The sequence below is a fragment of the Passer domesticus genome, chromosome 2 (genome assembly GCF_036417665.1).
Source record: "Passer domesticus isolate bPasDom1 chromosome 2, bPasDom1.hap1, whole genome shotgun sequence".
Classification (NCBI taxonomy): Eukaryota; Metazoa; Chordata; class Aves; order Passeriformes; family Passeridae; genus Passer; species Passer domesticus.
In genome coordinates this window covers 30,120,021-30,573,529 of record NC_087475.1, presented here as the reverse complement: position 1 = coordinate 30,573,529, position 453,509 = coordinate 30,120,021, and the positions used below count along the sequence as shown (strand labels likewise).

The window sequence follows — 453,509 nt, the reverse complement described above, 5'->3', positions numbered from 1 at the left end:
GCCCTTCATCCTGATACTGAAAACATGGAAGAAGCAGTATGAGAACCCTTAATTTCCTCAAATTAGTGTTGAAACCAAGACAGAAGAAAACTAACCCTTCTACTACAAAAAAGTCCAAGCTTCCCACTTGGAAAAGGGCAATGGTTCTGTGAGTTTGGATCACAGCTCTTATCTACCATTTAAGAAGTTAAAACATGCCTTCCCACATTTTTTCAAACTCATAATCAACTTGATAGTCCTTTCACACTCATTGGGAAATTGTTCAAACCTTGACTTGAAGCTTCTTGTTACATTATATTTTTATTATTCCTATTAAAATGTATGTTTACCTCCTCTAGAATGTAAAAAAAGTTAATGAATGTAGATCTTGAACAAAAGCAGATATGGGGATAAACAATGACAGAATACCCTACAGTAATGTAGGACTTTGTCAGGTAGGACTTTTGTCATCACTTTGAGGAGCGAATAAAAGTAAGCTTATGGGAACCAAAATGAAGGAGATGAAGGCAAGCACAGGGGAAAAAGGTTCTGGAAACTATGGACAAGGAAACAGTTCCAGGGCAACTTCACCCTGGAAAATTCAACTTCTGTTTGAAGAAGTTTAGCTTTACCAGCAGACTAAACAGGGAGAACTGTATGGAGTTTCTACACAAACCTGAAGGAGGAAACTATTGTTTGAACCAAAAAAGTGATATTCTGGCACAGTGGAAGGGATAGCTGATCAAACCAGAAAAAAAGGTAAACACTTAGAATCATAGAATCAAAGAATAGTTTGGCTTGGAAGGAATCTTAAAGATATCTGTTTCCAAGTTCAGGTTATATGGTGAAGAGCAAATAGAGCTCTGCTCTAAAAAGAGAGGGTGAGCAACTCAGGTGGCAGCAGACACTCACATTGCCTGTTCAGGTGGATAGCAGACAGAGGTGACACTGCCTGGACTCACTTCATGAGTGGGGTGATGGATTGCCAGGGCCTGGTTTCTCTTGTGTGACAGTTTTCCAGAGCAGGCATGATGAAGCCTGGCATGCCCTGGGTGCAATGGGGTGCACGGGTACAATCTGTTTCTTTCAATGCATGAAATGTCTCCGCTTCCACCAGGCTGCCGAATGGGCATCAGTCAGCCCAGGGGATCACAGCTTGAAGGGGAGCTAAACCCAGGAGCGACGGCCAAAGGGAGCGGGCTGATGCCCGAGAACACGGGCTTAGCCAAGCTGCGGGGAGATGCCTCGCAGGAGGCCGTCCAGGAGGCCACCGTGAGGAAAAACTCTCCCTGTGCCAGGTCCTGCATGCCCTCGGGACTCGGCAGGGCTCGGCGGGGCTGCCCGGCTCCCAGCTGCCGGTCACCGTGCTTGGCCCTTTCCGCCGAGCCTGGCCGGGCCGGTCCGGGGGCGGTCCCGGCCCCGTCCGGGGGAGGTCCCGACCCTGTCCGGGGGCGGTCCAGGGCGGTCCAGGGCCGGCCCGGGGGCGGTGGCTGTGGCTCCCGGGCGAGGTGGGGAGCGCTGCCCGCCCGCCCCGCTAGTGGAGCGGGCAGGGGCAGCCGGCGGAGAGCGCAGGGAGGTGAGGAAGGGCGGTGGGCGCTGTGGGGACAGTGCTTCGTTCAGTCCCTGGGCCGGGCCGGGCCGGGCTGGGCTCGGCTGTGCTGGGCTGGGCTCGGCTCGGCTTCCAGCACCGCCTGCGCGGCGGGGAGGAGAGGGGAGGGAGGCTGGGTGGGCTGAGGGGTGCAGGCTGGGCTCGGCTGGGCTTTTCCTTCCCGCTGGTCTGGTCTCCTCCGCGCCGGGGCCCGTTTGCCTTCCTGGGCTGGGGTTCCCCCGGGGCGATCGGGGTGCCTTGGCCAGGTGAGGTGCAGTGCTGGCGGCTTCCAGAAAACCAACACCGACCCCTGGGTTTGCTGCTTTCAGCTGTTCTGAGGCCGCGTGTGTTTCTGCGGGGTGTGTTGGCACAGTCTCCCAGTCTTTGTGACTGCTGGTTTCTGTGCTTTTCTGGCCCCAAATAGCTTCCGTGGAAGTAATTTTTATTTGCTTTTGTGTCTGCTTCCTCGTTGTGTGTCACATTGTACAAGCTCAGGTAGGAAGTACGATGGACAAATGAAGGCTGTAGGAGTGCTAACGCTGCCACATTTTTTAAAGTACTTGTAACAGGAAGCGGGATAATGCTTGCCGTAAATCTTCTTGACCTGGTAAAACACTACAAAAACTATTTCTGTATTTATTTATTGCATAACGATGATCAGACGGGGGCTCTTTATTAACTGCTTGTGTGACAAGAGAAAGATTTTGGGTGAAAGAGATGCGTGTGTCCAACCCAGGACTGAGCTGCTGCTCTGACAGTCCCGGACCTGTGCTGGTCTCAGCCTTGATGGTGCTTGGCAGCAGCCTGGGGAGCCACAGCTTCCTAGGAGAGATCCATCCAAAGTTACCGAGCTGAATCAAGGCTCTGGTGTGCTTCCAGCAGCAGCTCTTAGGTTTTTGGTGTTTTCTTTAGGGACTCGAGCAAGCTGCGGGATGTGTTTTGTTTTTCTTCTTCAGAGATGCACTTATTTGACATTTGTATGTGTTTAGATCCTTAAAAAACAGGCTAAAAGGTCTTGCACAAAAGTTGCACAAAAGTATTTTAGAATGCAGAATCCTTAATTCAGATGTTTTAATTCACATATTTTATGAGAAATGAGACACCTGTTACTTATTTTTTGGTATTATTGGTTTCCTCTCTCCTCCTGATATTAAGACATTATTTTTTTAATACTTTACATCACTGTTTTTGATAAATATAGTTTTGTCTGTATGAGCTATTCAGGTTCTTTTAAATGCTTCCTAACACTATATTAAGAATTATACTGGAAACTTAAGAACTGAATTTGGATTTAAATAAAAAATGTGTCACATTAAAATTCTTATTATTTCATATTGATAGGTATCAGGAGTTAAGATGACATAGAAAAGTATTCAAAGTATGGACTGTGAAATTAACTCCTTCAACTTCATACTGAAAGAAGGTACTGTTTTCAATTTATTTGAATATTGATGAGGTTGTCCTTTTCTCTGGGTTTTGGATAAACTCATTGTCTCCAGTTTGATGTGGAATAGAATGAATAGGTAGCACTTCACTGTTAGAGTCAACCAGTGATGGCCAGTCATGTACAGCTACAGATTCTGGTTTTGTTTCCTTCCTGTTTTTCTTTGGTAAAAGCTGGGGCAGTTACCTGAACTTGAAGTACACTTCCTTCAAGTTCAGATTTAGAACAGTTAATACTGTCTCAAAGTTGAACTGGAATTTAGCTTGCAAAGACCTAACTATCGCAGGCTTTGTTAATACTCTTTAATGGCATTTTGATGTATCTTCACCAGAATATCCTGGATAATGGGTTTGTCTTAAAGATACAACTTTTCTGTAGTTTTGCAGTATGCAAGATTGTCTGGAAAGGAGACACAAGGACTAAAGTTTGTGGTCATTGTGTCAAAGTCAGAATACCCTTATTATAATGCTAATTATTATCTTTGCCCTAAATTTAAGTATTTGTTTCCTTTTAGTCGTTGAACCTGTCTTATACAGTTGCTTGACATGTTTGTAACACGGTGTTGTTTTTGACAGAAACTTCTTTTCCAGAAGATACTTGCTAGAATTCTTGGTCAGTCTCTACTGCAAGTTTTGTCATCACTTTTTTTTTTTTTTTGTCATCACATCTTTTAAGTCATCACTCTAATGTACAGGGGCATGCTCTTGCTTTTACATTTAGGATGTCTGTAGAAAATTTAGCTTTGTATGTGTATGCTGCTGTCCAAATGATATGTTTTGTAAAATGTTTTTTCCCTTTCGCTGCTTTTTGCAGGTAAACTGAAACTCGAAAAATGATGACCTGCTCGTTGGCAAGTTACAGGAAAAGCACATACAAGGGAACTAAATAAGGACTGTGGTATGAGGGTTTTGCCAGATAAACTGTCCAAAAGAGCTATTTACCTGGAGGCTGTTATGTTAAATTATTGAGCACTGCACTGTGTGACCCTCACTAATACCCCAGCACTTCTGCATATGAAATGCTTCAAAAGAAGAAACTGCTGTGGCTTATTTGCAACCGAAGTGAATTACATTGGATATAAAAGTAAGTAACGGCTTACTTTTTGATGGAATAACTTATCTGCTTCCTGCCATTTGTAGCTGGGTAGAAGGCAAATATTAACTAGGACCTATGCAATAAATGTTTTGCAATGGACTGCTACATGTGAAACCAGCTTGCTTTAGAGTGAGAGGCAGCAGCATGCAAAACAATCAAAAGCTGGGGAAAGGCAAGGCCCCTGAATGTGCAGATCTTAGCCTACAATGACTGCCAGAAGGGGAAGGATTTGTTTGCCCCCTGTTTGACAGTAGAAAGCTTGGGGAGATCTCTGATGACACCTCACCAAAGAAATGTTGGTGCATCTGAAAGGGAAGCAGGACTTGGTTAAGGTTTAGAGTTTCATAGAAGCCACTTGTGGGCTATGAGGGCAGTGGGTGTGCATTCAGTCATGTCTTTGTTGGAGAAAACTGAAAAAAAGACCTGAGGTGTGAATTGAAACCGCAGTTCTTGGACACTTTTTTTTTGCATCTGACTGCAGCAAGTGTCAGATGCAAAAAAATGTCTGTGGTTTCCACAGACATTTCACTTTAGATGCCAATTTTAAGTGGCAGATGATAATGGAGTTACAGTATGCTTGTCCTTCTGCAAAGAAATGCAAGTTATTGCTCTTAAAAGCTGCCTCAGCTGTATAAGAACAGTTCAAAGACGGAAACCTTGAGTGATTGTGACTCTTGTAAGCATGTGGAAAGAAGAGTAGCTTAATCAAGCTTGGTTTTTAAATTAGGCAGTATGGCTTAAATCGCTATGCTAGCATAATTTGTCTTTGCTTGAGGGTTTTGGGGTATTTTTTTTGTTTGTTTAACTATGCTGGTAAAAGAATATTACACTTATGCAAGAGTTATTCCTTTGGGATAGTTCTAGTTCCAGGAAAAGTTCTAGTACAAAGCTGAAAACTGAACAGCTGTTTATGAAGGCCAAGAGCTGCTGTAGTTGAAATCTTCAATGACTGGGACTAAATTACCAAATCCATGTTTTCCCTCCCCAAGATGACTAATGCTTCTTCTGATTATTTTTTTTTCTTAAGGAGTAATGCAGGGTGCAGAGGGCAATGCAGCTTGAATAGTCTTACCACACCAATGGAAAAAACTTCTAGTTTGCAGCAAAATATGACATCTGTATTTTTGTACATTGGTCATCTCATTGTACTGATACCTCTCTTCAGTGCTGGTAGGTTACATACTTTGTTGAAATTACTATTTACAAAAGAAAATCTGCATGAGATGAGTTGTGTGTATTTAGTAGGAGTTACTGAGAACAAGTAGTGAGTTTGGGGTTTGCTTTTGCTTTTAGCATATTGACAATAGCTGAATGCCTCTGCTGGGTTCAAATTTTACTGGGGATGTCATGGACAAATGGAGTTTTTTTTTTTAATCTAGGCACATAAATTTAGGGCTCTGAGGCTTTGATTAGCCTCTCCATGTTTGTTATGAAAAAATCCCAAAGTGATTGGCTTTTCTGACTTAAGGTTACCTATAGAGTTCCCTCTTCATGAGACATTCTGTATGTCTAATCCTGAAAGCAGTAAGACTGAGGTTTTTTTACAATTAAATTAGTAATATTTTTAATTATAGGTGTAGTATTTCAGTAAAGTTTAGAACTACATAAGTTAATTATGCTTGTCTTGCTACTCTTGCCATAAGCAGTCAAATACTAATGTGTCTTGAATTAGATTGAACCTATATGGAGACTTACTTGGAATTCTTTAAATGGGAAGGCAGTGATATTAGAAAGATTAGTGAAGATTTTATTTATTTTGAAATTGAATATGTTAACTTTGTATTTGTACAGCCATTCGGCAAGATTTGTAAAATCAGTTAAACCAGATGTTTTGCAGTTTCAAATAAAAATTCAGTGTTGGACATAAAATCACAGAATGCTTTGGAATGGAAGGGTCCTTAAAGATAATCAGTCACTGATCCAGCCCCCCTGCCATGTGCAAGGACACCTCTCAATAGACCAGGTTGCTCAAAGTCTCATTCAGCCTGGCCTGGAACATTTCCAGGGATGGGACATCCACAGATTCTCTGGACAAATGCATGCAGAAGCATGAAAGTTTTACAGTCTGCTTTATAGCCAAATGGTCAGCTCTGTTTGTGCTACAGTAGTATTCTCCAGTAAGTTTTTGTTTGCATATTTGGGCTCTTGATAGCTTTTTGCAGTCTCTGTCCTTTTTTCTCTGATTTTTTTTTTTGGCTGGTGTTGAAAGAAATGCTTCCAAGGCTGCATGATTTTGTCCTGTCAACTTGTTACACAGGCATTGTTATAAAAACTATGTTTACATTGGCCTTTTCTGTGATATTCTGAATAATGGGCCTTTTGGTTAAAGGCACAGATGTAGGAAGGAAATAATGCATTATAGTCAAGACTTCTTAATCTAAATACTTTTTCTTTCCAAGTTTTTTTTCCCTGATTTGTTTTTGGCTCCACAGTCCTAGTAGCAGAATATTGTCAGGAGCTGCTGCTGTTTGCACTGTGCTTTACATAGATAGTATTTACTTTAAGAATCTGGCAATTGTGAAAAAATACTAGTGTGGTTAAATAACAAGAACATGACAGGTGAGTTGGGAAGCTTGGAGTTGCCTTATGAATCCCACGGATCTTCTTTTACCCTGGTTCGCAATGAGGCTGTTTGGCTTGCATGTGCTTCTTGCTTGTTACCCTAACAGAGGGAAGTTGGGCCTTAAGCTTGTAAAATATGTGATCATGTTCACAACCAGAAGGTGGTAACAAATAAAATAATAGCCTTGTGATGTTTTAATATTAAGTTGTTACAGAAAGGTTTTCTAATTCTGTATAACTTGGAATGGGTATTAATACTTCTTAAACATAAAAGTATAGAAATTAAAAACATTGATAATTTTTCATTTTTTCTTTTTTTTTTTTTTTAACAGAAGGGTGTGTTATTTGTGATTACTTTGTGCTTGTTGGAGAGCCTATAGCTATCACTTGCCCAATAATTACATTGCCAGCACTTCACTCTGAATACAATTTGACATGGTATAAAAATGGTAGTGCTGCAGCAGTGACCACAGAGAGAGATGCCAGGATCCACCAGCGAGAGGGCTTGCTTTGGTTTATTCCTGCTGTGCTGGAAGATTCTGGACTTTATGAATGCAATGTAAGGTAAAGAAGGAAACAAGTTGATTGCTAGTGCTTGCAAGTGTGATAATTAATTTGTGAAACTTGAGTGTACAAAACTTCTTGTTTTAGGTAAAACGCTTAGATCAGTTGAAAGCACTGTTTTCACCATGCCTTTTGTTTCTGCATGATGCCTGTGTTTCTCTGCTATTCCATGCATTTAGTACTACAAAAGTGGTTCATACAGAAGACTCTCTTTATCTTAAAGTATGACATTACTAAAAATGATCTGTGGGGGTGGTTAGTTGCTTTGCTTGTTTTGGATGAAGTGTAAGGTCACAGGAAAATGCCTTAACCTCTTTGCGTTTTCCTGTGTTCAAATTGCTGTTTGATACTGACAGATCAGAAGAGCACTGGTTTCTTTGTAGGACAAGGTTAAATGTAAGAAAGTTCTAAGAGGATCAAACAGTGCATTTTATCACCACACAAACTTCCTGGAGAGCTTAGCAACTTTTTGGAGGTCTCACTAGAAATCCACAGGTTAAAAGGCTGAAAACAGTTTTTATGATTTACTTTAAAATATTGCCATTACTGGTCAAAATGAGAATACATCAAAAGAGCAAAGCAGTGTGCTAGACAGCTTTAGAGACTGAAAATAATGTTTTTCTACTACTACTCAAATGATCTGAGTGCACAGAAAACTAAAAAGGAATAGATTCCTTGATAAGTATTGATATGTACCTTTTTTAGTACTTTAAAGCTCTGGCTAGATCAATCTAGCCAAGCACTGGACTTCACTACTTAGGACGTCAAATCTTTTTTACAATGGTTGAAATTCACTGTGTGCTGAACAGGAAATTAAGTTTGGGAAGACACACATAAAGTGTTCCTTTCCTCGTGGTGTTGCCACAACACACTCGCAATAGAATGAGACTTTTCAGGTGGCCCTAAATTTGATTTACTAATGTGTAGTTGTGTGTACTGGTGTGCATAGAGTTGTGCTGGAGAGGTTTGGGTTGTGAATGATCAGTGAAAACTTCCAATGTCGCAGGGCACATTCCTTCACTGGAGTTTACCAGGAAGCCAAAATTGGAAGTCAGAAGACATGTAATCCTTTCAAAGCTACCCAGCTGCGTAATTTTAATTTAGCCTTTCCTGCTATGGTTTTAGTTACTTTAGGTATGAGATGTACTCCTTTGGGCACCTCACATCCTCATATCAGCAGAACAAAAAACTTGCTAAAGTTCAGTTGTATTAACTGTAAGCAACATTTTGTGCATCAGACACTTAAGTGCAGCTCTGAGAAGTTCTGATGTCCCCTCTCATGTGTCCAGAGCAAATTCCATTTCTGCTCACAACACAAACTCAGAGCTTATTCCTGTCCCTTCACCTGGAACAGGGGCTGAGGGGTTGAGGATGTTGTTTACAAACTAAGGGAATGCAGCAGGGGTGTTGTGGAGGCAAGGGTGGTGGAGATGCTGAAGTCTCTCTCCCTGACTTGCTGGAAATAATGCACTGTTAATTACCTGACTTGTCTGCTCTTCTAATTACAGAAGCCTTAACCACTCTAACAAAAAAACTATAAACTTAACGGTTTTTAAAAACGATAATGGATTGTGTTTTAATGGAAGAATGAAGTTTGAACAAAAAGTGATGAGCACGAATACTGGAAAGATTATATGTCCTGATCTAGAACAATTTAAAAATGAAGACAATAATCAGCCTGAAGTACATTGGTATAAGGTATTGAGCATACGTATTTCATATATTCAAGATAAAAAATGTATTATTTAAAATGTCGTATGAAGTAACTGTGAAATCAGCTTTTGGAAGGGAAGGTGTGTTTTCTCTACAGTTTGAGTACAGCATGAGTGTGAATAAGATTTGTGAAATTCTGATTTATCCTTTGATTATTTTATGTAGATAATAAGTTTTAAAACTTGTATGTTTCTGCAAATAGAAGGCTTTGCATAATTATTTCAGTTTCTCAGAAAATTAGGCATTGTTAACTATGCTGTGGTATTCTTATGCTTCTTACTTTGGTTCTGTGAAAATGCTCTGTAGCCTGTGCAAGCTTGAAAACATGTATTTTATCTGTTTTAAGGTAAAAATCTAAACAGTTCAACTCCTAATTCTGATGCTGGTATTAAAGCAGCTACATGGGCCTATACACGTTAAATAGCCTTGGTGCAGCACCTATATATCTTTTGAGGTGAAGAGATTCTCCACTGCTTTTAGGTCAAGGAAGAGAAGGAAGTTTTTTCTCAGAATTTGCATTACCACAGAAATGGGGATACACCCAAACAGCACGAGGCACTGCTGCAGCAGCTCTTTCATCACAGAGGAGTAGGGGTAGAGGCATGTGTTCTCATAAACTCTGCTGCACGTGTAATAACTTCTACTACACCTGAGATAGAAAACTGTCAAGCTGTTAATGTAGGCTGTGAACTAAAGCACAGTGTTTGAAAACTTCAAGGGTTGGCTGCAGTTATTTTTTTTAAAAGTGCAAATGGAGCAAGATGTTATCAGACTTTGTTAGACTGTAGTAATGCTTAGAAAAGAATCCACATCATGGCTTTCAAGGAAGTCAGTGTTTGTCAAATATTCTAATCATCAGTAGGGTACAGTAACAGATTTGTCAGATTTTTTTAGTTCCCTTTAAGTCACTGGTACCTTTGGTGTGTTTAGGAGTGTAAACCTGGATTTCTTGAAGACAAGCGGCTTCTTTTGGCAGAGGGTGAAAATGCTGTCTTGATTCGTAATGTAACTGTGCAAGACAGAGGAAACTACACGTGCCGTATGGTGTACACATATATGGGGAAACAATTTAATGTTTCAAGAACCATAAGTCTAGAGGTTAAAGGTGAGTGCCTGAGGTTATTCTCTTCTTGGCTCTGCTGTAAACATATGTATGCAGGCATAAGATATTTGGCATGTTACTTTTCAGCTCTGTGAAATTAGAGTTGTAAGTCTTCTTTAATTTATTCCTGAACATAAAACTGAAAGGCAATGTGGCATGTTGCAACCCTTGAGCATTGCTTTTGAGGAAGAATTGTCATGGGGAAATGAGTAATGCAGGGTTAGGAATGAGAATGAGAAGAAAACAGTGGTTCCTGGGGTGGAGGTATTGCTTTTGCCAAAACAAATAGTGCACCTAAAGTAAATAAACTTAAAAATAGAAGATTTTTTTCTGAGACTATCACAGCAAATTATCTGCTTGAAGCCCTGTTGGTAAACTTGCTTCTCTGTTGATGGGAAAGGCGATGTGATAAGCTGTATAAATGACAAAAAAAGTTAACAAATCTTCCTCTGGAATGGATTGGCTTAGTGTTGGCACTTGGTTGTGCTTTTCTGCTGTCTCACTCTGGCAGTAGTGTAATTTATTGCACTGACTATTGTGATTATGTCTTTGTGGGCCATGTTGCTGGTGACCTGACTAGTAAAATGATGATAGTCCTGTCAGAATAGTTGTCTGGAGACAGCAGGTCCATCTTTTTAGGTTAAACCAAAATTCTGACTTTATATAGGTGATGTAAGAACAGTGGGTTGTTGGCAACCAATCTATACATTGTGCAGAATGACACAATTCTAGCCCAGTTTAAGTACATGCTTGTTTAAACTTTTAGTTAAAGAAATATTCATTTTGTCTAGGTGGTCATTGATACAACCCTTTTTTTCTTCCTTATCAGTCTCTGGAAAAGTTAACTGAGTTTTTTGGTTTTGTCTTGGTTGTTGGTTTTGTGCTGCTTTCATGTCTGCTGCCAGTAAATTTGAGATTTTTTAAAAGCATTTTAAATGTGGGGTTTTTTTTGTTAACTTGGAAGCTAAAATAGAATAACTTGGAGAGAGTAGAGAAAATATCTTATGAGACATTTCTGTTGTAAATTTGAAACTTGTAGTAAGTATGGCTCTACAATAATACCAAACAATAAATCCAAACCCAATGTAAAACCAAAAGTATTGTCACTTGAACTAAGTTGTGGATCTTTTCGTGCCTGAACGTTTTATTTTTCTTTGGTTAGAAAAACCACTGCAGATGCAACCAGAGTTTATTTATCCAAGGAACAATACAATTGAAGTAGAACTTGGTAAGTAGTGACTATTTAAGAGATCATTAACTTTAATGAAAAAAATAAGCTCCTGGCCTTTTTGAAAAGATGTGTGAACAGTTCCACAGACTTCAGCAAGACTGGAAAATAAGTATGTGAATGGAGAATATCTGGAAGACAGAGGATAGATAATAGAATGTGATTCCCACAAATAATTTGTGGGGGGAAGTAACTGTGCCTAAGATTGGAGTCTCTTGACCAGCAGTGTTGTACAGGATGCATTTATTTATTTTCTGTTATTTCCATCTGTCCTTTTTTACCATTTCTCTGTGTTTGTGTCCTGATGTATCCTCAGTATCTGTGGAAATATGGTTTATGTACATGTAGCATGTTAGCATAGTTAGCAGTTGACCTGTTCAGTAGCCCTTTCTCTTCCTCTGTGTTTCCTGTCTCCCTTCCCTCGCCACAACCTGGATTTTATTCCTTGTTTTAGGGCAATACAGATTTTGGATACTGATGTTTTGTGAAACAGTGAGCTGCTAGTTGATACATATCCTAGGTACTGTTTATCTTGGAAATTTCTTAAATAAGAGATTCTGGATATAAAGAATAACTTCTTCAACAGAGAGGACATCTGGGCAGTGCAGCAGGCTGCCCAGAAAAGTTGTGATGTCTGTCTTTAGAGGTTTTAGAATCTGACTGAGTAAGTCTCTGAGCAGCCTGATCTGACTTCAGAATCAGGCCATACTTTGAGCAGGAAATTGGACTGAAGACTTCTCTTTCAGCCTCAATTGTTCTGTAATTCTCTGGGCGAAGTACATTTTATTCCAGTCTTTTCCCAAGCAAAGTTACGTGTGTTTAAAGTGCACCACATATCAGACAGTTGTGTTCTACTGACAAAGTCCAGAATAATGAGATTGGAGCTGTTTAGACTGTATTTTTAAAAATAATTTTGTACCAAAGGGGGTGGTTTCAAACAAAACATTTGATTTAAAAGGCCATTGACTGATTTTGGAGAAGCGTGACTGGCTGTTTAGTAGAGTTTCTTAGTACAGGAAACTGTTTTGTAATCTTTTGAGGAATTAGATCATTAGAAAAGCTCTGAGCAAAGGTTTCATTTGTCCCATTGACACCACATGGGAGGTCAGGCCAGAGCATTGTGGATTATTTTTATGTGCATCACCCTCATGGAATTTCACATAACACATCTATTGTTGCTGCTGGTTTTTCTGACTTTGACTTTGTAAATTGTGTGCAGTAGGTGATGTTTTCTCCTATTAATGCTTCATGGGTTTTTTGTATAATATGAAACATTTTTGTCTGTGCCAAATTCTAACTTTCAGTAGATATGGTATTAAATTGGATAGTACTGAAACACCAGTGGGTTTTGTGTGTGTGTGTTTAGGGGTATTTTTGGGGTTTTAGTGTTTTTTGTTTTTTTTGGTTTTTTTAAAATTTATTTTGTTCTTTTCTTTTCTTTTCTTTTTGGCCTCAATAGTTTGTGAAAGATAACTTACTCTGAAGTTGCCAGGCTCTGGTGAGGATGGGTAGATTTTGACCAGAATTGTGAATGTGCTTTAATAGAAATTATGTTCAGAAGGCTTTGTTTTAAACAGTGAGAATATTCACAATCTGATAGTATTATTTTAAAAGCTTACAGTCCTGTGGTCTTCAGATGGTTATTTAATTCTGTTGAAATAATCTAGAATCACTCAGCTGCCCCTTCTTTTCTGGTAATTACATCTTCTCTGTCTTCATTACAAGAAATACATGCCTGAAAAACTTTTGGTTCTTTCACTAATAAGGAAATTTGTTCACCAGATTTTGGAAAAAACAGGGAGACTTTCCATAGTAATTATTTTACCTCCCCATAACCCTAATTTTTGTGTGAAAACTTGACTTTTTCTTTGTAACTGTAACTATGGAAGAAATGAAGTAATGTTACAGTCAGACTTCTCCGTACTATATCTCCTGCCCATGAAAGTCTCATCCCCAGTTTTGACTGGTAGTTATTTAATTCAGAAAAGTTCTTACTGATGCACCCTCTACTCAGGAGGAGTCTGATTTGCAGGCTCTTAAATTTACTGAAGGCAGTGTTAGGATTTTGTTCAATCCTTGATAGCATTTTCTGGGCAATTTATTAGTCCAGGGGGTGGCTGTGACTCTCAGCCTAAGTCATTAAGACTGTGTTATAGGACAACTTATTTAGACACCTTATTGTAGAATTTGGTCCATATTTGCTATGGCTTGGGCACAGCATTAATTCAAAGTTGTGCTGGTGTATTGTTAGGTGCTTTGGACCAACTAAGATGAGCAAACCTTGACTGCCTTACAGACATGAGGGTAATAGCCACAGGTGAGACTAAAAGGAGACTCCAGCCACAAAGTGGGTTTATTGTGACTACTGAGATCTACAAGTGATTCCCTATTACAGGGACACATGGGGGACACTTCCTAAAGGAATTTGATGAGATTTGGTTTTGTTTGTTTTAAAATCACATTGCCATTCAAATATTCAATATTCTCTGTCCAGTACCTTCAGTGGGGTACTGGGGGAAAAAATAAAACCTCCTACTGCATGTCTGGCTGTGGGGCAGAATCTTTAAGCAGCTGCATGAACATGTGTATGGAAATAGCTATATGATTTTTGAATGAGAAGTGGCAGAAGGTGGTGTTGAAATTTAACAGCACATTCATGAATGTGTGGGCATGGAATGCTTGAGGGTTTTTTTTTTTTTTGAATAATTGTGCAATGCACTAAACAACATATTAATTGTTGAGGTAGAAGAATATGAGGGAAGCGATCAGGGAGTGTCTCTGATTTCTGTGCAAACTCTTGTTCAAGTAACTGCTTGTGTGAGCTAAAGGTTTATTCCATACTTTTGTTAGAGACGATCCCTTGCTGGAAGCATCTAGATCTGATGCAGTGCTAGGAAATGAAAGACTAAGATCTTTACATAGGCCAGCTGAGAGAGCCCACCTTCTCCTATCAAATCATTACTTCCATGGGTAAAATACAGAAGGAAAGGAATCCAAGAAAGCTGCTTACCTTCCTGTACATGGAGCTCGCTGAGGTACATTGGCAATAAATACATTTTGCAAATTGGCTTGCTTAATACTGAGATGTTCTGTAAGAGCTGGACTCTTGGTGGCAAAGGAGCTGAGTGACAGATGAAGTCAAGTGTGGTAATATCCAGAAACCATCCCAGTGGACAGTGCTGGCCAAAAGATCCTGATTTGGAGTAAAGATATGTATGGCCATTAAGAATGGGATTCATCTCCCAGATGTAGGTTGTCTGCACATGAGTATGTGCATATGATCCGAGGTCCTTAACTCAGGCCAGTATCAACAGGAGCTCAATTCAGTTGCCTACACAAAGAGTGCTGTTTTGGGTGGTCTGGCTACTCTAGCAGTGTGGTTTTCTTGAAGATCTGAAGTCCTGTCTGACAAATCCATATGGATACCTTGCATGCTTGAGAGCATCTCAGATGTCACCATAGGTGTACATGCAACTGATTCGAGCCCTGGAGATCTTTCAGTGGAGTCTGGGCAGTCATTCAGTTAAGGTATCTACTTCAATGTGTGTAGACTTCAGCAGAGATGAACTCTGTTACTACCTTAGACACCTAGCCTGTATGTAGATGTGAATATTTGGACACCTGCATTTAGGGTGGAATTTATACCCAGATTGTAGACATCCAAATTTGAATTACAAATGGATGAGTTTTAAGGACTTTGCTTTTCATAAGGTAAGTAGGTTTCTTTTATAGCCCTCCTTTTCCCAGCTGTTCCCTCATCACTTGATTCTGCTCCTATTACAAGACCTTCAGTTTCTGTGTTTACATTTGTTTTTTTGTAGGCTCTCATGTAGTTATGGAGTGTAACGTATCAAGTGGCATAAATGGCTTGATTCCATTCTGGCAAGTTAATGATGAGGATGTTGATATCTTTGATAAAACCTACAGGGAACACTTTTATGAGTAAGTATCCTTATACATTGAATTTGTAGTAGGTGAAGTAATCCGCAGTAATGTACAGTGAATTCGTTATAAAGTAGCCACTAGTCATTGAAAGGCTGATTTGAAGTCTGTATCAAACAGAAGTATGTTCTTATTGCTTGGTTTTAAATGAATAACATTTCATTATAAATACTAGGTCTGACACAAATAGAATGAAGCAAACATGTAGATTTTTATAATACTATTGTGAAATACTATTTTGTAATGCTTAGTTATGCATTTTTTCTTATGTGGTTTTTTTTTTTTTTTCAACAGTACATTAAAGTCTGTCCTTTATCATTAATATGGGAAGGATAGATTGTTCCAAAATAAAAAGTCACCCAACTTATTTTTATTTGTGAAAATGGTCCTTTTTAAAGTACAGACACAGCTGCTAATCCTCAAGAACACAAGGCAGAAACTCTTGTTGCAGGACATTTAGGTTCCAATGTTTGACTACCCTGAAGTAAAAAAGTGTTCAGGCGGAATTTCAGATGGGAAAGTCATTCAGTTTGTGTTCATAGGCTCTTGTCCAGGTCAGTGGGCACTACTGAAAGGAACCTGGCTCCCTCTTCTCCACTCCTTCCTCCCATCAGGTATTAACACACTTCGATGAGATCCCTCCCCTGCCCCTGAGCTTTCTCTTCTCCAGGCTGAGCAGTCCCGGCTCTCTTGTGTGATGGATGCTTCAGTTCCTTATCTGTCACATCACTGCACATGACTTGCTCCAGCAAATCCATCCATCCATCTCTTGTACTAGGCCCCCCAAGACTGGCCCCACTACTCCAGGTGTGATCTCACCAGTGCTGAACCTCACTGAAGGACCATTTCCCTTAACCTGCTAGCAGTGTATTTCCTAATGCAGTCCAGGATGTCTGGGGTCTGGTTATTCCTTCTCATATGCAGGATTTGCATTTTGCTTAGAACTTCATGAGTATATTTTTTAATTTGTCCATCCTGTCGAGGTTTCACTGGCTGTTGTATCAGACATCCCTCTGAGTTTTGTGTCACCTGCAAAGCTGCTAATGGTGCACTCTGTTCAACTTGGGGGAAAAACCCAACAAACCCAACCCAAAAAAACCTGAAACAACTAAGCTCAGTATGTTTTCAGTTTATGAGATTGTTAGTTACAGAAGTTTATTTACTGTTTATTACTATTTCACTAGCTTCTTAGGTTTATAGAGATAAAAAAAATTAATGTCTTTGTGGATAGATGAATCTGTCTGATATTTAGCATAGATATTGAGTTATGTACAGATGTTTTCCTTTCACCTTTTTTTATGACAGAGAGGGATTGCCTCATGGACTTGCTGTATCTGGAACAATATTTAACATTTCAAAAGTGAAATTAAAGGACTATGCTCATAAGTTCTTCTGCCACTTCATATATGGTTCTCAACAATTTACAGCCTACATCAAATTGGAATACCCAGGTAAGAGATCTCTTCTTGATAAAATGATCATTGACTTGTCAGTTAGTTTTACAATGCCCTACTTAGAATTAAAGCTGTGTGATGTACTTTTATGCAAAATAGGCAGTGCATCTCAGTACCTTTCTTTGTGAATTTTTTTTGTCACATTCTTAGCAAAATGAAAGAAAATAGTGCTTTTGATATGCTTTATCTTCTCTCATTCGGTATTTTGGGACTGAAAGTGAATATGAGCTCTAACTTGTTACATTATTATAATTTCTTCATAAAGATTATCAGGGTAGGATTTAACTACAGAAGTTCTTTAATACATTGACTAAAACATGCAGTTTGTGGAGGGTGTTTGTTTTAAGGACAGTAAATGAATAGGTTCACAGACAGGTCATTGAAGGAGCAGAGACAATGGAAAGCTAGTTGGTCTGGGAAGATTAGCTGGTCAGGAAATCACCTCCCCACCTTTGACTTCCTTGCTTTCCCACTGATAGAATTTTGTACAGGAATTCTCATTCTGCTGCTGTGCTGGGTTATATGTCAATATTTTATTTTGGTGTTTCAGCTGAAGAGTAACCTCATTTGTCATATTGCTGAGGTATTTTTCTGAAAGATAAAAGTAGGCTTATCAGATAACAGTAGTGTCAGAAAGCATATATTAAACAGTTTGTCCTATTCTTTCACTCCTTTTAAGACAAAAATATTTTAATGGATAAACAATTTTGAACAATCCTTGTATTTTCCTTGTCCTAGTTTATAGTTGTACTTTATTTGTTTTCTTTCTTATTCTATGCTGCTGCAGCTCGAAACATTCAGGGGTACTTAATTGGAGGAGGAGTTTCCTTGGTATTTTTAGTATTTTTTACTCTCTTTATCTACAAGATCTTCAAAATTGATATTGTGCTTTGGTATCGGGACTCCTGCCATCCCTTCCTGGGGAAAAAAGGTATGTTTATGTAACAGTGCTGAGTGTTGTTTTGAGCTCCCACCTTTACTTGAAAAGCAGTGAGTTACTCTCATGGACCATGATTGGTCTTCCTTGGGGTTTTTGAAAGGATAATACTGTTTTTAGGATGTTTAGAATTAGTTCAGATGACAAAAGCATCTACAGGAGAAAAAGTCAGCAACTTTCCAGGAGTACAGAACTATCATTGCTTTTCCTGAAGACCCACCCCGGTGATTTGAATACTGCTCTTACAGTATTCAAAGTTTTTCAGATTACTTTTAATTACTGTTGTTACAGAAAGTGTAATACATTAGAAGTGTTAAGTGTTTTTTATTTTCTGTAGATGAAACAGGGAAAATATAACTTTGTTTTGCTTTCTGTTTAAAGGCACTTCTGATTATTTTACTTTCTGGAAATTTTGCTTTCCTGGTATTCAGAACAATGTTGATAGGGGTGTTGTCTATGAGAGTATGCTGAAGTATGGGTAATTTCCAACCATCTGAGAGTTTCTCTAGTCATGTATCTTGTGGAGGTATTGATATTCCCTTAGATTTTCTTGGAAGTCTTTTAAATCAGATCTTTCTGAAAAGTTTGATCCAAAATATCTAGAACAATTCAGATCTTGAAATTTGACACTTTGTTTTTGTTGTTGTGTCTACGTGGTTGCTGCGGTTTGAAACTCCAGGTTGCAACACCACCTATGAGTTTGATGACAAATGGAATTTTAAGTATCAGTTGTACCACTGGGTCCACTGTTTTTCAGATAATTCAGTGATGACTTTTTTTATTTAGTGTTCCATAGAGAAAGTTTCAACTTAATTTTTCAGGTCTCTTTTGACTATTCAGATTCAGCATCCTGAATTCTTGAAGGCCTGATCCTACAAATATTTCAGGCTTTGTATAATCACACATGCTTAGCGAATATAACAGGATTGGGGCATAAAACAATTATTCAAGTAAGGGAAAGCTCCCCAGAGTTTAGAGATTTCACATGTTTGCTTGCTTGCTCTTGTATCTTTAGAATTTATTTTTATGGAAGTTCTATTGTTCACTCCTTAGTTTTAGATGAGAAGATCTATGATGCTTATGTTCTGTATCCAAAGAACAGAGAAAGCTGCTTGTATTCATCAGATATTTTTGCTCTGAAGATACTGCCAGAGGTCTTAGAAAGGCAGTGTGGATATAACCTCTTCATACTTGGGAGAGATGATTTACCAGGAGAAGGTAAGTTACCTGAAGACAAATTTGACTTGAGTTTTCTTGACCTAGTAATAGAACTGAAAAACAAGTAGCCAGATGGGAGTCTAAATATCTCTCATCATCAAATGAACTTTTTTTTTACAGTTGAAGGATTTTGGTAGTGGTTTGAGAAGGAAGGGTTCCCTGAGAAGTAGAATCTAAAGCACTGCTTAAATTTTCCAGCTTGAAAAAATGCAATAGTCTGTTCTCAGGGTTTAGCCATGGGGTTTTTATATGGTATTTACCATATTTCACTGTTTGTGACTTAAATGACTGGAATGCCATTGATGGGGGGTGTGATTGTTTGATGCTGGTGCAATGTTAGTGCTTTTATGAAAATCTATTTTTTTAGTGGTTTCTGTGAGATGTGACTAGAAATAGAACAAAGCAGGCTTTAGCTTAGGAATAAAGGAAAAAAACTTTATTAATTTACAATATCTAAAAAGGAACACACAGAACTCAGAATGAAAACTTTATAAAACATTTTTCCTCTTTCCCTCAATTTCTAGCACAATGAGGTAAAACTTTACATTTTTAATCTAGCTACTACTCCTCAGATAATCGACTCTCAGTTCATTACTACTTTTCAGATAATCAACTCTCAGTTCATTAAGGAGAAAGGAGTTTTTCTTGTACTATAGCCTTTTCTAGGAAATACAGTTGAAACTTCTTGTGTTTCTATGTTACACATGGCACTGCTTGGAGAACATTTGCTCTCGTGACTTTTTCTTTCTATGTCTACTGCTCTCACTACTGCACGTGGACTATAACTCCTTTCAGGGTTTTCTTTTTAAGGATGCTTTGCTCCATTTTAAAAAAGCAATAGTCTTTCACTTTTGGGACACTCTTCACCCTCTGGGGCCGAGGGGTGTCAAGAACAGAGATCTTCTTTTCCTTTACTGAAGACAGAGGGCACTACTACATCCTCCTCATCTGTCTCTGTTTATGCACTCTTTTATATAACATCACTGCACTCTTTTGGCTCTAAGCCATTGCCTCCCCCTAAATGCAGTCTCTGCGTTACAGGAAAAAATGGGTCTGTCCATGGCTATACAAGAAGAGTCTAGTTAAAGGCTACTCCATACTCCATCATCTCCTCTTCTTTTCAACTTCTTCTGACATCTTTCACTTGCATTAACTTTTGCCACACTTGCCCATTTCCTTCTATTTCATCTCTATCTCTCTCCTCATTCAAATCTAGGAGGATCAGTACTTGCAAGGTTTCCATTATCTAAGAAAAGGGTTAAAATCTCAGGCTCTGCCTGCCCAGAACTCCCACGGCAGCTGGGCACCTTCTTGCTGCACCCCTCCACCGCCCCATCATCTCTCTTCTTCAGCCGTGCTGCCAGCACAAGATATTAAATTTCAAGGTGGCACAGGCACATGCTCTCTTTCTGTCTCCCCCTCTCTCTGTCCTGGGGGGTGGTGCAGCAGGGGAAGCCTGACCTCTTTCACAGATCTGAACCAAAAGAAAGTTTTCCTGAGAGTTCTCTCTTTTTAACCCCCTGTGTTCTCAGAAGTGTATCCATGTCTTCAGTATTCACACCAAGTGCCAATATTTAAATCTAAGTACTGCTTAGTTTGACCACAACCTCCCAAAAAACTCACTTCCATATCAACCTAAAACAGGAGGAATCTTTTTTTTCCTCTTCCACTTACTGGAACAAAACCAGTTAAGCATATCAGAAACAGACTGTTTAAGGTAAAAAAGCTCCTGTGGTTCTGGAACTTGGGGTTTTTTTGCATTTGTATCTATGATGGTAACAAAATGGCATTAGCAAGATGAGTAGTAGATGGTAGCTCTTCTCTCTTTCTGCAAAACAAGGATATGGACATAGACTCTGATGGGGTCAGATTGTGTTGCATTGGCCAGATTTCTATAGTAGGCAAACCCAAGGTAACTAGTTATATCCTCATACCCTCTCCCTGTTTTGATGTCAAGTGTGTCAGCTTAAATATCAAACAGCTGATGAATTAGCTGCAGAATACTGGTAAGAGAAAACAGAAATCCAACCTTAATTTTGCACAATCTTTTTCTCTACAGCTGTGATCAGCGTTGCTGATGAAAAAATCCGTCAAAGTAGGAGAGTGATAATTATTTTAGTACCAGAGCCCTCCTGTTACAGCATTCTGGAAGATGAGTCTGAAAAGCAGCTAGCCATGCATAGTGCTCTTATCCAAGATGGCATTAAAGTAATTCTCATTGAACTTGAAAAAATACAAGATTATGCAACCATGCCAGAATCCATCAGATATATTAAGCAAAAGCAGGGGGTTATCCGATGGAAAGGGGACTTTTCAGAAAGGTCCCACTCAGCAAGAACCAGATTCTGGAAGAAAGTGCGCTACCAGATGCCATCCAGAAAAAGTGGCTCTTTATCACAATTGCATTTGTTACCAAAAGACTTGAATAACAAATGAGAAATGACACTTAAGGACTGATTTCAGTTCACACAGTTGGTGATGGATTGACTGAAGGTCCCATGTATCTGTTTTGTGCAATCTCATCCACATTTACTGGAGTGGAGATACTACAGTTTCATCTCCAGATGTGAATCGTTTTTACTTCTGGCTGGATCAACAGAACACCATGAAATATCATCAGTAGCACATGTAGGAAGTACACAAGTACTTTTCCAAGAATGATTCTGTGAAATTCCCTTGTATTAAAAATGAAAGGACAAAAAATTGTCAAAAACCTGAAGCCAATGAAGAAAATTTGTTTTTTTTTCCTGCAATTAAAGTTTCAATATGAAGGGAATTACACTAATTATTGTTGTAATACAGGTAATGTGCATGGCTGGTGCCAGTAAATGTTTGTTTCTTTTTTTTTTTAATGAAATGACACAAACCTTTTCTTTGTTACAAGTTTGTTACTTGCCCTGTTCAATTTGCGGAAAGATAAATCCCCATGTTACTGCATCAGTGTGTTATCATCCAGGAGAATTCACAGAATTCACATCCAGGAGAAAAGGTAAGAGACAATTCCAGCCCTCTAAAAGTGCTATTGAACCTGACAAAGCTTAAATACTCTTCCTAGATCTTTTTTACATTTGAAAGATCAATGCCAATTTTAGTCACTTGTCACATGCAGTTATTGTAAAAATACCTTTATAATCTGTATCAAGTCAAAAAAATAATCTCCAGAGAACTTTTTCTTTCCAGTTAAATGGCTTAATATATTTATTTACCCAAGTGGAACAATTGGCTGATGACACAGAGTCTGTCATGGGAGGTACTGGATGATTGACTTCATCCACCTTACCTTAAGGACCATGTCAAGGGGCAGAGAGAGAGAGAGATGCCCCTGTGTTACCCCCTGCAGCTGCTTGCTTTTCCCCTTTCCTTCTGCTCTGATATGTAAGGAATCTGAGATGATTGTGTGCTGGAGGCTACAGTTATAGCTTTCCAAACAAAGGGAAAGGAAGCTGTGTAAAATGTTGAATCCTTTCTCTTTAGTTTTAAAAGATTTTTAATAGTATTTTGTATACCAAGTGTTAACTCTAGTTATGTGTGACTTGTAGGCAGTGATGTAGTTTGCGATGATCAATTCTTTTTTTGAGGCAGGGAATTGATTAGAATGATTAGAAAAATTCATCAGATCTCTTTAATGCTATGTTTATAGCTATTAATTTTATAGAAACAGGAGATGAGAGCCAAATTTCCCATGTAATTTCAGTCTGTCCTTGAACGTTACGCTTTTAGGCTGTGAGATTTTGTTGTATAGGGAAGCCTCAGGAGTTGACTGTTACTGCTGCTTGCAACTCTGAATTTCTGTGTCCTGTCAGCTTCTTTCTTGCAGCACCTTTTGCTCTCCTACCATTCAAACTCCATCCTATATTTTCTCTTTCAGCTCCTTTATCTTGAAACAAGCAGCTTGCTTTTGTGTCAAACTTCATCACTTTTCAAGCTCTGATTGAAGGCTCTTGCAAATTAGGCAGAAATTTTCCCTCTGGAATCTCCACTTGTTTGTCTGAAAAAAATTATATTCTGCAACCTTCAGAATCCATCTATTCATTTACACACTGCAGTGTTGGCTTTTCTTCTTTCATGGCTCAAGCAATTTTCTTATGCCTCAATACTCAACCAAACAAAACTGTTCTGGCTGATAAGTGACAAAACCAGTGCAAGTAAGTTCTTTTCCCAACTAAATTAAGTGTGTGCTGGAAACTAGAAACAGTGCTTTTGAGAGACAGTGCCTTCTCAGCTTTCTGAGTTATGTGTGTGTTTGGCCAGAATGGAATAAGAATCTTTTCATTCCAGGAGGAAGTGGGGAAAGTACATTTGAAATGTCAGACTAATTCAAACTGCTATGGTACTGAAGCGTTTTATTGATGAATGTCATGTATGTACAGACCTATGCAGATGCACATAGTCTTTTCTCATTCTGTGTTTTAGTCACAAGAGAAGTGTCAAGGCATGATCAGTCCTAATCATGGAGTGTTTAGCATTTACTTAGCTGTTCATGCTCTCTGCCTTTAAATATGGTGTGTGTTCAGTGGCAGCCTGTTGTAGGGTAAAAGAGCCTTGAGATCCATCTGAAGTCACTGAAAACCATCTGAACAAGTCTAATTGTTACAGTTCACATTGATAGAAGAATCAAATAGTACAGGAGCTGTATGGTTTAGTCACAAAACTCTTCTTTGAGAAATCCCTGTATCAAATGTGAAGACCAGACATTGGCATTATGGTATTTGTACTCTGAGAACTGGGGTTTAACACTGATTTTGTGCTTTCACCTTGACAGCTCACAGTATGCAGGCCAGCCAACAGAGTTCCAGCAACCTCAATCCTAATTACTTCTGCTGAGTGGAACAGATTGAAAGGAGAACTGCTACTTGTTATCCCTAACTTTAGGAATGGAAGGTTATTTTGCTGAGCCAAAATAGTGTTTTAAAAAAAATATTTGTTCCTTTTGATATATTTATATAAATAATGCTAAAGTTTTCATGTGTGTTATGTAAAGGCACTTTGAGGAAGAGTCCATTTTAAAATTTAATAAAGGCACTACATATTTTTTCATATGCATTGCTGTTTCTTTTGCCCTCTTTCTCCTAAGACATACTGAGAATGGACAATGGCAAGCAGCGGTTGTGACTCAGTGGCTTAACAAGACTGCTATGATAGATCTTTGTTCAGGCTGCTGCCAGTCAATCTGGCTGTGGTACAACACTAGTACAAACCACCTCACCCTGCCTGGCTAAACAGAGACTGTGAGCCTGGCTCTGCTCTCTCTGGTACTCTCCTTGCAGCAAGGTGAAGCTGGAGCAGCCCCAAGGCTGCTGCACAGCTCTTGGGGACCAGCATGGTCCTCAATAGTGCCATACTGAGCAGCCTTTTGCTGCAGCTCCTCAGGAGCTGGGGAAATGCAGGAGACCTAATTCGGGGAAATGTCAATTGCTTCTCAGCAGGAGTGGAGAGGCAGCCTTCTCTGCTCAGCTCCTGGAGCAAGTGCTTACTCTCTGAGAGTTGGGATTGTTCAGCCTGGAAAAGAGAAAACTTTGGGGAGGACAAATAGTGCCCTTCCAGGGCCTGAAAGGAGCTTACACAAAAGATGGGGCAAGGCTTTACAAGAGCATGTAGTGACAGGACAAGGGGGAGTGGCTTAAAAGTGAAAGAGTGTAGGTTTAGATCAGATATCAGGAAAAAATTATTTACTCTGAGGGTGGTGAGGGACTGGAATAGATTTCCTGGAGAAGCTGTGCGTACTCCATCCCTGGAGGTGTTCAAGGCCAGGTTAGTTGGAGCTTTGAGCAACCTGGTGTAATTGATGGTATACCTGCCTGTGGCAGGGGCTTTGGAACTAGACAATCTTCAAGATCCCCTTGCACCCAAACTATCTCTATGATTCTGCGTGCAGCCTGGCTGCCTTGTCCTTGCCTTCCAGCCTGAGTCTCACACAGGCTCATGCTGTTTGCAGTGGCTCCAGTGCATGAATATGGGGCAATGAAGAGGGGAGTGCTGTGCTGCTTCTGCACCTGCCTCTTCTGCAAAGTGTTTTCACTGTAGGATTCAGGTTCTCAACAGGTATGAGTGATTCGTCCCAAGTTATACCTCATCTTTTTTTTTCCTTTTGTCTGAAGTTTCTTACATGATAGAAAAAAAATGTAGTGAAACCATAAAAATGAAGATGGGAGAGGGAGGGAAGGATGGAGGCAATGGTAATTATTCCTTTTTAGAGGATTGTTTTGTGTTAGTGCATCAGACAGCAGGGAATTTGATTTTAAATGCAATGCGCTTCCCTAACCTTGTGCACTGATTTCATTAGAAGTTAACGATGAAATAGTATTTAGGAAATAAGGATGAAATTATATAAATGTGACACACCAAAGTGCTTACTGAATGGTTTTGTCTTCACTGTGTGACAAGCTGTAACAAAATATGTTTAAATTTTAAAATGTATTAGCACTAAAAATACTGCTGGCTTTTATTATCATATTATTTTTTATTATGAAGGACAAGCCTGAATATTGTGTGTCCTTATCAGTAGTGTTTCAGAGATGAGAAAGAATGCATTGCTTATTCACTTATTCAGGGTGTAAGACATTAATCTGACTGACTCTACCTAATTTTTAATTACAGGATTAATTTTATTGTGTTTAGACAAAAGGGGAAATGAATAGTCATATGATCTTTTTTATAAATAGTGTAATGAAAACAATTTTAATCTTCTAAATTCATTGTGATTAAATTGAAACTATATTGTGGCAGCATATATATCCATTTTCTTTTCAGCTTCCTCTTAAATAGTAAATGCATCCTACTGTAAAAACGCAAAGGTGTTGTTTAGGTAAGAGCAACTTTTTATAACAAGTTTTTGTATTTCTTCGTTATTTAAATATGCTAGGTTATTTTCTCTGCCCTTCTTCAATTTCTAAATTGCATTTAAAAAGGACACCTTAATTTTTTGTCCATATAAACACACAAATGTAAGTGATAATGTGATAGTTCTCTTGGCTAGAATGCCAGAAGCAAAGGTGGCTCAGTGCATCTGAGGAGCATCACTGAGCCCCAGAAAGTTTCCCACACACCTTGTCTTGGTGGACTGCTCCAGCTCTGCAGGGCTTGTAGCAGGTTTCTCAGCACCTCGTGGGCAAAACCAGCAGTTAGCTATGATACACAAAGTAGAAACCCCCCCCCCAGTTTTCAGAGATGTTTTAATGTGTAAAGGATTGCTATTGTTACCAGCAAAATTACTTTCTGCATTCCTGAAGGAGTGTTATAGATTTTGAATTGTAATTTCTATTGTCTATGTTTTAATAATTAATTGTTATTGCATTTAGAAATTTAATCTGCCTAAAGACAAAGGCTTTATTAGTTTCTGAGGGGATCTTGTTCTGATTGATTGTGGGTCCCTAGAGGGCAGTCCTGGGCCACCTACTCTGAGGTAGCTGATGCTTGGGATACCCTTGTGCTAAACTGTGGTGAAAGAAAGGCAATCAATTAGCCATCAATAACCTTCTGGCAACAATGATTTAAACTTTATGGTAGTCTGGACGGTCTGTAGCAGCCACTTCAACATTTTGGAACAACATGTAGCAGCCATAGTTTTTGAACAGCTGTGGATAAAGCTTTTCTGGACAACATGTGGCAACAACAAATTAAAGTTTTATGAAGAGGAAGAAAGGAAAAAGGAAAAATGGGGAAACAGAGGAGAAAAGATCTGGGTCACTAACCAGACTTCCAACACTGTTTCTGGTCTAGTTCCTGTGGATGGTGAGTGCAGGGATATGGGTTCACACCCTGCCCCTCTCTGTTTTACTACTTATAAACTAGTCCTTGCCCATGTGCATTTTGTTATTCTTTAACTTTTCAGAAGGAGACTGGGGGGGTCTTGTGGTTTCAAATCCCTTCCCCTGACAGATCCAAGTCCACTGCTTTGTCAAACTTGTTTTTAGAAATAGTTCCCCAAGATAAGCAAGTTGACCCCAGAAAAACACTCTCCTGCCTCTGCAAGACCCTCTTTTTTTAACTGCACCTAGATGGCATGGTAACATTCATTTTATCTTCTGCCAAATGTTTGAGACATTAACTGTTTCAGGTTTCCAGTTTCTCACACTGATATGACTGAAAAAGGAATGGAAGGAATTGCTTAATGAAAATCATATATGCTTGCTTGGGAAAACATGATTTACATAAAAGTTACTAGTCAGTCTTCAGTCTTGTGTAAAAAAGTGATACAATTCCATGGATTTTTCTGTAGTTTCTTTCTTTAAATCCAAAAGTTTGATGTGATGATTCTCTATATTCAAGAGGAACATTGAATTGAAACACCCAAGAAAATGGTTTTCTTCAATTATAGTAATCCTTTCTAAAATATCAAGTTGTAATAGAATTACTAACACTTTTTAAATAGTTTTGTGTTTAGAAGAACATTCAGTTTCAAATTCAGAGCCTGGGAACCCAGACATTACTCAGCTGCTCTTTAGCTGGTTCTTGTTGCAGATGTGTAACTATGGACCCCATGCTATAGTCTATGGACTATAGGTCTGGTCATATTCAGAAGAGACAGCTGGATTAATGAATAACAGGATTTATTGGCTGCAACATCTATGGTTCTTTTGGATTGCCAGTGATAAAGGCATTAACTGCAGTGTAGCTGTATATAGCACTAACAATATGATTGCAATCACAAGCTGAATATCCCAGGTCAACACTCAGCATAGCTGAGGATGCAAGACTTACCAAAAGGTATCCCTTCTGGGAAGGGCAAGGAGGACAAACCCATCAACCTGTCCTTGCAATTTTGTATCAAATTCTCATTCCCCCACTTAGATATAAAATTGGGGTAAGTTTTATACCTTACTAACCACTGTTTTGCGAAATGCTCTGATTGGGGCTGTAGTCAAACCTTGCATTCTTTGTTGCATTGTACAGAATATTTCTCCACAGGAGGTGTACTTGGTTTGTACAAAATATTCCAGGGTATCAGGTAGAAGAGTGAGATCCTGTGGCTTCCACCTCACTTCACATTCATCCCCCGTGACAAATTACAAGATCTCCATTTGGTTTCCATTAGTACATTGTGGGTCCTCTGACATATTGAGCTTTGCATTATCCAACAGTGCTCTTTCCACCAGCTACTCTTTTCTAGTCAAATGATGTTGGTTATGAGTGGAAAGTGAAAATCTGAGGTGAAAATCACCATCCCAGAATTTATGTGACATTTATCAATCAGTTCTTGCATGGCAGGTGTGGCGAGTAGCAAGCAGGTTGCAGTATGTGGTGGTTTGTAAGGCTGTGAATTTGGGCAGTTTGGGTGCCCTCCTAGTACTGCATCGCACCTTCATTGCCTCAGGGATGGAAGGAAAGAAAGTTCAGGCAGGCAAGTCTTCTTTGATGAGCAGAACCAAAAAGAAAACTTTTGAGCACTGTCTGTGACTCCAGTATATTACAGGAAGTTTTAGTTCTTTGGTGCTCTTGAGCCTAACTGCCCAGCACAGCTGTATCCTCACTCCACGCTGGGATGTATGTGGATTCAAACCACCTCTTTGGCTTTCCATGGAAGAAAACCCAGTCTGCAGCCACAAGGGGGTCATGAACATCCTCTGTAGCAGAGCCCCAGCATGCAAATGGTCAGTGCTTTGAGAGGCTGAAATGTTATCAGAAGTTCCAGTGCAAACCCTTGGTTAACACTGAGTTAAGGCTGACAGCCTTAATTTCCCATTTCACAAAGACCCAATCTGTCAAAGGCTGCTACTTCATTTTTCATTCCCTCTTTTCAACTCTTGCTTGATTCACCCAGGAACCCTTGGTGTTGTTCCTTTCCTGAGGAATCTGTTCTGCCTAGACTACCAGTGTAAATAAAAATATTGTTACAGTTTTAGTGTTACAGATTTTTTCCAACAAAACACTGCTGTGTTGTGAGCAATTAATTACTGAACAATTAATAACAGAAACCAGCTGTTTGTAAAAATCTTCCCTAATGTTACAGAAATGTTTTCAGTTGGATTTTTTACATGCAACTAAAAAAGGCACCAGGGAGTTACGGAAGTCTTGATGCCATAATAGTACCATACATAATTATTCAAACAGTGAAATGTGATGGTGTTGGAGCTTGCTTGTTTCTGGCTTAAAAGGAAAATAATGGAAGCTTGGTAGCTGGATTGAGATGATAAACTTATCAGCACATGAGGTACTAACCAGTCAAAATACTACTTTTCTTTTTTCCTTTTTATTAAATGAATAATTTTAATGTTTGTCTACTACATAGGTATGTCTACTGCATAGGTAAGGTATTTCACAAGAAATCTGTATCTTAATATAAAATGATACTGTTCAGGTATTTCTAGTTACAACAGAAACTAGTTCTAGTTTCCCCCTTTTCTTCCCTTGTCCATAATAATTTTGTTAGGCCTCCTAGGGATTTTTTTGTTCAATGCTATATTCAAACATAGCAGTCCAAACAAATGGAATGATATTTTAAAAATAGTTATACCAGACACAAATAATAAGAATTCATCTGCAGACCTGTGGGTTTTTTTTGTTTTTGTTTGTATCTGCTAGTGAAATTTCTAGGCTAGTGCTGTCCCACTTGTTTTTGGTACATATTTTTAGGCTAGTGCTTTTTTCTCAGATTACATTTTGTACTTGCATCTTCAGGAAGGAAATGAGCTTATTTTTCCAAGAAATCATATTGAAATTAAACTTACACTGGAGCTTAAGGGGGAAATGCCAGAGAGGAGACATGTCTGATGGGGAGCATGCAAAAAGATTTCTGTTAGAGGAAATTTAGTACATGCTGGCATCTGGTAGAAACTTGTTTTAATGACCTACAGTGAAGTTCTTACAAAGATGCTGGAGTAATTTCTTGACTAGTTTTAAATAATAAAAAAACCCTCTACAAGTGGGAGATTTGACTGTCTCTGAATTGTCCAAAGAAGCCCCTTTAGGAAGTTAGAGACCTATATTTCTCTGTTTTGCATTTTCTTGAAAGTTGTGGTGATTGATGCAATACTTACATTATGTATTTCTTTCCTGTTTCTCATTTAGTTCAAAGTTGTTGCTGTTAGTTGGTTGTAGGACTCCTTGCACCAACATTTTTAATTATTACAAGATGGCATTAAACCTTGTCTCTGCCTGCAATAGCGGTTATGCTTGTGTAATTGCAGAGATAAAGTGCAATATGCAATCCTAAGTCTGCTGAGAACATTTCAACTAAGTAATTGTGAAGACTTACAAGAGGCAAACTCATGGAGAATTTTGTTTGGTAATTTCCATGTAATCTTTTTACTATTTAAACTGTAAGGCCAAATGCTGCCTTCCAGTTTTTAGAGTACTTAATCTCAAACCTCCTAGGTACAATTTTATGACAGCGAGTTTCACATGTATTTGATTATAAATGCATTTTTTTTCTTTGTGACCAAAAAATTGGCTGTAGATGACTATGCAATATGTTTATATAGTACCTGGAAGGCCTGAGTTTGGGAAACACAGCATGGGAAGGGGCTGCCCCTGCCCTTTGGCTAGTTCATTCCTTTCTCAGGTATCCAGTTATGCTGTTCTGTCTGTGAGTTACCACGCTTCATCCTAACAAAGGAGGTGTGCATTGGTATATACTGGATGTATTGCTTATAGGCAGAAGTTGTAATCTGACTTCAATTTAACCTAATCAAGCCAAATTAACTTAAAACCTTCCTGAGATATAAGCTTCTTATTTCCCCTAGTACACCCATAGTTCAGTGAAGTCTCTTGGAATTTTTGAGCGTACTAACAGAACAGAGCACAGCATTTTGTCTGAAGGTGGGCCAGTACACTGAAGAGTGTGGTCAGGGTTGTGTGGGCATGCAGAGGTTACTGATCCATGAGAGCTGATGCAAGTGGGTGCAGGCCCTGGGCTGTACTGGATGTACCCCGTGCTGCAGGTACAGGTGGAGCCAGCTCACCTGTGTGGGGGAGCTTTAGGCAGCTCACACTTGGCACTTGGTGACGGCTCCACCCGTTGTCTTGGCTTAACTTGAAGTGAAACAGCCTGTTTTCATACACTGTCCTTTTTCATGACAGTAAAGATGATGAATAGAGTTTTCTATTCTCAAGACACCTTGTAAAGCCCTAAAGCTCTCAGTGCTGGCAAATGTCCCCACAGATGGGATTTGAGTGATGTGGCATGTGCTGACGAGAGGTCTGGCTGAGGCTGCACAGCTCTGGGTTCTCAGCATTGGAAGAGACATGAGATTATCTGTGCTATCATCTCCTTTCACCTTCTCAGACTATCTCCAATAGCCCCAATTTTAACCAATATCCCATGGATTCTGAGCACTTTTCTCACTCTATAATAAAGACTTGCATCAGTGCTTTGCAGGAGCCTTTAGTACCTCTCTAACTCTATTGGAAACAGTTCACCTGATTTAAGGCAGCATTTCCTATATTTAAAAAAAAATATTTAAAATATATAATATACTGGTGAATCATAGGAATCTTGACCACAATTCTCCTTAGTCTGTGATTCTGGATGGCAAATGGCTATTTTTATGTTTAAAATAAAATAAAAAAATAGTGGTGTAATTTCTGAGTGCAGGAGGAGTAAATAGGTAAAAATCAGCATGAGCCAAGCTGCAGGGTCACATCTTCTTTTCTAACTATGCCATTAGTAAATTACATAGGAAAAATTCCATTTTTTTGTACTGCTAGGACTAATGAAAACATTGATGTGAAGGCCATGGCTAATCCTTTGGCAAGTTCCCTCCAAGGCAGTAACTCCTGCCACACCTTGGCTTCTCCTTTTTCAAGCATCTGCTGGCATCTTTTGCTAGGTGGCTTCCCAGTCAGCCCTGCAACTCTGGCTTTGCAATGGAGCTCAATTTCTCTGCTCACCATGACAACTGGTTACCACAATGAAGGCAATAAGGACGATGAAACAAAACAACACAATAAGGTGATGCAATCAAACACTGCAACATAACTTTTATATTTTAAATTTCTGATTTTCCTGCCCTAGCTTAACCTCTCTAAATCAAAATTCTTGCATACCCTGTAAATTATAGTGTTCTTGAATATTTCTTCCTCAATAGAAGAATTTTCTGTTCTCAAATTATGTATTACATACATTTTATGCAGTTTTAAGTGTACACTTATGTAAATACTTACCTTTAACTTATGTAAATAATTACCTGCAGTTACATTTCTTGATATTTTTTATTCTTATAACTTTAAAAGATTTGTACATACAATGATAATCTTAATGTCTTCATCAAAGTTACCTTGTGCAACAAAGCTTAAAGTAGAGACGGTATAAAAAATTACATAAAGTACTTTAAAAGTCTGTTATATTTTTATTTGCCCTGCTCAGTTTCAGATGAGAAAGATATATGATGAATACATATGGCAGCCAAATAAAAAAAATATGATTATTGCTATAAACCACAGTTTTGCCCTGAATATACTTGTGGTTGTCTTAGAGACATGGTATGACTCTTCTTATGTAGAAGGGATGATTTACCAGCTGCAGGTAAAACATGAGATTACTGGAATCTATAATTGCCTTTAAAAAACTAACAACTATGTTTGCTTGTCATTGGCACTTGTGCTAAAAAAATCAGGGCAAGTATTGCCCTGATTTTTGCAGTTCAAGTCAGTTGGTGTGGAGGACCTGGTGACCACACAAGGCATGTTTGAAAAGACATAATTTCAGACTAACTGCTGTCAGGCACTGCTGATAGGTCACAGATGTTTTTTGGTCATGCAAAATAATACAAAAATTTAAAATCTTGCACAATCATGCACTGTTTGAGAGTTAATGAGAAACATTTCCAAAATGAAATATGGATAGAAGTGGTGACCAAAGAGAAACAAGCTGACTGTATAAATCCTTCTGTGTTTGCCAAGTCAGGAATAAGTTAATTTTCTGTGTACCTCCCAACAGCTTTGGGTCTGGAAGTGTTGCAATGTGCCTCCAGCTAGAAGTACATACCTTGGATTGATGTGAGACAGTTTATGCAGACACAGCAGGGCATAATCTTTCATCTTCACTTATCTGCAGCTAGTGGGTAGGATGTTTGAACATGTTTCCATTTGGTAAATATAATAGCACCAGAACGTGAAATGAAAGAAATACCAAAGAAGGGTTAAAAGGGGTGGAAGGGACAGGACATGTCTGGATTATTCTCCACAGTTTTTGTAGAATACTTGTAATTTGCTTAGCAAATGTTATGACATATTTTTAACAATAATGAGAACATCTACTTTGATAATTCTATAGTCCATGATTGTTGCCTGCTTTGTGAAGAACAGAAGAAAGAGCTTTCCTCTACCTTAATATCTAGCTTAGTAGTCAATGAGTAAGTGTCAGTGCAGTGTTAAAATTGCCCACATTTGATTCCGTGTATAACAAAATAGTTTGAGGAACTTCTGCTTTGAAAAACTCTGGCTCTAGCTGTGGTGTGAAACAGAGAACTAGGAATCACCAGAACCTAGAGAACATACTGTTCCCAGAACAGCCACAAATTAAGTAATCTCTAAAATATCAGGATTACTTAGTAGCTGTTAAGTTTGTAGATAAAAACTTAGGGAGTAAATGAGACTAACCTGTATGTTCAAGCTTCCAAATATCTCAGCGACAGTCTGGGCAAGTCAGACCAAGCACCCAAACCAGCCTACTGAATAAGCAAATAAATCAATCGATGTCCCCGAGATGCTCCTGCCAACAGCCTCCACGAGTCTTGAAGGGCTTTTCCTCTTCCAGCGACAGGGTCTCTTCAGCTAGGGAGGGTTGCAGCTGTTCGTACTTTGTAAATAAACAAACAAAAGTCAGTCACCTCACATCTCGCAATCTTGGAGGATTTCCTGCGGCGGAGGCTGAGCCCAGCCCGCGGCAGCGAGGGGCTGGGGTGCCTGCTCAAACGCTTTGCTTTTCGGAGCTTGCGTTTAACCAGCACCGCTTGCCTGCGCCGGGGCGGGCAGGGGACGGGGGTGGCCCTGCCCTGCCCTGCCCTGCCCGGGGCCACCCCCGTCCTGGGGACACCGGGTTGGCAGGCGGGGAAGGTGAGGCGTGGCTGGGCCGAGCCGCCCGTCCCGCGGCTGCCGGGGCTCTCCGGGAGGCGGCAGCGGGGCTCCCCCATCCCGAGGAGCAGGTAGGGGAATCCCCGGGCCCTGGCCCGGCCCCAGCGGGCCCTCGGTGTAACGGGGGCTCAGGGTGTGCCTCGGCCCCGAGCGGGCGCGGGCGGCCGGGCCGGGCCGGGCAGGTGCGGCCGGGAGCGCCGCTCCCCTGTGAGAGGGCGGGCGGCCTCGGCCAGGCCGGGGTGATCCCTGCACACATCCACAGAGCTGCGGCGCCCACGGTCGCTTTTGGGGCTGGGAGGTGGCTCGGAGCGAGGCAGTGTCTGCTGGGGAAACGGGGCTGGGCACACTTTAGGAGTAGGGGTGAGACCTCTCGTAAAGGATCCGTGGCTCGGCTCCTGACCGAGAGCGAACGAGCGCCTGCTCTCCGCAGCTGCCCCTGGCGGGTCCCTGCAGCGCCCAGCAGCCACAGCCCCTTCCCACGGAATGCTTCCAGAAATACGTCGCAATTTAAATGAAGAGTATTGGAAAATGATTTCCTGCCGCACCCGCTGAGCGATGCCAGCGTTTGACAGAAGCACGGCTATCGCAATAGTCGCAGAGCTGTCACTGCATCCCGACGGGGCTAACGCAACTCTTCCACGCTGACTAGGTGTGTCCAGTGGAGCTATGGATGCATGTGCTGCCATCCTTCTTTTCGTGAGCAAAAGTGAGACACTTGATTAATCTCTCTAGAAGAGCCATGGTGTACCTTGCAGTTAATAGGAGCATTTAAGGTAATTAATATCCATTTTTTATGATTTAAAATGTTCCTAGGCTTATATACTAGAAATAGTGTGATACTCTGACTTTCTCTTGGTTCTCTCAGTTCCGAGGACTGTTGCGTGTTTGAATCAGTTTGTGCTTTTGAATGAGATTCAAATAAACCTGCCACAAGTTTACCAGAATCAGTGAAACCTGTGATCCTTTGAAGTTTTGGGGAGACTTCTTTTTTTATTGAGTAGATCAACTTTGAAAGGTGGTTATGCCAATTCAATCAGAAATTTTAATGCAAATTATGCCTACATTCTGTCATCTCATCTATGCTGTGATTGTAATTCAGTTGCACATATAAGTGAAGACCTCTTTCAGAAATTTGATGGTTTTTTTGGTGGGAGGGGGGTGGTTGTAATGATTTTTTTTTTAAACTGCTATTGATAAAAATATTTCCTTTCAGGATAAAACTTTATGGACATGGCTTCGCATACCTGAAATTTTTTTCCCCTTTGGAAAATCTGGGCAAAGATAACCAGAGCTGAAGTCTGTTGTGAATGATAAAGCTCCAAAGGTCGATTGAGTGCTCAAGATGTGGACAGAATGGCTGGGGAAAGGCAGAAATTTAGCTGTTTATCATGGCAGAATGGGGTAGGAAAAACATTTGCAATTGGTTCTGCAATTGAATGTATGTTATTTCATCCTTATCTATGTGAATGCATGCACTGAGAAGAGCCTAATTTTGCTGTTGTGTCTACCTTCCATAGAAATGGAAATTTTTATCAGGGAAAGCGAGAGATGAGGGAGTTTCCTCAAAGTGGTGTGTATGGTTTCACAGGGCTCTACATATGTTTGCAAGTTTTAATATGTTGACAAAAGGGAAAATTATAAATTTATATAGATAGAAAGAATATTTAAATTATAGAAAAGCAGGATCCTGGAAGACTTTCTTTCAGGATGTAGTAAAATACTACTTCTGCATCTGCTAAATCTACTGGTGGGGCAAAAAACTTTTTGAGAGAGCTCTTGTGAGACAGACCACTAGAGCAAGAGCAAGGTAATGTTGTAAGAGAGCAGAGTTTGTGAAAACGCAGTGATTCAGAGAAGTCATAAAGAAAATACCTGCTCATAAGTGGAGTCTATTCAATCCTGTTTTATCTTTAAATTATATGTTACAATATTTTCCTCTTCTTTAAAATTAAAAAGTATAGATTTTTAAGAGATTCTGTGCATCATGAATAATAGAAAAAGTTGTAGCTTTTGTGCAAACACATATAACCTACCTCCTGAGATTTTAATGTTTGTGTCAGGATTCTTTCAGGGGCTCATCCCATCTTAGAGCTAGGCAAGAAAAGACCTGCCTGGTAATTTGAGTGGAGATTTGCAAGGCGGCAGGAGGAAAGAGAAAGGGAAGAAGGGAAGCAGGCACTGCAAGAGGCAGTGTGGATGACTCAACACATGGCACACTTCTGAGTCAGGCTGGTGAAGTAAGACACGGCAGCCGGAAGTGTCATCTTCGACTCTTGTAGAAAGTGGTGATCAGCTCAATGTTTGTCACGACAGGATGGGGCCCTCCTGCTCATACTTCAGCTGGAATAGTTGCATTTGTCCTCTCACTATGCTGTGAAACGCTGTGGTAGGCTGAATAGAAACAAAAACAGTAAAGCAGGTCAATTTAAGGAACAGCTTGCCAGAGGCATGCAACTAAGAGATCCTTCTCCAAAGATGTTAGGGATCAGAGGACTACTAAAGAGTCCTGACAATCATTCTCAAATATATAAATAAGCATATAAAAGATAAATACCTGCATTTTAGGTGAAGAAACATCACTACTAAAGTCCCAAACAACTCCTCAGCATGTATTTTGATGGTCTAGACAGAGGGAATCTGTTTCAGTGGCAGAATTTGCCAACAATACTAATGTATTCAGGCTAGAACATGGAGGTGTAAATTGCAAAGAATGGCACAAAGATGTCATGATAGTAATGACTGGGTAATAATAGCAGAAGAAAATTGTTGTAGAGAAATATATGAAAAATTTTAAGTGAAAACATATGGCCAAAATCCTAACATCATGTGCTCAACAGCTGACTGAGTTTGCCTGATTCTTAGTACCCAATGATGAGATCTTGAAATTTTACTATAGGCCCATAGAAATATCAGATCAGTACTCAGTAGTATTCAAAGAAAAAAGGTAGGGTTAGAAATAATCAGGAAAAAAAATCCAGAAAAAAAAGAATAATTGTCTTTGTTTATAAATCCATAGTGTGTTTATGCTTTGAAGACTGTATGCAAGTTATGTCCTATCCTCCCCATCAGACAGGTTGTAGCATAACTGGCTGCAGTACAGAAGTGGGTGGCAAAAAAGTAAGAATTATGAAATCAGATCCCATCTAAGGGAGAGTTAGAGAATCTATGACTATAGCTTAGGAAAGCAAGAAATGCTTTCCTAAGCACTAAGGGAAGGAGTGTGCTAGTGATGCAAAAAAACCCCAAGTGCTTGACAAGCTGAAATAGGAGATTTTCACTCATTTTTTTTCCTTCTGGTGTAATAATTAGGAGCTGTCAGGTGTAACAAGCAGGTAACAGGCTCAAAACAAGTAAAAGAAATTCCTGTATTTCATGTGTTCTCTTTAAACTGTGTAATTGCTATATTAATTGTGTAATGCAGAAGTTTACTTTAAATTATGGAATTTCATATTGGAAACCACTAGTTGAAAGTTTTCTTTCCATTTCAGCAGGGGAACATGGCAGCAAAAACACTGTTTTCATGTAACATTGCAACAGCATTTCTGTCTTTAATTATTGCAAGTAAGTCTGTTGGTAGCTATGGTAAGTCTTGTTCTGAATTTTAATGGAACTTTTTTTCACACAAGTAATACTAACTTTCTGAAGAAGTGGCCGTAATAGTGAAATTTACATGCATGCCAATGAGTGCTTTTAAATAGTGCCAAGAGAAGGAAAAGAACTTATAAAACATCATATGTGATATTTCATGTTCTAACTTATAACAATCATTTAGGTTAGACAGGAGCCCTTGACATCTAACTTTACAGGGTCAAAAAATAAACCTCTGCAAATGGAAACTCCACAACTTCCTTGGGCATCTTGTTCCACTGTTGGATCACCCTTAAAATAAAAAAGGGTTTTTTTTTTGTTCAGATAGAATATTTTATGTTTCAGTTTGCGCTCATTGCATAATCCTGTAAGTGAGCTCGGCTGGCAAAAGTCTGTCTCTTTGTCTGAGGAGTGTGTGGGTGGATCTTATCAATGTGTGTCCTTCCCATCAGGTATTTACACACATTGATAAGATCCACCCACACACTCCTCAGATCTTCTCTTCTTTTCTCTAGGCTGAACAGTTCCTGCTCTTTCATCTTCTACTCAAGTGAGAGTTGCTCCACTCCCTTAATCATGATTGTAGCTATTTGCTGGGCTCTCTCCAGTAAATTCAAATCTGGCATGTCCTAATGCATCCCAGGACACTTTTAGCCTTCTTTTGCCATGAGGGAGCACTGGTGGCTCATGATCAGCTTGTGGTCTACCAGGACCCCGATGTTCTCTGCAGATCTGCTTTCCAGCTGGGTGGTCTTTAGCATGTGCTGGAGTCTCTTACACTGGTGAAGAATATTAGCATTAAGTGGCAGAAAAACATGATCAGTTTCTGTGGCCACAGTATATCACAATCACCACAGTTATTATGGGGCATTCAGCTCAGATACCTGAGTAATTCAATGTTTGGATAAGTAATTTGGAAAAGATCTGTGGTGAGATGATGAAAACTGTGGATGACACAAAATTATTCTTTAGTGGTTAAAACGGATGCTTGCTATGCAGAAGGTGCCTGGATATCAAATAGTTTAGTGATAGAATGTCAGTCAGTAAAATCAAGTGGCTGTGAAGGGGCATGAAAGGATGAAAGGTCATGCATGTATAGCAGAAGTAAGTATGCTGTATGTGTGTGATGTGAGCATTAAGTTAATTAATAGCCACTTGGGGAAATGCTGCTTTGATGTCTCTGGAATCATTAACTGTCATCAGTGGTGACCAGAATTTTTGGAAAGCATGAGAGCAGAAAACAGAAAGCCTCATTATACTACGCTTTAACCCCACAGTGAATCTGTGCCAGTCGAACTCTGCAGTTCTGGTCATTACATCTCAGAAAGATGGTATCAGAAGAGGTGGAGAGATGAGTGACAGTGTTGTCTGATATGGGATGGCTTCCATATGAGAAGTCTCCAAATGAGGAGGACTCTGAGGTAAAGAGACAGAAGCAAGATGGGATGAAGGTCTATGAAAATGTAAATATCATAGAATAGGCAGATGAGAAGAAGTTTACTATTTCTCATAACAAGAAGTGCATGATACTCAGAGAATTTATAAAAATCAGTGAATGGTTTTGCATGCAGAACTGATTTCAGTTCAGTCCCTTCAGTAAAGGGACTGAAGTCAGAGTGGTATTGTATTTATTGTGTCCTCCTCTGTTCTGCACAGTTGCCAATGATAGTTATCAGATACAGGATTTTGGGCTAAACAGACACTTGCATGACACTCTGTGGCATTTCTTATAAAATAACAAAACAAGGAAGTTTCGATAAATGTATTACTGACTTGGGAACGTGGACCATGGTATCCAGAGCTGGTGCCTTTTTTTATTGCAAAAAAGAAAAAAAAAAAGCCCAAACCAAACTCTTGGTGTTGCTCTTTTTCTGCATGAGTCTATGTCAGAAGTAAAGAAGATGATCTCATTGGTGATTGTAATGATTCCTCTCTAAATGTTCATAAAATGAAGGGTCAGTTGAAATTCCTGTAGCAAATTTAATATTTGTACAACACAATCTTTACTTCTGTGTCGTCTTAAGACGTTTAAATATCAAAAGCACAGTCTTAACTACAGTTAAGTGAAGTTAAAAAATAAATACATTAAATGTGAATTTTGTGTGCATGTATGTGTTTGTGTACATGCCCACAAAACAGACTGGAGAAACACAAGTACTTTAGTAATTTGCATCTGAAATAAAACACACAAATGATAACTCTGCTACAAAGGCATTCTACTGCGTGTAAAGATTGCATTCAAAAAACAGCATTTCATTTTAGTGGCATAACTACATCTGTAAACTACTGAGTAGTACTCTCCGCTGCAATGATAAGGGATTAAAATTGTATTTTTAGTAGTTGACTTGAGAATGGAGGTGAAAACTCCAATGAACTTTATAATCAGGAAATGAGTTCAGTATATTTTTGCAGAGTGTTTGAGTTTTTCTTTAATGCTTATCTCTTTCCTTTAGAGAAATGTGAAGCCTATGATGTGATGTTAAAGCATAGTCTTGTGCCTGATGGGCAGCCTCTTGCTATTAAATGTTCACTGGAAAAGAGCTTGAAAAGTGGAGACTACAACTTAACATGGTATAAAGTTGGTAACAAGAGAGCTGTGCCTAGAGACAAACTGTCTAGAGTTCATCAGCAGAAGAATCTGATTTGGTTTCTTCCTGCCATGTTAGAAGATTCTGGAGATTATGAATGTGTCATAAGGTGAAAGTTAAAAAAAATTATATTTTTACAGAAATGAGTTGCAAAGTGAGTAACTTTTAGAAAGCAAGTAAAATTTTGAGGCTAAGAGAAATACTAATGAAGTAGAGGGAATGCATCTACAAAAAAATAACTTTAGTTTGGAGAAATTAAATGTAGTTTTGGGGTTTTTTTCCTTGTAGGCAAAAGTAAATCTATTAAAGAAACTGCAAATATTTTTTCTTCTCTTTCTTCTCCAAACAGAATGCCATATATTTTTGACCTGCAAAATGTGTTAAATAGGTTAACTTAATTGTGTTCTATTAATTACAGGAATTTGACAAGCTGCAAAAAAATGTGTACAAAAGTAACAGTTTTTGAGAGGATTGATGGTTTATGCTTAAATGAAAAATTTGCTGTAGAGGAGGTGATATTCACATCATCTTCTGCAAAGGTCGTTTGTCCTCACTTGGATTATTTCAGGACAGAGAAGAATATTCATCCTGTTCGTTGGTATAAGGTGAGAATATAGTGTTTAGTTCTGTCTTATATCTGTCCATTATTTAGAATAAAAGTCAGTGATCTTTGAGAATTGGAACAGAAGAGCTAAAGATTTACTGTAAGTTGGAGAAAAATGCTTTTTAAAACAAATTGGAAGAAGATTAAGACTTTCTGTCTTTTAAAGGCATTCTTGATTATCAGGACAGAATGTCAGCTGAGGTGTGGGAGTGATGCTGACCCACGTACCCACCAGGTGGCATCTGTTCATTAGGTGCTCAATACTGTTCTATTCCATTATTCTATTTCTTGTTGTTCACGCTCTCTTTAAGGCTCTTTCTGTTACAAGAATGTAGTGCCGTCTGCCTGATTCCTGCTTCAGGCTCATGCAGTCCACATGGTACCAGTAACATTGAGGCTGTTAAAAATAAAGTCTAATTATTGAGTGATGCTTCACTGAGGAATACTTTTGCAAATACTGACAACCCACATTTTACTTTCTTATTTCTCTAATATCAAAAGTTGTTTTCCAAAGGGAATGAACTGGGGTATCTTTAAATTAAAACCTCAGCTGAAGTGAAGTGTGCATTTCTTCATATTCTGCTGCCCTCACTCTTCCTCAGCCTCTGCATAACCATCCTTACGCTGTGGTCCATTGAAACTTCAGATTGTGTTAAAGAGAGACAAACCATGGAAATATACAGAGATGTGAATTAACAGAGTTCTCTATACACTTTTAGGACTGCCAGCTGCTGAAAGGAAAAAGGTTTGCCCTTTCAAACAGTGACCTTATAATTTTCAATGTGACTGTACATGATGGAGGAAACTACACATGTGAAACAACATATACCTACAATGGGAAACAATATAATATTTCACGAGACATCAGTCTGGTTGTAGAAGGCAAGTAAATAATTTCACTGTCTTTGTGCTCATAACTAAAGTGGAAAGAACTAATTTGGGGATGGACATGCTTAGGACTACTGTTTTTCACCTAGAAGTGCAGTAATGACTATCTGAGATATGGTACTTTCGGTATTGAGTGATATTTTGTTATAAAATGGCTGACAACCTTGTATTTAGTACAAGGGATGTTTTTAGGTTGTACTTGTATTATAGAGCATAAAACAGACTGCAACTGCCCCTGTTCTTCTGAAAAGAACTTTCTTTCTTGTTCTTAGTGACCCCACCAAAAAAGCCTCCAGAAATAACTTACCCAAGAAACAACTCCATTGAAGTGGAACTTGGTGAGTAGTTTTTTTCTAGAGAAGATATGAATTTGTATCCTAGTTAAAATGTATTCTCAAGGGGTGTCTTTTTCTCTGCTTTTTTTTTTTATTTTATGAAAAAACTACTTCACTGGTCAGTTTCTCTCTGTTGATCTCCCAAAGGAGGAATGAGGGGTGGGAGGGAAAGAAAAGAGGCATGTTGCTTGCAAAGTCCTAAAGAAATTTCTCAAATGCAAGGAAAATTGTAGGAACCCAAGTGATTATCTGTCACATCTGTTGCTTACCATCACTCTGGAAGTGATTCTAAAAACAGGTCCTTCTTGAATCTGCAGGAAAAGTGATGCCCCAAGGAGAAGCATCTCCTTCCTGGATTCAGCTTCTTCTGTCCTACCATTCTCTTTCTGGACCTGCAGATCGTTGATAATATAGACCCTCTGTTAGAGTAACTTTTTTGAAAGGGTTTAATATCATTCTTGGCTGGTGTGTGTGTGTGAATTCGTGAACAGGATTGTATAGACTTTAATTAGGTCATGGAAATTAATTCTTTACTTTGTAACACAATTTCATAGGATCACAGGTTACTGTGGATTGCAACACCACAGGTGCTGATGGGTATGAGGTGTACTGGACAGGCAACGGTGTGTATATTGATGTGTTTTATATGAGCAGAATTTTTGCAAGTCCCTATGAGTAAGTATATTTTCAGATTAGAAAATATGTGTGTTGGCAACCAAAGTAACACTTTCTCCCTTTGACATTAAAATATTTAGCAACATTTTCCCTTTGCTTTAAACAGCAATCTTCTTAAAAACTCTAATGCTTGCCTTCTCCAACTGACTTTCTGCTTTGAAATAGAAAGTTTAAACATAGTAGACACATGAGCTTCACATGTGATTGTACGTTTCTTGCTCATTGTAAAAATCAGTCTGAATTTCCACTGCTGGGAAAAGGTGTTTTGTTACAGTCCTATAATTGTAATACAGTTTCTTTTGAGCAAGCTCTGGCCTGGCAGAGACCTCTTTTGGTCGAATCAGGCATGTTCAGGTGCATGATCTTCAGACTCTCTTTCTTCTGTGTTCCACATCTGAAAGGCTGCAAGAGGACAAATCTGTGCTATACAGGAAAAATCAATATTTGTAGGTTTAAGGGCATTAAGTTAGAGAAATTTAACTGAGATCAACTGAAGAGCTAATGGAAGCCTTTATTGAGGGCATTTGTACTGAAGCTTAGAGGTTAGAGGAGAAAAGGGAGACAGATTTCCAGTGATGAGCTGGGTTTTGGCAGAACTTGGACTGAGTTATGCATGTGAAGGGCAAGTGGGAGATAAGTTGATGATAAAAAGCAGGTTAAATGGAATTAGAAGAAGAGAAATTATACCTGACTGGAAGGACCAACTCAAACTGGAGCAAGAGGCAATCTGAAATGTTCTTAGACATTACAGGTTTTAACTAAAAATCTCAGGGTTTTTTGTCAGCCCTTATGGTGCTGCTGTGAATAAAAAAAAGTGATAATTTTATAAATTCTGGAGCACTATCTAGGACCAAAAAAACAGTGAAGAAAAGAGAATGATGTCTGCAAAGTAAGCATACAGTTGCAAGAAATTAGTTTTCAAAATAAAACAAAGGGAAAAACAAAATGCTGACTTACTTGGTTGCTCACCAAGAGAAAACACTCTGCAAAAGTAATGTATTATACTGTCATAAAGAATTATAGAGCCATAAACAATTGTGCCATAAACCAGAGACATGATATTGCAAAAGCAATGTTATTTTTTGTACTTCCTAGCACTTACATGGTCATCTTTGGTCACTTGCATTAGTGATGTTGGTTCATTCATTCCCTGAATGTCATATCCTGTGAAATAAGTATGTCCATCTACTCTCACAGGGATTGGGAAGCCCATAGCAAGAGTTTATTTAGGTTTGTAAGGCATATTTTTGAACTTCCAACTATAGTTCCTTTGGGGAAACACAGCTGCAGATAAGATAACCTCTTGAAGTCTTGATGCTTTCCGATGCATATGCTAAATGTCAGCACGAGGAGAGGTCTGACTGGGTTTCATTCATATGAGGTAATTGTTCATCTGTTGGGAAGTGTGGTTGACTTTTGCAGGAGGAAATAACCACTGTTGTGCTGCAGATGTTAGAGATGAAGCCATTCCTGAATGGGCTGTGGTTTTATGGTTCTATTTGTCACCTTTTGGACAGGGGAGAAACTTCTTACGACGGGCGCCCTATGCATTCCGTGAAGCTAATAATTTCAGAAGTAAGGAGTGAAGACTATGAACAGCCTTTTGTCTGTCAAGCTTCAAATGCCTTTGGGCAAGTCGCATCCTATATTATATTTAAACACAGAGGTAAAAAATACTATTATTTTGAGGCCTGTGATTATGTATTCTTCCCCAGAAGGATTTTTGATACCAAGTTCTCATGTATCATGTTGAGAGGAAACAGATGTATTACAGTTTGCAGTATGCATGTGCCTGTGCATAGGGAAGAAATCACAATAGCATTGTATTTATCATTATTTAAAAACCAAGGGAAATAGGAATGAAAAGTGTAATATTGAAATTCATATTGAATTTATGTGAAAGATCCGTTTTGGACAAATTCAACATTTAAAACAAATTTCTTATATTTTTATGCAGTTCCTGACATACGAAGATGGCTGACTGGAGCGCTTGTCTCTTTGTTAATTTTAACATTTATTACTTTAATAATCTTCAAGATTTTCAAGATTGATTTGGTACTGTGGTACCGTAATTCTGTCTGTGCCCTTACAAGTAAGGAAGGTATGTGAGTGTCACCAGGTAGGTAAGTGTAATTAGCCTACTGATTTTTCTCTCTTGCCTTTACTTCTGAGAAATAATGGGATTATTTAGTACAATTTATATAGAACTTCCATAAGGAATTTGTAGATATGCACAAAGACATTTTGTGCAGGATTTTTTCAGTCATATGGGTAAAATATATAATTCTGCTTGAAGTAATAAAAACTGTGTAATATTGAAGGGAACATAGTGAGATAGGTCAAAAGAAGAACTGTAGGTTATTCCAAAAGGAGCACGTTGTTTATTGCTTTTCTGTAGTTTCTTTACATGTAGATTTATGGTCACTCTGATGATGAACAATAGGTGTCAGCAGAGCTACATCCTGTAAACTGGATGTTTAAAGACGTGCCTTAAATATTTATTTTGAAAATCAGACTCATTTGTTAGAGATTAATGTTATTGGTTTTTTAAAATAATTTTTGCAATTTCTCTCTATTACCCTCACTTTCCTTCTAAATCCTGTCAGTTGTGTTGACATATCAAAGAGAAAATTTGCTGCTAGTTCTGTGTTCTGGGATTCTTCTAATGTGTTTTAGTTTAATGCACTGTAGGCAAATATATTGGACAGGTGTGAAAAATTTGAAATAAGCACAACATCATAGATATATTTCATGTCAGTTTTCAGAATTAAACTGTCTGAAGTTCCCCATGGCTTGAAAGTGGATGGATTACATACATTAAGATAGTTAATGTTTACTCATGGCTGTGCTAAATGTTTTTATGGAAAAGTAATTTCAACTCCTGGTCAAAAATTCAGTTTTACTATAACACTGTAATAGAGTTCTAATTAAAAGGGAAAAAAAAATCAAAGTTTTAAACTTTTTGAGTTAGATCTGATTTTGGCTTGGTTCTTTCAGTGCAGCTTGCTATGCAGCCTTAACTCTCAAAACCTCAGAAACCTTCTGGGCTTTTCTTCTACCTGAGAAAAGCCCTCTGAGGATCATTACAAGAAAGAATTGCCATTTTTCCACCTTCTCTTGTGGTTAGTCAGGATAACTGCTGTTGAGTTTCTTTCAGTAGAAGTGGTGAAGAAAGTCCTGTGAGAGGGTACTTCCTTAATGTCCAGGCACCTCTAGGATTGGGAGCTCCTTCCTGCAGGTCCCAGGTCTTACACCCAGTTCATTTGGTGACTCCTTCATCCCCAGGATGGGAAATTAAGTCAAATGCTTTGGCTGGTCATCTTTATTTTTATTCATGGATCGCTTTACTTCTGTGAGGTGATTCTGTTAGATAGGTGAAATCAGCCTCACATTACTATTTCTAAACAGTCCAAAAATGAAACTTTGCAATAAAGGCATTTTTCTGAGTTTCAGTTTTTTAATAGAAATGTTTGTGTTTGTTTTAGATGGGAAAATCTATGACGCATATGTCCTGTACACAAAAAGCAGTGAAGACATGAGCATATGTTGTCTGGAAACCTTTGTTCGTAGGATACTCCCAGATGTTTTAGAAAAACAATGTGGATATAACCTTTTCATATTAGGAAGGGATGATTTACCAGGAGAAGGTATGCTTTAATTAGCAGAGTTAAGAGTTTGCCTTTTGAAACATTGTTCTCAGATTGTAAGTTTACTTATGCAATTAAAACCCACATTTTTTTAAAAGAAAGCTGTATTTATTTAGTTTTATTGGCTAATTTGCCCAATGAAATTTTTTTCCTTTTTCCTTTTTTTTTCCCCTAATTGAAAATTCTGTTCTGATATTGTGAGGGTCTGCGCTTTCTTAGTGATGAACAAATGAGGACTTAATAGCATTAATAATACTGTTGAGTTTTTTTTGAACAATAAATTCTCCTGAGGGCTGAAGGAAAGAACTTTTTTAGAAGTTATGTCATGCAATGGATCATTAATCATGATTGGAAGTGTGAAGATCTTAAAGCAACCACTGCTCTGAGCTAGCCACATCTTCAAATGTTTGCAATTTTAAAATAAAGAACTATTTTACACCAGTTGTAAAGTTTCTATGCAGACTTTGATTGTACCTTCATCACTTACAGCTGTGGTCAGTGTTGCTGATGAAACCCTTAAGCAAAGCAGAAGACTGATGATTATTTTGGGATCAGAAACATCTAGGGGCTGCCTGTTGGAAGACACCTCTGAGCAACAGCTAGCTATGTATAATGCTCTCATCCGTGATGGGATTCAAGTAATTCTTATAGAAATGGGTGAAATACAGGACTACACGAGCATGCCAGAATCAATCAGATTCATTAAGCAAAAACATGGAGCTATTCAATGGAAAGGAGACTTCTCAGAGAAATCTTGTTCAGCAAACACAAGATTCTGGAAAAATGTGCGCTATCAAATGCCATCCAGGAAAAAGGCATCTAATTCTGAAGTGTATTCATTGTCCCTAATGTCAAACAGTTCTGCAGCAAAGGAAAGTTAAGAAGAAATTATTTAAATAATAGTAAGAAGATAATTCTGAATTGGGATGTTTCTTGCATATACTTTATACTACAAAGTAGATGTTTTCTTTGCAGAGTAGAAACTGCTCATCTTTTCCATAAATTACACCCTAAAAGAAAAAACTCTGTGCAACTTTATTTCTGTGACAGGTATTGGATAGTGACAAAATTTGTTATGTTAGTCTCCATCAAATATTGTAAGTAAACATGGTGATGATGATAGGCTATTAAGTAGCTGTGGTCCACATAAATGTTATATGAAGAAACAACTGCGAAGTCCATTTTTTAAAATCAAAACTGCAGTTGATAAATTAAAAGTCTATTTCTATCATCAGCATTTTCCTAGTCATTCTGTTCCAATTCTTGTTGCTTCTCCACGATTGTCTGATTATTTTATTGCTGCAAGAATCTGCTCTGTGCAAGCTTTGTCTCCTGAGCAACAGGCCTTACCCTTGCTTCTTGAAAGGGTTGGGGAAATACATGACATAGCAGGTATATTTAAAACTCATCACAACACTAAATGTGTTTCTGCTGAACAGTTGGTATCAAATGTGTTCAGCAAATGGAAGGGAATAAAATCTGTGGATTTTTAAAGTGTTGAACACTTCTGTGATATCTGTGTATGTTTGCTTTTGAAACTTAGTCACTTGTAATGCTTGGGAAACTGAAAACAGTTCATACTTCTTGAGAACGGGAAGCTTTCTAGACTGTGCTGCTTCTCTGGAAAACAGATGTTCTCATGCTGTGTGTCAGCTGTGCTAACTGCATATACAGAAATTCACTGAGAATCTATCAGAGCTGTGCTTGGGCTGGGTATCCTGGGGAGTGGAAAGTGGCCAGTTCTGAAACATGTCCAAATTCTAATGGCAAGAAATGGTATCTCATCTACTTGTGAAAGACAAAGTTAGAGGCATGTGGCTACATCAAACTGCTTGAGAGTAGCTTGGTATTTCTGGATCCCAGTCCACTTTTGGTGTGCATCACTGTGAGAAAATGACAGGCTGTTTTCTTTTCAAGGTGGTCTGAAGCAGCAGGAGTTTTCATGCCTCAGCCTTGGAGAACATAATCTAAATTCAAATACAAATTTTGCTTGCTTTTTAAAAATTATTTGCTGAAGTTATGTAGGTTCTAACATTGTGTTTATTGCCAGGATAGCATCTGTCATGGAATTCCTTTCAGTTGCTTCTCAGAGGTATGTGTATCTAGAATATATTCTTCATTGGGCTGTGAAAGAGAAAGCAAAGTCTAGGAGTGGAAATATAATCAAAGGGAAAGATTTCCAGTAGCATTTCATGGTACTTTTTTTCTTTGTAAAAGTGTAGTGAATACTCCTTAGGAGCAGTGTCTCATTCTCCTGGCTGTGGGGTTCGCAACTGTGTAATTTTCCACAGCCTTCACTGACCAGAGACTAGGAACAAGGTAGATCCATCAGATGAGGCACTGTTGTCCTAGTCAATGTGAATCCATGTTCTTTGGAAATGCATAATATTTAGGTTGGAATCTTTAAAAAATAAATTTAGAGTCTTAGAGAATTCAGATAACCATAATTGTCAAATTTTTACATTGTGTTTAGACTTAGCTTGCTCAAAAAAAGTATTCAGAATTAGTTTCCTTCCTTTTCAAAATTTGTGCTTAAAAACAGAACCTTCTTATTATCCATGTAGAGGAGAAAAATAATAAGGTAAAGGTGTTGAAACTGTGGTAGATTTTTTCAGCTTCCTTATTAATTTTCTTTGAAATAACAAAAAAAAAAACCAAAAAAACCCAAACAAACAAAAAAAAACCAACCAAAAACCCCCCGCAAAGCAATAAAAACCCAAACAAAGTAATGACTAGGACTTGCAGTACTACATAAAAGTAAATTGATTTGCAATTTGTGCTGATATTTTGGGTTTTTTTCTGTAAATGTGGTGCTATGATTTCGGGCTGCTTTTTTCATAGTTCTTTTCAGAGGTTTGTCACATTATTCAAGATTGTAATAGATTCAAGATAGGTCTCATTTCTCACTAATTCAAGATAATTCTAATTTCTCACTAATTGAGACTCCTAATGACTCTTAAGTGAAGACAGATGATTGTGAGTCAGCATTGATTTACCTGATACTTTCTTTCAAATAACCACATTTAGTGTGATTATTTTGTGTCCTTGTATAAAAGTGAGTGTGGGAGATAGGCTTTGGTTATCATGGTTGATTGTTAGCTAGCTACTTCAATGTAGCATGACATGAGATGGCTTCTCCTTTTATCAGGGGGCTTAATTTTGAAGCTGAATTTTGTCTCTGTTTTCTCTCCCTGGAAACTTTTTTTGCAAGTCGCATTGGAAAACACATTTTTTTTTTTTTGTGGTACAATAAAAGAAGTCCCATAGAGACACATATGCTGGTTACTTTTTATTAAAAAAATCAAATCCCAACAACTCCACAAATGATTAGCTGGCAAGAGGTTTGCCCCTGAAAACTTGGCAGATTCAGAAGGAAAAGGCAAATGCAGTGTAATCAATGGAAAAGTATTTGTTTATCACTTTATAGATATATTTATTGTTTATGCAGACAGAGAGCAAAATCTAAATGGTATGTGGTGTAAGATATATTAAAAGCATTCTCTGCACCATGTTTTGCTTTTAAACCAAAATGACATATTTATTCTGTTGGTTTGCTCCTGTCTGTTTGGTACTCCAGATTGCACTGTCCTTTCCTTGCCTTGTAATTAACTTGTCTGAATTTGCTAATTCCTTTACATCTTTCCATCCATACTGTGACATTGGTGCTTTCTATGAGACTTCTTTCATGATTTTTTCATGATCATATCCTGCTTTCTTACATCTGTGGTAAATAGCACTGAGATGTGGCTGATTCACATTCTAATACACACATCCCAGCCAGCAGCCAAGCCCCACACAGCCACTCACTTCCCCATCAGTGGGATCAGGAAGAGACTCAGAAGGGTAAAAGCCAGAAAACTTGTTGGTTGAAATGAAGACAGTTTAATAGGGAAAGCAAAAGCCACACACATGACCAAAGAAAAACAAGGAATTAATTAATTGCTTCCCATGGGCAGGCAGGTGTTCAATCATTACCAGGACAGCAGGACCCCATCATGTGCAATGGTTACTTGGGAAGACAAACACCATCACTCCAAATGTCCCCTTGTTCTTCCTTCTTCCCCCAACTTGATATACTGAACACAATGTCATCTGATCTGGAATATCCCTTTGGTTGGTTTAGGTCACCTCTCCCAGCTGTGTCTCTTCCCAGCATCCCACACAAAACCAGCACAGCATCTATGACTGTATTAATTCATGGATAGATGTTTATGTGACTGGGAGGAATGTGCTCTGAGCTCGGAATGAGTTTTTAGGACCTGGTAGATTTAATGCAGTAGCTCCAGACAGGACAGCCCTGACCAACTTTGGTGTGGTTTTTTTTTTTGGTTGTTTTTTTTTTTTTTTTTTTTTTTGTTTTGTTTTGTTTTGTTTGTTTGTTTGTGTTTTTTTTTCCTTTTCCTTTAAATTAACCTCTGTATTGCATCCTAGAATGTAGAACAGTGCAAGAGCAATTTAACATTTTCCCTTTATCTTGTTGCCTTGACCGTCTGCTTGAGAGGTAAGCCCATCCTGCCTTTTGTTCAGACACTGTGGTAGCTCAGTGACTCGGCTTCCTTTCATAGCTGCAGTTAGCTTGAAAATGAAACAGGCAGGGTACAGTTAATATTTAGGACATCTGTGCTAAGGAGAGACCTTTTCCCTAGAAGTACCAAGGAAGTATTATGTTGTAGAGCTTTGGAATACATGTAAATTAAATTTCCAGGTCTCAGGTTTAGTCAGAGATGCTACAACTCATGAACCCAGGAGCAATAGCATTTCTCATCTTTACACTCATTTCTCATCTTTACACTCATTATTCCCAAGAGTAAAGGAAAAGCACAACACATGATGTGCATGTTTATTCTCTTTTAATTTAGGATAATATTAACCAGCACTCGATGCGTTTGTTGAGACAAACCGAACATTAGTCACTAAAAGGGAGCTGGAAAATAGTAGTAGTAGAAACATTTGCTTCCCCCAGCCCACTCTAAGATTGCCTCCCACGTTAAAACTGATTGAAAAAAAGGAGTCTGATATCTGTTGGGCACCAGTTGAAATGTACAGCTTGTGTGACTCCTCTGAGAGAGCACGTGGGACACTGTGGCATTGCAGCTGCAGTTAGAGCCCTGCTTGGCAGTGTTTATCAGGGGTTACTATCTCACCCTGAAGAAAGGTAGAAAGGTCACCAAGTCATTAGGGTGAATTTTTTTGCTCCAAAAACTTGATTTTGAATTACTGCTCCAGATCAAGTGACTTAGATGTGTAAATATTTTTGGTTCATTTCTGGTGTCAGCCTCTCATTTGGTCTTTGACCTAGTTTGATTTTTTTTTTCTTGAGCATAGCAATGGCTGTAGCCAGAGAGAAATTTTGAATGCTGTCTCTTTGTTTTTTTCCTTTCTTTTTGATTAAATACTTTCCCTGATGGGCTTTATTTCTCTTGGCAATTATTAAAATCCATGTTCTCTCTTTCCCTTATCTCCCTGGCTATATGCATCAGTGGAGTGCTTAGTTTTCCTGCACTGTCTATGGTAACACACCCTGGTGCTGCGTCGTCTCTCCTTGAGAGTTGATCTTTTGCACTTTCTTTCACTGTTTATCTAATGTCCCCTGAAGATGTGAAGGGAACAAGTCTTTAAGAAGGCATTTTTTTCTCTGTTTGAACACATTGTTTCTAATCTCCACACTGTTTGTTTATTTGTTTTCTATTTTTTTTCTTCCCAAATATGTATAACATTACTATTTCTTCTGTACCATGGAGCTGGGGCACTTAGACAAACATTGGATTTGGAAAGAAATTCAAGCTATCTGCTCTTTTCTGACCTCTCATTCCTAGGGAAGCACACTTAGACTGTATCAAATAGATCTGTACTTTTTAGGTAATGTGTGAAACAACTACATAATTTCAAGTGGGAAATAGCAGAAATGGCAGGACAAATGCATCTTTAGGACCCTGAGATCAGCTCAGTTGGTCTGAGCATGGTGCTAATAAAGCCAAGGTTGCATGTTTTATCCCCATATGGGCCATTCACTTTAGAGTTGGACTTGATAATGCTTGTGGGTCTCTTCCAACTCAGAATATTCCATTATTTCAGTTTAAAGACCTTACTGAGAGGTAAAGTTTATATATTCTGAAGTGGCCAATAAGCAGACTATTTGGGAGTTACAAAAAACAACATTCATCTGTCCCTTTAAAACAGAAAAAAACCTTGGCAGTTAACTCCCCTACATATTGCCTCCAGGAACAAACAGGGAAAAAGCTAAAGAGCTGTCTGGACAGGGACACTCACAGTGGGAAAAAACTTGTGTGCCATATGTCCCCCTTCCATCTGTGTATGCTCTCTTCTGGGTCGTGACATCTGGTTCTGCTTGATATCTGGCTCTGATTCCTGTATTTTTAAAGTAAACGGGACTTAATTCTCCTCAGAGACTGAAGAGAATAGACCACATGCTGACTTTTAAAAGAAAAGCCAAGTTTTTCATAAAAATATGTTTCCTCATCCTAGATCTGAATGGCTTGATACACATATGCATTTAAATGAGCCAAAGATGTGCCAGCACCGTCTGCTGTCACTTTTAAAAAGCTGCTAACTTTGGCATGTTTGACATTTTTGGAGGGTTGGACCATAAAATTTGTTGGGTACTGAAATTAGAAGATGAATTGGCTTATTATTAAGGAAAGGATCACATTCAAGAGAGCAGGCAGCTGAGGATGGGAAAAGATTGGGTGGGTGTTTCAGGGTGGGGGTTAGTGAGCCATAGAAGCTGGCTGTGGGGATCCTGAAAGCCCTGGAGCCGTGAGCCACACCAGCCTTGTGCTGTGCAGTGCCTCCACCTAGTGATGCCTGAGACTGAAGCTCTCCCCTTCCAATAAAAGCCACACTGTTTACATGAGCTCATAATGAAGTTCTGCTGCTAATAATGCCAAGCCACAGCATTAAATAAAAAAAGCACACCAAGAGGGAGCAAAAAAAGGAAGGTATTTGACAACTGCTGTTCTGAATGATACTGTAATTATTTTTAGTGCTTTTTCTGTCATTTGTAAGAACTAGCAGGGAATTTAGCAGAAAATGAGAGTTTTGGCCTTTGAGTCTGTGCAACCGTTAATCCAAAGCCTCAGAGCTGACTGGGATATGGGGAGTAGTAGAGCTCTGCAGAGCTGTGTTTCTTACTTGGCCTCCAGCATATGTCAATTAGATCTAATCGAGCAACTCTTGCCTTGGTTATTCCAAGAAGAAGACTGTGATTGGAGACCACTTCATCTGGCATCAGCATTCAGCAGATCTGCTGTGCATAATGGCTGGAGGATCATTACTGGCCATGTGCTACCCAGGCAACTGAGAGTCCTAGTCCTATTTACTTGACATAGTGATAGATGAGGAATTTGTGCCTAATTTGATTATCTGGTCCCCTGAGCTGGGAATAAACTGATCCAGTAGTTCCATGGTGAGAAAATCTTAGAGTCTTGGATGCTGAAATGTTTATAGGAAGCCAGATAGCAAATGAACAGTAGGCCCCTGGAGTCCATGAAGAAGAGCTGTCTCAAGGCTGCCATCAGAGAGGAGTAGTCAGTGCATCATGAAGATCATCTGAAATGGAACATCACAGCATTCTCAGGAGCAGAAAGCACTGGCTGCCTGAAATGACCAATCCTCAGTTCCCAATCCTTACCTTGGATAGTGTGGTCAGATCCCAAGGGGCTTGCAAACTCTTTTTCCTAATGATATGTAGTGCTTTTTGTTTTTTACCCCCTAATTAATAATCTATAGCCACAGGGTTTGTAAGCTGAAGACAATTTGCAAAACAAAAGTGATCGGGTGGTTTCAAAGTCTATCTAGGATCTTTGTCTGTTAAAATATTGTTGTTGTTAATATTGATATCAATAAAAGTGCAGCCAAATCAAAAATCCTGCCATGGTTATGGCTCAGGGAAAATGATTCTGAGTTCCAGAACTAATGGTGAGGATGAGACTGCAGAAAGTGGTATCTCAAAAATGTGCCCATGCACCCTCAAAAATGCAGGGCTGCCATGACTGAATTATTCTGTCCCAGTTATGGGAGGCTGTGAGCAGTTGCTGGTATCTTTGGATATGCTAAGAGTTATGGATGAGAATGGCTTAGTGGGTTTGGTGAGGCTTCAGGAGTCTGCGAGTCAGGCCATGCATTTTTTTCCCCATTCTTCATTTTATCTCTTTTCCTTGAAACCCACCAAAAAGATTGCCTCTAGCTGGCCTCATACTCAGCATCACACAGCTGTGTCTCTCAAAAAAACAACCACCTTACTCATATGTTTGCACTTGTAAATTGCAACAGCTCCTAGCTGGGATTGGCCTAGAGCACTTGAGACATTTCTCTCAAGGATGTGAATAATACAGGACAGTGGCTATTTCCATTTCTAGAGTAGGTGGATAGTAGGAGACGGTCTTCCATAGGAAATGAAATGAGAATTTTTGGTCACATTGTAATGGGAGTTAAGTCAAAGTACATATTTTGCAAAACAAAACATGTCATTTAAAAAAATAGCCACATGACTTCTTTGGTAGCTAAATACTATTTCAACTGAGTAAGATGCTAATTGGAAAAAAAACCAGAATTCTTGTACTGCTTTGCAAAAATTTGACCTGGACTTGGCAGCATTATGAAGTCTTTGTGGCCTGGCCGGGTGAAGAAGGGAGGAGGTGAGGAAGAATCAAGACAGCAGCACTGTACATAATTACTGATTATGATCATATGTTGCATTTTGAGCTACTTGTGGGACACGTGAAGCAGGAAAGTGCCATTTTATCTTTGTACCTACCCCTCTCTAACCACAAATGTACTGAATATGGACATATTCATTGCTCTTGGCTTTTTTATTTGAAGATAGCTCAAATCAGCCTGATGATCTTCTGATTTCCTGAGTGGGGCCACCTCCTGGATTACCATGTTCCTTTACAAGCCCCAGTGTAGCGGAAATTCCCTTGCCTTACATGTGGAAAGGATTTTATTCTTCCACTAAAAGCTCCTGGTTTGGTGTCAGCAAAGTATTTTCCAGCTGTGAGTGCAGAGGTGGGCCTTTTGAGGTGAGCTGTAGTAGGAATGACTTTTGACCTACAGTGAAGAGACGCACCTGTATTTCATAAAGGAGTGGAGGCTATGCCCTCCTGCAGGTGATCATAAAACCCTAAGTGGAGAAACCAAGGCTTTTGTCATGTAATGAAGTTTAGTTACAGATGCTGTGAGTCCCCACTTTCCTCCAGCTAGGGGCTGGAGGGAGATGTGCCAGCTGCAATAGCTCCAGCTGACCTGTTGTTCCAGCCACGAGCTGTCTCACAGCCAAAGGACAGAGTTTACTTCCAAGGGCTGATGGGAAAAACAGGAACAACAAACACTGGAGGAAAGCATGAGAAATGCTGTGCAGAGTCAGGCCCAGCTAACCCAGCCTGGCATTCTGCCTCCAGCCGTGGTGAAAGGAGTTCCTGAAAATCAGACTGGCATCTCAACAGCTGCCCCAAGCTGCTGGGCTGGCTCTCACATTGGAAGCTCCACTGACAGGACACTGCACATATAGGAAGTCCATATGGGCTCCTGCAGAGACCAGGTTTTGAATGGGAATAAATAGACAAAACATGAACAGGCTCAGGACATTCCTGGTGGTGAGAGCCTTTGAAGGCTAGGGCAGTACTGAGGTAGGGTTACAGTGTGTGTTAGATTTTATTTTACTCTTTGTTTCTCTTAATAGTCCTTATCTCAGAAGAAGGACTTAGTTAGATGGTCTGAAGCAGCACAGCTGCTCTCACATTTCTATGGCTTGAACTATGAAAGCAATCCAAGGATGGAGCTATTCCATCAAAGTTTGCTGCCACTGTTGGCAAGCGTTCTTTTTAGTCTATTTTTTTACGTGTCATTTATTGATAGCTTAATTTATAAATGGCAAGTATTGGAAGGAATAATCTTGTCTCAATTTTAGACTCATCAAAATTCAGCATTGTCTACTTTTGTCTATCGCTGCCTGTTTCTTTGTGTCAACAACATTTGTTGTCATTGTCCATTATGTTGCCACAAGAAACTCCACAGATGCTTTTTATCCTTCTATAAATTTGACATTTTGCCATGATTTCAGTAATTCCAACTAGATGTTTGCTGTTTCAAGATCTGGTATTTCCGTTGTTTATTGCAGTAAATTTATTTGTCTTTTCAAGATGTAATGGACCATCTGAAGGGACTTAGTGAAAATCACCTTGAAATATTTTGCAAGCACAGGTTCTATTTTTGTTGTCACTATTCTATTGTCTTAGTCTTTGGAACAGAAATATTTATTTTGTTTTGATGCAAATGATACTGGTTCCTGTTGGACTTTACATTTTGACCTAAACTTCTGGGTTCTTCATCCTTCTCATTAATTTACCCAGAATTTCAGTCAGTAGAAGTTAACTCCTTCTTTCCAGACTTTGTTTGACTCAAATGATCAAACCAGAAGAAATAGGTAGAATATTTTTAATAAGAAGACTAACTCAAAGACTTCAATATCTCCCACCTATTTTTTTATGGTTCTATAATGTAGCAATTGCTTTACAGATATGTTTTCTTCATTGGTTTGTGAGTCAGGGGCTTGCTGTTCTACTTATGACTACTTTTAAATTGTGTCTTTCCAGCCTTTAGCATATGAATTCATAGAAAAAGGGTGCTAGTTATATAGAGAGATAAAATCAATTTTCTGGTTATATTTTTATGAGAGACTGCCTTTTCTGCTGAGCTCTTAAAATTCAAACTGTGGCTATCCAAAGGTCAGATCTGACACCTGAGGTTTTTCTGGGGCAGAGAACCAGCTTGACAGAAACATTTTGCTGATTTGCCAGTATTGATAAGCTTTGCGATAACAGCAGGACGAGGGTCTGTGGAAAGATTCTCCACACAAGCACTCTCATTCAGAAAATTTCTGATTTTCTGAAAAAAATAGTATAAATTAATTTGTATGAACACAGTATTGCTTCTGTGATATCCTGTGGAGGTAGAAAAGTGCCTATGGACAATTTCTTTGCATGAATTTAGGTACACTCACAACTCTCAGAGGGAGAGGGTTGGGCCAGTCTGATTAGTGGCAGAAGTTGAGGGCCTCTAAGAAACCCAGAAAGACTTCTACTTTCTTATTTGGCTACTCTTGATTAATCCTTACTGTTGAATTTAGAGGTAATTAATGGGAAATTCTTACTTCCACCCCCAGTCATGATGTAAGCTGGCCATCTGCCTTCTGAGAATAAGCAGAAACAGCAGAAACAGCTCTGATGATACAAAAAATCTGAATGCATGCTGCACGCCCGCTCAATTCTTCATTCTCTTACTGGCCTTGTGGTTAGAGCAGTCATTAGGAAACTGGTGACCTCCCTTGCCCTGAAGAAGAATGTCTCCCCCAGCTTCTCCTAGGACACTTTCTGCTTCTTCTGAGGCACCTGGCAGAACTTGTACTTGGTAGTACAGATTTGGTTCTTGGAAGCAAATATGTGAGAGCCCAACCCACTTAAAAGGAGTCAGAGCCTCAGAATATAAATTACTTATAATGTCCATCCCCTAAATGGCTGGAGCCAAATTCACTCTTGGCCGTTCTCTGTTTTCCTCATGACTTATACATTCCAAACAAGTAGCATCCCAGTTTCGGGGTACAGGATGGAGTGTTCTTCCTCAGATGTAGAAGTCCTTACAAACTTAGAAATTGGGTCTTCTGGTTTCTGGTTAATTTTCTGACTGAAAGCCTTGTCTGGGCATTGTGGATTGTTCTCAGTCTGAGCTGTAAATCACTTTTCTTTTATGAGTCTTGATACTGTCTGGGAGTGCAGTGTCTGACCCAACCAACTCCATGTCCCCCACCTGTCCTGTGACATCTGCAGCAGTGTGGGAATGTTTGCACTGAGGCTGCTGAAGCAGTACAGATCACCCTTGGCCTGGCCTAGCCTATGGTCCATATGTTACCTAGTGTGTAATTCTGTAATGTCCCCTGAGGATGTCAGGCAATTTTTTAAGATACAAGAGCCTCAAGATCCTCACTGAGCGAATCAGTGCTCTGGACAGAGGGTGTGACCCTCATTTGTGCCATTATCCGACCCAGCATTCAGGGTTGCCTGTGCTTGCTTGGGAGTCCAGTACACAGTGCACATTTACTCTGGAATCAAGAGTATGTGAAGGCTTACCTGCTGTGATTTGTCAGTCTTTCCAGGATGAATATTCACTGAACTCATATGCATTTTTTCCATTTCCTTCATAATTTCTATTACTTACTTCTACTTCTACATTAGGGATGTTTATGTACCCTGAGAGATACCAACACATCCACACTAGATGACAAAACAAAGTGTACTTGAATTTTCCTTCTTTTACACTTACTTGCTTCAGCTGCTCTTTTGAAAATAGAAAGGAGGTGAAATATAGTTTCTCCTTCACACTGAGGTATAGTTTCCACAGCAGTGAAAGGACCTAGAAGTGCCCAAATCTGCTGCTTTTTCATGCACATTTTTTCCCCCAAATCCTCTGCTTTAATGCAAACAGATCCTGCAGTTGAGGCAGTGGCCCTGCCAAGCTGTGCAATGTGTCTGCAGTCTAGACTTTGCCTCTGTGGAACAGCAGTTCCTTCTTATCTCACTGGCAATTTGAGCACAAGGCAGGTTTCATTTTCTTTTGCACTCACAGGGTACAGAGTGACCAGTTAGCAAAAGCCAGGAGGCGAAGGGACAAGAACTGAGGTGACGCCTGTGACAGAAGACCATGGATCCAGAGAAGTGCTGCTTGAGCAGCATGACCACTGGCCCTAATGTGCAGCCTAGGTGAGTGAACTGAGGTTTCAGCAGAGCTGTGTGGTCCTGTGGGACTTAAGTGGCTAGTAAGAAACACCAAGGAAAAGACTGCCAGAAAGCCTGTTTCCCAAAAGGGCTTTGACACAGCACTAAAAGTGGGATTTGGAATGGGAAACTGTCTGTTGGTATAAAAGATTAAATTTCTTTCCTTAGAAATACAAAATCTTGCTACATTGCATTTGTTCAAAATTCATCTGTTTAATTGTCCCCTCTCTGGAGAATAATTTTTTACATATATCTGCATTACTCTATATTTCCGTACACACAGAATGCCACAAAGAATGGAAATTTGTTGTTGTGAGCCTTTTTTTTTTTCCTTCCCTAGATGTTTTTTCTGCTCCAAAGTAAGAACAGAGGGGAGGAAATGAGCAAACCTTTCCCAAAAGCACAACTTGAGACCTTACAGGAACAAATCTCCAGACTGCAGGAATTCCAGGTTTCATGGGAAAAAAATTTTCTCTTTTGGCTCTTAGCAGAACTATTAATCACCATTCTTGTGAGATGAAATTGAATAACTGACAAAACCAAAAAAGGAATATAAATTCAAGTGAGAGTTGCCTACACTTTTGCATTTCTTCTGTTTCCCTGTTTATGTAAGAAAATAAGAGCCATCATACCAGCTTGCACAACTTCCCCCACCCACAACCCCCAGGTCTTTATCCTGTTGCTAACCAAGAGCACAAACCATCAATAATGGGTGAAGAAGAGGATGATAAACTCTGCCAGTATCAACCACAGGGGATGGACAGCCTCAGTTTAAAGCAGCTTTTCCAACAGCACCTTAAATAGTGATCAGTGTGTTTCTCCTTGAGTCACACCTCTTGAAACCAACTGTGCATTCACTTTACTAAAAACTTCACACAGCAATTAGTTTTGGGTTTTACTTACGTGAAAGAGTAGTGTTTTCTGCTTTAACTGTATGTCTGATCATTTCCCTGTTTCCTTTCTCATGAGAGGTACTGAAAAATAGGTTCCAGTGTAATTTTTCCTGATGCTGAAAGTCCTCTCCTTTCTTAGCCACAGAGTGACAGACAATTTGGTTTATTCTTGTAGCAAAGCCCTCTTTGCCTCTGAATACCCTTACTGCTCTTTTTAATAACTTATTTTCATGCTATAATATATTTTTCGTCAGTGGAGACCAGAATCACACCCAGTGCTCAAGATAAGGATGTGTTGCATCAGTATAATAACATTTCCTGTTTTGTTCTCTGTTCTTTTGCTAGTAACTCTTCATAATCTCTTTGCCCTCTTGGTAGCTTCTGAACATCAGGCTTTTTTGCAGAGAACATCCAAAATTACCTCAAGATGTCCTTTCCATGTCCTTTTCCAGCGAAAGATGATCACTTTGTATGTGTTTGTAGGATTATTTCTCTGGGAATAGGGCTTTGCTTAGTTCAACAGCTGAAATAAACCAAATAAAGGTGGAGGACACCTGATCTCATGGCATTTCCCATGAAAATGTATCTACTGTTCCAAAGCAATCATTCTGCTACAGAACTGACTGGCATTTCAGTTTCACAGGATCTAGGAAAATTCCAGTGTTTGGGCCTCATCCTGGAGCCTCAGTCCTGGACTGGTGTGTTTGGAAGGGACAGGCGGAGAGTACGACTGTTGGGTTCTGGCATGTGAGGCTGAGATGTGGTGCAGGAGGACAGAGAGGGGCACCTGCTCATGTCACACAGTGCAGAGCACACTCCTCGCTGCTGATGTGGGAGGTCTCAGACAAGCTTGTTTCTGCAGGCTGTCAGCTGCAGAGGATAACTTCAGGGAGTTTGGCCTGTGTCATAGACCCTGAGAGCAGTTGGGCAGGAGTGCTGGAAACCTTCAGCTCTTTGAAAGCACTGGGTCCTCAGAAGCTGCTAGCAGCCTGCAAACTCTGCTGCTGGCTGTGGAGATGAGGTGGAACACAGATGCTTACAATTGACATTTTTGGATATGAAACAGCCAAGAACTAATCTCCATATCTGACTGAACACACGCTGAGTACTCGTATTTCTAGTGTAGGCATTGATCAGCTGCGGGTTAACCTCCTCATGGAGGAGGCAGGAGCTTGGGATCCACTGCCTCAGAGAACTGCCTCACAGGAGTCATGGACCCAAAATCTGAAGAATAAATGACTTTAAACAATGTTTATGTTGTTTATGTTTTGTCTTATGTTGACTCCATCATTCAGCATTGTTTTCTTGTAGAATTGTGGATTGTCTATATTATAATGTCTATATCCTATGGGGGAAGCACATGGGGTAGAGTTTCTACTGTCTTGCCTGAAATGTGTGCTTCTTACTGGCACGACAAATTTTTGAACAAAGACTCACAGATATGTGAAGAAGTCCTGGTGAAGACCTGCCTGTGTTTACAACAGGCCATAGTTACACACAGATTCCTTTCCATGTAGAATCCTACAGAAATTAGGATTTTGGCATGGTTGACAATGGGAAAGTGAGTAATTGATACACCAAGACCATGTTATGTGGTGGTAGTAGGCATGGTGACTGTGGATAAGAATAAATAGCTCACTTTATATTGATGGCAAAAGAAGATTGGCTCCTGAAACAGCTCATCTGCCAGGAAGACTTGCAGGAAATCACGTGGAAAACTGTAAGAAGGTTTTTGATCAAGAAAGGATTCTTGGTTAGTGAGGGAAGGCAAAACAGATTATGCTGAGTTTCTATTTTCATGATAGAGAAACAAGCCTTAAATCTGGGGTGATAGGTGCTAAAAGGCACTCTTTGGTATCTCTACAGTTTACAGAGGTAGGCAACAGTCTATGTTCTCAGAATTTCTTAAAGCTGGCCAAACTGGGAGCATAGAGTACAGTTAACAGCCCATTTTCTGACATAGTCTATTCTAATTTCCATGCGAATAGCTGCCAAAAGCCAGACCTGGAGAAAGTTTTCAAGTTTGTAGCCCTTCCTGTTTTGACAGGTGCTTTAAGTTCTAAGAATTAAGTGCTCTAAGAATTTCCGAACTCTAGCAGAGGAGTCTTTGGTGTTTGGATGCCTGGTGCTTCAATATACAAAACCTAACAAATACGCCGATTTTTTTATTATAGAAAAAAATTACTTGGGTGATATTTCATTTTTACGAGAAGACTTGTTTTTCTTTCCAAAATACTTTAAACTTTCAGGGAATGCAATCTCTAGGTTGCAGCCAGATCTGATAAATGCAGTTAGATATTAAAGAGAAAAACAGTTCTTCCAAAAACCCAGTCCATAACCTAGAGAAAAAAAAAGATATTTTCCTAAGTAGTGGTATTGTAATTTTTTTTTTTTAAATAACTGAAGCTCTGCTTTTGAATGCTGTCAGTATGTCATGACCCTCTTTTATCAGTAAGACATTAACTCCCGGTAATTCACATACATAAAGGAACAAACAAGACTGTTTAGTAGATGTCTTTATAAACAATATAATTTGTCAAGAAATTATCTTCAGTTACTTTCCAGAGAATTGAAATTCATTTTAGTTGTGTAAATCAATAACAATTGTGTCTTATGCATCCGAGTTATGATTTCCAGAATGTCACGTATTTGTAGATATGTCTTCCTAGGAAATTGTGTAGAAAAATTCTTCTCTATTCTCTTGGATGAGGTCAGATAAGAACAACAATGATGTGCTAAATAATTGTTTCCTCAGCAAAGAAAAATGGAGTGGGTGCTGCATGGAAGGAAGTGCTTCCCATGCACTCTGGGGGAGTGTTGGCTGTAAGGACCTGGGAGGTCTGGCATGAGTCTGTGATGCTGCACCAGGAACTGACCTCTTTAACTTAAAATTTGGAAGATTTCACTTATGGACATCTTGTTTCTGCCCTGAAGTTATTTGGACACAAGAGTGATGGTTACTTCAGAGTTGTGTATAAACTTTGGATAGGCTTTTGTGTATAAACTTATGATAGGCTCCTTGCCCAAAGATAATTGCCTGTTCAGACTTGTCATCACCTCTGTACTGTAAGGCATTCTGGCATCTAAGGACAGGACCACCTGTGGGAATGGAGGATTCTGGAGCCTCAGAAAAGTGTTTTAATTTCTGTAAGAGCAACAGATGTGCTGCGCAGATCCTTTCTGTGGTAGGGTTTTTGGTCTTCCCATGGGGATCCTGCTGGTGGCCTGGTGACATTCAGACATTCAGAACAGCTGCTGTTATTTTCATTCTGGCTGGCTGTATCCAGACCCTGTGGGATGGCAGTGCAGCTGCTTTTGTTTTGGGGCAAGGCATGAAGCAGAGAAATTTAGAATTTCTTTAGAAAAGGAAACAGGTTTTAAGACACAAAGGCTTTGTTAGTGATGTTATGATTTTTGTTTGAATATTATCCTTGGTCTGACAAGATCTAACTATCATTGTTAGATCTTTTATAAACTGGTTGTGATCAAATGGAATACCAAGTAATGTACCAATGTGCAAGCCAAAGGAAATACTTACTTGCCATCCACATAAAAAAGCACAGATATGATTCTGGTTACTTTAGCCAATTACTTCCATCAACATAGTCACTTTTATTTTACATCCTCTGAACTGCAATACATTATCTGGCAACTACAGTGGATTTGAAAACCTTATAAGATGCTTAATACTTCTGGCTTGGTGGGATGAAAGAGCAAGATGAATAGGGTAAAAATATTGATGGCTTTTTAAAAATTAAATCCTTATTAATCCTTTGCTGTCTACATGCATGCCCTCACTTACTGCTGTGTGGGAGCCTGCAATGCCAGTCGACCTTGCCTGGCCACCATGGCCCCACCAAGCTGCTCTGTTACCCTCTCAATAGGACAGGGGAAGGAAATACTACAAAAAGTTCATGGGTTGAGAAAAGGACAGGTGGATGACTTACCAATTACCGTCAAAGGAAAATCAGACTCAGCTTGGGGAAATTGTTTTAATTTGCCAATTATTAACAGAGTAGGATAGTGAGAAAAACCCCAAACTAATCCCATCCTCTCCCAATCCCTCCCTTCTTCCCAGGGTAAATTGCACTCCCAAGTCTCTTCCCGTCTCCTCCCAAGCGACACAGGGGAATGGAGAACAGGAGTTGTGGTCAGTTTGTAATATTTTGTTTCTGTTCCTTCTTCCTTCTCACATTATTCCCCTATTGCAAAGGGGGTGTCCCTCGCTTAGGGGACACTTGACAAACTTCTCCAGTGTGGGGTTTCCCATGTGCAAGAGTTTCCACAAACAGCTCTAGTGTGGGTCTTTACATGGGCTGCAGCCCTCAGGAACAGACTGCTCCAGTGAGTGTCACCTTCCAGAAAACCTGCTTTTACATGGGCTTCCCTGTGGCTTCAGCTCCTGCCAGGAATCTGCTCCAGCATGGACTTTCCATGGACTACAGCTTCCTTCAGGTCACATCTACCTGCTCCAGTGTGGCATCCTCCAAGGGCTGCAGGAGGGCAAACTGTGTCATCAGGACTTTCAGGCATGTCATCATGTCTGAAAGTGATTCTTGGCTCCAGCACCTGGAGCACCTCCTCTCTCACAGAAGTCTCCTCTGTACCTTCCCATGTTTTGCAACACCCAATACACCCTGGTTAGGAATGTATCCACTTACAATGTCTTCTTGGGGTAAATGTCTCAAACTTCTCAATGACAGGAGCCATCAGAGCTATTTGGGGACCAGCCCCTCCATCACCCACAATGTGGGTGATGCTAGGGCTGCATGATAATGATAAAGGCTGGGGGAAACCTTTTTCCTGGAAACAGTCCATCTCTATTAGAATACTATAAACCTTGAAAAATCTTTCTAATTTCCCTTTTATGCAAAGCATGAGGTGCCTTTGCTACCCACAAGAAGGGCACCATGACACAGGTGAACAGGAAGAACCCTGAAACTTGAGGAGGGTGGATCCCCATCAGCCAAAAAACATTAGACCTGGCACAGGTGTGGGCACAACCCAACACCCTTCCATCCCACCATTTGCCAATTCCATCAGAGCCCCCTGGGGTGGCCTCAATAAATGGAGATAGTGAAACCTTTCCTGCTGGGGTCACTTGTGTCTGAATGTTTCCCTACTGTGTCCCCTGACAGTCTGCAACCAGGGTGCAAAAACTGTACCCAGCAAAAGTTTCCTGGCTAATAGAATCAGGTATTAGGCAAGCAAGGCTAATGTGCAGCTAGGTTAAGCACTGCTTCTTGGAGCAAAGTGAACTCTGATGGTGCTGAATTTCTGTTTCCCTATCTCTGCTTTTTATCTCAGGACTTTATCTTTTTTAATCTCATTGTTTTTCCTCTTGCATGCTTGAACTCCTAACTCTTAAGATATCAGTAACTTCATTCAGTCTGGGTTTTCAGTTTTTGTGTCAATGCCTTCAATTTGCATGTTTTTCACAGGAGTAATTTTGCCAACACATTTGAGTTAAGTTCATACACTCATGCTGTGGCAAAACAGTCATTGAAGCACTGATGCTTGAACCTCTGGATCATTGACTCCTAGTCCTGGTAAGGAGCTGTGGGGCCAGCTGCATTCATCTTGATACCAGTACTAAATTGTTCTTTAACACTGAGTGGCAGCTCCATTAGGTTCCCAGCAAATTTCCAGTGCTTCACTATGTTACCTTTTAAAAGATTTTCCTGCAGTCGTGCTTAACTATCCCCTGCTTCTGTTCAAAGCCATTAGGTATCTCTTTGTTTTGAGAACAGATGATTTTCTTGCTTGCTGTAGTGTTATGCATACAAGCTGCCAAGGGAGCAATTAACCCATCAAAGAAATCTCCAGGTATTTCTGTAAGCTCTTTTTTCCATAAACTTATCAGTAGGATTTTGTTTTAGAAGATGGGCCCTAAGTTACAAGACATTCAGCATTGATTTTAGTTTCTTATGAAAGCTACAGAATGGCTTTTGTTCAGCTGGCAACTATAATCTTTAGCCAGGAGCTCAGTTTCCCATCTGCACCATGATCTGGGAACAACTGGGCATGGGCAACAGACTACAGGATTAAGAGCTCTTCCGAGGTACGAGCGACATTACAAGCACCTCTGATCCAAGTGTCGGTGGACTTTGTGATAGAATAACCTTTTATGTGCCCAGAAAATGGAAGTTAGCTTTATCTGAATATATTTAATCTTTACCTAGATGAAAATGACACGTTGTGGTTGGAGGATATGGAACCCATCACTGAATGCAGATGGTTACTCCAGAATTTTCACCAAAGTCTCTTACATCAGGAAATGAGAAAGACCTTGATTCTGATGAAACCTCACAAACTTGAGCAGGGAGTAATTTGTGAGCTTTCAAAGGTAGGAGTCTGAACTGTTTGACCAAATCATTGCAAGATTTCATTGTTGCAGGTTGGCTTGCCTTTTTTTTAGCTTTTTGTTTTTGTTTTTGTTTTTTTGTCATATGGGAAGTGCAACCCCCAGACCACTTCAAAGGAAATGCTATACCAAGAACTGGGGAGACCATGGGTGTGACACAGGTAAGGTTTTTGCATACTGGCACATAATTGCTCCATCTTTGTGTATTGATGTGGAGTTGCATGCTGACAGTGGAGTCCCAGGAACACTGAAAGGAACAAATGAAATTCACAACTCTGCCAGGGAAGGGAAACAAAAGATTGAATGACTGCAGGATAAAATCTTCTTTCCCTCACAGACTTGATTTAGCTGCTGGTGCAGATAATTGATTTTTCAGCACCTTCTTTGATCAGCTTAGCTTCAGTGAAGCAGTTTCCTTCACTTAGTTAAAAACTGTTCCTGATTCTCCAGAGACTTTTCAAGCTGTTTTCAGGGAGCTGCTGCTTGACTAGACCATGCAAAGCTGTTACTTGTTTTCAAGCAAAATCTGTTTCAAAGTGCCTTCTGCCATCTGAGTGTCCGCTCTCTGTTCTCCCCAGCCAGCAGATTTATTGCACCATAATTGTGCTAAAAAAGAAACAATTTGCAATAAAGAAAAACCTATGCTAATGGTAAAAGATGTCTGATTAATTGGAACTATGAGATGCTATCTCTTATAGGTACGTAAAGTAAATTGCTACAGTAATTTGCATGTTCTGCTCTCTTGAGTGGGAGGTGTCTCAGAATGAAGACAGTATCTTGCTGCTACACATAGGAGCTGCCCAAGCCAGATAAAGAGAGCTCACAGTAATATCTGGTACCAGATAAGCAGAGAAATCTCTGCAAAAGACCCATCCACAGAGAACAAGGCACTTCTCTGGTTTCTGAATTTTCCAAATGGTAGGTCAAATTTTTATATTGTCAATTAACCAGAAATAATAGAAACAATTGATAAGAAAGTTTATTTCTTTCTTTATTTTCAGTTCAATTATGTGCTTATTTATCTCGAGAAGTAATATTTGATTAAAATAATGGGTATACTTCCATGATAGACAAATAGTGTTGGGACTAACAAAAATTTACCTTGTAGTGAAGTGTATTTAGAAATAGATTTTGCCATCAGTTTCCTGGCATATATTTTTACTAATTAGTCAAAGACACAGAAAGTCTTTACTCCCCAATTGATTTTTTAGGCTTCAGCATAATTTTGTATTTTGTGTTTAAAAATTATTTTTAAGAATAATGTGTATATCAATTATAGAAATTCTATGCTTTAATACTGAAATGTCTAAATTTTGCACCCACACCTGTAACTAGTGTAATTGCAACTCTTGTGAATGCTAGTTTTGGAATAAGTTCAGTTTTAATGCTGCAATTTTAATAGGACATTTTCAGTCAGAATGGATTTGTATCTTGTTTGATATAAGAATGAAAATCTTGTTTGATATAAGAATGAAAATCACTTCCAAAAGGTGTATGGATGTATATATCAGTAAAAAAATCCCACAAAAGTGCTCTTTCAAGGTATTTTTACTTTGTAAGATTTGTTAAGTTTTTTTGGGTAGAAATTGAGATACTATTTCCAGGTTTTGTTAGTGTGCTAGTATGCTAATTTTGTCACTTAATTTAAACAGTATTATAAACATTTTGTTGGAAAATAGAATTTTGGAAAGAAAAGCAGAAATATGTTACTAATACAGTTGCCTTCAGAGAGGTAATGAGTTAAGCCCCACAGACCACTGCTTCTGCAATCTACACAGTGGGTTCCCCCTTCTCTCACCTTCCTTTGGTAGTGGATCATTAGGAACTAGACTTTGACATACTCAGATAGTTATCCCAATTTTTGGGTCTAGTGCTTTTCCAGCACCACACTGCAGTTTTTGTTTACAGAGCTTAGGCTTGCACTCCAACCATGCAGTCATTTGCTGGTCTAGGAAGAAGCTGTAAGGCACTGCAGAACCAGTCCTTCTCTTGCTGTTTTCTATCCAGACCTGCAGTCTCTGTTTCATATTGAGGTTACTGCTTACATTGGAAAATACAAACAGAATCACATTGCTTTTTCAGTGGCATGAGCTCTTTGGATTTTCAGGAAAAATTCCTCTTTTATTAGAGCCCTCTATATTGTACATATTCACACACACAACCCCCATACCCTACTTGAACTACTGCTGGTACACTACAACTTAAAAATGAAGGGAAATTCAATAAAGCAATCATCAAATTTGGTGGGAGAATCTCAGCTCAAATAATTTGCATTCTTGTGGTGCAGGCTGGTAGCCCAGTATGTGTAAGGTCTCTCAAAGACATATTTTCTCAATAAAGAGAATGCTAACTGCAACAACTGACAAGTATGGAGATAGGAAATTATGAATTTCTTACTCCTGAATAATTCTGGCACTTGTTAGAAAAGTTAGTGAGAGCAAGTAATTGGCTGTCTCCCTTCCTAGACAATGCTGTATCTCAAAAATGGTGAAAGCACATTTCTTGCAACATTCTGGTAATTACCAGCCTTCCATTTCTGGGGCTGCAACAGCACTGGCAATAAGGGACTTGCCAGTGTTTCCAACAGCTGTATTACTTGTGGCTAAATTCCTAATAAACACTTACAAATAAAATATCAAATGAGAAAAAACCCCTCATTTCAGAAAGACTCCAAACTTAGTCTATAAAATTATTTTTATTTAAAAAACAACCAGTTTAGTTTTTGTCATCTTGATGGGGTATCACTCACTTAAGATTGCTCTAAAAAATAGAAGGGCAGTTAATACAACTCCTGGCAGACCTTGTTGAGGGCAAATAAGTTGCTGGAACAAACCCAAATACTTGGTGGGAAAAGGCTCCCAGTAGAGAAGGAATATTCTGGATGTTTTTGCTCCCTGCTAGTGTTAGAAACAACTTCTAGGAACAAGCCTCAGGCTGTGAATGATGAACAAAGCTGAGTGCTTTGCTGTGCTGATGCTGTGAATTTCATTGTGCCATTTTGTGATATACCTTTTCCTCCCAAGGGTCTGTCCAGTCCCAGGTCACTCATGGACCCTGTTCTGGGCCACCTTGTTCATTCCTTCCAGGGCAAAACTCCTGATGTTAGTGTTGAAACGTACCCTCTAAAAATCTGTTCACCTGGCCTAAAGTTTCCTTAAAATGAAAGAAGGCAATAGATTTGCACTTGTATGTGATGCTTTTCTCCAGCAATAATGAAAGCAAGTAGATCCTCACACATAATATTTCTCCTGATGGGTCACTCACTTCCTGTACAAGGCATGGCATTGGCTTTGCTGTGACATTAATGATGAGATGCTGCATTTTTTGGTCTAAACCTCATCTTTCATGTGATTTGTCAATATCCTTGCACAATACCTGCAACAAAATTCTCACACTTTTCTCTTGAAACACTAAGTTTTGCTATTGTTTTTTCAGAGGTTAAAAATAGCCCTCTGCGTATTATTAAACTTTCTAAAAGAAGAAACTTTCCATATCAATACAAAGCTGACGATAATTCTGAAAACTCAAAAATTAATTTCCTCTGAATTTCAGACTTGGCAAAAATAGAGGACTTGATAAGTCTTGTCAATGTTTATTTAGTCTGGAAGTTTTTGGCACTGAAATAAAAATTCCTTGCAGTAAGTGTGACGACAGTACTTAACATTTCTTGCCTGTTTTTTACTACTCCCCTTATGCTCACTATCTGCAAGATAAATTATATTTTCTTTCTGACTTGATTTCTCTTGAAAATAACTTGTTTAGTGTCTGTAGGAGCCAGTGGCTGCTGCTCACTCATACATGACAACAGAACCCACTGCTCTGTGATCTGCAGCAAAGAACTGCATTCAAGACTTTTTCATGGTGAGTAGAATGCTTATAGCTACCTAGTATAGCTGGGTTGCATGCCTCCTGTCTCCTGAGATATTCCTGGATTACGTCTGGGATTAGGATTAGTTTAATGCCCATGATCAAATTTTTAAAATGCCCATTCCAATTTTTTAAAAATAAAGGGGGTTGCTGGAGAGTTCTTGAGCCACACCACAATTACAGCTGGTGCGTATCAGTTAGACAAATGAGAACATAAGTGAGATACAGGATCTGCCCTGCTGCTGTTAGCTAAGTACAATATTATTCTCCTTTACCTAACTTTCCAGACCATTTCTAAAGTTCTTCTTCAGTTTAGCATTGTTTATGGCACTCACCTGGTTTTGATCTTACTGCTCAACACTTACCTAGAGAAGCTGTCACTGAAGATAGCTCCCCTTTCGTAAAAAGACAAAAAAGTATTTTGCACCTATGAAATTGATTGGATATAACCTTAATTCTAAACCAGGGTATACATTTTCAAACCCAGAATCTGTCCTTTTCTCTGCACTTGACTATGAAGAAAATGCCAATGTACATTTATCTTAATTTTAAAAAAGCAAGTTAAAAGAGGCTTCTGCCTGAGGAGCACCATGACAAAGTAATTCCCTGAGTCCCACTAAACTAAGTCATAACTGTAGTTTCAATGGTGATAGAACAAATAACATCATCTCAAAGCTGCAAAGCTGCTGCTATGTACACACACTGTACAGAGCAGCTCATATGATCAGTTTATCACTGCACAATATCATTTCCTGTTCAATTTTCTCATGTACATGGATACAGCATTACTGATACAGTCAGAGTATATTCTAAGATATCAATGTTTTTCTTCTTAGTTTAGAAATATGATGGGGCTTGTAGATTTGATCCTCCTATCTACCTTCCTCTCGGTTTCCATGACATCTGAAACATGTAAGTCACATTTTAAAAATACTTTCTGATAAGGTTTGTTCTGTTCAAATGTGTAGGCTGTTTCCAAATTGGTGGTTTTATTTTTAAGCCTAAAGTTAGTGAATTCACCTCAAGCCAGAAATCACAACTTAAAATCTAGATTTTAATGTAAATTAAAATGTACCAAACACTGTTCATTTCTATGACAGCAAGTCTAAGTTCAACTTCTGCCACTTGGCACCTCTGCAAACAGAAAGAAAAGGGTCTTCTTGAAAGAATTTGAGAGTAGCTGGTGCTCCAGGTCCCAGCTAGGCACAAACTCCAAGAGCATGTTTTAATTGCAATGAGCAGCACATATGCATATGCACCCTGCTGAATCAGGGGTGTAAATGGGTGCTGTCCTCCACAGAAATGCTCTTTAATGTCTTGAATTTGGGGATGTTAATTGAAAAACACAGTGTAACAATAAAGTTTCCCTGCACAGGTGGAATGTCCAGAGCAGTAAACTATTTCTGATGGGCCAGCTCTACTGACTCAGCTACATAATGCTGACCAGGGACAGAGAGTTGCTCGGCACTCATGTACTTCTATTCTCGAGCTGAGATGCTAATTTGTCTGAAAAATTTTGTAAGATATGGTCTCTAAATATTTCTCCATATTGTCAGTTTTACAATAGGAATGCTAAGATTTAAGCAAATGAGATTTATTAAGATGCCAATTTCTACTGAAGAATTTGCCGAAATGATTTTCACGGATGTCATTGAGTTTAGCTGAGGCCTTTTTTTTTTCAATGTCTTCACACTATTTGTCTTCTAAAAAAATCTGTATTTCCAATGTGTTCACCTTTGGCGGGGCAATGTTCTTTTCTGATCCTGCTGATATGTTCCAGTGTCTTTGCAAGGCTTGTGGGTGGGAAAACTTAAAATTATGGGGTTGGGGTTACTCATACTCATAGCTGGCTGATTTAGGAGCCCCAAATTAGTAAGTGAGATGACAATATCAGTAGAGATGGGCCACTTCTTTAGAAAGAACTAGAGCAGAAGTGTTCATCATGTAGAGACTCTCACCTCGATTTGCACACCTACATGTCTAAAGCCACCACTGCAAAGTGTCATTTTTGATAGACACTGTCTGCTTTGGTTAGCTGTTTGGTTATCTACTTTCATTTTCATGCTCCCTAATCTACTGCAGTTCCTCTGCCAATCTCAAACTTTGTTCTGTCACCATCCTTGCTCATACTCCCATCTTTTGCTTCTTAGAATGTAATTTAACTTTCAGATTAATGTGGCCAGTACACTATTCAGGTACCTGAGCACTTAAGTATTTGCCAAAATTGCTTGATTCTAGTTTCTCTGGGCCAATTTCAGTACTCAAAAGTAGAAGTATACCCAGCTAAAAACCCCAGAAAATTTAGTGGCTTACTCCCAGATTTCATGTGTGAGCACATGTGGTTTATTTTTCTAAGCTCCTTATTTGTCTCAGTTATTTCTGTATCTTTTCACCTTCCCACCTTCTTACCACAATCTTCCTTTCATGCTATCATATTGCTTTCATTTTTTTCCCTACCCCATTTTCATGAACTTAAGAGAGAAGCTGTTTTTTTGTGGTTTTATTTTTTTTTTTATTTTTTCTAAGGATCTAATCTACAGACTTCCTTCTATTATTTTTTCTTCCAGGAAAAAAAAAAAAATCAACTTAATTTCTCTGTATTAAAAAGGCAGGAAAAAAGCACTCATATATTGCATAAATAAATATTCATTATACAGAAATAAGGAAAGATAACTACATTAAAGCCAGTATTTTTCTTTGTTTTAATTAATTTTTTGAATAAAAACATTATTTTAGGCAAAGATTTACATAATAAGCTCATTGTAAGAAATCACTGTTTTTTCAATTAAGTACTCTTGTTTTTTACTGTGTGTCTGCTTAGAGCCTAGGGATCTGTTTGTTTGTTTATTTATTTGTGCCCCCCACATTAGTTACTGTTTTTGGAAACAACTGCTTCCATAATTCAAAGTAAGTAAAATTTTTATTTTATTTTATTTTATTTTATTTTATTGAAAAACATCTAGTGAAAATAGTACTGTGTATCATCTCTGAAAGCTCCAGGAGGGTAGAAGGACATGACAGGCCTACTGACCCAGGAATGCCAAGTTCTCTGTCTCAGCAGACAAAAGCTTAATTTATCTGATATTCTGATTTTTGTTCATTTGCAGTTGATCCTATGGAAGGTGAGGCCTTAGTTATAAAATGTCCCAAGTGGAGTTCGTCTGTAAAAATCACCTGGTACCGCACGGATACTCACAAAGTAATTCCTGCGGAAGAGGAGGGATCACGAGTATTTTCCATAGAACGATTTCTTTGGTTTCTGCCAACTTCTAGAGAGGATTCTGGAAACTACACTTGTGTAACACATTTGTAAGTGTGACATGGAAAGTGGAAGGTGTAAGATTGGCAAGAATATATGTTTTGATAATATATTACAATTATAATTTGTGGAAATGATGACTTTTTTCATAAGTTTTCACCCTGCAACTGCTATTTTTTATGGCAGATCATTAAAACCAAGCTGTGACTGAAATAAAATAATCATTCACATATTTATAGAATTTGTTATAAGCATTAATATATTCCATGTAAAAATGCAATCACTGACTGACATACCTTATTCCATTTTTAAAGTCCAAGTAATCGCACAAAGTCATACAACGTGAGTGTGCAAGTGCATTCATACAAGCCAGGAGAATGTTTCCCAAGTCGGATTCGTTACCCAAATGACACTGGAAGAGGAAAAATTGTTTGTCCCACCATTGATAACTATAAGAATGCTACTATTGTCCAGTGGTATAAGGTAAATAAAACCCTGATAGAGCCAATGTAGGTAAGAATACTGAAAAGCTCTTTGCAACCAAACACATTTTTGTTTTCCAGGACTGCAAACCTCTTCAGGGACAGAGATACTTCAAGAAAGAGAAATATATTTATATTGATAATCCAAGAAGGGAGGATGATGGTTATTATACTTGTCAATTTATTTATACCCACAAAGGAAATGTGTTTAACGTATCAGCAACAAGAATTTTCATAAGTGGGGGTAAGACATTAACTCTGTATCTTGCTAAGATAAAAAGACTAATGCCAACTTAGAGCAAAGGAAACTCCTTTTGTACATTAAAAAGAGAAAGTGTTTTGGTTGGTTTGTTTTATCATGTTATTTAAGATTTTCATCAGCTTTATTAGATTAATTTTGTGGATGGTCACCCACATAGAACCAGATGGGGTAAAGTCACACCTGGTCTTATTCAATTTTTTGTTTAAAAGATTCTGATGACTCTGGTTAAGTGCTGTGGTTAATAGAGTTCTCTGGTAGCACATTTCTGAAACGAAGGATCTCCTCAGTGGAATGCCACAATGCTCTGCTTTCTGTTTTTTGAGGGCAGCAGAATCTGTGGCTAGTGAGGATTGTCTGGTGATCACTAGATCAGTCATGTGTTGATGGCCTACAACTTAATGCCTCTTGGTCCATCTCAACCATCTAACATTTATTGGATAGTAGGACTGAAAAAAATTTAAACTTGTCTTGAATGAGACAAAATGAACAAGATATATATAGAAATGGAAAATGGATGGATTTCAGTGATTACTATCTCTCTGTGATTTTGAACATGGACAATGTAATTGAGATGTGTGGACTTTGGGTTGCCTCTAGGATCCTTTCTCCTCAGGGAGACTTTGTGTTTGGATGTTGTTCAGGAAACGGCACACAGAAATTTATAGTTTCAGATTGTATCAACTTGCAAAACTTCAAAATGCATCTTCAGTTCTGCAATCAGATCAGTTGAAAAATAGTCAGAAAGACCCTTTCTTGGGTGGTGGTGCAAGGCTTGAGTTTGGCTCATGTGGTTGTTTTGTTGCTGTTTAGTTAATTTTTTTGTTTTTAGCAGCAATGTCCATTTGCAGACTGAGCCTCAGGCCCTTTTGCTCTGGGGAGACACACGGCTCGTGGGCAGAATGCAGACTTGGAGCATAGGAGCCTTGGATGCAGCTTTTGCTGCTCTGCCCAGATCTCAGTAACAGAGTTTGTTCTGATTTTTCTCAGCTGGACAGAAGACAGATTGAGCAGAGACTTAGTTCAGTAGCTGGGAAATGTTCTTTTTCTCCTTTTCTACCTGTTTTTCTACATGATACAATCATGCTTTCCATGACACTTCTCTGCCTAACAATTTTTGTTTGAATGTACTTCCATCAAAACTTCTCTAACTGTTCTGGAATACTGTTCTTCCTGGGTTACAACAAAAATTTCCGGGTTTTATTTGGCCCAAAGACATTCAAATTTACAAAAGCCTTTGTTGCATCCAGACAGATCTTGAAGTTCATCTAACTTTCCTTTGAAATCATTGCAGAAAGAAGAGATCACAACATAACATGTAAATCTGGCCTGGGTCTGGCATGTCTGCTCCAGGTTTTGCTAAATTCAAAGTATTTAATGGCAACTTTGAGGTTTTTATCAGACCTTAAAATTAGTATGCTGATGAGTGGTGCTGATCTCTTTTGTTAATGTTAGAGAGCTATGATATACATTCCTGTTGCCTTGCAGATCCATGCTGATCCAGAGGAGTTTCTGCCTCTGATTGCTGGCAGCTAAGAACTTAGCATAGTCAGATAGCTGGGAAGTTACTGGCTTTCTCCTGACTTCTATTTTATCATATCCAGTCAGTCTGGGAAGCAGGGTCCGAAATGTGTTCCTACTGAATTTTTTGGCAAATATGTGTTTCACAGAGGTGCCTTGAGATAAAAAGCTTAATGAGGAAAGAGTAGTTAGAAAGCAATATGTTTGGAGTTCAGATACTGCATAAAAGTATGCCTTACCTATTTAATATCATTGATATGAGTAATTTCTCAAATGTCTCTTAAAAAAACCCCAAAACAACTGAGAAAACACACAAGCCTGTAACAGCATTTGCTTTTTTCCCCCACTCAGCAGCTAAAACACTACTTCAAAACCTAAATTTTTTTCCATACTTTTTATGTACAAAGGTAAATAAATAGATGGGGAGAAAATACTGAAAGTAATAACATGTACGTACTCCCCAGAGATTGTAGGAATAAAACTAGATGACCCCAACAGGTATGTGAAACACTGTTAGTTTGCAATTCTGTTTTGTGATTATAAAATATTAATTGTACAGATTACAACCCTTATCTTACAAAATGCATTTTCACAACTTGCTAATGCATGCTTTTCCTCTTTAATTTCTAAAGTGAAATATTCACCTCTACCACCTCAAATCATATTTCCAAAGAATAATGATGTAATAGAAGCAGAGCTTGGTGAGTACAAATTTTAATTTGTTTTTAAATTAATGTTTTGTAATGGTCCAGCAAACATGGGAATCTTCAAGAAGATGTAATGGTGGAAGATTTCATCACAGTTTTGCACCATAATATTTACAATATTTAATTCCCTCCAGGTGCAGCGGTGTGAAGTTAGGTATAACTGATGTGTTATTTAGGCATTAAGTGAAGTTTAAGAAGATTTAAATAACTTGTTCTACTCTCACTGGGGTAGACTAGGATTATTCACAGAGTGAATCATTACATCTCAGCTGAAAAGCGACAGCTTCCATCCACTTCAAAGAGGGCTGTGGCTAAATCCCTCAAAACTGCTTGGTGGTACCCCTAAGAGGGGAGGATGGACTATTCTTGTGGCTAGAGCTACTCCCTGCTATTTTCAGTCCCCATGTGGAAACAGTGCCTGTGTCTCTGTGGAGGAATGAAGGAGAGCAAGGAACCAATTGCTGGCTCTGAGGCTGAGGAGCATTGCCTGTCTCATGTCCATGTTGGCTAGCAGTGATCAGAGCAGTCTGCTTGGAAGATGCTGGAGGGCTGGAGGACAGGACCCAGCAGTGGATGTAGACAGAGCAGTTGGACAGCCCGTGATGCAGATCTTGCTCCTGGCTCTCCGCTGTTCAGGGCTATTGATGCTCTCAGGGATTCGCATTCATCCTGGTTAGCTTGCAGCATCAGGACAAGGTGTTCCTGGTAGCAGTGAGAGTTGTCTGGGGTTTGTCTGCAGTCAGTGAGAAAGGTGGAGCTCTCCAGCAAGAGACTAAACCCATCAGAAATCTCAATGGGTAATCCAGGATGCCTGTCTGCCAGGGCAAGTGGGTGAAGCTGGGCCAGTGGGAGAAGGGACTGTACCTACCACTCCTCTGCTTCTGTCCTACAGCAAGACTGCTCTGGCAGCAGGCACTGCAGGGGTGCACAGCCCTCTCTGTTCCATGTGCTGGGGCTCGGAGACTTGCCAGTTGACTCACATTCCCATTATTTTACTCCTCTTTCCCCCACTTGTTTTGTTGGTCAGAAATTAGGTGGTCTCTGCTTGAGAACAAGCTTTCTCTAGTAAGATGGTCAGTGCCCAGTGCTCTGTGGGCTCTGCCTATCCCTCTGATAGTACTTACACAGAGAAAATCCACTTTGCATTTGAAACCCAATTGCTGTACTGGTTCTATTCTCTCCTGTTTGCAAAAATGAAGGGATTTCCCCATGCTCCCTAATACCAATTAATGACTTAACCTTGAGATTTAATATTCTTATCTAAGAGCTGTTTAGATGCAGACTTAAAAATGGAAACAATTTAACATGTTTAAATTATATTTTCTTTCGGTGCAATGGTGACCCTTTCTTTGGAATAAATATTTCCTAATGGGAAGAATTTAATAAGTAATTTCCTGTTTTAGTTTTGCTTGGACTGGCTTACTTTACTTTTGTCCAGCTTGAATGAAATCCAAGTTAAGTCTGCAGACAAGTCTTATGCAAAATAATATATTCTGAAATTTAATTAGATTATTTCTGTGTACATTTATGTGTCAAATGCCATATCCATTCTGTGTTCCTCATTAGCTGATTATATGTGTAAAACATTACAAATAAAGGGTACATTGCCTTCATCATAATAAATATAAATAATTCCTTTTGTAATCCTTGGTGTGTTATTAGATAATTTGCTGAAAAATTCCTGTTATTTCTTTTTGTCTCTTCTATGGATCATTTTGTCAGCAGTAGTTCAGAAAAATATGTCAAAATTACTATGACACAAGTTGTATGAAGATTTGTAGAAAAAGATTTTATGAGGAAAACATAATTTTCCTTGCTTTTCAGCAAGGAATGTTTACAACTCTGTATCTTGCTTAGGTGCTGCTTTGTCTCTGAAATGTCAGGCCCGCCTGGGGATTAAGAAACAGCCAGTGGCTGCTGTCAGATGGGATGTGGATGATACCCCAGTGAAAAACCTTGTTTTTTCAAGATTTCATGAAGAAACTCATTTGTAAGTGCACATAACACAGAATAATCTTTCTCCTACACTAACTGTGCCTAGCCAATGCTACCATCTCTTTCTCTTTCTCTTTCTAGTAGTTTTAATGGACATGAGCAAGTATACTATGAAGAGACCACTTTGAATATTACTGAAGTAAAAAAGGAGGATCTGCAGTCAAATTTCACATGTATAGCATTGAACATGATGCACAACACAAGAGTCACAGTGACATTACAACTCAAAGTGCAATCTAAGGGTAAGATTTATTCATTTCGATTCTTTACAATTTGCACTTAGTTTGAAATACATTGGTGAGGTTATTTTATTCTTTGTTTCAGGTAGTAAAAAAGTTTCAGTTAATAAGAAGCAAAATCAGCCTGCCTCTTCCCTACATGTTCCAGCTAGTTGCAAAATTCTTGTGGCCAAGTCCTTGTCCTTGAGCTGGGGAGAGAGTGGGACATTATTCAAACAGTGTCGGCAAGAGATGAAATATGCAGAGTGTGGCTGTATCAGCTCTGTGATAAGAATATTCTGTTTCTAGGATAGTTCTCTGCTGTGACAAACTATTGTCTCTAGTGTAAAAGTGTGGCAGAAAATAGGCAAACTTCAAATCTGAGGGTTTCAGCTGCTGGTTTGCAAGTTTGTTTGCTTTCCTTACCATACTGCATCCACTGTAGTGCCTTTTTTTGGTCTCAATGTTGTGAGAATCACCTCTTCAAAATCACTCTTTATCTTCTCTGAGCGCCACTGTGTTCCCTCTGTGCTACTCACAGAGACAGGTGTGAGTAGCACTTCAAAGGCTATCCCTTGGTTTTGTTTTTAAATTCCTGGTTCTAGTAGTATCTGAAAGAGAAGGAAAATCCAGGACAGTAAATGATGGGGACAGGGATTGTCCTTAGCTCACATTTTATATTTATATTTTATATTTTAATAGGGATAGCATTTTATATTTTAATAGGGATAGCCAGATCCTTAAGCCCTGTTGCCCACACCTCTGAATCAGATTCCTATGGCAGAAAATGCTGTTTTGTCTGTGAAGGCTCAAGAAGCAGCTTTGATCAGTTGTTTCCTTTTTCGTCCCTTCAGATATGCTAAACCACCAAGAATCATGAAATCATAGAATGGTTTGGGTTGGAAGGAACCTTAAAGATCATTTAGTTCCAAACCCCCTGCCAAGGGCAGGGATGCCTTTCACTAGACTAAGTTACTCAGAGCTCCATCCAGCCTGGCCTCGAACACTTCCAGGGATGTGGCATCCACAGCTTCTCTGGGCAACATGTGCCAGTGCCTCACCACCCTCACAGGAAAGAATTTCTTCCTAATATGTAATCTAAAACTACTCTCTTTTCTCAAGGACTTTGAAAGCATATCCTGTATTCATCCCATGAATCACAGAACCTAATTTCTGTTATAGACAGATCTTATTTTTTTTATTCATAGTCTTCAGTAAATGTTCATGAAAGCTCTTGGCTGTGACCCTGCTTTCACTGCTACCTTCTTTATATGGATATCTGTTCCCTTGTCCTTGTTGCTGCTGTTGACAAGGTGTCTGCCTCTGCTCCTCAGACTGCTGGTGTCAGCAATGCTATGTCCAGAAGTGGCTGTGCTCTGCTTTAGTTTTCTTCACTCAGTCCTCACAGAGCTCAGCAATATTTATGTTAAAGCAATGCCTCTTGGTTTTCAGAATAATAAAAATGTTATAGGATTCACTTGTGCCTCTCGTCTTGTAAATGTGTAATGAAGATATGCACACTCCTTTTTTTTTGTTTTGTTTGTATTTAATAGGGAAAAAAATTCCAAATATATGATTGCTCCTCAGTGTTTCGCACAGCACAACTTGTGTCTGCTAGCTACTATCCTGTTAATGTTTTTTTTTTTTTACATAGTCATTCAAAGCAGAGATAAAGTTCAGCCAAAGCATCATCTCTGTTCTTCCTCCAAGATGTTTAATGCTAAAGCTAACCTTTTGGCTCATATTTTGTAGATTGATGTGGACAGGAACTCTAGACCCAGATCTCTGCCTTCACTGTTTGGAAGTGCATCCACTTTAGATGCCAGAGAAAACAGAAAAAACTGCTGCTCTTCTGGAGTTTGTCTGGAACTCCTTCAAAAGTTGCTTTCTGACATGTTTTCTCTGGCCTTTCGAATATTAGTCCTTGTGAGCTGATAGTTCTGTATTCCCATTGAATATAAACAGAAGATGTCTTACTCATGAACTCAGCTGCTAAATGATGCAGTAAAGTCAAATGGAACAACAGGATCTACTCAGCCTTGTTCAGGGGCTTGTGGCACTTGGCCCCACTGTGCTGAATGTTCACTAGTGAATTAATTTAGTGAATGTTCATTAGTTAATTCCAGAGAAAGAAGAGGCTAAGCCAGCATTACTGGAAATTGAACCTGCTCTTCCAGGAGCACACCTCTGTGGGATCATCTGAGACATTACAAATGGCATGGGCACATTGCTTCTTTGCCAGCCTTGGTCTAATCAGTGCATATATAAACAGCATTATTTTAAGTTTGTAATTGCAAAAGTTGGTGTTTGAACCTGTTTCTTCTCTAGATGTTTATAGAGACTTAATGCAACACACCAGTAATTGTAATGTTATGATGAGCATGCCGTCAGCAAATGTACAGTAAGAAACAACATCACACTCTGGTGTTTGGGTCAGCCCCTCTGGGTAGTGAAAGGGGTTTCCTTACTTTTTGTATTGACCAGGAAAGAGGATCAAGTACTGAAATTTAATGGGGTCAATAAGGCTGAAGTTCCTTCATAGGCATCATGTGACACAATTAAAAATACGGCCAAACTTCACTTTAGAAAAGTGTTTAGAAAACAACTAGTTCTTTCACTTGAGAAAGAACTGGTTGTTTTCTTGCCCAGTCTTATTAGAAGGTGTTTCCTCCTGATCTGGTTCTGGTAAGGTAAGCTTCCTCACAAGCCTACCATTTCTTTTTCCCTTTAAATGCCAAAGAAAGAAATGTAAAGACTGTGAAAATCTTGTTAAATTTACCTCACATCCTACCAGAGGAAAGGGAAAATGTGTTTGTAAACTCTTAATTTATATGCATTTTCAGCAGAATTTCTCAGGCACACCCTCCACTAGACCAAACCTCTCAGCACCCCATCCATCCAAGCTGTTCTGGACCACCTCCAGGGATAGGGCATCCACAGTTTTTCTGGGCAATCTGTTCCAGTATTTTACCACCCTCAATGTAAAAAATGTTTTCCATATATCTAGACTTAATCTATCCTTGATAAGTCTTCACCTCTGAGGTAAAGATGAACAGATTCTAGAGCTCTTCCATGACGGAAATTGGAACTAAAGTGGTTGGCTCTTTTCTATCCCAATTTCTCTTACTCATCATTGCTATTACATCCTCCTTGAACCTCTTGAGAGGAAAAGGCTGGAGAGAACATCATCTGACTTCGGCATTGTTTATTTTATTTTTGTGACCAGGACATGTTCTATTTTCCTGCTTGTCTAGTGCTATCTTAGTTCTTATCTTGCAGATTTCATTACTTGCACATGCTCTTTGTATCCTATTTGTGCAATCATGCCAGAAGCCTCCATTTGTCCTTTTGTGGATTTTCTTGCGTAGGCTTAGATGTCTCACAAAATGGTTATGTTATTACCAGTTTTTAAAAGTTACAAGGTACCTAAACATCATTGCCAGCTGTGGTTTTTAGCATTGGTAGGTCTGGATTCAACAAAGTGAATATTAATTATATACTGCAGAATATGCTTCTAGTACAGGGGTCTGTGTGCTGGCTATGCCAGCTGGGGAAGGAAGCAGCTTTTTCATCTCTGTTTTGAGCTCCTGAAAGCTGTAACAGAAGTAAGGATATGAGGCTAAAGCTTCAGTACACTGGTTAACTTCTCTGTGGCTAACAAATATTCCTCTACTTTGCAGAGTTTCTTCCTAATGTCCTCCTGATCACAGGATCTCTAGTTCTGCTAGGTGCAATAGCACTCTCAGTTATCCTTTACCAGTCTTTCCGAGTGGATATCGTCCTGTTGTATCGGGAGATATTCCAGCCCTACTCAGTCAAGGATGGTAAGTAAGATTTGAGGAAGAAAGTTTAAAAAAAGAAAAATGGCAAATCATAGAGAAAGTAATTTATTTGATAGTTGCTAACCCACGACACCAGAGCCAGATTCTTCTCTTTCTTACACCTTTAGTAAGGGGAAGTCATGCATAGCTCTGCAAGTGCTTTCCTGGGTTTTGTAGCACTGAATTACATAAAAAAGAGATTAAGTCCTGGTTTTGTAGTTTTTTAAATGAAAATATTTGCCATAAAATACTGAATGGCGTTGAGAGTCTGATTTACAGTGCTATTAACTGTACTTGTTATGTGCTCTTTAATGCAAAGGAACAAACCTGATAACTAACATTCTAAACTCATATATTAGAGCAACACAGTTTTTGTAGGCCAAAAAGAAAGATACCAACAGTGTGGAAGACATTTCTGGAGGAATATATCCTATATAACTCTACTGGTTGCTTTCAGCTCAAGAGTCAGACATCTACATGTAGTTGTATGCAATGAAAGTGCACACATGCAAGTTTCCATCTTAGACATGAAACCTGGATATCTGTGGCTGTCTGACTGAAAGCAATTGGTGCTGTTGAGGCTGCCTTAGGGCTTAAGTGAGACTGAATCCCTCTGCAGGGGGCAGCTGAAGGGCAGACAGTGCCTAATGACATGATGAAGTACATGTCTTTAAGAGACCAAATCCAGCTAAATGGAAAATGTTTAAATCTGAAGCTGACTCTTACCACAGATGTCTGCATGGTAGATATCTACAGCTGATCTAGTTACTTATCTTCTCATTAAAGAGGAAAGAAGTATGCTTTTTAGGACAGTTTCCATGTAAGTATATTGTATGATGACATTAATCAGACTCTGGAAATGGACATTTCATTATTATTACAGAATCACAAAATCACAGATTCACAGAATCAATGAGGACCTCTGTGATCATCGAGTCCGAACACCACCATGTCAGCTAGACCATGGCATTCAATGCCATTTCCAGCCTTTCCTTAAACACCTCCAGGGATGACTTCAGGTGACTCCAACACCAGCCTGGACAGCCCATTCCAATGCCTAATCATCCTTTCTATGAAGAAATTCTTCCTAATGTCCAAGCTATTCCTTCTCTGCTCCAGTTTAGCATTGTGTCCTCTTGTCCTGTTGCTGCTTGCCTGGGAGAAGAGGCTGACCCCCACCTGGCTATAACCTCCTTTTGGGTCATTATGGAGAAAATAGGCTCAAACCTGAGCCTTCTCTTCTCCAGACTAAATAACCCCAGATCCCTCAGCTACTTCTCATAGGATTTATTGTTAGAATGGTTTGAGCAAGAACCTCAGCAACAAAAGAAAGGATATAGACATTTCCACCAGAAAGAAATAAACAGCTGGGATTAGAATAAAAATGCTGTAATGGAAAACTTAATTTAGAGAAATGAAGTAAGGAATTAAATAAATACTTGACTTTGTATTTGGTTCTGATTGTAAGACTGTTTCCTAAGAAATGTGATTTCCACTCAGGAGTATGATATGTTGTGGGAATGATGAATAAAGCCTTCAAGATGGAAGAATTTAAATGGAATATCTTGTGCTGAGAGACAAAGCCTGTTAGTAGTGACTTGTATCACTGAAATAACAAATGCTGAGCTTCATGGCTATATCATGCTAATATGCATCGATCAGTTGAAATCTTACTACATTGTTATTACCACAGCTGGAATGCAATTTTCACAATACAAAGGCCAGGTTCTCCAAAGCTACAAACACACAGGACAAAACAACTGAGCATGGAAAACACCAAATATGCACAGTCTTTAGTTTCCAAACATGCACCAGATTAGATACATTATTCCGATTGGCTGGAACTGCTTTTTAGATCTATTTCAGTGACTGATATTTTTATTTCTCATCTACTTTTTGCAAGAGACATCTCTAATTCATGTTAACACAGTACTCCTTCCTCTTGTTTTGCCTTATAGATGGGAAGATATATGATGCATATGTTATCTACCCCAAAAACCACACCAATGAAGCTAATTTTGTGGAATATTTTGTTTACCAAATCATGCCAGATATTCTGGAAAATAAATGTGGATATACATTGTGTATTTATGGGAGAGATATATATCCTGGAGAAGGTAAGTTTCAGATCTGGTAGTGCATGAATTACTTGTCAAGCTTGAACAAATTGTGGTTCTAGTCCCTTTTAGGTGTATAGGAGGTCACTCTGCATTCCAGACCTTGCAGCTCATCTCCTCAGCAGCCATCTCTCTGCTCTTTCAGGCCAGGTGTCACAAGGACACTCTGTGCTTTCCAGTGTGCTAGGAAAAGCAAGATGCAAGGAAGGGGCACAGACTTCTTATCATTTTGGAAGGCACAGGAAACACAATCCCGAGTGTGACTTTTTTAAAAATACACTTGCTCTTTGGAAAGTGTAACTCTGTGCAGCCATTATCTGGGCAAAGCCACAACCAAACAGCATGAGCTGGCTTGGCTGACTACAGGAAAAGGAAAAGGAGAAACCCATAAGCCAAACCCACAAAATCATCTGAGGAAACATCTTTGCTGTTATCACTCAGGAGTTTTCAACCTTTTAAGAGGGGTTAGAATCACAAGGAGTTCGGCTTCTTTTCATGACATGTTCTATCTTCCCTTCACACAATTCCCAGCATTAGTTCAGGAGAGAACTGGTATGCTTTATTCCTACTTTCTTGTCTTTCGTGATGAAATCGTGTTTATTAATCCTTGCTAATTTCCATATAGACGTCCTCTACATTATCGCATATGATTGCTGCCACCTAGGTGCTATCTGCTCTCCTCCTGAGCTGACTTCTCTGTTTATCTTGTGCCCTTGTTCTTCTGTGGACGGGGTCTTCTCTCTCTATCAGTGAGCAGGCATGAAGCCTAAGCTGGTGCATTTTCTGTTTCACATTTCTGAAATCATCTGCATTGGGCCAGGTGTCATTCATCAGCTCTGAGCTGAGGCTGAAATCTTTGATACTCTTCTTTTCTGGAAAGTTGTGAAAAGGCAGCCTAGCCTTGGGAAAAATAAAGGTGAAGAAAAGCTGCAGAAGTTGAGCCAGACCATTCCCACATCCAGCACAAGGAGCTACAGTAGCTCAGAAAACTGTCAATAGCAAAAACTTACACCACTTGCAGTGAGTGGTCTGGCAGCCCCTAGCAAAGGAAAAGAGGGTACATTTGGAGCTGGCTGATGCATCTGCAAACCAGCTGGTTTGTTAAATAATTGGTATATTGAATTTCCTCAGCTGGTCTCCCTCTTCCTTTCTTTTGGCTCAGTGTCACAGTGACAGTAGCACTGATCAGGTCTCCCTAACATGGCAGTGGGAAATTCAAACACTTTCAGCTGTGCTGACACATAGATGCCCTGAAAGTCTGGATTTACTCCTGCAGGGTGAAGGCCAACACAATGCACAGATTAGTGTATAAATTAACAGAGAATAACTCAGGACAATTCACTGTAATTAACTCTAACCCCACCTGGAAATAAGCCTCTTAGATGCAAGTCACCCAAAAGCCTCCTAATGACTAGTTTTCAAGGGTAAGTATTGCAAGATTGTCTCTAAGGCATTAAACTTGGTACAACACAATTCCTTACATGGAGACTGCTGATCAAACACAATTTTGTTACAGTCAGATCTATTCAACTTGACCCTAGGTCACTGGAATAGAAATTCTTAACAATACTTAAAAGCAGTGAATATATTAATGTTTCAACCAAAAAACCCTTTTGAAATGAAAGCTTTTTGTTTTGGGCTTCTTGCTTTTCTCTGCCTCTGCCCCATTGCCTTTGCTTGGTTGTTGTTTTATGTCTTTTTGAAGGGTTTAGGGAATAAAGTATTTCTCCAATAAACAAACTGTATCAGACTGAAGTGAGGTAGAAATTATTTCTGGTTACAAAGCAATGAAAATGGAGTTTCCAATCTCAACAGAATTTTCAAAGTAATATCAGCGTGTCATCATTTTTTTTGTGCATTGCTAGATGCAGCCAGTGCAATTGAGAAGAGGATGCAGAAGAGCAGAAGGTTGATCATCCTGCTGACACACCAGCTGATTAATTCTAAAGAAGATTCTTATGATCAACACATTGCTTTATACAATGCCCTCATTCAAAATGACACAAAGGTGATCCTTCTGGAAATGGAGACAATTGGGAATTATGAGAAGCTTCAGGAGTCCCTTAGGTTTATTATTAAGCAGCAAGGCACCATCAAGTGGAAAGAGGAGCACACGGTGCACCCACAGTCACCCAGCTCTAAGTTCTGGAAGCAGGTGAGGTACCATATGCCGCTGACACACAGACCCTCACACCTGGCTGACAGCAGGTGAGCAGCGCTGCACTACCAGGATGGACAAGCCCACAGCTGGCTTTGCTTTCAGAAGGTGCATGACTGTCCACTCTGCAAGTCTGGCTGAGTTTTTTGAACTTTTTTCCGTCCTTCAATTGAGTAGCAATGGGTAAATTGATGGAAGAGGTCTAGGAAACTGAGGGGACATTTTATAGGTATGAGAGTTCTGTAAAGAAATAATTATTGATTGTGTGGAGAATTTTGCACGTCACAGAAAACCAAATGTGCTTATACTCTTTCTATATATAGTTGTATATATAACAGAAAATTATGATTGTGAATAATTGAATGCTCTGCAGGTTTACTTCATCTTTCTAATGCAGTTGATGAAATATAAATGCCTTCTGTATTATTTGACTAGAAAATATAATGTGTATTTTGCAACTAGAAAGTGTAATGTTATGCTTTTGTTAACTTTTATTTTCTGACCCTTATTCCTTTTTGATTCAATGGTGATACTCACAAGATGAAATTTTATTTTTTCTTAGTATGGGTGCCTCACTAAAGGATCTTTTGAGACTGATGTGAATACAGTGTTGAGGGAAATAAATGCAATGATATATATATGTATACATGCATATATCTATAAATATAATATGCATTGTTACAGGAAATAAATGCACCGATACATATAAAGGTACTTTGTATACACTTTATTTTTTATGTCTATTAAAATGAATCTCACACAAAGGAGAAAGTTGAAATATTTTAGGTACAATAATCGTGTTGTTACTGTAATTATTTTCTTGAGATAGAAATAACATATAAAAATTACGATGTTCTTTTGATATGCTGACAGCCTTCCTTTAAGCTGCTGAAAAAATAGATCTTTTTTTATAAGAAAAATTATCTACCTTTTTTCCATGCTTTGGCCTCATGTGTAGTTATACTTTCTGATAGGAAATAGCCTTAATTGCAGAGGTCAGAGCCAAATCTCCTTCTAGTTCAGGGGAACAGGAACAAGATGTATTCTAGTACAGGTATCCCTGCAAAATTTAATATTTTAGATTTTCAAACCCAGGAAATTCTTCCTGTCAGAGAAGGCTTAGTTTTCAACTTTAGACTTGCTACAGAATAGACTTAAAAAGTGAAGATTAGATGCAGAACATTCATTGTTACTAAGCCCAGGATTACAAACAGGCAAGTTCTTTCCTTTCACTCTAAGTTTTTATTGAATATGGATCTTCAGATTTATAAATAGATATTTGGAGTAGAAATAATGTGCATAAACTATCTGTATAGATATTTTTCAGCATTCAATTAAAAGATCTATGGCAAACTAGACAGTTTTTCACTAATGAGTTGTATTTTCAAGGGTTCATTCACTCATTGCTAGCTTCACCACAACTATAAAGCATCAAATGTTGCATTTTGTAATTACCTCATTAGATTGTGTGTAGAGCTGGGTCCTGTTCCTAAAGATACCTTTGGATAAACCTTGCTGTCTCTGTGGAGGCTCCACAAAATGGATTCATGCCAGTGTGAGACTTGGTTTATTCCTACAGTACCATTTCTTCCCACAGAGAGCATACCAGCACTAAGGTATATGTAAAAGCAGGAAAGCCTGTTGCTAAAAACTATGAAGATTTTTACACATAAGATACAGAGCAAGACAGAATATTCACTTCCAAGATTATCACAGGATAAGTTTTTAATGCAGTTTGAGTTCTGGACTTGTAATGAACAAGAAAGGATGATAAGCAAGTGTCTTGGAAAGGAAAAGTCTAGGATGACTTTTGAAGCTGGAAAGAGATGAGGAGAAGGTACAATGAGGAAGTGCACAGGATCAGTAATGAACCAAATTGCTCTGAAATATACTGGTGTGTCATCAACTTCTGTCAGCCAGGCATGTAGTCATGGTGGTGAAAAACAAGCTCACTACATGGCTTTTGTGGTGATGCTACTTTTTTCAAGTTTCATGGTCAGCCCAGAAAAAAAAAAAAAAAGAAAAAAAAGAATAGAATTCTTATTGTGATTTGCCAGCAGTGAAAAAAATGGCCTTGACAAAAAGAAAAGGAGCAAATTCAGAGATTCAGAGAGTGGCAAAGAACATTTACAGTATCGGGGGTGAGTATGTGACCGTAATAATGACTAAAAAATACTGCAGTTGTCACAGGGTGTTTTTTTGTTATTCTTTAGTGTTTAGTAAAGAAACTCCTAAGAGTTTAGTAAATACATATGAGATATACATTAAAATAGATATATTCTACAGATGTTATCATATTTGTAATGTTAGAGAGAAAGGACAAAAAGAACTGTGGAGTACTTTTACAGCATCATAAAATATCAGCACCACTGAGGGCACATCAGGAATCCTGCATTCAGTTCTGGGCTCTGGAGAGACAGGGACATTGTGGAGTGGGTACAGCAAAGAGCCATGAGGTTGGTGGAGGGATTGGAGCATCTTTCCTACGAAGAGAAGCAAAGGGAACTGGGACTCTTTAGCCTGGTGAAGTCCCTGACCTGAAGGGAGGGTACAAAGAAGAGGGGGTCAGGCTCATCCCAGTGATGCCCAGTGACAGGACCAGAGGCAATGGGTGGAAACCTAAAAACAGGAGGTTCCCCCTGAACATCAGAAAGGGTGACCCAGCACTGGCACAGGTTGTCCAGGGAAGTTTTGAGTCTCCAGCATTGGAGATACTAAAAAACTGCCAGGGCTTGATTCTGGCCAATCTTAAGCAGGGGGTTTAACTAAATAACTTCCAGAGGTGTCTTCCATTCTCAATCATTCTATGATATGCAACTTACAAACAACATAGATTTTCAAAAGCTTTGGTGGTTTTTTTTGTGTTTTGTTTTTTTTGTTTTTTTTTTTTTTTTTTTAATTAAAATTGCCTTTTTGTCTGCCTTCATGGAATAACAGAATGACAGGTTGCCCTGTCCCTCCCCACCACCACCCCCCCCCCAAAAAAAAAGTATTCTTTCAACATAGAAATAATAACATGGGAATAAACTTAGAAAGCTTATAGAAGATTCAGTTTGGATGCTTTAAGCTTAAACTAAACAGCACCAAGGCAATTTTGTTCCTGAATTATATTGCCCACAAAGAGTTTTAATGTTCTTCAGTTTCTACCCTTTTTTGGCCCCTCAAGGGACTCTGGAGAGCACATTTGCATTCACTTCTTAATAGAGCAGAGTCATCCTGCCCTCTTGTGGGTGAACAGGCACTCAGAGATTCTGACCAGCTAGAGGTCCTGTATGGTTGAGATTTGATGTTCCTACAGCTCACATGGTTGTGAAGCATGAAACTTACCCCTTAAAAGAAGGTTTTAGGAGTTTTCTAGAGTTTTTGCAGCAAGCCATTATTTGTTATGCAACATTAATATCTTAGAGCATTGGACAAAGCCTGTTTGGAAGATGATGTGTAAAATTGATATTATATTAAATTGAATGTACAACTGTGTGTTCCTTGCTTTTTAAAGGGTTGAAAAACTACAGCTGTTGTTTTAGACACAAATCATGCATATCTAGTTGTGTTTCAGCTGGATACTGTACATCTTGTAGTGAGCAAGGTCCTTGACACAGTCTCTGCTAGACATACAGATCCACAAAAGTGATCACAAAAACAGTGGGACCTGAGGGACTAACAGGATGTGACCAGCACACAAACCTCAGCTCAGAGCTAATCACTAGAGGCATCCCTCAGGGAGTGATATCAGCACTGGGAATGTTTAGCATCCGTATTGATGGCCTTGACAATGGGACAGAATGCACAACCAATGAATTTTCAGACAGAAAATCAAACTGGGGAGGGATAGTTGACCCACTGGAGCACAGGGCTGCTGTTTTAGACAGCAACAGGCTGAAGAAAAGGAAACCCACAAAGTTCAAAGTGCTGTATTTGAGATGGAACAAACCCATTCAGCAACGCAGCCTGGAGCTCAACCTAATGCAAAACAGCTTTGCAGAAATAGGCTGGGTGTCCTGGTTGACACTAAAGTGAGCACAATGCAGCAGTGTGTCCTTGTGGCTAAGGTGACTAACAGCACTCTGCACCTTACTAATGAGAATACAGTTGTGGAAAGTGGTTATTCCACTGAATGCAGCATTTGTGAGATCATCTCTGCGCACTATGTCAGGTTTTGGGCTCCTCAGCACAAGTGAGGTACTGACATATTGAAGTCCAGGAGAAGATCACCAAGAGCACAGATCATACAGGGAGAGGCCAAGAGGCCCTGTTTCTACCTACAATAATCTAGTGAAAAGACAGAGAGAATGGATGGAACCAGACTCTTCTAAACCAGCCCAGAGATGGGACAAAAACGTAACTGTGACTAATTAGAACATAGGAAATTTATATTAGATATTAGGAAAAAAATTTCACCATATGCATGTCCCAAAGCTGGAACATGTGCTCAGAGAAGCTGTGGAATCCCCATCCAGGTCTCATTCACGTGCACCCTGAAGAGGGGCTGGACCTGAGGACTCCCAGATGTCCCTTCAAACCTGAATTATTCTGTGATGCTGTGATGTGGAGGAACGTTTGAAAGTGTCCAACTTCTGTATTTTAAAATTTCTGAGAAACATATGAGGCTCTAACAGATACATCATCAGTTTGTAACCTGCTTTTTTTGATATTAGGGGAAGATAACGCTGAAAAACTATTGGACTTGACTTAACGTGTGCTAAGAATTAATATAGCTTGTATATAGAGATAATAGATAAAGTTTAAGAAGGACTATTGCCACCTAAGAGCAAACAGGTTTAAAGTGTGGTTACAGGAGTTGGGTATGTTGCAATTTGTCATGGAAATAGTTTCAGTTTTTTCAGTTAGCACCTCTATATAATTTATGTTGGATGGAAAGGAAGATGTGAAAAACTGTGTGAAATAACTGGTCTTCTGTAACTGATTCTCAATTGGTCAGGTTGTCAGAGCTTCATTCAAAAATCTGTTTTCCAATCTTAATGCAAACTTTCATGTTCATCATGACATTTTCAAAATTAAAATCTAAGACGTAGCTATTTTTAGTCAAGTTACATATCTATTATTACACTATGACTTCTCAATTAAAATTGTATTAGTCAGAGAACTAAAAAGTGTAAAGTTTATTCTCCTTTCACATATATTCATGTATCCCAGAGCTAGCTATGACATTAGTTGAAAGGACCAATTGAACACAGCATTTTCTGCAATGTGGATTAAAGTGCAAAAGTTGAGAGTATTTCAAAAGAATATGAAAACAAATAAATGTGAGAAAAGCTCATGGAAAATATTGCTGTAGAAGACAGTCAAAAAAAGAAGTTTCCAAACTGTAGCTATGAAGAGAGTCTGTGTAGGTAAAAAGCTGATGACATTTTACTTTACCATTTTATTTGCTGGCTGCTAAACAGTTTCCAGACTGTAATATAAAATCATTATCATCTTTATGATATCTGCTTTCTTTTAGGTTTAAAAATCAGGTACTAAGTCATAATACCAAAAGCACTGCAAAGTATCTTCTACACATTTTAAAAGCAGCTATAGTTAGTTAGATCTTTAGCTTACTTTCCTGGAATTGTGCTGATTTACATTGTGAAAGGTCTAATTGTTATAGACATATTGCTTTATTCTGTGATGAGGAAAACAAATGAGGTGAGATAGCAAAACTCTCTAGGGTTTCTTCACTTCACCTCTACAATGAAAATATGCAAGCAAGCCAGCTCTGTGTAATACCTCCCTCCTTTTAAGTGTAACCTGCTTGTTTTACCTCCAAACTGTCCCCTCCTGTTAAATTGGGAACTTTTGCATTAGCAGTTGTCTGGGGTAAAAAACCCAAAATGTAGCTGTCACCAAGCAAATTTCTGAAGATGAAAAGGGTGATAGGCAAATAAAAGGATTCCTGAGGGAACGATTTTTTCCCTGCTGTTATCAAAGTAACTTTATTTAGAGGCATAGTGAATCGCTGCACAGTACTTATCAGATAAAACATTCATGGAATTAACAATGGCAAGCATTCATTTACTTAGGAACAGGACTCAGACAAGAAACCTATCAGAAACTCCTGATGTTCCACTCCAACTGTTCCACAGTTCCAATATACAACATTTGGCTAACAAGCAAACTGAACTAATGGCATGATGGCTTATTTAGAAGTGAATACGTACACTCACTTTGCAGGAATGGAGATACAAAATGTTTAATGTCTTGAAAGTTTCCACTATTCTCCCCTTGAAAGGTATGGTAGTGCAGAAAAAATAGTACTGAAATGGGGACATTTCTCATAAAAACTTATGAAGAAGAACTACATAAGAACTTATGTAGAATCTTATCTTTTGCCCTATCTCTTTTCCTGCACACCATGGTTTGTAATTCTTTTTGGCGGGATTTTAAAACTTTTTTTTACTTTTTATATTTTTTTTTTTGGTGTGTGTGTCTTTTGAGGTCTTTGCAGAATACCAGTGTTAGCTCTTTGCACCTCCTCATTCCCAAACCAGGCAGCGAGGTGGGGAGGAAGCAGTAGCAGAGGTAAAACTTGGTATACTCAGCCCAATACACTCGTGCCCAGCACACTCCTTGGAAAGGACTCCTACAATGCGCGTTCAGCGGAAAAGCGGAGGAAGAGGCGTTTCGGCCCAAGACAACGGAAGGCATCACCTCCTTACGCCTTTTCTTCCCCTGAAAGGCTGTGAGAGGGAAGAGGCGCGCACACCCCACCCCTCTCCGCCTCCTAAAATAGTCGAGCATCCCTCGCTGTGCTGGCGGGGCGCACCTCTGGTGTCCGGGGCCGCGCAGCCCCCTGGCCCAGCCGGGCTGCTCGGCTCGGCTCGGCTCGGCTCGGCTCGGCTCCGCTCGGCTCGGCTCGGCTCGGCTCGGCTCGGCTCGGCTCCGCTGCGGGCAGCGCTGCCGCCAGGTAGGGCAGCGGGGCGGGGGGGGCCGGGGCTGGGCGCGGACACCTCCTTCCCCTCGCTCGGAGGAGCCGAGCGCCTGCCCCGCTCACGGCATCCTGCGGCTGTGCGGGGAGCCGCTCTCGCCGGCCGGAGACATCTCCGGGGCACCCTGCCCGTCCCCAGCCCTGCCCGTCCCTTCCCTGCCCGTCCCCAAACGCTCTCCCTCTCCCTCTCCCTCTCCCTCTCCCTCTCCCTCTCCCTCTCCCTCTCCCTCTCCCTCTCCCTCTCCCTCTCCCTCTCCCTCTCCCTCTCCCTCTCCCTCTCCCTCTCCCTCTCCCTCTCCCTCTCCTTCCCAGCCGCGCTTCCCTGTCCGTGGCACTGCCCGGCGCTCCCCAGAGCGCTCCCCAGTCTCGTTCACCTCTGTCCAGAGCTCACGCTGTACTTTTTCCTTATTACCCAGCTGTCATAAGCAGTTCATCCCTGAAAACGGCTTATTTCAACATACAACCTCTGTCACCGTCTCTGCACTGTCCTCAGCCCTTTTCCTCCTACCTGGGTGGCTTTGGAGGAGGATGGGCTCCTTCAGTGCTGTTGTAAGTGGTAGGAGCAAAAGATTATGCCTAAAACATTGATGTATCAATTAGCTTTCAAATGCCTAATTTAGAAAAAAAATGCTATTAAGGACTTGCTATTAACTTTCCATTAATGCTAGCAGAAATGAATTTCTCACATCTACTTTTTCCGCTTTCCTTCCCGCAATCAACAGTTTTCTTTTCCTTTCTCAGAAGGTTTTTCAAACTGGAATATCTGTGTATTGACTCACTTGTGGAGAGAGTCAACTCTCTGTTTCAATTATGAATGAGATTCAGAAGAGTTGTAAGTTCAAACTGCAACTCTCTGGGCTTTGGAAGACTCCCTCTCCATTCACTTTCCACCTGTCAAGACTTGCATAGTAAGTAAACAGCTTTGCTTATGTTCTTTGAAATTAAGACAGATTTTCATTTTTACCAAGAAACTGCAATCCTGGCAGAATGCTGCTTGGATCTACCATGGTTAAGACAACTGTTTGTTAAATATTTTTTATTACAGCATCAATGCTGTGTAAATTATGGCACTGTGTGGTAATACTTAAAAATACTTAAATTCCATAAGAAGCTGCTCTTAAAGAGGAAAGATGAGTGCTTTCCTTCCTTGACCCCAAGATGATGTTTAGAACTGTCTCATGTTTAGGAGAATCTATTGTGTTCTTTTTTTAAAGGAAGTTACAACCCTTCAGGACCAAACTGAGTTTTCTAAAATTGTTCATCAAAATTAGTTACTTGTCCAAAACTGAGGATCAATCGCTTCTGTGTATCAGCCCAACTTCATTCAAAAATCTTCTGGTCATTCTTGAAAAGTCGGGAATAATTTTAATGATGCATGTTTTTCTAATTCATGAGACATTGGTAATCAGAATTTAAACTTTTGATTTGTTTGAAGTTCTTGTTGGTTTCACAGTGGCACAAGCATTTTTAAGAACCATATTTTATTATTAAAACTCCATCAATTAAACATGTATAAAACATAAAAAAATGCATAAAGCTGTTGTCACTTTAAGCCTTATAGACAACTTGTAATTTAATCAATTTTCATTGAAACTGTCATTTCCCTCTATTGCCTTAGAATTTTGCCCATTAGTATTTCTGTACTCCTTTATTAGGTAGACAATCTTAGCTTTTACTTTAAAAGGTCTCAATTTTTTCTGAAAATTAAAATCTTATTATGTTTCTCAAAGATTCTCTCTGGATTAGCTGACTTTCACTAAAAGCACTTTTTTTTTTCACCTTTTTTGCTCCCTCCCTTTCATTGAAGAGTACTCAAACTGTATGGCTCAAATTTTTTAGCCTACAGTAAAACAATCTCAGTCAAATTGATCAGGTTCAACAGCAATGAGAGAGTAACATTGAGGTCTTGTTTGCTGATTTTTAGAAGTCATGAATCTCAAACGTGGTCATTACTAAGTTGCTTCCATTATATTTTGTTCATTCAACCAACCTTCTGCTTTGTGCTGATGTGATATACCAAAAAAGAATTGGATTTTGAATTTAAAATCTGGTGTTAAATGATTTTATCTTTATGTAGTGGGCCATAGTCTTGTAGTCTCTAACAGCTGTATTTCTTCTGAATGTGATAGGAAAGAAAAGGAAAGTAAAATTCAAGAAATTAAAGAGAAAGGCCCTTCTTATGAAGTGTAGGAGTATGAATCTTCATGTGTAATAAGGAACTGAAATTGGGTGTTGCAGTATTCACCATCCAGATTATTTTAGCTTTCTAAATCTGGATCTGCCTACCAGACCATCTTAAAAAGGGATGTGAAATACTTCCTTCATCTCCTTGCAGTGCTTTAGGGAACGATGGCACACTTGTAAAGAACAGAGGAGAAAGGTAAGAGAGGGAGGGCATCTACCCAGTTTGGTGTCCTGCAATACAGCTGGAAATGCAGTAGCCGCCTGCCTCCAGACTCTTCACATTACAGGAACTTTCTGACTAAATCTTAGGGCAGTCTCTTAAAGTCTGTGTTTTCTCAAATTGCATCAAGTGTACCTAATAAAAAAGAAATGGATTGCTAATGAGACTTTTTTTTGGCAGCTCTCTCAGATGTCTGAAATACATCTCGTGTATTTGTCTCATCTGTCCATCCATATTTGGGTCACACTAAGCAAGGATATCTGTTTTGGATTTAGGGGTTGAACTGAACTGATTGTGTATCTCATCTGTTTTGTAAGCAAAACAGAGGCTGAGTCTCAGGAGTGGCTCTCTCTTTGGTTGTCAGTTAACCTGCTGTTCTGAGGAACCTCAGAATATGCTCCAAGCCAGTCTTAGTGGTGTTTTCCACTTGCTTTTGTTGACTATGCATGAAGCAACTGAATATAGGCTGCTTCTTGTCCTCCCCATCAGTGGAAATGTTAGCACTCTCAGCTGGAGCTTATTGCCCCTAAAGATCAAATTGTGAAAGAAATTACATGTCCCATTGCTTTCCAACAGGCTCAAAGTTAACCATCAGCATATCCAATCTACAACATTGTGCTGTTCTCACTGAAGGCAAGGGAAGTTTCCACTGGCTGTTTCTACAAGGTCCAGTCTTGCAAAGTTTATTCTCTTTGTGGAGAAAAAAAGCACTGTCCTGTCCAGTGGTAGGTATCTGCTGGCTCAGGATTTGAGTGCTCTTGTAATACTGCAAAACACATCCATTAAATAAGAAAATTGAACAAGCAAATCCTGCAGTGCATTCTGACTTTGAAATGAAATTGCAAAGAAAAATCTAGATACATTACCTGATGTATAAAAATAGCTGTTATGATAAAACTATCTAGCTTCCCATTTGTAAAGCCCACTTCAGCAGCAGACAGTGTAACCCTAACCCTAAACCTAACAGTGAGTAGTTACACTGCTCACATGCTCAAAGGAACCTGTTTCACTGGACTTGTGGTGAACTGTGAAATTTTTTTTTGTAGGCTTTCAGAACAAGCAAGAGCAATTCAATTGCATTTTTTTTTTGGAGAAGAAGTGAGAAATAACTCAAGAAAATGACTCTGAGGATTTTTTTTGTGATGTTGATCATGGAATCTGCCACTGGTAAGTAAAAGTCTTCAATTCAATAATAGAACATTCAAAATATGTGCCAGCTTCTTGACAGTTGCTTGGAGTAGGACAAGTTTTGTTTTTTGCAGCCAAGAACAAAAACTTAAAGGTTTAGCAATTACAGCCCAGCTCCAGACTTGGGAAATTTGGTCCTAAACACCAAAATAATGAAATGAAAAAGCAAGGATGCTACCTGGAGAAACCTGATGATGTTGTATGTGGCCATGACCATATGAAGAGATGTGGTAAACAAGAGAAAGAGTCTGCTTCTTTTTGTGCCATTCAGAAGTGTGGTCACAATAGTTGCTAAGCAACAATAATCTCTGAGAACCTCAGGAGAAAGAGAGAATGAAGGCTGATTTCATTTTTGACTCTTAATCCTCTATCATGGCTCTTTTTCCATACTTTTAATAGTTTCTGTATGCAAAAGTAAATTTTGGAAACCTTTTTGGAAAAGCAGACTTGAAGACTAAATTTTACACACATAATCCCATTCCAAGGCAGTTTTCCAAAGATATCTGAAGTTTTTCAGAAATATATCTACATAATGATCCGGTTTTAATTAAGAAGATAAGGAAATACATATGTTAATTTATAGGAGCTGTGCTTTTATCTCAAACATATTTGTTAAGTCAAACCATATGTGAAGAATTTCTCCTTTCCTATTCCATTTGTGACAGCTGCTTTACTGTAGAGGGAGGCCAGATTCTGCCCTTTGAGCCAATGTGATTCTGACACTGTGGAACTCATGTGAAAGAATCACATAGATAGGGAAATGTCCTTCTATTTTTGGTCCCCTTTTTCGTCTGGTGTTGCTTTGGTAAGATAGAATAAAGGCTTGGAAAAGGCTGTTTTTGTAGTAAACATTGCAGGAATAAATACACAAATGCTGCCGTACAATTTTGCTGAAAAAAGTTTTATTTTTATAACATGCCATTAGCACAGCAAATCACTTTAAAGTCAGGCTAATGCAATTTTCTGAAATAATAAAATAATGGCTTCCTAATATATCTTTTTTCCCCTTTCTCTGAAGGGAAGCTGTGTCCCATTCGTACCTCCATTGATGTTCTAGAAGGGGAATATTTTTTCCTTTGTTACGTTGAGTCAAGGCAAGAACATTTTCAGGAAGCAGCATATACAATAAACTGGTACAAAGAAAGTGCTGGAAAACAGCAAGTGATAAAGCAAACACGCAGAATTGTTTCACAAATGAACCTTCTGGAGTTTTGGCCCGCTGAACTCAGTGACTCTGGGAATTACTCTGTCATTCATAGGTGGGTACACAACACAGTGGGTAAATGTCTTGCCTGTTCATGTGTCTACGATGAAGATAATTTCTTTGTCTTGTTTTCTATAGCTAGTGACATCCATATAAAAGGGGCTTAGGGAATTGCATTAACTGCAGAGTCATTTCCCACTTCATTTCACAATAGTTATCAAAGCAGACCTGTGATATTTACAAATATCTATAAGGAGTTTCAGCCTTTTAAATGTTCTGTAAACCTTTTGATAAGGCAGGTAGCATTTTTGCTGGCTTGTGATTAATTACCTAAGAAAAATGAGTGTCAGGCAACCCTTCTGTTCACTGACAAGAAAAAGGAAGCATTTGCTTGTCTTCTTCCCCAGACTTGTTCTTTCTTGCTGTATTGAGTGAATCTCATGCTATGAGGCTTGCCAGGTCACCTAAGAGTATAGTAAAGATTAAACATAACATAGCTGAACTCTGCTTTCTGTGCAAACCTTTGCCTGCATGGAGCCATTCAAAGAACAAATGAAATTATTGGATTTGATTTCTTACTGCTGTAGAACACCATGGGTAAAAAGGAGAAATAAGGATGGGCCTCCATTATTTGGTGGCATTCTTCATTGGAACACCTTGAAAGGGACTCAATCCAAGGTTTGCTGCATGGAGTTCTTATGACTAACTTGCACTAAACCCATAATTCATCATTTACAGTTGAAGCAATGATTAATTTGAAGCAGATGACCTTGAATGTAATGATTTGTGCTGTTCTCCAAGTAATATTTTTAAGGTTCTGGCCAGGTTTATAAAGGGAATGTGACTGTGGATACTGAAAAATGCTCTCCACATTTTTCCAGAAATATTGTGGACTCAAGTTTGATATTTTACTGTTCTAAGGTAGACTTCAATTGTTAACTTCCAAGTCAACTTGGAAGCTGAAAACTTTTTTTTTTTTTTAATTCTTCCATGTTATCTCCTTACTGATATTATTTTAAAAATACTGACTCATGGTATACGAAATGTAAAGTATTTTTAATTGTAGGGTAAATATTGAGAAAATTTTATTCATCTATGTTAAATTCAAGGTTTTCTTTGGGGATGATGAATGTGGTAGTTTGTTTAGTTTGTTGTGCCATTTTGTTGTGTTGATCAGTTTTCTTTATGGTCACTTCACAAAAAAGCTATTAAATCTAAAAACTCACTCAAATGCCACCTAATTAGTGTCATAAAATGCAGACTAAGTAATTTTGGCATGGGTGGGGAAAGGTAGGTGAAGGTCATACCTGAATTGCCAGGCTTCTGAAGGAGACTGCCGTAATGAGCCCTAAATAGTCGTTAAAGGGCCAAAGAGAAGAGAGCTGTGATAACCGCAGCCTCAATTTACGGTCATTGTGGTTTCCTGATTACTTTAAGACTTGGGTAATGACAGTAAATCCACAGCAAAACACAAGAATTCTACAAAATTACTATGAAAAAGCGTAGACCTCAAAACCGAAGGAAAGAGCCTTAAGTACAGAAGAAGGAGATGACAAGAAAAGAATTGAAGTAAAACTATCAGAATGAAGTTTGTTAAAATGAGTAATTGTTGGAAATCACAAAAATGTCAGAATCCATTATGAAATTTATTGATTTTCTCATTTGCTTTAGAGAGAAACTCAGAAAAAAAGTTTTGATTACATCAAAACATTCATTTGGAATTGAGAGTTTTGATTTTCTCCTTTATTATCTTGTCTTCTAGAACTATGTTACCTGCTACATTTTAAAAATCAGTTTTGAAAGAAAGTATTTTTGCAGAAAAAATTTCTTACTCTGAAACACTTTTTTTTAAAAAAAATTTTTAAATTTCTTTCTGTTAGGATCAGAATGATGCCAGAATCTGGCAATCCTCCTGTGGGAATTCTTCACAGGTCTCACTGCTGGAACAATCGGCAAAAGGGGATGTTTTACACGGGATTTTAATGGGATCTTGGGCTTAGTTTATATGATGGTTCTCACTATTGGCAGGCATATTAAATGAGTTACATTTCAGTAAATACAGAAAATTATTGCAAAAACTGTTTTCTGCAGAGACAGAGGACTTTTAGAAGTTTCTGTAGCGAAAAATTGTGGGCTGTTGTGGGCTACTGAACTTGTTTAAGATTTAATAAGAATGACTGAGTGGAATTACTTTAATTTCAGAGTATTTATAGTAGGTTAAAAGTTTTACTTGCGAAAGAAGAGATGCTAAGTATATTTTTATTTATATTTTTAATTTTCAACTATTTAATTTAGAGTTAGTTGTTTGTAAGCTACATGGGAAATAATTTTCAGAATACTTATAACTGTTTAGGTAGGTTCAGGGAACAATGTGACAATTACATATAGTGCAGATTTTCAAGAAAAGCAGACAACATGTTGACAGATTTTGCAAACTAATTAAATGAAGGATTTTTTTTTCTGATGTGTTACAAGTGACAACATGCAAGAAGCAAGAGGCAAAAGTAATGTAACAATTTGTTATGATGTTTTAACCACTTTTTGCTTAAAGAGGAATCAGAAGTTTTACAGTTAAACCAGATATGTCCTGCTGAGACATACATAGATAGCTGAAGTGTGCATATCTGTGTGTTGACCTGCTCATGTGTGTTTGTTAGTACACTAGACTTGGGATACAAACTCAGGAATCAATGGACATCACCTATAGGCCTGAATGTGTCCATCTTCAGCAACATTCTTGAAAATAAAAATTGTACTAAGAGTAAGTGTGGTAAGCAGCAAAAACTGTGTCACAGGTCTTTGGAAATATTTGTAATTTCTATGGGTTTTTTTTATAGCCTGTATCCTGTGGTTGTCAAAGAGAAAAACAGAATACAAAAAAGCAGGTCATCAGGTTGCTCTATTTTGGTAACTTTGAAACTGAGAGAACTTAGAGGTTCCTGAAAAAAACAAAAAGCTACAGAGAACCATGATAAACGCATTATAAATTTTAAAATCCAAATATTGCTCCATTTTTCAATATGTTTAGAGGAACTGAAAGCCTTGGGAACATACATGTAGAGTTAATTCTGCAATTTGCAAAGCAGAGTGACGGTTCCTACAGAAGATTGAAGTATCAAAATAACACTGGCTTGTTGTAGTAAAAAGCTAAGAGATTACTTGTAATTTGCTATGTATCCAGTAAGCTTGGTTTATGTTCTGTAAGGGCTTTCACTTCCCTGTATCCTCTTCTGAGTCAAGCTAGATTTTGTTGTTCCTTCTTGGTGGGTTTGTTGGGGTGGAGATTGAAAAGCTGTTTAACCAGAAACAGTTTTGTTCCTGACAAAATATCACTGAGGACTCGCAACAAGTGAAGACCAGGATAAAAACATATAACAATTCCGACACTAGCAGTTTAAAAAATGCAACTAAATGTTTTTTTGTGTGTGTGTGTTGAAAACCATGCTAGAAAACTATGTATGAACCAAACTAGAAACTATGTATGAAAAAATTAATCTTTGTTTGCACTGGTTTGGTTGTAATACCTTCCAGGGACATTCTCTTGCCAGATTTTGGCTCATCGGGTAGAATATCTTGATCCACTTTGAGTGGTTTCCCCAGATAAGATCACAGAAGAAAGCCTCTGTGGAGTAACAGTGCTCTGTGGAGTAATGTGGCTTTATGGACCTTTTTCTTTCATCTGCTGGATCTAGAGAGTAAAATTATTTGCATTTCATGGCTAGATCTGTAATTAATTCTCTGACAGTATTCAGATTAGTAGAGTATTGTCTAAAGAAACACATGGACTCAGTGGAATTAATTGGAATTAATGTTTATGTCTACACCTAGGTAGCTGTAGACATAAACATCTTGGGTATCTTTACTGTCAGGGAGGGAGAGGCCTTTCTGGGTCACAGGTGATCTTGTCCTAAACAAAAACATGTAAAATAGGTCATATAAACTGCACTGTAACAGGGTGATTTCTGACTGTGGTGCCACTGCTGAGTGTGATTAGTAGCTCTGATTTAAATGTGTAAATAAGATGTTGAAGAATAGGTGAGAAGAGCTCCATCCACCTGAATACCCATGTGAGCTCTTCGCTGGAAAAGTTTTGTAAGGCTTTTCCTGTTAGTGACAGCATGGTTAGCTGATTTACCAAAACCACTATGGTTTGGTTTAAAGAGTCAATTACAATTAGGAGTAGTGAACATCTCAAGTGAGTAGAGAACCTATGTAGCTTGAAAAAGGGCTACAATGCAAAGAGGGCAAGGAGAATACATAAATACATTTGTTTGGGGAACTTAAAAAGCAGAAAAGAAACAACCCAATACTTGGTTAAATTCAATATAAAAATGATGCCCTAATAGCTCTTTTGAATCTTGTAAACTCAAAAGACGTGTCAAGAGTGGTGTTGAAGCTGATGGACTCACCATGGATGTTTCTCCATTTCAAGTCCTTTGTACTCATGGACTTTCTCATTGAAATAATTATTGACTAGTTGCAGTTCTGGAAGAAATTTCTTTTTCTTTTCTTGGAGGCAGAAAGATTCAAACATATTTATGAAGACATGACTGACATTAGAGGGAAGTTCTCTGTGATTGCTGTTTTTCCTTTGTCAGGCTCTGCTTGTTCAGAAAACAAATGAGAGCTCTATGCACTAATTGCAAAATCTCACCCATTAAGTGACAGAATCTCACCCACTAACTGACAGCGGCATATGGCTTTCTCTTAAGCTCTAACTTTGCCAAATAAAAGTTCTTCAGGTTCCTTTCCCTTGGTAGTCATGTATTTGGATATATCAAATACTGAAATTACAGCTATGATCTGATTCTTTCAAGGAATATATGGATAGAACCTAGTAGATACCTAAATAACAATGATCTATCTTATTTCTAATTTTACAAATATATTTTTCTGTCATGGCTTTTAAGCTTAGCAACATGTAGGAAATTAAACCTGCAAAATCTTCAGCTGATTCAAGGTCCAAAATTCTTTGATGCTGTCATGTAATATGGATGATGTCACAGATTGTTGCATCCTTGTTCAGGTCAATGTGGAATATATTGTCATGTTATATAGATATAATTGTATTGTCAAATGTTTTGTGATAGTGCATTTAGTTTAGGTAACCTGTTTGGTTAAAGGAAATAACACTTATTTGGGAGTGGGAAAGTGATAAAGGGAAATAAAAGTAATTGGGTTACTGTAGATGTACTTTTTACCTAACAGATGTATTTGAGAATTTATTTTTGTTTTGTAACTCACCAAGCTGCATCATTTTAGAAAGCTCCTAAAACTGATTTTGCTATATTTTTTTTTTCTTAGCAATGGAAAACAAAATGTCACAATTCAAAAGTGGACACTGAATGTACTTGAAAGAAATAAAAGCAGCTGTTTCAATGAAAATCATTTAACTACAGAAATTAAAAGTGCTGGAACTGGTCATTCACTGAAATGCAGCGATTTGTCTGTCTATGAAAATGACAGCATAACATGGTATAAGGTAATTACTGAAACAGTATCCCTCAAATCATTGGTTGTAGAAACAAAACATCTGATTGCAGAAAATATTAATTGTAAACAAATTTTTAGAAGCATCTAGAAACATTGTAAAGCTTTAATTTCTCATGGGATTAGGGGGAAAATCTTTAGATAGAGACACAAAACAAAACTTTTTCTGCTTTTCAATTTGTTAAAAAATACCTGTTTCAGAAGTTATTAAACTAGTAGTTTGGGAGGATAAAAGATCTGATGTGCATGTCTGCTGATTTTAGCAGCAGCTGGTTTAGCCAGCTGCTACTTTGCTGATACAGATATTGTACCGATGCTAAATGAGATGCCAAAATTTTTATTTTACAGTTGGCATGTACTTGCAAAGTAATTGCAAACTTTTCAATTTTGCTGTCTCTGAACAGTTTTTAAGTGCGTAACAGATCCAGTTCTGTTCATTTTTGGCAAATCATCTCTTTGGGGTATGCTTCTTATCCCTCTCAGGTCTCCTGATTGGAGTAACAGACCCTGGTCACTCCAAGATCAATCAGATTCAGGAAGAGATTTTGACTGATTTAGTACAGATATCTGGAGTAGCCTGGAAAGAATGAGCTACAGCCCTGTTCTCTTGTCTTTCGGGGCCTGGGAGGATGGGACCATTGATGGATAGAGCCACAGGCTGTTGTGTTTTCCTCAGTTGCAGTGTTCCAACTTCTAATGGGTTAAATGTTCAAATGTTGCATTTAAGTGACCATGAATGAAAATTGGGCCTGCACCTTTTTTGGGTCAGACACATGTCATTGGGATAATGAAAAGGTGATGGTGACACTGTTAAAAAAAATAAAATCTTAATTTCTTTAATGTTTTGAATTCATGTTTGCATGAATTGCATAAATTGCATGAATACAGACTAGTATTTTCTGGTTTTATTGATGCAGGACTGTAAGAATTATGAACATGAAACAGAGAAGGAACTAAATTTTAGAGCCTTAACAGTACAGAACTCTGGGATATATACCTGTAAAATTTTAATCAGTCATGAAGGAACAATATATCACAGCACAAATACAATTAAACTTGTAGTAGAAGAAGGTAAGAAAGCTTTCTAAAATTTTGAAGCATACTTTTTGGTTCACTTTACTAAGGAGATTTTAAATTGCAGTTCTCATTTAATAAATTTATACTGGGGGGAAAAGTCTGGTAATCTGAACTACTTCAGAATAATTTGAGAAGTAAAAAAGTAGAAGTTAGGATAAAATATTACCAGTTATGGAAAATGTATTTAGTATGTTTTCCCTGCAGGTTTTTTTTTTTTTTTCAGACTAGCTGCTCTAAGTAAGTCATACAAACGTACTAAGAATTTTGCACAAGAGCCTTTCCAACCATTGCAAATTGTACTCTGTATATACATATGTATGTGAAAAAAAATTCAGCAAGACATACTGGGTTTTAAGCTACTCAGAAACACCAGAACCCAGATATTGTTCTGTGAATTAAATGGAATGTTTGCAATTAATTTTATATATAGAACAATTATGTAACTTTTACTGTGGAAGAATGTGAGGTACCACTTCAATAACAAGACTTCTATTTTAGATGCACCGGAGGCTTTTACTTTGGAGATACTTGGAACTCATGAAAAATTTGAAACAGAAATAGGTATGAAATTAATACAAAAATCTTTGAGGTAGCTACTCTACCTACATACTTTTGTTCTGATTTCTTTGTGGTTGATGGTCTGGATAAGTGTACTCAAACTAATTGTCTGTGCATCATCCTGTATGTGATCTAACCTCACATCTGGTAATGTTTTGCCTGGTGTATTCCATGATTGATACACAAGTACACTAAATGTACCCTTTCACAGAGGCAGAAGCTGAGGTTGCTGCTACAGCTTGCAAGAGAAGGTGGTGGTGGTGATAGAACATCTCTCCATGGCTTTCTTTTGTAGATAGCAAACCCCATGAAGCAATGTGCAAAAGATGTATGGTTTACTCAGTGCACAGCAGTAATGAGCAATCCCACTGATACCTCTTGTGGTTGAGAATGTTATTCTTCAGGGAAATGAGGAGTGTGAGGTGTGGCAGTCCTGGAAATGTGTGCGTGTACATCTGTATTGTCAAGAGATCGTACCTGTGCCTCTAGATAGGAGTACGTTAGATAAAATGATCTGCAGGCTTCACACAGCCTTGGACAAGATCCAGGATTTTGTGACTGAGGCTGTAATTAATTTTTTAAAACAGAAATTTATCAGTCCCTCTCCTCTCCTCTCCTCTCCTCTCCTCTCCTCTCCTCTCCTCTCCTCTCCTCTCCTCTCCTCTCCTCTCCTCTCCTCTCCTCTCCTCTCCTCTCCTCTCCTCTCCTCTCCTCTCCTCTCCTCTCCTCTCCTCTCCTCTCCTCTCCTCTCCTCTCCTCTCCTCTCCTCTCCTCTCCTCTCCTCTCCTCTCCTCTCCTCTCCTCTCCTCTCCTCTCCTCTCCTCTCCTCTCCTCTCCTCTCCTCTCCTCTCCTCTCCTCTCCTCTCCTCTCCTCTCCTCTCCTCTCCTCTCCTCTCCTCTCCTCTCCTCTCCTCTCCTCTCCTCTCCTCTCCTCTCTACCTGATCCTTCCCTTCAAATCTTACTTCCTCTGTGGCTCATACCTGTATCTCATTTACTCATCTAGGACCTCAGATGCTAATTTTCCTTCCTCCCTTCCTACCAATACTGCTTGGTAAATCCTTTTCTCACGGGTAGTACCCCAGTGCTATGATGCCTCATGCCTTCCAGCCTCCCAAGAATGCCCTTCCTGCACATTTCTTCCTCGTTGCTGTGCTTGTCCCAGCCCTTAGAAGTTAGCAGGGTTTGGCATCAAATGCTTATGATCTATGTCTTCCACCCCTTGATAAGGTCATTTGATAAGGTCATTGAACTACCTGCTGAGTGATGAGACAGATGGCATGGTGGAGAGTGAAGAGAATTTAGGATGAGCCAGGTCTATGATCTTTAAAACCTATCATTGCTGAGGATGGTGTACTATTATATTTGTCTCCAAATAGCTGTTGTGTATGGTGGAAATGCTAGAATTGCAAGCCAGTGATACTGGGTTAGGTCTGTGCAACTGTAATTTGGATTTCTAAGGTCTGAATCTATGATGGCCAGTTTTTCAGCTGGCTCTTGCTTTGAAGGTTATAGAAGTATCTGATAAGTCTTGAGAAGATTTGTGTGCTCTTGGAGAATTGCTGGGTAGGCCTTGCTTACTGGAAAGTATTTGTGCATGATGGTCTGAAGAAGAAATAACATGCATTTGTCCTGACTTAATAAAGAGCATTCTGGATGTGTTCCCTAGAAACGATGTTGCGATGGCCTAGAAACTGTGGTTGCAGCTAGCTTCAGGTCAAGCTTCCCTTGACAGTATTAAAAAAATCTCACACTCCAGAGCTGCAGTCTTCTGCCCTTATTTTTTCCACTCTTAGTTTTGCAACTTCTTAAAACTACTGGAACTTTATGAGGTGGTTCCTGTCAGTTACACTCAGTGCTTTGAAATGAGACAAGTAGCTGACTGAATAAATGACTTGTTCATGTATTCAGGAATTTCCAGTTGTGATACTGAGATAAGAACTGCTTCTGTGCAGGTTCAACAGGGGCTTTGGTTTTGTTGAGTAATCATATATAGTTTCCCTATTACAATTAGTTGGCTGTAATTCCCCTTACCAGTTACTTACTTTTACCTGGCCCTGAAGCACTGGTGATAGATTTTCCTCTTCTGTTCTCAGCCTGCAGCGCACAGTCTGGTTTAGAGAACCATGGAATATCTCAAGTACGAGGGACTTAAAGATCATCAAGTCACATTCCCTTTAGGTCTCAAAAGCCTGAAATTCTCAGGTCTATTTAAACCCATCTGGCTTTGATGATTTATCTCAAAGAAAGCAATGGATGACTGTCACTCTGCAGCAGTGCATGACTGCTGAGGCCACCACCAGTGCAGGTGTAACACCTATAAAACATTGAGCAGGGGCTACAAAATTTAGAAAGGAGCACAGCTTATAGGATATGTTTCCTGGAAAGCTGACACTTTACTGTGCTCGCTGTGTACATGAATACTACTTCTCACAAAATCTTCCCATATTTTTTTTGTTTTTTGTTTTTGTTTGTTTGTTTTTTTTTTTTTCCCAGGTAAAGAAGAGATACTCAATTGCACAGGTTCCTTGGGTTATTATATGCGAGAAGATGCCAGCCTCTACTGGTTAATTAACCAAACGTTTCCAGAACAATGCACAGGTATCCCTGAGAATGAACCTTCAATATGTGAAGAAGAACTCAAAACACTACAGTAGGTTTCCTGAAAATGTTGTAATTTATATGTGAAAATGTCCTACACTTTGTGGAACTGCAAATTCAGTAAAAACCGCAGTGTGAGGGTTTTCTCTAGAAACTTTTCCTCAGAATCTGCCTCTCAGGTGGTTGTAGGTTTCTGTACAGATAGTGTTGCTAACACCATTCCTTGTTGCAGGTTGGGAAAGAAGTTCTATATCACAAGGCTACTACGGATTAAAAAAGTAAGAGATGAGGACATGCATCATAATTTCACCTGCATGTTGCAAGCTGATGAAAGCACACAGATAAAAATAGTAAAACTGAAGAAAGGTATGGCATAATCTAAAACTAGTTTGATAATTAGCCTTCTCAATCCTGAGGGCATTTTGAAACACTGCTCCAAACACTGTCTGTTTATGAAGGCCCTCACACACCTAGTGCTGGACCTAACAACCCTGGATGATTCTTCCTGCTCTCAGACAGGGACAGGAGCAGTGCAAAGCAAAAGAAATACAGACTACAATGAGCATGTCTCGAGAATGCCTTTGTAAAAACTTCACAAAGATTTAAGTGTTAAAAATTTGTATTTGGAGCTAAAACTCTCAAAACTCTTAAAAGTGATAATAATGATAATAATAGTAATGAAGAAAGGTCTGAAAGAGACTAGAGCAAAAAAAGCAAAAGTATCTTGGCCAAAGATATTAAATAGGACATTAAGGAAGGAAACTTCACCAAAGTGAGTGACCATCATTTTGGAATGCTATACATCTATGAGGATCTGAAATGTCAGTCTTGATCTCACAGACCCTGCACACACACAAATGAACTGTATGTGATCGTGCCCAAGATTTTTGCAGTAAAACATGTTTTCTAGTTTCTCTCTGTCTTAGTGTGGCATGCATATGTGCTTGAAGCATTAGCAGGAAAGGATTCCCATCAACATTGTGATTTTTTTGAGGTGATTTTTAGGTGTCATCAGTATTTGATACAGTAATCTTGTTATATAATACTCTTTGTTAAGGCTGTGTTTCTCTTTTACAGGGAAGATTCAAGACTTGCCAGTGCATGTATTTACCACTGGAATGGTCCTTGCTCTGCTATTTCCATTTGTTGCCGTGGCTGTGGTGTTTGTGTTTGTGATGTTTAGGGTCGACTTAGTTCTATTTTACAGAAATATTTGCAGGAGAGACGATACTACTGGAGGTATGACTTTGCTCATGCTGACATTGAAATAAGCATACTGATAAAACATATTTTTTGACAGGTTCTATCTATGAATAAATCAGCTTTGAGGAAGATAAAAAAATATCATAAAGGAGTAGTGTGAGAAGCAAAAAAAATATATATAAAAGACAACCTGATGGTCAGGTGCTAACGTGTGTTTGTTGTATATGTGTGGCAATGAGAGCAGATAAACACGGTGCCTTGGGAACAGGCAGTAGAAGGGATGTGGTTGGATGGTGTTCAGATGAGCTCTGCTCTGCCATATTCTTCCTCACAAAAGTTGATAGGGGTGGAGAGGTTTCCATTTGTCTACCCATGGAGAGGGTGAACACTGGAGTTTTCAGATGGGCAGACTGACACAAATTCATTTTCACCTCACTGATGCCCTTCAGTGAGGTGAAGCTTAAAATGTTTCTTTGACTGTAGAGGCCATTGCATGTTTATAGGTTTGTCACTACATGCACTTAAGGAGAGCAGCAGTGCACATTACCATTGTCTTACCAGGCAGCAGCTCTGTGGCCTTCACAGCAAACCTGACAATTACTCAATTTTAGGAATAATTTTTCTGAAAATTGTGGTGACAAAACTTGCTGTATATATGGGTCTGATTTTCTTGGCCTTTCTTGGCCTCTAAATCAGCTTGAATATAACTTGAATAAACTGCAATGGCTGGAGATTTTTTGGTAATGGGTGGATGTCATTTATGCCTACCAGTGTTATTATTTACTTGTTGATATCAGCTACCAGAGTGGCTTACAATCACTCAGGGGGGATCTCTGAGAACCTGGGCTATGCTGCCCTGGAGGAGCTGCCTGTTGGATACTAGGCAATGGATTTCCTATTCCTAGAGCTCTTGAAGGTGTAGGGTTTCATGGTGTTTACTTTGTGCTCTCTCTTATGAACTACATGCAGTAAAGTATTCAGAAAGGGAAGCAAAGAAGTGCAGTTTAAGAAGCTGGAGTATCAGTCTTGATAGTTGCTCTGTGGCAGTGTGGGTGACCTGGCCTCTGGATTGCTCTTTGATTTTCTGTCTGTAAATTAGTGCTCCAACCAAGACCAGACATGGCATACTCTCATAACAAAAATAATTAACTGGTTTGTTATCTCTTTTGCCCGTACCCATTCCACTTCGACACAGTGTACCATAAATGTTGAAATCTGCAACATTACTTAAATAACAATTTTTTTCAGTTTACAGACACCTTTATTGCTTCCCTCCATATCTTGATTTTCACAGATGTGACATTAATTGGTTAAATTAATCAGATTTTATTTAAAAAGCACCTTAATGTAGAAAGGAAATATTTTCAAGTATTATCCAAATGCAATCAGAATCTTTTGTATCAACCTTAAATTTATTCAGGACATTTTTTTAATCTGATGAAGAGTGTTTGAAGACTCTTCAGAGTCTTCAGGAGAAAGATCAGGGGTTTCTAGACGTTGTGCCATCAAGACACTAAGTTTGAAAACCAGAATGATGAATCGCATACTGGATTTCTATTGGCTGACAACAAGAAATTGTTGATTTATTTTCAGATGGAAAAGAATATGATGCATTTGTGTCTTACTTGAAAGACTGTGTTTCTCCTACTGAAGAAGAGAGAGAATTTGCTTTGAAGGTATTGCCCATGATATTAGAAGAAAACTTTGGGTACAAGTTATGTATATTTGAGAGGGATGTATTCCCTGGAGGAGGTAAGTGTATTGAATATTCTTGTCATTAAATAGGCTCATCATTTTCACACAAAAGTAGAAGTCTATAATTAGAAGGAATTCTGTCATGTGTTGTGCATTGAAAGGTTACATTTTTCATTTAATCTGGACTGTGTGTATGCAAAGTTTGGTTGCAAACATTTTACATGTTTTATAGTTATATTTATGAATTCATGTAAACTTACACGTGCACGCATAAATCACTAATTACAAAGAATCAAGATGAAAAGATCAAAGAGCAAGCATCAAGAAGGTTAAGGTGAGGACACAGAAGATATCAAGATATCACATATTTCCCAGTAACAGTGCTTTTGCTCTGCTTTTGCTGAGGGTCAATGAATGACCTCACATTTATTGCACAGAGCAGCTGATGACTGTAGTACTAGTTATTCTTAGGTAACTTCTATGTTTGCTGTATCTTCTGCATGATGGTTGAAACCATTTTCTGAATGAAATGAGTGCCATAACATAATAGAAATAAGAAATGGAATTTTGTTTGGCCTGTGGATGTATCTGGCATCTGCCTTTTGCTTGGATAAAAGGTACTATGAGTTTCCCTTTAGTCCAAAGATCTAGCTGAGAAATAGAACTTCATTGTTCAAACCACAGAACAATAGGATCAGTTAGTCTCCTTCATTAAGCAGGATCTTGTCTCTTTATATCCATTCCTGACAAATTTTTCTATCCTGGGAGGAACCACAGCTCTTCAAACCCTTTCTGCTTACCTATTCTCAATCTTTAAGTATTAGAAAATTGTTTACTGAAGTGTGCAGTCTGATTCTTTCAATAGTTTTAGCTTATTTTCTTTTCTCTGATCTGATCCATTGTGAACATGTAAAATAGAATATTTCCTTTTTTGTATGGGAGCCTTTGGTGTTGTAATACACTTGTCAGCCTCCTTTTACCTGCAGCTTTCTCTTCATTAGGTTAGTTCTGCAGTTTGCTTTGCCTTTCTGTACAAGTCCTGTTCTCTAGATCTCTGGTTTATGTAGACTTTGTCCCATGGTGTTAAAACAAGCACTGGAAACTGTTAATGAAAATTCAATTTGGTATTTAAAGGGTATCACCATTCACTTTCTTTCATCACTTTTCATACCAAAAGCCATAAATCTAGAACACAGCTGGAACTCCTTTTGTCATCACATGCTGGTCTTCTCAGCCTGGATTACCGGAAATAGATTTGGGTGTTTGGTGTCATAAAGGAAGGTGTAACCCAGGGTTACAAAATACTTGGAGAGAAGTTGCTGTTTGTGCCTTTCTGTGGAATCATTCCAAAGGTATCAGGAAAGAGCAAAGAGATGTCTTGTTGGGGGAAAGTTAATTTTGCTGTTGCCTTCTGTACATGTGACTATGGAGATTATAAGTAGGTTTATGTCTGCTCCAGAGAACAATCTTTGATCATACCTGAGTTAATTTTTGGAGACTCCTAATCTTTAATACATATTAATCTCTTCATAAGGACAGGATGCTTACACACTGTCACTTTATAACATAAAAATATTTACATTTTTGGTACATATTTAAAAGATAATTTGATTTGGTCCCTATCCTTTCAATTTAATATAACAATAAATTTATCTTTAATTTGCAGCACTCATTGATGACATCCATTCATTCATTGATAAAAGCAGAAGATTAATCATTATACTGAGCCAGAACTACATTTCTGACAGAGCCATATATGAACTTGAGAGTGGACTGCATAAAGCCCTAGTTGAAAGAAAAACTAAGATCATATTAATTGAATATATGCCTATAAGTGACTACAATTTCTTGCCAGAATCACTGTCACTTTTACCATCAAAAAGGGTGGTGAAATGGAAAAAAGATAAATCTCTTCCCGTGAATTCCAGATTTTGGAAGAACCTTCGGTACCTGATGCCAGCAAAACCTATCAAGACAAAGACCAAAGGGCACTATAGTAATCTTGACTTAGGCTCAGAAGCTCCTCAACCCTGGACTGAGGGCTGTGACCCTAATGCAGCCATATAACAATTCTGGAGACAGAAGATGCAGCAGAAAACTGTGTGTTTTACTAACTAATAGAACTAAATAAACTAATATTTTGGGAAATAGCTGATTTAGAGGCCAGCTCTGTGATCTGATAAGATTGCAGGTCACTGCAGTGGCCAGGATGATGTTAACCCCAACTGATAAATCCTATCCCAGAGAAGGTTTCCTCAGCAATCTGCACAAGAAACAGAAGTTTCACTCTGCTTAGGACTTACCATATGGCATGAAGCACAATGAAAAACATTTTTATTTCATGATTTTCAATGATGTAGAATGATGTTATTTTTACTTGCATATACTTTTTAGGCCCTACAACAAATAAATCAGTACTTGCAATCTCTTATTTAGATGCACTTTGTTTTGTACTTTAGTATTTTCTAAGGATTGCAAGTAGACTTAAACAGCTCCTGCCTTTAAGAGCTTGGCATGCAGGCTTTGGGCAACATCAATCACAAAAAACCCCAAACCAACAGAGAAAAGGGAAGTTAGAAATAGGGCAGTTTCAGACAGTTTAACAGTATTTACAACTGAATTGCACATGGCCTACGACTGGGAATTATTTGAGGGAATGGTAAAGACTGTTTACATCCTATTTCACTGAAAAGATTACAAATGCTCATTTTGACAGGGGGAAGAGAGGGGTGGGGTAGAAATATCAGTATTTTGCTAATGTATGCTGATGCCACACTGGAACCAACTGCGCAGAGAGGTTGTGGAGCCTCCCTCAATGGAGATATTCATTAACTGACTGGACATAACTCTGTGCAATGTGCTCTGGGATGACCCTGCTTGAGCAGGAGGTCAGACTAGATGTCCCACTGTGGTGCCTTCCAAACAGACCCATTCCATGATTCTGCTATACCCTGAGCTGTCTTCAGCTGCTGCATGTAGGGGATTTAGGTGAAAATTAGCTCTTCAGTGTGTATATACACTCCTAATCCTTTGGAACTCCTCTCTTAATAATATTTTTTAAACAGTGTTAGAAGAGCTATTCAAAACTATGCTAATCCTCCCTTACTATTAGCTGCCTGACAGAAGATATCAATCTGACATAAAAATATCCTGGATAAAATGGAACCATATTTCCTCCAAGCATCAGTAGGGAAAAGTGAAGGAAGAATCACTTCCAAAATCTTTTGTCAGGTTTTTAGGAGACCATCAAGGCTCTGCCCACTCTTCTCATTGCCTTGCATGCCATTACTGCTAGTTTTGAGAAGGCATCTCTTTTACAGTGATACTTAATTCACAGAGGTGGAGGAGCTCCATTACCTTCTCAGTGCACTTGAAAACACAATTGAGTGTTGAGTGTCATGACAATGTCTCAAGTTTCATGGGAATGAAACATTGATTGTCAAATATCCTTTAATCATGCATAGTTTCTGGAAGAAGTTTAGGTAAAAGGCTAAGTATAGATTTCCAAAATGGGAGACAACACTATTTCCAGGTTAGCAGGTAGGTGGAAAAGGATCAAAGAAATAAGGCAAACATCTGTAGTGACCTTCAGATCAGCTCTAGGAGGTCTCCTTTCTGTCAGACAACTAAAGAGCTATGTAAATGTGGTTCATAGGCAAGAAACCATTCTCTGGTGTAAGCTTTTACTGAAGAGGATTTCTCCTCTGGAGATGCGTGCCTTTACATTTCCAAATCTCAATACTTTCACAATGTTCAGTTCTTCTCTACCAGTATTTCCCGTGTTTTCTAGTCACAGATAAGTTTGGACATTCTCTGTCAGCACAGAAATGCCATCAGACATACTAGGCACATCAATATTCTGGCCAAACATCTTACAGAAATGTTAGTAAATCTCCGAATACTTAACTGAGTTATTAAACTTTCTCCGCAGCCACACAGTTTTTAATATACTGTTGTCAATGTATTACCTAACAAATTAAAGGTCAGACATATTTTATTACACATGTGACTATGCATGGTGCCCAGGGTTTGTTAATAGCTCTGGACCAAGCCTACCTTCTATGAGAATCAGCTACTATAAATTGAAATTGAATTTGCCGTGGATGCCCCCTCACTTCAGCTTGGAGAGACAATGTGACTGCATATACCTGCTAGACCTCATGAAGATGTACCCTAAACCTGTGACACCACACTGAATTTGACTGCCCTGAGATTTTACAGAATAGCAGAGGATTACACATATCCTCTGTTGAAAGCTAAATGGCATAAACTCCCAAGTTGTTTGAATGCCAGCAAAACAGACTTACATTGAATGACTCAACATCTGTAAAAGTGGAAACGTTTTTGCACAAAAGGGTATCATGGAACAGTCCCTTTATAGAGGATCCTCACTGCCCATGATGCAGTGGTGAAGGAGGACAAGGGAAATTAAGGATCATTGGTAAAGGGGAACAAGGGAAATTAAGGTTGTACATACTCATACTAATGCCAGATGTTGTTCTTATTGCTTTTATATTATGAATTATTGACATTAATCAGACCTTGGAAATGCCTGATTTTTGTTTGCCAGTCCATAGAGAAAAGGAACTGCTAATATTACTTTTGTAGACTGTAGTTGTAATGATTTGCCTCATCATGTATAAGTGAATTAATATGATAGTTAATTTGAGGTAATCGGTCATTTGGTTGGAGGTAATGGGTCATTTCAGTGATTCATACTGTGGGTTTTGTTCACTTTTGCACTTAATAAAACTATATTTCTCCTTCTCCACATCTGTGGCTTCCATTTTTGCTGAAGCTAGACATGTAATATCATAAATGAGTGTTTTAAGGTTGCTTATAGAATCACTGACATATGTATTGGCAAAAGCAGATTTAATATAAAAGTGAAAGGGACGAAAAATTCATTGGTAAGGTTCAATCTACTACTTCCTGGATGGCTAAAGTGCACAGATTAAACTCAGATTAAAACTTAAACTCATTCAATCTAACCACAAAATCAACAAAAAAATATCTATGAGGAGGCTGCAGGGGGAGTGGGGGGAAGAAAAGAGCTAGGGTAAGAAAAGGTAAGGATAAAAAGGAATTAGGAAGACACTCCCATTTAGGTACAAGGTTCAGACCCACAGCCAAACTGAGCCACTGTTGACCAACAGTTTAGGCCTAAAGGTTTAACAGCACTTAACAGCACTTAATTGATAGCTTAAGTTAAACAATTTAACAAAAGATTAATATAGAATTTACTACAGCACAACAGTAACTCACAAACCTAACTTACCAACTTAAGTCTTTTAGGAGAGCAACATGCATTTGCTATAAAATTTTAATGCTCTCATGCATGCAGACCTGGAAAAGCATATATCAGGTATTTCTTGAATTCAGTGAAGTGCTTCCATCAGACAATTTTGGATCTTCTCAATGGACAAAGGGCTGAGCCTCAAGCAGTGGGGGTGTCAGCCCAGGATCTGTTGTTGTCTGGTGATCCTCCAAGTACAGCAAAGCTGAGAGCTCACTGGCTCTGACAGGGGGGTTGCTGGTTGCAGCCCACTGTGGTCCTGGAGAGCTCAAAGGGTCCTACTTAGGACTGCTGTTTATCGGGTTGCAAGAGAGTGAGCTTTAGCTGTAATAATTGTCCATCCTAGCCACAATTTGAGTTGGAAACATTCCTCAAGAAAGTTCAATCCAGGTGCTGTTCAAGGCTGAGGCTTACTGAACATTTCTCAGCTCATAGTGTGACCTGAGGGTCTGGGAGGTGACATGCACCACCACAAGAACGTGTTAAAAATCAAATTTAGGGTATGAAGAAAAAAAATGCAAGAAAAGGAAATGTGGTTAGACCACAAGCAACAAATGTATAATTTGTAATTTAGGAAGTTTAAAACAAAGCCAAGTCCAAAAAAGCTATTGAAATATGTAATTTCCCTAAAGAGGACACAGATGGGATCAGTAAGGAGACAGCAGTTTCAAGCCACAAGTCTTGAAATTTCTAGTGTCTCTTACTATGTACTATAACATGGTAACTAGCTGTGAGAAAATGGTCTGTGTCTGCATTTTTTAATGTTGCTGGTTGACCGCTTTCTGCCAGACACAATACAGGCTGGAAACAAAACATTATCAAAGAACCCTTCTTGTCTATTTATAGTTGTAACATAAATGTAGGAAGAATTAGGACTATTTTGTATCATTGCTGTGGGGTAGTATTGTATAAGGGTGATTACTGCAAAAGGTTTGTCAGTTCAAGGGTTCTTTTCCTACTACAAGTGCTTCTGTTCCTTCATGACCATCTGCTTTCTTTAGAGATATTGGACAGGTAGAACTTGTGAAACAGAAATAAATTCCCCCCCAAGCAGCTGTGTCACTCCGAATCCAAGCATAAGGACAAATCCTATCAATTCCACCATTCTCCAGATTGTAATGAAAGCAGATTTGTAGAAGGGCTGGACAGAAGGAACCTTAAGATTTGCTGGTTCTCTTGCAGAGCAAGTGATGATGCCTGCAGAAACAAGTTGTTACCAGTGTGTTTACTAAACTTGAAGGTAACCACAGTGGTTGCAGTCAGCAGACACAAAAAAAGAGAGCAGCAATAAGGATGCTCCAACAGATTCTGGGAACACAACTCCTGTGTGTGCAGGGCAAGGTTAGTGTTCATGGGACATCTCAGACCTTAAGGGTACATAGTGCCCTATGTAAGGGTATATAGCTGATTTGTGCAAAATGGTCCAGAATTTTATGTTTCACATACAGAATTCTGTAGATTGATTCCTCAGGTAATTAAAAATGGTTGGAAAATACAGATTAACAGTTATGAAGACAGATGTGTGTTTCTGGCCTGGAAGGTTACTCTGGAACTGTGGTTATATATTGAAGTTGTCCTTTTCTGTCTTGATTTTTCAGAGAAAGTAAAAAGAAAGTTGCTTTCTTTTTAGAGACAGCTATGGTCTGGCTTGCAGACTTTAAGGATGTTTGAAACACAGCCTTTCATAATGAGATGCTTGTGATATACTTGAAAAGCATTCAATATTTTGAAAAAGAAAATGTGATTGCATTTTTTGGGAAATAGTTTTCTGAACTAAAATTAGATTGGGTGTCTGGGTGAAGCAGCAGTTACCAAGCTTTCTGCAGTATCTACAACTTACAGCTTCCTGCAGTTCAGCAATCCAAATTTTCTGAATTTCAGCTAAAGCAGCTGCAATTAGGCCACAATAGTAATTTTTTGTTTGTTTTGTCAGCTAAATATATAAAAAAGTCATCGCAGGGTTTTGTCTCTTACTGTTTGATCTCTCATCTGGCTTCTGTGGGTGAGAAATAATGTGTAATTCAGCAAGACAGTCCAGTGTAATATATTTTTTGCTTGTAACCTATCAAATACAAAAGTAATAGAGTTCATTGATGCCTTAAGGTACTTCTTAAAGACAATAAAATAAATTTATGGATTATTGCTGTATTGCTTGCAACCACTACCGTAACTAAGCCAATTTCAGTGGTATGTTGGAGACCTCATTCTACTATAAGGTTAAAAAACAGTTTTCTATTCATTGCAGGAAAATTTAGGGGTTTTGACTATGGTGAAGGAATGCTGTTCCATAGAGATTTCAAAACTACTTGTAATGCTGTATAAATCTGACTTTTTAGAAAGAGTAGGGCAAATTCAGAAGTAACTGTGTCTAGTCTTGAAGAGCAGGCAGTACATACTAGGAATTATCTGGATATCACTAGCAAAAGATCTCTTGTGGACTTAATCATGAGACCTCATTACGAGACCTCCTCTTTCAGGAGACTTGAAGTAAATATTTAGCTCTCAGCTGTGACAGCAACATCTCTATTTGTTTATATTGGGTTGATAAGCCTTACATTAAGCATATTTATTTCTGTAATACATTAGGAAGATACTGCCTTTATGGACTAGCAACAAAAATTCATCTACAAGGAAGGAACTCATACACTGGAAATGAAAACTTGTGACTATCTCAGGAGTGTCTCCAGCTTCCAGCATGATGAAGGCAAGACCAATGAATTGCTTCCAGTGAAACAAGACCTTGGGACCTCTGAGGCAGAGCCATTGAGGATCAGCAGGGGAAGCGTGAAATGGGATCCTAGAAGAGTTTAATTGCCTAGGCTGGTAAAATGACCAGGGAAAGGAATAGGAGCATTGTTACCAAATGCATACAGGAAAAAAAAACCACTAGAAAGAAGAGCTGTTCAAGCTAAGGAATAATGTGCATACAAGGATGTGTCCTTGAATAAATATATAATAGGCATTAAAGACATTATAAGAGTAAGGTCTCCTGAGAGAGTAAAGGAGAAACTACTCTGACATACTTGTAAGCTGGAGTACAGTAAATTTCTGAAAGAAAACCAAAAAATCGGCAGTGGTCATCTCTGTCAAGTTTATGTTTCTTGGCTTGCAGTAAGCATGCTGGACTATCACGGAAGGCAAGAAGAAATTGTCATGGAATTTGAGGTGCCAGGCAATTGTTTCTAATTAACTGCTACGAATTGTGTGAGTTAAAAGTTTTGAAAGGCTTGCATGGTGAGAATATGCTTTGCTCATCCTCTGTTGGCGTGTGGCTACTCAGTTATTAGTACATTCATAGTACCTCTGTGGCTCTAGACATGTTAGTCCCTGATGCCCAAGGCAGAATTCACTGTAGTGCAGCAAGCTGATGGTAAGTAACACCACCTTCTGTTATTTCATAACCATCCACAAGCTCCAGAAACCACCTGTGACTGTATATTATTTCACAAGGAGCATAAACTAGTACAAAATGGACAGAGGTTAATGTTTAGACATTGTTCAAACACCTCCTGCAACAGCAGAATCAGCAGCACTGACTAATTGCAGAAGATCATTGGAGTGGAAAATGTCTTACGCACTAGGTGTTAACCATAGCTGGGCAGAGGAGGAGGTGATGTGTAAATGTGTCAAGCCAGCATAGTGCCAGAATAGTACCAGTAGAGTAAAAACCCTTAATCCTCACTGCACTATAAGACTACACTGCATACACACTGAGATGATACATATTCCCCACTCGAGCAGAGGTGAGATGGACAAGGTAAGATGCCACAAACTGGACTTTCCACAGGAGCGGGAGGTAAAATTTTCCAGAGATGTAGCATAAAATATGCTAAATTTTAGCAGAGTGGGTGGGCAAGTGAGTAAAAAGGAGTAGAGGGTGAGGAGAGAGGAGAAGCAGGGAGGATATTCTGGAGTGGTCCTTTACCCTCTTCTTCATGCACTTTGCCTTGCAGTCAAAGATAAATATGAACCTTGAAGTGCAAGTGTGTGAGGCTGCTTTTTTAGTGTTTGTAATATTTTTGCAGAAGACAAAAGGGTGAATTGGAGAAGAGGCTTAGCCAAATATTTGGTACTATATACAAGATTTTCATCCATTGTGGTAACCAGTATGACATACCACTCAGACTTCTGATAGCATGGCTTTCAAAACTCTTTGTGCTTCTGTTGTATTTCTAAAATGCATTTCTGATATAATAGTTGGACTGTTATGCTTAATTTTTTGACTGTGGTAAGCCTTATTACTTGGACACTACAACAATTTATACTTAAAATGAACAAAGTATATTTTATGTCTTTAAGACGCATCTCTGAAAGAACCATTTTTTTTCTGATAATCTGAGTTTGAAAGGAGGGCTTTGACTTCAGCTGTATTGCACTCTGTAATTCCTTTAAGTGAAGAGGGAACAAAAGTGCTTCTCTTCTAGTCAGACAGGATACCTTCAAAAGGTTAATTCTTTCTACTGAAATTTCTAGAGATAAATTGGAGCCTTTTAAAATTTATAAATCAAACATATATTTTGCAATGGGGTAAAACATTGACTATAGTTTAGAAGACCATCACCTAGACTGATCATCAGTGGGCTCAGGTCTGGAATAAGCAGAGAGCTAAAAATGTGGTGGAAGCTGAGATTACAAATCCTTTATCTCCAAATGTTCAGAACCCAACATTAATACTGGTCATTGCATAAAGGAATGTGTGCATAAAGAGTGGCAACATTGAAATCCCCTGTTATGAGACTAACAGCCTTTCTAACCTTCTTGTGGCAATAGAGTGGTTGACCCAATATGCAGTAAAGATAGAGAACTTCGCACAAGAGAAGAAAAACAAGTCCTACAGTTCTTGAAATAAGTCAGTTGCAAACTGATGGACAAATATTTACATATCTTCTATTGGAATAGGAGTCATTGGGATGTGAATTGACAGCAAAGTGCTCTCACATGCTTTTATGTAGTTTGGGTCACTATGCAGTTGGTCTTTTATGGGTCTTACATCCAAGCAGGAAGCCTGAAAGAGGGGCTGGACCGGGTGGGTCTGTGTATGCTGAAGTGCTCTGCCTTCCCAGCAGGTTGAAGGGGGGCAGTCACAGATGGCTCAGATTCATCAGGGCTTCTCTTCCCTCTCTGCCAAGGCTGTATTTGGCTACTGGTGTGGCTGAACTAGGAGGACACAGATGGGAGGTAACAGTGCCCCCTTACAGCTCCCACTTACAATGGGTGTGGAAGGTAGCTGGGGACTTTAATGGTAAGGAGAACTTGATTCTTACTGTGAATATTATTGTATATTGGAATAATCCTGTAGATCTCAGGTATTACAGATTTTTGTGAACTGTCTAAAAGCAGCATATGGAAAAAAAAAACCAAGGAAACATTACTCTTCTTAAATGAAGCAAACTAAAAAAATCCAACACAATTTTGTATGCAATACAAATAGAAGATTTTAGAACCTAAGAGTTGATTGGTTTCTTACTTGGAGGTGTTTCCCCTGTTCTTTTTTACAAGAAAATGACCCAGAAATTTTCAACATAATGCAACTAAACTAAGAAAGGAAGGGATGATGACAGTGAGGTAAAGGAAATTCCTGTAAAGGAAACAAACTCAACAGAGTGCACAGCTAGAGCTAACCACAATTCTTATCATGTTGGGTAGGATGTGCAAGTAAGATCTTGAGATAATTTTTTAAAAAGTATATGTCTTACCTTCAGATTTTAGCCCTCCTTACCCTGTCTGCTTGAAGGTGAGTTCATTTTATTGTCTTTGAATGTGCATTTTAAAGTAAATTTGCTTTAACTGCTTGGTCAAGCAAACAGTAGTGTCTTAGTAAGTAGCTTCAATAAATATCCTTTTCCATTTTGTAGACAAGGTAAAGCATTCTTCATCTCCTGTGTGGCTATTACTAATCTTAGCCCTAGAATCAGATTATGCTTGCTCTTCCACTGATATATGTTGAATACAAGACATAGAAATTGATAGCTTTGATGGTGAAGTGATTTTCATCAGAATCAGAATTGTATGATGGTAGGATTGTGGTATGCCGGTCTTTACTAGATTTCAGAGATATCATGAAACTTCACACAGCTCTCAAGAAACTGATTTTGATTTTTTGCTTATATTTTATGTAAAAAGCTGAAGAAGAAGAGGCTGAAAGGAGATTTCATCACAGTGTACAACTGGTCTTTTCACTGTGGTGACCAGTGACAGGACCCAGGGGAATGGCCTGAAGTTGTATCAGGGGAAGTTTGGGCTGGATCTTAAAAAAAGGTTCTTCACCCAGAGAGTGGCTGGGCACTGAAATGGGCTCCCCAGGGAAGTGGTCACAGCACCAAGCCTGACAGGGTTCAAAAAGGGCTGGGAGTAGGACTTGATCCTTATAGGTCCCTTCCAACTCAGCTTATTCTGTGATACTGTGAAGACTCTGAAATCGAAACTTACTCTTTTCTTCTAACAGTCCTTTAGGAGTTGAAACATAGGCAATATAATACAATTCCTATTTTTCACTTGAATTTTTTAGCACAAGGAATTATGTGAAGATCATGTTAACTTCCTTTGTACATATAGTACTTTCCATTTAAGTGGCACCCCAAATCCCTAGACAAAGGATATGATAATATGGATGTGTACATGGCAGGAGAAGGTGGAGAGATTTTGATAGTAAGTTGCCTGGAACAGAGTCCTTTCTTTCTCTGGTAGGTACTGATAAAGAGAAGTGAGTCCTTGAGTAAACCAAGTCATTGAATCACCTGTGTCTACCTGAAGTGCAAATGCACCTGAATGGTGTTTGTTGTCTGCTTCTGCTGTGAATTTCCCTCTTCCTGTCAAGCACACTTGCAAGATGACGATTATTAATTTCACAGCCTATCATACTTCTAAAACACTATAAAAATGCAAAGATTACAAGATTCTCCAATAAAAATGTTATCAGTTAGCAAAAAAAACCCCAAAAAACAACCAAACCAACAAACCCAAACCAAAACCAAAACTGAAAAATCCCCAAAACGACAGTGGTGTATTTTCCCATGCCTAGCTAAAGACAACAGAAAATTTGAAAAGATTGCTAACCAAAACTGTAACATTCATTAGTCAACCTTCCCTTTGGCACTTCTTTCCCATTTGTGGTGACCTTGTATAACAAAGAGATTACACATCACTGGCATCATTAAATGCTTTGTCACTTCATGTAGTTTCACTACATATGGCCTGTATGTCCCCAGTTACACACAAATAGGAAGCTGGGAAGTGAACACTTCCACTGCTTATCCTGTGCCAGGTCAGGCACTCTTCAAATAGCTTCTGGTGGCTTAACAGAGTCACAGGTGGCTTAGTGAGTCACCAGGAAGGACCAGAACTGTCACAGGAGAGAGACTGGACCATTTGCCTGGGGTCAAGGGAGAGTAGAGTGCAGACGACAGAGAAATAGATAATAAAATCATAGAATAAGCTGAGTTGGAAGGGATCCATCAGGATCATTGAGTCCAACTCCTGGCCCTACACAAGACACCCCAAGAATCATAACATGTTCCTGAGAGTTTTGTCTGAACACTTCTTGAACTCTGTTCCAGTGCCCAGCCATCCTCTGGGTAAAGAACAATTTTCTGATATCCAGCCTGAACTTCCCCTGACACGGCTTCATGCTGTCTTCTCGAGTCATGTCACTGGTCCTGAGAATGGAGAGATCAGTGTTTGTTCCTCTGCTTTTGACAACAGCAACACCTGCTCACCTGTTCCAGGGACTACAGCTCTGAACCACACAAAAGGCCCTTGGGTCTTGACTGCTACTGGCACCAGCATGCCTTTGCCATATGGGCTGTTGGATGACATAATTCAAAACACCATCCTTGGCTTTATACAGAATTAACACGGCTAGAGATGCAGCCTCAGTGAATGCCTTCAGCAAGGTCTTCACAGGCGTCATAAACCCAGATTCAAGAGTCAGGATCCATTGATGTTTTTACAGCAGATAAAGAAGTTGGATAAACTTATGGAGGGATTTTTCCCAGTGCTGGTAGCAAACTCACTTTATTGACACATACATAGAGACTTGGAGTTTCAGGATGATTAAAAAAATATCTGGGGTGATGACAGTTAGCAGCCAACCTGTAACAAAGCACCAGGATGGGGTCAGAACAAATGAGTTAACTTACTTCCTGTGGCCTCTAGGCATAAAAAATAGATCATTGCATTCACTTGCTGGGAATAGAGACACTCTGAAGAGAATGGTGACTAAAAGTCCTCCCCTCTACACAAAACAGCTGCCTGGAAAAGCAAAGCATGGGAGTTCTCATCACCTCTCTAGCTCAGTGTGCACTGGAGGTTCTGTTGATGCTAACCAGTATGAATAGTGTTTGATTTGCATGAGGTGCCAACAGACGAGGAACTAGCCTTTGCCCAGCCCCTCTGCTTTGCCCTTGGGCTGACTCAGTGCCTCTCTGACAGCATTGCAAATGCAGAGTCATTCTGTGGCCAAAGGAAAGGAAAAAAACCCTTGAGGACTCTGTTGCACAATGCACAGCTGTGCAAATTGAACAGCAGCAAGCTCCTGAACCAGGCACTGCCCTTTTACTCCTGGAGCAGACACTGCAGACATGTCAGTCATAGGTGTTGGGTACGTCCTTACTAAATACCCAGCTTGAGCCATGGCTGTTGAATATGCACACTGGGTGTATCCAGTATGGCTGAGAAGGCTATGGGATGCAGATCAGACTCAGTAGAAGAAGGAAAACATAACAATATGGTTTGCAGTTTCACCTTGTACTGTCTTTATGGGGGTCTGGATGCATCTGAGTGCTTTGTGGACTGTCTCCAAGTCCCCTGGGTGTTCCTAGTCTCAGTTTACAGAGGGCAGCCCACAGAGCTGGTCCTTTATGCTGGTGTGGGCGCTACCCTTCTCAGCAGGGCTCTGCCACAGCTGTTCAAGCAGTACAGCACAGCATTGTAGTGCAAAAGTGAGGCCCGGTGCTGCACACCCAGGTACACCACAGTGGAGGAGAAGGGGTTTTAGGTTGCTCTGCTGGCCCTAGTAGACATCCTAAGTATGCCCATTTGGGCTGATAACAAAGCCCGCTAGGAGCATCTCTCTTGGGTGAAAGAGAGCACCAAAGACATGTGCCCATACAGGACATGCTTTGAGGGCTTTACTTCTGCAGGGTTCTCCAGCCACAAGGGCTCAATGCTGTTTGCAGCTGCAGCACATCTTCAGATTTGGTTTAATCCCAAAGGAATCCAATCTGGGTCTGTTGACCTTCAAGCTACAACAGCGCTCCATGGATTTTTGGTGCCATTTCTGCCTGTCTCAGTCTGTTGTTGATAGGCAACATCAAGGCTGATGATATTTGGTACCCTACCTCTCATCTTAGAGAACATGCTCCTATCAAAGGAGGAGGTATTTCCACTCCAGAGGTGGAGTTCTGCATTGTTGGAAGTATGACTTGGAAATCCATCTGTAAGCAATTCTATGCAAGGTGTTTTTAGAGAGGATGTTGCATATTCTTGAGTATTATTCATCCTGTATTTCAGTGAAATAGCGTGAGCAGGAAAAGTGCTGCAAACCTCATTTTTAAAAAACACAATATGCATGAAATAATGTGTTCAAAGTTTTACAGAGGTGCACAATGAAATATGCTATTATCTATTTTATTGGACTCTTATTTACAAAAAACCCTGTTGTCCTCTTTTACAGAAAGCAAGATGATTCTTAAAGAAAATGTCTCTGAATATCAGCCAAAATTGATAAAGAAAATAATGCTGACTTTGTGCTGGATACTAACGCTATTTGTCAGTGGGGTAGAAGTTACAGAGATTAACTTGCCAGGTAAGAATCTGCTCCAGTGATGTTTGGTGTTTGCGGTGCTTTCTGAAAACTTAGAAAAGGAGATCTTCATTTTTCCTTGCCTTTATGTGTTTTTCCTGGACATGTTCATACTTGTGTCAGATAAATAGCCTTTCTGCAAGCTTCTGAAGTATTGGTAATAGAAGCTACCCTAAATTTGACTCAAAAATCAGTTACCAATGAAAAGGATAAATGTAAAGGAGAGTCTCTGAGGCCTAAATGAAACAAATTAATTGCTTCTGTGACTTAGGTCTCCAGCATCTGGTCTAGTGACGCAGGGACTGGGGAGAAGGAAGGCAAATGCAGAAGGAGATTGATTTATCAAAGCCTTCCACACACACAAAATATCTGGAGGAGCTTGATCCAGTTTAGTGTGCAGAGAGAAAATAGAACTGTAAAGAGTTTCCCAGGTGGGCAGGTGAGGAACAGATTTCATTATCTCCCTTCTTCTGGGGTGAAATCCTGCCTGTTGTGACTTTCAAAATTCACAACAGCCTGACTGGCAGGATGAGCATTAGGATGGCAAACCACACCTTTCAGAATTAAAAAAAAAAAAAGTGTAATTTTAGAGATAGTTACTGAAACATAGGAGGATAAATATTTATAAATATCAGTGAGACAATAATGTTTGTCAATCTTAAGTAGGGCATGTGGTGGGCAGGTTCTGCTTCCTCAGGCTTATATCAGTCCCTTCTCCATTAACACGGCAAGATTGAGAAGAGCTGCATCTGCTTTTCTACACGCTTGAGGTTTAACAGGTTAGCACGCATGCAAAATCTACACATCACAAAAACTCTTCACTTTAAGCTTCTGAAAAAAGGCTTAAGAAACCTTTGGGAACTTTTGAATAAATTTTCAAGAACATTGGCAAATTACATGTTTAAGAAAACCTATTTTTTTTAGTCCATGTTCTGATCACATAAAGAAATATTCAACACAAGAAAGGTAAGATTCTATTTTTGTTCCTAATTTTTATTTTTAATTTTTTCACCGTGACTCTACATTTTTTCAGATGGTACTGATATCTTACTGTCCTGCTTTTCAGGATGTTCCCATGTTGAACCTCAGATATGGTATCGTGCAATTAATGGTGAGGAGTTTGTTCTACAATGTGCTTTACCAGATAGAGATGCTACCAACATTTATAACAACTCACCTCTGAGTCAACATGAGGTGAAATGGTTCCGGCATCAGAAAGATAAAGAGACACTGAAGGCTATCGAGGAAAGCTCAAATCTGACTTTCCAAGGGGATGCACTTTGGTTTAAACCGATAAGGGACAGTGCTTCTGGAGTGTACATCTGTAGGATATGGTAAGTAATGGAGCAAAAAAGTAATGGAGTAAAGGAGTAAAAGGTTTCTATTTCTATAGGAGAATTATTGTTTTGGTTTGGTTTAAGTATTAAATGTTTAACTTTTTTTTTTTTTTTCTTACATCACTCAGGGGGAAAATCCCATGTCTCAAAATTGTTTTGGATGTTCAAACAAAGAAGGCAGCAAAATGTTCAGGTTATGACACAAAGATTCTATATCTGCTTGCTGGCCGTGGGAATTCAATAACCTGTCCTGGGACAAAATGTTACAGCCACATAAAAAAGCCAGATGTGAAATGGTACAAGGTAGGAGTCAGTCTCGCTGGGTGGAGGTGGAGTTTCAGGTCTAGTTAATGTCCATGTGTCATAGCTCTTGAGACAATCAACCCAAAAGTAGAATCTTGGACTGATATATATCACGTATTTAAGGAAGAGTTTTGAAGAAATTTGCCACACCCAAAACATTATGATATGAAACAGAAGCCAAGAAATGCTTCCTCTTCAGCTATGAAATTGAAGAAATTGAGAATGAAAATAGTTTTTTTATAAAATTGACATGATTGAAATGCAACCTTTTAAGTTTTGTTTTGACATTTCAAATTTTGAAAATATCCAATATACAAAAGAAAACTGTCTTTGTTAGACACAAAATTATTTTAGGAATAAAGTTTAAAATTCTTCTTTCCAAGAGTCCTGTTTTAAATGAAACACTATTCCACTGAACCACTACTGACTTAGTGTTGTAATGATGGTGATATAGCATCCAAACCTGTATAAATGAGCAAAGGAAAATTTGTAATTGTGCATTTTCCTGCCTGGTATTATTTACATTATTCTATTCTATCAAGTAGAATTATGATATAGTCAAAGTTATTCTGCATTTGCTTTAAAATTTTAAATGAGGTTTATCTTTACCTACAACTTGATCTGAAACACACCGAAGTTAAGGAGCATCTTCACATTTGTGTTATTGGATTTTTTCAGGAACTTGATTTAAGGAAAATTCTTGCTGGTTTTGGTGGAATATGAATATATTAAGATAAAAAATAGGGGTGCTTCTCAAAAATAGACCATTTTCATGTTTCTAAAAGTAGTGACAGTGTCCTCAACCTCACACCATCTTAACTCAAGGTTTACTTCTCATAAGATAACTTGAAAATGCTTTCAAAATTATTTCTTTACAAAACAAAAAATACCTAGTCCATCAAAAAAGTGATTCTTTTTGTTGCTCTTTAGTAATAGGAGTTTAATTTAGATCAGCTTTGTGATTTCATATTTTCTTATCAACAATAAATTTTAAATAATTTTTAAAAAATCAAGGTTATTCAGATATTTTTTAGTATCACTGAAAAACCTCCTCAGACTCCTAATACATCCCATTTTGGGCTTCAGTGGAAATACTTTGGTTTAGCCCTTCTGCCATGAAAATACTGTCCAAATATATAAAAATATAATTTAGTAACAGCAACAACAGCAAGAAAAAAACCCCTTTAATTCTTAGATTTTATTTTCATTAGGATGGTCACCAGATAAAATACAGGAAAAGCAGACCAAGCCTAAAGCTTAAGCAGAATGAAATCTACTTGAATCCAACCTATGACAAAGATGCTGGAATTTATGTGTGTGATTATACTCTATCTGACAACATTACCAAGTGGACAGTGAGAACAGCAGTAACAGTAGAAGTCATTGGTGAGTAATTTAATAACTCAGAATAAAATACCTGAAGTAAAAGTATGTTTTCTTTATTATATTTGTTTCTGTCTTTTGTTCAAGCTTTTGTTCTGAAAAACCCATAAATTGAATTAGCTACAGGATCATTCAAATCCTTTTCCAAGTATTCTGAGGACATCTAGAACATCCAATAGTAATAGCAGTAGGTCCTGTAGGAAAGTATAAATCTATTCTATATCCTGAGCTGTATGGATGCAGTACAGCTGTTTCTGTATGAAAACAGCACAGGACTATTCCCCAGCATCCTGGTGGAAGGTAGGCCACTCTGTGAAAGGGAGAACAAGATTTAGAGAGCAAAAGAAATGTGTCAGGTGAGGTAACCTGGTTCTATGGTCTAGTGAAGAAACACTCCTTTGAAACTTCATGGTCTAATGAGGATATTTTCTGAAATAGGTGATCCTTCTTTCCCCAGGTATTTTAAGAATTTGGTTCTAAGAATTCAAGGGAAAAATGTATCCATCCCATCAGAACAGGAAACCATGTCTTACCAACCTGTGAGAGCTCTGTGTGGTGGCTGAAAATACCTCTTGCTCTTTCAGTCTTCCTTCTGGCTTTATTCCCACAACGTTCTCCAGGCAGGCTTGGACTAGCTCTGCTTTTATTCTGATCTGACAGTATTTGAGCTAACACATTGTTCTTCTCAGTTATTTTCCCTCACTTTCTTGAGCAGTCAGAAGAACACTTAAAAGGCACCATATGCATCCTACCCTAGAACTTTGCAGACTGAGGGGAGACCCTCTTGCAGTGGACCCTCTTCTTTTACTCCCTCTTCCATGTGAGGGGAAGAGAAGGGACAGGCACTGATCTCTTCTCTGTGGTGACCAGTGACAGAAGCCAAGGAAATGGCCTGAAGTTGTGTCAGGAGAGGTTTAGGTCAGATAACAGAAAAAGGTTTTTCACCCAGAGGGTGTTTGGGCATTGGAACAGGCTCCCCAGGACAGTGGTCACATCACCAAGCCTGACAGAGTTCAAGGAGTGTCTGAGCAGCACTCTCAGGCACAGGGTATGACTCTTGGGGATGGTTCTGTGCAGGGCTGGATGCTGAATTCGATCCTGTGGGTCCCTTCCGACCCAGCTTGTTCTGTGATTCTGTGTTACATTTCTCTGCTGTGACCCGGTAAAAAAACCAGCAAACAACAGAACAAAAAGGTGTTATGTGGCACCATTTCCTGCAGTGCAGGACTTTCCTAGAATATCAGAGCTGTGGGTTTTATTGCACAATCCGTGGGTGTCATTATGTGTGCCCTTTGGCAGCCTGAGTTTAGAAAACAACATGGCTATTTTGGTACAAGTGTCTGTGCTTGTGAATGGGGTGTGCATGTGCTCTGTTTGTGCTTACCAGGCATGAAAAAAGGTTTGACAGGGAACTAGTATGAGGATTGCACCTTTAGAGGGTTTTGCAAGGGGGCTTCCTAATTTTTTAATCCTAAATAATTTAAAGTGCAGACTAGTTGCTGAGCTCCTCAGCTCATGCAAGAGAACAATGCCTCAGAGTAAATGAGATAGTAGGTCTTTGAGTAGATACACAAATCTTGTTGTCCTTCTCTTGGACTTAGGTGTCCAAATTCCACCTAAAACTTGAAAAATTAAATTTTAAGCCATTTTCTTTGGTCTTCTGTACTGACAATAACATTACACTTAATTATATTCTTGTTAATTGCAGCAAAAAACACTATTCATCCACCAAACCTTTTGTATCCCAATGGTGTTGTGATCCTTGAAGTAGAAGTTGGTAAGTTTCAATTCCTCCCCTAGAAGCAAATGAAAATATTTATAGGAGGTATTGATAAATAATGACAGATCTTGATAAAGAAAACCAGCTTTGCTTTCTAGGCTATTTAAGAGAATAATATTCTGCAGGCGTGGTTTTTCTGTGTTCTTTTGTTCCAGGCGAGCCACTTGAATTGGAATGTCGTGTACAGTTTGGGTTTGAAACAGTTTCTCCAATGAGGGTAACATGGAAACGAAACAATGAAGAGATTGTAAATGAGAAATTGAATCAGGAAACAACGTGAGAACCTCCTCCCTCCCCCCCAGCACTCTGGTTACTACCACCACAAGCAGCTGTAAAAGTCCTCCAATAACAGCTTTACTGAACACATTTTATTGAACAAAACTTTAGAAGGCTCTTTTCTTTCACCTAGTAATGCCACAAGCAAGGGACAGGCATGTGACCTTCACATACAGAAGCACATATTGATGGCCATAAAATCAAGAACTCAAACTCTGCATTATCTTAGCTCTTCTAAAAACTTTAGCTCACAGACAGCTTCAACATGAAGGGCTCCTGGTTGCCTGTCCCCGCATCAGTTGTTTTGAAGTGTTCTTGTTTTCAAGGGTTCTTGAAAGCACAGTCTCTGTTGTGCTTTGCTAGCAATTCGCACAATCTGCCTTTGGAAGCTGTGTCTGAGTGGGGAATGAATCAGAATCAGCAAAACAGTAGTGTGGACATTGAAAGGAACTTGTGTGTCTCAGACTTTGGGGTGTTACAGACTAGGTCTGAGGGCTTGCAGCACCAAATTTCAGGACACTGAATTCTGGGACTCCTCTCTGGTGAGAATTAACCAGATCCTGCAGAGAAGAAACATGTAGGGGAAAGGTTTCCTGTGAGCTGGGGACAGCCCCTGTAGTGACTATGCTTCCCTTTCCTTCCTGTTTTCATTCACTTACCTGTCTTTCACCACACAGCCCTGAGTCAACTTTATGGGTAAACTATCTGTACACTGTGGAAAGCAAAAGCCCTGCTGTCACTGCTAAAATCAAGTTCATAACAGGAGTCATATGGGGGAAGAAAAGAATTATGATATCACACACACACTCATGGAATAGACTGGAAATTTTCCTAACTTTAAGAATATTTAGATTTGAAATATTCTTGTTAACAAGTTTTTAGCTGTTTTCATGGGTAGGGTTTCTGTCTATTTTTTAAAATACAAACATCCCCAACAGACTTTGGTTGAATCCTTGCCTATGCTCACTCCTACGTATCTTGAGGTAGCAGGGGTGGAGCCATGGGACACTGTCATTTTGCAGTGGTATGATGTGAGATGACTTTTGGGATGACCCAGAGATGCTTATATTTGTAGCTTTCAAAGGGGAAAGCTGAAACGCAGCAACCCTGGATATTCTGGAGTGATTGCAGATGCAGATCTGTTTCCCATATCCTTCACTCAACCCTGAAGGGATTCCTCAGTTACCTTTTCATTTCCTATACTTCTGTCCCTTATTTCTGTCTTATTCTGTTTGCCTATCATGTCCTTGGGCTTTTTGCCCCTGTGCAAGAGGCTGAGCTGCTCAATCTTTTACCCATCTAGTTCTCTCTTAGGGTTCCTTTTTGAAGTTTCATTTCTCTGCATTTCTGACAGGTGAATATTTTACATCTTAAAAAACCACAAGTAATCTTATAGAAGGGGACTGCATATTGAAAACTAGGGAAGTGGTAAATATTTTTCTGAGTAGATGAATTAAGGATAAACCTTTCTGTCTTCAGGCTTATTGAAGTATTTTCTTACAATGTTAGTTAGTATTTTTTTACCATGTATAGACCAAGTGAAGGTTCCAAACCAGAATATTGCATTACTATTAAAAGTTCAAGATGAATGTTAAGATGTTGCAAGCTCCTCTGTTTTTGTGTGTGAGACATTGGGAAATTGTGTGAATGAACAGCAAAGGTATCATGCAAAAACACATATTTTTTCTCTCTAGTGTCTATCCAAAAGGTTTGAAGGGGCACACACTTCTTCATGTTGCAACTTTGAAGGAAATTACTGAAAAGGACCTCAGAAGCAGCTTCACATGCTTTGCTGAGAATTCAGTGGGGAACGTCACTGCTGTGATCAGGCTGAAAAGAAAGAAGAGAGGTAAAGCTATCAACTGGTGACTATTTACCCCTGAAGACACATTTTGATTTACTCTATTGCTACTAATTAATTCCCCATTGACACTGGCTTTCCGCCAGCAGCAGAAGTTTCTTGAACCTGAATGGGAAAAGTCTGATTTGTCAGATGTCTTGAAAGCCAAGTATTTTGAGGATTACTCAGAAGAACAGGGCTATCTTGGGATTTAGTGCAGGCAGGTGAGCCAAGTGGAAGTTAGAGTAACTGGAAGGAAGGAGAGTGTAACCTCTGAGCATTAATAGGCAATATACTAAATTGAAGCAGAGAGGCTGATGAAAGCAACAGTATTCCCAGATTTTCATAGGATATTTCTGTTTATTCTCCAGTCATGCATGTTTCTGAGAAAGTACCATAACGGATATGATTGTGGCAGCTTTTCAAGTACCAAATCTGAATCACTGTGGAAACTAAAATGTTAAACCATAGTTCACAGTGGAGTGCAACAGGAAGCTGCCAGAAGGGCACTGTGTGCAGCTGTGTCTGTTCTGATGTAGCTTTTCCATCTCAGGTGATGGCTATTTTTGGCATTGCTGAGTGTACCAGAGAGTATTTTCTCTGTGCACTCTGTCATAGATTGGCTTTTCATATCACCAAAGAGATGTCATGCAAAAAAGGTCACTGATGGTAGACTGAAATTCTATGTTAAGTTTTGTGGCTACATGAAATCTTGACTTCCCTAAATTTTGCCAGAGAGATAAGGAAAAAGATTTTGTAAGATGGCTTGTCCCCATTTCTGGACTGATTTTTAGTCTAAGTGTCAATGCTATTTTGGAAACTCAAGTTATTATAGACTCTTTTCTTTCTGCAGTGTTGTTCTTGTATGTACTATGCAGTGCCATTTCTACTATATTTGCATTTGTTTTGTGCACTGCCTTTATTTACCAGCACTGGATTGAAATAGTACTGATGTATCGAAGTTGTCTGGTCCACAACAAAAGCACAGAAGGTAAGAAACCTTGTCTTATATGAATTTGCTCCAGTTTTTCTTCTGCCTTTTTCCATGTGGGATAATCTGATATGAATTACTCAGAACTTTAATGAAGTTCTTTTAATGGCCCTGTTCTCTTTGAGCCAATAAAAAGTCTACTGAACCTTGCAAGATGTTCAGTGAATGCAGATGGAAAAAAAGTCATATAGTGTGAAAGAAATATCTAACACCAACAGAAATGTCAGTTAGACTTTTACCCTAATTTACCCACAGAAGATTAGAGCAGGAAGCTGAATTTTGGCAGTCCATTTGCAGGGAACAACTTAGCATCTCCAATATTTCAATATCATTCTCTGAAAATGTTCAACAAAACCTTTGAACAAGAATGAAATGACCTCGCACAACAAGGTGAAGGCCTTCAAGGTCTATTGTATCTTTCACTTGAAGCCAAAAGGTTTTTCAGAAGAATAAACAAAAGAGAGAAATAAGATGATGAAGGGCACCAGTTGACAAATGAATGTTTGGGAAGTATTCATATTTTCTTTCTAAAATCTTTGGAAACCACTTGACATTTGGACCTGAGTGATTAGCTTTTGATTTTTCAAGTCTCTGTAGTAGCATTGCCCCACCACCTCAGCTAAACCAGGCACCTGAAATAGTAGACAGAGTAAAAATGTATCAGGACTCACTCTGACTACTTCAAAGAACTTAAGGTATGATTTTCTTAAAGGCGTTGAAAGAATTCTGATAGTTTGTGTCTGAGAAAATTTTTCTAAAAATTCTTGCATCTTGATGCAGTTTGAAATAGGAGTGTCTGAGTCCGTTTTTGTGTTTGTAAATGTATCTTATATGTGAGTGTGAAACAACTGTATCTAGATACCTCTAAGTACATGCACAATTGGAAAATTAACTGCCCTTCTGGAACACATTTTTACAAGCACTAAATCATTTGGCAAAAGCAATTTAGGAAATCACTCAAAATTTCCCTTCTATCTGGTAACAAAGTGATTTAAGGACGTGTGGAAAGTCCCTTTAGAGCATACCCTGCATGTCAGCAGGACACGTACACAGACCTGCCAGGGCTGTGCACTGAAGTTGGAGACACCGTTGCATTCCACCCCTGTCCCCTGCCTGTCCCCTGCCTGTCCCCTGCTTCTCAGGTACCTCATGCACACAGCTCCACTTGCAGCATAGGTATAGGGGGTGTGCAGACCAGCCGTGCATACTCAGAGAGTTTTCTGCCCAAGCGAAATGTGTTCTCACCTGCAGGATTATGTCGTCACTTCATGGATACATATCAAGTCACCTGAGGTCTGAAAGGACTTGTTCATAAAGCAGCAAAGCAGAGGTTATGACTTGATTTTGCTGTTTCCTCCTTTCTATAATTTTTTGTCTCGTATCCTTCTCAGCACAGAATCAGACAATTGAAGAATCCTACAAGACTGGAAGGTACCCTGGGCACCTGCTCAAAGCAGAGCCAACCTAGGTTGTGCAGGACCTTGTGGAGAGAGAAACCACAACCCCTCTGGAGTTAATTGGCCTCCTTAGCCAATTCAGATACATCTCTTAAAACTCTTGCCTTCTTCCACATGTAGAAAGAAATAATGCAGGAGATTTGATACTAACATTTATAGAACACGTATGCCATCACTTTGCTTAAATCAGGTATTCTTCATTTCCTACACTTTCAGCATCTAAATACAGTACCAAAAATTCCTCAGGCTGTAATTTTCCTGTACAATTACGTGAAAAAATGGCCTAATGGTGCTTATTTTGTATTTATTTTTAACTTGCTATTGTAATAGTAATGTTATAAAGGCATGAGTTTGTTAGTGGTTGTGGTCTAATAAGATTGCAGCGACCTCTGTGGGTGAAATGAGGAATACCTGGCTTGTAGTGCAATTTACTGTTTTTAAAATGTGTTTGCAAGGGAGCTTCAATTTAGGATATAAATGAATTGAAGTTCAGCTAAACCAGTCTAGTGAACCTCTGGTCCACCTTTAATTCCCACATTAGTCCTGTGTGCCTACTGCTGGTGATTCACTCTTGTGGGCCCAAATTGGCTCAGCTTGGCAGAAAAATACCTCAGTAAAAGACAGTGTGTAGCCAGCAAAGTGAATCATCTTCCCCTATTATCAGAAAAGCTTATCACAAGAATTATCACCAAGAGAAGGATGTGATTGAACGTGTGCCCAGGAGCAGAGAGGCGGAGCAGAGATGCAACATTTGTTGTCTGATCACATTTTTGCCCTCCAGATCTAATCTGCGCACCTCTGTTTTCTTTTGATGCCACCTTCTGCTATGTGCTGGTTCTGAATTTAAGTGTTCAGCCCCAGCTCATTCATGTTAGTTTTCTGAATTTGCTTTACATACAGACCCTTCTAGAGCCTGTAGGAACTTGGTGACTCTAGCCTGTGTCTGTGGTCCTAATCTCACATCTAGGGATAGAAATCAGGAGGTTAACACTACGGCATGTGGGTCATGACACTCAGCACTTAGGTCTCTGTGCTGGGTGTGGGTGTCTCAGTTCCCAGGCAGTGAAGGTGAAGGTGCAGTCAGTATGGTGGAATCCAGAGAGCCTCTCAGCTCACCCTGCAGCAGCACCCTGCTCTACACAGAGGAATTGATTTCTGATTTCTATTCATTATATTGTCACATGGTGCAATTCAGCTAATTGCACATAGGTGTCTGATGGTATTTGGGCTGCCTGAGCATGTCTTGCCATTCCAAAATGCTTGAGTCTCCAATACTTCTCCTGTCAAATCTCGCAGTCTTAGGATAACTTAAATGACCTCAAGTAACTGGGAAACTGGACTGGGTCCACTGTGCATTTTGTTTTCACCAGAAATTATTTTATTTTACGTTCCTTCTCCATCAAGCGTAGTTCAAAGTTTATTCAGCAGAAATAATTTGCTTTTGCCTCATAGTTAAGAATGCACCTAACTCAGGTCATTGGTATCAGGGTGATCAAAGCTAAGAAAAATTCTTTAGCTATGTTTCATCTGTACTGTACAAATGTTCTTTAAAAAAGACTTAAAGTTCAATAACTGGTCAGTACTTTGTGTCTGAGCTGATATTTTGATCAGACTTAGCCTTTGCTCCTTAACAGAGAGACACAAGTCTCTATGTTTACAGACAAAACAGCATATCTTTTGCAAGCAACTAATATTCAAGAGCATTGTTCCTTTAAGCTTTATTATATTTTAAAATAAGATTGGACATTGACAAATTTTCTTTAATCAGCGTTTGGGCAAATGAGAGAAAAGATTGGGAATCATTACCTACCACATGGCTTTTGCCTGAAAAGGACCAAATCTTTAAACTACCCTGCACTAAACATCTCCAGCTCAATTTGTTTGCTTTGGTAGCATATGCCTACAAAATTTGCAAGACAGTGAGACAGCAAGGTTGTCTTTGGTGACTGGATAGCTGTAATGAACACATCATAATTTTAGGTTTGTGTTGTGCCTATTTAAACAGACATAAATGGAAACAGGGCATTAAGAAAGAAGCTGAATGCTTCAGCCAGACTTCTTAAAGTATATAGTAATTAATTTATTATTTATTTATTCATTTATTTTAGATGACAAGGAATTTGATGCGTTCATATCCTATGCAAAACTAAACCCTTCTGAAACTGACTCTGCTTTAATTAGCGAGGAAAAATTTGCCCTGGAGCTTCTTCCAGATATGCTAGAAAATAAATATGGATACAAGTTATGTATTCTTGAAAGAGATATTCTTCCAGGAGGAGGTAAGTTCCCTGGGCATGGTAGAAAATCTTCAGTTTTTATAAAATTGTGATTCACTTAAAAAAAAAACAACAACCCTTTATGCACCAGAGCAACAAATTTTATAATTAGGTAGTGGAATTTTTGTTCAAATCTCATCATGTTTTGACCTTTTTGCATGGTCCCTGTGCCTGACACACACATACTATGGAGTGAGGTCACTGTGAGCTACCAGGCTGAGACAAAGCTTCTTGTGAAAGAATTTCTTTGCAAGCAAACTCCCTTCCCTGGAAAGAAGACTTCAAATATTTCAGTAGTTACTTTCTGAGCAACTTTAGCCAGTGCTACCTCAGTAATTAGAAAGCCCTGAAGGAGAGACAAAGACAAGTCCAAGTGTCCCTTGAGACCCAAGCCGTGCCCTTCATGTCCTGAGTAGAAAGTTGTGTTCTTCAGCTGTGTAAGAACAGCCACGGTACCCTCTGATAGCAAACTAATTTCTAGGTTTTGCATGATTAGTCTGCATTCCTATTCTTGCTTTTCCTTATTTCTGGATTTTAGCTGTTGATAAAGGAACTGATAAGATAAAAACTCCTTTGCAGGATGCAGTAACTCTCACCATTTCCTCTCCAGCATACACAGATGAGGTTGTAACAGCTATTAAACACAGCAGACGAGTAATAATAATTTTGAGCCCAGCCTATGTCAGTGGACCAAGCATCTTTGAACTGCAGGCAGCAGTGAACTGTGCATTGGAAGATAAAGGGATCAAACTGGTTTTAATAAAGTTCCAGGATTTCCAGGAACCAGAGACTTTGCCTCCAGTAGTGAAGAAAGCACTTCGGATTTTGCCAGTCGTTACCTGGAAGTCTTCCATTTCTGCTGCTCCACACAAGAAGTTCTGGAAATACATGCGCTACCACATGCCAATGAAAACTACTAAGAGGCTGGAAAATTTCAGCCTCAAGGGCTTCTCCCAAAGGTTATTCAGACTGGTATAGATAGGAGAAATTTCACAGGGGGATGACATCAGGCCCAGGAATGGTAACATGATTGTCAAAGACCTCTTTGGCATCATCTGACAGCTGTCAACTGTCACTGCAGCCAGCAGTAGCTCACTCTGAAACAGTCAGAAGGACTGAAGTGTGACAGTGCACAGCAAAACTGTGCCCCTGCACACAACTGTAAATGTGAGCCATCTTTCATAAATTAATGTTTTATTACCATTTTAATTATACCATTTTCTACTATTTATTATTGCTCTGATTTTGAGACACACAATGTTCTTTGCACTGCATTTCTTTCTGGAATACTTTAACACTTATTTTGTAGAAAAAGATCTTAAAAAGGGAACTCCAGAGGGAGCTTGCAGTTTAATTTCCTGACACAGTCCAGTGGAACACACCCAGATTCTTCAAGTGAGTTACCTCCTCCAGTGGGAACACCAAGAAAATACCATGAGAGACTGCTACAGCTGGGTATGCCAAAGGGATTCAGAAAAGAAGGACCACTGTGTAGGCTTACCCCAGGCATCTCCATCCTTCCTTCAATGAGAGGAAGAATTCAATTAGTTGTAAAACAGTTCACATTCAGGGACACCTGCACCTGATCATTGCTGTTCCTGTCTGAAGCTGGTCACTCAATGCCCACTGAACCTGTTGGCACTATGGGTGAGTTGCAGGTATAAATCAAAGCCCTGATTGTCACAACTAGTAGACTTCCAGGGTCTCTAAATTTTTCCCTTGCAGTCCTCTGGCTGCCAACACACCGGAGCTCATACCACTTATTCTCAAACCATCTTGCAGTCTGTGTGTATGTCTGCAGCTGAGTGAAATTCAATGGTCACTATTAAACAATCTGTTTAATAGTGACCTCTTCTCTGTTGATCTGCTCACTTCATTTGGCCTTCAAGTTAACAAATCCTTGTTTCATAATGCTAATTGAACATCTCATGTGTCAGATTCCTTGTTGGAAAGGGATTCCAAGAAATACTACTGTTAACAGGATCAATATACTGGAAAAAAGGACTCTTTTGCAAGCAGATTGAGCATTATCTACCTAACACTGTGTTGGGTTCAAAGTTTTTGTGGGAGGACTGATGGTGTCGTGAGGCTGACAGAAGATAGTGCTTCATGTAGAAGTAGAACATCAAAGGGCATCACTGGCTGTACTGTGGTGTTTTAACTTTTTTCTTGTTAAGGTCGGGATTAAATGTGTGAGATGGTACTTTTTGTCTGGATTCAGATGTTTATTAGTTTTTATTTATATTACAGTCTTATAAACTATGAGTTTTATAGTGCTTTAACAAACTAAGAAATAGAGCCGTATCTCTCACTTGACAAGGTTTTTTAAGGATAAACTGTCTAATTAAGAATTTATACTTAAATTATTTTTACTTTTAACTTAATAATTAACTACTTGTGACTCATAATGTGGACTTTTTAATTTAATTACACAATACCACCCAAACTCATGACGAAGAAGATGAAGAAGGATTAGTTTCTGCTCTAAAACTTTTATTTTGTTTTATCTATGTTATTATATTCTAAAAATTTAAACTCCAAGTTTCCTATTATGTCATATTCAAATTACACCCCTCTATTCAAATTACACACTTATAATTTTAGTTCTGTCATTTAATTTTGGAATTAAAGCTGTCTCTACAGCTTCAGGTTAAATGTAGTGTTCTTTTGAGGGTCAGTGCCTGTCAGTACAGAAAGTCTAAAATTCTCAGTAACTAGGATTCTAACACTGTACCACAGAGAATTTTGACATTGCAGTTGCACCCGTATTGGAGATTTGTTTCAGATAATTATCATTTTGATGCAAATTTCCCACTTGTCACCACATGCCATCTTTTGCTTTGCATTATAGACCATCACAGCTGCACACACTGGATCCCTTCCACAGAAAGTCAAGGGAAGGTATTCTCCACCCATGAAGGGACATTCAGTCTGTGAGGCCAGTTGCTTTGAAGGAAACCCCTCCCAAGCACATGCCTTGTGGTTTCAGGGTCCTCAGAACTAGCTGTTTTGGGGTATCACATCTGTTCTCACCATCTGCCCTACCTGCACTGTCTTCTAACACATAATTGATGAATATGAATAATTTGTCAGTAAATTAAATGCGCTTAGTTCTAAGATAAGTAATACAGGTTTCAGAAGCTTCTAACTAACAGCACTATTTCTGCACACCCTCTTATCTTTACACTAAACGTGGTTGGTTTTGTGGAGGAGAAAATATGCCGGCATTTAAAAAAAAATTATCCATAAGAGCAGTTGAAGGAGGATAATATATTTGCCCAGTAAGTGCCTTACTGGTATCAGTAAAATAAATGCCAAACACAAGACAACACAAGATCCAATTTCAGGTGGGTGCTGTAACCCAGCCCTTCCTCTTTTTGTTGCTATTACCTGCTAATTTCATACACGTGTTTAAGAGAGGGAGCCCCTTTCCAAGCGAGGCTGTAATTTGTGCGGTTCCCCACCAGATGTCCTTCCCGGGAGCCCTGCACAGTCCCTTTATTTACACACTGGGTAGTTTTGTTACCTGGTGTGACAGGAGCAGGGAGTCGTGCCAAGTGTGGTGCCCGGGGTGCCACTTGCGCTGGGGAGGCAGATGGGGAGCGAGGGCAAGAGAGGAAGGCACGAATCAGGCTGTCCTGCCTGCCCAGGCTGCCACCACCTCTCCCAAGGGATGCAATTCCCTCGTGCTCTGCTTGCTGCCTGAACGGTGAGCTTTGATCATTTTTTTGTTTGATTTGGTGGGTGTGGTTTTTTTTTTTTTTTTTTTTTTTTTTTTTTTTTTTTTTTTTTTTTTGTGATAGTGGAAAAATCAGAGGCTGCATAACTTCTGAAGATGGAAAAGCCCTTTTGTTCCTCAACAGGGTAATGCTGTGGCCAAGGTTTTTCTGGGTCAGTGGAACCTGCACAACCGGTATCTTCATCCAAACTCCAGGTTTGTCTGCAGCACAAGGAACGGGACAGGCACACAAGGACTATAAAATGACCTCTAACAGGCAAAAGAAAGAGCCCTGAGGGAGAAGTGGCTGTGGGCAGTGTGAATCAGCAGAAGTGATTGTGCACACCTTCATGCACCCACTATATGCTAAGTCTGTAATAAAATTGTCACAGCCCCAGACATGGGCTTTGCCAAGCTTGCGCATGCAAAGCTTTCCAACATGCTGCTGCTGCTGTTGAGCATGGTTTGCTGTTCTGCTGCTGCTTCTGGGGGTCAGCCCAGCCTGGCCAAGAGGTCCTTGCTTCACTATGAACATGATTCCAGTGGTGCTGTTGACTCCTCTGAAGACACGAGGCTACATGTTTTCACACTGGACTATGACTATGTGCAAATTCCCTATGAAGTTACCCTTTGGATCCTCCTTGCCTCGTTTGCAAAAATAGGTAAGTAGAAAATGGGATCTTGGGTCCTCCTAACTTGGAAAGAAGTTAAAAAAAATACAGTATAACCAAGTAACTTTCATTCATTTTGTAGCTGGGATTGATTTTACAGTGTCTGTCCTCAAAAGAACAGGTGTGTTCATTACCACGGCTGTGCCAAAATTCCACCTTAGAATGATTCCATCTTACTTAAGTTGACATATGACCTCTAATCTTCAGGTCTCCTGGGCTGTGAGTAGCAAATAGCAACAGAGCTCCCTGACACAGTGCAGTCCATTCATTTTTCTAGTCCTTATAGATCACAAGATACTGGAATTTGTAACCTGACACAGCTGTAGAAATCAGTTACACAAGACTGAGACTTCAAGTGTATTGAATTTTGGGGAGAAAGTGTAAAGCATTCTTCCTTTGTATGAATAAAAGGAAACATTTCCCACTGAGTCTTTGTTTTACGTATTTGCTCCTTAAAGTTGGTAAATAGTAAAGTTCGTAAATGTGGTAAATAGTTGGTAAAGTTGGTGAAAAGTAATACTGGGGAGAGAGAATGAGAGTCTGAGGGTGTGGATCATCTGAGATGTAGGCTAAGAGTCTTTTGAATACATAGCGATGCATCTGGCTTCTATTAGAGCTCTATGTGGGTATCTGAAAGGGGAAAGGCAACGCAGGGAGTAGCAATTGCAGTAGGAACTGTAATTGATACTGCAAAAAAAGGCTCATCATATGCATTTTCCTGGCTGGGCTGAAATTATTTTGACCATTTAGAATTAATGCAGCAATATCAAATAAATGAATAAGATGGTAATTATGTGAAGAGTTGCACATATAAAATATCCCTTTTCTTTTTACCTTTTGTGGGATTTTCAAACTTTTCCTTAGAACAAGCTGGTAGGTGAGACTGATGTTTTTCTGGAGGTGGCCTGAAGATAAACATTTTTCCTGTCATAGTTACCCAGCTGACAAAAGTCATTACCACTATCCATGATTTGCCAGTTTCATTATAGCTGATGCCCTCAATCTGATTCCTACAAATGACTTCACTGGTAATATAACAATCAAAATTTTCACAAATAAAACTTGTTATGGCATCAGCAGAGTGTGTTAATATTAAGCATATTGACAAAATTCTTTATTTATCATCCATAAAAGCAGTGGCATTGACATATGGCACATCTACATAATCTGGTTTTGAACATGAAATAGGTACTTTAAAAGAACTGTGCGATCCCAGGTGGATCTGTTACTTTTATTGTGAGTTTTCAAATAAAATTATTTTTGAAGAGTTATTAATTTTAGGTATATTTGGAAGAAAGAGTTAGTCTGAATATTCTGGTTACCCAGGGAAGAAGATTTCCAAACAGTTAAAGCTTTCAGTGTTTTGTTCAGGTATTATCTTCTTTCTGGATTTCAAGATGTAAGAAAGGGAAACAGTTCCAAGATCTTGAAAGGCAAAACACTCTCCTTATCTGTAAGACTGGAAGAAGACTTGAAAATGAGTTTTTAAATTAAAAAGCAGATTATTAGAGTTATGATATAAGCATACATCTTGATAAAAAAAAGTCGTGTCCTAAAAAATTATTGAAAGTTTCATAAAAATATTATTGTATCCCTTTGCTTTTGAAGACTGATAATTCAAGGGTCACAGAAATGCTGTCATGGTAGAACCTTCTAGAGTTGCAAGATGAAAGCTGACCTAGCTTCAAGCATGGAGTTACAGACCTCAGATTTAAAGGTTTCTTACTCTGCCTCGGTCTCGTTCTCGTAAATATTTTAAAAATCCTGGCTTTTTAGTACAGGCACATCTCATTCACACTATGATCATACAGATCCTTGTATAGTGATTAGACAAGCCAGTAGCAGGTGGGCAGTAAGGATTCTTGAATATTTTCTTTCTAAATTGTGGAGGATCATTTCAAAGAAGTTTCTGCTTTCCCAGACCTGGAGCTTCAACTCATACATACTTGCTCAGCAATCAGGAGCTGGGCAGCGGAAGAGAAGAAATTCATGGTCAAACTCTTGCCCTGCTTTAGTGATATGAGTGTGGGAGTGTTTAGTTTTGAAGGGAAAAATATGGCCTGTTTTTACCTTCATAATCCTTAGAGCAAAAACTGGCTGTCTGAAGACAAAGTGTCCAAATACAGGCAAGACAACTGTCTGACATCAGATTAATTTAAATTTGAATAATCCCCTAATGTTTTATTCAAGGCTTCCATATCTTTCACCGATTACCAAGACTCATGCCTGAAAGCTGCATCCTGATTGCCATTGGAGCACTTGTAGGAGCAATCATCTTTGCTTCCCATCACAAATCTCCACCGGTGATGGACAGTAGTATTTACTTCTTGTATCTCCTCCCACCCATTATCCTGGAGGAGGGTTATTTCATGCCAACTCGACCATTTTTTGAAAACTTTGGATCCATTCTGTGGTGGTCTCTTCTGGGATCTCTGCTAAATTCATTTGGGATTGGTCTCTCCCTCTATGGAATCTGCCAGATCGAAGCCTTCGGCCTGAGTGACCTGAACCTGCTGCAGAACTTGCTCTTTGGCAGCATGATTTCAGCAGTGGACCCCGTGGCAGCTCTGGTAGTTTTTGAAGAAGCCTCTGTTAATGAGCAGCTTTACATGATGATCTTTGGAGAGTCACTGCTAAATGATGGCATAACTGTGGTGAGTTTCTTTCTGCTCCTTGTCCTCCTTTCTTTGGACTTTTGTGGTTTTTAGGGTTACTGGGCACAGGACAAGAACAGCTCAAAGGACATCCTAATACATTATTTATTTTATCAATACTCCACTCAATTACACACAAGGGATTTTGATGTATGCAAAAATTACATCTTCTGTTACCTCTTTCCAAAGCATGTATTTTAGAGCTGCTGGAAGAGGGAAACATCCACATATATGTAAGATGTGCTCTTGCATTCACTGAAGTGATGAATGGATAAGATACAGCTGATTTTTCTGGTCGGATCAGTGTAGGTCCTTGGAATGTTCTTGACATTGTGTAAGCAAATAAATAGAAAATTGTACTGCTTAAAGACTGAAGGCAGCAAGGGTAGAAACACAGGAGACCCTGCTTTGTCATACTCCTGAGAGGCTCCTCTGGGGGAAAAAAAAAAAAGGCAAACAAGATATGGATAGCCTCTGGAGACCACACTCTGTCCTCCAGCCCCTTCCAGAAATTTCACCACAGACCTTAGACAGGAATTCCAAATGCCACTAAGAACTTAACTGTTTTGATCAGTAAAAATACTGACATCTGCCAAATGTTTGCCTTTTTTGGCTGTCTTGTTATAAATATGCAGAAACAATGTTTCCTGAATAAGAGAGATTTGGTTGGTTGGTTGTGTGTTTGCTGTTGTTGACTTTTTGTTTTTAATAAGAGTGTTTTTACAAAGCTCCTTTTGCTAATATTTTCCCCCTTATCTCATTAGTTCTGCTAAAATTGGAGCAACCTGAAATTCTAGCTGTAAGCAGAAGTGACAAGAACATTTAAAACATGTGTTTTTCAAGGAAGAAATGCCAAGCAGGAAGTTTATTGCTCAGAAACCAACAGAACTGCTCATGTGGTACAAGTTAACAGCAGGTTAAGGAGTTTCACTAGATAAGATCTTTGCAGAATTTAAATCACAGGAATCTAAAACACATAAAAACTATTCAGATACTGCTATACATGAGGTACAGCCCAACTCGGACTTGTAAAATCTGTACAGAGTTCACTGCTTCTGAAAGGCTTCATGGGAGAAGTGCAGCTTATGACTATTGAGAAATGAAAAAGGAACAAAGTAACTTCTTGCAGGCACAGCATAAGGATCATAAATCCTTCCTCTTGGTGATCAGAGATACAGGGCTGATGTAGAATTAAGGGACAAGTGTTATTTAATTTACTTTCAAACTACTTGGGTTCTACAGTTGTAAAAGAAAAATCCCCAATGCATCTATCTCTTACACTTGTCTTTTTGGTTCCTTCAAATACTGACCTCAGAAATGTAATACCTCTTTTACACACTGGACAAGGTTGTTTCATGCTTTTTTTTTTTTTTTTTTTTTTTTTTTTTTTTTTTTTTTGATGGGCTCACTGCCTTGCCTTTGCTTTTCTCCCAGCTATTTATCATGTGGATCCAACTCCTGACGGTATTTACCTGAGCTTTTAGTCAGGATCCTGATAAAATAGGAATGTCCAGTGACAGAAAGCCTGTTAAAACGGGATTTAGGCACTCCTCAGCAGCCCTGGGCGTGTTAGTAAAGGAGATGAAAGGGCTGCACATGGGGTATGTTGGGTGCACCACTGAGAGTTCCATTGCCCCACACTCTCATCTTTGGGGCTCATCTCTGAGCAGCTGTGTTGCCATCACTTTGTGAGCCCCTGCATCTCTGCACCAACCACCCTTCACCCCCTTACTGGGCATTTGAGCTTTCAGAATCTCTACCTGGCTTCATGCTCAAGAAGACTGAAGTATTTGTCACCTGATTGGAGTCCAGTAGGTGACTGTCTCCTCTCTGATATCCCACTCACTTTTTTCCAGGACTTTAAAACTACGTATCTCAGGTGTCTTCTCTTACCTTTTCCTTCTCTTTCTCTCTTAACAGTTTCACTTGAGTGAACTCCAAGTGTTTAAAAAAGATAATATCACCCAGATATATTAAGCATATATATTTTTTTATTGTTTAAATACAAATATCCCCTGGTTCTCTCCAGCCTGCTTATCAGCTTGAACAGTTTTTTCAGCAGCAGGAAAAACTGGTATGAGTTTTGTTGAACTTGTGTAATACATTTGGGGCAACAATAACTCTCTCTTATATTTAGTTCAATATGCTGATATATAAAAAAATATTACAAAATAACAGACTTAGACAGTAGAATTATAATCTAGAAGTTCTGAGTTTGCCTTAAGGGGATGGGAGAAAGGTGGATGATTTACTCTTTATACGCATTGGTACCTTTTCCTTTTTTCCTTTGTAGGGCCATGTCTGTAGATGGAAAAAAGAAGGTTCCAAGTCCTGTTAATTACTTCTTTCCCCAGTTATTTCTGAGTGGGCTGTTAGCATCAGGGCTGGACCTAGGATACATCATACATTAATGGAATTTCAAAGCCCTGTTCAAAAAAAGTATTGTAAATCCAGTGCAGATCTTATTCAAGACTGAATTCAGGTGGAATACCCTGATTTTGCTGTTACGTGTTTCAGCCATCTGAAGCTCTGCTCCCACATATACACAGACAGTTTTGTTTCTAAACAGGAGCTGAGCCGCTGGTATGAATCAGGAAATTGAATATTCTCTGACTGCTTCATCTCTGAGGCTTGATTTTAGAATTACTGAGAATACCTATATGTCATGCTGTACTCAAAATGAGTGGCACTGGCTGTATTCTCTAATGGAATCCACTCTTCTTTGTAAGCAGCAGAGCAGTTAAATCTAATACATGTTGAAGACCTAAGTAAAATTACTTTTTTTATTTGAGGAGATTTGAAGTTACCTCTTTGCTGTCACTGAGAAAGACTTTGACCATTAGTTTCGATGCTAGATAGGATGATAGAGATATTATCTGCTTCTGCTGTAAAAGTTGTTCCACTGTCTTTAGAGGAAAACCAACTACAGTAGTTAGAAAAAAATAGCAGGGTGATAAGAAAGAATTATCAAGACAGCCTGTGTTGGTGATGAAGGCAGTCCTTCCAATGCTTCTGGTGTGGATTGTGTGTGCAGTAGTTGTACACAGACACCTGGAGCATGGAGCAGTCCCTGGGGAGTCCCCTGTGGCAAGAGTGTCACACTCTCTGTTCCTCTCTGTGGTTCTGAGAGCTGCCCAGTGGTACAAAATCCTCTCCAAGCAACCCAAATAGTGATATTCTCAGAGCTTCTACGTGAGACTGCTATCAATCCATCTCTTTTTGTGTGAACAAAAGCCTCCTAAACTGATTCAGGCTTTCCTAATATATAAAGAATTCTAGTAATCCATTTACTGGCATAAACACACTGCAATGCAACTTAGCAGAGCCTTCCTTATATGACTTAGTGCAGGTTGTGGTACAGAACAGTTTACTCCCACAAAGCATGTTACAGAAAAGAAAAAAAAAGAAATTATGTCGTTCCTATTTCCGTAACTTTCATTTTTTTAATGCCAAATCAGTTAAATCATATGGATACTTTAGGAACTAGAAAAGTGAAAACAATTCTTAAGTCATTTGCTGAGAATCATTCTTCATAAGTCAGCATAGAATCATGCTGTGGTATCATTTATAAGGAATCAGAAGTCTTAGGAAGAGGTCAAAGTCTACAAGAAAGGGAAACAGAGAAAACAGGCTCTGAAATTAAAAACTATAGGGTAGGTAGGGTGAGGTTTGCTTACTGTGAAAACATGAACCCTCTTTTCCTTATCTGCCGCTGAAGAGACAAATTTCATACACTGGCCTTAGGAAAAAGAAGTTCTGGGTATTTTCTTAAAAGAAATATTTTGTTTGGCTTTGTCTGTCTCCCAGAGCTATTAGCAGTGAGCTTCCTGGAGAACAGACTGTGTGACAGCTCAAGGTTACATGTCCCCAGCAGCAATTTAAGATTGGATAGTAGCTGAGCAGTAATTATTATCCTAATGAGCTTGACTCTTCTACCTGCAGATACCTACTTAATAACCTTCTGGAATTAACTAGATGAAGAAGAAAGACCAAAGGAAACCATAAAATGCAAATGACTTTGGTCTATTTATTGTTTTTGAACTAACGCTTTAGTGCAACAGCTTTAGAGAGTTGGTGTCAACTTGTTTCCCAAACTCTCTTCAAAACTGAAAGGTGACTTTCATGTGTTACACACTCACTGTAAACAGATCTGACAGGACTTAATATTAACTGATTGACAGCAACCTCTAAGGCCTTTTTATTACTACAGCACTCTGGAAATTTTCTATTACTTTCTAAAAGATGAATGCAAGTGAAATATGCTGAAAATTTTTCATTAACAGTTTCTGCAGAATAGAAATTATTGATAATAGAAGTTTGGTAGTTTTCTGCTCTAAGATATTACCTTTACAGACCAAATTATATAATACATTATATAAAATTATAATTTTCATTAAATTGAATTTTTCTTCTAATCTGCTATTTTCTTTTAATTTTTGCAATTTCAAGCTTTCTAGTCAAAATGTGTATATATTCAGGGTCTTTAGAACATTTAGAGTGTCACAGCATTTGCTTCATACTTTGAGGTTGTTAACTGGAGAGGTGGTTAAGTGGCATCAAACTCCAATTATGATGATAAAGAGGCTTTTTTAATCTAGCTAGAGACAGTGTGAAACTGAGGCTACCATCTGCCTTTCCCATTCCTAGGAATGTTTTATGATTTTTATGTGTCGAGAGCTATTGAAAAACATGCAACATTCCCATGTCGATCTGATGAAGTTTGTCAAGTCTACTGACTGATCCTATAGATAAACTAAAGGATTTAAATCAAATATGTGACTCTTAGTTCCTGCTCTGCCCCAACCTGAGTCAGAAGGAGAACATGGAGGGTAGAGCCTGGGGTTTTTAAAGTACCCGGGTGAACTTTTAATCTCTTCTACAAAGACCAAAAATTAAATTAGCTGTCAAACAAACTGAAGAATGTAGTTCCCCCAGTAATTTACTACTATTTCACAGCCATTTACCTTTTTTTTTTTTTTTTTCTTTTTCAGGACACTTAATGGACTCTTATTTCTGAGACATATTAACAATCAGCTGAGATTTCAATTATTACTTTGCTGATCTGTCTAAAGCAATTTCTGGCACACACAGACACTAAACACACACACTTTGTTTCACCTATGAAATAGGTGCCAGGTTCAGAAAGATTTTACTGCTGTTTTCTTATTTTCACATGCAGGTTTTATACAACATCTTCATTGCCTTCACCCAGATGCACAGGTATGAAGAGATTGAATCCATCGATGTCTTTGCTGGCTTTGCTCGCTTCTTCGTGGTGGGGCTGGGTGGAGTCTTGTTTGGCATCGTGTTTGGATTTATCTCCGCATTCATGACTCGTTTCACCCACAACGTCTCTTCAATCGAACCCCTGCTGGTCTTCATGTTCAGCTACCTCTCCTACTTGTCTGCTGAAACCCTTTACATCTCTGGCATTTTGGCGTGAGTATTCCTTATGGCTTTTTGGATGATCTCATTGAGGAACTGGCATTGTTTTGTGGTGGTTTGCTCAAGGTTGGTACAACACAGGCATTCAGTCTCTGGCTTAGAGAGGCAGTGCACAGCTCCTTTGAGATCTGTAAAATGCAGTGGTAACTAGGAAAAGCAAACCCACAGCCATTGTAGGCACAGATATGCTACTGAGGAGCATTGGCAAAAGTACTGCAGGCTGTGGGCAAGGTGGCCAGTGCTGCCATCATCTGTCTGCTATCTCTGATAAGATCAGCAGCAGGAGAGAATGATTTGATGCTGTAATAGTTTATCTGTATTTATTTCTAGGCACCTTCACCATCAGATTCTAAGAGAGACATAATGTAATGGGTATGGAAAATATAAGAAAGCGCATCTGAGTTCTTTGTGAACATCAGCCCTAACACAATTCACTGGAATTATATTACATTTGAACAGCATCACTGGGATTGAAACTGGGCAAAAACCAGGCAAAAGAGAACATCACCTATACATGCATGCTTATTAGTCATGTATATGAATATTGACAATCTTTTTTTTTTGTGATCAGGGTAGCTGATACTGCTGTAAGGCTGGAGACAGGGTCCTCAAAGTATATGATGATGTGGGTGCCTGCTGCAGAGAGAAAACTGTTAGGCTTTTGACTGGAGTAAATGCAGGAATGGTGAGAATTGTGGGAAGGAAGGAGGATGGTAGCTGGAAAGGAACTGGAAGAGAAAGGAAGGAACAGCGATGGAAGTGAGAGACTTAAGGAGAAAGCTGCTGGCAAGTGACTTGCAAGGATACCACCCAAAAGAGCCCACCTGCAGGGTGCAGCATAAAGAGATGGAGACCTGACTTTGCTAAAGGCTCCAGCTGGTGCTGCTGGCTGCTGCAGGCTCAGTGCACAGCTGGTGGGCAGCAGCAGCTTTGCATGGCCTCTACTGGCTCTGAGCTTGAGGGACCTTGGATGGCCTCGTGTTGCAGAAAGTGCTTCCCTTTATAGAGGACAAACGAGTTTAAACTTAACAAATACAAGCATATGGCTGCTGATGTCCAGAGAGGTGCATTTACTCACCTCTGATTTCACAGAATCACAGAATGGTTTGGGTTGGAAGGGACATTTAAAGGCCATCTAGTCCAATGCCCTGGCAATGAGCAGGGACATCTTCAGCTAGATCAGGTTGCTCAGAGCCCCATTCAAACTGACCTTGAATGTTTTCACAGGTGGGATGTCTGCCACCATTCTGAGCAACCTCTTCCAATGCTTCAGCATTCTGATTGTAAAACAGTTTTTCCTTATATCTAGTCTAAATCTACCTAAATCTTTTAGTCTAAAATATTATCCCCTGTCATATTGTGGTAGGTGCTACTAAAAAGTTTGTCCCTATCTTTCTTATGGGCCTCTTTTAAATGTCAAAAGATTGAAATGAGGCATTCCTGAAGCCTTCTCTGCTGCAGGCTGAAGAACCCTGGGTTAGTCAGCTTCAGAACATAATTGCCTTTATAAAAATAACCTTTGCAGGATGGTCCTGGGAAGCAGTATTTGAATATTTAAACATATTAAACAAGTAGTTAGACTGGATATAGATTATCTTGAGCAATTAGAGAAGCAGATGAATCTTGTACTATGATTTGTATACCCAACACATGTGCTCAGATTGAGGTGACTGGCAACTTTCGTTGAGCAGGATTAGATGTAATGTACAGTGAACAGTAAAACCATATGGATCCTTTCTACCTGCATTGCCCAAAATACTGCTTCCCCACCTATTCCTTGCACAGGAATACATAGCTCTTTATTTCTTTCACTTCTTATTTTCATTAGAGTTCTGAAATTATTAGTAAATTGAGAATGGTACTATAATTTGGAATTATTATTCTTACTGCTTCATTAAGGAAATTATTGCTTGTTTTAGAGATGGGAACTTATTGTCACCTTTCTGAATTATTGAGGATTCATTCATTTTTCACTTGGATCATGAAAGTCTATTATGTATGTGTATCTGAAAGCCAACAGTATTAATCATTAATGCCTAATGGCCTTGTCTTGGAGTGTCCTTGGACATGCTAAATGACTCAGCTCCACCAGGATACCCTTGAGATTTCTTCAGTGGAAATTAAATGAACTGAAACTAGAGGAAGGTTATTTAATGAACAGTCATCATTCTCTGAATTCACAAGTTTGGAAAAATATCATTACAAGAGGCCTACAGAGACTAAGATCATATCAGTAGAAACTAGATAGACAATGGAATATCTTACTAGCATAGCACTCAATCTATGTGTTAACTATGGAAAATGCAGAGGGGAAAAGGAAATCCTCTTCAGTAGGGCTGATCAAAGATTGCTGCTCCATGTGATTGTCACCAGGGTCTGTGCTGGGTGGCTGCTGATGCCTCTGACACAGGCTCTAGTCTTCATTAACAGTGAAGAAGTGGAAACACCCCTTTGCTTCCTTAGGCACATTCCACACACCTTAGGTAACTACAGGGAGAAAGACACCTCTGTAGGATAACTGAATTTTCTCCTGCTGTGCCACAAGGGGCTGCTGTGGTTGGAGAGTCCTGAAGCTTGCCCTGGCACTGCTGATCTGCCAGCCAGCTGCCAGGAAGCCATGGCAGCTTTGGCCCTGGCATGGGGCTACCATGCACTGGCACCTCAAGGGAGAATATCACCAAGAGGCAGGTAATGTCTCTCTGACTGAGCCACGTGTAGGCTGGTACAAAACCAACCTGCCTGTTGTTTGAGACAAATATTTGGTGCTTGGTGGCTCCATGTTAGGCATTCAGGATAAAATGGACTTTGAGCTGGAATGTGATACCCTCCCTTCCTTGTCAGAAAGGCTGACTAATTTGCTTCCTTTATCCTATATGTAAAACAGATTTGTAAACCTCAACGAAGAGGCTTTTCTATCTAACAAAATAGCTAATGTTACTGAAGAAATAAAATGCTTCTTGTTATGATGAAGGTCAGAATCTGGTGGTCGAGAGTAAAGGTAATAATGGCTGATGTTTTCTTTAACTGAAAAGAAGAACAGGTTGTGGCTGATCTCTGATGTTTTGCTTGATACAGGATGACAGCATGTGCAGTGACAATGAAAAAATACGTGGAGGAGAACGTTTCCCAGAATTCTTATACCACAATAAAATATTTCATGAAGATGCTAAGCAGCATCAGTGAGACCCTGATTTTTGTGTTCATGGGAGTGTCTACAGTGGGGAAAAACCATGAATGGAATTGGGCCTTCATTTGCTTCACTCTGTTCTTCTGCCTCATTTGGCGAACACTGAGTAAGTCAACTCTTGCAGACAACCTTCTCTGCACCTATGAGCAAAACTCTTTGGCACAAAATTTTGTTGGAAAACTCTGTGGGCACTGACACAGCTGGTTTAACAACAAATATACTAGTTTATATTAGTGACAAGCAAATTTCACACATTTACACACAGAAGAAAAGGGGTAAAAAAGCCCCAGACAAATCTGAATGCCAGTCTCCAAACACAGATTTTATATTTAGGTGAAAATGGATTCTTTTAAAGCAAAATTAAAATATTGTCATGATTATGCTTATGGAGATGTTTATGTCTTAATTTACTCTATGCTTTGGGTAAGTGAGCCTCATAATGATTTTACCACACATTAACTTATACATTAATTAGATAATGTATATCATCACACTTCCAGTGCTATAACACTACAGGTACTGGGCTGGGAGTGCTGGAGGCATAGGAAAAGAGGGAAGGTGAAAATTAGTACTGATAGATAACTGAACAGGGACTTATACCACGTGTGGGCTGACAGCACTATGCTACTACCCCTCACAAGTCAAGTCTAAAGTTTTAAACTGTTAAAAAGTAGTGTCCATTTGAAATTACTCCATTTTTGCACATGGTGTATCCCATTCCTGCAAAGGTGTCCTACTCCCTTCCTGTAGGACAGATTCCTCTAGTATGGGCAGGCAGTTTATAGATAACATCAGCCAAGTTGTGAGACAGTTTCTCATCTTCTCCTAATGTCCAGGATGGGTTGAAACTAATGCTGAAAAGGGAGAAGGAATAAGAAGGCTGGTGGTTGGTGTTCTGGAGGTGGTAGCAAAAAGAAAGTAATTACATATTTTCTTGCTGTATCTGGACCAAATGTGGCTTCTAAATTTTTAAAGGCTTGCTTTCCATTTTGAAATATCCTTCTAATTAAGACAGAAACAATGCTCTCTGGATATAAAAGCTGTTTTCCAGCCACATGTCCATCCTTCTCTCAGACACCAAGGGGAGTGCTAGAGCTTTCCAGAGGAAGGACAAAACATTTTCTGATAAATTTGTGTGTTAAAATGATTTCATCATTTTCTCTGAAGCTTGAATAAAGTAAAGAGAAGTGACCTGAGGTTGATACCTTACATAGGTTGTTTCACTCTGAGTACCTGATGCCTAGCATAGTTATAAGTAGCCAAAACAGGTCTTGCATAAAGTGATATCCAGCAACCTACATAAGAGGATGCTGTTACTGGCTTTACCTCTAATAATCTGAGTGTATCAGTGACAGCTGTGCAAAATAACACCAGTTATCAGCATTTGTCAGCTTTTATGTCAGTAATTTAATGGTTTCCACATAAAACATAGGATATATATTTATTGTGGAGAACGAAGAAGTGACTCAAACAAATTGCTAAAATTACATTATAAAGGCAAGTTGCAGTCCTTACACAGCCACAGATTATCTTATTAATTTTAAATTTTATTAAAAGTAAAATGAAGTTTGCAAAATAAACAAAGAATTAGAGACACAATAAGCCTGAGGATTAAAATTTTAAATGCTATTATTCTTTGTCTTTCAGTGAGCCTGTCCGCAGGACTTGTTGGTAAAGCACTGTTCAAACACTTTAGGGAGATACTGTGCAGAAAGCAGGAAAGGTTGCAAGGGAAGGCACAGGGAAAACTCTCATCCAGTTGTTTTTCTTTTCTCCAAAACACTTTGGAAGAAACTCTGCAACATAAGAATAGGAAGTAAATATTTTTCCCTAATCTCTCTTCTAAACTGCATTAATGAATTTAAATCCTGAAGCTGACAGGAGCTGCAATATTTTATAGGAGATATTTCACACAAGCCAAATTTAGCAGTTAGTCAAAGAGAAACTACAAGAAACACAACCAGAAAAAAAATGTGGGCTGTCAACAGTTTCCCAAGCCAAGACATTATTTTGCTTTTAATATTTAATATGTTCTTTTTCTACTTGATTAATAATAGCTGTGGTTTTATTTCCCTTCCCTTCCTAGGTGTGTTTGCTCTCTTCTACATCAGTAACAAGTTCCGAACATATCCCTTCACCTTCAAAGACCAACTCATTATTTCTTACAGCGGCCTCCGAGGAGCCAGCAGCTTTTCTCTTGCATTCTTACTTCCAGTGAATCTTTTCCCCAGGAAAAACCTATTCATCACTGCCACCATTGTGGTTATATATTTCACAGTGTTCATCCAAGTACGTATATTTCTTAATGGATAACTTTCATGTAATAGAGGTGACTGAAAGCTTCATAGTGAAAATTGCATTGAATTCACTCTTAGGCTAGGACAAGTGATTGCATTTTAGGGCCAGATTTAGCATTGTACTGCGTAATTAGCATTTTTTAGAGCTTTTAGGTAATGCAAAAATTCTGTATTGAAAACATGTATCTTTTAAAATATTCAGGGGAGAGGGCACTTGGTGTCCAAAATTATTTATGTTCATTCCCACATGCATTTCCTGATGCTTCCAATTTAAGAAGTATTTTAACTTTACCTTTCAGTACTGATTCATTCTTTATTTGTGCTGTATCTCAAACTGACCGGAAAACAGTATGTCTGTTCTGTGACAGATTTTGAATTTTATACTTTTATCTTTGTCTGTCTTGGAGACCAAATACAAATATTTTGAAATCCTTTGTAAAAGAATATTTTAAAAGATAAAGTGAATAAGTCGCATTTGTAAGTATAAGTGTTTACTTCAGATATTTGAGTTATTCCACCTGACTTACTGCTGTACCTGGAAGAACTGACACTTCTAGAGAACTCGCATCCCGTATTTTGCATTTTCCAATACCCAGGCCTCAGATCCTCTAGGGTGCCCATGGGCCACTATGCACTTGTGATAAGTAAGGCACTTAGGTTCCACCAGAATGTTTCAGAAAAAAGCAATTTGTTTCTATTTCTCCTTTTAAAATATTTTTCTGTAGCAGTGCAATAAAGAAATGGGAAAAACTAAAAACCATTTCTAAGTGAAAAACCCCTGGAATATTTAATTCTGAAAATGTTGAAGTAAATGGTTTTAAGACTTCGAGACCTCACAAAGATAATTTTTTCTTTCAAATGAGTCCTCTTTTGAAGATGACTGCCAATGAGTCAGTTACTTTACATTATTGGAATATGCCAATAAATGGAATCTCACTTAAAAAACTGTCTTTAAAAAGTTTTTTTTTATTTTTAATTCTCTTCTGTAGCTCTCCATGCAAATAATTGTTCATTTCTGTGCTAAGACACAGCTTTCTTAACTGTTAAAATTATCCCCTTTTGCTTTCTTTCTATTTTTGCCTAAAAGATAATTAACAATTCAACTCATTATTCCAAATTCAGGGAATCACAATTGGACCTTTGGTCAAATACCTGGATGTTAAAAAGACGAACAAAAAGGAATCGATCAATGAAGAAATTCATGTGCGAGTAAGTTTTTTATATCAGTGACCAGTATCCCAAAAAGAAAAGAACAGGTATTCCAAAAGAGCTGAAAAGAGGGAGGGACTTGGAAACCTGGCATTCAGGGCATTTGGATGCTCAATGCTTTTAAGAATGTGTGGAGGTAAGCTAGGCATAATTTTCTAAGATCTTGCATTTCACTTATATTCATATTTGCTATCATATTATACTATCATCCACAAGTGTCATGGTGTAGTAGGTCCCTTATTTATTGGTACTTTGACCATGGGAGGACAGAAAGAGAAAGGAAATGTTTACCAAAGCACTCACCGTCCTTCCTAGCTGGATCAGTCAGAAACATTTGTTGCCGTCTTTTGACCCGTTCTAGACACTGAAGCCTTAAAAGTCTTTAATGCAGAATTATTGAACGGAATTGAACCATTGAAATGCAAACTTAGTTCCAAGTTATTCTGAGTAGTGATCTTTTATCCTCTTAAACATTCACTTCAGTTCCCAAATTACTATATTATAAAATAACAGGAAGTTGTTCAATCTGCTTTAACATTACAAAAAAGCTATGTACATTTTTTTATTTCACAATAGGAAATACATTTGAAATTAACAGAAACACTGTGTCTTAAAATTAAACACAGCAGAGATGTAAGCTGCAGAGACATTCACAAAATTAGAACATCTGAACTGATTTTGAATTTAAAGTGAATTTAATTCTTACTATCTGAATCTTTACATTGAACCTTGAAGAGAACTTGCATTTTAAAGCACCCCTTATGACAATATGTCTGTAAGAATTGGCCTTTTTCTGTCTCTATAGTGCTGGACAAGCACAAAAAAGGACTGAAAGTAATAGAAGGCAGCAGTGACCAGTCTCATGTCATTCTGCAATTCTCAGATTCACCTTACCTGTCAAGGTGAAGGTGTTGGTATGTGGCCTTGTGCCTCTTCCAGGAAGGCCACACATGAGGAGGAGAAAGTCAGAGGGGAAACAGAACCAAGAATTTATATCTTGGGTTCAGTAGACAAAAAGGACCCGACAATTTTTTGCGTCCATCAAAACGCTGCCACTGCAGCCAAGCTGCCACAGTGGCATCTTTGCCTTGATTTTTAAAGAAATGTAGGTGCTTTCAGAATTAACGTACATGCTCTAATAAAAAAAAATAAATCTCAAAATCATGTAAATAAGTGCATATTTGTGGTAATGTTATTTTTTCATAATGGCCACTTCACTTAAAATGTTTCCATTTTTTTTCTGTAGTTGATGGATCACTTGAAGGCTGGTATTGAAGACATATGTGGACATTGGAGTCATTATCAGCTGAGAGATAAGTAAGTATCTCTTGTTGTGGTCTAATATAATAAAATAACCAATCTATCATGTAAAATATAGTAGGTAAATAGAAGAGGAAATCAAAATGCTGGGGTCATGTGCTGTATCTCTTTTTAGAAACTGAACTCCTGAGTAACCATTAACTCTTGAGAGTGCAATGCTCATCCATTGCCTGCTAAATTGGATCTGCACAAGCAGAAAATAGCCTTCAGAAATAAAAACATAGCATGGGAACTCATGCTGCAGACATCAGCCTGTGCATAGCCTTTGTATAAATCTGAGATCCCAGGAAACGCTTCTTTAACTCTGGATTTGGAACACAAGCTACATATGGTGTCAGTGCTTCACTGACTTTTGCTGCAAGCCCCCACAGCAAAAAGGATCCCTTGCTGGTAGTGGAGAATCATTAATAATTAGTCTCCTGTCCTTAGAGGTCTTTGCATTCAGTAACGTCTAAAATGACTGCTGAAGGGAGGGTTTGAATTGAAACAGCCGGTAGCATAAGCAGATACTCTCAAGCTAGCCTTTACTCAGGAATGCAGGGCCCACACTGTCCCTTCCACAAGCAGGATGAGGTGGTTTTGTGAAACTCTGCACCTCTTCCAAGCTCTGCCCAGAAGAGATAGATCTGCTGTTCCCTTTACCTTTTCCCTGAGGGAGTCCTGTGGACATGTTGGCCACCACTACAGCATGTGAAGGAAAGTAGGGAAAAGACTGATTTTTCTTTTCCCCCAAACCTCTTATTATGATGCCGTGGGCTAAAAGTTATCCCTAGTTCTGCCTAGGTTTCTGTGCTGGAATCCTGTCTGACCTTTCAGCATCAGAATCCAGCCAGGGGTGTCTGATGGGTCATGTGGCAAGTCATTCCAAGTTTCTCCCTATGGAAACCAGAAATTCAGAGGGGGAAGAGGATGACTAGATATCCAATTCTTGTCCCAATGGGGAGTAATGCTATAGTGTACTAGGGCATATCCAGAATCTAAAATGTCTTCCTGGCTCTGAGCACAGAGATAGCTTTAGGACATCCATCTGCTGGGACCACACCACTGTGTGTGCAGTCAACAAACTGAATAAATCTCTGCTGGAGCAGTAAATCCATTGAAATAGCTGCATTTACTCATATCTGTGGGTAAATGCTATCCATTTGTCCCATATCTACCAGATAGTTCTGAAAAGACAGTTTTCCCTGAACTAGCCATAAATGTAGTGTTTTTGTTCATGGACAGATTCAAAAACACAGTGTCTGAGGACATTTAATATAAGAATATTGTATTACAAAGTATTCCCTATACTTTTGTATGCAACTTTAAAGTTGTGTACAGAATTAATTACCTAAGCAATGACAATCCAGGAGGCTTTTTATTACACAGAAAAACACAAAGAGCTGTAATCCCCGTGCAAATATTTGTGTACCTTCCTCTGCTATTAATGAATAAAAAATGGCCTTTGCTAAGGAAAAAAAGATACAAACCCTGTGGTGCTTTTCCCAGCATCGTGGAGCACCTTACCTTGCTGTGGTAAACTGTTCCTTTGAAAGAAACAGAACTGTTGCTCTGCTGAAGATCTGCTGTTGTTCTGCTAAATGTCTGCCTGAAAGCATGTACCTGTTCCAAGGCACCCACACACATTCACATTCAAATTATGCCACACATTAGCAATATTTTACAATCTGCAGCATGCAAGCACATAGTATTTTGGGGTCCTTTCAATTTTTCTGTTATTCAGCATACAAAGAAATGTATTTTCTCTGCTCTAATTGTCAGGATTCAAAATTATCAGCAATGTAATGGGCCCTAACTACTGTAACTGCTGGGCCACTTAGAGCCTCATTGGTGGCTGGCTGAATAGGCCAGGATTACAGTAAGAGCAGCTGCTGCTGTTATGTCCTTCTATAATGCAACATTTGTACAAAAGCATGGAGACTGGCCGTATTCTTTTCTGACAAATGTGGCAGTGTAATATGCAAACATACACGCAGCCCTCTTTTTTGCTCTGATTGCAGCTTGTTTCTTTCTTTTGTCTAGCGGGCTCTGCAATCTCTGTGGACCAGCAGACTATGCCAAATATCCCCCTAAAGGTCTCTGCTCACCAGGCCTTCAGGAGTCCACAGGTGCCTCTAATTTGTATTCAGTTTCCACCACTGAATTGTAGATATATGCATTTGAATGAAGATCAGCTTGTACTGCAGAAATGAAAACATATTTCCTTTTCTACGCTTTGATTTTGGTATCTCTTTTGTAGATTTAAGAAGTTTGACAATAAGTATTTGAAGAAGATTTTAATTCGGGAACACCAGCCCAAGTCCAGCCTTGTGTCATTGTACAAAAAGATGGAGATAAAATTGGCCATCGAGATGGCTGAGAGTGGCATGAAAATTTCAAAACCATCCACTACTTCTTTACAGTGAGTACCAACTTCTTGACCCTTTGCAGAGTAGGGACAGGAGGACGGGAACGAAAATGAGGAAGTAGCCAATGTATTCCATGATTTAATTGAAATGTAAGAAAAATGAAGACAGTTATGAAAACAGAAGGTGCAGTTTGGTGTTCATCATATTTGTTCATCATATTTTCACTCAGAGAATGAAAATTAAAATCATGGACATTTCCTGTTTCTTTCCCTGATCGGCAGTCCTGGAGAGGAATCATGAGTCAGGTACAGAAGCCACTCTGGTTGCTTTAAATCATAATAGTGGCTCAAGACAGATGAATTTGAAACTTACCTCACCAGTGGGTTTTGTTAATCCCTGCCAGGTGCTGAGAGACCTGCAGGATGGCTTAGCATACAGGTCCTGACTCCATTGCCCCAATCACAAATTTTTGCTGAGAGCAGATTTCTTTGTAGCATTTGCAACTTTTTCTCCTCCCATTAAACACTGAAAGCAGCCTGCCAAGAATGACTTGAGGATACTTGTGGTAGAAAATGCTGGACATGAACTGTCAATGTGCACTCACAGGCCAGAAAGACAACCATATCCTGCATCAAAAGTAGCATCAGCAGGTTGTGGGAGTGGATTCTCCCCTGCTACTCTGCCCTTGTGAGACCCTGCAGTGCTGCTCCAGCTCTGGGGTCCTCAGTACAGGGAAGACATGGACCTGTTAGAGCTGGTCCAGAGGAGTGCCACAAAGACGATCAGAAGGCTGAAGCACCCCTCCAAGGAGACAGAGAAGGCTCTGGGAACACTTATTTGCAGCTTTCCAGTACTTAAAGAAGGCTTACAAGGAAGATAGGGACAGTTTTTAGTAGAATTGTAGCAGTAGGACTAGGAGAAGGTAGTTCAGATTAGGTACAAAAACTTTTTGTATGATGAGGGTGGTGAAACTCTGGAACAGGTTGCTCTGGGAGGTGGCAGATGCCTCATCCCAGGAAACATTCAAGACCAGGTGTGATGGGGCTCTGGGCAACCTGACAGAGTTGATGATGTCACTTGCTCATTGTGGGGGGTTTGGAACCAAATGCAGGGCATTCTATGATTCTATCAAACAGTAATGTCACTCAGCATCAGACAGACCAGGGGACAAAACTGGTGGGATCTCCAGAGGGAACTGAGGGAAAAACCCTCTAGGAGAAAAGTTGCGCAAATCTTCCATCCTGCATACTATTATTGATGTGCATGTATTTATGTGCCTTGCAACACACTGTCCAGAGCACAGCTACTGCTGCAGGCACTTGCTTCCATAATTTCTTTCCTGGGTTCTTGCTGACCACTCTTGCTGCTATTGCCTGCTCTTTCCTGTTGCATCCTTAAACCACTCTCCATTTTGCAGCAGCTTCTGGTACGGTCCAGCATATTACCTTTTTTGAATGATGATCTCTCCCAATAATAGAAAATCCAAATATCAACTGGATATTAAATTAAAATCTTGCTTAAAACTCTGGCTTAATCATGTTAAGATCAATCTGTTTTCTTGTACTGATGTCAACATGCAGTGTAAGACCTGCATTCTCTCTAAATTTACAGACCCTTTTCTCTCTAAATTATTCTTTGCTGAATGGATGATATTAAAAAAAGACTGCATGTATGTCAGGCTCCTTTCTGTCTGCTGCAATCCCTTAACCATTCTGAGCCAAGAGAAAATGTGCAAGGCTGATAGACAATCCACGGCAATCAAACCACATCCCTCTTCTTTTCTTGAGGGAATGAGAAAATAAGACAAATTGCTCCAGCATAGTTCAGAAATTTTCTCCTGAGCTGAGAATTTAGATTGAAAAATATTCTTTAATAAACAGCTGATATGATGGACTGATTTTTGCCATTTCTACCCTGGCTATAATTGAATTTTGCTGTGCATCAGCCTCTGATGAGAAAGCCTTTTCAAAAATGGAGTGTCAACTTCAGAAAAACAGCCTGTGGCTCAAAACCATTATGATCTTGCAGGCTGTGAGAGCGTTCGAGGAAAATACACCTTTCCCCACCTCTGTTCACTGATAAGTGTCTGCTGTTGAGCACAGCAGGAGACAGGATATTGAGCTAGTTGGTGGATCTTTGGTCTGAGCCAATACAGCAGTTCTTGTTGTCTTTCCCCACAGCAATTAAATGAACCTGTGTAAAAGGTCTCTAAATGTATTTATAAATTGTCTGATTGCTGTCATTGATTCAGTGTGTACCTAAAGTCCCTGTCTTCAGTGAAGATGCAAAACTCTGGCCATAAACAACAGAAGATTTGAAATACAATTCCAATGAATGGCATGTAAATCGTTATTAGCAGTGCCAGAGTAGTGAGAAAGCTCTCACTCACACTTCTGATCGGTTTTTGCAGCCTTTATGCACACAAGGAGATTTACTTTATAAGAATCAAAACAGATCTCCAATGCTGTGAATTAGAGAATTGTATTCATGCTGGTGTGATTCCTGCAGGTGGAGTGAGTGTCCAATTAACAGTAAGTATTTCCAGTGTGGAGTGAGAAAATTTGCCCATGGATTGTGCAACAAAGAATCCACACTGGAATGAAATCAGAGCATTAGGTTATGATATTTTGGAGAATTTAAGCCTTATAAATAAGGATGGAAATGACAAACAGGGAGTCTAGGAGATAGTATCAAAACTGTGGGTTTATGGCTGGTTTTTGTAGGAAACATAACCATTAGAGAGAAGGATGGTTTGGTACTGAGTTTACTTAATGCTGACTTCATATTGCTGCAATATTGACTTTGGTAAATCTTAGAATATATCAATACAGTACAGATCAGACCCAACTGTTGTGTTATCATTTGTGGTGGTACATTTATGAGAAAGTGGTGCCCCAATAATGTTATTCATTCACAGGATGAGTGAAGATTAATGGAGAGTTTACAAAGTTCAAAATTTTATATATAATATGAAAACATAATATTACACAGATTGTGAAAGTATCAATGTATTGAGTATCAATGTATCAAATATCAAGTATCTCCATATCTAAGGAAGAAAGAAATAATGTCATGGCAGTTATTACAGAGACAGTTTTCATGACATATTATAACTTTTTTCTTCACAAATATATATCCTGTGCTATTCTTTGTTGTAACATCCTGGAAGATTCAATAAGAACAAAGACATTTTTTCAAAAAAGGATTACTTTATGGGTTTGGTAACATACTGAACACATTTGGGGTTTTTTGAAAGCCCTTTCTTAAGGTACTGCAAAATGTAAAAGCAATCTGTTCCTTACTACCATATAAGTGCATTGTTATCAGTTGGGTAGGTTAATTTCCAATCCCATGAAAAGAATGACGGTTTTTTATTTGTTTGATGGTTTTTATTTGCTCCAGAACAATGTAGATTATCTTCACGCTATTTTTTCTCTTGCTACCCCAGCTCTACTGAGACTCAAGCAGTTTTATTTATTCTATTTAATTCACTTTAAGAGCAAAATAATGATATTTTAAATTGCTTAGAATTGGATATTTCTGTGCTGGTATGTGGAGAAAGTCAGGTATGCAGCTGGAAAAGTAGAGATAATCTGATAGTCTCCCCAGTGGAGTCAAGTTTTTCCCTGTTTAGATGCTTTCCTCTGTTTATTCCCAACTGTAAGGTATAAAGGACCTGTGGACACATTCAGTGAAGCACAAAGAGGGGAAGCAGTTGTTCCCTGGGATGTCAAAGCCACCTGCAGCAACTATTCCAGTTCCATTTGCATTACACAAATGAGCCAAGCCTGTATTTTAGAGACCAATACTAGATGACAGTCCCCAGGGCTTGTGCTTGTGTATATTTTCCCAGCTTTACCTAGGGTCTCCCTGTTGTCCAAAGGGACATCAGAGAGGGGCTGCTGACAGCAAGGAGTGTGGTTTCCCTGTGTGCAGGGCAGCCTACACGGGCTGTGCCCCATTCTGAGACACACCACACCCAGTGGGGAGTAAAGGCACAGTGCACCCAAGCCTGAAAAATCGGTAGCATCCCCAGATCCTCTCTGTGCATCTCTGAGAGCCGAAAGCAAGTGAAAAAGAAACCAACCAAACAATGCACCCACCTACTCAGCCTGGACTTGGGTGTTGGTGAAGGTCTTTTTTTCCCTAATAGTAAATAACTAATTTTGTTGTTATTGCAGTTGTTGAGAATTGATGAATGTCAATTAAACATTTGATGGGAAGGATTTATCAGGGACCAGAAATGATTTCTGGTCAAATCCAGAAAGGCAGTCCTTTTCTGTCACACTGACTTGCCTGCATCTCAGTGACAGACTCATGGGTCACCCATGCTTCAGTGAGGTCCTTAAGCTGTTGCTTATCCCAGTCCTAGCTCTAATACTACACATTAACCTGTTGTTAATTTCCCTCTTCGTTTTTATTTCACAGAAAAAAAAGTCAGGTCTCTGTTTTAGTCTGATGGCAGAATGAAAACATTTCAAAACTTTGAAATATATCAGGAATTAATTCTTATATTCCAGGGGGTTTGGACACTGGCCAGGGCACCAAGGATCACTGTCTGCTTCACACTAAGAGGCAGTAAAATATAGAATCCAGGTAGTTCATGTTGGTCCTCCAAGTTTTCAAGATTTTCATGGTAGATTATAGAACAAAACAATACTAATATTGCTAAACCAGATGCAATTGCAAATTCCAACCTTCTTCCTTCCAACAATCACAGTTTAGCTTGAATCCATTGTCCTTTGCCATTAAAATTGTTAAATTTATTTTAGACTAAGTGTGAGATAGATGCACACAAAACTCTGGTAATACTGTTCATAGATCATAATTAATTTTTAATTGCACAATTTACAGACAACACTTTAAAGACATCACTTAGCTGAAAAGCACCACTTGCAATCTTTTTTTTTTTTTTTTTTTTTTTTTTAAGAGGCAAGAAACAAAATGGAGAAAGGAAAAATTCAGAAACAACAAGACAAACTCAGACTGATTCATCCTGGATGATCACTATCTATTTCCCTTTCTTTTCCTGGGAATTCATCTGAACACTAACTCTCAGAGTAATTGACTGATGTAGTGAAACCCGTTAACATTTCGCAGCAGCCCTCCTCCTCTGTTTTGCTAGTGAAAAAGCCAGGCAGCTACAAGTGACTGTGGGCTTGTTAAATTTTTTTTAAAGACACAAAGATGACTATCTTTAAAACGATTCTTTAATTTCAAATAGAGAAACAGGTTCAGTAGCAAGGAAACTCTATATGTTCTCACCACAGAGCAGGTCTCTCAGACTTCATAATTAGCATACTCTTTTGCTCTTAAGGATTTTCTTCACTTTCTCAAAGGACTAAAAACCAGTAAGATGGCAAGGCCCAGACTGCTGGACTATGCTGAGGTTTTTGTTCAGGCAGAGAAGGAAACTTGCAGTGCTTTTCTGGGCTGGCCCAATCTAATCCTTGAATGGGAACTTCCTTCTGGAGGTTTAAGAAAGAAGAGTTTCTGCTGCCAGCTGTATGAGGGCTTAGGGCCCAATCTGACTACCCACTATATGGATAAAACCAATGAAAGAGCAAAATTTGACCTTTTTTATTAATCTTTGGATGATTTGCAGCTGTTGCTGATCACTGAAAGGCCCTACATAGCCTTCTTTTCTAGCACTAAAAATAGTCCATGCATTATTTAATGGGATAAGTATTTAATCAGCTCATTAATATCATATTTAATTTCCCCTTTTATTTACAGGAGCGGCAGGGACCAGCGCGCACAGAGGCTGTCCCCGGCAGAGGTGGAGGCCATGAGGGATGTCCTGGCACACAACCTGTACCAAGTGCGACAGAGGGTGCGTGAGCCGCGCTGTTTGCCGACCGCAGCCCTTGTTTGCCCTCCCCGGGCACCTGCGGCGAGCTGCGACCGACCGGGGAGGGCAAGGAGGGAAGAATCCATCCTGGGCTTGGGCACTGAGCGCAGCGGAATAATGTAAAGCTGGGTTGCCATTTTTTTTTTTTTTTTTTTTTTTTTTTTTTTTTTTTTTTTTTTTTTTTTTTTCCCTGGCGGCAGCTCGAAAAGCCAGGGAAAAATCTGTGTCTGAGCTGTAGAGGTCAGGCTTCCCTCGCCGCACGGCTGTCCGGGCCGAAACTCTGCTACAGGGGCGGGCGCGGCAAACACCGCGCAGCCCTGCGTGGGAGCGGCATTCACCCGCACCGCGGGAGGAAAAAAAAAAAAAAAAAAAAGAAGGGAAAAAAATTTTCCATGTCCTCCGAGCTTCATTTGACACGTTTAGGTGGGTTTTTTTTTTTCCCCCCCTAAAAGTGGTGTGATAATACCTCAGCAGGGATTTGTTTTGCAGAAATTTGTAGTGACCCTGATGCGACCCAGGGTATGGTATCTGCTTAATCCGGTCTCGGGCACTGAATAGACAATTGAGAGCTCGCCCACAGCAATGAGTGGGAGAGAATACATTACAGTAACCTTGAAATTATGCCGATAAACAAGGCTAACTCATGTAACACACGTGTACTAGAAAATGCTAGGGCGCCTGCTCATTTAAATGTGGCATTATTAATATGTTATTCATTCCTAACATTGTTTGATTTGCCGTGGCTAATTATCCTTATGATATTAATTTCTTATCTTACCAGCAACGATTTGCATATATAGTTATCTCTTAGCTTGCTGAAATGAACTCTCTCTCTCTTCAAAATCAATTACAGTAATGACTATTTGTGCTAGTCATTTCCTATGTAGTTTTGAGAATAGTGTGCTTTTGGAAATGAAAGACTGGATTGAAAGTAATGCCACTTCTAATACTCCTTTTCAGCTCTGAAAATCTCTTGCTCCCCAGACCAGCTTTACAAGGACCCTAGCGAATGAAACTGAGATCAGATTCTACTTTTTAAGGGGGATTATAAACTTCAGTGATTTTTTCTCTTTAAGGCAGATAATTATTTCTGTCATTTCACTAGATGTATATGATAAACTAAAAAGCTTGTCTTAAATGATGCTCAGTTTAAGGGTAATATTAATTTGTAGTTTGTCCAAGCATGGAAAGGAAACTCAGTTGTGCATCTCATTCTGGAGATTCATTCTTTGTTCCTGAGTGCATCTGAAGCTTGCTCCAGGCTCAGTAATATTAGCACCAAAGCTCAGAGCTGAGTTCTCTCTTTCTGGGGACCTGCCTTATATCTGTAGCTCCCAACTACACTTGATGAGATGAGAAAAGAGATGACAAAGACAGGACAAGCCTGATAACAGCCTTCTTAGGTAGGTATATTTTATATACCTGCACTTTGAGCAGGTAAGAGTCTATCAAAAATAGCATCAAAACACAGCCCTTGAGGTCTGAGACTTACAGCTGTGTTCATGCTTCTTCCCACCTTGCTCTGCAGCAGTGAGATCTGTGCATGGCTGCATTTTGCCATGCAATACCAAAGAGATCAGTGTTGGGTCGGTGACCAAGCTGAGGCAGATGTCCCCTTGGCCCTGTGATTGATCAGACTGATTAACATTGCAAATGCACTGAAAATGAGCTGGCTGCATTTTCTCTTTCAGGCACCAGCATACAACCGGCACAATCTTCCTACTGACACAAGTGAGAAACAAGCACAAGAAATCCTCATCCGTCGGGAACACAGCCTGAGGCAGAGTTGCAGGAAGGGAAACAGCTTGCCTTGGGGTAGACCGGTACCTGTTATCCATCTACTATTTATGGAAAAGTGCCTCTGCTTCTCTGTAAATATGGAAAGACACTAGTTTTAATTTGCTCTTCACTGTAATTAAAATGGATATTTTCCTGGTGTGCTTATGCAGCACTTACGAAGAAAGAGCTTCACTTAGCATGTGACCAGCAAAATTTTCATGTCCCATCTTTATACATTGGTCAGAAATCAGCTACTCTGGCTGTATGTAGTAAAATAATGTAACTTGCATTGATTTTGCATATGCAAAGTATAGTGTAATCAAAAAAGGCCTGATGCAAAGCCTCTGGCACGTTGATGATTTGGGTTCTCAATCAGTAAGAAATTTGTCTGACCAAAGGAAGGCATTGAACAGCACAGATATTTATAGCTGAGATAATCATGGTTAAGGAAGAGAAATAAGTTCTTGTTGGATAGGTTAGTTGTATTCAAATTTTTCTCCTGAAGTAAGAAAGATGAATCTTAGAAGAACATGTTTCTCTCTGGTGACGGTGGAAAACCCTTTGGCTGTTATATCAGACAGACATTCTCACTGGAGCTGACATTGAGTTCTACCGTCCAAACCAAGCATTGGTTATATTCATACCCATCAAAATGTGGCTGTAAAGGTGCAGAATATTGCCATAACTCTTTACTGTTTCACCAAGTAAGTGCCAAGTGGAGGCAATCACAGGCACTAGACACTCTTCTGTCTCCCACACAGGTTAACACCACAGAAGTACGCTACCTCTCCTTGCCTCAGGGTCCACGCCAGCCCACTAGAACAAAAGCCAGGCATGTTACTTTTACAGGTAATGGAAGTGCTTTACTCCGTGTCCTACTCCAGCAGCAAAAGAAACTTGGCCAGTTGTTTGGTGGATTTAACAGTACCACATGCACATTCCCACGGAAGTGGGAAACGGCCTCTTTAAATGAACTACACCCTTCTCTCATTCTTTTGACAAAGAATGAGAACAAAATCTATGTTGTTAATATGATCAGTACTGCAGCAGTTTCTGTTTTGTTCCAGAACCTCCTGCTTTTCTTTTTTTCCCTCTTGAATAAATATTCCTGTGATCCCTGCAGTTCCACCTGGCCAAGCTCAAGAACACAAATTAGCCATTCCCCGCAGCCCCACAGACAGAGCCGTATGCAAAATTATTATGTAGCCCATCCAGGTGAGACTGATGGAGATCCATGCCCCCAGTTCCTGCAGGTACCAAGACTTGGTATTCCCAACAGGCAGCCCCACATCCAAATTCAGTGCATGAGTACACACAGCCAGACACAGAGAGCAGCACAGACATGGCACAGGGCTCACACAAATGTAAACAACACCGATGGTCTCATCCTTGTCCCCTCTCTGGCTCATGAGACTAATAGACTGTTAGTGAAAAATTATAAATACACACATGCTATCTGAATCTTCAGTAGCTGGCCTGAGATGCATGCTCTGCTCAGTAGCTGGCCCTGGACCTTCCATCTGCACATTTGGTGGCACTTGGGCATGTAAGTCCCTGGGGACACAGCCCCCTAGCAGCTGCTGGTACACAAACCTATATACATGTACTTAGAGACTTGGTCTTACACTCTACCTCATGTATTGTAGGACCCTCCAGTAGCTGGCCTTGGGCAGCCAGTCTTCCCTGGAGCAACTTCCTGGATCCCCATGTCTCCTCTTGCCTCACACACACAGGGACACACACATGCAAACCTGTCTCTTTGGTATCCAGACTGGTTTGCATGTGTGCATTTCCATCCATTATGGCCTTACTTGTAACCAGCCACAGATCTCATGGTCTCTTCAGTCACTGCTCTGGACCTCCTGCTCCCTCCAGTAGTCAACCTACAGACCTTCTGCCCTCCTCGTCTTTGTTCCAGACTCATGGTTGCTCCAATAGGCAGTTCCCAAGCCTCTCATCCTACTTAATGGCTACTCATGCTTGATGATTTCCAGCAATTTTGCACTGACAGATGCACCCCAGTCCCTCCAGCTGCTGACACTCAGGCCTCCACACACACAAGCACACAGTATGGGGAGCTGCTGATAGAGGAACACAGTCAGAAGTGTAGTCAAATGAAAAAACAAGACAGGCTGTGTTGATCGAGTGCAGGGCTTTACTGGACATATGTACTGACTGGCCCTTTTAATCTTCTTTTGCCTGTATTTTCCTGCACTTTTTTCTCCCTGGATTTCACAAGTCTCTTCCTTTCACTGTCTTTGGTTCCTGCCTTAAATGCTCCATTCAAAGTCTTGTATGGGCATCCACATATGATGACAGCAAAATGGAAACCCATAGGATCTACTCAGAGATAAATGTTACTCAAAGGGATTTTTTTTGGTCCTGTTTATCAGGACATCTTCACAGGAGATATGTGTCTTTCTAAAAGAGTTAAAGTATTCCACACAGCAGTCTCAGACCTAAAAGCACTGCAGACACTTTCAAGGAACCAAATGTTGCTGTAGGAGATAGGTGTATCATTTTAGTGAGAAGAGAGCTAAATCCTGAAGCAGTGAATGCAAGTACTTTTTTTTTTCTATTAGATAGGCCTGAATTTAAGCTCTGTCTTGTAATCTATCAAAATAAGTAACTTTTTGGTCCAGCCTCTGGCCCCACCTTAGGGCCATTGTGTAGCATTAGCACCACTTTAAGTGTCTTCAGCAGGAAAAAGCCACCCTGAAGTCTTCTTATAAACTGTTGGGATGAGATGAATTGCACTTGGAAACTAAGAAGAGAAGTACTCAGTATGTAGAGAATTAGAGTAACAACATCATTCATGTACACCTGCATTTTCAGGGATAAATGCCATCTCTTCTGTCTGTGCCTGAAAGACCTAGAAAAAAAAAATCTTCCAGCAAGCTCGTTTTAGGTCTTATATATAGCATGTGCAGAAATTTTAGTAAAGGGTCTGAAATGACCACAAATAGATCCTTAAGTCACCTCTCAGCTCTTTCTGCCACTCATATAAATGAATTGTCCAGAGAGGTTGTTGTTGCCCAAACAAATTATGGATTCCCCATTCCTGAAGGTGTTCATGAGCAGGTAGATGTGGCTGAGAAACCTGATTTAGTGGAAGATTCCCTGTTCATGGAAGGGAGGCAGAAGTAAGGGATCTTAAAGGTTCATTCCAACACTAACCAGTCTATGATTTTATGAATTATTTCTTTGGAAGTATATATCATTCATACTTTGTAGCAATGATGCTCCCAAACAGCTAAGTAGAAGCCCTGGAAATCTGAGAAATCCTGTTGTGCTTGGGGTGCATTAAGTCCATGTGGTAAAGCAGCAGTGCTTTACTGTGCCAATTGTGAAATAAACGTTAGCTTAAAATAATTTAATAGTTATGAATCTGTAATAATTTCTTAAATTTTGAAACTGTGACCATAGTCAATACATGTGTACTTTAATTGTAGCAGGATTTGGAATAATTTTACTGTTCATAGACCTTTGTGTTTATATCCCAGATCCTCCTAGCTTAGATTCTTAGGAGTTGTTTCTTACATTAACTACTTTCCCACTGTGTAGTTAGACTACAAGCAGCTTTAGCAAAGTGAAAAAGTATATTCTACAAACTCATCAGGATGAGAATGCCAGTTATTGGCCTCTTGCAGGCAAATTTTTACAATGTACTTGTGGCAAAACAAGCTGGTAGGAGCAGATCTGACACACCCAAAGTAATCAAAGCACCCCTGGTTTCAGATGAAACTGTTCTCTTCCCACTTTTTAGTCACAGGTCACTGACAAACTTGATTTTTGATTGACCAGAATTTTCTCCTTTATCACATTTTTGTTTTGTGCTATGGGTTTAAAATGCTTTTAAACCATGGTACTAGGTACACTGGTGAAATTTTAGGAGAATTTAAATTGCATAAAGGAACACTCTTGCGTTTCACTTTTGCAGTGAAGGCATCGGGCAGGTCTGTGAGACACCAAAAGGTAGGTGAATGTGCTCATATTCTGGGGTTTCAGAGCTGAGATGAGGCAAATAAAATCTTTTAAGCATCAGCTCAGAGATGAAAATTAAAATCAGGGCTCTTTTTAGTTCTTGACTGCTTCCTTATTCTATAGTAATTATTTAAAATGCTTCCATTCCAGGGTATTGCATTGAATACCCTCTGTCTCTCCTTTCCAATACCATGTAATTTCTCTCCTCTCTTCTTTAAAAAATGAATTGTCTCTTTATCTTTAGATCAGCATAGAGGTGGCTCTGATGCTGCATTGCTATCAACATTGAGGTCCCAGCCCCGCCTACGGCCACTGGAAGCAAAGCAGCGCCAGGAGCTGATTCCAATGGCACACTTGGACAGACGAGCTGGTCCATGCAATCTGTCAGGTCGAAGAGGAAATTCAATCAGGCGTCATCGTTTCACCAGAGCAGACAATCCAGCTCCAACGCCAAAGGCTCGGTTCACTGTCAGAGAAGTGGAGGAGTATGAGTCAGAAGAAGAGACAGAAACAATGGCACCAGCCAGGCCATTAGTTATATGAGGAGCAGAGATCATCAGTGTTTGCATCTCTAGGGGCCCTGCTGCACTGCTTCAAAACTAACAAAGCTTTTGTATAAACTAAACTATGATTTTCCTCTGGGGACCAGTGTACTTGCTCTCATATCACTTTCAAGAGTTGTATTAAGGTACTTAGTGGCTCTGAGAAGACTCAGATTCTTATGTTCTAATAACAAGCTTTCTTTCCAACAAAACACTGCAGAAAAAAGGAGAACATGATATTTGTAGGGGTTTGTATGTGGATTTAAACAGCAGTAGTTGGGTGCACGAAGTGCTATGGATGGAAGCTGAAAATGCCTTTGTTTCATACTGTGGTCTGCACCCAGAAATATATACAGGCATCCCTGACATGTGAATGCACAGATTGATTACCTCAACTAGCACAGAGCTTTTGATTTCAGATCAGAATCAGCTGCATTCCGGGAAAGAGTTAAAAGCAGAAAGGCTTTTTAGGGCATATAAATGTCATTGAAGATGCCTAAGCAAGACCTTGAGTCAAAAGGAACAGTGAACATTTTAAGCACTTGGGAACCTCTCGGTAACTCAGGTTTTAGCTCTGCAAAAATGTGTAAAGTCATCTACAGTGATGATCTATGACTCCAGCTACTAAAATAAATTTCAGTATGTAGACTCCTATTGCTCACCTACAGTTGTTTTGGATGAATAAAGAAGGTATCCTTGTATGTACAAATCCAGAGGAGTTTTCAGGCAGGAATGCCATCAGGATTTTATTTGTAAGCATGGAATGGCAAGAACATACACAATATTTTTGTGATTCAGCAAGGGGAGGCTTCCTTGTAAACATCTAATTTCTCATTCCCCACTTCCACCTTGTGAGCCCAAATGCATGCACCATTCTTCACACTACAACTGGACCAGCAATGCAGATAGGAAGCAAGAAACTGGGATTAAAGGTAGAGGGAGTCTAATCCTGTAACCTGCTGTCTAGCGGGAAAGAGAGGCTCTGTGTTTGCCTCCCAGCTTTTTGTATATCTTGTACAGAGAAGATTTTCTCTAAAAGAAAGCAGAAATAACCAGAGGGATGTGCACTACATCACTTGAACTCCCAACCATTCTATGGAGCTCCCTTCCAAGTGACCCTGTGTGCCCATGCTCCACTCTCAATGGTGGGTCTCCCTAGCAGCAGGAGAAGCAAGAAGTATGGTCTTTAGTAAGTTTAGCTAAGTCCCAGACACCTAATTTCTCTGAAGAAGTTCCTTTCTGTAGAATGGAAGCAGCATTGCCACTGTCTTCTGTGTATTGGCACTGTAATTGAGCTGATTTTATCCAAAGGGATGAATCCAAAAGTCCATAAACCTAGTCTTACAGCTGCACTGAAGTCAAATCTATGGTTAAGAAATGCACCAAGTTCAGTCATGTTTTTGTCAAGTTTCCTCCTGTTTTCTCCACTCAGACCTTGTTCAGGGTCTGTAAATGCTACTCTAAGAGTCAGAGATAGCAGTGTTACTTGCATGTTTCTCTTTTTTGTGTTGCTGGTATTGCTTGTATGTCCTGGTCTATAAAAGAACTTATTTCTGTAAGTTATGATTTCACATTTCTTATAAATGTTTTCTGATTCGGGAAAGAATCTAAACCAACAAACATGAAAAGCACTGCCAGAGGAAGAAAGCCCTACAAGCTCTTTCCCCTTTCCCCCATTTTCTTGTGTTTGCAGCTTTTATGCTTAGCAGGTTATAATGAATCATCTGTACTGAAACTGTACAAAGCTTTATGAAACTTGAGTTCTGTTTGTATTTCCTTATTGTGCCAGAGAAATTATATGACTTCCTTTTATGAAAACAGTGGTACATTATTAAAACAGGGTAGGATTTTTCTTCTGTACCGATACTGAATTAGCAATGAAATACAGTCCTGTACCTGAAAATCAACAAATAAACCCAGCTCCACCAAAGGAGGAAGTGCTTCACAGAGTTTTTAAACAAAAGCCTTGCACCAGATCTCAGTCCTACAACAAGTTATATTGACATATCATAAATCTAAATTAAAGCATGATATTAAGGGAAAGAGTTGTTATACAAACTCAGGTCTTAAATTGCATTGTGAGCCACATGGTTGCCACATGATATCTAATTGAGGGCAAAATTAGTACCCATATGATGTGGTCTTAGGCCACAGAGGTGCATGGAGTGGGGTAAAAGAGGTGTGAAGCCTGCTTCTGCATTCCAGAGTTGTGGGGGATTAGGATCTCCAGAACTGGCTGGTGGGTGATAGGAACTGCTGGCAATCCCTGGGGACAGAGAGAAGGTGGAAATCTGAAAGAAAGATGAAGAAGGGGTAGTGTCTCATCTTCCAAGGGAGGGTCACAAGAGGCAGCTTTAATAGAGGAATTACTGTAAGCTGCAAATTCAGCATTTCATGTTTAAGAAGATTTAATCAGTGAATTGTCTGGGGGAACTGGACAGAGACAGACTCTGTGAGACAAGGATTAATGGGATGTCAGGAATGGCGTGGGAAGGGACCAGACATACATCATGAAAAAGAGGAGTGTGTGCATTTTGGCCAGTTTATGTTTGACAGATATGCTCAAAATTGACTCATAAATTCTTTAAATATTGTAGAAGTTGTAGAGCATTTTATAATTACCTATCAGAAATAGGGAGCAAAACATTCAGTTTCTAATTATGGGTTTATATTAGGACAAGATAAAAATAATAAAACACTAAGAGAATTAGTACATAGATGGAGTAAAATCTCCCTCCTTTTCTTCATTCCTAATCTTCTTGTTGATGAAATCAGTGACCCAGAACTTCAGAGAGTGTAAAGCTGTAGAGCTGCTAGAAGTTAATAGAGTGCTCTCAGATTTTGCAGTCTAGCTCCTAAACTTGTAAAGTCTATTTTTAGTTTTCATTCCTAGCAATTAGTAAACAGTACTGGAAGAAAATTTCCTTCTGTGCCATTAGTTGCTGTTAATGGCTTTGCTGGCCATCAGCCAAGAAGCAATGCTGCAGATGCCTATATAAAATATGTTCTAAAATATAATGTTGCACATTTTTTTTTCATAGTTATTTTTTGTGGACAAAACTGTTCTTTTGAAAGAAGCACACTACTTATATTTTAAATAGCAATAAATACAGCAATATCTTATTACAAGTAATTTAATCCATGTCTATAGGCTTTCAGGCCTCACCATAAAGAAAGCTGAAATGGTTTAGGGCATGCATTTAAATCCAGTGTGTGGGCATTCTTAAGCTCTTGAACCTGGGTCACATCCAGGAACCTTGTGCTGATAATTTACAAAGGTAAGTTAATTCAAGACCTCTTTATTTTATTTTTACACTGGTAGAGTGCTATTTACTCAGGAATTTAAATTCCACACTGATTTAAGGTAAACTGGCACAGGAAATGCATGCCCAGAAGGTAAAGAATATGATTCAAAATTCAGAGAGGAAATAAGGGCTCAGAAAATTAAGACTATTTCATTGGCAGGACAGGTGAGTTTCAGGAAGGAATAATAATTAATAAACTTTACCTTTCACAGTAGAGAAAACAAGAGATGTACCATGTGGTGGCCGTTGCCCAGCTTGCAACTCAACCCCATGCAGTCACTCATTCCCTCCCCTTTGGTGGGATGGGTGAGAGAAGTGGAGGAAAACCTTGTGGGTTGAAATAAAGGCAGTTTAGTAAGTAAAGCAAAAGTCGCACACATAAGCAAAACAAAACAGGAAATTCATTCACCACTTGCAATGGACAGGGGTTCTGACATCTCCAGGAAAACCAGGCTCCCATAAGCAAAACAGTGACTTGTGAAGGCAAACTCTGTCTGTCCTCCCCTTCCTTCCTATTTCCCCAACTTTATTGCTGAGCATGACACCACATGGTGTGGGATATCCCTTTGGTCACCTGGTCAGGTGTCTTGGCACCCCCAGCCTGTTCATTGATGGTAGGGTGAGGGGCAGAACAGGCCTGTGTTCTGTGTACACAGAACTCTGTGCAAGCACAGCTCAGCAATAGCAAAAACATCCTGTTATCAATGCTGTTTCCTGTACAAATCCAAAATACAGGCCCATATGAGCTACTGTGAAGAAAATTAACTGTATCCCAGCCTACCTACCTCACTCCTGAACAGAACTTGTTAATCAATGAGAAAAATAAGACAAGAAAGACAATCATAATAAGAACATATTTTAGGAGCAAAAGCAACAATGTCCAAACAGAATATTGCAGAAAAAGGAAGGGATTTATTGAGGTCAGTGATATGTTGTGAGGAGCTGGCAGTACTTTCATATTTATCGCACAGTGATTAAGTGTTAGACCGTGTTGCTCTTGCTGCAGCTATTGCTTTTCAATTACTATCCCTGGTGAGTAAGAATGTGTAGTAAAAGAAGAATCTCTCCCTTAGAGAACTTAGCAAGAAGGATGCAGCAGCAAGCAGAGTGCCAGCAATCAGGACAAGATAGCAGCTTGTGCAGGGAGCATCCAGTTGTGATGGATGTTATGTCCAAGTTAACAGGGTGCACTGGAAGGAGGCATTGCTGTGGTCTCTCTTCAAGGGACAGTGATGCCCACCCCTGAGCAGTCAGGGCTGCTGCTCTCTGTACAGCACCCATGGGGAAAACTGCTGCTCACAGGATAATGCCAGCAAACAGGATAGGGAAGGATGCTGTGAAAGACCCTAAAGAGTTTCTGAGTCACACCAGGGGAGGACACTGGCAAAGGATGCACAACCAGGGGCTGGGGAAGGCAACTCCCCTTGTAGCAGGGCTCAAAACCCCAGTGAGTGGAGCAGGCATGTGTCTATTGCAGCCAGAGGGAAGAAGCTGCAGCGGATGGGAAAGAGCAAATGTCCTGGTGGGAGTTCTAGGCGGACTGATTTAGTGCTGTGCATGTGCCAAGGAGGTACACTGGCTTAAATGACAAGAGTTCAGATCAGACTAGCAAAGGGAAGCTATATGAGATTCAGGAAAGTAGGTCAGAGTTTAAGGTTGGAGAGGATTATAATGATCATGTTCAGTGTGAGAAGAATAAAATTCATATTTACGAGAGAGGTAGTCAAAGAAAGAGGACCAGTGATATCTGTCGGGGAAACCATCAAACTGTTGTGGATGCAAAACACAACCTATAAGTAGATGAAAAGAATGAAGAAGAAAAAAACAAAGATGAAAAAAATTGTGAAATGTTCCTTATTTTCTTGCTGGTGTGTCAGTTTTGAGAACTAACATTCTCAAGGTTTTTTTTTTCTGTGGCCCAAAATCTTAGATCCCAAAAAATCATATTTTATTGTCAGATATGAGTGGAAACTACTATTTAAAAGCCTGACAGTGACTGGAAAATAGCAACAAATATTTTCAAGCTTCCTTTTCTCCTATGCACTCTTTTAAAATTTTTCTATTTACATATGTACATAAAACACAAACACTGAGAGTGGAAAATCAGATTACATTATCTTTATATTTTGTTTGCTTTTTAGGTAGGACAATTATAATGATTGTTTTGCCAAACTCACTATACTTAAGAATCTTAAAATTAGAGATGTTAGGTTCATGAGTAATGTTCAGAACCAGTTAAAATGACTGGAAGTCTATTGAGCTAAGTTGCCTAGTAATTTTATTTTGAGAATCTGTCTCAGTGTTAATCACAAGTGAAACTCTTTTCCTTCTTTGGTTTCACAGGTGTTAAATTTCAAAAGCTAATATTGATTCTTGTTTATTTTTAGTCCATCCATCCTTATAGAAAGATTTGACTACCTTTTAATCCTAAGAATAGTGACATGGACTGAAGAAAACAATGAAAACTTATTTTCAGAGTTTTCTTTGGCAGGGCAGATTGCAGCCACCCCAACAATGAACAGCTGGTCAGGAGCAGACAGCCAAACTGAACATCATACCTTACTTATTTTTTCTGCCATCGTTATGGGAGAAACATAGGAAAAAAGAAGGATCTGTCAAGAATAGCCACAGTGAGCTATGGGCACAGGTATTAGTCATCTGCAACATCCCTTTTACATGTGCAAACACAGGTCAGATTATTAGACATCTGCCCAATGTTTTCTCATCAATAGCATATTCTGCTAAGTATAAAATTATCATAAAAGATACTTGAAGTTAAACTGCTGGCACCTGTGCCAGGTATTAATTTAGAGACATTATTTGGTACTCAGCCTAGGACCATTTGCTCCTTGCTCTAATGACTCATCAGCAGTGATAAGGGTTGAAAAAAAAAAAATTAAAAAGAGACTTTAGTTCTTTGACCCCAAATCTACCTTTACTTCTCTGTGGTTTTCAGATGTCTGAAACTTACAGAAAGGAACAAGGAACATACTGAAGCTTTTCATTCATCTCACACCACAAAAAAGGAAAAAAATCACACAGAATTTGTTTGTGCACTGCTTCAAGCAGACATGAGGACTTGCTGCTTACAAACACCCAGCGTCCTAAAACATGTCATAAAATTTTGCCATACTTAAAATACATATAAAAAATATACATAAGTAAAAAAATAATTTTCCACTAATTTTTCCCTTGTACATTCACTGTTGTTCTTTTCAAAAAACTGTATAGGCTCTGCATGTTTTGCTTAGTCCCAAGAACTGGTGAAATGGTAGGAAGTGAATATACTATGGTAAACACACTTTTTTATTGGAAAATGGAACAGAAACTCTTGGAAGCTGCTCCTCCTCCCTTTTGGTCTGATGGGGATGGGAAGCTGGCGATGTTTAGCACAGGTATTGGAACTGGGACAAATATCTTAGGGCTGAAGGCACTCAGGGCTAAGGCATATACAGATGCCACAAGCCATCTTTGGCCACATTTGGTAGAGGAGCCACTGAAGCTCTTTGCCCCCTGGATCAACAGCCAGAGCTTAGAGAGGCCCCTTGGGGCACCTTTAGGGCAGCTGGACAGAACCCCTGGGGCTGAAATTGGTGGGGATCTGCTCAAGGCAGCCAATGGCATTTAGGGCATAAATTGATTGAACATGTGGATGGCTGCCTTGGTCACTACCTGATAAACAACTCTGCCTGCACTGACTCCAGTGATTGCTTAGACACCTACCCATGTGCAGACACCTTAGTGGTGAACATATGAATGCAGCTTACTGTGCCTGAATTAGTATTGCACTGACCTGATCCTTTTGGCACTTATGAAAGGAAAGTGTCCTTTCAAAGAAAGGCATTATGGCTGTTTTATCTTTGAGACAAATCTCCTTTTCCTCCTCAATAAATTAAGCTATTTCTACATGTACATAGAGCACATATACACAGATATAAATATACACATATATGCATATATCTTTCACAATGTCTTACTGTATGCAACTCCCATATTCTCTTCATTTCTAAAAGGCTGTCTGTCTGCAAGTCTATTTGGCTCTGTCAGCTGTAATGCCTTTAGTGATGGAAAATTGCAAGGCTCACATTAATGCAGCTTCAGATGGACTCTTTGGCTTGAACTCCACTTAATAATAAATACTCCAAAATCATTCCTCATAATTTTCTTAAGTATGCAGACAGATTCAATTGAAAGTCATGACTGCTGACAAAAGTCTTAGCAATTTGAAAGAGTTTTTTTCTTATTTTTCCATAGTGTAGAAATGCCTGATACTGATTTACCAAGAACTGCAGAGCAGATAGAACAGCTGGTGCTAAGACTGGATTCACGTCTTGTTCCTAGGTATTGTAAAGAAGGATAAATGTAGTGACCAAGCACAAAACTTCATATAAACAAATTTGCATTAATTAGGTTATGTTTCAAAGCTCAAACGAGCTCATTTTATTATTATTGTTGTTGTGGGTTTTGTTTTAGTTGGTTTTGATTTGTTGGGCTTTAGCTTCCACTATGTGCAAATTTTCCTGTAGTAATTTTTCTGTCTCAGAAATAATGGATAAACTAAACTTCTGCTAGATAACAGCATTAATTATGCTTTATCTGCTGGAAGAGGAACACTTTCAGCAAAGAGGAAGGAGCTGCAGTGACCTCTGTTGATGGAATTAAGCAATGTGTTTAAAGAGCCAGAAAGGAAAGGCTTTCTATTGCTGTAAATCAATACAACTAAAAGCACGCTGTGCTAAGAAGAAACAACTTTCAGGCTGAATATGAAAAAGACTGACATGCACACAACACCCACTGAAGTCAGAAACCCTATCAAAGTAATTGCCTTTTAAAAATTATTTTTAAAATATTTGTTCAGTGTTTTTTTGTTTTTCTGTGGGATTAAAAACCATTGGCATAGGGGCAGAGGGCATAGCACAAAAGGGAGATGTGGGGTTTTTGAAGTGCTATAGTGCATTCCAGCAGTTTATATCACCAAAAGAAAATATTGTGCCTCTATGTATTAATTTAGTGACCAGTTCCCCATGCCAGACTGACACACGGTATTCTTGAAGTTTTGAGGCAAAAAAGCTTTCCAGTTGGCAGGCTGCCTGTGGCAGAAAGAAATATCTAGGAACTGTCATGCCTTTATGACCAAGAATTTGGAACGTGTCTTTACGGGCTAGTTCTGATACAGGAAAATAATTAAACACGTAAATACCCACAAGGATCTGGACTTTAATGCTTAACTTCAAGGTTGGAGGAGTCTCATTAGAGCCAAACATTTAAGGATTCATTCCAAATGAATAAAGTTATTGAAATCAATAAGAAAGCTTCCATTAAGAGCTAAGTAGTTTGTGGAAATAGGAGCAGTATGTCCTTAATTTTTTCAGACTTGGGCTTTAGCTGAGGACTACTCAGTTTTAAACAGAGGCATAATTGAAGGGCAAGTCTTTGTGCCCTTAAAGTTATTTTATGTTTCCAAACTGCCCAGTAAACAATTGGTACCCACACTGTTTGCTTTTCCAGGAGCCACAGGGATAGAAATTGGTATTGGTTTCCTTCAGTGTTAGGTGTTATGGTAGGTCTGACCATCATAACCAAGATGGAATTCTTCCCACTTCAGGTATTTCAGTTTGATAATGCCTCCACCAGAGCTTGAGAAGATTTTTCTTTTTAGTATACTTTACAGAACCACTGCTGTGCCTAAAACTTCCTTCTCACGAGAGACAAATGGATATTGCTAATGACTTTCTAATAGTATCTACTATGGTATTCTCATTCAGGATTTGTAGAGAATGATTTGTGCAAGTGTAAGGAGGTTAAAATACCAACTTCACTCTGGTTTTTATAAAACATCCTATAAAATCTACATAAAGAAATATCTTATTTTGATATAGAGAAATATAACCTCCAAATTAACAGATCAATGCACTATGATATAATATCATGAACTAGATATTAATTGTGTACTTGGTCTGTCAGTTTAAGAATAGCAAGATACACAAAGTGTAAAGAATTAAAACCTATCCCAGTTTGCATATGTTATAGAGGCCATAAATATTATGGTGTCTTTATGCAAATTTCAGAGTAAAGACAAATATTTATAGCCGCTCTTTGAAAACTACATGCTGCCAGGCATGAAGGAAATATTGATATATCTCCTATATATAATTAATTATCTTGGTGAAGATCTTAATTGACTGCTGGGAAATTATGTCTGGATATTGTCTCTGTATGAGTCTGACAAATTTTTGTTCACAATGGCCGGGATGTGAGGTATAGCTGGGTGGTAGGTTAGATCAAAGATTTATTTTCCTCAGTATATTATCATACTACACAGACCTCTACATGTTAAAGGACACCAAATTCCCACTCAGCATGCTAAATATAAATCAAGAAATTACTATTCCTGGAAGAGTTTACATATTAAGTAAATAAATTCTATGTTAGAATAGCACATAGAACCATTCTACATAAAGAATTATTTTTTTTCTGCTAATTGTTATCCTACCTCATGGAATGAAATTTTTTTATGTTGCTTGACATAATTATAAAAGGAACTTCTGTTATATTGTACATAGTTGCAACTTTTGCACTGAGGCTGAAATCACCTATGTTCTGACATCTAAGCTAAAACTGAGCTCCATTTCCACATGTATTAGCTTTGTGACTTCAGATATCATTTTAGGAAGCAGGTTGTGACTTGAAAGGAATCAAAATATCTTATTGCTGCTTTCTACTGTGCATTCTTATTACCCAGCATTCAGGTTTTATAATTTAGTTCTTTTCCAGTTTAATTTTATAGTGCAATTATGAACAAGTTCCTGAGCTGTTATTTATGTACCAGTCTTTAGAGGTCATCTCTCTTGGCTTATCTTATAGAAGAAAAAGGAAAAAGTCAGCAGTCATCTTTTTTTATATCTGCAAAGGTATCTTTTTCATGCAATTATAACTGTTTGACAGGAATTTGCTCAAAGTTAATGAATATCTTTGGATAGAGATTAAAAATGGAAAATTACATCTTCAGAGATGTACTTTTCTTTAAATTACTAGTATGTGAAAACTGTTTTGGAACTTTAATTGCTGCTACAGGCTTACTACAAAATAAACTTTGCAATAAACCCTGGCTGATCCTTATCTATAACCAACAAATCTCCACACTGGCAGTAGCACAATGTAGGGTGAAATCATATTTGGATTTGGATTTTTTTTTTGCAACTGAGTTCAAAAAAGCAGGATTTTCTCTTCAAAAAGCCCCAAACGTCTCCTCTCTGTATGTAGAGATTATCTGGATCCTGCAGTAATTGCTGGTTTGGTCAATTGCTTGATTTTTTGCAGTGAGGAGACTTACATACTTTCTGGTTTTGGCCTTACACAGAAGCATTCGGGTATGATTTCTCAGGGTAAACTGGACAGTTCAAACCCAGAATTTGAGTGACCTTTTGAGTTGGAAGCCAACTTCTCTGCTCAGTGCCAGCTCTGAATCATAACAATTATGTCCATTTCCAAAAACTGCATCTGAACCTGCCATTCTTTTGACCCTTGTGATTTTGGCACTTTGTATCTCTCTATTCATCCTATTTTAGTGTGAGACAGGTGAGAGAATCCTGAGTGTCAAACCCAGGAGAGAGGGCTTCATCTAATCCTCCCAGAGAGGCAACCACTACAGAGGTGATAGGTGAAATCCCTTATCATCACAGAATCACAGAATGGTTGAGATGGGACCTCTGGAGGTCACCTACTCCAAACCCTCATCCACCACACCCCTCTAGTGAGTAGTCAGTTGGAAAACACCTGCAGAATACACACACCTACAAGTTTCTTAGCAAGGGTCAAAACTCATATTCCATCCCAGCACTGTAAGAAAAACTTCAGGAAAAGAGGTCCATGCCGTGAGCCATGAAGGAGGAGGCACCCTGCCTAGGCCAGCCTGTGAGATTTTGATAGGAGCTGTGGGCAAATATGGGATTTGAATCCACCACATTCAGCTTCAGATGTGTACCCAGCTTATCAAGGTGGGGCGTCTTTTGTGCTCAGCTCAAGGAGGCAGCATCTGCAGGCAGTGATTGATGGGCCTGGGTAGCAACAAGCAGGCCTTTTTGAAGTGCCTGCTGCTTTCCAGGAGCCCTAAGGTGCCATTGCTACAGGACAGATGAGGGCACCCTACAAATAAAATTATGATTACATTTTTCTGAAGAGTTGAATGGGCTTTAAGAGATTTTGGTCTTTTCTACAGCAGCATCTGAACACATTTTATGTGATGCTAGGGCTGAACTTGGGAGCAGTTGTTAAAAAACATGCTGATACTTTTTAGTCTGGTTCTGTACCAAGATACTTGAATGAGCTCTAAAAAAGCAGCATCTAGAATCAGAGCAGCTTATCATCATCTATATCATGAGCTCCATGCCCATCTATTTTGCATTAAGAATGCATCTGCTCACAAGTGTGTGGTACTGAGCCAGTCTGGGAATCCTGGGAATCCCTGCTGCTGGGACTGGACTGCATGCAGGATCAAAAATTTGTTAAAACTTCACTACTGGACTTCACATGGCTTCTAGTTTCAAGATGTTTGACTTCTGCAGTAGAAAACACAGGTCAGACAGATTCCTCTTTCCCCTTCTCTGTTAAACAGCTCCTCTGGTTTGTGTCAAACACTGCAGGATGGTGTTTGCTGCCAGTACAGGACTGGCACCAACATGCTGGTCTAGCTGAGATGAGAACCAAACTTGCTTATGTGACAACTTTACTTCACCACAGGACAAACAGAGGTTAATTGCACAGGACAGATATACAGCCTCTGCTCCTCTCCTCAGAAATGGCATTTCCCAAGGCACCTGCAAATGGAAAAGGGGATTTACTTATTTCTATGTACCAAGAGGTGATAAACCTTGTTGCAAATTATGTTAGAAATGTTGCTAATTCTGTATTTTGGTAAGGTGTTCCCTCCTCAGAAGGTATAGATGGAATGTCAGGCAAGAGGAGTTAAAAAAAATACTGGTAGTTAATGGCTATGAATATAACTGCTCCACCTTTTTTTTTCCATGACGCAATGTTCCAAGAGAGACTGTTGCATAAGAAAGTAATCAGAGGCAGGTTAAATTACAAGGAAATGGATACAATCTTCTCAATAAAGCAATGCTACCCTAACGTGGCTTCTGTGAGCAGATTTGTTTGTTGTTGGCATTGGACACACTTTACCATTCCTCTTCACTTTTCTGCTAGGGTACTTAGGATGGTTTTCTTCAGGGGGTAGTTGTTTTGTATTTTTTTTTTTGTTGGTTTTGGGGGTTTTTTTGCTTGTTTGTTTGCTGTTTTTTGCCCCTGTGCAGCCTTTTCTCTGATCAAAAAGTTTGTTTACATTTTGGTACCCATGTGTAATTAATTACAGGATCAAATCCTACTGCTTTTTTATGACTTTTAAATACTTGCAATTAAGAACCCTAACATTTAAGTATCTATGCCTAGCTGAAATGATTTATAAATACAGCAGCAGATTCTATTTGTATTCATGGAAAAGAGGAAAAATAATTTCAAACATAAGACTGCTTATTAGAGCTAATTACATGAAAGATATATAAAATATACATAAAATCATATTCATATATATGTGCATGTATGTGTGCATTTATGTGATGTGTTTGTGTATTGATATAGATACTAAATATATATAAAAGGAAAAGAGGCTGTCTGTTAGTCATTGAAGAAGTAGTAGATCTGTTCTCTACTAAACTATTAGCATTTGAGTATAATCAAAACCAGGGTATAGATAGATGAAGAGGGTATGTGGGCCAGTGATACTGTGATTACCAAAGGATTGTCAATACTGAAAATGTTCATCAGATCTTTTTGGTGGTATGTTATGTATATCTTGCATTTAAAAAGTTTGTCAAATGCTGAGAAAGTTAACCGAAATAATTTCACTGAAATGAAGAAAATCTGACATCTTCCTCATTATGCCAATGTATCCAGTTTGTTTCTATACCAGTGAACAACAATTAGTTTGTTAACAAAAATTTCCACTCTTCTCAAAGCTGTCCAAAGAAGTGTCCATATTTCTATTCCTGCAAGCTCCTGTATGCATCTTCCCAGTTTAAAATGCCATATAAATTCTTTGAGAAGTTTTATAATATCAGCAATTTTTGCTATTACTTTTCTTTTTTTGATTTGGAAAACTCTGATAATGAAAATTTCACCTATTTCTTGATAGACTTTTGGAATGTTAAATGAGTCATAAGGTTCAATAATACCATCTTTGAAATAATGAGAAGGCTCTTTCTAGGAAAAAAAAGTTTTTGCTGCCTAGCTGCTGCTTGCTCTAAGCACAGCAGCTCTGCTCTCTTAACCCCCACACTGATGCTATTCCACTTTAGAAGTGCTAAAATCCAGGCTGGAGGCTGGGCAGGTTTCTTGTGCAGCTGAATGTTGTACCTTTTATCCCTGGAGTGCAGAGGCAGAATTTAACAGTTGTTGTCCTTTTGCCTCTAAATTTAGGGTGTCTTCAAATCAGAGGCTTTCTTCTAACTCTCACAGACTCACTGGCTATTCTTCCAAACACACATCCTCTTCAAGAAGCATGGGAATGGTGGACTTTCCCATGATATGTCTTCTTGAATGAATGAATGATTTTCTTTAATTTCTTACTCGATTGTTTTGTGCTAACTTTCCCAAGGACAGCATTATGTGAAGAGGTGAAGAAGATTTATTTTTTTCACATGAATTAGAGGAACAATGAACTGGACTAATTTTTATTGAAAACAAACCACACATAACATTCTGTATAAAATTTGAAGCCAAACTCCACCAAGTCAAGTGGAAAACCTATGTTCACAGCAGCTGCCTATTGGTCATAGAGCCAATCAGCTGAGAAAAGCACTTACAGATTCTGCAAGGGTTTATGAACCTTCTGCAGTGAAAATATAGTGACAAGACATGCAGGCAATGGCTAATTGACTTTGGTGGGTAGGCTGGATAAAGAGAAATAAGTAATGGAAAACTGAGTAGAAATAAACAAAACACAAACCAGTGAATAGAAGAATTAATCAACTCTTGAAATGCAGCTTTCTGAATCGTAACAGAGAAGTTACATACAATCTATAAAAATTACCAGCTATTCTAGGTTAATTTTTTTCTAGATAACAAATGCTACTATTTAAGTCCTGCATATACAATATTAGTGTGCAGACAATTCATTGGCAACCCACTGCAGCAATTCACAAACTATCTTTCAGTGCAATTCAAAATTCAAAACACCTATATTGGGGCTACTTCAGCTGTCAGGAACACTTCCCAGGCTTCAGTGGGATATATACAGCATCACTTAGGACAGGGTCAACTTTGAGGTTTGTAGAGAATCTAAGGTAGTTTTTTATGCGTTTGCTAAAGGATGGCTCCTTGTAGCTAGTGATGACCAGAGGAAGCACTGAGTGCATTTATTTGTATATTGCAGGTGGGTTCTTGAGAACGGAGGAGAAACAAGAGTGTGTCAGAAACAAGGTACAGATGACAAAGGGGCCATGAGATGAACAGCTCCCTACAACACACATTAATGCTGTTCCAGCTACTGTTGCAAACTGACCTTCATCATTGCTGCAGGGTGGAATTCTGTAGGCATCCCAGAAGACATTTCTAGACTCCTGCTTAAGATCTGAATTTTCTTAGAGAAGTCTTTATCAAGGGCCTAAATGTGACCTATTATACCTATTCAAGCCAGCTCATTGTTGTGAAAGGGAAGCAGAGGTTAGGCTGTGCTTAGCTGAGAATAAGGTGGTACTTGATTTCCTACAAGACTGAGCACAGCCTGGACACATTTTTTGCGTGCTTCAGAACTGCTTGGGAAACATTGTAGCATTTATTTTTAAATGAAACTTTTTCAGGGAAGAAATCCACAACTCCTCAGCATTTTTGGCCAACATGCTTGTGTTAATCTAGTGGCAAACAGTGAGTGGAAATGTAGCTTAGCAGGACTGGGTCAGTCTTTACCTTGCCCTTTGCAAACAGAGGCTACACCTCTATGCTTCAAAGGTTGTCAGAGTTGTAAATATGGGTTACAGCATTAAAGTAATCACTTCACCCTCCAATTTCAACCCTCCAACTTGAACTTAAGGGAAAGAGTTAAGAAATATGTCTATCATATCTGCCATAATCTATCAAACTCTGCTTTCAAAAGGAAATTCTCATTTTTTTTAATGGCATTGTAAGGCTAAAACTGGAAGTGTTCTTTTAGTCATTAACTTTTTTTGCCCCCGAAGTTAAACATTTAAATTAGTATTTCTGTATTCATGGCAGTGACAGGTGCTAAGCTTGAGAACAGTGGCTGCTTTTGACAGCCAGCGTGGGGACACAGCCTCAGAAATCATTCAATGACTAAGTGTCCTGGTGCAGAGTGAGCTAAAGAGGGGATTTACTCTTTAAACATTAAACATGTTGCTTAGCTATTAAGCAATTAGATTGTTCTAAGACTTAAGAGAAGGAGACCAGCCTGTCATGTTGAATTCCAGATTTTCAGCAAATGTGCCCAACAATGTAATTTTTCAGTGATATCCAGATCATCTGAAACATAAGTAATAAAAGGAAAAACAGGACAATCACTCTCGGGGAAACTCCTCTTGATTTTGCCTGTCTTGTGAACAGAAGGGCACTTTGAAGCAATAGTAGAAAGTAACTTCATGGGTTATTATTCTTCCTGGGTTATATACATCCCTCTGGAGCTAGAAACATCACTTAGTCCTCCTGCAGTAGTTTATGACAGGTCCTTTTTTTGTTCTTTGGGATGATATTTAATTCTGATGCCCTGCAGTGCTGCTAAAACCTCTCTTTTATTTGGTGTGAGGCACAAAAGGCTCTCCAGAGCTTCCTGGCTGAATCTGATAGAGATGCTTACTCATGGTGAGCAGAGTGCTGTGTACACATCTGCTGGCTGGGGAAAGCCTTAGGAAAAGTCTTTAGGAGAGTGTTCACATGGGTGCAATTACTCTGATACCCAGATTAGTTCTGGCTTTGGGGAGGTGGTTGCCTGTAATCCACAGAAGCAGCAACATGTTGCTCCCTCCGGGCTTCACGCTGGAATAAGTGTGGCTGATGCTGTGACTGCTGCTGAGTGTGGCCTAAGGAAACCCCAGAAAAGCAGAGCTCATCACTCTGAATTCAGCACTTCCTTTATGGGGCTGCTTTTGAAGGTTGAAAAAATAGTTATGCTCCTTCCCTCATGTTCTGCATCTATAGCCAGGCAATCTGCTGCTTCTACCATTCCTGGAGTCCTGGAATATTAGGTGGCTGATGGTACCTGTCACCTTTCTCCACTCTTTCAAATTAAATAAAACAAGTTGTGCAGACATAACAGCTAACAGAGCAAGGGGCTTAGAATGGCAAACCAAAGTTCAGACCTGCAGAGCTAAATTGCTGCCATTAAAGTGCCCACATGAGCAAGGCATAATGCCTCTGGTGGACCTGGTTTATGCGGATGGTTGCTAAGCAGTCCTGGAAAGGTCTGTGGAAAAACACATCCTCAATGGATAATAAATAATTTGATAGTTGAGATATTAATTCACTAATTAATGGATTTAGAGAAGGAGTTATTCAGTCAAGGCCCTGATGACACAGCCCTTATAAAAGAGTCTAACCCATAATGGAATAGGTTTTGAGTAATGATTGTTAATATAATGCATGTAGGTGAGGCATCAGCCCCCACTCCTAGAGAAAACCACTCTCAGTCAAGCATGTTTGTATTTTATAATCCTTAAATATTCAATGAGGCTGCTTCTAAACAAGTGAAATAAATCTATGTCCCCTCTTTGCTGTGTGTTTTCACTTAACTCCAGGAATACCACGGTTGCAGGTACTGTGGTCACAGGCTTTCCTTGTGTGATTCCCATACAGCTGCAGATGCCAAGATGAGCCATCTCTGCCTGATATAGCCCAGAAATTTCCTTCCTTTTTCTAATGGAAATACTAGACTTTTTTACAAACTTACTTTGGTAACATACTAAAGAAAGGTTTTCTGTGTTTGTATCCTGTGCATTAGGAGAAAATTCTTTTGGGGAAAACTGGAAAAATCTTTGGCTGTTTTGGAGAACTTACTAGGAAGAATGGTGAAATTTATACTTTTCTTCTGAACAAGGAGCACAGATTTTACAATACTGCTATATGGACTGTATCAGGGAAAATTCAAGAAGTATGCAAGAGTAAAATTCTCTGCACACGGCTAATTTCCACCAAAATAAAACATAACCAATAGAATATAACTTTCTAATTTTTTTGTCTGCTGAAATTTTCTGCCAAACTGGAACAGCAATGAAAATTATGGACAAATATTTGTTATTATATTTATGATTTCCTCTCCAACCATTTTGATTTTTAATCATATTTACAAGAGAAGACCTAAAACATTTCTTGTAGGGGATCCAGTTTTACTGAAATAGTCACATTAACATTCTGATCTGTCCTACTAAAAAGATAAAGCTGGATTAATAAACACAGACAACATACAGCCCTGTAACTCAATGCCAGGCTTACAATGAGAAAGTCCCAGTGCCTACTCCAACAAAAGCAAAACGAAACTGTCCTAACACCTGTATGAACCACTTGAGCTACTGCAAACTTGTGCAGTGGATCTGCCAATGCCTCCTTTTCCCAGCCAGCACTCTGTGGGTACCCTGGGCAGTCCCTTGCTCTGGTAGCAATCTCCAGTAATAATCAATAAAAGGATTAAAAGGTAAACAAACTGAATCATGTGAGTTAGCATCTTGATGTATGAAATAACATGCACTTTGTCACGTGAAATGCTGTTAGCACTGTATCTGGTAGAACAGACAATGCCTGCCAGCAGAATTAAAGAGATGAAAGCGCACCGGGCGCAGATGGCACAGCGCGGGCAGTGAGGCAGCGCTGGGGGCTCTGTGGGAAGGTCCTCTATGGATCAGCTGGAATCAGGCAAGTGCGGCGTACGTGCTTTCTGTTTGTGCTATCACTGAAATGGTGCGGAGCGACCTGACAGAAAATTGTTGTGAAGTGGAAGCAGATGCATTGAGCTGTCAGGCGCAGAGCCATGACGAGACACCGCGGCGCCAGGAACACACCTTCACGTCTCCTCTATAGCTCTCCCTGAGCCCCCTCCCTTCCCTTCTTGGGCAGCATTGAAGCTCAGGGATATTTTTCTCTGTATGGAGAAGTCCCCAGTCATGGCTTCAGGAGAAGCTTCTTGTTGCACAGACACCTGCAGGGCTGGGCACAGTGCGAAGGGCAGTGGAGGGAAGTGAAGCTCTTGCTGCTGTCTCATACAGCCTACCTAGGTGAGGCAGAGGTAATAGGAATATCACACCCCATTCTGCTGTCTTAGGCAAAGCTCTGCCTGGATTCTAAGACCTTAGAAAACCTCAGCATCTGTGGAACCAGGGCTGGTGGTGAGGAAAAGTGACATGTGTCAAAATATTGACGGAATCTTCACAAGTGTTTCAGTACCTCATACCATGCTGAGCTTCACTGCAACCATTTCCAGCTAGGTCCAAGGTCAAATAGGGTCCACTCCCCTGCTGCATCATTCTATTCTCTAAGGACAATTCCTGTTTAAGTGGTGGATAATAATTAATCTCAATTCCCACTTTCTTTATTGTCTCAGTATTTTGGGGTCTGTGTCAATGCGTTACTTCCCTTTTTATGACTGGCACGTAAGTCTCCAGGCTCAAGATTAATGACATCTTTCCCTCATTTTTTTATTCCCATTTACCAACTTCTAATTTTCTTTATGTAAAAAGAAAGTTAGTCTATTAACCAGACCCACAGCAGTGTCAGAGCTAGAAGGATTTCTGCTGCCTGTGCCCTTTTATTTTTGGAGTTGAGGAGAGTAAGAGGACAAATAATGGCAAATATCTGGATGGTGCCCCAAGGAAGGGTCCATTTTCCCGTGTGTGAGTGAAACTTTGTGACTAAAAGCACATGACCTGGGTGCTGAGGTATCTCTCTGTCTCTGCCAGCATGCAGCAGCCGTGTTCTGTCATCCCTCACTGCCTGTAATGAACAGGGCAGCAATGACGAACATTTTCCATGAGAAGGGACCTTCCTCCACTTTTGTATGACTCAGTCTTTTCCTACTCAATCTTCCTTCCCCTCTTATAGCAAAGTGAAATTCCTTGGGCTGTTCACAAGTGTCCAAACACTGGTCTGGTGGCTGGTGCACCTGCTGAACTGCACAGAGGCTCAGTTCCCTGCTCTACAGTGTGTTTTGGCTGCGTTATTGGATGGGGTTATGAATTCCAGCATAGATCAGAATTATGAGGTGATATTAGAGAAAAGGGTCATGGAACATCTTGCTCTTGTCAATCCTTGACAGCACTGAAGAAAAGTCTCAGTTCAGTGCAGCATCCTGCAGGTAGATAACTAGAAGGGATCCTAGGAGAGCAGGTATTGATCCTTTCATAACCTAATTTTTCAGAAAGGTTTTCTTCATCTACAGAAAATGTCATAAAATGAAACATGCGAGTACCATTACAGATCTTGTGATTTTAGACTGAATTAAATTTATTATTTATAACAAATAGTGCTATCACCTTCACCTGAGGGATAGACTTCTCTTCTTATGGATGGTCTGACTGGGACAAGGAGATTCAAAAATGAAAGACCATGTTCTTTCTGTGTTCCTTTTCCATATAAAGGAAATGTCCTCAGAACTGACAATATTTAGGTGTTTCTCTTATATCAGAGAATCTATTAAAACAAATAAAAGAAAATATGAAGATAGGGCATCAACCTAGAGAGTTAGCTGGTGTATATACTGGTTTGATATTAAAACATGTTTTCCTGACTGAATTGTAGATAAATAAAGAAGAATTTTTTATTAATGTAATGTCTTAAAATTTGTCATTAAAACCACAGGCTTAGTACCCTTTTTTCAGTTTCTGAAGGTAAATGACAACTACAGATATTCAGCTAATTGATTCTGAACTTTAACACCCTACAAAAACAGTAGCCACTGATAAATTTGTGGAAAAAATAACTCCTACTTCCTGCTTAGTTTTATTGGAAACCAAGAAAGGCATGCTTTGCTATAGAGGCATGCAGAATGGTGTGCTCTAAAGATTTTATGAGTTTGAGCTTTGGAATACTGTCTTACTCATAAGTGAAGTCATGAGTAAATCATGGGTGAGATTCGTTCTTTCAGGAAATACAGAAACCTGGTGCTCAGCAGTATCGGACGGAATCAGATTGAAGTGCCTTGAGAAGCAGGATTTTGCCAGTCACACGTTCAATATTTACAACACACACTGACACACACATACACATATTATCAGTCATACATTTATATACACATATATGAGAATATATGTATGAGCAATCATATATGCTTATAGAGTGGGTAATTTTAACTGCCTGAATCAATAGAATGTGTATCTCTTAATTAACAGAAATCACATTGTGCCTATCACATGTTTGAGAGGTGGAAACATATGGACAATATACGAAATATTATTTTAGATATTGAATATATAATATACTAATTATATATAATATAAAATACCTATATTCTATATTAGGCATCTACATATATATATGTGAGCTTACATACATATATGTGTACAGTGTGCATTCTTTTAACTCTCCAAATTAACAGTTTTAATTAGTAATTCTGAACATAATGCTATCTTTCATATATGTGGTAGAGGCACCTTTTTTGCATTTGGTAGTGGCAAAATACATATGCTTATACACACATACATATGTAAACATTACTTTAATATATCTATATAAAACACATTGTTAATATTATGTAAATATTATGTAATATTATGTTAATATATATAAACATACTATATAACTATATAATATATATATATAACACATTATATATATTATTCATATATAACATTAATATTATGTAATGTTAATATATATATAAACAACATATATATGTATACATTTACACGTGCGTGTATAGATGTACATACATCTATATGATGATGATATAGAGTCCCTAAATTGCATTTAGATACGTGCATTTAAAGACTCTATATGTATCCACAGGCGCATCCATACAGAGTGTGTTAACACTTTAGATTAGTTTATGTAACCGTACATGTATGTATTTATACGACTGCATACATCTGTCTCTTAGAGTGACCTGCAGCTAGAGGAACACCCCCGGGCTCTGCCCACACCTGCGCAGCTCCGTTCATCCCCGCAGGTGCTGGGGGCAGGAGCTGGTGCCGGGGTCCCCGAGCGCCCGCTCTCGCCGCAGCTCCTGGCGGCGGCAGGGACCCGGGAGAGAGGGGTAGGGACCGGGGACACAGGGGCAGCGTCCCGGGACACAGGGGCAGCGTCCTGGGACACAGGGGCAGGGTCCCGCCCGGCGCTGCCCCGCCGGCGGGGCCGGGCCCGGGGGCGGCGGGGGCGGCTGCGGCGGGGCCGTCCCGCGGCTTGTCCCCGCGGGGGCGGCCCCGGGGGCGGCCCGGGGAAGCGGAGCGCCGCGGGCGGCTGGCGGCGCCGGCCGGGACTCGCCCAGTCACCGGGAGGAGGCGGGGCGGCGGGGCCGCGGCAGGTGCCCGCGGCGCGGGGATGGTGGCGGCGGCCGGCGCGGGGCTGTAGCGCAGCGCAGCGGGGACGCCATGGGCGGCCGCGGCCCCCCGCGCCCCGCCGCGCCCCGGCTGCCCGTGCCCGCGCTGCTGCCGCTGCTGGCGGCGCTGGCGGCCGGCGCGGCGGAGGCGCGGGCCACCTCGGAAGGGCAGCTGCCCGGCGCCGCGGCGATGGGCACCGGCACCCCGCCGAGCCCCAGCGGCACCGCTTTCGAGGAGACGCGGCTCCACGTCTTCACCCTGGACTACCCCCACGTGCAAATCCCCTTCGAGATCACCCTCTGGATCCTGCTGGCCTCCCTCGCCAAGATCGGTGAGCGGGGCCGGGGGCGACCCTCCCTCCGTGCCGGCAGCTGGCCGGGCCGGCGCAGAGCCGCGCTGGGGCGGTCCGCGCCCGGCGCGGGGAGCACGGGGCGGGCGGAGGGCACTGATGCTCCTCCGCGGAGCGGGATGCCCGGGTGGGGTTTGGCTGGAAGGAGTCGGGGTCCTCTCAGTTAGGAGAGGTGCGGAGGAAAAAAGAGACGGGTAAACCCCGGGCTACGAGGACCGTAAACCCCGGAGTTCACCCGGTGCATGACTGACTTTTTCTTGATCGCTCTGCTGTCATTTGAGCACGGTCTTCTTTCTCTTAAAATAACGCCGGGTATAATGACAGTCTCAAAGCAGAAAAACGGATCGATTAAAAGCAAATATTTATGACGGTAGGGTATGCCTCCTCCTTACTCTACTTTCCCACCATTCACTTATGTCCCGAGACAAATATAAAAGCACTGTAAGAGTAAGGAAGGCCACCTCTTCCCTCATGTGGAAAACATTTGCATTGCATAGTTTCACTGAGTTTTGTGCAGCTTATATGTCATGTTTTTAGTTAGCTTCTATGTCCCAAACAGAGAAATGAGTACAGCATAATAAGCTAAAGACTGTCAGATAATGGTGTGCTAGATAGCTATTTGAAATCCAGTAAATCTCTATGAATTGTGAACTTTGTATCTTCTTACCTAGAAGATAATGTAAGGAATAAAGTTCTGGGAACAAAATAAGTAAGTTTACCCACACTGCAGTTGTTTCATTCAGAACTCTGGCTTTGCAGCACGGATTATCATAAAAAACTACCATCATGCTCATTCTGATAAAACATTTTTATCAAAGTTAAAACTTTTAACCTCTGCTTGTGACATTTAAATAGACTGTGTCACAGTTTGGTTAGTGATCAGGTAATTAGGATTTTGAAAAAACAAAAATTTGTACTCACCTCCTGCCATATCTAACATTGTAGCTGGGGGCCTGATCCTTCACCCAAGTAACTTGGTCTGCTACCATTACTTGCTGCAGAAATAATGTGTTGTAGCCATTAAGCAGGCATGCATCCTAATGCACATGTCTTAATGCATTAAAGGTGCATGCCTAGTCTTAAGTATACATTTAGGACATAGGAATCAGGACACAGTACAAATATGATACACTCAAATATATTGTAAACTGTAATAACCAGGAAATAGGGAGTTTGGTAGAGAATTTAGCCTGCTGAGCACTAAAAATTGCTCTGGCTTCTGAGTTTAGATAAAGCAAAAAACTCTTGTATAAGCTAAAACTACTGAAAAAGTTTCTGTTTTATTAAAGGTTTTTATTAAAAGGGAAGCCATTTCAAACATGTAAATACACATACAGACAAAATAAAATATAATTTCTGTAAAGCTATACATTCTGACTAGTGCATAGGCATCTAAAAAGCTAAAAAAAGAAAAAAGTTGCCTGGCTGCTTTAATTTTCCAGTCTGAATCTAGTGAGTAAGCAAGCAAATAGTATAGGTGAAGAAAAACACATAGTTTTAAAATCCTTTCAGTTACACCATATGAAAGCAAGTGTGGCTAATCTAGGGCATGCTGTTGTCAGTGCGTGTGCGCGGAGCAATGAGGCCCAGATCCAGGAGTGGCCCTAGGTGTGGCAGTGCTCAGCTTCACCACACCTATCTGCAGGCGCCCTGACTCCAGGACTGGAATTAGGAACATCCAGTTCTTGCTCCTGGAGCTCTGTCTGTGCTTCCTTATCCAGTGAGTGCATCAGGTAAACCTTCCCAGGTCAGGCTCCCATCGCTCCTAAGTCACATTCCACATCAAATTTTCACTGGTTTATGCCTTCTTTTCTATTGAAGGTAGCCCAGATAGGCAGTTTGGGACCACCAGGATACCTAAATGATGCTCTGCCATGCTGGTTACTAGGAATGAGCCATGTGTCTTGGTTCAAAAGGATGGAGATGGGTTTCCCAGCCCATCTCACTACCTCTGGCCCTAAGAGGGGCCCTCTGAGAGAGGAGGCTCTCTGAAGCATTCCTCTCCTCATCATTTCCTGCTGGGCAGCAGGCATCTTGTCCCTGCCATGCCAGGCAGTGCAAAATCCATCTCGAGACTCCTGTACTGCCCAGGAAACTTCGGTGCTTAATCTGGCATCACAAATTCCTTTCTGGGGCTAGGCACTGAATGCTTACACTTGGCACCGCCGAGTATCAAACCCTCATGAACAGATCCCTAAGGTCTTTTCGGCTGTGAGGAGCTCAGAAGATGGGGTCCTGTGTAACAGCAGCTCTCTCAGTGCGTGAAAGATCCCAAAGAATACTCAACTGCAGCACCTGGTTATGAATCTTTTAACAAATATGTTTTCACAGAAGTGAAGTTTCACCAGAGCTGAAATGTTCCAGCATTGGCTAATTTTTATAGGGAATTTACTGGAAAAGTTTGTCGGATCCTGCTGTGATCATGTCACTCTGAGCTTGGTATAGAGGGAGCAAGAAAGGCAGCATAAGAAAGAAAAGCCTGAAGTTGTCAAGCGGAACTTGAACGTTTTGACAAGGTGCATTTTCACAAGGATATTAGGAACATGGTGCTTTTTATTTCAGTATAGGACATGAGCACAATTTGAAATCAAATAAATTGCCTTGAATGGAATTACTTTATGATTACCTCTACTTATTTCTTGTTTTGTGTGTTGATACCAAACGTGTTTTACTCACATGCTGATGGACTCCATGAGTGTATTAGATGGGGCCATTGCATGTGAATATGCTGGAGTCTCTAAGCAGTGAGACTAGTCTACCTGATCCCTAGTTTTGCTTAATTTTTATGCTACTAAACCTACAAAATATTGTGTAACTGATCCACATTCTCGTTATTTCTATGCTTAATCACAAATGCAAGTGAGAAGTGTTTCTTCTGGCAATTGAGCTGATACACTTCCAAACCTGCTCTCCTGAAAGAAGGTTTATGCTGCTCAGAGGTACTTATCTCAGTGGCATTTCCAGAATCAGAAAGCACCAGAATTCACACACAAAAAAAAGAAGGAAACTGAGATGCTAAAGACTTTTTTCTTGAAACATACTGAACTTGACTTTAGATATCTTACTGCTATTTTGCCATGATATATGGAGGATGCTTACTCAATAAACATCTTCCATACTGTTGAAGTTGAGTCCTGCAAAACCTGAAGCCCAAGGAGAGGGTCAGAGGAGAAGAAAGTAGCTGTAGTCTTGCATTCAGCATGAAAGTCTGAGTATTCCTGTACTGCAGGGGATCTGCTCCCAGGGTGATCCTGATCCTGTGGCTGTGAATCCACCAGAGCAGGGAAGTTGGGCAGAGAATCTGCTACTGACTTGACAGGCACTGGACTCTAAATCCTAGCTCTCTGCCTTCAAATCAGGAACCACAGCCTGTCCCTAATCACCCTTGAATACTTTTCATGTAGGCAGAAAGTCTTCCAGGAGTTTTGATGCTGTTTATGTTAATAAAAAGCATATTTAACTTAGTGGGAGGCTTTCTGTTATCTTTAAGAATGAGGTGGAATCCCAAATCTCTGAGAGGCTATGAACTTTCCAGAGTGTTTTGTAAAGAAGGAAGAAAAAAATTTAATTTTTTTTCTTCACAGTAGACATTTCGTTGTCATTGCATTACAACTGGTCGGTAATTTTTTGTTTTTGTCAAAAGCTGCATTTACAAAATTTCCCTTCTCTTGAATTTTTATTGAGGAAATAATTTAAAATTTACTTTTGAAGGGTTTAAAAAAACCTTTGGCAAAACCTACTTACTCAGGAGAAACCTCCTGACCATTGTATTGGAATTGTATTTCTGCCACTGCAGAAACCAAGATGAATCATAAAATGTTTATATGGAAGCAGCTGAAAGGTGAAGAGTCAAGTCTTCAACTGCAAATTCTTGATTTTTCCAGGATCATTACCTGTTCTGCCAATATAGGACATTGGTGATTCTGATTTTGAAGAATGGCAATGAATTTGGCAGTCCTTCTAGTGAGTCACATAGGCTGTGTTTCTAAGTATTTAAAGCAGTCTGTGTTCATTCAAAAAGGAAAAATAAATGCAGCTTGAGCTGCTTGCTTTTAAAAATAACTTTAATAGTTATAGAATATATAAGTAAAAAGTCCATAGATTAAAACAACTTTCCTCTTGCTCCTTCTTAACCATTTGTTTTTCCTAATTATATGTTCAGGCTTTCTTTTTACTGGAAAAAAAAATCATGGTGAAGAATTAACAAAATAGGTGTTACAAGATACATACCCTGAAACTGGGAAACTGGATGTAAACTGTACCAAGATTGCAGTAATTTAACTGTTTCGACTACAGGTGTGATTTTTACTGAAATAGTTTTACTGAAATAGACGCCCGTTATTACCACACCCAGTGTTTCCGTGCAGCTCGCATTTAAAATAATTTAAATGCTTTTTAGTTAGGCAGGGATTGTGGGATCTCGTGGGTGTGGATCAATTTCTATATAATTATGTGGGCCAAATATAGATAAGGAGGAGTCTGGAAAAGATTGGCATCGCTGGGACCTGGAATGTGACCTTGGAGCATAAGGTTGATCATTCCATTAGACTAGCCAGAGTCAGTTCCTTCAAAACTTTTCCCATTCCTTATCAGAATTTACCTTACAGAAGCCAACTTCTATAAGTAATTGGAATCTTTAAATCAAAACTGCATGGCTTTGAGAGTTTTAGAGGGCTAAGTAACATTCAACCACTAAGTCCTCATTCAGAACCTTTAAAAATTAGTTTCTTCAGTACTTTGCACATATTTTTATGAGAGAATCTTGACTCTACTACAATTCATATGATACAGAAGAATGAACATAACAATACAGGCCACAACTTACAGTCATTTTGTGGAAAATATTTTGATTCTTGTGAAATTAGTTTTGAGGCTCCACTAAAAATAATAATTGTATCTGTAAATGCTTCATTCTGGTTGTGGGGGAAGTGGTCATGGTGACTGGGTGGAGGTCACATGTGCTAGTTCCCCTCACTAGCATTGAGACTCTAAAAGTACAAATGAAATTGAAGTACTCTTCAAACTCCTTTGTGAATCTCTCCAGAGAGGAAGCAGTAGTTAGTATGATGTTTTTTTCTCTCTCTAGATGTTATTTACCCTAGAGAAGTGTTTGGGTTGTGTTTCTGGAGGATTCCACATTTACAAAAACCCCCTACAGTTTCACAGAGAGCACTTGCACACAGTTTCTCCATCCAGCCTAGCTGTTAAGTGGAATGTTTAGCTATTAATTTATCTCTCCACCAAATCAATTGAATTAACTATGCTAACCAACATATTTGCCTTGACCCATTGTGGATGTCCAGTTCAGTCTTTGCAATTAAAATGAAATTGCCCTGCAATTGCTGTTTGTTTAGTACAGAAATGACAATGACAGAATCCAGAATAATTTTGTGGATTCTGTACAAGTAACCGTTTCCCTTTCTTGTGTTTGAATTTCCTTTGAAGGCTTTCATCTCTATCACAAGTTGCCCTCAATAGTCCCTGAAAGCTGTCTCCTTATTCTCGTTGGATTGCTTCTTGGTGGGATTATTTTTGGAGCAGAGGAGAAGTCCCCACCTGTAATGAACAGTGATGTGTTTTTCTTGTATCTGTTACCACCTATTGTACTGGACGCTGGATATTTTATGCCAACTCGTCTGTTCTTTGAGAACTTTGGCACCATATTCTGGTATGCTGTGGTGGGCACGCTCTGGAATGCTATCGGCATTGGAATTTCCCTGTATGGAATTTGCCAGATCAGTGCATTTGGTTTGACTGACATCACTTTGCTGCAGAATTTGCTTTTTGGCAGCCTCATTTCAGCCGTGGATCCTGTGGCGGTGCTGGCTGTCTTTGAAAATATCCATGTCAATGAGCAGCTTTATATCCTGGTGTTTGGAGAGTCTTTGCTGAATGATGCTATAACTGTGGTAAGTTACTTAACAAATAATTAATTGATAAAAATGATAAATGATTGTTTACATGCCGTTCCATTGTATCTCTTTGTATCTGGTTATTACAATTTGCTACTAGATGGAAGTCAAGGAGTGCTAGTGTGTCTAATTCTTTAAACTTTAGATTTAGAAATAACAGTAGTCTTACTACATGAGAGTATTATATTTGCTGTAGAGATTTTACTACTGATAACTCTAGTTCCTGTATCTTTGCAATTCTATTACTTCTGTAATCTGAAACTGCAGGTTTTCCTCACCTGCAGAAATGTTGTTGGACAGGAAAGGGAAAGAGCCCAGTGTGGGGTGTCAGAGTGAGTTAATGGGGAGGATGGCAAATCATGGAGATGGCACAGGACCTTGCTGAGGTTAACTTCTTGCATATGCCCATCCACTTGGAACTGCCCTGAAATCACCAATACATGTATCCCAGGCTACAGATGAGATAAGACAGCCACCTGGAGGCAGTAATTTCTAATCATTAACTAGCTGAATTGGGGTTGTGGTGCTGACATGAGGACAGCAATCTGTAAATTCCATTATCCCACCTCAGTGTCCCTCATTTGTACCTGATGACACTGCCTGGGGCATTATTCCCATTTATCCATGCTTTGAAGTCCTGCCCATGCCAACCATGTCCTAGCATGCTTTCTGTTTTCTGAAAGTATAGAAGTACAGTTTTTCATATTCTGGAAGGATCAGAAAGATTAATGAATTGGGTCTGAACTTTCCTGTTTCTGTCCCTGGCTTCTTATTCTAGTCCCATTCTATGCAAAATTGTTCTGTTTTCCCCTTTTCTTGGACTTCGCCTTACCTGTTCTTCCCTTGTCATGGACTTTCCCTCGTCTGCTTAACATGTGTATATGTCATGATTTATTCCGAGCCTTGTTATTGATAAATTCTTGTGTGTCTGTGGGAATACTATGTTATTTTTTCACTTAGACTGCATGCTTTACTGAATCTCTTGCTATCCAGTCAGCTGAATCACATCTCCTCTTACAGGGTTGCCTTAAAACCTGGCTTTTCTCATTAGCTTACAGGAACTGCCTACCAATGCTAAACTGGTACTTTAAGCCAGTTCTGTAAATAAATGGGTGTACATACTGAGTTTCAAAAGGCTTAGCAGTTCAGCCATGGCTGGGTCTGTCTCTAGTCACTCTAATGGCCACTTGTGTGATGGATGTCTTTTTTTTTTTTTTCCTTGGGGAAAAGGATCTGGTTATTTAAAACTTGTTATTTGTTGGATTTTTCCAAACAAAATCACTTTTTTCAATGGAAATCAGCCACTGAGGCAGCAGTTAATACAGCATGATTTGCTAGGAAAACTCTGCATCCTGATCACTGGCATATTCATATGTGCTATTTCCCAAAGGCAAATTTCTCTAAACCACCATTTTTATAGGGACTGGCATGGTAATTTAATGTGTAGCTTTCCTGCAGGCATCATTATTGTCTTCTCTGGAAGTTTCCTTATGGTTGCCTCCCCAGATGCCCTAACAGAGGAAGGATAATCTGAGGAGTCTGTAGGGACAGTCCAGTAATGCACTGACCTTACATATATTTATGAAGGAGTGAAAGGAATGTAGAGTACCTTTGGTCTTCCTATCACTTAAAGGTAGCGCTTGGACAGAGATCAAGTTGTTTCCACATGCACAAAATTGGTCTGCTAATGGTTCCTTGTTATGTTTTTGCACACCTGCAGTCATGTGATTATACCTAAAATGTGACCCAGGCCGTCACACAGATTCCTGGGGCTGTCCTTAGAGGACCTTACCTTCCCTGCCCGCAGCAGGTGCTGCTGGAGCAGCCCTTGCCAGGCTACTCAGCCCTGTGCTTGGAGGAGGTGGTGCTTTGTACTCTGCCTTCCTCTGTCCCTGTTTTATGGGGAGCTGACAATACTAGCAACCAGCAGAGCTCAGAACTTTTCAGCTCTCATCTTCTGTACCCCTTGAGTCCCATCTGCCCTGGCAGGGGCCTGCACTGGGATGTGGGGATGAAGTAGGAAGGGAGTTGAATGCAGGTTGGCCATCCATGGAAACTGCCTAATTTCTATGGCCACTGCAATATCAAAAAAACAGGGGCTGTGCAGATAGGCAGTGCAAAACACAGTGGCTTTATTAAATGTGCTTTTATTAGAATAGCAGTGTCATCTATGCTTTCCTTTCCAGAGAACATGCTCCCACACCTTCATTTTGTATACAAAGAAAGGTGTGTTTTCTCAGGAGTATGAGTTCTGCTGCATTTTTCAGGTTATCTTCCATGCATAATAGTTTTTGTAATATGTCTGTGCATTTGAATGTTCTTTTTCCACCACTGGTGGAATTTCAGAACTTGAATTTGGCAAAGGACACTGTGTGACAATTGTATTCTTGATCAGAGCTGGTGCTTTACCAAGAAACTGAGTCAGACATGACGAGCAAGGTGATAATGAATGATAAGATCACAGCTGAGTGTTAGCAGTTCAAACTCCAATTCTGGGCTTGAAATCAGAAAGAAGGAGCCAGTGTCATGATAATAATATTATTCCCATGTTAGAAAACATTACAGCAGTACTTTGTATCTGCTGACATTATTCTAGAGTGCTCTCAAGTAATTTTAGAATTAAAAACTTAATAACTGAGAACTGATGCAAATAAGCAGTTAGTGTTTCAGAGATACTCTGAGACAAAATTAAAAAGTAATCAGTGACTAATATTGCTTGGTGTGACCTTCAGTGAGTTCAGCTGAAAGCTATTGAGTAAATGAAAATCTTGAATTTCAAAAAATCCCTCTGTTATCACATCGGATGCATTAAAAATGTGACCAGAGTTGGTGTTTGATGCACCTGGAAGTTTAGAGAAAGCTCGATAAAACTGAACTGCTGTAGAGTAAAAGGGAAGTGAACCTGATTTTGATCTCATTTGCAACAGTGTAAATAAAAAACAATAGGAATGAGGTCAAAATCCTGTTCATGACATTCCATAGTTGTAGCTGCTGCTTTAACCATGGCTGAGGTACAAAGGAGAAAATGGCCTTTCTTCTTTCAAATAATTTATAGCATTAGGCTTGAGATTTATGAGGGTGCCTCCATGTGGAGCAACAGGCTCCATTCTCTTTGCAGGATGAATACTTTGCTGTGAAGTGACATTATGGAAAGGCTTGGATAGATCAAAATTCTCTGCTTCTTTACAAGAACCTTGTAAAGAGTCTTTAGAGACTGCCTTGTATATATTTATATAGTTACTTTTTAAAATATAAAAAAAATACTATTTAAAATGCCAATTAAATAAAATAATCAGCTTTCCTAATATATGTACCAAGAGAGTATTTTGACAGGTCCAGTTCTATAGGTGTCTTAGAGAAAAACTCAACTCTGGGATCATCCCAAGTTTCAACAAGTGACTCAGGGAAACTCTTTGCACACAACACACGTCAACAATATTCTTCAGTCTGTGATTAATAGAGTCCTGGGAGTGTGTGGAATGAGTGGTCCTTGTAAAGTGACCAGCAAAGGCACTCCTACTGTCAATAGGTTTAATTCTGGTACACTTCTCTCCATGCAAATCCATAAGGTCTACAAATCAAAACAGGCGTGGAACCTATGACATTGCTGTCCTTCCTGCACATTACATAGTAACAAGGAATGAGGAATAAAGGCTGGGAGTCTGCCTCAGAGCAGCAAGGGGTTTGTGGAGATGAAAAAGGACGCTTCTCCCAAGTGGACTCATCCTGAGAGCATCATTGTTATCTAATAAATAGTTCATGATCCTGCTCTTACTGTATTTGCTGCTTTGTAATGAAAATTACTGGTGACCATTCTAGGTCTGATTTAACCTTCTATTTTCATGCTTGCTCTAGAATATATTTTCTCTTTTCTGTTTCATTTCTTTCCTTTCACTTAGCCCAAAGGACCCATAATAAGCCATGGCTTTGCATTAAACTTTTAGTTCTGTAAGACTTACCCAGTTTTGACTAAGAGGGGCTGAATAGCTTATGTTCTGTCCTGTGAGAGAGAACAGGACTGCAAACATGAAAACTCCTTCCACAGCCACTACTCAAACACCTACTTTGTTGGCACAATGCAAGTACTGATAAAACATTGTGATCTCAAATAGCATTCCTGATAGAGAAACCTGTTTGGTGTACTAAGAGGTCCAGGAGGAAAGCAGAGATTTAACTCCTGCAAGCTGTCTAAGATGACTGGTCTTCACTGGCTTAGTCTGTGAGCCCACTGTGATAGGAACAGGTGCCTGTGGCCAAAGTTAGCCTTGTACAAGGGGACAGTGTAGCCACCCTGGTACTACTGCAGGGCTGGGAGCATACATGCAACACCAGGGAATGGTTAAATCGCCCAAGTGGATCTGCAGATGGGGCAACCCTTTAAACTTTCTTCAAGAATAACTGATTCCATTGGTTTCTGTCTTGGAGAAACTAAAACACTGGATATTAGAGAAACGTGGTCTTTGGGTTGTTCTGTTTCCTGTATAAAACAAAAAGGGTCTCTGGCTAGGAAAATATGATCATTCCATTGACCTAGTTTGTTTTGGAGAATGGTTATAAATGCTTTGAAAATTAAACTGGGCAAACACATAGCAACAGGTTTTTTAATGGCAACGAAATCTAAATCTCTATAAATACTCAATATTTTGAACAGTCTTTAAACAACTGGATTCCTAATAGTCAAGAATTTTGAGAAAGAGCACTGGCTTAATGAATACCAGGTTTCTTTTGCTCCTTGAGGTGGTCACTGTCCATCCCCAGTTGCTTCTGCATCCCTTCCTACCCCAGCAGTTTACATGAATTTGTGGTCTAGTTCAGTACTCTACCTCTCAGTGTCATGTAGATCAAACAGATTTGAAAACAACCCGATTTTTCACTGGATATGAAACTGTTATTTTTTTCTCCTTCTGTTTTATTTCTTTTAGCCTGGGGAAAATCTGAAATGTACATTAGGAGCTCTGTAAAGAAATGATTTTAAAGAAGAATTAGATAGGTTTATGCTCCTGGCGCCCAGAGCAGCACATGTTAAGAAATCTGTCACATTTGCAAAAATGGGAGTAATTGTATTTATTTGTCTTTTGTATCTCCCTGGTATATATGGATGACAAACAATATGCCAGACATAAATAGTAGTGTATCTAAAAGCAAATTTAAGGTAGATAGAGAAATTCAAAGTTCAACATTTAAGTAGAGGAACATAATGGCATGAAGGGAAATTAAGAATAGTTCAAAAAGATAATGTGCTTTCTTTTTCCTCATAGGTCCTGTACAATTTGTTCAAGTCTTTCTGCCAGATGCGCACAATTAAGGTTATTGACATATTCGCTGGGATTGCTAACTTCTTTATAGTGGGGATCGGTGGAGTATTGATTGGAATCCTTTTGGGATTTGTAGCAGCCTTTACCACCCGTTTCACCCATAAAATCCGAGTGATTGAGCCACTCTTTGTCTTCCTGTACAGTTACTTGTCATACATAACAGCCGAAATGTTTCATCTCTCGGGCATCATGGCGTAAGTACCACAAACTTCAGTAATCGTAGCATCCAAGTAAGAATGCCAAAGGAAATTGGAGAGAGGATCAGCTTTTGCAAACCTTGCCATGTGGCATTGCTCCACAGTGCATGGCAGAGTTGCTGGCTTGAGGATTTCCGGCCTCTTTCCTCCCGCTTCCGCCCCATATTCTCAGCTTGCCACCACACCAGCTGTGTCACTAAAACTGCTCATGGCATCACATCATAAGCTGTATCTTTGAAATGTTCCAAGTTAAAAATATTCACTTGTATTTTCAGTGGGCTTATTTTTAACCCAGGTCACTTTGGTGACCTGTGTCCTAGTGTGACCCTTCAACTAGCCATAAGGGCATGGGTGTGGAGTGTACCACGGTGATGTAGGGACGATGGTGGCAGGGAGGGAGTTGCAGTGGTGGCAGGGAACTTCATGAGCTGCCTTCACTTTCCATGCCAATATATTGTGAAACTGTGTTTAACAGCTGGTCATGTGAGCAGCCAGTAAACACCATTCAATGAAGACAATGTATATATCATTTAGGCAAACTTCTGTTGGATTACAGGCACAATAAGGAGTGGGTGAATGTCAAGTTTGCAGTCCAGTGGTAATATAATCCTATAGTTTAGTATCTTGATACATGTGCCTGTGTGTTACAATGTTCTCTGTATACATCATTATGTAAAAAATAATATTTTTCTTCCCACTTCCAACAGATAGAAATATTTTCACTTCTGGTTTTTCACTCTTTGTCTTCTGTAAAAAAAATAGCACAGTCTCTCTCTTCACTCTGTTTATACTGTAAGAACTTAAACATTAAAAGGAGCCATTATGACATTTGATATAATTAAATATTTTGCTCTGGTTCCAAGTAATATTTTTAAAGTCAACTTTCTTTAATGACTTTTTATTGTTCTAGTGGCAAATATGAGTCATTCAGGCATGGGGAGAAGAGCTTTTTGTGTAAGCTCAGATGTTACTGCTGAGTGTCACTAATACTCGATAATACCTCACCTGATTATTATCTTTTAGGCAAGTGAAGATAGGTTTACTATCACAGGCATGCCAGTATAAAGTTTTCCGGGGGCTGGGAAGCAATTTGCAAGGAAACTTATGGGTGGTGATTTCAGTAGTATAAAAATAGGAATATGCCATGAAACAACAGGGGTTGGAACTTTAATGTAAGTAAAGAGCTAAAGATTACATGGGTTTCTTTCTCTGATATGAGCCTAAATAAAGCAACATATGCATCCACTTTGACTGAGTTCATAAATGTGCCATCTCTTTCCATAGCTTCTATTCATAGCATTTGTGTGGTTTCTAGTTTCCTCCACCTCTAAAGCCAAATGTCCTTGACATCCTATGATCAAATGCTTAAAGGGTTTCTAAACCGAAAACATGTGGCTAAACTGTACACAGAAAAGAATGAGGCAGTGTTTATGAAAATACTGATTTGGACCTGCTGCATCCAGGACACAATGGATAGGGCATGGTGGGTCTGCTGGTAGGTCAGGGGACCCACCACATGCCAGTGCCTGCCACCAGCACACCAGTGCTTCCCACAGCACTAACAACATGTTCATTTTCGTTTGTGCAGTGGATCCTGAAGGGGTGCAGAACAGAAGAGGAAACACAAAGTATTTTCACCCTCAAAGAGCATGGTAGAAAATGAGTTATCTTTAAAATACTTTGTCTGTTTTTGTCTCTAAGCATACTTTGTAATAGCTGACAGAACTGTGTACAGCAGTAACATCCCAGCTGAGACAGAAGGGCTCTCTGTAGCCATGTAGGTTCTCAGCTGCTATAAGCCATAAAGCTTGTCCCCTCCCAGCAGTGCTGCTGACAGCCTTGGAGCTCCTGCAATCTCTAGATCCCCTTGGAGTAAATCTGCCCTGCTCTTGTCACATTTCTTTGGCCTTTGAACTACAGAAAGTGATTTGCTCTGTGTCACAGTGCAAAAACACACACCAGGGTTAACCAGAGTTCCCTGTCATTTTTTGCAGTGACTGACTCATGTGAGGATTGCTTGGGTCTGATTTAAAAGTCAGCCCTCCTTTGAGCAGGTAGCTGGAGCAAATGACCTTGGAATGTCCCTTACAACCGAGACTGTTTATTTATTATTTACTTTACTTTGCAAATGTGGCCATTTACGGTTCAGCCTATGAGTAATAATTGCCAGGTCTCCCCTTTTTCACTCATATCCACATGAGCCTGTGAAACTTCTTCTTTCATAACCAGGTTTATAAAGATACTCGTTGAGATCTTGTGGTTACGTGCTGTACCATACTTTCGGGGAAGGACATGAGCAGGAACATACAGTGTTACCAAATAAATAAAATACTTAGACAGATTGCCTCATTCCTGGGCAAGTAGGAATTCACTGGCAGAGGAATAGAAGGGAATGAAAGGCACTTGTCCCTCTTCTGATAAGTCTGTGTACTCATTCTAAGGATAAACGATTCTTGAAATGTCCGTGTATAACCCCTGCACCAGGTTACCTGGCTGAAACAGTGAAGGGACTGAACCATGGCCCTGGGAGCTGCAGAGAAAATCCTCTTCAGAAGGAGAGGAAAAGTTTCTACTGTAACTAGAGCTGACATGAATAAGGATCACAGATGTAAAATATAGAAATCTGAATCTGAACTTTATTCACTTGCTTCCATGCTGCATTTTCTGCTTACTAATTGCTCATAAAGGCTGTGAAGCAGCAGAATTTTAATATTAATATAGGTTTCGTTTTCTTTTTTTTTTTTTTTTTTTTTTTTTGCAACAATGACTTAGCAGGCTGAAAGGAGCAAACATTGAAACTACTGTAAATTTAGTAGGTCAAGGAAACTTGAGGATTGAACCCTGTGGCCTAGTTTATTGCAGTCCTGACAGAAACTGTACTGTTTATACAGTGAGACTTTTATTCTTCAGAAGTACAGAATGTTGCAGGTTACTTGTAATGAAGTGCTTTTCCCTTCCCCTTCTTGACCAAGGCAACTACTCAGGTCACAGAATTGGAAGCCAGAATTAATGTATGTGAGTAAGAAATGTAAAATAAAGCACATCTAAGCTTTGGCTTTGATTATCATAACAGTAGAAATTTAGTTTGTGAAGAATTTATTATAATAATGTATATAAAATCTTGCACAAAGACATTGATTTTATATTAAATTTTAACACTATAACCCCACACAATTTTCAAATGAAGGAGACTTAAACATTTTTTTCTCATGTAAATAAATACTCTAAAGCGATACATGATTCAAACTGAGCAGTGATTAGGTGTGAAATATTACTTATTTGAAGAGCAACAAATCATGTGCAGTTCTATTTCTTGTAGCATTGAACCACCTCCTCAATTGCTTGACACTAATTGAATGAATGCAAAATGTGACTGAAAATAAGAGTGTTGTCCCTTTAAATTCTAGTGGGTTAGCATGGTAGGTGTTTTAAGTTACAGCTTGCAAGGGTTCTGATTAATCTGGTGACAGATTCTTATCAGACATCCATTTACAGTGTCTCCGTTACCTCAGGTTCCAAAAACAAACCATGTCCAGAGCATGATTCCCTGCTCTCCTTGCTGCAGGGCTTTCCTAAATTACTATAATCATAAAAACGATTTATTTTAAGAAGGTAATAAATACTACTGTGTGTTTTGTTGTGCCTTTGATGCAGACCTGACAGTCCTAATGCTTCAGGGCACTAAGCTGCTGCTTTGGGACTCTAAAATGGCTGTGGGCCTAGAAATGGCTGTTTTCCAGCCCACCCACTGCTTCTTGCTCTTTTGCATTTGCTGCCCCTGCACTTGCCAGCTCCACTGAGTGTGCCTTTGCCTGGGGTAGCTGTGCTGCACCACGCTGCTTACACTTGTGCAGATAAGCACTGTACACACAGGGGAGCTGTCACAGCCCAGGCATCGCTGACATCTTTGTAGCTGTGTCAGTGCAGTGAAGAGCTGCTTTGCCACTGAGTATGAGACTTGTGGCAGGTCAAAGTGTTAAGTGGATTTGAGAAGATTTGTGCATGTACTTTTGTGGTTGATCATCAGAACTGTGTACAAACGGAGGAACCTGGGAGTGTCTGACAGCTTCTGGGCTTGAGTGCATGTCCTGACCAAAAATCCAGGACAAAATCCATGTGTGTGCCAGGTCCTCTCCTGCTTTCTTGCTCAGGCACATGATGTGGGATCTGTTGTAAGTCCCCAGTCTGGGGACCTGTAAGATCAGAACAAGGAGGAAAGCTGTGAAAAGCATCATCAGTTTGTCAGTATTGGCACCTCTGTTATCCTAACCATGTGCTTAAACTAGAAATGTTACCTTAACTTCTGAGTGTTTCAGGGAGAAAGCTTGCATGCTTATGAAATCTACATTATGTCTTCCACAGTGGACCCTGTGTGGTCAGGATGAGCTCTGCTTCCCAAGCAGCATGCTACCTGTGGACCACATTGGATCTTTCTGTTCGGGACTGTGGCGAAATCAGCTGACAGTGAGGAGAGGGCTGACAATTACATCTGTACTAAATATAGATGGGGGTCTGGGATAGCCTTAGTGAGATTTTCTTCCTTCTTAGTCTTGGAGTTTGCTTAGGTTTGGAGCTAGTCTTCGCATTCCAATGGGCATTTTATTTTCTGCTGACTAGATCCTTCTCCATTACCAGGTATAGGTGGGCAAAAATGCAGGGTGAAGGGCAGGGTAGGTGCACTGTTCTGCCTGTATTTGTAAGGCACTATCTGTCCTATCAGACTGCATCTGTCACCATATCACATCTTCTTCCTTGGGTTTTCTTCACTTTGATGTATATTCAGGGTCTCTGCTGCTTGGGAGAGGTCAACAGAGTACACTCTGTCCTCTCCCAGTGTCTGCGTGTCCTGCCAGACTTGTCCTTCAGAAGTATTGTTGCCCAGCCACTTTGGGGATGTAGATGTGGTTCCATGTAAGAGAATGAAACTTCTGGACAAAATTAACTTTAATTAATCAAGAGAAATATGTTCAGAGTCTGAACTTTGGGTTGTGACTACAACCTGAGCTGCTGCTACAGACTCTCTCTTGCAAAATGCAAAAAAAATTCATTGTATGGAGGTCCTTTTGAAGTTACTACTGCTTCTGAGATTCCTCCTCCTCTGCAAAAATTTTTAATATCTCTTATTTAGAAGAAAGAACCCAGGCATGTGTGTTCATATTGTCAGTGAGATTTTTCTGAGCTCTGTCCCAGTCTGCCTTTCCATTTACATTCACATTCAGGGATGTTTGGTTCAGAGTGGTTCAGGGATGGGGCTCTTGGATTAGAGGCAGGACATGCTTAGCAGAAGAGTTTCTGCAGTGAAATCTCCACAAGACTTAAGAGATTTCAACAGAAATTTTCAGAGATGCTAGCAAACCTGCCCTCCTGCTCCACGAGAGAGAGAAGTGTAGAGATTTCAGCATGAAGAAATATCCCCTATGTTAGCAAATAATTATATCTGAAAACCTGGTGTAACTGGAATAAATAACCATAGACAAATTGGCTGTATTCAGAAAGACAATGTAAATATAAATACACCTCTCTTTCTTTGTTTAGATTTAGCCTGCTAAAATCTTTAGCACAGACTTTTATGGGTTTGTCTGAGAACACATACATGGATGTGTATAATGCTTTTCACTGGGCAATCAGAGCAGATGTTGTTGCCCTAGACAGTAGAACCAGGAACGACAGCTGTTTCACAATGTATCTTGCCTTAGTTGTCCTCCCTGATAATTATTAGTCAGCTCAGACTGTCTTCCCTACTGAGACACCACCTTGGAGTTATCCTCCAGCCAGCTCTGCTAACTACCCTTAAACTTGTAAATGTGTAGCTGAGTGGTCCTCAGCCATCCCTGTACTGTGGACAGCCATACTGAGCAAGTGATGTACAACCATGTTTTTCCCCCTTGCCTTTCCCAAGAATTAACAAACTCTGTTGGCTAACACAGAAAATAGACTTGTGAATGCATTTACAGTAAGCTCTTCATTTTCTCTCATGTATCAGCTGAGATGCCCATTTCATTAATTTGTAGATGCTTTAAATGTGCAGCAGCATCAGTTTGATTTCTGGTGGTATTTTTCTGCTATTCAGCCCTATGTGCAGGCCTAAACTGGTGAAGGATGACAAATTGTCTGGAGCCTTGCTGCTTACTTTGCTTGGAAAGAGGAGCTGGCTACTGTCACTGCCATTGAGGTTGGACAGCTGATGGTAGGGAACGAGGGAAGTCCTGCCCTGCCCCAGGATATGCAGTTTCCACCCTGTCTGATGTCCCTCAGCAGCAAGAGATGCAGCAACTCCTGTTTTCCAAGGCTGTCCCTGTCTCTCCTGATCTCTGCCCCTTTTCAAAACAGAGCTGGAGTGACTCCTGCACAGATCATGTGCAGTTAGTATGTGAAAAAACTCTCCATAGACTGATGTCTGCTCAGAAAACTTCCCATTACAGAAAAAAAAAAAAATTATGCCCAAAATTGTAGGTTCACCAAGTCTGTAAATTTGAGATTGGCTATGGAATAAGTTATGCTTTGCATTTTAAAGAGAACTGTGGAAAATGAATAATATTACATAGATATATGAGAGGCTAAAAAAAAAAAGCAAATGAAATATGGGATAATGTTTACCTTTCAGGATTACAGCTTGTGCCATGACCATGAATAAATACGTGGAGGAAAATGTTTCTCAGAAATCCTACACAACGATAAAATATTTCATGAAGATGCTGAGCAGTGTCAGTGAGACTTTAATCTTCATCTTCATGGGTGTGTCTACAGTTGGGAAGAACCACGAGTGGAACTGGGCCTTTGTAAGCTTCACCCTCCTCTTCTGTTTAATCTGGAGGGCACTGGGTAAGCAAGTCTCTGACTATGGGTCAGTATTCTTTGCAAGTGAAATGTTTTATCTCTTGTCAAGTAGAAAATGCCAGACAGATGCCCATCAGTTTGTGGAATGGTTTTTGTATTAGTACCATGCCCTCTATCACAGGGTCAGCTTCCACCTTTCCCTAAAACGGATCCTAAAAATCGTAAAAGTTTTTCCCTGATCCTACTCACCTAAAGTGAGAGGCAGTCTGCTTTATTAATCACAATACATGTATTTAAGTAAACATTTATTTACAAATAACCACATTTTGGTAAAAATAATTAGCAATCATTCAGGAATTAAAAAGGTTTTGGGGTTTTTTTTCTTGTTTGTTAGTTTGTAGGATTTTTTGCTTTGTTTTTGTTTTGTTTATAATTTATGTTCACTAGCTTTGGGATTTTCACAGTCCTTGACAGCAATGGTATGTAAATGCTGTAATTGAAGTGTAAAGAAAAACTCCTGTAAGAAACTGATCCCTCCTAAATTTACAGTACAAGCTAAGTTCAGGGCAGGCTGGTAGGTGTTAAATCTGCTCCTCTCCCCAGCTTCATCTCTAATGATTCAGTCCCTGAATGTGTATGGGTGGGTCATGCTCAAATCTGCACCCTACATTAATCCAGCTCTCAAGTCTAAGCTCTTCCAGAGCAGAAACCTGGACTATTTTCCTACTGCACCTGCCACCCCACAATCAATACTTTATGCTGAAAAGCAGACCAACAGCCTGATTGCCACCCAGCTCTTGCCCCCTATGCTTGCTTCCTTCACCTATCTTTATTCCTTTACTCCAGTCTGCCACATCCCTGGAAACTTTTTCCAAAAGATGCAGCAGAAGTAACTGGTGTGTTGTCCCCCCATCCCAGTCCTGCATCCTTCATGTCTGTGTGAGTAAAATTGAGTGAACAGGAGTTTGCAGCATTCAAAGCACAGATTGATGGTGGAGACAAACCAGTTTTCAAAATTACCTCAAATGCAGTGAAAAAGCAATAGGAGTTTTGGTCAAAACTGACGCAGAGAATTATTGCTGTTATAGAGGTGTAGTCTAGCAGGTAGCTGTCTTGTGGAGATCTATTAGCTGCTTCAGGTCCTAAATCCAGCTGACTTGAGGTGTTTAGCTCACTGAATATGTTCAAAATGATGTTCATAAGGCTTTTAAATTTAATATTAAAGCTGTTAAGTAATGCTTCATTTCATCAATAATATATATTGAAGAAGTAAATAGAAGTATTTTTAAACAAATATTAGCATCATGGGCTAGTTCTGAAGATCCCTTTTTTTCCCCTCCTCTCTGTATTTCTGTTTTTTTCCCTCAGGTGTTTTTGTTCTGACTCAGATCATTAATGTATTCCGGACAATACCTCTCACTTTTAAGGACCAATTTATTATCGCCTATGGAGGTCTCCGAGGAGCAATTTGTTTTTCACTTGTATTTCTGCTTCCTCCTGCTGTGTTTCCCAGGAAGAAATTGTTCATCACTGCTGTTATCGTGGTGATATTCTTTACCGTTTTCATTCAGGTACTATCTTTCTTCTCCTGAACTTCTTCTTTCTCAGACAGGTTGTAAAGAAGTACCTCTAATGGGTAGAAAATTAAATTTTCTAACTTAATGACTGTAAGGAACATACTTGAAGGTACTTGCCATAGTCATAGTAGAAAAAATGCTATGCATACCACAGGCAGGTAGCAAAAGTATGCCAGATATTAAGTACTTATGCTACCATGTAAGTAGTACTAAGTATTTAAGACTAGTGAGGTTGGAGTAGAGACAAAAGATAATCTGGGCACAGCTTCAGTGCTAATTCCTTTTTCTAGAATGTTTAAATTTGTGTGTTCACTCAGAAGTTCAGTGTTAGACATAGTGCACGGTGAGCTAAAGACACTGAGGGCCGAGGCAGATGGAATGGAGTCTGGGTGTTAGGAAGTGATGCTGCAAACCAGCTGGACAGCCCTAAGAAAGCACCAGGTGTGTGTTAGGACATGAAGAACTTGTCTCTGATGGCCACCTGGCCATGGAGACCTGGTCAAGGGTGAGCAAGAGACTGAAACCTGCAAAATGTAGAGGAGGCCAAGCCCATCAGATAAACACATCAGACTGGTCATTTTCCAGAGCAGTGAGAGAGATGTGAGTGGCTATTAATGAAATATCAGATCTGTGGAAAAAAATATAAAATTTTGTTTCTCTGCCTTTACATGGAAAAATGTGCTGAGGGAAACAAGTATCTGTGCTCATGCTTGGGCAAAGGGGCAATGTGGAGGTCACTTAGTTGACTTTAGCTGTGAAAACTAATTTTGAAAGACAGAATAATTTAAAATATGAAGATAAATGGAATGTGCTGTGAGATGCAACATGATTTATCAAAGAAAAGCCTGGTATTATTCTTTCATAAGGCAATTTATTTTCTAGATTGATCTCATTTAACTGGATTATTGTAAAATCTTTGGGGAGGGGGCTACAGAGGGGATTGCTAGTGTAACTACTCATTAAACTGAGGTTTAGATTGACATTAGGATGACTGTAAAATGAATGAAAAAGGAGCTTACAGTTCCTCCTTTAAATAGAAATAGAAGCAAATTGTCCTTTGGGTCAGAAAGGATCTCTGGGGGTCTCTAGTCCAATCCCGTGCTCAAAGCAAGGCAACCCTCAAGTTAGATGATGCTCCTCAGGGCCATGTCAAGCTGAGTTCTGAATATATTGATGGATGGAGGTACCCCAGCCTCTCTGGGCACCTGCTTAAGTGTTCAACCACCCTGACCAGATAATAGGCTGATATTATTAAAGGAATTCCTCAAGGATAAGGTAATACTCTTGTTAACGGACCATGGCACATAGATGTAGGAGTTTTTGTTGCTGATGTTTCTTGATGACAGATTTTGAAAAGTGTTCTCAGGGTGACAGTGAGATACAGTATCCTGTGGAAAGAACTGAGGGCCAGTGTGAAAGGAACAGAATGAAACTGAGCAGTAATGTGTGCAAACGTGTCCTTGCAAGGACTTTCTTACTGGAATTTCTCTTGTGAAATGGGAACCTTTGATCTGGAAAAAAAAAAGGGAAAAAGATGCAGGTGTACTAGCTGGTAGTGGGGTAGATTTTAAGGCAGTGATACAGTGGGGACAGAAGAAAGGCAAATGTGATCTTAGGACACACTGAGACAGGTATTTCCATTAGAGCATAGTGGCACATTCTGGAGTGATCAGGGGACTGGTAAGCATGTCATGGGAAAGGAGACCAGGATGCCTTGGCCTTAGCAAGATGAAGGAGAAGAGGGACTATAATTACTGTTTATACAAGGGAGTGAACACTGTTTAAACTAAAGAGACAAATGTTGGCACAAGAACAAAGTGGTACACAGTGACCATGATGCAATTAAGAAGCAGCTTTCTAATTATCAGAACAATAAGGTTCAAGATGAGTGTTCCATTATGAGCAATGGGGCAAAGAAACCTAACTACTTTTAAAATAAAGCTTGATTCATTTACGAAAAGAAATGTGACCTGGGTGTCTGGGATAGGAGGGACTGATCTCAACACCACAGGAGATTCATTCCTCTCCCCTGTGCCAGTGTGTCTGTACAAGTAAACAAATTATCTTAATTCTTCCACAAATACTTGTTGAAAACCATTATATCATTCAGGGAATAGCCAAAACTTTCTGTTCTTTCTCTGAGAATGGTCAGGCAAGGATACATATTTACAAAAAAACATAGTTTCATGATCTTAGATACTAATAATAATATTGTTTACATATCTTTGAATACCTCTTTTGGACTCAAGCACTGAAAAAGAGGACTTTACATGTTCATTTCAAAATTACAGGGAATCAATTTATTAATTCATGTTTTTCTAACACATAACAAAACTGAAAAAAAAAAAGTTTAAAATTATTATGGGTGGGATAGGTGATGTATTCCTGATAGTTTCTGTTAGGTTGACGCTCTTGGAGCTCTCTGTTTAGGGTGCCCTTTTTTCCTCTGTTGCATTAATGGAGTCTGAGCTGACAAGGACTTCATAGCTAAGTGCAAAACCTGCTAATCAAAAGAATTAATGCACTTTTATAATTATTGTACTCTTTTTTTCTTCACAGGGAATAACAATTCGCCCACTCGTGGAGTTTCTTGATGTCAAAAGGTCAAATAAAAAGCAGCCTGCTGTCAGTGAAGAGATTTATAACAGGGTATGTTGCAGCTTCAGTATCATAGTTGAAACCCTTGTATAGATGAAATTTCTAATCGCATCTAGGCAGACAAGCATTCAGCATTCAGCATCAGTATTATGGAGAGGGTGTTCTAGATTTCTTTTTGATAGCTGTTATAAGCACAATAATTGTAAAGCTTATATTTAACTTTTAGCAATTACAGAAATTATTGTTACGTATCCTTATTTTGGAATCTCTCACTTTCTTAATTGTTCAGATCTAGGAGTAAATTAACTTTCTGTAGTTTATTTCACACATGAGATACATGTTATTTTATAATTCAGCTACACCAGGAAACCTTTGGCTTTATTTAATTACATTATACTGTATTTGATTTAATCTAATTAAACAAATGCAAACTTCTCTTAAACACACTCTTAAACTTACTAAATTCTTACACCATCAGCCTTTTTATGGATATATGTTTGGTACATGTGTGTCTCCAATTGTTGCAGATTATTAGCCATGCATCTTCTTGAATGTATTTCTCCTTGCAGAATACCTGAAGCAAGTGGTTTGAAATTTCAAAAGGGAGGAATAGTAAGGGCCACATTTGGGAAATAAGCCAATCTAGGCATCTAAAAGTCTGTCCTTTTAGACCTTATCCTTTGGACATGTCTACCACAGTTTTTCTCTGAGACTGAAAGACCCCTATGATGGTTTCTGAATTAAAAGGAAACATGCTGCCTCTGGGATCCAGTGAGACCTTAGCTGAACTGATTCAGTTTTCCTAATTGATAATAGACTCAGGGAGAGCGTGTTTCTAATATTAGGTGGACAGGGTGTTTTAAGATGATACAAATTCCTAAAATAGGATCTCAGGACCTAATGCTGTCTGTGCATCTTGAGGGGCTGGTGCTGATGTAGGGAGCTTCTGTCCACTGAGATTCTCTTCTCCACAAGGTCATGCTTGCCTCACTGTCAGGCCTGGTGAAGTTCCAGGCATAGCAGTGAGTGGTTAGGGAATTTCAAGTAAGTGAAAATATAGGAAAAGCCTTTAGTTTCAGGCAGGAGCTGAGCAAGATTGACACTGAGGGAATTAGCAACTAACTTCTGTCCTTTTGTGGCTGTGAACTAAGGAAGATTTAGGGGGAAAGAAACAGGTTCTGTCTTTGAGCTTGGTTTGGACTGCTTTTTGTAGGACTGAAGCATTGTCCTGAGTTGTGACTAGATGTTTCTGTTTTAAAGTTAGTTGAAAACTAATAAGGTCTAAAGATAAGGCAAGTGATGTCTATAAGTTTATGTAATGAACCAATGTTTTCCTTTAGTTCTTTGACCACGTGAAGACTGGAATTGAAGATGTGTGTGGACACTGGGGTCACAACTTTTGGAGAGATAAGTAAGAATGGCATTTGAAGCTCTTTGTTAAACAGGAGAGGTTGAAATGGCTCTGCAGCAACAAACAAAGACTGTTGGGCATCAAATTTCATTTTCAGCATTTATTCTTGAAAGCATATGGTTGTTTTTAGAACATGTGGGTTTCAAAGGGAAAGTAGGAAAACAATGTCTTTTACTAAACCACAAGCAAGTACAACAGAATCTCCAGCTGGGAAGAAAGGCAGCCCTCTGATCCCAGGGTGAAGGATGGTACCTTCTGAGGGTGCATGATTCTGACTGTTGCAAAGCATTTCCTGTATGTCTGCTGAGCCTTTTTTCCCACCCAGCTGTCCTCCTGCAAGCTGTATTTCTTAGGGAAGTTAAGTGATGGGTTAGTTTCCTATTTGATGGTAAACATACAAAAGCTAGTGGATTTCCTCTAGAAAGATCAAGGCAGCAGCTGGCATGAGACACATGACAGATCCTAATGGCAGGCAGCTCCACAGCTCTTGATGGTATTCCTTAAGGTTAGTATCAGTTAAGAGGATTACCTCCGGCAATACCTGAATAATTCATATTTTTACTTTATCTGTGGAATCATCATCATCATCATTAGGTTGGCTCCAATTCCTTTTACATCCAAATTCTTTAGACCCAAAGCATGGGCACTGCTTACTACCCTCTAGTCTCTGCTCCAAGAAGAATTTAAGTGTTTTATATATACTTATATATAAAAGTATTTTATATAAAGAGATAATAGCACCAGCAGGAATGGCTGAGGCGAGCCCTCTCCAAATAAAAATTGACACAGGGTGGACACAGTGTCCAGAATTGACTGGGGGTGACACAGGACACTTCCCTGACAGATGAGTGACAGGGATACAACTTTTCTTTACTTATCCTGGTTCTCCTCCAGTCTGTGTGAGATCTTTAATGAAAAGATTGCACAGCTAAGGAGAGTCCCGCTTCTTCATGACCTTCACACCCACAATTCAAGAATAATTTCAGAATGTCTGGAGGGCAAAATATTTTCTGACAAACAAAATCAACACCAGCTGTAATCAATATTTTTTCACTAAGCAACCAAGAGGGTGCAGTTGCTTTAGAGAAAGGAACAACTTCTAAAGTTTTAAAAAAGCAAGCTAAAATTTCAAAGAAAAAGCACTTGATGCAAATTTTGGCCTTTTATTTGTTATTACACTAAATATTTAATGTTCTCTTTGTCTTGATGAAAACAGAGAATTAAAAATAATATTTTCTAATAACAGAATACCTAAAAGTTTAAAGTTGCTTCTAGGGAGACATTAACATATTAATCTATCTAACCTATTAAGACTATCTATCTGAAGTAAAGTTGAAATTGACCCTTTCTTAAGTTACTCAGCATTAGGTTGTTAACATGAACAGACACATTCCCAGACAATAAAGTCCTTTAAAATTTTATTAATTGCAATATATTGGCTTTCCTTAACTATGCACAGTAAGAATTAACTGGTTGGGCTGGTTTGTACAGGTTTAAAAAGTTCGACAATAAATACCTGCGAAGACTTCTAATCCGTGAGAACCAGCCCAAATCCAGCATTGTTTCTTTATACAAGAAGCTAGAGATCAAGCATGCCATTGAGATGGCAGAGAGTGGAATGATAAGCAAGGTCCCATCGTCGGTGTCTCTCAGGTAAGCAAACGATGCCAGCACGGCCAAGCAGCTCAGCTGGGTCACACAGTTTATTCCACAGCCCGGGCTGTAGGCAGGATAATCACTTTGACTGAGGGTACTTTGTGTCCTAATGTCACCAGAAGAGTAAGAGGGTGTGAAACAAGAGCCTTTTGCCTGTAGCTGCAGGTGAAGTGCTGTGTTCTTCCGGCGTGTGTCATTTCACTGGGACAGCTGCTCCCTGGAACATGCATCTGCCGTGTAGAGCGGAGATGGACTTGAACACGTGCCTGCCTGCCTGCTGAGAATAGCTACAAGAGAAGCCTGAGGGGCATTTTGAATAGTACCTAAATACAGTGGACAAATTACTGTCATTTTGATCACAGATGCAAATGAAATCAAGATTTCATTTCTACATGTTATATTTTCACCTACTACTTGGTTGTTTTGAAATGTTGCTTCCACCTCTAACAAAGGAAATAATTCAAATGTCATTCCTGACCATAAAAATAAAAACATTCTCTCTCTCTCCCTCTCCCCTATTTTCCTTTTTTTCATTCTGCTGCAGTGACTATCATGAAGGCAAGATAAAGCCCCTTTCTCCCACTGAAATGGAAAACATGCGAGAAATATTAACAAAGAATCTCTACCAAATACGACACCGAGTAAGGATGAACTTTTGCCTACATAAATATCCCATTGCTCTTGTGATATACTGATTATCTTCTTAACACATCTTTGAGTTAGTACATCTGCTCTATCATACAATAACAAATAATGCTCTTATTTACCTCTGCTGCCTTGAATCCATATGCTGTCATATGTACAGTAGCATATTCACATTCCTTTGTGTAAATACTTACTTGATCTTATACTATTGATAAGGCTTAATGTTTTTGTCTTATTACCTCTGATGCAACCACAGTTTTAAAGGAGGATCATAGCTGCCAATTCAACCCAACATTGTCTACTTGTATCAGTATATTGGTAACTTCATGATATGGGATTAGATTTCCTATTTGCCTCCAGTTGTAAAGTTGTTTGTATTAAGATCAGAGATGATGAACTGGAAAAATAGTGAAATAAAAGCAAAAGGACATTTCACATTTGTCCTCATGTGGCCAAGTAGTTTGAATGCCTGAGCCCTTGGAAAACATTCAAAAATTGAGCAAGCTTCAGCTTGCTGGAGGTAAAAATACTTCCCTCTAGGGGACTCATCACTTTCAAATGTGTCCTCTACTGACATACTGACCAAGCTACAACAGTGTGGGAGTAAACATGGTATTAAGCCAGCTTCTTCCATTTTGTCTTTCATTATAAATATCAGCAGGTTAAAAAAATGAACCAAAACCAACAAAAAACCTAGGTGGTTGTGAAGCTGATGAATAAAAAACATTCTTGGCATAATTATTGTTCTTCTTCTTAATCATCTGCAATGCAATCTTGTTCACAAGGATTTATGATGCTTATTAAAGCAAAAAGCCTGCTTTTCCCCTGTTCATATAGTCCAATACATTTGACATCATGATTTCCAGGCTGTGATCACTGCTTTTCCATTTCAGACAATGTCCTACAACCGACATAGCCTGGCTGCAGATGCAAGTGAGAAGCAGGCCAAAGAAATTCTGATCCGTCGTCGGCACAGCCTTCGGGAGAGCCTGAGGAAAACAAACAGCCTGTCAAGGGAAAGACCGGTACTTGCATTTTGTGGTGGTTTTTGTTGTTTTTTTTTTTTTTTGGTCTGTTTTTTTAAATTTTAATTTTTATTGAAAGCAGCTCTTTGTAGCTAACTGTCATGCAGAAAAAGCAATCTTCTGACATGCAGGGAAAAATCCTGAATTTGGAAGACAACTGCACATGTAATATCACACTTACACCTTGAGTTGTACCCATGAGCCCCTTAATTTGTGTTGACACCTTCAGCAAGGCTTCAGTCTTGTAGAATGTGATATGGGAGTGGGATCTGCTGCCATATTTTTATCTCAGAGAAACTGGACAGGCTCCGTGCACAATGTAGGTATTCTCTATCAGTATTTTGATGAAGTGTGGATGATTAAAGGTTAAAAATGAGTTTGAGATAGAAAAGCTACTTAAGCTCCAAAATATAGGAGAGGACTTTTGACCACATCAGTCAGAGCAAGCTCTTCACTTGAAAAATATTATATGCTCTTTAGTATTCATAAAACGTAGTCAGGCCTTCAGATTTTGACACTGGTTAGGAAAACTTGTTCCACTTAGAAGGATTGCTGTGGCATGATAATATTTGAGTCTATAAGGCAATCTTGCAGTTGTAAACTTCCAGCCATATTGGAATGGAGAACACTAATAGGCAGGAAAACGGATCCTTTGGGTCATATCAGGAATCAAGGAAATTAGCTATCCTGTGAATATGTATTTTCATGTTACAGAAATATTTAGTGACTGTTGTCTTCATTCATACAGTTGTCCTTCAGCAGTTGAGGCTGGAATAATGTTTCCAAAAGGATGATAATGTCTCATAGGTGATCATTACCAGAGCTACTGGAGTGTTAATTGTAACAACAAGACTGTTCCTGAATGATTTTTTTTCTTCTCAACCACAGTTACATATGTTATCTTTTTCATACAATTAAATTATTTACTGTGTGGAATAGTGAGGAGACTCAGCAGGACTTTGGGGGCAGGGAAAGAAAAAGGATGTCTGGTAACTTTTTAAAACACACTGGCTATAATTTTTAGAATAATTATCCTTGGATAAATCCTCCACAGAGGGAAGAAGAGAAAGACGAAAGGAATAAAAATCCAAAGAGGAAAAATCTCTAAGGGAAATACATTTCCTTTCAGGGTCCCTTTGGTTCTGCCACAAGTAATGATATTAGCATAGGAGAGCTGGTAGACTGTAAAGATTTTAAAAATCTTTGTAGCAAATGTAAGAAAGGATGTCCTTGAGAAACTTTTGAATTAAAAAAAAAAGGCAACTTGTCCTGGAAAGTACCTCTCGTGTTCTAGAAAGTGTGCAGTGTGGTCTGTTCCCAGAGCCTTTAAATCTTAGTCTGGGGAAAACAAGAATTTTATGCCCTGAACTGGTAAATGATCATGCTGGTGCCTAACTTCCTCATCAACTTCAGTGTGACTAGTCAACTGTATAAAGTCATTTATATGTATAAAGCACTTGCAGGATCAGAATGCAGATTGGTTCTTCAGCCCAAGCCACAGTCTCACCGGATTTTTGCAGCTGACTAATAAAAAGTTTTAAACAAGTTTTAAGCTGCATGAAGTGCCATGCTTGCAGCATTTACCTTCCTTAGGAAAGCCTGTGCAGGCAAGGTTGAGGTTAGAGACAATACATTTATTAACTCTGATCTCAGAGGGCATTTCACTAGGTTTTCATTTGATTAAACTGCTTGAGATTATTCAGTCTTTACCTTAGTTAGCACAGTCTTCAGCCAGCAATCAGCACTGAATGTGTAGTAAAAGATCACATATTAGCTAATTCAAAACTACTCTCAAGCCCTTTAGCTACAGAAATGTGTTCAAGCCTCAGTTGTGTATCTTAACATGGCATTATGCAGGTACACTAGACTGCAGTGACTTAAAATGTTTTGGTTTTCTTTGCATGCAGGCTGCAGCAAATACAAAAAGATTCCTTTCACTTCCTAAGAACACTAAACTCCCAGAGAAACTACGAGTGAGAAATAAAACATCTTCCAGAGGTAATGAATTTTTTCTTCTTTTCTCTTACTGTGCTGCAGTCATTTTGCTTACATAGAAGGGAGGTTTTTCCAGGGATGCTGTAGAGAAATAAGCAAACTAGAGCATTTAAAACAGTGTGTCCTAAAAGCAGAAATGTGAGTGTAGAGAAATGCCCTGGGCAGAAGGGTTTTGTGGGGCTTTCTCACTTCCTATCCCATACTGGCGTTGTCCTCCCAGCACATCTCCTCATGTCAGCAAGCACCTGCCTCCTGCACTTCTGCACCAGGAACACTGCCATGGCTCATTCTTCTCATCTTTATTCCATAATCCAGATATCCCTCCTGGATTATGAGCCTATTTGGTTCTTTTCTCTCTGGGGTCAGGGTAGAGGACACTGCTCTGAGAAGCAAACTAGAGAGGGAAATGAGGACATTAGATCTAGTTTATTGTTCTCATGAAGAACTCAAAATGCTTTGGTTTACAAGATTAACTTTTTTCCTCTGCCTAAACTCACAAATGATTTATTTTGTAGTTCTTGAGTTCTAACAAAAAAAAAATTTAAAAATCTATATTTCACAATATTTGATGTGAAAACTTTGCCCAATTCTATATATTACTTTTGAAACTGGTTTCATTACTATGCTTATGTCATACTTGGGAGCATTTTCTTTCATGACAAGCTGTCATAAGGATCTCTTGCTGGAAAGAAGAAACCTGTGCAGAATTTCTAAAATTTCCCGACGTCCACCCCAATTAGTTTTTCACTATTCCCAATTAATTTAACAAAAGACTGTATTTTTGTCTGCTAATAATGATATTGTTGCTCTCCTGAGTGTAGGATGCCTTTTATTCTGTAGTTAGTCTGCAGAGGTCACCTACTGTCACCTAGAATTAAAGAGAAAATATGCCTCCAGATTATTTAATTGTCAAAAAATATATTATTTGACATACTTAGAAGGGAAAAAGCCTGAAAACACAGTCTGATGAAGACCTCCCTTGATATATAATTATCTGGGTGAATGGACAATTACATGGTGATATATTTTGTTGACCCCCTCCTCACCTTTTTAAAAAGAAATGACATGAATGCTACTAATTTAATTTGTTCTTATGACAGTTGCACAGTTATTTACTTTGATATATTTAAAACATCATATCTGATTTAAGTCTAAGAACAAATCTGAGGCATTCATAAACTATTGTTAAAATTATTAACAAATGACTCAAGTGTGCAAGTTTTGATGAAGATGTTAATTCTTTTTAAAGAAGTTTGCTGGGGAAAAATATATGCACATGTGCACATCCAGACTATCTCCAGCTTGGTTTACCTGGAAGTGATCATTTAAGGGCATTCCCTAAGCAATGATGCCACCTTTCCCTAGAGCATATTCTACCCTTCTGTGAGTGGGAGGAAGAGTCTGCAGCACTTGCAACCTATAAGATTTGCCCTGTTGATTCTGTTTCATGTCTTACATTCAGTCTTATTAAGGATGAGATATTTCCACCCATCTGTACATTGACCTTGAGAGATCCTTTGCCTGGTAAGAGTGTTAATGCTCCTTTTCCAAAGTCAAGTTTCTAGAGCTCCTGTACATGCTGTGCTCTGGAAATGCCTCTTGGTTTAGATTTCATGAGATGTGAGGCTGAGAGATCTAATTTTGGTATCCTGTTTGGATGTAACCAGGGACTAGACCCTAAGTTCAGAGAGAAGCAGTTTTTTCCTATCCAAAAAACTGGAAATTTCCCAGAAACGGGGAAATGTCACTTCAGTCAAGGGAGCACTTGGCAATCAAGGAGCAGCTGTGTGAGGCCTTTCTAAAAATCACACTTTTGATTTTTTAAAGTCAAATCTATCCCCTACTTTGGCAGAATTAAGAGGCTGTTACTGGGTCTGATCAGAAAGCACTGAATATAGAAAAATATGGGGAAACTTTATTCTATGGCTGCAAGGGCTCAATGTGCTGTTACTCAAATATTCCTGAAACAGTTATATTCTACACCTAAAACTATACTTTTGTTTTCAATTAACAGTGGGTGACAGCAGTGACTCTGAGTTGGATGCTGCTACCACAGTGCTCAATCTAAGGCCCAGAGCAGGGAAAATCTTGAGAGACCAGAGACTGAGACAACAGAGGCCACTACCTGAGTTTAGGGTGGAGTGGAAGAACGAGGTTGACGGGAGCCAGGACGGACGAGGAGAGCAGCAGGAGCCAAGCACCTTGCCTCAGCCATCCATTGGGTTCAGGCAACCACTGCTGACGAGACCAAGATTTGGCACTTTGAGCAGGGAAGATTTGACTGCAGACCATGGGCCAGCAAGACCTATGCCACCACCACGGTTAGTTAGGCAGGCATCGCAAGGGGACAGGCAGAGAAATAAGCCTGAGAACCAGCTGTACTGAACATAGCCAAAGGAGAACTATTGATAATAAACCATGGACATATTGAATTAGGATTCTAAATGATCTGATCAGACTATGGGATCCATTAAAATAACACAACAAGCCTCCATCTGGGTCTAACCACTTCCATTTGAGTTAAGTCAACTCCATTAACTAAGTGAAAGGAATACTGCAGCAATTGCAAAGTTAAAGATACAAAACCAAAATATATCTCCTTTACAAATAACTTATGGCAATGCTTTAATTTAATCACATTATTTCCACTGTTAAAATAGTATGGAAATGTGCCTTATCACATCATCTCTCACGGAACCAAGTCACGAAGGTTCAATACCCAGTTTTCTATTGAAGTCATTGTTGAAAGCCCAGTGATGAATAGATTCTTAAGAAATACCCCCAAACTTGTGTATCATTTCAGATTTTATTTATAATCAATAATACTTGTTTTAACCAGAGCTTCAACATGAATACCACTGAAAATTGCACAATGCACCTATCATATAGACTTCTAAAGAAGAATAAATATATTCCTGAAGCCTAGTTTGCTTGAAGACCTCTGATGCAGAAAAAGAGGAAGAAGAGAAGAAACAAGCTAGGGGAATTGCAAATAAGGCTTATAAAAAGGACTTGCAACAAAGACCTGAATATCTTGAATTTTTACTTTCTGAATTTTTGGCAATATGTTACCTTTGAAAGGTAATAAGGATCACCAAAGAAAAACTGAATTACCTTGGCTTTCACTTATGTCAGCAAGAACTGAGAGCGCTTAGCAGGACATCAGAAGGCCTAAAACCAAAAAACTTCAAGTGGATAAATAATGTTTTGAATCAAAATTGCTTTTTTGCACCTTAGTTACTTGGTTGCAATGTAATGCAAACACAGCAGTAGAATAGTTGCAGAGCACTGCACGTAGACAAAGCGAGCAGTCTCCTGTTTGAGTCAGGGACCACTGAGACTCAAAAAAGCTCATGCTTGTGACCCTGGTTAATTTGTTTTACTTTTTGTTTCCTCATCTGTAAGAGGGGAAAGGTAATCTTTTCTTTGTCTGAGCTATGCACTCCAAGGAACAAAAATGTTCCATCTAATTTGTTTTTATAGAAAAGTAGCACAGTGGGGTTCTGGAATCAGCTGAAGTCACTGTGCACCTTAAAACAATGGACTTTTTGATCCTAGCATCAATGGCTGTCATTTGAGGGCATATGGGAAGCATTAAAATAAATGATACGTAACTGTAGCTCTCAGGAATTTGCACTTTCTGTCCCACATAATCTAAGTACTGAGCTTGCTTTAGCACAGATACACATTTCAGGACAATGCAGAAATAATTTTCTTTCTACTCGTTACAAAATTGATAACTTTCATTGAAGAATGTACACTGTGAAATCATGACTTTTCTCTTTCATTAGCACATTTCTAAATCTGTGGGCAATAAGATTAATTTTTTTTTTTTAATTTAAGCTTGTTTTGAAAGAACTATTAAAAATCAGAGTTTTCTTTTAAAACCACAAAGTAGATTTCTTTTAAATGTTCATGGGTGGGGGGTTGATAAGTGGGGATGTAAGACTTTCCGTCTTCTAACAGCATTTCCAAAATACTTATTTCATGTATGTATTTGAAATATCAAACCTTCCCAAACTCTTTCCTTAGGTCCTTTAGTCCTTTTCCTCTGTTCAAGCTCTAGAAAATTCTGCTGTGTGGCAAATGCAAAGTCTAAGCTGCAGAGGAATGGCTCTGTGAACCCTATAATCCTCAGTCAGATGTTCATGGCTATTCTCAACAAATGATTATTGTGGAAATCAATACTTAGCTGTCCTCTAATGATCATCTCCTGTTTGGAAATAAACTTAGGTTCAAGCAAAGCCAGTAAGTTTTAAAAACAAATTTAAATTTGTCTTTCAACAGGAAAGTACTTTCATCTGTAAAACTGTCAGGGAATGCTATGTCACTGTGTTATTTGGATCATGTTTGAATAAGAAAAAAGCCTCGAGGTTTGATTTCAGTTTTGAGACAACATCCTCCTTACAAATCAGATTGTTTAAATTATCTGTTTTATATCAGGCAGATCTGAAAACTGACCAAACCAATAAATGTGGAATGTTGCACATCAATATTTAGTTTACTCTCCATGGAGTTTTCTTGTTTGTGTGCTGGTAATGACCAAGCACTTGGCTTCTATCTGGGGAGAGCTGCCTTTCATTTTTTTTCAAGCAGTTGTTATTTTTTATGGCACAATTTTAAATAATGAATGCAGGTTTCAGGAACCTTACTGCTATGCTGGCTGCCCATTAATGCAGGGCACGCTCACATTATTTGTGCTTAAAATGGTGCCCCATAGTACAAGCACATCAATTTGAAGGTCGTTTTTATGAAATACGGTCTTAAGCTCTTTGTGCTTCAAAACATGATAGCATGTTTTTACCTTTCCAAAGCACTTGAAATCCATAGAATACGAGCATCAAGGCACATCTCCAGCAGTCATACTGTGAAGCAGAATTGCAAATCTTCTGTGACTCTGTGTCCTTGCGAGTACCCTCTGCCTTCCTCACTGCTGGTCTTCCCAACCTTTTCAGGCTCTTTTCCACTACTGCTGAATCAGACCCTTGCCAGGTCTGATTTCTGGGTACCCTCCTTTTCAGTAGCAATGACAGCAGCAGGTGGTACAGGCATTGTTCCAGTTAGCCCTTATCGTTCAACTTGCACTCTGGTTTGGGTCAGAGGTTTACCATTGCCTTTTTTAAAATTTTTTTTCCCTTTCCTGCAAAGGAAAAACACGTGAGCACTTTTTCTGAGCCTGCAGAGGAGACATCCTTCATGTTGTATCAGAATTTGTGTGCTGGAGAATGAAATGCCCAATAAATCTGTCCTCGAGCACCATCTGATGGGGAAAGTCATGTATTGACGGAGGACAACGTTTCTTGCTTTTTCAAGGAAACTGGATCTTCAGCAGTGACTGGGAAACTTGCCAAAGCCACAGACAAATATTTTGTTTCCAGATGGACTCCCCAGTACACTCTGGGCAGTATAGATATTTGAATGCATTTTTGATGAAGAAAGTTCAGTTTTAGGGACAGTGGGAAAATACAGTTCCACTTTGAATTAGGGTTTTACGGATTTCCCCTTCAGCTTCTGAGAGGCCAATAAATTAAAACAGAATAAGAAAGTAGGTATAACAAGGCCTAGAGGAGATAGACTCCCAGTTACCTTTTTTAGGCACATACTTGGAAAAATACCAAGAATAATTTGCCAAAAGAGCTAAAATTTTAAGGGCTGTCCTACTTTGTACTAAAATGTAATGCAAATTCCACTGAAACCAGTTCAACAAAAGAAAACCTTGCTGCATAACAATTTAAAAATTAGAGAATATCCTTCTGTAGTAAAGCCACATAGAAATCACATGGAAAAGCAAAGTTAAAATTTTTGCCAAAATAACATGCCTGCTGTTATGGAAGGGTATCTTGGGCTCTCTGGAAGCAAACACACTGCACCCTGCACCAACTTTTTTCAAGAGCTGCCAAGTCCACCAATTGCAGACATCAGCTGTCGCTCCAAGAAATGCTTTAGCTGGTCACCATTTCCAAAATTGTCAAAGTTCTGTCAACATCCCCCAGCCCCTGAAGAAAAGATGAAGGATTTTGAAATTGGATGCTGGAATGCTTTTTGTACCACAAGAGCTCTGGTCCAATAAAAATATCCTTGTTAATGTGCATAAATATGGCACCCTAACTGCCACAGGTTTTGTTTCAAACAGTAATTTTTTGCCATAAAAAGGAAAAGAAATTTTAAATACTTCAGCTTACTTCAATTTTCCTCTCTGAGACCTCCTATTTATCAGATATTTGACAGAATGGAAGACTGGTTCTTACTGTGCAGCACATCTCAAAAAATAGTTCCTTGCTGCTGAGATTTAAAATAATTAAAATTTTTGAATTAATTTCTCATTGTAAATAAAAGCATAAGTTTTTCAAGACTTACCTTTAAAATAAGCTGTATACTCTTTCATTTCTAAAAGCAGTCTGACCTCCATTCACAATCATTTGATTCTCAAAGTTCAGGCTGCAGTACTCTCTTACAAGAGTCATGATCAGCTCTTTGTGAATTAGTCTTCAATATTATAGCAATAACAACACAGGCAAGTCTTGACTTTTCAAATGCCAAAGTGCCAGGCTGTAAAGGATAATCTACTCAAGAGTATCCTGCAACACCCATAAACAGATTGGCACTGGCAGCACCCGCAGAGTTTCCCAGCATCAGGAATGTAATGGCACTACAGAGAACCTGAAGTAATGAGCAAGTCAGATCATAAACAGCACTATTCCTATTTTGTTGCTGCATTATCTGCTCGATAATCAATTTGTTCTCAGAAGATAAGAATGGTACTGAGCTCTGTGATGGTGCTGCAATGAGTAAATTCAGAAGAAGGAAAACAACAAGAAATGGAAGTCGGCAGGACTGGTGTATTAGTTTTGCCTGGTAAGGTTCTAGTAGTAGGAAGGATATAGTGTGGCTTCTCTGAGAAGCTGACAGAAGCTTTCCCTTTGTCTGACCAAGCCAATGCCAGCTGGCTCTGAGGCAGTCCCACTGCTGGCCAAGGCCAAGACAATCAGTGCCTAATAACATATTAAAAAAAAAGAAAGAGTTATTTTGTAGAAACAGTTGTGGCCAGAGAAGAGAGGAGTGAGAGAAACAACCCTGCAGACACCAAGGTCATTGCAGGAGGGGAAGAAGTGCCCCAGGCTCTGGAGCAGATTCCCCTGCAGCTCATGGTGGACCACAGCAGGCAGAGATCCACCTGCAGCCTCTGGAGGACCCCATGTCACAGTAGGTGGATACCCAAAAGAAGCTGTGACCCCATGGGAAGCTCACACAGGAGCAGGCTTCTGGCAGGACCTGTGGACACATGGAGAGAGCAGCCCACAGTAGAGCAGGTTTGCTGGCAGGACTTGTGACTCCGTGGGGAACTCACACTGGAACAGTCCCTTCCCGAAGGACTGCACCCTTGGTAAAGGGACCCACACTGGAGTGGTTAGTGAGGAACTGTAGCCTGTGGGAAGGACTCACATTGCAGAAGTCTGTGAAGGACTGTCTCCTGCGGGAGGGGCGCCACACTGGAGCAGGGGAAGGACTCTTCTCTCTGAGCAGCATCAGAAACAACGTGTGATGAACTGACCACCTCACTCCTCATCTCCCTGCGCCACAGCAGGGGAGGAGGTAGAGCCCGGGAAGGAGGGTGGGGTGGCAGGAAGGTGTTTTTAAGATTTATTTTACTTCCCATTATCCTGCTCTGATTTTCATTGGTAATAAATTCAATTATCTCCCCAAGTTGAGTCTATTTTTCTCATTACAGTAATGAGTGAGTGATCTCTCCCTGTCCTTAACTCACAAGTCTTTTGTTTTATTTTCCCTCCTCTCCCCTCTCTGGTTCCAGAGAGGAGTGGCTTTGGTGGGTACCTGGTGTCCAGCCAGGGTCAACCCCCCACAACTCATATATTTATAAAGGATCTCTTCAAAAATACACAGCCTACTCCAACAGGAAAAAAAAAAAAACACCAAAAATCCTACCTTTGCTTCATCATTTAAAAGCAACAAAATCAGTACTTATACACAGCCTCTTCAACATGAGCTGATCAAAACTGTCAGGAAATCCACTTAACTTACCAAAGGGAAGGGCAAAGACCAAAAAAACCCAAGAAACCAAACCAAAACCCAACCCTTCCTACAGGCCCAAGAAAACCGACCCAAAATAAAGTAACAGCAAGCAAGAGAAAAATCTTAATTTGCAATGGTTTGCTAGCAGAAACTGTTTTCCTTTAGTCCATATTCAGATCTGGTTTGTTACATCTTCTACAGAAGATACTACAACTGGATTCAAGAAACAGCTGAGTAATTTGGTAGTTTGCACACTAGACTGGAGCCAAAATTAGCTGCAACTGCTCCTTCCTCAACTTAAAATGAGGAATTACATCTCTGTATCTGCAGGAATGTGATTGAATCTTCCCTCTCTGAACTTGCATGGTTACAGAAACTAAGAGGCAACACAAGGGATGCAAAGGGGTCTCCAGGCACAAGGAACAGCTTTAAGGACTTCATCTCAAAATTACAGAGTTCTCCATTTTATTTTATTTCTTCTTCTTCATTCACTGCCAAGACACTTATTGGTTGAATCCTTGGTTCCTGTGCCCTTTATGAGAGATGTAGACAGGTTCAAATGATTTTAACCACAGCTTGAGGAAAAAAAAAAAAGCATCAACACTTCATGCTGACTTGAACACTTCTGTTTTGTGCTGTAGCTTCAGCAGAGGAAGATGGGAAAAAAACCACAGTGACATAGTAATATGGAATGTCACTTCATTTTATTTCTAGTCCTTAAAGAAAAAAAAAAATAGTGCAGTTCTTCTATACCTGTACAGAAAAGAAACATTTCTGTGTCACTTCAGGAATAATTTTGCCCTAAAAATAAAAAACTTCTGTAAAATGTGTTACAATATGTCCCCAAGACCACAGGCTTCCACAGATTTCTCAACTCTGAGGCTTCTATAACCTATATTCAGTAGGATATGTATTAGGATAGATGTATACAGAAGTCAGACTAACTCAGTGCAGCAATTCAGAAGGGTAAATGCTATGTTACATCATATAATCAACAAGTATTGGAAAAATTACGAAATCATTAATATATATTAGTTTTTGAAGGTTTTTCCAACTCTTTTCCTTAATCCCTTGCTAGAGATGCAAAACAGAATGCCCTTACTTACAGAAGGGAGGTTTTAGGTAAAGAAAAGAAAAAGAAAATGAAAAGATTGAAAGAAACAAAACAGGAAACTCAGAGCAATAATATTTTGGTCATCTACCAAGAAAGGTGAGAGAAGATAAGAGATGCCTCAAGTTCCTAGGGAGAAATGAAACACATATTACTGTAATAAAGAACTCTGAGGATATGTACTGAAATCACAGTAGGAGCAAGACACTGATTATGTCAATAAATAAAATTAAAACAATTCAGAGTTCCATATATGAATTCCTATGGTGCTGCTGCTGGAGTCACGGAGGTTTCAGAAAATATTTGAATGCTAGTAGGCAGTGGAAAAGGTAAAGAAGAAAATGAAAGTAAAAAATACAAGCATCATCCATAACTGACCTGAAGCAGGAAGTGTTAGAACCGATGTGTTCAAGGAGATAACTAAATTGCATAAACTTCCTCCCAACCAAATACTTAAATAGTTGACTTTGTATTTTCATCAAGTAAAATAATGAAGATCATAGAGAACATTATCAGAACAAAATACATTTTTTCCATGTTTCATATGAAATACAAACAATGGTAACTGGCAAGTAATGAGCTTGAACAGTAAATAGCACAGGAGTGCTACAACTCTGTACAGCTCTGAGAGTAATCTCTCTTCAGTTAAGCCATGCACACAAATGAGGACTAAAATACCAGCAAAACCATATTTCTCTTGTCACCAAAATGTCACTTATGCCTGAGATGAGACAGGATGCATTAATCCAGATCCATGAACTACTGCTAGATGCTCACATCTTTACAGTCTTTTGAGAGAATTAAGAAGGAAATTTATTCTTAAAATGAAGGTAGAAATATTGCAGAGGAAATATAAATAAAGAAATTATGACAAAGTTCCTTAGTAGAAGTTATTACTAAACAGAAGCCATCAGTTCAAATTTCTATAAAACTTAAATTTGGCTCAGTTTCAGCCTGAATGGCCTTGTATTATTCTAAGATTAGGTCTTCTATTACCTGAAGTTAGCATACACCCAATTCTGTTACTTGGGAAAGACCCGGAGTCAGAAGGGGTTGCATGATTACCCCAAAGTGCCTTACCATGGTCTGCAGAAAGTTTTCTTGACAAAACATGCTACACAAAAATCACATAAGCAAACATCCTATTATATAAGCTATTGTCATAACAGACAAAAGGAAACAGACCACAGCATAAGAAATTAAGGCCATACAGTTGCAATATCCTTCTGATTAAACAACAAAAAATCACCTTTGATTCATCCTTTTTAAACAATCTTTCAATCTAAACACTGTTTCAAAAATGAGCTACAAGCAGGATTTGTGCATTTCTCAACATTCCTTTTTCCCCTCCAAAAAGGTTAAAAATCCATTAAAAAAAATCACAGCCTGTACAATGTAACAACATCTGCCCCTCTTAGAAGTGTCCTGGTGGTACCTGTTAGAAAAACATCTGTCTAGACTTAACATCCCTGCAGCAGAAATACATATATATACTTGCTTCCATGGGAACATAATGTGCTCTCCAAAAATCATGTAATTACTGTACAAGCCTGGCAGGTGAAGATACATCTGTGCAATCCAAAATTGTGTCTACTGATTTTTTAACTTCACACTTCCATGACTACGGTATTTTTGTTTGTTTGCATTCATTATCACAATAGCAACTAATGCTAGTCCCACAGCTAGACTTGGAGGGCCACAAGGACTGAACTCCTGAGCAATTCCAGAAAGGAGTGGGGCAATAATGCGTCCCACTGATGTCACTGACTGTCCAACACCTAGGAGCGTCCCGCTGGCCTCGTTCCCACCAACAGTCAGTTCCAGATCAATGATACAGGTACGGCCTATAGTAGTGGAGAAGGCCAAGAACGTGGAGGACAAAATGACCATCCATATGCTCGGTGCTGATGCATACAGGAGGATCAGCGTGCAGGTAAAAGTGCTGGAGTGCAACAGAAGTCTGTAAGTGTCGTGCCCGTAGAGTCTTGTTATTGGTCCGAGCAGACAACCTGCCAGGACTCCAAGTGCACTGCTGTAGCTCATTAGGTATCCAGCAAACAAGGGTTTCACCCCAAATCTCTCCTCCAAGGCCAGAGTAAAATTACTATAGTACAGCAGTATAGCAACAGACATCAGGAACCGCACTAAAAATACATCCCACAAATTAGAGCACGCAATCCCTTTAATTTTCTTCAGCACTGTTGCAACTTGGATCCATGGAGACTGGAATAAACTACTGTTTGTCACAGCTGTAGTAGATGCTGATTTCAAGTGATGGTCATGATTTGATTTTGCTGAGAAACTGTTTGTTTCTTTGTCTTGGTAATGGTCCCTATTGCTAGTGTTTTCTTCATTCCAGGGTAACATCCAGACAAGACCTATGTAGATGAAGAAATTAGTTGATTTCATTCAATTGCATCAACTTTACATGGAAGATATTAGTTTCATTGTAACAATTTAAAAAAATACTTCAACAATACTTGTCCTTAAAAAATTTGCAAATATTAAGTTTAGTGTTATTCATAGTACTGGTCAAATTTTAAATGCAGTGAAAACAAGAAAAGAAAGCACTGAAATGCCACACTCACACAATACAAACAAATCTAATGGTTAAAGCCAAAATTATGATTTCTAGTCTTCATCGTTGGGCACATCAAAAACTCCCTTTGTGTCTGAATGTAAAGGAGACATAGACAGAAAAAAGGAGAAGCACCTGGAGGATAACTGTTTCAAAATTCCCACCCTTACACACAAGTTCAAATTCAAACACTAGTATTGGCATATAAAATGATTATGCTATAGATGATAAACACACTGTGAATTCAAGATATTACAGATGGCTTAAAAGGACAAAATGAGGAATGAAGGGACCCAAGATGCAAAATGTGACATACAACTTACCACCATTCAGCAGGAAGATAGAGGCACAGATGAAGGATGTTTGGTAAAAGCCACCTTTGAACTCTGCAAGGTAGCCACCAACAACAGGTCCCAGAATGAAGCCCACACTGGAGGCTGCATTGAAGCGCCCCATCACTAAAGGGCGATCCCTCTCCGAGACCAGGTCAGACAGCAGGGCCTTAGAGATGGAAAGTGTGTGCTTGAAAATACCTGCAACAAAATAGTAACAAATCAATCAACATGTATCTCTCAGATGAAAAAAAAAGACAGAATCTATCTCAAGTAACAATGGTCCAAATTTGTATGATTTATATTTTTAAAATTTCATTAATCACAAGTTCTTCAGTGCTGGAGTAAGCAGCTTTGTAGGGTTTAGATGCCTGGTGGGTTAGGCCTCAACATTTCAAATAATTTTCAGGGAAAAAAAATAATGAGAATTCTTGATTTGTAGAGACTTTTCCAATACTTAGGTTCAGTTGGTGCTACTGGGTGATGATGCTATGTGGCTATCCATATACCATTTCTCCCATAGTAATTCTCAACCTGAGACTACAGGGAATTTAAACTGCAAAATACCAAGTGTTTACTCACCTACAGGGACTCTAGAAATAGCAAACAGGAACACTGTGGTGGAATTTCCAAGAAGGAAGTAACCTAGTGCACTGAGAAGAATACAAGCAAGCAGGGAATACCGTCTTCCTACTATATCACTCCAGCAGCCCTTTCACAAAGCAGGAAAGAAAGATTAGTTTTTTATAACACTAAGCTATGTGCAGTGATAAATCAGTACTTCTACATTAAACTGAGACAAGACATCAAAGGACTGTCAATGAAAGCCTAATAAGCTTATTGCACAACATTCCTAAGTGCAAAATTTGGAAGCCACAAGGAGAGCTCTGCCCTGCTGGCAGGCTACCTGCCAAAATTATGATTTCATTTGACGTTGTGTATACAGAATATTTTAATTTAAAAAATCACCCTTTTAAACAGACAGTCCTGCAACAAATACCACAAAATATTACCAGTAGAAGCCTTCTGAAATCTTACCATAATCAACCACAAATATTTGCTTGCATCACTCAGGCTGCTATGTATTAGACACTTGTTGAAAATCTTAAAAGCAATGATCTTGGCTATGAAGAGTTTGTCATATGAGCACAGACAGGTAAGAAGTAGTTTGCAGAGGCAAAACAGAAAACTTGCATTTCTCATGCTAAATCAGCTTGATTTCCAAAAGGAAATAGTTTTTTAAGAAAGCAGACAATGGTTTCGCACTTCCAAGAATTACAGCAGGAAATTATCCCGGGTGTCCTGCATAACAAACCCTGAAACAGTTCTGAGACATTCTCATTATCTGCTCTCTTCATAACTACAAAACTATTACCAGGGTAATTTTAGGATATAAAAAATCAATAGCTAATAGCAAACAAAACCAAACTAATAGCAAAGATGAAACAATTAATTTAGACCATATAGTGTGTTACAAGGTAGTGCTCATTAAGCAGGGAAAGCAAACCAGATCACAGGCTGTGAAAAGCTGACTCATGAGATTGCTTTCTGGAGAGGCTACTGCATTGAAGGAAACAGCTCTACTAGCACCAGCACTAGAGGAGATAACCCTGTGTAACTGTGACCTGCTCAGTAATGTATCTGAGCCCAAATCTATATTCTAGTTTTTGTCTGAAAACTGTATTCTGTTTGGGCCTGAAAAACCTGGCAATTCCCATCAACAAAACTGCCATTTCTCATGCAAACTGAAAATTGGTTCCTCCAACCAAAATGGTGGCATGAACACTTTACACATTTTCAAAATGTCACAAAATGCTATTATTAACCCCACCCTTTCCCCCTCTACAATCCATAGAAATACCAATATGCTCTGGAATGCAGAGTTAGAACTCACCACAAATGTGCTGGAAAATAGCTGCATTACACCATAGAGAGATCCTAAAACAAACAAAATACCAGTGTTAAAAATTCAGCTTTTTTTTTAATGAAAACTGCACAAAATTTTAAATTATGAAAAAATGGGAAATCATGGGAATAGTTTATTAGAAGAATGGGAAGAGGGAGCAGGACAAACCAAGGGTGCAGATTAGTATTTAATAAAGGACAAAATAAAAAAGAAAACAGTGCTGAGAAGTTGTAAAACTATATAAGGCAAAATTATATTGCTTTGTATGGTATATTAAACAAAACAGATCTTGGCATTTATAACTGCTTTCTCAGAATAAGGAGAGAATTTCTCTGCTGGAAAGGACTTTCCACTTGGTGCTTCAGTCTACTGCAAGGCATCACAGAAACCCTGAAGAAAATGCAGATCCTACTTTCTCATTTTGGTGGCGAGGAGTGCAGCAGCATTTAGTGACAGAAGAGAAGGAGCAAAGAGAAGCATAGAGAAACATCTGCTAGATTCTTTCATTTGTAAGAATACACCTCAAACCCATGGTTTTTTTTCTAATGTTAAAAATTAAAGCAGGCTGTCGAAATGAAAACATATTTCTGACTAGTTGCTGCTTAAAATAATATTGTCAACTCAGTGTAGAAGCAGAATTATTTCATACAAAGTGTTAAATAGAGAAGCAAAATAATAAAATTGAATAACAGCTCCCATGTCTGGGAATAAAGAAAATATTGTATCACTCCAAACCATAAACAGTACCATAAAAGGCACTTTAAAGACACAGAACTTACCTTAACACTAAACACTTTAAGATAAAATTCCAAATCTTCAGAATTTATTTGTAAACACTCCTAAAAGTGAATAAATATTTTGCCAAGACAGCTGTAAGGATTTTAATCAAACTAGGAACAGTCATGGACATTGGAAAGCTTTAGAGAACCAGCTGCAAAAATTCCATTTGCAAAGTGTAAAGAAAAAAAAAAAACTACAAGCAACACCTCTGGCTCTCTAAATTGCTAAGCTGTGAATTCTTGGATGCTGGAAAATAGCCATACAAATGCTACTGCAAGACTTCCTTGTTCTTTCCAATTGTGCTCTTTCCCAAGCATGTGCTTTTGGCTACTGTCAGTGCACGAGTTTGAACAGGTCTCTGAGTCTAACACAGTATGGCTGCCTTTACAGCTTCATGTGGAAATTGTTTTATTTTTTACTATGCTATTAATAAGGAAGAATTGTGTTCCAATGCCCTATTTGCACTAAGGCAAAATCCAGGCTTTATCTTACTCTTTTATAAATCAAGTACTGCAACTCACCTATGATTCCAGCAACTGTATGGCTTGCTCCTAGAGATTTGATATGAAGATTCATTAAAGGAACCACCATGCTCACACCAAATAAATCCTGAAAAAAAGGCAGGAAAAGTTTTGGTAACTTTCACAAAGACAATAGCAACCTGGCTTAATAACAGTCAATGTTAGAAAAATATTTTTTAAAAAAGAGTAAATTATCTCCATATCAACACAAGGTTAAAAGAAAATTTTTCATATTACAAAACACATAAACTGAAAGATAAAGGATTGACTCACAGAGGAGTTAAACCTATGAAAACATCAATTCTCTTCCTCCACTCTAGATGCAATCCTTCTGAAGATATACATTTAAACATTAAATATTCCTTTAAATATATTAAACTTTACCTGTTAAACAAGAAAAGTACTTTGTATCAGTGCTTTAAATCCAAAGTGGTCTAATTTCAATCAACCAAACATACTTTTTATTTGTGCAAAAAACATATATTTTGAAAACCGGTGCTTTCACCCAACTACAGTGGAGAAGAAGCTACATTAGATCTAAACCTACTAACAGACTGCCTTTGTGTACAGCTTAAGAAATGTGACAAGACAGAAAATTGAAAAAAAAATAAAGGCAAAGCATAATTGTAAAACATTTTGTAAGAAGAGGGTAAAGGACACAGCCCATCCTGAGAAGTACAAGGATCTCCCACTTGTTCCTTTTGCTTTATTACTTTTTGTTAAGCTCACCACTTTGACCCAGTAGTTCTTTCAGTACTACTACAATCTGGCACAGCATCCAGTGTCCCTAGGAGATCTATTGGAGCACAATCACCTTTCATCACTGACTGCTTGAACTGAACTAGACTACCTCAAGGACTGATGAACTGTAACAATATGTGTCACTAAGCGAATTCTCACTGTCTGTCATTAATTATTTTTTGATGGCTAAAATTGAGGCTTACAAAGTTAGAATCATTAAATACATTAGCATGAACAAACAGAGCACACCACTTACAAACATCTTCAGTAATACAGTCTTAGGTGTCATCTGTGAACCTGAAGAAAGGGTCAGTGACCTCGTCCAAGTCATCAATGGAGACATTAAGAAGTACAAGTCTCAGACTATACCCTGGCAGTACTGGACTGTCACAGGCATGCAGGTAGAGCAAGACCCATCAACCACTGTCCTTTGATGGGTAGTTATGACTCATTCCTCTGAGTAACTCCTTCTGTGGAGTGACAGATACGGTATATTTATTTCTCTGGCTACAGGAAGCTTGCACCACCACATCCTCTAAAAGGACACTCACTTGGTTGATTTTCTTGTGTGCTCCAGCTCAGTGTCAATAAGTTATTTAAGGGCTGGAGAACCACAGCGTTTAAAAGTCTGTAAAAAGGAGCAAAGTTCCCTGTGATATTTGCTCCAGGACATAAACCAACTGGGTCGTTTCTACTGCCCAACCTAAAAGTAGGCAAGACAGTTATCCTGACATTTCACAGTGCAAACTCGTACTCATTCTGTATTCATTTTCCAAATCGTCACTTTTAATCTCAAATGAATTAAGTGGCACTTTCCTGAGGCTCAGGAATCACTACAGAACATGAACCTTTTAACAAGCCTGTTCTTTCAACAAGAGAACTTTTTCTTTTTTTTTTTTTTTTTTAATTTTTTTAAGAAACATATTTTAACATATTTTTAGGTTTGTTTTTTTTGGTGGTTTTTTTTTTTTTTTTTTTTTTTTTTTTGGTAAATGTACAGAAACCACGGGTATTTCAAGGAAAAAGGAAGCAGCTCTCTTATAAGCACCAGGGCAAGACTCAGCTTTTCGGGTGCTGCGCTATTCCATGGCATTCACAGTCCGACCTGTGTGTCGAACCGCGTGGCTGTTTGCACGGGTAACACAGCCCAGCCGCTGCACCCCACCAGCGCTACAAGCCCCGGCTGCAGCGATGCTCCCCATACCCCGGCAGCCACGGCCTGCAAAGGGGCCCGTTCCCGTGCCCGGGCGCGGCCGCCCGCCGCAGGCCGCGCGGGGCGGGCCCCAGGCCGCCGCTTACCAGGAATCCCACGGCGTAGAGGCACCGCACGAAGCGGGCAGAGCCGGCCGGGCCCGCCGTGGCCGCCCGGCCGCCGCCACCCTCATCCTCCTCCTCCTCGTCCATGCGGGCGGCGGCGCCGGGCCTGCGCAGTGCCCGCGGCGCGGCGGAAACGGGGAGGCGGCGGGGAAGGGTCTCGGTGTTGTGTCGTTCGGCACCGTGTCCTTAGTGTGTCCTCTTTTTCCGGCGGAGATGAGGCAGAATAAGGCTCCCTGCCGGCCTCGGGAGCCGTGGGGATCCCTGCCTCACCCTCCCACACACACGTCTGTAGGACTTTGCCCTTCCGGCCTCTTGCGTGTTTGGACGGGAAAAGTTTTGCAACACGTCCCCTCGGCGCCTGAGGCCCTGGGGAAGGCAAGAAAAGCCAGGTGGAGCCGAGGGGCTTTGGAAACAAATATGCCGTAGGAGCACGGTCATGGATCCCCTGCACAGTTCCTGTGGTTGCTGTAGAAAGATGGCTTTTTGGCCCTCGCATCTCCGATCCTACCTGTCCGTATGGAAAGCGGCGTGTCCCAGCGCTGCTCTGTTCCTCGGCCATCTCTGGGGCTCAGCCCAGAGCCTGCATCAAGTGTTTCTGGCAGCAAAGTGTTTTCCTGCCTTGTTACGTGGCTTAGGATGGTGGTACTGAGCCAAGGAAGAAGGGCACCCCTCTTTCTGCTTAGCACGTTCACTGCTGTGCTATGTTTTTGTTAAAAGTCGGGGATAGCTGGAATTGTTGATTACTAGTATGTTATAATGCATTTGCATCCAAACCAGTGAAACTTTCATAAATCTCGCAGAAGCACTGGTGGAAATCATTGTCATATACAAAATGTGACCACCCATCTTTATGTTGTAGTCAGAGATTCGCTCTTTTATGTAGTTGCTTGGCCACGGATGAATAAAACTGCTGTTTTAAATTCTTTTAAAAATGCATAAGGGAATGCTTTAACTTTTTTAAATTTTTCTTTTAAAAATGCATAAGGGATGCTTTAACTTTTTTTTTGTTATCAGTAAGAAGAAACTTTTGTAAAATTTTGATGACTCTTACACTTTAAAAGTTAGCATTCCTTATAAAGCTTGAGGAAGATCATTCAATAACTGACAATAGCATAACTTCAATTTTATCTTCATATTTCCAGAAGAAATAAATATCACAGGGTTGAGGATCTTTTACAGATTTAGGTCACAAAAGAGAAGAGGAGAGGGGAATGTGGTTTCCCCATGGTTATTAAAAATTAAGCTAAAAAATCCCCCAAATACTAAAACTGTAAAGAAAGACATATTTCTATATATGCAGCTTATTTATAAGACACCAAGGCAAAACTTAACTTAGTATCTGCATAGGGACAAAGATGTTGTCAGAGTCCAGACAAGAATAACTCAGTTGTATAATATCCCTATGACTGTGATGTTTTCGTGTTGAGTTAACCAATATATCCTATTAATTTATCTCTTTGAGGCCACTTTGAATAACAAATTCTCTCAGTGAGGTTTTTAAAATTCTAGATACAGCAGTTACTGAGATCAGTTGCACACAATTTCTCTGAAATCGACAAAATGGTGACAAGGTGCTGAAATATTAGAGCATCCTGGGAATTGCTGCTACATTGTGTGCCCAATATTGCGCTAATTCTATCCTTGCTCATTTTAACTGATAGAAGAAATGGAAAGTGCCTGAAAATTTATTAGAAGAAAGTATTAAAGAGGTGGATGATTAAATGATGTTGCAAGGGTTTGGGTACTTTTCCTGGGGTCTAAGGGATGTTGACTTCTATACAAACACTGAGCCCAACTGAAATTTTTAAGGTTTTGTGTTAGTCTCTGAAACCAGTTAGCTATTCTGTATTTTTCTCAGGTTCTGAAGATCAGAATGATCAAATATGGTGGGGACAAAGGATTGCAGGCAAGACTATTGAATTCCCTGGCAATGAAAATGGTTAGGTTTTGTATATTCTTTCAAGCTATCTCCATGCACAATGACTTGTAAAGCAGAGAATAACCAAACTTTATTACATCAATGCAAACTGTTCATGGAAAAAAACCAAAGCATTTAGAGAACGTATAGATTCCTTTAATAGATCTCTTACTGCTTTTTTTTTTCCTGGCGAGCTTAATCATATTGTTAAAGAATTGTGCGTCTTACATGTTTACATAATTTACATAATATATAAGAAAAAGGCATTAATATATAGTAATTGACAAATATCCCTGTTACTTTTGAACTGAAGGCAAATTATTTCAGCTGCCTCAAGGTTCCCACTCATGTTCTATAATTGCAATTACAAAATTTAAGATAAAGGCTCCCAAATAAAGAAATCTTAAGATAAATGTTGTCAAATGAAGTGGTTTTAGGACTGATAAGGGAATTGTCTAGCAATTAAAGGAATGAAATACAATGAAGGCCATTTATCAGAGTTCTAAGGAAAATAGACATAGTCTACTATATCTGGGAGCAGAATTACATAGTTGGGTGATTAAAATGATATTATCAATATAGTAAACTTACATTACTTTAAGGTGTTTGACTTTTACTGGATGATTCTTAAAAACAAGTACACAGCAGATACTCTGAAGTGGCCAGCAGCACATGTGCTCAGAAATGCCTAGATGATCATCTTTTTTCTATCTTTTTTTCCTGTGACCTGGTAGTAGCAATTGAATGAAAATCATTGATTTTATGGATAATGCTAGAACCGGGAAGAATATGCAGACTACTGTCACTACACAATCAAAGTACTCTGTTTTCATTATGTGTAAGTAATGTAAGCGTGAGGTGCATCATGCTAGAAACAAAGCATGAGGAGCTACACCTCTCTGTTGTGACAGTGATTATGAGATGAACTTGGTAGTCATAGTACTCAGCCAGCAACTGTACGTTTTTTATTGTTATTTTGTTGCCCCCCAAAAAAGCGGTCATCTTTTTGACAGGAAATAGAGGAACCAGAAGTAAAAAAGCAGAAAACCTTTATTACATTTGTATCAGTTTTTCAGTTTGTATACTAATGCAACATTGTGTCTAGGTCTGCTGTCCTAATGGAAGATCAATTTTGCATAAATAGAGAGGGTTAAAAAAAAAAAAGAAGTGGAGAGAGAGATTTTTATGGCAGAAGGAACATTTCTTTTAGCATTGGGCTGCCAGAGATCAGATTATCCACGGCTTTGTTGGGCTATTCTTGCCTCAAATGATGAATGGGTGGAGAACTAGTCTGTGGAAGAATGTCTGAGATTCAGTTTGCTCATGAGGGGAAGGGGTGAGGAATCTTCAGCCTTTTAGTGAAAACATCTACTGTAAATACTTGGTGTCACCTGCCAAGCAAGGGGTTGAGGCAGTCTGCAGCTGCCCTTCCTCAGCCAGCTCTGTGGTTGTGTGTGCTCCAAGCCTTGACATAGTGAAAGCATTGATGGAAGTCATCTGGAATCTAATAAAATTCTTTTAAAAAAGATCCTCACATTACTTCAATAGTGGACAAAATTTTAAACCTTATAAATTCTTAAGTAAAGTTTGTAAAATACTTCTGTGAAACAGGTCTGAGACAACTACACTGATTTATTCCAGAAAATGGAATATATCCTTGAATTTCTGCATTACAAATAGGTCAAGACCCCCAAATGTGCAATTTGTCACCAAATTTGGTGAATCTAAAAATGACTTATTTCATTCTGGTTTACCGCTTCAGATCATTATGGTAACTTCGACGATCATTTCAACTTTTCATATACAAATTGAGCGAAGTAGAAAAAGTTACAATCCAGTGGTCTAAAACATTTTAAGAGGTACTTTTAAATGAACTTGAGTTTGGAATCTGCTGTTAATCTTAAAGACATTTAAAGTGTAATCTGTCTGAAAAGATCTGCAAATTGAAGGAATGTGAAAGAAAGCTTTTAATTGATGCCACCCTCAAAGCTGTAAATGAATCATGTTGGTGTGTCAGAGAGACTTAGAAAGCATTTATAAAACAGCTTGTTAAAGGAAGGAATTATTTCAGTCATTGGGTTTGCTTCTTCCCTTCTGGAGTTTTTCATGGCAGCATAACTAAGGCCACATGGCTTTTTGTGTTTCTTTCAATTAATTTAACAGATAAAATAAATACATTGAGAATGGTTTGAATACTATTGATAATTCTCTGGAGCAGAAGGTGGCCAGGAGGACTCCTGTTGACCCCAGTCTCTTTTCTGGTGTATTAGAGTATTCTTACCTCACACACATCATTCCCCATTCTCCATTCTGGACCCTCCCAATCCCTCACCAACTCTATGATTTTATTTATTTAATTATTTATTTTATGATCAGTATCTCCGTAGAAGCTGGAAGGGTGCAGAAAGACCTAATGGATAGTTCCTCAGGCTTCCTGAATAAATCAAAAAAAATATATACCAGAAAGTGTCTGTGCAGTAAATGGAAAGTGTTACAGCCTCAGAGTGAGATTCATAATAGCATCCTGCTGTGGAAGGACCCATGTGAAGCAGCAACAAGAATGGTGCAGAAGACTCCAGCTTTTAACTTCTGACTATTTATGCATAACTACTTTCATAGGAAACTTCCTAGAATACCTCCTAGAATTAGAAAACATTAATTTCTCTGAAAATTGCACATGTGATGTGTCATGACTTTAAAGTATTGTGGGAAACATTAATGGCATTGGCCTGGCTTTCCTATAATTGTATGAAAAATTCAGAGCACTTACAATGGTGATGTGTTAAACAAAAGCACATTCTTGTACTTCTGATAATTCTAGTTATCTTGCCCAATTTGCAGGGACTTGGATTCATCGCATCTTGAATCAGTGTTATGACATAATTAAAAAAGAAATTATGCTTTGCTGTCTTTTTTAACCTATTTTATCTAATGTATATTTAATACAAGATTAAGAATAGAATGGGATAGGAATAGGATATAGAATGGGATGTATGAAACAGAGTGATCCACTCAGTCATACTAAAGTTTTGTCTTCCTTTCTGCGGCTGAATAAATCTGTGATGCTTTATAGTGTCAAAGTCCTGAACCCAGAGAGGGTATAAGGCAGGGTCCAAATGGGATGTACACCCTGGAGCTTTCATCAGGGTGATTGCAAGTCTGTCATGTGTTCCTGCAGGTGGCTAACAGTGGGTCCTGGATACACAGAGATGTGTAAAATAATGTCTCATAAAGAAGATTTTTCTTGTTGGTCTATTAGAATTCCTGTTGAAGTTTTTGCTGACATATGACCTGCTTATGTCCCTTTTGTTCTTACTGTCATCTCTGTAACCTTATTATAGCTCATGCAGAATGAATGACTCAGTGATACCTGTGTTCAGAATGGCTTGATTTCCTCCTTTTGTGGGGAACTTCAGCACATTTCTACAATCTCCACTCAGGTTTTACATGACCCAGCCACGTATCCTCACTGCAAAAAAGGTAGATGGTATCCTGGTCCTCATTAGGCAAAGCATTGCCAGCATGTTGAAGGAGGTCTTCCTTCCTTTCTACTCAGGACTGGTAAAGCCACACTTGGAGTGCTGTGTCCAGTTCTGGCTTTGCAGTGCAAGAGATACATGAACACTCTTGAGGGAGTCAAATGATGGACAACTGAGGTGATGAAGGGACTGGAGTGTCCTCCCCTATGAGGAAAAACCGAGAAAACTGGGACTATTCTGCCCAGAGAAAAGAAGACTCAGAGGGAATTTTATATAGATGGAGCCAGGCTCTTTACAGTGATGTCCACTGACAGGACCAGAGACAGTGGAGACAAGCTGAAACACCAGAGGGTCGCTTTGAACATCAGGAAACACTTTTTATTGTGAAGGTGACCAAACACTGGCAGGAATTTGGTCACACAAGGAGGTTCCGGGGTATCCAGCCTCGGAGATAATCAAAAGCTTCCTGGACATGGTCCTGGGCAATCATTTCTAGGTGGTCCTGCTTGAGCAGGGATGTTAGACAAGATGACCTCTAGACGTCCCTTCCAACCTCAATCACTCTGTGGTTGTGTCATATCTTAAACTAGTTATTCCATGCCCCCTCTTGGTCAGTGAACAAACCAACAACCAACCAAAGCAATTGTACTTTTAGGTCACGGTTGCTTGCACATTGAGGTGGTCATCCAAAAAAAACGTCAGATGGACTATGCTGTAAAAGTGATGTATGACTGTAGAGGAAACCTGAAGTGACCAGCTTAAAGATGAACTTCAACCACACGTTTAATGGACAAAGTGTGTGCAGGGTGTGCTGTGTAAGATGTCTGGCTGTTTGTCTGCCTAGTACTCTACTGACAAGTGATTGTGTCAGTGCAGTAGGTAACATCTGCCCAGCTGGGGAACATGGACAGGATGACGATCAGAATCAGTGGGTGAGATACTCCCATTACTGTTCAGAACAGTAGATGAGCATTGAGGTCTCAGAAGGACTCCGCTCTGAGACTCAAGCAGTTGCTGAAATTGTTTCTTGGTATATAGTGAGACATGCAGCCAGTTCTAAAAGGCTGTTTTTAGATCATGGGCATATCTGCCAGCACAGATAAGGAGCTGCCTGCCAATTGCAAACATACGCACCCGACACTTACTCAATCACACACAAACATAAACAAGCAAATAAACAACATCCCCTTCCCATAAATGTCTTTTTTTTCCCCCCTTCAGATAGAAACGGAAAAAAAAGAAACAGCCTGCTATTGTTTTTTAAAATTTATTTTTCTTTTCTATTTTTAAATACAAGGAGGGGCTCAGATACTATGTTGAAGCTGCAGCTATTATATGCATAAATAAAATATGCAGATTCAGGACTTGGTTTTGCCCTGTCTGGTGAATAAACAGAAATAAAATCAAAATCTTATACAGCTTTGTTAAATGAGATGGAATCCATCCATTATGTGGGTCCTTCAATCTTCACACTACGAGTCAACAAATCCATGAATGTTTGGCTTAATTAGCCAAATTGATTGAATATTAAAGCTGATTTAGTTACTTAATTGTCATTATAGTAGGGATAAATTTGGCTAAGTAATTTTGGTTTAAAGTGACAATATTTCGGCAGAAATTTAGTAGTTTTGAAAGGAGTTGGGGAATGACTTTGTTTAAGATTCAAAATAATAATTTTTTGCCGTGATAAGCTTGGCCCTGTTTTCTCTTACTTGAATCTTTCTCTCTTCTATTGAGGAACCTTCAGAATTTAATTTAATTAAAGAAAAAGGCCCTGAGACTTTCTTTGAGTATTCAAGTGGTGGATAACATGAATTTTTAAGCTGACATAACAAGTCTTAACATGGCTTCTGCTTCATTCTTGACATAGACGGGCATAATACTGGTGATGTTAGAGTATTTGGAAGATAACACTGCCAGAGAATGTGCCATAAATATAAAAGAGAATAATTAAATTAGATCCTCTCAGAATGAACATGCTAAACTGAGACCAGAGTGCATGTACTGTATATTAAAAATAAATACTTGCACTGCACAGGCAGTAATTCAGCTGTCATTTGAATTCAGTGAAACTTTCCATGCAAACTGATTTCAGTGAAGCTACTCACTTCATAATAACAAATAAGTTACTTTCATGCAGAAACAGGCTCACAGAGTCACTGACATATTTCTGTCCTGAGAGCAGGTAGGTGCAACAAGACTGGAAATTGCCATTTGATATTTTTTGGTTGTTTGTTTTATTAATTGTGGTTAGGTGGCTGAGACAGGGGTCTGGAGTTCTCTTTTTTCTTCTGATCTAATGCTGGAAAAGTTCACTGTTGTGATGTTATACGACATCGCATTACTTAGGATGAGCTAAGTGGCATAGTGTTGAAGAGTGCATTAGAATTAATTTTTAACAGATATCACAAAGAAATTCATAAAATGGATTTTGTTTATGCTGTGACTATCTATGTCTTTGAATTTCATCCTATGAAATTCTTGAACTTTGGGCCAATGCTTTCTAAGGACATCCATACACCAGCAAAATGGTTGGGAATTCCAGTTCGCTGAGTAGGATTCAGTTGCAGATTAAGACCTTTGCATTCAGACATCTCCATGTGAAATATGGATTTTTGCTGCAGTTACAGTTGATCGAGGTCTGTCTAAAACACACAGCAGTGCCTCCAGGATGGTCTGACAAGCTCATGGAGCCTGGCTTCAGAGGTGGCCTGGGTGGCATAGGTGGTGTGAAACTGGCCTGTAGCTGACACTCAGGAAAGGTGTCGGCCTCCTCTAAGACCCTTGTGGTACCTGCCTGTCCAATGCAGATGTCTTAGACATCCTGGAGCACCGGAGATGACAATAAGGCCACCATGTCGCTCTTTCCAGACATGACTCAGTCACCATCATGTTGGGTCCTAGTGTCAGCCCAGGGGAAAGGGGCATGTAAGATTCCTTGTGGGGCTAGCAGGTATTTCAAAACAGAGAGGGAAATACGCCCTTCTGGCATGGCAATTGAGAGCCAGTGGGATACTCTGGAACTGGCTAGAGCTAGGTGTCTGACCTAGTGACTGAGCAGAGCCCTGTGAGTCTGACCTAGGTTGTGATGAACTGCTCTCTGGCTCCACTGAGTGTGGTCACTATTGATTATGATGGAAAGACATTTAGCTTATATGAAATTGTCTAAATTTTGGCATGTTAGTGTTGAACTGAATCCTACTTTTTTTTTTCTTTTTTTTTTTTTGGTTGATGTTTTGGGGTTGTTTTTTTTTTTCTTTTTTTTGTGAGTTTTTTTTGTTTGTTTGTTTTTGTTTTTGTTTTCGTTTGCTTGTTTTCCCAGAGACATTAGAATAGAATTGAACAGAACAGAATAGAATATTTGCTGGAGGGGACCTACACAAATTATCTAATCCACCTGCCTGACCACTTCAGGGCTGACCAAAAGTTGAAGTATTATTCCAAATTGCAAGTAGTCTATTTTATTTTATAGCACGTTGTATGTGTTCTTCCTTTTCTTGATTTTTTTTTTTGTTTTCTTTAATAATGAACAATAAAACATCACTTTCCAAAATTAGGTTTCCAAACACCTCTCTTCTGCTGTATCAAAATGAACTGCATCAGTGGCTGTCAGGAACAGCAAATATGACAAAAACCATCTGTTTGAATATTCATTTGCTGCTCTGCATACACTGGAACTCTGAAGTGCAAAAAGGCCACAGAATATTAGATGTGCTTGTGTATGAAATTAGTATAGTATCAGGTTTGAATAAAATATGATAAATAACAAATGTGAATATGATGTTGGGCAGACTGTGTAGTGGTATAAAACCACTGAGGACACAACACCGGTTCATCTGTGTAGAAATGAAGGGACGTGGTAGAAACAGCGTTTTCCTTGCTGTCCTCAAGCATGCTGATGCACTGTCCAAACCAATACTGGCATATTGAAAGTAGGAGTCCCTCTGAAGTCCTAAGTCTATTGCCATAAAATGTTGTGACAAATATTTTCTGGAGTAAACTGGCTTAATTCTGCTCTTGAGCCCAGCACTTCCCAGTATGCAGTATCAACGGAAAATTCTATTCTGGTGATAAATAATTCCAATAAAATTTTATTGGGTAAGGACTGTAGGATCTGGTGCGTGTTATAAACTCTACACCTTTCTTTAATCCATGAGAGATGATTGGGAAGGTCTGCTTGGCATGAAATGAAGTTGTTGAAAAAACCTTTTCCTTTTACAGTGAGTATTTGTAATTTAAATGTTTAATGTTAAATGTTTAAATGTTAAATGAATAAATAAAGCATTTAGGTCTTTTTTGTTTAGTGTTGCTAAAGTTATTACTTTAAACAAAGGATGTAAATTTTTAAAGATAACTGTATTTTTATTAGATAGGATTTTTCAGAGGCATCTCTTCATTTTGGCTACCATATTTTAAAATTCTATAAAAAATCCTCAGTCTTCTTTTCATAACATGACTTATAATAACTTCTTTGCTGGTGTTTCCTTTCCTGCTAGGAGCTAAGGAAACATTCACCAGCAGGCCTGAACTTTGGAAGTCCTTGCTACTCCTGCGTGCTCTGTAACGCTGCTCACGTAGATGGACAGAGCCATTGCAACTCCATCTCCACTGGTGTTGATGCACCAGCTGCAATAATATTTCAAGTCAATCCCTGATTAGTTAGGGGAAGGTCAGCTATTTCTGACTGGCCTCGCCCAGACAGCGAAACACAGCAAAGCTCTGCCATCAGTGTCCTAAAATAGAAGGCCCTTTTCATCTGTCAGACTTGAGTCAGCCACATGGAACACAAATTTGGAGACACAAATTGACTCACAGGGCATTGGGAAGAAGGGCACAGGCAGAAAGTCAAGTGAAGAGAAACTTCTTCAGATATGAGCTGTTTTCTCCATACAGTTTTTTAGTTTCTTTCCCAATAATTTGTTTTAAATTTATTTTACTGCTAACCTTTTAAGTAATTAAGGTGTTTTTTGTTTTTTTTTTTTTTTTTTTTTTCTAATAACTTCAATAATGAAACTGAGTGTGGGGATATTTTTTGGAGGCTTCTTTGCAGCTTTGGGGGTTTTGCTTTTTTTGGTGGCATTTGGAACAGATTATTGGCTTCTTGCTACAGAAATAGGAACTTGTTCAGAAGCACCCGAAGGTGCTGGGGTTAGTATGAACTTTTTATTTATAATGAGAATTACATATGGAGATTTTTGGGATGCATTTATTTTATGAATTTTTGAATATACTAGTTTTGTTTATTTTCTAAGAATTTACTTCTGTATATACTTTTGAATATACTCATTTTGACCTTCTGGAGGCTTACAAGCCTGCCTCAAAACCTCTTATAATCACCCTAAAATGAATCTTTATTTTGTGATACTGCTTTTGCAATATGATATTCTTTCAAAAGAAGAATGAGTGTTTATAAATGTTCTAGCTGATCTAAATTCAGACAGGTTGTGTGTCATTATGATGGTAGTGTTTTTTACATCAACATCTAATTGAATTTAATACTTTCAGCCATTCAAATATTGTATGATAATGGCTTTCTTTTTCTTTTTTTCCTTCCTTTGTAGGGAGAGAAGGCCACTTTCCATCATGAAGGTTTCTTCTGGAGGTGCTGGTTTAGTGGAAATGTAGGAGATAATAATGGCAGCATGTGGAAGTTTTGGTATAGTAAGTAATTTTTTCCTTTTACTTTATCTGCAGTAAAGATCTCATAATTGTTCTCATAACTGTTGGGGTATTGTGTGTTTTTTGTTTTTCCTTCTGTCTTATGGATCAGTAGATTTCATATGGCTTCTTTGGGGATCAGGTTCTTCAGCTACCTTAAAATAAATTCTTGACACACACTTTTGTAATCTATAGGAAACCCTAGGACAAAATGATACAAGTTTAGCTATCATATTACACTGTGATTGTTATGGATGCCCTGTAAACCTGAGTCCATTCTTACCTACAAAATCTTTCACCACTTACTGTTAAACAGTTGGTTTATTTCTCTTAAGTAGGAAAAAAAGAGCTTAGTGGTTAGCCTGGTCCATGAATTTTTGCTTGGGGAGTTTCTCTGTTCTTAACTGATGACAAATGGGTTAAGAAGGCAATGGGCAACTCCACAGTGAAAATGGTGTAGGACACACCATCTCCAGAAGAGTTTCTTTATTACATCCACAGATGACCCGTTGCTTTCTTTCACTACATCCAGGATTCTAAGATAGATAGAATGACGAGATCAGATAGTATTTTACAACCAAAATCTCCCATTTAGAACTCAAGCAAAATTTCTTCTCCAGTCTTTGGCACTCCCTCTGAGGTAGGGAGCTCCCTCACCTTATTGCAAAATTTCCATAATCCTTGTGAAAAGCAGGTGCCATCATACAAATTTGACTTCAACAGCCCATATTTTGCTAAATATATTGCTTTGTCTTGGTAGTTTTCACTGTAGTTAATTTCCCCTTGTTATTTATCTGGAAAATTATGTGGTCAGGAATCTGAAACTTAGATGGGGTTTAAGTTATAGTCAGCTTTTGTCTTTTGCTAGGAAGAAATTGATATTTTTAGAAGTATTTACTAAAAAGGGTGAAATTATCCTTTTCTGGAGGATATTCATTCCATAGATTAGACTCTTACTTGTGACCATTGTAAGCTCTTTGAAGATGCTTGATATTTTCATTGTTCTTTTACAAAAGAAAAAGTAATTGCCTGGATTTTGTTTGTTTGTTTTTTTTTTCTTTTTTTTTTCTGCACATGTAATAATGACAAGAATATAATTAACCCTCAAATGAGAAAGGTACATATGCATGCAAAGGCATACATATGCATCACATAAATTGCAGTGTGCTTTCAGCAGGGCTCGTTTACTGTCCCAGAGTACAAATCTATATTGCTCTGTAAGGAATATTCTTGTTTGGATTACAAGGCTTGTATCTCTTACCAAACCAAATTCACTGTAAACTGTTGCCTAGGAAAGGACCTGAAATCTTGACCTATGAAGCTCACTGTGCCCATTTGAAGAACAGACACACAATGTTGTTAAGGCAGGAAAATATTAATCTTTAGCTTTCTTTCACTTTTAGCCAACCAGTCACCTTCTAAGAATTGCACACATGCTTACCTGTCCCCATTTCCTCTTCTCCGAGATGAACACAACTCCACCTCCTATGACTCTGCAATCAGTAAGTATTGTTTGCTGCAAACGAATACAATGCCCATAGTTTCAAGAAAACAATTTGGATGCTTCAAAATAAAACAGCCTTATCACTCCACACAGTTTAATTAACAGAATTTTGGTATTTCATACTTCTCATAATTTAACAACATGCATATTTAAGCCACTGTTTAACAAAGCACGTAAATAATGCTTGGCTTTAGGAATGATGGCAGAATGGAGGTAATTTCTGAAAAAAACCAAAAAAACACCCAACAAAAAAAAACCAGAGATGTTTCCTTTTTAGTGCTTTTTTTCTCCAACATAGTAATGATCTTCCTTGGGTTGAATGCATTAAACTTTTTGTCACGTATTTCAATAAAACTGGTTTTGGTTGGAATTTTTTGTTTGTTTTGGGTTTTTTTTGTTTTGTTTTTGTTTTTTGGGAGGGGTTTTGTTTTTGTTAAATAAATAAACACATATGGAAATCTACTGCATTTTTACTTTATGTGGAAGGAGGAGCAGAGCTTGATGCTATCTGAGTTTATTTAACTGACTCAGATATACTTCACTGAGAAACTCTTGTACTGCAACAGACATACATGTAAGTATATATTTATATACATGTGAAAGATAAACATTAATAGAAAATGTTTGAATAGTGCCTAGAAAGCTCTGTCTTTACAACACTTAGGACTGACTTAAAAATATCAGGAACACTTATTCATATCAAAAGCTTTACAGAAACATATTTGAAGTGAATAACTTCTGATATCTATTTCACATGACTTTTTAAACAGCCTGTGATGTGTGCATGCTCTGTGTCTCTGAGCTTGCTGACTAAGGGACTTAAGTGATCCCTTCCAGTCCTGAAGCTGTAATTATCCTTTTGCTAACCTTGAAGTGTCTTTAGAATCCAATTTTTATGCTGCAGACATGAAAAAGAAAATAAACTAGAATTATAATGGTTCTGTTAATCTTTAGAAATTATGAACTGTTTGTCCAGGAAGAATTCAGACCTCACCATTCAGAGATCTAATCTGTAACTTCACAGCACATCTAGAACAGTTTATCTTTCCATTTGAAAGTGACAGAGTCATCAGCTCCTAATAGCCTAGACAGAGTTTGTATTCTACTGTTCACTCATACATTCACAAAGGTTCCTCAAATTATATTGTATGATTACACAGAAGTGGACAAACAAAGGAAAAGAAAAGGAGAAGGAATATCATCAAAAGTTTAATTAATTTTAGTTAATATTTGCCAAAAGAACCACTGCTCAAATATAATTTTCCTATCTATATTTCATATTAGGAGATTAAAAGTAGGCAGAACTGTACTATAGATGCTGGTCCAGGTAGAGTATATTCAGAGCCATTCCTGCTATATAAATAGATACAGTTGGATTGCTTTTGAGCTCATTAAAACTGAAGACATTTGGGGGTTTTTATGCCTACATTTCATTTTCAGCATCTAAGCTGAGTTATTTATTAGAACAGTTATGATTGTTCAAGAGTCTTTCACAACTTTTCATGAAGAAGGTTATGTCATCATCTCTTCTGTTAGTTCAAAACTTGTTTCTCCTTTAGTCTAGTTTGACAATCCTGCCCATGATATTTCGCAAGCAGGTTTTAAAAACATTGCTTCAACTGCAGTGGCTAAATTAAGAAATGCTAGAAGGTTATCCTCTTCTTCCTGATTCCTCGTGCAGGAAGTGGTTCTCTATAAAGCCAGTGGCAAAAGGCTCCAGTTTGGTTTCAGGAAGAACAAGATTTCATTTATTATTTGTATATCCAGTTGTCTGCATCTAATACTTTGGATCAGCAAAGCATAGAATAAAAGGGTACTACCAAAAAACGGAGGTTATTGATCCCTTTTTTTGGTTCTGCTACTGTTTCTTGATAAAATACTACCATTTTCATGGCTCATAGCTTTCTTGACATATTCTCTTTTGGGGATGATAAAAAGCCCAAATCTTCTCCCCAGGTTTATCATTGTATTTTTAGTGAGTCAATCAAGTTCTATTTTAACAAAGTATAACAAGATAACAAGAATTTGCTCTTTCATAGAAAAAGAAACAGCTGAATAAAGAGCTTTAAACTTCATTAGAAAAATTAAACATGTATACAACACATTTTCTAAAAATCTCTAACTTTTCTGTTCAACTTTACTTGCTGAACAAGTAAAGGCATGTGGCTCTTTTACAGACTATTTGACTTAAGAAACTTTTCGATCTTATCAGAGGAATTTGAATTTAACTTTAGCCCCTTGTGCAGTCCTTTGTGTGGAGACACAAGTGTGGTTTGTTGGAGTGCTGTGTCACCATCTAGCTAGAAGAGCTCAGACAAAGATAAATTGCCTGAGGAACATGAAATCTCTGATGCTTTTTAAGGGCAGTGTCTGGACCAAATTCTCTGTTGATGTAACTCCTTTGGCTTTAGCAGAAATGTGGCTCAGAGCTTTACTGGGCCAGAATTCAAAACAGGCTCACCGATCCTCTCAGTTCACTTACGTCTTTTTTGTATGTTTGGTTTGTGTTTGTGTTATAGTTCCTAAAAATCTTAAAGCACTGAGGAGAGGAAGCTTTAGTGTTTCAGTCTGCCTTCCAAAGCTTTAGACCAAAGGCTGGGTTCATTCTCTTGTAGAAACCTAGACTATGAGCTCTTGGTGTCAAGAGGACTACAGCCTTAGATGGAAATGTAAAGACAGAAAAGCTTATGGGGTGCTTATATTGGAGGTTTGAATGCATGCTTTAATGTATCAGATATTTTTTAATCATTACTGTTAGATGCATGACCAGCTTCACAGGGTTAGATAGCACTGCTTTGAAATTGCAGTTTGCTTTATCTTTTAATCATGGTTATAATGTTTCTGTGCATTCGTTGGTTTTGTTAAATAATAACAGAGTGGGGAGGACTTCCCCTAGCTGTAGTGTAAAGTATCATCAAAAGCTGTGTGATCCATCATTTATGGTTAATGTACTTTAAGAAATTTGTAGGCCATGTCATTTATCTTAACCTGAAACAGGTTCTAAATGAACTCAGGGGAAGCCTGACTCTAGTGACTTTCTATGATAGTACAGAGGTTTAGAGTGACAACTTTTATAATGTGCAGCTCTTAAGTCGACTTAGCACCTCATTGTGTTGCTAGCAGATTCATTTTTATGATGATTCACATATACAAGTGCAGTAACTACAACCTGGGAATAAAAACATTAAATTAGCCTGTGCAATAGAAATACCACAGCAGCACCTATATATTTCAAAATAGACATAATCATAAACAGATTAGTTGCCCCATCAGGCTATTCTGAAAACATAATAATATAGTGTTTTTAATGTTAATTCACTGCTAGCTAGATTCATGCATAATATCATGCAGACATGAAAAAGAAAACCGTACGTGTGGGTTATGAGGAAGGAGGGAATTGTGTTATTTGTTATCTTTCATTCACAGAGGTTTAGATTTCCTACTTACTCATACATGTCAACTACTTTGTTTAGTCCCATCACATCCAAAGCATTTTCCTGTATTGGTCATGTAAATGTGTTCTGTCTCCCAACTTCTTCAGAGTCCACTGTAATCATCTTTTGCATCACTCAAAAGTCATTAGGTTACTTAACACTGGTGTTCAAGGGCTATCACACTTTCCTAAAGTTCTTTTACTACAGGACAATACTAGGGCTGTCTTTGAAAAATGTGCAAATTTCTTATTCATGGAAATAGTACCATTGGCCATAGTGAGATTATTTGTAAGAAAAAGAAGTGAAAAATCTAACACTTAGTCACTAATTCCTCATTTTTATTTTTGAGGGGATTTTTTCAACTTAATTTGGAAATAAACAATAGTGCCCTAACTGTTGTAAATCACCCCAACACCGTTTGAAGCAGAAATAGAAGCATTTTAGTGGGGCAGCACTGGCACATAATTTTAATACTCTGATTTGTAGGTGCCAGTATTTTTTTTCCTGACTATTAGTATCTTATTTTGCCCAGTACTGGGCACATTGCCAGGATTTGAAGTAATGTCTAATGGATAATACACAATGTTTATAGAACTGAAGCAAAAATCTGATTCAGCAACTGTTAAATCTAAAATGGGGAGATCACATTTCTTGGCTGGTTTGTTAATGGCTTGAAATTAACCTAAAGTAATCTGGAAAATATCAGCCATGAAATCTGAAAATAAAAGTTGTACAAATGAAATGTTAGCAGTAATCTATTTCTAGGTGAAAAAAAAATGCTCTTATGTAACAGTCATATAATTACCTATGAGAGATTGTAATACAGTACATTTATAAGTGTGATCTCTGTAGTGCCCCAAGCAGCTATAAAGTAAGAAGCATTTTAAAAAGCAGCGTATCCATCTTGTGAATACTGTATTTTTTTTTACTGCTAAAGTTATTTTTAAAAAAAAAATTATTACTAAGGGATAGTAAAGGGTGCTGAATGAAGCTGAGAAAAGTCTTGCAAGGTTTTGCCATGTGTGTCTCCTGTGCTGCTGCTGAGATAGGTGATTTCATTTACAGCAGTTTATCTGCAGAGAAGATACTCCTGGTTGAGAGCAGTTCAGGCACTTCACCTTTCACTGCATTGGCACTGTGTGTGGCAAAACTCTTGTGAAAAGCATTTCAACATCTCTTTCATTAAATAGTGATGTAAAAAACTACACATTCTAAAATACAATCCACTGTCAGATCACAGGAAATGATCCCTTTTGGATGTTAGCTTGTCCATGATAGTTCAAGGAAACTTTTCCAAGTCATTTTGCCTACCCCTGGAAATTTGTATCTGGCATTGTACTAACACATGCTTCAAGTGTGGATGTGTACTAACACATCCTTATAGCGCTTAATAATTCATATTGATATTAAAATTAAGATTAAGTAGCTGGGGTTTTTATGGTAGACCACAATACTTGTATGGACTGATGGCTGTGTTTTGAAAACACTTTGAGTCGGCAAGGGCAGTGAAATGCTTGATATGCTTTCATGATGCTGATGTTAACATCTCCAATAGTAGAATGGTGCTTTGTGACATTAGCTAGGCTGTTCCTGGCTAACTGTTGTGGAGCTTCAGAGGTGTCCATGAGTGCTACACAAGTGTGTGTTGTAGGTGAGACAGCTCTGTAACTTTTCAAATGTATTATTGCTTCTCTTCCATGTCATGTATCAGTAGCATCTTAAAATATGAATCTGTAACTTCAGTTTATAATCAATGCTGGGATCTACTATACTAGAAAAGAAGGCTTTTGGTAATTTTCACCCATTTCTCCAAATTTTGGGACTGCACAAACCCAGATACTTCTATTTTTCAAATAATGCAAAAGTCTCTGGAGGGACCTAAATTAGGATCTTTAGAGAGAAAAACCAGTAGCAAGGAAAAACTACAGGTCATGTAATTTTTGAGGAATATAATGTTCCTATACACGCCCGACAGTGCAGTCGTGTGTACTCCTGTTTTCCGCTCAGTCTTTTTTATTTTTAGGCCTGCCTGTCATTTCCTAGGCAAATGTCATACTCAACAAAGGGGTTGCTTACCAAGATGAGTTACAAAACCTTCTGTTTAGCACTCTTGCAATACAGAGCAATGGTATCCAAGATTTTAAACACTGCAGATATGTTTACTTTGCACTCTGCAATAGTGCTTGCACTTTATTTCTTCTGTTGTAGGAACCACTTGGAATAATGCAGGTATTTTAGGTGGGTAACTCTAACATATGTGTGAAGTATCTGGAAGAGACAAGGGTACTCCTTGTCATCTGGACCAGAACATGGGCTAGCCTATGAAATACCTCAGTGAGACTTGAAATTGTGCAAACTTCTGTGAAAACTGTGTATAGATACACTTTGTATGGGCTCACTGAACCATTATTTCTTGAAACAGACTGTTTGGATCACAATGTCAGCCCTTTTCGTGGGATGTAAAGAAGAGTAATTCAAAGCAGAATCCTCTGTTTCATTTTATCTGTCATTGTGTGTCTCAACCTCAAAGCAGCAAAGTCTTTGACTTGAAGAATAATTTCATTCTTAGGAAGATTTAATTTCAACCAGCTCTTTTGTGTTCATCTATAGATGGCAGTTAAGCTAAATGACAGCAGTAGGCCTGAGTTGTTATTTTGAATGTCTAGCCCTTTAGAAACTGATCTTGCCCATCTAGGCAGAGATGATGGGGAATGTGATCCAAGCAAAAATGATCAGATTATAAAATAAGTGAAGCCATTTTTTCAGGAAAATGATGGCTTTTTAATTCCTTTACAAAGGTAAAAGTCTAAGTGCTCATACGGTGTTTCCTCAAACCTGTGCCACAAATGAACCAAATTACTTTCTGCCTTGCAGATTAGAGAGGGTAATATTTTGCTTGAAAAGTCACAGATTTGTGAGCAGACTTTGTACCTATCAACTACACCCTATTTTTTAATTGATGTTTAATGACTGAATTGGCTTAATGAACAAGTATTGGCATAATCAGACTTTATCCGTGATTCTTTAGGGTAAATAACTGTTTTGGAGAAATAGAATAGATGCTTCTTTCAGGGGATAGCTAGGTGAAATCAGTATTTCCCACATAATGCATAAAATAGTGTAGTCTTGTAGTCTTGTATAGTTACAGAGAGGTTGAAACAAATTTTCATCACTTACATTTGTACTTCTTTTGTGCTCGGTGTTTCTAAGACTATTTGAGCATCAAATCAAGCTTTTCTCATGAAATCTCACAAAACAGACTTCAAAACTTCCTGTATGAAGAGTAGATAATGAAAATGGATGTTGGTTTTGTAATGTTGGAGAATCTTGTGTCCCCCTTCATTGAGAAAATAGAAACACTGCTCCATGACTTAAGTGACTGACCATAATAATATACAAGAAAGCTTTTTCAAGCTTCATTTTGGCCAATGTGTCCTATTATGTAGTATGACTTTGAAGTACCTTGGGCCACCCATGTAAAAGAGTTGGGTGGTTATAGATTGATTTAGTGGTATTAGGCTTTAAACGAGGAAGTAATGTCCCATGGACTTGGAGACTGCAATGAAGCTTATCAAAGTAGCCCCATGAGTAAAATAATATGAAATTGCTTCAGAAACCCAAGACTGAAGGACTTGAGAGATTTACCTTTCTAGGTTCTCCATTCACTGTCCATTTGCATGAAGTGAATCATTTAACTATGTGTTTAACTTTAAACAGGTGCCTAAATCCCATAAGAGGTATAGTACTTAAAGCAACACACACATTTAACAGCTTTGCTGAGCCATAGCCTTATTTCTTCCCTACTACTCCAATAATTTTTTGTTTATGTGAAGTGGAGACTTGGATATGAACCAAACCACAATTTTAACTTTCTGCCAGGTATTTTCAGACACATTCATCCTTTTTTATGCCCAAATCTGCTGATGAGTGTGGCAGAAAATTATGTCTCTGAATGTTTGCCTGGATTAAAAAGGGTTATTTAAAGGGTGTGGCTAATGTAATGTGGCGAGCATGATCTAGCTAATACATTTACAAGGCTGATGATGTATTCTTTAACTTGTGTTAAGCTGGTCAAGTTAAAAACCGTATACTTTTGGAATACATTAGTGGGAAACACAAGCTGCTAATGCCTAGTGCACCTTCAGATTTCAGATGAGAGCAAACTTGAATTATTACTGAATAGCTGTCTCTAACAAGCTGTATGAATTTGAATCTTTCAGGATATGAACCAGTATAATAGTTGCTTGGTTGTGTTTTTCCACAACAGTAAGTAGGTGCTGTCAGATGATAAGTGGCAGTTTCTTTTGTGATACACTTCTCCTGACTTGCCAGCTGGCTTATATGCTTTCCCTCAGTTGGGTGGAAATGTTTTTCACTGACTGAATTGTCAGTGCTTCAAGATTTTCAGATCTGACGATGGAGATCTTTACAACTCATAATTTTACTAATGGGTTGTGTTAATGTACCAATTTTTAAATTCATGGGAGAAATTTATGTCACTCTTGTAGCATTTGTAAAATGATGACTTTGTTAAATGGATGTGCAATTAACCAGCTAAAAACTAATTGTTAGAAAGACTCTTTTGGCCAGAGTATGTCACAAAACTCTCAGCTCATTTATCACCAGCTGCATCCATTAATTCAGCACTGCTTGGCACTGCCTAACAGGCTTCTGAAACATCACATTTTAAATTTAATAAAATACAAAGAGATTTAGAGCAGAAATAGACTGGTTTAAGACACTTAGCTGTTTTTCAGAAATAAAGTTTACATTTTTTAAATTTCTCCCTGTTCCTAGCTGAAGTTTCTTTCTGCTGAATGTGGCTATATATAAGGAGCATTATCCAGCCGTAAATTGTAAAGAACTTACAGATTGTTATTAGTGATACAGTCTGGGCACTAGGAGTGTCAAGATGCTGCTGCTCTCTGCTTCTTCCACACAATTTTGGTAAAATAATTGTATCCTGTCAGTCAAATCATTCATCCCAAGGAATCACTGCTATAGCTTTGGTCAGGTTGCTAAAGTTATTGCTAAATATTCAGGAGATAGATTTCATCCACAATAACTTACATGCTGTTTTCCATGATCATCAGGTAAGGACTGGTAATCAAACCTATTTTGATCCACATGATATATAATGTATATGCAAAATAGAATTAATGTTTAATTTTTAATAAGGCAAGTGATAAGAGATGGGGAAAGGAAAATCTTTGTTAACCAACTTGGATAAGTTCTAAAAAGCACTGTGTTCTTTTTCTTTTTTCTTTCTTTTTCTCTAGTTTATCGAGGTTTCTGGACAGTTCTTATGCTCCTGGGAGTACTCACTGTTGTGGCGGCTAGTTTCCTCATCATCTGTGCAGCACCTTTTGCCAGTCACATTTTATACAAAGCAGGAGGAGGCTTTTTCATCATTGCTGGTGGGTATACTGTTTACTCAGTCAATTATAGAGTAGAAAGGACAAGTTATTTCTTCCATTTTCCTTAACCAAAAATTATATCAATCATGGTTAAAAGAAAGAGAAAGCATATAATTCTATCTTTTGCCTTGTGGAGTGCCTGTCTTGGAGACAATTCTTTGCACAATTATTTAGTAGTCGAACTATTCTAAAAGCTATTTTTGGGTTAAGGTTAAAAAACCTCCACATCCAGGACAAATAATGGAATTACATTGCAATTTCAATCTACTTTTTTAACAGGAAAAAGAAAGCATATTTAAGGATGTTGCCTTATAAGATTGTCAAGGGCTTTAGCTAAGGAGAGGGTTTTGTCCTTTATCAGTGATGCAAAAGATGATTACAGTGGACTCTGAAGAAGTTGGGAGACAGAACACATTTACATGACCAATACAGGAAAATGCTTTGGATGTGATGGGACTAAACAAAGTAGTTGTCATGTATGAGTAAGTAGGAAATCTAAACCTCTGTGAATGAAAGATAACAAATAACACGATTCCCTCCTTCCTCATAACCCACACGTACGGTGGAGGATGCACCCTCCCAGGGTTCAGCTGATACGGACAGCTCACTGGCATGCTGTTTGCTTAACCTTGAAAAGTCTGTGAAGATGTCACACTGGTGTGTAAGATATAAAGGATGTAAATGATAGTATGTGCTCCATCTCTGTTCTCCTTGGTTTAAAGCCTGGTGAGAGGCACCCCTGTGAGAACATATTGTGTTACGGGGCAGAGCCACCTGTGTCAGGACCACAAGGCCTGGGCTCTCTTTTTGCTTCTCATACTGACCCCCTGACCTTGCTTATCTGCTCCACCTCTAAGCTCTTCATATGCAGCTAGTGATCATTATTCCCTTCCAAAGGACTCTCAGTGAAGTGCAGGAAGTATTTTATAATATTTTAGTTGAAGAAAATCCTGCATACTTACATTATATCTCTTGAGAATTACTCCTCCACACTTCTAAAAGACATACAAAAAATATTCATAGGCTGACGGAGATTCTAAGATATTTCAATGCTTTTTGTCACTAATTTGCAGGGCAAGAGCCCATGTGAGTTTTGCTCTTTTTCTGCATTTGTAATGCATGAAAAACCTCAGCTGTCACTAGAAAGTAGCAGAAGCTGTTTGAGAGGAAAAGGGCACTTGAAAGATGTGGAACTGACTGGCAGAGGTGCAAAGCAACGCTTGTGTCAGTTCACTCTGGGTCAGTTCATCTGCCCTCATTTAGGTAGGGGAAGGTTAGATCCTCAAGCCTCAGGTAGCCTCCCTTGGCTTCCCTAGGAGGCCTACAAGAGGCAATAACATTCAATGGCAGTAAAAACGGTAGGTATGTAAGAAGTTCCCCCAGCTGGGGATTCATTTCACACTGAAAGAGGGGCCTAATTGGATCAGATGAATGTGCTATGGAGGAACCCTACACCTCTTTCCTTTGCTAAAAGAATCTAGAGAGACTATTTCTTTAGGTATGTGAAGTTAAGTGGGCTTTATTATCCCAGTGTGTGACCTTGGGTCTCTGTCTTTGCCCCTTTCACCCTTTGTCCCTATAGAGCAAATGTTCTTCAAGGGAAATCCTGATTTTTTTGCTCTCTCTGTATGTAGCATTTTTCAACTTCAGGACTGTTCTCAATCAGGGCTTTAGAAAAAAGCCATGCTATTTTTACTATTACCATTATTGTTGTTGAAAAGCAAAAAAGCAAAAAGTCTGTAGCAAAATCCTGCTATAATTTGTCAAAAAAGTGGTGGTGGCAGGAGAAAATAGGACCCATTCAGCTTGCTCAAGACAGAGCAAGATAAGATAGAATCTGTTGCAGAAGAGGGTGATGTGCTCTACTGTCTCCCTGCTGCCCTGATCCCTTCCTGTGCCTATCTCCTTCAGGATTAGAGAGTTCATTTAACTGCCTGCCAAATCAAAGCAGGGCATGGAAGGGGAGAGTGATGAGAAGTGGTGCATATTTATCACTTCTCAAACATGTGATCAGGATGCAGACATGGTGTGCATCTACTTAAACACAGACCTAATGGAAAATGAAAATATGTAATATGACTTAGATTAATGTGACTTAGATTTGGTGAAGTTAGAGTTCTTCTAAGACAGAAACCAGCAGGTTGTTTTGAAGAAAAAAAAGGAATTATACACATTGTTTTGAAAGAGCCCATATGATGATATCTTACCACAGAATTCAAGTATGTGTTATACTGTAGAGAATAATCTTCTGAGAAGGAAGTTAGACAAGATGATTGTTCTTTGGAAGTTAGGAAGAAGTTCTTAGGAAGAAGAAAAAGTAATTTTCCTACTTGTCTTAAAAGTAAGTTAGATTAAATAATTTTGATACCTGTTATTGGACATATCTTTGTCCTTCTGCAGCCTTAACTTACAAATTCGCAGCAGATAAAAGCTCTCCCTCAACTGAAGAGTGCAGCTTGTAGCATGATCTGCTGTGACATCTTAGGGTTCAGGAAGTAGCTGAAGATATTATTGGGAATGAGATTCTTGCCAGCAGTTCAGCCATCTGAAGCTGCTTTGTATGAACCAACTGCTTAAATTTCTGTTGTCAACAGTAAGAAACACTCAGATGGACACCACACCTCTGTGATAGAGGCAGATAGACCTGCCTTTTGGAGGGACCCAATCAAGAAGCCTAAACAGTGACACAAATAAATTTATCTTGAAAAGGACCTCTTGTGGGAATCAAGTCTGACATCCCATTTAGAGCAGGGTTGTCTTCAAAGTTAGATCAGGCAGCTCAGAGCCTTATCCAATCAAGTTTTTAAAATCTCAAATAACTGATGTTCCGCAGCATCTTTAGGCGCTTGTCCCAGTTTGACCAACTTCATTGTGAGAAATGTTTTCTTTTTTCCTTGTTTTCACCTGATACTGCCCTTGATGCAGTTTGTGACTATTACATCTCATTCCGTCAAGTCTGTAGGTCTCTGCAAATCTATCCCCATCTTTTTTTATAACTCCATTTAGAAAAATGAAGACTGCATTCTTCTCTAGACTAAAATTCCCCAGCTCATTCAGCCTCTACTTGTTCTCCATTCTCCTTACCATTTTGGTGGTCATCACCTCAGTTTATCAGTACCTCTGTTTCACATGGGGACCCCAAACTGGACATAGCTTACCACATATGCTATCACAAGTGTTGAATAAAGGGTGATAGTATTTTCAAACCTGATGACAGTGTTCTTGCTAATGCAGCTCTGTATGAGGTTAATTTTCATTTTTGTGAGACCTGCTTGAATTCTTGTATACATAAAGGGACCATTCTTGTACTTTAAGGAAATTATCTATGAGCAACACCAGATTCTTCCAGGACCCTTTACCCTTTAAGGCAGCCTTTGCCCTTCAAGGCAGCCTCTCTTGGGATCTTGCCTATCAGTTCTCTGCACAGATTGAAGTGTGTTCTGGGTCTTACTTTCCGTATTCCTCCTAGGATATTAACTTTTGCCATTCCTTGGCCATTATAACTACAATTAACACCAGCTATCCTTTTCCTGACTCATTTTTCCTTAACTGGGAGTAGCAAAACTTTGTAACCTTATTAACCACCTGAGTCCACAGGTAAAACTACACCTGCAAGACCTGTAGGGAAAAGTGAGTATCAGTTCAATGATACCACAGTCTCTGACTTGAGTCCTGCCTTTGCAGGCTCATCTCCATGTCTGCAACATCTGAGGAAGGTCCAAGAGCAGCTATGGTACTGAAAACTGTAAGAAGCCTTATAATTGCTTCAAAGGTTTTAGGAAAAGAAGGGAGCTGCCATAAAATGATCTCTTAGAGCAGCCTTCAATAAAGTTCATAATAACCTTGTTCCTCTTTCTACCTGGTGGTTGTGAAAACTGTCCTTTTGTACTGATGCCAATAAGCAATATACCAGAGCATTACAGAATCACACCCTGGTGAAGAAGCAAGATTAGAATTATGACTGCTGCTTCCTGCCAAAAGAGCAAAAAAGGATGGTACTTTAGTCTGAGATCCTAGATGAGGACAAAAATCTGTTTTCAGAGACATGTACCTACTCCCATAACTTTTGTATGGGAACCTCTGCATGTACTTCAGCAAAGAATGCCAACCATTATTTTTAAATAAAGATCACAATAGGCCAAGGTATGTGGTAGAATCTGAAATAAGGACAAGAACAGAAAAATGCATTTAATAAAAAAATACACACACACACACACACACACACACACACACACACACACACACACACACACACAGAGAGAGAGAAGTTTTCCTCAAGTGAGATAAAGAGTTCTAAACTTCCAGGCATAAGTAAAAAGCTCACATCACTCTTTCCAGCACCTGTTGTCTTCGTGTCTGCATAGTAAAAGATTCATGCCATAAACAGCCATTCACCATTGACAAGTGAAAGGCATTTCTACGTGGGAAGAATCAGTACTAAAGGCCAGCAAACTGCTTCTTGAATTCAAAGACATTTCTAAAGGTTCTGTATTCTTTCTCCTCTACAATATGCACAAGTATTTGTTTGAAAGAAATTCAAAAGAATGAATGTGAAAGACAGAAAAGAGTGACCTCAGAGAAGTCCGTGTCTTATCACACTGCACAGAGCTGTGTTTCAAACATGTGTGTTTATAAAAAAAAAGGAAAATGGACAAAAAGAAAGCAAAAGGAGTAGGAGGGAAGTATTTATTTGTCTTAATCTCTCTCAGACATATTTAATGTTCTAGGAATAATTTCCCTCATCATTACTGATTCATGCAACTGCTGTTCTATTTTTCATTCACTAAAAGGCAAAGGCAAAAGGACGTCTGCACTCTATGAAAAAGGTCTAAATGCCAAAAAAGTAGAAATATATCATAGTACACACTGTTCATAAAAATATTTGCTTCAAGAAATTGTGGGGATTTTTTTCAATCTTAGTAATTTTGTCTTGGAGCTTGCCTTTGAGAGTTCAAAACATTCACAATAGATTGCCAGTGCAAGACTGCAGGAGCAGATTTCTCAGGATAAATATACATTCAGTAAACTGTCTAAGCGCTTAACTCCTGTGAAGTCATAACTCTGTGAAAATTAGACAAAAGAAGTGCTAATGAATGAAATACTGATGGTGGCAACAGGACATGGTCAGTTTTTACTTAGCCTTAGTCTATTGTTCAAGATATTTACTGAACATGCTAAGTAATACACCTATTAATTAGTCTCCATTAGCAGGTGATGAGAACCCTTAAATACTCCTTTAGTGCCTTAATTAACTAAGAGGATTTACATACTCCTCCTTTCTTTTTCTTCCCTTTCAAGGAAGGACATTTATCTCTGCTTGACATACATTTCTTCTGAAAATTTCCATACCTGACAATTTGCCACTCACAGGTGTAACAGCTTGCTGTGAAATCACACCCGATGGATGATAGAGTCCCTGAAGTTGTTTTACCGCTGGCAGCCCTGGCTTGCTATTTTGCACCTACGTGGTGTTGATTCTAGTTTAACCACCAAGGTGTTGATTCAGAGTGCCTGAAAAGAAGGGGTGCCTATTTCTAGATTAAAGCACCTTTGATGCAGTTTTGTTTTAATGACAGATTTTTTACTAACTGCTCTACATAACTTTGCTTCCACCCAGGATGCCAGAGGGCTTTCCAGATGTGCAAGGCCTGGTTATACTTACCTGCTGCTATAGTAACTTTTTGTAATTATTATTGTTTTGGACTAAGTTTTCCCCAATGTAGAGATTAAATAGAGGACTAGTCTGAAAATGCATAGGCACAGCCAGTTGAAGAGGTAAATTCCAATGTCCTTGTGGATTTTGCCAGATTATTAATGTATCTTTCAAAATCTTAGTGCTATAATTTTTTTGTTCAAATTTTGAAACCTTGAACAAAATCCAGATATCTAATAACTCCATTTATGAATGTGTCTGTGAATTTCTACTTTTTTAATCAAAAGTTACTAGCTCTGTTTTGTTCTAATTTTCCTGTATTGGCCATATTGCCTGTTATCATTAGATGTTCTGTTATAAGAATCTTCTGCTCAATTTGAAGAGTTTTCAATTTAATTTCTTATTCTTCTTGTCTGGCCTTAAGGCAATCCTTCTTTCTGATTGTTTCAGTGGTTTTATGTTTAATACAAGCACAATACTAAATTCCATCAAAATTGAGTTTTACTTAGGTAAAATACTTTCAAAATTGAATTTATGCCTCTTAGAGTTGAGTGTTGGGTTTTTTCAAACTTTGTTAGGAATTTGAACCTTAGCAAAAAATGTAATCCTGGAAGTGTATTTCATAGACATGAAATGTGTCTGCCTCCTTCTTTATTTAGTTTTTCTACTATTATTTCAGCCTCCTAGAAACTGCAGATCCTTTGGGAATGTTTTGATTATGCCTCATCCCTTTTTTTGTTGGTCTTCAAAAGATGATGTTTATAAGGATTGAGCCATGAGGTCTTACCTGTCAGGATGACAGAATGTATGTAAAAATATTATATTTTGTCCATAAAGCAGTAGCAGGAAGATCATCAGATCACCAGGTTAAGCTGATGCATCTAACTTGCCTGCATCAAGTGAGGGAGTGAGGACAACAGCTGTTCCCTGGTAAATGGGCAGAAAGGGTGGGGAAGGAGGTTGTGAGGCAGCATCTCAGGTTGGGGATAGGGAAAGGTAACCATCAAAGGTTACCAGGACATGTGGATATGGAAGCAAATGCCTGGCCATGGGTGCTTACAAGTGCACTTGTGCTTTTTGCCAAAAATGTCACATTTGTTCAAGGTTGCATTGCAAGTATATGAGGTTACAGCCTGTAACCTCAAGTTTGGCAGTGAATGTTACCAGGACTGTGCACTCAATTGTGTTTTAATGAGGCACCTAAACATTCTGGGATAAAAATGTGATGGGGTGGTGCCTCTCAAGTATTTAGTCCTGCAACTTTGCTGTGACAGCTGGAGCTCAGGGAGCAAATGGGTACAGGCTGAAGCATGCAAAAAATTTAGACTCGTGCCCTCAGTCCTCCGGCAAATCTTCTTCTGGAGCATCTGTTCTGCAGGCTTGCATTTCTCAAGTGTCCACATTCCTCTAAAGTGAAATGAAATATTAGGAATGCAACTGATACTCTGGAAAGCACTTTCTTCTTATATCTCCTTCTGGTGTATAGTAACAAGGAGATTATCAAAGTTTGTAAGGACATGTGCTCCTATTACTGTCATGTATAAACAATTCAAAGACCTTTCAGAGGAGTGGTTGGGAAAAGGCTGTGAATTATGTGGTGGATTAATTTCAGGAAACTGTTGTATCCAGTTTGAGGTTATTTCTTATAGCCTGCTTCATAGTTATTAATTGTTGTTATGGTTTTTTTCCTCTACCAAGAGCTTCTTTTCTAAAGATGAATGATTTTTAATTAAATATATTTGAATTTTTATGCAAAATATTTGAGTAGAATACTCTGAAGTTTTGTGTTCCAAACACAACCCTTTTCAAAAGAATAAACAAGCAAATACAGATAATAGAAAGATTTCCCACTCCTTTCTATATCTCATCCTAAGACTGATAAAAACAATGCCAGAGTTTGGGAAGCAAAGGTACATTTTTTTCCTAGATTGTTCCATTCCATTCCTCCTCCTTCCCCCACCTTGACCTCTGAATTCCACCCAGTAAATACCTGCATGAATTTTGTCATCAAAGCCTGCCTACCAGAACCAGATATCACCTTTGTCATGTGAGCAAGCCTTTCAGTTCAAATCAGGAACAAGATGGAAGTAGTGCTAGTTAGAGGAAGCCAAAGGCCACCACTGGATAATTTTTATCCAGTGGTGGCTGACTGTGCCAGGCAGACAGGACCTCTAGCATTGATGGATTTTTAGGTAATACAGTAAATGTACCCAGCATCTGTCTCACACTGTTGTTAAAACCTGGTGTTTCTTTTCCAGGTGTCTTGTTTTCGCTGGTAGTCGTGATGTATGTCATCTGGGTCCAGGCCATGGCTGATCTGGAAAACTACACAAACATGAAAAAAATGGATTGCCCAGACTTTGCTGTTTATGTACGTTATGGCTGGTCATTTATGTTGGCTCCTATAGGAGTATTTTTTGCTTTATTAGCAGGAATGCTGTTCTTGTTGGTGGGGCGTGACATTTATTTACACTCAGACTAGTCAGACGCTGCTGAAGGGAATACAGCAATACTTGTGAAACTTTGTGACATGTGTATACTGGAACACAATTTTGTATATTATTACTATTATAGCAATCTTAAATGTGCAGGCAGCCTTCATGAAGTTCTTCTATTACTTGTTCAAGGGTAAGGGACACAAAACTCAGTACAGGAAGAAACGACCTTTAGTCCCAACTAGTTGTTTTTAATTCTTTAGAAAGTACACGTGGTTCTTCACATTGTGCTATTAGCAGCATTTTTGTAGGCTAACAAACAGAAGAAAATTTTTTTCTGCAAGTAAATCATGAATATGAATTGTCTCAAATCAACATTTTATACATTTATCTTTTAGCATTTACACTGTTCTTCTGTTTGTAGAGAATGGCACAAGGTATAGGAGAAGGCAAACATTCAAACACAGTAATTCAATCTACCTCCTCTCCTGTTTTCCACTACTTGCCTTAGCTTTAATGGCAGCAAACATGTCTGCACTTTATAAAAATAGAGTGCAGTTGTTCATGCAACATCCATAGGAAGAGGACTGGAGAGAAGACAATTGCCATGAATGTGTAAAAGCTTAACTGTTCTATTACCCATTTCTCTTCTCTGTATGCATTTGAAAGCTGTATACTTTGTATTCTGAAATCCATGTGTTGCATGATTCTGTAAGCCAAAATGCCATAGTAGAATCATTATCTGAAGTTATGCCAAAATTGTATTTTGAGTTATAGCATTAATATTTTAATTAAATTTTAACCCTTTTATTTTTCAGTGGAACAGAGAGAGTTGGCTCCTCTAAACAATATTTTCATGGTTGTGTAAAATTAATTTTTTATTAAAAAAGGTTTACTATCAAGACAATATTTAGGACATGAAAATGTGTGTCTTGTGCAGCCTTCAGTTTCCCACATGTTAAAAATTTGCATTATAGACCAAATCCAACTTGCCTACTAGTCTTGCTAGAGAAAGCAATGAGCCTAGCTAAGACTGCCAGGGAGATGGATTTGGTACTGCATTGTAGGAGTGACTGGTTCTGTGTGTGTGTGCATGCACATCTGTGTGGAAGATGGGGTAAAGATGAGACTATATGCGTGGTATGGAAAAGATGGGGTTGAGTTTTAACAATGGGGAAACTTTGTCTGGCATTGGGCCCAAATAGAAATTAAATCCATCTGAGAGTGTGCTGGTTTTCACTTTGTAACTCAATGCAGAATAGTTTGGGGCTGATGGGGAAAAGTTAAGGCTGCATGTCGGTTTGTTCTTGTTCATAATGCTTAATTCCACAGCTGGTATGAATACTGAAAGCATTGCTAAAAGGCAGGAAAGGAATGCCCACAGAGAAGATGTGGTGAGCCAGATTGGATGTTATTCCATTTTGGGAGGTTTTGTGATTGGAAGCTTTCCAGCCTTTCCTGCTACTTATTTATTTTTCCCTCATCAAGATTAGTGTTATACATTATAGAACAGGAAGACAACAAGAGTAGGAGGTAGGGAAGCTGGGACTGTGAGGTTTAGAATAATTACCAATTCACAAAAATATTTTTATTGGCAAATAACATGGTGTTTTTAATTACTGTGTCAGAGAGTATGATGGGTGAATTTTAACCAAGTATTCATAAGCATATGTGTATGAACCCCACATAAATGATAGCCATCCGGAGAACATTAGGGTTACACCATAATGCCGTTGGTTAGTCAGGAAATGCTGAAATTAACCCTGCTCGTTGTGCATATGGTATTATATTCCTGCCCTTAATTACACAATCACATACTGTTTCTCAAATAATACATTCTGTTGGTTTTTGCCCTCTTTATAGTCTAGGACACTCACTGCTAATTGTGAAGGTAAACTCAATAATCAAGAGTTATTGACTAGGTACCCCATCCCAAACCCTGTCTGCTTCTCTGCAGGGGTGAGTCCTTCTCCACAAGAGCTTAAGGGGACAATATGCTTGAGCCACTTTCTTGCAGCTTTTGAAAGCTGGAGGAATTGAGAGGTGCCTCAGACCTGGACCTCTTCCAGCAAACCCAACCATGTGTGCAGCAGCAACTAATAAACTCGGCAAGGATTGAGCCAAAGGCTCCTGTGGTGCCCTTAATTCAGCCCATGTGCATCTTCAGAACTCTCTCCATTATGCAGCAAAATTAGTTACACTTTTGTGTGCAAGACATCCTCTCCTGGAGGCAACCCTTTGGGTCAGACTGTGGATGTAATGGCCATCAAGATCCAAGGTGTTTCTGAGGATTCCCTTGAAAATGTCTGGAAGCCTTTCCAACACCAGCAGAAATTTCTTGAGTCCTCATAAATTTTTCACGCAGACTCATATGTTGGCAGCAGTCCGTAGCTCTATCAATTTGCTTTAATTGGATTCCCTCTTAGTGGCAGAACTGAAAGTCAGGTTCTTTCTGAAATGGTGGGGTTTGTTTGCTCCCTCCAAAAAATATATGTAGGTAAGCATGTGATATGTAATAAGTAGTTGCTGCAGACCAAGGAATGGTGTTAAGGGTGGTGGGGAGGCATTTCTGGATGATTATTGCCTAAAAGCACAGTTTAACTCTTGTTCTTCTGATTTCATTAAAGAGCTATGTGCAGGGGAATGGGTTTGCAAGAACTTGGGGAAGACAGGCCAGCTAAGGCAACTTGCTTTGTGGCATTCTTCCAGATATGCTTTTGTCTAGAAAATCCTTGGCAGGGATGCAGGGATTTTCATGAGAGCTGAATAAAATATTGTAAAGAGGATTAAATACACTAATCAAAATATTCTGTGAAATTGGTCAAAGAACTGTGTTCCTCACAAATCCATAGGAGTTTGGGAGTTTGGTTGGTTTTTTTTTGTTTTTTTCCTTAATAATTTCCTAGCTGGCTTAATAGCCTGTGATCATATTGGAAGAAAAGAGATTTATATTTTAACAAATGTGTTTGGAAGAGTGAGGAAGAAGAGTAAATAAGAAGCATTTTCTGATTGCTTTCAATCTGTAAATCATCCATTTGTCCAGTGCAAACATGGGAAGGACTATGACTGCCCACAAAGGAGACAGTGTGAAAATAAGGAGAAGGAAGTGAGATAGGAGGGAGAAAAAGACAGGTAAGTGTCCCTCTGTCGATGCCATCTACCAGACCTCTGTGCAGCTGTTGTTGATCCCTGGGGGATACACCAACACAATGTGGCAAAGGCAGCTGCAGACAAGACCAGTCAGAAAAGGATTTTGCCCATTTATTCTTTTTACTCATTTGGATAGCTGCTGTAGGTTTCACTGGAGCTGACCTTCATGAAATTTGTGGCTGTTTATTAGCATTTACATTAATGAGATAAAACAGTGTTCTCCTCTGAGGAAATGCAAAAAAAAAAAAAAAAAAAAAGCCTGCTTTATTTCTCTGCAGGGAGAAATAAAGCTGCCGCTGAGACTGTACTCTGTAGTGTGCTAGTAAACTGCTAGTAAAACAGTTGTAGGTAGTGTCTATAGCTGTCTTCATTCCTGCAAAATCCTGGCTGTGAAGTATGTTGTGCTTATTATCTTTTAAGAAGTCATATTGAATATCTTAAATGAGCTATTTACCTTCTGATGCAGCAGCTGGCTCTCCTCTGGCTCTCCTGTTCTTATTTGTCCTTTTGGCAGTGTGATTCCCAGGCAGTGAAGGCTAGATAAAGTATGTTCACATGAAATTCTGCTGTTAACTTACAATAAGTCTGAACTGATGCAGCTGAAGCTGGGGGAGACACTGAAATTGAAAACAGAAGTCAGTCATCCGTAATCAAAAGTGACAGAAAGGATGAAGAATCGCAAGTACTTACAGCACTGCTTTTCCCTCTGTGTGTCTCAATCACATTACCAGTTTAAGACCAAAACTGGTCTGTCTTTCCAGTCCTTATGTGCCTTATCTACTCAGGAGACATATTTACAATAGTGGTCAGAAGAGCCATTTGACAAGAAAGAATGGAGGGCTGGCAGCAATTCCTGTTAGACATCTCCAAACTGCACCTGATTTTCTCCTGTGTCCCAAAGAGCCCAGAAGGGCCTCATGGAGTGCTGCAAGGCTAGACATTTTTGCTGTGAGGATAAGGAAAGGGCTTGGAGCACAAATCACCCCGTTACTTGCTGTAGATCTGTTCCTTGTCTGTTCCTAAAATCTGGCAAGAATGCATTTGGTACAAACTAGGGAGCTGGGGGGATGGTAGTGGGGTAGGGGGGGGTGGAGGTGGAGAGCAGCTCTGTGCAGGGAAGGTGCCTTTCACACTGAGACTCAGCCACTCTGTACTGGGTTAAATCAAGGGAACAGTCTCAGTGGTGTTACTTCACATTCGTCACACTGTTACTCCCCACCTGCACCCGGGTACCTTAGGAGATGTTATCTGAAATGACCTGGAGATGGTTCAGGTTTTAAACCAGTTAAGAGAAAAAGCTTAAATTGATGCATCTTTGAGTTGGAAGATGTTTAAACCAAAAAGAAACCCAGAAGGATAATGAAAAACGTTCCCCCCTCCTCTTCTATACCACATCAGATTGACTAATCCTCTGTTATGTGGCTTTACTTTGAAACAGATCATTCTCGTTGCAACACGTTTAATGCTGCCAGCCACCACATGGTTATTTGGCAGCTATTTAAAGCTCAGATCATATTACTCTGTCGCAGTGCTAGGCACCCATGTTCCAACTGGTATACAACTGATCTAAAGAGAAATCAGCTTCAGGTTTTGTTCTCTGAAATTAAATGTGACGGCATGATCTCTATGATCCCTTTACCCCCTTTTTCTCTCTTTCTTTTTTTTTTTTTGTATGCATTATTACTTTTTGGAACAGCATTTTGCTAGCACCACAGGGGAAATTCAGTTAGGTTGTCAGCCTGATATAGTGTATTATCAGACACGTTAGCTTTTCCTCCCTCTTACATTTGCTTAAGAGCTTATAAACCACAGAGAATAAAAAGTGCTAAATAGAATGAAATGACCTGTCAAGGGTAGATATAGTATTTGTGAATGACTTAAAAAAATTCCAGCAGCTTCAAGCACTCCAGTCTCACTGACTGTCTGTGTTATCTTGAAATTTGGCCTCTTTCTTTATTCCTCCAAGTAAAGCTCTTTGATGGGCATTGATCTTTGATGATTCTGTCTTGAAAAGGACTAATTTTGTCTTTTCGTGTTCAGTCCAGGGTGAGATTTTGTAGCAGGAGAGGATATCTTGATGAGATTTGAAATAGATTTGAAACTTGCTCTTAATATCATAAGACTAAACTTGAATTTTTCAAAACATTGAACAAAGTCAAGAAAAGCTAGTCCCGAGAAGAATTAACCAATAAATACACTGTATTTAGTAGGGAATTTAGTTATTCTATTAATGTAAAACAGGAGAATTTTCCATGGAAAACAAAGTGACTGATCTCATGCCCAGCTCATTGTGAATTCTGATAGATGTATTAAATTCAGGAGCTGCAGTGATCATCTTGCATTTAACCTCTCTCAGGAAATATGGGATAGTGCTTTCAAAGAAGCTCCAGTGAGTCTTGATTAGGAAACTGAAGTTTTTTAATGTAATTCTTTTTTTACTCCTATTTTCTGACGTCCTGCCCATTTGTACGTCATCATCCTCCCCCTCCCCTCCCCTCCCCCCTGCAATTATGAAAAAAAACCTTCTCTGGGTTTAAATCTTTGCCCTGAACTTTAAATAACAAATTGCTAGTCAAAGCAATATGTACAGCATATTCCTGTATGTTCTGGGACTAGTGTTAAGTACCTTGGTTCTTTGGCATCACATAATCCAGTACAAGAGCACCCTTTCAGCCTTCCCTGAGAAGCAGGCTTTAGGGAGGGAAGTGTTAAGCTTCCCTTGAAGCACCTCAGCCTTTGAGGCACTGGTGTGCTGTGCCATGCACAGAACAGTCCTGCACATGCCTGGTGCTGAGAAGAGCCTGAAGAGCTCTGTGAGCTGCTGCAGGACCCACATGTGGGACAGCTCAGAATGCAGTCTCCAAGACTTGTCTATGTAGCAGTGCATGCAGACAACTAGCTTTGAAAAGTTAGCTTAAGTACTGTACTCTGATGGTGGCTGTGCCTGTGGTGTGCAAGACAAAGAGAGGGCCAAAGAGAGAGGAGGAACAATAACCTGGATTATGCTCTCTGCCTGCCCCACAGAAACAAGGCCCAGTGTACCAGTGCTGTGGTCCTGTCACTGTAGCTCCAAGTGCCTTTTATGTTTCTGAAGTTGCAAATACACCCTTAGTTTGTGGGTTTCCCTAGTGTTAGTTTTGCCTAGGGAAATGAGACTGGTGGGATTCAGAACAGAACAGGGTATTTGTAAGATGTAGCTCTTTAGCTGGATTGATACACTAATATAGAAAAGCTGTGCACAATTTCATATTTCCTTGGAAAATTTTTCTAGCTACTCTCCATACCTATAGAGAATGCAATCCATAGGAGGCGCTGGCTTCTACTATCAGAAAATAAAAGTTCCAGCCTGATTTAAAAAAAAAAAGCAAACTCCTATCAGCTTAGTTCTTCTAACTCTAATGAAAACCTAGGAGTACCTTATTGTACAAATGATCTTGAATAAATCTGTCACAAGGCAGTGACATATATACTTAAAGACAGGATGGTGACAGTTGGTTCTGTTGTGTAAGACCCTCTTATAAGTCTAACCTGTGATTCACACAGTGAATATTTCGATAACCTTTCTGCAATAAGAAGTGTTACTTGTAATTCAGATGGATGGGAATATTAAGCAATTATATTCCAATTATGAGTTGCTGTAAAAAAGCATGTCTGACATTTTTGCTCTGCAGAAAGGAACCCAAACAAATTCTATGCATATTTCAGTGGCTCAGATTGCTCTTGGTAATCTGTCCATACCTCCGATGCTCCAGTGAAACAAGCACATCCATTGAAGACTCTGCATGAATCAGCTATGGGCTCTTTAATTTAACTGAGGGCTTCTGCTGTCAGAGTAAGAAAAAAATCATTAACTCGATAGTCCAAAGTACAAACCCCACTGAGGAGCTAAGACCCTACATTTTGGTATCTGAAACTCCATGATCACCCATTTGCTTGGGTTATTTGGTCAGATCCTTATTCCAGCAAAAACAAACTGCCTATTCAGTTGTTACCCGTATGCCTACGTGCAGGAACACCAGTAGATGCAAGAATTGTGTAAAAACTTCTCAGTAACAGAAGAAGATAGGGCTTTGAGAGAGCAATTTAACATAAAACATTTGGCCCACACCAGCTTTTCAGTGCACTTGGATCCTGCCAGTGAAGAACACCAAAGGTGTGGCTTTCAATTTTGGAAAGAACACTTGTATGGTATCAGTGTCTGAACTACTCCCGCGTCAAGACAAATGGTTGCAAAACCAAACTCTTCCTCTCATGAGACTGGGACACCCGCCAAATTCCTCCTCTGTGAAAGGGAGAATCTGCGTCGTGTTTGTTTGAGATTTATATTTGTTGTTTACCTAAGAGGGAACATGGGTGACATTCACGTCCTCCTGCTGCAGACAGGACGGAAACCCCCGCGGCTGGGAGGCGCTTCCTCTCCCTTGGCCGCTCGGGGGACCGGGAAAGACGGCGAGGCGATGTGTGGGCCGGGGGCGTGCTGCTGTGTGGGCCGGGGGCCGGCCGGGCCGGGGTGAGGCCTGGGTGGCCAGCAGGGCCGCGGGTCAGCGCGGCCCAGGCGCGGGGTCCCGGGAGCGGCGCGGGAGCGGCTCGGGAGCGGTGCGGGAGCGGCTCGGAGCGGTGCGGGAGCGGTGCGGGAGCGGTGCCAGAGCGGCTCGGGAGCGGTGCGGGAGCGGCGCGGTGCGGGGCTGCGAGGCGCCCGGCGGCCACCGGGGGGCTTCATCTCCCCTCGAAAGGAGCTGTGCCGGAGCCGCTTGCCGGGAAAGCGGCTCGTTAGCGCTAATGAGAGCCCGGCTGTTCTGCTCCCGCGGCTCGGCGTTTGCTGTTAGCTCACGGGTTAGCCATTTAAAGGTATCTCGGCCTCCCTGTTTATTTTGAGGGTCTCACGTCTGTCAACCTTCACCGAGTAGCGGCTAATACGCTTAAGCACGTTTTACCCTTGGCGAGAGCCTTAATAACAACCAAGGCCATTAGTGGGTCAGGACGGCCCCAAAGGCTGGGCTAAATGCTCTTTCCAGCCTGCCAGACTCCTGTGGCTGCCGTGCTGCTCTACTTTTTGTGGTAAATGGGTGCTTCAATAATTTCTTGCTTAAATATCCATGAGAGTAATACATATTAACAACTATAATGCATTGGTTTGTCTTTTTTTTTTAAACACTTATATTCATTCATAAGATCTCAAAGTGCTTTATAAATGAGGTCAGTGCAATTAACCCTATTGATCCACTGCTGCGAGGAAATTCCAGATGTGCCCATAAACTGATGCTGTCACTTGGCATCAGCCGGACAAATGGTCCTGTTTCTAGCACCTTTAATCCAATCTGGAATCAAAACCAAAACAGCGGAAAGCCTCCATATTAGATAAGGTTTTTTGGTCACAGAAGCTGCCATTGCCTTGAAGGGAGGAAGGAAATAGTCTGGAAGAATTTGGAAACTGCCCTGCTGTGCTTAAAGTGGTTGGGGATCACTGAAGAACTGAAATAAGGAGAAGCAGCAGTTGGCAAAAACTGGAAGAGGTAGCAGTGAGGAGAATGAAGTTTCTTAAGTAATATGTAGCTTAGAGAGCTGTCACAGTTTTTGAGAGAGACTCCTGCCCTTCCTTGGAGGAAAACGTTCCCAGTGATCTGAAAGAGTGAGGGGGCTAAAGCCCTAAAAGAAGGCCTCCAATTTTAGAAATGTCTCTCCTCGCCATAATCCCTCCACTTTTATAACATTTTCTACGTATGACATTATACGAACTGCGTAACTGACAAATCCTTCATTTGCATTAGATTTAAGTGGCTTCCCTCCCATCACTCCTCATGGTTAAAAATACATTACAGAAATTACTATCCTTCCTAGGAAAATGTGTGATGACTCTGGTGTCTGTCGTTTATTTCTAAAACATTTTGGCACTTTTCCTCCTGATTTGTCTTTTCCCTTCAGCTTTGAGAGGGGGAAAGGAAAGTGCAGGGTTAGGGCAAGATTTTTCCATTTCCCTGGTTATTGCATGCATGCATTGCAGCCCACATGCCAGGCATGACGGAATCTAAATGCCGGGCAGGAACAGTGAAATCCTCAGGAGGAAAGAAGAATAGAAAGCAGAGAGAAGCCACAGTTTGGGCTGCCATCACAATGACCATATCGAATCAGACCAAAGGTACTTGGCCCAAGATCTTTTCTTCCTACACTGCCCAATATTTACAGAAAGACTGTCAGCAAACAGCAAGTGGAGCATGACCTTTCCTTTCATATGACCTTTCAGCTCCTGCAAAGAAGAAAAACTCAACTCTGCTTTCACCTCTTTGCTACATGGGCTAAATTTGGTCCTCTGCATGCAAACAGCCCTCTGATGTTCTTCACTCCTTTCTCTTGCAGGCCGACAGATGATGCTCCAGTGTCTTGTCTCAGGGGCTGCTCATGTGGGGTGTTTCTGAGCATTAATCATGCTGCAGACATCCGTTTTCCCTCTGATAAGAGCCTGGCTCAATCTGTAGGGAAAGGAGGGGAATCAATCTGCCTGATTGCCGTAGACCCTTCATTTTGCACTGCTCAGCCCCTTGCCAAGCAGAGCAGCAGGGGAGTCTCCGCTCAGTTGCTCCCAGCAGGTGTCACTATGGAATGGGAAAATGCAATTCCAGGGCTGGGAAAGAAGTCTGGCAACAGGTGGAGCATCCTCTGACACTGCTGCTGAGGTAGCATGCCACTGTGTCCCGGAAATTTTCATAATTAGATCTGAAGCAGACGCGCTGCCACCCTCTGCCTTCCCTCCTTTTTCCCCACTTCGTTGCAGCAACCATAATACAAGGTTGGGGGAGATTTTGATTTTTTTAAGGCATTGCTTAGCAATGAATGCAGAGACACCCATCTTCATGGATCACTACCCTGTGTAGTAACGCAGCACAATAATGTGTAAAGTTTCCAGAACTGTTGGTAATTACTGATAAGCCCAGTTCAGCTTTCAGTTACATACAAAGCTGGGTAAACAATGGGAGGAAAAAATTAATTAGAGCCCATGTTTGCTAAAGCTAGCTAGTGATTCCATCTGATCACGTTCCTGCTCCTTTTATTCCCTTTGCACAAACATTTGGGTGGTCAGGTTTTTCTAGCACCTAGGTGTGCAGGGGGGGCTTTAGTCTTTGCAAATAAAATGTCTCTCTCTATGGGCATGGCCCTTTCTGGCAGGTGCTTGCCCATGCTCTTCCCTTGTGTTTGCAGCTGGGAAGGTGTTTGGAGGCCTGGGAAGGTAGAAGTCGAATTGTCACCTCTCCCAAGCAATACTGGGAGTCTATACATGAGCAAAAGCTGATGGGGGAAGACAGAAGAGAGGAAAAGAATGAATGGGAGACAATGGGAAGGACACTCATCTGGAGATATTTCACACGTGTCTTGACCCCAGAGTACCTATGTACAGTATGTCTTCTGTGACAGCAAACACAGACTATGTGAAGAGGCAGAAGGGAATTTGCCATCTCACAGAAATTTCCTCTTAGGCATGCTCTGAACACCATGGTGATGTAAGCATTGGGTATGGCTTGGATTGCCTCACTTGCTGGGAAAAATGAGGTAGACCCAGTTCTTAAGAGTTTTATCCCAGTGGGGAGGCTCAGTAGGTGCTATGCAGCAGCTCAAACACTGCATGAGCCCTTTGTCCCTCCCTGGCTCCTCACAGGGACTCAGACAACTTCTGGGTGTTTAGGGGGACTCAGGATGTCAGAAGATGCTGCCAGGGCTCTAAAATCCATGTTGTCCTTTATGACCAGTTGAACCCCCTCACTACGGTAGGTCTGATTTACTAACATCAAAGCAAGACCAGTCTTGAGAAGGTAATCAGAGCAGATGACCTCCAAATGTCCCTTCCAGCTAAAATAACTGTAATTCTATTAATGTGGGGTCATATTTACTTATCCATATCATTGAACAGTGCCCTTATTTTTCCTGCACACTATTTACCAGTTTTATGCAGAAGGAATGCCTATTCTTCTGCTCTGCCATTCTCAGAGATCAGGACTGTGATTAGGATGAATGTGACATCTCCTCAAATGATTATAAATATTGTGTACATCTTTCCCTCTTCTGCATCCTCAGAGAAACTAAGATACTTCTGCTGGTGAGGACCATGTTTGGTCAAGGATAAACAGAGAAAGGACTCAGCATCATCTCCTCCCATCTCCATTCCCTGAAGTGCTCCCTCAGAGTCAGTGCATCAGTGATATCTTCAGATTCATCTTCAATGTGTAGCAACCGGGTCAGGCAATTATAGGTATGGCTTGATGTTTTGCTGTCAATGAACAGTTTGGTGAGACCTGGCATCTGCTTAGACTCATAATGTGTTTTTCTTCCCTTGTGAAGAAATGCTTGGCAGATGGATCCATAAAATCCTACACTTAAGTGCACCACTTTTATTGCTGTTGTTCATGCCCTGGTATGCAAAGCTGTGTTTTATGGGGTGTTGGGAAAGGCTCAGATCAAAGCTAACGTGATTTACCCATGATACCTTCAACAAGAAGAGGAGTTCAAAAGATAGGAGATCATCTATGATGACAATCAGACTTCACACCTGTTGGGACACAATAAAAAAAAGGATTCTGGGCAGAGGCCTAATTTCAGTCTCTCCTTTTCCCACTAGCACACTGGACAACAAGGACACCGTCTAACTTAGCCTGCAGGGTCTCCCCTTGGCCTCCAGCCACAAGTGTCTGCCCTGGCAGTATGTTTCTAAAACAAACTCACAGTGTGTGAATGTAAATACATTCTCCCCTCTCCCTGTTTGAGATACTTTCAGGAAAGAAAATATCCCTATGATCTAATTTTTGTTTAATCGGAATACAGTTGCTGGATGTAAGCCATTCTAATTAAACTGCAAACTTCTTTTGTAGAGAGCTCAGATGTTGAAGAATTTGATTTCAAGCATTACACAAGTCTGTATCATTTGTACTCATCTTTTAAAATTCCACTGGCATGGAAGAGTAGCAAAAACCACCACCAAACTCCAAAACAAGGCCCCCAGATCTGTTTGCTCTTGCACTTTGGCTGTCCCTGGGGTCTTCATGGAATTTACAAAACCGGGAGCAGAGCCTGACGCAGGGTGTCAGCTGGCAAATGTGGGTGGTACTTGGTTGTCAGATAAAGATTCATTTAGAAATGCAGCCGAGGAGAAGGAAGCTTCCTTCTGTACCCAGCGCAGCGCCTGCAAATCAGATGTCGAATTTGCTATCGTGTAGCGAGCAAGTGCTTGGCAAGTTGTTCCTGGTGCGTAGGTTACAGAGGTGCTGCTGCTTTAACACACATAATTGTGCTGGGTGTCCAGCAGCAGGCCCCGAGACACTTTGCTCGCCGTGCGGTGGAGCCTGGGCCATCAGCCAGCCGAGCTGCGTGCACTTGCTCGTGCTCAATTAGCAGGTTCAGGCTGTGTATGCAATCCTCGCTGACTGCCGTGCCAAGGCACCAGTTGCCCTCAGCAGCTAATAATATAGAACTGCAAAGCGCAGTTAATTAAGTAGGTACAATTTATTCCATGGTGTGTTCCCTACATGCGAAATGGTGTGTGGTTTTCTGTGAGCGATGTAAGTTGCTGCTCCCAGAGCTGTCCCTTGGGGTCCTGGTGTCATGTGCTCATTCCTTCTCTGCTCTGTGCCAGACTGTTCAGGAGGCCATGAGCAACACCAAGATGTAAAGTCTTCTTTTGAACTAAACTCTTGGGGAGTCTAGACTTTGGTTGGTTTTTCTTTGGCCATTTTTGACATCTTTTGCCTTCTCAGCTAGGGTCCCAAAGATCTAAATAGTAGCACTCTGCTGCTGGAAAACAGGCTAGCATCAGGATTTCTGTGAAAGCTTCCTGCTGATCACTCACTGTCATCCCCACCAGTGTTTTTTCAGTGCACTGAAACACACAGCAGCCTAATGCAGAGATTCTTGCTTGGCTTCAGTCGTTCACAGAGGCAGAGAGCTATGACTTACATGTCCAGAGGATGTATGGGAAACACTTTAAAAATAGAAAGGTTCTTGTTTTATGAGCTTCCAGTGAGTCCCCTTTCAGAGACGAACATGTTTCCCAGACTGTGCATCATGTTTGAAGGAAGATTTTTACAACTGCATTTTTAGTTTGGGGTGAAGAGATATACTGAGTTTTATAAGGACACTAAAAATTATTAAAGAAAAAACAAAATCAAAACAACAATTAATGAATTACTGATGGTGATCTGAGGCCAGTATATGGGCAAACCTTACTTTCTCCTCTGTATCTTCTTGCTACAGTAAGTGTTTGACAGCATCTGCATTTGTCTGGGTCAAGGTGAAATATCCATTTTGTTTTGAGGAGGAATCAAGCATTTTTACAATGCATCTCAGTTAAAATTTTGTTCTTAGGTTGCAAAGAAACCTTTACTGCCACACTGTAAACGAGGTGTAAGTCCACTGAAATAAACTCAGACTAAACAGAGACCAGAAAGCACTACTACATGTTTCTTTTAAAAGGAAAGAAAATAAAAAATAAACTAATAAAGCAAACAACAAAAAAACTAGGAAAGACGGTGAAAGATAAAGATATTTGAATGATCTGGTAGTTACATCTACAGCAAGAACCACTCATTCATTAATCTATTCTTGCTTTGCTGATGTTGTTGAGCAGGTAGAAACCAAACTCTTCAATCTTCTCCCTCATATGCTGCTTCTCACCTGCTTTCCAGTTTGGAAATCAAACGTTTAACTCTCCCTCTGCTATGGACATTTGAAAGGCTTCTGTTGTGTTCCCTTCCTTGAGTTCACTTCCAGTTCAAATGGCAGTGGACAGGCAAGATAGGAAAGGTTAAATGGTTAATTTGTAGAACAGAATTATTAATTTCAGGAGGAAATAGAAGGCCATGAATCCTGTGTGCTGGGGATGTCACTTGCAACGACAAGGAAGGCATCCAGATGCTAGTGAGAAATGATGGACACGTGAAGGACGTAGCCCTGTGCTGCTTGTGTACCACTGGCACAGGAATAATTGCCCTGCACACAGATCCCAGATGTCAGGAAGGCAAAATGCCTGACTGCAACAGTCTATGGTCTGGCACAGAACAAAACACAGCAAAGCTAGGCGGGAAAAGAGCAAGAATTAGGAGAGCAGTAATAAGATCACACAGTAAGTAGCTGCCTACATGCACAATTAGACGGTTCCAAGCCATTTTAAAGAGGAGTTGTGTGAATAATTGATTTTTCAGTTCACTGGTCAAACTGAAGAAAAAACCCATTCATTTTGGACTGACCTGAAGCATAAAATTTTATTGGCTTTCTCGGAAAAATTAAAAAAAAATGGTTAGGGAAAATTATTTGGGGGTTGAAGTCAAAGTTAATTTATTTGGAGGGACTGAAATGCTCATTAAGTGCATATTAAATTTAGAGAAGTTTAGAAATAAACTTTTTAACAAAAAATTATTTTTTGAAAATATGTGATGAAAAATATTGTGAAAATATGAAAATAATTTTTCTTTTTTTGAAATCACAGTCCTTTTCAGTCAAAATTATTATCCAAATCAAGCCAATTTCAGAAACAATTTTGACCTGATTTAATTTGCCTAGTGCCTAAAAACATTTCTTCCTCTGTCATTCAGCCCTTCTTTCATAGGACAGTGCATTTGTTGGAAGATAGGTTGTAAACAAGTTCTGAAGGAAATGGTGGCTTGATTTTCAAATGAGGATTTTAAACTTACTTTTGTTGGATATGAACAACATAATTCTAAATCTGTTTCCCTGTTATGAAGCTAAGATTAGAGAGAAAATATTCAAGTGAAGAAATAATTTAGGTTTTTATTTTTAAGTAATAAATAAAAAAGTAAATAAATCTTGACAAATTAAGAAATTTTTACTTAAGCATTCCATAACACTCACTACTGGCAAAATTACCCATCACCAGTCCTGAGGAAAAAAAAAGAATAAAATAGCCTGTGGTGTCAGAGTATTCAGATTAGCATCACAGATTTTCCCTGTAGCTCCAAAGTCATCATTCCTGTGGCAAGCTGGGGGTTACCCAAGGTACAGAGGGTGTTTTGGGAGTCCTCTGTGGAGCTGAGGGTGGGTGAGATCATTGTCTGGTCACGCTGACTGCCCAGGTGTCAGCTCCCAAGGCTGGATCTCTCTTTCTCACTTCCTAAGGAAAAGCTGGCGTGCCTCCTGTGGGCTGTGCTTTCAAGCCTGCTCTTCTTCCTGCAACAGTTCAAAGATCAAAGAAGGAGCAGAAGCTGTTTCCCAGGAGCCAAAAGACACCCATCACACAGACCCTGTGGGAGATGCCTGGCAAAGGATCAGAATTTAGTGATCATTTTGTTTAGTAGTCAGTTTCTTTCAATCCTTTAGTATTCATTACATTGAAAATATTTTCCCTCTTATATATACCATCTACTCTTTATTGGTTTCTCTCTTAAGTGTGCTTTATTTCTGCACGTTATACTTTATTTATACACTTAATAATTCCTGAATGAATTGCTTCATCTTACATTAGCTGAGTAACTTTGAGCAAGAAAAGGAAGGAAGCTGTCTAACATGACCACCCTTCTCACATCCACCTCTCAGAATCACTGACCTGGTATATTGGGTGCCCAGGGCCTCTGTCTGGGTCAGGGGGTGAGAGCTTTGCTCACAGGGACTGACTGTACCAACCTCTCCTCACATGGCTCAGCAGAAGACCACAGGCAGTTATTTATGGCTCTGAAGCCCAAGCAGCTCTCCGAAATGAAGACACCGTGATCTAGTTAGGTTACAGAAAATAATGGGCACTATACATGTGCTTTGATACATTTGCTTTTCTTTTGATTTGTCTGAAAGCCTCTCATTCTCTGTCTTTCTTCTCCCTACTGTCATTTTCCTTTTTTCTCTTCCCATTCCCAGTTCAAACCTGACTTAAAGAGTTTATGAGGTAGAACCAGACCCCAGAACAGCCATTGATCTTAAGAGGATCGGGTTTCTGCCTGTATCACTCTGTCCTTTGGGTGCTGCTGAATCAATTTTGTTTTATATTAAAAGTTTATTAGAGACAAGCCTTGCTTTTTGTTATGTGTTTCTATATTTTTTTTCCAGGAAAAATGGGAAGAAGCAGTCACAGCAAGATGGATTCATAAAACAATTAATAATGAGAAAAATAATATCCTCATTGTCATTAATGACCACACTCCGATCTTCCTTTTAAGGCAATAGATCACCCTATTGTGACTTCTTTGGTTCTCTGTGCAAAGGGAAAAAAAATAAAACTAGCCAGCTTCTCATGGTGTATAAAGAAATTGAAACCTGTTTATTTATGACTGGATAAGAATGAGCTGCCTCATTAATGTGGTATAAAATGGGTATAATTCAGCATTCTGTACAATCCTCCATGACGTGTTGACAGGTGCTGTCATGCACTATCACTTTTAGGTTATTGCACTCTAATAGACTACAATTATAGCTCATTTAATATGATATGACAGTGGGGAAGCACGTGCAAGGTTACAAGCAGTTACACTTACAAAACAAGCTGGTGCCAATGAATACAGCTACAGGTAAATATTGCAGGGGGCAAATCCCCTTTCCGCTGTCACAGAGCCCGAATGTCTGCGGTTACAGGTCTTATGCATATAGTTCTCGCAATGAAACATTTGTGCCTCGCTTTTTCTCTTATTTTCCCCACAAATGCCAATATTACTGCTTTCAGTTGTGCCTCCTAATGTTGCTCCAACAGTCGAAACCACAGCAGGGGGTGGAGTAGACTTGAAGAAAAGCCGAAGCTGTAAGTAGCACAAGATTTATAACAGTTGGCAGCCCAACATCTCATCTCGTACAAACAACTCGGTTTCCTTTTGGCGGCCTGCTGTGCCACTAACAAGGCAGGCTACAAAATTCACCCACTGGGTGATGGGGAAAGCCAGCACAAAGCACACACCAGCATCATTTTCATATGGTAGGAGAGCAGCAAAAAAGTTGGGCCCCGCGCATTGATTTCAATCATTAGACGGGGAAACTGCAGAACTGAATGGAAATGCTGGATAGAAATATTTTAAACTGGTTAAAAACAAAAGTCCCCTCAGGGGACTTAAAGATTTTTCAACAACATTTCCAACCCTGCATTGCCCTGTTTCAACAGGGCAAGTTTTGCACTGTGGCCATGTAGGTGGCATTATAAGCCAAAAAGACACTGCCAGTCTGTGTTTTTTTCTTAGCCATGTACTGAAGTGAGTGATTTTGCTACTTTTTTGCCTAAAATGTGTTTTAGATTTTCTTTTAAACGCTGAGGTTGTAGCTATTCTTGCACACTGGGAAACTGTATGATACATTCCTTCTGGGAGTGGCCACACGCTTATATTCAGGGTTTTAAATATAAAAGCTTAGACACCATGTCTGTGCAATATTTTGCACAGAAAACCAGCTTCCTGGCCCGTGCAGCCGTGGTGCCTCGACAGCTGGGTCACGCCATCTGGGTCAGGATGCCGCCTCTCCGTTTCACGCACCCGCAGAGCCGGAGTAACACTCCTCAACCGGTTTGTAATGAAACATCTCCTTTGCATTACAAAGAATGTGCTTGTTCGCTGAAACTCTTTCCCCATCAGCAGCAGTCATATGGTTGGCATACCTCCTGGAAGAGCACACACGCAGCCTCCTCTGCTCCTCTTCTGCAGCACGGAAGGCTCAGCCTGGTGAGCCATTGCCTTCCTCTCTCCCTTCCTGAGCAGCCTCATGTCTCCTTCAGAATACATTTTCCCCTGCTATTCCTTACACATTTCCAAATCTCCAGCTCCCACCATGTTCTCTGTGTGTCTGCTTTGGCTCCTGCCATGAGCTCGGTGAAGGAGAGGGGAGGTAAATCTCAGGTCAGGTCCGTGATGAGGCTACAGCTTCTCTGCCAGCAGTAAATGATTCCCAGCCAACCCTGTGTGCCCGAGAAAGTGGGCTTTTCTGACCACAGCTACTTTTCAGGGGCGATGTCTATGCACATTTTAGCTTGATCATCCCAGCTGGTTGCCATGTCCTGTGGACTTGCCCAAAGGATGCAGGGTGGAGCCATTGTCTCATACAAACCCTGTTAAACTAACCGTGCCCTTTGGCTCTTCAGGAGATTTCAGTCCTAAGGAAAACATCATAAATAAATTCCTTTCCAAAACTGGTGGCATGTTATTTTGCATTTTTTCATGCTATTTTCTGCCTCCAACCCAAGGGAAATATTGAATTAATTCTGTATACTGGGGTGCTGGAGAGAAAATACAAGAAGTGCTGATATAATCATGCAACACTTGCCATTTAATATTACTACCAATTTGATGCAGGACTCTGAAAAATTCCTGTTACTTTCTGGAGAAGAACTTCTGCAGACCAGTGACACAAATTCTGTGGTTCTCTCTGACAATCTTCCATTTAATGTCACTATTGTTTCCAAATTCTCCTACAATAAAATGTAAGTTGTGAATATTAAGATAATATTAAGATAAACCAAATAATATCTAAATATTTCTGCTATATTAATTAGCAATACATGCTTTTAAAAGAAAATTGATCCCATGTAACAGCTATCAGCCCTTTTGTTTGTGACTAATCTCAAATCTGATAGCATTTTTTTCAGTTATAAAACTACTAAAATATCAAAGCTTGCATTAGCATACCAGTAATGTCACATGGCTAAGGTCTACTAAGAAAGTGTGAGCACTAACTTTGTCTTGACAAAGAAATTCTGCAGGATAAAAGCTACAAAGAGTAGCATCTGTTACGCTCCAAAAAGGAAAAAAAAATCTCCAAAGCAAAAAGAAAACAGACTGGGGCTGAAGTAGCACAAAGCAGAAACCTTCACTCCTGAATTTTCTATAATTTTTCTTGTTTGGCATGAAAAGTTGTCTCTGTAAATTGAGGCACAGTAGGACCCAAAACTTCTGCCTCTGGTCAGTGGTTGAGGAACTGTATTATTGTTTCTGATATTTCTTTTTTGTCTGTACCTGAATAAAGATTTTTTGGGAAGGTTAGAAAAGGGACTAAGCATTAATGCTGCTTGAAATAAAAATCCAAGTGAATTTCTACAATTATCTATTGAGGTCTCCTGAGGGTTGCCACAGATGGCAAGTGATCCTCCTGCCTTGGATGGCACCCAGCACCAGTGGATGAGGCTGAGGGGTGAAAGGAGCAGTGCCAGGAAGAGCATTGGACGTGGAGATTTTCTGCAAACTGGTTGTAAAACAGCACCAGCAGCAGAGTCCCTGTTACAAACTTTGGTGATTATATAACTTCTTTTAATATTTCATGTTTGTAATAAGCACCCTTCTTCCCCATTCTCACTGTTACTTTCATAGTCCTGGGAAAGCAATTTATTTAGTGCCCTTTGCTATGTACAGAAATTCAATTGTAGCTGTGTGATTTTAGTCAAGTTTTCAGGAGTGAAACAACGTGTTTCACCCTGCTACTGTAGAGTGATTTCTAACACATTCATAAATTTCGTTATGAAAGAAAACATTGAATAGAGAATGAAAGTCCTCTTTTTAGTGTCTGTCTTCAGGAACTGCTCACAGTGGATAATGCCATAACTTCTACTGGTATAATGGAGCAGTATCAAAGGCAGACATTCACAAATCAACAGGGAGGTAGAGACCTGAAATGCTTTTTGTTTTGTCTTTAGTTTTGATGAAGGATGCTCAGCTCTTTGCAAGTACCTCTAGGTTTTAGACTTTGTACTCAACTTGATAAAAACATGATGAAGTGGTGAGCATTATCTTTTCCCTCTTTGTTCCTAAGAGCTATGACTTGTAGTTTTTGTATGAGTAAAATATCTGGGCCTATGTATGTGTGACAAAAAGAAAGTCTGGTACGTTAGTGGGGATCTTTTTGACTACATGCAGAATTCTTCTATTTTGTCCTTACATAAGGAAGACGTTGGTGGTAACAAAGTGATGAATAGAGACATTACATTTTTCAAATTATAAGTTTAAGATTATTCAACACTTTTGAAATCAGGCTTCCTGTGAAATCAACATTTTATTCCCTGCCATATCCTTCCTTCCTTCCTTCCTTCCTTCCTTCCTTCCTTCCTTCCTTCCTTCCTTCCTTCCTTCCTTCCTTCCTTCCTTCCTTCCTTCCTTCCTTCCTTCCTTCCTTCCTTCCTTCCTTCCTTCCTTCCTTCCTTCCTTCCTTCCTTCCTTCCTTCCTTCCTTCCTTCCTTCCTTCCTTCCTTCCTTCCTTCCTTCCTTCCTTCCTTCCTTCCTTCCTTCCTTCCTTCCTTCCTTCCTTCCTTCCTTCCTTCCTTCCTTCCTTCCTTCCTTCCTTCCTTCCTTCCTTCCTTCCTTCCTTCCTTCCTTCCTTCCTTCCTTCCTTCCTTCCTTCCTTCCTTCCTTCCTTCCTTCCTTCCTTCCTTCCTTCCTTCCTTCCTTCCTTCCTTCCTTCCTTCCTTCCTTCCTCCCTCCCTCCCTCCCTCCCTCCCTCCTCCCTTCCCCCCTTCCCCCTTTTCCCTCTCCCCCCCTTCCCCTCCCCTTCTTCTCCTTCCCTATCACCTTCATCTTTCCTTCCTCTTCCCTTCTTTCCTGACTCTTCCTCTCCTCTCTGTCTCTTTCTCTTTCCTCTATTTTCAAGATAAATCCCATCCTTGCAAATTTATAACTGACAGGGCTGACAACTGGAATATTTGCTGGAAAAACAATAACACTGAGCAAGACTCAATGATTCTATTTCTCATATATATTTCTTTGTAGGTTGCGTTCTGCAGTATTTGGTGCATGTGTCAGTGGAGATAAAAAGATACTTTACAGAGAAACTGAAATCTATTTCCAATGTCATTGCTATAGCACAAAATGGAATACTATGAATGACAGTCACTCAGATTTCCATAAATGTGGCTCCTCTATAAGCAAAATTCTGAAGTGATTTTTATTTGTAATGTCACCCTTGGAGGCTCTGCAATGTCATTCTCATTTTTGTCAGAATAATTATATTTAATTTTGGGGTTTGGTCTATCAGAGGTCTAAAAATTTATTTTATAAGTTAATACTACTCATTTGTCAAAACCAGACAAGAAGCAATCATTTCCCTATTTCTCTTCTATACTGTATAGACATTCTTTAATGGTTAAAATATTATCAGGAGGGAGAAAGAGAGAAAATGTCTTTTATGAGTCCTTTCCAGTTAGCTCAACAGTCTTTTTTTGCCTGTTGTACCCTGTGTTGCATGAAGACCTGAATACCTGCCAGTCAAAAAGGAACAGGTCACTGAGTGAGGACTCTGTAGTCTTGGAAGTCTAAAGTGTGTGTATGTGGGAAGCTAGATTTAGAGATTTTTCTTTAGCAGCATGTTATGTAGGGTTTCAAAATGAGATCAGTGAAGTCAAATCAACCATCCAAGTCCATTTCAGGCTTTCTTTTTATTATTTTTTTCCTCTTTGGACATAAACCCCTTCAAATAAAAGTTCTATTAATAAAGCTCTAACCACAGATTAAATATTTCTGCTGACATTATTTGACTGATAATATCAATTTCAAAGTTCAAATTTTAATAAGGTATTACAAAGCATAGGAAGAAACAAGCTAATCAAGCCAAGTTTCATATTTCCCCTCTTTGTATAAAATGATAAGTGAATTTAAAGCTATGCTTTGTCTCTTTAATATCTGCTAAATATGGATGAATTACTGAATATATATTTATTCTTAGCCTCATTTGAAGGCAAATATTTACAAGGCTTTTCTGTTGTAATCTGATTTTAATATCTCAACTGAAAATGATTCATAACATGTGGCTTCAAATACCCTGTAGTTAAAGAGGCCAGAAATTAATTAGCTGATTCTAGCAAGGGTTTCTTGGAACTGACCTTGAAAGACAAAAAAAAGCAGTACTGTTTATCAGATCATTGTACATTGTTGTTGCTTGTGCAAAGAATTTCAGGAGTAAATAACAGAGAGTGGCAATAACTTGCGTCTGATCCTTGGTACTGATGTGCATCCTTTGGTTTTCTGTGGTTCCTGTAGCAGGGCTTCAAGGGCCAAGTATCTTCTGTCCTTTTGGAATGGAAATTGTTCAGACAGTCATGGGCATTTGAAGTGTGTTAGTGACTGTTATACAAGCAATGGGAAGCACCTCCCTTTAATCCCTTGTCCAGATTAAAATGCAGTGAGTGCGGAAAAATTTGCAGGTCCTTTTTTTTCTGCATCTTATAAATATACTCAGGAAGCCATCTGGGAACAGAAATACTGCCTAAGTACCGCTGACCTGAAATGCAAGTGTCTTTGTGAAGCCAGTTTCTCTCTTTCCTTTGAAAAACAATCTTGCTGATGCTGACTGCTAAAAATAAGAACGCAAAATCTTTTCCAGCATCTGGAGTTTTCTGTGCTTTAATCCGTTCATTTCCTTATGTATTGTTATATAGGTATTTCTGTGCACACTCTGATTAATGTACAAATACATATTTTACTCAGTAGGATTAGAGTCAAGTGGGCCTGATTCTCCACTTCCTTGCCAACTTGCATAGTTAGCTATAAGTGTAGGTACAACCCTTCTAAGAGCTGTCATTTTATAAGGAGCTTTAGGGAATTAGATTAACTCTTGCTTTGCCATTTTACAAATAGTCCATCTATTGTGAGTTGAAAACAAATCTTTCCTCTGCCTTATTTTTTTAACTGCTTTTCTAGAAACCTGAACAGTAGGCTATCTTCTGTTCCATTGAAGCTTGTGTTTCCAAAGGATACTGTGTGGTCCATGCCTTCTTTGGGACAAGAGCATTCTTGTAATTGTGTAGAGGTATGTATGGGGGTATTAGATAGGTATTTACAATGTCTAATTGCTAACCATAAAGGTGCAAATAAGGTGTTTAACAGCACTTGCACAAACCATCTCAGACACCTCCAATTCCTGCCATGAATGATTTGTAGTGTATCTGGGGATGTCTCAGGATATGTTGACTGTCTGTGTTTTGTGGTGTGTGTTTGTTCTGGACAATGGTTCATTCAGCTTTGCATTAAATCACAAATTTGCTTTGCTTGTGTGCATTCTCCTCCCCTCCTGTGAAACTGGGCTTTATGGTATGTGTGTTGTCCTTGGTTGCTACAGCCAAGTTATCTCAATGAAGTTGTGTCAATGGCAAACACTGCAACAGTAAGTGCTCTCATATAATCCTGTATTAGAGTTTAAATATGTGTAATCTGCGTATTTCTGATACTCCCATTTGCATATTAGGTTGGCAGTAATCATCCTTGAAAGTGTCAAACAGTAAAAAATATTTGCCATAATTTCTCCAGCAGCAATGAGCCTTGGTTTGTCATGGGAAAGATCTTCATGATCATTATGAGTATGGCAGGAACCTGGTACCAGGGTACTGATTCAGCTACAATTTCAAAAGTGTGAACCAGCTCAGGAAGCCTTTCAGGATTTCAGTTTTTCACAGAAAGGGAACCAGGAAAAACGTTTGTGTATTTAACCAAAAAAGGATGTAGCTTTAGCTCCCGTGTTTGGGTTTTCTCAGCAGCTCAGCATCTACTTTGGTCTTGATAACATTCATTTTGAAAGAGCTGGTGGAATTTGCTCAGTATTAAAGCATGAGAATTATGTGTGTAAATACACACTCCGTGGGATTTAATCTTTCCACATGGGTGTGTATGTGCACGTGTGTTGTGTGTCTCTAGGAGCCCTGAAGGCCCCATCTGCAAGAGGGTGTGCTGAGGTTCAGTGATGCTGATGAAGCTCAGGTGATGTGCACACTCCTGGTATCTGCCCCAGTGTGTCATTCATCTTAGTTTGTTCATGAGTAACCTTTCTAATAAAACATAAAAATTGAGATGTACTTGCAGGACTTTGCCAGTTTGATGTTATCCATGATTGTTGCATTATTATGCCCTGAATTGATGTATTTAACAGAAGTTCTTATGTAAGTAATGGGAAAAGTCAAAACCTTGTTGCTGCCCCTGCTTTATTGAAAGATTTGTATTTCAAGGAACAGGAGGGATTTAACCCCACACTTAGCACTTTGGATCAAGTTGCATCTAACAGGAGTAATTGCATTTTTATCAATGAATGGGTTCACTTTAAATAGCTTTTCCTCTTTCCACAAGGCTAGCTTTTTCTTGGTATATAATTGGTAACTTTTCATCTTCTCTCAGAACAGTTTCTGGAAGTGCAAGATACATTTTGTTTTGAGAATGAAATTTGAAGATTTTGTTTGAGAATGAAGTTGAGGCCAAGTTTTAGGCAAGCTCATATGCTTAGTTAAAAGTTGTACATTTGCTGTTTAAAAGCTACTTTATACAATGCCACATCTGGCATTTTATCTGTGTGATGTGGTCTAACAGCCACAGGAAAGACTATTCTGAGCTACCAGCAACTGCTACAGGGCAATATAGTTTGGCAGAATCTTGTAATTGTTGATCCTGAGCTTGGCCAAGGAAATATGGATTTAAAAAATGCAAAATTAGTTTTGCCTTCCTTTTTTTTTTTTGGTAAAAATGTCAAGCGTTGCTGCAGAAGTCTGGACTCATGATTTTTCACTCCTGTTGCTTTAGCAAAATCAAAGAAAGGAGAGTTTTGAGTGAAACTTTCTGTGTAGATACTATCTGTGGTTTAGATATGTCCTCCTCATTATGGGAGCCACATCCTTCCCGTCTCATAATAGCTCTTTTGCTCTCATCCATAATACCACTGTGGAATTTTCCCCTCTCCATTACCTTGTATAGCAGACTTGTAGAGATGCCCTCTTTACTATACAAGTAGATGACCTAGGCTGGACTTGCAATAAAATGCATGTAATGTGGGAATACCAGAGAGCTTATTGTGATCTCTGACCAGTGACTTTCTGCTGAGTTTGCTGCTGCTGTGTAGTTCCTTTCTGCATAACACCCTCCTGCCTACTACCATTACCACCATAATTAAAAAAACTCAAACCAACCAAAAAAAAGAAGTGTTTCATTGCAATTCCTTGAAAATCAAATTTAGAATCCAAGGTTGTATCCACTGGATGGTTAAGATGTTTTGACAAGGGTAGCTCCAGGAAGGTAGCTAAATACACTATGGAATTAGCAGACCAATCCAAAGCCCTTGCACAGTCTGCCAGTTTATAGTTCCTCGAATGCTCTGAGGCATCAGATATTAGCCAGTTGTGCTACAGAGTTTACAGCACAGCATATACACTTCATGGCCTGTTATAGCCATAATCCGTGTTTTAATGCTTTATGTCAGGCATCCCTGCTGCCCTCTAACCATTCTTTAATAATAAGACAAAAGTGATATTTTAGGGTAACAGTTAATAAATAATGTGACTCATCCAATCACACCTTTCACTAAAATATTATTATCTTTTGACAGGTTCATTACTGTAGAGACATCAGGGACTGATGAAACATTGTCTAATTCTACCACTAGTACATTTTCTGTAGTTGTCTTTCTTTTAATTTAATTCTCCTACTCTGAAAGCATACTGTCCATTGCAATTATTGAATGAGCATTTAATCTAGCATAACTAAGGCATTTTAATCTTTTCTTATGGAAAAACGATTAAATGGTCATAACATTGTTATGATGTGCACTCATCTACTCCTGACTTTGAGAATCAAAGTTTTCTCCTTTCTGATAACCAAACCTCAAGTAATATTTTAGCTTTGGTGCAGCATGCTGGCTGCCTGAGCAACAAGAGGACTGTTATTTTTTCCATAATACTTCAAAGTCAGAAAAACAATTTGTGGTTATCAGCCACTTTGGGTAAAATGGTTTCTGGGCAAATTCTGCATATGTTGGTGCCCTTTGCAAAGTACTATTTAAAAAAATTACTATTTCTTAAATTGGAGGTAAATTAATAGTACAAATGCAAAAAAAAAAAAGGTAGATTGAAACAAAGCAAGAAGAAAAAGAAGTATGCTAAAAACACTTCCTGCATACTCATGTGATCACGTGCCAAGAAAAAATAATTTCTTGCAGTCTAAGTGTCCTTTTTGTCTGACATTGCATATACAAATTTAATGGGAAGGGGATTTCAAGTACACAAATATACACGCAGTGAATAAAAAGCTTTTTTTCAATTTTTGTCTGTAAAATTTGACTAGAAGCACAGTTCATCCCCACTAAAAAGGAAATTGAATAAGAAACCCAAATTAACCATCCCAGAACAAAACAGCAGTTCTCAATCTCTTCTCTTACTGAGATATGGCTGCTATCTGTCTAGGACAGGAATTTCTTTTGACATCGTGGAAAAGGCCAGTAAGTTCATTGCTCTTTCAGAATGTGCTGCAATCTCTAAATTCCCCTGGAGAGGGTATATCGGATATCCACAGAGTTCTGCTTCAAATCAATTCACAGACTTGAAAAGAGATTTTAATAATGGGTAGAATTGTGAAAAATAAAGCTAAATTTAACAGTGATTTACTGCTCATTCTAGTCTCTGAGAAATCTGTTTTTTAGTGGCTCACTATTTTGCTCTTAACTAACTAAATCTGTAATGTTATAATAAAGGGGGTTATTTAGTACCTAGCCTTCTACCCACATAATAAAAAGACCCCTAGGAATTGAGTCACTGTCTTTGCACGGAATCATAAGTAAAATCATACTTCTAAATTCAAGGAGAAAACACTGGTCTGTTTGTAACAAGCTTTAGCACATACTAAAAGTATGACTTGAGCAGACTGACATTTGAGTTGTCATCATTCAGTAATTTTTCATCCCAAGGAAGAATAAAACATCTTAGTCCACACCTGCAGGAAAATACAACTGTTTACAAAAACCATCTAATATTAATGTTTTGGGTTTTTTTCCATCTAACACAAATTTTGATTTGGAAATGTAATGAGCAAATGGTCAGTATGAGTCGATTGATGTAGAAGGAGACAAGTTGCGCATTCAGAGATTGTTGCTGTTGCAGCAGACTCTGACACAAGAGCCTCACTAGAGATTATAATGCTCCAAAATCCAGCAGAGGTAGTAATGGCCAAATTGCATCAGCTCCTAGCCTCCTTTTAATTTCTTCCCTAAATTCTTAGGTTATGGTTTTGGGGAACAATGGTCTTTTTCTAAAAGATGCTTCATGAGCATATTTACTGTCATGCTAGGCAAAAAAGGGGGTAAATTCCTGTTCCCATTGAAGGATTCATCTAATATTTCTCTTTCCTGACAGATGCTGACTAAAACTGTGCTTTCTGTGAGAGCAGCCTCATCATGAAATTGGGTAAAATTTAGATTTAGCAGAAGCTGTAGAAAATTCTCTTTAATTTGAAGGTAAATACTCATAGGCAACTTCTTTCATGCTGACAATGTAACTCTGAAAGACTCCTCTATTCCTACTAGCAATGAATGGAAAAGACTACTTCTGTTCAGTTTTGAACCTGCTCAGTCATTAGGAGTTTGCAAGTTCAATTCAGACTTAAAGGTTACAGTGCCTGCATGCTACTGGGAAAAGATCAAAGCACAGAAAGGAACAAACACCTAAGTCATGTCACGGAGGAGGGACACTTTGCAGGCTTGAACATTTACTATGGTATTAGTTCATGCTTTTGATCTTTGAAAGAAAAGGGTGGGTGACCTTTAAAAACATCAGGGAAGACGTGCATTAGCTTGGCATTAATTGATTTCTTAAAACCTAAAATGCTTATGAAATAAGCAATAATTGCCCATATCTTCTACTAATACAGAGAATTCATCTGCTTTTAGATCCGTGTTGCATTTTTAAGCAGAATAAGATCTCTCTTTATGAGTTGACTAAGGGCTTATCAGGAAAGGGAAGACTTGCTAAAAAAACAGAGAGTAGGCTCTCTCTGCCCCTTTAGCTCTGGCAAGATGAGCATCCCAGGTGTTTTCTTTCTTAACATGGAATAGAAAAAACCAAGAAAATTGTTCACAGTGTTTGGTCATATAGCTGGAGAACATGCTTCCTAGCCATGGTTGCTGGAGAGGAGGAGTTCTTGCTGCATTCTGCCCCAAAATGTGGTAGAGAAACAGTATTTCTGCCTTGCAATGTGGTGGACATAATTTCTGCATTTTTTCACCATCCCCTTCAGGTAATCAGTGGTCTTGATCATTTTTTTTTTGTCTATGATCAAAGGAAAGATGAAGGATCACCTATATTTTATTGTGTTGAGAGATAGACATTGGTGGGAAAATGCTAAAAGAAGGCTGCCACTCTTCTATCTAGCTCTCTGTTGTTTCTCCCTCCATTTAGGAAGTAATTTCAAAGGGGAGATGCTCTGACTGCCTTTATCATTCTCTACAAAGTTAGTCAAGGATGTGGTACTTCAGCATTTCACTCCCAGCTCATAAGTGTGCTGCTGAAACAGATCTGTCCCTGGCTCTTTATACCAGTGTGGCTCAAATCATGGGCTAGATTAAGGATCTGTGAAGCTGACCCTTTTGGTTGAAACTAAACTAAGAGACACACAAGGCATGCAGTTAGTTGCCATTACCACCCATGTGGCCCATTTCAATGCTCTCTTATGACCATATGGTTTTATGACTGAAATCCAAAATAAGGGCAGCAATTTGCTTACATCATAGGTAGCTTAGTGACAAAATACAGACTTCATATTTTCTCTCTTAGCCACAGGTGAAGTCACAGTCCTTACCAGAGCTCCTTTTCTTTTGTGTTTTCTGCTTTGACATTCCTAAATTTGTTAGCTCATTTTATTTGCTTTTTCATTTTGTCCTGATCCATGTCTGATTTGAATCTTCTGATCTTATAGAAAATATACCTCTGGCTACCTTCCCTCTCCCACTTTTACATTTCCCTAAGTCACTTCCTGCACTAAGGAAAAGCTTATTGGCTTCCCTTCTAATCATAAAACATGCATTACGTTCATTTGACATGACTCAAAAAAGTTTTCAACTGAAATGGCCCCGTATTTGCTAAATATATTGATTCATTCAAACTCAAACTTTTCAAAAAACCTGATAAATTATCAGTCTGTTCTGAATTTAGCTGTATAAAAACTATCACTATTTCCAGCACGAAATAACTTATTGCTTAGTAAGCTACAGTAATTTACTGTAAACTTTTTTGAAAGTCTGAGACATAAAGGAAATATTTTAACTGCTTTAATACAATTTTTCCCTGATTCTCAATGTGGGAAAAATTTCAAAAAGCTGACATTTGTCCCAGCTTGAGGATGAAAAAAATAGAAATCTAGAAATATTTTGCTTAGCAGTAAAGCCATATGGTTAAGAGCAGCAAAACGCACATATGGCAACAAGATCATCTCCTGTAATTCAACCCATTAGTGCAAGAAATTTGTTCAGACAGGTATGGAGTTAGATTCTCATTTATGTTTCTGCCAGCCCATTCTTATCCAGCTATAAAAAAAGGTCCTGAAATGCTAACGGCAAATATAGCATATGCTCCCAATAAAAGGTGTCAAAATCTTCTCGCTTCCTTACACCAAATTAGTGTGTGTGTGTGTGTCTATGTGTGTGTAATGTACATGTATTTAGGCAAAAGTTGAGTATCTTTTCTGTTTTTTCCTCTTTTTTTAAAAAAAAGTTTTATTTTATTTTATTTTATTTTATTTTATTTTATTTTATTTTATTTTATTTTATTTTATTTTATTTTATTTTATTTTATTTTATTTTATTTTATTTTATTTTATTTTCCTTCATCTGAAATTAATTAGCTTAAACAACTTTAGAAAAGCCAGAGGATGATTGTAATATTTTTACACTAAAACAGAATAAAAATCAGTGTATTCTCTATTTGTGCATACTCCCATTTTCCTACAGGGAAATCCCTGTTTTGATGATTCCTTCTTGTGCAAGGTGTTGATCCTACTGCCTGTGGAGACACTTCTTCATGATGAAGCCTAAATGCAATCACAGATTAACATCTTTAGCATCAAAAGTGTTTTTTGTAAGGGTGCTCATTGGTCAGTAAAACCAACAAAAATATGTATTTATCCTATATATCTTAGTCTGTGGCATTCACATTCGATGAAAAATCTCTTCGCCCAGAATTTTTCTCCTGGGAAGCTGAGAAGCCTCAGAGAAAAAGGAAAACAATTCTTATCTCATTTGCTTCTCCTGTGTTTTCCTCCTTTGGAATGTGTTTGGAGACTTTACCAACAGGTGATTGTTTCATTGGTTTCTGGTGTGAGTTGTTTTGACTCAATGGCCAATCAGTGCCAAGCTGTGTTGGGACTGTGGCGAGAGTCACAAGTTTCATTATTTTACAGTTAGCAGTGTAATACTAGAATGTAGTAATTGCAGAGAAGCCAAATGGGAGAAGATAAAGCACTTGACAAAGTAAGATATGGAGAGTACAAGCAGTACACAATGCTAGGAACACCCCCCAATGATTATGATTATCTTATGGAAAATATCAAAATTAATAAATTATGCTAAAATTCAACAGAAGTTACAGAGCTCTGATATTGTGAAGGAGAATGAAATGACAACAGTGGTTAGTTCTAGTAACTGAATTTTGTGTATTTATATTCAAAGACTAACCCTTCTTCTCTTATATTCTTTGTAAAAAATTTCCCAGCCACTGCAAAATTAAAGGCTGAGCTGAAAATAATAAGGCTTCCTAAGCCCTTTCAGAAAAAAAATTATCTATCTAACAGAGTAATTTTATTTAAAAAGTAGCTCTGAAAATCACAACAGAAGTGTTTAAACACATTGTCAAATTGTTCCACAGATATATCTCATTTCCTTTTGTTTGTTATGTATTTTCATGTTCAACAGCTTACTATCATTCAGTCTTTGCCCTGAGGTTTGTTTGGGAACACGGATTAAGAAGACTGTCCCAGGAGTAGATTTTACTGTCAAAACCATCAGGATCTGTGTAAATCCATTGCATATGTTTTAGGGGACAAATTAACAATACTATCTAAGTCTTTGATAATGCAATAGCTAGCAGGTATGCATAAGGAAAAAGCCACAAGAAGTATCTGACATTATTCAGAGTCAGAAAAGGGTTGTTTAAACATAAGAAAATGTTACCAAAGTTTGTCTGATTTTTAATGCCTGAGTCCATAGAACAGCTAAGAGAGTAAGTGAAATTTTTCACAGGATATGAAGATTTTTCTGGTCAAGAAGCTAGAATGGCAAACCACATGCATTTTCTGAGGTTGTAGAAGATTTTAGGTGGCAGAGATGACATATATTACTTCTACCTTACATATGTATCTACCTTCAGTTTTGCTCTAATGTAGCTTTTGTGTTGCTATGTGCCTTAAGATTTTAGAAGGTTGCAAAAATTTGTGTGAGAAAACTCCCAACGAAAATGGTTTCAAATATGTTCACCACACAAAACCAAGCAGGCAAGAGAAAATGACCACAGAAACCTAATTTTTTTAATTTTTTTTTTATTTTTTTCTTTGTAAACAAAACCTCTTTTGACTAAGAATGTCAAGAAATATTGTCATTGGTGCTATGGTAAATCACTGTGAAGGTATTTATATAACACAGGTCCCTGACTCCTGCTTTAGCCTCTGGACCATGCCAGTTCAATGTCATTCTGCTTTCTCCTGTTTTTTTTCAGAGAGCATCAACTGTGTTTTGGCTTGCTTCCCAGATAATGTTGTTCCAGAGCAGAGATTTTGACCCTCACTGAGACAAAGACATTTGAAATAAAAATAAAAAAGAGATAGAAAACAAAACACTGGAGATGCAGGCACAGTAAGAAAATTGTGGGTGGTTTGAATGATAGACCTTACCACGAGTGTGACCTCTAAACTTGTGTCAGACTTGCACACTTCTAAATTTTGCTTTTGGTTTTTTCATAGCCATTGTTTCTCCTTGGGATGTCTTGGCTTTGAACTCCAAATATTCTTAAAGACAAAAATCTTTTACAGTTCCCCATGATTGGTCACTTGGGTTAGTGGTAAGGACCCCTGCTGATCAGAGGTACTTTGAGGGGTCTGCTGAGTGTAGCCTAGCTAGACTTTACCAAAAATGTACCTATCTTTTCAAGTGCCTGCCTTTGGGAAGACATTAAGCTAGGTGCTTAAGAAACTTTTCTGTTCAAGCTGTAATGTGCTTGAATTTACATGCTTGGAAGCTTAGGACAATCTGGGACTGAGGTGAAAGTTCAACGCCTTGTACCTACAATTTATGGACTAAATAAAATGATTTTTAAAAGGATTAAATGCGTTCCACTCACGTCAGGAAGCAACAGAGAGGAACCCAGTCCAGCGAAAAACACTGACTAAGAAGCCCCTCATTCAAGAAAAGTCAGTAAAATTGGTGTGAGGGAAGGCCTTCAAATGACTTTTAATGGAACCCCATAGCTGACCCAGTACTAGGAATAACAGTGAGCAATTTTGTTTAACCTATGAAGGTACTGTATATATGTCTGTATTAATTGTCATCTCCATCAAAAGATGCCTGCTGGCACTGCCAACATTTTGAAGCATGCACATAGAAATCAGACACTTCCAGGCCTTCGCCCTTGGCTTTTGTGAAACTGATGTTAGTATCAGCAGTATAAAGGGAGAGTTGGTGTAGAACAGTGCAGTCTATGGGCAGCTCAAGTGCACTCAGGCTCTTAACATGTGCATTGGTGTACATTGTTGTAGGAGGACTGGTGTCAGATGAGTATTAAATTTCTGATTGCTGGATATCAGTGTGGCATGGAAAGGCATTCAGTGTCTTGTCTTTGTTTCTTCATTAGGGAATATCATCTGATCTTAAAAGCAATAGCAGGAGGAGACCGAATGCTGTGAAATTAGTCCCATTTATAGAGTAGACAAAGGCCCCTGGTTAAAAGAGAACAGCTACAGACTGGAGAATGGGCTGGCTGAGGGGTGTGATAACCTGCAAGGAACAGTGCTGTTGGTTCTCCTCTTCACAAGCTGCTCTGCTAGTCCTCTGTTTTCCACGTCTCCCTTTTTGTTCATTCCAGTTGTCAAATCTCCCCTTCCTCAGCCTGTCAGTTCCCTTGTGCAGCCTTTTGTGTTCATTGACTGGATGCTGCCCTCTCCTCCAGTATCCCTGTCAGCAGCCGAGCCCTCCGAACCAGCCTCTCCACCCGCCTGCTCCACCAGCCCCTCGCTACCCCTTACCCTGGGCTGTTGGCATAATGAGGGCTTGATTTCAATACTTCCCCTCATTTCTCTGTTCACTGCTCTGCAGGTTAATGCAGATTCCAAACTTCAACAAGCAGCTGTTAAACATGTCATTAACACTGCTTCGGCTGCAAATGAAACTCTGCTATTGGGATTATTCCGGGAGCTATAGTTTTGTGATGAGCTTTGTCAATCACAGCTGACCTGCTGTGTACAGAATGAAACTCAGATTATCTTCTTTCTTCCTCAGACTCTTGTCATTTTTTCACAAAGAATTACTATTCTACTCCCCGAAAGATTGATTACTTGCACAAATAAGAGAGTCTGAGACATTAATACAAAATTCACAGGCTTTTCTTTATCTCAAACCTGCAACTCCCTCTACATTTCCTCCTGGTAATTATATTAGAATTGTGTACACTAGGAATTGCCATCTGATTATTATGAAACTAGTTTTGTCATGACAAAAATGAGCTTAAGTCTTGTTTTTTTGGAAAATGATCAGTACAGTGCACTGGATGAGAGAGAAGGAGATTAAATCCAACTTGCTTTCATCCATGAATGCTTTCATCTCTTTTTCAAACACAGGAAATGATTACCACTGCTATAAGCTGCAGTTCATATGAGTGAAAAAGGATAAGAAAATATTGAAAATTCTGTAACCAACAGTAGGACATAATATAGGTCCATGCTACCCACTGAGAGACATGTACTTTATTTTTCTATTCTGGCAATGTCAAGGGTTTCACATTTTAAGAGTTTCCTTCTACTGAGGTGTCACTAAGTACTGGAGAATATGTTAATTAATTTGCCATTTCTCCAGGTTAGAATTTTCTTTTATTGTGAGACAGTAAAATATTTTTTAAAAATTCACTCAAATAGCCTGTCCTCATCAGTCACTTTGAGTCAGTAATGAACTTTAGTCCTGTTTCTTCCAGTAAATCTGGAATTGTTGAATATCTCATAACTGAGCCCAAGCTGTCCTTCTTGTTGCAGTTCTTGGAGAATATTTGAAATTAGGAAACAATTAACATTGGTCTGTGAGGCTGACTTCAGTTCTTTCATGTCCTATTTTAACACATATGTCTAAATATTGATTTGATTTGGTTTTAATTTCAAAGGTGAGGAAAGTGCTTGACCTCTTGCACAGCATTTTTTCTTTTACTGAAGCATCAATCCCAATGAACTCTGTCCACCATGATATAAAACTAAATACCTGGAATCAGAATCCACTTTGGGCAGAGGATATATTTAAATTTGAGCTCACCTCCTCTAATACTGCAGTCCAGTAAACAAAACCATTTCAAGTTTCATTGCCTTTGCCCAACAGATTTCACTTTACAAGCCCTGTTGAGCATCTGCTGAAAAATATCTCCTGGTATTATTTCCTTCAAATCTCCATTTAAAGCATTTGAGTTTATTAAATGGAGTGTTCAAGTCAGTAAGGAATTCAAACCCTCCCTGGCACCTAAGCTAGGGAGCTGCTAAATGTAAGGACATGTTCAAAGTCAGATCATCACTTCATGAATCGTGATCACACCCAGAAAATGTGAAAAAAAGACTGAGAGGAAAGAGAACATGTTTCAGGGAGAGAGGAAAGGAGCCAGCAAGAAAGCAGCAAGCACAGGGTCTGAATCAAAGGGAGAGACCAGGATGATGAAGAGCAATGGGTTGGTGAAATCTGGGTACCTCTTCACTCTGGGAACTGGAACTTGAGCTGCTAATTTTCTTCTCTTTTAACCCTTCTGTCTAGAAGAGAATGAAGGGAGGAGGATGTGAAGTGTGGAGTGAGTGACAAAATGCTCACCAAACAAAACCCCACAATTATTAGTAATTGAATATTTCATATTTTGAGTCATTCAAGCTCTATGAACCCCAAATAGCACTTTTAAGTATTCAATTTTTTTCTCCATTGACTTTAATTAAGTTTGCCCCAGGCTGGCAATCCTTATGAACGTGGAAAAGATTTTTTATAAAGGAATAAGCTTTCTACCAGTGCAATTTTTTTTCTTTCTGAAGTCATTCAGCTGTTATTTAAACTCAAACTCTTATTATGTCATCAGGTACAATCTTAGAAATATAAAATACAGATATATTAAACTACTGCACCATGAATATTTTCCACTTGGTGACTGTGAAAATTATCATATTATTTCCTGATTTAGATATGCCTGATGAAACCTAGTATTAGTGATAAGTGACTGTATGTATGGTAACTTCTGTGTAGGGGCTAGAATCAAATGCTTTCATTATAAGCTTCACATATACATCTGCATTAATGCACCCAATCTCACATTTTCTTCTTCTCTGTCTCTTAATCAGTACTACAGCCTTAACAGCAAAATATCCAAAATGACCATAGGGTATGACCATTTGGAAGCAAGTTTTCCCCATTATCAGTGACATTCTTTTGCTGGCATACAGTGAATTGATTGTGTCCTCCAACTGTTGAACTCACTGACTAAACTGCCCTTGGTGGCAATGCACTCCTGTCACAAAAGCCATACAAATCCATGCTGACTGCATTTATCCCCCTATCTGTCACAGAAATACAGCCAGTTTGGTAGCTTTGATCTTTCCTCTGAGATGTTGGGTATTCCAGTGTTAAAGCACGGCCTTAGAGCACATAGGGGTCCTGCAGAAACAGTGATACAGATATATTGAAAGGGAACTTTCTTAATTTCACCAAGTTGGATTTACTGTCTGGATTCTCTCTCAATACTAGCTGTAACTGTTGACTTCAGACTAGCTATACTGATTTATACGGATGGTGAGCTAAGATTTAAAAAGCACCATGATCTGGAGTGCTAAAAAACCTACAATAATGACAGAGTGAGACATCAAGAGGAAATAATTGCTGCAGTTGTGCAAAGCTTGCTATAGACACCAAGGGCAGGCTTTCATGTGGTTGCTGAGACAGTGCCAAGCCCAGTGCTAAGGAAATAGGTGGAATATCTTTGGGGATCCTAGAAACACCAAGTTCCACACGAGATCAATAGTAGTGGTATAGAGGTATATGTAAGAAATTGAGCCTTTGGGTGATTGAGAAATTCCAGGGACAGTGTAATATCCTGGGTGAGTGTCCTGCAATGAGCAGGTAAGCCTCAGCATCCTGCAGCGCAGAAGTCTTGCTATGAAAAACTATTTTCTCTTATAGCCTCCAAAATTGTTTTACCTAGTTTTTTTGCTGAGATAGTTCAGGAAAAAAAAGGATATTGGCTTCTCCTGAGATGCTCAAACATTACATTAGAGCTAATCTGAACAACTCTGCCCCTCTGCTCTTTTCCATTTCAGTCCATATGCTGCAAAGCTTCAGCTCTTTCCAGTTAAGTGACATGGCATGTCAGCAATCATTTCCTCTGGAGATCAACATCAAACCAAACTCTCCTCTCTTAATTTCTGACCATATGGAATAGCTTCTTTGTGGGCTTCTGAGACTATGGATGTTTCCTGTCCTTGTATTTACAGAACTGGACTTGCCTTTTCCATCTTTCAGTGACCCTTTTGGCCAGATTTATGCCTGGCTATGTTGAGGCACTGACTCACAAAGGGGAAATGCATATTTTCAGCAGGAGTATCTACAATAATGCCACTTCCTAAGAGGATCCTGAATCACTGACTCCTCCAGAAATTACCAAAGCTTTTGCTGCCAGAGCTTTGTTACAATGAGCCAGGCAATCAGTGGCAGGGCATTGGGATTCCAAAATGTGAGCTGCATAGGCTGGCTTAGCAAAAACTGCTTTATGCACAACCTTATATGAGTGCTTCTCTTGCTGATGTGGTTGAGCCTGTGGTGGGGGGCGTGGGTCTTCTGCTATGAATCCTGCTTTGTGCTGATGCTGCATTAGTAGGATAGAGTATTAGTAGTATTCAAAAGCAGAATCAACTTTGAGTGGGTGGCTTTGCATCTTATCCATATAAACTCAATTTCATCTGTGTACCAGTCTGAGCTGATATCCATATTGCAGTTAATGCTAATTAATTTTCATAACAGGCAAAATGGTCACACCAAGCCTGACATTGGGCTGCCTTGTTCTGGAGTTGTCTGTGCAAGACTGTGGATATTTTCCTTTGAAGTGAAGTCCTTGAACATGAAATGCCAAAGGTGAAGATGAAAGTTGAGTATAAAAACCTCACTTACTACCTCTTTCTGAATGTTTTTCAAAAGACTTTATTCATGGAAATAGGGCTACTTTCTTTCCTTTGGCCAAAACAGAAGGAGTTGGGTGGTCCCAAAGCCTCCCTATCCATTTTTTTAAGCATTCAGGAGCCTGAACATTAAATTTCTCATCTTTTCCCACCTTTAAACTTTTGAGATTTAGTGGCATAGTCAGCAGCAACACAACTCATCCCATCTCCTGTATACTAGGTGGGGAGACCAACATAAGAATCTGAGTTTCTGTTGAGCAAGCAGAATTTAAATGGCCCTGCCCAGGCTGCTGACAAAAATAGACACAAATACATTCAGTGTGAGAAAAGGTAGAGTTTATTTGCTGTTGCCCCGTGCTGGTTTTGGAATATTTGGAGTTACCCACACTTACAGATCTCATCATACCAAAATTATAAAATGCAAAATTATTTTACTATTTTCTATGTCAAAATACAACATATTAAAAACAAGTCACAGACAATTCTTTTCCTGTAAAGGTTAGGGATTCTCAATGTACATTCAGAGCCATACACACAAGTGCAAATAAGTCAACTACCACAGCTATTTAATCAGGAGCGTTTGTTGATTTGAGCAGAGCCCCTATGCTGTGAAATGAAAAAAGAAAACCAAATTTTCTTGAGCAATCTTGCTGTTCCTGCTTCAGGTGCTAGGCCATTTCACTAAAGCAGCTCAGACGAGAATGTCATTAGTTCCTAAGCCCCAGGTGAATTTGCCACTGTTCCACATGATTAAGCCAGATAATTGTGTGTTGATAGCGAATGTGGTTGGTGAAATACAATTTCTAGGACCTTCCTAAACAAACACAATGTAGAAGTGAGTCAAAGTGCTGTCATTTCAGTCCTTTGTCACAGGCTTTGCACTTGCAGACATTTCTGGTGAGGACTGGCGAATAATTCTGTGGCATGTCACTGTGCTCTTAAAGGTGACCTGGCTCAGAAAGTGGATCATAGATCTTTTGCCATGCAGTTTAGGGGAGGAAGGGGGGGAAAGGCCTGGCTAATGTGGCCATGAGCAGCACAGACTTCTAATGTTAGCCCATTTTAAACTATGCATGCTGGAGATTGCTTTGTCTTCAAATAACTTTACAATTCCACTCAGTACTTTCAGAAGTGATTAAAATGCCACAGTAATGTGCAATTATATATCCTGAGAAGCTAGTTGAGGAAAACTTTTTAAAAGCTATTTTAAATAGTGTTTCTCTATCAGGATGATGCAGACCCAGTAAACAAACTTTGGGACCATATCCTGCCTCTGCTGACTTTCTCTGTGACCTTGACTGGGTAAATAAAGATTTGATTTTTGACCCTGATCCTAGAAGAGGTAGAACCCTATATGTAAATTATTCTTTTTTGTGATTATAGGTAGATATGCAAAGGCAGTGATGGCTTTAGCAGGCATAGTACTGCCCCTTGGATCTGTTGGCAAATTTTTTTCTGCCCTGGTGCTGTCCTGGCACAAACGTGCATGGTGAAACTCAGCTGGGGACTGACTGCCTTGGCTGAGACACAGGTTCCTTTACCCCCAAAGAAAGGTAGTTTTTCAGCATATTTAGTTCTCTGATGCTCTCTAACACATGGCTCACCAACATTTGTGCAAGACGTAGAGGGCAGAACAAACATGCTTTGGACCTTGGAAAGGGAGAAGGGGAAAGCAAAGAGTTTAATTATATTTCCACTGCTGTCAAAAAGCAGTTGTCATTTTACTTGTAAAAAAGAGTGGCTCATACTCAAACTAACATTGTGGGCATTACATATTGTAGTAGCATCCTCTGATAAATTTAGGTGAAAGTGACAGTTGAGATGGACAGCATTAGTGGACTGGTTCTACACACTTACTGCTGGTTGCAAGAAGTGAAAAGTGACACTTCTTTAATAAACACTTAATAAAGCAATCCATTTTTACAAAAGGAGAAAGACCCCAGAAATAAAGTGACATAAGAAAAGCTGATACTTTTGTTTTACCTACATACTTTCTGTATCTGACAGTGCCAGGAAATTCTGTCTTTTGGTTTTTAAACCATCTTTGTTTTTTTAGTTACCATGTTTATTTGAAGCTAGTAAAAGTGGGATTGCTTCTGAGTCAAAGTGGTGCCTCCAAAACACACTCTAAGTGTGTGTTTGTCCTGGAGATGCATATTATTAGTCCACCAGACTTTTCACAGCAGCCTTTAAAACAAATATCAAGCTAAAACCTGTGTGCATACACCGAGGCATGTGTGCATTTCTGTGTGTGTGCATACTTGTGTCTGTACCTCACCTAGAAAGCTGTGTTTGTCAATGGAAAGAAGAGAAGGGAAAAGACAAGGGGAAAAGAGAATGGAAAGAAGAGAAGGGAAAGAAAGTGCAGGAAAAGAAGGCAGCTCCTTGCTTTTTTGAATACGGTAGAAATATTTACCAGATTATTATTTTTAGCTCTCTCATTTCATTCAATAAGCAGACATATATTGTGTACAATCAGAATCCTGTGGTATTAACTGGAAGGCCTGGTGCCAGATGAGGAGTTTTGCCTTGTGATTTATGAAGACAATAGATGTTCGTTGTTTGTCTATGCAAGATAAACATTTTCACTGTCCTTTCCTCATTCTCGAGTCTGTCTTCCCCATCTATTTCCCTACAAACTCACTTTCTTAAATCACATTTACCATGTATCTCTCAAGACACTGAAGGAAGAGTCCCTGAAAGACCATTTACTTGTAAAAAAGAGTGGCTCATACTCAAACTAACATTGTGGGCATTGCATATTGCAACATTGCATATTGTAGTAGCATTTCATGACTTGGCTGAGGTCTCTGGATAGTACGATTACTGGGGTTTTTTTTTTTTGTTTGTTTGTTTGTTTTTTGTTTGTTTTTTGAAAGTATTATTTTCATTCATTACTTTTTGAAAGATTACTTTTTCTGAAAGTATTTTTCACCAAAAGCAAAGCATTGACTGAGAAAACTATTCTCACCTGCCTTCTGGGTAGTTTATTAATATTCAAAGTCAGGAGAAGAAGCCAGAATGTGTGTACTTTTAGCAAGCAGGTATGGCTTTATCTACAATAAGACAAAGTGATCACATTGACAGTATGGCAAGCTGGTTTAAAGCATGTGCTTTCAATTAATTTTAATTAGATTGGAGTAAAAGGAAATTTTAATTTTGATGTAATTACTGGAAACTTTGTTCATTGTATTTTAACTAAGTTCCCTGATTCGGGACAAATTAGATTTGGGGAAAACATTATTGTAGAAGTTTTTGAGCAAAGGTGCTCAGAACTGCCGTGGGGATTGATAAGCTCTCTGAATCCTAGACAAACTATATTATGTACCAAGCTGAGTATACATTTAATTAATTTTGGTGGGGAAAAAAAGAAAAATAAATTTTTAGTTTTACCCTGATCTAAATTTCTCCTGCTGAGGAGAAAAAATTATTGTTAACACCAACTCTTTTTAAAGACAACTTTTCTGTTGGAAAGTTTTTGAACTGTGAGTATAGTCATCAGTATCAAAAAAAAAAAAGAATTTCTGATTCTTCAGAAATTGCTACTAATAATTCTTAAGGAACAAGACAGATGTAGATACAAATGGCCAGAGTCCTTAATGCAACTCCAAACAATATTAAAAAAAAGGTAGAATTCATTGCCTACACTCCTGTCATAGCTGCCCTAATGACATCACAATGTTCATTTTAGAAAAAGCAGAGTCAGATTTTAACAATTTCAAATAATTTCCTGAAAATAGCCTTGATCTCTCCTTAAACTGCTAAATCTTTTTAATGCTTCTCAAAAAAACCCACAAACCAAAAAAAACAACAAAAACCCATACTCCAAATGGTTTAATGATTTTGAATGGCTTTTACAAATGTGAAACTTATCTTTGTGCTTGTAATATTTCCAGAAATAGTGCTATTAAGTTGATCTCTACGTGGACATAGATGATTAGCAAATTGGACCCTTTATGTTCTAGTCAGTGTTTAACTGTTATGGGGAAAACAATGTTCTAAGCAGGCTTGTAGAATATAAACCTTGAGTTCAATAAAATGAGGCATTGATCTCTCTTACCCTTAATATTCAATGTCATGGACGTTGCATGTCAGAAACTATGCTGGTCACTGACAGAAACTTGCCTTTTGCTTATGCCTGAAGACAGTTAACATCCCTGTGCTGAGCACTCTTCTGACACCTCCTGAGGCAGAGAGGATTTTTCTATCTCTCACTGACATTCTTTTCTGCTTATTGGAGGTGATGGTATTCCTTGAATTCACATGGGAACTGACCACAGGACCATCCACAGCTATGATACTCAAGCCCACAGATCTGGTCCCCAGACAAAATTTAGTGCAGCCTTCTACTCCTCTTACTTCTTGTCTTTATTTTAGTGAGACAGTTTTAACTTTAGGCACTTGGAAACCTACTTTTTCCCTTCTGTTTCTCCTTCTGAATTCTCAGAAGACAGGCTATTTTAATGCCCATCTGTATCTAGGGACCAGTGAATAACACAGTCCACAGCTGCTGTGTCATTCTTTTTTGTTGCTGTTTAATTAGTCACTGGCTTTTTTTTTTCTCCTGTTAAAGAAGAACAATCAATTGGCTTTCATAATATTTCAACAAGGTTCCATAGCAAAGGCTAATGTCACATTTTCTTGAATATAAACTAAATGAGCTAAAGCCACAGATCTAGTCCACTACCCTTTTGTCTAGCAGATTTAAACAGATGGTATCAACCAGTTGGAACACTTGTAGTTATAAGCCATTAAGATGATCAGTGGGTCAGAGCCTTAAAAAATAGGTAAGTACGTATTTGCTTATAAAATGAGTTTCTAACTACTGAACAGTATAATTTAGTAAAACGGAGGCAAACCAATTTCTGTTATGAAACTCCTGGAATACCAATTTCGGACTCTGGTGATCAGAACTATTCTCTTTTTCAGTTAGCTTTATTGTAAGAGTGAGAGAACTAGTAGAGAACATCTTCTATTCATTTACAGTAGGGTATTTCTCAGACATCTGGATAACTGGAGTTCAATTTTTAAAAGCATACTCCAAAACTTTCAAGATTTCAAGAGGTTTTGATTTCATCTTTGAATGCCCATCCCCACTGGCATTTTTCTAGGGGTTAAGTGAAAAGGAGAAAGAAGACAGTCTTACAGGCAAAAAGCAAATTTTTTAAGCTGTACTTTCCTCTAGATTTTTATTTTAATTCAAGCTCTTCAGGACAAAGACTATCTCTCTTCCTCTGTCTGCAACACACATGCAAACAATGAAGTCCTGTGCTTGTTGGGGTATCCAGCTTCTGTTATAAGGCATATAACGAATCCTACTTGGTTTAGGTTTCTAACACATCTCGACTTTCTTGTTATTGCCTCTTAATCTGCAGAACCCTTGAGGCAAAGGCTGACTTTATTTATGACAGATTACATGATATATGCTGTTGGAGATTAATTAGGAAAATAAAACCCAAAATGTATCAAACCCTTTCATAGCAAGGAAACAATTCTAAGGAATATTTTGCCACAGTTTAAAATGCTATATGATATTATCAGTATTAACATCTTTATTATAGCCTTGTATTAGCAAGTTTTAGTACTGTATATTAGTAGCAGCTGGCTCCGCATTAATTATCTACTGTTTTAAATGTGACAGCAAAATGTATTTATAGTGGTCAGAAAACTTGTCATTATCTTAGCTAACTTTATCTCAGTCAAAAAACTGACAGTATTTGAATCTCTAATGATAAAATGGCACCAGTCATTTGTATAACTGTATAACTACTCAATAATGAACATTATTTTACCCCAATAGAGTCCAGAGTATCTTTATGAATGACCACTGGGCAGACACATGTAATTCAGTATAATATTTAACAATCTGGAGGACTGTATCTTGCTTGGGATTGGATCCATACAATCCCAAACCATTTGTCTTGTTAACTCCACTAAATATTTGCTATCAGCTATATTCAACATTTTTCTGTGCTGCTCTGCAATGTTGCTGTGCCTTACAGCCTGATGACCAAGATCCATATGGAAAGAGCTCTTCAGTGGATTACACTTTTCACAAGATGCAGCTGGGTGTCTTACTTAGGGATTTGTGTGATGGGTGATGTGTACCTGGTGGCACACTCAGAAAATCTGTCCATGGCAAAAAATTAATAATGTGAAACATCTAATCTCTAGCTTTTGTGAGGTATCAAGATCATGTCAGGGAGACATACATTGGTACTGAACAGAGCTAAAATGAAATGCTTTGGTTTCATTCAAAAATGTTATTCACTGTTGCAGTTTTGTTATATTCAGCATTTCCTTTAGATCAGAAATACTAAAGTGGCATGTTTTGACATTTCTGAACTTTGTGATTTTCAGAAGTTTCAGTAGTCAGTGTTTAACTTTCTGTTCCAAATTGGGATAAAAGCAAATATGAAGACAGTGAAATTTTCAGTGGGACTGAAAACACATGTTCTTTCAGCCCTAGCTGTATCCTTGTTTCACATAAAAGAGTTTCAGATATTTGCCAGGGATACTGAATTTTCACTAGTTTCACTTTATTTCCTGACAATATAAAACAGTGGGGATGCAACATTTGTACAACTGTAATAGGTGACTTTGTTTATTAGCTGGCCTTCTCAGAAGTGGAAATTTAAGCATGAGAAAATTGAAATTCAGCATATGTTTGAGTATTACTGGAGATGTATGAACTTGAGCCTTTCTTCTTGCAATGATTTTGTCTCCTTTTCCTCAGGGGATTCAGTGTTTCTGTCTGCTGAATCCCTGTCCCTGCACGCTCCTTAAGCAGAAAAAAAGGGAGTAGAAGATGACATTTCTGTTGGGAATATCTGTGCCATGTGGGGATATACCAGCTGCAGGCCTCTTTTTTGACAACATGCTTGGAAAAGGTTCACACACAGGAATTCCTGCAGACACTCAGGCCAATTGAAAATTGCTTTCTGATAAGTTTTTAGAATTTCTGTCATGCTAAGGTGAAGCACATCATCTGGTCTTCAGTGTCTTCTGCCAATGTGGAAAGGTGGACAGTGGTGAAGAGAGGAAATAAATGTCTCTCCTGTGTCTTAAGTGAAGAGCAGAGGAAATTAATCCATTGCAGCCTATCTATCTGGTGTGTCTATTCCATGCATACAAAGAGGCATGTTTGCAAGCATGCCTCATCAAGGTATTGGTCTAGATGACAGCAAACTTCTTCTTGTGCTTGACTAAAAGGTTGGACAGTTTATCTTGCTCCTGTAGAAAGAAAGGTGAGTGCAATATGTTTGATTCCGGTGAGACGTTATCTATAACATCCGCCATATCCTCACACCATGACACTAATGAAACTGCATTACATCTCCAACTTCCACCCCATTCCTAAAATTTCAAGATGCACTCTGTTATTCATTTCACATGCAGTGCAGTGTCAAAGTGCCAAGGCATGTACCAAAATGTGCAGTGATTCCCAGTGTACTGGGGCAACCTGTGTAATTTGCTCTCTTCATTTATCCCTGGAACTTTACCATTTCAGACTGCACTGCAGCAGGCAGAGAGAGTTTCCTTCTCCATCAGGGATACTCCCTTGCCTGCCTTGGTCTTTGTAATCTCTCCAATATGACAGGCAGACTTCCTATGTACTGGCAGCTCGCACGCTACAATAATTAGGGATGAGTGAGACAGTCAAGAGATAAGCCAGATAAAGCAGAGTACAGGGCTGCTCAGATGATGGGATGCCTTTACCTTTGAAAGGCTGGAAGACTACTTTCTGAGGAGAACAGGGGCTGCCTGAAACAGCCTTAAGCTGTGTTGGCCCTGATATGAGTGTTTTCTGTATCAGTGGCCTTGTATCTCTGTGTTGAAGGTGAGGATGTTGGGGGAAAGCACTGCAATACAGACAACATGCACACATATAGGTGGGAATGCACTTGAGTTACCCAGTGCCTTTTTTCTTTTTTCCTTTGTTATATATTTTTTTAAATACATAGATATATTGAGGAACAACACTTACACACCAACTCAGGATGCAGTCAGATCAGGGAGAGAGCTTCCCACACAAGCCACCACATATGCACATCTGGATCTGTGTTCAGTGAAAAGTGCTGGTGGCCTGAACAGCTAAATGAATCTTCTTGGTGGTGCTATATTGGGTTGCTGTGGTCCTCCTAGCACACACCACACATTGCCCACAAACCAGGTGCTAAATTTTTAATAATGCCATGTCTTTTCTGCAGAAGTTGAACAGGTAAGGGTTTCAGTTGCAGAAATTTCCCTGCTATAACCCCTCCCTCAGGACCGGAGCAGCTTGCTTTACTCTTTGAATAGCTGGGAGGTTCACCACACAAACCAGTGGCATGCAGCTGTTGCAGGCTGCCTGTTTTCGTTTTATTTCATTTTATATTATTTAAGTAGATTTTAAGTATCAAAGGGCTTTCCCCAGGTGTAAAACATGGACATAGCCAAACCTCAGTTTTGTTTGGAAAGTAGTTTTTAATACCCATCTGGAGTGTGGGTGAAGGTGAAAGTTGTCAGGCTGTGAAAAATGGAATTGGTGTTGGCTGACCTGAAATAGGCCGTAAAGTTCTATTCCTCACAAAGGCAAGATATATTATTGCTGTAACGCCATTATTCCGCTCCATCACTTTTAAACCTTGTTCCCATTATCTGCAAGTTAAATATAACCCTATGTAAAAACAGGAAGGACAGCGCTAAGTTGTCCAGCTTAACAGCACACACTTAAAACATAATAGAGCACTTGTTACTGTATTTTATGGAACGGAAACTCCAAATGTAAAGATGTATTAAGGAAATATCTCAAAGTTATTAGGGAAGGATATTTACAATTACAGATTGCTTTATATTATGCTTTTATGAACATCTCAGGAAATGAAATAGCCCTCAGCTGTAGAGAGTGAAGAGGGAGGTAATTTTCCTTAATACGGGTGATAAAATTAATCTGATTGAAATCGCTAGCGATTATTTCGCAGAATACTGAGTGGCAGTACAATCACTTACACTCTTTTATATTTTTTTAGTCAAAGCTCGTGTAGATGAAAGCTAATTACAAAGTAGTGATGTGAAGCGCTAAGGAAATAGTTTGTATAGCATAGAACAGGCACAGCTAATTGGGGTTTGTGATTACACAGATTGTTGTTAGGGAGAATTAACTACCAGCAGTCTCTCCTGCAAAGCTTCTCATCAAGGGAAAGTAAAAATAGACACTGGATCTGTTATTTATCTAATTATGCTATGAATATTTTCACAAGCATGTTACACACTCTCAAATGGTTTGTTGTTCAAAAACTTTCAGTCTCATGTTGCTTCTGATCAAAGTATCAATATGAAGTTTATGACATTTGATTTTTTTCCCCTTAATATTACACACCCATGACAGTCCTCCATGAAATTGTTCTTGGGAACTGAATGGTATGATTTTAGGCATTTACACCTAATGCTGTGGCAGCTGAAATGCATCAAAATGATTATTAGAAAGGTAATTGGACAGAGAAGATTGCAGTGAGTGACCGAGCTGAGAAAAGCCAACACAGGCTTTAAATAGCACTGAGAAATATTTTCGTAGCTGTTGTCATTTGAATTACTGTACAAGCCTGTCAAGAATTCTAACCTTGCAAGTATGCAAAAAAACCCAGGCCTTTGTTTTATGTTGCTCTATTCAGAACAGGAAGGGGTGAATGCAGGGGATGTTCCATATGGAGACCCTGATCTTGCAAACTAATCTGCATGGGAGACTCCTTATGCTGCATGGAGCCTCAGTGAAATCATTAGGACTCTATGTGGTGCAGTGTGTAATCAGGCTGATAATAGATGCTCATTGAATTTGTTAAATGTTTTGCTTTGCTTTGTTACTGCCTTTTACTTGTTGACCTGGAGGAGCTTGCTGAGATTGAAAACTGTCATGTGATGAAATTTCAGAGAAATCCACAAAAGCCAGTACTGAAAGTATCTTAAGAGTACTAATTTCTGGTGGATTATTGAATTAATGGCTATTACTTAATAATAGATTCAGCAAACGTTGGTCATTGACAGAATATCTGCAAGTTCTCTGGAAGAAGGCCTCTCAAGATCTTCGTAATATGTTGTAAAACTCTATTAGTAGTCCTAGCACAAATGTTTGTCAGTCTCCACAGAAGTTCTCAGGGATGGGGAAAGCAATCATAAAATGCTTAGGCGGTAGCATTCAAGGAAATTAGCAAGCTTTAATGTTGCTGCTGAAAGGAGCACCACACCTTCCTGTGAGCATTGCTTCCTGGAATTACTGCCTCTTGGTGGAAGACTCAGATACTCCTGTCTCTGTGCACATCTTCCTGTACCATCCCTGAAAGAACTACTTGAATGGCACCCAGCTGCATTCTGCATGGGAGCTCTGTGCTCAGTATTTGTAAGACATCTTAGGAGAAAACTGCAGCAGGGAAGTATTTTCCATCTGCATAATCTTAATTTTCTGTATTATACAGAATATACAGGATTTCAGACTCGGTTGAGAAGCCTGAAGATGAATGGGTAGTTCATAGCAGTTTAATAATTCATACACACACACACATAAAAAAGAAGCAGTGTCAGAAGGAGCTTTCTGATTTTGGGTGGTCAGTTTAAGACACTTGGGTTTGGATTTGCTTTGAGAAAATTCTGAGTTCTCACAATCTCCTCTTCAAGTTAAAACTGAAATGCCCTAAGTCAGAAGACCATTTTAGCATAAGCTCATATGCTTTTATTTTGCTATGCTTTTATTTTGCTCTCCTTTTTTCTTCTATTTTTTTTTTCTGAAAAATCCTCAGGCAACAGCTTGCTAAACTGTGAGTTGTCCTATAATCCAGTAGTTTCCAAACTTCTTTGAACTAATTGCACTGAAGGCTTCTGTCAGTGCTCCAAAAATTAATCCTATTGTGGAAATGGCCCTGTACCCAGAGGTACTTCCAGCTGGCTGAATATCATAGTGGGAGACAGAGACCATAGCTTACTGTAGGCTCTAGATATGGGTTATAGTCAAGGTTCCTGTGTGTTTAGCACCAGGATGAGTTGGGACTGTCCACACACCAGCCCAAACTGACAAGTCTCACCCTCACTACAGCTTTACTGACTGTGCTTCTGTGGAACACAGTGGGAAAATCTCAGGACAAGTGATTTATACAACCTCCATATAAATAAATAAAAGAAATTTGAGATGTAACAAAGCTTACTCACCAGCAATACAAAATGTAGTATTTAATTTTCACAGAAAACAATCAAAATACCAAAATTTTTTTGAAGGGAAAGTTGTAAGCTTTTATATCTCTTTAACAATCTGAAGAGTGTTATATCTTTAAATAAAAAAAGTTGGTAAGGAACTGCATCTACAGACCCTGAGTAAAATTTTCCCAGAGAAGCTTTCTGACCTGGATAGTCAATTTAAGACAAGATGGGTCTGATTTTCCAACATGCTGAATTCCTGGAGCTTTTACTGACTTTACACTGAGATGCCCAAAGTCAAGGAAATGAATAGAGCATTAAATTACTGTAGTAATGCTGGTTCCCCAGCCCTCACATTTCCTCATCCCTTTTGAGCAGCAGAACAGCTGTCCCAGTGCAGATCCCTTGGGAGGAAGATTGGATACTCACCCTTTGTAACTGTCACTCTTCCTTTAAATGTGGAGTATGGCTTCCTTTTGAATTCCTTGCCTGGGTCCTGTGTGGAGGGAAGAAGTGCAAGGTGTGTGTTACAGCCTAAGCAGACCACATCACAGATAGTACTGTCGGGGACTGTAGCCTACAGCTCCCATCCCTAAAAAGCCCTAAATTGCACAGACACTGGAAAGAGACAGCTTACCCTCTCCTGAGTCAGTGTACCTGAAGCTTCTGCCTCAACCCTCTGAAATGTTCTCCCCCGTAGTGAGTTTTAGTTATAATTAATTTGAGTTTAATTAAAGCCAACTTATCATGGAGAAGGACTTCAAAACACAAGCATCCAACAGGTGAAGTGAAGCCTCATGTGAATCACACAGTGCTAGGGCAGAAACCCAGCAGGGCCTTGCAGCTGGTTCTTCCTTTCCCCTTCCTGTGGTACTGTCAGTGCTCCTCTGAGCTCCAGGTGTTTTTTCCCAGAAATGCTATATGCCTGCAGTGTAAGGAGATGGCATTTTACAGTCTTCTGCAATGGGGATAGGAATAGGAAGAGAAGAAGGTATACAGAAAAGGAAACCTTATCCACCAGTTGGTTTAATTTACATTTGGAAAAGTATCAAGAACAGACTTACAGCAGACAAAACTGCTCATGGTAGGCATAATATGAGGCTCTCATTTTTCATGTGAGTACACAGAGGACTTTCTGGATCAGAAAAGTTGTTCACCTTCTTCAGCAAAGCATTTATAAAATTGGTTAGCTTCAGATGAGCATGCCAGAAACTCTGCAGTAGGTTGTTACAGAGACTACTTGTCCACTGGGAAAATGTCTTAATCCATAGACGGTTTTATACCTTGGAGCATATGAATTTAGATCCTTTTCTAAAAGTCTTAGAATATTTTTTGTTTGCATTTCTCTCTTTACTACAATAACTGTGGATATGTTGGTTATTGCCCATAGAAGTGCAGTATAACAATATTATATCACACACTTGTACATAAAAATTTGCTATTCCTTTTACCCAGAAAATTAATGCAGGTATCATTATATATTATATTTATATTTTATATAAATTATATAATATATTTTTTCATACTCTTGAGAGTCTGATACTAGCAACACACTGCATTCAGTACATGTTAGTATTTTACTGCCATTGTGTATAAGCAGAAAATAACAATTATATGTATGTGTACAAATGATGGAGGATCTGGATCTGTGCTAAGTAATTTTCCTGTGCTACTCTACTTTGTCCACTCAAGTGACTGCCACTGAAAATTAAATGACTTTCAATAATAATTCTGTAACCTGAAATGTATGCCTACGGGATAATTAGAATACATAAAAAGTAATCATGTGTTCTCCAGTCATGAAGAATACTCCACAGCTCATCGACGTCCCTGGATCTTTAATGCCCATGAGATGTAACATTCAGGTGAGAGGTGTAACCATGACATGCTGCTCAGGGACTTATCCTTCCTCAAGCACAAAGTTTGGCTTGCTGCTCTGTGCAAGCTGTGCTGTACCATTTTTTGTGCTCCTGTACTTCATGGCCCTAACACCACTGTGCCTTCTGCTTATCTATCCTGGCAGTCCACCCTCCCTCAGCAGCTCCTTTTCTGGGACAAAGTGGGCCTTCCTGTATTTTGGCCACCTAAGAAGTAGTGGTTAAAAGTTCTGTCATCATGAATGGTTGTGTAGTTCATTTAGTGGAGCCAGATTTTGTTCCAGCCAACACAAGTATTTTTGAGGCCTATCTAAAGCTACAATTTACAAGATAACTTTTGGGAAAGGAAAAGTCTCATTGCCAGGCCTTGTATCTGGAAGAAAACTGAGTGCTACCAAAAGCCACAGCCTCATTAAAATACTACACTGTGCCTGTATCAGGGTATTCTCATAATACTGATACCTTGGGCTCCAATCTGTCCCATCACAGTCACTTCAGAGCAAGAGCCATAAAAAGCCATCTTTCCTCAGTCTGCATTTCAGAATTGCCCCAAATGAAACAACCAAAAAAACACAGTTAAAAATAACTTTGACTTTACATATTTAAAGAAGCTCTTTTCTATCAACTAATGGGCCAGAACCCAGGAAATCTAATGAACTGCAATACTGATATTAATTGCTATCATTCTGTCTCACAGAGACATATAATTAGGAGAGTGTTTATAGTAAAGACACTGCCAGAGACTCACAATCCACAAAAGACACATGTGAAGGATAAAGGAAAGAAAAAAAATTATCTAATGTCATTCATTTTAAGTTGACAAACTGACGCAGAGGACTGAAAACTTGTATTTGAGCCATTGATTTGGAAAGTCAGTTTCCACACCCAGTGATACATGCAGAGCTCAATATGTGGTACAAAACTTCAGGGTTTGTTTTCATGTGCACTTAAGGATCAACATTTCTCACTGTTCAATACAGATAGTTGAAGAATGATTTTTCTGTCCTATGTAAAGTTCTTACCATTTCAGCTTTGCACAGAGGTAACTGTGAGACCAGCTGAAGTATTTTTTAAAGTGTATTTACAGTTCTTTCTACTGAACAAAATGTCTGCAATGTCTTGTTTTTATAATCTACTTTTGCTTTTTTTTGATTCCTGTGTTGGGTGACCTGTCTCCATACTGAGCTCTCATCTGTCTTGGGTGGTTTAGAGGGACCACCCTGCCCCAAAAGCCACCCATCCCCAGGCAGGGAAGTCCAAGGGTAGGAACATGAATTGTTTCTTCGTGTCCTGGAAGCTTGTTGCAGTTCTACTGTAGCTACTTTGAAGGTTGCAAGTGAGCCATTATGAGCTGATAGAAATTGATGTGTATACTTGGAGAATGACAGACTATGTCTTAATGTAGACCTTTCAATGATGCAGAACACTGACTCTACGAACATGTGAAGCTCCAATTTATTTACACCTTTGGTTTGTTTATAAAAATCCTTATGCATATTCCTTACAGCAGTACTGCTTTTAGTCTATACATATAAATTATCTACTGACTTCCATGCACCTACAGTCACCCACCTCACAGCGGGATTCATGTTAGTGAATGAGAAATATTACAAATTGTATCCCCCAAAGGTTTGGGTTCACAATGGGCTCAGTCCTGAGGTTTTGCCGTGATGCTTTCAATACAACATTATTCAGTAAAAAGAAAGAAAAAAGGAAGAAAGCTGTCAGTGCCTTGTGGGAGTTTTTCTTCAATTCTTTGCCTGTGGTGCATTTTACTTGAACATTGCTGTAGTAAGTTTTATCTACATGTTTATCTAGCTGTCTACACCAGAGGATATATTGACCAGGATATTATTCCCAACCTACATCTAGCTTTGTCCCGGCTCTTAAATCTTCATTGTTACCTAATCCCTTGACAAGCTCTACAGTTTCAGCTCCTGAGCACCTCAGTACTACAGTACACATCAGATTTGCATACAGCTAAATCACCCCATGGAAAATTCCCTTGGTGCACATTTTCTACTTAAACTGGTGATTAAGTGCCTCTATCTACTACAATTTGAAAAGCATCAGCATGTTTCTGAGTGCATATTTTGGCTGGGTGAAGAAGTAATTTAGTTTACATGGGAAATACAAAAAAACTCAAAAAACCCCAACAAACCCTAAAAAAAAACCCTACATCAAAAAACCCCACCAAGCCCCAAAATGTTATGGTTTTTTTCCATTTCAAAGTTCCCTATGCTGATTTTTTTTCTTCAAATAAAAGAGTGCAAAGCCATATATTTCAATGACAACAAGACCAATAAAAAAGGATAGACAGGAGATGGGTGCTCCTTCTTTTGAGAAAAATAAAGTCCCACACGACAATTAGCAAAAGAATGAAGCAAATATAAGCATTTTTACCGAAAGCTGACAATTTTTCTCTCTCTTTTTTATTTTCTGTAATCTTTTTCTGGTTTTCTTGTCGATAACCAGCACATTCGGTAGGAAATCTGTGTCTTGCTAAAAATATCTTCAGAGAAAAAAATTTCAACAGCCCAAGAGTAGATGTACACACATATACAGAGATATAGTATTAGAAATCCACTTATTAAAAATTATATCCTTCATAGTCAAACATTTTTGAACTTTCTGAATGCTAAAACTAAGACTACACATTTAATCTTAATTTCATTCTGCTATGTATTTGTCTAGCAGGACAGTCTTACATTCATGTTCACTCTTTGGCCTTTGTACCCATTTGCTGGAACAAAGTCACAGCAACTGTGGTAAATCCAGACAGGTGAACATTTTCTTTGCCTTGAGGAAATCAGAGACACTGTTCAGAGCTGCTCCAGCCCCATAGCTTGGCTGCACAAATGGGCACCCTTGGGGCTCTGCTTTGGCTGATGGCAGTGGGCAGGTCAGCCAATGTGAGAATGGCTGTCTTCTGAGATGCAGGTATTCATCTCTGGCCCACCCTGACCCTAACCACGTGGTTGTTGTGCTTTTAGTATCAGAGTTAGTACCAGGCAAGGATCAAAGTCCATTCTATTTAATAAACAATCAGGGGGCTGTTTTCTGAGACACTTGTGTCTGTGTGCCTGAATTCTCTTCTCCCTGCCTTGCCCCTGCTGTCACCTGGAGACTGTCTTTGCTCTGGCCTGTTCCTTGAACAGTACCTGAAAGACTAATTTGGTCATGTGCCCCAAAAGTGCTGAGGAACATATTAGCAATGAAGCGTCATGGTTGATGGTAGGTCTGGTCCCAAGCACTGATTTGTAGGAGAGAGGCAGCAGCTGTGAGCCATGTGGAGTGATGGGCAGCTTGCAGGTGGCTTGTTGCTCTCTGACACAAAGCTGTGACCTGTCTTCCATATATCTGGCACATCTCCAGGGCTCAATAGGAAAAAAAAAACAAAAACAGGATTATGACAGCAAATGCAAATGAAAGCAAGGAATGATTCACACTCATTTGTCTTGTGTTGACCATCTTTAGGTACAGACCTTTTCCAATCCAGAAAAGTGGAATCAAACTGACTTTCATCTTTTAGGAACCTAAGGATCCAGTATACCAACCTGATCAGCAAGATATTTAATATTGATATATGTAGAAAAAGGTAGTCTCTCTGGAATTTGGATTCCAAAACAATTGCAGATTTTTAAGCAATGACTCTGACTTCACTCAGGAAGGTAGCAAGCAGCCTGAGCTACTGATCTTTTGTGTGTAGATATCCATGAAATATTTTCTATATTCCCCCCATTTTATGCAGCTGTACTTCCTCTTTTTTAATCTACCTACCATCCACTTGGCTGTTTTCAGACCTGTTGAGATCAATCTGTTTTTTAAATCAAACAGATTAAAAAAATTTATTATGTCTCACAGCCATTTAAATTCTTTATATTTTCAGAAATATTGGCAGCTGAGTGAAAGAGCATCTTTAACCTCCTGTAAGAGTAAGACAGGTAGAGTTCAGTTCATGCATCCCATTTGGCAGCAGCAGCTTGCAGCTGATCAGCAATGATATACTGTCTAACAGCTTTGCTGTGTCTTGTCTGCTGTTGGAGAGACTGTGAGGGAAAACTGGGTTATTCAAGGCAGAGCCTTAAAGAAGAAAAACACACAAATCTATAGGAAAATCCATTTCATTAGCCTAACTGATCTTAGACAGCATCTAGTCCAAGCTTTAGAGATGTCTGTCAGAGGTCAACCAGGCTGACCAGGTCATATCAACTTCTGGTACATTACTTAATTTCATTATGTCAATTAAGCAGCATAAGTGGCTTCATCTTAGATTACATATTTTAATATGTGTTTTTCTCAGGAAACACATATATTTCTTTCCACCAGCTTTAAATTTCTGCCCTGTTGTGCATGTTTGCAGGGCATGCCTCCAATACAAGTAAGTGTCATGTTAGCTTCAACTGTTCTGAAAAGTCCTGTATACAACTGTAAAATTCATTTTTAGACATAGTGCATATTGAAGCTATAGAAAGAAGTATATGCTAAATACAAATCACTGCTCAGTCTGAATAGAAGTTATTTTCATGGGCTACATAAAAAAGAGCAAACGTGCTTAAAGAATGCAAAACTTCTGAAACACTTCAGGATCTTTTTCATTTTATTCAAATCAACTCTATGCCTGCACATTGTTGAACCACTGTATGCATCAATCAGAAAAAAATATCTGCTGCATGTTCTCAGTCTCCAACTTCCTTGCACAAAATCAATTTGTCCAGAAGAAGATTATGTCCTGGTTCTCCAAAAAGGCTATTTTCATGCTGGATTTCCATGTCAAATCTGAAACATTTAAGATATAGGATTCTTTTAAAGATAGAAAAAATATTTTATATGAAGGAAAACTATACTTCCTCATGTTCAAAGATGGCACGAAACACATATGCTAGAAAGATGTTTTAAATGCCAAACTGTGCCTACCTGACTCAATTAAAACTGCAGAAAGGGGGACTGCTGTCATTTTCTGAGTGACATGGATTAATCTGAATTTCCTCAGGTATGTTAGCCCAGGAGCAGCTGAGCCTTACCCTGGTGGCTGCAGCTGCAGTAATTTCTTACCTCACTCAGGTGATGCTTTTGTCAGTGGAGACAGTACAGGTGCAGCTCCTGACAGCATTAAACAAGAGTTTCTCCTGGAGTAATAAGCAAAAGAATTACTGTGAATTAAAATCACCTAATTGGAACACTGAAGGATGTGGATGGGAAAATAGCATAAACCCTGTATTGACCTCAGCAATGGAAAATTTCAGCCCATACAGAAGCACTGTAATGTACTTGAGTGGGGTTGGCTGAAAAGGAAAAATTGAGTTTAATGAAAAACCATAACTAACTCTGACTATTTAGTTGATTTTTCATTATCTGTTTTTCATTAGGATGAAGTCCATCCCAGACAAGTCAGAGGAGAGCAGCTCTGAGCTTGGGAGATTGCAGAGCATCAGGTCTGGTTAGAAAGAGCTCATCTTCCCTGCAGTCCAGCTCATGGCCACGGGGCTCTTGGCTGCTTCAGAGCTTCTGCTTGTGGGGCTGAACCAATGCCGCATTCTGGACACGGGGCCAGCTCTGTCGTTTCTGTAAATGAAAACTGGAATTCAAGTAATTTTTAGTCCCCTAATGCCTCTCAGTGTGACCAGTACAGTCCAGAATCCAAAATAATTGTGGTAGAACAGGCACACAAAAGAAAAGTCCGCAGTTAATAAAGGGTTACATTTTGCTGGGTTTATATATGCCTCTACAAAACCTATATAAAATACAAGCTCCAGGCTTGCTTTTTGGAGGTGCAGTAGACCTATCATATGTAAGCTCATACCTCTGAGACAGGCCTATGGTGCTTGGTCTTTATCCATTTTAAAATATCCTGTTTGCTGCCGCTAATGATTTGTGGTCAGACAGAACACATGTTCAAATAACATTTTCTGTTTCTGCTAAAGCACTTATTTATATAATTTCTGCTTTGTCCTTAATTTCTATTTTATATGTTCCAGGCTATTCTCTAACCTGCAGGCAGGCCCCAGACTCAGATCACCCATGCACATATTAAGAAATGGTGTGTCTGTCAGGGTATTTATAGTCCTGCTTTAAATGAAGTATTTAGGGTTTTGCCTTGCCTGTACACTATTACCACTTATTTTACAATCTGTTCTTGTGTCATATCTATCATGAATAAAGAGTATCCTTCTGATAATCTATTGTTAATAACTATGCCTTAATGATAATCAACTAATAGCTGAAATTATACTTTTTATCTGTAAATATTCATGCATCAGCAAGATAGAAAATAATTTATTAATTAATATGTGAATGTTTCAAGCAAATGTATATAATTATACAAGCACACAAAGCAAAACATAAGTACTCTGTGGTGCATGCAGAATTTGGATATAACCTGTTTTTTCCACAGATTTAATATTTTAAATAACCAGAGTTCTGAGTATGCATGCCCACTAATTTTAACAAATAAGTTGATGAGGATTTCCTCATATACTCTGTGCTGCTTAGTATCCAGAAAAGAGCAGGAACAACAGATGCTGACTGCTGAATTTTAGTACTATTCACACAGTAGAATACAGAGGCTTCATACAAAGAAAATAATCAAGAACAATACTTCGATAAAAATGAAAACTGTCATATTTTGCTTTTCAAATAAGAAGAAAACAGGGCATAATGAAAAAAAAAAAGACATGCTGCAGAATTGTATTTTATTATCAGACAATCTAACCCAGGGTACCCTTCATTATAAGTCACAGCCCAAGTCATTGCTTCAGAAATAAGTGAATTTTTTTCTGGCTGTGGAATGAAGTATCGTGGCTTATTTTGGTACCCTGCAGCCTAGAAATAACTGCTCCAAGAAATTTGTGGGTTAGGTTGAGCTGACTTCCTTAGGGTTATGTGTATGGGTTTATTATCCTTCTTGAAATTAGCCCTGTTAGGTGGGATCATCAAAGACTTTTTGGTTTCCTCCTCAGAATGGAGAGCTGATTTTTCCAAGAAAACAATTTCTATCTTAGCTACACTTCACAAGTAGGCATGTAAATGAAGGCATAATAGTTTGGAAATGAGTCCTATGTTACATTAAGAATTCGGATAAAGTAAGAGGTGTTCTGCATGGAGAAAGTAGTTTTTTTCTGCACTGTTTATTCAGGATTCACATTAAAAACCAGAATTCTTGGCACTTTAAAGTAGGACATGAACATATCCTTACTTCATCCATAAATAAAAGAAAATGAAACCCATATCAGATGACTTGATTAGAACATTGGAAGTTCTAGAAAAGCTAAAGTGAAAATAGTGAGCAGTTGTCCCATTGCCTTCTGGAAACTTGAAATGAGTGAACTCCTCTGAGAAATTAGTCAATTTAATGATCATGCAGCTAAGTTGTAGTAAAGAAAAAACTCCAGTTAAAAAGTACTTGCTTATAAAATATGACGTAAAACGTTGTTGCACATTATTGAAAATTGCACAACTGAGAAAATAAAGGGTTAAAAAGACCCAGCATCTCCTTTGTTGGAAAAAAACAACTTCTGTTCTACTCAGTAGGATGTTTGTGTTAGGATTGCATGCAATGAATATGCATAATATTTAGCTTTATTCTTGTCATTGTTTACAGTGTATGTTGCCTCTGTGTTGGCAAACTGTGTTTCCACTTGGGACAAAGCACAATAGGTAGCATTGAAAGAAGGGAGTCACTCTGGGTTTACCATTATGTTTAGATTGGGAAATCCCATGACCCAGTGCTGCCTTTTTTTTTTTTTTTTTTTTTTTTTTTTTTTTTTTTTGTGAACTCTCTGAGTCTTCTACCAGGCAGGTTTATTCAAATAAACCCAGTAGAGAATTTGAAGGAAATCCTTGTTTTCTCTTTCACCAAGCTCAAATTGCTAGCTGGGTCTAGGGAATTTTATGGGGATTGAAAGGGAACTTACCTTGGAAGCCTTCCATCTACTTGTGTATCTGCATGTGTACAGATGGCAGGAGCTCAGGAGCTCTCCAAATATTTGCTGGTTCACACACACTACGACAGCTCTGCTGTGACTCAGCCTTCAGGAGGCTATAGCTGGAGAGAGCAAGGTTTTCTTCTTACCCCAAATACCTACAATATAGTAGGATGCAAAGTACATCCCCAGTTGAGCTGGATAATTCAGGTGGGAGAAGAGGTGCTTTGGCACAGTGGAGACTTCCAAGTCACCTCTCAGACTGCCGCAACCTCGCTGCAAGGTGGCAGGCCGGGTTATACCTTCCCAGGGGCAGTGCAACACCGCCCATTGTGCCACTTGTTTCAGAACACTGAGTTTGAAAACCACAGAGAGAGAGTCAAACTGTGCCCCAGAAAACTCCTACAATCTAAGCAGACAAAATCAACAGGTCTGGGAGTGACAACAAAGCAGTTTACTCCAAAGTTCCATCACTGGCCTGTGCAAAGGCAGAGAGACCTTACAGAGACAGAGTGACCAAGACAATCCTCCCACTCGGTTGCACTGTGCAAACACAGTGGCCATGTTTCCAGCACAGTCCAGCAGAAGCACATTATTGTGCTTACACTGTTTAAGTAGTAATATTTTATCTTTTACTCAAAAAAAGCTGGGGAATCTACAGCCAGGTATTTCTAAGATGGATATGTAAAAACTGAGATTGAAAGTCTCTTAGTTTTGATTTAAAAAATGCAGCTTTTTCAAAGCTTTCAGAAAAGGCAAATTTAGGTTACTGCCTGAGACAGAGGCTCAGTCTGAAGAAATGCGCCTTTCTTCCGATGGGATTATGCTGCAGGATACCAGTGTTCCTTGCAGCTCGCTTATGCGCTTACACCCTCACAGCTCCCACAGGCTGGATGTCTGCAACCAAAAGCAAGTAATGAAATCACAATTCCATTCCCATTAAACAGCAACACGACTTTAATAGACAAGGTTTACTTCTTAAGAAATTCTCCAGATCTCCTACTGGAAGATGACCTTGTAAAAACACATGAATGCATTATACAAAAGGGCTGAATTTGTCTCCCTTTTCCTTGCAGAATTCACTGGAAAAAAGCAAACTGCTGTAATGAGGGCTCTAAACTACCATTGCTCAAATCTGACTTTAAAATTTGGTTTATTTAGAACATAGAAATACACATGAAATTTAATCAGCATCTCAAGTCACATTATGTACTCTCTGCTCAACAGGAGCTGAGCACATAAATTAGCTGATCTGGGAGCTAGTCCCAGATCCATCCCTACTTGACTACAACACCTTTTGCTAGGAACTTCCAGTAGGGGAAGCTCTTAGCACATCAGTATCTTCATACTTTAGGAGAGAGCAAAGTTTAGTCAAGACAGATCTGGGGAAAGGGAGGGAGAGAGAACAGAGAAGGAGGAGGGGGGCAAAGGAATAAAAAATCAATAGTTTTATAGACAGTTGTATCTAAAAACGAGAGAATTTTTTTTTATCAGATGCCCTTTTTGCACCATAGAAGTTTGAATCACGTATAGAAATGGTAGGTAAGAGCAGGGAGAATGAGAGTATTTTTGTATGAAACTTTGTGGCTTACAATACTCCTTCTGTGAGGGAATGGCGTCCAGTTTGGGACTGACAGGCAGGCTACAATCTTTGTGCCAGCACACTAATCCCTTGTCTGTGGGTTACTGAAAACCTTCTTGCATTTTTGTTCCCAGTTCACCTTGCTGAAAAAAAAACCCAATTCCACATATGATAAATCCAGTGTCTGCAGAAAGGCAGTCACCTAATTGCACAGTGAAGCAGAAGAAAGCCTTGCAAATGGTATACAATTTTCAAAGTGTTCCAAGCCTTAGGCAAAAGCCTTTCAACTATGTCTAAAACTGAATGATAAAATATGTTGTACAAATTATCTGTGAACAGGAAACATGTGGTAGTGGCAGGGGACTGAAATGTAACACTTGTAAAGAAATGGGAACTGCCAGTCATTTATACCCTTTTACTTTTCTCTCAGTCACAAGTTCCATGATATTTTTTTTCACCATCAGTTGATGTTCAAGTTTATAATAAGACATTTATCAGATCTCACTAGGCCAATTACAGCTTTGTAGCAAAAACAACAAGAAATAATACCCCATATGAAACTAAAGATTTTGTTTTGTCCCTTTCTTCATACTTTTACAGAATTTCTGTTTTATCATTGCAAAGATGTGTGTGGATGGAATTCTGAAAGATTTTCAGTACTGCAGAAATGCCTGGGATGCCAGTTTTCTGCACGCTATACTAAAGTAATCAAAAGTTGAGAAAACTTTCTAAAGTCCTGTCTACAAAGCAGCATTAAAAAATAAAGAGAGCGGATGAAAAGGGAAATGCACAATTACTGTTCAGCAGGAATAAAAAAACCCCACACTGAAACACCTACTCTGAAAGCTCATTTCTGCTTCCTTGCTCCTCAAGTTCCTGCAATAATGGTGTATGTTATACCTTCTGTTTTTTAAAGATGTAATCTTTATCACCAATACCAACTACTGTGCACTGTAGTCCTCATTGATGGAATTTTTTATAGATTACCTCCAGGAGAACACTTCAAGGGTGAGGGGTGACAAAACAAAAACTTTTGCATTTTCCTTCAACTTACACCACAAAAAACAAATAGTATTGCCAAGTCTCAAGAAATTTTTTGGCATAAGTTAAATATGGGATTTAAATGTAGTGCTTAAAAATGCCACCTGCAAGGGGCTAGATAAAAAAGACAAAACCGCAAAACAACAACAGAATTTTTATCCATGATATTGTGTCAGATAACCAGATATGTTTATGTCTGAGCTCTTAGAAATATTAGAAATACATAGAAATATACATTAATACATAGAAAAGTGTGTGAAAGCCTGTTAACAAAGGAAAATTCTTAACTGACTTGCTGAAAGACACTCTAACCCTCATTTAAGACTGTATTACTTCTGTGTACTGCTGTCCTAATTAGACCACATTAGGTGTCCTTGGTTTACTGCGGGGCCAGAGCCATTCATGCCCATTGTGATGACATGGCTGGTGTAATTTGGTGAACTGGTGAACATGCAACATTAGTGTCTGTCAAATTGATTTCCTGCTGATATTTCCCGTTACGTATATGACACGGGCACCTACTTGAGAAAATAATTAAAATTTTGTTCGTATCTGAGATAAAAAGTCTTTCTTTCAAGATCTGCTAAGAGAAACTTTCAGAGGCAAAAGAATTAAAGGTTTTGCAGCATTCTGAGAGACTAATGAAGAGGTTGTGTGATTTGAAGGTTAGCTCATTGGGCTGGGACTCATTAACATAACTAGGCAAACAATAAGGTGGGGTTTTTTTTGATTCAGTGATCAAACCCTAGCACTGGGGAAAATCTCAAGCAGATCTTTAAAAACAGTTTTGTAGTTAAAACCAAAAGAAAGCAAAAATTTAAATAAAGAAGTGCTTTATTTCAAGATGTCTTCTAAAAAAAATTGGACTCTTTTTCTTGGAAGATTGGAAATTGAATATTTTAAATAGAGAAGACTAAATATTTTATTCTGAACTACTTTATCACTTTTCAAAGAGCTATTCCCTTTAAATGTAAAACAATTAAATCTTTGCAACCCATTTCCATATTATTCTGTCCTATTTTCTGGCCATGAATATTTCCTGCTGAGAATTTGAAACTAGATTTACTCCCTGTAGCTGTGCCTCTATGGCGAACCAGTAAAACCTCCTCAGCATTGGTCTCAAGTCCACGGTGGGATCTGCTAGAGATCACAGTGGCTGCTTCCTATGTTGCATGTCTGGATTCACTTTTCATGAAAACCAGGAAAGCATGAAGCAATGATTGAGTCTGTTTGACTTTTGCATTGAAGTAGACACAGACAGATCTGGGAAGCATTCCTGGCTTCCCCACTATCACCATAAGTTTTGAAATATTGGGATTTTTGTTTAGCAGCTTTATTATTAAGCTAAAAAGTCCCAGTTGCTGAGTTTTGAAATAAATGTCCGGTTCTATTATGCAAGAGCTACATGACTCCTGGTCAGTATCTGTATTTCTGGGCTTAATTTTGCCTATGTGTACAGTGGGAATAGTAATAGCTGCTTCCTTTGAACAGAGCTTTGAAATATTTAGGAAAAAAGTGCCATATAACTGTATTTGACTGTTCCAAATCATCTGTGCTTTTTGTCTTTCTCCTGTTAGTTCCCATTTAACTCTAGCTTTTTTTACAAGCACAGAGTAAAATTTCTGCTTTTGAAAACTTTCTACTTCTCCCATTCCATAGACCTAAGTTCTTAAATTTATGGACAAAAATAAAAACCCACTGAAGACTAGCAGATATAAAATATCACTTTTAGCTTAGGAAATGGGTAAACAGTTGAGTGCTGCAGTCTAGAAGAATATTTGGACGTCTGTAGTGATGCTCACCCTGTTCTGGCACTCTTCCCTCTTCACCTGATACTGTCTGCTCCTTTTCTTCGTAAGGGTTCAGCAAGGGTGTATTGACCCACTACATCAGAGACTGGAAATATCAGGTAGATCAAGTTCTCAATCAAATTTCATTCCCAGCTACTCAAATGGGTCACCTCTTTCCATCCAAGCAAGTCCTTTCCTTTTCTTTCCAGTGTAAACCACTCTGGTAAAGAGGCAGAATTCCCAGAGGATGCTGGGTTTTGGCCTCCTGTTGGTGTCCTGCTGGAGTGCTAGACCTCTGAAAGCATGCTCCAGGCATCCTTTAAACAATCCATATGCATGGTGATGCTCTTCTGCTCCACTTGCTCAGTGAACTCACTGGCCTCCCCTTGCATTTCCAAAAATACTTGTCCATCGCTCCTTGCAGGAGCTGCTGCACATTTGCCACATTGAACTGCACCTCTCTCTGCCAACAATGAGCCCAGAGTCCAGCTTTAACCCTACATTGAAACCCTAGGAACTGAAATACAAATTTGTTCTCCTTCTGGAATAACAGTATCCTTTTCTGGGAGACATGGTATTGGATTTGTGGATTCTTGGCTCTGATCTGATATGGATGTTCTTATATTCCTTACATCGAGTTTCTGTGTCTTTGGTGGGTTCTCTGGGAAATGGAAACAGAGAAAGCAGAATATGTTCACTTAGTAGTTTTCATATCTAACTTTATCCCTAAACAGACATGAACACATAAAACAACAGGTACACAAGTCATGTTCTTTCTTTGCAGGCCATCTTCGCTTTAAAACTATCATCTCTTGGTAATCCTAACAAATAACTTCAAAGTAATGACATCTTCAGGTAGCAGACTGTCTTCTTTCTACTGATAAATGTGAGTGCTTTTAAGGGGAAAATTGTCTTTGTGTCACAGAGGTGCAAGCAGTAGAAAAATTGCAGTGGAATTCCTAGAGATTTGTTAGAGTAACTCTAGAGGCCAGCAGTATCTTGGTTGTCTTCTGGTTGCCTGTAGAGAAGTGTGCAGTGCCCCTCTTTCTACCATATCTATCAACCCCATTAAAATATATCTAGTACCCTGGCCATTTCTTTTTAATTTTTTGGTGTTTTCTGTTTTCTGTTTAACATAATAATGATTGTAATTAGTCTGGTTTTGTTGGCTTTGTTTGTTTGTTTGGTTGCTTGGTTGGTTTGTTTGTTTGTTTGTTTTTAATCAGAACTCTCAAAAGGAGCACTCTCAAAACTGTGGCACACGGACCAGTTTTGGTCTACAAATCACTCTTCAGTTATTGTAATGGGCCAAAGAAGTGTATGATGTTGTCTCTTGACCTTGTTCCAGATGGCAAGTGTCGCTAAAAACACTCTGAAATCTCTAAATACTTGCTTAATAACACAATTGCTGCAGTTGCAGCGAGATGCTATGTGATCACAAATGGGAAGAGAACTGGTTCAAGAGTCGACCTCTCTAATAAGATGTGTCATTGCTATGATAAATCCCTGTATGGTGTGTCTTGTGTCTAGTGAAGTGAAAAATATTATGAATCTATTTTCAGGTGTGAGGAATTTCCTTGGTACTGGTGAAGATGGAATAATACAAAGTTGCCACAGACAAAAAGATAGCTGCTTTAAGTGGGGTTCTCTGAACAGACAGATCAATTCTGTCTCACCCAGACTCTGCTGAAGGAAGATGGAGCAAAGCATCTGTGCCATTAGAAGGGCATGTCACTATAAAACAAAGACTTTTTGTAAGGATGAGCCATTGCTCTAATTTGTCACCTTGTTGAAGCAAAAAGGAGTCCCATGGACCCCTGTGGGATCTATGCTAGGCAGCTGTTGTGTATTTCAGGTTATCCTAATAATGGATAGCCTACACTGCCATTAGGTAATTTATCAACAGAACACTACTCTTCTGCAAGCTGACAAGTTGTCACGTTTTCCGTGCACAACACATTCCCAAAATTTTGGCCCAAACTCCCTCAGCAACCCATCTAAATGTTTTTGTTGTTTTAAAGGTGAAAAATACTATTCAAAAACAACCAAAATAACTTAACAGCTGAATTAATGGGCCAAAGTCTTGCTAATTCACTGACTCAGAGGGGAGCTAAATTCAGACCCACTGAGGCAAATGTCTCATGCTCTGGTTATTATTTATTTTTCTTGGGTGCTCCTTGCAGTGTCTGCACTAATATCCTGCACTAACTTTTAGCATCCTCTGCTTGCTGGTTCATATATTGTAGCATTAAAATGGTCTGACTTGAAGCTCAATAGGAGGCTGAAGCATTCCAGGCCTTTGAGAGGAAAGGGGAACTAAGAAATTGGAAAGAGTGCTGCTGCATAACCAGGAATTCCCACATGAATAAGATTAACTAATGTTTTCCCCAATTTCTACCAAGTGGCTTTGATAAATGACTAAATACATAATGTCATTTGATTCAAGCTAAATTCTGTGCTGTTTTTCAAATCCCAGGGTGAAAGAATGCTGCTCCTGAGAATGCTACATGGCACAAAGTGCCAACATGTTTTTACAATAATAATAATTTACATTTTTATTAAGAATTTACTTTTGAAGTATCCCAAAATGCTTCATAAAAACCATACATGGAGTCCTGCAGATTTGATAGCAATGGGAGCAAGGCAGAGGAAGGAGGGAAAACTTTGTAAATAAGCTTCATCAATCCCTATTTAATGTAAAGTATATGTGGTTTTAAATGCTTACATAGGCAAAATGAGTTCTCAGTTCTTTAATTATCAAATGTAAAAGAATCCAGTGTAAGAGAGCAAACTAAACCCAACCTATTAGGAAATCATGCTTTGAAATAAGGATCTTGTTGTTTAAAATATATATTCATGCTTGGAATGGAGACTTACAGGGTAATTTTTATCCAAAGATTCCTGATAGGAACAGCCAAGTTCTTAATCCTTTGGCTCTACAATGTTGCATTGAAGGGAAAGCAAAACAGGTGTAAGGCTTGTTAGCCTTGGATGAAACACTGGAGAACAGACATATGATTAGCTGCTCCTGTTTTAAAGCTTGACCTCCATCTCCTTGCTGAACCCAGAGAGGACACAGTGGGTGGATATAAAAACCAGATATTTATGTTACCTTTGAACTTTGGCTGAAAAAGACCCTATTTCTGTACATTTTGCATAATTCCTTCTATTCTCCATGAGCACCCCAGAGTGTGTCCATGCTGTTCTGCTCTTTATTCACCATGTGTGTGACCAGGATGGCTGCTCCATGCTCTCTGCTCATATAAATGACCTGGGTGACCTGCTCTCCTGCACACACAGATCCCTCCCTTAGAATATTGCCAATATGTTTTCCTCTTTATTCAGACAAAATCTCACTGAAGTCACAACTTACATAAGAACCAAATACAAACTGGTAGCAAGACAAAAATTTCCTATGAAACAAAGTTTTCAGAATCCTGGAGGGGATGGAGACCAGTGTAGCACCAGGCTGTGGGCTCCTTCAGCCAGCTCTATTCCAAGGCCAAGATAGTGCTGCTCTATAAGTAGGGTTCATCTAGCTTGACCTAGACCTGGTTCCACTGCTTGGCCCCAGAGTTTTACAGCTCTGACAGCAAAATTGTCCTGTTGAGGATTTCTGAGGGGCAAAAATTGCCAGTGTTTTAAATACAGGTTTTGCAGCCTGGAGGATGGAGCAAGCCTGCTGTGCTCTGCCCTGTCAGTGGCTGCATGCCAGTCCCCTGTGAGTGATCCTCTTATTTGCATTGCTCTTCTGACTGAGCCTAACTGGGGTTGTTTCTATTGCAATGCTTTCCCTCATTTCTGCTGGAAGGGTTTATCAGAATTCTCTTCTGAGTAAATCACTCCTCATGAAGTCTTAAAAATATAATTTAAAGCTAAAGCCTGGAATCATATTTTTATCTCCATCTTCTGCAAAGAAGCTGTCAATTAGAGACACCAGGTGGGAGCAAAGATCACTGAAAGCAAAACTGAATCAAAACATGGATTTTTCTGCCTGCTGAGGAGTTAGAGAATTTTTGCTATCCTTCAGTTGGCATAACTGATTTAGTCTGAAGGGCAAACTGTTGCAGTCTTAGAGAGTGAGGAAGCTTATATGTTATATCCCTATACAACACTATCCCAGAGAATCAAAGTGATGTTCTGAAGGAAAGAGGGAGTACCAGCATTTTTCCAAAGAGTTTTCCAATTTGCCGAATTGAATGGTTTAATGCACAAGGTGGCTACCAGAACTCTCTGGTTCTATCCCCCAAAAAGTGATGTGACCTGTACTGTAAAGTGGCAGATCCAGTTCATCTCCTGGGATCTTTACTTTCATTTCCAGGCTTGTGTTTAGCAGCACCACTGGTTACAGTAGGACACCCTCGGTTTTGGTATCTGTCACAGCTTCCTCTTGAGCAGTATAAATTTGCAGCAGTGCTGAAGGAGTATTTTAAACACACCCACCCACGCACAAGCAAAACACAACACAATGTATTTGTTTCAGGTTTCCAAGATGATAAGGACAAAACCACAAATGACCCAGAACTATGAGCCTTAGTAATACCTTTGTAAATAGCTCCAAAATTTCTTCTCAATTCATCCAAAAGGAGAAGTGTGTTCTGATCACATCTATCTGCTCTGTTTCTACTCTTTTTCTCATGTCTGTTGATTAAGACTAGGTAAAAATCCAGTGTGCTCAAGCCTAATTCACCTGAATTACTTCAGCAGAAATTCCAATCCCTTTCTTATAGGCTTTAGCTTTTAGAAAACTAAGTAAACTATTTTGGTCTAGATAGAGCCTTGTTCATTTCTCAGCTACTGTTATCTTAACTCCTTGTAATTTTCTGTTTTACAGCTTCCTCTGCAAATGCAGGAAGACTGATGTAATTTGCATAAAGTGAAATAAATTCATGTTATTCAGATACATGCAAGATTTGTTTAATATTTATATAAAATAATGCAAATGTTTCATAGATGTTGCCAATATGTTTACTACAAAGTTAAAGATTCTTTTCCTGGGAAGATTACTGGTAGAGCTGTGCTATGGCTTAAAAGACATGAACAAAGCTTTGTCTGTAGAAGAAAGTACAATAGGATAGGCAGACAGCCAGACAGACAGCCAGACTGACTAAACTAAGCTATCCAAGGGATATAGATAAAGCAGTATCACTAACAAGTAGTGAAGGCAGAGCTCTAATTTTTTAGGCTTTGTATTATTAGACTTAATCAGGTCTTGAAGAGGAAAGCAAGTCATTAGGATACAAAACTCTGAATCGGGCAATAAGTCACCAGGACTAACAGATATCAGTTACAGACAAGGAAGTGCTGGCTCACTTAAACCTTGAAGGAGAGAGATGTTCTGGTACCCTTTTTGGACTGTGTTCACCATTGAGGAAGAATGAAATTTAGGAGGCCTTTCTTACCCTGAGATAGAGACAGGAATAACTACAGTTACCATTGGTAATGATACACTGTTGTCAGAGACAAAAGAACCCTAAATACTACATAATCAGTGGGCGCCAGGAGAAAAATGGAAATTTTACTTTCCTGTGAATAGTAAAGAGTTTGTTAATCAGTTACACACAGAATAACTTTTACTATCTGAATTGTTCTATTTGCTGTATTGGGATGAATCATGAGAGTGGCATTACCCATGGGGCATGCAATGAATTATTCCAGAAATTAATGAACTGACCATTAGGAAGTAAGTTTCTTGCACAGATTCAAGGATACAGGTTTTAAAATGTAGTTTATGAGTGAACCTTAAAGGAAACTATTTTCTAACTTTAGATTTAAAAAAAAAAAGAAAAAAAAGCAAAAACCCAGAGGGGAAAAAAAAATCACCCAACAAAGAAACCCAGTTACCCACTAGATTTCCATTCCTTTCTTTACTGGAAAAAGTCTGAAAGTTCTGTGGGGAACCGGAAGATTGATGATATAACCTCAGAAAAACTATGACTACACTTGCAGCTCTTTCCTAAGCAAAATGGAGTGGCCTGCCACGACATACATTATTTAGTATGGATGAAATGTTCTGGACATTACTTAGACTGATCTAACGTTCATCCAGAGTCACAATGTTGGAGAAGTAGTAATCATGAGCATTGGTGCATGGAGAACTCGTTTATCACTACGGAACCACAAAAGAAAGAGCCCATTTGAATCTTATTTTCAAGTGTGCTTTGAAGCGCTAAGGTTAACAAATCCTTTAGTCACATACTGTACAGCCCTAATCGAAGCTCTTTCTACTTGGTCCTGCAGAGTGTGTCTTTTTGAATGAACCCCCTACAGAAATAAAAGGGACAGTGTAACTCTGAAACTGCACTTCTCTTTGAAACTGCTCTACCTGCTTTTGTGACGGGTAGTCCTATGACAACCACAAATGACACAGATAATTTTCTTGGTTGTTCAACATGTGTATTTGATAGGTCTTTCTATATAGATAGTGTAACCCTTTTCCTTGATAGTATATGTCCTCTGCTTAGCAACCACCAAGAGCAGATTTATTTAAAAAAAAATAATACAGAAGCACATTGAGAGAAACAGCAGGGAAGGCGCAGACTTACCTGAAATGATTTTCTGTTATTCAAAATAACTTTTACCTGAAACCAAGTCCAAACCTCAAAAGATCTGTCAAATTAAATTTTTTAAACAATGGTCAATTTAATCTTTTTAATACGCTTCATTTCATCCAGAACAAAGACAGTATTGCAAGAAGTCTGTAATGAAACTTTACTATTTAAATTCGCTCCTCAGTTCCTTGGGATCAAGAGGCCGGACTAACATCTGAAAATTTGGGATTGAAGTCACAGAAAAACTCTTATTCTTGCTCCAGGTCCACTTTTAGCACTAACAAGCTGTTTGACATCACTGATTTGTTTGCTTCCTCTATTCTGTAACTGAAGATATTTAGCAAAGCAAATACCTTAGAGAAAAAAAAAAAAAAAAAAAAGAAAGAAAAAAGAAGACCCTTAATTGTCTTTGGTAAAATTTTACATTTATTTGGAATTACTGGCTAAGCATGTCAGCTGTCCTTGCCTGGCAGTATGTTGCACCTCACCAAATAAAGTTTCACTTGATTAGTTATCGAAAGATACAGCCCCATGGTCTCCCCTTCCTTTTCTTTCATTCATTTCTCCTATCTTACTACTTCCTTACTCTTTTTTATTTCTATATTATTTTTCTTCCTTTTAAGGATATTCTGTCATGATTTTATGTTATTCGTGTTATTCACCACTGAAGAAATAGGTATTTTTGAATTAATTTTATACCTAGCCATCAGGTAGGTCAGGTGGGGCACAGAATTTAGTGGGAAACACTCAGGAGTGCAATTCTGACATGATGATTGCACATGTCTGTGTTCAGGAGCTTTTGGTCAGACTGTTCTTATGAGTGAGAAAATGTGCCAACCAAGCTAACAGCCTCTACAGAAACACTCAAGTTGAGAGCTGACTCATGTACTGATTTTGAGATCATGGCTGAGTTACCTGGGGAATCAAAAAACCCACTTCCATTATTGTTTTGCAAATCTCATTCTTCAGAGTTTAATGGAAAATCAGTTGTATGAGTTTTTCACCCTGAAATGGTGTCACTTTACAAGTGGTAACATAATTAATGTTAATTGTGAGTGTTTGGGCTGTGCTAGAAAACATAAAAAATTATATAGATGGTAAGTATCATCAAGTACTTTTGGAAACATTTGTTCTCCCTGGGGTTGTCTTTGGCAATTAATTTCTTGGGGCACATTTTCAAAAAGCATCATTTAGGACACAGTTCTTTCTCAAAGAAAACACTGAATCTAAGCTTCAGAGTTGATAAATCCTCTAGAGAAACCTATACTAAAAAGGAGATTTTTGTTTCTAGAAGAGGAAAAGGGCATGTCTGGCTATATTCTGGACAGGACCATAATGCCAGTATCTCCAAACAAACAAATGTAAAAAGAAACACTTTGTTAATTTTAATTCCACCTTCTTTTCAAGGCACAGTATCCTCTGACAAAAAGAGGGTATCACCAACCCACATTTCAGGGTTGAACAACCATATTAACACCTAAAGCTGGAAGAGATCATTTAGTCTTCTCTGTTATGTATTACACACCATTAAGTTTCACAGAAATTAACTGTTCCTTCACTGAAGCAAACAGCTTGAGTTTCACTGAAATAGTGTCTCCAGAAGAGAACAGGTGATTGCAGGATACTCAGTGTCCAGGGCCCTGCCATGATGATAAAATGCATTATGCTTGTATATTCCTACCAAAAGTGGGGACAATCCAGTCTCTTCACCACTAATGCTGTTCTCTCCCTGTGAGATAAGTAAAGTTTTCTACAGCAAATTGGCTTTAGTCTATACAGTTGAAGGTGTCTAGGGAACTTTTTAGCTCTCTCTGAAGGAGGCATCTATCAGCACTTGTCAGCTCAGCTACATCCTGGCCTTCCTGAGCTGTCTGGATTGGCACAGGTCATAGAGGAAACTACTAGCTTACATGCAGACATATATTTAAAATCCAAAACCCCATAACAATCTGAAAAAAAGTTTCCTGGAAATTCTGTAGTCTGTGCTGCAGAGAGAAATAAACTCAGCTAATACACATTTTTGGAGAAATACTTTCCTCACACCAAGGACAGCAATCCTGGCAAACATAAAGATAGGAATATGTCTGGTCAATTGAAAAGTCCTTCCAAGCAATTGGGGATAACTATTTGTGCCTACCAGCAGGAGGTTTCATTGTAGCTTGTGTCATAAAGTGAAGTCAAATATGGCACGATGACAATGCAAAGCTTCCCAGTGTTCTCTATAAAAAAGGAATGAAGAAAGAGCATCACAGGTGTCTGTTGACAGGTGCCAAAGGTGAGAAGGGTGAAAGCACAGCTATGTCATCAGAATACTCTGGCAGCTTTTCTTGTGGAAACATTATTCAACACCAGCATTTTGAAAGATTAAATTTGAAAGTTGCCAGGCAATAGCTGCTCAACTTGCATCTACTAAGCCATTCCAGTGTTTATCTTCTCCAGGAGGATACTGAGTCTTATTTCAAGGCTGAAGCTAGTATCATCTCACTAATATGCCTTTTAATATCTCTATTAGCTAGACTGAAAACAGCCCCAATATTGTTTATGCCTTTCTATAAACAGTGTTCAATTCTTTCTTAATAGCCTTTTTGACAAATTGAGATGCTTGACTTCTCATTGTAAGAAATGATTTTCAGCTCTTATCTGTCTGAAGGAATCAACTTTTTTTTTCTTGTATTTGTTATTTTTTATTCAATTTTCCTTTTTCATATAATAATTTTTTTAAACCTTTTTTAATAAAAAATTGCAATAAGTGTCTAAGTGACGTTTTTCAGTACCTGGGTATTGGCAGTTGGCTTTTGCTAGCATCTGCATTTTCTATTTACTAAATTTACCTGTATGTGTGATAAGGCACACTAAGAAATAATACGTGATGAATTGCTGCCATGGCTTTCACATCTGTATTTTCATTGTGTGTGAAAGCACACATATCCTGTGTGTAAGATTCTGGGAAGCTCATTGTGTCACTGTGCACTGCTGCACACTATGTGTGGAGTCTCCAGTAGTTCTGTGGGAAATAAAATGTAGTAGGTCATTGCTTTCTATTAAAGAATAATTTTCATGTTTATTTTACAGGACTTGAAATCACAAATAAAAGTCAGTGAGTAGACCACAATGTATATTTAAAAATCTACTAAGGTTTGTGTTTTCATTATCAACAGCCAAGATCCTGGAGTAGTTTCAAATGATTCAGGTGAGTAGGAAAGAAATTCAAGCTGGGACTGTTTTTGTAAATATTTTGTAGACATTTTAAAATATGTATTTCCTGTCATAAAAGACCCATAATATTTGCGTTTCCCAAATAAAATATTGACTAGCTCCCCTTCCTATTACTTTTTTTTCCTTTATTTCTCAAATATACAAATGATTGGAGATTTTAGACATTTGGGAAGCTTTAGACATGTGTCACTCTCAACATTTGTATATTAATTTAATGAACTCAATGAATATGGTCCAAGTAGGATAATTCACCTTTTAATGTGTCTAACATTAATAGGTAGATCTGTTTTCAAAAGGCTTTTGGTCATGATAAAACACTACTGGCTTAGATCAGGCCATTCTGTAGAATAACTAGATGGTTATTTCCCTGTAATTTCACGTGTAGCTAGTAAGTATGTAAGGGATAACCAAATAAAAATTAAAGTAAAGCACTGAGCAATAATTCAGCCATGAAGTTATTAACTGACTAAATGATAAAAACATCTATTAAAGCAGAAAGCAAATAGCAGTCACACTCTTTCACACTTCAAACAACTAAAAGCTATTCTGTGTAGACAATAAGTTACTGGCAGAGGAGTGGAACACAGGAAACTCCCCCTGTGCAGGACGGGACTGAATGCAACAGTACACTGTGCAGTCAGAAAAATAGAATATTGCTGAGCTCATGCAAATAAAATCAAGACTACATACAGCTTCACTGTGTAAAGCAATCACAAGGGATAGATTTAAAAAAAAATAAATTCTGGCCTCAACTCAACAGAAATTGATTCAAAAACCTGTCTCGGTGCAATAAACATAAGTCTTTTCTCCAGTTTTGCAGTAATTAACTAGTCAAAAGTAAAACAATTTTTATGGCAGAAATTTTTGGAGGTTTTGAAAGAAAAATTATTCCAGGGTTTTCAGACTAGTGGCATAATGTGCCATCTGAGGTTGAACATTTGATGGGACCTGGTGAGATCAAAGAACTGGAAAGAAAAACTACATTGAATACATAGGAATGAGCTCCAATTACAAGCTGGACAGTCCCTAAACTTAACACAGCTTAAGCACAGCTGGAGATGGCATTGCTGCTCCTTACTTTAGGAGAAACACCAGCAAGATGTCTTGAACCAGAGACACAGACTCTTGAGGTTCAACCCTGTAGGTCTGACAACATGCTGTGTGTCAGGATGAAGCCTATGGAAGTGTCCCAAAGTGAGAAATTAATTAACCAATGTCATGCTGCTGCTGGCATGGGCTTCTGGTCTCAACCTGCTTCTTGTCTGAAAACATCAATTTGCAGCTGCCTGTGTCTGGTTCCTTAATTTCTATCCAAAACAGTCATCCTATACACAATTATGTCCTTTCATTAGGAGTGAGCTAGAAGTTATAAAACCTGAGCCCTTGGAAACTTGTTTCTGGACTGAATAAATTCTTGATACGTCTTTCAGTCTATTCTGGCATCTATAAGTGCCCAAAACCCAAGGGTGTAATCACACATTCTGTTTTGGCTAGTGCAATTGCTGTGGAAAATGGCAGCCCCAACCTTCACAGCCTTCATTTAGATTCTCGTTCCCTGAAACTGTAGAAAGCTAAGTCCAAAGTAAAACTGACTGATCCAGCCATTTTCATTATCACCATGTGGAAAATAGAGGAAATGCTTGGCCCAAAGAGAAGATGATTACAGGATCAGAAAAGACCATCTTGGCCTAAGTGAGGTCAAGTTAAATAGAGTGCAATATTATAGCCTGATTACTCACCTGCTTCCTTTAAAAAATGAGGAATTAAATGAGGAATTCCTTTAAAAAAATGAGGAATCTTTGCACAAACATCAAGGATGAAGTCATCTTCAACCCCATAGCAAGAACCATCAACTAGCTTGAGTGACAGTGCAGGATTTATGTTGTCCAAGACAAACAAGAGTCACAAGGAAACACTGGTCTCATCTTATTCTTTTCCCATGTATAGTAAGGGAAGCTTCCTCTCCTGTCTAAAGGAATTTCAGAGGGAGAATTTTGAAGTGTTGCCTTCTTACCACTTGAGTTCTTGGTGGTGTCAGTAAAATTATGTGGATCATTAAGGCTTTTCTTGTTGAACTTGACTTTGCCATAAGTATGTTGGCTGAAGTGTTACATTTGTACTTTGATGTTCAGATCCTTTTGTTTATGGGAATCCATTCAGTCATTCATGGGGACTTCTGTATCAATCTCCATTGCAGCTGGAAACAGGTGTCAGACTAATTTCATGTTGTTTTTGGGGTAATAATATATATCTCAATATGATAATTAATAATGTCTTGGGGCCCAAAGGATCTCTAGTGTTTCTATTGCCCTGTTGCTCTTCACAAGCAGAAAGACCAAAACTCTCACCAAAAGTTAAGATTGCTTTAAAGAAAAAGTATTTTAATAATGTTTCTAATAGAGATTTAAATAGAGAAGGACTCAAAATAAAAACTGGTCTAGCTGAAAATGATAAGTAACAGAATGTTGAGTATTACAATTTTTTTTTTTCTTTCAGAAAAGCAATTATCTTTGGATTCTGGCTGATATTAGACCACTTGATTACATTCATTTAATAAAATACATGGAATTTACATAGTTGGAAGCTTGCACATTGAACTCAGTATTGTGTAATCTTGAAATGTTAACTTTTTCAAGCCATGTAGTCACTTTGTATGGAAGAGTAGGTGATATTTCTGCTCCAGTAACCTTCTCAAGTCTCAGCAAATAAACTCGGCAGGGGTTAACCTGCAGGATGTCCATAACTGAGCAGAATTTCTCCTCATCTGCAGTGATAAAAAAAGTCAGCAGAATTTTCTTCTTTTCATATGTAAGAGAGAGTGTGAAGTCTTCAAAAAATGCATAAGAACAGAGAGCTGGAATGCAATATACTTTGTCATAATTTGTCCTCCTGTGCTGGATGAATATAGTGCTGAGTGACTGGCTGATATTTTAAGATCCAATTCTTCCTCTTTTTTTTGATTAGAAGATATTGTAAAAGGCCTTCCTTGGTATACAGCCCTTGATTTCTATCTGCTTAGGAACTGTGGATCACAGAAAAATTTCCTTTTAATGAAGACTTTAAGGACACTTGCCTTGTAAGAGGCCTAACACTAATCTCTGTTCTAAAGTTCTCTTATAAGCACATTTTGATTTCTTTTATTTTGCTAAAGTTTCTGTCAGCTTAAAGCTTCTGAGATTTCTGTCTAGGTTACAATGATAGGTGACATCTATATCTGTATACACATACACTCATGGCAAACTTGCATGGCTTTTGAAGAAACCCTTCATTCTCAATCTTGGTACTGAATACAGAACTCCAATCCAGAATGCTGATGAGAATGTGCCTTTCTAAGTAGTCATCCTTACCCCAGTTAGTTGTAATCAGGCCTACTATGAAGCTTTGCCTTTGTTATTCTATTAAATTATCATTCCATTTACTGCTTGTGGTACAGCTGCTTTGCAGACTGGGACTCATTTACTACAAGTACAGTCACAATGTAGTTCCTGTTCTCCAAATCCACTTGGTTAGACTTAAACTATTACCTACTAGCACTGCAAAAAGAATAGACTCACTAGCATATTCACAAGTTTCTTCCTTCTCTGTAATTTCTATTTGCTAATCTCCAAAGTCTCATAAATGGTTATGAGCCAGAAAACTTACTCCAGGTGTGGATTATTTGCTACTTAGCACTTTTCACTAGCTTTTTTTTTTTTTTTTTAATTTTAAGTCTACGAACAAGAGCAGAGAAACTACGGCATCTGCTTATGATGGCGAGTCATACATTGCAGTTTTCTGAAGAAATTGGTTTATGAACCAGTGTTTTTGTAGGTCAAAAGAGCTTTGTCCAACTATTTGTTGAATAGTTATGAGTAATGAATATATTTGCAGAATTCAGTATTGCCTCTGGAATGATTTGTAAGCAAAATAAAAAAATAAACCGGCTAAATTCACAATGAATATTATTTGCAATGAATAATTCAACCACTACTAATTATTTAGCACCTGTAGAGGAAAAAGAGAGAAATAGATATGCTAATATGATGTTGGCTCTTTTCTGCCTAACTATCAGATATTGATGTAGAGAAGGGCAAATGTCTGTCACACTGCACACTTACTGGCAGATGTGTTATCAGCAAGGGAAGAGGACTTAATTTGCCAAAATTATCCATGTCTATCTACACATTCATACAGAAAAACTCACTTATTATTTCTATATATTTAATAAGTGTGTTGCATGCGGAATTTTCAGCATTGCTCGACAACTCTGAAACCACGTCTTGACTGTGGACATGCCACACACACACACACACACACACACACACACGCATACATACATATATATATATATATATATATATATATATAAATAAATAAAAATAAAAATTAAAAAAAATACATGTATATATATATATATATATATATATAAAACCACCTCAATTTTTTTCACCTGCGATTACGTAGATGCAGAATACAAATCCTTAAATCCTTGCTTGCTTGAATCACCATGTTGCAGGTATCCAATATGTGTTTCCATGTAGAACTATTTTGTTTGCTTTATTCTGGCTATTGGGCTTTATTGAACAATTAGAAGAGAATATGAAAGGCAAAAAATGTCAATGATCTTGTGAAATTATAAGTAATATTTTTAACATTGCCTATATACAATATTTGTGTCATTAAGGGGCAGCACATGCACTTATTCTGCCTTATACACCTTCGTCTGTTCTGTGATATAATGCTGGATTTTGTGGAATGAGATAAGGTGTCAATGGCTTATTTGAAAATTGCTAACTGTGTTGTGATAGACAAGCAGTTGACCACATGCTGTTCCCATTACAGTTGGCATACGTATGGATTGTTCCCTGATGTTTCTCAATATTTGCATTCACACAGAATTCTGCCATGCATTTTCATTAAAGTAGCACCCAAAGAGTAGTTTGGTTTCTTCTCTTTTATTAAGAAAAGAATTATTATTTGATTATATTACTCTAAAATAGAGTTCTGCCATTGGCACCATGTTTTAAGAGGTTCCAAAGAAACAGAGAGAGACAGACACATGTTTTATACAGTGAGATTTGACCATTTACATTGCAATAAATACATAATCTACATTGTAGGGAGGAGCACAGCTTTTTGTTTGCTGTGAACAGCCCAGGAATTCATGTGCTGTGAGTACCTCAGGTAGCCTGACATACTGGGCCTTTTTCCCCCTTTGTTCTGGGAGCTCCAGTACAGTAGTAGGAAGCACTAGGATAGGATTTTCTAAACTAGTTGTGAGGATTCATTTAAATAGCAATGTATAGTTGAGAAAGTTTTTTTTTTTTTTTTTTTTTTTTTTTTTTTTTTTTTTTTTTTTTTTCCAAACTGGATCATGAGACTTTGGAAATGGGCGTGTGAAATTGAAAAATTTATTTTAAGGGGTGGCAAATCTGGATGTTATTAGGACTTATCAGAAGAAATATCGAAATGGATTATTAATTTCCAGTAGTTTTACGGGACTGTATTCCAACTGTTCCAATACCAGCAAAATTAGGTGAAATCTACAGCTGAGAAAACTTAATCTTTTGTCACATAACTTTCAGCCTGCTTGCTTTTTTCCCTGGGATTTGAATCATGGAGAAGAAAAAGTGACCCAGGTTTTCTGTGAGCAGGGGTAGTTCTGTGATCCTGTGACAGTTTCTGCCTGTCCTTAGTAACTTCAGAATTTCTCCAAATTAAAAAGCATGGCTGTGATTCCAAAAGGAAAACATAGTGCGTGATGAATTCTGAAAAGAAAAGCGTGCCAGTCGTGTCCCTACTATGTTTTTCAGATAGCAGCTCCTAGTTTGAAATTTTCAAACTCCAGTTTGACCCACAGGACAGGAAGTTCTGAAATGTTACATTTTTGAAGCTAAGGAGATATCTGTGAGTGCTATGTTTCAGCTCCATTCTGCCAATAGCCTGCATACATGGAGGAGGTTTGGACCCTGAATATTTCATTTTGATTTTTTTTCCTTATTCTGTTGCCAATATTTTAATATATGCTGTGGTTGGTTTTTGTTTCATGACAGAGTTGAACTTTCTCAGACACACGATGAGTGTTGAGAAAGGAAGTTCTTACAGTATTGCTACACTTATTGGAGACAAAGGACAGTTTCAGGACTATTTATCTTTGGAATTGTCTGTAAATACAGCAACAATTAACATTGTGAAAAAAGACTGAAAAATATATGCATTTTCTTATGCTGAGTGCTTTGCTTGCTCCTCCAGGTGACCCAGCATAGCCAGGGATAAAGAAGTGCTTAAAAGAAACCTGGATATAAAATAGATTTACAAGGACCTCTCCCTTTTCTCTTTTTATTTTTCTCAGATATATCATATCTGTGGACCATCAGGGAAGCTTTCCCACTACTTCAGATTTCAAAGCTACAGGTGGTCTGCAAGCATGGCACTTCAAAGAGTGTTTTGATTAAATGAAACAATGTTTTTATAATATGGATCCCAGATCTTTGAACTTTTTTCAGATCAATTCAGCCAACAAAGATTCAATTAGGTGAGATCAGAAGACCCGCTTCCATCCTCTGTTTTCATCTGTTGTTCAGCCCTATCTTTTCAAAGAGCTTTAATACAAAACCAGGGCCAATCATTTATTTTAATGAGGACCACAATCATAATGATGGTGGTGGTGACGATGGTCCTTGTACTAATAGTAATAAAACACATTTACAGCTGGCAGTACTGTTTGCTTAAAAAAAAAAAAAGAACCTCCAGAAAAAACCAAAACCAACAAAAAACCAAACCTCATATAGCCTAGGTAGTATTTTAACTGAATTAGCACATGTTGGCACAAGCTGGGTCTGTATCCGCTACTGAAGCTTATTTAACTGTATGTATCTTGTGGTTTTTTTCTTTTCTTTTTTTTTCCCCTTCAGTGAAAGAAAAACTGATCCTAACAGTTTTAAACTTGTTAATTCAAACCATATGTCATAAAGCCAGTCTCCATATGGTGCAACACCACCTTATATTTACAGGGTGCTGCTTTTCCAAACATTATTCTAAAAGCTTTATTTGCCCCAAATGTAATAGGTGGTACTGGGCTCCTGAATAGAGCTTTTAAAATACCTCAAGTGTCTAAATCACATGCTGATATAGCAAAAACACTCTGCTTATTAAAAGCTAATTACAGCCTATTTTATTGGCAAAAAGGTGCTAATCAAGTCCTTGACTGAGAGTGTATGCTTAAGAGAAGAAAAGCATGCTGTCAATCCTCTGTTTCCACACATGGCAACAAAAGATACGTGTAGAAAAAAAATATCCATCACCTACTAGAGAGACTTTTACAATTTGATCTTACATGGTTGATTGTCCAAAACTATGCCAGGTTTAGAAAGGGAAGGTAACCTCTGCTCCTTCTCTCCCTAAGAAAGAAAATAAAAGAAAAAGTCCATTTCTGACTCAAAATTGCAATGGAAAGACTGAAGAAGGTTAAAGAGACTTTTGAGTTCAACCTTTTTTTTGCATCTATCTGCGTCTGAGAGAAATTGATGTTGAAATATTGTGAATATCTACATTCACTATAGAAAAAGCTGAAGAATCATACAGGGTGCTTTTTTGGGGTCTTTGAGGTCTGCAGCATTTAGTCTGTTTACTTGATTTCACCATTGCTTCTTGGGTGCTAGAAACACCTTCCCTTCTTGCACACCCATCTTGGCACCAACCCACTCTCTACACTACAAAGCCTTACAGAAGGGGCAGAATGGATGTGCATTCCTTCTTCAGCTTTTTTGGTGGAACAAGGTGAGCCTTAGGCAAACTAACCTGAAAGACAATCTTAAAACAGAGCTTCAGGCAGATGGCATGTGATAATCTACACTTAATTGCTTGATGTGTGTAGGAAAGGCTGCTGTGCTGAAACACATGTCATCCATAACTTGTTCTAGGTTTTTCTTTGCATCCAGTGACAAAAAAAACCCAAACAACAACAACAACAAAAAACCCCCTCTATTACTGACTCTGAGACATTGTTTACAAATTACATCTGAGAAATTGTTTACAAATTACATTTCTTTCCACCTTGCTCAGTAGATGGTCATTCCAGCCCCCGTATAAGCTGTAAAGATTTACGTTGGAAAACATTGCGGAGTCTGCACGTGTATCAGTCAGAAAGGAACCCTGCAGCCAGAGTGAGGATGGTAGATTGAAACCATTATCTCTCATCATTTCTCACATTTGTAAACCTGCTTCACAGTCAGTCTCTCTTGGCTTGCTCTTCTCTTTGTGTGCTGTATGGTTAAAGGGAGACTTTCTTGCTCCTGCAAGGAAGGTTCTTGGCTGCGTGATTTTAAAGGCTACACAAGTATATAATTTTCTGAAGAAGGACCCACAAACCACAAACAAGCCTTAAACTATTGACACATGTGAAATCAAATTCTCTGATAATTTATACCACAGTAACTAAATCTATCATAGTGAATCTAGAATAGCTCCAAACCAGTCTATGAGCCTGTGATTGGCCTCGAGGGAGCTACTTCTGGCTTCTCACTGGTGAAGCTGGAGACAGAATTTGACCATAGAAACATTATTATTTAGCTCATTAATCACCAAGGAAACTTGCTAGCAGAACAATCCTACTGGTTTTCATTATTTCATTTATAATCTTATTAGAAACAGAATTCTAAATTGCATGTGGAGAATTCAGCAGGAACAAAACAGGCAGCATTTAGCAAGCAGTCCAACCTGTTTCCAGTCTAATAAGTTAATAGCAACATTCTTGCAGAAGCTCATGCGAATAAAAGCAAAATACAATCACATTCTGAAATGAAAAAGAGAAAGAGAAGCACATAAATGAATGAAATAGTTTAAAGTATAATGCCACTGGTTAAAAAAATGCTTATTTCTTTCAATAGTCTCCCACTTAGATGAAGCTACCAACCAATTAACCTTCAGAGTATACAATGCTTTCTTATACAATAGTTGTGAATTGATCTGTGTAAGAATGATGCATTGTCTATCATTTGAATACATGCTGACGAGAATGGACTCAAAGAAAGAAAATTAGCTCAAGATATAAACAAAATATAAATGTTAACATATGCCTACTTGTTCAAAAGGAACTGACGAGCCTACCATATGATGTAGTGCCACAGTTACTTAAAGATGACCTCTAACCAAGACCAAGAAATAGGAAAATGCTATGATTTATGATGGTATATTAGCTAGGAGATTGTTTCAGTCAGGGAAGGTGTCCTTCCTGGTAAGAGCTCAGTCAAGTTTCTTCTTGTGCATCTTTTATGTAAATTTTGTTAGTTTTGTTAGCAGTGAAATTAAGAGGTTTGATGCTTAAGCCACTATTAATAGAGAGCAAATAAAAAAAATTAATGTCTTTCAAACTGGTTGGATTTTTAAAAAATTACTGCCTCAGACTATTGGAGGTCTTTCATATTTTCTTTCTAGTCCTCCACTATATTCAGGAACCTATGGTGCCTACTAAACTACCAGGAGCATACCTCAATTCTAAATCCTGATGGCTTTTTCAGTGCATATTTTAAAGGAAGTGTTTTGTTTGTTTTTGAAATATTCTTAGACTTTACACCATGTCAGTTCTCTGCATGATACTTAGTTCTTCTGTGAGTGAGCTTCTGCCCTTGAGAGTAGATGGTAAAAGTGCCCAATCCAGACAAAAATGATCCTGGATTTCAGACCACAGAAGTGCAATATGAGACGGCTGCAGTGACTTGCTGTCTCTACCACACGCTTCCGTTGTGCAGTTCAGCAAGTCACTTGATTTTTCAGCACCACCCTGGCTGCTCACTTATGGACCAGGACACTAATAAGTCCTTTATCACACTCTTTGCTTATCTTCTCTATAAGTTGAATGTGTTGCAGGATAATAGGAGAGTAGCTGGATCTGCAGATTGTCTATTGCAATGGAGGCTTTAGCTGGAGCCTGCAGAAGCAACTGGAATGCAAACAGTAGCTGCAGCAGAAATAATAATAAATAGGGGGTAAGATGAAGGATTATTGGCATGACTTACACATGGACTGTTTATCCTTAGCTGTTACACATCCCATGTGCCTTTTGCTTTATCACAGCATGATATTTCCTGAGATCTACATCCTTCAATAATGGTTTTACTTTGAGTTGAGGTATCTGATTGCTAGTCTTCCAAAAAAACCTCATCTCACCAAATAATTGGTATGAGGCCATTTCCCTCTTCTCCCATTCAAGTAACCAAGCTTATAGGTCTGTGGGGGGAAAAGAGATTCATTTGTTTAGGTTCCTTGTAATAGCTATTTAGGACTCTGGAAAGTTTAATGATATACCACACTCTTAACTGTTGTATTTGCCTTTGTGGCTGTATAAATCACATCCTTTAGGAAAACAAATAACTTTGATGCTTTACAGGGCAGTTATTGCAACTAGGGGGAGATAGTTTTGTCTCTCAATTTGGCAAATGGGAACTGGACACAAGGAAGCCGATGGCAGGTTCTTGATGGATTTGGGTAGAGTCTACAGTTTCATCAGTACGCAGGATTGACCCGATTTGCTGGAAAAGTTCTGCATATAACACATCAGTCTAAAGTGCTGAATGCCCTCAGCAGTTAGCTCTCCCTGCCCAAGCAGCCTAATTCTTCCTTTACCTCTGGAAGCTGCATCCCTGACAGGGACAGAGAACGTGGACAGTGTCCTCTGCCCCGTACCTGGCAGAGCTGGCTCACAGAAACTGCTCTCTGCAGGCTCGTGGGGCTCCCCAGCAGCCTGGGCCTTCATCTCTGTGACACACACAGGGACTCCAGGACTTGAGCTGTGGCTTCCTGGGACAATTCAGGTCTTGCTGGAGAGGTGATAAATGATCTCATAATCAGCTGAGTCATTTAAGTTATATTAGGTTAACTGACCGTCAGCACTTATTTTAGAGCATAAATTACTTATATTGAATTGACCCAGAAGTTTTAGAATCTGATAAATAATTAATAATAGTATAGAAATTAAATGGGAGGTTGCAGACCACTTTTCTTTATTTCACAATTTCAACTGCTGCCTCTGTTCTTCTTTAATATAAATCTTCTGAAGTTGCAGTTATGGTTATTAATGATAGGCATAATAAAAAATTAATCAAATCTTTACAGCTTTAAATAAGAAATTGTGTCTCATTAAAGTACATAACAAACTTAAATGCAATCTTACTTGTAGGGCTTTTCTTGTCTCTTTTATTTCTTCTTCAATTTTAATCATATTTGTCTTTTAGGAATTTAAAATTTCATTATGTATAAATGAATACCCTTGCATACCCTGGTGTCAGCTAAGGCTTTAGCTTAAGAAGTGATTGTCCTGACGTGCAATTTGCTAAAAAAATGAGAGGAACAGATTGATGTGATAAATGCTACAATGACCTGTACAGCTGCATTCCACTTTGCAACACAGAAATTACTCTATACAGTCCATCAAGTAAAACTGTGGCTTCATGTAAGGATAAACAAGGCATTTGTTTATTCATTTTAAAAATAACATGATTTTTAAATAATCAAGATAAAAAGGTCACATATTTATTAATATGTAGCGCACTTCTCATTACTTTGGTAATATTATGCAACTGTTGCCTTTCTGCTGCCAGTTCTTTGCATTCCCTTAATGTGCTCCTCTATCCTTTTATGTGTCAAATGTTACTATGCTTTTTTGTTTTATTCAAGCTGAATATATTAACCTCTGTAAAACTTACTAGAAGGCAATGCTTTTCCTCCAGAAGCTAGAAGAAGAATTTGAAAGGAAAAAACCCAAAACCCAACACTACAAATTTTCGTGGCCTCATCAGCAGCTTCTTTTTAAACTGACTTTCTAAGTAGTAAATTTTACATTGGAATCCTTATATTTATTAACTTAAAAATGCTTAAAGGCCCAAAAGAAGTTTGTGTTTGAGTCATTATTACTCATTCAGCTTCTCTCTCTAGAGTACATGACATCTTTGACAAGGGATATACATGCAAACACAGCATTTCCTTTAGGAACAAGAACATTCCCTGACAACGTCTTGAGAAACCTTAATAAGGAAATGATAATGATATTTTACTGCTAGCTTTTTTTTTCCAGAGGAGATGTTTATATTTCAGTGAGTCAAACATCTTAGCATTTGGCATTTCTGGTTGACATTATTCTAAATCCAAACAAAAGGGCTCACACATGGATGGGACAGTTGGAAAGAGCTGATGTTCATGTTTCTGGAGTTATGTGCACAGATGCACAGGGATGTAAATATGTTTTATGGATGCTCTCAGACACAGTGATGTTAATGGATTTGTAGAAAAAATGTTGAAGATGAAGCATATCATTCAGGTAGAATAATTCAGTACTCTGATTCAGGTGTAAATCATTGAAGTGATGAATTGCATCACTTTTCATTAAAAAATGTGAGATAAGACAACAGCAGTTGGGTTTGCTGTGATTCAACTGCAAAATGTTAAAAATATTTCTTAATCAACCGTCTTAGAAGACACAGGCTTTGTAAACAGTTGGTAATGATACAAATTAAGGAGGCTAATAACCTAATTCACACTGGAGCTGATGTTGTCACAGACATATTAAGATTTTCTGGACTTGTGGTGAATATTGCCAAGGTCACAGAAAGACAATATATTTCCTCAGTTCTGGAAGGGTTGTTGACTATATGAGTAATTTTTCTGACTGTTTTTACAGGGGCAATTGAACAACTCTTGAATGTATCTCTCCTCTCCTGATCTTTGCCATCTTGTTTAAATATTTAGCATTACTACAGTTTGAACATCAGATACTAAACTGGAATAGCTGAGAATATATGGTTAAGAGGTGCTCATCTCTTTGAGTTTAACTGGGAACAATGTGGAAATTTTCTTTAATTCTTATGTGACTTGCTACAGAATTTAACATCATAATTTCCTACTAGGTCCAGAACATGACAGCTGCTAGAAAAGAGTCAAAGCAATATGCAAGCAGCAGGAGTCTCTTGGAGTGCATCGAGGATAACCTAATCCAGAAAACCCTCCGCCAGTGAGAGGAGATGTTTTGCTGGATCTGTTGCTCACAAGCTCAGAGGAGCTTACAGGTGAAGTCCATACTCCTGGTAGCCTGAGTTGCAGTGATCATTCCCTGATGAAAATCATGATCCATAGGGATAAGGACAGACAAAAGTCAAGGTCTTAAAACTTCCAAGAGCAACCTTCTGTTCTTTAAGGGGTAGTAGCTGGGAGCCTTCAGGAAACTGCCCCCAGGAATGAAGAAGCAGAAGATAATTATCAGCTATTTAGAGGTATTTTTCTTAGAGCACAAGAGTTCTCACTTCCCATTTGCAACAAATCATCAGGGAAGGCAGGACACCAGCATGCCTGAGTAAGGTCATCCCGGTCAAACTAAAATACAAAGGAAATGCATACACAGTGGAAGGAGGTACACATGTCTTAGGAAGAATACAGGGATACTGCTCAGGAGTATAGGGGTGGGATCAGAAAAGTTGAGGCACACCTGGAGATAAATTTGCTGAGCTTTGTGATGAATAATAACAAGGGATTCTTAAGTATCTTAGTCACAAAAGGAGAACAAAAATATTCTACTGCACTGGTAAATGAGACAGGAAATCTGATGACAACTGATGTGGAGAAGGCTGACAAGCTTTCCCCCCAGTTTTCACTGGCAATTGCTCTTCCCATATCTTTCAAGGCCACAAATCTCAAGGCAGGGACTAGAGGAGTGAAGTCCCACCTATCAGGGAAAAATCAGATTTGTGACAATCTGAGACACCCGACCATGGAACCCAGTGAGAGGCAGCCCAGGGTCCTGAAGGAACTGGCAGAGGTAGTTGCTAAGCTGTTTTCCAAAGTGCTTGGAAAGTATTTATTAAATGCAAGAGATATTAGGTTTAAAACATTATAATAAATAAAAATAATTAGTGTTAATTAAAAAGAAAAGTAAATTGGGTCTTAATTATTAATCATAAAGTGATACTATAATTATAAGGAAGAAAACTTTTCAAATTATATCAATATAAAAAGAATTTGAATTAGCCAGCAGGTCCATAATGAATATTTCAAAAGCTAGTGTTCAAAAAAAAAATGTTTATGTTTCTATTAAGTACAAATTTCAGAAGTGTAGTAATGGTATAAAGAGAACTGACATTAAAACTGCTAAAATGGGTAACTAAAAGCAGTATCTTGATGCATTGTATTTAATTAGAGCTAAGAAAATAGATTAAAATGTACATTGAAATTATAAAATCCAATTTTTAATAGGATTTAAACATGTTATTTTTTTAATTGTTAGAGAAGTGACACTGCAAATTACTTTAAATGAATGATGTCTGAGATATACTAAATCTATGTGATTGAGTTTACTGATCAAGAAAGGTTATTTCTAGTTTCTACAAGGCTGTCTTAAGTCTGTTGTTTAAGCCATAAGGTTTCTTACACCCTTGGCAATTTGCAAAAAAACACTAAAGCAGAAAAACTCCCTCACACCTCGAGCTTGGTTTAGAATTAAGTACATGTACTTTATCACATATTTTTGAGGGAAACTGAAAAAAAAAAAAAAGGTTTTTATGACAGCATAAAATATGCAGGGAAACAGAAATAAAACAAGAAAGTGTTGTTCTGGCTTTCTAAATAATTACTTTATTGAGAAAGATGGCATTTGCAGTGGCTGGGAAATTATAAGCTCTGGTGATGACCAGACACAGAGGGGCTCAATGTTTGCTGCTGCTTTTACTTGTGGTTTCCTGTGTTCTCTGTATGGAAGGAGGTGGCCTCTAAAGGTTAGCCCTGCCTGTCTAGTCCAGGCACATGAATGAACTGCTCAAATCTCCTTCAGAAGCCTTTGTCTACTTATCTCTTTCTGTTGTCTGTGAGTAACACAGTGTGCTCAATTTATAAGGACTGATTTCACTAAATGACTAATTTTAAGCACAAACCAGGCAAATCCATCAGGCTGACTGGTACCATCTTCCACGCTATTTTCCAAAGCAGTTGTTAATATGTGAGCATTTAATTAGGTTGTCTGAAGATTTTGTGACACCTGCAAAATGTGCGTGGATGAAAAGAGAGATACCACTGACATCCCCCCTTTTCAGGTACTTATATACCTTATACTTTCAGGTACTTATATATCTTATACTTGATAAGGTCCCCTCTCAATCATCTCTTCTCAAGGCTGAACAGGCCTTTCCTCAGCCTTTCCTCATGTAAGAGATGCTTCAGTTCCTCAGTAATTTCTGTTACTCTCCACCAGACACAGCACTCCAGGTGTGCCTCAGAGATCTGAGTACTGGGACAGGATCACCCCCCTGAACCTGCTGGGAATGCTCTTCCTAATGCTCATGTCTTTGTTGAATGATCGATGGTTCTTCTCTGCCCATCTCTGCCCACCTCTCTGTTGAGGTCCTTCGAAAGGGCTGCACAGCAGCACTCTGGGGTATCGACACTCCTCCCAGCTTTGTGTCACCAGTGAATTTGCTGAGGAGGCTTCTGCACCTTTTTTCAAATCATTGATGAGTAAGTTAAACAATACTGAATCCAGTATTCAACCTTGGGGGACAGCACTAGTGACAGGCATCCAGCTAGACACTGTGCCACTGATGACAGCCTTCTGGGATCTGCCATTCAGCCACTTCTCAATCCACTTCACTGTCCATCACCCATCGCACACTGTCTGAGTTTGCCCATGAAGCTGTTGTGAGAGACAGTGTCAGGAGCTGTGCTGAAGTCAAGGTGGACAACATCCACTGTTCTTCCCTCATCCATTCAGGTAGTTGTTTCATCACAGAAGGCAATGTCAAGTATGATTTACCTTCAGTGAAGCCATGCTGACTACTCCTGATCACTTTCTTGCCATCTGGTGGATAGAAAAGGCCTCCAGGATGAGGCATTCCAGCATCTTTCTGGGGATCAAGGTAGCAGTGATGAGCCAGTAGTTCCCTGGGTGCTGCTTCTTGCTCTTGATGATTTGAGTGATTTTTGCTTTCTTCCAGTCCTCAGGCACCTCTTTTTGTCACCACAACCTTTCAAAGATCATCTTGAGTGACCCCACTGCAGGGTCCTCCAGCTCTCTCAGCACTTGTGGATGCACCCCAGGATCAGAGTCCATGGATCTGTATCTGCTAGGCTTGCCTAGATGTTCTCCAATCCAATCCTCCTGGACCAAGGGAAAATCTTCCCTCCAACATTCCTTTAACCTAGTCTCCTGTGTCAGAGATTCCTGAGGGCTGGACTGGTCATTGAAGACCAATACCAAGAAGGTGTTCAGTATTTCTGACTTTTCTGTGTCCTCTGTTACCAGGGGTAGCCCTTCATTTAGTAACAGGCCCACATTATCCTTTGCTTTCCTTGGGTTATTGATGCATTTCAAGAAGCTGTCCTTGACAAGAAGTTTTCTTTTTCATCCTTGGCCAGATTTAATTACAGATGGATTTTTTCCTTTAGAGTCAAATGAACTAGGGGCTGCAGAATGAAAAAAGCTGTGAGAGTATGCATACCTCTTACTACTTTCTCATAAGGTACTGATGGTAAATTAGAGGGCATTACTGATGAGCACCAAAAATTGATTAGAGCAAAAGGCTAATTGAGCATTATCAAATTCTGCTAGAAGTAAATCAAGGGCCAACATTGTTGTCATCTTGAAAATTAAGTGAGGTGTATATATCATAAATGTAAAGTGTAAGTGTTTGAGACAAAGGAATCATTACTATTAATGCCTATCATTTATTTGGCATATGTAGTGAAGTATCACTCTCAAGATGAGTGTCCCATTTATTTGGTGAGATACAGATACAAATGAAAATCTAATTACTGATGAAAAGACATTTTGGGTTTAGGCCAACAGTAATCCTGGGGGAAAAACCTCCCTCAAGTCCTAAAAATTTTACTCATATGAATAGTGCTGGAGACACTTAAGAGGTGATTTATCAACAGAAGGAATTGAGAGAAAAGTATATGTAGAACTGAAGTATAATGTACAGCAAAAGACAAGTTGAGGGTCATAAGCAAGGAGAAGAAACTGAGGGTAGAGGCCCAAGAGGCTTTTTTCAGAAAGAGTCAGCCTTCTCCTTACCTACTATACACTCAAATCCTGAAATGAAATATAACATGGTCTGCGTGTGGGCTACCCTACAGGTGAATTCCTTTCAGCTGAACAGACTGATCTTTCAATCCATTAAGGTCTCCACTGGGTTATGAACTCTAGAAACACAGAATAACACAGATGAAAAGGGACTCTTATGAGTCATCTGGTCCAGCACCCTACTCAAAACAGTGATTATTTCAAAGGTAGAGCAGATTGATAGAGGCTTGTTCAGCTGACTTGTAGATATAATGGTGTGCCTTTCTCATTACTCCCCTACAAATAGATTTTTCCTTATACACAGTGGGAAGCTTCCTTCCTGAAGTACGTGTCCTTTGCCTCTGTTCCTTTAGCTGTGCAGCAGCAAGGAACATTTGGATCCCTTTTCTCTAATTTGATAATTGGAGATGGTAAGGAAGTGCCTCCAAACTTGTCTCTCCTCCAGATCTGCCACTTCCCACAGCCTCTCTTTTTTCTCAAAAAACTTTGTACAGGATGATCTTTAGAAGTCACTTCCAATCTGGTCTGTTTTATGATTCCCCATGACATAAGAGCTCCAGCCCCATTGCTGAAGTCACACTGGTATATCCAAGTCTTTTTTTAACTCGTTATAAATTCATTTCAGTACAGTCATTTGTATCTACCTAACTCCTTGCAGCACAAGGCTGTGTGAGAGTAAAGCCTTACAAAAGACCGCCTGTGAAAGTGAAAATGTAGTAATATTCTTGCATCAAAATGATATATAATATTCAGCAGAGAGATAGAAGCACAAAAGGAAATTAAAAAAAAATAAAAGGCTGGATCACCTTTATTTCTCATGAATCCTGGAGCCTCTAAGAGAGAATGGTGAAATGTACAAGTAAAGCCTGGTACAGAACTGGTACCTCCAAAAGTAGAAATAAATTCCTGACTTTTCTCTTTAAAAATACCCCAATTTGTTCACAGTATCACAGAATCATCAAGGTTGGAAGAAACCTTCAAGATCATCTAGTCCAACCATCAACGCAGCACCACCATAATCCATCACCTGAAAACCATATCCCCTACTGCCCCATTCAGATACCTCTGGAACAGTTCCAGAAATAGTGAATCTACCACCCACCTGGTAACTTACTCCAATGCCTAACCAGTCTTTCAGTGAAAAAAAATCTAATATCTGTCCATTTTTTTCTAATATCTGTTCATGTTCAAGCATATGACTGGGTGCTCACAGATAGAAAAATGAACAAATGAGACTGCAATGGCATACATAAAGAAAATATGTTGGGAAGGTGACAATTTCAAGTACTTGAAAGTCAGGAAATACCATTTTCTGTAGTAACATTATCTCAGCCATGCTGTATATTTTATGGCATATCTTATTTTTTACCACACTTAAAGGTAAGACATATACTTACAAAGAAAAGCAGGAATATAAAATACTACACTAAGAATGTAACCTTTTCCATATCCCAGTTTTTAAAAGCTTAAAAGGCTAACCTTAATGTGTGACTTATTTAAGTTTTTGTCCTTAATAGCCATTGGAAAAAAAAAAAAAGAAAAAGAAAGTAGACACAAAGTCATTTCCCAAGTCTCAAGCATTTCTGCTGAAGATATAGACAGCAACCTCCTTTCTGAAAGTATACAGATTTTGTAATTCTGTTAAAAAAGTAATTTTCAGAAAATAAAAGTTTTAAGAAACAAAATCCCTACCAGGTGACAAAGATATACCTAATTTTATTCCACCATATAAAATATATTGATAAATATTAAAATCCTTGCCATTGTATTGGTATTGAAAACAATTTGCAGTGGTGGAGAAAATTCAGAGAGATTTGATGCAACACAAGTACTCTGTGAGTACCTTAAAAAATTAAGCAGAATAATCTAATTTACTAAAAATTTCATTTAGGTTGACAGATCATAACCTAAGTTGTGAAAAGAATAGGCAGAGACACAATTAGGAAGGAAGTAAAGTCAGTAGCCTAACTTTAACTAGCCTAGAGAGTCAAGGTGGCTTTATACAAAAAGCTCACGTTACAAAAGTCTAGTACTAATTGTCTGATGATGTTTCAATCTTATTTGACCAGCATTATGGAATTTTTGATAAAAACTCTAAAATGTCTTCTTATATTTACTATACAAAGTAAAATCATTAAACACTTAGTAAGTGAGGTATCTGAAAAAGTTAATATAGGCAGAAAATAAATAATTTGGTAATTCAAATGCTGAAAGGAGCAACAGGATTGTTCTTGATCTGAGACCTGTTCAGTATCTTTACTAGTTATCTGGAAATAAATAAAAGTCTCGCTGGTGAAGTTGGCAGATAATCTCAGCTTCTGTGGCATGTTGAATAACAAAGAGAAATTCTTGCAAGAGATATGTATTATACATTCAGGCTCACACAGAATTAATGTTTTTCAGTTAAATAAAAGGTGATACATTTGGGAAAACTGAAAGGCAGTTCACATTTTCAGGATGAGGGAGTCTTTTCTAAAAAAAGTAGAAAAACCAACCCCCAAACCAAAGCCCACCATAAATCAGTGCATTGAAGAAGGACATGCTTTGCAAGGTGAAGAACCTGCTAATTATGAAGCTTTAGAAGACTGACATAATCTTAAGAAGTGAAAGCAGAGGAATCTAGTGCAATTTCTTCTGCTTGTAGATTAAATATCGAAACCACTGACTCCAGTACATTCTTTCCACTTCAGAAATAGGTGAAAAGGAAGCAACAACAATGACTGACAGTTTAGAAAATCTAGTATATGAAAGTCGCCTTAAGAAGCTTAGTGGAATGGTGGCTTGGCCTAGACATTCAATGTTCAGGTATCTAACCATAAAATGTATAGGCTTAGATGGAAAGGAACATCCTTATGCCTTGCAGATTTTTTTTGTTGTTGCAAGTATAGATTTGTAATTAGAATATTGGACTTCTGCTCTTGTCTGACATACCAGTACTTTCTACCATGAGCCATTGAAGCCTGAGTACAGAATGACAAATAAAGGTTTTAAAGGATGAAATCACTTGCAGACAGGGAGAGGGATTAGATTTGTTTTGAGTTTTTGGGTTTTTGTTCTTTCTCTATCTATATGCTTTCTAGTTATATGCTTTCACTAGTCATCATAGTACCTAAGAAAACTTTGTATAAGAACAAGAGCTGTTAGTGGATTTTACCGAGTGATTGATATCCTTGCTTTCCTTTGCAACAGGTTAAACACATTTTATTGATTTTATTGTCCTTGGATTTGGTAGTGTTGGCGTTTTTTTGTTTTGTTTTGTGTCTTCGGTGGTGTTCTTGGTGGGGTTTTTTGTTGGGTTTGGTTAGGTTTGTGTGTTTGTTTGGGAGTTTTTATTTTTGTTTGGTTTTGATTTGGTTTTTGTTTTTGTGTCGTTGTGTATTAGCAATCATCAGTCAGAAGAGAGTTCTACATGTTTTTGTTCATGAGAGTTCATCTAATGTCTGGAATGGGACAGTCTTTAGTGAAATACAAAATTTTTGTCAACCTTGAGTTGACTCAACCATGTCATGAGTTCAAATGTGTTCTTGAAATGCAGGTGACAAGTCTATTAGGATTGAACAGTAGAATATGGAAGAAATCAATTTGAAATGTACATTTGAATATTTTTCTTATTCTTATTTCAATATCACAGATTTGTACAAATTTACAGCTACTACATTGGAAGTCCTTTTTATTTTTTCCATTGTTCAAATTTTCTGTTTAAATTTTTAGATTTAAAATGGTTTAGCCAGCTTAGGAGACACACTTTAATTCAAAGAAAACTATGAAAGTGACTGAACAGTATTACGGAACGGAATGAAAGAAGTAAGTATTAATGGGTGAAGGAGGTGTTATTGATGTGGAAAATTAAATGGAGACCATTTTCCAAAGACTTCTTAAAAGAACTGTCCTTACAGCTCCTTCCTGCCATTTCTCCCTTTCCCCAAAGATTTTGCAGGTAAAGCCTCATACTGTAGGTGTTTTTCTACCCATGAAATATTCATCAACTCTGAATTCTTCACTTAAAGGAAAGAGCCAATAAAAGAAAAATACTTTGGATATTCTTATAGGAAGAAATTTAGTGCTAACTTCAAAAATTAGGTGTGTTTGTGAAAGAAAGCTATGTTACAGTCTTTAATATATTAGCTGTCTCCCTATAAATCTATAGCTAATGATGTAATGTGTAACATGAAAATCATATTGGATTTATATTCAGTTCCATTAGGAATATGACCTTTTCTCATTTGGAGCAATATTGGTACTATTTTTTTTTTTACTTGAAATGGGCCAGTGAAAACAGAATAGCTTCTGAATTTTAAGGGACAATGACTGATGGCAATTTTAGAAATAGTCTGGCAGGGAATTGTTGAATTTAGTCCATTTGAAATGGATTAAAATTTTGTGTAAAAAAATTCTTGTGTGAAACCTTTGCCTACTGATGAAACATGGAACCAGATAGGTTAAATTGTACCAAATATCTTTGTTTCATCTTCACTGTTGTTAAAATAATAACCATAAATCCCCCAAAAAAACCAATTATTGTCATATTTATAAAGCATGTTTATTTAATTGAAAGTGCTTTTCCTTTATAATACCTCTAATAGATGATGAAAAATGTAGCCAAATATTTTTACTTTAACTCATAGAGTGCTACCCAGTGCAAGCTTTGATGTCCAAAAAAGAACACACAAGCCATAAAAATTTTCTCCATTTTTGATGCTTTTCAGGACTACCAATGAAGAAAAACATTCCTTCACAAAATTGTGCTGAGTACTTTTTATTTCCTTGGGTGTCAGTTTCATAGTGGCATCAGACTTTGAAATGAATACATGAAGGCTATAACTGCATCTTCTTTTGTCATAGAATCACAGAATATTCTGAGTTGGAAGGGACCCACAAGGATCATAGTGTCCAAGGGAATGGCCTGTATGGCAATTAAACCCATGACCTTGGCATTACTAACCCTGTGCTCTGACCAACTCATCTCACCTCCTCCAAGAGCTTCCTTCCTCTAATGGATAGAATGTTTGTAGGGAAAATCTTTGTGGCCCAAGCCAAGTCAGGTTGTGAAGGCATGCGTGGTGACTAAGAAGCAGAAGTACAGGGCCTCTATGCAGGTGATCATCCCTCACAGGTAAAACTATGAAAGATCCTTCCAAGTTTGCAGGAGGGCAGGACTAGAGGTTCCTTATCTGAAGAACAGTGAGTAATGGGGAGCAGACCCCTGCAGTAGTATCTAAATAGGCTACTTCAGAACTTAGGTTTTGACCTGCAGAAGATGACACAAGATGTATGAGTTGGATACATGAAGACGGCTTTCAGGGAAAGCAAGGTCACATTTCCCACTAAATTGTCTAGGATTGCTTCCACATAATTTTTTTCACTGAGCTCTCTTGAGAAAATTAGCTAACCTAGTACAGATTATCAAATTCATTTTGTTAAGACCGTTTATGAAATGGTACCTATATTTTCACAAACTAAAAATGAAAGAGAATCATGAAAGGGACCACTGTAAAACCTAATCAGAGTACAAATGTATGGCAATTGAAAAAAGAGAAAAGCTCGGTTAAAACAACAACAACAACTACAAAGAATAATAATTTAAATCACATACTAATTTTGAAACCACCTCTGTTTACTTTTGAAATCACAGTTTTGCTGTCGAACACTGAATTGAAGCCAAGGGGGTCAGGCTGAGCCACCTGTTCAATGATGCATTTTTGCAGAACAACCAGAAAATCATCTCACACAGATGAATGAAGTGTATGAGGTGTTTGGAAGGCAGTTCCCCTGGAACACCTCAATGACATTTGTAAATCACTCTGTCATCACTTTGGTCATCAGATTTAAGGTTTCTTTATGTTGTTTGTGATGAATATTAAAAATATCTACATGAAAACAAAAAAATCTAATTTCTTTATTAATGTGCTATGATCCTTAGGTAATCTGTGAGATGTTTTCAATCTGTTTTAAGCTTGCCCTTTCCATGCTGTTGAATACCTGAGAAAAAAAGGCTTCCCTGAAGGAAAATAATACTGAATTTAGTCAGAATGCAAAATTACATGAGTAGGTGGAGAGCAACAACAAGATAATGTTTTGCAAAAATATGTGTGACTGCTGTGTGTAACCTGCTTGCAAATTCCATTTTGGTCTACCATTAAGGCAGGAACCTTTTGTTTACCAAATGTTGGTCAAGTTAGTTAGGAGAAATCTTCAGGTCAGTATGACTTTCCCATTTTTCTTGATAATATAGAGAAAGCCTCAAAAACATACTTTCAGTAGACAGCTGCCTTCAAAGCATTTCAGTTCATTTCATTCACTTTCAGCATTTCAGTGAAGGGAATGCCACCTACTCCTGTTAAACTAGAAGACTTGATTTTCAATATTTCATTCTCAAATGAGAGAATTACATCTTTGTGTAAGAGATTGAAGAAGTGCTGGGTGTGATGGAGGTGGTCCCAGCCCTGCAAATAAGAACAGAGAGAATTAGGGTACATATAAACCATTAGGCTGCCTAAGCCCAGGCAAGGTTTTGGCTTGGAGCTGAAGGTTTTGAACACCACAGCAAAGGTTCTCAAACAAATATTTCTGCAATGCATGATCCAAGTAAGCTTTAGTCTCACCAAAAATCTGAGTTTTTACGTAACAAATTTTCCAACATTGTCCAGACAAAGAATAACACAGTAAGACCCAAGTAAGAACATAAATGTCTGCCATTTGCAAATCCTTCTAAAGTGACATAAGATGCCTTTCTTAGATGGAAATTATTGTGAAATACTACAAAAAAATGTAAATTTAGAGTAGTGAAAATTACTGCTCAGGGTAAACTACAGGATTAAAAAAAGAAAATTAAAAAAAATAGAACAAAACCAACAAACCTTCTTTTATTCATGTAATGCTCCTCGAAAGAAAAATAACCCATATTTTATGCTAGATCCAATAAAATTATCCTTTCAATGTATGTCTTCATAACTACATATCTTGGTAGATACTAGGAAAATGAAGTCTGTTACTAAAATATGCCCCACTTAAAAAATATCTCCCCTCCCAAAAAAAACCCCCCAAAAACCTAAAACAAACCAAACCCCACCAGTGGACCTTTGTTCTCCCCATTCCTTTTTGTGTGTTCTTCTATATTTTGTCAAGGTAAATTGTCCTCTGAATTCACTGTGCAGGATGTCATCTTTTTCAGAAAAAACAGCATTTGTGTGTAGTGGATGATAAGGCAGAACGCATGCAGCTATTTCACATTAAAAAAAAAAATCATGATTGTATAGCACCACGATAGGCTTAGTACAGAAAGGGTTAGTATGTGTCATTAAAAGAATGAACAAGCTTTTGATTTTAATTGTAATTGTAATCCTCTCCACTGAAGCCTCAAATGCATCGTTTGAAAACTAGTGGAGATGTGAGTTTTCACTGCAGCCACTTTACGTTTGTGATACATTAAAAGGTGTAATCCAACTGAAATGCAAATCACTGTTCTTGAAAACAAATTACAAATGAAGATAACAGGGCAGCATACTAGCACTTAGAGCATCCGAGAGCCCATCTGAGGTGGTTTTCTTTCAGATCCAAATTGCAGCAGCCCTGTTATCACAGGTAATAGGGTGCTGCTAAGGCAGGTTGATTACAAGGCTATGGTAAACAATCCTTTTAAATGCAGCGCCTCAATAGACTTGCACATACAACATTAATCAAGTGAATTCAAATAGAGCCACAAAGGGAAGTGGTGGGGCAGCCCCTGTTGCTTTAGCTCACAGAGTAAGTGGCCAAAGTTCAGTGCTCACTTGCCACAGAGGTGTTTTCCATCCCTTCGTAATCAGCACTAACTTGTAGGAAATTTTAATTGTTAGCCCTGTGGAAATCAAGAACATGACCTCTCTTGAAAATGATGCTCTTTTGTGCTTCAAGGTATAGAAATTTTGCTTTGCTTAGGCAGTGGCCTCCCTGGGAGAGGTTTATGTGTTTACTCAGCCTGTCAGGGCTGGATGAAGCACAGGATGGGATGGTGGGGCAGGTTCTGGCTGGTGCTGGAGCTGCACTCCTGGACCACCATGAAGCACTAATCCAGGCAGAGGGAAAACGTCTCCCTGCTGCAGTCCTTCTCCCATAATAAATCCACCTTTCCAAATAAACACACACCCTGCCAACCCAATGGCATTAGCAGCAGACATTTCTTGGTTGTATTTTTTTTTTCTATTACTAGTCTCCTTTTGAAATCATCATAGCTCTGTTTATCACACTTCTCAACCTTTTTTCAAAGGTTCCTGCATTTATAGCATGTGCCGCCAAGAAATCTCCTCCATAATTGGAGATTTTATTAAAAAACTGCTGTAATGGGGTGAAGAGAATATGCATCTCTTGGAAGGATGTTGATGTGACAAGGGAAAGCAGGTAAGTTACAGAAAGAGCAAAGTACAATAAATAGCTTCTATTTAAAAAATAAATACAGTCGTTTAAGTTTGCATGAAGATAGTTTTAAATAATTCCGCAAATGATAACAACAATATTCTTTAAATGATAGCTAAAGAATACCTTATAGAGTAACTCACATAAATTTTGTGATGAGCTACCTATGTCAAACATGGCCATATTCAGCAGTTCCATTTATTTTGGAAAAAAATTTAACTGAATACTTCAATTAATGCATCTCTAACTCTAAAGCAAGGAATTTCTTTTGTCACATCATTAAACAAAAGGAAAGTATATAAATGCAGGGACTCCAGAGAAGTGTACATAAAAAATATTTTAAATTTTTGATACTTATAAAAAATTTGAAACCTAACTGCTAGGACAACACAAAGTATTACTAATGGGGTTTGGGGACTTTCACATGCAGGTTTCTGGTTAAAATTCAATCCCAACTAAATGATTCAAAATGTTTCCTCAGTGTAGGATGACAAATGAGCTATTGCCCTTCAGATCTAGTTCCCAGGAAATGTCTGTAGCATTAAAAAATCAGGGACATATTAGGAACATTTCTCAAAATTTGGAAAACGGGATGGCAATGAATAATTCTTTGCACTCCTGTCCAGAATTTGTTCCCTTGACAGAGGATATTTCCAGCACTCAGAGAAAGAGTAATAAACATAATAAACACTCTGAAGTAGAACAGAAGACATGCTCTATTTGACCATATTGCACCAATTGCTTTTTCCCATTTTGCTTGTCTTCACATATTTGCAATGTTTTTCATGGACCAGGCCTGTTTCACTATAATACTGCACACAGGTTAACATGAGTCTGCAGAGTGCAAATTTGCATGGGATTACAACTGCAGTGCAAATACCATATACAAATTGGTGCATCATATAGTAAATTGTTATGAAAACCCATCAACATGAATAGATTAAAAGATCTTTACACAAAAATCTTTCATATTCCCAGTACAGGCACACTATGGACATCAGTATAGCCATTTCTCCTGGGCTGCTTTGCCATTGTATGTGATCACCATTACTTACAGGGAAGAGCTCTAGGAATATAAAGGTAATTCACATCACTTAGTTCTTGGATTTAATTCAACCTGTTATAAGAGGGTGACAAGTTCTTCTTTTTTTGGATGATGATTCTCAGGAGGAATATGACAGGAATATTAATCCTCCTGCATTAACTCTTAGTGATTTTTTTAAGATACTAGTCTAAACATTTTTAGCTTAAATATTTTTTAGCACTCAATCCAGCCTAAATATGACCTGTGATCTAAACTGAAGAGCTCTAGGGGCACAAATAGTGTTTATCACTTTGAAACTAAATAGGAACCAAACAGCACAAAACCTGAAATTTCTTCTTAAAATATTGTAGGGATTGCTTTGTGAGATCAAGTATTGGGGTCCTTCCCACTTGGAATTTCCATTCTAATGAGATGACATTGTATTCATGTGTGAAAGACTGTGCTTGCAGAAGTACAAACTCCTGACCACACCTCAGAGAAGCCAGATGTATCTGAGATGTAGAGGAGAAAAGGTTGGAAACAAATACTTCTGACTTGAGAGGAAAGATTGTACCAACAAGCATGCAAAATCCCCAAGACCTTGGATACCTATTCCGAGAGGAGGAACATTATTATTCTTTTCCAGGGCCAGCTAAGGAAGGGTATTGTTCCACTGTGCAACACCAGAGAATCTGTTACCATAAAAGCGATAGAGAGCAAGGAATCTGAGCATGACCACATCCTTTTCACCTCTTGGGCTTCTTGGATGGCCTGATGTCTCTTCTTGAAGCTGCTGCCTGTTTTCTTGATTTTCAACTGTGATTTCGCCATGGAGAAGTGTTACATGTTAAATATTTACTACTCAACTGGATTAAGCCTCCAGTGTCTAAAGAAGCGCATGCTGTAATAAACTGCAGATGTACTTCTGAGCTCTTAACTGCAATAGTAAAAATAGAGATTTCATCATTCATTTTAAGCACAGCCTTTAAGGAGTTTCTGTATTAATATGGCCTATCATAAAATGATTATGTTTCATTAGACAATAATAGAGATAGAAGGGATAGAAATATCACAAATCTGGTTCTCTTAATTTTAAAATTGCATGCTTTCCCTTCCACTGTTAGAAACAATAAATCAGATTATTTGAAAATTTCTCAAGACTGTAAAAACTTTGAAATATTTTATACAGGTCTACAAGAATACAAAATGCAGAGAATTGTACACAAAGAATGAGGGGCATGCATCTGACTTTGAGCTCAGCTCTACTATGAAAAGCCAGCTCACAATACAGGCTTGTAACAAATTGGGCAATCCAAGATGCCATAGTCAAGAACTGTATGAAACACAGGGATCATTTGTACACATGGACCTGAAAAATACGGCTGTTGTTTTCACTCAGAGATTATAATCATATCCCTGGGCTGCAGGATAAGGCTGCTTTTTTGGTTCATGAGCATTAAGAAACAACTCTCCCATTGTTAACCTTCCTGAGGAGAGGCTGCAAATGCAGGGTCCTATAGGAAACAAAGATGTGGAAATCATTTAGTGCAACCCTACACTTAGACAGGTGCCACTCTTACTCCTTTTAATTGATCTAATTTGTTACTTATACCTGTAAAATCACACTGTTATCATCTCTGAACAAGCAATGGAAACCAGAATTTGTCACTGACTAAAGATAGCAGACCAAGTCCTGAAATGGGCTGGTCATATAGACTTACTGGCTTAATTACACAACAGTACATTAGATTGAAACGAGATACTTAGAAAAATCCAAATTACATGCAGGCCTCTTGTTTCTTTATCCCACATTGACACAAAACACAGTTCAAATGCAACTGCTAGAAGAGTAAGTTATAGTCTTCTGAGCGAGACAGAGCCAGACACAGATGCAGGCCTGACCCAGTCAAAGATTTTTGCAGTAAGATTAATCTTACACTGATCTAAAAGTCTATGCTGATAGCATGATATTCACATCCCAAAGCTGCTGCAATGTCATGACAGGAACAGGAGTATCCTGAAGATGATGAGCTGGGAGCATTCTCAGAAGGCTAAATTCAGTTATTTAGGAATGGGGAACATTCATAAGATTTAATTTTCTCTCCTTGGAATCACTCAGTTCTAAATAAAGTCCCATATATAGTAAAAAAGCTGCTTCAATAACAGCCATATAACTCATAACTTAATTTCTCATTTTCAAGCAGGTTTCCCAGAGCCCAGCTCACACTTAAGGCCATCACTTAGACTTCTTATAGCCAGCTGTTGGATGTAGTAGTGTGGAGAAACCATATTTCTTTAATTTTTCCACCTTCTCCCAAAACCAGAGAGATTTTGTTTTTCTATCTACCTGTGACAATGCTAGTGGACAGACACAAGTTCCATGATAGACATTCCTCATTTTCTGAATCCTGAAACTAAATCTTAAAAAAATGATACATAGACTCATAGAATTACAGAATCATTAAGGTTTGAAGAGACTTCCAGGATCGTCAAGTCCAACCTTTGAACATATACCACCATGCCAACTCAAACATATAACAAAGTGTCATGTCTGCTGATTTTTTGAAAACTTTTAGGGGTGGTGACTCCATAATTTCCTTGGGCAGACTGTTCTCATCCTTTAACCCTTTTTAACTGAAGAAATTTTTTAAAACATCCAACCTGAACCTCCCTTGGAGCAGCTTCACACTATGTCCTTTTGTCCAGTTGCTGGTTGCCAGGAAGAAAGGACAAACCTGCACCTCATTGCAACCTTTTTTCAGGTGGCTGTAGAGAGTGATAAGGTCTCCTCTGAGCCACCTTTTCTCCAGGTTAAACACCTTTTCTCCAGCTCCCTCAGCCACAGGGCTGATGTTACAGACCCTTCCCCAGCTCTGTTGTCCTTCTCTGGACACGCTCCAGCCCCTCAGTGTGAGGTGAATTGAGGGGCCCAAATATGAGCACAGCACTTGAGGTGTGGCCTCACCAGTGCTGAGCACAGCGGGCAATCCTTGCCCTGGTCCTGCTGGCCACACTATTGCTGATACAGGCCAGGATGCCATTGGCCTTTTTGGCTCATGTTCAGCCACTATTGACCAGCACCCCCAGGTTCTTTTGTGATGAGCATCTTTGCAGCCACTCTGCCCCAGCCTATAGCACAGCACAGGGTTGTTGTGACCCAAGGGCAGGACCTTGTTGGACCTCATATAACTGGCCTCAGCCCATCTATCCAGTGTATCCAGATGCCTCTGCAGAGCCTTCCCACCCTTCAGCAGATCAAAGCTCCTGCCCAGCTTGGCGTCACCTGCAAACTGACTGAGAGTGCATTTGATTCTCTTGCCCAGATCACTGATAAAGATAAACAGGACTGGCCCCAAATCTGGGTTCTCAGGAGCATCACTTTTGACTGGTCACCAGTTGGATGTAGCACCATTCACCATCGCTGTCTGGCCCCAGTGATTCATCCACTTTTTACCCAGTAAACATAGCATACCTGTCCAAGCAGTGAACAGCCAGTTTTTCCTGGAGAATGCTGTGGAAACAGTGTCAAAGACTTTGCTACAGTTTAGGTAGACTACATGCACAGCCTTTCCCTCATGCACTAGGCAAGTTACCTGGTCCTAAAAGGAGATCAAGTTGGTTAAATAGGACTTCCCTTTCATAAATCCATGCTGGCTGAGCCTGATCCCCAGGCTGTCCTGCACATGCTATGTGATAGTACCCAAGATGATCTAGTCCATAATCTTCCCTGGAACTGAGGTAAGCCTGACAAGCCTGTAGTTCCCTGGATTCTCCTTCCAGCTGCTCTCGTAGATGGGGGTCACACTGGATATCTTCCAGTAGTTTGGGACCTCCCTGGTTAACCAGGACCAAGGACAAGTGAAAGGGAGTGGTTTGGTGAGCTCTTCCACCAGCTCCCTCAACATCCTCAGTTAGATCCCATCTGGCCCCATAAACCTGTGAATGTCTAGGTGGCACAGCAGGCCAGTAACTACTTTTTTTTGGATTGCAGGGAATCTCTTCTGCTTCCCATCCCCGTCTACCCACTTGGAGGCTAAATATCCTGAGTATAACTGATCTTTTTGTCAAAGACTGAGACAAAGAAGGCCTTTCCTCATCCTTGGTGGCAATGTTCCCATCTGCATCCAAAAAAGGATGGAGACTCTTGGCTTTTTTTTTTCTTATTAATATATATGTAGAAGCATTTTTTTTTTCTTTTGCAGTGGTGGTTGCAGATTGAGTTCTAGTTGGGTTTTTGTCTTTCCAATTTTAATTCTACAGAAAACACAGACTTCAATTTCCTTTCTGATCCTAAGGCTGCTTTCAGATATCTTTGTCTGTAACTGTTCAGCTGTCCTAACCTTTGATATAATGTTATTGTTTCAGCCACAAGCCTCCCAGACATTAGTGATGCTACCCCAATGCTGTCATGTTTGCAATATGCAGAAATGGCAAGCCTCAGCTCTGCTAGGCATGTGAGTCCCAGTGGCAGCAAAGATATCAGAGGCAAGGTAGCAAAGATGTGCAGTTAGTCCATGCCTGGCACCAGCCTCATACAGACAAGGGACATGATGGCCTGAACTCTTCCTGAAGTGTGGCTTACAGAAGAGTGTCCTTGTCAGAGCTGCCATGCTGCTCCTTCTTGAGGAGAGCAGAAGCTCAGAGCATAAGTTAGTCCTTGTAGCATTACTTACCTCATGATCTTAAAAGCACTACTGTTAACTACGATGATTTCCTTTTACCCTAAACTGTCAAACCTCTGAGATATTGAAAGAACACAGGTATTGATGGTGAGATGATATTAATGCAATTTGCAAGGACAACTCAGGCAGTATTACTCTCTTATGTCCTTTGTCATAAGAGAGTAATATGCATTTTTCTCAAATCTGTGTTCTGATGGTCATGATGGGACGTAGCCTTCAGGTTTTGACAGACTATACATTTCATAATTTTTGAATCAGACAAAAAAGGATGGTGTTTCACCTTTTACCTGATATGCTTTTTTCCCAAATAAACTCTAACTGAATCAGTGTGAACGGATTTTTGAATAGGGTATCCTTTAAGAGGTTAGTTCAGTAAGACAGGGACATGAGTTTAAAAGAATTTAAGTAAATGGTGGATACTCTTATTTGGAAACAGTCTTAATTCAGTTTATTCTAATTCATGAAGTTATGTCATGTTAAAGATACCTTCAAATTTTGAAACACAGTTTCCTGTGGAGTTGATGTAGTTTAAGATTTCACTTCAGAAATTAATTCAGGTTAACTATTTTCAAATCTTCCCAAAAAAATAAATTGCCAGTCATGAGAGGCATTCAAGAATGGATCATGAAATGATATCAAACCTTGTTATATTTGTTTAAGGGATATTATGTGCAATTTTTTTTTTTCTTTAGGTATATGGAAAAAGTTTAATGTTCTTAAGGCATGATTGTGGCTTTTGAACCAAAACAAAGTATTTTTAATTTATTATTTGAAAATCCTGCCTCCTAATCTGCATGGCAAATTCAGTATGGGAGACTTTGTGGAGTATACGGAGAAATTGCCACATTTTTGTCTCAGAAGTAGAACAGAAATCAATTACATGAAAATTAAATTTTAGCTCCCCATGCTACATTAATCTTAAATTTTATAACTGAACTCATCTTATTGGGACAATACTGTTAGCAGTTGTATTTAATTTAGTAATTTCAGCTTTTTTAATAGCTAAGCTTGCAGAAAAAAATCTCTTGGATATTGATTAGAATTGCTAGTAGCAAAACTTTTCAAGGAATTAGAGAAGATTGGACTTTAAACATTTCCAAGGGAAAGTGATCAAGCATCTTTCTTGTAAAGAAAAAATAATATAATGACATTTATTTTTATCAGACAGCCAGTGGTTATTACAACACATGCTTTTTAATCCAGAATTGTACTCTGCCAGACACGTGCAGCATAAAATAGCAAGCAGTAGATGACTCAGCCTCTGAAATAGTTGTGTGTCAGTGCACAGGTTTAGAAGTTCAGACATCAAAAAGTGTACTAGAAGAATGATAGCTACCAAGAGACTTGAGCATTTCTACAGGTGCCAATAGACGTTGCAAGTTGATTTTGTGTATTCAGTTTTAACATATAAGCATCTCAGTTTCATAAGTTTAGATATTTTTACTCTGCTAAAGTATGCAGAGAAATTACAGAATCACAAGGTTTTATTAGTTTTAACAAAGAAGCAACAGTTGGTTTAATGTGGCCTGTTTAGTTCTACTGTTCCCTTTTCTAGTGCAACAGTAATAATAAAACCTGAAATATAAGTCTCAGTGTTTTATTTGCTTGAAGTAGAAGAATGGGAAAGGCTTTTTCTGCATATAGGAGCTGCATAAGTAAGAGTTGTCTCTATCTTTTTTTGCTTTAAGATCTCATTGTGAAAAGTGAGGTGGAAATTATTGTTGCCTGGCATTGCACTTCTGACTCCACAGCTACATTTTATGAAGCTTGTGTGCAATTAGCCAGTTCGTTATTTTATCCTAATTTTATAATAAATCACTTCACTCTTTTTCTCTCATCCATCATCAACTTATCTGCCCGCAAGTTAAAATGGTACCAATTATTAATCAAGGCCAGAGGCACCCGTTCCTGCATAGGAGCACCATGTTTCAACTGTCAGGTGGCATCCATCCCAGCCTCTCTTTGTCAGCAATAAAGAAAATGAAATTGGACTAATATGAATCTCATTTCTGCCCTGATTAAAGGCCTACATTTTCCCTAGGCATTGCCTGACCAGGTCCTGACTTGTGAGATATTCAATGTTCTTGTAATGTCATTCGGACACAGCGTGCCTGTCTCCTTAGGTCATTGTTCTTCAGATTCACTTGTTTTACATGGAATATAGGCTAGAAAATCTAGACTTCCTTTGGGGTGTTAATTAAGAGAAGCATCCAAAATTAATCAGCAAATTCACTAGGGCGAAGGGGAGCTGTCTGAAGGCCTCGATATAAAATGCACTTCTAGTACAGGGAAAGGAGCCTTCGGCTATTGACAAAGAAAAAACAAGTGCACAGACGGCAATCTGACATAAAAATTCATATACGTATACAATTTTACATTCATTTTCCTTGTCAGCTTGTCACCTTTAATTATAAAGGTTGATTTGCTATTTGGCAGATCTGGAAATTGTAAACGCTTGGCCATTTGAATATCATCATATGGTCAATGTCTTCAGAAAAGAATGACACAGGAACATACCAGGAAAGGAACGTTGTAAAATCCAAACTGAACTTCTCTGATGCTCACCTAGAAGGATTTTGCAGGTCTTCAGGATAACTCTGAATTTAGCTATAAAAGCACACAAGTTATGACCATCCACAGTCAAACCATTGTATTGACAAGTTGCTGGCCCCCATCCCTTTTTTTACTTAGAGTAGTTTCTAATCTTAATTTCTTTATTTCTTTTATCACTCACTCCATTCTAATGTTATTAGTGTTTGGTGTGAAGGATTTGCATAGACCTTCAGGCTACTAATGACCTTTATGTGGATATAGCAAATTCTGGTTTGCCCATGAAGAGAAGATGAAAAAAGATAAAAAATAAATGCTAAGCTCATATCATGCAGATACTTCAGAGAGAAGATTTTTATAAAGTAAAAAATTTAAGATAAGTTTGCTTGTTTTCAGTAATAAATAATTTAAAAGTGAGTTTTCGTAACTGAAACTAAGACTTTTTATTCATACCTTGAAGGAAGCCCATGAGCTCTGGTTTCAGAGGGTACCTGTTGTAAGTACTTTTTGTAGTTCCATCTTTCTTATTTACCAGTTGTCTCTGGTTTTGTGCAGTTTTTCACAAGCTACCATCTTTTTAATATTACAGGATGTCACAGCCACATTGCTCAGTTTCAGGTATCATTAATACTCTTCCTGAATTCCCACAGACCTATTAAAAATACAAAAATAGGCCTTAAAATACTACAAACCTATGCAGCAGCACACATCAAGGAACTTTAGCTTTACAAATCTGTTCTGATAGAGAAAATGTTACTTGGACCATCTATTGACTCCTGATAAACTTAAAATGCAGGCAGGTAAGTTGAAGAATTCAAAGAGAGTAGATTTTGTACTGATTTTTGAACGCTTCCCTAATGTTATGGAACAGTAAACACATAGTGTAGAGCTCCATATACTGAAACGTGGCTCTGTGATGTTTGCTTCAAGTAACTGCTGCACAAGAAATAGAATATTCTGAACTGGAATGATACTCTGCACTGCATCAGATACTAATTTAATATTCTTATTCCCCCCTTTTTAAAATTCAATACCTTTATCCCTAAGTGGACATAATAAGTTAATCTTATATCACTGACTTTTCAGCTACTGTATTTTTCAGGGGTTTTTTACTATGGATGCAGGAAGATTACCAAGGGTACCAAACCCACCTAAAGAACTTTTTTCCTTACTTGTTTTTACATGGTAACCAAAGGGAAGTAATTATTGGCCACTTATACTGTCAGGGCAGTTGTGAAAATATATAGGAGAACAGTCTTCATGCTGTGGATTGTCAGTAGTTCTATTTGTGCTTTTGAAATATGATGAAGTTAGGTCAAAACTTGCAAGATTGAGTATTGTTATTTATAGCTTTGTATCTACAGGAAAGCAGTCAGAACACTGCAGAGTACTTGCCATTCTTTTTTGTTTTAAATTATTGTCAGCCTTCATAAAATCAATGATCCCATGACATGAAACCTGGTATCAGCTTAGGATGTTCATCTTGTCTGCCATCTCAGAAAAGGTGGGACACAATCACAGTTCTGTGATCTGCTATTCCTTTTCTCCAGCTAATTTTATTTTATAACTATAAACATTGCCTTTGATCTTCCTTTCCTTCATCTTTGCTTCTGAGGAGAAAAGGTTACTCCATAGGATCCAACCAGACAATCAGAAAGTCAGTAGATTTTCCAGCACTAGGTGAGCATGATTGTGGCCTTGGTGTGCTGTTTATACTCACTAAACATAAATGTAAAACGAACAAAAAAATAGGAGTAGAAATAAACCTTTTACAGATGTTCCAACAAGAATTTAAGAACTAAGTACTAATCAGAAAATAAATCTCTCTAGAAATTTTAGGTTTCCTCTAAATAAACTAAAATTCTTATGGGAATAATTTTTTATATTATATCTACAAAGATTCTATGGTACAAAGATAGGGTTGTCCTCTATTTTCCAAAACACTCTTATTCTGTCAGTAAGTAAAAGTAATTAGAACCACTGAAAATCTGAATGCCAGTAAAACTTTCAGAGAGATACTTAATTAACCAATAATTAATGCATAATAAATTAAATTTTTTAGTAACTCAAGCTATTTCCCTAGCTGTTTTTTCCTTACCTTTTTTTCAGGACTTCACAGGGCAATTTTGTTACATTTTCACATTACCAAATTCCCAAAGCTCTACAGAAGAGCTCTGTTCTGCAAGGACTGCAGTTACTCCTAGCCTCCGTGCAGTTGAGTGCCTGAAAGCAAGTGCCAGGCTAGCAAGGGATACCTGCCATCTGCACACTGTGGTGGTGGGTGGGCTGGAATCACAGGGGATAGACATTATTCTTTCATTACCTGCCTTTATATTTAAAAAATTTTAATACCGTGAAGCTGACACATTTATCATTCAGACTTCCTGCTAAAGGAAATAAAGCCAGACAGTATTTGCATCTCTCAGGGTCTGTTTACTGTGTGTAATTTACTTGGCAACAGGGCATTAGATTTCTTGCTTTAATAGCAACTGTTTGCTGGATTATTAAATTAAAACTAATCAATAGGAATTGATTTTGTGAACTACTTAAAGTGTGGTTAACATCAGAGTTTATCTGCACCCTTTGGAGTTGCAATGTCAAAACTTGAAGTGAATGAAGTTTCATTCTTGTTGTACCAGGGTCTCCTCCTAAATGAGAGAAACCCTATATATCCTTCTGCGCTGGGAAGACTTTGATGCTGCAAGGAGCCTTGCCAGTTCATCCTGTAAACTCATAAATGGAGGTCAAGAGAGAAAGAACATTTCCCGCTTGAAAACTAAAGTTTTAGGACTATATCTTCACACATTAGTAGGGAAAACCTAATCAGTAACAATGGAAAACTTTCCACATGTTTGGGATCCCGGTGTGCTCTCAGCAGAAGTAGTTTGGGGCCATATCAACATTTGTAAAGTATGAAGAGGATGGATGTGTGCTCCACATGTCAGGTGCTCCTCTGGTGGAGAGCTGTTCCATAGCATATGGGGACAATGTTGCACCTGGCTAATGAGGAAGAGAGCACTGAATGTTTGGTGTTGCCTCCCTGCAGCCCAAAATGCAGGGTGGATCTGTGCATCGTAGTGCAGGTGAGTTGCCAATGCCAAACCAGGCCCTGACATATTTTCGGTATTGTCTCCAAATTCTTGCTGTAAGACAGACAATAAAATATGGGCCTTTCTCAGCTGAAGATATCTAGCAGAACAATTGCCTCGGAGTTGTTTTGGCTGAAGAAGTGTACCCCCATTACTTTAGAGTACATTAAGCATATAAGAAGTTTTGGTCTGGTCTGTTCTTGGATCAGGTGTGGGATGAGCTGGCCTTGGATAGATGCCACCAGTGACTCCTCAGCAGGATGGGGCAGGGAGAAAATAAAATGGAAAATGAAAACTGTGGGTCAGATCAAGGCACTTTAATGAAGAAAAAGCAAAGGCTGCACACAGAACCAAAGAAAAATGTTTTATTCTTTGTTTCCCATCAGCAGGCAATTCCGCCCGCAACTTCCCACAAAATATGGTTTCAGTGTGCATAGCATTTGTCTCTGGAAGATGAATAACAAATGCTCACTCCCAACTCCCTCTACTCTTCCTACTCCCTCTTAGCTTATACTGCTGAGTAGACATCATTTTGGGTCTGCTCTCTGGGCTGTGTCCCTTCCCAAGACTTTGTCCACCCTGGTCTAGTGGTGAGGTAGGAGTGTTGGAAAGAGAGCCCTGATGCTGTGGAGCACCACTCAAGAGTAGATAAAACACAGGTGGGTTACTAACACCTTTCCAGCTATCAATGCAAAGCTCATCACTATGAAAGTTGCAGTGGGGAAAATTAACTCCATCTCAGCCAGATCCAATACACCCAGTAATTTTTTTTTTGGGAATCTTGACTGAAATAACAGGCTAAGCCCTAGATTAGGTTGATATCCTGTTGTGATTATCAATAGGAGGCTTAACTTTGCTTTGGCTCCAGTCCAGTCTGTATGCTTTCAGTTAGCTCTCTGCAGCAAGCAAGAAAGAGCCATGGAAGGAGGGTGCATAGGGGGTGGGTGGGAGGGAAGAGATTCAGAGTGCACCTTGTCTTACAGAGCATAGCTTTGGGACAGGACTGTGGAAACAGACCCTGGTTCCGCAATTAAATTGCATATATACACATACATATACATAAGCATATATATGTATACATATAATCCTATTCATCCTTTTAATGAAAATAAATTTATAAACCCAGTTATTTGTCAGCATTCATTTTAATGCAATTTATTCAATTTTAAAACTGAGGCTTCATCCAGTTTTCTGAAAACACCATTGACTTTCTTAGGACTTTGGTTTAAACACTGATTTCCTTCCCTTTGTTCTGTTTTCCGCATTTGAAAATTGTCTGGCATCAAATGAATAACTGAGAAACTGTGGAATAGCATGTTATACTATGCAGAGTAGTTACATAAAATACCTGCCAATCCCACTTAATATTTTAAATATATGCAGAATTTTTTTTAAGGTACTAATTCTATCACAGTGAGACTTGGCTTCTAAATTTTACTCTTAAATAAATAATAAATAAACGAAAGATGACTGCATGGAGGAGCACAGCTCTGATTTACCCATTGTGATTTTATTGTGATTGTTTTCATCACACAAACTAGTTGCCCAGACTGAGTTACAGATGTGAGACCTTGGGATTATGGAAACATCAAACTATGTCAGACCCTCCCAGCTATTGGAAAATTTTAAAGTTATCACATTGACATTAGGAAATATTATAGAGGATTCAACAAGTAAGTAAGTATTACAGGACTCAACAAAAACCAATCAAACAAAAATACCCCATTAAAAAAACCCACAAAAATAAAAACAAAAATCAAACCAAAAAACCTAATCAAACCACCGAAATCCTGTAGGTGCTGAACTACAATTCAAACACAGTTAATACCAGTCCTCACATAGTTAGAAAACTGCTTGTCTGTTACAAGGAATAATTGCATATCCTGGCTTAAATTGCTTGAAAGAAAATTCTGAAAAAGAGCAGAGGACAGAAAAATATCATTTGCCTAAGGATTTGGGGAAAGTGTAGTTCAAACACTGACAGGAGGTTGTGGATACATCTTCACCCCAGGGGTAAAGACAGCCAAGATAACTGCCAGTGAAGTTGCTCAGGTCTACAAGCAGGATATCTAAGTTTGAGGAGTGCCAGTGCTGAGCTAATAATCACTGATGATTTATGAACTCCTTGACAGGGCTTATCAGCTTGTCACAGGGCTATGATAACTCACTGAGACTGTCTCCACAGGGTTTGTGGTTTTGTGCTGCATGGACTGAGCAAAGGCCTTCACTGCTCATTCCCACTGCTCCTCATTGGAAATATCTCTTGAGATGCCACTGTTGATTGTTGCTGATCTCAATAGTTTACTTTTACATACCCAAGAACAATACCTGGTGAATTTAACATGCCTGCAGCCTTCAAGGTATAGTATGATATATTTTCTTTAGTGTTTTTCCAAAGGAGATAAACTGAAAGTGCTGGGCTTACTGAAGTGTCTGCAGTATACTGCAGGAGGGTTCCCAGTCTAACTCCTTACTCTGGAGTAGAGGGAGTTGCAGGACTTCCTTTCAAGAAAGTTAGTGGCTGCATACTACACTGTTGAGGAGGTTGAACAGGGGTCAGAAAGCTACTTAAATTCCAATAATTTCTATACCCTGTGTTCATCTAGCTAGAAGGCATTTCTAGACTGCATCACACTCACAGTTTTGTTCATAGTCCTTGTGTTTCCTCATTTTACTGTGCTCTGTTGGGTTGCACAGTGTAGTTTTGTTCCTGCAAACCAGATACTCTCAAGGTGGATTTCATAGAAAAGTAAGTGAGGTTGACCAGTTCAGAGGTGCATTTGGTGTGATACATTCCCTAGTGCAGCCATAAGCATTTGGATGTTGAGCAGGTGATGTTGAGCCAGGTGTGCAATGAAGGCGCTCAGACCAGGAGATCACACTGAACCTACAGTGCAGTGAAAACTTTCAGGTACAGGATGCAGGGCTTCAGCACTGACTGCTTTGATCTACTGATTTACTCTTGTCATTCTGAATTATTTGCTAATGCAGACACAGCCTTAATCCTTCTTTTCTAATCACATACAAAGTTCGCTGCACACTGAAATGCAGATGAAAGTGCTTCCTTATGTAATGTTAATAAACCTGGTTGCAGGTTTAGGATCAGTAGGGTTTCTACCTTGTATTTCAGGGTGTTGAGATTTTCCTTCAGCAAGATGTTATTTAAAAAAAATCCCAAGTGTCTGCAAAATCTAGAAGTCCCTACAATGCCAGAGACCCTTCCTGAAAAATAAAGATGGAGACCTATTTTACCTCACCAAAAATAATATTGACTTAAAAAAAACCCAAAAAAACAAAAAAACAACCCTGACCTTTTTTATTGAGTTCCTTATTATCTGAAGCCATTTTTCAAATTTAAGCTTCTGGAAAGTCTCCGTTATATGGGTGACAAATCCAAAATTGTTTTTGGATATTTCCATAGACTTTTGAAATAAAACCACACACTGCCTTTTCCTGAACAAGACAGACTTCCATATTTCGTACTGTTTTTTTATAAATATGTTTATTGTTCAATCGATTGTAAAATAAAGAGGTATTTAGGAAAACAAGAATCCCATCTGTACTCCTGGGAAACAGCTCACATTAAATATTACCATACCCACTTTTCCAGCAACACCTGGGAAAGGGGTGACAAAATGACAGTTTGTTGATATCTTATTTCACAAAAGTGTTTCATACCTTTTGACCCTGATGATAGGAAGGGACCTTGTCTCACAGCACACAGAACTTTGATCTAAACTGTCCAAAACAAAAAAATTATGAACTTCAAAAAGAGAAGGTTATTTTAGATCACCCCATTGATTTTTCAAATAGGGTGAGGTTAAAGCACTTGCACATTCTTCAATTAATAGGATCTATCATTAGGTGATCCAAATAAACATGAGAGTGGTGAAACATCAGTATCTGACAACTTAAGTGAAGTCAGGATTCCATTACACATGTGAATATTTCAGTTGCTATCTCTGTAATGCCAAAAGTTACATTTGTAAGCTACCAGGTAAAACTGGCAAAAATAGAAATTCCTGTGTTTCTACCTCAGGAAAATACTCTACTTTTTGGGGGGGTAGAATTTTCTTTTTTGCTCTTTGTCCACAAAGAAATTTTGTGTGTCAGGATAAACAGAGCAATATTACAGACTGTCCCTAAGCTTATGAACTGTTTCCTTAGTGACAGATGGGAAAAGCAAATCTGAAGTAATTAATGTGCATTTCTGTTAAGTAACAAAGCCAGAACAAACATTTAATTAGTTACTTCCTTAAATATTCTACTATAAGAAGAAAATGTGTATGTGTATACTTCAATATACATGTCTATAAAAGAGTAGAACTCTGAAACTTTCTTTTCCTTTAGTGCAGAGAAAAGCAGTCTTCCTGTAACTCTGCTTGTTTTCAAATTTTGTTTCTTTTCTAATCTAAACAATATTTGGAAAATGTTCGCTTGTACAAATTAACACCATCAAGATTTTTTTTTAAAACCAAGGTCTAATTTTAATGATAATATTTCACCTATAAAAAGTGAGGATAACAAGTTTGTATTCATACAAAAGTGTTAATTAATGAAAGACAAACCTTTGCCAGTTATTGACACATTCCTCTGTAATCCTGTTATGTGGAACATTCTAATGAAGTCATAGTTTATTACTAATGATCTAGCTTTGTTTAAAAAAAAAAAAACTGTGAGGGGGAGGGGGGGTTTGAAATAATTTATTTGCTTTGGTGTATTTTTTATCACAGCAGGTAAGAATGCTGCATTTTGACTGCCACATTGTATGCGGGATGAGGGGGTATGACCTCAGAAGCAGCAATGGAGAACTTGCTCTTTCACACTTCAGCACACACTGCTGTGAACCAGCACTTTGGTCATATTATCCGCCGCACCACAAAGCTGTCCGCTAATTATCTCTGAATACGAATTTTATTGGACCTTAATTTTCAGTAATGGGGCCTGATAGTTTGAGAAGAAAGACAAAAGAAGGGTCCCTTTGTTTTTCCCTCACAATAACCTTCTAGTGCTGGAGCTATGGCAGAACTCATTAAACTTGAACAATGAGTTGAAATATGATCGTGTTATTTTTGTCCCTGCCCCCAAACCAGGCTGGTCCTGTCTGCCAGCCTGTCCATCTGTCTAATGATATGGGAAGAGACACTGATTTTGTAGTGGACACTGTTAAAACACATTCCAAACTCCTACCCAATCACGGGGAACATGAATCTGGGCAGAAATTAGATTCTTTTGTACATGCTTGGCAAGATCTCATGGCAAGTTTAGCGGCAATTCGGATGCTGTAGAGAGGAGACTTGAAAACCCTGATTAAGCCAGGTTAGACGAAAGCTGATTTGTGTTTGAGGTGCCCTGTGGAAACAGATTCACACTAGCTAGAAATAGTGTTATTCACCCAAACTGTGAGTTAAAAGAAACTAACACTAAAACAAAAATAGTGTGCGCAGCTAATTTGTGAAAGACTGTAGGGTTCTGCTCAGCTGAGAGATGGTAGAAGTTTTTGTACTGTCTTCAAAACTTGGCCATCACAAGGCATGTTCCACTTAGCAGCAGAGCTCTTTAAATTTATTGCCTTTGAATTCAGGGTTTTTGCTCTAGTTTTTCAGTCTCTACTGAACACAGGGCTGGCAGTTGTGCTGTAGTTCATATAGTAACATACCTCAGGATATACATGAATGCAATTAAAATCAATGGATTATTCAAAACATAAATAACCTATTTTGTTGAAATGGAGTTATTAGTTTTCATGTAAAAAATTTACTTTCTTCCAGGATTGTCTTATTAAGTCATTGTAATTGCCATTTGGTTTGCTCATAAGCACTTCTCTTCCTCCTGAACAGTGCTTATTGTCTATGAGAACAATCAACGTGTTTTTGGAAGATACCTTCCTCTTAAACCTTTAGGTATCTCCTCGGTCCAAAATACTGCTTCAGATGTATTTCATACAATTCTGAGGGTGACATATTTGTGTAAAATTTACATAAAAAATGAGCGATCACCTGTTCTATCCGAAAAAACCTTACTACTATCCACTTCAAGATTCTCTTGTGCACCTGAAAAGTTGCACATAGCCTAGTTTTTAATTTTCTCTTAATTTTTGTGTAACATGCTACAGCCAAAGGAAATATTACAAGTTACATGATTATTTTCCCTTATATTCAGCTTAAATTTTCTTTCTGCTAGGTGCTATTCAATTATTCCTAAGTTAAGGTCATCAATATAAACCCAGCTTGTATGTACAAACTGATTAAAGAATAAATTTCTAAACAAAACAATGCAAAGGCAGCCCCCTCCCCCATCTCTGTGCCCTCACAGAGAATTGACACACATTTAGAGGCACATAAACTCATGTCTAGCTAGGATTGGGAGCCTGCTGAAAAAAATGCCGTTTTGCAGAGTGGAGAAAGAGGAGATTGTTTCAGAGGTATCATAAATACATATATATTTATACTTATATATGTCTACGCACAGAAATTCATATCCACATGCCTGCACATACACATATGTACTTATATGAAGACTGCAAAGGAAAAACTCATTTCATTTGGACTTAACCTAGTCCATGAATTTTACTTTAACATTCCATATCAAAACAAATAATCTATTCTGGTAATAGTATTGCTCTTTTTATTATCCTGAGTATTTAAAGGCTGAAATGATTAGTAGCTCTACACTAACTCAATTTACAAAACTGAACATCTGGTTAACACAATGTGACTGTAAAGATTTTGATTTTCAGTGTATGAAAAGACACTCATTCTGCAAGCTTTGTGTACTAGAATAGTCTGCATTTGATTGTAAAATAAATCAAAATAAAATCAGAAAGGGGAAAATATTTATTAACAGGCAGTAATTGAGTGCCCTTCAATGATATAATTTTCACATACTTTTTATATCATATAAAAGTCTGATTCTTCTGTCATTTTCATATTTGTCAGTCAGTAGTAATTACACTGAGATCAGCAGAGAGACCAGTATTGAAACTGGCATAAGAAGACAAACATTGGGAATATACAACTTCTAAATATAGCATTTGGTTAAACTTCTTAGCTGCTTTTGGGGAATTTTGAAGATTTTTAATAATCTTGCATTTTATTTCACAAATCTAAAAAGTTCCTCTTGGTCTTTTAAATGAATGCCAATTTCATTCAGATAGTTGTACTTCTCCTATTAATTTTATCTATCTTTTAATTTTGACACAGTAAGTGAGCCATATGGAAAAATGTCAGTCTGATATTTGAGAAAGAGTGAACTAAAAAAATAGCCTTGATCTGTGACAAAGGTGCACTGAAGAAAATAATACAAATAACACAATATTTATCGTGCCTCCTTTAAAAGATTGTATTTGTGCTTCTTTTTCATCTAAATGAAGTAGTGAGTGTAGAGTCTGTGCACACCTCTGCTGTTAGCACGGGGCGTGTGACCATGTTTGCCTGCTGGTGTGACACCCGGCAGGAGCCGTGCCCCTGACAGCTTCTGCCAGCAGTGTTTACAGGAACTGGCTCTGGTCTTCCAGTGGGAATCCCTGGATGCCACTGGGAGAGAGTGAGACAGCCGAGGAAGGTACTGTATATTCAAATAAATGTATAGTGGATACCATATGTTCCTTTCCAACAACCGCTACATTGCTGCATTAAAGTTCAAATTCCAAGCATTCAAGGACGTAAATATATTAAACAATGCATCTATTTGTGCAAAGCATTCTTTATGAGGGACATCCATGTGCTTTTAATCAGTTTCATGCTGAATGAAAGAAAATGGTAAACTATGCATTAAAAGAAGGTTTGGTGAAAGTTATTTTTCCTCTATCTTCTGCATCCTAATTCAATGCTTCCCCTTGCTTTCAGTGATAATATAAGTAATCTTCTAGCAACATTCATGAGGAAAGTTTGATGTGGATTTACACTAGTGGAGCTACATTACAATGGGTAGATTTAAGGTATTATAAAATGAGTTTTTGGATTTGTTACAGAGGTATGAAACCCCTAAGACACAGGCAGATAGGACTTCCAACATATGGCAACCACTCTTATTATAAAACAAAACAGTGTTAAGTCAAAGTACCTGATTACAATTCACTAGTGCTATGTAGCTCTGATAGCAGGCTTATATTTAATGCCATAGAAACAATATAATTTATTTTTCTGTCTTCCCTTATCCCTTCGTTATTGGGTTTGTAGGCTTTGAAACCTTAAGCAAAAGGACAAAATATAAATTATAGAAAACATCAAAGTATAGTGAAATCAAATGACATTCCTTACGATCCTTACAGAGATAGCTAACACATTTCTTACGTGCAGTTTGGTTGAACTGCTATCACTGCAGAGCTTTAGTGGTTATAATTAGTAATCTTTTGGGAGCTACGGTAGCACACTTATAATGTCAAAAATATTTAATTGAATGCAATAGTTAACTTGGCAGTGCAAAAATTCATTTGATAATGAGTTAATCTGGCCAAGATTTTACCCTGTTATCAAAGGGATCATTAGGAAAAAAACATGGCTATATAATTTTACTACATGCTACTTGTTCAGCAAAGTCTGTTTATAGATTTCTCTTAAATTGCGTACTTTGAGATTGAGATTCTGGAGGCAGAGCATCTAACACTGCACCTACTCACATCTACACATTCAGTACTAAATACAATTTTTTGGTGAACATTTCAACATCTAAAGCATATAAATTGAGAAATGTGTGACTGTGATGGACACGTCAAAAGAAAAATCACTAAGCCCCGTAGCCTAATAAACAAAATTCCGTTTGGAAATGAATTGACTGACAAGCAGCTCCTAACAAATAAATGCACATTAGATTCAGATGCATACTGGAGTATCAAATAACTAGATAATTTATCACCAGTCAAATTTAAAACCACGTTTTCTTGTCTTGGTCTATGGTTCCCATGCACTGCTATCTTATTAACAAGACTTTAATTCTCATACTGACACACAAGAGTGTTGTACTCTAATGAACTGTCTGCTCCTTGCTGAAATCTGGTGGTAATGTAGGATGTTAGTTACAATAATGATAATCTTTAGTATTTTTAGCCTGTCAGAATCTGCACAGCCAACAACAACCAGTCTTTTACTAAAACTCTACCTCATCAAACTAACTTAATTAGCAATTCAACTCCTTATTTTTGTTTTGGATTCCCCTCTGGCTACTAATTAAAGCTTAATCGAAACTGCTGAACTGAGGTTGTAAAGAATTCATTAATATTAAAATTAGCCCCAACAATTTTTTTGGGCTGGTGCAATTTGTATTTGTTACTGTCAGGGTTTGAAATTCAGTTGAATTGTTAAGAAAGCTGCACCAGAAATTTGCTGTATATTCATATTATAAGCAGAACAAATACGATGAATTCCAATAGTTGAACAAGTAATTCATGTTTTGACCATGCACAGTTCACATTACTTGTGTCATTGTTTAACACCAACAGACAAAATATATTTTCAGATCATTTTTCCAAAGTCATCCGCATTTCTTTATCCTCCTAAGTGCTTTCATATTTTGGATAAAAGGGAATAAAAGGCTCTGGAAAAAAAAAAGGAAAAGATTGATTTTATGTATTATCTTGACAAGATTAATATGTTTGAAAAATGAACAGATTTACCACTTCACTTTGATTTTTCCACTTTTCTTAACATCAAAGATTACTCCAGCTGCAATAATGGTCATCCTGAAAACTAAGATCAACTGAACTATGAGCTTCTGTTAAGGATGTGTTTTTGCTGGTAACATATATGTCATTGAATTATTTTTAGAAGGGTGTAATACTTTATTTTTTAAATTACAATCTCTGCTCTATAAATTATTGAAATATTTTCTTTTCTGAATTAGTTTTTTCTTTTTAATTAGTTTAAATGTATTTTTAATTAAATTGCTTAGCTTAAAATAAGAAATTAACTTATATTTAAATATTACTAAATACTGTCAACAATATGAGTGAAACATACTTGTGTTTGTTTTTGTAAATTTCATAAAAATGTAAATAGGAAAGGCATTCTTTTTATAGCAGATAAAAATGATTTTCATAATTCAAGTTCACTTTTCATTTTAACTTTTATGTTTTAATATTTTTATCGGAACATGTATATTTATTTTACCCTACAGGAAATTTTTGCAAGAATGTTTATAGGAAACAAACTTGTTACGACTAAAATATACAGCAACTAATACTGTTTAACATATTTTATTAAATATAAACATTAAGATTATTTATATAATGCAAAACTTTACAAAAATATACATGAAAAATTACATATGCATCTAGGTTTCATTTAAATAACATTTATGACAAAACAATCATGCACATATTTAAAAATCAACATATGTCCATTTTTTACTTCCTGACTAAATCAACAATGGCATACAAGGCACACAATTTAAAATCTTGGTGACAATTTCCATGAAGTTATTCAAATACAATTTGACTTCTGACAAGAGGATGTAATTTATAAAACAGAACATGCCTATCAGTGGAACCTAAATTTGCATAATGAGGATACTTTCATTTCTGCAAGCACAGTTTTTGACATCCCAACTTGGAGCGCTGGAAGAATCTGGTGAAAAATGTCAATATACATAAGCAGGAAAATGATTAATAAAATACCCGTAACATTTATCTGATTTGAGTAAACAAAATAAATTTTGCTAGTAAGAAGTAATGATTTTGAAAACTATAATAATGTGTTTCCTAAATGTGTAGAAGTCTAGCACTGCCTTTAGCTGCAATCAGCCTTGAAAACTAAGGGAGGTGTTCTGAGTTTATCAGTAGCTGATAAAAACACTGCTCTGACATTAATGTTATGCATTTTTAAATCAGTGTTTTGATTTAATTCTCTGTTGCATTTCATATAAATATACTGAAGTATATTCTGAAGAAGAGAGGAAAGAAAAAAACCCTTTATCCTTTCTTTAGTTGATAAACTTGAAATTGCTTCTTAACTTGGTCAGCTGGATAAGAGTATTCATCATTCTTGAACTGGTGAAAAAATATCTCTTTTCCCTCCTCATTTTTTTTTTAGTTGTTATTTCAGGTAAGCTTATGATCTGAGTTTAAATTCAAGAAATTCCGGAATAAATTTGCCTTAATTCAGCATCTCTTACCCACCCTACCATAAAGGACAGTATCAGATGACAATCAAAACCACGTTACCTTTATATTTCAAATCCAGAACTCAGGCACACTGAAACAAATCTATTTTAGGTTTTCTTAAGAAAACATGGACTGTCAAGGGACAGCAGTAGAATAACATTGTTAACTTAAAAAAAATAAATTAAAAATTATACCAGAAATTTGTCTTTCCTTCATACACATTACTAAGGATCATCTAGAATTAAAACCAAGAAGACTTATTTTTCATTAATCTTGCTGCTTGTTTATAGCTTCCTAATTCCCTAAATTATGAAATTATGCCTGGCTTCCTTTTGTTTCTTCTGAGCTTCACTTTATGATCTATCTGATATTTCTATTGAACTGTAACTATTCTGAGGGGAATTGCTTTGAATACAGCTTTTTCACTTAAAAACCCATAAAATTTGTAAATGAAATATATGTACAGACTCTGAGGCAGATAAACATTTTTGCTGGCCTCTGTTGCTATAAAATTTAGAACACACAATAAGAACAGAAGAATGAGGAAAAAAATCAAATGCAAAACAAAGCAAGGAGGCAAATCTCAGTGCAAAGTATTCATTTAATTCTAAATCACACTTGTTTGTATTCAAATTAAATAACTAGATCATGGCTTTGAAAACAAATTCTTCATCATGGCTTTACTTAGGCTGATACTTCTCACAAACACAAACCATTTATTAAAGTGAAAGAAGAGCAGGTCACCCTTATTTATTTGAGACACCAGACTGATAAAATAATTTTATCGGGTGATTCCTAAATATGGCTATAAACCTGACACTTTTGCAATTAAATAACAATCTAAATCTAAATATTTTTATTTCAAAACACATTGAAAATGTTGCCTGGTGTAAGCAGAACTGGAACCTGACTGTCATTGCCAGCTACAAAATCTTGATGCAGATAAAATAAAAAGAAAAATGATACCATTTCTGTCACATACTTTGAAACTAAAATAATAAAATCATGGAACAAGATCACTGGCAGCATATTGAAGCAAATAGTAATTGCTTCTTAGCTGTTCTCATCATTATAATTTTCAGATAAGTAGGTATTTTATAAACATTTTTAGCTGAGAAACTTCACCACTTCTCTTTAAAAATTCCTTTTTATTATCAGTGTAGATTTCACAGGAAAGAAAGAAGCAGCTTGCTATTCAAACAGCTGAAAGGGGGAAAAATTGGTTGTTTCAACATTGCTTTTGCATCTTTAATTTCTTTCAATGCTCTGTACATCGTGAATATGTCAGCTGAACAGACATCTCATTTCCAGTTGCCAACATTCCAGGTACAATGGGAACAAACCCAGTGGCTTGATGTGTGGCAGCATTTGTGTGGTTGGGATGGGAGCTTGCTGCAGCCTGCTGTGATGCCTGCACATCCATGGTGAATGGGATTGGCTAAAGCTGAGCTCTTCCATCCTCTCCCTCTCTGGGGCAGAATGTTTATCCTGTGTTTATCATACAAATTCCTTCTACAAACAAATACACTGAATTCTGTAGGTGTTTAGAAATTGCTTTGAAATACTAATACTAAAATACTGATCTTTTTAAAATTACTGTATTAGTCAGACATGAAATACTTTTGGTTCTGAATTTTCCCAAAATGGAATGATCACAAATGGAGCTCTGTAGCAGCAGGTCACCTGCAAAAATTAAATCCCACCAGCCTCCCTCTTCCCCAGTTTTTAACTAGGAGCACCCTCACTCCCACAGCTTACTCCACACTCAGAAGTGGAATCAGACATAAATGCATATTGCTTTTAGTGTAATTTCTGCAACAGAAAAAAATTTCCAGTATGTTGGCATATGTCTCAGAGATATTCACATTTGGGAAGGCTGGGAAAGACCTACAGATTTTTCACTGAAAAAGAAGCTCACAAACATTTTAAAATACACTCTTGTCACATGGCAGCTGGTAAACTCAGCAGAATAGGAAGGGACAGCCTTGTTCCAGAACACAAACCTTCTTCAAAACCAACAGAGCACACCCACCCTGTGTTTGGACTGGAGAGAAATCTGTGTTCTTTCTAATACCTTACTGACTCTGCCTGTTGTCTTAAAAAACCCACAAATACCAAACTGAGGCAAAACTGGACAGCTAAGGCAAAAAATGTACCTCAGCATTCTTGGGAACTACTCAAAAATTGCTATTCCAGAAGAGTGAGGGTGGAACTCTTCAAGAAATTGCTAATGGAAACTTGAAGGTGAATCTGAAGAAGTGCTTTTTGCAAAAGGATAGGAGCAAATGAGTGACAACAAAAATAATTAGATATTGGGGTTAGTATACCCATATAACTACTATTTTAATAAATGTAGCTGAAAATTAAGATTTTCAGTCCCATAGTTTGGATTTTTGCTGCTTTGAGTAATTGTTGTTGCTATTGTTTAAGCATTCATTGAAATAATAAGGCAAACATTACTGTTTCCAGTTGTGGTATTTGCTGTGTTCACAGACCTCTTAATAAATGCTCAAAACATTAATATAAAACACTTTATAACACTAATAAGTGATTCTGCTTCAAGCATTCATTGTCCTACCAGCTGAAAGGGTTAGTCCCCAATGGTAAGTCCCCAATGTTCTGAGTGAACTGAATTACATTTTAAAATTATTTCTGGTTTGAATAGTTTTGTAGTTGTCTGTACTTGTGCCTTGAAACAAATAGCAGCCTCCCCCTCCACACCCTCCTCAAGTGCATGCATGCCACTGCTTTTTATTAAGACAGTCAATGTTTAGTGTAGTATTTGACACTGGAGTGTATTTTCAAAAATACGGGGATGGAAACATCTATAAAGCCATTTTCATTGGTGACAGCAATTTTGCTCATGCACTACACATGTTATAGTATTTTAAACAAAGATAGTCCTCTTGATTTAAATCCCAGATTACCAGAGCGTGTTGGACTGCCTTGAAGAGCAGTGCTGGGTGGTGGGAAGGAAAGCAACGCAGAGCCGGGAGGAAGAGATTAACGAACCACGGGGATCTGCCTCTCCTATTCCCTCCCTAGCCCCATCTTCCACAAGTCCCTTGGCAGGAGTCCCTTGCTGCCCCTCGCAAGTCCCTGGCCAGGGGATGACCGATGGATCCCCTCCTCTGCAGGTCCTTCAGGCTGGGAGTGCCTTTCCACACTCTTAGAAATATCTCCCACAGGCATGTGCTCACATTTCAAGGGTATTGGAGCAGTACCTCCACTCACACAGGTTTCAGTTTTTAATGTGGAAGCCAAATGCACACATTTTGGAGGTAAATTATGCAGAAAAATACTTTACATTTCTGCTGAGGCAAATGGTTTTTAAGTAGGTCTCATAATTACTTCGGGTAGAGAATGTGTTTTTTCTCTTTGGTCTGCTCACTTGCAGTTCATATGAGGAAGGATTATATTACTGTCATTACACAAATACTTAAATGGGTCCATTGATTTGTTTATAAATGAGATATCAATGACAGTTAATTATTCAATAACTGATCATTAATTTTGGGCTAATGATCAGAGACCCCTAGGTCCTTCTAATTTTGCTTGGCTCAAAGGAGTAAATGAAATCTGTTTGTTAAAAGCATACAGCAGACTACTAAGCATTCATTTTCATTCTGCTACAGTAAAGTAGTGTTTTAAACAGATTCATGAAATGTTTTAATACTACTCAAGCAAACCTATCAATAGAAGAAAAGTTAAACACAGTCAAGGGGATTATTATCTAGCTGTCTATATCTTTCAGCTAATCTGACACCTATCCATGTGTTTTTTTGTGGAAAAAAATTTTTTCTTACTTAAATAGCCTGGTTTAAATTAATATTTCTCTCTTTTCCTTGCATTTTAAGCTGTCCTAAAGATCAAGGACTGTTCATACCTACTGGGCTACAGCAGTACTGGGTGATGCTAGAAAAACATTGCTTATATAATGAGAGTATCACCAGTTCTTACATTTTTAATTAAAGTTCATTCTAAGTATGCTTTCTAATACCTGTGTCATTACCCTAACAATTAATAAGCAACACAATATTTTCCCTCACTTCATCTGCATGGGGCTGAATTCTTAAATTTCCAAAGAATAAATTACTGAGGAATTAAGGTTACAAAATAGAGCTAATGTCAAGCTGAAACTCTTTTCATTAACTCAGTGTTCACTTCTGCCAAGGTCTGCAGCACATATTTGATTCTGTAACATCAGTGTGCTGAGATCATTCCAAAATCATAATAGAGCACATTTAAAATGAGGGATTGAAAGCTTGCAGCGTTAGCCCTGGATTTATTTGCTTTTCTTGGCTAAATGGACAAAAATAGCCTGGGTGGAGATCTGGTTTCCGTTCACTTCAGTGGAGTTAATGCCGTGTTTGGCGAGTGCAAGGAGAAATCAGGGAGGTAGAAGCGTGTTGTAAGAAGCAGCACAGTGTCACTTCTGCATGGACCACAGGCTTATTCAGAATGTTTTAGTAATTAAGGTTCCTGTGAAACATAATATGAAAGTCAGTTTTCAAGAAATAGTGTGACAGACTATAAACTTCTCTATCGTGTGCATTATGTATTTCGGGAAATGTAGAGAACTTATCTGAGTAACAGAAGGACTGTGATAATTCCCATGTGCAAAGCCACAGTCACAGCAAGCCCATAGGAGATGTACCTTCATGATGGAAAAGAGACTGAAAAATACAGTCTCATTAACAGGGAGACACAGTTCTAATAAAAATCCCACCGTAGTTCAACATTGCAGCTGTGTCACTTCAGTGTGAGTGTTACTTGTGTGATCACCAGAGGTCAGTGTCACCACAGGCTGCAGCACAGAGAGGGAGGGAGATGCTGCTTAGAAAAGATGAAAACGAGCTTGCCTGATCCCTCCAGAGTTTGCCCGTGCTCTAACACCAAATATAACAAATTCACAAGCCTCTTTCTTCTTTGTTAGATGGAGGGTAGATGAGTAGGGGGCAGTCGGTACTGAGGAGAGAGAAAAGGACAAGGGGAAAAAAGAATTGGGGAGCTGTAGGGAAATGGGAGCAGGAATAAAATAGACTTGGCTGGCTGCTTCGTGACCATAAAAAATATTGCGTTCAGATTCTCAAGCAGACAAGTCCCACCTGTGTTAAGGCATGTACCTAGCAATATAAATTACTGCCAGCTTCAAATGCTAAGAAATTATGAGGCTGGCTCACAGTGTTTAAATAATTTTAAATTACTGTTTTCTTTTCCTTTGTCCACAGAGTTGGGCTGTTTTTTTTTCTTTTTGCTGTATTCTCAAGCTTTTCTCCCCTAACATAATACCTGACAAAGTGTGTATGTGTGTAATTTTAATGACATATGAAATCTTCAGGTTGTCTATTGTGCCTCCAGGGGCTGCAGTTTAAGAAAAATACAACATGAGGAATAAAACTGTGGGAGCTAGGAAAACTGCTGCCTCAGTTTCTCACTGTCCTTTGACAAATGCCCCTATAGTTGTGGCCTTGGTGTAAGGGTCAGAGGTGATGGATGAGGTGTGTGAGATTTGCTGCTCACTCACCTTGGTGTGACACCAGACTCTGGCTCACTGAGGGTATCAGTGGTGCCCTCCTCCACCCTTGTGCACCACCCATTCTGCACATGTATAGGGCTGAGAGTGGGCATGCAGCACACAGCAAAAGCTGTGGTAGGGAGCAGTCATTCAAGCTTAACAAAAAGTGCTTCCTACTGTTTTGTTCCTACTGGTATTTTTGGAAGTTAATCTACTACCAGTGCTAAAGCAGGTTGCAGCAATTTTAATACTGGTACAGAGAAATCCTGGGGTTAGATGCTCTGTATTTTACAGGATTTTTTTTGTCAATGGCAAAATATTCCATTAGGAATGGAGCTGTGGGTTGCAACCACAGCTTGAGATTTTTTCCTGCTGGAGTACTGTTTCTCTGTTCAGCTTTTGCAGTCCACCAAAGCTCTTGTGTTTGCCATGCTGGGGTTTAAACATCAATCTAGCCACACTGCTCAGAAGCAGTGGTGTAACTGCCATGAAAGAAACAAGTTTGTTTCCAAACTCCCTCTGTACAATGCTGTGTTTTAACATGAATACCTTCTTTTTGTGATTGTATTAACGGCCAAATTTGGAAAAGAAACTACTTTAAAATATCAGGTCTGGAGAATAATTTCTTGAGCAACCTGACGTATTTTCTACAATCAAAGAACACAGACTGCCTCTCACATTTACCTTCTACGAGGCAGAACTTCAGTATTTATCCAACCATATCAGCTGCTCTCAATTCACTTCAGGGTAAAGTCCTCTTCAATACTGCTCCAGAAGAATGATACTGCTTATCAAAAGGAATTATCTGGATAATGTCATGACAGACACATGACAAACTTGCTTTCTCTGCACAAGTCTTAGGGCTAAGCAAATACAAATTGAGCCTCTTTCCCAGGGCAAAATGCAAGTTGATTTTTGCACAATCCAACAAAAGAAAAGTAGGACAGTTCTCCACACTGGGCTTGAAAGTACAACAGGTTAAAAGTCCTAAAGCCGGCAGTCTTTAATGATGACTCCGTATTACCAAAATTTATAAATACTAGACATTTTGGTATATTTGTTCCAATACACTTTCATGTGATGAAGAGTTGGGATTTGAATGTTTATTTGGTCAAGGCATAGTGTTGTGATCTCTCTCAGCAATTTCCACGATCCATGAGGATGCTCTCTTAGGTTGCAGTGCAAAGGGCTGAACAAGTGTACACTCCTATTTACAATCTCACTGTCTGAGATCCCATCACCAGGCTAAAAAATCCATGGCAGCAGAATCCTAGCAAGTTCACTGAATTAAAGACATAATTTTAAAATAATAACAGAAAAAATAATATAAACATAAGGCAAGAATTGGGTAAATATGCATATTTTCACCAGTTTGTTTTCCTCTAAACATTTCTGAATACTTTACCACACATTTTCTTGTAGTAATCATTCCCCCTCAAAATATACCTCACCTTTCCGAAATGCAGACATAGATCAAGGCAAGCTTTGAAAAAAGTTACGACACAGCTGGGAAGGCACATTTCCTTAAAAATGTAACATAGCAAAAGTTCCTTGACCCCTAAAATCAATTTCTCTTCTATAATTCTCAGTGCTTTTTATAGGTTAGTCTGGTCTTAAAGTATTAACTCAGAAACATTTCCCAGCCATATTTAATGGTGGTTAGGGAACAACACACTAATTGTAAAGTAATATTAATAACAACAATAATAGCCCATGTCATATGGGAGCTGGTAGAGATGAGTACATTTAATAAGTCTGATAGAAAGCATGAAATTTAATTAATGCTCTTTGGCAAACTTCCGAGTTGTGTCAAGTCATGGCAGAAGCCCACTTATGGGTTAACCCTGTGAGGCTCCTGAGTCTCAGTAACAGGCAGCTGAAAACTTTCTGTGCCACTTAAGCTGCTGACCACTCACACCATTTCTGTACTTTCTGCACCATGCAAGGGTAACAGAGACACCACAATGCTGCTGGGAGTATATGCAATAAAAATTTACCCCAAAGGATGAGTGTGTATAAAAAAAGAGATGTGTTACAAAAATATGCACCTCTCTTTTGCAAGCTTGGGACGACAACATATTGCACCCTGTAATGATCTCTGAATGCTGAGGCATGCTTTCAGCTCTTCAGAGAGAAAAAGATAGCAGTGAAGGCAGTAGCCATGTAAGAAAATCTCTTGCTGTATCCACCAATGTTCATGGGTGCCTGAGCTTGTTTGGGATGTACAAACTGTGGAAGAAGACAGGCAGGATATTCATATTGTTTAGCTGCAGGGACTTAATACACACATTCAGAACTACAAATTTCCTTCAGGTTCCACATTTCAGAGAAGTGAAGGCAATCTACTTCTGTCTCCAACTGAAGAAAAAGGATGGGAATGCTCCCAACTCAGGTTCTTAATTATCCTCACCTCCTCAAGTCAGACATCTAAGTGAGCTGCCTGAAGCTACTGCTAGACCATCTCAGATGTCCCCACCTGCTGAATGCTCAGGCTGATGCCTGCAAGGGCTGCCTGCTAGTGCTGTAAGAAGGAGATGTATCTGAGGAAGAGGCAATGAAACAGTCCAAAGGTTTTTGAGGTTCCACATGACATGTGGTAGAGTAGGATACCTGGAGGACTTTAGCGTCCCAGGTGGTTTACTCAGTGTAACAAAGCAGAGGAGAAAATGCTGGGTGAAATTAAGTGATTAACACAGAAAAGAAAAAAAAAAAAAAAAAAACCACAACAAAAACCCAGACCCTATTTTCACAAGAAAATAGTTTGCAAGATTTTGGTAATGTGTCCAAGGTTAAAAAAGAAGGTTGGCTTCAGGTTTTTTCTTGATCTTAAGTGATGCACGTCCACAGAGTGCCAAAGAAGAATGCAGAAAAAGACTGGAGACTTCTGTGTTACTGAAATCTCAGTTTCACACAACTCTGTTAGCTCCTGCTCTGAGACACTTTGATTTCCATCCCATCTAAACTGCAGAGCTGTGTCATGCATCCTGAACATCTGCCTCACATCTTGGTCTTTCTCTCCTGGGACAGAGACTGTGGTCACAGGCCTTACCCAGAGGCAGGGCAAGGTGTTTGTAGGGGAACAATGCAACAGGGAAGCAGAGAGCTGAGGCACTTTCTGCTGGGATCTATTGACAGTTGGACAGCGTCTGGAAAAATTGAAAGGCAGCCACAATGATCTGCAAGTAATTTTTAAAGGTGTAAACCTACTGTTTTCCTAGTTCCTGCAAGGCTGGGGTTTCTTGAGCTACGCATTTTGTTATAACCACTGGATAATTAACTGTGACTGTATGTCCTTGACAATTTAATCTGTTCTGTAACTCCATACTTATTTGTGCTGCCTGGTATGACTACTAAAACGTATGTAAAATGTATGTATGTATGTATACTAAAATGCCTGGTATGCATACTAAAAATCTCCAGGTTTCTCAGTCCATAAATTTGATAAGTTTGTTCTGGGCATGCAGCTGATAACACTATGAATTGGAGTTGTAGCTGTGCCTGTGTGTTACATGGAGAGAAGAGTCCTGCATTTATTCACACAAAGCCCCATCACTCCAGCTCTCACAGGAAGGCAGATAAAGCACTTGTAGTTTGGATCCTTCCTATCTTTTTTAAAGTCTTGTTCTCAGAAGCCTGGGACTGTCATAAGCAGTTAGGGAAAGTACTTGAAAATAGCACAGTTTCATACCATTTGAAGCTGTGCTCCTCTACATATTTCAAATTCTAAATTACTAAGAGCTTGTTTTTTACTTCAGAGCAAGATACTGTAATATATGTGGTGTACATTCATATACATGTGAGTACCTTTACTTTTAAAAGACCACCAGGGAGACTTGCTGGCAATTTTCTATAGAGAAGGAAGTGGAAATGGATGTGGACTGCTAATACCAGAATATTACCTACCATCTGGATAGGCTTAACACATGATAAACTGTGAGGTTTGGACATAGATCTGTGCTTGAGGAGGCTGCTCAAAAGCCTGTGTACATTGTACTGGCCTGACTCTCATTCTGTGGAGCCTTAGTCTGTTTCTTTTTACAAGGTGAACACAGAGTAACAATTGAGAGATATAGAAGCCTCAAATTTAGAATCATAAACTAGAAATAAGAGTGTGTTTAGAGCTTTTCTACTTTTTCTTTTTTTTAATCACCTCTTGGTATTCAGTTACAGAGCTCTAGATTCATAGATTACGAAACCAAAGAGAAAAACGGTATTCAACCATTTTTTTACCTCCCATTTAACAAGGACCAAAAGGCTTTTAAACTCCTTGGTTTAGGTCCAAATCTCAGCTTCTCTTGGAGCTACATAATTTATTAAAAATTTCTAGACGTGTTTCAATATTTTTTTCTGATGTGGAATCTATTAAATATGTTAACACCTTGTTTGGAACTTAATTAACGTCACTGATAGAAAGTGCAACTTGTTACTTCAATTTACAACTACTGTAGCGTTGTTACAGTTATGATGGCCAGAGGGTGTAAAAAAAGCAGATTTCATAAGGTCCAGTAGTATTTTTTATAGGACAGATTGACACAGTTGAGAAAAAGAGAGGAGATTTAGTGCTTTTATACCAAAGAGCTCACCTGTTTTTTATCAATGATATGAGTTAGACATAAAAAATAATACTTCTCCCTGAAAATACTGCCTGACTTAGGAACCATACAGGCGTAATTTGTTGGGGTCAATTATTGCAAGGGCAAATTATAAAGCACTACTGCCTTCTGATGGTTTTTCTCTGGCCTGGGAAGAGCAGAATGAGGGACAGAGGTTCTGTGATGTATAGAGTTAATGTACAGCTATAGGAGGGTGAGTTTTATGCTCCCTCTTGTCCCCTTCTCTTCCCACTGTCCTCTTGCTGGACTATGCCCCAACACTGCTGCTCGTACCTGAGTTATCAGGAGACTGATTCAGCTGGCATTCTTTCATCAGTTTACCCTCTCTTTATTTATCACTGTTACAGTTTCCTAACTACCCTCAAAATCTGTACATGATCACTTTGGCTTCAAATCATGCAGGTCTGGACAGGTCTCAAAGGGTCATCTAGACATATCTCTGCTAGAGATCAGATCAAAGTGAACTTACATAGACCTAACATAACTAATAAATTCTTAAAAATCTTCATTGAGAAACCCTCAGCTTTTCTAGGCATCCTCTTTGTGACAATTAACTTTACTATATTTCAGAAAGTTCTTTCAAACACCTCTTCTAAGTCTCTTCATCTGAACCAATACAAATATTTCACAGCATGGCATTAAAAACTGATCCCCAAGGACCTGACTAGTAAAACATAATTTCTGTGAGAATTCCCTGTTTGCAATTTCAAGAAAAACTCTTAAAGCTATTCAAGATATACCAGGTTGAGTTTATTGATGTTTTACTTTGTTAATCAAAATTTTGTAAGGTACCAAGTCAAATGCCTTACAGTACTTGTGTGAACATTGTTATCTTTATCAACCAAACACATTCAATATTTGAAAGCTAATGACCTATCTAAGACAGTTTCTTAATGTTGCCTATTCCTTTCCAGCAGAAAAACCCAAACTTAGCCCTTCCCCTGCCAAGCCCTTCCTCTGGCTTAATTGAAATAACTCTTTTTCAGAAAACTGGGAGGGAATGAATCATGTTTTGTGAAAGGGGGAAAAACAAAGCTGTTGCTTCCTGCTTTCTCCTTACCTCTTCCCATTGCCTACAAGAAAATGAGCTGGCTGAGTTGTACACGTACATATAATTAAAGTAAAGCCATTTTGGAAATAATTCCAATTTACGATGAAAAAGTGACATATTAGCTCGCAAATGATGTGTTTCAAAATTAGAGGTGTGCATAGGTTAAGTTTAAGTTGATTGTTAAACATAAAATATGTCAATTAAAAAAACCAACAACCCTACTAACTACTGTCATTTTCAGAACAAGTGAATGAGAACATCAAGTAATGAATTGAAATTAACTTGTTTCTCAGTAATCACAGTCTATCTAATTTCTTATGTCTTAAACATCTGTTACTTACACATCAAAGGAAGGGTGGTTATATTGAAAGTAGCTGGACAGAGTAGCTAGCTACTGTGGAGCCTTCCTTGCCAAATAGAAAATACCCTACTACATCACGAGGAAAAAGGAACCTGAGTTATTTTTGCCAAGATATATTTTAGCCATATATTCAGTATTTCCACAGAGAATCCCTGCTGAATCGGACGCTTTGGGATAAGAGGGCAACAAAAATTAATGTGATTATTCATTATGGTTATTTTCATTATATCAGTTTTAAAACCAGTTCACACTATCTTTCCCCCCCACCAGTTCCTTTAACTGAACTCTGGCTGAAGTGAAGCCTAACTTCAATGCAGTGTAATTTAATGGGAGATTTAGCTAGGAAGAGGTAATGAACACCTGTATCAAAAGTAGTGGTTACCATAAAATGATACGTGTGTTAAATATTTACCAGATCGCAGTATTATTTTCTGCTCAAAGTTTACGGAACTACTTAGTGTCCTAGGCTTGATGATGTGATAACCCTTGGTAAATATTGATTTTTAAATGGTGACCACTGTACAAATTTATACTTGCTAATGGAGGTCCACAAAGCAAACAGTACTAATTGAGCAAAAGCAAGGCACTTCTTGAGCTCCTATGTTTGACTTGACATACTGTGCCAGACACAAGGCAGCTCCCATGTGTCTCCCACCAAAACAAGGGATGTTCACCATAACTCTGGGCAACATGGAGATGTAAAGGTAAAGAATAAAATATCTGGTAATTTTTCCGTGTGTAATAAACACCTTTGCAAAAAGCTGAAACTGTTCTCAAAACACTCATCATTCTACCTTCTCCTAACGTGTTTTTGCTGCCTCACACTTCCTTTCACATTTTTTTAGCCTTTTAATCTTTTTGTTTTCAAACTCTTTGGCAAAGCAGAATCATTGCTAGTAGTCCTCATGGCAAAGGTTTTCCTCAAACCATGATTCTAAGGATCTGTCTTGTCTTTCCTTGTTTCAAAGACTCACTCATAAGAGGAACTGAGGAGTCACCCTAACATCACAGGGCTAGATTTTTGGACTGCAGAAAGTAAGGTGCTAAGACTCACAGAACACAGATCTCAGTGACATCGGCTGAGATCTGAAGGTGTGGTAGTTGAGACGGAGATAATACAAAGCAACACACTCCATTTCAGAAGGCTTCAAACTGTTTTTATTATAGCATGTATGCTTTTTATACATTCTTACAAAACTCATAAGTTTACATTTTATTTACTGATCACAAAAGACAAAATGCTTATTGGAATAGGCAGTTGGAGGTTTCACTTATTTATCCTTTCTTTCTTGGTCTTTATGTCAATGAACTTGGTAGAAAATTCTTTCAGGGGTGAACATGAATCCTCTTATCAAACTTCTCTCTGGCTCACAGAAGTTGCTGTAAAACCTCTTCCCCATGAAGGGGCTACATTGCCATTGCACAGTGGCTTTGAAGGAACATTGGAGAGACCATCCATACACTTGTACTCTGCCAATCTGCACTTGCACTCAGTTATATTGTATTTTATGCAGAACAGGAAAGAATTCACTGTGCAAGTGATGTAGAGTCACTTACTGGGTGTAAATGCTTTGCCCATGTTCCAAAAATACTTAACATACTGCAGGCTGCACACTGCAAGATTCTTCATTTTAAATGCATAGAATTGAAGAGATTGTGAGATTACTGAGAAAAACTGCTTATGTGTTGCTGGACCTTAAATTTCACCCATTTACCCTAGACTGAGCACCCCAATTAAGGCTGAAGCATATCTTCTGAAAAGAAATCCTGACTTGAGATGAGTTGAATTTTTAAAAAAATGGAAAATCCCCAACTTTCTTTAAGAGGACTTTATCAGATTGTGCATTGCTCCCCTGGCATTTCAAGCATGGTGAAAGTTGCCACACAAAAAATTTCTTCTGTCACATTGTAGAAAAGAAGCAAATCAGTCATAGCCAAATTTGGTATACTGTATATAAATGAAAAATAATAATAAAAAAATAGCTGTGTAAGTGTAGGGCAAATCTTTATCAAGAGCTTTATGCTTAGAGAGGAAACTATTCAGTGAATTATTATAACTAGATAGAGCAAGAAGACCTCAAATCAGATTTACCTGCCCTGCTAGTGTCCACTAGAGAGTGAACAGCTGTTGAAGAAACACTAGGAATAAGGCAGTAATGACCCTCCCAAGCTTGCCTTTGTTCAGTCCATTGCAGTTGAAGGAATAAGTATAACCTAAGTCCACTGAGCTAATTAGTTAGATACCTTCAGGCCAGAGGTATTTATAGGTATTTAAACTTATGAATTGTATGCTTGTATGAATAAACTCCTGATTTACTTCAGCTCTTCACCTTCTTTTGAAGGGGCAGGCTTTTCTGAAATATTTCATGATTTCAAAATGTATTTTATGTTCCATGTAACAACCTACTACAGCTTAGCTTGGCAGCTAAAGATCTTTCCGTGTTTTACATTCATGATTTGACCTGTATTTCAAGCATGGCCTCCACAGGTAAATGGTAGTATTGCTAGATGTTGTGTACCCCTCAGCCACCTGGGCTCAGTTTGAGTAGGATCTCTTTCAGATCTCTCATTTTTAATGGTGCTCCATGCTTATGTCTGTAAGGAAAGGAGTCATAGCAATTGACCAATTAGCAACCAAGAACATTACTGGGTGTTTTGAATGTTTTTGCTGCTATAAATTGCAACCTATTGTTACATTTCTGTAGCTATACAGCAATTGTATATTTGTATATAATATATGGGTCACTGGTATGAGAACTTTAACGGGTGCTTCCAACAGTCTTATTGCTTTCTTAGACCATAATGATGTGTTATCAAAACCTACAGCATCGCCTCCATAGTATCTTTACTTCAAAACACTGAAACTGAAGAATGAAACAGACATAGTCTTGCCCTTTCTAAAGGGAAAGCCTGAGCAAATATTGCATAGCAAAGATACCAGGTCTCACAGTCAGCAAGGGTGAGTAGTGAACAGAACAGAGCCTTCTCAGTTGGATAGTAGTGAGAGGCTCAGCCTTTCTGTACCATGTCTGGGGACAGGCATGTCACAAGCTACACATGCTGCAAAGCCACTTGAGAAGCCTCCCAGAAGCCTGGCTGACAGTCTGTGGAGGTTGTGACTGCTGGAAACCATACACTTCAAACTGTTGTAAACTCAGAGAAAATCCTTGCCACAAAATCATGTGGAGCTCAAGGCTTTCAGAAACCTTACTTGTGTATTATTGAAGGCACTTAAGTCTTTCCAGCTAAGCTTTCCAGCTTGGCTTTCCCAAGGTTTCAGAACTGATCCCTCTAAGGACCACCACCTGTCACACCTGGAGGGAAGCAGCCTTGTTGCCCACATGGTTTTGTGAGATTTTGCAACAGCTGATGAAGACAACACAACCTGTGAACTTTAATACACAGCTGAAGTTTAAAAATCTCATGAGAAGTCATATAAAATCAACTGCAGTAGATGCTGCCCTAGAGCCTTACAAACACTGAACTACAACACACAATACAGCAACACAGAAACTGTTTCATAACACAAAACCATTGCAATTTCATCTATTAATGGCACAGAAAATCACTAAGGCCAAAAGAGAAGAGAATCTCCAAGTCTGTTTAATCAATTGCTTGCCAAATTGTGGACTGAAATCAGAGCAAAACCTTTAAATCTGAATCAAAATCTGGCAGCCCCTACAAAGATTTGGGCTGGACTATGTTGCATGACTTCAGCTCTGAATCCAATTTTTTTGTACTAAACCTACAGTTACTATTAGCAAGTTTGAAGCTAAACATATACATCAGTTGAATATATGAATATATGCATTATTTTTTCTGGGTATATCCTTAGCTAATAAATGTTAGAAATTTTTTTTTGTCTAATCTTTGTGCATTTACTCTGTGTTCTCTATGCTGAGTACCTTACATATTCCTAGCATCCTCTTCTCCTTTTTCTCCACTACAACTTTGATTCTATAGAAGTGAGACACATCAATGACTTGTATTTGTTAATATCATTTAATGGTTCTCTAGGTGATTTTATTTATATTCTTTCCTTTTCTAAGTTACTCAGCTATATAGACAAATGTATATATGCATACATATAGCTTTATAAGAAATAAGGACAATTTTTTACATTATTCCAAATCTGTGTACCAATTAAATTAGTCAAAAGGTTTTGTTGTCAGTTACAATGAAATACCCACTCTACTGAAATCCGATAGCTGGCACCAGATAAGTGGGACCAGATAAGTGCCATCCCGGACTTCAATCAAAATTGCAAACACCTTTTTTCCCCATGCACTTTTATTTTTTTTTTCAGTTTGCACTGCTTACTATGTGCAGAGGTCTTAGTGCACAGTAATGTTAGATGTACCCAGAATACAGAGCAATGAAATATTTACAAACAGATGAAAGTGATATGTGTGGGGTTTGTGTTGTTTGGTGGGGTTTTTGTTTTTGTTTAAAGAACAAAACTGAAGTATATCTTGATCTTTTGGAGGGGTTTGGAAATGATTTTAAAATCCTACCACAAAAGTAGGAGGAACAGGCTGAAGAAAAGCTGCCTTTTCCTACCAGTGGCTTGGACAAGGCATTTATTTCCTTTTTTTTCATGAGACAGAGATTTCCTAGATTTCTGTTAGGGCTACCCATATTGTAAGACTATGAATTTTACGGTGAGAAGAAGATATCTTTTGAGTAGCAGCACTAGATACTTCATCCTCTTATATATATCATTAAACACTTGTGGCCCTTTTACTGCTGTGACAGCCAGTGAAGAGTGAATGCTCAGTCATATAAAGCTTTTAATTGACTACTTAGATTACTTAAAAACTCAGATTGCTGGCATGAATTTAAACAACTGGACAGAGAACAACCAACAATTAGCAAGCAAGACGGGGCAAGCCCAGATGGACTCTGACCTTATCTTCTTCCTAAAAAGACTGCATTTTCACTTTTTAGGCTTCATATGTACCAGAAGAAAAAATCAAAAACGTTATCAGGTTGGGTTTTTTTGATTCTGATAAGTTACATGGCCTACTTTTTTAAATCTAATTCTGAAATGTAAAGAAGTCAGAAGTCAGCTCAAGTAACATGGAAATGACGTGTGGCGGTTTTGCCATCCCTCATTCTTGTTATTCAACCAGCTCAAATTTTCTGCCTAAAAGCTAATACAGAATTTTGCTGCATTTGTGTTGTCTGCCCAAATGGCTTCTAACTGGGCGCTGTCAAGAGTACTCGGTCTCCATCTGTGACATGTATGTGTCAGGCCGAGCATGCATAAAAGGACACTGTTTCTAACTGCTCAGAAAGAGCCCAGCAAGCCACCAGGGCTCAGGGCAAGCCCAGCCCGGGTCTCTTGCTGGTGAATTCATTGTGCTGACTGACAGTGCCCCGCAGGTCTCACTATTCAAGGGAAGGGTGAACTTTCTCTATAGGAAAATGAGCTTTCGTTTTCACTTCCAATTTTCACCTCTGAATTTCAGTGACTATCTCAGATAGCAAAAGTTCTCAGCCTGAGCCACCCCAAATGTCCCTCCTTCTCAAAAAAAAAAAAAAAAATCTCCTTGCTATTCTGCAGAAGACCTTAGTTTTAATCCCATACTGACCTTGGACTATCTAATGATCTTCATGTGTTACTCAGCTCTGAAATAAGCATCTAATTTTTCATTTAACTATACAAGACTGAATATTTAGTTTAATTATTTGTGGGTGGCCATCCATTCTTAATCAGCTCAGAAAATCAATATTTATTGTATTTGTGGAAAACAATATTTAAGGCTGGAATAGCTCATTAATGAACTAAACCTATATTTTCTCATTACTTCACATTTGTTTGGTTTTAGAGAAAAGTTATGATACCATTTAATCATTGGAAATTGCTGAACTGGAAGTTTTCAAAATTTCCCTTATCTTAAGTCACAAAAAATTTAATCATGTCCCAAAGCACCCTCTTCATATATTCTGTCCCTGAGTATATATGTTAATGTGCATTAATTATACTCTTTCTGAGCACTGTACATGTTTCTGACATGAGGATTCTACATTACAGTGAAGGATTATTGTACTTTTTAGGCCCACTGCAGCTACAGCAGCTTCAATCACTTTAATATATTTTATTACAAGTAGCATTTAATTAACAGTACATCTACTGTCCATGTGAAGGATCCAATACTGCACAGGTTTAGGCACATTCTTAATTTTGTGCACTCTGGATAGTCGTATGGAACTGATAGTTTTGTTAAAAGAATAGGATTCTAACTCCCAAAAAACCACTTAGACTTTCACTGCTGAATGAAGTGGCCGGCACTACAGAGGCATGAAAGAGGAATGAGAAGTGTGGCTGAGAAAAATAAGACATTTTGGGCAGGATCAGATTAATTTCATTTCTGCCTATATTTTATTTTTTAAAAGGAATCAGTTTGCTGGTACTGGAAGATATTAGTTTTTATACCTGAAGAGGCCTTCTTAATATGCTGAGGTATCTTTTGGAGGGTAGATTTATTATGTTTGTATAGGGCAGTAAGCAACTGTGTTGGGATTGGAGCTTTTACCTCCTCTATTGTGAAAAAGAATATTTCAAAGATTTATTTATTTATTTATTTATTTATTTATTTATTATTTTTAAAATCAAAATTTGAGATAGAATATTTTGGAGACTCAAGAAAATACAATATTAATGTTTTGGGCAAAGGGCAGAACAGGTTTAAAAATTTCTCTTGGTCTGGCACCTAAGTCACACGCCTCGTGCATGCCTCTTCCCTACATGGATTTCCTGTAGGTTCCTCCAGGCAGATATAAAGTATCCTGAAACAGAGAGTTATAAAAAACCATCACTATGCAAAGGAGAGCTTTCAGGGCATTTTCAAAGTCTTGCTAGTTGTTTTGTGTTTAGTTTGTACCTTTGGTCACACTCTGCATTAGAGATGTGGCTGCAGGAAAGATGGGAATCTTCCAGCAGCGCCCGAGCATGGCTTAGGATGGGGTTAGAAAAAATACAGGATGAACTGATGCTGTGCTAAAATTTTGGTTTTCTGTTGGAAGTATTTATTAACACTAAGAAATAAAAGGGCCATTGCACATGACAAAGAATCAACAATTATATCTATCTATCTATCTGTCTATAATCTATCTATCTCTCTATCTACCTCTTTATAGTTAATCACAAGTTTTAAAATATTTCTTTCAGAAAGAATGCAATTCCTTCAGAATGGTTTTAGAACTGCAAATTATCTGGAAGCTCACACTGTTTGAAAAACGATTGCGTCCCCTTTCTGTGAAACCACTAGGTGGAGATGTAGGTTTACCAAGCTAGGATTGCAATAAGCTTTAAAAAGAACAAGATTGAAACACGCCTCTTAAAAAAAAAAAAAAAAAAAAAAAAAAAAGTACCAGATTGATAAATTATGTATCTTGTTGGTTACAAATTCCAACACATCTTTGAAGGAGGAAAAATGGGAAAAAACTAAATGCTCAGTTGTAAAATTGTCCAAGCAAATTATTATTTTTTAAGACACAAGTTCTGATGTTTAAGACTGAGAGAATAATCACTTCATGTTATAAATTGTCTGCTGCCAATACACACACATTTTCCTTTATTCTTCTACCAGCTGCTAGCTCATGCTATCAGTGGTCAGGAACAAACAAATAAAAACTACCCCTAAATTTTTTAGCCTGCTTTCAAACTTTCAAACCAGTGAATATATGCCAGCATCTGGCAGATTTCAGGACTGTTTGCTCAAGTTGAGGGAATTACTTTTAATTCTGGCACTTTTTCAGCAACATCCTGATATCTGGTATAAGATGCAAAAAACAAAGTATGATATTCTGAGCTGCTTCCTTTAAAACAAGACTTGCTTCCTTCTTTCTGCCATATATGGTTAATCATTGAAAACTAAAATCAAAAGTTGAATGAAAGAGTTGTTTATTTGTATTGCTTCCACTTTTCTTCTACATAAACCTTTTCTGATTCTACTGCTTAGCTATGTGCACTGCAAAGTCTCCCACATCAGACAACAAGAATCTGGCCATTTTACAGCAGGGAAGAAGGATTCAGAATTCATTCTTTTGTATTTCTCCTGTTATTTGAAAATGCTCAAGCAACTCATGTTAGGTTTTATGATGGGTAGGAAAAACAAGTGCAATCTTTACTTCCACCCCTCATCATCAAAAAGAAGTTCACTAATGTAGCCTAACCTGCCTTCAGGTTCATATAAGAGTTCTGTAAATTTTTCCTTTTTTATTTTTATTTTTTTTTTTGTAACTGAAACTTTCAAAAACCTGTTAGAAAGGACGTGGAAATGAGCTTAGCTCCTTTTGAAACATTAGGAAAAGAAATGCTTGGCAGATATTAGTTTGGAAAAGGTCAGTATCTTCATAAAAAGGACCCCTCCTTTTCTTTGACCTTGGATATAGATCTGCTTTTAGCCAAGTGTCTGAGATTTAATACCGTTTACTACAGGCCATGTAATTTGTCTAATTGTGTGTGAAAGTCTTAGGTGTAAGTGGGTAAATCATATATCAGTTCTAGCTTTTTTTTCTTTCTGATTTCTGTCAAAGTCTTCTTGATCAGTGAGGAAAAAATTGGGAATGATACTTCAGAAATAAAAATTGAGAATTGCAGTGTTTTAGATTACATTGTCCAGTGGTATTATTGTTTCTGTCAGTGCCTGCAATTTCTAGTATTATTTCTAGGGAGGACAGCAAAAATGGGATTAACTATTAAATATTTGAACAAATTAGGCCAAAAGAAGAGAGGGACTTCTTTTCCTGCTAGAAAACTCTTTAGACTCCCACCATCTGACAAACTCCCAGAACTGGTGATGCAGGGTCCTGCAGCTGTATTCATCATATTCAAGGAAAAATGCAGGCTGTTAGGAAGATAAACAATGAAGCTCTTCCAATAGCTAAAACCATAGAAGGGCTACAATTATAGTAAGAAATATAAGAAAAGGGAGCTTCCTTAACAAATGATATTTTAATTTTGCAGATAGTGTATCCTTACATCTCAAAAGCAATATTTCTCATACTCTTACCCTAGCCTTCCACATTGCAGTGCTTCACAATTAAGGCTGTTAATAATAAAATTGGAAATCTCATTATTTATGTGGAATAAAAAAATCTCAGGCTTCTTCGGGATAAAGTACTTCAGATCTTGCATTGTGAAAATAAGACTATTATTTTATTTTTGTGCATTACCACAAGTCCTAAGAAATAAAGGAAGACAGATAAATCAGTGCTAAGCAAAAATGAAAAAGGAAACCTGGTTGGGGAGATGGCAGAGTTCAATTTTTTGACTTACAGGACTCTGATTTATTAATATTACAAAAATATCTGGCATTTTATAAATACAGGTATCTACACAAGCTACAAGTTCTTGTGCTCAGAAAAAAAAAAAAAAGAAAAAAAGGGAGAAAGATCTCTGGGTTGGATAGAAAGGATAAGGTTAAAGCTCTAATTTGCAAAGCACTGCTTTCAGGAAGAATCTTTGTTTTTTGAGAAGCAGAAAGAGTCACTGAGGTGAGAGTATTTGAACTGATGAAGAGCAGCCTGCCTGCCTCCAGGCTAACACTTTAGCTCTATCCCAACTAAAACTTGGGTTTGTTATAATCCAGTTCAGATCCTTACCCCAACCAACCCCCGCTTCCGCCTTCTCAGCCGACAATCTGCCCATCTTTTCATCCTACATTAGCTCTGAATGCCTCCTAATCAGTTACAGATTTATAAAGACTACGAAGAGCCCCTGCATTAAACAGCTTTTTCTCCTCAAATGTTGAATATGAAGTTCTTCTTTCAAAGCACTGCCTACTGTGGTCACACATACACTTACTTGCAAAAATAACCCAGCACAGAATTAAGGCTCTTCTGACAGTAAGGGAAAAGAAAGATTTCATCTTAATCTGAATGAAAAAAAAAAAAAAAAGGAAATAAAAGAAAAAAAATAGTGTTTGACAGGTGACTCTTTTGCTTCTAGTCTGTAATATTGCATCTTAACTCTTTATAAGTTACAGTCCAAGTTTGCCTCTAGTCATACCTTTTTAATGTCCCTTAACAACTGGCCAAATTGGAATAAGAAACTGAAGGGGGCAAGAGTTTTTTGGCTTTAAGATTTAGGTTGCAGCACAAAAACTGGGTACCTGAGTTCCCAGTTTCTTTGTCAATCTCCCCTCACAAACAACCTTCCTATCTTCAGCTCTCTCATTAAAACTGTATGCTAGGACTGTTGGACTAAGTTAAAATATCTTCTGCCGAGCTGTCCCTGTTTTTAGCGTCTGATACGTGCAATGCGCACGCTCGAACGCAGAAGCATCCTAACTCACAGCCACTGTAACAAACTGGAGGGCACAGGGAGGGGGGAGGAGAGGGGGGAGGACCACCCTCTGACGATCACATCTGAGGAAAACAGACGTTCCCCTCACCTTGAAACCCTCTCTACTTTTAGATGAGAATACATTTGATCAAAACACGATGCCATTCATCTTATGTGGCTGTTTGTCGATCATAGCTCCTGGAAGGATAAGCAACCCTATGGAAAAGCATTTATCTAAATTATCCTGATAAAATGCTATCACTCTATGGGAAAAGAAAAATGAGGCAGAATGCTAGTTTCTACCCAATTATACTAACCTGGAGGAAAATCAGGATGTGAAGTTGAACTACACTTAACAAAAGTTGGAGCAAAGAAATACTTTCTTTAAATGAACTTTCTCCTTCAGGAGGATTCAGTATGTTCGAAAACAAAAAGCAAAAAAGATTAAAAATATGAACTGCCTCTCCCATTCAAACACCATATAGTTAGTGTTTGTGACTTTCCCCTTGACAACTAGATAAGAAGATAAATGCATAGTTTCTCTTAATTAGCCTTTCTTAATTAAAAACACCAGAGGTATTTGTGATCATAATGAACTCTTCTGACAGAATGGTCACTTGTTCTTCTGGATGTCACTCCATGAAAATTAGATTTATTTTTTTAAAGGGGTATAAATTCTGTGCTAAGAAAGAAATAAATGATGCCCGCAAAACAGTGTCCCCTCGGTTTTATCTGAATGAGATGGATGTGTATCTTGTGGGTTTTAGAATGGTGTGGGGCAGTATTAGCCATCATTAGCACCCCAGTATGGATCCAATTCACTAATTACTTATGCTGTCTTGGTTCACTGAGATTTAAGTACCAAGTCAATCCCATTATCTGCAGTCTCCCAAGCTTGCCAGAGTCATCCGTCTTTTATGGAAAAAAAAAGCACAAGGGTTATCAATAGGACCCTGAAATACTTGGGATTTTCCCACTTCAGGAGGAGGCAAGATTAGTCCTGACTAAAGTTGCATCTTCTCTAAGCTGCTACTTTGGATGTGATAAAAGTGAACACTGACAATTATCCATTACTACATAAAGAGTAGGAGAGAGAGAGAAGGAGGCAAGAGCAGTGAGGAGAGAAGTCTGCCACACACGCCTGCATCTGTCCTACGGTCGCAGGCAGCTTTTCATATCACCTCAGAGCTACAAATTACAATTCATCTGTTACAAACACATGATAATATAGTCAGAAATCAGAAATTAAAATATTCCAACGGCCTCAGGCCTCCTCAGAGAGAAAGAGAGAGGGAGAGAGGCTGAGAGGAAGAGAAGGAGGAGGGAGAGGGAGAGTGAGGAGTATGCCGAGCCCCTGCACTGCCTGTGTTGTTTGTGCCCTCCCTTCTCCATCCTACATGTTTAATGTCTGCGGCAGTACCGAGGCCTTGTCTGTTTGGGATGGTTGATTGACATCTGCTCTGCCGAGAGGAAGGAACTGGCAGCTATTGGCAGCACTGTCACGTTCATTTGCACACTTTATGAAGCAGCAGTGTGGCTACTAATACAAAAAGAAATCTTCTAAGCAGCATGACATCTCTTGGAATGGAATATTTGTCTTTACAAATGATTGCACTGCTGCCAGTACTTGACATGGTGCTCGCAAACATGTGTAATTGTTGGAAGTGTAATGATGATTATTTGCATATTTAATGTTCAAACAAGTACTGGAGAAGCAACTTAGACTAAACCTTTTATGGGGAGGATTTAAATATGTTCAGCATCAGCCTGATGAGTCCCAGAAAAGAGTCGGGGGTCTGAGAGGAGAGCTCACGAGCATGGCTGCTGTATGAAAGGGAGTTTAAGAAATCACCCTGGAATGTGACACTTTTATAGGTTTATTTTGAGACAGATTTCATATAAATTCCTCTCCCATTCATTTTAATTGCTCAAAATTATATTTAAACGTAATTATAAGAAAATTTAGGAATGATGTACTTATCATGTGTCTGAAATCAGCCAAACAGCAAACTGAGGAAAGTAGATGTGCAAGCACATGTTTACCAGTAGCATCAGTTTGCAAAAAGCCTGTGCATGATGGCAATGGCACTCATTTTAAGTCTTTGGCATAAGTGTGAGAAGCGTGCAGGTCATGGGAGGGAGGCTTAAAACCCTTTTTCCTGGGCTGGAGATGCAGCACTGAACATTTGTGCTGGGAATCAGAGCCATGCCCAGCTTGATATAAGAGGGCTTTCCTCCCTGTAGAAAGCACTTCTATTTCTGCCCTAGAAAGAGATTTGTCACTTTCCTGTTCCATGTGATTTCTCCTCTTTTTTAAATCTCATGACACAGAGACCTATTCAGCACACAGGCTTTACACACACGTGTGTGCATGCAGGCATATGCAGTTGCATGTATGAAGGGGAAAATGTTTTACAAAAGGGCTCTCCAACACAGCAGAAAGAACACTTTTTAAGGCAGTATGGTTCCCCTGGGACAGATACACATCAGCTTTATCAGTGAAATAATTTCAGATGATACAGATACATGAATGGCAATTTAGCCCTTCACCTTAAGAAGAATTTCTTTAACTGAGGACTTAATATCTCAACTATTTTTCTGACCTTAAAGAGATGTCTTCTCCATTTGAAACTTTCCCTTTTTAAAATATTTATCTTAGCAATTAGCTTTCATCTCTCCACCCTAACCCAACACTCCTTCCTTCCTACCTTTTCATCTCTTTCCCTTCCTTTCTCTTTTTTGTGTGGTCTCAGTACCAAGAGATTTATAATCACCAAATCCTACATTGTTTGAGGGGCAGCACAATAAACTTGACTCAATTATCATGCTGTAAATTGATTTAAAAAAAAATCTGATGAATGAATAGAGACTGAATATCTTTGTCTCTGACCCTGTCGTATCATCAGCAATTCTCTGGCAGGACTCCTACATGATTGACAATGCTGCTAATGAACACTGTCTTAGGCCATGTAATGATTTACCTGCCATGAACAAGGTTTGGCAATGCTACCTTTGCATACCCATCAAAAAATTAGTCCTTTAAAAACCACGTATATTGTCTTGAAACACAGAATTGTCTGGAAATTAATAGAAAAGTTGAGGCATAAGATAAATACATGTCTGATCATTAAGTTAATTAGGATTGTTTTGTTGCTTATCTTGTTCCAAAAGCACTCCCCCTCTATTTATTTTAGCCACCTGTTGTCTCGTCCTCACAAGAAGCCAATATAATCCTTTATCTGACCAGCTCCACCTTATTATTTACCTTGACCAACAACTAATCCAGAGAGTATTCAGCTGACTGTGGTTGCAACCATTCCTCCCTACTGAATGTATGTTTGGCTTCTGTATTTGTTTTTTATTTTAATTTTTAAGCTCACTCCCAGACCATCTGCTTGCTCTGATTTGTCTTCTAACAAGCTGAAGGTACAGAAAAGTCTGTACTACATCTAGTACTAGCATGCAGCTCATTGGTCTTCTGACTATACCTCCAGATCCTAACCAATCCTCTTCACCATAAAAGAAGGAAAACGCTATGGTGTGAAAGACCCCTTTGTTGACCACATGTGCATACAACACCCACCAGTCCCCGAGCAGGATTCTGGAAGAAGGGCATTCATGTTGCTTTGTCAGCAATAAAACAGGTCTTTTACTTCTTCAGACATCATGAAACACCCAAACCCATGTTTGCTGGTTCATTGAACTCTACCCACTCTACTGGGTGTGCATCAGTATGTACTCCAGGTACACTTCCACCAAATGTAACATACCTGAAATACAGTCTGGCATTTCTGTAAGAAGCTAACTGCTTGCCTAAAGAAATAAGAATGAGGGTAGGGGCACTGGAGGGTGGCTAGGAAAAGTGATGTTAAAGAGAGGAGGGGCTCATGAAAGAAACAGACTGTAAAGTTGAATTTAGTTCCTTATGAAATTCTTTGAAGAAGCAAAAGTATTTAAAAAACATATGACAATAATTAGCAGTATTTCTTTGGGGATTTGCTTGTTTGACCTTAGCCTTTTAATCTGTCAAAATATGCTAATAAGCCTGACAGACAGAAAGATAAAATACAGAGACAGATGAACTAACTGAGAAAACATCAGTACAATGCTGAATATACTTGTGGAAAAAGAAAAGAAAAAAAGTGCAATTAAACATTACCTCAAGGCTTTGATGACATGCTCACTATCAGGGAAAAGTTGCCTTCAAATTGGAGGGAGTGAATACATGAGATCACTAAGACTGTAGCTGGCATCTCTGATTGTTTTCTTTTGAATATCAATATTTTTTGAGTTCTATTTCAGTCTCAAATTTTAATCTAACATATTGAAACACCTCTTTCTGCACATTGCCTTACTGCTGGGGATCACTGGGCATGTAACAATTCATAACTTCATAGCTTGAGAATCCCATAGCTGTTGAACACGCAGGCAAGAGGTTTCTTTCTCCTTTGAACAGCTCTGAAGAGTCTTGGTTTCCAATGGCAGGTTGTGTGGGTTTTTTTTCCCTGTTTTTTTTTTTTTTTCTTTTTCTTGTTTATTTTTTTTCTTGTTTTTCTTTTGTGTGAGATCTTTCAGGCTATCTCTGTGAAGCAAATGAGGATGACGGTCCCCAAAATAAATAGCCACTGTTAAAAATCAATCTATTCTTCATTCAAGGTGAGCTGCACAATAAGGAGTAACTCAACAGGAGTAAATGGCAACACATGGGTCAGTCCTTTTAGGACACAGGAAAAGGAGCTTAAATTTTCCCGATTTTATTTGTCCTTTACAAAGTAAGTGGTTCTGTCTTCTCACTATAAATCAAAGGACTTTGGATGGTACTAAAATAAGGTCATATCATAACAACAGGCATTTAGAGAAGTGTAGTCTTTCCCTACAAGTTTCTCAAGCCCTTCTGTTGAAAAAACGTGGAGAACTGCCTGATGGTGTTTTGTTTCTCACTGATACCAGCTATCCCCAGATCACCAGAGAGTCCTTCTCCAAAATCAGAAACATGATGTTGTGATGATCTTCAGTAAGACAGTAATTCTTGCTTCCATTCTTAATAAGCTATAAAGAAGAGGTTAAAAATTTTATCTGGGCTAAGGTTCTCTCCACATCCTGGTGTACTGGGACCTGTTTCCCGATGGTGAAAATAAGAATTGTTGGAACCACAGAAAAAAACTTAGGCATACTTTCCCTTTCAGATATCCTGTTGCCATGAGCTCTAAACCAAGAAATTAAACATAAATCAGGATGTAGACTTCTCTTTGCTGTGTGACTAAGTTGGGCAACTCACTTCCATGAAGTGAGACTGTGAAGTTCTTCAAAATAAAATGTTTGCACATTGTATATCAGTGTATCTTATTTCCTGACAGGACATCTGATACTCAGCTTTTCCATACAGCCAAATGAAACATGACATTTAAAACCCCCTTTTTTTTTCCCCAATGAGTGAGCTACCCACCCCACTTAAGCTCCCTAAAAATATACAGAAAATGAAACACAGACATGTCTTAGCAGCCAGAAGTGTGTCTGAAATTACTGCCTTTGCAAAGCTTTTACACTTAGTCAACTTTATAATCACTTAAAGAGCTCATCCAAGATTGGATTTTTAAAGATGTAGCTAAGGGCTTTCTTCCTCTCTCTGAGCCAGATGCACAATTACAAGCCAAAAATTAAACCCAATTAAAATTTAAAAAGAAGTGAACATGATCTAGCTGAAGGAGATACCTGGGGCCTGCTGTTAAGGAGCTGAGTGACCTGCCACATGCAGTGTCTCACCAAGGTCCTCACACCAGCACCCTGGAAGGAGTTCAGGGAGCACGGTGATCTGCACAGTGCATGGGATGTAGTTACGTCACTGCTCTGCTGATTGAGCATCAGGGCTGTGCTTATTGCCCCGCTTTCCCCTGCAGAACCTGATGCCTGCTTCTCCAAGCGAGGGCTTTTCTCAGGTGTCACCGGTGGGAAGGAGAGCCGACATGCCAGCCAGGCTCTGCTGTGGGCAGCGGCAGATGTCTGCCTCTCTTTGGATCATTCCCAGCAGCCACCCTGACGCCCAACCTGCCGCGGCGTAGGGCTGAGGAGAGGGGCAGGAAGGCACCTTCAAGGACGAGCATCCCCGCTAGTCCCCACGCCTCTCAGACCCACCTGCAGCCGCCCCAGCCCCGGGGGCCCGGCAGCGGCTGCCCCGCGCTCCGGGCCCCGCAGGCCGGGCCCCGGCTCTGGAGGCGCCGCGGGCCGGGGGAGGGGAGCCGGGCCGGGCCGGGGGCTGCGGGCGGGGTAGCTGAGCCTTTTCTCCCGGCGGCTCCGAGAGGTGGGCCGGGGCTTTCAGAGGGGCTGACAGATCTGAAGTTTTGGAGGCTGAATGAAAGAAACACTCAGCTAACAAAACAGTGCGCCACAGAAGAAGTTTCATCTGGTCTGGCCAAATCCCTCCTTTCTTTCCATCTTTTCTCTCCTAATAACAGCTGCCCTCTCATTCCCTGTTACTCCGCTGTGAAGAACAAAACCTCCCTCTGACTATCTGTTTTTCTTTTCTTCCCCAGAGTAGGTCTCATTACTGGTGATTAGCAGATGATTAAAACCAATTCAGCTTCCCCCAGTAGATATTTTCTCCCTGTTTGTGACTAACGCGTCAGTCTTCAATGAACGTGCTCCTAAGCTTATTAACGGGCTCAGAGGATTAGCTGCCACCGAGCGCCGCCACTCCGATATTGTGATGCAGCGAGTGACATGGAACCATTTGCTGAGCACAGGCAGGGCCGCTGGGACCAAATATCTAAATCACAATTTTAGTTTTCATCTGGGAGCGGGGAGGGGGGGGAAGGGGGAGGAAATCCCAACAATAATTACAAAAATCAAACGTTTGGCCAAGTCTGAAAATAGCCTTAAACTTAAGGGCAGGAGCACTGCCGTTTTGGAACAAACAACCCGCCGCCCTACCCAAAGAATAAAACCCCAAACCCGTCCCAACTAAAAAATTTAGGAGGTTCCTTCACAGGGCGATTAGCTGATTTGAAGTCCAAAAGGGAGCGTTTTGGTGAGCCACCAGTGCAAAACATGCAGGCCCCTCTCGAGGTCGATATGCAAAGGTGTGGGTTTGTATCACATCTCTCTATCTGCTGCCCGTATATTACTATGTAAAACCCCAGAGTATAGCACTCTCAAATCGGAGATTAGAGCAGGATGCAAAATTAGAAGCTTCACTTTATCCCACCCATCCCTTTAAAAACGATCAAGCTTAAATAAAATTTAATAGCTAATAATAAAGGAAAAGAGGTCGAAATTATCTGCAAGTTTGAATTATGCAGTAAATTATCTCAAGAAAAAGAAAAATGTCATGAAACAAGTTAAAATAGGTCAAGAAAAATATTTTTGAATTACTTTTTTTATTATTATTATTTTATGCTTTCTATTTCTTCTACTTTTTTTTTTTAAGGACTGTGGTTTTGATTTGTGGCTACCTTTATAAAATTGAGCCTCTGAATTACACTTCACTAAACAGACATCATTGTAAGTAGCCCAGATAAATAAACTGATTGGTACTCACATTCCTTTTAAAGTCATATGAAACTCATAAATAACAAGAAAATCCATTGGAGTTTTAGGAGAAATATCCTGATAGAAAACACCTCTTCCCTTTAGGTACAGAACAGAAAAGAACAAACATTTTTCTAGAAATTTCCCATAAAGTGAAATTATAAAAGAAGTATTGATGCTTGGTTAGATGAAATATTTTATTTGGCATGATTTGTAAAATTTACTTTGGATTTTCTTTGTTATTTTTGCAGTAGTTGGTATTCATTTATTGTATATTATATAAGCAGAAATGTGAGGGGTTTTCATCAAATTTGTCAGTTCCTTAAAATCTTGACAACAAGCACTATTTATAAGGGCACTTTGAGATTTCTGGAAAATTTTTATCACAAAACCTACATTTTTTTTTATACTGAGAATTGTTTCAGGGGAAGATTTTTGAGTGGCAAACTCTGGTGACTAAACAAAGAGTCAAAACCATAACTTTAAGCATCCAGCTTAGAAAACAAAATAAAAAAAAGCCCCAACCCAACTTTAAAAAGTTTACATTAAAAAATCCTTACAAGGATTTTTTTTCTCACTCCATTTTTAAAATGCTTTAAAATAAAAGGCTCCCCAAATAATTCCCTTTTCACATCTTCAAATTTCTTCCATTTATATTTTTCATTGTCACTTTCCAGTGCGGCTTAACTCTGAGTGTGCTGAAGCTTGAAATGTAGCTTCCGATTTATAATAGCGACAGGACATGCAGCAAATGTCAACAAATCCCCTGTCACCCAGGCAAGGAGGAAATGTGAGAGGTAAGGTAGAGTAGCCCTTCCTTGCTGCATAACATACATACACACACACAACCCCAAAAAACAAAACCCTCAGTAAAAAATAAAAAAAAAAACTAAGATCCTGCTCATGAAAAGGTGTATGAGCCCATTAGTATCAAACCAGGACCAGGACGGGAGGGTGACACACTGAAAATTTGCAGCTATGCATAAAATGCAGGTATAGATCTACATGATTATTGATATGTACCTAATTTAAAAATGAAACTCCCCCACCATATACCTCTCTCTTTGCAAAAATTAAAGGAATTCCAACACACCAGACTGACCATATTCTAAAAAAAAAAAAGCACCCTATAAAACCCACATCACTGACCTTGAGTGACCTCAATAAATAAGTAACTGCTGAAGGATCAGCTCCCTTGTTGTGAAACAATAGACCCAAACTTCAGTGGAGCGCATGCAAGAAAATGTCACAGGAGGGTAGCACAGGATTTCAGAGCAGAAAGAAAGTTTGGAGAATGACAAGCACACACTGCAAGTTGCTGAAGTAACCTTTAGCCAAGGAAATTCTGCATTTGGCATAACTTTTAGGGCTGCAGGTACCCTCCCCACCCCCTTCTCGCCATTCTGTTAATAGAGATGGAGCAATGTGATTGAAATACATTGTTTTCTTTGCCACACACTCTTTTTTCCTGATCTCTGAGATGTCATTTTATAAATTTATTCGCTGGCCAACAATGAATCATGCAAAACATAGCAGGCCACTCGTTCTCTGCAAATTTTCTGTCACTGGTTTTTACTCTTTTTAATGTGATCAGTCACCTGAGTCACATTACATACAGGCTTATTTCTGGCTCCAGCTTGGAACAGAGTACCTGTAAGACAAGAGGGAAAGCTGCCTTTGATTGTGTCAAAAGGTCTATGAAATTAGGAGCTAATATACTGGCTCATAAAAGAAATTTAAGAATATTTTAAATCTTTTCCCTTGGACTACTTCCTGCCTGAAAAATCCTTACTAGGAAATGTGGATATTATGAGCAGGTTCATTCTTAAAATGGATTTTCTTCTTTTATCATCAGGGACAGAATGTGATTTAGACAAATGGAGTGTGGCAGGGAGCTTTCTTGTGTCATTTGAGGCCTTGTCCATCTGTAAGTTGAGGCCAGTGCCTATGAAAAGCAGGGCTTGCCTGTCCATCATATATGCAGATTTGAACTCAATACCACAATTGCAAGAGAGGGAGTTAGTTCATCTTCAGAGGCTACCACCACTGAGCTGGATATTAACTCCTTAATCCCAGCTATGATAACAATCATGTGTTAGTTAAAACCACTTTCCTGGTTGCTTCACTTCTTCCTGAGACGAAAGAAATAAAGAAATTATAAAGGGAAACCTGCTCCATCTGTGGCCAGAACCAGACTGGCTCAGAGAGTAATAAGCTCATATAAAATTGAGTTTTGAATGTTAATCTTAAAACATCCATGTCCTAGTTTAGGATATCTGACTTAAATTTAGAAGTGGCAAGAGTGAAAAGAGAGTTAGGAAGAGATGGGGAGAACAAGGTGTAGGCAGAGGACTAGTTTTAGCCCTCAGCTGTTGGTGTTGTTACTATAACACTGGGCAATACAGCAGGAGTGCTGTTCAGCCATCAACACTGGAACCCCTGCTCTTCCTCAAGTCTCTAGATTTAAAACCCAGATGATTATGCAGGAGTAGTATTTTCATCATCTTTTTACATGGAAGGATGGACATTTCTGGGTAGGAGAGACTCCATTTTCTGATTCACTTTTATATTTACTCTGTCTTGCATTCAGTCATTTCTTTTTCAGCTGAAAGATACAAAGTTGTTGCTGACTTTGTATTCTGCTGTACCACAACAGTGGGTAGAGGGAAGGGAAAGCAAATGTGCAGAGTTGCCAGGAGACAGATTTATTCTGAACTTCAGCACCGTGGAGCTTCCACCATGACATTCCTCCCTTCTTCCTTCATTCCCTCACTCCAGGTGTAAGGCAGATAGACCAGATATTGCAGGAAATGACCAGCTCCTGTTTTGTACTAAAGCATTCAGTTCTGTTTAATTTTGGGCCGTTCACAGCCCCACAAAACAGTGTGAATGTTTTCAAAGAATGGCTGTGAAATGGGTGCAACATGGAAAATTCAAGTGGCAAATCTGCCTAGAAGCATCTGATCATTCTTTTCCTGCTTTCCTGCTTCCAAATGCCTATTTCTTCTTTGTGTTTAAAAGTAGCACTTGGAAAGAGGGAAAATAAATCAATCTGTTAATCTGTTTTTCTTGTGAAATAATATCTGTTTGCAAATACTCTTAAATGTGGATTAGGAATGGGGCAGAACTGGTGTTCCCCATCCACACCTCTGCCACATTCAGAGGACAATCTGAAAACACATGCCACCATAAGAAATGTATCTTTAAAAAGTTTGTTTTTATGGTTTTTTTCTGATCTGAATTTGAATTTGAATCCTGACTTGCAGCATAAACAGGAGCACACACAATCTGAACTGATTTACCATCAGTAACTTTTTTCTATCCATCACTAAACTGCACTGATTTTAATCTGACCATTTAATCTGACCAAGAGAAAGAACTTGAAGAAACTATGGAAAGTAATTAGTGACACTAGAGTATGGAAATGGTAGAATTAAAGAAATACAAGCCCTATAATGAATATAAAAGCAACAAAAAGAGCCTTATATGTCTAGAGAAACCATACACAAAGGCACATAGAAATGTAGCCTACTAGGTACAGGACAATGGAATACAGCACTGTCATACCTTCAGGGTGGGTCAGAATTGTGGAAACCTGAGAATATTGGTCAGATACTGGAGAAAGGAATTATTTTAGTTGCAATTTCCAAACAACTTGAAAGTAGGACAACTTTACTGTAAAGAAAATGGATTCATACCAGGTACAGTTTTCACAGAATAGAATAGAATAGAATAGAATAGAATAGAATAGAATAGAATAGAATAGAATAGAATAGAATATTTCAACTGAAATGAACCTAAAGTGATTATCTAGTTTTACTACCTGACTGCTTCAGGACTGATCAAAATTCAAAGGTGGTTATTAAACACATTGTCCAATTGCTTCATTAACACTGAAACACTTTGGGCATTCTCTACGAAGATGCCTATGACATTTTTTAATGAACCTCTTGGTAAGGAGATGATTCCAAAGTCTAAATCTCCTCTGGTGCAGCTTAGAACCATTCCTGTGTGTCCTAATACTGGACAGCAGGGAGATCATTACCTCCCTCTCCACCTCCTCAGGAAGCTGTAGACAGCCATGAGGTCAGGTCACCCTCCACTCCAGCCTTCTTTCTAACTGAGTCTACTTATAAATGTCATATAAGGCTATCTAAATAGGGAAGATCAGAACCACTGTCAGTTTATAATGGCTTGTTTCTTTAATATGCTTCCTTCTGCCCCAGCAAAGAGAGATAATATTTCTCAAGTTATTTTGATCACCCTGAGTGCTTTAAGCAAAAATATTTAATTTATGCCCAATTTATATTTTGAATCCCACTTCTTTTAAAATTTTAAAAAGGTTTACTTGTGTCAGAGCTCTTACTGGTTTTATCTTCATGATGAGTCACGTTCCTCTACTATTGTTTAACATTTCTGTGTTCTTAGGTTCCCTGTAATTTTATCCCCATAGATGTGAAAAATGCAATTCATCCTTCCATCTATGCCATAGGTGTGGGTCTGGCCTTTCCACTGCCTGGGAAAACATACTAAGATTGACACTTGAATATTACCTAGTTGATATAAAAGTAACTGCTCCTGCTCTGGTGTGGGGTCCTCTATGGCTGCTGGGCGGATATCTGCATGGACATGGTTCTTCATTTTGCATAGGGGGCAATCTTTGTCATGGCCTTTGTCATGGCCTGCAGGCAAACCTGTGCTCCAGTGCTGGGAGCACCTCCTCCCCCTCCTTTTTCAGCAACCTTGGTGTATGTAGGGTTGTTTCTCTGTCATTTTTTCTCACTTCTTGGCCTCACAGCTGTTATGCAACATTTTTTACCCTTTCTTAAATGTGAAGATTTACCAGCATCACTTATGGTCTAAGCTTTGGACAACATGGAATCCATTTTGGAACCATTTGGCATTTCACAGACAACACCTGCAGACCACCCAATGCTAAAGCCTTGCCATGTAAGGCCAGTACAATGTAGAAGCAATATGCTGGTTTACATGATTGTCAAATTTATGCTAACTGCATAATTCTGCAGGTTAAAATGAAGTAATGGAGCAGAATATGTGGACGTGCAGATGCTGCTTTGGATCCACGTCTGTGATATGACCTTGAAAGGGCAAGAAAGAACTTCATTTCTGTTTATGAAGCTCTACCTAAAATGTATCAAGAATAGCTGAGAGTATGGATCTTCAATATGAGCAGAAGACAATGCCTGTGAATATAAGACAATCTCTTCACAAACATGATAAAGCTCCAAAGAGACATTTATCTATAGCTCTTAGGAGCTATTCACACATTCAAGAGTGCAGAATAGGTTTCTTGCACAGAAAAGATAGAAGCCTAGGATGGAGGTAAATCATCTTCTGTCTTATTACAATGGTGACTACAAAATATTTAAGTGGGTTCTTACATATCTGCTTTCTGTACTCGATTTGGCTGCAGTTGCCTCTGATGTTGTTATCCAGAAACACATTTTTCCTTTCTCTATGTTACTGCTAGTAACTTCAAAATTATGGAGGGTTTTAAGTTAATAAATATATTAATTAATAAAACCCCAACTTCAAACAATATTTTCCAGCTCTTCAGTATATTAGAAAAGGAAATTGTGTTTGTAAGAGGATTGTAAACATAACAGTCAAAATAGTAGATGTCACAAATTCTTATAAAGGAACTTTCTATCTCCCCAGATTTCCTCACCTGATGCTGATTCAAAGCATACAAACAATAAGATTTTTGCCTGTTCAAATGAAGAGAATTCTTAGTCTAACATATTCAGGACAAATTAGGACAATTTTAGTTTCCTAGTGTTTTTAACTTGTCCTTCTAGAAGCTGATCTGTCATGGAAGGATTTTCCTCTTCATAGATGCATAGCTGGAATGATAGCAGGCTTGATTAATTGTTTTCCTTTCCATTTTGACATCAAGTCATAGCATCATAGAGTATGTTGAGTTGGAAAGGACCCACAAGTATCATCAGTTCTAACTCCTGGCCATGTACAATCCTAAAAATCACTCCATGTGCCTGAGGGCATTGTCCAAACACTTCTTGAACTCTGAGACGACTTCCCTGGGGAGCCTTCCAGTGCCCAAGCCCCCTCTGGGTGAAAGACCTTTTTCTAATACCCCACTTAAAGATTCCCTGACACAGTCAATGGACTGTGCACAGTCAACAGACTGCATCAAGAGATTATGACACAGAACAATGATGTTCCCTTGGGTTCTATTGCTGGCCATTGTACAGGAGAGATAAACGCCTGCCCTTCTGCTTCTTATCATGAAGAAACTGAAACTTCTGAAACTGTGGAAATCTCCTAAAGCAATAATGGAGGGGAAAATTTTCAAGATATCCACTATTGATCTTATCTCTTGGCTGTGTTGTTTCTTGTCATTCTTTCTTCTCCTCTTTTCTGCATGGACAAGTTTCTTGGTAAATTTTAAAGATAAAATTGTCTCATCACCTCTTTAATGAAGGTCTGACATGTAAGGATCGGCATGTAGGTAAAAATGGAAAACCCAGAGAAAGAACAGTCTTTAGAGATAAAACTTCATGTACAGCACCATATGTAAGGAATATACAGAACGCAAGTGTTCTATAATTTCTTGTTTTCCTTTCTTCAGGAAAAACTCCAACTGTGTCTGGAAAACTAAAGATAAATCTGTTACGTAGAAGACCATCCAACAGAGTAACAGAATTCTGAATTTGATAGGGCACTTGGATAGGGATGAGAAGAGCAGGAAGTTGAGAAGAAGGAAACAAGAAAGGAATGCAAGAATGAAGAGAAATGGAAGCAGAAGAACAGTGTAATCAATGTAAGGTTAAGCAGAGAAGAAAATGAGCCTAATACATATCAGAGAATGGTGACTGAGTTACTTTGAGAGGAATTTCATTGCACTGAAAGAGAAGATAACAGAACATAGTGAAGCTCTAAGAGACTTATTTTAGACCTGAAAGGTCATATTTCAGCTGCCAAGAACTTTTTCTCAGTTACTCTGAGCTGTACAATATACTGTTCTATTTCTTGGAGACAAACCAAAGGATCCCAAATTATCAGCAGCCACCTGATCTGCAGTGCTGGAGACATGAGAAATTCATTAAGAATTTCATAAGGTGAATGAGGGAAAATATTTTCCAAGTAGTGCTTTCATGATTTTCAGTGACATTTATGCATACACGTGTCTTCTTTCTTTTTTGACACTACAGATCTCCAGTAAAAGTGAAAAAAGGGAATCAATACAAATAAACAGAGTCGTTCTCTAGCTCTGCGTACCAAACAGAAAAATCCAGAATAACTGCAGCTGTGCAGTGATGTGGATGCTTTAATCCAAATGCTTTGGTTATTTGGTTTTCCCTTATTGAAAGTAGGCACATTTAAAAAAAAATGTTGTCATTGCACAAACATGCATCCAATGTTTGTGCCTGTGAGTATTCTACCTTATCTACACAAAAAATGCCAATGGAATATTATTCTATCTTGATAATACATCCACAGGCACAGAATGAGGATTGTGTTGGATCAGTAGGACATGCACAGTTCAGGAAGCTCTTTTCTTCAAACCTCATTGTAACTCCAGCAGTATTTTCAATGTTGGTAGCCCTGAGGGATATAATAAAATTAATTTCTTCACAAACCTCAATGACCACTTCATCAAGAATTGGTTTTCCCCTCTCTCATTAGGTAACTGACTGCTCATACAGCAGCATTCTTTTGGATAACAAATAGCAAAAAAGAGCCTATAGAATTTCTTAGATGGGTATGTTGCAGCTCCATGGCTGGGACAAAGTCCTCTAATATTTTAATGCATGCGTTTTTGTTTAATGAGATGATTCTTTACTCACTTCTATATTTCCAGTGGAATTGGCTCCTTCTAAAGTGAACTTGCATTCCTGGCTCCAGAAGGTGATATGCAATGGTATGATTTGTCAGCTTAAATTTAGGCTGCAGCTACTTTACTCTTGTCCAGTAGTTCATGTTATAGTGCTGGAGCTGCTAGGGTGATGTTGGTTTTTTGTTGTCTGTGGCTTCAGAACTGATTCTGATTTTTCCACTGGTTTTTGAGGCATCTGTGAAGCAGCCTCCCAGAGAAAATACCGTGTTCTTAAAAATAGCTATTTCTGTATTTCAGCAACAGCCACACAGAAGCTTGATATCTTAGACAAATAGCTGCACCCTATTGCATAATAATTTTTAGGCAAAAATTTCCATGATTCAAGCATATTTCCTTTTACATCCCAAGACAAGTTTTCCCAAGCCACTCTACCAGCAGGATGATAAAGCAGCACACTGTCTTTTGTGAAGCGATGAATTCCTGCCTAGTTGTGTCAGATATTATCAGTTATCTGTTTTGCTTGACACTGATACAGAACAGTGCTAACAGACACATAGGGTGTGTCATCAAGCTGCTAATATCAATGAGGTTGCAGGGTAGGCCCTGAAGATCAATTCTTTGAGTTTTATGCAATGGAGAAGGAGAAAGGAGAATGCAGATGTGTTTTCAGTGTAAGACTTTCGTCAGCCTGCAAGCTTGTTAATGGAATTAGTTCCCATTTGCATCAATATCACAGATGGGTAATGCCAGAGACATGGCAGGCAAAATGTGATGAGCAGTGCATCAAATGGGAAAGAGCAGGATCATACCAATAGCTCACTTTTGGGCAAAGCAGAGGGCAAAACTGGATGGAGGTTAGATGCTCATGCAAACAACATTCAGGGAGGAGCAGAGGAGCAGTTGCTTTATATTGCCTTAATTTACCACAGATGTGGGTGTACATTGAACTGCTTTGAAAAAAAACATCTTGTGTAAACATCTAATTTTGGGGGCTACCTTACACTTTAGGTGCCAGTCTCACCATGTGGCTCTCAAAGACATGAATGACTGCAGTGTGGGCAGTGGAATGAAGAGGAGTAAAATGGGTAAGTGCAGATTAAGTTCTCAAAGAAGTACGAGATCAGTCAGGGTAGTGGAATGAAGAGAAGTAAAATAGATGAGTGCAGATTAAGTTTTCAAAGAAGACAAGATCAGTCATGTCAATAGCCATTTGTTTCACATCTTTACTACTTTTGTCACAGGAATACTATCAGAACAGACAAATGTTAATTTCTCTAATATTCTTTTTCTGTCTCAAAAATTAACATAATGAGGGACAAAGACCCAAACAAGTTGAGTAATTTCCTGTATTGCAAGCAGCCAGAGCAGGAAGGAGTAGATAAATGCTGGGTAACAATGATTCTTAGTTACCACCACTAGCCTTAAACAGCCCAACTATTAAACATTAAATGTGATCCTAAGTCAGCTCAATTAAGAGCCACATGACTGGTTTTGTAAGGGATGTGCTCAGCCCAAAAAGACAGGCAGAGTTTTTAGAATGGGCACAATAGATTCTGAGTATGACTTCTGAGTTTGATCCACATATTTATATTCTAAAGTGGCTCAATTTATCAGCCTGAGTCAGTGATGCTCTGAGGATCTTTGCACTATGGAATACCCTCAGGTTTCATAGAATCACAGAACGGGTCAGGCTGGAAGGAACCACTGTGGGTCATTTGGTCCAACCTGCTCAGGCAGGGTCATCCCAGAGCACATGGCACAGGATAGCATCCAGATGGTTCCAGGGTATCTCCAGTGAGGGAGACTTCAAAACATCTCTGGGCAATCTGTTGTAGTGCACGAAACTGTTCCAGGCTGTTCTAGTCTGTCTCTTCCAGGCTTCCAGGTGAACTTGCTAAGCATTTTGAGCTAGACAATATCAAAACCAATATAACAAAACAAAACAAAAACAAAAGCAACAAAACAAAACAAAACAAAACAAACCCCAAAAAACAAAACCAAAAAAGCGACCTCAGTGAAACAGTGCTAAGATTGAAATATTTATATTTTATGTCCAGAATGTAAAGTAGAGCAGGAAGCCCAAATTTTTGCTCAGATGAGTCTTGATCTCCTCTCATGGTTACACTGACACTTTTGCTTCATCATAAGCATTTTCACGTGTGGTTGTGGTGCATTTGGCAGTAAAAATGGTAGATATAACATATAACTTATGTTATTTGCACTCTTCTGAAAACCCAAGCAAGTTCACCAGGATATCCTAATACCATTCATCAGATAAAACTTTTGCCTAGTGCTTTATCTGTCTAAATTATGTAGTGTTATTTTACTGAAGCAAATGACTCCATGGTAGTCAAGATAATGGTTTCAATGCAATAACTCTCTATAATGAGAAATATTTGAACCTCATAAGTGTGATAGAAGAAAAATATATGAAAAACATTATTTGGGGGAAGAATTATTTTATAAATGGTCTATCTGTTAAATTAATACTCTGACAATGTCACAAGGTCTTTTTGCATTATTACTGCATTTAACTCAGATGACAACCATGCCTCCAAAAAGAGGCACAGTATTTGTATATGTATGCAAATATACATGCAGAGTATATTCAAGGCAAGAAAGAAATCCAGCAAACCTTTCTTTTTTAATTTCAGTCCTTGAATTTTGTTACAATATTAAATATACAGAAGAATTATTATCCTGTTCTGGGAAAGAACGTGAGACTGCATCTTCAAAAATATATTTTATTCCGATAAGAATTCAAATTACATGGTGCTGGGTCTATCTGACAGTCTCATGTATACTACAGAAACACAGAGCTACAAAATGTGATAATGTAAGTTGGGCTGTACACCAAACCTGTCCCACTACAGTCCAAATGAGGTTATTGACTCAGAGAAGGAGTCATTGATAAAGCAATTATTACCAGCAGCCAGATGTGTGATAGCTCATTTTTGGAAATGGACAGATGCCCCAGCATTAATGTCCCGTAGATATCAAACATAAGAAATTCTTTGAATAGATGCAAAATGACAAGCAGCCTTATATCAAAATCTAGTAGATTTAATGTGTAGCATTTCCTTGGAACCATAACAGAATAAACGCATGACTAAGAGGCCAAAAAAGTACAAATTATTATTTTAAAGGTGACCAATTTGCCATGTATTAGTTAAGTTGTCCAGAAACTTAATGCATTCCAATAAAGATTTATTTATTTTTTTAAGCTACCAGGACATAATGTACTCAAAAGTTAGGTGCGTAATTTTAGGTACATTCCACTTATTTCCATTCATTGCACATCCTTATTAGAAAACTCTGCCATCTGAATATTATACTTCTATGCCAAATGTGCAATTCTATAAATCAGCCGGTGAGAGAGGGTGCCAGCCTTCCTGATGATAAATACAGTGGCAGGAATCTACTTTGTTTTGTAGCATGTAAGACTGATTAATCCAAAGCTGTTTGCAAACTTCATTTCATACAGGATACCCCCACCCTCACGATCAGATTAACAAATCAAAGGTACATTCAGACTTGGAGACAGGTTGCCACTTAAGCATTTCAGATACTCGGGTATTTGGTTAAACTAAGCTTGGATTAACAAGGTCTGACTATTTAAAGGGAGTTATGTTTAGGGGTTCTCTGTCTCCACTGATTTTAAATGCTGTGCTCATGGGGTAGTGGCGTCCAGTCTTAAGAGCTTACAGAGCTTTACAGCCTCCCTGCAAGCTTCATGAGCTTAATTGGAGATAAGTATACACAAACTCACCTTCCTAGAAAGACCTCTATTTATGTGAGGGGGAAAGAACCCAAACAAATCTCTTTATGCAGGGACTAAGCTGCATCTTTTCTGTCATAATTTATACTTATTTTTATTTAGTGGAATTTATTAGACTAAACCCTTAATCATGTGGAATAGATGAAAGTGGAATCATTCAACACTGTCACCTTTTGTTGTCACTTGAGACTCACTAGGAGGTGATAGAGCCTGATTAAATTATTTCTTAGGAGCAAGTCATGCCTAACAATTTTGCCTCAGTGGAAAGTGGATCTGTGGGGGTCTGGGTCTGTTCTCTGACTTTCTTTTATAAATTTAAAAACATAAAGACATGACTTCTGTAGCTAATATTCCCAACAGCGTTCCCTTACCAGTCAGAAATGTCTAACTTTGTAATATAGAGAGATAAGATTTGCAGTGGAGAAGTGAAGGAATGTGCAGCATCTCATCTCACATGGAGAAGCTGAGTGAACTCACCATTGAGAAAAGGCCATATTCTTTAAGGATTCATGCTATTGCCATGTGTAAGGGTAATTGAACAATGGTTTAATGACACTGATGCACTGAGGGTTTTTTGGTCACTTGTGCTGGATTTGTCTGCAGTATAGTTAATTTCCTTCCCAGGGGCTAGCACAGGGCTGTGTTTGGAACACAGGGCTGATAATACAGAGATGTTTTGTTATGCTCACACAGGGCCAAGCCCTTTTCTGCTTTTCACACTGCTATGTTGATGAGGAGAGTTGGGGTCCATGGGAAACTGGGAGGAACCACAGAAGCTGACCCAAACTGACCAGAGGGATAGTTCAAACCCTGTGACATATTCATATTCAGTGTGCAGGGGAGGTATACAGAGAAAGGGGCATATTTGTAGTGATGCCATTTGTCTTCCCAAGTAATGCACATGATGTGGCCCTGCTCTCCTGGAGATGACCTGCTCGTGGGAAGCATTGAATTAATTCCTTGTTTTTCTTTGCTTGTGTGTGCAGCTTTCACTTTCCCTGTTATTAAACTGTTGTTATCTCAACCCAAGAGTTTTCCAGCTTTTACCCTTTTGATTTTCTCTCTAATCCCACTGGTGAGGGAGTGGGTGAGTGGCTGTGTGAGGCTTTGTGGACGTCTGGGTTTAAACCACAACAGCTGTACAGGAGCTGATGCTGGTTGGAGGTGGGAAACAGAAACATGGATATGAGGCAGCTTTGTATTTGTTGCGTGCCCCAACACTGGAAGGAAATTATGAACTTGACTCTATGTTCTTAGAAGGCTAATTTATTATTTTATGATCTATATTATATTGCAGAATACTAAACTAAACTATACTGAAGAATACAGAAAGGATATAGACAGAAGGCTAAAAGATACTAATGAAAAACTCGTGACTCTCTCCAGAGCCTCAACACAGATTGACAGTGATTGGTCATTAAGTTAAAACAATTCACATGAAACTAATGAAGCAATCACCTACCACATTCCAAAGCAGCAAAACACAGGAGAAGCAAATGCAATAGTATTGTTTTCCTTTTTCTCTGAGGTGTCTTGGCTTCCCAGGAGAAAAATCCTGGCAAAGGGATTTTTCCAAAACATATGACAGTGACAAGGCAGGAACTGTGGAGAAGGTTTCTGTGGTATGGTTTTATTAGTGTTGGCTTACATTCAGTCATTCAGCAAGAAACCTTTCACTTATATACACCTGTATTGTCATAGGTAACTATGTGTATTGTGTATCTCATCACTTCTAAGGAATGGAGAAATTTAGCATTATAATTTCTTCAGCAGTTTCAGATCATGATAAAAGTTTGATATCCATTACACAGCAATAAAAATGCATTTTCAGAGCTTCTTTTCAATTATTTTTTTATTATTTATTATTTACACATTTAAAAGAAGATTGTATTTCTGCAGAAATTTCCAAGTGTCCTAAGGAAGGTGGGAAAGCTGCAAGTGAGCCACAACTGATGCAAGATGAAGCTCCATTTGGAGAGGAAGAATATGCTCACATCAGGTGATTCTTCCCACATGTCCTCTCTCTAAATTGTCTGTCTCTGGATAGGGACATTCAAATTGCCGTGCATTGGTCAGAAATTAGCTATCCTTTGGCTGTACAGCTAACTGAATTCAACACAATCTAGTGTTATTTGCTAGTAATTGATCCCTAGTCAATCAATAATTTCATATTGATGGTTCAGGAGAATGTTTGTTACATATAATGAAGAGTTTCCTTAAAAATATGCTTATGAATTGTTTAATTTTCAGTTCTTACTAATGAAGAAATGAAGGGTCAGGAGGGAAAAGGAGGGGAGAAAAGGTCTCAGGAGTATTAGGAAACAAAATATACAGGAATAAATTTAAGTGGCTTTAATCTGCTATAATCTGGAGACTCTTCATTTTCCATCCTGCCTTAGTTTAAATAAAGAAAATACAATATGATATGTAACAATGGCTGAATATTTATTTATTTATTATTTTCTTTTACTAAAGTGAAGGTAGCACTTATGATAGGTTCAGTTGAAATCTCAGTTGCCTTTTTTCCCCCCTCCCAAATCTTTACTATAAATACATATTTTATGTGTGAAAGTACTTTGCATTTATGAGATTAGAGAAGATTTATAGATATATCTGCAAAAGAAAGTGTGAGTGAAAGGCTGGGTGGCCTGTTACTGGTAGTTCATGCTGGTCCCCTTCCAAAACTGTTGGGTTTTTTTGCTTATGAAGAGATTGAGGAGGATGTCAGAAGGCCAAGTCATGCTATAGCTTCCTTTCTAAATTATTCCTGAAATCTTGCTGCTTCTATTTAATGGAGAAAGAGCTACAGTGGGATTAAAAATGAAGTTTTTCCTATGTATTTACTTCTGAACCCTACAGGGTTAAGGAAGGACCAATAATTAATTTTATTTCCTATGAAAGCTATTTTAGGTCCTTGACTACTGCATTAATGTTTTCTTTAGCATCAGTGTTAGCACTGTTGCCACTCCTCACCATTCATCTGCAAAAGCCCCACATATCTGACTCACCTGCCCTTTTTTAGTGTGACTTCAGTGGATAAGTTTTGCAAGTCACAAAATCTGTTCTGCCTCAAGGAGAGTACCAAAGTCTGTGTCTCCTCACATGATTTGTCTCATTGAAAATCAGAAAACTCTGTTCCACTTAGGTTCATGGTAGGACTGACCTCTGCCTGTCCTTCTTCCTGCATATTTTCCTTGTTTTTCCCTCTCACTTATATTTATATAAACAGTCTCAGGGAAGGAACCTACAAATGCAAACACTGAAAATTTGGTCTACTTAAAATTCAGTAGCTAATAAAGTTCAAAATAGTATGCTGCTCTAGGGGCTTGTTAGCAATGCACAGGTGTAATGCAGGTCTCCCTTCCTTTCTTGGACTCTAAGTTAACTCTTAAATGATGATTAAAACAAAACAGATGCAAACCAGAGCCAGTTGCAGTTGTTCTGACTAACATTAGCAGTTGTTATAAAAACAATTAGTAGGAAAAGACTACAACATCAGTTCTGTTGGCAGGAGAAGGCACAATCATGGCCAATCCAATCCAATTAAGCCATGTCTCCAGTATGCAGATGAACAGCAAAAGTGAAAATCAGCATATATCAATACATTGCCTTTCTCAAGACACTGTAGATGCAGAGAAGATCCCTGGAGATGCAGAGGGCACTATGTGGGAGAAAGATATATGATGAGAAAAGCCCCCTATAGATTGGAATGGGTGCTCTGAAGCCAAATATCTTAAGAGAACCAATGTGGGTCCCTCAGCACTTGTAGTGATGTGTAGTAACATCTGAAATGTCTGTCCCAAAAGAAATTTTGAATGTCATGATTAATTTCAGCCAGAATAAAATCAAATAATTGAAATTTCTGAGACTTATAATAAATTAATTTTTTAATACCGACACACATACACTTCTGTTGTAAAAACATGAATATAAGTTTACAGAAGCACTTTATTATTAGTCTTACTATATTTCTGTGTGATATATTGAAATGATGTTACAAGATGTTAATGAAATTCTGAACTAAATCATCTAAAATGATGAAAAATTTTCATCATTTTGAATGAATGATTTAAATGATATTCAGTATATTCCAGGAGAATGTGTTGACTTGATTGAGTAATTTTCCAGTGGATTTTTTTTTAAAATCCAAAACAGTGCTATAACTTAATGCTTCTTTATTTTTGATTCTCCAAAATAAAATCTCTGACCTTTGAGTTTTCAGTTTGGCCCAAATAAATAACAAACCTGCAAGATATTAAATTAAAAAAAAAAAAATGAACTCTAATTCTGCTAGAAAATTGGCTGGATCCTAAATCATATATGTTTCTTGTTATCAAAACACAATATCTCTTGATTATCTATAGTATCATTTATAAAGTCATGAAGTGATAGCACTTATTTCTGAAAAACCTGTCTTGTTCTAATTAAGTATTACCTTTGTAGGGCCCTCTTACACACTTTATTTACTCAAGTTTTTAAAGCATAGCATTCTGAAATGCAGAGTAGTATACATATATATTAAAAAAGCAACACATTAAAAACCTCAGAGGAGATGCAAGAATTCTCTTCCACTTTGGCTTATAACTAAAAAGAAAATGCTGGACTGGAATGTGCCTTGCATTTTTTACAGAGAAACCTCCTGGAATAAATTAGTAAGCACAAAAGGCAGAAATATATTTTATAAAATCACAGTTAAAAAAAACCCCACAAACAAAGAAATCAGAAAAACAGAACAGATCAGGAGAATGTACATTAGAGGTATATTCTTCATCTTAGGAAGAGTAACTTTAAGTTCATGTTTTAGGTGAAAGTTCTCAAAGCTCATATTGTTATTTTCTCCCAGGGCACTGCTTACTGACAGATTCAACATGCAGACTGCATTTCTGCTGGATTTGATAAAAACACAATTAAAATTTCGTACAAGGGGGTACGCCAAATTGGCCTGCATCCTAGAACCCACTCCAAGCAAAACCTTGGGGAATATATTGTACAAGAAAAGGTCTGTCCCCTGGGATTACCTCCCACTTCCTTTAACCTGATATTTTGCTCATCCTATTATGAGATTCCTCAGAGGGGTGAAACACTAGATTGCCTCATTAAGACTCATCATTTACAAGATGTTGACAAACGCTGGCATTTATCCTGTTGTCATAACAAATGTGAGAAAATGACCACTTGGCAATAAGTGATTCTATGCAATTGCAGGTTGTAAAATACAAGAATATGGGGGTGGGGGGGTGGTCTGTGGATAATGTATTAGTATCACTATGTAGCATCTCTGAACGGTTTCTCAAGGCATTGTAACAAATCCAGGCTGAAATAAATAATAATGGAGAGCTTCTTTTTATAGCATTTTCCACATGTGCAGCCCAAACATTAATTAAGAACAGTGAGAGAATAGTTTTAAACACAACATAATAATGAAACAGTTATTATTATCTTACTGGATATCTCATCACGAATACCCAGCATCCATACTGTCCTTGCTGACAGCTTGAAAACTCTCTGAACTCAGTTTGCCTACAGCTCTCATCTGCCCTGAGGCTGAGGACAGCATGGCCTTTCTTAACGAGGGTCATCTCACCCCCTTGATGTTAATGGTATGTAAGGCCATCACAGGAGGAGTTCCCACAACAGAGGTTGCTGAGACAGGTTTGGGTGTGAGAGAACTGTTCTGAGTCTATGCACAAGTGTTTCGAGAAGTGAGTTTTCTTCCTTTGGAAGCACCAACAGTGCAGTCACAAGGTAGTCCTGCAGGCAAAAGTATATCTTGGAGACAGAATCATCATCCATGAAAGCAGACAAAGATAAATGTGAAGACATAAATGCCTAAAACTGGATGCAGTCCTTCTCCTTAAAGCTACTTTTAGGAGCTCTCTGTTTAGCTGAAGGACCTTGAATCCTGTGAGTACTTCGGTCTTCTCAGGTGTCCAGGTTCTGCTTCTGAATATGCGTCTCAATTTTGACCATTTTTAGAATGTTGACACCTCTAACTATTGTTTTCTTGCAGCTAAATCAAAACAGAAACAACAACTGATTATATTAATTATAATGGCTTTATTAACAGACACCAACTGTCTTGTGAGATGAAACCAGTGATACTGCTAACAGTCAGAATTAAAAGTGACAATAACTTGTTTGCCAAGGGTAGTGACTTGCAGGTGGTTGGTAATTCCATCCTACTTGAGTAATGTAATGCCTGAAACGCTACTGTTATGGTGGTGGTGGGGCTCTAAAAGAGACAACAAAATTGCCTTGTCATCAGAATTTACAGCCACTGATTTCATAGTATCTAAGTCCTAATTGGTTAATTCAAAGAGTGGTATGTAATTCATTGATTCCCATTTCTGTTACTAATCATTATTGCTCACTTCATGTTTCTGATTATTTGACTTGATTTGTGTGTGTGAGTTATTTGAAGCACAGAGAGATACCTGTTGGAAGATGATGCCCTTTGAACCATGTCTTCAGTTGAGTACTGATGCTCCTGTAATACTAAAAAAGAAAAAAATGACAGCTCTGAGGAAATCCTTACATTCTGTGGAGGACACTACACTTTTGAAGTAAATACTTTTCAATGCTAAATATATATTGCTAGCCATGTCAAATTCTGTCTGGTATATGGGACTTCAGCCTTTAAGATAAAGGGTCTCCTCATCTTCTCCTCAGCTGCAGTTACTCCTTGTATCAACAGACTCTCTCAAATCTACTCCTGAGTCATTTAGACGATCCCTTTGAACATTTGTTGCTGCTCTTTTAGATCTGGAGCCATCTTATATATGGTGTGATGTTTTCCCAGTCACAATGCCCTAGAGTGTGGACTCATCATGCTTTCTTCTTGCCTTTGTACTCTTCTATTTTGTTTATAGTATTTTTAATTGAGTCCTGGACTCCCAATCTGCACTCATTAAACACAGAGCACATAAACACTTGTAAAGTAACAATTAAGTCACAGCCAGGTACTGGTGTTTTCCTCCCTGCTGACTTTACCTCTGCTGAATACAATTCATTAACATTTCCATAGCTTTGGTTACCCCATATTGGAATTTAAGTCTGTATTTCCTTACTTATAATTGCTTACTGCCTATTCTAAACACTGCTGTTCCTTTGTTTTTGTCAGACATACAGTGCTAACTCCATGCACCTGCCTACAAGCAATGGGGTCTGAATGTCCCAACCTCAGTGTTTTCTAATGGATTAGAATATTTACATGTGCTCCAAAAGATTTTTTGCCTTGGACAAAAAACTAAATGCACTCACAGAGTTACATGCAGAAATACATGTCGTGTTTACCATTTTTTTCACTGTAGAGCCCAAGTGGAAAATGATCGGTATTATTATTCCAATTAATGTAATTATCACTGTCTTACAACTGTAGTTGTTAGATGGTTTTTGTAGGCTGTTGTGTCCAATGATCTGCTCATGATGAACAGACTGTTGCCACAGATGTGTTTGAGTCCAGCTTGTTGAGGTGGACTGCTCAGTCAGTGTTAGGAATTGAATGTACATTTGTATCTCTGATGCACTAGTTTACTACTCCATTGAGAATGACTTTTTAAAGGTAGAAGGCTGGACTGTGAAGAGATATGAAGGTGGGTTCCACACCTGAAAAAATGTCATACACAGGTACACATCATGAACTATACAGATGGTTTCTGTAAAGATCCACATCAGTATCTCTGCATTGCTCTCTGCAGACTCATGGAGATGCAGAAGGACATGGGTCAAGATTATTCATATTTCTACATGGCATGGCATCTCATGATACAGGAATACCTAGAGATTCTGGGCACTATAAAACATACTGAAATGTTTCACTCTTCTAAAAGAAAGTTTTGCAGAGTGAAGATGGGTGAGAATTTGATTGTGTTTTGTCCTTGGAAAAAATTAAAAACTTGCAAAAAAATTTTCACCAATTTTGTAAAACCAAAAAAATCTCTAGAAGAGTGAATTTTCTCTGGATGTTTTCTTCTTTAGCTGTGTGAAGTTAAGAAATAGTTTCATTTAGGTCAGTAGAAGAGCTCCCATTGAGCATAGAGGGAGCAGGTCCCAGTCCTCTGTGTCCTACCAACACACCTGAAGCAGATGTTCATAACCATACAGTGCTATATGCACTTTTTGTGTCTCATTGCTTATTCACCACAGTCATCTTTGTCTTCTAACATCACCCTACATCAAGTAACAGCCACACACCTCTCTGATTTTCTTTTTGAACTCGTGTGCTTGTCTAGTAATCATCTATAAATAAAGGATAATGAACAAAAATGAATTTTACAGAAGCCAATATGGACAACGAAAGAAATAAAAACAAGTTTGCCGACATTAAAAAAAGTTAATTGACCATCTGGAGGTGTGTAAAAACTTTTGTAAATATGGTATAAAAATGGAGCAAGATCTTTTTCCTTGAGTTTACTAGTTTGTTAAATATTGCATTTGTCTTTCTTTTTCACCCTGAATTTTTTATATTTATTAATTCAGATTGAAAACCAGTTCTAATGATTATGGCATCTGCCTCTGCAGTTCTTCCTGTACATTCATGATACAATATTTTTGTACACTGTAGCTTGTGCAATTTTCCATATGAGTGTGTTCATAATAATAACAATTCATACTTCTACTGTAATAATAAATATGAATTAGAACAGTGGTTAAATCTGGTAAGGTATAATTATAGGTTGCCCCAGTGAACTAAATTTCAGTGGGGTTTGGTTCTATGGTTTAGAGTAGTCTCCATTAAATATAGGAAAACCCAATTAATTAATTAGCTCTTAGTGTTAAATGAGTTTTTTAAGCCTGAGAGAAAAGGGGAATATGGGATTTGTGGTGACTTGGCAGCAAACGTTTAATGATGTTAAACCCAAAGTGACTGTTAATATAGGCTATGCTACCTGAGAATCAGAAACACAGTCAGAGAGATAAATGCAAAAAAGTACCAAGGTTTAACAGCAAATGAAGAATTTAATTTTCTGTGGATATTCAGATTGCCTTTGTATGATTTACATTTTTGACAGTTAAAAATGCCAGTGCCAGGGTCCCTCATTCTCTGGCCATACAGAAGACATTTACTATGAGTGACAGGAAATGTTACACAAAAATGTGAGTTGCCTTTTTCTGAGCATTTATGTTGTTCTTTTTCTAGGTAGTTTTCCACCACATAGAAAAGCTTCTTATGAAGAGTTGTGCTTGGACAAGGGAGGCTTTATAATGCTGCCTTTCTTCACATAACCTTCTTCTAGGGTTCTCTCAGCGAGGATCAGTCCTGCGCTGTGTCAGAAGCCACCCTAATGTTTCTCTGCCTGGTAACACTGTAAGCCTTGCTGCTATTTTTTCTGCTGAGCGGACTCCTAGCCTCTTGAGGAGCCTCACCCTGTTCTCTCCCTGTGGACATTCCCCATGAATTATGACCTTTTAATTCTGACTCCTGTCCTATCTTACCCACCTAGCAAGCTTACCAAAAGGGTGTAATGGTATTATTGTAGCTTCCCAGGGTTATGAGGGCAACACCAGCCCTTCCTGGTCCTGCCTTTGCACGCTGCCCAGGGCCCATGTCACACTCCAGGGCAGTCAGTGTCACTGCAGCGGGGCTGCTCTTCAGCTCCCCACAGCCCTGGCCATGGTCCCTGCTGAGCCAGGTCCTGTCGCAGCCCCAAGTCCTGGCCCCTCCCCACAGCCATGCCTGCCCATTCTGGGCTGTGTCTGACCCAAGGCTCCCTCAGTAAGTCTGATCTTGACCTCCAGATCACCAGTTTGGCCTCACTCTTGGATCTACCTCCGCACCTGGTTTCCCAGCTGGGCCTTGCTGCCCCGAGAAAGATAATTCTCACCCCCAGTGAATATAATCACATTGCTTTTTTCTTTATTCACATCTTTCCATTTGTACACATTGCATTGCCACAGGAGTAATTTATGGCTGAATACATATGAAATGAAGTTTATCCTCTTTAACTTTCTGCATCTACAAAGTAGTTGTCTCCATCTTGGTCAGAGAATCATGGAATGGCCTGGGTTGGAGGGGACCTTAAAGATCACCTTGTTCCAACCTTGCCATGTCATTCTAGATTACCTTCATCTTCAGTGACAATATTTCATTTATCTGGCCTATGTCATCAGTTTATGCTGGTACACACAGTGTAGGATGGTGTAGCTGGTAAAAGGGTGAGTGGGCAGTACGTGGAGGGTCTGAGCTCTTTGCTGCTTCTACGCTCCCTCAGTCACTTGAGACTGCACTACATATGGAGCCTGGAAAACAGCACATGTATTCCCAAAGTGGGGAGTTATGAGCAGCTCCCTGACAGCCACTTCTCCCTATACTGAGTTCACTCCTTTGTGATTTTTTATTTCCATTTTCCTCTTGAACCTTATGTTAATTCTATGCATCATGGGTACTAGGGTTTATATTTTTGTTTTATCAGTTTGGTGGAGGGACAGTGATCAGGGACCTCTTGAGATGACAGTCTGTCAGATTGTAAATCAAGGAGGATCTCTCCCTTAGCAGCCATAAAGATTAAACAGACTAATGAATCAATGTTTTAGACCATCCACTCTGGGGAGCCTTCACTTAAGTCCCAGCACTGTTGGTCAGGTCAGAAAATGCTCTCTTCTGTCAAATGGTAGGTTTCCCTGCGTGATAGTGTGCCTTCATCCTCCTTTGTGCAAGCTGTAAAAAACCTGACAGAGGCAGATGTCAATCCATACTGTTCTGACACTTCCTCGTTCAATTCTAAAACTTTTGAGAGATTGCACCATCCAGTAACTGGCAAGAGGGAAGAGACTGTGTTTGCTATTTTTGCAGAAATATGTTTAAAAGTTCATATTTTTTTTCCCCTGTGATTAGGAAATATTTTCAGTTGAAGAATTACCTTTTGCTTTTTGTTTATGACGTTTGCTGTCTCAAGGACACTTTACCCCAATCTTTGTTCACTCTCTTAAAATTAATAATACCACACATATAATTTTATTCTTAAACACCATATTTTTTAAAAGCTAAAATCTTTATGGAAGTGCTGAATCCTGTTGAATTTGGCAACAGTTCAGTGATACTGAAATGGCCATAAATTACAGCATGTGCACTTTGAAGCAGATGTTCTGTTAAAGTTCACATGTTCTGTCCATCTCTCTGACAACTGAAGCAATGATATTTAAAATGAACCTCACGCCATTAGAAAACCATAATTTAATGTAGAGGATAAGAAAGTCTTGCTAATTTGTATTACACTGAAGGAGCATGCCCTAATAAAATAATATAATACCCTAATAAAATATAAATATAATTAAAAAGTTGTTTTATGTAAATCATTTGTTAGAGTTTTTAGCAGAACAAATTTGTTCATGATAATTTTTGAGAATCAAAACTTTTTGTGCAAGAAATAATAAAAATAGTAAATGCACTTCTGTCAACACCTTCACAGTTATAATTTTTCTAACTTGAGCCAGTAAATGAATAAGGTTGTAATCTTTGTTTTCATACTGTTTAAAAACACAGACCTGTAATGCAAGAGATTCAGTGATGAAATAGAAAAATAAATGACAGCATTAAATTGGCACTGCCCAGATGGTCCCATATACAAGTTCTGATCTGAGTACTCACTAATTAAAGAGAAGGTGACTGGAATCTAAATCTATCTTCTAATTTTATATCTGACCCTTATCTACACATGAGAGACATGAACACATTTCATTTTTGAACATAACCCAAAAAAGCACTTAAGCAGGTGCTTAACTATAAACTGATGTTTGACTCTACTGCCATAAGTAGAGATGATTTCCTGAATGTGGACCATGGAGGAATTTTAAGGCTAGCTCTAAATTTTGCCAGATAAGGGAAACTGATAATGATTTATGAATCTGAACCTATTTTTTCTATTATGATATTAAAGTTTCGGGCATTTTATGTCCATGGAAGCTAAAAAATGCTTCAAGATACACTAAAATCCTTTCATTATCAGCATATGAGTTTTCTGTAAGGTAACCCAGTTTACCGTGGCTCTTCTACCCTCTTACAGAATTACTGTGTTTTTTGGTTGAGAGAAAATAGCAGTCTGCAGAACTTATTATTTTGTTCCATTTACATTTTGTAAGTACAGCATTGGTGAAAGACAAAATGTTACTAAACTGAACTTGAAGTAGTGAAGCTCAAACACATTTTATTCAACAAGAAAATCTCTGTTTTGCTTAAATATCGTCTGAAATACAGAATGAACATTAGCCAAGGAGACAGGTAAAAATATCTTCAAACTGATGCATATTTTTCATGGCAAGCAGCATCACAGTGCCTGTAGTGGGTAAACAATCTAGACTCAGTAGTTTTTGTCCTTTTTAACTTTAATTTGTTGCCCTGTTACGCAGACTTATTTATTGAGAAAAAACTCCATTAGCAAGTGAGAAACTTAAAAGTAAACACCTACAAAAAAGTAAAGGGATTCCTTCCTGATCTGGGCTCATGTTAAGCCAAATCTCTCCTCCCTGCCTTCCTGATCACTTTTTCCTTAGTTTTTGCCATGGATTAAACTCAGACAATCCCAGTTCCTAAGATGAGGAATGTCTGCTTCTCTTCACTTGTTAATGGTCTTCCTCTGCCCCGACATGGGTCAGCAATGGCCGTGATCCCTAAGGGTATCCTCACTCTGATGGGTGTCCTCACTCTGATGGGTGTCCTCACTCTGATACGAGTCACCCAGTAGCACAAGCTCTCAAGGATGCCCTGCCCACAGCTGCAGTATCTCAGGAGTTCCCCTTCCCTGCTGTGGTTGTCCATGGCTGCAGTCCCTGGAAGGGGGCCCTCCATCACAGAGTGCCTCTTTCCAAGAATAAATCTCCAGCCATGTCCTCAGCAGCCTCTGCCTCTGCGTGTCTCCAATCACATGTCCCCAAGGACATCTCCCCGTGTCTTTCATGCCCCTCATGGCTGCAGCTTTTTCGTGGGGTGCTTCCCTGAAGGGCTGCAGTTTTGGGCACCTGATGGTGTTCACCCTGCTCGCATCCATTTGAGAGCTGACTGCACCAGTCTGTGTCTATCATGGGACACCTTGTAGCTGTTTCCCACCCTGCAGTTTCCTACCCAAACACTGGCAGCTATGCCCCAGGGAGTGGGCCTTCCATCAAGATCCCTCTTCTAGGGAGAAGGCTTTGCCTCAGAGATAAGAAACACTGCAAAAATTCATGACCATGTTGTCTCATGGGACCTACAGGTAGGGCTCATCCTAAGCAAAAAGGAAGACATTCTGATGTTATAAATTATTTGATACTCAGGAGCACTTTCCATCTTCAACACAGTTTATAAACTTTGCTAAACCTTTTTTTTTGTAGATCAGTTGTAATAGTGGCATGTAGCAGGGATACAAAGCAGAGGGTTTAAAAGAAAAATACACAAACCAAGAACAACAGGAAGATATTCAGTGAAATTCCCAATACATAACAAGTCTCATTCTGGAACAACAAACCAAAACATCTAAAAAAAATATCTTAAATATTTTAATATTTAGAGATTTCTTTTCTAGCTTACTAATAATCAGCTCTTACACGGTTCCTATTCATTCAATTGCCTGTGCAGTAACATCAATGGGGCTTTCACTGTCTGTTCCCAAGCTTGCAGAGATAACATACAGCAGCTTGACCTGAGAATGTAATGGGGAGCACAGAAGAAACTCAAAACCTTCAGGACAATGACCATAGTTTTTGAATTTCCAGTGTGTATCAACATAGCATTCTCATCTTTGTGCTGTCTTCAGTACTTTACTGGTTTTTGTTTTATTCCATATTGTTCTCAACTTCCATTATTTTACACTTATATACGCATGTTCACACAACGCTGCTATACATTTTTATCTGATACTATCCCAGATAAACCACATGAAAGCTGCCACTGTGTGTGCTAGTTAACTGAGCACTGATAAGCTGAGAAAGGAAGTACACCACGGAAGGGAAGAAAGGCAGTCACAGCACAGCAAAGTCTTCAGAATCATCACTGATGACTACTGACCTGCTGTCCTCTCCAGGCTGCTTATGCTCACAGCACAATGAGTCCTTATGACAAGCAAAAATTTTAATGCCTCACAATGCATCTGAAAGTCCAGGTGCAGGATTTCTGTTTCTCTTGCAGAAATTAAGCTTCCATGCAAAAGGGCAAGGAAAAAATCTGTTTTGTGATCCTTATCATGAGCCTTAATTCTTGCCATCTTTATGACAATAGCAAAAGGATCTAGACTGGACTGTTATTTGCTTTATAAAACCAACAAGAACTTCAGCAACCAGCTTTGGGAGGGCCAGTACTGTAGCTCCACTACTTACACATGGGGAGAATATGTAAACAATGGCTGGGGGAAAAAAAAATAGAAAAAGAAACATCTATATTAGACTTTCAGACACTGCTAAGATCAAAGATAAGTGAACAAGGCAGTGTTTCCTGAATCAAATAATGAGCTACAGTAAATATAAAAGATCAAACCAAGGATCACAAAACTTTTTTTATGCCTCCTCTGTGTCTAATAATGAATTCTACTCCTCCTATAAGTACTGCATGAGATTTAAGAGTTCAACTTTAAAATTTAGCCTATAGGAAAATCTCAAACTTCTATAGGGAGGCAGAATAGATGAGCAAGTGGATGATTCTTAACAAAAATGTACATGTGATTAATACTCTTTTTGTCACCAAAGGGCATGTGCAGGTTTTCAAGAAGCGATGGGAGTGTATTTAATAACACTAATGGTGGCTATGACTGCTTCTATACACACCATTACAACACCTGCTGCCTAACTGGGCTGTTGATCCTTGCTGTGGAAAAGGCTTTTCCTCTTTCCAAAGCAGAGCAGCTGGGAGAGTATTCTTCTGAAGTTTAACACACATTGAAGCAACAAAGCATTTCTACTGGTGTCAAATGACCATGGTGGCAAATACTGAAAATTTTCAGGTCATCAGAAAGTAGATAATGAGATTCTGGTCGTATTAAATCTTATGGGAATGCTGTAATTTTACTGGAGCCAGGTTTTCACCTATATTGTAAAATGAAATCCCAATCAAATTATTCTAGGAAAGTTAACTGTTGATTACATTACTGTATTCATTAATGTCTCTATTAATCTTCCTTTCACAAGATAGGAATCAAATAATTAAATATTACACATTTGTGTTTTAGTGAAATGCAAAGGAAAGGTAAAGGCATGATCTGAAAAGTAAAGATATTTTCAATTTTAAAGAACCATGTGATCTGTATATCACTGCATGAAGAAAAAAAGATAAAGGGCCATATCAAAGATCTGTAATTGGATTAGAAAATTATATAATCATATGGTGTCTTTATTCTTTAGATTAAGCCATTGTCTACCAGAAATAAGGGGAAAAGAAAGAAAAGTATTAAAAGGCCAGAAAAAAAAAGGAAAAAAACCCCTGTGTTCTATTTTTCCTAAAACAAGACAAAACAAACCAAGGAATATTCAGAGACTGAGAGATGGGACAACCTGATACTAGTAAAAGCCACTTACATCTCTCTCTCAAGCTATATTTTGCCTTCACTCTTTTTGATATTTTAATTAAGTAGCTCTGATTGCTAAGCTCCAGCCTCACTTATAGTAGCACCAATCCAGCACTCTATCAGCTGGGATTACTGCACATTATATTCCATACTTTTTTGAAGGCCCTGGAGAATAAGAATTACCAAAACTGTGTTGTCATTGTGCATGTGATTTGTAATAATCATGGACATCTGGGAGAGCATCCAGTAAGCGAATCACCTGAAGAGCGGGAGTCTCCAGGTGAATTTATCTTCTGTGACTTCCTATGCCTCAAACACAGCACTAGGTGATGTGAGGAGGAAGTCCAGGTGTAGAGCTGAAGATCAGATTATGGCCTTGCCTTCAGCAGAGCATCCTAGAGGACACCCACCTCTTTACTCCCTGCAGTGCCTCACTCTCCTGACAAACCTGGTTGGAACTGATCAGAAGGAGGTGATGAGAGTTCATGTGAGATCAGAGAGAGCAAGAGAAGCCGTGGTCTGTATGAGGGTGGTCCTGTCAAATTGCAGAGGCCTGGGAACCAACCAGGGATCTTGAAGCAGGGTAAAGCTGAAGGTTGCACGTGAAAGCGGAGATGCTTACAAAGTAGGATGAACGTAGTTGGGAGCTGAGGTAGTAAAGAGGTTATGGATTTGTAATCTTGGTTTGGAGAGCTGTATGGAGGATAGCTAAAGGATGTGGCATCTTGCCCCATGATTTTGAAAGGTGACTCCTAGAAGCAAAACATTTGCCCTTATCTAAGCTCTGTAAGTACATAACATGGGTAACAGCGAAAAACAAATGTAAGCTGGACTGGTCCTGCCAAAGCACATTCTTTGGAGAGCAAATCCTCCTGCAGTGAAAGCTGACCCTCCTGGAAAGGCTGAAGATATGGCAATCCTTCTGTATTAACGAGACACTGTTAACCAAATACATAAATAAGCTGAAAACCACAAGAACAAAATCTCACTACTTCCATATGTGTCTTGGCTATGTACATTTTGTGGTTGTGCTGATGAAACTGCTGCATACTATATGAAGTCTGTTAACTACGAGTTAGATATGAGCGTGACCACGTCTTGTTGACTTTGACACAATCCATGAAACCACCCAAAAAGATATCCCTGAAAGGATGGCTAAGAAGGTTGTTGCTTGTTTCAATTGGTAAGATCCACATTGCCTCTATGGGCACTGTAGGGTGGCCTCTGTAGGGGAACATAGTAAAAGAAAGAAAAGTATCCCCCATATGCAAACAAAGACATGAAAACATGTTGGCAAGTTTCTATCCTATTACAGAGGCATAACTGTAATTGTGCCAGCAAAGTGATGTTAACTACCAAAGAGGGACAGGAGCTCTCCAGAAACTCAGAGTCTGTCATGGAGAATGTTTATAATATGAGAAATAAGCCAACTTGTGCATTTACTTGGATATGACATCACTGACAGCCAATTAGAAAGTTCCATTTGTGTCATTTCATAATAAAGAATAGACTATTCAGCACTCACTGCATCAAAGAACACGTCACAGAGATTTGCACAGAAATGGGTTGATTAATTTTTAATGAATTATACCAGGAGAAGCTTCCTTTTATAAATTGCTGTGAGAATACCAGTGATAACCCATGCTTAAATAAAGAGTTTCTATACATGTGGATTCTACAACTACAGACACTGAGAAAAATTGAGCTAAAAATCGTGCTACTCACCCTAATCTATCCAGTTCATAGCAGCAGTAAAAGCAGCATGGGGTGCACAGTAGTACAGGTTTTAAAGACCATTTTATTCACTGGAAGTGTGCCCCGTAACTAGCAGAATGCTTTCCCACTGTCTTTGTTTGCACTTCCAGAGTGGATGTCACTCTTGAAAGCAGACCTTTGCTGAACATTGCCTGGTCCCAGCACAGCTTTTAAATTCTATAATGCATCCTACAAGCTTTCACATTTTGTGACTGAATGGCCTTTTCCTTCATGGGATCAGTCAGCTGATACACAGACTAAACAGAGCACCCTTCTGGACCAAAAATGTGCTGTAAAATGGCATTGTTTGTATTTCAAGGTGTGTAAAAAATAACGGTGTTTCAATCACAATGTTAGGAAAACACCAGATGTACATGACCTGTGGAAAAGGCAGGTAACTGGAGTGGAGTGGGTCATGGAGCTCAGGTGCTACTGTCCATGTGTTTATAGACAAGCAGTCTTCAGACTCACAGCAGGCCTTTCACACTAGCCATGGATGTTCTTGTCTTTGTGCAGAAACTGTGAAGTGTAGTATACACAAATAAGACTTTCTTAAAATTATCACAAGTGATAATTTTTTATGTTCTTTGGAAAGAGAGCACAGCCAGAGTTTAGTTGGTTTCTAGCATACATGATTCCTTTCAAGAGTTTGAGACCACTGAGATTTCAATATGAAACAAAGGTGTTATGAATTCTGAACTAACTTTTTATTTAACCTGATTTGATGAAAGGCATGTGGTTCTGACTTGATAGTTTGAACTTTAAACAGTTAAGATGGACCTTTTTATCTGTTTTGTACAAACTTTGGTTGTATAATAGTAAATCTATATGTGACCTCGGTTTCTACAAAATCAAAGGTATCAGGCACCTTCCTTAGTCCATAGTATACAAAGCCTACTCATGTTATTCTAGTCCGCTAATAGTGGTTTAGAATTGGGATCTAAACTGTTGAAATGCAAGGAAAGTGTGAGCAAAAATTCTTGTGTGTTTTTGATATTGAAATGAACTGGAGAAAACCAGGGTGCTTATGGTTTCCTTATATAGAATCCTATATTAAAGGAAATACATTTCTAAAATAGAGTGAACTGATTTTAAAACAGTTTTGTACATTTAATATTTAGAGCAAGTGCCTGAAAAGCATTTTCTCTTTTAGTTCCTTGTCATATATGTTCAGGATTCATTACGTTACTTGGAGGCAACCAGGTGAATTTCCTCTGACTGTTGTTCATGCTGATCAAGGAATGCCAACGAAGAGTGAATTTTTATTTTAATTGATCTGACTGAAATGAGCTGCCACTCTTCTTTGCATATGAACATATCTCTGTATTGAGATTTTGGTTACATTTTGTGCTCAGAATAATTTAGGATTAAAGGAAGAATTGTGGGTTCAAATACAGGAGGAGTTTTCTCACAAATATATTTTATTCCTGTATCTAGCACTGCCATGAATCAGAGAGGAAACACCTTAGAGTGGCAACTGTAGAAAACAGAAGGAAAAAAGTCTCATTAAAATTAATGCACAGTAGTCTATAGATTAAATTCAAAGCCAACAGGATCTCAGTGCATTGCAACTGGCATCCCTGAATTAGCTGTTTCTGTTACGACAAGTGAAAAATATTTGCAGTGAAAAATTTGCCTTTTTTATTTCACTACTATTCTTTGCATACAGTTTGCTATAGTTTTAAAATAGACAAGCAAAGAAAGAAAGATTTATTTGACCTACCTGTAAGCCTTGAAATATGTATTTAGCACAGCTGTTCTTTTGTGTTTAAACTCATCACAAAAATGCAGCTTTAATGTAACCCACCATTGATCTGCAGTAAGTGGAAACAAAATCTCTCCTTAATTAGTATCATCCAATCACTTTTTTACATTTCTACAGAACACACACTGTGAACTGTTTAATGGACTATTATTTAGAAGAGTGGCAAAGAGCTTGCAAAAAAAAAAAGGCATATAGTGAAAATAAAAACTAGCTGTGTCAATGAAAAATGTGTTGCAAAATAATGGAAAAAAAGATGTTTCATTAAGATGGGCTTCACTGGCATTTTACTGTATAGATGAACACTGCTCCAATTACTGCCAACAATGGGGAAAGAGATAGAGAGATATAGATTCATTACTTTCAACACCCTTAACTGTCTACCACTGAATTCGCTTATCTGTTCCTTTTTCTACAGGACCTTCGTGGAGGGGGGAAGGAATAAACAAAGAACTGAGTAGAGTGAATGTGTCACAAATTACCACAAACACACTGTGACTCAATGCACTTTTCATTTCTCTCCTCATTAACTGTGTCTTGCTCAAAATGAGAGACTGGGTCTAAACATAATCAAGTCCCACAGATAACAATTGACTTGACTGCTGGGGCAGTCATCACCTTCTAGCTACTGGGAAATAAATTTAGAAATAAAATGAGTTAAAATAAAATTCACTCTGCTCTCTTTTCTGTGCTCAGATAATTTGAAGGCCATCAAGGCCTGCAGAAACAATCCATCTCTCTGTGAAAAGGAAAGCAGCCTGTGCCACTACCAATAAGGCATGTCTTTAGTGTTATCAAGAGTAAGTATAATTACACAGTGGAAAGGCCATCAAAGTGTCTTGGGCACTGGTATTTTTTTTCCCTGAGGTCTTCATCAATAGTGCTGTCGGAGTGAAAAGAATAAGTGGGGGGGGGAAAGGGAAAAAAAATAATATCCTCCAGATTGGTGTGACTGACCTGCAATCTAGTAGAGCACATTATAATTTGAGAACAGTAGGACGATTCAATAAAAATTTTGCTGTCTTCCACTTTAAATCAGGAAGGATTAATTTCAAGAATCTGTGTGGTTGCTCTTGTAGTCTTGGTTCTGTCAGTACTGAAATTTCTTTTCTAAGAGGCTAAAGGACTTCCTGTTACAGTGTATTTGCACTTGCCAAGGCTCTCTCCTTACCTCTAATAACAATTCATTTCTGATAGGTAGATTTCTGCCTGGCAAAGGGGAGGTAGGGCTATTTGTTTCTATTGAGCAGTCACCCTAGTCTTGCACTTTTTGTTTGGATAAAACAAGTGAAGTTAATTTGTTTGCCGTATTTTTATCGAGAGGAGCCACGCCCTGATGTACAGGATTTAGTGGAATTCAATTCAGTAAAATACATACACAGCATTTGTTTCACAGGATGGGAATTCAGAGCTTTATGCCTGAGACTTGGCCTGTGGTGCCTTACTCTGATTAGAAAATATTGTTTTTGCGAGGAGCACCCCTGATCTCTGGGGAGGATTGTGCATGAGCCAGTCACAAGCAGATCTGGGTGTATGTAAAAAGCTAGTGCAAGCAGCTTGCTAGCTGATTATCTGACAATGAAACTACTTTTAAGAACAGAGAATAACCCAAAACCTAGCTATTAACTTGCTTCTGGCAGTCTTCTGTTTAATAAAAATAATGTTAGTAACTGTGGTATAAGTTCTGAAAATAATCACCAAGTCTGATAATGAAAACTGATCACTTTAACATCAGTGTCCCAAACAAATCGTGTTGTTCTTGGAGCTTTCCTTTTCTGTGGCTACTACATCTGGAAATCACAGTGTCCCAAAATGATGGTAACTGCTTGCTCTAGGGCAAATTAGATCATTAAAAAGCTTTAACCAGTCAGAAGACATTTAAGTCTGCCTCAGTGGTTTGTTTCTACTGCTCACAACATGAATATGTTTTCCAAACCTCAATTTTATTAGATTTATTACAAGAAACAAGATTAATTGGGCTGTACTGCTTTGACAATATTCTGGTTCTTAAATAATAATTATAGATTTCCTGGAGTCCAAAAGAGCTGAAGTAGAGCAGATCCAGCAATGTAGCCAAACATAACAAATTGAGAGGAGCGAGAGTGAAGAAGTATGACAGAGAATGCAAAAAGTGAAATCTCCCTGATATATATTCTCTTAAAACTTCAAGTATTTTTTGGCTAACTGACAAACTAATTTCTTTTTCTTAGATTTTTTTGGACACTGGTGTTGTCTGGAATTTGGGGGGAAAGGGTGTGAGGTCTTTTTCTGAAAAGCTCTGTGACTAAAGTCTCACTTATGACAGTGAGCCCTGAAGATTAGAGGGTCTGGCCTGCCCAGATCTGGCTGAACTGAGAGTCAACAGCACAGGCTGAACCACAGGTTCTGCTCCTGAGGAAGCTGGGATGCACAGCACTGGGAAATGGTTGAACTTCTGCCTTTATTTAGCTGTTCCATTGTACTGTCTGAAAGGACACAGTAACTGGAACACACTTAGAGCATGTCAGCTGTGTTCCTTCTAGAATGTGTCTTTATTACTGTCACAGAAC

At 38.8% G+C, this 453,509-nt stretch overlaps 8 protein-coding genes and 8 long non-coding RNA genes across 50 annotated transcripts; 9 read left to right on the top strand and 7 right to left on the bottom strand.

Annotated features, from left to right (window-relative positions):
- The first annotated feature begins 1,451 nt into the window (after positions 1-1,451).
- On the top strand, positions 1,452-23,865 carry IL1R1 (interleukin 1 receptor type 1). 9 transcript variants are annotated; one of them, XM_064408049.1, is made up of 16 exons: positions 1,452-1,555; positions 2,909-2,990; positions 3,825-4,094; positions 5,134-5,276; positions 7,001-7,232; positions 8,741-8,930; positions 9,876-10,050; positions 11,210-11,275; positions 15,097-15,217; positions 16,523-16,668; positions 17,459-17,602; positions 18,662-18,826; positions 20,886-21,628; positions 21,711-21,815; positions 22,695-22,971; positions 23,589-23,865. In XM_064408049.1, exons 4-13 carry the CDS (start codon positions 5,186-5,188, stop codon positions 21,260-21,262), a joined length of 1,707 nt encoding a protein of 568 aa, XP_064264119.1. In that variant the 5' UTR covers positions 1,452-1,555; positions 2,909-2,990; positions 3,825-4,094; positions 5,134-5,185; the 3' UTR covers positions 21,263-21,628; positions 21,711-21,815; positions 22,695-22,971; positions 23,589-23,865. The 9 variants fall into 9 exon arrangements, with proteins under 9 accessions (XP_064264119.1, XP_064264118.1, XP_064264117.1 ...); XM_064408048.1 differs by lacking the exon at positions 22,695-22,971; XM_064408047.1 differs by having other exon boundaries at positions 20,886-21,815.
- Positions 23,844-33,583, bottom strand: LOC135293632 (uncharacterized). Its single transcript, XR_010355755.1, has 3 exons — positions 33,365-33,583; positions 32,751-32,819; positions 23,844-31,662 (listed from the first exon to the last, which is right to left on the bottom strand). It is a non-coding gene; the product is annotated as an uncharacterized LOC135293632 (long non-coding RNA).
- A 197-nt stretch (positions 33,584-33,780) lies between these two features.
- Positions 33,781-47,394, top strand: LOC135293628 (interleukin-1 receptor type 1-like). 10 transcript variants are annotated; one of them, XM_064408043.1, is made up of 14 exons: positions 33,785-33,909; positions 34,488-34,611; positions 35,052-35,239; positions 37,327-37,399; positions 38,704-38,847; positions 39,880-40,123; positions 40,433-40,619; positions 41,338-41,500; positions 41,779-41,844; positions 42,396-42,516; positions 44,034-44,182; positions 44,474-44,617; positions 46,002-46,163; positions 46,653-47,394. In XM_064408043.1, exons 6-14 carry the CDS (start codon positions 39,903-39,905, stop codon positions 47,042-47,044), a joined length of 1,605 nt encoding a protein of 534 aa, XP_064264113.1. In that variant the 5' UTR covers positions 33,785-33,909; positions 34,488-34,611; positions 35,052-35,239; positions 37,327-37,399; positions 38,704-38,847; positions 39,880-39,902; the 3' UTR covers positions 47,045-47,394. The 10 variants fall into 10 exon arrangements, with proteins under 10 accessions (XP_064264108.1, XP_064264109.1, XP_064264106.1 ...); XM_064408038.1 differs by lacking the exon at positions 38,704-38,847 and having other exon boundaries at positions 33,781-33,909; positions 34,269-34,611; positions 37,327-37,420; XM_064408039.1 differs by lacking the exon at positions 38,704-38,847 and having other exon boundaries at positions 33,782-33,909; positions 37,330-37,420.
- A 5,649-nt stretch (positions 47,395-53,043) lies between these two features.
- On the top strand, positions 53,044-60,949 carry LOC135295284 (uncharacterized). The gene is made up of 3 exons (XR_010357328.1): positions 53,044-53,122; positions 58,803-58,936; positions 59,292-60,949. It is a non-coding gene; the product is annotated as an uncharacterized LOC135295284 (long non-coding RNA).
- Positions 60,950-66,226: 5,277 nt separating this feature from the next.
- IL1RL1 (interleukin 1 receptor like 1) lies at positions 66,227-87,968 on the top strand. 4 transcript variants are annotated; one of them, XM_064408034.1, is made up of 13 exons: positions 66,227-66,369; positions 66,956-67,126; positions 69,971-70,069; positions 70,912-70,987; positions 73,183-73,384; positions 73,649-73,817; positions 73,898-74,060; positions 76,229-76,297; positions 78,161-78,293; positions 78,383-78,540; positions 82,197-82,340; positions 84,296-84,454; positions 86,320-87,968. In XM_064408034.1, the coding sequence occupies exons 3-13, from the start codon at positions 70,067-70,069 to the stop codon at positions 86,664-86,666; spliced, it is 1,623 nt and encodes a 540-aa protein (XP_064264104.1). In that variant the 5' UTR covers positions 66,227-66,369; positions 66,956-67,126; positions 69,971-70,066; the 3' UTR covers positions 86,667-87,968. The 4 variants fall into 4 exon arrangements, with proteins under 4 accessions (XP_064264104.1, XP_064264103.1, XP_064264102.1 ...); XM_064408033.1 differs by having other exon boundaries at positions 66,232-66,369; positions 69,980-70,069; positions 78,380-78,540; XM_064408032.1 differs by having other exon boundaries at positions 66,232-66,369; positions 78,380-78,540.
- Positions 87,969-94,110: 6,142 nt separating this feature from the next.
- Positions 94,111-140,151, top strand: LOC135293626 (interleukin-18 receptor 1-like). Of its 2 annotated transcripts, XM_064408031.1 has the most exons (12): positions 94,111-94,445; positions 96,518-96,666; positions 96,988-97,108; positions 98,148-98,388; positions 103,638-103,815; positions 104,741-104,894; positions 105,399-105,461; positions 107,953-108,109; positions 108,290-108,423; positions 109,135-109,296; positions 110,854-111,012; positions 112,622-115,829. In XM_064408031.1, exons 3-12 carry the CDS (start codon positions 97,060-97,062, stop codon positions 113,020-113,022), a joined length of 1,698 nt encoding a protein of 565 aa, XP_064264101.1. In that variant the 5' UTR covers positions 94,111-94,445; positions 96,518-96,666; positions 96,988-97,059; the 3' UTR covers positions 113,023-115,829. The 2 variants fall into 2 exon arrangements, with proteins under 2 accessions (XP_064264101.1, XP_064264100.1); XM_064408030.1 differs by lacking the exons at positions 94,111-94,445; positions 96,518-96,666; positions 96,988-97,108; ... (6 more) ...; positions 109,135-109,296; positions 110,854-111,012 and adding exons at positions 125,925-126,056; positions 127,120-127,387; positions 127,519-127,693; ... (5 more) ...; positions 137,529-137,699; positions 138,307-140,151 and having other exon boundaries at positions 113,022-113,614.
- A 937-nt stretch (positions 140,152-141,088) lies between these two features.
- On the top strand, positions 141,089-175,362 carry SLC9A4 (solute carrier family 9 member A4). Of its 6 annotated transcripts, XM_064408026.1 has the most exons (13): positions 141,127-141,405; positions 141,560-142,076; positions 144,276-144,739; positions 149,919-150,178; positions 153,260-153,477; positions 155,458-155,660; positions 156,791-156,877; positions 158,124-158,194; positions 160,437-160,598; positions 166,282-166,378; positions 168,088-168,219; positions 168,937-169,024; positions 172,404-175,361. In XM_064408026.1, the coding sequence occupies exons 2-13, from the start codon at positions 141,815-141,817 to the stop codon at positions 172,700-172,702; spliced, it is 2,343 nt and encodes a 780-aa protein (XP_064264096.1). In that variant the 5' UTR covers positions 141,127-141,405; positions 141,560-141,814; the 3' UTR covers positions 172,703-175,361. The 6 variants fall into 6 exon arrangements, with proteins under 6 accessions (XP_064264095.1, XP_064264096.1, XP_064264094.1 ...); XM_064408025.1 differs by lacking the exon at positions 172,404-175,361 and having other exon boundaries at positions 141,089-141,209; positions 168,937-171,111; XM_064408024.1 differs by lacking the exon at positions 172,404-175,361 and having other exon boundaries at positions 168,937-171,111.
- On the bottom strand, positions 172,488-176,669 carry LOC135293625 (uncharacterized). Of its 2 annotated transcripts, none has more exons than XR_010355749.1 (3): positions 176,581-176,669; positions 176,210-176,333; positions 172,488-172,625 (listed from the first exon to the last, which is right to left on the bottom strand). It is a non-coding gene; the product is annotated as an uncharacterized LOC135293625 (long non-coding RNA). The 2 variants fall into 2 exon arrangements; XR_010355748.1 differs by having other exon boundaries at positions 176,416-176,646.
- Positions 176,670-194,518: 17,849 nt separating this feature from the next.
- Positions 194,519-228,480, top strand: LOC135293620 (sodium/hydrogen exchanger 2-like). Its single transcript, XM_064408020.1, has 12 exons — positions 194,519-194,861; positions 200,325-200,788; positions 206,050-206,300; positions 212,908-213,125; positions 214,449-214,651; positions 217,217-217,306; positions 218,596-218,666; positions 220,158-220,319; positions 220,867-220,963; positions 221,861-221,992; positions 223,900-223,990; positions 226,002-228,480. Exons 1-12 carry the CDS (start codon positions 194,582-194,584, stop codon positions 226,370-226,372), a joined length of 2,430 nt encoding a protein of 809 aa, XP_064264090.1. The 5' UTR covers positions 194,519-194,581; the 3' UTR covers positions 226,373-228,480.
- On the bottom strand, positions 222,013-226,237 carry LOC135293623 (uncharacterized). The gene is made up of 2 exons (XR_010355745.1): positions 226,113-226,237; positions 222,013-224,369 (listed from the first exon to the last, which is right to left on the bottom strand). It is a non-coding gene; the product is annotated as an uncharacterized LOC135293623 (long non-coding RNA).
- A 103-nt stretch (positions 228,481-228,583) lies between the features above and the next one.
- LOC135293622 (uncharacterized) lies at positions 228,584-231,283 on the bottom strand. 2 transcript variants are annotated; one of them, XR_010355744.1, is made up of 2 exons: positions 230,345-231,283; positions 228,584-230,266 (listed from the first exon to the last, which is right to left on the bottom strand). It is a non-coding gene; the product is annotated as an uncharacterized LOC135293622 (long non-coding RNA). The 2 variants fall into 2 exon arrangements; XR_010355743.1 differs by having other exon boundaries at positions 228,584-229,983.
- Positions 231,284-232,705: 1,422 nt separating this feature from the next.
- On the bottom strand, positions 232,706-241,842 carry MFSD9 (major facilitator superfamily domain containing 9). 3 transcript variants are annotated; one of them, XM_064408022.1, is made up of 6 exons: positions 241,813-241,842; positions 239,247-239,334; positions 237,934-237,977; positions 236,622-236,751; positions 236,031-236,240; positions 232,706-235,507 (listed from the first exon to the last, which is right to left on the bottom strand). In XM_064408022.1, the coding sequence occupies exons 2-6, from the start codon at positions 239,314-239,316 to the stop codon at positions 234,720-234,722; spliced, it is 1,242 nt and encodes a 413-aa protein (XP_064264092.1). In that variant the 5' UTR covers positions 239,317-239,334; positions 241,813-241,842; the 3' UTR covers positions 232,706-234,719. The 3 variants fall into 3 exon arrangements, with proteins under 3 accessions (XP_064264092.1, XP_064264091.1, XP_064264093.1); XM_064408021.1 differs by lacking the exon at positions 241,813-241,842 and adding an exon at positions 241,287-241,587; XM_064408023.1 differs by lacking the exon at positions 241,813-241,842 and adding an exon at positions 239,520-239,543.
- Positions 241,843-251,708: 9,866 nt separating this feature from the next.
- Positions 251,709-271,407, top strand: TMEM182 (transmembrane protein 182). Its single transcript, XM_064408019.1, has 5 exons — positions 251,709-251,849; positions 252,263-252,362; positions 253,763-253,861; positions 262,577-262,714; positions 270,626-271,407. Exons 1-5 carry the CDS (start codon positions 251,709-251,711, stop codon positions 270,847-270,849), a joined length of 702 nt encoding a protein of 233 aa, XP_064264089.1. The 3' UTR covers positions 270,850-271,407.
- LOC135293619 (uncharacterized) lies at positions 251,729-278,421 on the bottom strand. Of its 4 annotated transcripts, XR_010355737.1 has the most exons (5): positions 278,290-278,421; positions 277,691-277,776; positions 274,407-274,569; positions 270,578-270,692; positions 267,403-269,774 (listed from the first exon to the last, which is right to left on the bottom strand). It is a non-coding gene; the product is annotated as an uncharacterized LOC135293619 (long non-coding RNA). The 4 variants fall into 4 exon arrangements; XR_010355740.1 differs by lacking the exons at positions 267,403-269,774; positions 270,578-270,692 and adding an exon at positions 251,729-253,875; XR_010355741.1 differs by lacking the exon at positions 270,578-270,692.
- Positions 278,422-408,984: 130,563 nt separating this feature from the next.
- On the bottom strand, positions 408,985-419,032 carry LOC135295283 (uncharacterized). 2 transcript variants are annotated; one of them, XR_010357327.1, is made up of 3 exons: positions 418,988-419,032; positions 417,015-417,904; positions 408,985-409,353 (listed from the first exon to the last, which is right to left on the bottom strand). It is a non-coding gene; the product is annotated as an uncharacterized LOC135295283 (long non-coding RNA). The 2 variants fall into 2 exon arrangements; XR_010357326.1 differs by lacking the exon at positions 418,988-419,032 and adding an exon at positions 418,568-418,854.
- Positions 419,033-420,265: 1,233 nt separating this feature from the next.
- On the top strand, positions 420,266-437,948 carry LOC135293617 (uncharacterized). Its single transcript, XR_010355736.1, has 6 exons — positions 420,266-420,352; positions 421,057-421,176; positions 426,990-427,479; positions 429,207-429,283; positions 433,876-433,975; positions 436,820-437,948. It is a non-coding gene; the product is annotated as an uncharacterized LOC135293617 (long non-coding RNA).
- Positions 437,949-453,509: the final 15,561 nt, after the last annotated feature.

Coding starts and splice junctions, on each gene's coding strand:
- IL1R1 (XM_064408048.1), top strand. CDS start 5,186: ATGGAAAAAACTTCTAGTTTGCAGCAAAATATGACATCTGTATTTTTG. Junction 16,669..17,458: donor CATCAAATTGGAATACCCAG/GTAAGAGATCTC, acceptor ATGCTGCTGCAG/CTCGAAACATTCAGGGGTAC. Junction 17,603..18,661: donor TCCCTTCCTGGGGAAAAAAG/GTATGTTTATGT, acceptor TTCACTCCTTAG/TTTTAGATGAGAAGATCTAT.
- LOC135293628 (XM_064408038.1), top strand. CDS start 35,192: ATGGCTGGGGAAAGGCAGAAATTTAGCTGTTTATCATGGCAGAATGGG. Junction 35,240..37,326: donor GTTTATCATGGCAGAATGGG/GTAGGAAAAACA, acceptor TTTCCATTTCAG/CAGGGGAACATGGCAGCAAA. Junction 40,620..41,337: donor ATCCTGTTCGTTGGTATAAG/GTGAGAATATAG, acceptor ATACACTTTTAG/GACTGCCAGCTGCTGAAAGG.
- IL1RL1 (XM_064408033.1), top strand. Junction 73,818..73,897: donor CTATTGTCCAGTGGTATAAG/GTAAATAAAACC, acceptor TTTGTTTTCCAG/GACTGCAAACCTCTTCAGGG. Junction 76,298..78,160: donor TGTAATAGAAGCAGAGCTTG/GTGAGTACAAAT, acceptor TATCTTGCTTAG/GTGCTGCTTTGTCTCTGAAA.
- LOC135293626 (XM_064408030.1), top strand. CDS start 125,933: ATGATTCTTAAAGAAAATGTCTCTGAATATCAGCCAAAATTGATAAAG. Junction 127,388..127,518: donor GTGTACATCTGTAGGATATG/GTAAGTAATGGA, acceptor TACATCACTCAG/GGGGAAAATCCCATGTCTCA. Junction 131,133..132,826: donor AAATTGAATCAGGAAACAAC/GTGAGAACCTCC, acceptor TTTTCTCTCTAG/TGTCTATCCAAAAGGTTTGA.
- SLC9A4 (XM_064408025.1), top strand. CDS start 141,815: ATGGGCTTTGCCAAGCTTGCGCATGCAAAGCTTTCCAACATGCTGCTG. Junction 156,878..158,123: donor ATGAAGAAATTCATGTGCGA/GTAAGTTTTTTA, acceptor TTTTTTCTGTAG/TTGATGGATCACTTGAAGGC. Junction 160,599..166,281: donor CCATCCACTACTTCTTTACA/GTGAGTACCAAC, acceptor TTTTATTTACAG/GAGCGGCAGGGACCAGCGCG.
- LOC135293620 (XM_064408020.1), top strand. CDS start 194,582: ATGGGCGGCCGCGGCCCCCCGCGCCCCGCCGCGCCCCGGCTGCCCGTG. Junction 200,789..206,049: donor TGAATGATGCTATAACTGTG/GTAAGTTACTTA, acceptor TTTTCCTCATAG/GTCCTGTACAATTTGTTCAA. Junction 218,667..220,157: donor CACAACTTTTGGAGAGATAA/GTAAGAATGGCA, acceptor TGGTTTGTACAG/GTTTAAAAAGTTCGACAATA.
- MFSD9 (XM_064408021.1), bottom strand. CDS start 241,391: ATGGACGAGGAGGAGGAGGATGAGGGTGGCGGCGGCCGGGCGGCCACG. Junction 237,978..239,246: donor TACAGTTGCTGGAATCATAG/GTGAGTTGCAGT, acceptor TGTTTGTTTTAG/GATCTCTCTATGGTGTAATG. Junction 236,752..237,933: donor TATTTTCCAGCACATTTGTG/GTGAGTTCTAAC, acceptor GCTTTGTGAAAG/GGCTGCTGGAGTGATATAGT.
- TMEM182 (XM_064408019.1), top strand. CDS start 251,709: ATGAAACTGAGTGTGGGGATATTTTTTGGAGGCTTCTTTGCAGCTTTG. Junction 252,363..253,762: donor CATGTGGAAGTTTTGGTATA/GTAAGTAATTTT, acceptor TTTCACTTTTAG/CCAACCAGTCACCTTCTAAG. Junction 253,862..262,576: donor CTCCTATGACTCTGCAATCA/GTAAGTATTGTT, acceptor CTTTTTCTCTAG/TTTATCGAGGTTTCTGGACA.